The sequence below is a fragment of the Leopardus geoffroyi genome, chromosome A1 (genome assembly GCF_018350155.1).
Source record: "Leopardus geoffroyi isolate Oge1 chromosome A1, O.geoffroyi_Oge1_pat1.0, whole genome shotgun sequence".
NCBI lineage: Eukaryota > Metazoa > Chordata > Mammalia > Carnivora > Felidae > Leopardus > Leopardus geoffroyi.
In genome coordinates this window covers 17,511,447-18,088,162 of record NC_059326.1, presented here as the reverse complement: position 1 = coordinate 18,088,162, position 576,716 = coordinate 17,511,447, and the positions used below count along the sequence as shown (strand labels likewise).

The following is a 576,716-nucleotide window of genomic DNA, read 5'->3' as shown; positions in this document are numbered from 1 at the left end:
CCAAGAACACATGAGGCATTCTAAATGAAAAAGACAAAATGGAGCATCCCACCAAATATCAAGATTGTGAAGTTATAATATTAAAATATTTGTTATTGGTGCAGGAATAAGTAAACCTACGGAAAGAATGCGAGAAAGATCCAGCAGTGTATCCACATACACAAAAATTTGATTCACGACAGAGACGGCAGGAGTCTCACCCACTGTATCACATACAAAGTAGGAGGCAATACTAATTCTGCATCATCTCCTGATACCTGTGGTTACCAAGAGCAACACCATGGCTAACGAGTTACCACTTGCAAGGAGAAATCACAGGTAAGTCACAGGAGTGTATTTGCACATTTGCACGGTTTCTGCAAATTCCGTTAGGATTTATTATCGTATGATTCATTGCATCAACCTGTTAACACTCGGTGGGTGAGTGATTTCTTTGTAGGATTGAGAATGAAGGCAGGGTAACTGGACCTGGTTTTTCACTTTTGTTGTGTTTAATGGCAGCCTTCTGGCTTTTGAATGCTTGCTTGCTTACATCGTTGTTTATGAGAAGGAGCTCTGAAATACAGTTTTGAAGCGACAAAAATTCCTGGTCTTCTATCAAATACAGATTGCGAGTCTGTCAAATACTAACCAAATCTTTGGTTTCCTTTTTTAAGACTTGGCTTCCATTTTTCTACCTCAGTGTATTCCTCATTACCCTTTTATATTCCATCTGAGGCCTGGCTTGCAAATAGAAGCCAGCTCTTGTCTGAATTCCCCAAACTAGGATCATACATATGATATCCCTAGACAGGCTCATGGCATCTCAACACATGAGACCTAACTTTAATGCTGGCTCGCATAAGAAAAATCGCTGTTGCTTCTCATCATTCTGCTCTTAGTAGGCAAAAAACTAATGTTTGCTCCGGTGGAATTTCAGATCTTGACATTGATGGAAATAAAGAGAATATTCAAGTAAATTAATTTCCTGCTGGCAAAGCTATAAACTTTCAAAATCCTGGATTGGCTGGGACTTGAACTGTTTAACACATACTATGAAAAAACACTTTGTCAAAAGATGATATATCCTCTCAAAGCATGCAAATATTTCATATGGATATTTTCAGACCTATCAAAAATTTTCCCAATTCACCTTATCTTCATAAGTTTAGTACCATTTATTTTTACGTACTAAATTATCACTTCTAGGGAGGTTTTTTTTTTTAAGTGCTAGTAAAGTTTTTATTTTTGACATCAATGTTAGTTGAATTTGATAGACTTAAATGATTATTATATTTATGTCTTAGCCAATTTATAGTAACTTCATATGTGGATCTGAAAACACATAATTATATCATCTATCTGCAGAAGCACATTCTAAGGAGAGATAAATCCATATTTTCTTTTTTTTTTTTTTTTTTTTTTTTTAAATTTTTTTTTTTTCAACGTTTATTTATTTTTGGGACAGAGAGAGACAGAGCATGAACGGGGGAGGGGCAGAGAGAGAGGGAGACACAGAATCGGAAACAGGCTCCAGGCTCTGAGCCATCAGCCCAGAGCCTGATGCGGGGCTCGAACTCACGGAGTGCGAGATCGTGACCTGGCTGAGGTCGGACGCTTAACCGACTGCGCCACCCAGGCGCCCCAATATTTTCAAGATAGTTGTGCTGAAATATAATTATAGCCCCAAAGTAACCATACGTAGATCTGTGTATTTATATTATTTAAGCAGTATATTTAACTAAAGAAGAGAAAGAAACTGACCTGCTCCAAGTATTCAACATTATTATGTGACTCTGCATTTTACCATCTATTTTAAAATCTATATTGTACAGGGGCACCTGGGTGGCTCAGTCGGTTAAGCAGCCGACTTCGGCTCAGGTCATGATCTCGCGGTCCGTGAGTTCGAGCCCCGCGTCGGGCTCTGTGCTGACAGCTCAGAGCCTGAAGCCTGTTTCGGATTCTGTGTCTCCCTCTCTCTGACCCTCCCCCATTCATGCTCTGTCTCTCTCTGTCTCAAAAATGAATAAGTGTTAAAAAAAAAAAAACATTTAAAATCTATATTGTACATGAGGTGAAAATTTGTTGCCTATTTAATATAAAGTCACAAAGATTTACACCTATGTTTCCTTTGGAGCGTTTTACTTCTTAACTTTTACATTGAGATCTTTGACCCATTTGAGCTAATTTTTGTATACGGCATGAGATACGGGTCCAATTTCAATTTTTTTTTTTTTTTAAGATTTTAAGTAATCTCTACAAAGTAGGACTCAACCCCACAACCCCGAGATCAAGAGTTGTGTGCCCCACTGACAGAGCCAGCCAGGTGCCCCAGGTTCAATCTTTTTGCATGTGGATTCCCAGCTTTTCTGGTGTCATTTGCTAAAAATAGTATCCTTTCCCCACTGATGGGTTTTGGCAGCCTTGTAAAAAAATCAGTTGACGATGGATGTATGATTTTACTTCTGAACTCCAAATTCTATCCCATTTATGTCTGCCCTTATGTCAATATCACACTGTTTTGATAATTGTGGAATTGTAGTAAGTTTTAAAATTGGGAAGATTCGGGGCGCCTGGGTGGCGCAGTCGGTTAAGCGTCCGACTTCAGCCAGGTCACGATCTCGCGGTCCGTGAGTTCGAGCCCCGCGTCAGGCTCTGGGCTGATGGCTCAGAGCCTGGAGCCTGTTTCCGATTCTGTGTCTCCCTCTCTCTCTGCCCCTCCCCCGTTCATGCTCTGTCTCTCTCTGTCCCAAAAATAAATAAACGTTGAAAAAAAAAATAAAATAAAATTGGGAAGATTCAAGATTGTTTTGGTTATTCATGGTCCCCTGTACGTCCATATATACATTTTGGGATCAGCTTGTCTATTTCTGGACCAAAAAAAAAGGCAAATGACATTTTGATAGGAACTGCATTGAATCTATAGATTCATTTGGGGAAGATTGTCATCTTAATACTGAGTCTTCATCCATGAACATAAAATGCCTTCCCATCTGTTTGGGCCATCTTTAATTTTTTTTCAACAGTGTTGGGTAGCTTGCAGTGGATAAGTAGATCACTTCCTTGGTTAAATCTATTCCTAAGTATTTTACACTTTGTGGTGCTACTGTAAATGGAATTGTTTTCTTACTTTAATTTTCAGATTGTTCATTACTAGTGTATAGCGTCTTTTTCATAAGTGTATTCAAACACATCTCTACATGCCTTACATAATGGCTAGCCCATCCATCCGCTGAAACACTATTTTTCTATTCTATATTTTCTCTATGTCTGTCATAATCTTTATTATTCCCTTCTTGTTTTCAGTGTCGTTTAGTCCTTTTTCTAGTTTTTTTTTTTTTTTTAAGGTGTAAAGTTGGGTTAATTTATTTCTTCTTTAATGTAAGCTATCCATTTTCTTCTGAGCACTGTTTTTGCTACATACCGCAAGTATCGGTATGGGGTTTTATACCAAACTTTCATACATCTCACAGTTTTCTCTAATTACTTTGTTATTTTCTTTCTAACCCACCGGTTATTTAAGAGTATGTTGTTGGGGCGCCTGGGTGGCGCAGTCGGTTAAGCGTCCGACTTCAGCCAGGTCACGATCTCGCGGTCCGTGAGTTCAAGCCCCGCGTCGGGCTCTGGGCTGATGACTCAGAGCCTGGAGCCTGTTTCTGATTCTGTGTCTCCCTCTCTCTCTGCCCCTCCCCCGTTCATGCTCTGTCTCTCTCTGTCCCAAAAATAAATAAACGTTGAAAAAAAAAAAAAAAAAAAAAAAAAAAGAGTATGTTGTTTAGGGGCGCCCGGGTGGCTCAGTCGGTTAAGCGTCCTACTTCATTCAGCTCAGGTCACCATCTCATGGTTCGTGAGTTTAACCCCCCCCCGCGTCGGGCTCTGTGCTGACAGCTCAGAGCCTGGGGCCTGCTTCGGATTGTGTGTGTCCCTCTCTCTCTGCCCCTCCCCTGCTCATGCTCTCTCTCTCTCTCAAAAATAAATAAGAAACATTTAAAAAGATTATGTTGTTTAGTTTCCCTATTTATTTTCCTTTTGTTAATGGTTTCTAATTTCGTGTCATTGTAGTCGGAGAAGATACTTTGTACGATTTCAATCTTTTAAAATTTACTGAGACTTGAGATGGGGCCTAACACACGGTCTGCTTTGGAGAAAGCAGAGAGCATGTGGACTTGAGAGAAATGTGTACTGTGCTGTCAGGTGGGGTGCTCCATTGAGGTCTATTAGGTCTAGCTGGTTTACAAGTGTTGCCCGAGTCTTCTGCTTCCTTGCTATTCTTTCTTTGTTAATTCAAGTGGCTGTCTAGTATCCTTTCATTTCAGCTGCAAGGACTACCTTTAACATTCTTTAGGGCAGGTGTGATAGTTTTTGTTTATCCTGAAATGTCTTAATTTTGCCTGTATTTTCACATGCAGTTTTACTGGCAATAGAAATGCTTTTTGGCCTCTATAGGTTTCTGATGAGAATTGTAATAATTATATATATATATATCCTATCCTATCCATATATATATGTGTGTATATATATATATATGTATATATATATATATGTCCTATATATATATATGTCCTATATATATATATACATATATCCTATATATATACATATATATAGGACAGGCAGAGGAAGAGAGAGAGAGGGAGAGAGAGAGAGAGAGAGAAGAGACCCCAAGCAGGCTCCACACTCAGCACAGAGCCCGACATGGGGCTGGATCCCATGACCCTGGTGGCATCATGACCTGAGCCAAAATCAAGAGTCGGATGGATGCTCAACTGACTGAGCCACCCAGGTGCCTCAAAGCATCGTGATAATCTTATTGTAAATCACATGTATATGATGAGTTATCTTTCTTTTTGCTTTCAAAGTCCCCTCTGAGTTTTTGGCTTTTGATAATTTAATCGTGATGTGTCTCAGTGTGTATCTTTATCCGGGCTTGGTAAACTTCTTAAATATGTGTTAAATTTTCAACAAACTTGTACAGTTTCTGAAAAAAATATTTCTTCAAATATTTTTTTGTCCCCTTTCCCCTTTCTTTTCCTTCCAAGACACCCATTGTGTGAATATTGTTGATAACATCTCACAGGTCTCTGAGGCCCTGTTCACTTTCTTCTTTTTTCTTTCTGTTCCTCAGATTGCATAATCTCTATTGATCTAACTTCAACTTTGCTGATTCTTTTTACTGACTGTTCACAGCTGTCCAACTCCTATAGTGGATTTTTAAATTTCAATTATAATTTTCAACCCCAGACAAGATATTTATACTTTTTATAAAATTATGACTTTAAATTATAATTTTGTTAAGTTTGTAACTTTATGAAAACATCTTTTCCAATTTCTACCTCTTTATTGATATTCTCTGTTTGAGGAGGCATTGTCCTCCTACCTTCCTTCAGTCCCTGAACACATTTAAAATTGCCGATTTAAAGTCTTTGTCTACTAAGTCCAACATCTGGGCTTCTTCAGAGACAGTTTCTACTGAGTGCTCCCCCCCCGCCTCCCATGTTTTGGCTGTCCTTTAGGTATCTTGTAAACAATTTTTCTTGAAAAGTGGGCATTTGGAACATTATAATGCACACATTCTGCTGAAATCAGATTCTCCTACCCTGCACCTCAGAGTTTGCTGTGGTCGGTGCTTTTTGTAGCTGTTGTTGTGTGCGATTTTGCTAAATGAATCCTGTAACATTGACAATTGCTCTGTTGTGTGTGACCACTTAAAGTGGTCCATTAGCTTAGCAGTCTGCTGACAACTGGACAGAGATTTCCTTACGTGTCTGGAACCAAAACAACCTCCCAGTCTTGACTGGGGTGTGCTATGATGAGTGTTGGGGCATGCCTTCAAGATGCAACCAGAGGTGACAGCTTAGGGTCTCTCTGGTCTTTTCTGGGCATGCAGTCCTAAACAGCACATACATAGCTTTCTAGATTTCCAAGGATATGTCTGGGTTTTTCCATGCCTTTACGGAGATCTCACTGCTAACCTTCCTTCCTAAGTTTTTTGCTTAGTCTATTGTTCATCCCTATGCTTATCTATTGCTTCAGGCAGAAGAGAAATGTACGCCCCCTAACTCTCCCCCTATCCTGGGGTGGTGACTTTAGCATTGGAAATGTTCCAAGTTAGATGAGATAAATATAAGCTTTTAGAACAGGAATCTTCTGGGTAGGCATGAGACAGATAAAATAAAAACATTCTTTGCAAAAGGCTACTGCTAAGCTTGGGAACAAGGCACAGGGCTAGCTTAAAATTCCACAAAGCATGCTGTTATCATGACTCAGCTTTTTTTTGTTTTTGTTTTTTAAGTATAACCTGACTTGCTGTGAGCTAGTTTCTAGAGTTCTAAAAAAAGTTGTTTTCGGTGGTTCTTGGGGGCCAGTTTTATTGTTGCTTTTACGGAGAGTCAGAATTTTGGGATTCCTTAATACAGTTTTACATCTTAACTAGCTAATTAATGTAACCAAGTCAGTATGTTCATCTCAGAATGAGAAACGTACAGTTGTGCTTTAAAACCTTCTTTTCTGTGCTATCAGCCTCTTAAATATCAAGTACATACATCTGGCTGTTACAGAGGATGGTGTTAGTTTCATTTTTTGCCTCTCACCTACATTCAAAAACCCTCGATGAAACTGCATTATGTTTACTTAGAATACACGTGACCATTTTTGTGCAAGACAGGGATGCAATGATGGATGCACATTTTAGCAAGCTTTTAAAATCCTGTTTATTACAGAGCCTGGTGTTGGTAGCTACTTAATAAACTTGTTTAATAACAAGAATAAGTAAAAAACAAAACAAAACAAAAAATAGTTAACATATATTGAATTCTAACTTTTATCCCAGATCATGAGCTCAGCAAATTTTTAGAAATATTTTTAAATTGTAAAATATACAGATAAGAGCTCATGTGGGGCACCTGGGTGGCTCAGTTGGTTGAGCGTCTGACTCTTGATTTGGACTCAGGTCATGATCCCAGGGTCATGGGATCGAACCCTGCACCAGGCTCCACACTGAGTATGGAGTCTGGTTAAGAGTCTCTCATTCTCTCCCTCTGCCCCTGCCCCTGCTTGCATGCACTCTTTCTCTTTAAAAAAAAAAAAAAAAAAAAAAAAAAGAAAGAAAAATTAAGGTAACGTATATGTAAATTTTAGAGATTTAAATGAATACTCAGGTACCAACAACCCAGTGTAAGAGAGCATTAATAACTTTGACAGATCTGGTGCCTCCCTCCTCAGAGATCGTCTTGAATTCCATGCTAATCATTTCCTGTATTCTCCTCATAGCTCTATCACATGTGCACCCATGATATACGACTGGTGTACATTAACGTACAATTTTACCTTTTACAAAAAAAATTCTATAAATGGACTCATACTCTTCTATAGTTTTTTCTTAAATATTATTTGAAAATCATTCATTTTTCAATACTGTAGAATACTCCATTATATGGATATATCTAAGGACACCTGAGCTAACAGCAGTCAGGAAAGGCTAGGCTATGCTGAGGTAATAACTCCTAAGGGGAGGAAAAAAGACATTCCAGGATCAAGCCCTAAAGTATGTCAACTTTTAAAAGTTGTATAGAGGCAAAAGAACCAGGGAAGGAAGTCAAAAAAGGGTTTGGCCTGAGAAATAGAAGGAAAACTAGTAGAAAGTGGTACCACAAAAGCCTGGAAAACAACAACAACAACAACAACAACAACAGTATTTCAAATAAGGATAGTGAAGAATCCATTGGATTTGACACTATATAACAGTAGGAGGATCTCATGAGGTTTAGTTGTGCTGTGCGGTGAGAGGCTGAAGCCTCACTGGGATACTTTAAAGACACAATGGCAGGGGAAGTAGAAGACAGCAGGTGTCAACAACCACAAAAAGAAGCTGAGAGATGACGGTGTTGGGATCTGCAAGGTGCAGAGTTGTTTGTTTGCTTTAAAAATATTATCAACACTAGAGCACTGTATGTGCTACTGAGGATAATCCTCGGGACAGGCCACGGAGCTGTGGGAGCAAAATGAAGGGATAACTCAGAGACAAAAGTCTCTGAAAAGGTGAAAAGAAAGAATCCAGAGTGCGAAGGAAGGGAAGAGCCTATGACAGGACGAGGAGCAGTGTCTCCAAGGCAGAAGGAGGAAAGACGGAGAAGGCGAGTGCCAGATTCGAAGGTAGGAAAATAGGGGAGCTTAATCTAACAGCTTCTATTTTCTCTATGAACTACGAAGGTCTTTACCTAAGAGTGGGGTGGAAAGTCATCTTGAAAAGCAGAGAGATGAGTTTAGCCAAGAGATGGGAGGTAGAACTACAAGGCAATACTGAGTGCCATTTGAAGAATGTGAACATGAATTTAAAAAGTCAATCAGTCCATTTATGTGATTTTTCTCAGGTAACGTTCACTTGTTCAAGTTCAGGTGCAGAGAAAGAAACCGAAGAGAAACCTTCAATAAGAGAAGGTTTTTGCCAGGCAAATACTTTTCTCTGAAGAAAAGGCTGACACGTATTGACTAAGGTTATACTTAAGCCACATCAAAACAGTTTAAATTGCAAACTATGAAGTCTATGGCAAACACAAGCGTTATGTTCATGGATTAGCACATACAGTCTTTTGTTTTAACTTTGTGCTCAAGGTTATATTGATAGTACATTCTGCTCACCCATCTTTCACTGCTTATCTCAACTTCGCCCTACCCTGTACCTCCCTTTCTATTTGTACGTTTTCTGGAAACACAATGATGAGATATATAAAAATACTGCAATTATCACTGTTCTAGAAATAGTTTTAATATGTTGAGAAAACCATGTAAAAAGACAAATACACCTTTTTCCCAGAAAACAAAGGAATTCACTGATGGCAAGGGAGCAATCTTTTCTTCACAGTGGAAATAAATTATATGAAATTTAAGCTCTTGATTTATATCATACTTTATTTTTTATCTTTTCTATATCACACATACTCATTGAAGGAAAAAGACTGTGAAAGCTCAGATTCATACCAAAAGAGGTAAGTAACTGCTCTGCCTCCAAAATAATCATATTAATATAAACAATTATAAATTTCAGACAGGTGAACAGGCCACGTTCTATAAATACTAACACATTATACATTGCATATCATATAAACATTAGTTTTATCTTACTACTTTGCAAAATATTTTAACTTTGTCCATTTTTTCCTTATGCCTCAGTTTTCTTGCTTGTAATTTAGGGACTGACCTCTTTTTATAGATTTGCCAGAAATTAAGATATTTTGCTAAGAAGAATTGTCTTTGAAATCTTATCAACAAAGTACTGAGATTTATTTTTTTGAAAAACAAGGTGATTCTGAATCTTACTCATAAGTAAAGTTCTAAATTCAGAGCCCCAATCATTCTCTGTGAGCCGTCACCAGGGGGACAGATACACCGTCAATGAACAATTGCTACTCAGAATTTTCCCGCCTGCGTTAGAGCAGGTCATTATTTTTTTGGTTTGAACAAGAGATAAAATTTGTAGTTGGCTGGGTTTAGAGCTCATATTATGTAAGAAGTATCTATTGTTAAACACTAGACTTACAGGCATATAGGATGCCTATATTCCTAACGTCCTTTCGAAGTGCTGAACTTCACCGTGAGTTCAGTCCAGGGCGCGCACAGAGAGAAATCCACCCTGTTTAAATTACTTCTCTCTCTTTTCCCACTTTTTGCTACGTGTCTGTTTCTGCTCCTCAGTTTAAATATATCCACTCACATTAGTAACTAATAAGAAACCAAATTAATCTTTAGGTAAAGAGACGTTATGTCACATCTTCATGACTAATTCTTCAGTTTCAACAAGTTTCTTATGTATGATTAATTTGGAACTGATGTCGTAAAGAAAACTCCCTCAAACTTCTCATACTTCTTTTTTCCATACATTTATATTCCCGAAAACTGCCGAACCGGGGAGGTGGCTTGCAGAGAACCGAGCATCTCTACGTAAGGGGCAGATACAGAGCAACACAACCCAGGTCAGCATGAAATTACTTCCTGTTATTGTGACCAAAGAAATTATCGAGACCTACAAGGAAATGATACAAAGAGAATCATAACCGTCAAATTTCAGAGCAAAGAGCACCAACTGAAGAACAAGAACACCTTCCGAGTTTTAGGGGAGGCGATATTTCGCTGACACATTCAAATAAGAGGATCAGGAGAGAAGTGTCTGCACTTGCTGTGGCGATCGGTGTAGAATGCTCTCCGGATCTTTGTATTCGTTGACTGGATTCATCACAGCGGCATACACTTCCCCATAGGCTCTGCAGACTAATTCTGTAGATTGTTTTATGATCTGCTCTCTAGTGATAAGCAAACAATATGTGAACACACACCGGAAAGTAAAATACTAAGGATAGTCAGAAGCTTCATATTTGAACCAATGCATTTCACTTTCATAATTATCACATACATACTACAAAGAAATTATTGTACAACCACACAAGTTACTTACTTTGGTTTGGGGATAAAACACACTATTTTATATTCGTTATTTATTCATTGTTGCAGACGGGCAGGGACTATGTTCACAGCTGTATCTTTATGATTACTAAACAAGAAATGGAAACTGTGACCTATCATCAATGTGCTGATTTTGCAAACGTGACTGATAACACATTAACCTTGAAGAAAGAGGCTCATAATTATTCATACTTGCCAATACTTCAAACCTCAGAATAACTTACAATATACTGTCCTTTCACATATATATATATATACGTATATATATATATATACGTATATATATATATATACATATATATATATGCATATATACATATACATATACATATATATACTGTTATATATACTGTTATAAATATATATATTTATATATATACTGTTATATATACTGTTATATATACTGTTATAAATATACTGTTTAGCTCCTACACTAGTAACCACATTTTAGATTTCACTTATATTGCCGCGTAAAATAATGTGACACTTGCCTACAATAGGTAACAGCATTTTCCACAAAGATCATCTCTACATAAGCATATAAAAGAATAAAACCTTTAAAAAAATTTGTTTTAATCCTTATTTGTTTTGAGAGAGAGAGAACAAGAGACAGAGTGCGAGCATGGGAGGAACAGAGAGAGAGGGAGACACAGAATCGGAAGCAGGCTCCAGGCTCTGAGCTGTCAGCCCACGGCCCGACGCAGGGGTCAAACTCACGGACTATGCGATCATGGCCTGAGCCAAAGTCGGATGCTTAACTGACTGAACCACCCAGGCACCCCTTTTATTTACATTTGTTTTAATAAAAATAACGTATAGATCTTTAAATGTCCAAATAAATTTTTAAAAAATCTCTTTCAGTAAATATAGACTAACTCCAAGTGGATTAGAAAGCATTTTTTTTTATTTTTTTAATGTTTACTATTTTTGAGAGAGAGAGAGAGAGAGAGACAGAGTGCAAGCAGGGGAAGGGCAGAGAGAGAAGGAGACACAGAATCTGAAGCAGACTCCAGGCTCCAACCTGTCAGCACAGAGCCCGACACGGGGCTTGAACTCACCAACCGCAAGTCCATGACCTGAGCCGAAGTTAGACACTCAACTCACTGAGCCACCCAGGTGCCTCAAAGAATAAAAGGTTGTAAATGAACTGAAGCAAATTTTTTAAAAATCTGGCCAGAAAAAAACAGCACTGGGTGCATTAAATCTGCATCAGCTCTCTCTACGTTTTCACGACATTTACTTCATACCAGCCTCAGCTACTTCTATTCCTGTATCACTGTATCTAGTGATAAAAACAGGACTTTTTTTCTGATTTTCACAACTCAATTTAAAGATGTCTTTCAAGCTTTACTCCCAAACCTTCTTTTCTAGTTGTTTCTTCTTTCTGTCAGTGGCATGGCCACGTTTCGTTACCTCCATTCAGACCCTAACAAACTCTTGTACGGAGTACAGAAAAAACTCCTATCTGGTCTTCCCCTCTTGAGTCTCTTCCACATTCAATCTACGGTAAGCACTACTGCTAGATTAATCTTTCTCAAGCGTACCTTCTATCCTGTCCCTCCCCCACCCAGGGCCTTCCTTCAAGGAGCGTCAATGGCTTCTTCTGGTGCCAGAGAAGTCAAAATCCCTCATTCTGCCATTTAAAACCCTTTAGAATACCTTCCGTAGCACAACTCTAATCCTGAGGTCTGGATCATCAGCACCCTGTTCCGATGGGGTCTCAGACTCTTGGTGGGGTGAAACAACTTGCCATTTCCCTAAAATTGCTAAAGCTTACATAATAAGAGTGCGTAGAAGAAAGTTGCGCTGAGTAAATTCTCTGAGCAGAGTGGAGTAATGCTTCTGGCTATGCTACCTTTTCATTGGAAGGGAGGATGGTAAAAACTAGTTTGGAAATCTACTTGACCAGATGAGCCTTCCAGATATTTTTGATCTCTTAGTGATCATTCCTATAATTAACTGAACTTAACAACAATTGCATAGATATGATGCAAAACTATTTTCCATACATGAAATAGATTAAAAATAGTATAACCTGGCATTTTATTTTATTTTTTTTTAACATTTATTTATTTTTGAGAGAGAGACACAGAGCACGAGTTGGAAAGGGGCAGAGAGAGAGGGAGACACAGAATCCAAAGCAGGCTCCAGGCTCCAAGCTGTCAGCACAGGGCCTGACGCAAGGCTTGAACTCACTAACTGTGAGATCATGACCTGAGCGAAGTCAGACGCTTAACTGACTGAGCCACCCAGACATACCTATCAACTGGCATTTAAAAAATTTGTTAAATATGATATACATTTGATGCCCATTTTGCAACATGTCAAAAACAGATTTCTGATAGAGTGTTTTTTGTTCTTTACTCAAAGCAGCAAGACAGATTTTTGGGGGGTGTATAAAGCATCCATTACTTACACCTCATATTCTAAAATCTATACTCAGTCCCCATTACTTATACCTCATACTCTAAAATCTATACTCAGTCTGTACATAGTGTGTTATTTGTACCATATAAAGAATACAAAGAAACAAGGCTATTCCCTCTCGTAAGAAATTTAAAATCAGAATACAGCACAATGAATATTAAATATAATTTTTTTTAAATCCAGAGTAACTGGTAAATGTAGAATGAGTTGTTGAAAAATATAAAGTAATAAATTTTAAATTTTAATCTCAAGTCCAAATGATGAAAAAAAATTTAAATTTATTGAAGTTTAGTTGTAACCCAGGGCATGCTTCTATTTATAAGCTAAACTAGCTTACAAATGTCTACAACTCACAATGCAGCAGAAAAATCATTACAAATCTGCAATGGAGAAAACCAGAATAAAGCAATACTGCTAAGACACAAATAAATAAAATCAAGACAATAAGACCAAGTCAGAGTTTATCATTTATTTTCAATGTTGGTGTTTGATAGTATAATACAGTTTCTCATTCTGCTCCTCAGTTTAGGAAGCTACCAAGATAGGGAAGGGATTAAAAAAATGAATACGGCTGTGCTAAACAAGATAAGAGAGAGACACCAAAGCTCATGGAGAAAGGAAATCTTTCATGCAGTGGGGTGAATAAAGGGAAGGCTATTGTTAGCCAATAGGAGAGAAATGCAATGGAAAGAGAGATTCTCCAGAGCGAATCTGAGTCAAATCCAAACTGTAAAGAGCGGGGAACTGTGACTGATAACGACTCCCCATTCCTGGACAAATGTAAGAGTTCACTATCACTACCAAAGCCAGGTATAGAGTCATATACTCTCACACTCAATGCTTTGTTTCCAGTGAATCACACACAGTAGAGAGAAAACAGTACAGGGATGGACATTATTGTCAGAAGACCTTGAATCTAGTCAAAGCTCTGCCACTCATTACTGTTGCTTTGAACAAGAAATTTAGCCTTTCTAGGACTAATTTCACCACTGTCAGGCAAAATATTGAACTTAATACTTACAAGATACTTTCAGTTTTTAAATTATTCCATTGAGGATTAAGAGCATTTTAATGATCTGCTGGTGAAAAAATAAAAACTCGGGTGCCTGGGTGGCTCAGCTGGCTGAGTGTCTGGCTCTTCGTTTTGGCTCAGGTCATGATTTCACGCTTGTGAAATCGAGCCCCGCATCGGGCTCTGCACTGAGTGTGGAGCCTGCTTTGGATTCTCTCCTCTCTCTTTGCCCCTTCCCCATTCGTGTTTGTTCTCTCTCTCTCTCGATAAATATGTATAAAAAAATAACAAAAAATAAAAACTCTATGTGCCTATCTAATTTATACACATACGTACATATGCATACATACATACGTTCCTCCCCCCCCCCCCACGTTATTTTGGGGAATTGGGTTTCTTAAATACTGATGTATAATAAGCATATCAGTTATCTGTACACAAAATGGGAGGTATCTGAGGTGCTAACATGGGTTTACTTTCTTGCCATTTTACTATCCCCTCCTCTTTATTTATAGTGCTAATTACTATGCAATTATTATGTATCTTTTATCTTAAAAAGTATATATGTATATCTGTGTATATATCTATCTGTTTGCCTGCCTGGTGTCTTGGTCCAAATTATTCACTAATATCATTTATAAAATACAGAGTCTCAAATAATGATGAATCATTATAGTGACAAATAATGTTTAAAATGCAAGTTTCAGGTATTCTCTAACTAAATACAAAATCACTGAGAAATCATCTCAGCCATACGCTTCTGAAAACTCGGAACGTGCTCATCTGTTGATCACCTCACGTACAAGAGGGAAGAAAAGCAGTATGTGTTTTCAGTAGTGTATGCTGAGCACTGGCGCGAGCACGGGCATTCACCTCAGATCGCCCGCCACACTGAATTCTGATCAGTCACAGCCAAGACCATAGGTGGTGAATGGAGAGTACCTTTAGAATTATTTCTACAGGTTAAAAATCTGAAGACGAGTCCTGCTTTTCACATAAGCAAAAGGGCCAGTTGAAAGGGAAAAAAGAAATATTTGGATGCAGGCTATGACCATCTATAAAGTTAGACCGCTAACTGCCTTGGTCTCTTTACCACCATGAAAATCTCATAGGTGGTCACTTATCAGGTGGTGCCCTATTGGTCTTTGGACAGTTTAATAATCCTCACAGTGCAATTATAACTTTCAAATAATTAAAAACATGACTCACACAGATAAAAAATGAAAGAATGCCAATGACTTAATAACTCCTTAATGAGGAACTACTAAGATGGTAAAGCTGGTTCACAGAACATTCTGAGGAACTGGTCATTTATAGGCATTTGAAAAGGAAGGTTAGAATAAAACATGGGTTCACGTCTCCCAGAGCAAAAAAATACATAGGACATGAAGTAGCATGGGGCCTTTAATCATCAACAGTAAGCTGAGCATCAAACTATGATACATGCCCCTAAATAATTAAATAATTCTCGAAGGGCCTGGTAACAATGCTTCAGTGTGACCCTGAAAGGACACGTTGCTCTCCCAGACCTGATCTGCCCTATTTCCAAGTTTTGAAAAATCTTTCTTACATTTAGAAAGTAGTTTGCTATACCAGTGTATACATCAAAGATAATAACCATGCAGTTAACTACTGGAAAAAAAAATGGAAGGAGATGAGGATATTATAAAACTGGAGGGAAAAGCAGTATTTTTCTTAGGCATCAGAATACCATGCATTAAGAAATTCAATGTGTCCAGTTATAAATGTTACAATGCCAAAAATTTATTATAAATGTCAGAAGTACTAATAAAGACTAATATATAATTAAATGGAGATGCCACTCATTTTAAAACAGATTCACAAAACATTTAAAATAATTAGTTAAAGCCTTTAGCTGTGATAAGAAATGAACTGCATACTTCCAGAATCAGTAACCTTGTCATTAATCAGTACTTTAGGATTTTTGGTTGCCATAACAACATGACACAACTTTCATCATTACCATAAACCCAGCATTTCTAAAAATAGCTATTTCAACAGTCAGGCTCTGTGATCACTAAAATTGAGCTTTATTACAGAACCACAGTTAAGAGTGCAATCAAATGCATCACAGGAGAGAAGGTATTAACAGCTTAAGTCTTGGAAAACGAAAAAGAAAAGATGATAATGTATTTAGGAATAATAGATGAAAGAATTTTGATTTTTCTTTTATCATAATACCAAAACCAATGATGTCACAATGGATCAAGTTGATTTTTATCCCAGGTCAGCTTTCTGTCACTGACTGTAAAATTAAAGTACATTTTACATAAGACCAAACCCACATATCTCATATAAGTGTTAACCTATCACATATGCAAATATTTTTGAGCTTCCTTTAAAAATAATAGTATAATCTCAGGGCCCCTGTGTGGCTCAGTCGGTTAAGCGTCTGACTTCAGCCCGGGTCACGATCTCACAGTTCGTGGGTTTGAGCCCCACATCGGGCTCTGTGCTGACAGCTTGGAGCCTAGAGCCTGCTTCGGATTCTGTGTCTCCCTCTCTCTCCCTGCCCCTCCCCAGCTCATGCTCACACTCTGTCTCTGTCAAAAATAAATACACTTAAAAAATAATAATATAATCTCAACATAGAAAGGACTAATAAAAATACAGTACAGGCTAGTGTTAAAGAGAATAGACATTGGAATCAGAAATAGTGGATTCAAATCTTGGCTCTGCTTGCTTCTGTTTGCCTTTGGTTCAATTATTTAAACTTTCTAAGCGATGTCTCCACTGGAAAGAGGAAATCCTAATTCATGGGAGGATTAAGTGAAGTTAAAGAATCAATCTGGTTGAGGTGTTCAGATTGATTACACTGTAGGAGTTGGGGTGGGGCAAGGGTGAAAACAGAATAGTTCAGAAGCTAACGTGGTAATACAGGCACAAGTGACACTACCTTGGACCAGAGTGGTGAACTGTGAAGATGTTCAAAAGTAACTAGAGTCTCCTCTCACGTACTTTTTTCTAGATAAACATTTAATAAAGTGGTTCTTTGAGAATTATGACTGAAGTTATACGGAATTTATTAGATTAACTGTATCACATAACCAGTTGGAAAAGAATACCATGTGACTGTTGGAACGCTGAAAATCCACAGCAAAACTCACACTTAATGATGAAACATCCGAAACATTTTCATTAAAATTCAAAGTAAAATATGCACACTCACTATTACATCTACTATTTACCTTGGAGTTCTTAACCGATACAATGATTTTAGTCATAAATATTGAAAAAAAATTAATAAAACTCATTATCCTTAGCTGTCTTCACCAAAAACTAAACAACTGATAAGTTAATAGAACTAAAATAGTTTAGTTACTTGGCCAGATTCAAAATGATCATATGAAATTTAGTACATTTGATATACACCAGCAATATCTAATTAGAACAGGTAACAGAAAATAAAAGATCTTATCATAATAGTCACAGAATTATTTCCTAGGAAGAAACCCGATAATATAGACAGAAGACTATATGAGGAAATTATAAAACTTTATTGAAAATTCTAAAATATCTGAATAAACAGGCATACCATGTTCATAGATAAAAATATTCACTAGTGGATTATACCCATTTCTTTTTTGCTCATTCTTACATTAGCTTGGTGAACGTTTTATAGGCACTTGAAAAGAATGTTACCTTCTATAAATGTGTGTGGTATTCTATGTGTATTAGGTTTGATTGTTGGCATTGTTCAGTTCCTTTACACCATGTCAGATTTTTGGTTACTTTTTCTAACAATTACTGAGAGGGGTGTTGAAATACCTACCTACAATTGTCAGTGTATCTATTCTTCCTCGATTCTATGAACTTATACTGCTTATTTTTTGAAGCTCTGCTATTAGATGCACATATTGACAATTATATCTTCTTCATGAATTGATTCTATTATTATTGTAAAACGTACCTCCTTATCTTTGGTATCTGTCGTGCAGTCTAATTTTTCTGATACTAATACAACTACTTTAGCTTTGTTACGATTTTACTTTTAAACTATCTGTATCCTTACTGTTAAAGTGTATTTCTTATAGACAGCAGACAGTGGGCCATGCTTTTTCATCTAAGAATCGAATCTGCCTTTTAACTGAAGTATACAGTTCTTTTACATTTAATATAATTATTTATAAGGCTGAATTTAAGTCTATCATCCTGCTATTATTTTTTTTTTAGAGTTTCCCCTTCTATTCTTTTCCCTTCTTTTTCTGCCTTGTTTTGATATAATTGCTTTTTTAGCATTCTATTTTATCTTGACTATTGGAATGTTAGATAATTTTGTTCATTTGAGAGCTGGCTGCAAGGTTCACAATCTACCTTCAAAAAATATTATATAATAACCTTGTAACATCATAAATATGTATTTCTACTTCCTTCCCACTCCATCTTTTGTGCATTTCTTATACATTTCATTTCTATGTGTTAAAAATTCCACAATTCACTGTTAGTATTTTTGTTTTAAACGGTCCACTACCTTTTATATTTAGCATTTTCTGTACTCATTATTCCTGTGTTGATCTGAGTTTTCTTCTGGTATTCTTTTCCTTGAGCCTGACAGACTTCCTTTATCATTTCCTACAGTGCAGTATACTAGTAATAAGTCCTCTCTACTTTTGTTTATCCCAAAATGTATTTTTTGTGCATTGAGTTTGAAAGATACATGTGATGAACACACAAAGTAGACATTTAAAGATGATATTCTATTGCCTTCTGGTTTGCACTGTTTCTAACAAGAAGTCAGTAGTATACTTAACCATCGTTCGAAGCCTATACACAATATGCCTTTTTCCCTCTGGCTGCTTTCAAGATTTTTCTCTTTATCCCTGGTTTTCAATGATAAGATGATGGTATACTCTGGTATGGTTTTCTCTGCTGAGTTATTTAGCTTCTTGGGTTGTGGGTTCATGTTTTCCATCACATTTGGAAAAACTTGTTTCATTTCTTCAAATTTTTTCTGACTCATTCTTATTATGACACTCCAGTTATTATACCTACTTTAGTTTGCTTAATATTACGCCACAATTCACTAAGGCTCTCTTCATCTTTTTCTAGCCTTTTAATGTTTTCTATCAGTGCGTCAGTTTGGATGGTTTCTACTGTACTCTTTTCAAGTTGACTGATCTTTCTCCCTGGGGTGTCCAACTGAGAGTTAAACCCATTCAGTCAATTTTTCACTTTAGATGTTACACTTTTCAGGTCTAGAATTCTCAGCTCTAAAATTCCCTATTTCTTCTCTCAGTATAATAATGTTTTCCTTTAAGTCCTTGAACACACTGTAACTAGCTGCTTATCAGGAACTTACCTGCTAGTTTTATAAACTGTCATTTGTCTGTTTCTATTGACAGATTTTTTCCTAGTTTTGGTTCATATTTTCCTACTACTTCTTCTAAGTAATATTGCATTACACACGCTACACGGTTGACTGTCTGTATTTATTGTCATCCTTAGGAGTGCTAAGCTTTGTTCAGGAAGGCAGCTGGTTTAGTTAAAAATCAGCATGATACTTTACACTTTGTTTTTAAGCTTTTTTGGGTATAAGGTAGGCTCTATGTAGGACTAGATTAACCTTTCTTTGAAGGCCTGGGCTTCCTCGAGTCTCTAAAGCATTGTGCAAGCTCCAGTTATTCTTCAGCTTACAGGTTTCCAGTAGCTGTTCTTTTCCTGCTGGAACTATTTTCCCCCAAAACTTACTTCGTTTTTATTGAGAACAGGTATTCCTGATAGTTAATACAGGTGGCTTAAAAGGAGGTAAAGAAGAAAAAAATTATTCTCTATACCTCTTTAAGTAAGGAGGAAATATTTCCTATAAAGGCATTATTTCTTACATTATTACATTATTTTTTTAGTATGTAAAATCAAGGAAGATTCCTGAATAAGAGTTCTCAAATCACATCTGATATAGTAACATTCAGAAATAATTCTGAATCATCAGGAAAAGACACTGAGAATATTTTACATATGTTTATATATATATATATGTACATATATATATATACACACACACACACACACACACATATATATATATATGTTTAACTGTAGCTTCTGTATTCCAATGTCTAATATTTGTATCACTGAAAGGTGAATATTGGAGTTTGACACTGAAAAAAGAACATCTCTAATTCATCCCAAGGAAGAAAAGATGGAAGAATTCCTTAAAATTATTTTCGTTCTCTTTTCTCCACTTTCTATAGAACTTTGTTTCCTGGCTAAATTTATTCGAGAGAGACAGACAGACAGTGAGGGGAGGGGGGGAGGGGCAGAGAGGGAGGGAGACGCGGAATCTGAAGTAGCCTCCAGGCTCTGAGTTGTCAGCACCAAGCCCAACACAGGGCTTGAACTCACGAACAGTGAGATCATGACCTGACCTGAAGCTGGACACTTAACCAACTGAGCCACCCAGACGCCCCTCTGTAACTTTACTTTTAACTCTTATTAAAGCTTAGGAATGGGTGGGGGGGGGGGGGAGTCTGTTAGGAGGTATCCCTGAGTTTAGGGACATAAACTTTTAAAGTTTTGATGGAAGTTGTCAAATTGCCCTCTAAAAAGATTGTACTAATTTATACTCTCGCCAACAGCATATGAAAATACCCATTTTCCCAGACCCTTTCAATTAGCATATAACAAACGCCTTATTGTCAGCAATCTGATGGACAGATATTCTCACTGCTGTTTTAATTTGCATTTTTTGATAATTATTATGTTCTATTTATTTGCCATTTGCATTTCTTCTGTGAACTGTCCAAACACACAGTGCCTATTTTTCTACTGTTTTGTCCTGATTTGTGGTATTTTGTTTGCTATTAAGGATAATATATTAAGGATACTTTGTTACATAAATTGAAAATATTGCTCCACATTACGGTTTTTATTTTAACTTGGTTTATATTGTTGTTTTCTGTAAAAACAAAAACAAGACAAACACTTTAAAGTGTTATGTCACCAAATCTGTTCCAATTTCTCCTTTATGGCATCTGCTCTACCTGCCATCCTTTATAAAACACATTAAAACTTCCCGTCATTCAGCATATTATGAAAAGAATCACGGTATGTTTTATATTTAGTGACGTCCCAAACGGCGCAACATTCAAATACTAAGATTGAAACGTGGTTAAATCTAAAGAACTACAGGTATTCGGTTAAGAAAAATAATTTAAGAAACACACACAAACAATCTGAGACACGGCACAATGGATTTTCTTTTATAATCTCTCAGGTCTTTACAATTCCAGGTAAGTAGACAGTATGAGATCCTTTCGGATGATAAAATATAAAAGTAAAAAAAATAAAATAAAATCATTACACCTAAAATGATCAAATTTCCCAACTTTATGTCTGAGAAACACTGATCCACCCCCTTGCCAGTCAATTCTAGTTGGCCAGTCTAATTCAAATTTTCCTGCGTGTTGACTCAGAAGCCACCTCCTTGCTCTATTCACTGCTGCGCACGTGCCCTCCAGGACAACAGGAAACAAGTGTGCCGCCTCTGTCCCACGGCTCCCCTTCTGGTAGCTGGAGTATTTTCTTCAAGTTCAATAGTTCTTTCCTTACCGCACTTTTTCATATAAGTATTTGTGGGGCACCTGGGTGGCTCAGTCAGTTAAGGGCTGGACCAGCTCAGGTCATGATCTCACAGTTCGTGAGCTCGTGCCCTGCCATCAGGCTCTGTGCTGACAGCCCAGAGCCTGGAGCCTGCTTCGGAGTCTGTGTCCTCTTCTCTCTCTGCCCCTCCCCCGCTCATTCTCTCTCTTCTCTCTCTCTCTCTCTCTCAAAAATAATAAATAAACATTTAAAAAATACTAAAATAAAATAAATATTTGTTCACACATCTAACTGACCCAACAGACTATGATCTCCCTGAAGACAGTGCAAATGTCCTTCAAATCTTAATCCTTAGTGCCTGTTACACAGAAAGCATTTAATACACAGCAGGGCGAATGGAAAGGAAAAAAAGAAAAAAATGTCTAAAATTGTCTAATTTCCTACTTCCATGCAACTTAAATTTGTCAATATTTTCCTTATAATCAGGAAGGTCAGACAATATGATCCCTCTGTTTCTTCTAACCGTAACATTCTGAGATATTACTGTATAGTTCTTTGTCTTGAACACATTCCTGGTAAATAGGTGATACTGAACAATTACAAAATATACCTAACAGATCCAAACAGTCTGTACAGTAGCTCATCTGCACAGCACAATTAATATACTATTGAGCTTCCACGACATTTTCAATGTCATTCTGACATGTTTATTAGTTTGGTATTAAGGCTATATGCTTCCATTATAGTCACATCAATTTTAAGAATCATTCACTAAGTAGAGATTTTGGAGCCGCCTACATGTAAGCAGTAAGTATGAGCAGGGTCGGGTCAGATCTCTTAGGGTGGCCGAGGCGTGAAAAAAGGCTGGTAACCATAAATCTTCAATCTATATTCTTCAATCTAGGAGAACGTCAATCTCCTATTCTTGAAACGAAATTTTTTTCTAAGAAATGTGCTTGCTGTTTTGAAAAATATGTGAATCTTAACGAACTAGTTGAGACAGAAACACACTTACTTCACTGTGGCACTTAGGAGAAAGTTCAGCTGTGGCATCAACAGGCTGTCTGGGGCTGACAGGTAACGATCAAACTGAACCTAAATGAAACAGAGAAAGAGCAAAACATAAAGTGCGTACATCTGCTAACGGACATCTCAAATATAACCAACTCACTTAAGGGTTAAATCTTAGGAAATATACCATAGTACAAATAACGACTTCTTTGTGATCAAATGAGTTATTTCTTCAACATTCTAACTAAAATTCCCTAAAAGTATAAACTTATTTTTGAGACACACAGAGAGAGAGAGAGAGAGAGAGAGAGAGCAAGTGAGCGAGTGGGGAGGTGCAGAGAGAGAGGAGGACAGAGGATATGAAGTTGGCTCCATGCTAATAGCAGTGAGCCCAATGCGGGGCTCAAACTCACAAACCATGAGATCCTGACCTGAGCCAAAGTCAGACGTTCAACTGGCTGAGCCACCCAGGCGCCCCACAAGTGTCGACCTCTTAAAGTAGTTAATACCAGCATAGCTGCTTTGAAAATTCTAAATCCAAGTGGTTCATCTTAATCTCCCTCAACGAACTTTTGAATAAAAAATACTAACAAGAAGTAAAGTGATCAGATTTCAAGTCTACCTTACTTCCTTAAATCCACTGTATGTTAATTATTCATTTACTTATTCCTTCAACTGATATTTATCGAGTACCTACTATTAGGAAGGTAGTATATTAGGTAAAGTATATATAGTGGTGAGCAAAAGAGGACAGTCCCTAGCTTCAGAGAGCTACGGCCTACTGAGAAAGATGGTAAGTAAGTAATAAGGTAAATAAATATATAATTACAAACTGTGTTGGATGCTATGAAGGAAAAAACCAAAGTAGTATAAAAGTGTAAATCAGGAGGATGGACCCAGCTTCTGTGTTTGGCTAAAGAATCTGAGGAAAGGAAATCTGAAGTGAGATCTTAGAGATGAAAAGAGATTAAGTAAGTGTGTGCAGTGAGTGTTCGGGGGTTGCATGGATGGGACAGCACGAAGACTTGAAGTGAGAAAGAGAATGGCAAACAGAAATCAGTTCATATAGGTCTCATATGCTTTCTTACAGGATTTTAATTCTTATTGGAAAGGCATGAGGAAGCCATTGAAGGAGGGGAATAATCTGATTTAAGTTTTAAGAAACTAAGTCTGGCTGCAGCAAGAAGGAAATGGAAGGTAGTTGCAAGGACACTAAATAGGCAGCTACCGCGGCACTTTAGACTACAAGGACGATACCATGGCAGACAGAAGAGGAGATATTTGAGAGAACTGGACAGTAAAATCAGCAGCAGCTGGTTAGTGACAGGACGGAAGGGCATGACTCTCAGATCTGGATCTGTGCCACTTAATTCACAGCATTATTACAATTCATAACTGTATTCTTTTCACACTTATTTAGTTGTGTAACAGCTATACCCCTTACTAGATCATGTCTATTTTCATCCCAATTCTTAGCATAATGCCTAGAAAACAGAGGACAATGTTGAAATAATAATGGACAGAAGCTCTTACTGCTTTCTGAGTTAAGAACACTTGGAGGAGGACCTGGGGTGGGGGGCAGGAAGACATGACAGAGTTCGAGCCTGGGGTATGCCGAACTGAAGTGCCCTGAAGCATTCCAGTGAAGGCAGCAGGCAGTTACCACACACAAAACAAGATTCTGTTTCGTTAGAGAGACATAAAATCTTCAACTCAATTGTTATTCAAGTTTAAGACCACGCACAAAAGAACTTGCAACGGGGTTTAAATGTATTTTGTGGGTTTATATTATGGACTGGATATGTGTCGGTGGGGACAGAAAGACAGGAAGGAAACACATTTAGTGAGTACGAAGATGACTGATCTGTGTGTAGAGTTATGTCCTCATTTTGGGGGGGCAAATACCTTGGAGTGAGACCACTAGGTAGTATGGTGAGTGTATATTTAACTTTGTAAGAAGCTTATCTTTTTTTAAGTTTATTTATTTTGAGAGAGAGAGTGCACACGCGCATGTGTGCAAGTGGAGGAGTAGCAGAGAGGAAGAGAGGGAGAGAGGGAATCCCAAGCAGGGTCCGTGCTGCCAGTGCAGAGCCTGACGCTGGGGCTCAATCCCACAAACCGTGAGACCACGACCTGGGCCGAGATCAAGAGTCAGATGCTTAACCGACTGACCACTGAGGCACCCAGAAACTCACCTTTTTGAAATAATCTAAAATGTATTCATTTCCATTTATCTTTACTTAAACTTTTTAGAATGAAATGTTTTGAAAGTTTTTGCTGTGATGTTTGATGAATAGAAGTTATGACTGTTACTTCTCTTTCTCTAGTCTTTTGTCATGATGTGACGTTTCTTATTTAGTAGTTGAGAGTGTAAGTACTAGGTTGAATGGGGTGTTCGGAGGTTTAGAGTTAATACACGAAAAACACTTGGCACACGCGAAAAATGTTACTGGCTGGTGTTATTCATCACCGTTATTACTACCGCTAGCGTTATTATTATATAGCTTCCAAAGAACATCATCCTACAAGGGCTAAATGAGTGTCACGTGATTGGTGGACATACATACACGCAAAGTCTATACTTAAGACATGGAAACACACTCCGGGAAGCGGCACGCGGGCAGAGAGGGATGTGCAAGGAAGCTCTTCACTTGAAAAGAAGGTAATAAAGTGGAGGTTCGAGGAGTCTCACACTCCAGAGTAATATGTTATTTTAAGACTGGACTCTGATTTCAGTGATCTCAGAGAAAAATCAAGAACTATAAAGACTAATAGCAGGAAGTCTTGAATGATATACAGCCCAACTTCTTCGTGTCTGTCATTCCCGTTTCTCTATGACATCAGGAGTAAAACTCTGAAAATGAAGAAAACCTGAACAGGGATGATGAGGTTATGAGGGTGTAGTGGAATATTAGCACAAATGGATGTCGTGTTTGGACCTTAGTTAAAGGAAACGTATGTGCAATCATTATCCTTAAACCCCCTCTGGATAAAGTATATATCAAGAGACAAAATTACCACCGAGGACAAAACTATCACACAGGAAAAAATTAATAGTGTTCCATACGGAAACCTATGCTGAAATGCTTGATTTTATTCTTATTCACTTACCATTGCAGCCTTCAGTGCCACGGAATCTAGGTTGGGCAAATTAGCTAAAGAGCCCTAGAAAAAAAAAAAAAAAACAAAAACAGCAAAAACAAGATGTAAAAAAGGTGCTACAGTTTCTGTTCACTTATGAAATACAGTCTATTAATAGATTCCCCAAATTTGGAAATTCGGCTCATTTCCAAAGAACTCAAGCGTCATCTCTTCAACCTCAGTGAGAGCAGGGACTATGGCTTGTTCATTTTTGTGTAACTAGCACGAAGGCACGTAATCATATTTGTCGGAGGGAGTGACAAGCAGAAGTTTAACAACAGGAACACCAGGATATTTCAGATTGACTTATAAGCAAGCAAACAGGCGAGGAAGCATTTAGGAAATGGCAGCAAGATATGGAGGCTTGAAGTCTCACCCTGACAATTTGAGATAGTATAAAACGGCAGCAGAATTGATTCTTCTCTGGTAGAAATCTGCTTGCCGCTTTATCAAAATAACAAATTTGGAGCCGGTGATTTTTGAAAGCTTCATTTAAGAGCTCCTGGACTATAAAATATGTTTCATGTTAATGCCACTTAAACGAGTTCTTTGCGGGGTGCGCCTGGCTGGTGCATGTTGGTACAGTGTGTGACTCCTGATCTCAGGGTCATGGGTTTGAGCCCCGTGGTGGGCATGCAGCCTACTTAATAAGATAAAACAAAATCTTTAAAAAAATGAGTTCTTAGCTTTCTAAAGAAAGATGCTTACGTGAATTTCTCAGGTTCCCCCACTCCCTTCTCTATTTCCACTGGAGTTCTATAACTTAACAAGATCTTATGTTGGTCTCAGAAGTATTTACCTTTCCAAAGTAACAGACTAAGACTTGCTAAGTTAAAAAGGGGATGACTGCATTTACACAGCAATCTATGCATTCAATTAACCCATAGTGATACAGGACTCTGAAAAATTTACCAGTATGAATATCCTTTATACAATTTATAATACAGATTTTTGTATATTTTCATTACTTTTAACCAAAATTATCCATAGTAAAAAGTATAGTTAATATTTAGGGGCACTATACTGCAGTCTCAGGTAGTCATCTAAGAACTGTACATATGTTACCTCACTTAATCTTCGGAACAACCTACGATACAGATATTATCATTACCCCAATTCCACAGCTGAGAAAACAGATACAGAGGGATAAGTCACTTTCCCAGTGAGAATAGCTAGTAAGCGGCAGAGCCAAGGTTCAGTTAGAGGCTAGCTCTAGACCCCACACTCTAAATGCGTATTTCCATGTGTTTACCTGCTCAGGTTTATGTTGCTGCACGGTGTTATAGATATAACTCAAGCCCGCTCTAGTTAAAACATAAGAAGCTTGCTCATTGATAAGTGTGTCCAAATGTGCTTCAATCTAAAAGAAAACCCAGCAGAAAGAAAATATTTTAAAAGAGGAATAAGACTGCGGAGAGTACAAGTAGACCACTCTGGAGTCAGCTCTTCATCACGGACTTGCTCCTTGCAGCGGCCATGAGTTCCAGACCATGAGGCACATGGGCCACTTCTGTGACAAAATCTTTTCCTTCCCCCAAAGAGGAAGTCCTCCTACAAAAGGGAGAGAAAGTCTCATTTTAAAAATGAGAACTGAAAGGATTTCAGTACTAGCCACTAGTCAAACAAATTGAGTCTCTTGTTAGCTCTTTTAAAAGATGGCAATAAACAAAACACAAACAAACAGGAAACATTAAAAGATAACAACAATATAAAATACTTAGGAAGACTTCTGGGAAGATGAAGGCCTGATGTTCCTGACCTCCACATACCCCTACCTTCCCAACTTACTGGACTGACTCAACCAATCAAATGTGCCATATGGAGACGCCTGGAGGCAACAGGTTTCTCCCGGCGAGAAAGCAGGTTTCTCCCAGGGGGGAGTTGAGAACCCAGCAGAAGGTTGGCCAAAGATTTCAGGTTTAGGAACTGTCCACGAAGACTTGACTAGCAGATGTGAGTTGTATGTGCTCCCCTGCTTTGTAGTATCCTCAGGGAAGCCATCTAATGCTAATGGGGGCAGAATCCACAGAAGTGGACTACCCTGATGGGCTGAAGTATCCCTTAGTGGGAAGAAGTCTTCTGCCCCCTTACTTTTACCAGCACAGGCCTGAGAGTTTGGAGCTCTTCCTTCTTCTCCTGACCAGCAAGTTCCCTCAGCTTTGCCAGTCTGTTGGCCGGGGCACAGTAACGCTACCCATGGTGCTGTTACCATCTGAATGCTTCTGTTGTCCGAGTAACTCCAGTTTGCTGCTGAGGCCCTCCCCCTAAAAAACTTCCAACTAACTTAAAAAAGGGGAGTATGTTCTAAGAGAAAGCCCATCTGAATGATTAGAAGGAGTAACTTTTCCGGAGGCAACCCTATTAAAAGATGCAGAGTACTTTATTTTTTTCTCTTAAGTAAATGTCCAAGAAAGTACAATTAGAGGCCTTAGACACTAGACTTACTGGAAATAAAAAAAAAAAAAAATGTGCAAATATAAACATTTAATGAAAGAGCTAAGAATCAAATTAGCATCTGAAGAAGAATAGAAGAAAAGTAACATAGTAACATCAAAGAAAGATTAAATAAAGAGATATGAAAAGATATTAAAAGAGAGATTCTGGAGATAAAACCAATAAAGGCAGAAACTTCAGAATATAAAATATAAAATTTTTATAATTATATAATTATTATAAAATATAAAATATAAAAAATTCAGAATATACAAAGAAAAGTGATAATTAATTAGGTAATAGAAAACTATACTGAGCAAAATAAAGGGTTGAATCTTCAGACTGAAATGGCTCTGCAAAATCCAAATGGGGAAAGAGACATACCAAAAAATACCCTGAGGAACTAACTATCTGAACTCAAAGGAAAATCCTTACGAGCTTCCAGATGGACAGAGTAAGTTACCACAAAGAAAAGAGAATCAGACTAGCCTGGACTCCTTACTTGAAACACTGGAAGAAGGTAAGTCAGAGTAGAAGAAAATTAATAGGCCATTGATAGAAAAGGTATGAAAAACCAAAAATTGTTTATGCAACAAGATAAAATTTCTTTGGAGGGCCTAAATAAACCATGCCTTCCAGTACCCACATCATTGTACAATCCTCTCTCAGAGCTCCGGGCTGGCCCATGCAGCTAGCACTGGCCAACAGCCTATAACCAAGCATGAAGTTAAGTGCAGGCTTCATAAGCACTTACACACTGGGGCTTGTCCCCTTGGAAAGCAAAACATGACCAGGGAATATTTAAGGAACACAGGTAACTGGTGATAAAACAGACTGATGAACACCTGATATACCTGAACAGCTTGAGAAAAGATTTAGACAAATGGCAGGGTTTAGGGGTTGAATCAGTGATAAATAACAGTAAAAACCAATGAATTTTTTTAAAAAGAGATTTTTAAAAATTTTTATTTGAGAAAGTGAGAGTGAGAAGGGCAAAGGGAGAGGGAGAGAGAGAGAGATGGGGGGGGGGAGAGAGAGAGAAAGAGAGAGAATCTTAAGCAGGCTCCATGCTCAGCATGGAGCCCGATACGGGGCTCGATCCCATGACCCTGGGATCATGACCTGAGCCAAAATCAAGAGTCAAATGTTCAACTGACTGAGCCACCCAGGTGCTCCTTAAAAAAAGAACTGTATTAATTCCACAAAAAACAGTTATTTAAGAAAGGAAAATTAATCATACCTCATTATATTTCTTTTAAAAGAAGGAATTCGAAATTAGAAAATATCACAAGTTTACATTTATCAAAACTCATGCTTTAGAAAACCCCCAAAGTTCACAAATAAAAATTTTTACTATAGCCACTGCCATATTACTTATATACTTGTAATAACACAGAACAGTCAGCATTTTTTCTTCAAAACATTATATATACCAAAAGTCACTATTTCAAAATCAGAAGCCAAGTATCTGGTAAATTTTATAAACGGCTTAGCCACTTTACAAACTCTTAAATGATACTATTTGGTTTATAGGACTAGAGTCATTGGTATAACAAATTGTAATGTTTTGCCTAACACTGGTTTACACATAGATAAAAATATATCTGTCCTCTGTAACACCTTCTGCACTAGCTAGCAAGCTTGGAAAATATAGCATATTATTCACAGTTCAGCAACTGAAATCTGCATACAGAATTGCTGTTCCAATCAATAAGAAAAGCTTCATTCTATCATCACATACTATGGTTTGAATAAAATATCATACTCATTACATATTCTGGCTTCCCAAAACAAAACTGAAACACCAAGTATGTGTGCACGTTGTGTGAGTGTGTGTGTGTGTGTGTGTGTGTGTGTGTGTTTCCATCAGACTATACCCAAGAATTTATTGAAATTAGGTCACCGAAATTGGACTAAAGCCAGTAACTGAGATCAGATGAAAAAAGGCTCCGTCACAGTGAGCGGGCATCTTATGACAAAGTTTACCTGAAACTGTAGCATTTCTAGTCGTCTGTCAGTGAACTCAAACAGAGCTAGTGTTGTCTTCATCATATAGAGTGAATTGACCATGAAAGTGGCCATGTCAGCTGTGCCTAAATTGCTGGCAGATACGGTACACATCTGGAGGAGAGGATCTAAGACACACGATAAAACCTATAAGTGAAAAATAAAATAAAATCTATTTTTTATTCCCCAATCAGTGATACAGGCCTGGGTTAATAGTACTTCAGAAAGAATGACAAACTAATTGGAAGGGGAGCAACTTATAAGATTAAATGGTATAGTAATCATAATGTTTTTTACAATGGGCATCACTGAATAAAGTACTTTTTAAATTACAGAGAGCTGATCTAATACGTGAAAGAAAAAATCAATGAGAGGGACTGTTACAATGCACGGGTTATAAAATGCCAGAATTTCAACAGAATGTATAACAGAGGAGCAATAAATAATCATTAAAAATGATTTACAACATACTTGCACAAAGTCAGCTTGACGGGCATCTAACGGTACAACTGAAGAATCGTGAGATGCCAAAACTTCACGCAACAATGCGAGTGTCTGATTTAATGCAGAACTTGGTCCAAGATCAGGTGGTGGGAGTTCAACCTAAAATAAAGGGTGGCTTCATCCACTGCTTACGTTTTCCACTAAATTTTAATGTATAAATAAATACAATTCACAGTAAAACAATACATGTAAAAGATGTAAAGATTTGGCGAGCATTACAAAATCTAGAATTGATCCATAGCTGATACTAATAAGCATAAAGTGACACCAAAGGTTTTTGTTGTATTATCACAGAATTAATATATTCTTCTCACAATTAGAAGTAAAGAATTTATACTTCTAAAATTCGAAAGTTATAAGAAAACTCGGTAGTCTTTGATGTAGAATTATATTTTTATGCAGATTTGAAATGGCCTACTGTTTTGGTTTTTTTTTTTTTTTTTTTTTTTTTTTTTTTTTAGCCCAAGTCATTAGAAAAAGGCAATCTAGAAACCAACACTCCCCCAACGATAATACAGTTGAGAATCATCATCCACCCTCAGGCCCAAATCTCAGAAATGTGGCTCACTATGCATAGGTTTGGGGACTAGGAATCCATCTTTCAACAAGCATCACAGGTGATATGCAGATCAGTCTATGGGCTACACACTTCACAGAAACACAGTGCCCACTATTCTACACAGTGTAACACTGCCACTGAAATCTGTAGCACTGAAGTTAAAGATTAGTTTCACACTTTAGATTACCAATCACTAGTTGTGTGGTCCTGGGTAAGTTCTTTAACTTCTCAGAATTTCAGAGGGATTCTTTAAGGGTTAATGGGATTGTTGCATATAAACTATTGGGTACTATAAACTGGAAGGTATGCCAAGTTCATTCTCTCTACTTGCTGGCATCATGATATCCAAGAAGATGTGCTGGTGAATTTTTGTTGAGTACTTATAAGAATATAGTCAGATCTTATCTAAAAAATATGATACTCAGAAATCTATGTAAGAGACTATAGCCTTGTGTCAGACAGAAAAGTGTAAGAATTTTTAAATATCTGGATTTATATGAAGAATGTTTTATATAGAAAAGTTAATACATAAGTGACAGCAGCAGGAATATCAAAGTATGGACCTCTGAAAATCTTCCCTCTTTCATAAAACAACAAAACCAAAAAATTATAAGACATGCAAAGAAACAAAAATATATGGTCCATGCACAGAAAAAATAGTCAACGGGAACTTCCCCTGAGGAAGCCTGGACACCGGAGTTACTACACAAAAAATCTGAATTGACTATTGTATTTTATTTTAAAGTTTATTTATTTATTTTGAGAGAGAGAGAGAGAGAAAGCACAGCAGGTAAGGGGCAGAGAGAAGGAGAGACAGAATCCCAAGCTTGTGGGGCTCAAACCTACAAACCGTGAGATCATGACCCGAGCTGAGATCAAGAGTCAGATGCCCAACCAACTGAGCAACTCAGCACCTCAAAATTGGCTATTTTAAGAACGGGAACCAGGTTAATGAACTAAAGGGAAGTATGAGAACAATGTCTCATCAAATAGAGAATATTTACAAAGAAATAAAAACGATAAAAAGAAATAATTGAATAGAAATTTTGTAGTTGAAAGTAACTAAAATGAAAAATTCACTCTAGGGATTCGATAGCACATCTGAGTAGGCAGAATAAGTAATCAGTGAACTTGAAGATAGGTCAATTAAAATTATCCAGTTTGAGGGACAGAAAGAAAAACAAATGAAAGAAAATTCACAGAGCCTCAGAGACCTATGGAACACCATCAACATTAAGTACAATGTGGTTCTCTTAGAAGGAGAGAGGAGTGCAGAAAAAATATTTGAAGAGTTAATGACAAAGATTTCACAAATGTGATTAAAACAAAACATTAAGCATCTAAGAAGCTCACAAACTCCACAAGGAATAAACTTACACAGTTTCACACTAAGACACATCACACAAACTGTCAAAAGAGAAAGAGAGAATCTGGAAGCAGTAAGGGAAGGAACTGATTATGACAAAGGATTCTCATAAGATTAACAGCTGATTTCTCATCAGAAAACATGGAGGCCGGAAGGCACTGGATGGCATATTCAAGGGCTGCAAGAAAGACCGTCAAGACAGAATTCTGTACTCAGTAAAACTACTCTTCAAGAATGAAGGAAAACAAAGATTCTTCACTAGTAAACCTATTCCACAAGAAATATGGGGAATCCTGGGGTGCCTGTGTGGCTCAGTCGGTCGAGTGTCCGACTTCGGCTCAGGTCATGATCTTGCGGTTTGGGAGTTGAAGCCCCGTGTCGGGGGGGTATAAATAAAGTATAAAAATTCCTTTATTTAGAAATAACATTAGTTAGCCATCATTACCATCAGTTTAACAACATTCTGGATATCTTTTTAAATTGGGTGAATGAATAGAAAATACTTTTATAAAGATGGCTTCATATTCTGGAGTTTTTCTTAATTCAGTTTGAATTTAACAGAAAAAAGGAAGCAAAACTGAAGGAGGTGTGAAACTTGAAATATTTGCCATGAGAGATACTTTAATTTTGTCAATCTTGGTTTCATGTATTTTGGGGTTCTATTGTTAGATGCACACGTTTATAATTGTCAGGTCTTGGGGTGCCTGGGTGGCTCGGTCGGTTGAGCGTCTGACTTCGGCTCAGGTCACGATCTCACGGTCCGTGAGTTCGAGCCCCGCGTCGGGCTCTGGGCTGATGGCTCAGAGCCTGGAGCCTGCTTCTGATTCTGTGCCTCCCTCTCTCTCTGTCCCTCCCCTGTTCATGCTCTGTCTCTCTCTGTCTCAAAAATAAATAAAAACGTTAAAAAAAAAAAAGTAAATAATTGTCAGGTCTTCTTGATAATAAAGATTACAAAATGTGTTTGTTTCTAGTGGTGTTTGTCTTTAAAGTTTATTTTATCTGAAATTAGCATAACTACTCGAGCTCTTGGTTTTTGCTTGCAAAGTCTGTCATTTCCCATCCTTTCACTTTCAACCTCTTTGTGTATTTAAACCTTTCTGTTTTTGTTTTTTTAATGTTTATGCATGTATTCTGAGAGAGAGAGCAAGCACCTGCAGCATGAGTAGAGGAGAGGCAGGGGGGAGGGGCGGGGGAGAGAATCCCAAACAGGTTCCGCACTGTCAGAGCAGAGCCCAGTGTGGGGCTTGAATTCACAGACCATGAGATCATGACCTGAGCTGAAATCAAGAGTCAGATGCTCAACTGACTGAGCCACCCAGGTGCCCCTAAACCTTTTGTTTCTTGAAGATAGCATATGGGTAGTTGGATCTTTTTTTTTTTTTTTTAAAGGTCCATCTGCCAGTCTCTGCTTTTGGACGGCATGTTTAATCCTTTCACATTTAATTGATGATAAAGTAGAATTTGTGTCTGCTGTTTTGTTATTCTTATGTCTTAACTGTTTTTGTTCCTCTGTCCCTCTGTTACTGCCTTCTTTTGTGTTAGTATTTTCCAGTATGCTCCTTTAATTCCCTTACTGTTTATTTACATATATGTGTGTGTGAGTGTGTGTGTGGTGTTTGTTAGTTTCTTAGTGGTGTCCTGGGAATTATAATTAAACATCTTAATTTATAACAGTATACTTCAGGTTAATGCCAACTTACTTTCAATAGCACACAAAAGCTTTACTCTTATGTAGACCAGGTCTCCTCTTCCTTTAGACTACTATTATTACAAATTGTATCTTTCTATGTTGTGGACTCGTTAACACATAATTATAACTATTGCTTCATGCCACTGTCTTTTGAATCAGGGGGAAAAAGGGAATTACAAATGGAAAATACATTAATACTTTCTTTGCCTATATCAGAACCTTTAGTGGTGTTATTTCTTCATGTGAATTCGAGTTACTGTCCAGTGTCTCTGTATTTTAGTCTGAAGGATTCCCCATATTTCTTTCTTTAAAAAAAAATTTTTTTTTAATGTTTATCTTTGAGAGAGATGGGGAGAAAGCACGATCAGGGGAGGGGCAGAGAGAGAGGGAGACACAGAATCCGAAGCAGGCTCCAGGCTCTGAGCTGTCAACAGCACAGAGCCCAACACAGGCCTCGAACTCACGAACCGTGAGATCATGACCTAACCCGAAGTAAGACACTCAACTGACTGAGCCACCCAGGCGCCCCTGTTCTCAGTTTTTAAGAGTCTCTTATGGTTTGGCTCCCTCCCTGTCTAACTTTTTTTTTCCTCCTTCCCCTCCCCCAGGGTCTTCCGTTAAGTTTCTCAGGATCCACATAAGAGTGAAAACATGGTATCTGTCTTTCTCTGTATGGCTTATTTCACTTAGCATCACACTCTCCAGTTCCATCCACGTTGCTACAAAGGGCCATATTTCATTCTTTCTCATTGCCACCTAGTACTCCATTGTGTATATAAACCACAATTTCTTTATCCATTCATCAGTTGATGGACATTTAGGCTCTTTCCACAATTTGGCTATTGTTGAGAGTGCTGCTATAAACATTGGGGTACAAGTGCCCCTATGCATCAGCACTCCTGTATCCCTTGGGTAAATTCCTAGCAGTGCTATTGCTGCATCATAGGGTAGATCTATTTTTAATTTTTGGGGGAACCTCCACACTGTTTTCCAGAGCAGCTGAGCCACTTTGCATTCCCACCAACAGTGCAAGAGGGTTCCTGTTTCTCCGCATCGTCTCCAGCATCTATAGTCTCCTGATTTGTTCATTTTAGCCACTCTGACTAGTGTGAGGTGATATCTCAGTGTGGTTTTGATTTGTACACTAATAATGAAGCAACAGAAAGACAAATAAAGAAACTGATGCCATTCACAATTGCACCAAGAATCATAAAATACCTAGGAATAAACCTAACCAAAGATGCAAAAGATCTATATGCTGAAAACTATAGAAAGCTTATGAAGGAAATTGAAGAAGATATAAAGAAATGGAAAAACATTCCATGCACATGGATTGGAAGAATAAATAGTTAAAATGTCAATACTACCCAAAGCTATCTACACATTCAATGCAATCCCAATCAAAGTTGCACCAGCATTCTTCTCGAAGCTAGAACAAGCAATCTTAAAATTTGTATGGAACCACAAATGACCCCGAATAGCCAAAGTAATTTTGAAGACCAAAGCAGGAGGCTTCACAATCCCAGACTTTAGCCTCTACTACAAAGCTGTAATAATCAAGACAGCATGATATTGGCACAAAAACAGACACTTAGACCAATGGAATAGAGACTCCAGGATTGGACCCACAGAAGTATGGCCAACTAATCTTTGACAAAGCAGGAAAGAATATCCAATGGAAAAAAGACAGTCTCTTTAACAAATGGTGCTGGGAGAACTGGACAGCAACATGCAGAAGTATGAAACTAGACCACTTTCTTACACCATTCACAAAAATAAACTAAAAATGGATGAAGGACCTGAATGTGAGACAGGAAACCATCAAAACCCTAGAGAGGAAAGCAGGGAAAAACCTCTCTGACCTCAGCCGCAGCAATTTCTTACTTGACACATCTCCAAAGGAAAGGGAATTAAAAGCAAAAAAGAACTATTGGGACCTCATGAAGACAAAAAGCTTCTGCACTGCAAAGGAAACAATCAACAAAACTAAAAGGCAACTGACAGAATGGGAAAAGATATTTGCAAACGACATATCGGACAAAGGGCTAGTATCCAAAATCTATAAAGAACTCACCAAGCTCCACACCCGAAAAACAACCCAGTGAAGAAATGGGCAGAAAACATGAATAGACACTTCTCTAAAGAAGACATCCAGATGGCCAACAGGCACATGAAAAGATGCTCAATGTCACTCCTCATCAGGGAAATAAAAATTTCATTTTTCGGGCGCCTGGGTGGCTCAGTCGGTTAAGCGTCCAACTTCAGCTCAGGTCATGATCTCGTGGTCCGTGAGTTCGAGCCCCACATCGGGCTCTGTGCTGACAGCTCAGAGAGTTGGAGCCTGTCTTGGATTCTGTGTCTCCCTGTCTCTCTGACCCTCCCCCGTTCATGCTCTGTCTCTGTCTCAAAAATAAATGTTAAAAAAAAAAATTTAAAAAAATATTTCATTTTTCAATCGCCAAACAGAAGGCCAGTGACAGAAATCTCATGCACCAATAGGAGATAGCTGAAGAGAACCTTTTTTGATCCCCTTGAATTAAGGTCTGTAAAAGCTGCACAAATTCAAATCAAAGTCATACCTTAGTTAGAGCCAATGACAAATGATACAAGTACTACTTGAACTCACTTCATTTAACAAACCGACCTTCTATGAAGTGCTTTTACACATACCAGATTAGCCCTGGGTCAGAATTATGCTTCAAAAGCAAATGAAAACTGTGGCGGTTGTCAGATAAATAAAATCTATAATTTTATAATAATGTAGTAAAAATCATGGAAAGAAACTCTAAAGCAGAAAAGTATCTAATTAACATCCTCCTATCACTTCAACTTAATTTCATCCAAGTGAAATGGATTTCTAATGGTTAAGTGTTATACAGGACAGTGTGGTACTGGTACAAGGACAGACAAATAAACCAATGGGAGGAGAATAAACATTCACAAAACAAATCCACGCATATATGGTCTTGCGATTTCTGACAGTTTCCACTGCAATTCAGTGGGAAAGGATTACCTTTATAAGAAATGGTGCTTGATGTACTAGCTATTCATATGGGAAAAAAATTAACCTTGACCACTACCTCATCGCATAGTTAAAAATTAATCTGAGATGGATCAAAGACCTAAATGTGGAAGCTAAAGAAACCAAGCTTCTCAGAAAAAAACATGTAAGAATAACTTCATAACCTAAGGGCAGGAAGAGATTAGATAAATAAAAGTCAGGATACAGAACAAAATTAAAGTGAAGAAATTCTGTTCATCAAAATACTCCACTAAGAGAGTGAAAAGACACGTTAAATTGGGAGAAAATATTTGTAATGCTTCCTTTTATCCAGAACACATTTAAAAAAAAATCTCACAAATCAGTAAGAAAAATACAGATAACCCAATAGAAAACTGGGTAACAGACTTCAAAAGACACTTCACAGAGAGTATATCCAGCAACCAATAAACATATGAAAAACTGTTCAACATCTTTATAGTCTTCAGGAAAGTGCAAATCACAAATGAAATACCACCACATAATTTCCACAATGGCTGAAACTGAAAAGATCAGCACTATCAAGTACTGGAGAGGATGTGGAACAAACGAAATTCTCACACGTTTCTGGTGGACTAAACTGGTACACACGCTTTAAAAGATGCCTGGTGGTATCTACTAACATCATCAATCCCATCACCCAGACATTCCATTCCTGTGTATACACACGAGAGAAATGAAAACTTACATCCATCAAAAGACATGTACAAGAATAGTCACTGGATCCTTATTTACAATACCTAAGAACTGGAAACAATCCAGTGTCCATCAATACACTGTGGTGTATTTCTACAACTGAATTATTACACAGCAACTGAAAAATAACTACTGCAGACAACATGGGTGAATCTTACAGATATGTTAAATTGAAAGGAGTCAGATCCAAAAAAGTTGGAAAAAGCATGTATCTATTTATGTGAATTTGAATAGCACACAAAAATAGGAAATAAAAGTCAGATAATGGTTTGCCTTGGGGGGACTGAGTAAAGGCATAAAGAAGCCTTCTGAGATGCTGGAAATGTTTGATGCCTTGATCTGGGTGGAGATTAATGAGCATACAGAAATACAAAAATTCAACTAACTATATACTTAAGATTTGTGTACTGTCAGTTACATCGCCACTTAAAAAGAAAGTTCTTTTGATCTTTTTTGTTTATATTTTGTAAGCACCGAGAATCAACAATGGATTATAAAAGTATCCAAAATGCACAAACAACATGGCCATTAATAATTAATGTACAAAAGAGCTTTATGAAAGACACGTAAGTTTTATGTACATTTTCCAATTGATAAAGTTGAACTATAAAAATCTCACATTTAAAAACGTTTAGTCTGGGGCGCCTGGGTGGCGCAGTCGGTTAAGCGTCCGACTTCAGCCAGGTCACGATCTCGCGGTCCCTGAGTTCGAGCCCCGCGTCGGGCTCTGGGCTGATGGCTCAGAGCCTGGAGCCTGTTTCCGATTCTGTGTCTCCCTCTCTCTCTGCCCCTCCCCCGTTCATGCTCTGTCTCTCTCTGTCCCAAAAATAAATAAACGTTCAAAAAAAAATTTAAAAAAAAAAAATAAAAACGTTTAGTCTACTGAAAATTTCATATCCCACATATTAGAACGTCTCTTTTTTTAACTTTTTTTATTGGCTTTTTTTTTTTTAATTTACATCCAAGTTACTCAGCATCTAGTGCAATAATGATTTCAGGAGTAGAATCCAGTGATCCATCCCCTACGTATAACACCCAGTGCTCATCCCAAGTGTCTTCCTTAATGCCCCTTGTCCATTTAGCCATCCCCCCACCCACAACCCCTCCAGCAACCCTCGGTTTGTTCTCTACATTTAAGAGCCTCGTATGGTTTGTCTCCCTCCCTGTTTTTATATTGTTTTTGCTTCCCTTCCCTTATGTAGAACCTCTCTTTTTAAAAAATGTATACCGCTAGAAACTAAACAGAGTTGTACTTCCTGTGACTGTTTATTATGACACTTTTCATCCCTTTTATAGGTAGATGCTCTTTTTTCTTTTTTTTTTTTTTTAAAGTTTATTTATTTGGAGACAGAGCGTGCACAAGCAGGGGAAGGGCAGAGGGAGAGTGAGAGAGAGAATGCCAAGCAGGCCCCATGCTGTCAGGGTGGAGCCCAATGACGCCCGGCTTGATCTCACAAATTGTGAGATCATGGCCTGAGCTGAAAACCAAGAGTCAGACGTTTAACCGACTGAGACACCCAGGCGCCCCTCTGATTTTTTTCAAAGAAAATGAAAAGGCTGCACCATACAAATTACAAAAACTGTTAAGCCTTTATTCCATTGTCAACTTTAGTTTTACTTTTTCAAATATCTTCCATTATTTTTTTTTAATTTTTTTTTTCAACGTTTATTTATTTTTGGGACAGAGAGAGACAGAGCATGAACGGGGGAGGGGCAGAGAGAGAGGGAGACACAGAATCGGAAACAGGCTCCAGGCTCTGAGCCGTCAGCCCAGAGCCCGACGCGGGGCTCGAACTCACGGACCGCGAGATCGTGACCTGGCTGAAGTCGGACGCTTAACCGACTGCGCCACCCAGGCGCCCCATCAAATATCTTCCATTTAAAGTCCTCTAATTTTTTGTTCTGTAGCTTCTTAGAAGGCCACTCACCCATCTACTTTCAAAAATAAAAAAACCATCCAAAAAAAAAAAAAAAACAACCCTCCTATTTTTAAACTGACTTCTTCATTTTATATATAGACTCCTTTTGCTCTATCTGCATGCATATATGTTCTAGCAACTGACAATACATAGAACTAAGGTGTTTTTTTAAAACCACTTTATTGAGAGGTATGATTGACATAACAAACAGGTGTACTTACTTAACGTATATAATTTGGTGAGTTTGGAGATACACATACACCCATGAAACCATCACCAAATTCGATGCCATAAAACATATCCATCACCTCCAAAAATTCCCTCTTGTCCTACATATTTACTTATGGAATTAAAGTTCTTAAGTCGATAAAAATACCCAAGATAAATCTTAAAATGCAAACTAACATTTGTTTGAGATAACTTCAAATAATTCAAAAACTTTTTATTTAACATAATTTTATTTAAAATTTAAAAAGCATTTTATGGCGCGCCTGGGTGGCGCAGTCGGTTAAGCGTCCGACTTCAGCCAGGTCACGATCTCGCGGTCCGTGAGTTCGAGCCCCACGTCGGGCTCTGTGCTGACGGCTCAGAGCCTGGAGCCTGTTTCCGATTCTGTGTCTCCCTCTCTCTCTGCCCCTCCCCCGTTCATGCTCTGTCTCTCTCTGTCCCAAAAATAAAAAAAAAAAAAAAAAAAAAGTTGAAAAAAATAAAATTTAAAAAGCGTTTTAGCTGAGAATACTGTTTCTGTTTTTCCTGGCAGAACAATCTGTAAGGAATAATGTAAAACTCAAACTCTTCATGTAGGACAGCATTTCTCCAACTTTAACATGCGTACAGATGATCAGGGAACCTTCAAATGCATATTCTGATTCAGTAGGTCTAGGCAAGCCTAAGATTTTTGAATGTCTAAGAAGCTCAGAAGTGATGGCTAAGCTTCTGGTCCATTTAGTACATTTCGAACAGTAAAAGAAGATTCCAAACACAAACTAAATACTAGAATTGAAGTCACAATTTATTTAAAGGACCATTTAGTTTAGTTTAGTTTAGTTTAGTTTAGTTTAGTTTAGTTTTGTTTTGTTTTTCCAGAGGCCTGAGTAAATTAACCCTGACTACTATTAATTTTATTTGGGTTTCATTTATGACACATGTTAAATTAGAATTATAACACCACTATAGTGAAAAGAATTTTAGCCAACGCCTGTCTAGCTTAAATTGATATGGCACTGTGTATTTTGCAGCACAGGTACACATAAACGGTTCCTGACTTATGATGGTCCAACTTAGAATTTTTTGACTTTACAACCATGTGAAAGCAATACGCATTCAGTAGAAACTGTATTTCAAATTCTGAATTTTGATTTTTTCCCCGGGCTATCACCAGGCAGTGCACTTCTCTCCTGTGACGCGGGGCAGAAGCAGCAAGCAGCGGCTCCCAGTCAGCCAGGCGGTCACAAGAGTAAACAACTGATGACCACTCTGTGAGCACACAACCAGTTTCTGTCTCACTTTCGGTACGATATTCAAGAGATTACATGACATACTCAATGCTTTAATTATGAAATAGATTTTGTATCAGATGATGCTGCCCAACTGCAGGCTAATGTAAGTGTTCTGAGCACGTTTAAGATGGTTAGGCTAAGCTATGATGTAGGTTAGGTGTATTAAATGCATTCTCAACTTAGGATATTTTTGGGACACAACCCCGTCGTAAGTCGAGGAAGACTGAATTCCCTTTAGACATTGCTGGCTTTGCAGTTATGAACGTTTCAAGAGAGGTGATAAGGAGGGAGCGCACACACTTGGATACTCTCAAGTGCTGCAAACTGCTTTGTTAGGGAAAAGATACAACTGTCAATAAAATGATGTCCTTGAATGTATTTTTTATAGCGAATAAAGAATTAGTTTCCAAATAGGTCTTTTTAAAAGCACAGAAGGAATCATATAAAGAGAGTTCATTTCTGGCAATACCTTTATTTTAAAGGCTACTCTTCCTAATAATTTTACCATATACTTAAAATTTTATTTTATTTATGTATTTATTTATTTTTTTCACTTACTTAAAATTTTATTAACAAAAATTTCCACTTGGGTGCTTTGCTAATGAAGACCATTCTGAGTAAGTGCTGTTTTCCTTATAAGGGTAGAATCTTTGTAAAAGAAGTGAATGATTTACAAGATGCAGAATAAGAAAAAAATATAATTAATATAAAATATGGAACAGTAAAATTTAATGAAAGGAGGATAATTCTTGAAAGAACCTTGACATGGTTGCAGATGTAAGCAACATGCAAGCTATAAACAGCATCATATTCCCATTTTGATTAATGTTAAAATATCTCTAAATATAGCCCAATTCATATCTGAGAAAAACATTTCAGGGCATAATTACTGATAATGATAACAGTAACCAATAATAGTCAAAACCCATCCACTGCTATAAACTCACATAACTTGCACTTAAAATATTCAAATTACAATTAATCCTCCCCCCATTTATACCCTATATTGTTCTAGGTTTTAATTGAAAGATGCCATCCTCTTTATCCATTTTATTTTCTTATTTTCTTGCAACTTCTATTTTAACTTTACTAGAGACATAAAATATATAAGAACCTAGTAGTCTGAGTAAAAATAGAATAAATGGATAACCATTTGGGAAAAATAAGGAAACCCTTCCTTCTCAGCATGGACAAAAATAAACTTCAGGTAGATTAAAAATTGATGTAAAAATGAAACCACAAAAACACCTAAGAACATGCATCTAAATAACTTTATTAAATAATCTAATATTGTCCCACTGACAGATGCTATCATATATTAAATTCTAACTATATTTTCTGGTTGTGGGGAAGTTTTCAAGCATCACATACTCCCAAAGGGAACCCCCACCCCGACCCTGCGAAGAAAAAAACTACCACTACCAACAACAACAAAAACTTCAGATTTTACTATGTAAAAACCAGAAGTAATGTGTCAGAAAATACTATAGGCAAATGTAAAAGGCCAACAATGACCTGGAGAAAATATTTCTAATAAAAGTGACAGTTAATATTCCTAATGTATAAAGAATATCAGAAAATAATAAGACAAAACCCAGTAGGGAAATGGCAAAGGACATGAACAAGAAACTCACAAACAGCCAATAAACATATTTTCAATGTTCATTCTCACTAGAATCATTGAACTCCCCCCCCCCCGCCCCCAAAAAGATGTCACTTTTTGCTCATATAGCGTAAGGGCAAAGGTATTTTACAATGCCTATTATCCAATGTTAGCAAAGGCTGGCAATCTAAGTAGGAGCAAGCATAGATTTGAGAAAATGGGTGACAGGTAAACAGGAATGGCTGCTTAAGCATATGTACGACTGCCATTATGGCGGGCTTCGCTGAGGTTGGAGATGGTGAGTTTTGGTAAATCCAGTCTGCGTGTCTACATGATTTTCTTCAGGAGTGCTCAGCAGTCAGTATACAAAAGAGAAACTGACAAGCTTAATTCAAGGTGTTCTTGCAAAGTAAGCATGGCACAATGAAAAGGGTACAAAAGATAATAAGTTAGCACAAAATGAAGGGAACTAGTTATTCACCGAACTAATAAGTCCCATGAGATCTGGCATATAGGGATATTACTCTTTCCTTTCTTCCTTATTATGTAACCATTTTAACCATTAGTGTATGTGTGTGTGTGGCCAGTACTAAGTGCTCACTACAACTGATATGACAAATATACAAAGGATCACAAGAGGTACTATGTACAACTATATACCAACAAACTGGACAACCTAGAAGGAATGCAACCTGCCAAAACTGAATTAGGGTGAAAGAGAAAATCTGAATAGACCAACTGCTAGTAAGGAGATGAAATCAGTTTAAAAATTTTAAAGAAAGCCCAGGACTAGATGGCTTCACTGTTATATTTCACCAAGCATTTAAAGAATTCACATCAGTCTTTCTCAAACTCTTCCAAAAAATCAGTTGAAATGTCTCCTTTTTTGTTTATAGTTTTGATTTGGGTCTTCTATTTTGCTTGGTGAGTCTAGCTTATAGTTTGTCAATTTTGTTCATCTTTACAAAGAACCAACTCTTAGTTTAGTTAATCCTTTCTATTGTTTTCCTGTTCTGTATTTCATCTACTTCTGCTCTAACCTTTATTATCTCTTTCCTTCTGTTAACTTTGGGCTCAGTTTGTTCTTTCTATCGTTCCCTAAGGTGTACAGGAAGGTTACTTGGGCTTTCGCTTGCTTCTTAACGTAAGTGTTTATTGCTATGAACTTCCCTCTTAGAACTGGTTTTGCTGTATCCCATTACTTCTGGTTTATAGTATTTCCATTTTCATTTGTCTCAAGAAACTTTTTTATTTCCCTTTTAATTTCTTCTTTGATCCCTTGGTTGATCAGGAGTGTGTTGTTCAATTTCCATGTTAAATTTTCCAGTTTTCCTCGTTACTGATTTCAGTTTCATATCATTGTGGTCAGGGAAGATAGCCGATATAGTTTAAGTCTCTGAATTTGCTAAGATTTCTTTTGTAGCCTACCTTATTTCTATCCTAGAAAATGTTCCATGTGTGCTATTTATCTTTTGCCTATTTTTGTGTCAGACTATTTTGTTGTTGTTGAGTTTTGAAAGTCCTCATATATTCTATGTGTTCCAAATAGTGACAATGTTGTGAGGCTTTTGTCCTATTTTAAGAATTTTATAATTCTAGGTCTACCTTTAAGTCTTTGATCTTACTTAATTTTTGTATATGGTGTTAGATAAGGGTCTAACTTCATTTTTTGCATGTGATTATCCAGTTTTCACAACACCATGTTAAAAAAAGACTGTCCTTTCCCCATAGAATGGTCTTGGCATCCTTGTCAAAAATCTTTTGACCATAAAAGCAAGGGTTTATTCCTGGGTTCTCTATTCTATTTCATTGCGCTATGTATCTGCCTTTATGTTAATACTACATTGTTTTCATTACTGTTGCTTTGTATTAAGTTCTGAAATTAGGAAATGTGAATCCTCTAGCTTTCTTCTTTTTCAAGATTGTTTTGGCTATGCAGGATCCTGTGAGATTCCACATGAATTATAGAATGGGTTTTTCTATTTTTTTTTTTTTTTAATTTTTTTTTTTCAACGTTTATTTATTTTTGGGACAGAGAGAGACAGAGCATGAACGGGGGAGGGGCAGAGAGAGAGGGAGACACAGAATCGGAAACAGGCTCCAGGCTCTGAGCCGTCAGCCCAGAGCCCGACGCGGGGCTCAAGGTTTTTCTATTTTTGAAAAAAATGTCCTTGAGATTTTGGTAAGAATTACACTGAATCTATAATTGTTTTGAATTGATATCTTAATAATAGAAAGTCTTCTAATCCATGAACATGGGATGTCTTTCCATTGATTTATGTCCTCTTCAATTTCTTTCAGCAACATTTATAGTTTTCATTGTACAAGTCTATCATCTCCCTGGTTAATTCCTAAGCATTTTATTCTTTTTAATGCTATTATAAATAGAATTTTTTCATAATTTCCTTTCCATTGTTAGTGTATAGAAATGTAACTGATTTTTTGGTATTGATTTTACACCCTGCTACTTTGCTGAAGTCACTCACTAGTTTTTGTTTGTTTGTTCGTTTTTTTGCTAGAATCTTTAGGGTTTTCTACATATAAGATCACATCATCTACAAAGACAATTTTACTTCTGCCTTTCCAATTTGGGTAACTTTTGTTTCTCTTTCTTAACTAACTGCTGTGGCTAGAACTTCCAAGACTATTTTGTTTGTTTGTTTTAATGTTTATTTATTTTTGAGAGAGAGAGACAGGCAGAGCACGAGCAGGGGAGGGGCAGACAGGGAGGGAGACACAGAATCTGAAGTGGGCTCCAAGCTCTGAGTTGTCAACACAGAGCCCGACATGGAGCTCGCAAGCAGTGACATCATGACCTGAGCTGAAGTCAGACACTTAACTGACTGAGCCACCCAGGCGCCCCACTTCAACACTATTTTTAACAGAAGTGGTGAAAGTGGGCATACTTGCCTTGTTCCTGATCTTAAAGGAAAAGCTTTTAGTCTTTTCCTTTAGGAAAAGAGCATGATGTTTGCTGGAGGTTTTGTATTATGTTGAGATAGTTTCCTTCAATTCTTAGTTTGTTGAGTGTTTTTATCATGATAGGGTGCTGAATTTTGTCAAATGCTTTTTCTGCATCAATTGAGATGACCATGTAGTTTTTTTTCCATTTGTTAAATGATAATTATATTGTGTGACTTTGATATGCATTCCAGGAATAAATCCCACTTGATCATGGTGTAAAATCTTTTTAATATGCTTCCTAATTCGGTTCGTTAGTATTATGCTGATGATTTTTGCATAGGTTTCATAAGGGATATTGGTCTCTAGTTCCTTTTTTTTTTTTTTTAATTTTTTTTTTAACGTTTATTTTATTTTTGAGAGAGACAGAGACAGCGAGTGGGTTAGGGGGGGCAGAGAGAGAGGGAGACACAGAATCGGAAGCAGGCTCCAGGCTCTGAGCTATCCGCACAGAGCCCGACGTGGGGCTTGAACTCACAAGCCATGAGATCATGACCTGAGCCAAAGTCGGACACTCAACTGACTGAGCCACCCAGGCGCCCCTCTAGTTCCTTTTCTTGTAGTGTCTTTTTCTGGCTTTGGTTTCAGGGTAAGACTGGCCTCATGAAATGAGTTAAGAAGTGTTCCCTCCTCTTCAATTTTTAAAAAAAGTTTGAGAAGGACTGATACTAGTTCTTTAAATGTTTAGTAGAACTCACCAGTGAAGCCATGAGATCTAGGGCTTTTGTTTGCAGAGTGGGTGTACAATTGATTTTTGATTACTGATTCGATCTATTAGTTATAGGTCTATTCAATCTAATTCTTCATGAGTCCTGGTAGCTTTTGTATTTCTAGGAATTTGTCCATTTTATCTGATTATCCAATTTGTTGGCATACTGTTGTTCATTAATACTCTCTTAAAGTCCTTTTTATTTCCATACAATTGGTAGTAATGTCTCACTTTCATTTCTAATTTTAGTAATATGAATCTTCTCTTTTTTCTTAGTCTAGACTAGGTAACGGTTTGTCAATTTCGTTGACATATTCAAAGAACCATATTTTGGTTTGACTGATTTTCTCTTTGTTTTTCTAATCTCCATTTAGATTAGAATAAAGACTGCTCTAGTCTTTATTATTTCCTTTCTGTTAGATTTGAGTTCAGTGTATTCTTTTCTCATCCCTGAAGCTGTAAAGTTAGTTGATGATTTGACATCTTTCTTATTTTATTTTGTTTTTTTGAGAGAGAGAGAGAGAGAGAGATTGCAAGCAGGGGAGAGGGGTAGAAGGAAAGAGAGAGAATCTTAAGCAGGCTCCACACTCAGCACGGAGCTCCAGAACCCAGGGATCATGACCTGAGCTGAAATCAAAAGTTGGATGCTCAACCCACTGAGCCACCCAGGGGCCTTTCTTGATTTTTAAATGTAAGTATTTATAGCTATAAACTTTCCCCTTGATACCACTTTCACTGCGTCCCGTAAGTTTTGACATGTTGTGTTTTCATTTTCATTTGTCTCTAAGTAGTTTATGATTAAGTTTCTATAGATTTGTGAGTAAATTCAGTTATCTTTTTGTTACTGATTTGTAACTTTATCCTGTTGTGGTCAGAGAGGACAGTTTGTATCATGTCTATCTTTTAAAATATACTAAGATCAATTTGTGGCCTAACATACAACTACCATGGAAAATGAGCAATAGGTACTTCAGAAGAACGTGTACACTGTTGTTTTTGTTGGGTAGAGTGCTCTGTATACGTTCATTAGATCTCATCAGTTGACTGTGTCAACTTCTGTCTGATGATTCTATTAATGCAAATAGGTTACTGAAGTCTCCAACTATAAATACAGATCTATTTCTCCCTTCAATTCTGTTAGTTTTGGCTTCATATATTTTGCTGTTTGTCATCAGTTAAGTAAAGTTTAATAACTGTTTTATGTTCTTGCTGTATTGAACCTTTGATTAATATCCAATTGCCCTTGTTTATCTCCTATAATAATTTTTGACTTAAAGTTTATTTTGTCTTAAACTCAAAATGGATAAAGGACCTGAATGTGAGACAGGAAACCATCAAAACCCTAGAGGAGAAAGCAGGAAAAGACCTCTCTGACCTCAGCCGCAGCAATTTCTTACTTGACACATCCCCAAAGGCAAGGGAATTAAAAGCAAAAATGAACTATTGGGACCTCATGAAGATAAAAAGCTTCTGCACAGCAAAGGAAACAATCAACAAAACTAAAAGGCAACCAATGGAATGGGAAAAGATATTTGCAAATGACATATCGGACAAAGGGCTAGTATCCAAAATCTATAAAGAGCTCACCAAACTCCACACCCAAAAAACAAATAACCCAGTGAAGAAATGGGCAGAAAACATGAAGAGACACTTCTCAAAAGAAGACATCCGGATGGCCAACAGGCACATGAAAAGATGCTCAACGTCACTCCTCATCAGGGAAATACAAATCAAAACCACACTCAGATATCACCTCACACCAGTCAGAGTGGCCAAAACGAACAAATCAGGAGACTATAGATGTTGGAGAGGATGTGGAGAAACGGGAACCCTCTTGCACTGTTGGTGGGAATGCAAATTGGTACAGCCGCTCTGGAAAGCAGTGTGGAGGTTCCTCAGAAAATTAAAAATAGACCTACCCTATGACCCAGCAATAGCACTGCTAGGAATTTACCCAAGGGATACAGGAGTACTGATGCATAGGGGCACTTGTACCCCAGTGTTTATAGCAGCACTCTCAACAATAGCCAAATTGTGGAAAAAGCCTAAATGTCCATTAACTGATGAATGGATAAAGAAATTGTGGTTTATATACACAATGGAGTACTAGGTGGCAATGAGAAAGAATGAGATATGGCCCTTTGTAGCAACATGGATGGAACTGGAGAGTGTGATACTAAGTGAAGTAAGCCATACAGAGAAAGATACCATATGTTTTCACCCTTATGTGGATCCTGAGAAACTTAACAGAAACCTATAGGGGAGGGGAAGGAAAGAAAAAAAAAAAAGGGGGGGGGGTTAGAGTGGGAGAGAACCAAAGCATAAGAGACTCTTAAAAACTGAGAACAAACTGAGGGTTGATGGGGGTGGGAGGGCGGGGAGGGTAGGCGATGGGCATTGAAGAGGGCATCTTTTGGGATGAGCACTGGGTGTTGTATGGAAACCAATTTGACAATAAATTTCATATATTAAAAAAATAATAAAGTTTATTTTGTCTGATGTTATCACCATGTTTGCTCTCTTCTGGTTAGTATTTACATGGATTATCTTCCTCCTCCCTTTCACTTTCATTACGTGTCTTTAGATGTAAAATAAGTCTCCTGTAGACAGCATATAGTTGCATCTTGTAGTTTTATCCATTCTGCCAATCTCTTATCTGTTTATTGGAGAATTTAATCTGTTTATATTCGAGGTAAATACTGGTAAGAAGAAACTTACTTCTACCATTTTGCTATTATTTTCTATATACCTTATAGTCTTTTGTTGTCTCTCATTTCCTGCATTATTGTCTTTTTTTAAGTTGGTTTTTATAGTGAATGCAACATTTCAATTCTCATTTCTTTTTGTGTATATTTAGCTATTTTCTTTGTGTTTCCCATGGGGATTACGTTTAAGGTCTGAAAATTATGTAACACTCTAATTTGACTTTACACCAGCTAACGTCAATAACCTACAAAAAACCTCTGCTCCTTTACAGCTCCACCCCCACCCTGTCAATAGCTGATGTCACGAAATACAAACTAATAATTATTTTAAATGCATTAGCCTCTTAAATGCATCATGTAGACAAAAAATGGAATTACAAACCAAAGTCACAACAATGCTAGCTTTTACAGCAAATATTTTTTTTAGAAGATATTAGGCTCTTAAATCATGTAACAAAAAGTGGAGTTCAAACATTTGTTACAATACTGACTCTTAGTTGTTTGTGTGTTTACCTTTATCGAGATGTTTATTTCTTCATAAAGCTTGGAGTTACTGTCTACTGTCCTTACATCTCACCCTGCAGGGCTCCCTTGAGCATTTCTTACAGGGCAGGGCTAGTAGTAATGAGCTCCCTCAGCTTTATTTTATTTGGGAAGGTCTCATTTTTGTGAAAGAATGCCCTCACTTTTGAAAGACCATCTTGATTTTTTTTTCTTCTTTGAGCACTTTAAGTTTTATTTATTTATTTTGAGGGGGACGGATTCTGTCAGTGCAATTTTTGTCTCAGTGCAGAGACAGATTACAGGTGCCTCCAACTTCACCACCTTCCCTGAAAACTATTTTTGTGTATTGATCTGGTCACCAAATAACTTCCTAAATACATTTACTAGTTCTAAAACTTTTCAATTAATTTTCTTGGGTCTTTGAAGTAGACAATCATAGCATCTAGAAATAATCTAATGTCTCCTCCTTTGAAATAGTTATACCTCTCACTTTTTAATCTGGTCTTTCTATTATTTAAAAATGTTATTGGCAAGCACTCTTGTCTTGTTCTTTCTTGACTTACATAGAGTATATTGGTAGTGCTTCTGTGTTCATCATAATGTGGGCTGTTAGTTTTACTTATCTTTACATGGTTAAAGAAGAATTTTTGCTTTCTTATTTAGTAAGATTTTTCCTCCAACAACCTGATCAACTATCATGATAATATAAAATTTTCTTATTTAACACTGAGATATTTAATGTATTTTCTAACAGTTAAACATTCTTGTATTTCTGCAAATAACCCATACTTATTTTGAACATAATGCTGGATTTGGCTTAATGGTATTTTTAACTTTTTTTTTTTTTTTAAAGTGACTGATTTGTGATTTTCACTTTTGTACTGTCTTCTAAAGGCTTTTATGTCAGTGTTACAACACCTAAATTGAACTGGGAATTCTTCTATATTTTCCTGTGTTCTGGATAATTATCTGTTCATAGGTGTGGATGAAGCTATCTGTATAACCTCAACTAAGCCTAGCAGCATGTTCTCCAATAATTTTTCTTCCCTCGCCAGGTGTATTCAAGTTTTCCACTTCTTTTTTTTACCCTTTTGTCCACTTATATTGTCTTAAAATCACTCTTTTTATTCAGATTTTCAGATTATTTTAGCATAAGTCTGTTACATTTTAATATGGTATTTTCTAATAAATTTTAGTTCGTATCTCTGGTTAATATCTCAAATTTCTGATATTCTAATTTTTAATTCTTTTTTTTTTTTTTTTGATTAAAGAATTGCCAGAAGGTTGTCAATTTTGCTGGATCTTCTCAAAAAATCAATTTTTCCTGTTTCCTAATTTATCACAGAAATTTAATTCCATCTTTCCTTTTGCCATTTTGTTTTGTTGTTCTCTTTCAAATTTCAAAAATATGAATGCCTACTATGTTTTCAGTCTGTAGCCCACATGTTTTCCAACCGGTAAAACTTTGGGTAATAAGCACATCCGTGCGCTTTTCCACATTCCACAGTCTGGCTCCTGTCCTCAGCACACAGCTACAACTGTTCTCAGTAAGTCACGGATCCCTATATGTTGTCCAAGATAACAAATCTACTGTCCTTTTTTACTAGAACTCTTTATACGGTATCTGTCATTAACCATGTCCTTGGTTAATGCTTCTTGAAACTCTATTCTCTTGGCTTTTCTGAGAAAACCCTTTCCTCGCTTTTCTCCTGAGTCTCCCATCATCCTCCCTCAGCATCCCACCACGGTGGGCTTCTTTTCTTCTCTTCAATGTCAGGGTTTCCCAAGACTGTGTGTTTGAGAACTTCGCTCTTATTAAACATGATTCCTAGTGACCTCATCCAAATCCATGGATCCAACTATCTTTTATATGTAAAACTATCTAAACCCATTGTACAGCTCCCAACTAGATAAGACAAAATAGGATATCTCAAGGTAGCCTGCCTAACTAATGTCAGCAATATCATCTTTATCCTGTAAATTTTACCATCTTTCCAGGTTACAGATACTTGTGATTACTATCAATATTCCCAGGTTGGTAACATAGGAATTATTTTAGGTTCCTCGCTCTCATGTACCCATATTCAATCAGTCACCAAATTCTGAAGGTTTACCTTTACCCCTTTAAGAATGTGTTCCTTCATGGCTGTTCCTAGAATCTCTACCTTAGATCATGACTTTCATAAAAAACTACCTTGATACTCCCATAATCTTCCTGTCTGCAACCTGGTCTCTCTCTAATCTACATGCTATACCACTTTCCAAATGATTTTTTTTTTATTTAAATTTATTTATTTTGAGAGAAAGAGAAGCAGCAGGGAAGAGGCAAAGAGAGAGGGGGACAGAGGATCTGAAGCGGGCTCTGTGCTGACAGCAGAAAGCCCAACGCAGGGTTGGAACTCACGGACTATGAGATCATGACCTGAGCTGAAGTTGGACACTTAACCAACTGAACCACGCAGGCGCCCCCAGGTGATTTTTTAATCAATGAAATATTTGTTTACTGGTGACTCACAGCTTGTGCTCTTACACATTCTTTTTATTTCCCCTACTTAGGATAGCCTCTGTCTACCTCCTTATCTACCTATTTAAATTCTACGTCCTTCCAAGTTTAAGCCTTCTATCTCCCTCTCTGGAAAGCTCCTTCTCCTTTTGTGCTAGCATTGCACCTTGGGCGCATGTCTTTCATAAAACATGTGGTTCTATGGCAACCACTGATTAATTTAACTATTTTCCACTAAAGGAGAAGCGACCTGAGGCCAACCAATCTTGTTTGCCACTGTACTCTCATCAGCTAGCAAATGTTTGTTCATGTTCAAAGTACACATGAACTATTTTTAAAATTTTTTGTTTAAGTAAGAACTCATGTAAACATATACATAACCAGAACTGTTAGTCAGAGAAAGGCAGATATCATATGATTTCATTCATATGTTGGAATCTGAGAAACTTAACATATGACCATAGGGGAAGGGAAGGAAAAGTAAGATACAAACAGAGAAGCAAACCATAAGAGTCTCTTAAACAGAGAACAGGGTTGATAGGAGTAGGGAAAATGGGTGATGGGCACTGAGGAGGGCACTTGTTGGGATGAGCACTGGGTGTTGTATGGAAGTGATGAATCACGGGAATCTACTCCTGAAGCCAAGACTACACTGTATGTTAACTGACTCGATGATAAAAAAGTTTAGAAAACGAAATAACTAAATAAATAAAATCTTAAGGAAAAAAAAAAAAAAAGAACAGACTACTAGTAAACTTAGATAAACAAAAATACATACAACAGAAAAAAACACAAGTGGGTCCAGGTCCATAAATTCATGTTGCTTTTCCAAAAGAATTTGAGTCCTACAGGAGGTCAGACTCCTAAGCTTCTCTGAACTTAGGAATGTAAAAATTGACCAGATAACTCAGGATTGGAATGCTACCAACTATTCTATATTACAATTCTGGGTCTAACATAGCCAGACTAATAGAGTGGTATGATTAAAAGAAAAAAAAAAAAAAAAAGCTAGTATGTTGATTGTGATGCATCCTTAAAAGACCTGAGTCCTTAATAATGAAATAAAAATAAAAAAGGGTTTGCTTATTGTGAATCCATTCCTTAAGGTCTTATCACAACACACTGCTCAGTTGAAAATACTAGCTCTTGGGACTCTCAGACTTTTGTTACCAGATTTTTGTTGTGGTGCTTTATTTGTTTCCGGTGGGAGTTTTTATTATCTTGTTTATTTTCATAATTAATTGCAGTATATAACTCAAAGGAGCATAAATTTCTTAAGGACAAAGCTGGACCATCAGAGAGTAAAACTATAAGCAAACTGTTTAGAAAAAAACATTCAGTAAGAGTTTCAGTTTTCCAATCTGTATGTCATCTTAGCCCTGACCTAAATATAGTAAGTTTGCTTTAATTACAACTTTTTGGTTATAGAAAACTGGTAGTGAAACTAAGGCTTGAGATTCTACCTCTAATTATGACTCAATGTTATACTGTTCCAGGAACCCAGCCTATAAGCCCAGATCCAGTAAAGCCATCTCAAAATAAATTTAATTGTTCACAGGAAGAACTCAAAACAACACTGTATGGAATGGGAAAAAATTACCAATGTAAAAACAGTAAAACATTTTTAAATGTGCAAAACTCACACTCACATAGTTTAAGAACTGCATTTTCCAAACATACCTTGTCCATTAATTTACTTGCATGAAGACTCAAGCTATTGAAGAATATTTTTTTGCTTAGCAAATGCATTTCTTCAATGGTAGTCAATAATGTAGTTGCACTATTTCCAACAATGCCACTAAAAGCAAAGAATATTTCAGGTTGCAAAACAAGCCCGACACAATGAGTTCTTTAACTGAATATAATTCGCTTAAAAGATCTAGATTTAAAATAAAAGTCTGTATGGAGAATATAAGCTGTGAATTAAAAACAACTACTTTAGTTTCACATAAAAATGACAGAGATATTTTACTTAAGAGTTAGGTAACAAACAAATGTTTCCAGTGTTTCACAATCTCTTTTAGAAAAACACTTGTAAGATGCAAATCCATCTATTTTTCTCTATTAGGGTAAATGCATGTCTTGATTATCCAAGACCTAATTTTAACTTTAAGGAAGCCATTCCATCAATAATAACTCTATTCATAAAATATTTAAATTTTACTAACACTGATTTATTCTTTCCATTAAAACTCTCACACCAGGGGCGCCTGGGTGGCTTAATCAGTTAAGTGTCTGACTTCAGCTTGGGTCATGATCTTGTGGTTCGTGAGTTGGAGCCCCGCATCGGGCTGTGTGCTGACAATGCAGAGCCTGCTTTGGATCTTCTGTCCTTCTCTCTTTCTGCCCCTCCCCCACTTGTTCTCTCTCTTTCTCTCTCTCTCTCTCTCCCTCTCCCAAAAATAAGTAAACATTAAAAAAAGGCGAGTGAAACAAAACAAAAAACTCTGACATCATATATAAATTATAAAGTTTCTCAATTTTTATACGACTGCCTAAGTAGCAGCAAATTTAGACTGAATATGAAACATCTTGTAATATTTTAAAATATCTAATTATTAGCACACTCTATACTCCTCAATTTGCTATTACAAGGATATTTCTTAGACCTATCTAAGGAATTTTCTCATTTTTGCTAGAATGTAAAACAAGCCTGTATATAAAACAATTCCCAATTTTATTCTAATTCATGTACTGAAAGTCATTTAAAAATTTGATATTAGGAGAAAAGGTTTTTGTTGATGTGAAAATATACCATAATCCAGTAGGAAATCCTAATTTCTAATGGCACAATACCATCTTACTATACCTAAAAGAAATTTAGATTTCTTTTATATGGCATTAGTAAATACCAATAGATAGTAAACAAACAAAAAAAGCCAATTTACAGAAAACTGATATATTGCACATGACATGTTATAAAAGCAAATACTAATGCCATTTACTTCAATACATTCTGAAACTAAAACAAATTGGAATGGATTCTTATATAGTTAATGCAGGCAAACCAAATTAAACATATATATAAAGTAAACAGCAAAATAAAAGCAAATTCCTAAACAGGTAGCCATAATACCTATATTTACAAAAAAGAAAGTATTTCAATTAAAAATAGTATAAGCTAAACACCAAAATAAACTGAAAGAAATTCCCACACATGCCTATACATACAATAAAAATAAGTATGCTTCTGAATAGTAAAATATACCAAGCAACAGGGGAAAAAACTGAATGGATACAAACAGAAACTGATATTTAAAAATTTCTTTAATGTTTACTTATTTTGAGAGACAAAGAGAGTGACTGAGTTGGGGTGGGGCAGAGAGAGAGGGAGAGAGAATCCCAAGCAGGCTCTGTGCTGTCAGCAGAGAGCCCGATGCAGAACTCGAACTCACGAACCATGAGATCAATTATGACCTGAGCTGAAATCAAGAGTTGGACACTTAACTGACTGAGCCGCCCAGGCGCCCAGAAACTGATATTTTAATGAAAACTTTGGAGAGATAACAACATATGTTTACATTCATTTAAAAAAAAAAAATGGAGTTATCAGCCATATTTTGCACTTACTCAGATCTAGAATTTACTAATGGTTGCAAAGTACTCAATAGGTACCAGTAACCGGGCCAAGTACTTACAGATGGTTATTGCATTTCACTCCATATTTATACCCAACATGCTTATCCTGCCATTACTTGATTTTTCCATTTTAGGTATTATTTACAAAAGCCCTGCTATGGGCTCATCCCCCACCACAATATACCCAAACTTCAGCTTTCCCAGGCTCTCTAATACAGTTATATCACAGGGTTCTGGTGAATAAACACTCAATGTTTACAATATTACAGGCATGTAAATACTATTCAGAGCTAACTGAGGCATCAGGGAATTCAACATAAGGGAATGAGCAGGCTGATGAAGACGACAAACCCCAGTGTCACAGCCTTGCAGGAGGCCTAGAAAGCAACCAGTCCAGACTGGAGGAAGAGAATGAGGGTTCCAAGAGGAATGTAGGAAGGGAAGAGGGGAGAGAAGTTGGGAAGAATTGGCAGATGTGCTTGACTACACGGTGAGAAAATGTGGAGTCCACTTAAGGGTTTGGGTCTACAGCAAAAGCACTACCAGGAATTTATCCAAAGGATACAGGACAGGGGCACATGTACCCCAATGTTTATAGCAGCACTTTCAACAATATGGAAAGAGCCAATGCCCATCGACTGATGAATAGATGAAGCTGTGGTATATTTATACAATGGAATACTACTTGGCAATGAAAAAGAATGAAATCTTGCCATTTGCAACGATGTGGATGGAACTAGAGGGTATTATGCTAAGTGAAGTAAGTCCGAGAAAGACAGAAATCTTATGTTTTCACTCATATGTGGAATTTAAGAAACTTAAGACCATGGAGGAAGGGAAGGAAAAAAAAAATAGTTACGGACAGAGAGGAGACAAGCCATAGGAGACTCTTAAATACAGAGAACAAACTGAGGTTTGATGGGGGTGGAGGGGCAGGGGGCTGGAGAAAATAGGTGATGGGCATTGATGAGGGCACCTGCTGGGATAAGCACTGGGTGTTGTATGTAAGTGATGTATCACAGGAATCTGCTCCCAAAGCCAAGAGCACACTGTATACACTACACGCTAACTTGATGATAAATTATATAGTAAAAGAAAAAAAATTGGGGTCTAAAACGGCGATCAGGACATAGGAAAGTAAGCAAATACAAAAACAAAGCAATTACTAAGTACAGAGAGAAAAAGGTTTACAAGTAAGGAAATGTAATCAAAGTATGCTGGATTCCCTGTTTTCATGGATTCTGCATCTTCCTTTGCTTCATTTACTATTGCCTCTTGATGGAATCTATCATCTGGGAGTTTGAATGTATAGGGGGCATTTTTTTTTTTTTTTGATAATTTGCACGTCTCCTATTTTTCCCCAATTTTCTTTGCGGGTTTCTTTTCTTTCTAACCTCTAAATATGAGAGCTCCCCAGGTCTCAGTCTTAGGCCTCTTCTTCATCTGTACTTACTTGCTAAGTGATCTTACCTAGTCCTGTTGCTTCAAATACCATCTATATGCTGCAAACTACCAGATGTATAGGTTCAGCCCTGACTTCTCTGTTGTCTGCTCATTCAACATATCCCACCGCATGTTCACAGGGATGCTGAATCCCACACGGCCAAAACTGAGCTGAACTCTTCAGTACCCACCCACTCCCATAAACCTGTTCCTCTCCAGCATCCTCCCTCTCAGCAAACGACAATACCACCCATCTAACTGTTCAAACCAAAAGCCAAGAATTCGTCCCAGACTCCCCACATTTCACCCTACCTAGTCCATATATATTTCCTATTGTCTCTGGAAACCCTACTTTTCATCACCCCAAGACTATCACTCTGACACATCACCATCTCTGCTCAGAACACAGACTGCTTCCTAAATACCTTGTTCCCCTTTACCCCAGTACACTACATTATCCACAGTGTCCAGAGTCACCTTATATATCATAAATCAGCTCAAGTCACTGAAACATCCCCACCCACCCCCACACACATACATCTTCTCCAACCCTCTCAGTATAAAATCAAAATCTTCACCATAGCCTACAAAGTCCTACATGATCTGGCCTTTGCTTACCTCTCTGATTTCATTCCTCCCTACTCCTTCCATTCACTCTATTCCAACCACTGGCCTTCCTTCTGGTCCTGTAAAATGCAAGCTTTTTCCGGCCTCAGGACCAGAATACCCTGTCTAGGATGCTCTTCAACAAGACCTTTACATGCCCGACTCCTTCACGCTGTGCAGGTCTGTGTTCAAATGTCACCTTCACCAAAAGGCCTTTAAAATAGCCCCATGCACATACACTTGCTCATATGTGGTCACTCCCTATACTTCGTTTCCTTCATCCTGCTTTATTTCTCCTTATTGTCCTTAGCACTATCTAAATTATTATTTTATACTTGTTTGTCTTTCTCCCCATTAGAATGTAAGTTTAAGCGGTTTTGTTCACTGCCATATCTTTAGCATCTAGTAGACTGACGTCTGCAATCAATTTTTTAATTGACTAAATGAGGAAATATGTGAACAAGTAAAAGTAAAAAAAGTACATGGAAAAAAATGATCAAAAGATCCAACTGTCATCCTCAAAGTCATCATCTTCAAAGATAGAAAAATTATAATTCTCAGAGTCTAATAAATATATTACCTTCAGAATCCAAATGATTTTTTCTTAGCATTCTTTGTATTAGAAACTGAGTTATCTTTATCTTCAAATGATAAATTTTGTTCAGTACCATCATGGGTATTACTACATAAATAATTTAAAAATTATTTACCACTACCTTTGCTTAATACGGCATTAGTTATGTGTTAGCTGCTTTCAGCTGCTGCTGTGTTTTCTAAGTACGTATCATTCTCTTATTTTAGGAAGCTTACAACATCACAATTGAAACTAATTTATTGCTTCTGAGTCATGGCAAATGATGGTAATAAATTTATATCTAAAATGTTAGAGGACTAACCCAAATCCTATCACTGATTAGTTATATATAGCCTGTGGCTTGTTGGTTTTGTTTAAAAATTTACCGGGGTGCCTTGGTGGCTCAGTCAGTTAAGCGTCCGACTTTGGCTCAAGTCATGATCTTGTGGTCCGTGAGTGCGAGCCCCACATCAGGCTCTGTGCTGACAACTCAGAGCCTGGAGCCTGCTTCAGATTCTGTGTCTCCCTCTCTCTGCCCCTCCCCCACTTGCGCTCTCTCTCTGTCTCTCAAAAAATGAATAAATGTTAAAAAAATTTTTTTTTTTTAATTTACTAATAGCATGTGAATTTCATCTCTTAAGTGTGAAGTTCTGGGTGGCTAGTCTCAGCTACTAGAAGGTAGGGAACGTCACCACCATAGTCTTTTGGTGCTTCCTTAACTAGAGATCCCTGCACCTCTCCTATTAGTTATAATAACCCCTGGATTTTAACAATTGGACTTCTGTTCCTGATACTAACATACTGGATGAAGAATAATTGTTAAATCATTTTTAATGGACTAATAATGGAAACTATCCAAAATATAGTGTGAAAGGTCATTGTTTTAACACAACTACATGGAACACAAGACACGGAATATGGTCTTACAATGACATTTATAATAAAGCTCAAGTGTATACCATCGCTGCAAAGTGAAGATAAATGAATCTTTTGGAGTCAAAGATCAAATTATAGAGAAAATAAGTGCTTCCTAATCAGATAAAGTAGCTTTTACTGAAAGCAGACAAAGCTATAGTTCTGTTTTATCATTAATAGAAAACTAAATGTTAAAAAAAAAACTTACATTATTTATACCCAGAATAGGACACTTCACTTATTGTGCTCTATTTTGAGTGTAATGTATAATTACTGTAGGTACCATGGACCTCTTTTACTAATGCAGAAGAACTAAAAAAATACTCACACTACAAACTTATACTGCTATACAGGCTGTGTGTGTGTGCGTGCGTACACTTATGTTTGGGGAAGAAAGGGAAAAGAAACGGCGGACCTCAAAATACAGCACAAACAACACACACATAATGATTCATAAGGTGTGGAGGTTCTGCTGGTTTATATTTAGTCAAACAAATGGTGAAAGCAAACAAAACCAAAACCTTATACTGTGTTTCTACCTGAAATAACGTATCACAGAGGGTCTAACAAGCACATTTAACCATTCCACTTACCTGATTGTATGATGGTAAAATTTGAGGAGGTTAGAAATTTTATATAACAAAACTGCCCCAGGTTCAGCAACTATTACTTGTTCAATTCGAACCTGTGAAAACGTGAAAAAAAATTAAACATTTCTTAAAGGTGTAATTTTCATTCTACAATCACATGTGGTTTAACAGCATTTTAAAAAGACAAAATTTAATTCTGTAGAAATCACAAAATTCCTTCTAAGTAATCTCTGAATATTAAATTATAAGGGATAGTAGAATAACAGAAATATTTTAACACAGATATACTCTACCAAAAAAAAAAAAAAAATCCTTTACCTACAGAATTTGGCTTGAAGGCAGTCGCTACCAAAATAACCAATACATGAGGAGGTCATTGTGAGGTTTTTTACCAGTATATAATGGAATTTAGTTCAGCACTATTTGCAAATCAGCTGTTACCTCCCTAAGAGCAGATTATCAGTGCAAATACTGCTCTATCCTCAACTATTCAGAAAAAAAAAAATTAAAGAATTCTTATCTTCAAACTATTATACCGAATTTCCTTTTTTAAATTAGCACCAACATGTATGTCTAATTACGACTACCAGGGCAATACCAGATCTAGTTCAAAGTTAACTCGATCTGTCTTAAGGTTAACTACTAGGGATCTTTAATTAAATTCCATCCCTTACATTCCCTTTATATTCCCTAATTAATGAATGCAAGCTAAATTACACCGGGATGCACTTCCTTACATATTGTATCTGCTCTTAAGCCGCTGCTTACATTGTGTCTTCCTGTTTCCTAACTAGATTCTAAACACAGACCTTGTATTTGTTTTCTGCTGCTTTTACATCTCCACAGCATCTGGGAGAACAGTACATACACAACAGATGCTTAATACATGCTTTTGAAAACTGAAGTTTCTCTGTACTTAGATTCTGGAATATGTCATAATGCCAACATATGTGATTTGCTAAAATAGATTTATAAATGTATGTATGTGAGCATACAAAAACCTCTCAGATTACAGAAATTAAATGACCTTTACATTAATATGTTTATGAAATTTATACATCTTTTGGCATTAGACATTAGTAGATGAGCTAACTAACACAATATTATAAATTGTGAACAGCATGCGAATTTAAAAACCACGATTTACACATTACAATTTCTTTCTAGGTCCAAGGCCTGCCTCAATAGTGATTTAAATGATATATCAATAAGTGATATTTTCTGAATGTTAATGTAATTATCAGGACAAAATATAATAGATGCTAATTGTAGATAGACAGCTCTTCTCTAGTAGATTTGTAACAGCATCTTAGCTATCTGGCAAAGTCTCTCCAAAAATGTTCAGGCATCAAAAAAATACTCTTTACGCCAACTCTGTCAAGCAAGTGAGAAAGGAGGAAGAGGGAGGGGAAAAAGGGAAGGAAAAGAGGGAAGACACAGAGGAAGGAAGAGGAAACAAACCCAGTTCTGCCTCTTTTCACACACAAACAAAGGTTCTGCGGGAAAGTAGCATCCTTTCAGCTACAATGAAAAGAACAGAGAAAGGCTGAAAAATCAGGGGATTTACGTACAATACACGAAGGTTGTTTGCCACACAGTTTTCTGAGGGTGACATAAGAGGACCACCATTTTCAGCAAAGGCCAACAGTCCCAGGAAAAACAACAGGCGATGAGAGAAAAACACAAATGTACAAAGGCTGAAAGAGACTATGGAGGTGGTGGCAGCAGGAACCAACTAGAAAGTAGAAGGCGCTGGAGAAAAACAAGCATTATTAGCAAAGCTGAACAGCAGTGACGGGAAGAATGGCTCAGACATAACATGCTTCCAACTGTCCCTGGCACATAATAAACACTCAAGAAACTGTAACTGTATCGGAAGTGGCAGAGATGATAAAGGCAGAAATTAAAAGTAGCCAAAGGGGCCACAGGCAGTTGGACAACAATCTTGGGAGGAGATAAAAGACCCAATGGCGGCTCTCCATTCCAGTGCCAGAGAGAGAGCTGTAGCGAAGCAAGAGTCAGAAAGCAAGAGAAAGATGGAGAGAATCTGTGTTTATGGGGAGGGGACAAAAGGAGGAGGCAGGACTGAAAGGGATAATAACAAACCTTTGTCTTAACATCATAGATGGCTGCTTGGAGTAGACGTTTGTTCCCCAGTACACATCAGCAATCTGAGGGCACTATTTCTGTACCATGCAACACAGCATTCAGCTCTATTTTCCATGCCATTTATCTTTGTATATGAACTTATTTTCATAGAACCCACCATAATGTATGAAGGTCTGAGCATATCATAAGTTTTTATTAAGAAAGGTAAAATTCAAATGTTAGCTAGTAATCGCTTTGCAACCCAGAACAGTCATATAAAAAGAAGCATCATCTTACCACCTGTAGACTTGGAAAACAAAGATTCAGTACATTAATTCTTTTTTTTTTTTTTTTAATTTTTGTTTATTTTTGAGAGAGACAGAGACAGAGCACAAGCAGGGGAAGTGCGGAGAGAGGCGGAGACACAGAATCCGAAGCAGGCTCCAGGCTCTGAGCTGTCAGCACAGAGCCCGACATGGGGCTTGAACCTGTGAACCATGAGATCATGACCGTGATCACGATCAAGCTGAAGTTGGATGCTTAACCGATTGAGCCACCCAGGTGCCTTGATAATGATTATTTTTAAATGTATTTTACAATCCTACACTAATGTGTTAATTTGAGAAAATTATAGCTTGATTTCCAGCTGTGAAGTTATTTTTAAACTCATAGGAATAAGGCAATAATTTATCCAGATACCATATAACATATATAAAAGCAAAATATTTACCTTCAGAGGCCTGCACACACCCTCAGTAATATGCCCAACAACTTCCTGAATATTTTCTTCAACACCTACAATTAATTATAGCATAACTAAAATGTTTTTTCCATATTACGCATAAGTTCAAAACGCGAACAATAATGTATATGATTAATGACACTAATAACAAACATTTAAAATAACATAACAATATTTTATTAAGTTGAATGTCTTTTAGGACATTATCAATTATGTTAATATTTGGGTCCAGAACCTGGTTAATTTATTTCACTGCTGATTAATAAAATGAACAACTTCTTTGTGAAAAAGAATAAATGTATGAGTCACAGGAAAAAAATGACTGGGAAACATATTAATTGAAGGAAGTGATATAAAGATGTATTAGCGTCTGCTCTACAAACGCCTTATTCTGGGCAGGGGTGCTGAGCACAGAAGCTGAGATGTAAAAATGGAAAGCACACCTTGTAACCTAAGGGGAAAACTGACATTTACTAAATATTGACTATTTGCCAAGCTCCTGGGTACTTGACATTTACTGCTTGTGACTGACTTTTTTTTTCAGATGGAGAAACTGAGGCCTAGAAGAATTAAGTCATTCTCAAAGAATAACCTATTTCATCCAACTCCGATCTATTTTCTTCCAACCTCTTCACATTGCCTCTCAGATACACTTTACCAAAACATCTTTTAAGAAATACATTATTTTAAACTAGGTAATTAGGATAACAGAAACCCACTTTAAAAAGTGCAGACCTTGTGCCAATCCAGCATACCCACTGAGTCTAATTTGAATTTCAAAGAGCGAGAAAAACAAGCCGGTAAGTACCCTCCCCGATTTGCACACTAGCCTCTCCTGCAGATCAGGATCTGAGCCAGAGTGGCTCGGGGCTGACCAGTGCGACAAAGTCACAATAGTCCTCTTCACTTCCTATCAGAAACAGAGTACCTTAATTTTCCATTTATCCCTCAAACTCTAACAACAGGCATCTTAAGGTAATCGCCATTAAGAAGACGTGAAATTCTGTAACAACCACACATCAGCAGTTTCTTCCTTGAAATCAAGACCAAAATTTTAAGTACATAAAGTACTACATGGGTAATTATTCAAAAAACTACAACAGTCACATGAGAATGAATAAAGGGGCTGGGTGGTAGGAAGAAATGAGAGACTTATAACGACCTTAAACCAGACACTTGGTCACACATATAAAAGGAGGATATACCACCTCTCACTTTAAAGTGTGATGTGGACGTCTGAGACCATGTGTGTTACACGCACCAGAAGGGTCTTAAAAGTCAGGCAGAGGAGTCTAGGCCTGATAGGGAAGGTCACAGGGACCAGAGCACAAGTGTGCACAGCTGTGTGACAGGAAGGTGATGGAGGACAGAAGTCTATTAGCAGGAGAGGGGAGAAACCAGAGGAAAACTAATTAGGGCGCTTACTGTGCCACTGAGGGGTGAAGAGCTTATCTTTGTGAAGATGACAGATTTCGAGAAGTCTTGTGTTATTGTCTCTATTTAGATGTCAGCAATTAACAACTGGAGGACCCACCTTGCAGAGTTACATGCTTTAAGAGAGCTTCAAGATGTTCTTTTTCAGAAGCGGTCGCCTGATGGAGCCAAGCCAACATATCTCCCACGTATCTAATGCAGAAACTAAATGTTAGTAAAGATTTCCTTCAGAAAAGCCTCAAAAATCCCAACACTGTCTGATTACGATACCTCAAGGGGTCATGGGAGTGCATTTCAATGGGTCTTGGCGTGCCTCCCGGGCCCCCTCTCGTAAGAGCATCAATAAATCCACGAACAACGGTACTTCTCCTGGCTGTTCCAAATTCATCCAAGGTATACCTGGGAGAAACAAGTTATTGGAGAACCAGAGGTGTTTCTTTCTGATGGTTACATCGAACTATCCATGCAGTTTCTGAGATAAGCAGCTTGTCTCAGCTTCTTTACACAACGCTCTCAAGCAATAAATACTGTTGTGCACAATTACCTTGCGATCACTTTCTATCTTTTTAAAACAAATTAGAATCAAAATGCTTTGATTTTTCTCCCCTCATGCTCTTAGATTATAAATATGTTTAGTGTAAAGAATGCATTCCTTTAAATGATCACGAATTCTATGAAATGACTTCTGATTAAATGACTACTTACAGCACAAAATTCACAAACTTTTAACTTCTCAAATACGTAAAACTAATCCTCATCCTCAGGACCCAATCTGTCCCAATAAACAGAAGCAATGTAACTTCTGTTTCTAGGGCTATTCACTCTGACCACAAGTTATATTAGAAACCAGTGAATTCACTGGCAATTTAAATAGGGGCGAGGGGACTTATCAAGCCTGACAAACACTAGACTCTGATCCGTATAATTATATGAAATATACATACACATTAATATTAATGTTAATCTCCCTTTAATAATAGACATAACTTGAAGCAAAACCAGCATGAGTTACAATGAACCTTCAATGACATCTATATATGTGAAACACCTTTTCCCCGAGAGAGAGGAACATTTCTTTGACTTAAAAGAGATTATTTCCCAACAAAGGTCAAAAATTCAAAATGGAAAAAAAAAGTATTCAAAATGAAACTTTATAAAGGTGAATGTTAGAATTATTTAAATATCCTAAAATGCCTCTGGTTAAAATTAAAAGTTAAAATCCCCATTTTTTTAGCTAGGGCTATAGCAAAAAAAAGAAAAATTCCGGTCAAAAAGTAAATTAAAAGATGAAAGATCCGGGTCAAAAATTAAATTAAAAGATGAAAGATCCGGGTCCAAAACAAATTAAAAGAATAGTGTAAAAGCCTCTAATAAATGGATCAAATACATAAAGAATGACTAAAAGTCAGCAAATTACTACATTCCTTAACACCTTATATTCTGAAGGTTTACCAAAGGAAGGAAGACATCAATTTATTCATTTCTACTTATAGTAAATTTCTTTATGAAAAAATGGCTATACTTGATTTACTAAAAGCTAATAATGCATTAGCATTCCAGTTACAAGCTACCTAATAAAAGCTGGGTATGGCAACGCTTCCCAAGGACTTCAATAATTACCATGGCACATGATACCTACACATTTGAGACACGCTCAAGACACCAAAGCTTTTACTCATTACTTAAAGTACATACGCAGTGCCATCTGGTGGTTAACATGAGACATTGTTAATTTTTTCCTAAATTTAAAGAAACCACCACTTTGAAAATAAATGATAATGAAAAGCCAACTTTCTCTTTCAGCATTCATCTTACAGGAATCAACTGGTCTTTAAAACTTCCTTCCTCCTAAGTTAACTTCCAAATGCCTCTTACCATGTTCCAAACTGCACTATTGCCCCCCTATTCCCTGGCTTGTGCCTCTTCAAGATAAATCGTGTCTATTATAGTTCTGTTCTTTGCCTTTCAAGCTTTTTCCTGGCTGTAACAATGGATTCTAAATATACCCTTCTGTATTTGACAGCTTTCCAGTTTATCTCCTTTCAAAATAAAAATAATAGCTAAAATTCTGTGATGAGCAAAGCATTATTCTAAGCACCTTATGTGAACAATCTAACTTAAATCTTCACAAAAACCCTGTAAGATAGGCACTATTTTTATCTTTATTTAAGGAAATTGAGGTTTATAAAGGTACAGAGGCTTGTCAAAAAATCTAACTCGGAGCTCGCCTTCTAAACTATTATACAATACTGCTCGTTTCCAAGTGTTTATCAAGAATCAAAATTTAGGGACGCCTTGGTGGCTCAGTCGGTTCAATGTCCGACTCTTGATTTCAGCCCAGGTCGTGATCTCATGGTTGGAAGATCAAGCCCCGCATCAGGCTCCACACTGTCAGCATGGAGCCTGCTTAGGATTCTCTCTCCCTCTTTCTCTGCCCCTTCCCTACTCGCTCTCTCTTTCTCTCTCAAAATAAAAATAAACATTGAAACAAAAAAAAAGAATCAAAACTGACTAAATATATATTTACGTGATAGAAGTAAGCTGACCAAAACACACAAAGGAATTTTTTTAAAGAGATTAACCTTGTGAACAAATATGAATCTGTGGACAATGTAACATTTTATTAAAATCAAATACCAAATATTTTCAGTACTAAAAGACTCTCCTAATCAAACACCAATATCTTAAAGTGCCAAGGCTGGGAAAGAAATTTCAAGGTACATCTATAACCTGCTAAGCTGATGATCAGTAGTGAACATTAATTAATCATACGTCCATGCACAACATTCAGGGCTATTACAGTACAGCTCTTGCTACCAACCCAGCAACCGGTGCAAGATTTTGCAATCAATTTCCCAAAAATCCATGTTCTTTCTCAATCTACATCTTCGCATCTGCCGTTCCCTCAACCTAGGATGTTTTCAATTCCCTTTTCTTCCTGGAAAATGCCTATTTAACCTTCAGAACTCACTTTAAACCTAGTTCCCAGAAGAAACTTTCCCTAACGTTCATCCCTTTCCCCTACCACAGAACACAGACACACGAACTCTAAAGTAGCAATTAATCTAGTCATTAAAATGGTGTGTTTATATCTGGTCCCATAAAATAAAGCAATTTGAGGGTAGAGGTTTATTGATGCTGTGTCTCTAGTACTTAGAACTGTGCTTAACATATAGTAAGTACTCAGTAAGTAGTACTGGAATGTTATTTCATGCAGCTGTCCCAGCACTTGTGTTCTGGAAACTTACTATAGGCTAAGCAACGTTCCAATCAGAAAGCACAGTAATGGGGAAATCCTCTAAAACTATTACAAGCCTCTGAAAGGCATGACTCAGAGCAAGAATGAATGCCTCTGTACACATTCCCTGGTTTTGTTTCCTGCATAACTCCCCACTTGGTGTCCCTATTTTCATATTATTGCAGAAATTAAAAATAAAAAAAACACATTTACTTCCATTTTATATGAAAGATAAAAGAGTAAAATTAAAATACAGAGTGATAAAAAATATGTCAATAATTAATAATGCCTAGGGTTCTTACCCAAAGCATCATCATAGATCTCTTAGCTGGCATAACTTACAGAATGAAAGACGTGAATTCTTTCTTTTCTTGAATCCTATTAATGGAATCTTGATTTTAAATGTTCTTTTTTCATTTGGGGGAAGTTATATTTCTGACCTCCTTCTCCCCAGGGCCAGGTTGACAGAGGAGTTTTAGCTTCATACAATTCTAAGGTAGTCAGTGAGATGACAGGATGGGGAAAGCCCTTACCTCTACATACATAAGGGGCAGTCTAGACGTAGGGACACCTTGCTTTTTCCCTCCAAACTGCATTCTATAATACACAATACACAAATGAGCTGATGCCCCAACAACACACATATCAGGTAAAAGCATCACTTTAAATAAATTATTTTATTACTGAAACTAAACTATCGTATATCAATTTGATAATACTGAAAGCTAGCATAAATCATCCAAGAAAAAGTAGATTTATTTTTTTTAATTAAGAAAAAGTCACCAACTTATATAAGACAGGTCTATCCTGCAGGGCTTCCATTGCCTGAGTTAATACTGGAGATATGTCACATGATTCCTGCGTCAATGTTCTGCATTCACCTGGAAAACAGTTACCGTGTGATTACAGCACCTGTTAAATTAAAATTTGGTCTTTATTATATCCATTGTGTACCCACAGTCTAAATTCTGTAGCAGATATTACATTAAAAAAATGCTTGGAGGGGCGCCTGGGTGGCGCAGTCGGTTAAGCGTCCGACTTCAGCCAGGTCACGATCTTGCGGTCCGTGAGTTCGAGCCCTGCGTCGGGCTCTGGGCTGATGGCTCAGAGCCTGGAGCCTGTTTCCGATTCTGTGTCTCCCTCTCTCTCTGCCCCTCCCCCGTTCATGCTCTGTCTCTCTCTGTCCCAAAAATAAATAAACGTTGAAAAAAAAAAAATTAAAAAAAAAAAAAAAAAAAAAAACTCTTAAAAAAAAAAAAAAAATGCTTGGAAAAACTTAGAGAATATGCCAATCAAAAACTATTTTATGATGGGACACCAGAGCAGCTCAGTGGTTACACATCCGACTCTTCGTTTCAGCTCAGGTCATGATCTCATGGTTCGTGAGATCGAGTCCTGCGTCTGGCTCTGCTCTGACAGAGTGGAGCCTGCTTAGGATTCTCTTTCTTCTTCTCCCTCTCTCTGCTCCTCCCTCACTCACTTACGCTCTCTTTTTCTCTCTCAAAATAAATAAACTTTAGAAAAGTAAATAAGTAGGGGCACCTGGGTGGCTCAGTCGGTTAAGCGTCCAACTTTGGCTCAGGTCATGATCCTGCGGTTCGTGAGTTCTGGCCCCACATGGGGCTCTGTGCTGACAGCTCAGAGCCTGGAGCCTGCTTCGGATTGTGTCACTCTCTCTCTCTCTCTGCCCTGCCCCCACTCACATCTGTCTTCCTCTCTCTCAAAAATAAACATTAAAAACATAATAATAAATAAATAAACAAAAAATACTGACAGAGGAAGAGGCCACAAACCAAAGACTGTAGGCAGCCTCTAGAACTGGGAAAAGGCCTCAGTCACAGCCAGCAAGGAAACATACCTCAGTTGGTCCTACAGACTCAAGTTACTAAATTATGCCCACAAACTGAATGAGCACAGACACTGAACCTTCCCAGAGCCTCCAGAAATGACTGCAGCTGTGCTAAGCACTTTTAGTGTGGTGAGAAACATGTCTGATTTCTGACCTGCAGAACTACAGGGTAATAATTTGTGTTGTTTGAAGCCATTAAGTTTCTGATGATTTGTTACAGCAACGATAGAATAGCAATTCACCACGTATAAAACAATTACTTAATGACTTTAGAAGTAATGACCTTTTTTTTTTATTACCATCCTTAATCATACATAGAGCTTGAATGATGGCAAATACTCGTGATACAAACACAAACACAATATGTTCAAAAGTAAAACTCATTTTTCTTTCTCTTTTTTTTAAGTTTCTTTATTTTTGAAAGAGACAGACAGAGAGAAAGAAAGAGAATCCCAAGCAGGCTTTGAGTGCAGCGTGATATAAAGCTCGAACTCTGAACTGTGAGATCATGACCTGAGCTGAAATCAAGAGTCACGACACTTAACCACTGAGCCACACAGGCACCCCCACGTTTTTCTTTTTAAAAATACTTTCTGATTACTAAGACCCAAATATGATCTCAAAGGTCAGATGAAATAACTAAATTGAAAACTAATATTTATAAATCTAGACCACATGAAAGAAATCACTTACTTTGAGCCCATCGATAAAGTCTTTCATAAGCTGTTTCTTGAAGCAAGGCCATCTGTTCCATAATTTCTAAACTAAGAAAATTAAAGATTTATTTTAATTTGAAGTTTTAAACAATAGTTACATCTAAAAACTTAATTATTTTGCTTAAGTACAGCACATTTTGGTTAAAGCATATAACTTTTTATCATTTTATGGAAGGATTTTTTGATAACTTTTTTATAATTAAATAAATGTTGTCAAATTTTAATAGCATCACTTAGGTATCCAAGTACTGTTTTATTCTAAATGTATCAGGGTATAACTCCCTCCTTATCCAAAGATACATAGAAATTAAATTCCTATTTCACAATATGTCATATAATTTCAGAAAGAACCTAGAATGTCTTTAAAATTTGCGAGATGTAAGAGGAAATGCAATTATGAAGCGAAAAGTTCACTCACCCTGCTGTTTGTTGGTTTGTACGTAAGAGAACTTTAACATCATTATGAATCTGTTTTACTCTTCCCAGTGCCTTGAAAAAATCCTTTAAAATTAAAAACGCAACTTTAAAATGTCCAGGTTTTCTGGTGAAATTACATTACTCTAAATTGAAATGTCACTACAAGGGAAAAACAAATTCTTTCACTTACTCTAATGAAGTGCTTCTATACTGACCACAATTTTCTCTAAATTTTTATCGGAAGTGCAACAGATACTTCTTTTAAAACATATGTTAATTCAATGTCGACTACGTGCCAAATAGTATGTTAGTTGCCAGGAACACAAAATTTATAAAGACAACAACTGCTGTCCCTCAAGAAATGCATAGTCTAGTAATAGAGAAGGCACCCCTGAAGATTACTACATAAGGAAAGGAAAACATGCTACATATGACATACCTTATGACTTAATAAGAAAGCATAGCTTTGTTAACACTGAAGATGATGTTTTACATTAGCTTTTATATACCTGTTCTTGCCCCCTAATCCAAGAGTAGAATGTAAAGCTGGATACGTAAAAGCTGCTCACAGATAATAGAGGAGCTGACTGATGCTGAACTCCAAGATTTTTTTGCCTTTTAGAAAGAGGCATTGAAGCCTTCGTTTCCATACAGTCATGGTGTTCCAATCATGAAAATAATGAATGAGTTATTTTTCTTTGATGAATGAAATAAAAAAAAAATCTCCTCCAATACTGTTGACAATTTCTGCTAAGTGGAGAAAAGGTCAGATGCCAAATATTTCATATGTGCAAAGTTCCACAATCTACAAGGGCAATAAACGCCAATAAGGAAAGTACAAACCCATTCTCGACCTACTTAACTCCTTACTCCTAGATGACTGGGTCCACTCTAGCCTGGCAGTAAGAAGCGGTGACATCGCTGGAGAGCAGCCCAGTACGTCACACCCACCCTTTGAGAACTCTTCCTGCCATCAGACCCTAGAGGGATGACAAGTGTCTTAGGTGGATAGCTCCTCCCAGTTAGGAAACTGAAAGATTCCTTTCTGGAGACAGTGAATGTCTTCAGGAAAAAACAAAGAAACAAAAGTCTACCCAGTTAATTGGCACTTTGAGAGGTTTTAGAGTTGTGTGTCAGTTTGGAAAGAAGGGCATCGATTCAGAAGCTAATTTGGTGAAAAGATAAGGAATTTCAAATTCCAGGAAAGACAAAAAGTTATAAAGGAAGAAACGTGTAATCACTTCAATGCTACTGTAATGAAAAGAGAAAATGTCATAAAACTGTACTGTGAGGTAGGAAGGAAAGAGAACCTGTATGTGTGCAGGAGAAGGCAGGGTTAAGAGACTAAAATCTCATATTTCATGACTGGAAACCAACAGAAAATAGGAAACAGATAATCAAACCTTTTTTTTTTTCTTTCTTAAATCTACGGATCCAGGATACAGAATTTAGAAAAGAAGCAATTAATAAGGTTGAAAATGGTTGACAATGGACAATGGTTGACAGGAAGGAGTGAAAAGGTGATGAAGATTTTTTTAAAAAATTGACACTCTTCGATTTCTCAAATAAAAAATTATACATATTGCTTTGAAAAAAATACACACACACACACACACACACAAAACCAAATTAAGGTAATTTAAAACATGTATCTTAGTTTCTAAACTTAAAAAAATATTTTAAATAAAACTTCTGTGATGGGAAAATAAAGCCTTAAAACGAGTGACTTATCTATAAATCATTATCTGCTATGCTTTAAATGATTGTAAGAGAGCAACATACCTCGGTTATAGGTCCTTCTCTGGTACCTCGGAGGAGACCCATCTCATCAGAAGTCAGCTGGAACTTGGATAAGAAGGCATCTGCGACTTGTGCTCGTATTTCTAGTCTTTGACTATAATAGTAATAAAAAACAACCAAGCAATAAAAAAAAAAATCAAGCATGCTATGAATTTGCGTAGCTTTAAAACAAGCTACATCTCTGACATAATAACTTCTTAAAACCCATGTGAAAGAGTCTCAGTATCTTTGAAAGCCTCATTCCTGCCTCAAACATTAGATGCTCGTCCGGCGGGTAGGTGACAAAATTACCTGATATTGTTCTACCTCAGATACCTACACACAGTAAAACGAGTTAACCATCATGCAAAAGAAGAAATGAGTTTACAAATGGTCCCTGCGTAACAAGTTCTCAGCCACTTACATGTACTTGAATTGTTCATCTGGTAGTACCAATGTTGTCTTACAGGAGAGAAATATGGCCGTTTTCAACTAATTTCTTTTCAATCACTAAAAAATCCTAAGCCTCTGAAGTTTTCACATGAAGTGCACAGCAACCAAAAGTCATGTTTCTTATTTTTTAACTTTCGATTAGAAACAGAAGAACTCATTTACCAATTCCTCATAAATCCATAGAGCAATCCACTTTTGTCTTCACACTTTTTCTGCATACTATGGTAATACAAGAGTCTTCAGTTACATTATGTGAATGCAACCTATGTAGACCAGGTTGACAATTAAGGAAAGGCACACTCTTATTTGGAATGTGACCTGAAGGCCCGAGCCGCATCCCCGTCTAAAGGCCAAGTCCTGAGCAGAAATTCACCATTCCTGGCTTTTCCATCTTAGATTTAAAGATATACAAATAAAATTGGGTTTCACCAGCAGTATTCACAAGGCAGTAATATTCCACAACTTAATAATACTCAAATGAGAGTGGACAAAATAAACATCAACATTCTATGTGCAGACAGTACAATGCATCTGCCATATTTGTTTTGTTGGTATGCTTGGGGTTCTAAAGTCAAAGTCAAATGCTCTGAAATAATATAGCAAGTTAGAAAGGAAAAGTCCTCTAGGTGGCAGTAACATTCTGATGATCTCAAATGATAATGTAAATAGTGTAATTAAATCTACACAGATGAATGGCATACGCCCTTAATCATCTTATGGATATCAAAAAGTTACTTTATCGGGTTTTGTTTTATAGTGTTAAAGCTCCAATCGTTACCACACAGGATTTAAAATAATTATAATTCATAAAATTCCTCGAGATTATTTAGATTAATCATTTTTACTGAAACCTTTCCAGAGCTTCTTTCAGATCTATCTCTAGAGTCAATTTACTGGGCACAAAGGAAACAAATTTCTTTAGTTTATAACTTACTTTTGCTTTAACCAAATCTAGTATTACGTATCTTGATCATACTTCTTAATTATTTAATTTCATTCCAGATAGTAGTTTTGACTAGTATGTATGTACACACACACACACACACACACAGACATAAAAGCCATGAAATAAAAAGACTTTAAGCCAGAGGCTCTATCTCTACAAAAGATTTGGTCCAAAAATATGTTTAATGGTCATATTGCTAAAACAAGGGTTTGGTATCTCAAGATGACAACTTTTAAAGTAATGATGAAATACACTGTAATATATTTTTAAAATCATATTACTCTTTGCTTTCACCCTATATATTCTTCCCAGGTAAAACTGCACAACCTTTCTGATAGACAGTTACTCTCATATAGTCCAATCATTTGGTTTGGGAGTATCTGTGCAATGTAAGAACACTAACAGGGACCTACAATATATAAAAGCCCTAAGCCAGGGTCTGGTGTGACAAAAGATACATATCAGACCTTGCCTTCATCTTATATCACAACTGAAATATGGTATGTTCTGGAGAGTTTTTAATATCTAAATAAAATCATATGAAATAAATGTTAATACAAAACATATAAATGGCTATTATAAATTACAGCCTCTTTGGGATGTGTTCATGTAATCACTGTAATCACTTGGAGATGTATTATATGTTATATAATACATAAATAAACACAGCAAATACATACTGTGAAATAATGTGCAGCAGATAAAAAATATGAGATAGATCTGGACCTATTAACACAAAATGATCTATAAAGCATTTCTCAGGTACAAAAAGCAAGCCACAAAAAATATGTTGAGCAACAACATCGAGTTTTTAAAAAATATATATACACACCCATAAATGAATTTTCAGGACATGTATTCACAAATTACTTAAATATTTAAAATAAACAGACTGAAAAAAAAGTTTAGGACTAGTCTGAAGATGGCGGCGTAGGAGGACGCTGGGCTCACCGCGCGTCCTGCTGATCAATTAGATTCCAGCTACACCTGCCTAAATAACCCAGAAAACCGCCAGAGGATTAGCAGAACGGAGTCGCCGGAGCCAAGCGCAGACGAGAGGCCCACGGAAGAGGGTAGGAAGGGCGGCGAGGCGGTGCATGCTCCATGGACTGGCGGGAGGGAGCCAGGGCGGAGGGGCGGCTCCCCGGCCAAGCAGAGCCCCGGAGTCTGGCTTGCAAAAGCGGAGGGGCCTGACGGACTGTGTTCCGACAGCAAGCGCGACTTACCGTCTGGGAGGTCATAAGTTAACAGCTCTGCTCAGAAAGCGGGAAGGCTGGAGGACAAAGGGAGGGAGAGCTGCTGAGCCCCCGGACGACAGAGCTCAGTTTGGTGGGGAACAAAGGCGCTCGCCAGCGCCATCTCCCCCGCCCATCCCCCAGCCAAAATCCCAAAGAGAACCAGTTCCTGCCAGGGAACTTCCTCGCTCCGCACAAACACCCAACTCTGTGCTTCTGCGGAGGAGCCAAACCTCCGGCAGCGGATCTGACTCCCTCCCGCGGCCACAGGGCCCCTCCTGAAGTGGATCACCTAAGGAGAAGCGAGCTAAGCCTGCCCCTCCTGCCCCTGTGCACCTTGCCTACCCACCCCAGCTAATACGCCAGATCCCCAGCATCACAAGCCTGGCAGTGTGCAAGTAGCCCAGATGGGCCACGCCACCCCACAGTGAATCCCGCCCCTAGGAGAGGGGAAGAGAAGGCACACACCAGTCTGACTGTGGCCCCAGTGGTGGGCCGGGGGCAGACATCAGGTCTGACTGCGACTCCGCCCACCAACTCCAGTTATACACCACAGCACAGGGGAAGTGCCCTGCAGGTCCTCACCACTCCAGGGACTATCCAAAATGACCAAGCGGAAGAATTCCCCTCAGAAGAATCTCCAGGAAATAACAACAGCTAATGAGCTGATCAAAAAGGATTTAAATAATATAACAGAAAGTGAATTTAGAATAATAGTCATAAAATTAATCGCCGGGCTTGAAAACAGTATAGAGGACAGCAGAGAATCTCTTGCTACAGAGATCAAGGGACTAAGGAACAGTCACGAGGAGCTGAAAAACGCTTTAAATGAAATGCAAAACAAAATAGAAACCACCACGGCTCGGCTTGAAGAGGCAGAGGAGAGAATAGGTGAACTAGAAGATAAAGTTATGGAAAAAGAGGAAGCTGAGAAAAAAAGAGATAAAAAAATCCAGGAGTATGAGGGGAAAATTAGAGAACTAAGTGATACACTAAAAAGAAATAATATACGCATAATTGGTATCCCAGAGGAGGAAGAGAGAGGGAAAGGTGCTAAAGGGGTACTTGAAGAAATAATAGCTGAGAACTTCCCTGAACTGGGGAAGGAAAAAGGCATTGAAATCCAAGAGGCACAGAGAACTCCCTTCAGGCGTAACTTGAATCGATCTTCTGCACGACATATCATAGTGAAACTGGCAAAATACAAGGATAAAGAGAAAATTCTGAAAGCAGCAAGGGGTAAACGTGCCCTCACATATAAAGGGAGACCTATAAGACTCGTGACTGATCTCTCTTTTGAAACTTGGCAGGCCAGAAAGAATTGGCACGAGATTTTCAGTGTGCTAGACAGAAAAAATATGCAGCCGAGAATCCTTTATCCAGCAAGTCTGTCATTTAGAATAGAAGGAGAGATAAAGGTCTTCCCAAACAAACAAAAACTGAAGGAATTTGTCACCACTAAACCAGCCCTACAAGAAATCCTAAGGGGGACCCTGTAAGACAAAGTACCAGAGACATCACTACAAGCATAAAACATACAGACATCACAATGACTCTAAACCCGCATCTTTCTATAATAACACTGAATGTAAATGGATTAAATGCGCCAACCAAAAGACATAGGGTATCAGAATGGATAAAAAAACAAGACCCATCTATTTGCTGTCTACAAGAGACTCATTTTAGACCTGAGGACACCTTTAGATTGAGAGTGAGGGGATGGAGAACTATTTATCATGCTACTGGAAGCCAAAAGAAAGCTGGAGTAGCCATACCTATATCAGACAAACTAGACTTTAAATTAAAGGCTGTAACAAGAGATGAAGAAGGACATTATATAATAGTTACAGGGTCTATCCATCAGGAAGAGCTAACAATTATAAATGTCTATGCACCGAATACCGGAGCCCCCAAATATATAAAACAACTACTCATAAACATAAGCAACCTTATTGATAAGAATGTGGTAATTGCAGGGGACTTTAACACCCCACTTACAGAAATGGATAGATCATCTAGACACACGATCAATAAAGAAACAAGGGCCCTGAATGAAACATTGGATCAGATGGACTTGACAGATATATTTAGAACTCTGCATCCCAAAGCAACAGAATATACTTTCTTCTCGAGTGCACATGGAACATTCTCCAAGATAGATCATATACTGGGTCACAAAACAGCCCTTCATAAGTTTACCAGAATTGAAATTATACCATGCATACTTTCAGACCACAATGCTATGAAGCTTGAAATCAACCACAGAAAAAAGTCTGGAAAACCTCCAAAAGCACCCACCCTACTAACGAATGAGTGGGTCAACCAGGCAATTAGAGAAGAAATTAAAAAATATATGGAAACAAACGAAAATGAAAATACAACAATCCAAATGCTTTGGGATGCAGCGAAGGCAGTCCTGAGAGGAAAATACATTGCAATCCAGGCCTATCTCAAGAAACAAGAAAAATCCCAAATACAAAATCTAACAGCACACCTAAAGGAAATAGAAGCAGAACAGCAAAGGCAGCCTAAACCCAGCAGAAGAAGAGAAATAATAAAGATCAGAGCAGAAATAAACAATATAGAGTCTAAAAAAACTGTAGAGCAGATCAACGAAACCAAGAGTTGGTTTTTTGAAAAAATAAACAAAATTGACAAACCTCTAGCCAGGCTTCTCAAAAAGAAAAGGGAGATGACCCAAATAGATAAAATCATGAATGAAAATGGAATGATTACAACCAATCCCTCAGAGATACAAACAATTATCAGGGAATACTATGAAAAATTATATGCCAACAAATTGGACAACCTGGAAGAAATGGACAAATTCCTGAACACCCACACTCTTCCAAAACTCAATCAGGAGGAAATAGAAAGCTTGAACAGACCCATAACCAGCGAAGAAATTGAATCGGTTATCAAAAATCTCCCAACAAATAAGAGTCCAGGACCAGATGGCTTCCCAGGGGAGTTCTACCAGACGTTTAAAGCAGAGATAATACCTATCCTTCTCAAGCTATTCCAAGAAATAGAAAGGGAAGGAAAACTTCCAGACTCATTCTATGAAGCCAGTATTACTTTGATTCCTAAACCAGACAGAGACCCAGTAAAAAAAGAGAACTACCGGCCAATATCCCTGATGAATATGGATGCAAAAATTCTCAATAAGATACTAGCAAATCGAATTCAACGGCATATAAAAAGAATTATTCACCATGATCAAGTGGGATTCATTCCTGGGATGCAGGGCTGGTTCAACATTCGCAAATCAATCAACGTGATACATCACATTAACAAAAAAAAAGAGAAGAACCATATGATCCTGTCAATCGATGCAGAAAAGGCCTTTGACAAAATCCAGCACCCTTTCTTAATAAAAGCCCTTGAGAAAGTCGGGATAGAAGGAACATACTTAAAGATCATAAAAGCCATTTATGAAAAGCCCACAGCTAACATCATCCTCAACGGGGAAAAACTGAGAGCTTTTTCCCTGAGATCAGGAACACGACAGGGATGCCCACTCTCACCGCTGTTGTTTAACATACTGCTGGAAGTTCTAGCATCAGCAATCAGACAACAAAAGGAAATCAAAGGCATCAAAATTGGCAAAGATGAAGTCAAGCTTTCGCTTTTTGCAGATGACATGATATTATACATGGAAAATCTGACAGACTCCACCAAAAGTCTGCTAGAATTGATACATGAATTCAGCAAAGTTGCAGGATACAAAATCAATGTACAGAAATCAGTTGCATTCTTATACACTAACAATGAAGCAACAGAAAGACAAATAAAGAAACTGATCCCATTCACAATTGCACCAAGAAGCATAAAATACCTAGGAATAAATCTAACCAAAGATGTAAAGGATCTGTATGCTGAAAACTATAGAAAGCTTATGAAGGAAATTGAAGAAGATTTAAAGAAATGGAAAGACATTCCCTGCTCATGGATTGGAAAAATAAATATTGTCAAAATGTCAATACTACCCAAAGCTATCTACACATTCAATGCAATCCCAATCAAAATTGCACCAGCATTCTTCTCGAAACTAGAACAAGCAATCCTAAAATTCATATGGAACCACAAAAGGCCCCGAATAGCCAAAGGAATTTTGAAGAAGAAGACCAAAGCAGGAGGCATCACAATCCCAGACTTTAGCCTCTACTACAAAGCTGTAATCATCAAGACAGCATGGTATTGGCACAAAAACAGACACATAGACCAATGGAATAGAATAGAAACCCCAGAACTAGACCCACAAACGTATGGCCAACTAATCTTTGACAAAGCAGGAAAGAACATCCAATGGAAAAAAGACAGCCTCTTTAACAAATGGTGCTGGGAGAACTGGACAGCAACATGCAGAAGGTTGAAACTAGACAACTTTCTCACACCATTCACAAAAATAAACTCAAAATGGATAAAGGACCTGAATGTGAGACAGGAAACCATCAAAACCTTAGAGGAGAAAGCAGGAAAAGACCTCTCTGACCTCAGCCGCAGCAATCTCTTACTCGACACATCCCCAAAGGCAAGGGAATTAAAAGCAAAAGTGAATTACTGGGACCTTATGAAGATAAAAAGCTTCTGCACAGCAAAGGAAACAACCAACAAAACTAAAAGGCAACCAACGGAATGGGAAAAGATATTTGCAAATGACATATCGGACAAAGGGCTAGTATCCAAAATCTATAAAGAGCTCACCAAACTCCACACCCGAAAAACAAATAACCCAGTGAAGAAATGGGCAGAAAACATGAATAGACACTTCTCTAAAGAAGACATCCGGATGGCCAACAGGCACTTGAAAAGATGTTCAGCATCGCTCCTTATCAGGGAAATACAAATCAAAACCACACTCAGGTATCACCTCACGCCAGTCAGAGTGGCCAAAATGAACAAATCAGGAGACTCTAGATGCTGGAGAGGATGTGGAGAAACGGGAACCCTCTTGCACTGTTGGTGGGAATGCAAATTGGTGCAGCCGCTCTGGAAAACAGTGTGGAGGTTCCTCAGAAAATTAAAAATAGACCTACCCTATGACCCAGCAATAGCACTGCTAGGAATTTATCCAAGGGATACAGGAGTGCTGATGCATAGGGGCACTTGTACCCCAATGTTCATAGCAGCACTCTCAACAATAGCCAAATTATGGAAAGAGCCTAAATGTCCATCAACTGATGAATGGATAAAGAAATTGTGGTTTATATACACAATGGAATACTACCTGGCAATGAGAAAAAATGAAATATGGCCTTTTGTAGCAACGTGGATGGAACTGGAGAGTGTGATGCTAAGTGAAATAAGCCATACAGAGAAAGACAGATACCACATGGTTTCACTCTTATGTGGATCCTGAGAAACTTGACAGGAACCCATGGTGGAGGGGGAGGAAAAAAGAAAAAAAAAAAAAAAGAGGTTAGAGTGGGAGAGAGCCAAAGCATAAGAGACTGTTAAAAACTGAGAACAAACTGGGGGTTGATGGGGGTGGGAGGGAGGGGAGGGTGGGTGGTGGGTATTGAGGAGGGCACCTTTTGGGATGAGCACTGGGTGTTGTATGGAAACCAATTTGACAATAAATTTCATATATTAAAAAAATAATAATAATAAAATAAAAAATAAAATAAAAATTAAAAAATAAATAAATAAAAAAAGTTTAGAAACTGCAAAAAAAAATAAAATAAAATAAATAAAATAAAATAAAATAAACAGACTAATCCTGATAATGATTCCTTCAAGCATTCTCAGAACATGATTTATGAATCTTATGGTGCCTTCTTTTTCTTTTCCTGAAAATCTGCCTCTGCCATATTTTAACTCTAACTTCTAGATTCACTTTCACCAAATAATTTCAAAATAATAAGAAAAAGATTTTAAAAATGGGCAAAAGATACAAAAGAAAAAAAGGATTAAGAAATAGAAATGGCAAGACAAAATGAAAAAAAAAAAGCTGACTTACCCACCAACAACATTCAATAAAATATAAATTAGGAGTATGATGCTACTGTTCATCTATGAAATTGCCAAAGTTTTCATGACAATACCTACTACTGGCAAAGGTTTAATAAAAGAGACATTCTCATTTATTGCCGACAAATATGTAAATTGGTATAATCCTTTTGGAGAGCAATTTAGGCAATATACATTATTTCCTTAGTACATCCTAAGGAAATAATCTGAACTGCACATAATGATTTAAAAACACACGCCAAACCATTATTTTTAGTATTGGAAACAATACTAATATTCAGTGATATAAGAATGTTTAACATACGTGTTGGTTCATTCACAAGATGAAATATAATTTCACCATTAAAAAGCATGGTTTTTCTAAGTAAAAGACATAGAAAAATGAACATAAATTTGTTTTCAAGTTTATATATTTATTTTTGAGAGAGAGAGGAGAGAGAGAACGCACACACACAAGCAGGGGCAGACCGAGGGGGAGAGAGAGAATCCTAAGCAGGCTCCAAGCTGTCAGTGCAGAGCCCAGGGAGCTTGAACTCACGAACAGTGAGATCATGACCTGAGCTGAAACCAAGAGTTGGACGCTTAACCAACTGAGCCACCCAGGCACCCCAAAAGTGAACATAAAATATAAGTGAACAAAGTAAAACAGAACTATACACGTATGATCACACTGGGAGGAAATATGCCAAAACGTTAACAGTGGTTATGCCTGTGTAGTAAAGTTGTAGCTGATTTTAGTTTTTTTTTTCCTCTGCATTTTATACATACAAATGAGAATAAGAAGAAAAGAGGTCTCTAAGCTTTCCTGCCCGAACAAATATGTTTCTGTAATATATTTTTATATGTATGTTTATGCAAAATAAAGTATTGTGTTTTTGTTACAAACTGCAAAACCTGAATTAAAGTAGTTTATAACAAATAGCACAATTAAAATACAGTTAAAACTATTAAAAGATAAAATAGTAAGAAATAGTAAGGAAGGGTGAGAAAGTAAATAACATAGCTGAGGAAAACTATAACCTAAGCTTCCCAGCCATCAAAGCGAATGTAGACACAAGATGTGCTGATAGCTTTGTCTAATGAAAGCTCTGGAAGAGGAGAGAAGGGTAGTGTCCCTTGACGGATTACCAGGCAATGTGTTCAGCTCCTGTGTAAATCACCTAATCAGCTATTCCCTTTTTTCAGATGTGAAAACTGAGGCTGAAGTTAAGAAGTAACTTGCTCAAAATTAAAAATCTAATGAACTCTTACCCAAAATTTAGATTAGAATTCAGGTTTTTGTCTTCAAAGCCTACATTCTTTCCACTTTAACATACTATACCTCAAAAAGAAACATAAACGTTCACCAGAGATTGTTTCTCTGATTCTAGAAAGAAATTTGGCTGGTGGGCCTTCACAAGAGATAAAAAAATATATGGAGCGCCTGGGTGGCTCAGCTGGTTAAGCATCCAACTTCGGCTCAGGTCATAATCTCAAGGTTCCAGGGTTTGAGCCCTGCATCCCGCTCCACGCTATGCAACACTTGCTTGGGAATCTCTTTCTCCCTCTCTCTACCCCTCCCCCACTTGTGCTCCCTGACCTCTCTCTCAAAATCAATAAATAAACCTAAAAACTTAAAAAATATATATGTATATATATAAAGTAATGACTTCAATAGCATTAAAAAATATGGAAGTAGGGGCACCTGGGTGGCTCAGTCAGTTAAGCATCAGACTCTGGATTTTGGCTCAGATCATCTCACAGTTCATGAGATCAAGCCCTGTGTCAGGCTTCATGCTGACAGTGCAGAACCTGCTTGGGATTCTCTCTCTCTCTCCCTCTCGCTGTCTCTCTCAAAATAAATAAATAAATAAATAAACTTTAAAAAAATATGGAAGTATATTTATGTGGATATCACTTCCTGATTATCAATGAAACCCATCTTCTATCAACTAAATATTACAAAGAAATATTAACCGCAGTTCTGTGAAGACAATTCTACATCAAACTTTACCTATTAGAGCATCAGCTATCACAATGACTGAACTTCTAATGTAGTTGGAAAAATATTCATATCATTTATACATCTGTCTTAATAAGAATGGCATGTTATTCAAATAAGCCCACAGAATTTCTATTTTTAAAGCTAACTGCTTATTTGACAAAGTTTCTTGCTAAAAAGATAAGGTAATACTTAAAAATGGAAAAACAACTCTCGGCCAGCTTCCAGCAATCTGTTATAATTTCTGCTGTGTAACTTTCCTACAATACTTTCCACAAATGTTCACTTGGCACATCATATCCCTAGCTCTTGAGATACTGGAATGTCAGAAATTTTCACTCCCAAAAGCATACCCAGCCAAAACACTTTCATCGGCTTATTAAAATAATAAACATGAACAACGTTGCCTAGTTTTGAGAATATACAGATAGAAACACAATGTTCTAATGTTGCCTCCTATAAACATTAATCAGGGTCCCAAATATGTTACAAGCTCCAATACAATGCTCAGTTTTCAGTTTTTATTTTATGTTCCTTTCTTGGTGTCAGATTAGCTGTATTCCATATTCATTTATTCAGAAATTATTTATTGAATCTACAATGCATTAGGCACTGGAGATACAAAGAGAGTTAGGAAACTGTCAATGTTCTCAAGGAGCTCACAGTTTAGTAAGAAGAGAGACAGTCAAACCAACAACTGATTACAAAAGACTGTAATACACAATACATGAATCCATATTCTACTCACTTTCATTCACCCATTTATTCAGTCAACAAATATTAGCATACCTATTTGTAAACTACCACAAGAAGAACTTATGCAGTTAACTCTTAATTATATTAGAGAGGACAGACCATAGCTAAAAATAAGAGACAATGAATGTGAAAAAATAAAAATAAGACTATCAAAAATCTAAAATCATCTACATTTTAAAAAGCAATCGGGGCGCCTGGGTGGCGCAGTCGGTTAGGCGTCCGACTTCAGCCAGGTCACGATCTCGCGGTCCGTGAGTTCGAGCCCCGCGTCAGGCTCTGGGCTGATGGCTCGGAGCCTGGAGCCTGTTTCCGATTCTGTGTCTCCCTCTCTCTCTGCCCCTCCCCCATTCATGCTCTGTCTCTCTCTGTCCCAAAAATAAATAAACGTTGAAAAAAAAAATTTTTTTTTTAAAAAGCAATCTTTTTTTTAAATCCGTAGCAAACAATAAACAACACATTGTCATCTCCAAAGAGTGAATAATCCTTCAACCCCAATCAAGTTTGATACTCCTAAAATATTGTTTTGTTTATTTTCCTCTTGGATAATAGCTTAGAACCTTACATGCTGTATGAATTTTGAATCATATTTTTTATTATTTTAACTTTGATTTGGAGTTACCTATAATTTTCTTTCCACTTAATCTCCAAATTAATGAAGAAGAAACTGTACAAAGAAAAACTTACCTTTCAGCTTGAAGCTTAGTGGTTTTTACTATCAAATCTTGAGTCTGTTCTTTTGCCGCCTAAAATTATAAACATATCCAACATGAGCACATCTCGACTTTTTTATATTTCAGAAAACTAATAGTACCACTTACTAAAGCTCAAACTTAACAGCATGTGAGATCACACTCCAGAGCTCAAAAGTTTTAAAAAGGCCAAATAACTGAACTAGATGTTACCAGGCTCATATACTACCTTTACTAAGAGAAGCTCAGAGTTCTCAGCAGACACAACGCCAAGGCTTACAAGAAAGAAAATGGTGTGAGGACGCTAAGGCATTTGACAATTCATGATGTTTTTAGTGAAACAGAACTACTGGAAAAGCAAGGTCGGAATAAAAATCATGACTTCCGTTATGAACATGTGACTTGAGATACCATAAGACCTCTAAATAGAGTTGTAAGTTAAGTCACTGAAACGCTGGTGTGGAACTGAACAGAAATGCTCAAGATGGAGATAAACATTTGAGAGGTGGAATACACAAACTACCCCTCATATAGGGTTTTGGGGAAGATCAGAGATAGCCCTATCTGAAGGACACAGGGCTGTTACCGACAAGTTTTGTATTAAGCAATCCTTCCTTCCCCAAGCCAGAGTCGAAAGGATCAGGAATGAAAACTTGATGAAAAGCTATTCTATCCTAAGATTAGGCAATTATTTTACAGTAGACTGAAACAAAAGAAAATGTAGCTAATCAGATTCTCAAAGACCTAAACATAAAGGTGTTTAGCAAAGAGAGGAGAAACAAGTGGGTGTATGCAGCTGGAGACATGGGGTCCATGCCCTTGAGGGACATGGAGTGGGCTAGAATTATGTATAAATAAAGCCACTAGTAAGTGGAAATTACAGTTGACCTTGAACACCGCATGTTTGAACTGTGTGTGTCCACTTACACAAGGAATTTTTAAAAATAATACACTATAGGGGTGCCTGGGTGGCTCAGCCGGTTAAGCGTCCAACTCCGGCTCAGATCATGATCTCAAGGTTCATGGTTCGAGCCCCGTGTCGGGCTCTGTGCTGACAGCTCGGAGCCTGGAGCCTGCTTCTGATTCTGTGTCTCCCTCTCTCTCTCTGCCCCTTCCCTGCTTATGCTGTCTCTCCCTGTCTCTCAAAAATAAGTAAAGGAAAAAAAAAATTTTTTTAAATAATAAAAAATAAATGTAAAAAAATTTTTTTAAATAATACATTACAGTTCTGTAAATCTATTTTCTCTTCCTTATGATTTTATTAATAACATTTTCTTCTCTAGATTACTTTATTGTAAGAATACAGTATATAATATATACATATAACATACAAAATGTGTTTTGACTGTGTATGTTAACAGCTTCTGGTCAACAGTAGGCTATTAATGGTTAAGTTTTGGGGAGTCAAAAATTAGGCATGGATTTCTGTGTGCACGGGGGTCAACTCCCCTAACCTCCTCATTGTTCAAAGGTCAACTGTATAAAGCAGACAAACACATATTATAGAAGGTCAGTCTCTTAAAGATAGGATACCAGAGCAAATATGGGAAGATACGGGGTCATTTCCAGGCTGGAACACGATCATAAAGAGCAAGCTTCTGCTGCTAAGTTTCTAGAGCTGCATTAGATCTACACAGGAAACCCCAGCCCCCTGCAAGTTCTGGGTTCTTAGAGGCCTAAGCCTTCTACAATCTTTCAGACTGTCAGCAACGTTTCTGCCTTACTGCTTCATACAGGTATCCCATCAACAAGAGCCCCAGCCCCACCTCCATCTGAGTCCGTGCTCCTTGCAACCAAATCGCATGCCTAGCAAACAGTAGGTATTTGTTAAGAAAACAGATTTGAACCTAGATAATTCAGCACATCAATAACTTTTGAGGAATGGAGTCGAACACAATGACTTCCATGGTACTATTCTAAAATTATTACTCTTTAAATCTACTAATTTCTTCCAATTCTTCCTCATCTTTCCTAATCCCATTTTACTTTCAGGATCCACTGCCACCTTACTCCTGCTTAGTACAATTTTCAAGAATATTTAAAATACTTTAAAAATTCTAAAATATATTTACATTTTAATATTTGTGAAAAAGGAATGCCACACAAAATCAGTATCAAAAAGTGCTTCCTAGCTTCTTTTTTTAGCTGCAGTCATTATTAAATTGAAGGTATATCTTACAAAAAACACCACCTGTTAATCACTGACGTAAGATACTTGATTACAATGTGATGCAGTAAGAATTATGCATATTTCTTGACTCTTCATTTATAAACTGTGGTAACGATCCGAAACTAATGTTTAATAATACCAGTGAAGATCATTATCGTAAAACAATTTCCAATTTATCTTAAATGTTGAGGATGATTATTTCTCATTAAATAATAAACATATGCCTCTAAATGTAATTTATCCAAGCCAATCCACAAAGGGAAAAGCCACAGCATATAAAAAATCACTGGTTATATTTTTTCAGTATCTTGTAATAATAATTTCTAAAATGTCCCCGATCCAAAATACTTTTTAAAATATGAGCTAATTTAATTAGTCCTGTGTCTAACATCCTAAAATGAAAAAGTAATACTTTCCTCTATGGATAAACTGAAAACCTTATTCTAGAGTTGACAGTCTGAGCGGGTACCATTAAGATTCCAAAAACATATGCAAATAAATCAGTGCCAATGGCTGAAAACTTCCAAAGTCACCGATCTAATCCCTGCTAATACAAGAATCAAAATCGAATGTAAACAACAAGTAGTGCAAAATATTTTTAAACATGAAATTTAAAAAGTGACGAAAATGTTGCATCGTGATTATGGTAGCTGTTTCCTAGGTATATAATTGTCAAACACATCGATTTGTACACATCCGATGAATGCAGTTTATTACTGCACATAAATTCTTCCTCAGTAAAACTGATATAAAAAAGGAAAGAAAGGAAGAAGGGCCCATGCCATTATAGGGGGAAAAAATAGGGTTGGCGGATGTAAAGAAAATATCGAGGACAAAATGAAGAGGATACTCTGTGATTTAAAATACTTCTAATATGTTTTGAAAACAGCACGAAGGATTAAAATACTTTGATCTTTTCCATCTACAAATAGGTATAATAAAAAGAATAAGAATATAATTGAGGGTAAGAATTAGGCAATGAGATACAACCACTAAAAAGAGGAACTTGAGTAATCCTGTATAACACAAAACATAAAATTAGTATTACAAAACAAATTCAAGAGTATAGTATAGAAAATCTTATAGAGTGTAATTTGAGAAAAGGCATTAAATCAAGGAAGCTAGAAGATGAGAAAAGGAAATAAAGAGAAAGTGACAGAAACAGAATCGTCAAACAACAAAAGTAATACTAAGCGACAGAAGTAATACTGCAAAAAATGTGAAATGACAATAATTAGCAAAGATTTTATGACTACTTAAGGGCTATATAATAAAGATCTAAAGATTGAATAGATATGCCAATAATATTTGATGTATTAGTAAGAGTACTGAAATTTAGATAAGGCTAGGAAAGCTAAAATTTTAGAGAAACAGGAAACTGCCTAGTTCTAGAGACAGATCATGTAAGTAGCTTATGATTAATTTGGGGAATATGCATAGATTAATGATTCTTCCTAGAGTCAGTGTCGCTCTCAACAGTTCTAGGAGAATCTTAAAGGTATAAGTTTGAAATATAAATGTGAAGGTGGTAAATACAATCATGACTGACTCTCATGGGGAAACCCTAGTCTATTCAGTATTCCAAAATTACATAAATGAGGGTAATGCAACCAAACTAGACGTTTCAAACTTTTTTTTTTTTTTTTTTTTGAGACAGAGACAGAGCATGAGCAGGGGAGGGGCAGAGAGAGAGGGAGTCACAGAATCCAAAGCAGGCTCCAGGCTCTGAGCTGTCAGCTCAGAGCCCGACGCGGGGCTCAAACTCACGGACTGTGAGATCATGACCTGAGCTGAAGTCAGACGCCCAACCAACTGAGCCACCCAGGCGCCCCTGAAACTGCTTTAATAAACAGACATAGAACCAGAGATATTTTCCTGAGGTTTTGTGTGTGTGTGTGTGTGTGTGTGTGTGTGTGTGTGTGTGTGTGTGTTTGGGGGGGTGGGGGGTGCTGTGTGTGTGTGTGTGTGTTTGGGGGGTGGGGGGTGCTGACATAAATCATAATTAATCTGGGTCTTTGCTGAGCATAGCTTTAGTGTCGACTTACTCCTAAGACTTTCTACCAATGAACTCATTTCTGCTGGACTTACAGGATATTATAGGATTGAAAGGTTCATCGGTTAGCTCTACGCTGGCTAGATCAAAATATAAAGGCTTCAGGAGTTAACTGAACAGTAAACTATCATGCAAAGAAACCCATTTATAGTTAAAAAAATAAGCATAATACTTACACTCAAACTTCCTATTGGGCATGATATATTAGATATCCGTATATTTGACAGACTTAGCTAACGATTTCTGAAAGTTTACTTTGAACCAGGAACTAGGCTAAAATCCAGCCATTATACAGTACCTTCAGACGACTTGTCATGTCTTGACAACAACTGCTCATCGCTTGAACATCTTCATTTATGCTTTCAAGTTCCTGAAAAGAAAAAAAGACAACAGCACTACATATATTATTAAAGAAATTCTCTTAGCCGAATCCTTATTTTCATCTCACGAATTTTTTTTTGGCAAAGCATGACAAAAGATCCCATATTTAAGATTGGAAATAATTAAAATAATAACATCTAATGTTAGAACAGATATAAAGAAATTAGTATAAGCTTTTTAAAAGATGTGACAATAGGAAACAGCAAATAAAATATGACTACCTCATCATTCAGAATTTTAAAATTAAGATTTATCCTAAGGAATGAATCAGGTAAGTGTGCAACAACATATGTAAGATGATCAACAGAATTGCCTAAAACAAATGGAAAATGTGAAACATTTTCAAACACACAATGGAAATCTGCATTTATTAACAATAATTGTGTGTGTGTGTGTGTGTGTGTGTGTGTGTATTTTCGTTGGCATGGAGGGATGTCTATATAAGGTAAAAAAAATAAAAGTACTATGAAACAATGCATATAATATCCCCCATTTTTTAAGAAAAGTACATATATGTGTATAGAAAAACACAGGAAAACCAGGCAGTAAAATAATGACCAAGGTTATTTCTGGGTGATAGGGTCATAAACAATTGTTCTATTTCTGACCTTATCTAGCTTTTCTATAATGGATTGTTTGTAACTTTCAGTTAACAAAAACAAGCAAATATGAAAACCCAATAAACTAAAAATAGTGCCTCCTCTCTCTCGTCATCACATATTGGATCATGCCACAAACCTGGTAATTTTCTCAGTAACATTCTTTCCCTCTGTCCTTCCATCTCTAGCCCCCTCCAGATACATGTGAATTTAACTGGCCACTGAGTCCTGTCATTTATATCCTTAATATATATGTATTCTCTGTTTCTTTTTTACTACTCTAAGAGCTACTACTTTGGTTCAGGTCTATTGGTACCACTTGGGTGAACTGATCATTTTTTTTTCAACAGGTCTCCCAGGCTCTATACTTTTTACCAAACCATTCTCTAGTCTTTATTGAGTCAATGAAAAATATGATTTGAAAAATGGTATCACAAAACCACATTTAGCTTCATACTGCACTCCCATCTTCTTTTTCACAATTGGGTGTCACTTAACAGGAAGATATACAAGGAAGTTTCAGTGGCAGACCACAGACAATCCCTTTCAGCACCATGCCCAGACCTTCAAATAGAAACATGACAGTTCTTATGAAGGGACAGGCCAGTCAGAGGGCAAGTAATAAGAAAGCAGCCAGGTGAGGCTGTAAACAAAGTGTGAGGATGAACCAGTTAGAAAATCACTTATCAGAATATGAGCATAAATCTAAGTTCTAGAAGTAAGATTTTTCTCCCTTCTCTCCAAAAGTGCTTTGAATGAAACAGAACTATCAGAGTACCCAATGTTTTTAAATGTTCCTACATTTCACTATAAATAGGATATAAATCAAATTATTAAATGAAGTCCTAAGCTACTTTGAGGTGAATAAGTAATAAAAAAATCAAATAAAAAACAAAAATTAAATAAAAATTAAAAAATAAAAAAAAGGATGATTTCAAAATATCAATTAATATCAGCAACAGCAGAGACCTAAGTAAACTCATCTCACCATTCCCTTAAATCTCACTGTGTAATCTCAAACGAACAACACTGCCATTACCAGCCAGCTAGGTCAAGAACAACTACGCCTAATATTTACTTTAGCCACCATAATGTACCAAATGGATCTGATTTGTCAAATAATATAAATCACATCTCTGAATATGTGACCTAAATGCAGAGTTTTCATTACTGTAATTCAATGACCTTTACATTACTTATAAAGTATTTGAACTTACAGTCAACTTTTTCTCCCCCAGTTAAATAAAGTTACAGGCTGTGAAATATAATTGGTGTATGATAAGCTTTTAAAAAACTTTTTATTATGGAAAATTTTCAAAAATATCTCAAAGTTGAGATAATATGAATGTCAATGTCATACCACCTACCTTCAACAATTACCAACCCATAACCACTCGTTTCATCTATCTCTCTACACACTTTCTCTTTTTTCCTTTTCTTTTTTTAAGTTTGTTTATTTTGAGAGAGAGAGACACAGAGTGTGTGAGTATGCACAAGAGGGGGAAGGGAGAGAGAGAGGGAGGGAAAGAGAATCCCAAGCAGGCTCCACAGCCTTAGCACGGAGCCTGACACAGAACCCACAGACCGTGAGATCAAGACCTGAGCTGAAATCAACAGTCAGGTGCTTAACCGACTGAGCCACCCAGGCGCCCCCTCTCTACCCACTTTCTATCTTTCTTCCATCCCTTTCTCCCTCCCCGACAAACAGAATTATTTTGAATGCATAATGTCATATCATTTCATTCATAAATATATCAATATCTACTTCCAAGATTTAAAAAAAAATTTTTTAATGTTTATTTATTTTTGAGAGAAGACAGAGACAGAGTGTGAGGCACAGAGGGGCAGAGAGAGAAAGGGAAATAGAGAATCTAAAGCAGGCTCCAGGCTCTGAGCGGTCAGCATAGAGCCTGATGTGGAGGTGAACCCACGAACCCTGAGATCATGACCTGAGCCGCAGTCAGATGCTTAACCAACTGAGCCACCCCAGCGCCCCTCTAAGAAGACTTTTTTAAAAAATGCCATTTTGGGAGGTGTAGGTGGCTTAATCGGATGAACGTCCAGCGCTTGATTTTGGCTCAGGTAATGATCTCATGGTTCATGAGTTTGAACCCTGCATTGGCTCTGTGCTGGCAGGTGCAGAGCCTGCTTGGGATTCTCTCAGTCTTCCTCTCTCTGCCCTTCTCCCACTCACACTCTTTCTGTCAAAATAAATAAACTTTTTAAAACATGCCACTTTCACATCCAAATATTTAACAATAATCTCTTAATATCAAATGTCTTGTCAGCATTCCAGTCTCTTGTCTCAATTTTATTTTATTTTATTTTTTTTAATTTTTTTTTTTCCAACGTTTATTTATTTTTGGGACAGAGAGAGACAGAGCATGAACAGGGGAGGGGCAGAGAGAGAGGGAGACACAGAATCGGAAACAGGCTCCAGGCTCCGAGCCATCAGCCCAGAGCCCGACGCGGGGCTCGAACTCACGGACCGCGAGATCGTGACCTGGCTGAAGTCGGACGCTTAACCGACTGCGCCACCCAGGCGCCCCTCTTGTCTCAATTTTAAATAATTATTTCAAGTCACGAACTAACAAAGACTCACAAATTGCTACTGGTTGCTACTTCTCATTTCTTTTTTTTAATCTACAGAGTCTCACTCCTCCCTATTTCTCTTTGTCTTACAATTTATTTGTTGAAGAAATTCATTTGTATAGTTCCCAACACTCTGCATTTTCTGACTGCATATTTGTGGTGTTAACATGTTCCTCTGATCTCAGTATTTTCTATAAACGGGCAGTTAGGTCTAGAAGCTTGATCGTATTCTGGTTCATTTTTCTGGAAAGAATTTTTCATAGATGGTGTTGTATACTTTTACTAGAAGTGATAGATACGGATGTTTCTCTCTTTGTGAGGTTAGCTGCCAATGATGACCAATGGCTAGATCGGTGGTGCTCAACTGGGGCAACTGGGTCCCCCACCGTGGCACTTGGCAGTGTCTGGAGAAATATTTGGGCGGAACAACTAAGGAAAAAGTGGTACAACTGGCAGTGAGTGGTTACAGCCCAGGGATGCTGTTCAATACCCTAAATAGTGTGAGCCCAACTGTGTGACCCAAAAGGTAAACAGTGCCGAGTTGAGAAACCTTGAACTAGATCCATAAATTCAACAACGGTGGCAAAATATTCTATCAATCCCTCTTCATCTCTTCAACAGAATAGAGTTATAAAGAGCAGCTTCCTCCCAACAATTCTATGTAGTTGGAACAAAAGACAGGATAAATGTTGGACCCTTTCCTTTTATTTACTAGGTTTCAAAATAAGTTGGTTCCCTTATATCCACCAGATATAACCAATGAGGGCTCTTTTTGGGTTTTAGTATCAGTTTGAATCTTTGGGTTTAAACATGCTTGATAGGTTTCAGCCCACTCAGTTATTCTTATTGATGCTCTAACTGTCCTACCTCTGGCCAGTGGAAGCCTCATCAACTTAGCTCCAAAGTTCTTCTGCCGCTTTCCCCATAGTCTTAGCGTCCCTGCTTTCTGATATGTGCAACATTGTCTCTTTCAGTGGGAAATGGTGTTTAGAGAACACAATCTGGATGTGCTCATGAGTACTCTTTCTATTTTTGCTTAATGTTTATTTACTTTGAGAGAGACAACAAGTGAACAGGGGAGGGGCAGAGAAAGAGGGTGAGAGAGAGAATCCCAAGCAGGCTCCACACTGTCAGCATGGAGCCCAATGCGGGGCTCGAACTCACAAACCATGAGATCATGACCTGAGCTGAAATTGAGTGTCAAAAGCCCAACCGACTGAGCCACCCAAGCATCCCTATTCTATTTTTATGAACACTTAACCAAACATTCTTTTCAACCTTCCAGATTTTAGCCTTAGTGAAATCTTTCTGAACTGTTAAATATAATCTGTTTATTAATTAGTCATTAACATTATATATAACACATACACCTCACACAGAATAATTATGTGATACTAACAAAATTAACAAAGTATTGCATAATAAATATAATAACATAATAAGTAAAATCCATTTTTACCCCATGGTGAGTAGACTGCTCACTCAAATACGATAAATTATTTATGCACTGAAGTAACTGATCTGAATTAATCTGAAAATTTCATAATTTATGATGCACTAAAATAACTCACTCCTCATTAATCTCCAATGGAGAAGTGGTTATCCAAGGAGGTTTATTCAGTAAGGAAAAATTTCAGTGGAAAGTCATTTAAAGAAATGTTTCTTCTTGTTGCTAAAAAAGCAAAAATTTCGGGGCACTTGGGTGGCTCAGTCAGTTAAGCATCCGACTTTGGATCAGGTCATGAATTCAGGGATCATGAGTTTGAGCACCGCATCGGGCTCTGTGCTGACAGCTCAGAGCCTGGAGCCTGCTTCGGATCCTGTGTCTCCCTCTCTCTTTGCCCCTCTCCTACTCACATTCATTCTGTCTGTCTGTCTCTCTCTCTCTCTCTCTCTCTCAAAAATAAACATTTAAAAAAATTTTTAAAAATTTCTAAGAGAATATCCTAGAACAAATGTTACAACTTCTTAAGAAGCAGCATTAGTGGAGGTCACAGATTCAGAAATCACACTAAGTGAAGGACCTAGATGCTGCGAGAGTAAGTAGTTAAATCTTCTATTTGAACACGGTACACGAATAGTAAACGTATCAACCCAATTCATAAAAATATTTAGCACAGAGTCAGGCATACAGTTAAGTTCTCAATAAATGTAAAACAAAAAGAATTTACATACTTCCTTCACCTCCTTGAAAATGTTGACAAACTCTTCATTGATGGCTAAACTTCTGCGTTCAATATCTCCACGTAAATTCCTTCGAGTCCGCAAACTGTTTTCAACAAAAAAGGTTGAAAGTGCCTTGAGAGCTTCCAACATCTCCTACACAAGTGATAACAGAAGACAATTACTGGGACTGATTTTCAAATGTTTTCCTAATCTCAAGCCAAATTTTAATGAAATCATTTTCAAATTATGTTTGCATTAAACAATCAAAAAATACTGGATGGCCTTCACAGTACTGAATAGTAAACTTACTTCCAGAACACAGTAAGGATCTACTTACTTGTGTATTGTAGCATATATAAGAGATTATTCACAGCAGGATAGTTTGGAATTGTCAAGACTGGAAATACCCTCAATGCCCATCTAAAGAGGATTGGTTACAGAAATCATGATATATCCATTTTAGGAAAGATGAAAATTCTTTATGTACTTAATATAAACTTCAAGATACGGTAAGTGAAACAACAAGGTATAGAAACAGTTATAATACCAACTGTTACAAAAGAGAAAGGACTATGGTGCATGCATATTTGCCAGTGAATAGATAAACTACCTCTGGAAGGATGTAGTATGTAAGAAGTAAGCACCACCTGTAGCCTCCAGGCAGAGAACTCAGTAACTGGCAGCAGAGAGGAAGGCCTCTTTGAGGTGACTTCGGAACAGAGGCCTGAGTGACAGGAAAGGCATCCATGGGAACCAAGCCAGTCCACTAGAGGTTTTAGGCAAAGGAGTAATATAATGTGCTTTATATGTTCAAAAGTTTATTCCAACTTTGTGAGGAGAGCAGATGGGGGGCGGGGGGGGGGGGGTGGCAAGAAAGGAAGCAGGCAAGAAGAAGAAACTAAAATAATCCCAACAAGATTTGACAGTGACTTAGAACAAGACAGTAGCATTGCAGACGAAGGGGAGATGATCCGAAACAATTTTTTTTTCAAGGCAGCACCTATAGGATTTGTTAATGGACTGAATGCACGATGTGAAAACAATGACAGGAATCAAAACTATTTATACACTTTTTATTTCTGTGGGTACCTGATGTTCCTTACTAACAGTGGAAAGCAGAACCAGTTTGGAGAAAAACTAAGGGTCTGGCTGTGTTAAGTTTTTACGATGTCGATCAGGTATCTAATTGGAGCTGTCATATGAACAACCGACTGTTACAAATCTGGAGTTCAGCAGAGATGTCAAGAACAGGGTTCTAAATTTGAGAATCACCACCCTTTTTGCTATTTAAAACCATGAAAGAAACGGGGCGCCTGGGTGGCGCAGTCGGTTAAGCGTCCGACTTGAGCCAGGTCACGATCTCACGGTCCGTGAGTTCGAGCCCCGCGTGGGGCTCTGGGCTGATGGCTCGGAGCCTGGAGCCTGTTTCCGATTCTGTGTCTCCCTCTCTCACTGCCCCTCCCCCGTTCATGCTCTGTCTCTCTCTGTCCCAAAAATAAATAAACGTTGAAAAAAAAAAAATTAAAAAAATAAAACCATGAAAGAAAGAGACCTCTCTTACAGAGACAGTCTGCATAGAGGACAGAAGGGAGAAAGAAGACCAAGCCCAGGATATCAAATAGTACCCTAACTCCAGATACAAATTCCTACAGCTGAACTAGCATATATCCTAACAGGTTTCTGTGTTTCTGTTAACATGGTATTGTGCGATATTGGCTGGATTGACAAAAACAATAAAGCTATTTAAATTCAGTTCTATATTTAAAAGACCATTACAAAGATTTACTGTACAAAAAAGAAAAAGATGAAGAAAAACCACAGACACTAAGGAGGGCACCTGTTGGGATGAGCACTGGGTGTTGTATGGAAACCAATTTGACAATAAATTTCATATAAAGAGAAAGAAAGAAAGAAAGAAAGAAAGAAAGAAAGAAAGAAAGAAAGAAAGAAAAGGAAAACCATAGAATGAAGCCACTTCTTTTGACTACAACCTTGAAATTTCCTAGGCCTGGCTCAGAAGTGGTTAGTAAATCATGAATGGACAAGACCACACACACAGGTGCAAATTACAGTTTCCTCAGTTATTTGATAATGTGATTTAACCTAGTTACACTTTTTCCATACCTTATTTTTCTCCTGGGTAAAAAGAGAGATAATGTTATCTACATCATAGTAGCTGTATTAAATGAGATCATACATGCCAGTATCAGACACATTAAACACTTAATGAACTGTATGATAACATGAACATTTAATAAGAAACAGTAAGGGCCAGGCACTGTGCTGAGAACTCCAGACAGACTCTCTTGGTGAATCTTCACAACAACCCTGAGAAAGTTACCAGCAGAAGTCCCAATTTAGAAATGATGAGAAACAAGCTTAGAGAAATTAAAGGACTTACTCAAATCATAGTGCTTCGGTTTGATGGCTGTATCCAATAAGCCGTGGCCCCAGAGCCCGTCTTTCTTACTATATTATGTTATTTTTTATGCACATTCTTATTGACGGCTTATTTTCAGTTACCTACAAATTTATCTATAAAGGTCTCTCTCACTGCTACATATACTTTTTCTTTATGTCTACTGGCATGACGAATTTACCTAAAGATTCAAAAATACAGAAGAGATCATCACCTAGGACAGAGGCTGAACGGAGGAGTTTCAGGTGCTACTCGGGAGAGGATGTGGACAGTTTATCTTGCAAAGAAAAACAGCATGAGCCCAGATATCACAGACAGTGCTTAGCTAACAACAAAAACTGATACAAATTATTTCGTTTGAGCTCTGAGCAAGCAGTAGTTCTCTCGCGCTGCAAATCACTCCAGTCGTTCTCACTCGTCAAGTGGAAACGCTCAGTTATGCCTATCCGGGTTCCCCAGTCCCTCCTACCCCCTTTGCGTTGTCTTGTCTTGTAAGTTACTCCGACACCGGCTTCTAAGCCTACCCGGGGCTCTGCTCTCTCCCTGCTCAGACCCCCGAACACCTCCGGGGTACGGAGATTCCACGATTGGCTACCCGGGTCCAAAGTCTTCCAGGACAGGTTTTTCAAATAAGGGGTGACACCCAAGACACCTTTTCGCTTTTCCAGAGGCCCTCGGCCTCCCTCTTCCTACCCGCCCCACGCCGGATCCGGAGGGATGGAGGCACGAGGCAGTGAGTGTCTACAAACGCCTCCCCCGGCCAGGGTCAACTCCGCGGACGACTCTGGACCCCGGGCCCTGACAGCCCCGGTTACCTTGTCGTTGTCCAGCCGCGTCTCCAGGATCTTATGCAGCTTCCGCGACAGCGGGTTGTTGGTCTGCGCCGGGCCCCCGCCTGCCCCATTGCTGAGGCCGTTGGCAGCCGCGGACGCGGGTACTGCTACCACTTCCCCACCGCTCTCGGCCATAGTGTCGCAGAACCCGCCCCCAGCTCCGAGGGGACCCCCTACGCTTTCGGCCGGGACCCGCGCCGGCCGCGCGAGTACTGCGCGTGTGCGTGGACTGCGCGCATGCGCCCCGGGTCCCGGAAGGCTCGGCCAGCCCTGCTCAGCTGAGCCACGCTGCTGGAGAGGCGGGGTTAGAGCGAGGGGTAGGTGGGCAGATCCTTAGGGTCCCCTTAGGTAAGGGGAGACTGAGGGGAGGTTTCGCATAAGGTCTGGAAATCGAATCGTGTTTAAAATTTGGAGATTACGGTTAAAAGGATTTCAGAATCCTGAATCAATGAAAATCTAAGCTAAATTTGAGTAACATACACTTGACACCCGTGCCTGGCGTATAAATTCTACAGTAATTAAATTCATTTTACCTGATTTTTTTTTTTTTTTGGTAAAGTATTTATTAAAGGTGTATTACATGCTAGGTACTCGAGTAGGCATTAGGGGATGTCTGAGACAGAGGAGTTAAATGTTAAGATTGTGATGAGTGCTCTGAAGGTATTGAAGTGCAGAGTTGAAAGAGAATAGTGAAGGGAGGGTCCTACTTCACCCAGGAAGGTCTGGTAAGGAGTTCACATTTAAACTGAGATTTGAAGGAGAGTCTTAAACATGGGGTGAAGTCGTCCCCCCCCCCAGAGTGTATAAATGCAAAGGTCCAAAGACAAGAAGAAACTTGGGGGGTCCATGAATTGACCAAAGCCAGTGCAGCTGCAGAATAACAGATGAGGGAGTAATAAGATGAAAAATAAATTCCCCAGAGGGTCTAGATAACAAATATTGTTGTTTTTTACATTTCTTTTCTCACTTAAAAAAAAAAAAACTGGATCAGAACAAAATCTCTGAACTTCTTGTTTAGTATTTTTCTGAAACACTAACCATTTAGCTTTTGTCCTTAATTTGCGTTGTCCGTGTGTGTATCTATAGACATAGACGTAGACATATATGTATACCTGACCAAGACACTCACCCCAGTTCCGGCAAGTGAAGAAATGGCTCAACTGGCAAAAAGAAACGACTGTAAAGTCCCTAGGACCCCAATAAGAAATACATAGGACTTAGATGAAGAAAACTTGCAAGTGTTATTGAGGGAAAAATAAAGAGGAGGGAGGGAGCAAGAGAAAGAGAAACTAGAAACAACCAAAGTGTCCACTGATAAAGTACTGAACAAATAAATTATGGTTCGTTCACTCAGTACAATACTATGCAATTGGGGTGCCTGGGTGGCTAAGTCAGTTAATCGATTGACTTCTGATTTCACCTAAGGCATGATCTCACAGTTTGTGAGTTCGAGCCCATGACGAGCTCCACACTGACAGTGTGGAGACTGCTTGGGATTCTTTCTCTCTCTGCCCCTGCTCTCTCTCTCTCAAAATAAAGAAACTTAAAACAACAACAACAACAACAACAACAACAACAACAACAAACAATACTATGCAACTGTTATCTACCACAAAGGAAATTTAAATGCTAACGTAGAAAGAATTCCAAAATACAATATATGGAAAAAGCAACATGCATTATAGTGCATATAGCGTGATCCCTTTGTGTAAGAAAGAGACAGATACACTTAAACTTTAGCTTTTTCTTTTTTTACAGGGTGGCTTTCCTGGGGAAGGGAGGCTTTTACTTTTCATTTTGTACGTTTCTGAATGGACTGAAAATTCCTATCTTAACCCATGTGCCACTGAATTATTAACAGAGATTATTAAGGTAGGGTAATTATGGTCTATTTTTCTTTGCTCACTTGTACTTCTCTGAATTCGCAGTTGTAAAAAAAGGAAGCAAAATCATTTGAAAATTAGAATATTATATGGTTGTATAAAAACAAATTATTGCACAATTTAAACATACTTAAAGCCATTTGTATATTTTTTAATTATCATATGTCCTAGAAGGCTAACTATAAATTATAAGTTAAATGCTTAACATCAATATTTTTCAAATGTTAAAATAAATGTTCTGGTGAGCCTTGTCAGACATGTATTTATATATATGTATGTATATAATTGAACATAAAGGTTTTCTTTTCGTGAAAATGTGAAAGGTAATTTTGTATACTGAGCTCTTTAGTATACTAGAGCACTAAAAGGATTAAAACACAGGCTCTGGCTTAAATATTTCAGTTTAATGGGAGAATAAAAACATGCACATAAAAGGGTAAAGCATTCTTGGAGTGCCTGGGTGGCTCAGTCGGTTAAGCGTCAGACTCTTGGTTTTAGCTCACGTCATGATCTCACAGTTGGTGGGTCCAAGCCCCTTGTCCTAGCCCTGCTTGGGATTCTCTGTCTCCCTAGTTCTCTGTCCCTCCCCCGCGGGTGCTCTCTCTCTCTCTCTCTCCCTCCTCCCTCCCTCTCCCTCCTCCCTCTCTCTCTCCCTCTCAAAAATAAATAAATAAACTTAAAACAAAAAAAGTAAAGAATTCTTACATAACTACAGGGGAAATGTGCTGTAGAGTAAAATGTAGAGATTCTTACCTTCCAAGTGATGGTTGAAATCATTTGGCTTCTGAAATAAGTGGGAATCATATTATACTGGCATGGCTTCATTAAAATATGACATGACATGTAGGGGCGCCTGGGTGGCGCAGTCGGTTGAGCGACCGACTTCAGCCAGGTCACCATCTCGCGGTCCGTGAGTTCGAGCCCCGCGTCGGGCTCTGGGCTGATGGCTCAGAGCCTGGAGCCTGTTTCCGATTCTGTGTCTCCCTCTCTCTCTGCCCCTCCCCCATTCATGCTCTGTCTCTCTCTGTCCCAAAAATAAATAAACATTGAAAAAAAAATTAAAAATAAATAAATAAATAAATAATAAAATATGACATGACATGTATTAAAGCCATATCTGGTGAGTCATAGAATTTTCAGCCCTCTGTATTTTTCACTGTATTAATAGCAATAGCTCCTATCGCTTAGCGTTCAAATGTACTGATAATCTGACTCAGTGCTAGATATTTTTAATATACTATCCTTATTGGGGCGCCTGGGTGGCGCAGTTGGTTAAGCGTCCGACTTCAGCCAGGTCGCGATCTCGCAGTCCGTGAGTTTGAGCCCCGCGTCGGCTCTGGGCTGATGGCTCGGAGCCTGGAGCCTGTTTCCGATTCTGTGTCTCCCTCTCTCTCTGCCCCTCTCCCGTTCATGCTCTGTCTCTCTCTGTCCCAAAAATAAATAAACGTTGAAAAAAAAAATTAAAAAAAAAATATATACTATCCTTATCTTGATAACTACCCTGCAGCATAAGGATCATTACCATGTTGGGGCGCCTGGGTGGCGCAGTCGGTTAAGCGTCCGACTTCAGCCAGGTCACGATCTCGCCGTCTGTGAGTTCGAGCCCCGCGTCGGGCTCTGGGCTGATGGCTCGGAGCCTGGAGCCTGTTTCTGATTCTGTGTCTCCCTCTCTCTCTGCCCCTCCCCCGTTCATGCTCTGCTCTCTCCCAAAAATAAATAAACGTTGAAAAAAAAAAATTAAAAAAAAAAAAGGATCATTACCATGTTATCACGTAATTAGTACTCTGATGAGTAATCCAAGACTAACAATCTTTCCAAGGCTATATGGCTAACCTTCGATTGCATAGCTACTTCTAGCTAAGTTGGTAGTTAGTTGCCAAATTCTATTACTGCTTCCTTGTTTTGGTTTTGAGTTGTGTACACTTCTTACTTGGAACGTAGTTAAAATTTTGTAACTAAACGTCCAAATGCATTTTATGCTGGCCTTGACTTGACCCCATTCTTACTGCCTTCATATTGACACCAACATTATTTTTCTTTAAAAAAAAATTGTTTTTAATGTGTCTTTGAGATGGAGAGACAGAGCACAAGCAGGGGAGGGGCAGAGCGAGAGGGAGAGAAAATCCCAAGCAGGCTCCATGCTGCCAACGCAGAGCCCGAGTGGGGCTCCAGCCCACCAACCGTGAGATCATGACCTGAGCCAAAACCAAGAGTCAGGTGCTGAACCAACTGAGCCACCCAGGTGCCCCTAAGTTAGAGTTCTTCATTGCAATTAATAGGAGCTGACTGTGGATGGCTTAAGGAGAAATTTCTTTAACAAGAGGATATTGGGTAAATCTCAGAATCAACAGGAAGGGTGAAGAGCCATGCTCGGAAAAGAGGCAGAAACAAAAGGAGATGGGCCACATGGAACAGTTGCCAAAATCACCCCACACAGCAGCTTGCTGTGGGTCCCAGTGTCATTACTGCCGAAGCTTGGGATCCACAGGTCACTGTAGCCACGTTTCTGACCCCGGACGTAGGATGCCTCCGTGGCACAATTGCCAATGCTCTTTGGAGACTATGTTGCGTAAAATTTTACCATTCCTGAGGAGTTCTCCACCGTCTCTGCTTTTTGTGCCACTTTCTCTTGTTTCAAAGTCTAGGACAAGTGCTTCCCATCGGCAGAGCTCAGGTAACAGATTTGTGCACGTTGTCAGGGAGCTGAGAAAGTGGACAATTGCTCAAAACTAGAAAGAATATTCACATACTATGCAACTCCCCCTCCCACACATGCACGCATGCATACACATACGTATATTGCAAATGTCTACCACAATTTACCCCTTTGAAACAAAATTTTTTTAAACGTTTATTCATTTTTGAGAGAGACAGAGTGCGAGTGGGACAGAGGCAGAAAGAGAGGTAGACACAGAACCCGAAGGAAGCTTCAGGCTCCGAGCTGTCAGCACAGAGCCTGACACGGGGCTTGAACCCACGAATTATGAGATCATGACCTGAGCCAAAGTCAGAGGCTCAACTGACTGAGCCACCCGGGCGCCCCTCACCCGGGTGATATTGCCCCTTTAAGTGGATAATATCAACATGTACTCTTCTTCCCATACTTATCCTTAAAAAATATTTTTGCCTCATTTAATGTAATTTATTTACCACATAACCAAAACCCCACTTACTTTATCCCGTGAGGTAACAAGCCAAAATCGAATCTGTTTTTCTATTCCAAAGTCAAAAGCTCAAAGTCAGAATTCTCTCTAGTTTTGCTCCCCCCCAATATCATGTAATTTATGGATTAAACTGTAAAGTAACCACCGAGCACCAGTTTTTTAAAAAGTGCTATTCGAGAAAGAAAAGTCAGAAAACAGGGGTAATGTCAGAGTTTTTATTTCTACAACTTCACAGAGCTGTTATTGGAACACAGGATTTCTGTTCTTTCCACGACCCCTTTGTCTTCGGCCAACACATCAGTAGACCAAAGTTCTTTATCCACTGAGGTGACCCAAACTGCCATGCCAAAAGCAGCTGGGCCTCTGAGGGGTCTGGCTGTATGAAGTTATTGTGGTTTCCTTTTAATTTGGCCCCTGGACATGGAAGTCCAGGGAATTCTGTACTCAGGGAATTCTGTAGATGGCTGTCCTTACTTCTTTCTGGCCCTACTATATAGCAACACCCAACTTCCCCTTTATGGTCAGGATCCGTCACTCTGCACAACCACATAACTCCCTTTTTCGTCTGTTCACCCACTTCCACTAGGAAGGAGTCTCATCATCTGCTTCAACTCGGACAACTCTTATTACTCCTGGAATATGTTCGTTCTCTTTCCTAGGGCCCTGACACTTTTAATGACAAGATCTAAGCTCTGCAATAGCACACATCTATTCTCATACTTTTAGAAGACAGTAGAAGTGCAACTAACACAGAATTCCAGAGTCAACATCAGCAGCAGTGCCAGACTTTTGGAGACCAAGAGCAAAATGTTTGCAAGTGGGTAATAAATACCATGGAGATGCCATTCCCACCCACGCCCTTTATCTGTAGATCGTATATTCTGGCTGCAGGAGAAACAGGACAAATGCTGATCTCCGGTTTGGAGAATGACATGCATAAAACTTATGAGGTGCTGTCTTCTTGCTGTTTCTCTGTGGAGGTCCTGGTAGCACGTTCTGTCTTTGCTGCATATTTCTCTCAGGGACTTGGAGTAGTGATCCCATGTTTCCTATGCATCTTGAATCACAACTTCCTAGCCCTTTTTTCGCACCTCCTATTTTTTGCCTTTACCACTCACTCCTCAGTTTTTAGGCATTGAAGCTTCTCACGTTGAAGTACATGCTGATTTCTCTGATCTCCCGGTGACTTCATGAATTTTGAAAGTGCCTTCCAGTTTCTCATATTCTTTTTTATTCAGACATTTTCTGCAGTAGTTCTCATCCTTCAGTTTAAATTCTTTGAAACCTTAGCAGTGGTGGATGTAATGGTCTCAAATTTTTTAGCAATAAAATTATTTCCAACCTTCTTCAAATGAAATTTGCAGGACGGGTAACAGTGTGGCTGATCTGACTGAAGCCTCTTGCCCTTTCTCCACTAAGGACGGCCCTTTCTTCATCCGTACAGCCTCCTCTAGCTGCCTGTATCACTTGGAGTTTTGAGGCTGCAAAGTAACTGACAGTGTAATTTATTGGAAGGGTATGAAGGCTCAAAGGGCTGAAGGGAAGACTGAAGGCTCAACTGAACAGACAGCAATGGGAGATCTTAGCGGCTAGAACCACTATTTGGGTTTTAGGGCACTCCTGCTAGGTTTCTTTTTGTTTGTTTTGTTTTGGTTTGGTTTTGGTTTTTGGTTTTTTGCCTTTGTTCAACATTAAAAGTCCTAAAGCAAGTCCACTTTGGCCACATGCCCATCCGTTGGTCAGGACATCATGATTTACAGTCCCAGCCTGATAGCATGCAACACCAGAAAGGTAATCGTAGTCAACTTCATAGCTATAAATTTGTGGTCTGGGAGACAGATAAGGAAGCAATCTATTAAGAAAGGTGCAAAATCAACTAGGTAGGAAAGAGATCAGTTTTAACTCCAGCGCAGGGGAGAGGTGGGAGACTGTCCTGAAGATTCCAATTAACTTTGAGCAGACAGCAGAGGTTAACTGCAGCTAGGTGGGGCAGGAGGTATAATTCGGCAATTATATTTATGAAGGTGGCATGATAAGAGCTGTGTCAGAAGTTATAGTAAAGCTAAAATGGCTCAGGATGAAACTATTTGTGAGAAAATGCAAGGATTTGAAAAGCCTCTTTTCTATATGAAAAGGTTTGGTATTTTTTTAAGTTTTTTTTTTTTTTTTTGAGAGAGAGAGAGAGAGAGAGAGAGAGAGAGAGAGAGAGAGAAACAGAGCACAACTGAAGGAGGTACAGAGACACAGGGAGACACAGAATCCGAAGCAGGCTCCAGGCTCTTTGCTGAGCTGCCAGCACAGAGTCCAACATGGGGCTCAAACTCATGAGCTGTGAGATCATGACCTGGGCGGAGGTTGGATGTTTAACCAACTGAGCCACCCAGGTGCCCCTGAAAAGGTCTGGTATGTTAACAGGCAGCTCAGGTATCGCTACTCTGGAAATTGCCACTAGGTTCCAAGTCCCTGTCCAGAATCTCTGATCATCGCTTGAAATTTTTTGAGTAAAGAGATGGACAAATGACAGCAACTCCAGGAAAATGCAAAGATAACCAGAGGAAAAATAAAATGATAAAATCAAATCCTTGGAATCAATATTTCTATACCAAATTTAGAACATTAAGGGCAAATCTAGGTGACCACAGCTGCAGGAAATAAATAAAAAAGAAAATGGGAAATTTGAACAATATATAACCATCTGAAAAATGTGTGTTGCCTTGTTCTTAAATCTAATATATTAAGGGGTGCCTAGGTGCTCAGTCAGTTAAGCACCCTACTCTTGATTTTGGCTCAGGTCATGATCTCATGGGTGTAAGACTGAGCCCCGCATCTGGTTCTGCACTGAGTGTGGAGCCTGCTTGGGATTCTCTCTCTTCCTCTCTCTCTCTCTGACCCTCCCCCACTTGCACGCGGGCTCTCTCTCTCTCTCTCTCTCTCTCGCTCTATCAAAATAAGTAAACATTAAAAAAATCTTGTATGTTAACTATGACATATTAAATTTATAATTTTCATTTATAGTGTTTTTTGTGATTTTAAACTTAATAGATGCAATCTTATTTGATAAATTTTTAACAGTATTTATAAGTTTAAATAAATCTGAATCATCAAATCTTAATTGTTAGGTTTATAAGTATCATTTAAGTACTAAAGAAAATTTTGTAAGATTTGTGATTCCACTTGCTTATCTGTTTGAAGTACTTCAGAAAACCAGATGTATTAAATATCTATTTTAAGTTAAAAAGTTTCAGATAATCAAAACGATTGCGTTTACAAAGACTTTTAATTATTTAGGAGAACGTACACTTTGCATGACTTTAATGTGAAATGTTTAACATACGAGTTAAATTTAAGAGTTGTATTTAAATGCTTGGGGAAATTTAGTATCTTAACTTCAGAGACTAGCTGAGTATTAATTAACAATCACTAGATTAGTAAGTAGACTTATTTGACATATAGGTTGTATGTACAACTTATATTTAAAATTTTAATATGTTGGGGGCACCTGGGTGGCGCAGTCGGTTAAGCGTCCGACTTCAGCCAGGTCACGATCTCGCGGTCCGTGAGTTCGAGCCCCGCGTCAGGCTCTGGGTTGATGGCTTGGAGCCTGGAGCCTGTTTCCGAGTCTGTGTCTCCCTCTCTCTCTGACCCTCCCCTGTTCATGCTCTGTCTCTCTCTGTCCCAAAAATAAATAAACATTGAAAAAAAAAATTTTAAATTTTAATATGTTGACTATCAGTGAAAATAAATGCAGATGTAAGGATTTCTTTCTGCATACCAAAGCTATCCATATACATTTAAGAAAAAAGCACCTCCATTATCAAAAGATAATTTTCCAGAAGGATTGATGTAGCGTCACCGCGGAAAAGGAGAACGAATTTACAAATGTCCAGCACGCTTGCCCCTGCAAGGTGCTTGGGCCTCTGTGGAGCCCATTTGAAAACCCCTAGTGAAGTGGTCGATGCTCTGGTCCTGTGGTTTGAGTCTCAGCTTTGCCACAGTATGACACTGGGCCATTCACCTTTCGCCTGCCATTCTGAGTCTTATCTGCAAAACATAGTAATGCCACCCAGATTGTTGAATCACGAGGATTTGATGGAATCAAACGTGTGCAACATGTAGCATATAATCCGTAAAGTGACGCGTCGTTGCCACATTCGTCAGAGCTATTGCCCACCACCATCAGTGGAACCAAACGATCATCTTTCATTTTTGCCCATCTCATGCAACAGTTTCTCATTTTCGGGCAGAGCACGTAGAGTTTCTCACATTCCCTACCCTCTTTCAGCTGCAGGCTTCACACACACACACACACACACACACACACACACACACACACTTTCATAGTAAGGTGTAAGCATCCACGTGCTTTCTGGAGCTCTGGTTGTGGCCTCCTTCCTTCTGTGGATGCCTGTATCTGGTTGTGCAAGCTTCTGCTTGTGTTTCTTGTCTATTCTCGTGGTTCTCATCTGCAGGGTTGCCAGCCAGCCTCTGTCATTTAACACTTACCACGTTTAATCACTGGATAGTAATGTCTCCAATTTAAATTGCCGCAGTTAATATTTTCATTGTTCAACTTCTATGATCTAAACCACAAATTTCCCTCTCTTTTTATTTGCCCTCCTCCGGTAGCCATTCTGCACAGACCTGACAGCCCTCCACTTTTAATTGATTGCTACTGATTCTCTTTTCAGAATATATGAGCCCCTGGCCTCTTTGCAGAAGTAAGCAGTCCACCTGTCACAGAGAATCTGATTTCCGTTGAACTCCTTCTGCTTGAGCTTCCCACGAACCTGTGCTGTGCCTTGGCCGTCCCGTACCCTCTGCCTGGAACACATCCCTCTCTTCTCCCCTTGGCTCGCACTTTGTCATTCTTTTACTCTTCTCCAGAGCCTCATCTTCCAAAAATGTTCCCAGCCGGGCCAGGTGTCCCTCCATGTGTTTGCAAATCCCCCTACAGATGGTTCTGTAATTGCACTTCTCACATTATATATCATCATCAACACATTTTTATTATTCCCACTAATCCGTGAGCTCCCTGAGGCTAGACACAAGCTCATTTATCTTTGAATCCTTAGCACTTTACGGGGTTTCTGGAATGTAGTAGGAGTTGATTAAGCATTTGTTGAGTAGATTAAAAATTAATATGAATAAATAGACTGATTTATTTAAATAAACCATGACTCAAATTGTACATCATCTGTTCCATTCTAAACCAAATTGAAGACAGCATTTGTATTTTTATCAATGTCCTTGCCTTTGGTTCAGTTATCCAGGGGAGAAACTCCTCGTTACCTTTGGTTTGCCTCCGTTACTCCCTCCACTTTCTCTAGTAGTGAATCATTTATTGAAATCCTGCAGATCTTACCCCCATGAGATCTACTGCACCTAGCTTTCCCTTCCTGTTTCCACCACTCGCTCCTTTCTTGAAGCCTTGATTTCTGAGTCACCTCTCTTCTTTCTGCCTCACAATTCATCATCGAATAGTTGCTTTTATAGCACACTCGTGCCATTTCTTCCCCTACAGTTCTTGGTATATCTCCACGTATCCCTTCCTGGATCAAAATCTTTAATGAATCCCAATTCAAAAACGTAAAGCAGTAGTTCCTCAAAAATTCAAAACCTATCACCCCTTCTCAGGTAAAACATTTTGAGAATGTACAATGCACAGACACATATTTATAAATGTATACTGAAGTTATGACTGTACTAATACATTAGATATGTTCTTAAGCAGGTATAAAAAGGGGCGCCTGGTTGACTCAGTCGGCTAAGCGTCCGACTTCGGCTCAGGTCATGATCTCATGGTTCGTGGGTTCGAGCCCCGCATCGGGCTCTGTGCTGACAGCCTGGGAGCCTGGAGCCTTGGATTCTGTGTCTCCCTCTGTCTCTGCCCCTCCCCCACTTGCACTCTCTCTCTCTCTCTCTCTCTCTCTCTGTCCCTCAAAAATAAAGATTAAAAAATAAATTTAAGTAGGCATAAAAATCTAAAAAAGTTGAGATAGAAAATACAAGTCTTTGAATGATTTTATTTTTAATGTTTCAAAGAACTTCTTAGCTCTCTAGCTTTTTATCACTAATGTTATATATGTTTATTTCCATAGCATGTAATTTGGTATGAATAGATTTTATGTGTATTTATTCATATTTATGGCATATATGCAGGGGTCATTATGTTTAAAAACGTGGGTTCATACTTTGTGAGGCACTAGCTGAGGGTGCTCTTCCTGTTCCAAGTTCGGTTTATTTCAGTACCTACTCTAAGGGCTATCGTGGCAAAAAGACGTAAAAAGCCCCAAGATTTCACAAGGGCGTGACACATAGCATGCCATTTATGAGAAGGTTCATTGTAAGTAACTTTGGATCTATGTCCGTATTTCAAAGATCATTTTTTAGAACAGTATTTCTTTTCAGGTCTCATCAAATTGCCCCTGTGCTCATTTTGTAATGTGGTCGACAGACACCATGTACCTAGTGTAAAGGGAATGTCAGCTCTGCCATTTTTTATTGACCTGTGACGGCATTATTAGCATCATCTTCATCTGTGAGTTCTCCGAAGAAATCCTGTAAAACTGCTTGCCAGTGCTCGCTTTGGCAGCACACTCACTAAAATTATTTGCCATTTCGTGGGCATGCCTTTAGTTAAAATGAGAGCGGCATAGGCTATACACCCACCTAACCGGGCCCGCAAACCTGCAAACTCACTGAGAGGTAGGGAGCACGTTGCAGTGAGCAGCTCACTGAAAACTAGTAGAGAGTGAGAGGTCCCTCCCAACCTCTCAGCATCCCAGAACACCCACTCTTCCTTTGGGATGCCTCCCACACTGTGCATTAAATAAGACACGTGACCTTGAAACATGGTCAGTGAGGGAACCAGTCAGTAGAGCAAATCTTTAGTAATGCTTCTTTATTTTTTTAGTTTTTAAGATTGAAAATTAAAACAAACTGAAGTTTGGGGTGCCTGGGTGGCTCTGTCGGTTAAGCGTCCCACTCTTGGTTCCAGCTCAGGTCATGATCTCACCATTCGTGGGTTCGAGCCCCACGTCAGGCTCTATGCCGACACCGTGGAGCCTGCTTGGGATTCTCTCTCTCCCTCTTTCTCTGCCCCTCCCCTGCTAGTGCTATCTTTGTCTCTATCAAAATAAATAAACTTAAAATAAAGTAAAATAAAATAAAATAAAATAAAACTGACTGATGTTTTGACATCTCCTCACACCGCAGTGCGTTCTCTTACATACCTCCCAGAGTTTACACCCCACTCTGGGGAATGCTAGTGGAAAGAATCAAATCCAGACTGCTGTCTCTGGCTTCCAGGTACTCTAGGATTCGACCCTAAGCCATCTGAGAAATAAATCCTTCTGTGTCACTCACACTGCTGCCCCAGATTTATTTTATGCTGCACTCCAGGCATTATGCTCCTTGTTTCTCAACATGCCCGGTGTCTTTCTCCCCTCTCGCCACACGGCCTCCCTTCTGCCTTGAATGTTTTCCTCGTTGTTACCTCAGCATGTCTGCCTGTCAGGTTTCTCCTCCATGAAATGTCCATTTGGGCATAATTCCTTTTGATCTCATCTGAGCATAAGTTTATAGAAATGGAAGATTTTCTTCGGCACTGTGAATTAGAAATAGTTACGCACATGTATTATGTTTTCTATCAACAGAGTATAAACACCTTAAGAAAAGGCGCTGGGTGTCACTAATTTTTCAGTTCCTAACAATTATCCTACAAATTTCTCGGCACACAGTAGGCATGTGTTAGCAGGCAGTGTGATACTGTAGAACAGTTTGTGAAGTTGGGAATCACACAGACCTGTCTCAGAAATGAACATTTCTGTGAAGATTTTGGAAAGAAAATTACCTTCTGTCATTTAGAGCTGCCCAATCAGAGAATGGTTATACCTTCATTCTCACTGGAAGTGTTGAAGCAGGAGCCAATTGAAAATCCTCGGAGAGGTGGAGAAGAGACGTCTCCATTGGGTGAAACGTCAAATTGAAGTTCTGACTCTGTGATTTGGAGGAGAAAAAAAAAAATCCCAAACCTGTAAAGGCCATTTCCAAGGCGGATGCTGTTGTATTTTAAAGTCATCTGCCACATCTCAATTATAGCGACCGTTTCCATTCCTATGTATTGACTAACACTTATATAGGATACCGTTTTATTTTTTTTTAATTTTTTTAACATTTATTTATTTTTGAGACAGAGAGAGAGAGAGCATGAACAGGGGAGGGTCAGAGGAAGAGAGAGACATAGAATCTGAAACAGGCTCCAGGCTCTGAGCTGTCAGCACAGAGCCTGACGCGGGGCTTGAACCCACAGACCACGAGATCATGACCTGAGCCGAAGCCGGACGCTTAACTGACTGAGCCACCCAGGCGCCCCTATAGGATACCATTTTAAAAACAAGAAGTGACTTCAAGTTTTAATAGGTTTGGTCGCTAACTCGTTTTACCTATTAACCGCTTCAGTCATTGATTGTAAACAAGCTGATTTTGGAGGACTGGCTGTCCTATTGGTAACAAGAATTATTAAATGTTAGTTCAGTGTGAGCTCGTCCAGCCATGTTCCGTAGGCACAGACAGCGAAGGCAATTTAGGTAATGGAGGTTACATCATATTTTGCAGGGTTAGTTTTATCGTCTTCTACACTCAGTTTTGACTATTTAGCAATCGGAAAAAATACTTGCAAATGTTGTTTGTGACTAGGACTGTTAATAACCTACCAGCACAAAAGGATAAAATACACACACACACACACACACACACACACACACACACACACCTATGGTGCTTGAAACACTGGTCATTAGAGTCTTGTTCTGGGAGATAATGTGGCACTGCACTTATTTTTAACTGAAGGTGGTACTCCCTGAATGTGCCCCATACTTATTTGTGGTGTTCTCATAGTCCCACTTGGGAAACACAAACAGCGGGCTACTGGATTAAGAATGGTAAGAGTGAAAAATGACAGAGGACCTTCAAGTTGCTTAAAAATAGAAAAACACCCATGATGTGGAGGAGGTGGAGAACAGGTCACATTAATTCAGAGTTGTCCATCACGATTACACCTATGCCTGACCACCCTTAGCTCCTAACGAGCCCCAGCCCCAAGAGTGCATGGCCCATTAGCAATTAGAACTGGCCTTTTAGAATGTTCTAAATCCTGCCACCTTTGGACACCAGAAAAGTAACCTATCAGAGAATCAAATTAAAGAATACAAACAATTCTCCACTTCATTTAACCAAACCCTTTTTAAAAAATGTTTGTTCATTTATTTCGGAGAGAGAGAGAGCACACAAGTGGGGCAGGGGCAGCGAGAGAAAGGGAGACACAGAATCTGAAGCAGGCTCCAGGCCCTGAGCTGTCAGCACAGAGCCTGACGTGGGGGCTTGAACCCACGAACCATGAGATCATGACCGGAGCCGAAGTCGGACGCTTAACCAACTGAGCCACCCAGGCGCCCCCCAAGCTCCTCATATTATATTTACCTGCCATGTTCACTCCATCCTCTCCCCCTATTTAATTTACTCAAGTACAGCAGAAAGGAAAATTAGTTAACCCAGGATTCAGCAAATTACACTGTTTCAAATTACTTTTCGAAAGTGTTGAGTTGTGATCTTTGGCACAGACCCACTGCATCTGTTAAGAGTGAGGAGGAGGAATATCCATGTTAAAAGGAAAAAAGAACAGGGAAAGAAGAAAGAAAGGAAAGGAGGAAGGGAGGGAAGAAAGAAAAGAAAAGGTTTTAAAAGGAGGAAGGACAGGAAATACTCCCCATGTAATTTTTACTACTAACCAGTTTTGGGAATCTCTAATCCAGTGGTTTTTCAAAGTGTGATTCCTCTACCAGGAACATAAGCATCATCTGGAAACTTATTAGAAATGTAAATTCTCAGGCCCCACCCTAGACTCACAGTAATGGAAGCTCTGGGGTGGGAGTTCAGCAATTTGTGTTTTAACAAGTTTTCCAAGAGATTCTATGACACACACACTAAAGCATGTGTTCTACTGCTCTGGCCTAAAGCATGTGTATTTTTCAGTGAAGGCATATCTACATATGACAGGCCCCCAAAAGAAACTTCGTCACTGCAATAATTTTGTTCCCCCCCCCCCTTTCTCTCTCTCTCTCTCCCTCTCTCTCTGGTTCTCACAATCTTAGGGAGACTGCAAAAATAATAAATGAACATATAAAAAATAGAATTTATATTATGGTCATTGTATACATGCCTCGTCAATTTTCCTAGTTTATAGTAAGGTACCTTGGGTTAAAGAACATGCACTGCTCACCTATATACCCCACTGAAAGAATTAGTATAATGCCTTACACATTCATAAATATTTGTTAATGAACAAATAACCTATTGTCTTATAAAAAGCAAGTTTTCTGTTTGGAATTTACAAACGCATCCAGTTAAGGTGGCAAATCTTTCATTTCTGTTCTATGCGCACATGCTTATCAAATGTTGCACACATGGCCCTGTGTATTTATAACTTAAACACAATGGAAGTTAATTACCACAATCAAGAAAAACAATTCAAATTAAATTTCCTAGTAATTTGGAATCGATAGCATAATTTTCCCATATGAAGGAAAATCAGATTCCTCGTTCAGATCTAGGTTCTTAAAACATATTCAGTAAATCATGGTTGATAATGATAATAATAATATTGATGTCAGGGTTATCATACCTTTAAGTAAAAATTCATCAGAAAACTTTATATCATTGTTGGCAATCTAAAACAAATTTATGCCGGTCAGAAAATTGGAAAATATTTACTAATAACTAGCCTACTAGAAAAAGTACATTACATGTTATTACTGAAATATGGATTTTGAAAATGTTCAGACCATAAAATCAAACACAGATGGTTAAAAGCAATTTTTTTCACGAACACAGATTTATGGTTCACTTAATCAATATTTGAAATATATGTGTGTAGCTCGGTTGTTAAGCCATTTCCCTACAAACTACAAATTAATATTAATGAGAAATTCAATAGCATTCAGCAGTAGCATTCTGTCACTGCGCTAGAGTAATCATTGATTTTACTTTTAAATACTAACGCAATGCAATTTTTTGCCAGCTTAAAGCAATAACCGCACAGAAACAGCAAGACATAAGTCAGGTGAAATTCTATGGTAGGAGATAGGATAGCAAAGCTGTCAACAGTGACCAGTTAGCAAAATTTGAATTGTGCTCTCCAGCAATCGGCAAATGACTGTGAACGGTTAGGTCCCTCATAATGAACAGCTGACCCCGGGGTTATTTGGTTTGTAGTGTATAACCAGTCTGTTTAAAGAACCGCCTGGTGTCGGAGATGGAGTGGTTCCTTCTAAACGAGAAATGTGGTCATGAGACCAAGGCACAGAGCCACCAAAACAGCTGGCGTTTTGTACTCGGAGAAGAGAGGAGAAAAGATTGAAAAGGTGACAATAGGTGAACGGTGACCTTTGTGAAGTCCCAGCATCTTGGTGTGAGGGGCCTGATAAAGTATGGGCCATGTATTATTGAGCCCAACCTTATGCTCTTTCTGAAACAGCAAAACCAGTGTGCTCTAATAATTGCGGATTAGAGAAAACAGATTTCTCTTTAATCAAGATGAGATGATCCCAAAGCCTAATTAACAAATTATTGAACAAAAAGTGTCCAGATCCTGCAACCCCAGGCAGGGGCCCCAAACCAGACCCATCTCTCTTTGGGCCCTCATAAGTGATTGTATATATACATTATATATGTATAAATGATTATATAAGGGAGAAAAGTACCAGGTTGTTCCAAAAGTGGGAAAGATTGTGTGGGGGGAGGGGGAAATGCATAGAAAATAAAAGGCTTCACTAAAAATAACAGTATGTATTCTTATTTCTATAAAATTATGACTGTGTGGGTAGACAAATTAGAGATAAAAGTTCCAGCTCTAGCTATCAATTTATAGAAAATCCCATGACAAATTACCAAATAAAAATTAGATTTTAAAGTTTATAGAGTGTATCACATAATGGGTAAATGTAAATAACGAAACAAAAAAGAGAAACCAGAGATATTTGTGTATAAATGACCATATTTGCCTGTTTCCCTAGGAGAAGATATAAAAGGGTACCTACTGGTCTATTAAAAACGGATAGGTGCGCCTGGGTGGCTCAGTTGGTTGAGCAACCGACTTTGGCTCAGGTCATGATCTCGCAGTTCGTGGGTTTGAGCCCCACATAGGGCTCTGTGCTGACAGCTCAGAGCCTGGAGCCTGCTTTGGATTCTGTCTCTGTCTCTCTCTCTCTCTCTGCCCCTCCCCTGCTTGCACTTTGTCTCTCTTTCTCTCTCTCTCTTTCAAAGATAAATAAACATTAAAAATTTTTTTAATTAAAAAAAAAAGATTACCCCAGGAGACTAGGAAGATGTGAAAGTTATTCACGTTTCCTGTACACATCTTTGTATTACTTCACTTATACGATATACATACACAACATTTTTTTCACATGTCAATCTTTTGTTAAAGTACAACCCAGAAAACAGCTCATAGCTTGAGTATTCAGCTCAATGGATTATGACGAAGTGAACACAAGCATGTAACTGCCACACGTGAAGGAAAAAAAATGATTGCTATCTCAGAAGCCTTCCCCAAACCTTCCAGTCACAACCTCCAGGACCTCTGTCTCTCTCGATCGCCATCTATCTCTGTAAATTGGTTCTGTCTGCTTTTCAATCTAGTGTAAATGAAACCATACACTATATATTTTCTGTATCTGGATGCGGTCATTTAACCTTATGTTGTGAGATTCATCCACGCTGCTTTACGTAATGGTGGTTTATTCCTTTTCATTCATTCACTTATGTTCTGTGTATAAGAATATATTCTCACCGTAATTCACTTATATTCTCTACTATTGATGGACACTTAAGTTGCTCACAATCTTGAGATAGGGTAATAGGAATACTGCCACAGAAACTCTGGTGCGTTTTGATGGATACACACTCTATCCCTTTGTGTATATCCAGGTTCTGTTGGCAGTGAGCAACCTTGAGGGATGAGGTAATGTTCTGGACAAAGTTCAGTCTTGCTTAATGTTTGCTATATAATAGGTTCCCCAAGTTCAGGGTTTCTCTCTGTATTTCAATCCACTGCACAGGTGCCATCTGGGCCCTCTGTGCTGCCTCCGTGGGGCTTTGGGGGAAAGGGGGGCAGACACAAAGGATGTTCATGCTGCATCCTGTGGCATGAGTAATAAATTACTTTGTCTCTGACCCGGAGGTCTTCTGTCTTCCGTCAGTGTCAGTGAAATATCAACAGGCCAACCCATCACTTGTAATAAAGTAAAATCAAATCCCAACGTGATACCCACCACATCAGATATTCCAGTGTCCATTTCCCACAAGCATAACCACAATAACAACATCAAAATCAGGAAAGTGACGTTAAAATTTTACTGGCCCCGTAAATGTACTGTTTATTCACCATCAACAGCACCGAGTCCCTTGAGGACATCCACCAGTGCAGGGAGTAGGTGAAGTGGGTGAAGACTTTGGAAGACGCCCGTGGTGCTGGTGGGGAACAGGGGTGGCCCGGCCGCCTGCACCCTGGTGCAGCATTCCCTGGGTGGAGACAGAGGCCAAGATGCGCCGGCGCCGCCGCTCAGGCTCTAGCTCCAGCTCCAGCTCCAGGACACTGCGAGCCCCCCGGGACAGCTGTGACGCGCTTCCTCGGGAGCTGGCGTAGAGAACCACACGCCTTCCACTCGCCGAGGTGCGAGATGGGACTGCACAAGTGTGCCAGCTGAGTCCGTCAGGACAGGTGGGCCCCAAGGCATCAGCGGCAGGGCCTGCTCCCCCCCCCCCTTCGCCCCCCCGAGGCCGCTGCGCGCCCTCTGCAGTCCGCTGGACCTTCAAGCCCTGCCCCGCGGCCCAGGAGGCAAGCTGGGGGGTGCCGGGTGCCGGGAGGGGGCGCAGGTGGAGGGCGGAGGACAGAGGAAAGGAAGGGAGTGCCTCTGGAGACCCGGCCAGCCCCGGGGGCTGCGGACCCAGGTGACCACAGAGCCTCCCACTAACGGACGCTCAGCACAGGCTGTTACGAACTGTCTCAGACGCCACCAGCACCCGCCCCCCCCCCCCCCCCCAAGCTGGTTACTCTTCTGTCAGCGCTCTCCTAGCCCTTCAGGCAGTAAATTATTGGATGGTCTTGAAAGAGATCCTCAGATCCCATTCAAGTTTTATTTTAAAGACATGGTTTGGAATCACATCGTGTCTTTATTCCCCCAGTCCCTTTGTTCTCTTCCAGCTTGGGACAGTTTCTCAACCTTTTCTAACTTGTATGACTTTGACACTTGAAAATTATAGGCCAGTTATATTATAGAATGCGTGTCAATTTCACTTTCTGTGTTTCCTCATAATGAGACTCAGTGTGCATTCTTGGTAGGAATATCACTGTCGTTGACCTGTGTTGGAATTGCATCTCATCAGGTGATACAGAATTTTAATTGGTGCACATACTGCCAATGTTCATCTTGATCATTTGATTAAGGTGTTTTCAGCGAGGATTCTTCATGCAATGTTACACTTTCCTCATTTCTATTTAGTAAATGTTTCATTGGGAAGTAATTTGTATATAATTTGACATATAAAAACTATGTATATATATTCCACTTTTCATCAAACTTTAAACTTGTTTGTGTAGGACTTCAGGGTTTTCTATTTATTCAATGAGTCATAATCCATTGCTGTTATTATTTATTTTAATGCTCAAATTTTCTCAGGCTTGCCCAGTGGGAGGCCATCCAAATTGGCTTCTGTTTCTGATACAACTCCGTCAGAGTTTTTGCTTGCTTCCTGTCCTAATAATATAGCCAGGCTTAGCTCATATTTTCCCTGCTTACATAGATATCTACATATCCATTTACATATTTTGAAAACCACGAGTTCACATCGGTCATTGTATTTCCAATCAACACCTCAGGAGTTATTTTAGCTTTCTTCCTTTCTTTGATAGCTCCCTTCTCAAACAGTAAGACACTTGGCATCCTTTTTCCCTAATATATTTACCTATTTGTTCAATCTGTTCCATGTAACCTAGTAGAAACCAGGCAAGGGATTTAGACAGGCAGTTCACAAAAGAGAATATCCAGTTGCCAAGAAGCATCAGAAAAGGCACTCAACATCACCTGTAAACAGCAAAGGCAAATTAAACCCACAATGAAATTTCACTACACACCCAAGTGAGTGAGGATAGAGAGCATAATATAACTTTATGCTAGTCAAGTATTCATTACTACAACCATTTTGGAACAGACTTTGGAATTCATTCCAAAGAGTAATGAGTAGTGGATCTTTGTATTGAATCAGACTGAAAACTACCTGAAAGTCCATCAGCTTCTGAATACATGAATAAATTGTGGTGTATTTATATAAGAAACGTTACCATTACACTGCAATAAAAAGGAACAAACTCCAAGAGATATCCAACAACATAGACGAATTTCACAAACATAGAATTGAGCAAAAAAAGATAGCCTTGGGGCGCCTGGGTGGCTCAGTCAGTTAAGCATCCGACTTCGCTCAGGTCATGATCTCACGGTCCGTGAGTTCGAGCCCCGCGTCGGGCTCTGTGCTGACAGCTCAGAGCCTGGAGCCTGTTTCCGATTCTGTGTCTCCCTCTCTCTGACCCTCTCCCGTTCATGCTCTGTCTCTCTCTGTCTCAAAAATAAATAAACGTTGAAAAAAATTAAAAAAAAAAAAGATAGCCTTAAACGATGGCATCATACAAGGTTTTACAAAAGCTATACAGAACTAGATGCACCTGGGTGGCTCAGTCAGTTAACATCCTGCTCTTGACTTCTGCTCAAGTCATGAAATCGAGCCCTTTGTCCAGCTCTGTGCTGATAGCGTGGAGCCTGCTTCAGATTCTCTTTCTCTCTCTCTCTCTCTCCCTCTCTCCTGCCCCCCCCCCCTCAAAAATAAATAATCAAACTTAAAAAAAAAAGACAGAACTAAATATTGTTGACAGAGGTGGTAAAAGTAAGTTAGAATAACTTGCAGAGATGAAGGAGAGAACTGTATTCAAGGAAGGAAAGGGGGCATTTCCAGAATGCCAAAATGTTCTATTTCTTGCAATCTTCTTTAGACATATTTTGTAATTTAAAAAGGTTCAAAATTGATTGGCCCTTCCTAGATGTAAATGAATGATGTAAGGTCTTATTGTATAGTATATTAGATTTACATTTTCAGTCAGGCTTTTAAGGCCTTTTAAATCAGTCCTAATTTATTTATCCAGTCTCATCCCTTGTTCCCTATGGTATGTATTCTATAAAGAACCAAGTCATTCCCAAAGAAAAATTGAGAAAAGTCAAGAACAAGCAATCCACAAAAGAAGACATACAATAAAAAACACTTTAAAAAATCAATCTCAGTGCAAATTAAGAAATGTAGACATTCAATATATATTCTTTCTTTATCTGATTGGCAAAATAATGATAACATCTGGTATGGTAAAGGTGAGGGGAAATAGGACCTCTCATTAAAATCTAGACAAGAAGAATAATGAAAGGAAAACAGAATACAATTGGGTGATAAAGAAATCAGCTGAAAGCAATGAAGTGATGTTAGTTGAAAAATACACCCTAAGAACCAGAGGGGAGAAATCAAACTCAGTCAGTACTGGAAAAAAAAAAAAAAAAAATCGCTTAAGAGAAATACCCAGATCATGCAATCCAAACAATATATAAACCTACATTTTTTTCCAAAATCATCATTCTTTTCCCAAAATGCTTTGATGATGGTCAGTTCCCTCCTTGTTTGGCTCTAAAAATCTTTGCCAGGGAAGAGTTTCCATAAAAGGAATTCAGAACAGAAAAATATTCTAATGATGAAGTTAATCCTTGAATAACTTGAGATGAGAATTATAGACAACTTTTCTGAAAGACTCAAATACTGCCTAGATTATTTCTTAAATCTACCAAACAGAGGTAATTAGAGAATCATTCAAGCACTTACGATGTGCATCAGAGAAGCAGCTAGGTAAGAGTAGGTGGGAGAACAGAGGAGGATACTTCCAATGAAGGAAATAATAGCATCATATCTACTCACAAAGGTAAATACAGGCAAAGCAATAACAAAAACTAGACTTTCCAGCCTTTCCAATTCTCCAATTCTAGTTTGGAGCTTCCTCCTTTTCCCCCTTTTATAAGTAAGTTAAATGCCCTGAGGTAGGGCTGCTCCCATAGTGCTCGACCCTTCTCAGGGAAATCCAGCCCCTCCCACATCCCATTCTGAGTAGCCATTTCTCATTTTTTCAAGTTCCTTCTGCTGAAATCCTAACGATTGACGTTATCCCTCTCACTGGATGCATCTTAACCAGGACTCTGTGACTAACCAAGGATGAGACGGAATATTGCTCTTTAGCTGTCGGAGAGATACATATGGCGGGACTTTCGTATAAGCGACATCTATGAACTTCACCTACAAGTAATCATCTTCAACATCTTGTCATCTGGAAACCGGAAACTAATCAAGGAAAAAAAAAAACATTCCATCAAAGAGAGACAGTCTCCATCTTTCTGTCTGGGGATTTATGAAAAGAACAATGATTGCTCATTGGAACTATCATTAGAAGTCAAAGTCAAGGACTGCTCAAAATCAAGTCGTGAAGTAGTTTTATTTTTAGAACCTAACACAGCTTTCAGTTCATTCCTTTCCTGGGTGGCTTGTTCCTTTGATCTGATATGCTGTCTTCAGTTTCTTCCTATCCTCACACCTTACCTATCCAGTAGTTTAAAAGGATGCCAATGCTATCATCTATGTTAAGGTTGACATCACTAATAATAATCTAATGTGTCACTTTCTAAGAGATATTTGCATTTTAAATAGAGAGAACACTTTTTTTTTTAATTCAGAAGAAGGATGTTCAGCACTGGAATTGCTGAGATCGGCTCGAGGCTGGAGAACAAAAGTCTCTTCTCAAAAACTCTCAAAGCCTGTTTATTTTGATACTAGTCTTGACACATTATTTAAATCAGAGGCTGCAGATTGGCACACATGGGCCAAATTTGGGCCGTGTACATCTCCCTTAGCCAGCACAGAATTTTAACTAAATCCAAGCCCAAACCTAACATTTTAAAATTTGAATTTCCTTGGGGCACCTGGGTGGCTCAGTCAGTTCAGTGACCGACTTCGGCTCAGGTCAGCCTCATGATTTCAAGGTTCGAGTCAGGCTCTGGGCTCTGTGCTGACAGCTCTGGGGCCTGCTTCGGATTCTGTGTCTCCCTCTTTCTCTGCCCCTCCCCAACTGATGCTCTGTCTCTCTCTCTGAAAAATAAATAAGCATTAAAAAAATTTAAAATTCAAATTCCCAGCTTCTCTTGGAAAAAAAAAAAAGAAGAAGAAAAAGAAAAGAGCGTGTTTATAAAAACTGTCTTTAAATTTCCACAAGGCAACAGTCGTTTGGAACAAAACAGTCCTACCCCTCTAAACAGGCCATGAACTTTCCTGTTTGCCATAATACACGTCACACCCTTGTTCCCATACAAATACTGAGGTCAACTGTCACTTACTATTCATCATCGAGCACCATGTTGCTTACAGTAGAAAAAACATCAGTTTTCGTGGGATTTCCAAAAGTAGAAAAACAAGGGACAGAGAGGGCCACTTGACTTTTCCCATATTCAGGCCTACTTTACCCATTTAGACTCATTTGCAGGTCTCTGCAGACATTTGAGTTTGAGATTTTTAACTTAAGTAATTTAACATGCCTAGCCACATTCGACCAAAAAAAAAAAAAAAAACCGGGGGGCGGGGGTGTTGAGAAATAAACATACTGGATAGAAAAAAGTGTAAGAAAAGAAGAGGTGAGAGAGTCATGTTATATATAGCAAAAATATGAATGTATATTTCTAATATTTATGCTCTCCCCTCCCCCCCCCCCCACTGGAAAAAGAAAAAGAAGCCGTAAAAATGCTACAGAAGTGCAGAGGTGAAGGCAAGTGCTCCCTGTGGGAGGGGAGCCTGGAAGAAGGACTCACAAAGTAATTCTTGAGCCAAGCCTTAAAGGATAAGAGGGATTTTTCTTGGCAGAGAGAGTTTTATTACTTCATGATGAAGCCTGGGAATAAATATTAGAACTTTGACTTATTCTTTCCCATTTCCATTTTTTTTTTTCTTATGGCATTCATTACAATTACAAAAGTCCTCACACAAAAGGGGCAGGATACCATGGACACATTAACACCCAACAACATTGTGTTAATCAGTCACACCCAACAGAATCACTTCAATTAGAATTTCAAGCTAACAAACTTGTAGGGTGTAGAAAGAGTCCCTTGGGTGGGTCCTGGCATTGCTTTCTTTTCCCTCTGTGACTTTACTCAGGATGAAACTTCTCTGAGTCTTGGCTTCCTCGTCTATATGTTGGAGATGGAAAAATTTCATCTTGCCTGTCTTGCAGAGCTGCTGTGGGAGGGTGAAGGAAAGTATATGAGAATCCATTTCCATCTGCGACGTGTTCTTCAAGCACGAGGTGTGATCCTGAAGAGTGTCCAGCATAGAAATGGACGCACAGAAAGTACACGAGATTTTTTTTTTTAAATAAACTTTTTGTTTTGGGATACTTGAAAATTTATAGAAAATTTGCAAAGAGAGTACAGAGTATTCCCATATACCCCTCAACCGGTTTCAGTTTTCCACTAACGTTTTCATCTTACGTTACTGTGGCACATTTGGCAAAAGTAAGAAACCAACATGGGTGCCTTACTACGAGCTAAACCCCAGATTAATTTAGATTTCTGCTGATGCCCCTTTTCTCTTCAGGATCCCTCCCAGGAACCCATACTAACTTAGTCATTGTGTCTCTTTAGTCTCCTCTGGGCTTTGACAGTTACTCAGTCTTCCATTGTTTTTTATAACCTTGACGGTTTTGAGGAGTATGAATTGGGTATTTTGTAGAATTTTCCCCAATCTGGGTTAGTCTGTTGTGATTAGACTGGGATTGTTGATTTTTGGAGACAGCACATAGAGGTGACGCTCCCTTTCCTCACATCATGTCAGGGGTATCTGGTATCCACACATCACTGGTAATGTTCACCTTGGTCACCCAAATACGGTGTTGTCCACCAGCCATCTCCCATTGTAAGTTACCATTTTTCCCTTTCTGTACTCTATCTCTGAGCCACTGAGTCCAGCCCTCCCTCACAAGAGTGGAGGAAGGGAAAAATTCCACTCCTGCATAGGGGTGGGGTGTGTCTATGTATATTCTTTGTAATTCTTAAGGAAACGTACTATTTTTTAAATCATCAAATAACAGAAACAATACTGATTGATGTGAGCTTCATTTTTTATTTCCTGCACACTTAACCTCTGGTAAGAATGCTAAGATTAGACTTTGAAGCCAACTGGCCGATAATGGGTGAGGTCATGAAGAGTTACCAAAGACCTACAAAATCCACAAACTAGAAAATAAGCCATTTTATGCCTGCGAGTTAATTATAATTCTGGCCACGTCAGGGCCAAAGAGCCAGAGCTTTCTCCTGTGGTAACCCATACTCTTGGGTCACCGGTAGATGTCACTATTGAGTAACAGCCATGCAGTTTCCAGCTTACCGGGCTTTTGTCTAAACAGTAAACTGGATGTACACCAAGGAAGCAATGTGCTCTACCCATTATTTTAATTATGCCATAGGAAGATATTTTTAAATTTTAATAATAAAATTTATTTGGTTTCTTAAAACTGGTCAAGATCCAATGGTGTCTGGGTGTTTCTACAAGAATTCTAAAGTCTGAAGTCTGTCTTTGTGGAAACCATCCCTCTCTTTGTTTATACTCAGCTATCCATCTCTATTGTCACAATGGTCAACAATGTAAAGAATGAGCATAGCAGAGATATTTTCGCCAACTAATATGCTTTGTATTTTATCCACAAAGGTCATTACTTGTTGTTAGCTAGAACTGACGTAAATCAGGGAGGGGTATACCACGTATGAGCTGGTGTTGTTTAATAAGGACTTTGGGATTATTAACGTGTCTTCCCTACAGAACCACCCCTACAGTACTTTCATGTATATGTCCCTGCTAAACTGTATTGTCAGGAAAGACTCAGAGATGGGGAGGGGAAAAAGGAAAGGAAGAAGGGGGAGGGCATATGTAGAACCTGATTAGAGGAAAGAGAATAGATGCACAGAAGCTGGCTTTGGGGGGCTTTAGCCTCAAATTTCCTGAGTTCAGGATAAATGTGCAGTTCCACAACATCCCCAGTATTCAGTTTTCATTAATTTAATGTATCAAAGTAGCAAACATTATTGCCATTGGAAAACTGTTTTGGGCTACCATTTTGTGGGTATTTTATATAGCATACTGAATTGAATTTTATATAGCATCAAAGTTGGGGTACCTTCTGATAATTTTACTTATATGGAAAACTTGGTCAGAATCTGTCTTCTCTTTTGAAAGAAATTGTGGAAAACATAACAGATTGCATATTGAATAATCAGTTCTAAAAAAGAAAGCTCACTTTAATTTTTATAGCAATTTATCTTAAAAAGGCAGACCTTTTTTTGTAGGTTTGAATGTGTTGGATTATTTGTTACGAAGTGAATTCTAAGATGGCAGGAAAGAAAGTTCACTAAAAAGTTTCAATCGCTTCTATTTATTGAGCAGTTACTATATACTTGGCGCTGTGGTAAATATTTTATATATATTATCTCATTTAATCTTTAGAATAACACTATGGGAAGATCTTATTATCTCCATATTACAGTTAAACAAATTGAGTGTTAGATAGGCTAAGTAAATTACTCATCCAAGATGAGAAAACCAGTTCAGTGGCGAAGCCCAGAATCTGCCTGCTCTAAACCATAATGGTCCTTCCTCCCTATAGGAGGTATTTCTATGGCTAAATCAAATTCAGATCAATCCTGTCTTGGTGACAGCAAGTCATTATGCTATATCTTATACTTCTCTCTTTTTTTTTTTTATTTTATTTATTTTTATTTTTTTTTTATTTTTTCAACGTTTATTTTTGGGACAGAGAGAGACAGAGCATGAACGGGGGAGGGGCAGAGAGAGAGGGAGACACAGAATCGGAAACAGGCTCCAGGCTCTGAGCCATCAGCCCAGAGCCCGACGCGGGGCTCGAACTCACGGACCGCGAGATGGTGACCTGGCTGAAGTCGGACGCCCAACCGACTGCGCCACCCAGGCGCCCCTCTTATACTTCTCTTTACTTTTATTATACATCAACCTTTAATCCAAATAACTCTGGAGAATATCTAGACCAAAACCAAAACCAAACTAACACCAAAACCAAAAAAAACGAAAAACCTTTTCTCGTTAATGTAAAAAAAAGAAAGGCAATTGGATTTTCAGTACATTATTCTTCATCATGACCCCTAAAAGGGTCTTGATCTTTGCACGGTCCCTGGCAAACTAATCGTGCACTGAAATTCATCTTCAAAGGGTAGGGCAGACTTTTATTGTAGGTTTGAACATGCTGCATTTTTTGTTACTTAATGAATTCTAAGACGGCAGAAGAGAAATTCTACAGAATCTGTCTAGGGAAAAGAAATGGTTCAAAACTGATGGCTTAGATTAATTTATCACATCAGAAAGCTTGACATCAGGTTGCTCTGTCATTATCCAGCACTGGTTAGTGCAACAGAATTGTTTCAAAGGCCTCAGGGTGTAACTTTTTATATAGGAACAGGAAAAAGAAAAGTTAATTCCTGGCAAAATGATGCATCTTTTCACCCGTATACCGGCTGAGGTTTGTTGAATCCTCGACAAGCTTACCTCATATAGTTTCAGCTAACATGTTACAGCAGGGCATTTCCGGATACCGGCCTGATTGGCTACTGGTAATCATGTTCTCAGTTTCGTTACAAAATCGTGCCATTTTGGGGGGGGGGGCAAGAAAACAATAGGATGATCAGATCCCTCATTTTACATTGTTATTTGTCCAAGGTCAAGCACCAATTTAACAGCTAAAGTGAGCCCAGAACTCGGTGTTCCTGATTTCTACCCCCGCGAAGTTTCTGCCTCTCCCTTTTCTGCTTCTTTACAGACAAAAATGAAGGTTAGGAACATCAGTCAAAAACCGGATGTTTATTCTCTGTCTCTTCTGTTGAACTCAAAGGCTCCTGTGAATCAAGGAAGCAGGTCTTTCCTTTCTTCACTACACCATAATTATTTGTTTTCTAAGCAACACTCGGGATCAAATAAGACTTACAACACTTTTGGGTCCAAAGCAGGTGGTAAGTGAAGACTTAAAATTTAACGGTAAGTACATTATATATAATTTCTGATTAGGCATGATGGCAATGAAAGAAACAATAGCCATAAATGTAAAAACAAAAGATGAAGAAAAATAATTAAACTAGCAGGGAGTTCATAGCAAAGATGGACCTCGGGCTTCTTTTGGCCGCATGCCATTTTCAACGCACCTATAACTAAACCAAGTCAGCTCCCATGTCAATGTGTTAGGAGTGGAGACACTGGGATGCTAATCATTTTCTAACAGGAAAGTCAGACAAGGTTGGGCTACAATCTAATTTGCGCATAAATACCTCAGAAGAAAAACGACTGAAGGTCCTGTGTCTGCTTTGCTGTCTCTCCACCACTAGGAGGCCTCTAGGATAAAGAAACAAATCCTTAACATTCGGGAAAATCACATTGTAACACAAGCACTACCATTAATTCAAGATCTACCCCTAACTGGAATAAATAAGTTGATTGACTCATTTCACCTCAGGCAAGTAGTCAGATGACAGAGAATAGCCTTGTTAGGCAAAGCCAAAGCTTTGGTAAGTGGGCTATGAGAGAGAGCTGATATCTGGGTCTTAGTCTTGTCAAGATTCCGACTCTGAATTTGAACCCAGGTCTTTGGCTTCCTAGTTAGTGTTACAGCTGGACACTGTGGGTTTTGATTTTGATAGTGTTAAGCTGGCTCTGATTCCTCTTGAAAAAGATACGTATATTTTTTTAAGGCAGCGGGGTGGTGTACCTTATATATTCTTTCTTAAACCACTAATGTGAGCTTTTTATTTTAATATTTTGGCTCAAAGCATCTCGAAGATGATATGGAGCTCATGCTAAATGGGTAAAAAGTTGTTTTTAAAGAAATGTCCTTTGGAACAGAGTCTATTAATATATTTTAAATAAACTTGTTTTATTTTTTAAAAAGCAGACTGAGGTTTGAGCCAATGACCACCTTGAGGAAAGCAGCACAAATCTAAGTCCCTGAGAAAGAGAAGGTTTTTTTTTTTTTTTTAATCGGATACCAGGGAGGAGGGATTATTACAGCTCCTCTGTAATAACACAGAGGGATTAATACAATGCCATGATCACCCCCAAGAATGAATACCAGTAAGACAACGGATGAAAGTTGAAATGCTCAAGCAATGCAGAGAAGAGACTTAAGTTTCTAAGAACAGCCTGAAGAAAGAGGTGCTGTAGGGTTCAAAAAAAGTTTACGTGGGGAGGAAGGGGCAAAGGAAAGGGAGTCTAGGAAAAGGGACTCAATTGGCAATGACAGATGGCTGTAGTTAGTAAGGAGGTAGCAATGTCCCCAGCAGGGAGTTCTAGAATTAGGAGGCCCAATATTTCTTAGGTGAATTGTTTTGCCTTGCTAAAATGGAACCCTCCTCTCTGGTCCTCCGTGAAGCCCTTCAAAACACTGCCACCTAGAGGAGTTAAAGAAGGGGTTTTGTTTTGTTTTGTTTTGTTTTGTTTTGTTTTGTTTTGTTTTGTTTTGTTTTACCACTTGGGGTTACAGAGAATCCTGGGGAGAGACAGGTGTGAGACCCACAGCTTTAGCAAGAAGAGGCCAGAGTTACCCCAAGCAATTTGCAGAAATGTAGCGGCCTCACTGGATATGACTTTGAGCTATTACAGAAGCGTTCAACAGAAAGTTGACCCCAGAACACTACAAGGGAAGAGAAAAGAATCTAGTAGAACTTCAGACCAGATCTGGATTGCTTTCTACAATGTTCCTGACATGCAGATATGCTCTTTGATGTACACTTATTGTGTTGCAGTTCATGAATTTTTGAAACGCATGTTCCATTCAGGGACAAATCCTATCCTTCCTTACTCTGTTCTGAAATATGTTCTTTTTAAGCAGCTTTATCCAGTGGGTTAGATCTAGTTATTTTGTGTTTCAGAGAACTCGTTCAGTTGATAATTGCCTTATACTTCTATTGAACATTTTAATTATATAATTACTCCAGGTTATTTGAGGTAGATTAGGAAATACAGATAAGCCAAAAAAAAAAAAAAATCTCTCGGTCTTACCACATTTTAATTTTACTAATTTATAAATAACTGCATGTTTAAATTACACAGTAAAAACTTTACCAGCACCAACCAAGGAGTGGGCTGACTTGATTAATATATTTGTAGGTATCTAAGGATTTCACATTCTGGGCTTTTAGCTGTTGTTGAATGGAAATGGATCCGAAGGACATCCTGTAGTTTAGTGCCTTAAAAAAAACAGAGTAATGTAGTCTTTTTTGATGATGTGATGATGTTGTGCCAATTATGATATCAAGTATTTTTTACCAAGTGCTTATTCAGCACTGTTTCTGAGAGAGGGGTCCCCCACCCTAAGTAGCATGAGATGGCTGAAAACATGACACCTGACACTGGACAGATGAGCTGACAGCAGTTTATTGGTCACACATACTCACAGCCTGGGAAGGGTGGGTCCTGTACAGAAGGCAGGGCCACACTTGGGTGGCACTGTGGGAGCAGACTGAACCAGCAGGGGTAGTGGGAGGCAAGGTTTGTAGTAATGAGGGGAGGAAGTGCCCCCTCGGTTCCCACAGTAGGATGGGATTGACTTGTTTGAATAATTGTGTGGGCTGGAAGGGAACAAAACCCATCAGGCTCAGGCCTGGATGAGGTGTAGCTGACGTGGCCAACGGGGAAGCTAGTCAGGTGAGCACATTTCCTTCTGGCGGGGGCGGGGGGGGATCTGTCTGGCAAGAGTACAGGACTCACAGCTAGGCCTTCGGGGCCTTCTGAGGTTCAAAGATGCCAAGGCAGCCCATGAAATTTTAGGTCCGACGAGGGAAGCACCTGCTATGTGCTTAGCAGGATGAGTAAGGCGGCTCTTAAAGAGCTAACAATCAAGTTTGGAATACACATCCACAACCAAATAATTACAATGCATTGTTGTAAGCTCTATGGAAGAGGTATCCATCAATTAGAAGTATAGGGGAAGGACTGGCTAATTGCTTGGGGCACTTGGAAAAGGCATCATATCAAACAGCAGTTTTGTTTGTTTTTTTCTTAAGTTTATTTATTCAGTTTTTTGAGAGAAAGGGAGAGAGAGAGAGAGAGAGCACGCACATACAAGCAGCAGAGGGACACAGAGAAGGAGAGACAGAATCCCAAGCAGGCTCTGCACCATCAGAGCGGAGCCCAAGGCAGGGCTTGAACCCATGAACTGTGAGATCAAGACCTGAGCTGAGATCAAGAGTCGGACACTCAACTGACTGCGCCACCTACGTGCCCCTCAAACATCAGTTATTATACTGGGTTGTTACTATAGAAGCTGACAGAGGGCTGGGAAACAGCTTCTCATTTCCCTGCACATAGTGACTGTCCCTTTGACTGCTAATGTTTCCAAGTGGACATGTCTTTTTCATGGCATACTCCCCATGTAGTAACAATTGAACCACTAGACCCATATTTTCCCATCCCTCACCAGACATGGCAAGTACCCTGTGTCTGTGCTTTCAAGGTAGAAGACACAGATGTGCTATTTATCCCTCTCTCCCTGGAAACAAAGCAAAACAAACAAAAACCAAAACAGAACAGTTGTCTTCTCTCTCTCCGTCTTGGTCTGTCCCTGCCTCTGTTCATCTCCTCCCCCATCCCCGTCTGTTTCACGTCTCCTCCTCTCTTTCCTCCTCCTTCCCTCCCCCAGCTTCTTCCTCTCTCTCTTCCTCCTTGCTCCCTGCTGTTATCACTCCCACCCCCTCTTCTAGTGTCTGTCTGCTGAAATGGTTGATGCTGTATACTGCTATTAATTCTCTTTTTGTTCTTGTATCTTCTGCTTCTTGTCACCTAGCCCATGCTTTTTAGCTTTTAACCCACAAAGACATTGATCTTTGGAAGCCATATATAGCCAAAGAGCATTCTCTTTTCATCCACACATGCTCTCTAGTTGGCAAGTCAACCAAACACAACCTTTGACAGCTCAACTCAATGCTAACTGCTGGAGGTCAGTTCCTGTCTTTTTCTCCCGACCCCGTTAGCACAGGCTTGGTGTTGTGGCCGTATCAGTCACAAAATAGTAATATTTAATTAATATTTCAACCTGTTTCCATCCAGTTTGTTGTAGTGAACTTACTATCTCTGATGGGGGCCAATAAATAGTGTTTCTCTTCCCCAGATGCAATCTGGACAAATTGAGCGGGAAAAATGGCAGACGGAGATCAAAATGTCATGGTTATTACTGACAGAGGCTAAGGTAGGAGATGTAGCTTAGTGAGGGGCAAACGGGTCTGCTAACCGGGCCCCAGGGTTTGGCAGATTTACTGGCTCTCTCAGGCATGGCCTCTGGACAGTCCTGCCCTATAATGGGAGATTCACCCCAAGAGAAGGGCAGTTATCCTAGTGCTTAAGCGGGGTTCCCCCTGGAGCCTCCAATTACCCCAGCTGCTCAGATGTGTGGAGAGAGACCAGGTGCATTTAAGAAAAATTTCTCCTGAGGAAAACCAGAGAATTGGGAAAAAGCATTTCTCCTCTACCATTTCACAATGGCTGTAATATGAAATTATGTACTTCAGAAAAACCAGTGTTTGTTAACCCCTCTTAGTATTATAACACTAAATTAACTGTTTAAGGTTTAGATCATTCTATTAGTATATTCAGTATTTGCAGTGCATCTTAGTTTGGTGAAGGGAGGATTTACAATTTTAAAATACTGTTGAAACACATCTTTGTGAATTGTCTCAGGAGTTATGACTGATTGGTAGCAAATATTATTACAAAAAAATTCTTATCTCTTTTTATAGAACTCATTATACCTATCTTTCTACATAGTCTGGGAAAATTTTTTAAAAAATGTAAAACATAGTCATAACACTGAAAAAGCCTGAGATGATTTTTGACATGAAAAGAAAAAAGAATTTAAAAGTGGCAAAAGCATGACACTGATTCAATATTAAACATAATTATGTACTACTTTAAAATGCTTCCTGGGGCGCCTGGGTGGCGCAGTCGGTTAAGCGTCCGACTTCAGCCAGGTCACGATCTCGCGGTCCGCGAGTTCGAGCCCCGCGTCGGGCTCTGGGCTGATGGCTCAGAGCCTGGAGCCTGTTTCCGATTCTGTGTCTCCCTCTCTCTCTGCCCCTCCCCCGTTCATGCTCTGTCTCTCTCTGTCCCAAAAATAAATAAACGTTTAAAAAAAAAAAAAATTAAAAAAAAAAAAAATAAAAAAATAAAATGCTTCCTGGGTCATTTAGCAAAATATATATATAGTGTATTATGGACATTTTCCATTTTGATGGCCTAATGTGAAATATTTGCTACGTTAAATGCAATTTAACACTTCACGTTTTTTTGCCTCTTATGAATAAGTTATTGATTTAAAATTTGTATGCTGCTTTAATTCATGAAAGAATAATACGGAGAAATGATAGGGCACTTTACATTGCCAAAGTGGTTTGCAAACTTTAAATGAATAATGCAGACAGCACCCCTGGGAACAGGCCATGGGCTCTATGCACCTTATTTCCACGAGAGTTTCTGGGGAATAGAGTCACACAAATCACTGTATTCAGAAATTGTAACATAACTGCGCATACACAGTTTCTACAGGGAGAAGGGGGCCTTGAGTCTATCAAACACATGACAGAAAGCTCATAGAAAATGAAATGGGCACCCGTCCTAGAGTAGGATCTTAGGGCAGCTATGGTAAATGTATGCATAAACATGTTCGCCAGAGAAAGGGCATTCCAAAAGCAACACATGATCTCACTCAGAGACTACTTGAAATGGAGACCAGAAAACCCGAGAGCTCACCGGTCCTGTGAGATTTTTTTCCCTCATTATAAGATGCACACAATGCAGTAAAATACGGAAGCAACACCCATGTAAATTTGTCTTTAGAAGAGATTCCCGAAGGGAAAGGGTAGCTCAGGAATGAACAAAGAAAGGAAATGGCAAAAAGGACGAACTACCACGGTCTCCAATGATCTGTTTTACACCCTGTGTCCTGAGAACTCATGAGTTCTGCATCTCGTAAGGTATTTCACTGAATGTGTGGAGGAGCAAATGATATATTCTGATGGAGAACTGATAAGCTCTAGCCCAGGAGCAGTTAAAAGAAAAGTCCCTCTTCTCCGGGCTCTATTTGGAGCCTCACTTGTATTATTATCCGCTGCTTTTCCTTCACACCTCATACCTTCCTGCATCTCATTCTTGCTGGCCCGTGTTCAGACACGCTTCTTGTGGCAGTCATTTTATAATGCTGAGAATTTGTCTTTTTTAATTCCTCAAAGTTACGACTTTAAGGGGGGGGGGTGGTATTTTGTAAGCTATTTTCACGGCGGTTCCTGTTTCTCCTGCCAGATTTGAAGAAGGGTCCATCCGCCTTCGCCAATGCACGCTATAGACGATGAATGTCCCCGGTAGCCACCCTTTGCTAGAGAAAGAATTCTCCCCTGGTGCTATTCTGTCCTCTCTGCTCTGCTTAGTGCCTCCTCGCTCTGTGTCTAATCCGCTTTCCTGGGGTGCTGGCCCCCGGGGTGCTGCAAGAGAGCAGGTAGTTTCAATAGTCTAGCGGGCATGTAGCCCTTGCCAGGAACAGGGACTTAAACAGCTGGGGCTTATTGGTCTCACCCAGAAGATGTCTGAGGATAACACAGCAGCTTAGTGAAAATACCTCGGATCTAGACTCTTGGCGCCTAAAATATTTTACTCTACTGTTCTTAGTGTGTTGGCTTTTGTCATCATGCACGTCACTTCCTGGCCGAAGAACGGCTTCTGTGATTCCGGTGCCATCCCATAAGTTTTCTAGCCTGGGAGAAACAGCAAGGGGACACGAGGGCGCCTGTACCTCCCCTCTCTCATCTCATTGGCCAGCACTGTCACGTGACCACTCAAGCTTCCAGGTGAGGCCAGGGAATGGAGATTTTAGCTGCTTCTAGTGGAGAGAAAGATATAAAAGAACAGGGGATGGAAATGGACATTGTGTCAGCCACACTGTGGTTTTTATAGCAAACGTGGAAGAAGTCCCTGTCCAACCTCTCCCCAATGGTCAGAAGTGATTGAGCCCATGCTGTTTCCTATGTTCCACGATCATACTCTTCCCCTAATTTTACATAGCACACCCTGTTAGTTTAAAAATCAAAGATGCGGGGGGCGCCTGGGTGGCGCAGTCGGTTAAGCGTCCGACTTCAGCCAGGTCACGATCTCGCGGTCCGTGAGTTCGAGCCCCGCGTCGGGCTCTGGGCTGATGGCTCAGAGCCTGGAGCCTGTTTCCGATTCTGTGTCTCCCTCTCTCCTTGCCCCTCCCCCGTTCATGCTCTGTCTCTCTCTGTCCCAAAAATAAATAAACGTTGAAAAAAAAAAAAAAAAAAAAAAAAGAACCCAAGGAGTGATTTGGAAGATTTTATAGTTTGGGAAGATAATTACACAGTGGGATGAGAAGAGAAATCAGGATACATGGGTTCTAGCCTCAGCTTTTGGTAACACACCGGAAGGATGCTGAGCCTCTGCTTCCTCATCTGTAAAAAGTAGTTGAACAAAATTAGGTGACTCCTAGGATCTTCTCAAATATGTGAATACTTCTATAATCATGATGCTAGAAGTCATGAGTTAGAAGAATGTTAGAAACCATCTATTACAATGTCTTTTTACAAATAAGAGAACTCAGGCTCAGAAAGGTTACCATTTGTCCAGATTCATTCATCTAAGTTAGAACTTTGAGTCCTAGTATATGACATACTATACTTCCACAAATAATTGATATTACATCCTAACAGAGTTTTTAAAGATTCGACCTCTTCCTCTATCTTCTTTTTCCTTTTGGGCAGACTCTTTTCAATAGCACTGTACTCTATTTAATAGAATGCAGATAATGAGATACTTTAAAGCCCACCTTTTCGCTGCAAGGTCTTGGGCAACGTTCTTGACCTCTCTGTAAAATAATAGCTACACCTTCTTCATAGTTTTTTTTTTTTTCTGCTTTTTTTGAGGACTAAAGAAATCTACTAAGAAAAGTTAGTGTCGTGATTGACACAGCAAGAATGTAATCCCAGCCATCCGTCTCAGTGCTTAAAACTCCTCCAGGCTTCAGAAATGTCCTGGACCAATTTCCCCAGTAGGTTGTGTGGAGGGTGAGTCCAAATCTTGTGACTATAATTTGATCTTTATACAGTTCTATCTTTTAGCTTTACATTCTATAGATCTGAAGTCTCTGGGTAATAGCCAAGGGTGTAACTGGAAGCCAAACCCATCATTTGGGCCATCGTGGAGCTCAGTAACCAGTGATTTGTTTGAGACCATTCAAATCACTTGAATCAGGGTTCTGAATCTGGGCTTCATGCATGGACCACAGGGGAACAGGGAATTACCTGACATTTCACTGAAACAGGTTTTTTTTTTTAACCTCAGCACTATTTATTCATGTTTTGGGCCAGGTAATTCTGAAGGGCTGACCTGTGCTTTGTAGGGTTTAGCAGCATCCCTGGCCTCTACCCACTAGATGCCAGTAGCGCCTCTCTCCTCCTGATAATCCAAACATCTCCAGACCTTGCCAAGTGTCCCTGGGGTGTGTGGGGGAGGGGGGGCGGGGGGGGGAGGGGTGGTGGTGGTAATCTCCCTTCTCCCCCTTGAGAACCACTGAGATAAAGTTTAATACGTGTATTTTTTTTTTTCCTGAAAGGCTTATCAGTCTCACCATATTCTGAAAAAGTCCTGTTATGACCTCAAAAAGGTTGGAACCAGTTACCCAAATCCTTTCAATATGATAATGAGAGAGCACATATCTCCAGCTGTAGTTGTGGGGAAAATGTACACCATTATGGCTAACTAAAATGATGCAGTTTGAAAATTTACTATGAAATATTATACATACCTACCCATTTGTAACTTTCAACTACTTTGAAAAAGCACTTCACAGACTGTATCTGGGGAAGAATCTGCTTCCAACACTGCTATTCCCAGATGGCGGGATTCTTAAAATACTGTCTTCCGCAGAGGCTCCCACAGTCCTCTACTGAATGTAGCTCTAAACTTCCAAAGGGGTAAACGCCGATGACAAGCATAACAAGAAATCTGATGGTGGTATTGATCATAAGAATGATTGGATGGAGAGATGGAAGGGAAGGGAAGGGAAGGAGGGGGAGAAGGGAGGGAGAGCGAGCCAGAGAGAATACAATGCCTTGAAGGAGGCTCCCAAAGAACGTTTCTCGGGGAGAGGCTCGCGCTGGAAGTCGCCCCGCCCCGCCGCGCCTTCTCCCTGGCTTGTCTGGAAAGACTTTTTGCCAGGCAGAATCCCCCAGCCTTGTGCTTCCCGCTCTGATGTCTGAGGCTCGCGTCCACACTGGCCTTGTTCACCCTTTCCAAAGTGACCACATCCCAAGAGTCTCCTCAAAGCTCCAAAGGGTCCCTTTACCCAGTTTTAAGGCCCCCCTTCTCCACCTCCGGCAGGAAACGGGAGTTTAAACCTCAATCCCCAAAGGCAACCAGGGAACGTGTCTGGTCTTCCGTGGCGCCTCCGGAGCACCGAGAAAACCAGCAACTTTGTCCCCTACTCCTGGGTCTGTGTGCCTCCACGCCCTCCCCATTTGCAGGAGTCGCCACGAGGGGAGGGCGGGGGGGGAGGTGGGCGCGGGCTGGGGGGAGGCGCGGGAGTGGTCCCCGGGGCAGGCGGGGTCTCGCGAGTTCCCCGCCGGCAGCGCCGCGTCCGCGTTCCGCCGGCCGTGGGTCTCCGGGCGCGAGGGGAGGGGACAGGAGAAAGAGGAGGGCCGGGCCGCCGAGGGGAGGAGGCGGTGCGTGCCTCGCCTGCCAAAGGGAGCCCTGTTCCTCTGCGTGCGAGCACGGGCTCCCCGCGCGTGGCCACCGCGCACCGCCCCAGCCGCCGCCGGAGAGCGCGGGCAGCAGGGGGGGCTCCGCGGCCGGCGGCGCAGCCCTGCCTTCGGGAGACCCTCCGCCTCCGGCCGGACGCCGCTCTCCGCCCCGAGGCGGGCCCGGGGTGGCTGCGGCTGCCGGGGACCGCGGCGGGGAGGGAGGACGCTCTTCTGTGCCGTGGATGTTCCGCCCGCGGAAGACAGCAAGTTGTGCGCGCGCCCCGGCCGCCGCCCGCCCGCCGTGTGAGTAGGGAGCGCCGGCCGCCCGGCGCCGCGGGCTCCGCTCTCTCCCCGCGCCCCCTCGTCCCCGGCCGCCGGAGTCGGGCTGCTCCGGGCGCCGGACTTCCTGAGCCCCGCGGCGCGGTCGGCGGCCGCTGTCGGCGGCCGCCTCCGGGGGGTGCTGCCTGCCCGTGCTTTTCCCCTCCCTTGGCGCGGGCCGGCTGCAAGATGCCCCTCTCCTCCTTCGGGGCTCGGGGGTCATCGGGTGTCGTCCAGGCTGGGGTGGGTGAGGCCACTGCAGGGGGCCGCCTGTGGGCTCGTCTTGTCCTCCCCTCGGGGCGCCTCGCCTCAGCTCCAGAAGAGGGCCCTCCTGCCCCCAGGCAGCCCCCTACACTCGTCGCCCCCAGCCTCAGGGCCCGGGCAGACCAAGTTCAGCCGCTGACGCTGACGCTGACCGCAATTGACAAGATTAACAAAAAAAAAGTAGTTGAAGTTCCCCGGGAGTGACACACGACTGGAAATGGGGTGGCGTGTGGAGAGGAAGCGGTAGGGGTGGGGCCTGGCGGAAGGGGAGAGGTGAGGGAGAGGGGATTTGCTGTGGACCCTGAAGGCTGGAGTTAAGGGTTCTGGGAATGGAACTGTAGGGCGCATGGGCTCTGTGCTTCTGTATTCCCTTCTTTATGGAAAGTGTGGGAAACCGTTCAAGAACTCCTTTTGAAAGGAAGGGAGGGGTGGAAAGTCAATGCTCGTGGAGCTCTTTGAATGGCTGGGGTTCCATGTAGAAGACTGGGAAGTGTGGATTACTTTTCAGATTAGACAGTGACAATCATTCAGTGGGAGAGACGGTCCCAGCCGTTGTGTCGGAACCAGTGAATCAGAAGGAAGTCACACACAGGCTTTCTTTCATTTACACTAGGAGAAAGAAGGTGGTTAAGACCTAAGGATTCACAAATACTACTGACTGGGTACAGGGCGTGCCTAATAGTTGCATCCAGTCAGTGTGCCTAGACAGTCTGCAATATTTGTTGAGTTTATAGTGCTCTGCAATTGTGAAAATTATCCTAATAATTTTGTTCGGGCTCATGCAGAGTTAATGCACCTAAAGGGACACGGAAAAGTTGCTCCAAATTATAGGCATGAACTTGCAAGCCAGATAAACAAACCGTGGTATGGTTCACTTTATTTTAATATTTGGAATTATGTTTACTGCCAGTAAAAATGCTACATTACTTTTACTGCGAGTATGCGAAATGAATTCACTGGCTTGGCAAATAGAAGCCATGGATTTCTTTAAGTAAATAGCTGTCAGAGTTAATTTGGGGGCATTTATAGGAGATAAAGACATGAAAAAGCTTTGAGCTAGTTTGACAAAACTTGAATTTTAGAAGCGTTTATAGAGAGAATCAGTTCTTCCCACTTTTTGCAGTGTTGAGCCAAGTTTGAATGTTTATTAACTAAGGGTTGTAGACCAACTGAGCTGGTGTTATCACTTCCCTGAAAACATTTAACTTTTAATGTTTCTTATTGTTTTGCCAGGGACCATCATCCTTACTACAGAGGATGGGAAGTTGATGGCCAGTAAGACTGAAGATTCACTGTGTTGCTAGACGTGTTACAGAACGTGGATTGCCTGCCATTCCCTGGTGGTCTCACGCCTTCGCTCACTCCTGCAGTCCCAGAGTAGTCACTTTGGGTCCTCGCTGCCCTATCTGTTGAAAAGATGGCATCCAGCCTGACTTGTACTGGGGTGATCTGGGCTTTGCTCTCCTTTCTTTGTGCTGCCACCTCCTGTGTGGGGTTCTTTATGCCTTACTGGCTCTGGGGATCACAGCTGGGCAAGCCTGTGTCCTTCGGTACTTTCCGGAGATGCTCCTACCCTGTGCATGATGAAAGCCGGCAGATGATGGTGATGGTGGAGGAATGTGGGCGCTATGCCTCCTTCCAGGGCATCCCCAGTGCAGAATGGAGGATCTGTACCATCGTGACAGGCCTGGGTTGTGGCCTCCTCCTCTTGGTGGCTCTCACCGCCCTCATGGGTTGCTGTGTGTCAGAGCTCATCTCCAGGACAGTGGGAAGAGTGGCTGGAGGAATTCAGTTTCTGGGAGGTAAGCGACTTGTTAAATTTGACTCATTTCCCGGAATCCCAAAGCAATATTGAAAATCGTGCTGCAGTTGTCTACTGAAGTCCTGATAATTGGCACATGGAATGCTCTGGAGAAATAGGCGTGGGATGGCTTTGGTGATAGACTGCCGAAGTCAAAGATTTTTATTGGAATTGCTTTCCACCTTTGAGAGCTCTGAATTTCTGTACATCCTTAGACATATATACATCATTGGCCCACTAAGTACAACCTATATGAGGCAGTAACATCGGGATTGTTTATAATGTAGTAGGGGAGACCGTTCAGGTTTCATAACTTCCTGCTTTTCTTGTTCAACAGTCAACAATTAGATTCTCTGTGTCTTACTGGCATCTTCAGGTCTTTAGAGATGAAGACTTCATAGAAAAGTAGAAAAGTTTTTGATTCAACATTGTTGTCATGAGCCTTCAATACTCTTTGGTGGGTATAAAACTGACCCTTGCTCAATCTTAAACTGTATTTCTAAATAAATGATTACTGCTATACATGAGAGATCAGTTTAACATGAACAACTCTGGATTCCACTATGCTACAGATACAGCTATAGGCTTAATTATCTCACTAGGATTTAACTTCGTGGGATGCTCTTGCTGTGAAGAAAAAAAAAAAAAAATAGCAAATGCTGTTTGCTTGTCCAAAATGGACTGCATAGTCTCACTAACACCAGAAAAAGGTTTGATTTTTACTTGGGTTTCCTCCAGCAAGTATTACTTCAATATTTCTGGTCATATGGTTTTAATTATACTTTATATATTTTCCACTGTGCTTTTCACCTCCATTCTTCAAACTGACGGGCTGAACTTGTCTGATTTATAGTCTGTCCTGGTAAAATATGACAACCTGTAGATAGTACAGAATGAAGGGAAATAGGAAGCCAGGAAAACGTATAGAAACTATTTGTAACTTCATTACAAAGTAAAAGTCTGTTACTTTCCCATTTGGTGCTTTCTTATAATCTTTTGTGAAGAATCCAGAAGAAGAAGGAAAAAAAATTAAATGGGTAGTTCTGAGATAGAATCTGCATGTTGGAGAAACCCCGACAGATTATATTGCAAGTTGTTTGATATTACACTTTGAAGTCACATTTTGGAAGAGAAAGTTCTCAAGCTAAAAATGCAAGGGGCAAACAAGGTTTGCGTTTTGAAGCAAATGACAAGAGTTGTTTGCAGTTCTTTATTCCCCTACTGGAGGTAACTTTGTTCTCATCTGCCCCGCCCCCCCCCCCCCCCCCCCCCCCCCCCCCCCCGTAGTTCTGCATCTCCTTCTGCCCTGGGAGGCAGTTTGGGAGGCTTAGCTGTTTTTTCCTTTAGTGCTTCAGTTCTCAACATCAAGCGGAAGTCTTACGCGTGATAACATACAGATATTCATATAGTAATACCGTAAAACGATGAGAAAGTTGTTGAAAGTTGAGATAGAAGTCCTGAATTTGAAAACTTTTTGATACTACAGATTGCAAAGATAGAGTTAATGCCAGGAGTATTTAATTTTTTTTTTTTTCTTGAAGAATAAACTTGATTTGCTGTTTGTGTTTCACTTGGCTCAGGAAAAATGCTTTGGCAGCTTCTTTTTCTCCTCTTATATGTCTTACTGGCATCTTCAGGTCTTTAGAGTTGAAGACTTCCCAGAAAAGTAGAGAAGTTTTTGATTCAACATTGTTGTCATGAGCCCTCAATACTCTTCGGTGGGTGTAAAACTGACCCTTGCTCAATCTTAGACTGTATTTCTAAATAAATGATTACTGCTTTACACGAGAGATCAGTATAACATGAACAACTCTGGATTCCACTATGCTACAGATATAGCTATAGGCTTAATTAGTAAATTAGTAAAGTAAATATTACTTTTCAGTTTGCCTTCATTTTAGGGCAGGGACTACAATTATTTCTGGAAGAACAGGAAAATGCTTACAAAGACAGATCAGTTTTTATTGATCAGCTTTAACTGTATAATGAAGGAAGGCAACAGGAAGTGAATCTGAGACACATGATTTATGCTTCCCTCTCTAAGTTCCATATAGATTTTTTGGAATGATATAGAGCTACATGTTCTATTTTACAGAAAACTCCAGGGGAAAGATCATTGGAGAAGTTATGTGTATTTTTAAAAGGAACTTCCCTCTCCCCCCACACTTTGTACATGCTTTTCATGAACTCTGCATGGCAAGAGTTACTGACATTAAGCTAAGGATATAGTTCGCAGTTGGTACTCTCTCGTTTCTGATATATATTTCTCATATCTGGCAAAAAAATAATTATGAATGTAAAACCTAAAAGTTTTTTTTCTGATTCGAACCTCTTGAGGGCACAAGTAAGTAAATACATCCAATTACTCAAGATAACAGTATGTTTAGAATTACAAAACAGCTTGAGGGATGGAAAAGGTTTTGAAAACTGCATGAATCACTATCACTTAATGGTCGGCTAGTTGGGGAAAAAAAAAATCTTCAAAAAGAATTTTTCCTGTTACTCATTCCATCATTGTTTGGGGCTTTATTCATAAAAACCTGAGTGGCAAGTAATTTTATTTTATGAAAGTTTTCACGAAATAGGTTTCATAAAGACTGCCAGACCCCAAGCCAGTGGGCTCTCTCAATTCCATAGATGGCCGCGCTTCAGAAATAGAGTCAGCATCCAGGGTACTCTGCTATAAGGCGGACTCTCTTACTGAAAATGATTCACCCAGAAGGGTTATGTTTAGCTAAAGTTAGGGTTGCTCCAAAAACAACAGGAAGCGGGAGAATGGCAAAGTACAGAGGCGTCCGGCTTCACCCTGCCTGCTGTGTCTGGAGTTTGCACATATGGTGTAACATCAGGCAGTAAAACCCCTGCAGTACTTTGGAACTCGTTAAAGGACAAAGTGTCAACCTTAATTGTGAATTGTCTTGCTACGGTTGGTTAGAGGTTCAAATGTCACCTGTCAGCTGCCAGAGCAACACAAGATCGGACTGTTGCGTACGACGTCTGCTCCCTATAGGAGGAGGACATCAAGGAATCAATGACTTGTGCTTTTCTTGTGGCAACTTGTACATAAACTTGAATCGCCACGTCGTTGTCTTCCATTTTTAAGTCATATTTCTGTCGTAATTTTTAAAGCCTGGTCTCGGTCGAGTTTCGCCCTCACTCGAGCTTTTAAAAGGCATGCAGAGAGCCCTTGAGAAATATAATGTATAATAAAAATGGTCCCACGCATGCAGGATGGTTATGGCGCAATGAGAAAAGAGACGTTTTCATGTTGGGTTTCGTTGTTGAATATAAAATTACGTGCTTTGCTTCTCAATACTGTTGTGGTCATGAAGTACTGCAACCGAACTTTTAAATGTTAGTATCACACTTTTTGATACACGTGTCAGGAAAATACCTTATTGACGCGCTCTGTGAATAGAAGCATGGGGGAACATCGTAAAGACATGTTAGGTGTGCCTGTAAGATTCTTTCACAGGTGATTGTGAATGTCGGGATCTGAGTGTGTTGATTTTGTCTTCGGAAATTGCTGCTGCTGTACCGAAGGGGCGCTGAAGGGAGTCCCAAATTTATATCAGGCCACATTTAGCTTGAATGCACGTCACATATGTGTGTATAGTGGGTATAGAGTGCTCCTCAGTAGCAAGCAGCGACCTTTCCAGTTTGGCAGGTGTTCTTTTCTAAGAAGCCAGGGAGACCATCTTCTCAGCTAATTGATAGTTAAGTGCTGCTGAAGACAGTAATGATGACGAAGTATTTCTTTGAGTGTCCCTTTCTCTGTGTGCGGAAAGCACCATTGCCTTTCCAGAGCCTCTTCACGGCAGGGTTCCACCTGGACCTGTCTGTCACCCTTTAGGATGAGGGCTTGCGACTCTCCTTCCCTTGCTTCACTTTGAACCTGACTTGTCTTACGATATGCCACATCATGCCTTCCTTTCTTTAGGGCTATCTGTCTAGTGACAGCTAAGGAATAAGATAAATGATGAGTGTTGGCATATTAATGGGCATGGTGACTTTTTAGTGACAGTCTTAACTGAAAGAAGCTGCTCTGATTTTAAGAAATCCAGAGACTTGTTAGCCCAGCTCAGGGAGCAGGCAGGACTCTTAGCTGTCCTTTAAGTTACACCTTGTGGATTGCTAACTACTGTACTCCTCCATTCAGCACCGCCAACCAACACTGTAAAGTCCTGGTGAGGTGTCTTGAGTTCTGAGTCTACAGTTCTCAAACTTGGCCATGCATCAGGATCAGCCAGGGCTTTTAAAATACAGAGGCGTCTGGATGGCTCAGTCGGTTAAGCATCCGACTTCAGCTCAGGTCATGATCTCACGGTTCGTGGGTTCGAGCCCCGCGTCGGGCTCTGTGCTGACAGCTCAGAGCCTGGAGCCCATTTCGGATTCTGTGTCTCCCTCACTCTCTGACCCTCCCCCGTTCATGCTCTGTCTCTATCTCAAAAATCAATAAACGTTAAAAAAAAATTTTTTTTAATACATATTGCTGGGGCCCGCCCAAGAGTTCCTGATTTGGGTAGGTTTGGTGGGGAGCCTGATACTTTACATTTCTATCCGGTTTCCAGATGATGCTGGTTCTGAGCCTATATCTTGAGAACCCTGTTCTAAGTTAACCATTTCGTACTTTAGAAAAATGTGAATTCTGGTAGATGCTTGACTCCCAGAACTTAATGTTTAGTTATGTTATAATCTGATATTAACCTCTCTAATTGGGCTATGGAAAGATACTACCTCTGCAGCGTGGTATTGGCTGAGGACATTCTTGTTGTACCTGTCTGTGTTTTTGTCACAGAAAATTGTTTTCCTGAGGTTCTCTCTTGATGCATATACATGTCATAATTACAATATGTCCATTACATAATATGTACATATATTATATATTCATTTATTTACCATTGCCATATGCCAAGATTTTATAGATGGAGAACTCAAAGTGAGAACTCAATACACCCTCTGCGGTAGATTCTCAGTAATGAATTGCTAATTAAAAGACATGAAGGCTTGGGGCGCCTGGGTGGCGCAGTCGGTTAAGTGTCCGACTTCAGCCAGGTCACGATCTCGCGGTCCGTGAGTTCGAGCCCCGCGTCGGGCTCTGGGCTGATGGCTCAGAGCCTGGAGCCTGTTTCCGATTCTGTGTCTCCCTCTCTCTCTGCCCCTCCCCCGTTCATGCTCTGTCTCTCTCTGTCCCAAAAATAAATAAACGTTGAAAAAAAAAAAAAAATTTTAAAAGACGTGAAGGCTCTACTGCAGACTGGAGAGATGCACGAAGACAGCCCTTGGCCAGCTCCATAAAGCTGTGTATTTCTTGCAAAAGCAGAAAGACTAGGCCAGGAGGACATCAGGAACCAGCCAGTAAGAGCTTCTGCCTGTAGGCAAGATGGCGCCCCAATGGGCTGTGAGGAAGGTCAAGTTCTCCTGGTCTTAGGCATCTCTAGGGAAAAAGATGATGCGCTCTTGCTGAAGAGTAGTACTTTCCAGGGTCACAGACCATGTCTCACCTGGCAATCACATGTCCTACATGCATCGCTCTTAAAGACGAACAAGGTCCAGATGGAGGCTAGTCAGTGTGGCGGCATGGGTGGGGCTGTGCCACTGGGAAGGAGCGAGGGGCCAAAACGAATGCCACAGGGGCCATCTACTCTGCACCCTGGATTTGTTGCAGGCAGGGATGTCAGTGAATTAGCTGGTCTTTTATAAAATCTAAAACACCAGATTTTATGTTTGCATTTAATGTTTTAAGATTATATTTTAAAACGGTCATTGCTACCAGTTTTCTTGTTTTACATACTGTCCCCCCACCCCCAGAAGAACACGTCTTTTAAGGCTTAATTTGGGAAGTTTTTCATGGTTTTCAGACCTTCTCGTGAAGCTTACAAGTTTTCCATATCCATAATTGACATCAAAATTCAATACAATATTCTTTTAATCCTCTAGTGGGCCTAAAATTCCCTAAGGACTTTTATTTCTTGTGGAGGGTCCTCCTTTGTCCCAGAGAGTCTGATTTGGTAGGTCTGGGTGGGGTCCAGGTGAAGCACTTTTAACAGACTCCCCAGAGGTTCCAGAACACACATGGTCAGTCCCCAGGCCACATTTTGAGAAACATGAGCTAATTTTATTCACTTCAGACCTCATGTGATACTAGTATTGGGGCATAGACTTATATCCACCATTGAGCTAAGGATGAATGATCAATCTCTTTCTATCCAGAGTTATTTTGGGGACAACATGATACGAGCAGCAAATTATCACCAGTAGTGTAGGAACAGACCAGTTTATAGCTGTGTTCTCCCTGATCTTACAGATTTTGGTGTTCCTGGTGGACAGTCAGCCCCGCGTGTACACTCAGAAAGCAGAAAAACCAAATCTTTCCACGCTTTGTTTAGATGAGGGACTATTTTCATTGGTGACTCCACCTGCAAATTAGGAACCTGCTATCATCTCCTGTGCTGTGTTTGCACCCTTCGGCCTACAAGTGCGTTGTTGCTGGCTTGTGTTCTGCTGGGTGTGCTAAAATCTTTCCTTACTGACAAGTGTGCTCGGTTGTTACCTGTTTTGAATTACAGGTTTTTATCTCCTGAGTTTGTATTTCTGAGGAAAAAAATACTGATGATAACAATTCATTAAAATGACGCAATAAGGAGTTATCCATTGCTCTTGAGTCTATCATGTTAGCAGCTACGCTAGACTTTTTCCCTAGAATTATTTAGATTGGTGTTTTCGACAGGGTCCAAATCTTCATTTACTTTACGCAGAGCAGAGTCTTTCTAAGAGAGTCATTTGATTTTTAACTTCCTTCCCAGCTAACATAGTCATAGCTAGACAACACTGAGGCCAGGGTTAGTATGGGTTAGTTAGCCTCTCTAACGAGGAGATTGCAGATTGGTTAGCTGTCATGTAAAAAGCATGCTGTTATTCACAAAGAAAGCAAGCCGAGGAACAGGATTCAAAACCATTCCTATTAAACACACACACACACACACACACACACACACACACACACACACACTCTGGAGAACTTTCTGTCATCCTACATGTTATCACAAATACATTGCCCGCTGTATGTACAGTTATCATTAGTGCACGGTGAGCACTTGACCTCTCCAGCTACCTCCAGCTTGGCAAGACTGCCTTGTTGTGTGCGGTGGTTGTAGTCAGAAAGAATACCAGCATCAGTTTCAAAATTTATTCGCGGATGTCATTAAAATTCATTTTTCTTTTTTTTTTTTACTTAAGTTGTCGCTCTCCAGTGTGTTCTCAGGGACACCGATTCCTGGGTGTTCCAATAGATGTTAACAGGAAAAAGCAAATAGGAACACGTGGATTTGAGAAACAGTTGGTTATGGAGACTTAATCCATTTCAGTACAGCAGAAATCAAAGGGCATTCAGCGTGTTGTCTATTACCAATCTCCCGAGGGGAAGGCGGAGGGTATAGTATTAAGTGTTTAGCTAACTCACTTGGGCCCAGCACCCTGAAGGGACCACTACTCTGGAACTTACTCAGTTCTCATTTTACCCTGTTGAGGCAGGCAGTTTATTCTTTTTCGCAATTTATTCTTTATTCTTCATTCTTTTGCGAGAAAACTGAATTTTAGAGAGTGACACCCAAAGTTACCCATCAGTTATTGTTTGTGCTGTGAAGGCTGTCGCCATAATAAAGTGTTAATTGAAATTCCACCTTGTATTATATGTAGAATTCAGAATATCTGACCGTTTTGCATAGTGTATCTCTTAACATAGGCGAATATTTTTCTTGTTTCCTTTGTCCTGTTTATGCTTGTAGGACAATAAAACCACCTGTAGATTTGACAGAGCAACTTGTTGCCAATTCTCAAATAACAATTACAGGTTACTGTTAATAATGTAATATGCAGTAGAGAGGCCATTAGGGGAGAGCGCCAAAACATCTGACCGATGTCTTTTAACAATTATTTAACAGAAGAGTGCTACCTTTCATTCTTACATGCTGGCTGAGTTTTCTAGTGTAAGTACCCCATTGTTAGAAGCCTTTGTAATAATCCCTTGTTAAGGCTAAAGATAATGTTATTTCCAGAGCACACACTTCTTAGATAACAAAACCAAAGACCTCGTGTCTTTCTATAGAAATGAAAGATGATGTTAGACATTGTCAATCTTCGTCTTTGAAGTGCTTGTAATGGAAACAAATAGAGTTCTATCTAGATCTCTTGGATGGGCTTTATGGATTTCCCAGAAACTTCTGAATGGTTATTTTTAGACGATCAGGAGGTTAGATTCAACATCGCTCTGGTTCTGGTGCATTGATATTGCTAACTAATTATCGGGGGACCGATAAAAACGGTTCTCCGTTTTTCTTATATGTCTTATGTCGTCAACTGGAACAGGAACTAAGATTTATAATTTTCTTCTAGTCCTACAGTAACTAGAATAGTAAATGACATCTTATACGTTCAATGAACACTTGATGTATTACTTAGTTTCAGTTATTTATTAGCAACATTTTTATCTTTAAGGTCTGACCTTGTTCTTCCCTACTTCACAGAATTATTTCAGAGATGAAATAAAATAATGCCATCAATGTGAAGGCATTTGAAGCAATGTCTCCTTCTGATGAACCTGCATAATGTTAGTCCTTTGAAAAGGAGTGTTCTCTAGTCATCTCTGTTGAAATGATGCTGCAGAATGCAACTCTCTCTGTCTTCAAGCACATTGTAAAAGCTTGGAGCGAGCTTTATTTTCTGCAATGAAGAAACCAGCTGCTATGGGTCTGAAAATTTTGTCCCCCACCAAATTCACCTGTTGAAATCCTAATACCCAAAGTGACGGTGGTAGGAGGTGGGGCCCTTGGGAGGTGACCAGGTCCCGAGGGTGGAGCTGTCCTGAATGAGATTAATGCTGCTATCAAAGAAATCCCGGAGAGCTTCCTTGCTCCTTGCGATTCTGTGAGGATCCAGTGAGAAGAGGGCCCCCACCCAACTGCACTGGCGCTTTAATTTTGGACTACCAGCCTCTGCGACTGTGAGAAATACATTTCTTATATTTATAAGCCATTCAGTCTGTGGTATTGTGTTCTTGAAGCCTCAGTGGACCAAGATACTAGCTTTGCTTCACACTGTGTTCACAAACTTATTTGGGAATGGCAGAGTCCTACTAACCTATAATAGGCAATAAGATCTCTTCGAATTAATGGGCAACAGAGTAAGCTTTGGGAAGTGTTGAGTTAAAATACATTGTAAATCCAGGGGATTAGTGTTTATGGGCATTTAAGAGTACTGAGTGCCTGTTATATGCCAAATAACGTGCTAACTGTTGGAATAGAACTGAGATAAGGTTCCTGCTATTAAGAAGCCTACAGTCTTTTTTTTTTAATCATTTTTGTTTATTGAAGTATAATTAACATACAACGTTCTATTAGCTTCAAGTGTACAACATAGTGATTTGACAATTCTATATATTACACAGTGCTCCCCACGATAAGTGTAGTTATCATCTGTCATCAAACAACGTTATTATAGTATTATTGACTATATTCCCTATGCTGTACTTTTCTTCCCCTTGACTTGTTGATTTTATAACTGGAAATTTGTGTTTCTTAATCTTTGTATCTATTTCACCTGTCCCCACCCATCCACCTCCCCTCTGGCAAAAGGGGAAAGTTTGTTCTTTGTATTTATGAGTCTGTTTTTTTCGTTTGTTTGTTTTGTTTTGGGTTTTTTTTTGCTTGTTTATTTGTGTTTTTATATTCCATATATAAGTGAAATTATATATTCCATATATAAGTGAAATATATAAGTGAAATTGTCTGACTTATTTCACTTAGCATAATGTCCCTTAGGTCTATGCATGTTGTCACAAACGGCAAGATTTCATTCTTTTTTATGACTCGGTAATATTCCATCACATATATTTGCCACATCTTCTTTATCTGTTCATCTATTGATGGACACTTAGGCTGCTTCCACATCTTGGCTGTTATAAATAATGCTTCAGGAAACATAGGGTGCATATATCTCTTTGAATTAGTGATTTTGTTTTCTTTGGGTAAACACCTAGCAGTGGAATTACTGGGTCGTGTGTATTTCTATTTTTAATTTTTTGAGGAACCAAGAAGTTCACAGTCTTATGGAGGAAACCAACATGTAAATTGTAGTTACTATGCAAAGGACTCATGATACCTATATATAATTCTAAGTTTTGTTGAATACAGCTGTTTGCTGGTGAGGCTCACTCAGCAGCCAAGCCAGGTACTTGCCAGCCTCACGACCGTGTGCCAGTTATTCTCCATTGTGCCCTTCTCCCGCTTGGCTATCTGTTATGGGAGTCCACATTTCCTGGCACCTGGGTAGTTTCAGCCAGTGGGAGGAGCTTTTGGGAGACGGGAAGCAGGGAGAAGCCAGGATATTTCTCCCTCTCTGGCTCCTCCTTGGGCAGTGTCTTTGGTAGCAGTTGTCTCTTCTCCTGGAATGCCCTGCCTTTCCTGGCCCCAGCATCTGTTGGGAAGCCACTGCAATAATCCTACCGTAGCCCAGTTCTTCTAGTCGCTGGTAATGCCATCTTCTCCCAGTATCACTCCAATTTAGTGGATAGCAGCAGATTCCTGCTGTTGCCACTTTCCGGGTCACCTCTTTTTCTCCTGTTTGGCTTTTTAGCTCTTCCATCATCTGTGTCACCAGTTTCCTGTGCTATAGTAAATTGTGTGTGTTTGACACACCTCAGGATGGCTTCTGCGTCCTCAGTTGGACCCTCGCTAAAATACAATACATAATTCAAATTCCTGCCTCAGGCAAGTGGAAGATCATGTCCTACTGTGAACTTTTGGGATTTGTGGTGAATAGACAAAAATCACAGATGTTTAATCGAGAAGACTGGCATGCACTGAAGCATGAACAGATGCTGGAGGGGCAGCACAGGGAATGGCCTGACTCGGGGGGGGGGGGGTCCTACAAAGGGCTCATAGCACAGGTTCTCGTTGAGCTGGGTTTGAAGTTACGAGGGGAAAACTTCCTGGGCCCTCAGGCAGGGGGATCATCAAGTTCTCGAAGCCAAGGAGGTGTGAAAAGATCTGATGTGAGTTCAGGGAACGGGAGCAGACTATATGGGGTGGGGCAGGTATGCTGTGACAAAGGACACAAGTGGAGAGGACACATAGAGCCAGGCTGTGCGAGTCCTCGTTTCTGTTCCACGGTACGGATTCCATACTCAACTAAACTCAAGCTTTTGAGTGCTTGCGGGTAGAATTGACTTAGGAGCTATGTAATCTATAATCTAATCGCAACGAGGAGTAAGATTGATTTGGAGAATAACAAACACCAAGGAAAGGCACTGAGAAGCCCATAGTTGCAGTCTTAGCCAGAGGTGCTGAGAGCCTCACTGAAGCTGTGGGAATACAGGGAACAAGAGTTTGAAGACATTTCTTTCTTTCTTTCTTTTTTTTTTTTAATGTTTGTTTATTTTGAGAGAGAGCACGCATGGGGGAGGGGCAAAGAGAGAGGGAGAGAGAGAGAATCCCAAGCAGGCTCCGAGCTGTCGGTGTGGAGCCTGATGTGGGGCTCGAACTCCCAAACCGTGAGATCATGGCCTGAGCTGAAATCAAGAGTCAGACGCTTTAACCAACTGAGCCAGCAGGCGCCCCCGAAGACATTTCTGAGGTAGAGGTCAACAGGTTTTGCCGTCCTTATTTTTAGACGAATAGATGAATGAATGAATGAATGTCTCAGTAATTTTGTATTTCTGTTTATTTAAGAAACCAGGTATTTTCTTTTTTTCCCTAGTCCCTCAGAAAATTAAAAAAAAAAAACAAAAACAAGAAAATGTGACTTAAATTATAGCAGCTCTGTTTTTGCTTACAGAGCAAAACATTTAAAAAAGTAATAAATATTGTTGTTACCACAGTACATAGATATAATTTACTATACAACTTCACAGTGTGGATATTTCTATCTTAGAAAGTTTTGCACATTCGTCTGTGTGTAAATGAGGGTTACTGACTGTGCCCAGCACATTTGGAGGCTTCGAAGAGGAGCATTTAGATGACAGCTAAAGTGACTGTGAACTTCACTGGCTTCTTACAAGCAGACATTTTCCCTTTCTTTTCCAAGATAAGTGTTATTTTTTATTTTTTTATTAACTTTTTTTTTGATGTTTGTTTATTTTTGAGAGACAGAGAGAGACAGAGCATGAATGGGGAAAGGGCAGAGAGAGAGGGAGACACAGAATCAGAAGCAAGCTCCAGGCTCCCAGCTGTCAGCACAGAGCCCGACGCCGGGCTTGAACTCACCAGCTGTGAGATCATGACCTGAGCCGAAGTCGGACACTCAACTGACTGAGCCACCCAGGCGCCCCAAAAGTGCTATTTTTTTTTAAAGTTTATTTATTTTGGGAGAGACAGAGACAGCGCGAGTTGGGGAAGGCAGAGAGAGAGAGAGAGAGAGAGGAACAGAGAGAATCCCAAGCTGGCTCTGAGCTGTCACCATAGAGCCGGATGTGGGGCTCGAACTCACAAACCGTGAGATCATGACCTGAGTTGAAACCAAAAGTTAGACGCTTAACTGACTGAGCCACCCAGCTCTTCCTAAACATGCAGGAAGTAAGTGCATAAACACATAAATAATAAGTAGATGTAAGATTGATTTTATACATCTTATTTTCAGAAAAGTTTTTGACATTTTCAATTATACCTGTATTTCATTTATAAAGAAATAAATGAATGCTATTGTCAGCGTGTTTATAACTGAAAATTGCCATCGGTTACCTGTGGTAAATGAACGTTTCAGCCTGGAGACCTAATAGATTGCTGTCCTCCCTTATGTTAGTCATGTTACATTCGCATATTAAGGCAGAACAAGAAAGGAAACTGTGTATCCCTTGGAATAACCAAGGGATAACCTCTGAGTTAATATTGGCTGTGACTTTTGTCTGTGTTCCCTGAATCAACTGCCCTGAAGTCCATGAAACATGAAATGTAGTTTTGTCATTCCAGTGTAATTTATAATTCTCATATATTTGTCATGTTGAATTTTTGAAAAGAAGAGAATAGCCTTTAAGCTCTAAGATAGTATGATTCTGGGATTAAATCTAATCCTCATCTGTAGAATGCTTGCTGATGAGAGCCACTGCGTGTGATGCAGACCTTTCTTGGTTGTTAACCTTCATCTCTACCTCTCAGTTCCAGAGTTTCACTAAAACACATGCTCCTTATATCATCTTATGATGACATCACTTGATTGTTCTCTCAGCCGTCCACGAATGTGCCTTCCGTATGGGTGGCAGATAGCAGTCGATGATGTTGGATGGGATTGGGCGCACACGGGAAACACCGGATTCCCTACGAGACCTTGGCTTTCCAGCATACGTGTGGCTGGAAAGGGCCAGTGGTACGTGGTCAGACTTGGTATAACTTTTTCTCATGCTTGGCCACAGTTGGCCCACCAGAACAATCCAATTATTTCTCCCGTGTTATCCTCATATTATTTTCCCCACATTATTTCTCCTTCCCTGCTCTGTGTGCACAGTTGTCTTGGATCCGGATATAAGATTTCCCATGTTTTTTTCATGTCTAGTAAAGGAACTACAATGGAGTCATTATTTTCTATGATGTAACGTATGGTAGGATGTCATTTTTGTTGCTGTTTGTGTGTTTTGTTTTATGTTTCCCATTTGCTGTTACATAGCCTAATTTAAATGGAAAATTGTAATCCTTAGGTACAGCCAATTCCTTTATGGTCTCTATAGTCACTTCTAAGTAAGTAAGAATTAATTCTCCTAAAAGTGTTCTGAGGAAGAATACCAATTTTAGCTTTAGAGGGAGTTGCCCTGGTAGTTACAAGGCTTAAAAGTATAGTCACACTGGGTGTGACAGTATGAAGAAGTATTTACTCTATAGTGGTGCTTCTCTCATTCATTTATTCAACCGGTGATTTTTTTTTCAAGTTATTATGATATCTTTATTGATTGGCCAGAAGTCATAGAATGCAACTCAAACAAGTTTAAGGGTCAGAAAAGGAGAGGGGACACAGGTGCATTCTGACACCCGGCTTCAGAAAGAAGTGGGCCCGGTCTGTGGGGCAGCAGTTAGACTCATTCTGTGTTTGTCTTTGCTTATTACCACTTTGACTTCTACTTCAGCCCAGCAAACAGGCTTGTGTTTGTGACTCTGTGTGACGCAAACATGGTGGCCAGTGGCCTCAACACCATGCATCTCTCAGCTTCACTTTGTCTGGACCCAGATTCAGAAATATTAGCGAAGGTCTCTGGTAGGGAGTATCCATCTGCAACAAAAGATTTTGAAGTGCTCACTATGTGTCAGGCTCTGTTCTAGCTGGAGATAGAACGCTGGTATGATAACGTATGACTCTTGTCTACCTAGAATTTTTGTGTGAGAGATGAACGTTAATCAGATGCTTCCCCCAAAATGAACGTAAAGCTACAAGTCTGATAAATGTTAGGAAGAAAGTTTCATCATGGACAGTCGTGATCTCGATGAGGTGCCAAGAAAGACTTTCTGAAGGATGCAGGTTTGAACTAAGACTTGAAGCATCGAGGGGAAGGAGGAGAGGGCATGGCAGCTGGGGAAGCTCAGGGACAGAGCCATCCAGCTGGGTGAGCAGGAGGTCTCTGAGGCGCCCCGGGACGGAAAGCCCGGGGGAGGGTGGGTAGATGAGGACGGAGAGGGAGGGGAGGGCAGGATTCATGCCAAGGATCCGGTACTCACGACACTCACGAGATCAAAAGCCAATGAAGAGGAGACGGTGTTTGTGCAGGGAGAGGTTTGTCCCTGTACCTACTCACACGACGACTTTGTTCAGTTAAGGCAAGTTATCGGAGAGTTAAGTTGAGAGGTAGCTGGCTAGAAAGCTCATGGATTCTTTTCACTTTACCAGTCTTTTTGAGGTTGAGTTAGTCGTTATTTTATTTTGAAAAGAGGAAAAGTCGGGGCACCTGGGTGGCTTAGTCGGTTAAGTGTCGGACTCTTGATTTCAGCTCAGGCCATGATCTCGCGGTTTGTGGGATCAAGCCCTGCATCAGGCTCTATGCTGACAGCACGGAGCCTGCTGGGGATTCTCTCTTTCTCTGCCCTTCCTGCTCGTGCGCATTCTCTGTCAAAAGAAATAAATAAGCATAAAAAAAAAGAGAAAAGTCATTATGAAACTTCTCTGTGTATTGTTTGAATACGTGAGTTAAATAATACCAATGTCTAGATATTTGGTTAGGGGACACAACTGTTAAAATTGGGCACCCTTCAAAGGAATGGAGTGGAATGGCGAATGAGTGGAAAGGGTGCCGATATCCTTTTGTTATTATTTTCCATGTTGCTCTATCTATTACGTCTATACCTTTCCTCAAGGCATTTGGTACACTTGTGATGACTTAATTTTTACAATGATGTGTATAATGTCTTCTCTAATTGGTTGAAATACACCAAGGGCAGGGGCCTTCTCTGTTTTATTTACCATACTATCCCTAGAGCCTAGCAAAGTACCTGAGAGAGAATAGGTAATGAGAATTTTCTGTCTACTTGATACTTGGTATAATCTGTTTGGAAAGCTATTGTATATGTATTTTTAATCCAGTTCCATTTTGCATCTACTCCCCAAGTTCCTACTTTGCAGAATGGGCACAGGTGCTAGGACTTGTGTTGAATACTGACTTAAATATGACAGTGTCTGACTTCAAAAGGCACAAGCTCTAATATGAGGAATTGTACCTATAAATGTGGCACAGGTGCTAAGAGGATTCGGCGAGGTGTTCTTTGGCTGATGTCCTCGAGATCTTGTGAGAGATACATATTGAGTAGGCTGTGGGATAGCTGAGCTTCCGCTAGCCTTACTCACCTTGGTACAAACCCTGAGTCCTTTCTCCTGAATCTTCCTCACTGCCCATCGAAAAAGTCAAAAAGGGCCAAGCCCAGGGTACAGTAGGGGCTCTGAAATGTTTTGCTTCTCATCCAGTTCCTTTGTAAAACGCTTTCCCATTTGTTGGGGGCCAGCCTAGTGGCCACATGATCATTGAATTGTGATCTTCCCCTCCCTTGCTTTACAAGATTGACTCTGCCTTGGTTTCCTTATTTCCCTACCCGTCACCTCCCTCAGTAAAATAAAGTCTTCCTGGACTGCACCTCATTTGGATGGGCCTTAGGGATATCTACAGAGTGGGGCTCTAGACTCCAGGAAATGCAAGATACAACAGAGGGGATGAAAATGTAATCAACGTGATTTGGCCACCGATTGCGTGGGTGAGAATGAACCTCACTGGCGGCCCTCTGTTTTCATGTCTGTGTGTCTCTTGGAAGGAGCTTGACATCGTGAAGAGTGAGCTGTCGGCAGGTGGCGAGGGGGTGAGATTAGTTCTGGACAGTCTGTGGTTCAGGTTCTGGTGGGACTTCAAGGCCGAAGGGCAAGTGGACAGCTGGAAAGATCAGGGTTAGATATGTAGATTCGTGAAAATATGTCTTTGAAAACCTTCATGTGAGAGAGTAGTACTTCATTTACTTTCAACATTTCCTTTTACCGGACACTTTAAATCCGGACACTTCCTTTTACCATTTGGCTATCCTGGTTGACAGGCAGGCTCCTAGCTCTGTCTACCCGAATCATCATGTCTAAGCTGCCCCTTGGACAGTGCCAGCTGCTAAGCACCCACCACGCTGGTGAGATTACAGAGAAGTTTACACTTTGTAGGACTAGACTTTATTCTTCTGGAAAAAAATCACAAGAAAAGCCAAGGTAGGAGAAAAAAAAATATTCTGCATAACGTTCACTCACTAACACAAAAATGCCCTAGGGAAGGAAGGAGTCTAGAAATGACCATGTAGTTAAAAACAAAAACAAAAACAAAACAAAAAAAAAAACAGGGGCGCCTGGGTGGCTCAGTCGGTTGGGCGGCCGACTTCGGCTCAGGTCACGATCTCACGGTCCGTGAGTTCGAGCCCCGCGTCGGGCTCTGTGCTGACAGCTCAGAGCCTGGAGCCTGTTTCAGATTCTGTGTCTCCCTCTCTCTGACCCTCCCCTGTTCATGCTCTGTCTCTCCCTGTCTCAAAAATAAATAAAAACGTTAAAAAAAAAATTAAAAAAAAAAAACAGAAACAAAAAAACAAAGCAGCAAAGGGTGAATAGTTTAACTTTTTTTTTTTTTTTTTTTTTTTGGTGTTATGCATAAAGATGGCTTTCTATTTTGATTGCCTGGTGGAAGAAAGTCCGTTCATTTATCTCATCCACCCACTGGTGGCTATCCTGATTATAGCCTCCTCGTAGACACCATTTAAAATTCAATTTGGCTGCCTGTGCCCTTGGTGCTCAGTAGGTTTCATTAAATTACATGGCATAGAGCTCTTCTCCTTCCCTGTGTGGCACCATTTTATGTACATTTGACTTCAGTGTAATTTCAGACAATTATGCTTTGTGCAGAGTGGTTTTACCACAATAATCTTACCGTCCACTTAGGGCTGATCTGGGACTCTGACTCTGATGAGTTTTTAAGATGGTGGAAAATATTGGATGAGGGAAATGTTTTTATTTCTCTATACTCGCTCTATTTAGCTTGTTAGGCTTGTAAATTGTGGCAGATTGTTTGTGTAGCATTACTTACAGCATAAGATTAGAATAACAACAGCTCTTCCCACATGGGATGCTTCAGAATTTTACATGCAATCAGATCCTGGAAAAAACTGTGTCTGTAAGACTGTAAGTAAAATGAAATGCTGGTACTTTTTTCTTGTATTAGCAAATCTTCAAGTGCTGCCTTCTGTTCATGTGTTCGCATTATTCTGTGGCCATGTGTTGCTGTGTGAACGAGTGAACACAGGATCTGGACAGGGTTGAATTCTGCCACTCATCAGCCTCTCAGCCCCGGTTCCTTCAACTAAGACTAATAGTAACCCTGACTCATTGGGGTTTTGTGGAGCTTAAATATGTGTAAGTTGGGGCACCTGGGTGGCTCAGGGGGTTAAATGCCTGACTCCTGATTTCAGCTCAGGTTGTGATCTCAGGGTTCTTGAGATTGAGCCCTGCGTGGGGCTCTGCCCTGATAGGGTGGAGCCTGCTTGGGATTCTCTCTCTCTCTCTCTCTCTCTCTCTCTCTGTCCATTCCCTGCTCATGCATGCTCTCTCTCTCCCTCCCAAAATAAATATATAAACATAACAAAGTAAATAAATATGTGTAAGTCATATTAATGTGATATAGTAGATGTTGAGTGAATGATGGCTCTTATGATAGCTCATCTGACTTAAAATTTCGAACTTAACTATAACTTAAAAAGCTAATATGCTTCATTCATTACACACATTTATTGAATCCTGCTCTAGCTATCAGGGATAAAGTAATGAGTAGAAGCAGACTAAGAAAGAAATAAAAATTATATATATACACACACACACACACACACACACACACACACACTATGTATACTATTGTACCCTACTGCATTTCTCCAGTTAAGTTTTGAACTAATAATGCAGGTGACTTATTATTCAGGACCTCATAACAGAATTTGTAACTGGTCATATTTGACCTCCACAGATTATTATTTGAAGTGAAACCTAGATATCTGTATAGGTATTCTCAACAACTGGACAAGTGAGCCCTTCCTTCATTATTTCCTTTCCTTCCCTTCCCTCCTCCTTCCTTCCTTTCTTTCTTTCTTTCTTTCTTTCTTTCTTTCTTTCTTTCTTTCTTTCTTTTTCTTTCCTTTCTTCCTTCTAAAGCATCTGCCTGCATATTGTGGGTTTTCTCCATCATGGTGATATTTTTTATATCATCTGTGGGTTCTGCAATGTTTTTTCCTTTAACCCTCCGTTTCTTCTCTGATACACCCTCATGTATTTGTAGCCTGATTACTACTATCTATATTTTTGTCTCTTTTGAATGACCCCAGAGACCAACTGAAAGAAAAATTAGTTCTTTGGAGTTCCAAGTCAACTAATGTCAGCTACTTTTACTATGGCATTTTGTAATACACAAACACTTTTGTACACATTTTCTCATTTAATCTTAAAATCCTGCTGCAGCTTTGTGCTTGAAAGTGTGATCGGTACTATGGGAAACAAAGAAGTAAATATAATACAGGCCTGTGACCTCAAGGAGTTTATAAATCATGGCTTTGGTCACCAGACTCACTCTTCCTCAGAAAGATGTCATTGTTATTCTATCAGCAGCAAGCTTCAGTGCTGGTTATATAGCTAGATAGTTATTTTATCTTCATAAGATGAACCTTGCTAGTGTTATTTGCAGGTGTGTGTTGAAGTGATGTTCTCTAAGATTAGAGCTCAATACAGGGGTATTTGAGTTTTCACTTCTGATCCATAGGGGAATTGAACTGAGCAAAATAAAAAGAAAATATCTTTGATGGTCGTATGTAATTCTTTAAAAACCAAGTATATCGTAAGAGGAAGATGAAATGTGTTTTGAAATTGAAGATAGAGATGGGGCAGAAGAATGTGCTGTAACACAGTGAATTATTTTGACATCAGAGGCTGAATCCTGTAGAATGGCGAGACATTTTACTGTCTTTAATATATTATGAGAAAGTTCATGTCATGCGTAACTATGTATAATTGAAACGTGCTACTATGACAGTCATGATATCTGAGCGATCATGTAAAAAATCATCTGGCATTAAATATTGTTCTCATTCAGCATCATGGTGCACTATCACATGATTTCAAAGGACTCAGAAGGCCTGTGCCAGAGGTGAATGTCTGTCATGTCTTGGCTGCCTTCCTGCACACCCGCCTTCCTCTCATCCATCTTCGCGTGGCCTCCAGAACAATCCTCTTGGTTGTGATCATGGACCTTCATGCCCCAAATACCTGGGTTGCTCCCTGGATGTTAAGGACCTTCTACAACGTGCTCCCAAGCTCCATGTGTCACATTACCACTCACTCGGCCCCTTTCTGTGCACCCCACTTTGGCCAAAGTGAATTTTATAGTGTTTCCTGCGCACTCTCTACCTAATCCCACTATTGTGCCTTTGCCGACACTGTTTCCTTCACCCTCTCTATCCCCTTTTCCCACACCCAGAATCTGTGTCTTTCAAGGCCTGACTGGAATGTTGACTTCTTCATAAAGTCTTCTCTGATTTCATAACTTGAAGGAATCCTGCCTTTTGTCAACTTCCTTGGAACTTATCTTTTTTCCCCCCGCTGGCAGGAAGTCTGGGGGGGAGCACTCTTGACCATATATGACTGACAGCCTCCCCAGACACAGTCTCTCAGCACACCCTGTACCTATCGCTATTTTTACGTTCATTTGGCTGATTTGCTAAAACTACTCTGGGAAATTTTAAATCCAGGTACCCAGTTTGGAGTCTAGGACATGTTTGGCCTGTCTCCCCTATCTTCCACTATGATTAATCCCCTCCCTTCTTTTGGCTAGGTCCCTTCTTATGTCCAGCACCCTCGTACCTCATAGCAAAAGAGATTCTGTGGAATGTTCTGTTTTGGATGCCGATAGCCCTATGCTGAAAATAAAGACGTGTTTAAATGTAAACATTCCTGATCAAGTTAATTTCCAAAGATGATCCTGTTTGACCTGTTCCTGTTTTAGTTACACTCAAAGCAGCATACAACACTAAAATAGCCAGCAATAGGAAATGTCACTGTGAGATAGTCCACAGCCATTACTCCGTGTTGATTTAGCCATTTTTGTCAGGGGTCTGTCTAGGGTGCTTTTTCCTATCACTCCATGATGATTGATTCAGCCATTTACTTTCGATAAAAACGAACTCGTTTGCTCCTCTCCCGAAAAGGAAAGAGAGAAATTGTCAGTGATATGGGTTGACACAGGCTGCCAGTGTGTATTTTAAAGGTGGTGAGTGTGGCATTAAGAAACCTTCCCTCTCGTTCAGCCTTTGTTGATGGAGAGCATGTCGTATCTGGCCAGCTACCAGGACATTCTTGCTTCTGTGTTACTAAACATTTCTATTTCAAATATTAGCAAACGCAGCCGTCAATATCGGGGTTGTTAGAAGGACACCCATAAGCCCTCAATCAATATGGATAATGTGATCATCATTAGGGCCACCATGCCAGACCGTCTGGTAGATGATCACAATATACCTAGTGGGACAACAGCTCTTTGGGGTAGGTGGGACTTGGCTGTTTTGAGACAAGTAGAACACCTGAGTGTGTGCCCACCGAGATTCTCTCCTTTCACTTTTATTTGGAAGGACTCGGGCCTTTTTCCGAAATGCTAGCTTTTCGAATGTGTAAAAAGATTTCCCCAGACTGTGAGCTACCATTGGCCACCGAGTGTTACCGCGTTGTGCTTGGAGGAGCCGTGCTTTGCTTTGTCTCTCAGTGTGTCGCATGGAGGAGGGAAGGAAAAGGCCAAGAGGAGCAGCAGAGTCGGGGGTGTTTGTTCACTTTAGGACTAGATCCTTTTCAGCTGCCACGTGGGATATTTGCTCAAGTTTTAAATGTCGGTTTAGCACTTAGATATTTTTTTCTTATTTAAATGTTATTAGTTTTCCACGATTCCGAGTGTCTCTTTATCCTGTTGATTCCACAAGGATAATGCATAGATCTGTCTCATTAGAGTTCCTCACATATTTAGCACACCGTATGTCTCAACAAATAGCCGCCGCAAGGATGAATCCTGTTAGTAAGGAGGGAAGGATGACAGATTAATAATGTCCACACCTCTCGTGTAGGACTGGTGACATAATCTGCGGGGTCCGGTGCAAAAGGAGAATGGGGGGCCCCTTCAAAAGGGATTAGGAGTTTCAAGATGGCGACACCAGAGCATTAAACCGAGGTGTGGCCACGCGTCATTGCACCAGGAAGCTGTCCTGCTCTAACGCAGAAAGGAGCCAGACGTGTGAATTCCCATCTTTCTTGTTTTTGCCTGGGAATTAAACATATTTTATTCTCTCACTTCTAGTTGATAGTATGGAAGCTTTGCTTCTTTGATTCCCAATGAAACAGGAAGAACAAGTACTTAATAGTAGTACCTGTCATACCACAGATTTGAACTAATGCTCAATTTACCATCTTTGAAGTCAGCCCGTGCCAGTTTTCTTAACATGAAATTTAAAGCAGCAAACTCCACCAACCTGAGCAGTCCATTCTCATCCACGGCGCTAGTGTTTTACTGACTTTAACTGCGTTGCCCTGGTAAATCACTCTGACCCAAATCTAGTCTGTATGAACTCTGGTAAAATGATCAGAAATTAGAGCAGTGAAAAATGAGCTTCTTTCCTCTGCAGCTTTGGAGACATAGAGACAAGTTCAAAATGGGATTGCCAAACAGTTACTCGTCCCAGGAAGACGTAAGATAAACCATTATATTAAAAAAAAAAAAAAAAAAAAAAAAGCCCCTGGGGTAGGTTTGGTTTACAAGCGAAATTGAATTGTAATAAAGCAGAAGGAAGAGGGCTCTCCTCCAGGGCTCCGTGCACAGTGCATAAATCTGAATGGAAAGTAAATGCTGGCCCCTCTGCGGTCTGCACAGATTTACAAGTAAATTGGTGATTTCGAATCAGACTTGTCAGCACAGATTATCCTGCAGCTGCTGAAAGTAAATCCGAAGATCAGAAGCTGCCCACAGTCTGCGCTAGGCTGCCCCATGGCTAGAAATGAGCCACAAGGAGAAACTGCAGCCCCGCAGGAGGAACCGACCAGCGGAGGAAGGCGCCTGCTTCCCAGGACCTGCCCCTCATGTCCTCCTCACCTCCAAACTTGAACTTCCGAAATGCCACATTGCTACCAGCGCCCTTTGCTGCTTCTCATCCTTCAGTTGACTACTTTTGTGGCATATCACGGGGTATTTTGGAATTAAAGTGAGGCTCAAAATAAATCCGGCCACCTCATGCTTCTGGATCCCTGGGCATAAAGAATTAGTAGTGAAGGACAAAGATAAGACCTCAGTGGTATGTTATGACTCTCTGTGGAGTTTCATTGTACTAGTTTTTAATTTATGTAGGTAATGATGTGCTGGGGGACTGGGAAAAATACATTGAAAAAATCATCACTTCCCTATGCTGAAGTATGAAATGCAAGTAAATATACTAGCAGCTTCTGAAACGATCGCTCTGTGATCACAGTCTGGGGTTTGTGAACATGTTACCTTTCTGCCTTCACATCTATGCTCTGGACTCTGCTACTTCCAGAAAAGGTAATATAGCTCTGGTCACCCACATTTGTGGTCATGATTGGGTTTTCATTTGATGAAGCAGAGCAGGGAGGAGGGAGTAGAAGTAAAACCTGTGGGACCCACCTCCTCGCCTGATAAAGGGAGGCACCACATCCCACGTCCTGCTTGCACCTTTCTCCCACCGCTTATGAAGCGGTCTCTGTTCCCAGGGACTTTGGCTTGTCATCCTCCAACTAAATACGGCTGCTAGACCTCGTGCTGCAGTGGAGCTGGGAGGACAAGGTGTAAACACACAAAAATAGATATCTATTATATACTCACTATAGGCTGGACGTTCTTATGTGCAATCTCTACCACATTTCTGTAAGGGAGGACTGGCCCTGTTTCACAGATGGGAAAGCGGAGGTTTAGAGAGGTCAAGAGCATGGAGCAAATTAGTGGCCATGCTGCAATTCAAATATGAATCAGGTGAGCCCCAAACTGTTCTTCCCACCCCTCACCCCCATGTGCTATGTTGCCTCCCTCTCTGTGACACAGAAGAGTTCTGGTAAAGCTGTTCCTGTTCTGTCCAGAGACATCTCTGTTTCCCCAGGGATGATCAGAGAAGGTGCCATGGATCCCATGTAGGTTTTTAACATCTGTGACTTGAATAATTAGGAAATTGAGGAAAACTATTCCAAGCTTCCCTTTTTACATTTTATATGTATTTCCTATAAAGTTTCAAAACAGATGAACTGTTAGCCAACTCATAAATACTAGTATTAGAAAGGATTAACTAGATTTAAAATTATTTCCAATACTTTCTTGTGGGGCAAAGTAGAATAAAGAAACACTGTCTTTTAAAAACTTATAAATTAAGGGGCGCCTGGGTGGCTCATTCGGTTGAGTGTCTGACTTTGGCTCAGGTCATGATCTCACAGTTTGTGGTTCGAGCCCCGTGTCGGGTTCTGTGCTAACAGCTCAGAGCCTGGAGCCTGCTTCAGATTCTGTGTCTCCCTCTCTCTTTGCAACCCGCCCCCCCCCCCCCCAACTCTGTCTCTCTCTCTCCTTCAAAAATAAATAAACATTAACAAAAATTTTTAAAAACTTACAAATTAAAAAAAAAAAAAGCACAGGGTGGGGTGCCTGGGTGGCTCAGTTGGTTGAGCTTCCTTCTGACTTCGGCTCAGGTCATGATCTGTGTGGGGCTCTGTTCTGACAGCTCAGAGCCTGGAGCCTGCTTCAGATTCTATGTTTCCCTCTCTCTCTCTGTCCCTTCCCTACTTATGCTCTGTCTCTCTCTCTCAAAAATAAATATAAAAAACGTTTAAAAAATAAAAACATAAAACCTTGTAAATTTAAAAGTATTTTGAAACAGGTTATGTAAAACAAAGGCTTATAAATTTCTGACCTTGAAGCCTGGAATTTTTCTACTTTTGTGATTGTGGTTGCTTTTCCTTAGATGCAATACTCATTCTCAAATTTAAACTGTTTTAATAATCATTGGTCTCTTAAAACACCTTTTAAATTTTTATTAAGTATTTCTTAATCTTAGAACAAACTGTGTGAGCAGGTTTTTGTTTTTGTTTTTGTTTTAAACACATTAAGGGGCACCTGGGTGGCTCAGTCGGTTGAGCCTCTGACTTCAGGTCAGGTCATGGTCTCATGGCTCATGGGTTCAAGCCCCGAATCAGGCTCTGTACTGACAGCTCAGAGTCTGGAGCCTGCTTTGGATTCTGTGTCTCCCCCTTTCTCTCTGCCCCTCCCCTGTTCGCACTCTTGTCTCTGTCTCTCTCTCTCAAAAATAAATAAACGTTAAAAAAATTTTTTTTAAAAATAAAAAACACATTGAGAAAGATACCTATCTTAAAGGCTAAGATCTATGATATGAACTCATATTTAAATTGTAAAATAATCTACTTCAGGAATTAACTTGTTTCACCTACTTGGTTTTGTACCCTTAATAGATACAGGAGTAATAAGAAGAAATAAAGGATCTTTATTGTTCATTTTCTCCTATTTTAATAAGACAAAATCTATCAAAAATCTATCTACCCCAAATATTATTGTATTTAGAATTGTATACCACTCATTTTTACAAATCTCCAAAAGCAGTAGACATGGCTTTGGTTAGATAAAAGCAATCTGCATACAGTATACTTAGTTTCAACCCTGGTTGGTTTTTCTTTTATGAGAGTGTAAGCTAGGACATTTGCTATCACCAGCCATTAGAGTGTGTCCCTTACCTTTAATCTCAGAAACAGTCCTTACTTTCCCGAGGATGCTGATCCTCTTGCCCTACCTTTATGACCCGATGGCTCAAAGATCACGTGACTTGGAGGAGTAGACACTACTGGTCACTGACTGACGGCTTCCACTAATCCTGTGATTTAGGACAAAGACAGCTTTTTCCACCAGTGTTTGATGGCTCAGACACGAAAGCTCACAAGGTTAACGTTTGGCGATCTGTACAGTAGCTGAGGCTTAAAGCGGAAGGTGACGATCACAGCCCAGGGAGTAGATGGGACAGGAAGACAGAAAGGTGGAGGCGACACAGGACAGCCAAAATACTATAGACGTGAACAGAAGGAGGGCGAGCGGCCAAGGCTACCCTCCGTAGAAAATCGGACTGTAGTGTGGTTTGCCTTTTCCAAAGTCACAAAAACCGGGTATAAAGCTTTTACTTCTTAGAGAGAAGCGTTTGAACGGAAGGGATGCACGTTACTGTATGATATTGTTTACGAAGCACAGGTCTTACACCTCAAAATTAAGGCTTCTTATTTCACACATTTATAGATTTATGTCTGGGCTTTATATATGTGCATGTGCACATATTGCTGGAAAGAGGTCTCAGATTTTCATCTGATTCCCAATGGGGACTGGGACGTACACACAAAGTTAAAAAAAAAAAATTCTGAGGACCATGGCTCCGAGCCTTAGGTGAGGAACTCTTTAGATTGCTCTGTTTCTTCAATGTTTTATTTTATATTCAATTGTGTACAACTTTAGGTGACTTTCAAGGTATTTCTGTGAAAGCTTACTATTTTGCTGTCTGATTATGTAGGATACAAATACTACCCTGCTTAGGAATTCCTTGTTCTGTGGTATAATATCTTTGTCCAGTTCATTTTCCCCCCAATATATTTTTTGATTTAATACTATATTTTATTTAATTGATATATGCAAAATATTATCATTCTACCATGTGATAAATATAAAAATTATTGAGGATGTGTTTACATTCTTCATTTCATACTTAGCCTACGCAATTCAATGGTCGTGTAAATTGCAAAATAACCCGTAGTAATGTGGGAAATAGAAAAAAGCCAGACACAGATGTGAATGTGGACTATGAACATAACTTGGCATTCCTATTCTTTATTTATAGGGTCAAAGAATAGATTGGCAAATGGAAAAAGAAAGCAGTGATTTGTTAGGGTGCTAGAATTATGAGGAATTGCCACTTCCCATTTCTCTAATGTGCTAAAAAACATAGAATGTAAAATTTACCATCTTAACAGGTCAGTTGTTTTGACTGTATGCACCTTGTTTGGTAACTGATCTTCAGAACTTTTCTCCTCTCGCAAAACCAGGACGCTATCCACATGGAACAATGTCCTTTTCCCCTCTCTCCAGGCTCTGGTGACTACCATTCTATTTTCTGTCTCTATGATTTTAACTATTCTAGGTATCTCATGTAAGTAGAATCATGAAGTATTTGGCTTTTGATTTCACTTAGCATGATGTCCTCAAGGTTCTTTCATGTTGTAGCATATGGCAGGATTTCCTTCATTTTTAAGAATGGATATTATTCCTTTGTGTGTATATACTGAGATTTCTTTACCTATTCAACTGTTGATGGGTATTTTGATTGGTTCCTCTTCTTGACTATTGTGAATATAATAAACATGGGAGTACAAACATGCCTTTGAGGTTCTGTTTTCAATCCCTTTGGAGATGTACTTAGAAATGGGACTCCTGGATCATATGGTAATTCTGTTTGTAATATTTTAAGAAACCTCCATACTACTTTGCATAGCAGCAGCACTATGTTTCATGACTACCAGTACTGTACAAAGATTCCCATTTATCCACATCCTTGGTAACATTTGTTCTTTTGTGGTTTGTGTTTAGCTGTGTTTATTCTTAATCTTTTATATATACACTCGGAAACATTGATTCTTCAACCTTATTTGCAATAGAAGGCATCTCTTGAGAGTTCCTAAAAAGAATAAGCTTGGCTAAAATCTGGACTATCCAAAACAGTTTTTTGTTATTTACGTTTTCAATCGAATGGTTAAATGGTTGTCCAATGGGAATTGAGGCTTCTTGTTTACTGAATCCGATTGGATGAGAAGATAAAGAATGTAAACCGCGAGTAAAAGAAATGATAGGGTCTTCCATCTTTGAACATTTCCCTTCAAGAGACAGCCTTATTTATTTTAGTCTATGGCCTGAAACACGTAAAAGGAAAATCCCACCACACCACCACCATCACACACACAAACACACAGACACACACACGCACGCATGCACGCACACTGTTGTTACCAGACTGACAGTTGCTGTTACTTCAGATGAAACCATCTTATATCTGCCATAGCTTCCATCTGGTTAAACTGTGGCTGCCACGAACAAACTGTGAGGTTATTTTCCTGCTCAGCTTTTGATTATCATTCTGCCCTCTAACGGGCCACCTCTACCTCTTCTTTCCTTGACATAGTTTTTTATGAATCCTGCTGGATATTTGGAAATTATACACATCTTCTCAGGGACGAAGTAAGATTTCAGTTCTCTAGAGTTTGTGGTTCGGGAGGTAAAAGAAATCATTGCGGGAAGTATGAGTTTCCCTCGCTTCAAGTCCCCAAAGCCTTCCAAGAACATGACAGGGAATGGGAGATGAAAAATGAAGAAAGATTTGCCTGTGTTTATTGCCGATAGATTCTGAGGCAACTTTGGCTCCCTGTGTTCTGTTCCTGAAGAAGGGCTGGCCAACATGGTATGGCGACATGGAATTTGGGTGGAAGAGGGCTTTGGGGTCAGAGTGCCTTCAGGTTGTAACGCTCACTCTCTGCTGTTTCACCTTCTAAGCACAGCCCAGCAGACCAGGTCCTGCTTCAGGCTCTTTCGGGGAACTTGGACTTTAATTTGATGTGATGTGGAGACGTTGGCTGGTTTAAGCAGTGCGAAGTTATTGTTATGTGTGTGTTTTAGGTAGACCACTTTCTGTAGAGTAGATTTAGAGAGTTATGATTCAGGACAGAGGATCACTAGGGGACTAATGTCCCGTCTGGGTGAGAAAAGATGAGGGTCTAAATCAGGGCCTATATTGGGAACAAGTCTGTGGTTGTGTCACCGACTAAAATAAAGGGTTCAGGGGAGAAAGGGTGTGCTGAGGGATAGTAGTGATTCCGGGTTTGAACACTATTGAGTTTGCAGTGAGGCTGTCTCACAGGCAGTTGGGCGTGTGAAGGTCACGCTTGAAGGAGACATCATGGCAAGAGTTGTCAGTATCTGGTGATGGTAAAGCTGTGAGAATGAATGAGATCGTTAAGAAAGCAGACAGAAGCCCCTAGACCACTAAGCATAATAGATGCCAAATAAGATGCTTTGTGAGACTTACAAACACGACGTTACGAGATTCTAGGAAAGGTCAAGGTAAAAAATATTTTTGGGGGTGGACGGGATGAAGAAAGTTTAAAGGTAGCACGTGCGATGGGCCTTTGAGGATGAGGTGAATTTTAATAATGGGATAAAGTTAAAATATTAATATAATTAATATGAAATATTAAAGATATCTTCCAGAAAAAGAGAGAAGAATCTGCCAAGACAGGAAATCGTAGGATGTGTTTGGGAAACTATCCACAGTTTAATTTTGCTGGAGTGATAAATACAAAAGAAGTAAAGAAAGATTAAGCTTGAAAAGCTACATTGGTGGGGCACCTGGGTGGCTCAGTCAGGTAAGCATCCAACCTCGGCTCAGGTCATGATCTCATGGTTCCTGAGTTCTAGCCCCACGTGGGGCTCTGTGCTGACAGCTCAGAGCCTGGAGCCTACTTGGGATTCTGTGTCTCCCTCTCTCTCTGTCCCTCCCCCACTCATGCTCTGTCTCTCTCTCTCTCTCTCTCTCTCTCTCAAAAATAAACATTAAAAAAAAAGCTACATTGGAGACATGACCTGCACCTATGGTTTTCCATTATGCCCTCCTTCCCCTTCTATCTGCTATTTCATTGACTTACAGAATTTTAAAGGGAAAGGCACCCAAGAGCGGATTTATCTCTGGCCATTCTGGGTCACCAGTTCTGGACAATCAGAGCCACCGTGCACTTGAACAAGTGTGAAGACTGTCTGCAAGTCGTTTCACCCATTTTGCAACTTTTCTGATTGCCAGCATTTTTATTATTTCATTATTGGAGCTTGTGCTTTCCTCTCACTGTTGTTTCCAGTTGCACCCCTGCACATACAAAAAGATTAAGAAATTAATTAATAGCACTCTTTAATGATCGTTTTTCACTGTGAATCTACTTTATTGTCCTGACCTCCACTCTAGACTTTTCCATATTGACCATTAAGAATATTAAGTTGTCAAATACCTTGCAAAAATGGAGACACATTATGTCTGTAGCATTTTTTTAACTCATCAAAACTAAAATTGAGCTGAATTTAGTACAGTTTATTCTCAGTGACATAGTGCTGTTTTCCAGTAATCTTCTTTCTCTTGAGTAAACCTTTTAGACCATTTAGTTAGTAGTTAAATCTGCAAATTTTTTTTAGGGTTTTCAATAAAAAAATTATTGATCAGTGTTTCCAAAAACTGAAGTTTTTCCCTTTTGGAAATGAGAACAGTCATTTGAAGGGTTCCAAGACTTAGCCATCTAGACTCTGCTTGTTGACATCAGTTCACTGGTAGTAGATTCCCTATAATTATAAACTCCTAAATCACCACGTTTGACAGTTATTCAACACTGCCTAGCTTAAGAAAACCAGCAGCATTCTGATGTTTATAGTTTTCATCCACCCATCTATTCATCCATCCATCTGTCCTCCAGCAATATTTACTTTATTTATATTTGCTGTGTGCCCGGCACTGAGCTAGAGGCTAGAAATACTGGTGAGCAGGACAGACATGATCTCTACTCTCATGGATTTTACTTTGCTGAGGTTTTCAGTTTTTAAGCGGTAATAAAAACCAGCATAGAAAATGGTTTTGAGCACCAATGAAAATCGTTAACTGTTCAGATTGAAGAGAATGGGTAGGGGCTCAACAGAGAACCCTCTCTGTTTGGTGAACTCTCTATCATTCCGTGTAAAGTCTCCTCAGATTCTGGCCTGCCATTGGGCAGCAAAACAGGAGCCCTTCCCTGGAGGTTGTGGTAGCCGCCACCTGATCTGGACAGAGGAGGGAGTGGTGGGAGGGGAGGAGGAAGAGCCTCAGCTTGGAGTTTCTGAGCTGGGCCTCGAGGTGTTTTGACTTTACGGCATCATACAGGGAGAAAGTGAAATGCAAGATAGGAAAGTGATTTCACAGTGCTTTCCAAATTTAATTTCTAGGCTAAAATATTCTGTTTACAGAATTAAGAGAAAACTGGCTAGTTGGTAAATGTAGCTTTTGGAAATGATTGCATTTGGATTAGATTTTTGTAGTCTTATGGGCCATATGTATGTCTGGTGCTTTGCTCTATTGGCATAGGTTTATACTTTGTTCTAGTATTTTCCAAATTGAAAATGAAGCAGCATTTTCAGAACTGACCAGGTCATTGCCCTGAGTAAACTGGGCAACTGCATTCTAAACACCATGCAATCTTACCCAACACTCATATACCGCAAGAGGGTGTTTTTCTTGCCTAAGTTTATGTTGTGTATCCTATTCTGGGCCTTTGGACAGGCTATTTCAGCTTTGTATTGCTTTTTCTCAACGTTCCGTAAGAGGCAATATTTCCTATTCTCTGTTGTTACAAAAGCTATGAAAATATATGCCACCCATTTAAAGAAACAAATGGGTATCTGGAAGTTTTCTCTACCCAACACTAGTTTCATGTATAAAATTTAGTATGTTTTGGCTTTTATGGTGTTTACCAATGGGGAAAAAAAAGCCTCAACGAAGTAACTAAGGGCATTTGTTCCAGTTCTTCCTATACTGGAAAGTAACCGTGAAAAGTTATATTAATGAAACATTCTTATTACTCCAGGACAGAGATTGGCAAATATTTTTCTGTAAAGGGTCAGATAGTAAATATATTTGGCTTGTGGGCCCCCAGGGTCTCTCTCTGTTAAAAGTATTCAAGTCTGGGGCACCTGGGTGGCTCAGTCGGTTAAGCGTCCAACTTCGGCTCAGGTCATGATCTCACGGTTCGTGAATTTGAGCCCTACGTCTTCCTCGGGCTCTGTCTGTGCTGACAGCTCAGAGCCTGGAGCCTGCTTTGGATTCTGTGTCTCCCTCTTTCTGCCCCTCCTTGCTTGGGCTCTGTCTCTCTTTCTCAAAAATAAATAAACATTAAAACTTTTTTTAAAAAAATACTCCAGGGGCGCCTGGGTGGCGCAGTCGGTTAAGCGTCCGACTTCAGCCAGGTCACCATCTCGCGGTCCGTGAGTTCGAGCCCCGCGTCAGGCTCTGGGCTGATGGCCCAGAGCCTGGAGCCTGTTTCCGATTCTGTGTCTCCCTCTCTCTCTGCCCCTCCCCCGTTCATGCTCTGTCTCTCTCTGTCCCAAAAATAAATAAACGTTGAAAAAAAAAATTTAAAAAAAAAATACTCCAGAGTATTTAAAAAAAAACACTCCATATTTTTTGGGCTCAGAAAATAGCCAGTAAGCAATTTGTAAATGAATGGCAGTAATAGTGTCCCAATAAAACTTTATTTACAAAAGCAGGCTGCCTGCAGGATTTGGTCTCTCCTCTTGTCCCTCGCTCCCTCCGTGCTCCAGAACTCCAGAACAGAAATGTGGCCCGAGGCCTGTTTTTTTATATAATAGCCTTTGAGCAGAGAATGGTTTTTACATTTTTAAAGAGTTAACTGAAAGAGGAAGAGAGGGGGAGGAGGGAGGAGGGAGAGAGACCTTACAAAGCTTAAAATATTTACTGTTTGGAGATTTATGGAAAACACCTACCGATCCTTACTCTAAAAGATTGCTTATCTTTTCCTTGATAATTCAAGTTATGGATTGGATTTTGTGCTCATTTTCTATTTCCCTGTGGCTAAAGTCTTAGAAATATGGAGCATGAAAGTTTGTTAGATACAATGCAGAACTTAAAATTCGGATAATACATTGGGTGTCATAGAAAATAACACCGATAATTTCCTATGGTCGCTTTATTCTTTTAAAATTTGAGATTTTTACAGGGAATTTTTTTAATGTAAATTATTCTTTTATCCTAAAAATGTTTTTTTTTTATGTGGGAATCTAGAACACCAGTACTTATTCCTCTTCAATTCTGTGCCTGAAATTTGGAGTTTTCTAACCTTTATTTGGGACCAAGCATGTGCTGTCCATGCCCAGACCTTTTCGATAATCGAAATGTTCTTTGATATTAGCCAAAAAAATAATACTACTTAACATTTATTCAGTGCTTATTATGTGAAAGGCACCTTGTAAAATGCCTAGCATACATTTTCTCACAAGGATTCTGGGAGATGAGTGTGATTCTAAACCCCAGTTTTGAGGCTAAAGAGATCAAGACCCAGGGAAGTTACGTACCTTGTCCAAGATAACACAGCCAGCTAAAGGTAGAAGTTGGACTTGAACCCAGGTTTGAGACAAGTTCCCCAAGGAGAGGTCGCTTGCAATTTTGCTTCAGTGCCCTTCAGAGTGAACCCTTATCCTTTATTACTTTGTGAATCTCAGATAGCTTTTACGAGTGATGCCACAATAGATAAAATATATTGGAAATTATCGCGATACTGTTTCTGCTTTCTAAGGATTTATTATTTCAAAATGATGCTTGAGGGATAGGAAGAAGACAAGTTGGTTGCCTTAATAGAATATAAGGAAAAGGAGGAGCTAGACAATTAGTAGTCAGATGTTCCTTTGTTCCTCTCTCCAGCTAAATATAATTTCCTTCCTCTTAAAGAGATGGTGAACACTTCCATCTGAAGGCTTCGACCTCTTCTTTTTACTCTTTCCAACAAGATAACATCATGCGTTGACACTTTGAACCTGAGGCATAAAGTTGCTGTAAAAATTATTCAGTTGATCTCAAGTTCCCAGAAGCTCTTCCTGTGTTTAAGTTTGTGTTTCAGATAGATTTTTGGGTGGAATTGCTTAAAAATTGAGTTAAAATATAAACAAAATGCCCTTTTGGCTTTTTTTTTTTTTTTTTTTTTTTTTTTTTTTTTTTTTACTTGGCAACAGGCTTTCTCATTGTGTTCCTGTGTTATGCCCCACATGACTCCTCTGAGCAGATCTGATCCTGGAATCCCCCACACTGTGGGCTGGAACTCACTGGCCAGGGAGCCCCAATGTAGGTGGTGAAGGCAGTGAGTCAACACGACTGGAATTTGCTCACTTCAGAGAGATAATTCTCATGCAAATAGTTCTCAGATTTTCAAAAGAAGGCCTTGTCAGCCTTATACTTTCAAATTGACTCTGCCAGGAATTTACAGAGTTTTACTAGATTATACAGACTGTTCTTTTATAATAGTCACATGTTCATTCAGAAATAAGCCAATTAATGCAGACTGAGAAAACCCCACTGTTCCCACCCAAATCCCTTTCAGACTACTCTTCACTTCCCTCCTCTTTCCTCAGACATTTCCTCCTCATTCAGTAGCTTGTCCTCTGCTCTCTGTGATAGCTGTGCCAGCATTTCATCTTCTTTTAACAACTACACAAGTATAAAAACCACGACACCACAATTACAGTTGGGGCTTCAGTTTGCACTTTTTAAGAACTGTATTGTCGTAACTAATTTGCAGTAAACTTAAACTCAAAACAAACAAGACCCAAAAAATCTCCCAAAACAAATAGGAACTCTTTATTTTTGACCGGAGTAGTTAGAAATGATACTCTTTTTGACATAAACTGGAGTACTTTCTCAAAAGAACACTTTATTACTCTACGATGGGCTATATTATAGTCTAGTTTAATGGCTTCTCCCCTATGTTTTCTTTCTTGGTTTATCTTCTTGGACATGGGACGAGCTGAATGGCATACTTGTTTCTGGATAGGTTTTTTTTTTTTTTTTTTTTTTTAATTTCCCCTAAGTGAATGGTATCTTTTAAAGGGCATTGGTCATTTTGATCTTTGGAGTATTTTTAGAACATTGGAATGTGAAAGAAATGTTGATGCCTTGGGATTGCCAGTTATCCAGAGAATACAATCTTTAATTCATTGCCCTTTATTTGTATTTTTTAAGTTTATTTATTTATTTGGGAGGGAGGGGTAGAGAGAGAAGGAGAGAGAGGATCCAAAGCAGGTTCCGTGCTGTCAGCACAGAGCCTGCCACGGGACTTGATCTCAGGAACCATGAGATCAGGACCTGAGCTGAGATCAAGAGTCAAATGCTTAACCAATGAGCCACCCAGGTGCCCCTGCCCTTTATTTTTATTTTACTTATTATTGAGGAATGCTAGCTATGAAAATAATTAAGTATATAGACAGATTTTCCAGAACCTTGCCCCATCAGTATTTTTTCATTTTGTTACATTAGAGTTGGTATATTGCACCAGTTTCCAGATGAGAATTGCTCCCTGGCAGAATATGGAAGTGTGAAAATGGTATTCTTTTTTCTTTTCTTTTCTTTCTTTTTTTTTTTTTTTTTTTTTAAAGTAGGCTTCACACCCAGCACAGCAGAGCCCAACTTGGGACTCGAACTCACGACCCTGAGATCAAAACCTGAGCTGAGATCAAGGGTTGGGCACTTAACTGACTGAGCCACTCAGGCATCCCTGGAAGTGGTATTTATAACCCATAATACACAAAGGCTTTATGTTAAATAAGCAAACTTAATATTTATCAGAGCTTCTCTTTCCTGAGATCCCAATTCAAATCACTTGCCTGTGGTTAGATGCTTTCAACTTGTGTATTTCCCAAAGGCAACCAGAATAGTGTAATATACCAGTGCAGTTTTATGGGAGTCTCATTTGGTGCCACAGCAATTTGTTTTGATATGCAGTTCACCTCTAGGTGGGGCGGTTACAGGTGACATATTACAAGCAGAATCAGGGACTATTTGGGGCTCTTGAGTTTTTACTGCATTGGCCACTGACCACAGTATAGAAATTTGAAGATGCACAGATACTTGTTGCTGTGGCCCAATCTGGATGACACAGTCCAGATAGATAGATAGATAGATAGATAGATAGATAGATATGTAATATTTTTTTTCCTTTTACTGCTTCCGTTTGGCAGGAGTCTGAAGAGGTCACCTCATTTAACCCTGGCACTAGACTTTACCATTTTTATCAAATACTCCTCATTCAGCACTCTCTATTTATGATGTCGTGTTAGGTGCTATATTCAGAGTGTGCCAAAGAGAGTTTATCCCTGAACTTGGCAATTTATCTACTGATTTGGCTAAACCTGTACTGGATTTCTTTAAAAAAAAAAAAAAAAAAACTCTCCAGAGGAAAACAGCTCAGAATTTCCTGTATTTACTGACTCTCGATTGCAGGAAGCTTTCCAATGCAAGAATAGCAGCCCGTGTTTACTGAGTGCTCACCATGGGCCTGGCCTGGTTCTAGGAGATTCACACCTATATTCCACAGTTTCGGTTGCCTGTGGGGAATATTCAAGTGTGTTTTCTCTTACTGGACAGCCCTAGGGGACCCTGTCTATTAACCTCGTTTTACAGGGGAGGACGCAGAGGCTCTGGGAAGTAAAGGAACGTGCCATTCTTCATTCCAAATTTTGTTTCCAATCCCCTGAGTTAGCTGTTACGCTTTATGACCTGAGATCATGGCTATAATCTGTTACCCTGGTAGGAATAATAAAATATGGAGACATGACAATGGACTAATAAGGATCTGATGAGGAACAAAAACCTCCCAATCACCTTAAGAGATGCTGCTCCCAGGAAAGTATAAATGATGTTCCAAGTCCCATACCTCTACTTTGCCTGTTGTTTTATTCTTATGAGCCAAGAAGACATTAAAATATGCAACAGTGCTGCTCTTGAGAATGCTTCTATGCTGCTGACTTGTAAGCTTTTACCCTCCAAGAACATTTTTGGTCCCTTATCTAATTATCTAACACCTATATTGAACTGTATAAGTCACTTAACAACTACCTGCCTCATTTATTCTAGTCACTTAGGAATGTGTTTGCTCTTTCTTCTGCACAAAGATATGTTTCTGTATTTTGTTTCTGTCATCAATAGATACAGCGACTTTGGGAGACTGGACTGTCATAGAAGAGGTTTTCTTACCTGACCCATACTTGTACTTCTCTGTTTTTTTTTTTAAAATATGATCTTTATAATTAAAGTTATTGGAATTTCATCTTCCTTTTATTTTCACTTCATCCTGATTTTTATTTTTAATTTGTTTAGCCCTGAACTTAAGCAAGAGCAGGAGAAGGGTAGAAAGAGAGGGAGACACAGAATTTGAGGCAGACTTCAAGCCCTGAGTGGTCAGCATAGAGCCTGACGCAGGGCTCGAACCCACAAACCACGGGATCATGACTTGAGCTGAAGTTGGACACTTAACCGACTGAGCCACCCCATAAAGCCATTTTTTTGTCACTGTTGCTTTGCTGGATCATTTAGAGATGCCGTGTGTGTGTGTGTGTGTGTGTGTGTGTGTCTAGGTGTGTGTGTTGGGGTGTGTGTGTGTTTCTAGTATTGCCCTGTGACCTTTATGACTCATTTAATGAGGAATTTAAAAAATTATTATTACTCGTACTGCATTCATTATCAGCTAGCAGTCATCAGCCTTCTGCATAAAATTTTTTTTTCTTTGAATACCCTCTATTTCCCCTCTGTGAGAAATTTATTCTCCCCTTGGTGCGTGGGGACAAATTACGTTCATAACAGCCATTAATGATAATGGGATGAGTGTGTAAATCTTTGATGCATTGAAAACCGAATGGCGCCCTGGTGGGTCTTTTTCTCTATCCTACCTTACCAGATTTTGTTTGGCAGTGTGGGCTGTAGGCTGTTTAAAATGCCTCTCCTCATTTTTCCTCTTTACTGTATGCACATGTTGTACACACACATGCACATGCATGCACACACACACACACACACACACACACACACACATGCACCCACAAATGTGGTCTTAGAAAATTAAGGGATAAATGAAATAAATGAAGTTTTAACACATGTTTTGTTTTTTTTTTCCATAGACAGCCTGGCCCTACGTCTGAGTTCTGGGTCTTTCCTCCCTGTTTCTGCTGTACCACATGGCACTTCTCACACTGGATGAGGAGTGCTTTTTACTTGTTGGTATCTCCATGAGGGTACAGTCTGATTTGGCTAGTCCTCTTCTACATCTTTTTTTTTACATAATTTTTTTTAAATGTTTAAACATTTTTTATTTATTTTGAGAGACAGAGCAGGAATGGGAGGAGGAACAGGGAGAGAGGAAGACACAGAATCCGAAGCAGGCTCCAGGCTCTGAGCTGTCAGCACAGAGTCTGATGCAGGGCTCGAACCCACGAATCGTGATATCATGACCTGAGCTGAAGTCAGACGCTTAACCGACTGAGCCACCCATGAGCTCCTCTACGTCTTAAATCTGAGTACAATGTACCGGCCATGGTGGATGCTCAGTAAGGTTTTACCACATAAAGGAACGAATGGGTGCTTAAACGTGGAAGCAAAGTGTCTGCTAATCTCACCTGGGCGATATCCTAAGACTGAAATAAACGTCATGTGAGTTCTAGGAAATTTTCTTAAAGACTCTGGCCTCGGTTTTCTCATCTGTAACATAGAGATAGTGGTTCCTGTCTCCGAAGGTTGTTGTGAGAATCAAATGAGATCACATATTCACTATGATTCAACAAACAGAGTATGCGCTCAGTGATGGGTTCTGTGCTGAGTTCTGAGGATCCACCGTCTTACCCTGAAATCCACAGCCTGTGAGAGAAGCTCTTCTCCAAGTCTGATGTGCACCAGAGTCAAGGAGACCTTGTTAGTAATGTCGACTCTGATGCTGGGGGTTTGCGCAGCACCTGAGATCCCTGGGAGATGTCCATGATGCAGGGGCACGGGCCACACCTTGATTAGTAAGGCTTTAGGAAGAGGGTGGCAGACAAGTTATTAATGCAAGGAGGTTAAGTGCTGCTATGCTGGCATTCTAAAAGTATGATGGAGGGAGCCATCAGCTAGTGCCAGGGAGTGGGGAGGAGGCGGGTAGAGCTTTCTAGACGGGGATCCTCTGGGGCCTGAATAGCTGAAGCCGACGGTCAGGCAGAAAAGTGGGAAAGGCCTTTGGTCAGAGCAAGCCACATGGATCTGGACAAGAGCTGTCTCCAGCACAGAAAGCTAAGAAAGCAGGGGAAGGGGAAGGACAGCAAGGGAGGAGACTAGCATGTCACCTGGGGCCAGCTGGTCAAGTGTTGGTCCTGTTTGTCACGCTAAAACCTCAGATTCGATGCCGGAGCCAACATGGAGTCACGAGGTTTGGCGTAGCCATTGCATGACACACGTAAAACTATTTTGAAAACAGCCGAATGCTGTACCGTGTTAGGTAGTTTCCATAGCTTAGATTGTGCTGGAGTATTACCAGGTAGTAATTGAAAAGAGCGAGTCTGTAGATGAGAAGCAGGCTTGTAGACTTCCCCAGACTTTGGAGACAAGCCGCAGGAATTAAATCCCGGCTCCACCGGAAGGATTTTTACTTCCTAGTTACATAACCTTGAGAAAATCTATTTACTTTCTGTATCTTGGTTTTCTCATCTATGGAGTGGAGGTTACTATACTATCTCGTAGATCAGTTGTGAAGACGAATCATTTATTCATCGAAACATTATTTATTTAAGCAAAGCATGTGGCTCAGTGCTAACAGGAGGTGTGTGCTGCCTGATCATTATTAATAATGTTGATTTGGAGCTCAGGAAATAACTCTTGCTTAGGAAATAACCTAGCGGATTTGGACAGCAGCCATGTTGATAATTTTTGAGTGCCTGCTCTCCCGTGTGGCCTTCTGATGCCTGTGTAGACCAAAAACTCAGTTGGTCTTGTGGCAGAGATCACCATTTGTCCGATAACAATGCCGTCAGAGAATTTAGAGGGTGTTTGGTCAAGGGAAGGGATTTCTTACATGCTGAAGATGAGACAGTCAAAGAAATGTCTCCCCTCTAGGGAAGAGAGGATAGAGGACTGCCATAGTAACTGTCCGAGGATTTAGTTCAACAAAGCACACTGAATAAATGTATCTGAGGAGGTTTTCCTCACCTAACCAGATCTAGGTTGGATGTCTTTGTGTTCTGCGGCATGCAGTAACTATCTACAACACAGTACTTGTCACATTTGCCCCCCCCCTTTTTTTAAATGTTTATTTGGTTTTGAGAGAACGCAAGCCGCCGGGGAGGGGCACAACAGGAGGGGGACAGAGGATCCGAAGTGGGCTGGCTGTGCGCTGACAGCACTGAGCCCCACGTGGGACTGGAACTCACAAACCGGAAGATCATAACCTGAGCCAAAGTCAGACGCTCAACCCACTGAGCCACCCAGGCGGCCCACAATTTTGCCTCTTCTACTGGACTTCGAGCTTTTTAAGGCAGAGACAGTTGTCCTCCGTGTTTTTGCTTTCCCGCTGCCTGGAGCAGGGACACGAGGTTGGCTTTCAATAAATGGCTTTTATCTTCACGATTATTCTGTGATGCGTATTGTGCTTGCTAGCAAGGAATGACACTGGAGGAGGAGGAGGTGGGCTTTCAGAGTTCCGTCCCATTGGCTTTGGGGGTGTGCAGTGTCCTCTTCCGTTACTCCACTTCTGACTCCGTTCCCTATTTGCGAGATCCAAGTGCCTGTGTTGAACCCTGTCGGCATTCGTATCCTGTTTCCGGTTCATTAGGCCAATCACATTAGAAAAAGACCTTGTCTCCTCCTCGTCTTCCCAGAAACCAGAGACTGTCTTTGAATCCCAGTCGAGGGAACGAACGGAGTCAGCGGGCCTCTGCTGTGTGTAGCTTGCCTGGGACGGCATCTCTCCCTGCCCCTAGAGGAGAGGCACTGGGTGCTCCCTTAGCCTTGAAGCTGATATCACCCTGGCCGCTAACCATCACTGAGACTTCTAGTACCTGCCTGTTATCGTTTCCTCAGATGCTGTGTTTGGTCGGATGGATGGGCCTCATCTCAGCACCCAGAGTGATACCCCTCCAGCGGGAGCTCTGGTCCCAGGCTCTGCCCCTCCTAGTCTGTTTTGTCCAATTAAACTTAGTGGACCAAGACCAAAAGCATGAGTACATTAAACTAACAGGGATTTCATTGAATGGAATGCTTTCCGATAAGGATCTTTAAAAGCTCATTTTGCTTAAATATATGCTAAGAGAGTGGCATTTAGATTTTAGAAAACGTCGTTAAGAAAATGATAGTCTTGGGGCGCCTGGGTGGCGCAGTCGGTTGGGCGTCCGACTTCAGCCAGGTCACGATCTCGCGGTCCGTGATTTCGAGCCCCGCGTCAGGCTCTGGGCAGATGGCTGAGAGCCTGGAGCCTGTTTCCGATTCTGTGTCTCCCTCTCTCTCTGCCCCTCCCCCATTCATGCTCTGTCTCTCTCTGTCCCCAAAATAAATAAACGTTGATAAAAAAAATTAAAAAAAAAAAAAAAAAGAAAGAAAATGATAGTCTTCCCTTCCAAAAAGAGGGTATCCTGCCTAGTACTGGGGAGAGTTAGGAAGTTCAAGGGTTTCTACTCTCTATGGCATTTCTACCAACCAAAGTTACTGTCAGATATTTTCTGACTTTATTTCATAGACCGGCATATAACTGAAGCCCAAACTTGTGTCAGACTGTTTATGAGTAAATCTACTGTGGCTCTTTTTTATGGCATCATCAGCCTGCCACCTAGTAAACAGGGGAGATAAGTGACTTTGAAGCAAGTGCTATCTGGGAAAATAAAATATTTTAGCATTATGAGAGAATGTTGAGTAATGAAAAATGATAAGAGCATTATTCAGCTGAGAGGTAATTTCTAATCATGCGTTGTTGAAGTACTCTTGAGTTTTCTTGGGGATGATGGAGAAAGGGAAATTAACATTTATTTGCTATCTGCTATATTCTAGTCACTTCATGGACATGATCTCGTTCAGTCTTTACAACCCCCAGCGAGGCAGGAATTATTCTATTTTTCAGACAATGGAATGAAGATTAGATAACTTGTCTAAGGTCCCACAGCTCCTCTATAAAGTTGTGGTTGTTCCATTGTCCGTAAGACCAGTATTTTAATATTTACAATGGTACTTTGATTAACTTGACTGTGTGGTGGAAATGCGATTGTTCTTATTAATTGAAATTTCTAATTGAAGGCCATGGAATACTCTATTCTTCACCTTTAAAAAAAACTTTCAAAATTATATTGTTGTCTTCCAAAATTATATCATGCATAATTTAATACTTAAAATTTTTGTTATTGAAAATCTTTCATTGCCTTATATTCATTATTATGAACATTAGTTTCAATAAAATTGTGTTTAAAAAGCTTGCCAAGGGCACCTGGGTGGCTCAGTGGGTTAAGCGTCTAACTTCAGCTCAGGTCATGATCTCATGGTTCATGAGTTCGAGCCCCACATTGGGCTCTGCGCTGACAGTATGGAGCCTGCGTGGGATTCTCTGTCTCCCTCTCCGTCTGCCCCTCCCCTGTGTGTGTTCACTCTCTCTCTCTCTTTCTCAAAATAAATAATAAACTGAAAAAATTCTTTAAAAATCTCACTGAAATTTAGTGATAAGTATTAGCCACTCATTTAACGGATAAGTAAGTAGGGACGTGGAGGAGTTAAGAGACTTTGCTCAGGGTCACTGTGTTTCTTTTTAGACGGGAAATTTGCATGCAATTATAGGACTCTCTTCCCAAGATAATATACGCCTGACAGTAGCTCTTGCATGAATCTTGGTATCAACTTATTTTCCTTCTTCTTCTCTTTACAGCAACATCTAAAAATAAACAGGTTGCTTAACAGAGAGCTCTGGTTTTCAAGGTTTGACTGTATTCAGAAATTACCCTTTACTTATCTGATTCTGCCAAATATGCCAGACAAGGGTGAGAACAGAAAGAAATTATAACACTTATGGGTCCTGATTCTAAATGAATTATTTTTTATTTTTATTTTTTTTAATATGTGAAATTTATTGTCAAATTGGTTTCCATACAACACCCGGTGCTCATCCCACAAGATGCCCTCTTCAATGCCCATCACCTCCCCTCCCGTCCCTCCTACCCCCCATCAACCCTCAGTTTGTTCTCAGTTTTTATGAGTCTCTTATGCTTTGGCTCTCTCCCACTCTAACCTCTTTTTTTTCCCCTTCCCCTCCCCCATGGGTTTCTGTTGAGTTTCTCAGGATCCACATAAGAGTGAAAACATATGGTATCTGTCTTTCTCTGTATGGCTTATTTCACTTAGCATCACACTCTCCAGTTCCATCCATGTTGCTACAAAGGGCCATATCTCATTCTTTCTCATTGCCACCTAGTACTCCATTGTGTATATAAACCACAATTTCTTTATCCATTCATCAGTTGATAGACATTTAGGCTCTTTCCACAATTTGGCTATTGTTGAGAGTGCTGCTATAAACATTGGGGTACAAGTGCCCCTATGCATCAGCACTCCTGTATCCCTTGGGTAGATTCCTAGGAGTGCTACTGCTGGGTCATAGGGTAGGTCTATTTTTAATTTTTGAAGAACCTCCACAGTGTTTTCCAGAGTGGCTGTACCAGTTTGCACTCCCACCAACAGTGCAAGAGGGTTCCCGTTTCTCCACATCCTCTCCAGCATCTATAGTCTCCTGATTTGTTCATTTTGGCCACTCTGACTGGCATGAGGTGATATCTGAGTGTGGTTTTGATTTGTATTTCCCTAATGAGGAGCGATGTTGAGCATCTTTTCATGTGCCTGTTGGCCATCCGGATGTCTTCTTTAGAGAAGTGTCTATTCATGTTTTCTGCCCATTTCTTCACTGGATTATTTGTTCTAAATGAGTTTAATGTAGTCTGTAGTTGTCGGTTTCTCGAATAGGAGTGAAGTAGCTGATGGTGTATTGTGATATTTAAGTTTAGAATTTCAAAGCAGTCAAAAACTAACTTTCTGTGCATAACTTTCCATTTCTGATCATGGAGCAAAGGGATTTATTTGCCCCACATCTGGATTTGTCTGTTGGCCAGAAAACTAAATTTGCTCTGAACAGTTCCTCTCCTCCTGGTACCCCAGGATTCCAAGGATATTACTTTTGGCATATTAAGCATTGTGCTCAGCATATGAGGGGTACGAAGACTCATGTGCTGTGCTGTCAAACAATTTATAACCTTCCAGCATTCAACTAAGCATAGATTAAACTTTAATGAAAAAATTACCGTAATAGAGGCATATGCGAGGTGTTTTCGAGAAAGGACAAATTCACCCAAGGCACTGGGAGGGAGGTGTGAGTGGAGGGGACTGCAGAAGAGGGTCAGAGAGCTGTCAGTAGTTGAATTGGCTGGGTGTTTGATAAGGAAGAGAGGATGAAAATAACATCTCAGAGGCACAGAAATGTGAAGGAGTCTTTTTGGGTAATAATTCCAGCTTGATGTTACTGAAGAAGTGTGGAAAGATGCGGTGGGAAGTGACTAAAAGGGAAGATGGGATCAGTTGATGGAGCATCTTGAATCCAATGCTAAGCTTTCAGAACATTCTAAAGACAACTGGCAGCTGTTGAAGTATCTTAGATGGGATATATGTCCCGACATGCATCTTACTTTTATTAAGATAATTTCTTACTTAGAAAGTAATGATTTCTACTTAGTAAGAAAATTACTGTGCTTTAGTAATGTATTAAAGAAACAAAAGAATGAGGGAAGGAAAAATTTGAGAAGACAAATGAAGAACCTTTACCAGTGGAAGGCAGAAAGAATGTAGAAAAGCAGATATGAGACCCGCTTCTGTACATAAGCTATAAAACTAAGTGACTGATTATGGGAAATATGAGAGGGGCCAAGGTCAAAGTAGGTTGAATAATCAGGAGTCATAGGACTACTGATGGTGATAGTGGTAACTGAGAAAACACAAGGTCAGGAAAAGAGAGAAATACAGAATGAAATCTAAGTTTCTTACTAAACTTGGAAAGGTAGATGATTGTATCAGCGAGCTTGTACTGTGTAACAAACAACTCTCAAGTTTCATGACAATGCAATAACCATATATTCATTATGCTCATGAGCTTATGTGTTGACAGGGTAGTTCATCAGGTCTCACCTGTTCTCACACACGTGTCTGATGTCTACAGACAAGTTGGCTAGTGGCAGGTTGGTTTGGGTGGTCTCAGCTGAGATGGCTTTCCTTTATCTGTTTCTCATCATCAGGCTTATTTTCATGAGAGCAAGGCAGAATTCCCAGGCATGCAAGGCCTTTTGAGATCTAGTCTCATTACTTACATAATTTTAGTTCCACTGCATTCTTTGGCGAAAGCAAGTCACAAGCCCGGTCCAACTTCAAGAGATCAGCTGCAAATTTCCATTTCAAGAAAGATAGGTATAGGGAGGGGCAAGTGAAGAAGGAGGCTATTATTTTAATCAGTTTACCACAGTGAGTATTACCATCATGATTATTAAGTGGTTATCAAAATAATTTAAAATTATATTCCATTAACTGTATTGAGCTGTTTCCCAATGAAGATTGAAATGAATAATTTTGTAATGGGAGCCTAAAAATATTGGCATTTATTTAAATTTATCATTTTTTTTTTGGAGTTCTAGGAATATTGTTCTGGCTTCCCTTTGCTTGTTTCATGCTGCTTTCTATGTCTGCATTTAACTCCATTCAAAAGCATTAATAGAGTTTCCCTCTTTTATTTAAAATTACCCACAGAAAAATATTAGTTAAGTATACAACCAAGCCTTGTACGTGTCAACCACACTCTTGGTCACCACCTCCAAAAAAGCACCCATTAAATAAAAAAGATGCATTTAAAGGAGTGACTGTGCTCTCACTGTCTCTAGGAGCCCTGCATTTCATTTGCTTCCCAAACTGCATGGGCTGCTTTATAAGATGTCACCTTTGGCAAAGGTATGCTTTGTCTCCGTTATTCTTCTGTATCATTCTTATTAATGATGTTTTGCTAGCCCCATGCAGAGCCTTTGAATAACTTTCCCAGAAAGGACCACCCACAGGGAAAATATTAAGTCTATCCAGTGGACTTGAATGTGTTCCTTATAAAGTGGAATCTTTATGTAAAATAGACGCTTGGGAAGCAATTATTATTAATTATAGGCCCTTTCATCACAGCTTTTGATCTTTTGCATGCACCAATACTCACTACTGCTGTTCCTGTTGGTGACAGTGGTAGAGCCTAACAATGGTTTCAATGCCATTAAGAACAAAGGGACTTTTTGAAAAATATTCAGTTTACCAATTACTGTCACACACATAGTCTTTGAATGTGATCCTGTGTGTTCCTCTCGGTTAATGGATTCTTCTTATGTTAATGCTGGCCCCTGGATCTGACAGCTTCAAGGGTGCATGTTTAAGCTGGCTTGTTGACATTGGGGTTAAGTTACCCATGTGTATAATTTATTTTGATCAGAAAACTTTGTGAGTGAGATAATTGCATGCTGTTTCTGATCCATGAAGGCAATGGTCCCTGGCACGGAGTGTATGGATTTTTACAAGTTTATCTTCTCATGATTTTTTTCCCTGATGTTTGAATAATTGCCCTGTCCAACAAAAAGCCCAGGCCAACTATATTTAGCTAATTCACAGATATTAAGGGAGTTAGCCAAGATGTTCTGAGTCATTATTAAGTGGAAACTTTTCAGTAAAGAGGGCTCTCATTACGTTGGTAGCTGAAAATGTAAAAATATAAAAATATTACTTTTTATTCACGTCTTAAGCACATTTTTTAATGTGTCAAACTTGACTTTGGGGAATGGCATGAGGGATAGGCAGCGATGAAAAAGAAGATGCCAGAAATAAAAACGAAATTTCCCCCTAGGGAAAAAAACAAAAACAAAAACAAAGAAGACCTACATAAAGGGAGAGACAAAATATGTGCTTGGGTTGAAAGAGTTAATATTGGTAAGGTGTCAGTTCCCCGTCCCCCAACTGATCCCCCAACTGATCTGCAGATTCAGTGTATTCCCAATCAAAATCCCAGTTGGACTTCTTGTAGATTGACAAGCTGATTCAAACATTTAAATGGGAAGGTAATGGAACTGCAGTGGCCAAAACAGTTTTGAAAAGAAAGAACAAAGTTGGATGACGCACTATTTGTTTCAAGCTTTACTAGAAAGCTGCATTAATCAGGTCAGTGTGGTATTGGTAAGAGGATAGCCACGTAGATGAATGGAACAGTCCAGACAACAAATAGGGTAAAAGGTCACCATGAGGTAAATCTGGGTAAGTGGTATGTAGATGTCCTATGTACTGTTCTTTTTCTTGCCGATTTTCTGTGTGTTTGACATTTTTTAAGCTTAAAAGAGATTCTGCTTTGCTATTAGAAAAATCTAACATGCTTTAAGAAAGTTTACAAGGATGAAATCATTTGATTTTAGAACATTTCTCTTAAGGAGGCAATTCAATTTTCCTCTGCCTATGCTTTTTAAGAATATAAAGCCCATTGTTAACATAATAAGCACACGTAAACTACATTTATCTTATTCATGAGACCATAATAAATCGACTCAGAGGTAGTTAATAGCTTTATAACTGTGACTGGAAATGCATAGTGCTGCATTACCTCTTACATTTATTCAAAAATGTTTCAAAAGTAGAATAACACCACTTCAGTTCTAAAGAATGTAATGACAAACCATGTATATTCATAGGTGTTATGTTTGTGAGAGACCACTGATAATACACTATCTGGGGGCAGATGAACAGTACTATGACTCCAACATACAAATTCAAGCCCATAAAAGTAATGACTATTTTTCTGGTAGGAAATACAGTTGCATTTTCTTTTGAACATCAGGTCTACCGAGGTATTATTTACTTGCAGTAAAATTCATCTCACTCAGTTAACTGTTGCCTGAGTTTTGACAAACGCATACAGCTGTGTACCTTGGACCGCAGTCAAGATACACAATGGTTCCACCACCCCTCGAAAGTTCCTTCAAGTCCCTTGTAGCCAATTCCTCCACATAGTGTCGCCTCGACAGCCAGTGTTCTGTGCCTACAGGGTTGCCTTTTGCAGAATGTCGTGTAAGTGAAATTAGACGGTATATGACCTTCTTTAAAAATAACAGCTTCTTTGAGACACAGTTCACACGCCATGCAATGTACTCATTTAAAGTGTACCATTCAATGGTTTTTAGTACATTTGCAGAGTTGCGCAGTCACCATCACGACCAATTTTAGAACATTTTCCCTCTTCCCAAATTCCAACACCTGCTAGTGGTCCCTTCCTATCTCCTTCCAACCTTCCCAACCCTGGGGAACCACTAATGTACTTCTGGTGTCTAATGTAGCCTTCTGAATCTGGCTTCTTTCACTTGACATAATGCGTCTGAGAACCATCCATGTTGTTGTGTGTGTTGTTGTTTCCTTTCATTGCTGAGTAGTATCTTCTTATGGAGGTATCACACTTTGGTATTATATGTGCCAGTTGAAAGGCATTTGTTTTATTGTCTCTTCAGTTTTTAGTGATTATGAATAATAGTGCTATAAACATTTGCTTAAAAGTTTTGTATGAACATGCATGTTTATTTCTCTTGGGTAAATGACTAGGAATGATTGCTGCGTTGTATATATATGTGTGCTGAATTTCGTGAGCCAGACTGTTTTCCCAAGTGACAGAACCATTTTGCGTCTCATCCGCGGTATATGAGAAATTCCAAGTGCACTGCTTCCTTGCCAACATTCCGTATGATCTGTCTTTCTAATTATAGCTATTCTTATGTGGGTGTAGTGGTATCTCATTATGGTTTTTGTATTGTATCGAAGAAATCTTTGCTTGACCTAAGGTCACAAAGATCTTTTCCCTGTTTTCGTCTAGAAGTTTAACTTTTTAGATTTGACACTTAGGTCTATGGTCGAAGTCAAAGGGTTTCTTGTTGTTTTCATATTGACACACAATTATTTCAATATCATGTATTGTGAAGATTCGTCCCCTCTCCTTTGAATTGGCTTTGCACTTTGGTTGAAAAATCAATTGACCATGTATGCAATTTCAATTTGCATTTTCCTAATGATCAGTTTGCATTATTTTGCCTATTTGCCATCTATGTGTCTTCTTTGATGATGCATCTCCTGAAAATCTTTGTTACTTTTGTAATAGGATCATTTTAGTAGGACTAAGTTTTGAGAGTTTCTTATATACCCTGCATAGAAGTCCTTTATCAGATCCATATTTTGCAAATATTTTCTCAGTCTGTGACCTGTCTTTTCATTTTCTTCTGAACGGTGTTTTACAAAGAGTATAAGTGTTTGTTTTTTGAGTATTAGTTCTGTTTGTCTAATTTATTGATTTCTATTTCTAATTTTTATGGACGGTGCTTTTGATTCTGGCAAGCCAACTCCTGCACCCTTGTGACACACATTCATCTTTTTTTCAATTATTTTCTCATTTTCTAATAAAATAAGACGTCCCTGCCCACCCTGGAAGCAGCCATTACTCCAGACAATCCCCAGTTTCTTTTACTGAGGCGTGGCATTAAGAAGGCAGAATTCTGGTGATTTTTAGAAATCTCTTTCCTTCCCAAACACGTACTGTAGATATGAGTAATTTGGCATAATAATTTTGGGCATGAATTTTATTCTGAAGTTAGGGATCATGACTTCCAGCCAAGAAATAATAAGGAAAAAAGTTTGTCCGTGACTATGAGTTGTCTTAAGACAGATCCCAATATGTCCCATAGCTAATCTACCTCAGTTACCAAGTATGTGGACACGTGCTGGTATCCAAATAGTAGGAATACGATAGAAAAGATCACTGGTCCTTTCTTTATCTAAAAAACATTCAGGGGGTGCCTGGGTGGCTCAGTCGGTTAAGTGTCTGACTCTTGATTGCAGCTGAGGTCAAGATCTCATAGTCCTGAGTTCGAGCCCCGCATCAGGCTCTGTGCTGAGTGTGGAGCCTGCTTGTGATTCTCTCTCTCCCTCTCTGCCCCTTCCCTCTCACTTGTGCACTGCCTCCCTCCCTCCCTCCCTCTCTCTCTCTCTCTCTCAAAATAAAAAAATAAGCATTAAAAAAAACCATTCAGATGATTCTTCAATTTGAGATTCCGGAACTACTTGTGGAACCTGTTGTTTCCAAAGTTTTCTTTGTCACGTTGTCAGAATAACAACAATCAAACCATGTAGGGACACAGTCTCTGATTCCTAAATTTGCCCATTGGTTTGTCATTGGGAAACAATGGCTGCTTCATATTCCCAGAGTATATTCTATTGTTAAATATTTAGAAGTGGGTATTTTCCTAGGTAATGTTTGCATAATATTTTGTTTAATTGAATTGAATTGGGTTACCTAAGTGTACTGTCTGGAAGACACAATCTTTCATAATACTTTGTGAACATCTCCTTGCCCTTCTTGTTTTGCCTTGAAATTGTTTTGTCTGCCAGCTAAAGTTTTGTTAATTTTCTGGGAAGTGGGGTGGAGAGGGGTGAGCATGGGTATTTGTAGATCTGTTTTCTCCCAAGAGGAAAATGCTTTAAATGTACACTAAGGTATAGGATTTCACAGCATTTCCCACTTTGGGGGCATTTTGGCTTCACTTAACCTATCAATTCTGATAATTGAAATAAGTGATTTCCATCAGAATGACACTTCATTCTTAATAATAGTAGAAAACAAAGGAAGGAACAGATTGAAAAAAGAGCTTGGAAACATTAGGGATGTTCTTTGATTAGTAAAAAGGATTGTGATTGCAAAATTGGCTGAGCTTTTTTGTCTGTGAAGTTGTTTCAGGTTCACCCACACCCAACCGAGAGAAGCTTCTTTTCTTAGTAGCTGGTTCTGCTCAGGCTTGCGGCAGTATCTCACTGTCTTGCAGAACGTTCAGGAAATATCTCTGTTCACTGTTTCACTAATTTAGCTAATTTGAACATAGTGGAAATGAATTCAAGACCAGTTCCTTGGACAGACTCTCCAGATAGAGAAGTCTCCTGGTCACAGACCACACCACCCACCTTAGCCACCAACCATAGTAAGCGCTTGTTATTGGCGGAATAAATGGTTCAACAAGTATATTTTGAGATCTTTTTGTGCCAAGGCACTGTGCTAGGTATTGGGGACAAAATGATGAATGGAGCAGTGAGGGGGTAAAACAGACACAAGGAAATAGGCACACAAAGACTCAGAGGCAATGTGTTGGATGCCATGCAATGAAATGTAACCCAACCTTGGGAGAAGAGTAAAAAGGGCTTGGAAATGTTTTTCTAGAAAACAAGGACATTTAAGATGAACTAGTCAGTTAGCTAGGGCAGTGGAGTGGGGAGTACAGGATGTGGGGAGACACCAGCAGGTGCTGAAGTTTAGAGGGGGAAAATAAACTTTGTGGAGAAGCTTCTAAGTGGTTTTGTGCTGGTCGGGTGGAAAATTGGAGGCAGGGGACAGGATTGTATAAAGCTGGAATAGTAGACAAGAAGAGTACAAAAGGATTCATAAGCTATGCTCGTGATGTTTAACACTAAAACCCATAGGAAGCCACTGAAGGGTGCCAGCAGGGAAGTGACATTGTTGGTTTTGCAATTTAGGTAGAGCTCTGGATTGGAAAGTAACAAGATTGGCAGGCTCTAGGCTCTGAGCTGTCAGCACAGATCCTGACGAGGGGCTCGAACTCATGACCTGAGCTAAAGTCGGATGCTTAACCGACTGAGCCACCCAGGTGCCCTGGCTTCTGTTTTCTTACCTGTGATCTCATCATAAGATTTCACAGTCTAATAGCTAATATTTATTCTGGGCTTACTATGGGCTAGGCTCTCTATTATCACTTTACAATATGTTATTTTATTACAGGTTTTCTAAACGTTATAAAGGAGGTACTATTATTCCTACCATTGAGGTGATGGGACTGAGAAACGGTAGTAACTTGCCCAAGATCCCAAAGAAAATAAATAGATTCATGCCTATCTGTAATCACACAACTTAAGAGTCACTGAGTGTCTGTGTGGTGACAGTTCTCGAGGGTGTGAGGTCTGGCATCCTGACACTAGAATGGTTGTTATATAGTCAGTAGTGGAGCATTTTTGGAAGTCCAGGCTGGTGGCACGTGTTGAGGAAGTACTATGAAGTGACAATCTGAGCAGAAATGGCATTCTACTATGTGTGTGTGTGTGTGTGTGTGTGTGTGTGTGTGTGTGTGTGTCTGTGTGTGTGTGTCCATTGTAGCCATGTTTTCAGAGGAAAGCAGCCTTGTATATTTTCTGCTGCTTGTTCATTCATTCATTTTATCCAACTATATATGTGTGTGTATATATATATATATATATATATGATATATACATATGTATAAGATATATATATGTATAAGATATATATATCTTATTGAGATATGAATACACACACACACACACATTCAAAGCTCAGTAAGTTTTTTTCATGTAACTACCACATACCATACCATCCCGGTAAATATAAAGAGTATTCCCAGCACCCCAGGAGGCTCCCCAATCTCTCTTTCAACTCCCCCCACCCACACACTACCTGCCCATGATAACCTGTTGTATGCATTTTAAATGGGCATCTACTATGTGTCAGGCATCTACTATTCTAGGCACTGGAGCAGGTCCACAGATGAATAAGGTGATCCCTGCTCTCCAGCAGATCAGATGGAAATAAACACATAAATAATGGGATGTCTACTCCCATAGATATATGTAGAAGGGGCAGTGAGAGAGAAGGAAGATGACTCAGATAACCCACGTGAGCCAGAGTAGTTAGAAAGGGCTCTGCATCAGAGGTGAGAATTTAGTTGGACTCTGAAAAATAAGAGATAGGATTTGGACAGTCAGTGAGATGATGAGGCCTCCAGGTAAGGGGAACACCAGGAGTTAAGGCTCAGAGGCAGGAGTAATTGTGGCAGTGGGTTACAGAAGGTATCAAATCCTCATGACTGCATAATTGATGACATAAATATCACACAGGTGGGGGACAGTGTGTGGAGAGCCTTGAACACCAGAATGATGAAACACACCTGCAGAATTTAATTTGTAAATTTTTTTTCTGTCTGAAATTTTTCATAAAGAGCAAACGTAGAAGGATGGCAGGATTTGATTTGTGTCAAGCTGTGTGTTTGCAGTCACCAAAACCAAAGTCCCTCAGTGTGGTTGTCCCTGAGATCCTTCTCAGCTGTGGCCCAGCTGGAGAGGAGAGATGGAAGGCGCTCTCGCTCTCGGGAGAGATGTGGGGTTACCCAGAGGCTGCTTAGATCCCCACGCTGTGAACCTCGACGGTCATCCTTAACAGTCATCCTTAATGTAACCTGCCAAATTACAGCAGGAATAAACCTTTACTAATCTTGTCGGATTTACTTATCTTGTAGAGAAAAGTACGCATCCGATGTAACTGTTACTGAGTGGCAATACTTGCTAAGTGAATCCTAAGCATTCTTACTTCATTTTAAACTTTTATTCAGGACTGAAGTGTGTTTTTTAGCGTCTCTCCCTGTTCATTTGTGTTCTAATGTTCTGTGGGAAAAAAAAATTGTAACTGCATTTGTTTACTTTCTGGTAAACTGTCCTTTATCTGAGTTGATAATGAAAGAGGTAATCCCAAATTAGCTAAACAGAGATTGAGCAATTTAAAATACTTTGAAAGGAGTGTAACTTTATTACTTCTCCACTAAAAAAAAATTTTTTTGCAACTTCTAGGTAAATACTGACCAATGGAAGCCTATTTTACAGAGGATGCAACTGCTTTACAATTATAATATTAATTGCTAACCCCAAAAAACTCCCATATGGGTGAAAACTTACTGTATTAAGTAGATTACATATATTCCCCGATGATTTTATTTCTCATCAAAATCTCCTTTCTGCTGGGTCAGAGCAGAGATAAATTTCCCTTCTGCTCTACAAATTTACATAAATTTCAGCACACAAATTATTGTGGAAATAGGATAGTTTTTCTAATAATGTATGTATTATGTTCTGGGTGAATACCATACTTAGAAGCAGATATTTTAAAGCCAAATAACATGTTTCTATAAACAACTTTCTTATAAGAATTAACAGTAGTCATTTCATTCTTATATCTTTCCTTGTACCCATCAATTTAGATTAAGAATCCCTAAATAATCCATAGAATTAATTAGAAGACTCTAATGTATTTTTTCACGAGTCTCCTATTTAACTGCCCAGTTAGAACCATAAAATATATTACCATGAAAAATGTGGTCCTATATATAGCTTTGTATTTTATTTCAACTACTTTTATGACCTTGAAACTTGGCAGGGATTCGACTCCTCCACCTCTGCCCGCCCCCCATTTCCAGAGAATTTATAGGCTATCTTAACTCTGTGGGTTTTTTTCCCTAAACATTTGAACCATGATTTAGGTTTCTTTTTATTAGTAGAGAATCTGTATAACATGAATTTTCTCTCAGTTTTTATTCATCATCCCTACAAAACTCTTTTATGAACTAAATCTATTCAAACTTCATGACATGCCATATTCTAGAAAAGTTTATTACACATGGTTTTAATGGCAGAGCACAAAGGTGGATAGACTAAAGCTTTCCATTATAGGTAAACTTTTAATAGGCATTCTGAACCAATGGTCCAAATTAATTAATTCTCTAAATATTTTATCCTGGCTTCTATATTTCTAATGTCATCTCAAGAAGATATCTGAGGGGCGCCTGGGTGGCACAGTTGGTTAAGCGTCCAACTTCAGCCAGGTCACGATCTCGCGGTCCGTGAGTTCGAGCCCCGCGTCAGGCTCTGGGCTGATGGCTCGGAGCCTGGAGCCTGTTTCCGATTCTGTGTCTCCCTCTCTCTCTGACCCTCCCCCGTTCATGCTCTGTCTCTCTCTGTCCCCAAAATAAATAAACGTTGAAAAAAAAAAAAGATATCTGAGTTTGTAGAGATCATTCTTGAAGGATTACTTATTTATGAGCACCCTGACAGACACATCTATTGTAATTGGACTGGTACCTACTTGGTAAGAGATACTGATCTCACCTCTGCTGTGTGCAAGTTGAGTCCAATTTTCTCAGTGGCTTATCCATGGATGGTGGCTTACCGTGATGCATTGGGAAACCGTGTTTATTCTCCTACATCACTGGGCACATGTAGTATACTGTGCAGGATAATTCTGATTTACTGCATAGCCAATGTCCAAAGGACCCAAAAGAGCGTATTTGCTTTCAGTGGTGTAATGAGGTGAAGGGTCCAATGACTATTCCACTCATCTTCAAAAGCTGTAAAAGCTGCTAATCAGTTCTAGAGCCAGAGATGCCTGGTGAATATGGCCCATGGGTTAGACGAGCCTTCTCAGAGTTGAATTTTCTTCTGACATGGTTATTTTACTTCATAGACATATTGATTTTTAAAAAATTTTTGTTTAATGTTTATTTATTTGAGAGAAAGAGTGAGAGAGAGAGCACAAGCAAGCAGGGGAGGGGCAGGGAGAGACTGAGACACAGAATCCTAAGCAGGCTCTAGGCTCTGAGCTGTCAGCACAGAGCCCGAGGCGGGGCTTGAACTCATGAACTGTGAGATCATGACTTGAGCGCAGTTGGCCGCTTAACCAACTGAGCCACCTGGATGCCCCAGCATATTGATTTTTTTAATGAAATCTCTGAGTTACATGATGAAGAAAACACTAGCTGTGTAGGAAAACACTTGCCAGATATAATGGATCTCAGAGTAGAACTATATGCTGCTGCTGTTCCAAATGCAAAGGGAAAAAGAACTAAAAGGCTAAGGTAATGCCATGTTGTATATTTTGGCCAAGGATTATGTTGCATATGAGCCCAGCATCTATTTTTAAATGAAGGGGATAGATCAGGGGTCAGGAAACTATGCCCTGTATGCTCTTGTAGATAAAGTTTTGTTGAAACACACCACACACACTTATTTATGTATTGTTTATATTTGCCTTTGTGCTACAGCAGTAAAGTTGAGTGAGAGCAACAGTGTCTGTTTGGTCCACGAAGCCTAAAACATTTACTCTTTTGCCCTTTACAGAAGACGTTTGCTAATCTTTGGGGCAGATGAATAGCCGTGTGGCAGATGAATAGATCACATTTAATGCCCAGATATTTTAAAGTCAATTACAGATATCTTCGCATTCTTCCTCTCATTTCTTCAGTGGATATCTCAAAAAAAAAAAAAAAACCCATTTTCTGTATAGTCAAATTAAAATTCTTATGCCTAACAAAGTTAATAATAATTCCTTTATGTGATTTGATACCAGTTCATATAAACATTTCTGAAGTATTTCTAAAACACTATTTATGACTTTTTTTCCCCAGCCAGGAGCCAATTGGAACTATACCTGGCATCTAATATTTGTGTTTCCTCAGCCCCCTTCACTCATGATATGTCCCTTCATGACACTGACTTTCTGAAAAGGCCATGTTATTTGTCCACTAGGATGTCTAATCTTCTGCAAAATATCTGATTCCTTTGGAGGGCTGTCAACCAGTGTGCTCCTGCCCTAGATTTCCTGTCAGCTGAAAGTTAGACCTTGACTAAATTCAGCCTAAACGTGGTTGTCCAGAAATCATAAGAAGTGATCCTCAAATCTACATCACATCTGAAGACTCGTGTCACCACTGGTCATGCAGAGATTGACCATCAGCTTAGTCAACAAGTTATTTTAAAAATAAGAAAAATGGTGTCTAAGAAGTCAAAAACATAGCGTAAGAGGTAGAAAGTTAGAAATGGAACTTGCAACCTGGCATTGATTTCCTGCTCTCTGTAGTATTCCGGGCTGACCTTGGTATGGTAACCTTACCTTGACTCTCCATTGCCTTCTTTTAATTCATTTTTTTTAGTCTAATTCCAGTATAGCTAACCTATCCACTGCCTTTCAAAGTGGTTTTGTCCCGGGATCACATGCTGAATCAACAAAGGTCTGTGGTAATGGTTTAGTAGAGTGGGCTTGGGCACATCTTCCTGGTAGTTATGTCTTGTTTGCGCTCTGAGTTTTTGAGGGTTTTGCTTTTGTTGCATTTCTCTCTTTGTTTCTAAGTGAAGCGATGTGAGAGAAAACCCACAAAATGGATAAAAAAGATTGTAAAGGCTGGTAATGAGACACAAAGGAAATTGAAAGGAGTTGTGATTGAGATTCAAACAAATAAATGGGGAAACCCAAGCTCTAAGTTAATAATTGGTGTTAAGTAATTACAACTTGTAAAACATTGCAATGCAGTTTTAAGGCATTGAAATTTCTTAACGTGGAAGGTGGTAGAGGCTCCTTCTCTGGTCCGAAAGGAACTGGACACGTGAGGATAAATCTGCCTGAGGCCGACACACGCTGTAATCCGTGACCTTTGACGCTGGGCTCTCACTGTGTTTGTCTGAGTTTTCTATTTTGCCTCATAACTATAATTTCTTTGGTTCATGAACTGGTGTTTTATAGCCCACGTCTAGCATTTTATACATCTTAGCTAAAATTGTATAATATTGTTCGATGTGTCTGTTTATAAACTTGGAGCTCCAGTGACCTAAACCGTCCCATTATTTTCAGGCAAAAATGCATTTATGGGTCTTGCAGGAGGAGGGATGGAGTGAGAGGTGGAAAGACACCGCAGAGAACAGTGAATGAACTTTAAAAATTCCCCAGGGGCTGCCATCAGTAGGAAGAGAGTTAATCAAAATGACAGATGCAGAGGTATAAGCCTGTCAGAGGGAACATGCTGATCAGCCTTGTAATGACCTCGGGGAAGTGTCTGAGCTGCTCTTGGATAGTGGATGTGTTCGAATAGGTGTAGAGAGGAGGTAACTAAGAATAAGGATTTGAAAAACAATCATGCTTCGTTGTTTTTGCACAATTGGCTGCCTAAAAAGAAGTTGGCTATCATCTATCTGCCCATGAAGTCTTCAGTAGACAAAAGGTATATCGGAACTGGATTCATTACTGACTGATTCTCTACGTCACTACTATACTAGTTTAAGTAGAATGTGAATTGCACTCTGCTGGTCGAGCATGCAAGAGAGCTGTGTTGGAGGGGGAAATGCTGGGGAAGGTTAAAAAGGGAGAGATCAGGTGGCAGTGGAGACAACTCCTGGACTTGGTGTAGGTCTGATGCCGGTGAAAGGGAGAAGGAAGGAAGAAAGGTTGGATGGGGAGAACTTCAGACTTCAGTGTAGTTCTCAGAAGACCTCAGCCAGGCCAGTGGGAAGTCCCTGAGCCTGAATTGTCCATTAGAAGAGTACTGAATTGGGCAAAAATGGGTAGACTTAGCATTATCCCCACAGTGCCACAGTGCTCAATCATTGGCTGGGAGAACGTTGGGGAGGCATGGCTCTGGTATTAGGGCAGAGGGACTGAGGACACCAGCTGGCATCCATTGTTGACCTTGCTCCCACATGAGTGTTACAACTCCACGTTTGCCAATGACAAGACTGGCAATGAAAGCAACCTCTGTCACTCCTTCCTCCATTCATGTTTTCCATGCCCTTGTGAGCATCGCTTGCTTGTGTAATTTAACAAAGAGAATGACACTGTGCAATGTATATTTCTTTAACATTTTAGAGATTGTTCCCATGTTTTGATAATGCAAGTTTACCGCTTTCTGCTTGTGAACTTAGGGCTGTGACCTAACAAACAGGTAGATCTTTTGCTAACGAGGTAATAAAAAGGACACTTAATCTATAAAGAGAGTGGTGAGATTATTGTGTCTGGTTTTTCCTTTTCTACATAGTGCCAAGTAGAGGGCTGATGTAGGTAATCACTTAATGCTTTGTGAATGGTTGAGTAAATTTATTCGCATCTCCACTTAACTTGAGTTATTTATTGAGAATGCTGATGGTCTCTGTCTCACCCTGTGCCCCTTCTTTCTTGTGTTCTGAGCTTAACTGTTTGTTCACTGTAGTAACTAAGAACAGGTAATTATGATTCTCAAAGGGAGAGAAAAAAATCACAGCAGAAGAAAAGTATTTTTGTCTCTAACAAAACTTCAACTTAATTCTTTATTTGCTTCAATTTACTATAAAATATAACAGCATATGTATCCATGTAGGTCAACATTAGGCGGTAAAAATTGGCAGCCAGTAAAGCAGAGTGTGTGTTATCCCTGAATTCATATAACAACCCGATTGAGTGCCTGATGTTCCCATTTAGTGATATACAATGACCTTCCTTTCCTATTAATACAGCTGAAACGTATCTACCCTTCTGTTCTTTGAAATTTTTACTTAAATTTCTTCCACCAAGAGATGCATTCTCACTTTTATGGCACCGGCCGGATGTTTAAGGGAAGACAAGTGGTCACTGGAGTCACCCAGCCACTCCTCTGTTTTAAGCTCTCCCCAAAAAGAAAGGACAGAGAAACAAGGTCTGTAGAACATAGTGGGTGATGATGTGGATTACAGTAGTGTTATGAGTTGATTGTGTCCCTCAAAAAGATATGTTGAGGTCAACTCCAGTACCTGTGACTGTGACCTTGTTTGGAAACAGGATCATTACAGACGTAATCATACACCTGTAAAGTTAAGATGAAGTCACAGTGGACTAAGGTGGGCCCTAATCCAGTATGGCTGATGTCCTTATAAACAGAGGGAAATTTGTGGAGAGCACAGCCTAAGGTACAGACTTGTCAAGTGACTGTTGTATAACTTGAAGCTAATGTAACATGTGTCACCTGTACCCAAATACAAAAATTTTTTAAAAGGAAGCAATCAGAAAGGAAGATAAAGTGAATCTGTCTTCAAATGACATTTTAAGAAAGCTTTAAAAAAAAGTATAAAAGCATCTCTTGCTATATTTTCCCCCACCTACCCAGGTCTCCTCCAAAGGACATCCCTTGTTACCACTTTCTTGGGCGTCATTCAGAAAGTATGTAATGCCTTTATGCCCATGTAAGCATATCTGTTTCCTTTCCCATCTTCTTTCAACCAATGACAACATGCTATTTACACATTCTGAACCCTGTTTTTCATCTGTAATGTATCTTTGAGTTCTTTGCATATGGACACTTGTAGAGCTACTTTGTTACAGGGAATCTTTAAATTTGATTTATATAGAATTCTTTACTTACGAGACCCAAGAGTTGTTTCTATTACCATTACTTGTTAGCGTAGGACACAATCATATTTGAAATGCTTAATACTACTCTGTGTTGAGAATTACCATGTGCTAAGCACTGCACAAAGTGATTTACATATTTTATTTAACTTGTTCTTGGTTGGGGGTAGGAGGGTTAGCAAGAAAGCTTCTATTTCCTTGCCCCAAAAACATAAAATAAATGTTTACTATCAGAACAGGATCAAGTTCCATTTGAACTGTAGGCTCCTGAGAAGAATAAAAATGGGAATTTTTATAGGTAGTCCTGATTACTGCCACACTGCCTTAAGGTTAGTTTTATGTTAAAATCCTTATCTCTTGTCTTTTACTTGTCATTGCTGAAAAAAACATTCTTTCGTGCCATAAATCTAATTTTTCTTTGTACAGAATTTATGCTCAGCAAAGCAGAGCCTGGTTTTGATTTTTCTGAAAGTTCTGAACTAGGATCAAAGCAAGGGTACATACGTATTTTATACTGAGATTGTGAGCCAGTTATATATACAACCCAATATGCCACCATAAGATTACTCTGATGATCGCTACTATCCTGAGTTCAAATGTGGATTCTTCACTGGAAACTTGAGATCAGTTGGAAGGCTGTGGAATGTTGTCTGTGGCCACAAAGAGTGGGGAAGTATCTGTGGCATTATTGTCCTGTTTCAGACATGAAAATGTGGAAGGCCGTATGTCTTCTAATCTGCTGTAGAAATAGGGTAAAACCAGTACTTCTGAAAGCACACCCAAAGATCTCCATTCTTGACACGATCTCCGATAACTGAGAAGAGTCCCTTCTCTCTTAATTGGTCATGTCTTTGCTAGAGCTATGTGGTGGCAGAGACTGATAGTTTTCCATCAGCATCGTACCTAGGGACTTTATACCAGCTTCCTTTGTGGCTAAGTGTGATAGATAACCAAGTTCTGGCCAGTGAATATAGATAGAAGTGATGTGGGGTACTTCCAGTATCGTGAAAGGAATGGGTGTATATTCCTTTCCTATTTCATTTACCGCTGCTCAGGTACACATGTGATGGTGGAATCTGGAGCTGCCACCTTGGGCTCTAGAGGGAAGCCACATGTTGAATATGGCAGAACTACCCTACCACCGTCGAATGTTCCTCAAGGGAGAAGTAAGCCACTGTCTTGTTTAAGCTCTTGTATTTTGGAGGCGCTCATTGTTTCAGCATCTTAGATTGTTCCCTAAAGTAATACACCCATATTCCCAGATATTGGTAAAAAACAAACAAACAAACAAAAACTAGACCACTCACATCTTTGACTGTCTGTTGTTTAATAAATATACAAATTACTAGGGTCAGAGCAACCTAGATTCCAAGATAATAATTGTCATTTCCTTTTAATTTTGTGTTTTAGAAATGTCGGTGGCATGAAATGAGACTAGTTAGTATTCAGTTGGTTACAGTAATATTTTCCAAGCTGCTTTTCTAGAAACCTGTATGAATGGGTTATGATTCAGTACCAAATTCCAATGTGAGGGATGGATTCTCCCATACCAACAAGCAATTCTCCAACACCAGCTGAGAGTCCTACAATTCAATTCAGTGGGACACTATTTACGCAGAGATAGCACCAGTGTCCATAGGCGAAAGGCTCAGTCCTGCAAGCCTGCCCTCCACTTCAGATGCCAATCACAAGCTTAAGTTTTTACCTGTGCTTCTGATGGACTGGCTATACATCACAGGTTCCCATGGCCCCCTCCTTGGGTTTGATTAATTTGCTAGAGCAGCTCACAAAACTCAGGAAACCCGTTTACTTACTAGCTTACAAGTTTATTACATAGGATATTAAACGATAGGAGTCAACAGCCCAATGAAGAGATACATAAGGGGAGATCTTGAACAAGGGGTTTCTACCTTCCTGGGGTTTGGGGCCTGGCACCATAGCATATGGAAGCTTTCCCATATGCTCCTTCCCCAACTTGGAGGCTCTCAGAAACCCCTCCTTTTGGGTTTTCATGGAGGCTTCATTACACAGGCATGATTGATTATATCACAGACCACTGGTGATTGATTCAACCTCTAGTCGCTCTCCCCTCCCTGGAAATCAGGAGGCGGAACTGAAATTTCCACCGGGCTATTCATGGTTGGGTCCCCTGGCAACCAACCCGCATTCTTAGGTGCTTTCTGAGTGCCACTCATTAACATAAACCCAGTTGTGGTTCAAAGGGTCTTGTTGGGAATAATAAGATACCCACTTCGCCTTCATGGCTCTGACACAATTTCAAAACTGAAGACAAGAGACCAAATCTTGTAACCAAAGATGCTCCCACTGCTCTTATAGCCCCGGAAATTTCAAGGATTTGGGGAGCTTGAGAGCCAGGAGCCTTGAATGAAAACCAAGATTTATATTTATTATAAACCACAGTATCACAGAAGTGTTCTTCTGAAAAAGTAGGGGAGGATTTGAAGACAGTAAGTGTGAAAAGGAGTGGGTCAAATAACTTTAGCCAGTTTCTTCAGAGCTTGTAATGAGAAACAAATACTATTGATCTGCCAGCAGGATAATATAGTATGCAATGTTTTCCAATATTGTTTGAGTGTGGATCTCTTTCTGTGGAACACATTAATATTTGCTAGAGCCAATGTTCTTCTGACACATAGCTTGGAGTTCAAGTGTTACGTGGTTTCCAACTGTCTTGTGTTTTATTGGTCAATAAACTATCTCTTTTATTTTATTTTTTTAAATTTTCTAATGTTTATTTTTATTTTTGAGAGAGAGAGAGAGAGAGAGAGAGATAGAGAGAGAGAGAGAGAGAGAGAGACAGCATGAGCAGGGGAGGGGCAGAGAGAGGAAGACACAGAATCTGAAGCAGTTTCCAGGCTCCAGCTATCAGCGCAGAGCCCGATGCAGGGCTCGACCTCACAAACCGTGAGATCATCAACTGAGCCAAAGTTGGACGCTTAACCAACTGAGCCACCCAGGCACCCATAAGCCATCTTTCTTTTTTAAAGATGACTATGTTCCTCATCCATTTTGGGTTGATTGAAACTTTAACTCATGGATGGTAGCCATATTTACCTTATTTTCAAAGTCTGGAGGAGTTCTTCACATTCGGTCCCATGGCTATATACACAGTACAAGTAAAAAGTATTAATATTTATCTTTATAAGAAGAAAATGATCTAAATTTGAATATGTAAAATAAGTATATTCTAGTAATAAACCATTTTATTCCCTTTATGTTTTTTGGATTATGTGTAAAATTTTATTGACAAAAATGGCTATGCTGTAATGAAGATTAGTTAAAAAGCCATTGTTGGTGTTAGTAGAGCTGTGGTGTTGGTTAGGTTGGAAAACGTCAGTTGGAGTTTACGGAGGAGGGGTGAATTTACACTTAATTTGGCGGGCATTTGGGAGCCACTGAAGATTTCTGACCTGGGCAGGAGTCTGTTTAGTGTTGTTCTTTAAGAATAGCAATCTGACATCGGAGCAAAAATGATTTAGGGTTGTGCAAATACTAGAGGGAGGCCAGACAATCAGGCAGGAAGCCACCGCAACCATCCAGGGGAGAGGGGTAGAAGGGAATTTCCAGAATTTCTGTGTTCCACAGTCTTTCTGTTGGCATTATATTTAATGTAGAACTGACATGTAGGCGTTTAGAAACATCAGTCAATTGGGGCACCTGGGTGGGTCAGTGGGTTAAGCTTCTGACTTTAGCTCAAGCTCAGGTCATGGTCTCACAGTCTGTGAGTTCGAGCCCCACATCAGGTTTGGTGCTCTTAGGGCTTAGCCCTAGCTTGGAGTCTTCTGTCCCCCTCTCTCTGTCCCTCCCTCACTCATGCTCTCTCAAAAATAAATAAAACATTAAAAAAATAAACATCAACCAATAATAAAAGATCAAAAAGTAGAAGCACACGACTACACCTGAGACTATAAAAGCCATATCTATTTTAATGGTTGCCTTTTGATGGCTACTGGCAAAGGGCATCAGATGGTTCTTCACAGTCTTAGTTTATGTCTTAGGACCTTTTGTCCCTAACTTTCCTTTCTCGAGCACACTTGCAGCAGTAGGGTTGAATTATGAAATTATGTTCGGTAAAGTGTTATTTGTTTAGCATAAGTTATTTACTCTTGAGTTGAATTTCTCATGCTCTTAATGTGATGACTGAACTTCTGTTAGGAGATTTGCAAAGCCTCCAGGCGACACACAGCCATTGTGTGGCAGTTGATGGAGAGTGTGGTGCTTGCAAGGAATCCACAAGAAGCCCAACTAGCGTCTCTGCCTAAAGCTCAGGGTTTTTAAATTTCTACTTTAAATGTGGCACTTCTGCGTGGTACACTTTTATTTCTCAAGGTGTGTGCTTGCTTTCGCCCCATGGAATGTTTCGATTTGAGTTGTCTGGAATATTACCAGAGCTTCAAAGTACGTTTTGCTAATTTAAAATTACCTTTTCCATTGTCTTTGGGTGTACTCTTATTTTTTCTCTGTTTTTAAAAGGTTGTGTCCAAAGGGAAACAAGATATAAGGACAGCTATCTACCCAGAGACGATGAGATTCATTAATTCTCATCTGCATAAAAAACATTCCTACCAGTACAGCCTCTCATTTCTATTACAAGCTAGATGCAATTTATCCAGAAAGAAAAGGATGTTTCCTAATAGTATGTCACTGGACTATGGTCCGTATCTAGATTGTTTTCAATACTTGCTCTTAAGTTATGCCAATAAACTTTCCTCACAGAGATCATTGGAGAAAGCTGTAGTTTGTTCATTAGCTGTAATACAGGATGCTGGCATGAGTTAACTTGCAAATAATTTGTGCAAAGCTGAGGCAGTTAAGTGTAGTTTGCTTGTAAAACTCTAGATGTCTCATGAATGCCACCCTTATTACAACTTTTTAATTAACTGAATGTCTTCCTATCTATAGCAAACAGGAGAAAGTGTTTTCAGGTGGAGTTTCTCCTTGATTCTATTACCAGCACTATAGTTTTGACAGTGAATGTCTTTTGATGAACCTTCTTTCTCTCTGATGTGATGGTAGTTGGAAGTTTGGACTCTCACTGTGACTTTTAGGCTCTTTTCCATATGCTGCTTCCCTAGATGCAGTTGGAAGTGTGTTGTATCATTCATTCATCTACCTTGTCACATTTGCCCAATGCCTTATTCATATAAATATGAAGAGGATTGTGTCCTTTGGATTTGTGGGATATGATGACACTGATCTTGATTGCCCCCACTGTAAACTTTCCAGTGATGGAATGCATCTCATCTTCAGTGGGATTAAGTTCAAATTCTTTAATGTTTATTTATGTTCGAGAGAGACAGACACAGAACGCAAGTGGGTTGGGGGCAGAGAGAGAGGGAGACACAGAATCCAAAGCGGGCTCCAGGCTTCGAGCTGTCAGCCCAGAGCCTGACGCCGGGCTCGAGCTCACGAGCTGTGAGATCATGACCTGAGCCGAAGTTGGACACTCATGAGCCACCCAGTCACCCCAAGTTCAAATTCTTGACCACGGGAAAGTACAACGTTCCACAGTCTGCCCTTGCCCATCCCTCTAGGCCCTCTCTTCCCACTGCCCCCTTACCTTCTTCCAGTTCTCCAAAGGAAGCTGGGCTTTTCTGAGATCTCCGTATCTATACATAAGCTGCTCTCTGCTTTAGTAATGCTTTCCCCACTTTGTGTTCACCTAAAGAAATCCTACCTATTCATCCAATAATTCAACATTATTTACTGACGACCTGCCATGCACCATGCATTATGTTAAGCATGTACATAGTACTCGATTATAGTCTTGAAATGTGTAAGTTAATTCTTGGAGAAACCTCAGCATTAAATTACCTCTTCTTCTTGGCACTTTGTACAAAACTTCCTTTAAATTATCACTTCATTTTCATTTACACTGTGTTGCGGTCTCTCAGTTTATCTGTGTATTTTTTTTCTCTCTAGACCATAAGTACTCTGAGTACAAGATATTATTTTTTATTTATTTCCCAACAAATAGCTCAGTGAATTGGAAAAAATAAAAATTAGAGTCGAATAGACCATTTGAATTCCAACTTTACCTCTTACTAGCTGGGCAAGTTAATTAGCTTCTCTAAATCCTGGATTCCCCATTTGTATATTGGAGATAAGAACATCAAATTAAATCAATTCAACAAGGTATATTTGTTATTACTGTGTCTCTAGACTTGAAACGAGAACATGTTTGTACATGCCTGGTTCAGCACCTTACCCACTGAGGATGAAAATACTGGGTGTCCCCCATTGATAATGCTTTTCTTCTCCTTTGCCTGGACTTTGAACATAGTAGGAACTCATGAATATTTACTGAATAAATGGACAAGGTCCACAAGGTATCTATCACTAAATATGTTTATATGGAAATGAGGGAACTGGCATGAATTTTATCTATTATTTCTTAGCAGTGGCTCATTGTACAGGCAAGTAGTGACCTTGCTCTCCAGCTCCTGTCCTAAGCAAAAACTAACTGGTGCTGTCTTGAGCCATCTTTCTCTCTTTTGCTAAAAAAGAGTAATTATTTCAATGTCTAGTCATCTGCAGTCTTTTTTTCCTTCTATAGGGTGTAAGCAACACAATAAGTACATTTATTATTCATTCCATGTTAACTCTTTTTGCCAAAGGAGAAAAATGAATTTAAAGGGAATTCCTGGAAGAATATCTGGGACCTAAAAATAAAAATCATGGTTTTATTTCAAGCTTGTCAACAGAGGTGACAAGTGCAAGAATTGTAGCTCAGATGTCCGGGAAGCAGCTCATAAATTCCATTTCTCACTATGTTTTATCTTGTCTGCCACGTTCCCTAAAATGGAACTAATTTTTAATATCATAGAGAGAGATGGGAAAATTCCACTTTTATTTGTAAAGGGGACACTATGGTGAATGAACATTTACAGGGACACTTGTCCAATTTGGTGTCTGGCTTCTGGGACAGAGGGATGCCCTACAGCCTGGTACTCAGACCCTTCAGGACGCTACTGAGCCTGTCATCACTGTTACTCTTTAGGGTCTCCAAGCTGCTGTTGAGGGCATTAGGAGGTGATGTGGGACCCGATCAGAAGTCCTTTAATTTCCCTTGCTAGGTCAGCTTGTACAAAATTCAAAAGCCTCATTCTTTTCAACCAGAGGAGAGAGGAAGGATTTGGAGGTTGAGGAGTGGCAGTGAGGTGTCCTCACCGAGAAGCAGATTCAGCCTGTTTTGAGGGACAGGACAGGACAGGACTAGAGTATATCAGTGAATAAAGAGCTGGTTTGGACTCTGAGGCATAGAATGGAGAATGTGCCAAATAGAGCTTCTGTTTGAGTTCTGGCTTGAGTCATTGTGTGGGCCCCTAGATCCTTCTTACCCTCGACAAAAGTTCAAATGATGACTGCTCTTTTTGTAGGTTCATCTCAAGTGGAAGGAGATGAGATTCTGTATTATTTAGAAGCAGAACACGAGCTACTGATTCTGTACAGAATAGAAGACGGGTCAGATACACAACTTACATTTTCTAGCTTAAATTTTTATGACTGCAATTTCTTATTTCTAATAGAAGTAATTGGAAGTTCTTAAGCCTGGAATTCTGACAAGGTGGTCAAACCCCTGGCATGTGCAGTAAAGTTTCTGAGATGTAAATAAAGACATCTATGAGAGTATGTCCCTGCCCTACTGATTTTATAATCAGTTCGGGAAAGTTCAAAGCAACTGTTAAAGCTAAGAATCAAGGACACAGGCAAATAACAACTCTAAAACTAGAAGCATACCTCAGTTTGATAGCAACATGAAGAAGCTCTTGGGTTTAGTGCAAAACTTGAAACCTGACATAATTTGTTCTGGTCATAGAACATTAAATGGTTTCTGGTCCTAGAAGCATGTGTTGCCCATGGAACTGACCTCAACCAGGTAGGTCTAAATCTTCCAGCACAAAGAACAAACAATCCCAGACATGTTGTCAGCTGCTCAAGAATACAGAATTTAGATTTCACTGGATTATACACTTTATTGATACCAGATGGGGCCATGTTGTCTATAGCTTGAAAGTGGACAGGAGAAATCCCTTATTAATATGACGTTAACCGTAACTGAGACTGTTTATAGTCTCTTCCCGAAGTACCATCCTTGTGTCCCATGAAGCTCCCCTTGCTTATTACGTGATAGTATATGTGGCTTTGGTTGAAAGTAGACCACTTTGGGCGATAGCATGAAGGTCAAAATCCTCTTTGGCAAGGATGGACATGAAAGTATGGTAGGTTAGGGATCCGTCGAGAGAAGGAAGACACTGGGGAGAATGCATAAAGCCAGCGTTTGGTAAGAAATGATTGGACAAAGGAAAATACAAAAGCTTCGAACCCAGAATGCTAATTTCTAGATATTTATACTTTTTAGTATACCAAAAGTCACTGAGCCATATGAGTACTAGCCCTTACTAGAATTTATTATATATTAGTCCCTGTACTACAAACTTGGGATACAATTGGAGCTAAGTTCCTGGGGCTTTCATCCGTCAATGTAAGTGTGGCGTCTACTGAATGGGAGTATGGTTAGATTTCTGTACGTTTGACGACATGATAGTGCATGTATTTATTCGCACCCAATACAAAAATAATATTATGGAGCAATGTTAGTAGAGGAAGGTGAGAATCTTCGTTTTAACCGGAAGGACTCGGTTCTATCCAGGATGTGCATTTGTTAAGGGTTGGCACCTCTTAGATAACATTCTCGCTCTGTGTGACTGGTCAGAAGCGTTTCCTTTAGTGCCCAGTGTATCATATACCGAGTTTTAAACAAAATGAGAAAAAATTGTTATTACAAATTAGAAACCTTGAGACTTTTTATGAGGACCGCGTTTGTGTTGTGTTGGCGGTAACAAAGTCCTTTGCCTGAACGGTGCACTTGTTTCTGTCATACAGTTATGAGGCCTCCTAATGGATCAGCTTCAAAAGTGATCAAGCTTCTTGAATACGTAATATGACTTTGGGGTACTTGTCTTTAGCCTGGCCATCCTTATTTTATATCGTCATTGTTCTTCAGTGTCGAAGTGTACAAAGAAGAAGATGCAAGGTGATGTAGGCACTTAAGCCACATTTACCGGTCACCCTCTCTTTCCAGCGACTCGATGCATTTTAAATTACCCTGTGAGTGGCTCATCTGGAATTAGTGAATAACACTAATGTTGTTACTATGGCTGACGTGAAGGCTTAAGATAATATTAAATGCAAAAGGAAATTCATTACCGAATTAGATAATATCCTTCCAGAAATACAATACTATGACAAAAGATGTTCTTATGGAAATGAGTTATTTTATTATCTCCTTTAATATAAAAATTAAATCAGAAGAACTGTGTCCCAATGCTTTTCATTTTTGAAATCCAAATTTAAAAAGACAATATCCTTTCTTAGGCAATGATCCCAGAAATAAACTCATGTAATGACAATGACTTTTTTTTTTTTTAATTTTTTTTTTCAACGTTTATTTATTTTTGGGACAGAGAGAGACAGAGCATGAACGGGGGAGGGGCAGAGAGAGAGGGAGACACAGAATTGGAAACAGGCTCCAGGCTCTGAGCCATCAGCCCAGAGCCCACGCGGGGCTCAAACTCACGGACCGCGAGATCGCGACCTGGCTGAAGTCGGACACTTAACCGACTGCGCCACCCAGGCGCCCCAATGACAATGACTTTTAAAAGGATCTGAGAGGGGGGCCTGGGTGGCTCAGTCAGTGAAGCATCTGACTTCGGCTTAGGTCATGATCTCATGGTTCATGGGTTCCAGGCCCTCATCAGGCTCTGTGCTGACAGCTTAGAGGCTAGAGCCTGCTTCAGATTCTGTGTGTCCCTCTTTCTCTACCCCTTCCCCACTCTCTCTCTCTCTCTCTCTCTCTCTCTTTTTATCCCCCAAATTATAAAATAAGCATTTAAAAAATGAAGGAAAAAAGGATCTGAGAAGCAGAACTATGATTCACATCTGAAAACAAATAAATAAAAAGTGGGGAAAAAAGGAAACAGGTCACTCATGGGGTTACATCAAGACTGGAAATAGTCTTGAAACAGTTCACAGCTCCTTTGGCCACCTTCTGCCCATGGACTGTGGCTCTTCTCCAGCTCCCATACAGAACTCAAATGCCCTGAGCATTTACCAGAGGTGGTCCACAAATGGATTTTTCTTTTTCCGCCAGTCATGTTCTCTTGCATTTCTGTCAGCTGGGCTTATTTTCTAGCCATAATTTCATCAACCTTGTAGCAAAGTTGCCACACGTGGTAAATAATAGAACAATTCAGGAAGTGTTCTTTCCTTTGCTGATTGTCTCATCACTCCGTATATTGCAGACATAGACAGAAATTGTACTCTATCTTAGTGCCCCTTTCTATTTACTTGTAACATTTTCCACAGAAGTAGTTCATTATGTCTGTGCCTAGCTGCGTTAAGGTCCACCTCTCCTGATGGTCATGAGAGTAGGGGACCCACAGTCTCACTTCCCACTGAACCCACTGTTGCATAATAGGTGTGGAGAAAGGCAATCCAGATGGCTGATGTTCATGCCATTCCTTCAAAGTGCTCTTAGTTCAAAGAAGACAGAGATTTTTCTAAAAGTCAAGGTACCTTTCTCCCGTCATCCAAGGTACTGTCTATAGATAGAAACAGTAGTTGCAGAATGTTCCAGAGGGTTGAATCAAGGTCTCATTCTCTTCCCTCGCAGTGAATCTTTGAGTCAGGCAATGATACCATCTCCAAATATGCTCAAGTCCTGCAAATTACATGGCACAAAATTGTAATGAATTTTGAAAGGTGTACTAATAAATGAGGTTCTTATGGAGCCATTTAGAATCCCCCAACCCCAGCCCAACCCACTTTTCCAGCCCCTGCTAGTGAATTGCATCATTCCTAAAAAACTACTGATGAAACTATACTTATTAGGAGGAAACTCCAGTCTATACTAAATATTCAACAAAGATCTCTTTGGTACCTATATTGAAGAAAATCCTGTCAGTATTTTCTTCAATATAGGTACCAAAGAGATCTTTGCTGGAAATGTAATTCTCAAGGATGAAACAGCATTCCTTAGGCATGGTCCCTTAGCTTCTTTCTTGTCTAATCTAAACTTGGGTTTCATGTTTCATCCCATCCGTACATTCTTTACATCTTTAAAGTATGACCTGTTTGTATTTCAACCATCCCATCATTGGCCCTTGATTTTTATTATTTTTTATTTAGACATGTGCTGTCTTCACCTGTCATTCCCTAATATGACTCTTCAAGCATCTTTCCCTTTCAGTGTTACCATAATGTTAACTCTCCTTTGAAGTTCACCCAGTGCATTTATGGAGTTTCTTTTTACTCTCAAGACTCAGCTCCATGAAGCTCTGTTCTATTCTTCTCTCATTTATTCTTTTTTAATTTTATTATTATATTTTTAATGTTTATTTATTTTTGAAGGAGAGAGAGACAGAGTGTTAGCAGGCGAGGGGTAGAGAGAGAGAGACAGACAGACAGAATCTCAAGCAGGCTCCAGGCTCCGAGCTGTCAGCACAGAGCCCAATGCAGGGCTCAACTCACGAATTGCAACATCATGACCTGAGCCAAAGTCGGATGCTTAACCAACTGAGCTGCCCAGGTGCCCCCTCTCATTTATTCTAATACCTGCCTGAATTCTAGAATTTATACTTGATTTTTTATCTCTTATGAAATAAATGGGCCTTCTGTTGCTCTACCTACTTGAGAGCAGAGCTGCTATGGTAGCGAATGATGAAAAAGTAAATTCTACACTTAGAATTCCTCTCTCAGGCCTTTTATGTTTTCTTTTTGATGCAAAATGTTCTCCAGAATCCAGTCCCATAGCGAAATCAGTCCCGAAGCTTTCATTTGGGAAGCATGGGGTGCGTAGTGGAGGGGGAGAGTGTAGTGTATGATGTGTATAATGTTGGTGAGGTCTGGTCATGTACTGTTGGGGAGCAGAAAATTTCCTCTATCTTTCAAGATTCTTCTGGCAGATCTAAGAATTAAATTGACATGAAGACAAATAGGAGAAAATCTAACTTAATTGCATATAAATGAGGGATCCATAAGAATATGAGTCCCATAGGCAGTCAGGCAGTTGAGGCTTATATGCCATCCAGAGCTAAGGAGATGGGGGTAGGAATCTGGGACGTGAAAGGGAAGAAAGACAACTCACAGGAAGATGGAAAAGAGTAAATATTTGGTAAACAAATGTTTGCTGAGCCATCCCGAAACAATGGGACACAGAGAGAACTCTAACAGACTTTGTTATATTCCTCCCTGTCTACCACGCCTAATTCATGTTACACTATAGTCACCCATGGTGATAACTCTCTTTCTGGAGCAGGTCCTCTATCTAAATTCTTTTAGGCAATTAGGGACAAGGTCAAAGTTGTTCCTGGAGCTTTCTGTTTCTTAAAAATAATCAGCCTAAAATAAACTACATTCCAAAGAGACATAGTTTGGTGTGGCAAATTTTGCTCCCCTACAACTGACATGGGGGACTTTTGTCATGCTAAGTAGCTTGCACTTGGCCATGCTAACAGCAGTGTACTGGTCAGGAGCAGACTCTGGAGCCAGACTGCCTGGGCTTGAATCCTAGCCATGCAACCTTAGGTGACTTATTAACACCTGCTGTGCCTCGGTTTGCTTATCTGCAAAATGAAGTTCAAATGTCAAGTACCTCTTAAAGATTTTGTAGGATTTTGTAGGATTAATATTTGTTAAGCGCTTACACAATGCCTACGAAATGCCTATGGAATCTCTCTTGTTAAAGAGAAGAGAGATTTTTGTCTTTGGAGGAGGAAAGTGATGCGACAAAAGTTGGATGGCAAAATGCTCACTCTGGGGGCAGCAAGAGTGATGGGTTAGTGAGAAGCTGTGTGTGTGTGCAGGTTGGGGTAAGGGAGAGGTTACAGGGAAAATAATTAGAAAACAGGTGGAATGGGCAAGATATAATGAGCGGAGGTCTAAAAGAGAATAGTGAGCGGGCCACTTCATTCAGTATTCCATTCATCGCCCTTCACTAATTGGCCTGTCCTTGTTGGTCGGTCAGAATTAAGTCTCAGTGAACAAGCCCTCTCTCCTCCACCTTCTGAGAAAAGAAGTTATCAGCAAAATCAGTCAACAGTCAAGAATTGTTCAACTGCTCCAGTGGCAGCACAGCAGGCCACCCTGTCGATACCAGGGAGATGACGACGCTTTATCATGACTGCATTTTATTTCTGTAATTTGAGGAAAGCGTCCAGTTCATTGCTGTCTGTGTAGACATGATTCATAAGCAACAACACACACACACACAAACTCCAACACGCAACGTATCTTATCAGCAGTCCCATTACTATGTAAAAATCCTGTGGCTGCAACTGACCAAATGATACGAGCCTGCTAACCGAGCCAGAAGTTCTTAATATATAGTAGAGATATTTGTGATTCTCGTTGTTTAGCTTCTAAATGCGTTTTCGTCACAGGAGTTGTCCATGAAACACACAGTCCAGCAAATGATAGGTTAACAGTAGAACCTGGCTCAACCTAACGTTGGTATTTCAGGACACTCTGAAGTTCTGCTTTCTAAGATTCAATTCAAGTTAAAAGGATCACATAAGTATTGTAACATGCAGCCCTGGATAGCGAGGTAGTTTAAAAAGAGGGAGTCTTCAAACTTGGAGGAAGTATTGATTGAAGCTCTGAGCGAGGGCCTTTGTTTCTGTGTCTGATTTGTCCAATGCTGTCTCTAAAAGGCTGCAGGTACCTTATGCTGCCTCAGACCTTTGAAGGTAAGACAGCTGTTAAAAGAAAGCAGCAGAAATGCTGTCTGTGTAGACCCAGTTTTAGGATTATGTAGAATTTGAATACGGGCCTCTGTTTTCAGATCCTGCCTGGGTCCCAGCGTGCTTTTGATTTGGGGTTCAGTTGCCTTTTTTCTATAGCTGACACTGCACGTGCCCCACCAGTGATCCTTTCCAAGACCTGCAGTCATTCTCAACCCTGGCTGCACCACGAAATCACCTTGAATGCCAAAAAATAACATTGCTCATGCTCTATACCCAGAGTTTGGTGTGATTAGATTGGTAGGGGGTCCAGACATTAGTGATTCTAATGGGCAGTCAGGGTTGAGAATCTCTGCGCGAGAGACCATCTACACCTCAGACAAGAGAGATCTAAGGAGATTGAAGTGAATACTCTTTGGCTCAGCATTGCCATGATTTTCTGTTGTTTGGCCTTGAAGTGGCTACATTTTCAAAGCTGGTTTCTCTACCAGCATCAAAGGCCAAAGTCCCCTTTGACTCTACTTTTCATAACGAGTTCTGCTTTCTTTCCCTGTAGTTGAGTTCACAAACTGCCCAGTTTATCACAGTTTCTTAAAGACCTAAGCTTTTTTATTTTTTAATTGTATTTTTTGCCCTGGAGGAATTGGAGCCTTGCTTGGTGAATTGCCACTAGAATTCCTTGGTGCTAACTACATGTTCTACAAGGTCTTATAACTGAATGCCCCCCTTTCAGTATTCTTTTCCTGAGACACACTCTTGCTCCGATTGGGTGTCCCTGATATGATGGTTGGTCAGAACAACCACTGGGTGCCATGTTCCCAGATAGCTTTGTATTGGTTGATTTGACGTGATGCACTTGAGGCTGGGTCTTGTCATGTTTTTCCAGTGTTTGTTCCAGTTGAGGAGCTGGGTTTAATTCTTCATTTGGCCCCTTCAAATCTACGTCCCTGTGTCTTAACAAAGGACAAAGTCATTGGTCATTGAATCTTACATAGCCCTTTACATGATGAAAGGTGTGAAATCAAATAAACCCATTTCAAAGACCAGGCTCTGGGTGTTACACTCCTGCACAGAGAAGGCACCTTTGGGGGATTCTGATACATCCTGCTTTCCGCCAAGATCACCGATTTACAAGGTTAGGAATTCTTTCTAGCGTGGACCATTCCTATGAATCTCTCCGTCTGGTGAGTGCAGAGGTTGTTGAAAGAGCTAGGGGCACCATAGGTCTGTAGGCAGTGGTTTCAACGTTAGTGACTTGCTTTGAGTAGATTTAACATCATTTCAGTTGTTTTCTTCTGGTAATAATCCCTCCCCCACAAAATAATAATACGCAGAGTGCTTCATATATTACGTTATCTATCCCCCAGAAAACTATTAGGATTTGTAGATGCTCACTCTTTTATTGACATAGAAGAGGTAGGAATGAAGAAGGAGAAGAGTAGGAATGGACTAAAGCTGCCATTTTCAGCCCTGATAACTTATTTTTCACACATCATGCTTAGCTTCACAATTTTAGCTGGTGTAAATGCTTAGAATAAAAAAATTAGTGACTCTTTAGAAGTGAATTTATTGTAGAATTTCTATCATTAGCAGACTCCTCAAACATAACTATTTTTCAATTGGGCTTGCAAAATTTTTAATTTTATGTATGTCACTTTTCCATGGACATGTTTGTAATCTGTGGTTATGAGGTAACATAGTAGAAACATTTAACGACAATATTTTCATTTTGATGGAATATTGCTGGTCATCAAGATTTGACCCTTCTAAATAGGTTGCTTTTTGTTATTGTGGTTGGTTTGAAGGGAATTAGAACCTGGTTGTGTTATAGTATTCGAAAAGGCCACTAAATAGTTTTGAGTACCCTTTCTGAGTGAAAGCCTCATTTTATAGTGATGTGCATTGATGTGACAAATCTTTTGACAGGCAGGTTGAACTGTGACCCTGGGGAGAGAAACCTAGTTGAATCAGCTTGTGAAGGTCATGAGTCGGGAAGACCTGAGAGTTGACACAAGGGAGGCTCTCTGACTTCTTTTGCTTTGTTTTTTTAAAAAATCAAATAGCTTTCAGTTGTGTTTTGTTTTACGATAGCTCCTTTTATTTTTTTTCACAGTAATTTTTAACCCTAAAGAAAATGGAAATGTTGGTAGGACTTTGGCCCTTTCCTCTAGCTTTCTCACTTACATGTGTTAGCTCACAAGTTAGCATTTGCTGGTATGGATGAATGTGTCCTTCAAATGTACCATGGACCAACTATATCATAACCAATAAAATAAACTCTGTGCATCATGTGAAACTTACATGATCAAGACAGAAGTCCAGTTTGAATTATGCATCCAGCTTTCTCTTAACAGCTCTTTATGTACACAAATTGGTAATCTACTTACCTCCACTGTGCTCTTAGTGTGTATAGACATAGTTTTAGGATTGTGTAATATTTGACTAGTTTGGATAGTATGAAGCAAGATTATTAGCAATAAACCCCAGTTGTAAAATATTTACATCTTTTAGTGTCTTACATACTTGGGTTTTGACTTTCCAAGCAGCTACTTTGCTTAGCACCTGATTTATTAATCCATTTTCACGTTGAAACCAAATAAGCTTTGGTTCTGCTGGTTTATTTTAGTTCTCTGGGCGTTCTGTCATGGACTGGCTGTTACTCAACATTGTCCCACCTCAGGGAGTATCAGCAAACACACGTGTTTGGGCCTCATTCCTGGAGATTCTGATTCATTAAATCACAGGTGGGGTGCCTAAGCATCTGTATTTTTGAGAAACTCTCCAGGTAATTCCAATGTATACCAAAGCTGAGACACCATTATGCAAGAAAATACCAAACAGGTGCGGCCTTTAGAGACATTTTGCATCCTGAGATGCCTTATAGGTTGGTCCAATGTGAGGTGTCAGAAAGTTTTAGAGAGATTTGGAGAACTTGGGGAAGATGAGAAGTTAACAAACAGAAAAATATACATTATAAGAGAATCTTTACCCTGCATAAGGATTTTCTACAGAGCTATTTCAAATAGGAATCTTCTCTGGTACATTCAAAGTATAAGTTGTTTTTTAAAAAAAAATTAAGTTGTTAAATATGAGAAGGCTGGCATACAGTTTTATGAAAACACAGCTACTGGGGACAGTAGCCAGATTGGCCCAGATCTCTTGTCTTTTATTTACCAAAACATTGTCTGGGACCTGAAATGTTGGCTCATCAACACTTCAGGATTTGAGAAAACTGACTCTAGGAAGTGCATTGTCATTATCACTGGGGTGGTTCTCATACAGTTAAATTCAACAAATATGTAATACATTTTTCAACAAAAATGTTAACAAACATGCAAAAAAAAATTGTTACTGTGCTCTCCTCTCAGTTACTAATATTTTTTTGTTTAAGCAATTTTTTCAATTTGCATCTCTCCCTGCCTTCCCTCTTCAGCACCCATGTGTTGGTGAGGCTGGAAAGACCATGTTGATGTTACTGAATGAAGTCGCTTCACAGAGGACTTTGAATGTTAGTACTCTAAAGCATTTGAACTTTGTTCTGAAAATAGGCAAGGCCATTGAAGCAGGGAGGTGACCTGATTAGATTTTCACTTAAAAGACCCACCTATGAATGCAAACTGGCACAGCCACTCTGGAAAACAGTGTGGAGGTTCCTCAAAAAAATAAAAATAGACCTACCCTATGACCCAGCAGTAGCACTCCTAGGAATCTACCCAAGGGATACAGGAGTGCTGATGCATAGGGGCACTTGTACCCCAATGTTTATAGCAGCACTCCCAACAATAGCCAAATTATGGAAAGAGCCTAAATGTCCATCAACTGATGAATGGATAAAGAAATTGTGGTTTATACACACAATGGAGTACTACGTGGCAATGAGAAAGAAGGAAATATGGCCCTTTGTAGCAACGTGGATGGGACTGGAGAGTGTGATGCTAAGTGAAATAAGCCATACAGAGAAAGACAGATACCATATGTTTGTACTCTTATGTGGGTCCTGAGAAACTTAACAGAAACCCATGGGGGAGGGGAAGCAAAAAAAAAAAAAAAAAAAAAAAAAGAGGATAGAGAAGGAGAGCCAAAGCATAAGAGACTCTTAAAAACTGAGAACAAACTGAGGGTTGATGGGGGGTGGGAGGGAGGGGAGAGTGGGTGCTGGGTATGGAGGAGGGCACCTTTTGGGATGAGCACTGGGTGTTGTATGGAAACCAATTTGACAATAGATTTCATATATTAAAAAAAAATAATGAAGACCAAAAAAAAAAAAAAAGACCCACCTAAGCTGGCTGAATCGGAGGAAGGGAAGAGAGACTGGAAGCCCAGTGAGTAGATTATCTCAGAAATCTGAGCCAGAGCCGAGGATGCAGGCCTGCCTCGAGCTGGGGTGGGTGCTGTGAGGGGTGGAGAATGTGGATAGATGCCTCCAGGATAATTTATCCCACCAGTCTGGGCCATTCTGAGAGTGAAAGGAAGCACTATTAATAATTACCCCGGGACAGCAGGAACTGACTGGAACTGTCCCAGACAGACAGTGGTACTGAGTGTGGGGAGAATAGAGACAACTTCTAGGGATTTTCCAGAAGTTAAGGAAAGTTGGACGGAAATTTGGATCTTGAAAATATCTGAGCTGGAGACCTGTATTTGAGATCTTCAGTACAGATAGTAGTGATGAAGGTTAATGCCTGGGTTACTTGAGGTTATTTCAGATTTTGAGTAAAGAAAAGGCAGCCAAAGACCCTGTGTCTATTTGTGAAATGGGCTCCAAAGAACATTTTTTAATCTGATCCTCTTGAAAGTCTTGAATGCTTAGAGTGTGAGCAGATAAGATCCTTATTTTTTTCTCCCCTTCCCATACCATGCACGATCACCAGCTTAACAAGCACTGTCTCCATCTATTCTCTTTGTACTTCGTTTTTTTTTTTTTTTTTTTTTTTTTTTCCTTTCCAATCAGCGAATTGCATTTTAAATAGTTCTGGGTACTCAGGAACTAATTATATAATGTAGAAGTGTGAACATTCTCATTACCCCCTACAGTCTGCAGTGTTTTTCTTTGGAACCCTTGGAACACTTGGCAGGCCTTTCCTTTAACACCATGGTAGGGTTTCTTTAAAGCAATTTCTAGGAAAAGGTATTATTTTTGGATCACGTAGGGAGATCAGGATGGTTCTTTTTTTTTTTTTTTTTTTTAACCTCCTTTCCTCCTTAAAATTACATAGCACACTATATTTCCAATAGGGAAGATTTCAGTTGCAGCCATGTAATACGCTGTACGTTAATAGCATGCTACGCAGGCCGATTTCAGAGACTTCTTGTACCATGCAGGACAGTTGAAGTCCTAGAACTCCCTCCTGTGCTGGCACTTTTCCTTTTTTTTTTTCTTTCTTGATGTTGTTTTGTTTTGGTTTGTTGTTTGAGAGAGGAAGAGGGAAAGAGAATGAGAATCCCAAGCAGGCTCCACGGTCAGTGGAGCTGCCTAGGGGCTCGATCTCACGACCCTGGGATCACAACCCGAGACGAAATCAAGAGTCAGACTCTCAATCTACTGAGCCACCGTGCTGGCACTTTTGATGTTTGCTCTGTGTCTTGACTATTGTCTTTGGGACTGTAAATTACTCTAGCAAGCTCATCGGGGGAAATTAAAGTCAGCATCTGATTTTCATGAAGGTTTTTGTTTTATTCAGTTTTACTGTTCAGCTAAATGAGGTTTACGGAGGTCAAGCGTCTTGGCCAACGTTGTCTAGCATGTCAGCATCTTAGCTCCAGATGAGTTTTCTTTTAGTCCCCGTTGATTCCTGCATTATACATTCATCAGCCTGTTAAGTCACATCAAAGTCATCCTTTTGCTGTCCTTATGAACTGGCTGTGTGTAAAGGCCCTCGACACCAGTGGGACTTTCTGGGAAGTCTCCATGCTCCTGCGTTATCTTTTCTCTGCAAATGAGAGACATATAGAGATCAATGCTGATCATCTCCTGCATAGCAGATGCAGCTCTCTAGGGATTTGTTACCCCATGCCAGCAAAGTCAAGCTGTGGGCCGCCTGGGTTCAGCACTAGGACGCCTGTGTGGGGTGGGCTGATAAGTCATGTGCTGTCTGGTATTTGAAGTTGGCATGGCAGAAGGCAGAATGGCTTGCAAATAAATTTCTTCATTCCAGGGGCACGAAGCCTTCGCCAGGAGAGAAATGTTTTGCATTCATTTCCTAGAGGCGGCTGGAAGCGTGGCATAGCTGTAAGACTTTCGCGGCTGCTGCTGTGAAAGACTTTGTCTGCCCAGACACCAAATGTGAAGCTCGCAGGAATCCAGCTAGGAGACTATTCCAGAAGGATTAGACAATGGGAGCCCGTAATTAGCCTCCACGGTCTTGAGTCTTCTAGGATATGCTAGAATGCAAAACCGCTTTGAAAAATTTCTCGGTTGAAATTCAATGTAAACATATTAAGTGAGCAGCATGAATAAAGAGAGTGGCATGCTGGGATTATGTATTGGTTTTGAGGTATGAATTCATCTGAAACTACACACTAGCTACAGTTCTCTCCTGTGAAACTGTATTCCCATAGTAATTTATTATTTTTTATGAAAGCAAATGTTTTCTATTACTGGTCTCCCTTCTCAATTAATAACGCTTTTTGTTTAAGCACTTCCTTCACTCTGTGTCTCTGCTGGCCTTCCCTCATCACCTCTCACGTGTCTGTGGCTAAGAAGACAAGGTTGATGCTAATATGGGGGTGACCAGTGAGCCAGCTAATCACCTACCTCAGCACAGATCACTAGGGAGCTGCTTTGCTGCCGGGCAGAGATAAATGAGACAGGGAGACAAGTGATTTAAAGCAATACCGTCAAATGATTATCAAACAAAGGCAAGCATTTAGGAGGCTGTTAAGCCAGAGAGAAATTCCCGGGAAGGAAAAGGTGACAGCCTTTATCTTGCCATAAGGGCAAATGGTAAAAATAAAGTGTCAGCCAGGGCACATTTTATGCCCATTCAAGTGACTAAAGGCCAGTTTGGCACGGCATTGTGTTTGGATCATAGGCTGTAAAATGCATGACCTTGTTTCCTGATGCTGACTTATGGCTTTGTATGTCTCAAGCTTTATTTTGCTTTCTGGAAAAAGCCCGGACTCTTAAGGAAAAGTGAGCAAAACCTGAAGTCACTCTAGAAGTCTTAGGGCACGTCACTTCTTTTTTTTTTTTTTTTAATATGAAATTTATTGTCAAATTGGTTTCCATACAACACCCAGTGTTCATCCCAACCGGTGCCCTCTTCAATGCCCATCACCCACTTTCCCCTGCCTCCCACCTGCCATCAACTCTCAGTTTATTCTCAGTCTTTAAAAGTCTCTTATGGTTTGCCTCCCTCCCCTCTTTTAACCCCCTTCCGCTCCCCCATGGTCTTCTGTTAAGTTTCTCAGGATCCACATAAGTGTGAAAACATATGGTATCTGTCTTTCTCTGTATGACTTACTTCACTTAGCCTCACACTCTCCAGTTCCATTCACGTTGCTACAAAAGGCCATATTTCATTCTTTCTCATTGCCAAGTTGTATTCCATTGTATATATAAACCACAACTTCTTGATCCATTCATCAGTTGATGGACATTTAGGCTCTTTCCATAATGTGGCTATTGTCGAGAGTGCTGCTTTAAACATTGGGGTACAAGTGCCCCTATGCATCAGCCCTCCTGTATCCCTTGGGTAAATTCCTAGCAGTGCTACTGCTGGGTCATAGGGTAGGTCTATTTTTAATTTTTTTGAGGAACCTCCACGCTGTTTTCCAGAATGGCGGTGCCAGTTTGCATTCCCACCAACAGTGCAACAGGGTTCCTGTTTCTCCACATCCTCTCCAGCACCTATAGTCTCCTGATTTGTTCATTTTAGCCACTCTGACTGGCGTGAAGTGATATCTGAGTGTGGTTTTGATTTGTATTTCCCTGATGAGGAGTGACATTGAGCCTCTTTTCATTTGTCTGTTAGCCATCTGGACGTCTTCTTTAGAGAAGTGTCCATTCATGTCTTCTGCCCATTTCTTCACTGGATTATTTGTTTTTCGGGTGTAGAGTTTGGTGAGCTCTTTATAGATTTTGGATACTAGCCCTTTGTCCGATATGTCATTTGCAAATATCTTTTCCCATTCCGTTGGTTGCCTTTTAGTTTTGTTGATCATTTCCTTTGCAGTGCAGAAGCTTTTTATCTTCATGAGGTCCCAGTAGTTCATTTTTGCTTTTAATTCCCTTGCCTTTGGAGATGTGTCAAGTAAGAAATTGCTGTGGCTGAGGTCAGAGAGGTCTTTTCCTGCTTTCTCCTCTAGGGTTTTGATGGTTTTCCTGTCTCACATTCAGGTCCTTCATCCATTTTGAGTTTATTTTTGTGAATGGTGTGAGAAAGTGGTCTAGTTTCATTCTTCTTCCTGTTGCTGTCCAGTTCTCCCAGCACCATTTGTTAAAGAGACTGTCTTTTTTCCAATGGATATTCTTTCCTGCTTTGTCAAAGATTAGTTGGCTGTACTTTTGTGGGTCCAATTCTAGAGTCTCTAGTCCATTCCATTGGTCTATGTGTCTGTTTTTGTGCCCATACCATGCTGTCTTGATGATGACAGCTTTGTAGTAGAGGCGAAAGTCTGGGATTGTGATGCCTCCCACTTTGGTCTTCTTCTTCAATATTACTTTGGCTATTAGGGCACGTCACTTCTTTTTTTTTTTTTTTAATTTTTTTTTAATGTTTATTTATTTTTGAGACAGAGAGAGACAGAGCATGAACGGGGGAGGGTCAGAGAGAGAGGGAGACACAGAATCCGAAGCAGGCTCCAGGCTCTGAGCTGTCAGCACAGAGCCTGACGCGGGGCTCGAACTCACGGACCGTGAGATCATACCTGAGCCGAAGTCGGATGCTTAACCGACTAAGCCACCCAGGCGCCCCAGGGCACGTCACTTCTTGACCGCAGTAGGGCTCCTCCTGGGTTTGGATTGCTTTGTAAGTGGAGCTAACAGACAGGGACAGCATTTTGTCAGAAAAACCGTCAAGTGTAAAACAGAATAAGCTTCTTTATAGGTGAAGTGGACAGAGCTGTTAGAGGTGCAGCCACTCCATTGAAAGGGGTTTCGAGTCCCATCAGGATCAAATGAATGAAGTTCAACAGCAGTGGCTCAGACAGCCCTAAAAAGAATGTGTAGGACAGCTTTGGTAGTTATGTATTGATTTTTCTATTCCTACAAATGCCTAGAAAACTCACATGTTCGTTTTACACGTTCTCTGAGCTTGTTTCTAATTCGTGGCATGACATGGGAGCTAAGAGTCCTTTTATTTTAGCACTTCACTATTTTTTCTTTTGTCTTTTGGCTGGCTGGAATTAAAATTTTCACCTCCACTAGTTGTGTCCTTGGTTGGTTTCTTCAGCTTTGGGAATATTAAATTCTTTCCTTTCTGTGCCAGGGCAGAAATTCATTTGCATTTCTGTTGGTGCTCTGCTGCTCCTTCCCTGTCCCTGGTTTTGGAGCTATGCTGAGTTGACAAAGGGGTATGCCTTTCCCTCCTCCCATCCCTTGGCACTCAGGTAACTTCGCTGAATAATAATGAGCTACTCAGGCAGGTTTCGCGGCTCACGTTTCTTTGGTAAATTTTGTTTTCCCATTTAGCGCTGTGCTCCTGCTTAGATTATTGTGGAACCCATTTGTGACAGGTGCAAACGGGGGTGCCAGGGCGACAGCGTCGACGCCAGACCACCTTTCCTTTGTCAGTGTAAACAGGGAGTAGACTGAACGGACTTGAAGACGGCAGACTACCAGTCTGCCGGTCCGCAGGTGCAGGGAGAAGATGACGTTCTCCTCCTGTGTCTGCAGAAGACACCGTTGCACTTTGAACTTTGTCATTTGTGGCTCCACCCCTTCTTCTACTCCAGTTTTTAGTCCCTTCACAGTCCATTGACGGGACTTGAGAAGTCATCTTGCCAATCATTCAGTTCACAGGTGAAGGAAATGATCCTGCTTACTTTAATTCAACCAGTTTAAATACTTAGTGTCTAAGTCTGAACCAGAACGTGGGTCCCCTAACTCTCAGTCTAAAAGATCCTTCATGAATCACCCAGTTTCTCGTGGAGAAGTAGGACAGCCAAGAGTAGGGATTATGAAGATTAATTGTCAGACTTCAAGAATCAGGTTGGAGAGTGGACTCAGGACAGACCCATTAGTTTTTTTTGACTGGTTCTCAAGAGTTGGAAAGAGGGGACCATTCCTTGGATGTTGCGTAAAGCTCTAAGTATTAGTCTCTGTAACACCTTTTCAATTTTGCCTGGAGAAATCTGACTGGTTGCAGTCATTATTAGTCAAGAGACACATTCTGGGACAAGCCCTTGCTATTTTCACTTGCCTCAGCTTCCTCATGTGTGAAATCAGAATAATAGTACTCATTACTACAGGTAAGAGATGATATGAGCCATCCACTCTGTCCTAAGTTTCTTGTGTGGGAGGCTCTTCATTCTGGGGTGGATCTAAGTCAGTGGTTCTCAAGGTGTGGTGCCCACAGCAGCATCAGTGTCACTCTTTAGAAATGTAAATCCTTGGTCCTATCCCTTATGTCCTATATCACAAACTCCGGGGTAGAGTCTAGCAATCTGTGTTTTAATTAATCTTCCGAGTGATTTTCATGCACACTCAAGTTTGAGAACCACTGATCTAAACAATTCTTTCTTGCCTTCCTGCAGCAGAGATGGTAGTCATGGAACTGAGAAAGTTAAAAGGAAACATTTGTATGAAAATAGACTAATATTCACAGATAGTTAATCATCATTTAGACGTAAGGAAGGAGAAACAAATGTTCTGTAGCTCTATTCTATGACTTTATTATTAGCTATATGGGGGTGGCGAGAATCTGTATCCATCTATAAGCTCTGCGAGGCAGGGACCACACTTGGCAAGTTCCCTCTTATTTCTCCAGCATCTATCACTGTATCTGGAACACACTTGGGACTTAATATTTTTTTGAAGAATGAATGAATGAATGAATGAATGAATGAACGAATGTTAAGAATACTTTGCACTAAAGCATGTGGAAGAGGCATAAAATTGGACAACAGAGAAGTTCAAAGTCCAAGTTTGATCCTTTTTAGCTGGGCAGATTTTATTGAGTTGCTTCCTCTTGACTTGAGGGTCTTCATCTGTGCAATGGTAAGATTGAGCTACAGTTACTGTTGGGAGACCCCCTGCCTCTAACACCGAATCATCTGTTAAAGAAGGTGCAAGGGGAGGGTGAGCGTAGATAAAATCTTAAGCTCCATTAAGGCTTACTTTAATTAGCCCTTTTTTGTGGGGTTTCCCATGTCTCCGTCAATCCATCAAGACTTTCCTTTTCTAACATATTGATTATATTTCACTCTCTGCTGCCCTCCTGCCCTCCCCCCAACTTTTTATGATTACATGGCTCTTAATTGAAAGTAATGGAATATATTCACACTAAAACTGTTGAGGGCAGGACTAAACTGTATATATTATTTATCCCACAATATACCAGTTTGGTAGGAATCATAAAACACATAATAAATACTTTCTGAGTGCAGTTGGAGAAAGGCATCCAAGGTAATGGGGGTCACATTACATGTTGTGATCACAAGGACCAGGATCCTAGGCTCTGGATTTAGATCTTGACTAAGAAGATTTATTACCTTGGGCAATGAAATTGAGTCTCTCTAGAAGTTAAGTTTCCCACCTGTAGCATGGAAATAATACTTCATAGCGTTATTGTGAAGGATAAATATGGTAACATGAAAGCTTCTACAGTGCCTGGCACATAGTAGGCACTCAATAAAGTACAGTTTATCTTCCTCATTTTCACATTTCCCCATGAACCAGCTTTCTAAGCATCCAAGAGAACATGAGAACATGTATACTTATTTCTTTGCTCTCAGAATTGTCTATCTTTATTTTTTAAGTTTATTTATTTATTTCTAGAGAGAGAAGCAGGAAGAAGGGGCAGAGAGGGAAGGAGAGAGAATCCCAAGCAGATTCTGTGCTGTTAGCACGGAGCCCGACTCGGGGTTCGAACTCACGAACTGTGAGATCATGCCCTGAGCCGAAATCAAGCCGAAATCAAGAATTGGATGCTTACCTAACTGAGCCCCCCAGGTGCCCCTCTGTCTTTAGGTACTTCTGGCCCTTAAGCCTTCCAAAGATGATTTTGAGAGATTCAAATAAAGAAGGCCACTGGAAGATGTAGAATAGAAATACAACTGAGAAGCAGGACTGTGTGTAGAAGGTGATACCAATTTGGGAGCAAGAGCGATGGGGGCTGAGAAAATTACCTTGCTGATTAGAAGAAAAGAGTTACGGGGCGCCTGGGTGGCGCAGTCGGTTAAGCGTCCGACTTCAGCCAGGTCACGATCTCGCGGTCCGTGAGTTCGAGCCCCGCGTCAGGCTCTGGGCTGATGGCTCAGAGCCTGGAGCCTGTTTCCGATTCTGTGTCTCCCTCTCTCTCTGCCCCTCCCCCGTTCATGCTCTGTCTCTCTCTGTCCCAAAAATAAATAAATGTTGAAAAAAAAAAAAAAAAAAAAAAAAAGAAGAAGAAAAGAGTTACCAAATGTCTTATTTCCTTCTACTTCCAACTGGAAGAAACCTAATCTAGGACAAACACTCTCCCAACCGCTATTTCCAGTTAGTAAAACTTTAAGCTTATTTACTATTATTCAAAAAAATGATCTTTGAGCTTCCAAAGGAAGGAAATGGGAACCAGGGGGGCAAGGTCAGTAACCAATGAGGATATTTTTCTCTAATAGTACCCAGCACATTTGGGCCACAGGCTTTCTTTTTTCCCTTAATGTTTGTTTGTTTGTTTGTTTGTTTGTTTGTTTTTAAGAGAGAGTAAGAGTGAGAGCAGGGGAAGAGGCAGAGAGAGAGAGAGAGAGAGAGAGAGAGAGAGAGAAAACCCCAAGCAGGCTCCAAGCTATCAGCAAAGGCCTGATGCGGGGCTAGATCTCATGAACTGATCATGACCTGAGCTGAAATCAAGAGTTGGGCACTTAGCCAAATGAGCCACGCAAGCGCCCCTGGCCGCAAGTCCTGATGAATGTGGTTTGTCTAGTGGCCAACAGCAGAGAAATGAAAGGCAGAACAATGTAGCACACGACTGGGTGGGCCTCTCCAACTCCTGCCTGACATCCAAACCCTGTCAAGGCAAGAGATAGTTCCCAGAACAAAACTGTCAGGAAGAGAGCCTGCATTCTTATTTCTTCCAGATTATCGTCTTCCAGATTCCAGACGTCCCAGCCCAGTCAAGCCACTCTACCTGTTTTTAGAATAGAAGAGCAGTCAGAAGATATGAATATTTTCCAAAAACAACTTCACAGAGTAAAATAGAGGAGGATACGATTGGCTTAATCATTTTGTAACTGATGACAGAGAGAAATTTCCTCTCTTTCATATTTTACATACCATGACAGGGACAGCTTGGTGTTCAGGCAGGGAAGCAGAGGTCACAGGGATGGAGGTGTTAGGGTGAGATGAGAGGTTACATGAAGCCAGGGCATTGAGCATGAAGGAGAAAGTAAGAATCGGGGAGTTGTTGGAGTCAGAGATAAACATTTAAAGATTGACTCTTAGGATTTCTTATGTCTTCCAATAAAAAGCATCTTAACTACTCATCCCACTTCTGAACCGGAAAACGAGAGGTATGAGTATATGGTCTCAGGGAGAGTCCTGTGAACCCCTTGTCTGGAGAAGGAAACTGTCAGAGAACCCGCAGGCATTGGTTGGGTTGGGTGAGAAATTTAGCAGGCACGTGCTCCAGAAAGTGCTGGAAAATAGTGAGGGAACGATAGGAAGTTACAAAGGACGATGCAGGAAGGGACCCTAAGTCATTGGTATTATCGAGAAGCATTTCTCAGGACGGCTCTGCACCTTTTTTTGTTCCATGAGGCAGATACCCAACGGTAGGTGAAATCTTACTGTGGAGCACAGAAAAATAGATAGCAAATACCTTTTCCACATAACCATCGATCCAGAGAAAACTAGACTTTAAATTAGTGATTGATTCTTAAACATTACTAAAATTCAGACACAAGAATAGTTTTCATTACTTTCTTAACCTTTGTCTTTTCATTAAATACTTTGCATTTTTCACAGAAAGAAAATAGCGTGGCTTGAGGTTCTTCATTTTTCATAAAGCAAAATTTCTGTAATTATTCATAAAGTCAAGCTAATTGGTCTAGAAAGTTCAATTTTTCCCTGTCTTTAGGTTGAACCCTTTGTTCATGCCTCTTATTCATGTGTCAGGAATAGGGATTACATTTTCTTTCTTTCCTTTTTTTTTATTGGAACCAATTTTAATCAATTGATAGCAGTTAGAAACAAAGAGTGCCATGATTGATTACCAATGCGTGTAGAAAATGGGAGGAAGTATATTTTTCCTGCCTTGCAGTTTATTCTTATTTGTAAATTTTCAATCAAGAATGATTATTATAGTATTATATTATATTAAGAAATAAACAAATTTAGTAAAATGTTAAGATGAATAAATTGGTAAGTGGTTAGAGAAATGCTCATTATATTAAGTCATTGTCCATGACTTAAAATACCCATGATTTTTTGTATATTTGTAATACTTTATGAGAAAATATTTTAAAAATAATAATCAAGGATACCAGTTCCAGTAATTTAATTTCAGATTTAAATTGAATATTTTATTCTTATTTTGAAAATGTTAATTTATTTACTTTGAGAGAGAGAGCGTGAGCAGGGAAGGGGCAGAGAGAGGGAGAAAGGGAGAATCCCAGGCAGGCTCCATGCTGCCCGCTCAAAGCCCATTGTGGGGCTCAAAGCCACGAACCATATCATGACCTGAGCCTAAACCAAGAGCTTAACTGACTAAGCTACCCAGGTGCTCCTTAAATTCAGTATTTTAAATTGCTGTTTTTCTCTTTGACTATTTTTTTTGTTTTGTTTTGTTTTACTTAAAATTTTCCGCCCAGGAAGAAAAGTTACCACTGTCTGTAAAGAATACTTACTTTCAACTAAATTATCTGACCCCTAACTTGTTACCTTCTCCCCCATTCAGTCTTTTTTTTTTTTTTTCCTTTTTTTTCTTTACTTTTTTCTGGAAAGATACATGCTGATATCTTGATTAACATAGGGTTTGGTGAAGAATTTAAGGTACAGATCCATTGATTTCAGGCCCTGTAAAAAATAGTTTCCCAGGTGCCCACCATGGCCACCTCGCAGTGCTAAAAATAGAATCCTGGAGGAGCAGAAAAAATAGTTTCTTCTAGATTTTGAGTCTTTAGTGACCTACCCCTGGGAAGAGACAAAGCAGTGCTCTTGGCAGTTACTGTAGACATTTCCAGTTCAGGTTGCCCCAGGCAAAAGTAGCATTTCTGAGGGTGGGGGGGGGGGGGGGAAGTGTCCTGTAAAAAGGGGTCTTAAAATTGGAGGGAAAAATAAAACAAAGATAAAAGAAACTGGAGAAATGTTACTTGTAAACCAGCACTGCTCAGAATGAATCATTAGATAGATTGAACTCTGCCTTTAACGGATATTACCTTTAGTTTTTCAGCCTCCGGTGAGACGCTTTGATTGCAAAGATCCTGTAAATGTGCAGGACCGTGCACATTTACTGGATCCCCAGCAGATGGGCAATCGAGTGGGCTCAGCCTTCTCTCAGGATGCTCTGTGCGGGAGTGGGTTCCTCTCACGGAGCCTGTTCGATGTCTGAGAATTCGTCAGTTGTTACTTTAATATTGTCTGGTTGATGCTGTCTTTATTTTAAAATCTCTTCTTTATTGATCACCTTGGCATTCCTGAAGAAAAAGAATTGATAATAGAATTGGAAGAGAAAGATACTTTTAAACAGTCAAAAAGAAAACATTTTAAATAGTCAAATACAGAATAGTGAAATAAAATAATCAAATAAAAAATACATATGCAATCAAGAACTTCAGCCCACACCTCAAACCATGTTCAGAATTAACCCCAGACATACTATATTCCTAAATGTAAAACCCCAAACTATAAAGCCTCTAGGAGAAAACACAGGAAGAAATACTTGTGACCTTGTCTTAGGCTAAGATTTCTTGGCTACAACATCAAAAGCATGATCCGTAAACACAAAAAATGACTAAATCTGACTTTGTCAAAATTAAGAACATCTCTTCTTTGAAATACACTGGGAGAAAATATTTGCAAATTGAGTATCCAATAAAGGACTTGTATCCAAAATGTTTAAAAACACTCAAAACTCAAGGATAAGAAAAAAACGATGCAATTAAAAATGGGCAAAATGTTTCAACAAAGAAGATACATAAGTAGCAAATAGCCACATGAAAAGATGTTCAACATCATTTGTCATTAGAGCAGTGTAAATTAAAACCACAATGATATATCGTTGGGCACCCATCAGAATGAATAAAGTTAAGAAGCCTCCCATACCTAGTGTTAGTGAGAATGTGGTTGAACCAAAGCTCTCACGCTCTGCTGCTGGCAATGCAAAATGGTACAGCCACTTGGGAAAACAACTTGGCGGCTTCTCAAAAAGTTAAGCATACATGGGGAGCCTGGGTGGCTCAGTCGGTTAAGCATCCAACTTCGGCTCGGGTCATGATCTCATGGCCTGTGAGTTTGAGCCCCACGTTGGGCTCTGCTCTGACAGCTCAGACCCTGGAGCCTGCTTCGGATTCTGTGCCTCCTCTCTCTCTGTGCCACCCCTGCTCACACTCTGTCTCTCTCTTGTCTCAAAAATAAATACACATTAAAAAAAGTTTTTTAAAAACGTTCAACATACAGATACTGTATTCCGCAGCCATGCCACTCCTAGGTATTTACCAAAGAGAAATGAATGCATATACTCATACAGTGACTCGTATGTGAGTGCTTGTCCTAACCCTGAAGTGGAAACAGTCCAGAGGTTCATCAACAGGTGAATGGATGAACAAATTGTGGTATATGCATATACTGGAATAGTAGCAATAAAAAAGAAGGGATTGATGATACATGTGACAGCATGGACAGATCTCAAAAATAATTATGCTAACTGAAAGAAGCTAGAGAAAAAAAGGGTGTATACTGTATGATTCCATTTATATCAAATTAAAAGTCACACTACTCTGGAGTGAACAAAAACAGAATTAGTGGTTGCCTGGGACAGGAGATTGTGGAATGGGAGCAGGGAGGAGTTCTAAACGATCAGGAGGAAGCTTGATGGGCTGCTGGATATATTTATTATCTTCATGATGGTGATGTTGTTACTGTTGTATATGCATCAAAATTGATGAAGCTGTACACGTTAAGTAAGTTCGGGTTATTCTCTGTCAATTATACCTGAGTAAAGATGTTAAAAAGAAAGAAAGGGAAAGGAAGGAAAGCGGAGGGATAAGAAGGACAAAGGAAAATTAAGGACAAGAGGAAGGAGGGTGGAATTCAGGAAAGACCTGGACTGAAAGCCGGAGGCCTGGGCTGAGATCTTGGATCTCTCACTCACTTGCTACGTACCTGTGAGTAAATTGCATTCATCGAGCCTCACTTTCCTCTTCTATAAAATGAGGTCAACAGTATCCATGTCATGTGTAGATGATGTATATAAAATATTTGGCAATATGCAAGGTGTTCAATAAATATCATGCATTATTATGAATCTTATTGATGATATTTATCAAGCAGATGCAGCAATTTGGGGCATTTCATATCCACCCTGGGAGGAAATGTCCCTTGGGATGGGAGGGCGGTTAAGGTGGGTGTGGGGAGGAGAGAAGAGGCGTCCATCCTTGGAGAAGTCCATCGTTGGCTGTGGGGCAGAAAGTAAACCCTGAAACTTGTCAGACCACTCACCACGTGGGAAATGCACAGCAGCTGCCCTCCCGTTTGGGGGCTACAGGTCCCAGCATGCAATGCTCCAATTTCATGGGGGCCACAGAGCGCTGCTTGTAGAGACTTGCAGTTTCCGTGGGCTACCCCCCAGTAGAGGAACTGCAGCAGGAACGGGCAATAAATTCTTAATGCATTGCACACATTATGCATCATGTCATTTTTCAACGAAAGGCATACTGTGTGTTTTCCCTGGAAGCTAAGATACATCTACACTGACCAAAAGGTGACCACCTATCGCTTGGCTAATCTAAAAAGCTCTTAACTAGCATAAAAATGTTGATAAGGAAAGCGTTTGTTTAGAAACATGCCGACTGTTCCGTAAAAATTGTAGTTTCTCTTTCTACTAAGCACCTACTCCGTGGATAGCCCAGAGTGTGGAAGTAAATGCAAAGCACTAAGCCATTTAAAATCTAAATCAGACTTTAATAAGGGAATGTCATGTTTCATTTAAGAGCCTCTCTTCACCTCCTTTTCTTGTGCTGTCAAGTGAAAGAAAAGCTAGCTTTATAATTACATGGCTGCCTCAGCTTCAGATTACATGTGAGGTCTCACGTTCTTTTTCCACACCTTTCTCAATCCCTATCCGACCTCCTCCCTTCTCTCCCACCCGCCCCTCTCCCAGCCAGGCTTTCTTCTGCACACTTCCTTCCCTCCTAAGGGGCCGACAGAATGATGGAGCTCTGTTGACTAAGCTGCTGAACGGTGGTGGCCCTTATTAGTTTAGGGGTGACGAGCAAAAAAATAGAATAGAATACAAATACAAATTAAAATAAAATAAAGTAAAATAAAATAAAAAAGATTGTGAAACGTGTCTCACAGTGGACCATCATACTAGCCTCGCTGGGTAGAAAATTAGGTGATTCGTGTTTCCACTGCTCATCGGAGCGTGAAATCAGATGGAACTTAACTTTGACAGATGTTTACCCCTTTCCATTTGGAGCTCCAACCCCTGAGGTCAGTTCTCAAGGTTGGGCTTTGGGTTCAGCACTGTATATTAGGATCCTCAACCCTCGTTAATACTTGGCAAAGGTATTAGCAGCTGTAACAACGGGCCCCCATCCAAATATATTTTACGGTTGCCTCTTATCCCCCCCCCTAATCACAAGTAACTGCCTCGTTGGTCACAGAATAGGAATATTAAGCCCATGAAGCCAGTGCTGAATATTGGAAACCATCACGCTGTTCCCAAGCAAGTGGTCTTGTAATGAAGGTACCGTGTAAGATTACAGTGTAAAATGAAGCTATGTTATCTTAATTCTATTTCTTGCAGTGATATACTTGGGGTTATTTTGTCTGGGTCACCTTCATGACAAAACGGTCAGACTTGATTATAGGCTTGATCGAAATTTAGTGGCAGGCCATAGCGGGAGAGATGCGTCACAGATCCTTTACAGTGACTGGTAAGGACTGAAGAAGTTATGGATAATTCCTTTGTGACAGTAGGTCATGCATCATTGAATAGATGATAATATTTTTACTTATACTGCAGGCAAAATATTATTTAGACAATGTATAAAAGTAGCTATTGTTGTTGACTCCATCACTAGAAGCCTGTGGAGAGAATGAACCTAATGGGACAGTCTCAGATTTGGAAGGCATCAGGGAGTTGTGTATTCTCTCCCTGACACCTGAATCCTTCCACGGAGCCCCAAGCTTTCATTTGAACATATTCAGTGAGAGGGAACTCACTACCTCAGTGTCACTGGATAGTTCTGGAAGACAGTTTGTCTTTCTTTTAGCCAAAAGTAGGCTAAGCAGGGTTTGAACCACTTGATTAAACTCTGCATTCAGGAGGCTCTGAGAATAAATTGAATCCTTCTGCCTGAGAGCCCTCAAGTTTTTTGGACAGCTCTCGTATCTCCACTAAATCTTTAATTCCTCCAGGGAACGTTCCTCACTTCCTTCAGTAGTGTCTTACTAAATTTCCCTTAGGGTCTTGCACAACTCCTTGCACATAGTAGGCCCTCAGGGAATGTCTGACTTGACAAAATTCTCACACTGCTTTGTCCTGAATCCCACTGAGACGTGCCTGATGGCTGTATTCCATTCAGATTCTACCATATGTAACTTGGAGACAGCAGTGATTCCTGGGATGTTTTGGCATCAAAACATCTATATATGGTTGATTTTAAGCCTCCCTTTTCCTCCTGGATCCTCCCTCAGGTGGATGTTCTTCTCTCTTTTCAATTCTCACCAAATGCCCAGAGAAGACTGTTCAGGAGAAAAAAGGTGTCTGTGTGAACCAATCTGAAATGAAATGTCTAGGAAGAAAGCTCGAGTTTTAAGGAAAATAGAAGTTCTTCTATTCTCCCTAGTTGATGAGAAAATCTAAAAATCTTAGTTGTAGTAAAATTCATTTTAATTAAGTAATTTGTATCATTAGACAGTTCATTTCTGTTTCTTTGAGGAGATGTCACATATATTGAATGTGAAGTTTTGTATTTTTAGCTTTTGGTTGCATATATGACAGCAGATAAAGATGTAAAATAATATGCTTATGCCTGAGCATGTTGTAAGCATTAGAATTAGTAGGTGGGCTAAACTGTGTCCCCCCCAAATTCGTATGTTGAAGCCCTAAGCTCTAGTATCTCAGAACGTGACTACTGTTTTTGGAGACGGGGTCTTCAAAGAACTAATGAAGTTAAAATGAGGACATCAGGGTAGTTTCTAATCCAGTATGACTGGTGTCCTTATAGGCAGAGGAATTAGGACACAGCCACAGGTAGGGAAGACCCACCCTATGAGGACATGGGGAGAAGAGGGCCATGTATGAGTCAAGGGGAGGACCCTCAGAAGAAACCCAACCTGCCAGTGCCTTGATCTTGGATTTTCAGCCTCCAGAGCTGTGAGAGAATGTGTTTCCCTTGTTTACCTACCCAGTCTGTGGTATTTTGTCAAAGCAGCCTGAGCAAATACTGTGACGAAATGCTTACAGTGTAAATTCTGAAACACGAAGTCAAACTAAAAGATAGAATACTTAAGACCTTGTAGGATACAGCTAAAGATAATAATGGGTGATAATATTGGGTCTATTAATCTTGTTCATCAGAATTTGTTCACCTAAATTTATTTTTCTGAAATAAAACCAATCTTGTCCTTGAACAGTTTTGAAAGGAAAATTTACAAAATGTGGTGATTTTTTGTTTTTGTTTTTTTTTTTTGTTTGTTTTGTTTTGGTTTTTGAGAGACAGAGAGAGCATAAACAGCGGAGGGGCAAAGGGTGAGGGAGAGAGAGAATTTAAGCAGGCTGAACACCCAGTGCAGAGCCCAACATGGGACCTGATCTCAAAAACAGTGAGATCATGACCTGAGCTGAAGTCAAGAGGTAGATGCCTAACCGACTGAGCCACCCAGGCACCCCTAAACTACAGGTTTTAAAGCATTATTCTTTGCTGTAACTAAATTAATAGAATTTGAAACATGTTGTTGTTGTTCTTGCTGACTGAAGGATGCATTGCCTACTATAGCTGTGTATTTCTCACAGCTTAGCCATGTATCTTCAAAGCTAAGTTAGCATTTTGTCAAAGGACTCATATGCCAAAGCTTCTGATTTCATCATCCTAACATCTTTCTTATTGGCACATGGGCTGCCATCATGTCTGGTTTTTAGCCATCATAATGGTCTTAACCTTTGGACGAAACTTTTCGTATTTGTCTAGTCAAATGGTACACTGTGAGAATTGGGGTCCTGACTTAGATAGGTACCCAGCAAGTTATTGGCAAACAAGAAACAGAATTTTGATTTTGTCTGTGATTTTTACCGATCAAATCATGAGTTGTAGCCAACACTTTAATAAAATAAATTAGAATAGAATTGGATTGACTGGATCAGAGTGCATTAACATAGTAAGGTTAGTGTTGTGTGAAGTTTTGTTTCCATTATATTCATTAATTCGACGTGTATTTATTGAGCACCTACTACATACCAGGCACTGTTTTAGGTGCTTGGGATATATCAGTAGACAAAGATCCCCTCATGGTGTTTACCCTGTAGGAGGGGAAGATGGTGAGTAACTAATGAACATAATAAGTAAGTTATGTGGCATGGTATAAGGTGAAAGTGTACAACAAAAAGTAAGCATGGCAGAAAGTACAGGGTATTAGAAGTTAACCGGAGTGGGGCACAGTTGTAGTGTTAAGTCAGGGCAGTCCTTACTGAGCCACAGTGAAGCAGAGGCTTACAACAGATGAGGAAGCTGGCCCTGTGCGTTTCTGCAGGAAGAGTGTTCCAGGCAGTGGGAATAGTAAATGCAAAGGTGCAAAGACAGGAGTTCCTAGAGTGTTTGTGGAATGGCAAGGGGCCATGTGTCTAGAGAAGAATGAGTGGAGAAGTGATCATGTCCAAGAAGTAAGTGTGGACCAGATCATGTGGCACTTGTAGGCCATTGTAAGCATTCTGGCCATCATGCTGAGTGAAATTGAGAACCACTCAGGATTCTGGGCAGAGGACTGCCATGTGTATGGACTATGACAGAAGTAAGTCTGGGTCTTTGAAGAAAAGCCTAGAAGAGACTGATAGGTCATGAAAGTGTAAAACTCCCATGAGATGGACTTTCTGTTTTCGGTGTGTTGGAATGAAGTAAAAAGTTCCGTAAATGGTCTCTTGAATTTCACAATTGATTTACCCAACCTCAGTGAAAATAAGAATCGCTTGGAGCTTTTTAAAGATCGTGTTTCCCAGCCTCATTTCAGACCCACTAGAGTAATACGTATATTTCTTTCTTTCGTTCTTTCTTTTTTTAATATTTATTTATTTATTTTGAGAGAGAGAGAGAGAGCATGAACAGGGAAGGGGCAGAGAGAAAAGGAGCCAGAGAATCCCAAGCAGACTCCACACTGTCAGCACGGAGCCTGGTGTTGGGCTTGAACTCACAAACTGTGAGATCATGACCTGAACCAAAATCAAGAGTCTGACGCTCAACCAACTGAACCATCCAGGCGCCCTGAGAGTAACATGTGGATTTTTAACAAGCAGCTCAGGAGATTTTTTTTAAGGATCAACAATGTTTGCAAATCACTGACTTTTTGGAAGATCTGAGTTCAAGTCCTGATACTTAAATGAGGCTTGGTCCAGTCATGTGACTTGGAGGCACAAAGCCCACCTGGCAGGGTTGCTTTGGGGTGTTCATGAGCAATCTGCAAGACATAGTAAACACTCAGGAAAATGTTCAGGAAAGGGTAACTGTGTGAGTCCTGAACATCTGCTGAAGTGCGACCTTCAGACTGGGAATAACTGGTAAAGGATTCGCAAGGGAGTGATTTGTAAGAAAATGAGTTCTGCTTGTGAATGGTTAGTCGCACCGAACGTCTGCAGTGCTTTGCTAACTGTTCTCAGAGAGTCCTGCCGGCCTGCTGAAATCCGTAGGCCCAGGTCCCCTTTGATCTGGCTAATTATAGTGAAGCATGAAAAAAATGTTAATTGCTTGACTCTTGGCTCCCATTTTCCTGAGCATCATGCTTCTGTGCCCTGGCTCACCCTGGGCCAGCCTCTTGTCGAGCTTCCGAACACATAGTTGATGCCTCTTCAGAAACTCCATGACCACACGAAGAGCACGTTTCCAGCCTGTACTCCATGGAGTGAATGAAAGACAGCAGGAGACAATGAATCTGGTTTTCCTCTTGTTTTTGTGTTTTTGTGAAATTGCCACAAATAGCATTTGTGGTACTGTGGGAGAGAATTCCATAGACAGAGTCTCTGGGAAGCCAAAATGTATTTTGTAGGAAAACCATTAATAATTTGTCACTGGGTAAGAAAATGGGGCTATTTTGGGCCCAGAATCTAATTTACTTTAATGCACAGACTTTCTAAAAATTGAATTTTAATTGAACTAAGTTGAAGGAAAATGTACATTCTGTGATGGACGGGAAAAGTTCTGGGCTGTTCAAAGGAAGACAATTTCAAATATTGTAATCGAACAGAGTAATAGCGTGAGATAGGAGAAAGGCTAATATTAGAGGCTGTGCTGTAGTGAAAGGTATATTCACCTAAAAGATATTGAAAGTTAAAAATTTTCTGAAAGTGATATTGCTGAGTGAAAAGAATCTTGGGCTGGGAACCAGAAGACCATCAACCTACTGTCAACAGCATTGATAACACCCCCGGTAGTAACAGTCAGCATTTACCTTGCCCTTACTATGTGCTGAGCCTCGTGAGAAGCACTTTACCTTTAGCTCTTGTCTGTGAGGTAAGAACACAAGTTCTATAACTGTCTCATTATACACATTAGGGATGGATGCTTAGAGAGAGTAAGGAGTTTAACCATAATCAGTGTTATCCAACGTGTTATCCAACAACATGGCAGATCTGGATGCTCATCCATTCTGTGTGAGTAACAGTTTATACTCAGAGCTTTGCACTCTATTGCCACAGATCATAACTTTGCATGGTCATAGCGGGGAAGAGATGGAGTTCTGGATCCAGACCTCAAAGACCCGTCTGTGCTTCCTCCTCCTCCTCCTCCTCCTCCTCCTCCTCCTCCCCCTCCTCCTCCCCCTTCTCTTCTTCTTTTTCCTCTTCTTCTTCTTCTTCTTCAAGTTCATTTATTTATTTTGAGAGAGCGGGAGAGAGAGCGTGCATGTGCTCACGAGTGGGGGAAGGGCAGAGAGAGATGGAAAGAGAGAGAATCCCAAGCAGGGGCTCAAACTCACAAACCATGAGATCATGACCTGAGCTGAAATCGGACGCTTAACTGATTGAGTCACCCAGGTACCCCGACCATGCTGTTTTCAAGTACAAGATGGTGGAGGAAGGAACATGCTTCTAGCTCAGTAGTTCTCAAAGTGGGTCCTCAAACCAGAGTCTCGGTGCCATGGGAATGCATTAGAAGTGTACATTCTCATGCCCTAGCCCCGACCTACTGAAAAACCAACTCTAGGGGTAGGGCCAACCAATCTGTGTTTTCCCAGGCTCTGCAGGTGGTTCTGATGCTCCCTGAAGTTTGAGCACCACTGGTCTTGGGGATACAATCCAGTCTTCTTGTCCAAGTTGAGTTTAAAAATGCATATTTAATGTTATACCAGATATGAAGCTTGGTTTTGGTCACCATATTTAATTCAATTTGAAATTCCAGATAATATTAAGAGATCTGTGGAATTTTTAGTTATCAAAAAGAGTAAGAGTAAATTTCAAAAGGTTTGAGGACACCCCTTGTACAATTTATGGTCCTTATTAAGGGATTTGTAATTTGATTGAGGAATCAGTATCTCCATTAATCCGTCATTGGGTGCCTGATGAGTGCATACAGGGAACGAATGTATTAATGGGCAGTGGTAGGAAGAAATCAGTTGAGTTCTGAAAACAGCCCTGAAAAATATAAAGGACTTTTATTTAGGAAGGAAGATAGTAGCGAAGTTGAGGAAATCACTGAACCAGGTCCTGAAGGGTCAAGGCAGACAGAAACTGGCCTCTCTAAAGGGAGCCATTTGTAAAGAGAGAGAGTTTGGAAAGGAAGAGTGGACCAGTTTGTACTTTGCAAGCAAGTCTGTTAGAATCTTGAACAAGCAGCACATTAGAAGGGTTCTCAAGTAAGAATGCCTTGTCAGACCTGTGGCGGGGGGGGGGGGGGGGGGGGGGGCGGTGCATCAGTCAGGCTCTTTTTAGCTGCAAGTGACAGAAACCCAATTCAAACTGGCCAGATCAAAAAAGGAGGATTTATTGGCTCATGTCACTGATGTTCAAGGATAACCCAAAGACAGCAAGGTCATTACTTATGGGTCCCCTCCTTGCCATTCTCCATGTCAGCTCCTTTCTCAGGGACGGGGCCTTCTTGGGAATAAGCTGGTAGCCAGAAGCTTCGGGCCTACACCGAATCCCTAGAAACCCAGGAAATGTCCTAGAATTGAGCTTTGGGTTCAGATAAGCTAGACCAGGTCCATGGCCCTTCTGGAAGGACGGAAGATAAAGCCACAGACTGCTGTATCTCATGGACGGTACACAGCAGGGCAGGTATTGGAAAGGGGAGGGGGGTGCCTGCGTCCTGGGCAGCAGGTCTATCCTCTGCAGGGATACTGAAGGAAGGTTCGAGGAAGGAAGGTCAGCCAGGGGGCTGCTGCCATGATTCAGGGACAGACTGATGAACGCTGGGCTTGGAATGGTTTCTTCAAAAACCTCTTGAAGAGGACAAACTTTGACCATCACTGGAAAGAAACAGTTACCATGACTTTAACAGTGCAATAAAAGAAAAACACCTCGTTGCCATGCCTGGAGTATAGGAGAGAGTAGTGGCCGGTGCTGTTCTGAGCCGTAATGGAGTTAAGCAGTTTGGAGAAATGGCAAAGCCTCACGATCTCACACCGGGAGGTTTGTGCTGCTGTCGCTGGGAAATTCAAGAGGCACCGCCTGTGCCTGGCCGGAGATGTAAACTGCGGACTATATCCTTCATCCTTGAATTCTTAGCCCAGAGCACTGGCAGTGTTTACGTGCCCTTTTGTTTCCTTCGTTAAACTAGGTATTTGGGGGCTTGTTTATCCCTTTGTCATGCAGCCCTAAGCTTTGAGAGCTGGGCTATGTTTTGCATTTCCTAACCACACTCCAGTTACTCAGACTTTGAGTCTTTGCCGATTTTCTCTCCTTAAACTTTTGAAATAAATAATTTCAGGAGCAGAAGTGGCTAATATGACTCTCTAGAATTGCAAAGTACCCTGATAGTCCCTGTTCTGTAGGTGGATGTAAAATGTGCAAAATGTTGGAAGCACTTGAACAAATGGGACGTGAGTAACTCTCGTTAGCCAGGTTCAGCTCAGCCCTTCACCGTAGGTGCTTGTAAATGCTCTTTATCTTAATGGAGCTGTGGACCAGGAGACAAAGTTTTCAGTTGGTTCTTCAGAGGGCATTGGATAATTCTGCCCTGGGGACAGTCACTGAACCTTTGTAGGTCTTACTTAGGACCCAGACCACTTACTTGCCTTTAGTGAGGTTGTTGGGAAGAATTACCAAAATACAGAATAGAACACTGGAAAAGGAAGTGGTACTATAATGTTAAATATACCATAGGGAACCAAAATTTAGAGCGAATGTTCAGTGTTTTTTTTAGTCTCCTAACTGAGAGGCACTCTAGCTGGGGTTGATTTATCATGGTTCACTGCAGAAGCTCCAATTGTAAGCTCAGAAGAGCGAAGCTTTGCAAGTATGCACTGGCACTAAAAGCAGACAGTGTCTTCATTAGAGTATTCATCGCAGTAGAAGTGGGAATTAAACTTGGCAACATGACAGAGAAGCTGACATCAGTTATTAAATTGAAAAGATTGCCACTCAAATCAAATCAGATAATGCTATTACCGTCATCTCCGGCACTCTTAATGCTGTAAAGAGAGTGGAGAAAATAAACCCTAAGTTAAACAGCTGTGTGCTCCTTCCCCGGTCTTTGGGATTACTGTCAAAATACCAGAAGATTAAATACGAAATCAAAGCAGGAAGGCTTATGAGTGATTGACTCCTATACAAATATTAAAAATTCATTAGTCACGAGCTAATTTTCCCCATGGCTGTAAACAGTAAAAGAAGAAGGAGAAGAAGGAGAAGAAGGAGAAGAAGGAGAAGGAGGAGAGGGAGAAGGAGAAGGAGAGGAAGAGGAAGAGGAAGAGGAAGAGGAAGAAGAAGAAGAAGAAGAAGAAGAAGAAGATCCTATTGAGTGAGAGAATTCATTTCTCTCCCTCAATCAGAGTGAAGTCCGTAATAGTACAGCCCACGTATCGAGGGTAAAATCAGCTCTTTCAGACCTCTCTCACCTTGACCTTTCCCCTCTGTAGTGTTTGCAAACTGAAGCCTTCGTGGTTTAGCGATCACCAGATTTCCTACCTCACTTTTGCTTGGCATCACCATAAAACCTGACATAGTGCCCTGGTCTGCCTCTTGCAGACGGCAGTAAGTGGGGGTCTGGCTTAGAGCCCACTAGTAGATTTAGAAAGTAGTTTACTTGCTCAAGATCATGAGCTGAATGATCTATCACTAAATCCATACTTCTTCCCTCCTGAAGTTTTAATTGTTCAGTCTTATTTTTATGGCTCCACGATTTCCAGCCAGATGTTGGATTTGGGATAAGCGTCTGCATTTTGGGTTGGAAAGTGTTGGGATTCCAGTTAGTACGTAGGTTTCACGGGGCCACCTGCAGCCTGCATGGCAGAGATGCTCCCAGTGCTGGGCCTTCTGCTTCTGGGGATTGCACTAAACCCAGGGCTCCTGGAAGGTAACGGCTGCACTTGATGCCCATTGGTCATTGAAGATGCCTGTGGCACGAGGGACCCCTGGACCTCTGTAGTGGTCAGCAGGGCAACTGTTTTCAAAAATGGGGTGTCACTGTTATTTTCACTAACAGCAGATTGCCTGCCTTCCTGTGGTGACTGTGTTAGGTCCGGCTGTTCACAAAGCTGCGCACTCTTTTCTAGAGCTCTCTGCTGGGGACTTCACCAGCCTGCCATGTGCTGGTGGGATGTCTTTCTTCAGCACTCAGACACTTGGTCCTTCTCTGCATTTGGGAGGTATAAATGACATGCGTGCATGCATTTTTGAGGTGCTGAGGTGGAAAGAGCCTTCTCTGGGGTCTGTTATGTCACGTTTCATAACACTGGTCTCATCGAGTATCAAGGGATTGAGTTGGTTGAGCTCTCCATCATTTTTTTCTTCCCCCCAATCTCTCCTTTCCATAGAGCTTCTATTAGTTGAATGATGTGCGAGGCACTTTATATCCATTACCTATCTTACCTATACATTGGTCCTGAGAGATTGTTTCCGTTGGCTGTAGATAAAGAAAATGAAACTCAGGAAAGTAAAATGACTCTCAAGGTCACCTGGTTGGTAAGCAATTGAGACAGGATTTTAATTCCAGGTCACCTGGTTTCTTGAAGCCTAGCCTCTTTCCACGGCACTGATGGTCCCAACCTTGGACGTACAGCAGCATAAGCTGGCAAGTTACGAAAAACATCCTTGAGTTACATCGCAGGCTTCTCCTGTCCCCAGCCCAGGCTTGAGACCTAGCACTTTGGAGGCCTGTTACAAATATTAATTTGACACCCAGCAATTCTTGGCAAGTAGTAAGCCGTCTATGATGCTTGAGTCATAGGATGACCATGTACTTACCAGCAAATCCCAATCTGACTGTTGAAAGGAGTTAAGTCCTGCTCCTTGTGAGAACACCACTCTTTGGTCTTTGTAAGACCAGAACCCTTCGAATTATTATTCACTTTGATGTTATGTCACACCCAGCCTCTAAAAAGGACATTGTTTCTTTTTTTATGCCCATAACTGAAATGTTATGATCACTCAACAAATGCTTTCAAGACTATAAAGTACAACGCAAATGAAATATATTATTATTATAAACCATGATTCACTAGATGCAGAGAATCCTGTTAAACGAAACCACAGGGGTGCCTATTGGTTAAGCGTATGACTCATTATCTCACGGTTTGTGGGTTCCAGCCCCATGTCAGGCTCTGAGCTGAAGGCTTAGAGCCTACTTGGGATTCTCTCCCTCCCGCTTTCTCCACCCCTCCCTGGCTCTCTGTCTCTCTCTCTCTCTCTTTCTGCCAAAATAAATAAACATTAAAAAAAAGAAAAAAAGAAAGAAAGAAAGAAAGAAAGAAAGAAAGAAAGAAAGAAAGAAACAAACCACAAGTCAGAGTGCCAGAGGTTGTAAACTAGGAATATAACTTAGTAAAGAGGTTCTGGGAGACCCACACCCTGAAATCTGAAAAGATCCATTGACTTGAGACACATTTTCATGTTAATAAACTGTGTTACAAGGTCCCAAGGCAATACAGTGAATGTATTTGGAAAATAGACTTCCTGTTTGAGTCACAATGTCTGTTTCTGAAAACCTCTTTTTCTTTTATGTTTCAACATTGACTTGGTTCAACTTTTTTTTTTAAATGTTTATTTCTGAAAGAGAGAGAGAGAGTCTAAGCAGGGGGGACCAAGAGAGAGGGAGACACAGAATCCAAAGCAGGCTCCAGGCTCCGAGCTGTCAGCACAGATCCCAATGCAGGACTCTAACCCATGAATCATGCAATCGTGACCTGAGCCGCAGTCGGACATTTAACCAGCTGAGCCACCCAGGCGCCCCTTGTGTGAGTGTTTTCAATCACTCCCTTCTACCAACAGTTAAGAATGTGGAGGACAAAGAGAATTTGGGATGGGAGCATGGGGTGTGCTCATTTCTTGTTCTAACTAAATGTGTAAGGATGACGAATGGAATGCAGTGCCATGAAGGTACGGACAATTCACAGTCACATAGCTAAGTGACTTTCTTGCTTCCAGCTCATGTGATCAGTGGTACAGTGTCCTAATAAAAATAGAAAATTCTGTACTAAGTAATGGGAAAGGAATGCCCATAATCTCAGTCAGAGAAACATTTATTTTGGCCCCAGGCAATCCTATTTGTCTGTGGGTACTACAATACAGTAAGTTTGCTAAATTTTATTCAAATTAAATCTTAAATGTTTATTAACTTATTTTAAGAGAGAGAGTGTGAGCACATGAGCAGGGGAGGGCAGAGAGAGAGAGAGAGAGAGAGAGAGAGAGAGAGAATCCTAAGCACGCTCTGTCAGTGCAGAGCCCAATGTGGGGCTCGATCCCATGAACCTGAGATCATGACCTGAGCGGAAATCAAGAGTAGGATGCCTAACTGACTGAGCCATCCAGGCTCCCTTATTCAAATTAAGTCTTAAATGACTGTGGAATGTAATTCAAACGATGTGTTCCGGTGAATCTGTGGTTTTGTGATCTGTATCTATTAAAGGGGGGTTCTTTGAATTACTGTTCACTTTGATGTTATTGGGATAATTGTTCACATTGGCTACAAATGGCTGACATATAGATAAGTACGTGAACTTCATTTTGATTGTGTAAACAGTGTTCGGAGCAGAGGTTAAGAGCATGGCAAAGCTGGACGGGGGTGAGAGAGCAAAGGCAGACTCTGGAGACAGGCTCTGGAGGCAGACTGCCTGGGTTGAAACCCCACCTCTGACACTTCATTCATAAGGGACCTCGGCCAACCCACTTACCCTTTCCATCCTTCAGTTTTCCCATATGTAAAACAGGGATATTAATAAGCTCTTAATTAATATTTCTTCATCTGCAAAACGGTGAAAGCTTAGCACAGTGCCTTCCTTAGGTGCAGCGCTCAAAGACAGCACTAATAATAGTCCTGCAAATGGTAACAGTAGCACCTGAGGCCATTGTGCTTTAGCCATACTTACTGCCTTTCCTCATGGGAAGTTGGTCCAGCACTGTGGTCATGACTATAAACCAATACCACCTGCCCAGTGTATTTGCACTGTATTATGGATGACCCTTGAAAGAATCTCCTGCATGGGGTGTGAGGCTCTTTGACATGGTAACATAATGGATTTTCTTTCGCTTTTTAAATTTTTTAAAGTTTATTTATTTATTTTGAGAGAGAGAGAGAGAGAGAGAGAGAGAGAGAGAGTGTGTGTGTGTGTGTGTGTGTGTGTGCGTGCGAGTGCACATGGAGGGGAGGGGCAGAGAGAGAGGGAGGAAGAGAATCCCAAGCAGGCTCCTTGCTGTCAGCACGGAGCCTGATGTGGGGCTCGATCTCACAAACCATGAGATCATGACCCGAGCCAAAACCCAGAGTCAGATGCTTAACTGACTGAGACACCCAGGCACCCCAATGATTTTTCTTTCCAATGGGAAGCAGATGAAGTTAACACTCGATGATTGTCGTCTAAGGTTTTAAGCACAGTCACCAAGTCCTTGTGCCTGTCTCAGAAGAGAGATAAGAACGTGCACTATGTTTAAAGTCCCCAAGGCTCTGCTTAGCACTCGTGCTCACTTGCTTCCCTTTTTAGGGATAGGAGGACCTGTGTTACAGTGTTCTAAACACCTTAAGTGAGTTGTTCTTGGATGTCACTGTGATGTCTTCCTTGAGGTCATTGTGACAGCATCAGAGTACTCTGAGGTCTTAACCAGGACACTCAGTGAATTCCTTAAGAGATAATTGTGTCTGTTACAGAGATTTTGATATATGGAAATGTTGGGGATGGAAGCAAATGTAATTGCTGTCTAGCCTCTCAACCAAGGATAACCATTGCTAATATTTCTATGTTGTACACCTGAAACTAATATAACACTGCATGTTAACTCTACTGAAATTTAAAAACAAACAAACAAACAAACAAACAAACAAACAAAAACAAACCAGAAACAAAACACTGCTGATATTTTTGCTGTGTGCTTCCCAGGCTTTTTTAATATATATATTTTTTTAACGTTTATTTATTTTTGAGACAGGGAGAGACAGCATGAATGGGGGAGGGTCACAGAGAGAGGGAGACACAGAATCTGAAACAGGCTCCAGGCTCTGAGCTGTCAGCACAGAGCCTGACGCGGGGCTCGAACTCACAGACCGCGAGATCATGACCTGAGCCAAAGCCGGATGCTTAACTGACTGAGCCACCCAGGCGCCCCATCCCAGGCTTTTATTTTTACTCTCAATGGCTAGGTTTTTCTTTTGGTTTAAAAACTGGTGACTATACTACCTGTGTAATTTGATATCTTGTTTTTCACTTACTCTCATATTTTCTATCTTATTTCAAATTTTTCAACAACTTTAACAAGTTTTAATGTTCATGTAACATAGTTTACTAGTATTCTTTTATTATTTGATGTTAAATTCTTTTGAGAACCTTATACTATTTATTATAAATAATTCTCTGATGCCCACTAAGGATGATTTCCTTAAGATATTTCCCTGACGTAGTTACTAGCTATTTTAAGTGTCTCGATATAGATTGCCAAATGGCATCCTAGAATATTGGAAACAATGTAGATTACCAATAGTAGGGGTATAGTTGTATAAATTATGGCATTTTCACGTGTCAGAATATTATGCAGCTATTAAGACTGTTACAAGAATGTGGACATTGCTTATGCTATGAAGATTTGCCTTATTTGGAAAGAAGAAGAATGGGTAGTGAAAAAAGACAAAGGAAATATATAATATCTCAACAGGTAATGTTTTTGGCTAGACTTGTGGATAACTTTTGGGGTGTCTGGGTGGCTCAGTCGATTAAGCATCTGACTTGAGCTCAGGTCATGTTCTCACGGTTCATGAGTTCGAGCCCCACTTTGGGCTCTGTGCTGACAGCTCGGAGCCTGAGCCTGCTTCGGATTCTGTGTCCCCCCTCTCTCTCCATCTCACCCCTGCTTGTGCTCTCTGTCTCTGTCTTTCAAAAATGAATCAACATCAAAAAAAATTTTTTTAAAGAATTGTGGATAACTTTGATTTTTTCCTTTTATTATTTTGATACATTCCAAAGTTTCTATAAAAAGTATGTGTTTCTTTTATAATCAGGACATTGCTTTGTCAAAGCATTAAACCATGATGGTGTTAAGATTCTACCATTCATATGAATCCTTTGGTTTTTTTTAAAGCTCTTGAGCAAAAATAAAGTTCCCAATTTCACTAAGAAAATGAAACTTCAGTTATTCCAGCTGCCCACTTCATATGCTCTGGTATTTTGATTTTTGGAGCAACCAGGGAATGAAGCTATAGAGGTAGCCCACAGTTGCCAGGTTCACCCATTCAGACGTTTTCCTAAATTCGGTTCTTTATTTATTTTTTATTTTTTTAATTTTTTCTTAAGTTTATTTATTTTTGAGACAGAGAGAGACAGAACATGAACGGGGGAGGGTCAGAGAGAGAGGGAGACACAGAATCGGAAGCAGGCTCCAGGCTCTGAGCCATCAGCCCAGAGCCCGACGTGGGGCTCGAACTCACGGACTGCGAGATCGTGACCTGTACTGAAGTCGGACGCTTAACCGACTGAGCCACCCAGGCGCCCCTAAATTCGGTTCTTTAAATGACGACCTTTTAAGCTACATATACATACTGTGTTCATTCATGGATTCATTCCGAATTGTTTATGGAGGGCTTGCAGCGCTTGAGACTGTACTAGGGACCAAAAGAGGAAAAGATGAACGAGACTATTCCTGCCCTCTAGAAGGTCACTGCTTAATGTACTTCAATAGATGTCGGACTCCTGTCAGAATTTTTGGAAAGTTACCAAAACTAATGTGAATTTCTGCCTTCTGTTACTTAAACACCTTTAGTTTCTTTCTTTCGGTTTCTTTGACATCTTCTCTGTGCAGTATTTGTTACTTGACAACTGTGCTAACAGAATAGTCACTAGATACATGTGCTCCTTTCAACTTAACTGCAATTAAGCACAATTTTAAATTCAATTTTTTCGTCCCACGGGCCACATTTCAAGTGCTTATTGGGCACGTGTGGCTGGTGGCTGCCACGTCAGATGGTGCGGATGTAGAGTGTTTCCGTTACGGCAGAAAGTTGTTTTGCACAGCCCTGCCCTCGGAGGAAGCAGGTCACTGTCCTTTCCTATCACCCCTACTCCATGTCTCCACTAAGTCCTTCTTACACTTGGATTGTAGCCCCCCATGAGGACTCCAGGGATTTTCCTCACAAGCAATCTTGCTCATCCTTATGAGACAGATAATCCTTAAAGGGCCGTGATGAACTGTGGCTCCCCGATTACCAAAAAAAAAAAAAAAAAAGTTAGTTGACTTATCTCTTGATTTCCAAATAAATTCCAGACTCTTTAAGTAAGTCCTCTACAACCCATCCTCCATATTCCTCCAAGGCCATATCCACGACTTCGGCTAGTGGCGCCCATTCCCCATCTCCCAAGCTCCCTCTGTTCTCACTTGCTTCTGAGTGACCCTTCATGCTAACCCAGCTGTCAGAAATGTCATTTTCCCTCTTTGCCCAGACTAGGAATCACTTCACATGCCCGCCTCTGCCATGAGTCTTTCTTTAATTCCCATTCAGAAGTCACCCCTTCCCCCTTCTTGCTTATTTATGGCTCAAAATCTGTAATACCTGCATGACATTATTGCATAACAGAGTGTATTGTTTTTCTCGCTCACCCCCTTTTCCCTCTTCTAGACTGTAAAGTCTTAGAGTAGTTTAAGTGTGCCACAGGATATGACTTACAAATTTTTGTTGACTAAATTTAGAGGCACACAGCAGTCACTATATTTTAATTGTAAAATTCAAGTGTCTTAAATACCAGTATGGCCCTTATTCTAGTGAAGTTTGGGTTGTTTTAGAGAGCTGGTATTTTGCTCACAATGCCTGATGTAATGGGAAGTACTGGGATTTAACATGGATCTTTTTGTAGGACTTGCAGGAAAATCAGGGTTTATTAAACAGGGAGGAGAGTCACATTACCAACAGAAAAAGTTCTAAAACCAAATAAGTAAGAATGAGTAAGGAAGAGCCTTATCTTGAGCAGCTGTCTTCTTTAGCCTTACTTTCCAAATAAATGAATAATTAAAGATTTCTCGAGGCTTTGCAGTGTTATTGTTTTAATTGTTGGTGTTAGTGGTTCACACATCATAGTTGCAATTTTGTGGCAGATGCTTGGCTTTACAGCTAATGACATGACCACAGATGTGGCTGTAAGTCCAGCATTAGTGACTACTTCCCTGACCTCCCCAGAAGAGCTGCATTCATTGCACCGGCATCATTTTTTTCCAGAGTGGAGACGGAGCAAAGACAGAGATAGACACACCTGAGAAACCCTCCCACTGGCCAAGCTAGGACTGTCTCTCCTTTGGGCATCTTATAAGGCTGATCCATTCATGCACCCATTTAGGAATTCGGATTTTGTCCACCCTGCTTTGTTTCCCTACCTGGCTTTTTATGAACAGATTCCCCTCCTGGTTTGTACTTCTATTATGACTCCGTTCTCTCTATTCAGTGCATAGGAAAACACCCAAACAATTCCTGCATTTTGGGGGACTGGTGAATAGGAAGGAGAGATGTAGAGAGGGGGCCACGACCCCCATAGAATCCTCTTTATTCCATTATTTCATGGTTTGTTGTTGTTGTTGTTGTTGTTGTTGTTGTTAGCTATTGCTCTTTTATTTGTTGTCTGCAGCTTTCTCATTTCTGGTATTGAAATGGCAGTTTTGATTTTATACTTAAGTTGGTGCTTGCTTTTAATTTCATGTCTGTTACCTTTTCTTATTTATGTGGATTGGTTTTTTGTTTGTTTGTTTGTTTTGTGGATCTCTAAATAGAAGTTTATGCTTTGCTCCAGCTCTCCAAAGGTTGCACAGAAAATCATAATCATTCATTCAAAAAAGCACAGCTTATTTCTCCATTCCTTTAATATATCTTTTAAGTACACATAGTATGAAACGTCATGGGATCATATTATTACATATCTCTTCTAAGAGTCATGGGGAGCTAAGAGATCATTAAGTTCAACCCTTTAGAAGAAACATTGGCTTAGGGAACTGAAGTACCTTGTCTAGTGCCCACGCCTGCTCAGGGGTAGCACTGGGACTAGAATGTTGGTCTCCTGACTTCCAGGTTAGCGCTCCATCAAAGAGATTCTTTGGCTCTAGAAATAGAAGAAAGTGTCAGCTTTGCAAACTAATTCTTCACGGTTGTACCGTAGTATCCTAGACCTCCCAATGGTTAGCGTCCAGGTCCTATTGTCATTGTTCAATGACTTCTGCACACCAGTTACAATGTGGGCGTCAACCACAACCACTTGACGAGATGCCACAAGACCTTCCACAGCAAGGAACTGATCAGGATTCAGCAAACGTGCTGGCGGATCTGTTTGTGTAAGAAAAAACAGATGGGAGTCTTTAAGTGATGCTGTGCGGATCACGCATGAGAGACGGAGCAAAAGGAAAGTAAGCCCAACAGACAAAGGAAGGTATAGGAGCCACATAACCTGAACAGGTTTCCATTAGGGAGGTTTTTTGCCCACAACTTCCACGTTCCTGATGAAGGATATAGAATCTGAAGTGATTTACAGAGTCACATGTGTTGAGTCTAAGTAGTATGTATTGGTGACAACGTACTTTTGAAACCTTGCCCCATGATGAATTTCTAGACTGCTTCAAAACTAATTAGCACCATTCCTTGTATGGTCCCAGAACTGAGGGTGCTGTTCTTGGCTCACATTAACTTCTCAGGAAGTGGGGGCTCTGGGCTTGGCACCTAGGCTGGCAGTCTAACAGGGACATGTGCTGGCATAAAGTTCGTTACAGGTAGGAATGCATTCCATGATCTAACAAGACATAATTAGGGCTGCGTTTAGCAGTTAAGATTTTCTCCGTGTGCTAGAGTGATAGAAGCAGGATATAACCTGAAAAGTCCCTCTTAGAAGTTGCATCTTTGGGGCACCTGGGTGGCTCAGTCGGTTAAGCATCCGACTTTGGCTCAAGTCATGATCTTGCGGTTCCTGGGTTTGAGCCCCGCATAGGGCTCTGCACTGACGGTGTGATGCCTACTTGGGATTCTCTCTCTCTCTCCCTCTTTCTCTGTCCCTGTCTCTCTCTCTCTCTCTCTCTCTCTCTCTCTCTCTCGAAATAAATAAACCTAAAAAAAAAAAAAAAGAAGTTGCATCTTTGCTGGGAGGGAAGGATGTTAAATGTTGGAGAGTGAGAGAAGGGGGGCATGGTGATAGTGTTAAGGGCGGGATTGGGACAAAGAACAAACTTCTGCGATAATAGGAAGAATTACCTACCTCACTGATGATCCATTACCTAGTCTCATAGCCCCCACTGAAACCGTCAGAGGCTTATCTGGCACTTGGATCTTTTTATAATTCTTGCCAAACTGGACACAATGTTTTAAAATTGCCTCCCCTCCCCACCTCCCTCCCCGGGGGTTAATAGCAAGAGCAATTGTATTTCTTTTAGTGTTACTTGCCCACAGAGTAACCTGCGCCCACTTACTGGGCAAAACCTCTCAGGTAATTCTTTGGACCATATATGTTACATTAATGTGGAAATTTGCTGACTATTGTCAAATGCTTTTAAAGCATAAACGCCCCTTCCAAGCCCAATATGATGAATTCATAAAACACTTCAGTGAGGTATGGAGGTGCTAAGCCTTATTATTGTTGTTGTCATTATCTTTCTTATTTCACAGTTGGACACGCTAAAATGCAAGAAGGTTAAGTGCTTTACCCAAGGTCACTGAGGAAACCAGCGGTGCAGCTAGAGCAGGACAGGAGGACTCCAGGCTGAAGCACGATCCTTTGTCTACTAAAAAATGTAGAGAATGCTCTTTTTTTCTACTAAAAATCAAACCCAAAAGGCACTAGAAGGCTTGGGAGTTGAAGAATCTCTATTCCGTCTCCATCTGTTTCTTGCATAATGTTGGAGGGGAGTATTGCCCAAACTGACGGATGGCCCATTTATCATTTTTAATACTTGTTGGAAGAAAGCTTTCCAACGTGGCCCTTTCTGTCCATGTGATCGTTTCCAAAAGCTTCCAAGATTATACGCTTCATTTCTGAGAAACAGCTCTCATTTCATTGATCAGCGAGTTAAGGTAAATACACATTCACTGAGTTGGGCGTTGACCCTCATGTAAGCCGCTGCTGCCTCCAAAGTAGCCTTTGTACTAGAGTGTCTGTTGTGTGCTGATTAAGTGTCATTGAATAAATTAACAAGACTATTCAGACAACTTTTACCATTTTTTTTTTTAATAAGCAAAGACACAATTTCATTTTTTTCTTTGGGTCTACCCACTTGTTCTAAATTATTGAGGCAGAGTAATCCAGCAAGGAGCTACATTGTTTTCTCTTTTGAAATCTGACACCCTGGCATGTTAGCATTTGCTTTCTATTCTGTACAAGGGGCCCAGAGTGACCCCTGCAATTCAAGCTGGCAAGATGGCACTTACACTTGCAGTGACAGATAGTGATGCCTGTCGTCCTGACAAATCCGTCTTTAGAGTAGAGCAAGACACTCTGACCACAGTCACCACGTTGGCATCAATACTCAGGGATCGCTTAGGATAATGCTGCTTACACCCCTCTGTCTCCTTCCAAGGTACCCCTAGGATGGATCTGTATATATATATACTTCCCACTTATAAATGATAGCACAAAGTTGAGATACACTTAAAGAAATAATCTGTACCCACTGCACAGCTGCAGCTGGCCTTTTTGTACAAACAAAAATGATGCTAAAACAAACAGAAATCCCCAACCAAAATGGAGACACAATCAATACCACTTATGGAGCAGTGCACAGGAAACAATGAAAGACGCAAAACTATGGGACTTCTAGGTCCTTGCACCCCTAGGAATTCCCCTTCCAGCATCCATTGGATGCTTATAGTCTCATTAGGAAAGAGCGTGAGGCATGTAAACAGTTACACCTGACATGGAGAAAGTTGTGTGGAGAGACTTAAAAAAAAATTTTTTTTTTAGTGTTTATTTATTTTCGAGAGAGAGGACGGAGTGCAAGCAGGGGAGGGGCAGAGAGAGAAGGAGACAAAGAATCCAAAGCAGGTTCCAGGTTCTGAGCTCTCAGCACCCAGCCCGACGTGGGGCTCAAACTCCTGAACTTCGAGATCATGACCTGAGCAGAAGTCAGACACTTAACTGACTGAGCCGACCAGGTGCCCTGTGTGGAGAGACTATGAGGGTCAGCCAGTCTTAGTCCAAACCTTATGCTACCGCTGACCCAGGAGACTTTGTGGCCTCCAGCATATTACTTACCCTGGGCCTTTGTTTTCTTGTCAGTAAAGTGGGAATGATAACACTGGAAGGGTTGCTATAAGGCTTAGAAACATCATAAGGCTTAGAAACATCATAGCCCAGAACTCAGTAAAAGGGCAATAAATGCCAACTGTTATTATTACTAACAATACTAATGGCACAAACCAGTGCATGCTAAGTGCCAACTTGGTGATACAAATGTAAGTGCTATCAGAGGTCAAAACAAATTGAATTTCTCTCCCTACAAGGTATAATTGTTAAAATTGAGCTTATTAGCCATTTCCTTTAGTTCCATCCTGATTTCTTGTCCCCTGAAAATGTATCGATTTTCATAACTGCCTTCACACTGTTCGCAGTGGTGGTAACGAAGGAACACGCGAATAAATGAAGTTCCAAAGTGGAAATCTTATTTTCATCTATTTTCTAGTTCAGTCTTGCATTTACCAGAATTCTGTCAAAAACCTAGTAAGCAACAAAATGAACTGTTTTCATCTTCCTTTCCCTATTTCTTTTCTTATTGTCCATGGTGCGGCTAATGTCTACTGAAACAAACAAGGACTACTGGGCGGCGGGGAAGAACAGATTTCCCTTGAGTCATTTATAAATTAGATAATTAATTGTAGAATACCTGAAATGGCTGAACCCATTTCTCTGAATTAGGTGTACACGTAACATTTTTAGAGAGTATTAAAATTCCTTTACGACATTGCTCAGTTACAAAACAGTGGTGCTGATAACGCAAACAATGAGATACACCAAAAATATTCCTTTTTGTCTTTTGTATGCAACATGATTTTTCCTACTGATTCATCTTCCTGTGTGTTTTTGCTTAATCTGATATTACACGTAGTTGGTATTCCCTGAGCAGTAACTGACTAATGAGGGGAAAGTGACCCTGAAGGATAGGAGGTATCACTAGAAACCTTTTTGGAATTGAAAATTGTCCCTGGAAAATCCACAGGCTTCATAGTGGATAATTGTGAGTCGACTGTAGATGAAAACTGCTGTGTTTGGTCATTTGTTTTCATCACTGTAAATATCAGTAAGTTGTCCCTTGCTATGCAAGGAAGGGGGTGGGGGCAAAGCCCATCCGTCATTCTGAAGGTTAGGGCAATGGTAGGCAGTCACAGATACAAACCTCAAGGGAACTCGCCACACACACACACACACACACACACACACACACACACACACACAGACCTGCATGCCCAGCAAAGTGAGAACTTCTGCATATAATAAAAGAATCCTGAGAGTAGTCTATTGCAAATTGGATGAGGCAAAGGCGGATATTTAGAACCCTCATAATTGACTACAGCTTTCTCTTATGATGCTTTTTTTTTTAAAGGAAATGCACATTAATGGGGGGAAAAAAGGAAAATAAATCATCTTAGTACCTGAAAGGAGGGTGGGAAAGAATATAAGGAAAGAGAGAAGGAAGGAAAGGGGCTGTTGATTTTCTGTCAGTCTCCGCCTTCCCCCAGAAGATCCGCCCTGCTTATAATTCAGTATCGTGTGTGCACTGAAGAAATGACTTCTTCGACCAACCAGGATTTCCTCTCATTAAAATCTCTAACAACTGCAGCAAACTAAAGTGAAATTTAGAAAACTGTTCGTGGAAAATAGAAGTGAAAAGTACCTGTGTAACTGTGCTCCTCCAAGTGAATCTTTTTAAACAGAGAAAAATAATTTATTATCCAACCGAGAAGATAACTAATAATTCTTGTGGCTGCAGTCAGTAATAGCCTCTTCCTTATGGTGTACCAGATTTTAAACTGCCTTAAACATCTAAAGTCTCTTATAAATGTAAAAAGGCAAATTTCAGGAGGTGTCAAGCCACTTGTTTTCCATGGCAGGAATAGGGTGACAGATAGTCACAAGCAAGTAATGGCTGAATCTCTCAGCCACTCTCTGCTAATCAGTCAATAAGCTATATACATTGGCAGCTCCATTTTCTTCCTCTCTGCATTGATTTTTTGGTGCTTTTGTAAAATCCCAAATTGGGTCTACTTGGATTCTGAAGCCAGTGAAGAAAACTACATCAGTATTTCATCTAAAAAAAAAAAAAAAATTAAAAGGAAATAGAGTCTATACCAATAAACTCTGTGTTTCATGACATCATAAAATGCCTTTGCCTGAGGCAGAATTGGATGAAAAGCAACAAGATGTGGTTTTGTTAAAAAATTGTGACCAGGCGGACAAGGGTTCGGGATAATGTAGACCTATTTTTTTTGTATATGTGACATTTTTGTGTTCGACTTGAGTTAGCGACAAAGAAAAGTTCCGTTTTCTGGTTGAGTTCCAGAATCACAATACTGGTGCATTTTCTCGAGCCCTTGCCCCAGACACAACCCATAGAAAGAAATAGATAAGGAAGGAAGTATGTTTGACAGCTGGAGAGCTGGAACAGTGCAGAGATTATGCCACAAAAATGTTTCCTCTTTTTAATGTGTGTTCAAATAAACTTCTTAGGTTAACATTACAACTTTTAAAGTCTTCAGATGTTTTCAGTGTACTTTTAAGCTATATTCGATATTTGGTTTACAAATTATGTTTGTTTTTATTCTGAATGTAATGTATGTCCATTATAGAAACTTTGGAAAATAGAAAAAGGTGTGTTATAATGCTGAAATAAAATTCACCAGTAAGCCAGCCCATCAGAGATAATGACAGCTGAGATGGGAAGCATAAAAGATGGACGCTCCCCCCACTCATCCTCTACAGTGTTGACCAGATGCCCTGCACTTGTCCCACTATGCTGACTTCCCTTTGTTACAATGGATGAAGGGCAATCCAGTCATTTGACTAGCCCTGTGTCTAATCCCTTCCCCTTCAGTCAGCTGTCATGGCTCCCTCCTTTAATGAGTCTCTACATTCCCTTCCAACTACTACTGCTTTGCTAACTTTCATACAATTGGATTTTCTCTATTTGCCCTTCTTGCTGCCTTCTCTCCCATTCTTTCCTCATCCTACTACTCCAAATGGATCTTACTTCTTCATCACCGTATTAACACTGCCCTTGTCCAGGTCACCCATGACTTCAATGTCGCAAATCCAGTGGTTAATTCTGTGTCCTTTTTATGGAACTTCTGTGCAGCATTTGACACATTGATTCTTTCTCCTTCTTGAAATGGTCTTTCGGGTCATCTTGCAAGATATCATTTCCCCCTAGCCATCTTGATAATTCACCAGCTATTCTGTGTTCTCTGCTCTACCTGTCAATTTGGACAGCATCTTCTCAAATATTCTCTATTTTCACTTACTTTTTTATGTGATTGCATCCAGAACTATGCTTTCAGCATCATCCACATACCAATAATTGCTGTTTTTCACCAGTCTCATCCTCTTCATTGAGTTTCAGATAGCCAGCTCTCCCCCCTAGGCACGTCATATGGTATGTTCAATAAAACGTGGCCAGGGGGCGCCTGGGTGGCGCAGTCGGTTAAGCGTCCGACTTCGGCCAGGTCTCGATCTCGCGGTCCGTGAGTTCGAGCCCCGCGTCAGGCTCTGGGCTGATGGCTCGGAGCCTGGAGCCTGTTTCCGATTCTGTGTCTCCCTCTCTCTCTGCCCCTCCCCCGTTCATGCTCTGTCTCTCTCTGTCCCCAAAATAAATAAACTTTGAAAAAAAATTAAAAAAAAAAAAAAAAAAAAAAAAAACGTGGCCAGAATGAATAGCTAATTCTTTAGATCCACATTCCACCACCCTGAAATGTGTCTCACTCTTAGTGATCATCATACTATGGCACCACCGTCTGGCCATCGCACCACATGCTTGATGTCTCTTCTTCCCCCCAACTTTGCCTCTACTCCATCAACAAGTACTCAGATGATGTCATAACCTCGCTTAAAGCTTTACAATGAATTCTCACTAATTAAAATAAAATGCAGGGGGCGGGGTGCCTGGGTGGCTCACTCGGTTAAACATCCAACTCTTGGTTTCAGCTCAGGTCATGATCTCACGGTTCGTGGGTTCGAGCCCTGTATGGGCTCTCTACTGGCAGCATGGAGCCTGCTTGGGATCCTCTCACCCCCTCTCTCTGCCCCTCCACTTCTCTCTCTCTCTCTCAATAAATGAATAAACTTTAGGGGCAAAATTTTTAAAGAAATGCAAGGGTGTCTGGGTGGCTCTGTCAGTTAAGCTTCTGACTGTTGATTTCAGCTCAGGTCATGATCTCACAGTTTGTGGGATCCAGCCTTGTGTCAGAATTCTCTCCCTCCCTCTCTGCCCCTCCCCTGCTTCTGTACATGCTCTCCCTCAACATAAGTAAATAAACATCAAAAAATAAAATAAAATAAAATAAAATAAAATAAAATAAAATGCAGACTCATCACCCTGGCCTTGCACGATCTGACCCTTGCCTGTTCCTCTGAATGTGTCCCGTACAAGTCTCCCACCTTCTTGCTCCCTGTGTCCCAGCTCTAAACAGGCTCATTAGTGCAAGGTTCTTTGCCCTCACTATTCTTACTTCTCTGTGTCCTTACACCTTCACATTCGGCTTCTCTTACTATTTAGGTTCCATCCCAGGTGCCTTTCCTCAAAGCAGAGACCCTAACTGCACAGTCTAAAGTAGCCTCATCCCTCCCACTTACCTTCCATCACATATGCCTGTTACATTTTCTTCATAGCATCTGAAAGTACCTGGCTAGACCACTCTGTGCTCAGAGAATAGAATAGTGTTTGGTATGAAATAGGTACTTAATAAATATGGGTTGAATGATTATTGAACAAATATTTGAAGTATTTTTCTCTAGTCCATTTTTACTATGAACGGAAATACTATTTGTAACCATATTTTAGAAAGCTCTCCATTGCCTGATTTTTCCAACTGCCAACATAAAATCATCATTTTCCTGTGTAATTAGGCATTTTTGTAAGTATTTTTTATTATAAAACTAATACAAGTTAGTTGGGCAAACTTAAAAATATAGGTAAAGTTAAATAAGAGTGAAAACTGACCCATACACTCATTAATTATTTGCCGCATCTGCTCACCTGGAACGATCACTAAGACCACATTCTGACATAAACATAATGCAATATACTTGCTAGAACAGAAGTCATACAGAGTGTGTTCTCAGACCACAGTGCAACTAAACTAGAATGCTCTTTTGACTAAGCCAGCCAGGCACCCTAAAATGTGTACCCCTTTTTTAACCTTTCAAAATAATTTTAAAGGTGTGTAATTTTAGATGTGTTCTTTCAATAATATTGGTGAGAAGTAAGCTTGTAGTCTGGTTGAGCGTACTCCTTGCTAATAATCATAATATAATGATACCACGGTTGCCTGATTCTGCTTTGACTTTCCGTGTCCGAGTCTATGTTTCTACTGGGATTTTTTTTTTTTTCAACGTTTATTTATTTTTGGGACAGAGAGAGACAGAGCATGAACGGGGGAGGGGCAGAGAGAGAGGGAGACACAGAATCGGAAACAGGCTCCAGGCTCTGAGCCATCAGCCCAGAGCCTGACGCGGGGCTCGAACTCACGGACCGCGAGATCGTGACCTGGCTGAAGTCGGACGCTTAACCGACTGCGCCACCCAGGCGCCCCTCTACTGGGATTTTTCTTGAGTGAAGAAGGGTGGCCTTTTAAACCAAGAGGGCCCTGTAAGCAGGAAGGACTTGAGTAGCCCACACAAAGGTATTCCTGTTGTGGCATTTTCTCTAAGTTAATCTATTCACAAGCTACCAATTAAGATATTCTTTTGGGGGTAAAAGTAAATGCCCTTCACCTAAAGAGGTTTGGCATGGCATCCCTCCTTCATAACAATACCAGAAAGGAGCCTTTCTCTTGGGACAACAGTGGACAAAATGACAAGGCCAATTGACAAGAAATATAGCAAATAAGTACTCTGCATCAACGGTATATGCAGATATTAGTATACTGGTATAAGATGTTGGGGCTCCTGGGTGGCTCAGTCAGTTAAGTGTCTGACTTCAGCTCAGGTCACGATCTCATGGTTCGTGGTTCGAGCCCCGTGTCACACGCTGTGCTGACAGCTTGGAGCCTGGAGCCTGCTTCAGAATCTGTGTCTCCCTCTCTCTCTGCCCCTTCCCGGCTTGTGCTCTGTCTCTCTGCCTCTAAAATAAATAAACATTAAAAAAATTTTTTTAAAAAGGTGTTAGTATAGAATTCAGATGTAACTATCATGTGTTTTGGGGAGTAAGTATTTTCACTTAAATGTACATAAAAACCTCTATCCAAAAGGTTAACATGACCTATCTCATAGTCTAGGTCTAATTTCAGATTCTTTTCTTCTTATATTTTCCTAATACTCTTTTCTTTCTCAAGACAAGACCTTCTTTAAATTGGAAGAATCTGTGCCAAAATGTTAATGAGGGTTTTCTATGCTTCCCCTTATTTTTATTTGTCTGTATTTTCTAGTTTGTCAAGTTAACTTGTTTGCCGAGTTTCCCATAATATGAGAAAATGCTAATTTTATACCGTAAGTTAAAAAAAGGTGGCTATTGTATGAAATGGGACATAAATATGCTGGGATCCATGTTAATGGGGTTTTGGCTCTTCAGTAGCCTGCCTTGTCCTGGCACTTGTGTATCGAAGTGAGGTCATGCCAGTGACAAGAGATTGTCAATGTCAGTCTGCCCTTGAAATATGTTTCCTGACCCCCTACACACAGTGCTGATTACTGCTGATGGCACTTCTGTTACATATCCCTATTCTATCCTTTCATTTTATTTGTCTCTGTTTTTCTATTCCAAATTGTTATCACACAGTAGTTTTGCAGTGACCCCAACACAACTCTGGAAAGTTCCACAGTCCCTGCCTTACATCATGACCGACTGAACTCCTCTGGGGAAGGGATCAGAGACCTCTTGTATGAATTTAGATAAAGTACTTCCGGGTCTGCTTCTGCTTAGTTTCCCCATTACTCAAAAGATGTTTTCAGAATTATTTCCTCTCTCTCACTCCAAAACGACATTTGTGTTGATTTGCTGTTCTCTGTTCATGATCACTATAGGTAGGTTTTAACCAGGTAATTGAGCTAGATTTTTTAAAAGACCAAATACTCACACAAAGTACATTTAATGTGCTATTAGTATGCAAGTTATGTAGTAATGCTTGTGCATTCAAAGGTCCGGTCTGTGCATTCTTTCAAGTGTTGTTTTATTAATTACTGTATTTCCAGCTTTTAGCACAGTGCCTGGAACCCCACAGAGGCTCAAAAAAAAACAAAAAACAAAAAACCAATGTTTATAGTTTAGTTCTGGTTACCTAAAGGAAAATCCAATAAATATCCAGTTGACTCCACAAAGCCTTCTGTGGATATTCTAAATTCCATTTAGGTACCACTTCTCATAACTTCCATTAATTGTGGAGTTGAGCATGCCCACTCCTTGAGCGGGGGATATTCTCTTCTTAGAAACCCCTTAGAAAACCTCCCCTTCCTCCTTAGAATGGTGCTGCATATATAGTAAGTGCTCAGTAAACACTAATCAGTCTTTAGTTTGATTTTGAAAATGGGAGGACTGTCCTCATTTTGGAATATTTTTTTAGTTTACTTTCTCTCAAAACTGGAGATTGGTTTCCAGGTTGATGCTGTTAAACTGACATTGATTGGATTGTATCTTCATATTTTATCAATTTTTTGTTAAGTTTATCCACAGCTGACTTTTAGGGAAATTGATATATAGATGATTCATGCTCAGTAAGGCCATCTTTATTAGCTACCTTTTGACTCCATGATACCCTACTAAGTGCTTCTCATAAACCACGAGACATGCTAGAACTAGAACCATTGATCTTTTTTTTTTCTTTCAAAAGTCACACTTTCTTTCCATTTAACCAAGCAAGTAGAACATCAGCAAGCAAAAGACAACATGACTCATCTAGGGATGAACTCTTATGTGCTATGAAAGGGCTCTTTGGACAACATACAGAATGTTCTTCCCTTCTGGACAGTATCCTGAGGCTGGGGAGTTCGGTAACAGGGTCATGTTCCTTGTGGCAAATCCTCCTTGGGACAAAGAGTTTGTAGATCAAGTTCTATTGCTAAACGTATTTTTCCATAGTTCCCATGGTAGATTTCAAATAGAAATCTAAAAACACTTGCGACGCAAAGTCCCTTCCTATGAAACCTACACAGAGAGTCAGAACTACATGAAGTAGTAACATAAATAAATGATGTCGTGCTGATTGTATAGACAGTCATGATTTAGGGAAAGGGGAGAACCCACCCAAGATGAAATAGCTGGAAAAGACTTTGGAGTTACAGGGGATAGCGGTGTGGGGGGAAGGGGAGTCTGGTCATGAGGTGCATCATTGGCTCAGAAGCAGAGGCTGGGTAGGGGCAGCAGTGGGGGGTGAGGTCAGGGGAAAGTGGCGGGTGGTTAGACTGGCCAGACAGTGAGAAGGCCAGGTTCTGAAAGCATGGTATGCATGCTGGGGAGCAAAGGGAAATGAGATAGAGTTTTTCAACTGCTGAACACCTCTCTTTACCCACATTTGATCCGTTTGAGTTTTACAAATATTGTCAACAGCTAATCAAACATTCCGTTTAGGTAACTGCAAAGACAAAACAGAGGATTCACTTTTGCATTCAATGAGACTTGAGGACCGTGGATTTCATTAAACTAAGACAGTACCTTTAAGCTCGGGAGTCTGTTTACCATCATCGTGGAGGGAAGAGGCTTCGCTCAGGTTCAGGAATATTGAGCACATGTATTATTGAATATTATTACTGATGTCGCTTTGCAAATATTGTTTGCAAATTCTTCAGACCTGCAATTTTTTTTTTTTTTTTACCAGACTTCTGTTCCTGGTGATACCACAGTTGATGTAAATTGTATGGGAGGCTTGAGGAAATGCATTAAAAATGCACTACGCTCTAAATTTGATTTTTATTAACATTTTTACTTACTCTCATCGGAATGTCCTTAGGCTCAGCTACTTTGCCAAATTTCTTACTCAATCTTTAGTAAGAATTTAGAAGTTACGCCAAGAACCAAACAACTCTTTGGCACATGGTATCTTATTTTAGTTGCAAGCCTTTATTCAAATAGTAACTATGTAAGTGAATTTAAAAGAGAGTTTATTTTTTATTTTGTAATTCAAATTTTGATTTCTAATTGAATGAATGCATGTTTAAATGAAAGTAGATGTTCTCATACAGACTGAAAAAAAAAAAGGGTGAATGCTCCATTAGGTTAAATACAACATTGATCATATGTTTTTGCCATCATTCATTGATAGGAACGGTAAATAATCAGTTTATGGAAAAAGGCAATTCATTTTTTTCGCTTGCGTGAAGTGTTAAAAGTTAGTCTGTTGCTGCTGCTTCGTGCGGGGGGCCTCCCTGTGATGCTGACTGACACCTCCAGCTGTGGTCTCACTTGGAAGATACGGAGACACATCATGGTACCATCGAGAAGATGGGTGCTGTTCTTATGTGTGGCTGTAGATGGTGTCTGTGGTATTCAGGGGCCACCTGGCATCATCCGTCAGGAGATGGGCTGCCACGGCGGTGCTCCCACGATTTCGGTGGGCATTTTAAACCATTGCCTTCTGAGATCAGCGACAGCATTAAAAACAACAACCGAGAAGGGATTCCTCATTTCTTCATGGTTTGGTTAACAAGTGGATCAACTAATCAGATTGAAAGCACTGACCCTTAACATTGTTACTATCATGAAAGCTACTGAGTACCTCTGATCTTATTTTTCATTTTTTTAAACACTGAGATTGATTCTCCATCAAGTTCAGGATCAAGCTCATGCTCTTACACATGGCAAGCAAGGCTTTCATGATCAGGCACCTACCTCAGTTTCCACTTTCCCCTTCTTATTTCCCAGTCACTCCATGCTCGTGCACGCTGCCCTACTTGAATCTCACAGATGGTTCCTCCCACTTGGTCTGCTCCCCTCACACACATACACTACCTCTCCCCATCTGTCTGCTTTATGATTCTCCAAGGGTGGTCCTGGGACCACTTGAATCAAGATCAGATGGGAGGCTTATTAAAAACACAGATTTCTGGGGCACAACTGAGATATATTGCAGAGGGGTCTCTGGCAGAGCAGAGCGGGACTCTATTTTTAACTGGTTCAATGTCAAATGTAAGAACCACCAATCTGCAAAACAGATTCTTTCTTTGAAGAATCAGTTCCACTATTGTCCATCCTTGTCCATCCTTCCTTGATCCTCAGGGTCTCTCCTCCCTGTGCTCATGCAGAGAAGGTCTCTCCTCTCCACCCGCTCCTGTAGCATCATGTTGTGTGAGATACTTCACTGACTGTGGCACCTGTCTGTCCTGCCACTGGTCTGTGAGCTCCTCGTGTGCTGGGTCATCATCTGACGGCTGCCTTTGTCCCATACTTAGCACAAGTACTTGCCATACTTGTGGCAAGCCGGGTTTACTAAGTGCTTATTTATTTGTTCATTGCCAACTCAGGATTAGTGCACCGTGACATTATATTCACCTAATGTATCCTTCAAATTAAAGTCACACCCAACTCTTAATTTGACTCTAGAAGGGTAGGAAAGAGAGTACAGAAATATTATTTTCTCCTTTTTTAGAAAGGAAATTAAACATTAAACAAGCGAGGGAAAGATAATATTACATTTTAAGTTATGAGCTAAAAATCAAGTACAGATGAAAATAAAAGTTGTCACCCACTTGTCTAAGTTTCTTCTTAGGTGCAAGTTGGCCCATGAGCCCAGATCAGGGAAAACGGAAAAATAAGGACAAGTGAAATTGTCTTCATGAACAATAATTTGCGTTATTATTTTAAACAATCGCCTAAAATAGAAAAGCTGTATTACTCAACGAGTAGACAGTTTGTTCCTTTCCTTTCTAAAGTGATATTGCTAAACCTTTTTTGTTGTTGTTATATTTTCACAGATCACAGATACAGAATGTTTCATGCAGGGTGGTAAAAAGGCACACTCATAAAATATCTGTAAGCAGAGACTTTGTGGCAGAACTCTTCTCGTGTTACAATTACAGTTTTATTCAGGAAGATAACCTATCCAGCATTGCCCTCCAATCCACGACTTGTGTTGCGTAGTTATCCTTTCTTCAAACTCTGTCCCAACATACCGAGGACATTTGGTGTAACTGGAAATTTTGTGTAATATGGTCATAAGTTTGGGGAAGTTCTTTTATTTCCTCCCCGTTTCTGTTTCTTTAGAGAAGCAGAGAAAGAAATGAATTGGACTCAGCATGCTCCTTAGTCACATGAAAAGAATCCAAAGGAAATTCTGAAGGGGCATTGAAGCTTTTAGTCAACTTTCAAGCTGCTCTTTGCCCTGGCTCTAAGTTACGCATCTAATTACAGACTTGTCTCTGAGAATTTGTATCGCTAAAGCAAATGGGCTAAGAGTATCTTGTTGATGTTTATTTTACATCCTCATGTAAATACAGTTCCCATGTAGAGCTGTTTTCTTGAGTCAGGTAAATGCCTGAACTTGGATACGTTCAACCATTCTAAGCATTCTTTTTGCAGACCACTAGCACTTGTGAATGATTTCGAGTTCTGATATAATATCTGTGGCATTTACTGTGTAACTGGACATAGTATCTGACTCTCCTAAATTCTAAATAATACAGTTCTGTTCTGTGTTTAACTCTCCTTTGAAAGGTTATTTCATACTGAATACCAGTATGTGACAGGTTCACATCAATGACTCAAGAAGAACTTATATCAATGAAATGAGAGGGACTGTGGTCAAGGTGCCTGAAAAAGGACTTCAAGAAGCTCCACTATATCAAATCTTGTAGATTAACCTAATTTTTTTAAAAAAGTGAGATTGGACACATTTATATTGGAAGAAATTAAATTAGGCATGAATAGCATTGTGGGGAACAGAAGCATCACATCCTTCACCTGAACTGTCATTGGCTTTCTTTCCTTCACTCTAGAATTTCTAAGTAACTCAGCGATTGCCTACAAGTTTTATATAATATATGTCTCATCATGGCATGTTGGATGGGTAAACACAAACTGTATTTGTGTTTAATGTGTGTGCGTGTGTGTGTGTGTGTGTGTGTGTGTGAGAGAGAGAGAGAGAGAGAGAGAGAGAGAGAAGGTGGGGGGGGGGGCGTGGATCTTGTATATTCCTATCCTTATTCTGGAAGTGTTGCACATTTCCCTGAAGAGCTTTGGTTCTTAAGGCACACCTGTTTGAAGGGGGCAGGCGAAGTGGCCTCAAGTCCTGGCTGCTGTGGATACGGAGGGGACCCCGGGCATCTTTAGAACTCTTGTTTGAGAGAAGAGTTAAATAAAACCCTCCATTTCGCACGGCACACCCCCAAGCTCTGCCCCCAGCCCACACATCTGTGTAGCGGACAGTGTAAGGGTCCCACAGCACTCTGTTACATGGGAGATACACATCCTGGCTTTGCTTCAGCCGCCCCTTTCACTCTGTAATCACTACTCCCATAATGCAGAGTTATCACTAGAGAGCTAATACTTTCCAGGGATTTTAGCTGCAGTTTCAGAAAGAGCTGTACCCATGCACAGACTACTGTTAATAAAGAAGGGGAGAAATCTTTAAGGTTCATTAAGAGAAAACGAAATGTTCCCGCTCTCGCTGATGAGACTTGGCATATTCCCCAGGAAATAAAACAAACGGAAGTGTGCGTTGCCGATCAGACTTTAAAGTGCCAGTCTTGTACCAGTGAAGATACCAGGGGAATGACAGGCTGCGGGCAGCCGTCTCTCTTACCCACATCTTGGGGGAAGGACCTTTTGGAAGGTGAGTGGAAGAGAAAGTGGTGAGGGTGCTAGTAACTAGCATTTTAAATTTGATTAAACTCATCAACGATTTTAGTTACTCTCTGATTCTTTTCTCCTGGGTAAATGACTGAATAGTACATATTTGGGAAAGTTTACACGGAACTGCAGGGAGCAGATGTGTTTATAAACTACTAAAAGTCTAGGGCTAGTAAGATGAAGTGGAAGAAAAATGCATTGAGAGCCAAAAGTCCCAGGCTCAGTCTCCAAGTTGTTCTGTGGTTTTGGGAATACCACCTCACCTGTCAGGAGTATTTATTCCTTTCCGGTGACACCAGGTCAAAGAGAATAAATGCATCCTGTGTCTCCTGTTCACACCATTTTCTGGAAAGGATAGAATCATTTGGGGGGTGAGTTGCTCAAATTTTAGAATAAGTCCCTTTTTCATTGAAAATGACTTTTGATTTTGCTAGGGTGCCAACAGAAGAGAATTGTAATCATGTTTGCATTAGTTTAAAGCTTGATGCTACGAGAATAACGTCTGATGCCTAAAAAGTGAATTATAGTCGGTTGGTTAATTTCTCGACAAGGTTGGCCATGTGGCCCCCAGGAATATGCACAACACATAGAGTGCCGTATCTGCATAAGTAACAATACATAACATAAAGTGAGCCAAAATCCAACTTGGTAGCAGATCAATATGTGCTCTTGATAAATGTACATATGGGGGTTCAGAGCTGAGGCCGGGAGGCAAGGAGGTGTGCAAGAGTCTTGGAGGCACTGGGACCCCTATAGCCATCATTTTTACAGGACTTCCTGGATGGGCTGTGTGTGGATAAAGGGCCATTAAGACATCATTGCTGTCTCCTATAGTACAGTGACCTCTCTTTTCTCTCTTTTCTCCCTTCACTGTGTCTCAACTTATCACAGTACCTAAAGCCCTTTAGGGAATTCATTTATTAACGTCTTCCAGGAGAAAATGTTGAGGGGGTGAAATAATGCAATGACAGGGAGGATGGAGAAAACGCCTTTCAGTGTTTGCATGGTAGAAAGTGGGAGTGATAGAAATTCTTGCTTCCTTTGCCCAAGATAGCCTTCTCTCCTCCTCCTGGCCAATATTTCCTCGTTCTTCAATCTTTCAAAATTTAGCACAGGCATCATTTCCTCCAGCAAACTTTCTCCCTCACTGTGATTGGATCCTCCCCTGGCATCCAGCTTCCACTTTTACCAGACCTGCACTGTGGTTGTTGATTTCCTTGGTGGCCCTCTGGCTTGCCTCCAAGTCCTTTCAGGAGAAGGATCCTCATATTTACGTTATAGCCCACGTGTCAAGAACAGAGCCTTACTAATTGTGGTTGCACAATATTTGCTGAGCAAATGTCTGAAGGCCTGAATCAGAGAGGGATGTTCAGATTTCTGTTTTGGATCACTCATTGAAATTTCACTATTTTACTGTTGTTACTCTTTTATGTAATTATTGGTGAATTTTACTATTATTATGTAATAACATTTTACAAATGGAAAGGCATTATCTAAAACCTGAGGAATTATTAAACTTATTTTGAAATCAGTATTTTTTTCACCCAGATTCTTTTCTAAACGAATGTTTAAGTTTAGAAGGTTGTTGAGCTAATAATCAGGCTTTTGTGCATGGTGTGAGATATCTGTCTAATTACTATTTATTATAAGTTCTTTTATCCATATGTCATGGAATACAAATTTATCGAAGTGTCCATTCCTCTGCTTCGTAAATCAGAAACGTGTGTGTTGCTGAAATTCAATTCATTAAATCCCCAAAGAAATTTTCATTTTGATTTATTGAGACTTTTTAAAGCCTGCATTTGTTACTAAAAGAAATTTCCTTTTCAATTTAGTTCTTGCCACACAGTGTTTAATTTTCTACAGAAAAACTGACCAAAAAATGGCGATTAAAAAGTTGACAGGGTGAAAAGAAATAGAATATAAACTGAGGGTAAACTGCTAAATATTTTTTTTTTTAATTTTTTTTTTTCCAACGTTTATTTATTTTTGGGACAGAGAGAGACAGAGCATGAACGGGGGAGGGGCAGAGAGAGAGGGAGACACAGAATCGGAAACAGGCTCCAGGCTCTGAGCCATCAGCCCAGAGCCTGACGCGGGGCTCGAACTCACGGACCGCGAGATCGTGACCTGGCTGAAGTCGGACGCCTAACCGACTGCGCCACCCAGGCGCCCCTAAACTGCTAAATATTAAAATACAGTTGAAGCTCCCCATTCTCTAAATTCGATAGCAACTTTCTTAACAAATTAAACATTCGAGATGATTTTCCTTTGTACTTCTTTGAACATATCCAGCACAAAATATTCTACTTGAAATGGGAGATATTGAAGAGGGGTTCATCTTGCCCACTTGATTTAGCAAAACCGTACCACAGGAATTTTCCATTTTGGCTCGCCTGTTATGACTTTGATTGTATATATTTTAAAAGTGAGCAGAGAGATGATGTGGTTACCTTGATTATTTAACCCCAAATGCCATCTTGAGGTTCTGGAGATAGTTCTTCCCTCTTACAGGAGTTCCCAAGATTTCTCTGACCCCTTCCCAAGGCATAATTGGTTGCTGGTGATCTGTGCTCTCACAGCACTGTCATCATGATGCCCTCCTGTTGTGACTGTGAATGTTTGTGACTGCGACCACCCCTGGTTGTAAGAGCCTCCTAGAAAGGGACAATTTGTAGCACTGTCGTCTTTGGTTTCCCTAAAGCCTACCACACGGCAGATATTTAGCAAATACTTTGTGGAAATATTCCTTGATTCTGCTTTCCTTTGGTGAAGGGATAGATTAGCTCACGTGGTCAATCAAAAACCACACATGTCTACTGCAAGTTCACCGCAGCGGCCTATTTGGATTTCCGAAGACAGACCTTATTATCATGTATTTTTCTGATGACTGTCTCCTGATTTATTTTCCATCCGGAGCACTTACCCATTTTGCTTTCTCTCCAGGCTAGCAAGGAAGCCTGGCCATTGTTGGGGGGATTGGGGGATCATTCCCAGACGGAGACAAACATCCTGGGAACTTGACATGCCCCACATTTTATATGAGGCAAATGCAGTGAAGAAAGGCATTAGACGCCTTGGAGGAGGAAAGAGCCAGGGGACCGGGAACAGTGTTGCTGTGAAAGAGGGAGAGAAGGTGGTGGCTGATGGTTTGCATCTGATGAAGCAGGCCCGGACAGAGTTCTGAACTGAATGACCACGAGAATGCGAATCTCAGGACTATTTTCAATACGAAATGACTTCTTGGCTGCCGGTAATGTAAAGGTGTGTGTTGTAGGGTGGAGGGTGTGAGAAAAAGGGAAAGAAGCCATTGGGGAGGTCAGGAAATAAAGGGCAGAGTCTGACTTGAAGGGCTTTGAAGACAGCTTGTCCCAGCAAGAGAGTTAACAAATGTCATGCTCCGACGACTGATACCTTCCAGTTGAAAGCTTTATGAATATGATTTGACTCCTGGGATAGTTTGTGCCCTTCTAGGCTCTACGCAATTCTGCCAGCTTGAGACATACAAACTCAGTTACAACATTTCCAGGGTAGCAAACCGTGCTGAGGTGTTTACTTGAAGAGAATGGTGAATTCTGAACCTGTTATAGGTTCAAAATGCTTGTATTCTTACGTTTTGGCATTTCCAGCTGTACGAATGGTGAAACGAGGAGGCTAGTCCTAACATTAATTCCCTGATGAAATCAAGATTAAGTTTTGATAAGAAGACAAATCATCTAAGGCTGGGCTCTCTCTGAGAATTTTTATCATGTGTAGGGAAGCCCTAAGTAGTTATAAAAGGATAGTGTTGGATATTTTCAATCCAGAAGCTGTATTCAAATAATTTCCTGGGGACTCTGAATAATCCTCATGAACTTCAGAGAGCAAATCATGACATGATATTTAGGACATGGTCAAGGATGAAGAGATGCATCATGGAGGCATTATGCTGGTGACAGAAATGTCAGGATAGTCCGTGAATCTCGGCTCAGTCTGAGAAATCAGCCCGAATTTTTTTTTTTTTCCAGGAACCACTCAATACTAGATGATCTGTCAGGTGACTGGAGCACAGGAGCTAAGCCCCAGTCTCTGCTGTGGTCCCCAGCTCACTGTTTGGAGCAAAATGATTAAGGCCGTGCAGAAGTGCATGATTACTTTACAACAGCTATAAAGGGATCTGTTCATTGTCTATTATGAGAAAATGAAAGGGGGATAAGAGTAATGAATTAAAGAATAAAGTACTTTCAGAGAGGCAGTAGGAAAAAGGCAATAAGGGTATATCAGAAACAGAGGCTTGCACAGATCTGCTAATACTAATCAAGAAGTTTGCACTGTGGGGGATAACTAGGAAGGTTTGGGCTTACGTAGACTGGTGGAAAGACATCAGTAGGGTGCCATTTCAAGAATTTCAAGGATGGCGGTGCTTGTGAAGCTTTAATGGCATGGAATGTAAAGAATATGGGACTGGGAGGAATGAGCGCTGCATGAACATGACAGACAAGAAGAGTCCTTCACCCTGTGGGCATGAAGACACCCTTCAAAAATTATGAGAGATGAATGTTGAAAATAATTGGGAGGAGATTCGTTAACTCACCCATTCAACACACATGTATGCTTTCCATATGTCAAGCGTTGCACTAAACTTTAGGAATAAAAACACAAATAAGACATGATACTCAAACTCAGGAAACTTGGAATGTAGAAGAATCTAGAAGAGAGATAGGAATCCTAAGTGAATAAAGGCAGTGATGGGAACAGGTCCCATGCAGTGGGGATACCAAGGAGATGGTTAAGAGTAAACCCAGCCTCCCTCTGTAAATAAGGATCATAACTGCTCTAGCCCTTTGCCTAATTTTATCAGAACTCACCTTTCTTTTTCTTTTAGCATGGTAGACCTATAAGTTGTCTTCATCATTCTGTCCTTAAGTAACCAGGCCAGTTTATGAAAAAAATAGCATAGGACTAGGGTGCTTGGGTGGTTCAGTCGGTTAAGTGTCCAACTTCGGCTCAGGCCATGATCTTATGGTTCGTGGGTTCAAGCCCCATGTCGGGCTCGGTGCTGACAGCCCAGAGCCTGGAGCCTGCTTTGGATTTTGTGTCTCCCTCTCTCTCTGCCCGTCCCCCGTTTGTGCTCTGTTTGTGTGTGTGTGTGTGTGTGTGTGTGTGTGTGTGTGTGTCTTTCTCTGTCTCTCAAAAATAAATAAAACATTTTTAAAAATTTAAAAAAATGTAGGACTTAAAGAATAAAGCCAATAGGTGAATTAATATAGTGCAAAATTTCTATGTTTAGCCCTCATATATTTAATATATGGTTACAGAAAAGCCAGAAAGACCTATATAAGAACAACAAAAGTAATTTATTCTGCAATGTCACCATGTGATAGATGTTTGAGAGATTTGGTCAGAAAAAGTGTTTGCTGATGAACCATGGAATCTTCTATAACCTTCTTATTTATTTTTACAGAGAGGTGAATGACGAGCGAAGGCTTTCGTTACTTTTATAAATGCTACAAAATGAAGAGATATTCTGAATGACCTAGGGTCACATTATTTGTCATAGACTGAGTCTTATTTCAGCTCAGGCCAACTGATTCTGAAGCCTGGGCTCCAAACTACTAATTAAATCCTTCCCGGGGTGCTTGGTGGCTCAGTTGGTTAAGTGTCTGACTCTTGATTTTGGGTCAGCTTGTGAGATTAAGCCCCACTGTGGGCTCCACACTGTGCATGGAGCCTGCTTAAGGTTCAAGGTTCTCTCTCTCCCTCTCCCTCTCTGCCTCTCCCTCTGCCCCTCCCTCCCTGCACATGCTCTCTCTGTTTCAAAATAAAAGAAAATAAATAAAATTAAATACAATTAAAATTAAACTAAGTAAGTAAAATAAAATAAATCTTCCCTAAAAAGCACCACACAAGGAAGAGTACTCTAAGTATTTTTTTATTTCTCTTATTACTCTGTGAACTTTGTGAAGTCAGGCACTATGTATCAATCATACTTATTGGTGCTTCAAATCGTCTGCGCAAGATGATGAGGTATAAATACAGAGAAATGTTCATCCCTGCTTTTCTCCTGTGCTAAGTGTATAATTAATATTTGCTGGTTTGCATTTGTGCTGATATCCAAGTAGAGGTGAATCTGAATTGGGATATCACCCTCTTCTCTCCTCTACCTCAGTCTTCGTGACTGAGTGTTCCATTTTTCTCCATCTGGGAGTGTCTAGAATTATGTGGCGATATTGACGGAAACAGGAAAATCAATCAACCGTCAGTCAAACTCACAAATGTTTTAGCTGAACATTTCAAGACTTTCTAAAAATGTTTTCAAATCTCTCCTCCTAGTGAAAGAACAGATCTGAAGAATGGAAAGGTGGTCTTTCTCCATAAAAGAGAGCCCACTCAGATCAAAAGGCGGGCATTCAAAAGGAAAATACTCTTTCAAAGAGTATAGAAGGCAGTGCTCCAGGGAAGGACTTAAACGTTCTACCCAGCAGTACCACACTTAGGATCACAGCCACAGACTTTAGAGGAAGCCACCATTGAGCTTCTCCAGCCTCGTCTTGGAGCAATGAGAAGAAATTTTCCAAACATTAGTATTTCATTAATGGCCACTGCCACACCATTTTTCAGTGAAAGGAATGCTTTCTCCATGCAGGTGACTCCTTTCTCCTTCATGTTGGTTCAAACTAGCGTCCTTATAATGGAATGTCTCTGTTCTCTGAGGCCACTCTGAAATTCTGTCCCTTGAAACCATGTAAAGAATAGCTTTGATCTTTTTTTTTTCCTACAGATAAACATTTCAAATATCTTCAGACTAGGATTATGAAGTAATTTCTCAGTTTCTCTTTTCTGGAGGAGCATCCCTAGTACCATGGTGTGCTTGGCTCCTGAACATTCCTTCTGGAATGCGTTGGTTGCCGGGATGGAGGGCAACAATATGGAAGATATGATTTCAGGACAGTGGGACTCTCATTTTCTTTAACCTAAAATTGCATTAATTGGGTAGGAAAGAACCATTTGAAACTGTTGAATATGTTGGGTAGTTTCTAAATTAGGGGAATGAGTTCTTTAGCAGCCACAGGGATAGGAGGACCCTAGAATTTTTGAGCTGTCACTGATGTGCTATCCAGGAATCTCCTCACTGAATGTCCTCTTAATGATAGATTAGGATGCCCCTTGCTATCACAGGTCACCCTAAAAATTAGTAGCGGTAAAGCCATTTAAACTCTCCAGAATAGAAGTGATTGCAAAGTATTATTATTTTATAGTTACAGTCAGTAACCTGGTGGGCGGTTTCTCTTTGTGGTTCTGATTTCTGTGAAATCCCAGGAGAATAAGGAATCATTCAGGTGATCAAATCTTCAACCCTTCCTTTACTGCCATAGCAACCACATCTGTCTTCACTACTCAAATTAGTTAATCAATGATGGTCTCTGATTTATGTTGTTTGACAGCAGCCGTCCCTGAAGATTATTGCCTTTTTGTTCTTCTTTAGCTAATAAGCGCCCCTTTTAGAAGACAGTATTCCCTGATATAATAGGTAATGAATTATCTGAAGGACTCCTTCAACACGTGAATCGGAGATCTCATTCTGGCATAATTAGCTTGAATAACAGTTAAAACCATGTTTCCTCCCCTCCCCTCCCCTCCCCTTGTATGTTACTGATTAAGGAGAGAAACAAGTTCACAATTTCCCAGTCTCTGGAAATAGGTGATATACTTTATTTCTGTAGTGGGCAAATATTCAAAACTCAAATCAAGAAATTAAGTCTAACAAAAGACTGTTTTTTCCCCTAATATTTGAATTTATTTACACTGAGACTTTCAAATGTTACAGAAATAAAATAATACTTAGTTACACCTTTAATTAATAGACTAGTGAATAGAATAAAAGAACTGCAGATTGGTTTTCCATACGTTTTTTGGAGCATTTTGGTTTAAAACTTTTTTTTTACATCCATTCTTTCACATGGAGTCAATTACTACAGTTCCTCCAAAATTCAGTAATGTCTTTCTCTTTAAAGATGTAAAACATTTCCATCCACTTTTTTTTTAAATGTAACTCCAATATAGTTAACATACAGTGCCATGTTAGTTTCCGACATACAATATAGTGATTCAACACTTCTGTACATTACTCAGTGCTCACCTCCCATCTTGATAAGCGTACTCTTCAGTCCCCATCACCTATATCACCCTTCCCCACCACCTCCCTCCCCTCTGGTAACTATCGGTTTGTTCTCTATAGTTAAGAGTCTGTTTTTTGTTTGTCTCTTTTTTCTTTGTTCGTTTGTTTTGTTTCTTAAATTCCATATGTGAATGAAATCATACATGGAATCTTGCAAATGGCAACATTTTATTCTTTTTTATGGGTGAGTAATAGTGCATTATATATATATAGTGCATTATATCATATATATATATATATATATATATATATATATATATATATATATCTCACCTCTTTTTTATCCAACCATCTCTTGATGTTGATGACTGCTTGGGTTGGCTCTCTCACAAGCCTGCTGATTTTTAAAATTCTAGGTTTGAAGCCCCACTAGTTGTAAGAATTTGCAAAATTCAACCCCTTTGATTTTCAAAGCCAAATTTTAGGAGGATTCATCTTCCCCATATGGGCTTCCTGGTGGAAGGTCTGCCCCTCTCCCCTTGCCACACCTACAGAGTCCTTCCCTCCTTTGCACAGTCCGGCAGATCTGTGTAGCTCCCGACAGTGTCTCCACCCTTTCTAACCTCTTCAGTGTGGCCTCTTCTCTCCCTTTAGCTGTGGAAAGTCTGTTCTGCCAGTCTTCGAGTCCCTTTCTGGGTTATTTACACTGATGTGGGTGTTATCAAGTTGTATCCATGGGACGAGGTGAGCTTAGGGTCCTCTTACTCTGACATCTTCTGTGGAAGTCCCAATATTAATGGTGTTTGGGGTTATGCGTTTACCCTTGGTTTCATCTGACTTACATCTCTGTTTACTTAGTTATTTTTACTTTGTTGGTGTGGGTGAAATGTGAAGTGATTATCTTTTGCTCTTTTATATAGGGTGTGTTTGCTAGCATCAGTCTCTTAATTCACTGATTTGCATAAAAATTACCACTGGAAAGATTTAATTGGCCCCAAAATACCACTTGTAGTTTGATATACCCCACTTATTCTCACTGATGTCTCTATGCTGAACTAGAGATTTTTTTTTTAATGCGTCACTCCTTTGAGTTCTAATTCATGAACTACTTCATCGCTGAGCTTATAAGAAAGAAATGTAAATCACTGACCTACTTGAAAACTCACTTTTTCTGAACAGCTCCTTAGTTCATAATTCCCTTTGTGCCTGGCATATTTTACTTGTGTAGAGCTTGTGAACATTTGGATTATGACTCCAAAGCCTTGCCGACAAGAACACGTGAAGGCTACGTTGTCACAGTGAGGGCTTTGTGTCCAATTAGCATCAACATATGAGGGTTGCTCGATTTGTGCATCTAGAAAGCCTACAGCCAGATGGGTGGGAATCCCAGGCCAAGCGTGCAGTGTGTGCTTACATCAAGATCGGTTCATTTGTTCACGGCCAATCATTGTGTGGATGGGTTACAACAGAGTCCCTCAGGAAACCAGTGATTTCACAGGAATTCCTCACAACTAAGATTAAGAGCTAGGATGTTCCACACCCTCCTGCCCTCTTCTCCTAACTTGCCGGATTGAAAGTCTCTGGCTGAAATCTTTAGACCTTTTTCATTTAACAGTAGAGCCTCCATACCTCATGATGACTCATGGACTGTCACTAGCCCCCACCGAGATACTAAGGTACTGTGACCTTTGGCCCTACCCAAATTAATATTTGTATGCAAGGTATGTGTTAATAGGAAGTTTTGGATAGATTAGATCATTTTATATTGGATACTATTATGTTACATTACACAGTTTTATAATCAATGTAAGTACCCAGACAAGGTGGCCTCTAATCAGGTTGTACCAACTATATCAATATCAGTGGAGTAAATACAGTAGGATCCACAGTAGATCTTAGGTCTATTGTCTCAGTTTTGAAAATGTGTCAGTTCCCGATGAACAGAATCATTTTACGGTTGGGGAGAAGCTGTAGGGATGATAGTAAGAGAAACTAAAGTCTTATGAGGTTGAAATTACTTGGCCAGACTCTTAATAGCCGCACAAATGAAGGGAGGGCAGTTAGCCTTTCATAATTGATTCTGTACTCTTGTCATGACCCAGAATCTTTTCAACCCATCACTCTTGATAGCATCTCTTAATCTGCGTTGACAGTTGTGATGGAGACCCATTTCCTGTTGCAGCCTTAGATGGCTTTGGGGGGGAGGTACAGTATACCTGTGCAGGATATAAAGTTCCCCTGGAAGCTGCTCCCCCTTCCTAAACATGCTCATGAGACCCTTCTTGCAGAACCAGAGGGCATTAGCCAATCAGAGCTTATATTATCGCAGCTTCGTTTGGTTTAGCTTTTGCCTTAAGGATGACCACGATAAGACTCCCAGCCCTAACCCGAAGAATGATCCCAAGCCTATCAGGAGTGACTCTCGCCTTGACCTCACAAAACTTCAACTCCCAAGATTTCTGAGAGTCAGAATGAGCAGAGGAAAGGATACTGCTGGAACTTGGAATCACACGGACTTGGGTTTGATCCTTGCTTCTGCCATGTGCCACTTGTGAGACTTACCTGAATTCGCTTCCTTATCTATGCAATAGTGACGGTAATATCCACTGCCCACTTCATAGCGTGAGACAGGAACGGAAAGTACACAGTCTAATCTGTGACGCTTACTTGTTGCTTCATACGGGTTTGTTCCCTTTCTCTAAAACTCCTTGAATGACAGACAACATTTTAGAGATAGGATAGTAGAATTGGGGAATATTTGTAGAGAGAGATCATTTTAAACATCCTGACAATTATGCAAGTGAAAGCAAAGGCCAGATATCGTCAACTCACTAAACTTTCCCAGAGACATGGTGCATGAGATCTAGTAGGATACATGTTAGGGGGAAACAAGAAAAGGCAGTAAAAGCAAAGGAATTTTAGCTGTTGTCCAAAAGAAGCTGTCTCCAAGGAACACTGTTTCATAGTGACATTTGGAAAAATAAATCCTTGGGAGAGTGTTTCTGAGGGTTGAGCGTTCCCTTCTCCTTACTCTGAGGGAGTGTCAGCACACTGTCATCTCCAGGCTTTCTGAAAAGGGAGATAATGAGGGCCAAGTGTCTGCTCCACCCATTAGGAGTTATAGGATGCAGGTTAGTTCAGTGAGAGAAGGTTGGCCTCCTGGCAGAAGGTCAAGTTCCCTGAGCCTCTGAGGCAGGAAACTCTCTGAGGCAGCCCTACCTCTGCTAAGCACTGACCTGAGATGAAGACTGACTTTGCGATAATCCCCAGATGACGGACCCAGCCGTGGGGCTTTTTTTCTACAAATCCTAGTCTGCTCTTTTGTTGTGAGAGTTCTCTAACTCTTTTTTTTTTTTTTTTCAGGGATTGAAAATATAGTAATGGTTGATAACCTGACAAATGTCTACGCTAAGTTCATATTAAGGGAGGAAGAAATTCCAACTGGATGTGCCATTGTCTGCTGCTTTGAGACTTTTTAAATACATACCCATCAGCAGCAGGTTTTCAGGTGGATTTTTTTAAGTCTTTTAAAAAAGTGAACTCATGAACCACAAGATCATGATCTGAGCCTAAATCAAGAGTCAGATACTTAACCGACTGAGCCCCTCAGGCCCCCCCCTCCCCCCAGGTGGATTTTTATGCTGGTTTTTGCCATCATCCGTCCATCCCAACCTCCTTGGTCCCTTCTCCTGGTGTAATTATTGTAAGGGTCTTTTGTTGTTGTTGTTGTTATTGTTTGCCTTCTGGGTGTAGATTAGCCTAAGCATCTCTGAATACAAACCTCAGCTATAAGGAAAAACTTGCCCAGGGGACAGTGACTTGTGGATGTTCAGGTTCTCCAGATGGGCCGTTGACTGTGGAGTTATGCTCCCCCCAACTTGCCCTTGCACGTGTAGCTGTGAACACACACAGATGAGGGGACATTTGGTTTTACAGCACTGGCAGGACCACAGTCTTTTCTCCCCATTAATGTTTCCAAAGAGCAAACTAAGTATCTACACCAAGGGTACTAACTCCTACGTAGAGCATCTGTTAAGAGTTTAAATCACTTAGGAGCATGACTCCCAAAATAACCAACACTGTTTCCATTTGTTTTGCCATCAAATATGGTGTATTAAATGCCCACAAATGTTGTCCTGGGTTTTGTACCAAGTAACTGAAAAGAGCCAGCAACGGCTCTTTGAGAAATCATGATTTAGAATTGCTGGAAGATGCTATGAATCTTGAGCTGGCTGCTTGTTTGTTGTGTTGCTTTCTCTCTTCCCATTTTAATACCTGCGTGCATGTTGTCTTGCAAGCCTGCGCCTTTAATATTTTCCCTGTGGTTCTTGTTGAATTGTCTCCTTTTGAGCAATCATTGGAAAGCACTAGGGAAACCTAGAGAGGGAGAAACTCCGAGACAAGCAGGGATGTCATTTTTGTCCCAAAGGAAAGGATTGGAGTCTCTTATCTGTGTAATCAGAAGGCTTTTCGTAATCTTATTTTAAGATAATCCACCATGGGATCCTTGAGCCTTGGCTTGTATCAAGAGACATGTAAGCTTTACTCCTTCTTCAGCCTGCCGTGGCTCAAGGGTTGTATCAGGTAGACTACCGAGCATCTTGTGTGAAGCTTTGGTTGAGATGCCTGCCAGTTTACAGAGATCAATTAGTCATAGCGTGGGAAGAGAATTTCCAGTAGGCGCTCCAGGGGTTTATTGAATGGCACAAAGTAGGTTAAGAAGAGAAGGGAATGAGATATACAAAGGTATATTATCTTTTTAAAAAAAGATCCTTATATCACATTCTTTCTGATAATTGTGGGAATCCAAGGTATGTTGAAAGCTTCGTTGATATGCCAATGACAGCGTATTTTCAAACCTACTTTAAGTGATTTCTTACACAGCCAATTCTTTACTAAAAGGAGGCACATTTTCTTTTCTGAAAGTATTTGTTTTATGTTGTTGGAGACTTAGTTGTTGCCACAAATGATTATCTTGAAATTCACAGGGTTGTGTTTGTAGCCTCAACTCTGCAGGACCCTCAGGCTGTCTGGTCGGGCTGAGCTTTAGAGTTCCAAACCGAATTGTAAAGACGTGACGTTCAGGAAATGGGGAGATAAATAAGAATGTGTAACTAGAAAATTGCTGTATCCAGAAAGGCTTAAATCCCCACAGTTAAATAAAGTCTTGCTTTTATACTTAAAAGGATTAATACTGAAGGATGGAACGGTACTAACTGCTTCTCCTAAATGTCAAAACACTGAAAATTACTGAGAAATTAGCTGTCGCCAAGTGAGTTCCAAATCCTGAGTGGAACTGAACGCCTTGTGGTTTTGTGTCTCCAGGAGTGTTGGCACGGTGCTCAGTAGGGTGTATGCTGGGTATTCGGAAGGAGATAACAAGAGAAGGGAAGGAGAGAGGGCGAAAAGAAGAAGCCCGAGGGACAGAAGGAACAAAGGAAGCAGTAAGGGAGAAAGAAAGTGTAAAATAAATAGACTGCAAGAGAGTTTGTTTTGTTAAAACACGCGAGCGTGTGCACACACAGACACACACATCCACACAACACACAGAGAAGTTGAGGGACTTGTCTAACTCACACAGTTGCTCACAGACCTGGAACCAGAATATGGGTATATATATCCTGATACTATATCTCCTTCTTGTCTCTCAGCTTCACAGGGGAAATTATTCCACAAGCATTTTGAATTCTTTGAAAAGAATTATAAGAAAATAATGCGTAGATTGAAATGTCCTTGGAAGAGAATCCATGATTTAAGGGAGCCAACTAAGATTTTGAAAGGCCCCAGAAAGGTTATATTTCATAGAAGGGAAGAAAATATGTTGAGGACATCTGGAAAGAAATTCAAGTTATTTCTCTGGTATTTCCTTAAAATATTTTTAATTTTGCGGCAAAATACACTGGCAGGCTCACATCTTACATTCTCATCCAAATTTGGACTTCTCATCCCTCCTTAGCTTCATTTTTTCCCCCTTTTTTCTTTCTTTTTGAAGTTCCCACATCCTTCTTTTCTCTCCTTACTTGCTCTGCTTGGTTTCCAACTCTGCTTGCTTTCACAACTGCCTTCAAATTCGTTCTCACATCTGTTATTTTCCTTGTGCTTTTCCTTTGCTATCTATCCTGCAGCTCTTCCTCGGCTTTCCCCTAACCTCCTTTCCCCTGGTACTTTTCTACTGGTTTATTCGTCAGTTTCCTGTCTCTGGTTGGCATTGATCCCCGCCTTCCCCATCCCCCCCCCCCAGCCCCGCTCCCACTTTTTACTCTCCCTTCTCCAAGGTTTGCTAAGGGCAGACTGTCACTGTCTGAGATAGGACTGAGCTCTTTCCCATTATGTAATTCAGCATACCCGGAAACAGCTGTTAGGACTGTTTTGTTTCCCCCTGAGGCTCACTTTTCCAGAAAACAAAATGCTACTGGATGCTTCCATGGCGTTGGAAGGTAGTTTGCTTGGATTGGACTTGACATTTTAGGATCTGGATTTCTGATCACTTTCTTCTCAAAATCTCAACCTCGGTATGTTATTGCAGGGTAGTTTTCCTTGGGACTGTGTCGTTTTCTTTACCAAGAGACAGCAGATCAAGAGAAATATTTATACAGTTTTAATTTTATTTATTAAGGTATTTCCTGCAGTAAAAGTGACCCATTTTAAAGGTATGACTTGAGGAATTTGTGTAACATGTACAGTTCCTTAACTACCACCCACTATCAAGAGGCAGAAGGATCCCCTCGTCCTAAGAAGTTTCCTTGTGCCATTTTGTAACTCCTCTTCCTTCACTCTCCATCACAGATCTGCTTTTTGTCACTGTGGTGTTGTGGTTGAACAGATTTAAGCTGTCGTTTCTTTTGGATAAATTTCTAGGAATGGAACTGCTGAGTTGTATGATAAATATATCTTTAATTTTGTAAGATGTCGTGATAGTGTCTTCCAAAGTTATCCTTACCATTTCTCATTCTCGACAGCAGTGTATGGGAGCTCCATTTACTCCGCATCCTCTCCGGCACTTGTTACTGTCAGTCTTTTTAACTGTAGCCAATCTAATTAGTGTGGAGTCATAACTCATTGTGGTTTTTTTTTTTTTATTTCTTTTTAACATTTATTTATTTTTGAGACAGAGAGAGACAGAGCATGAACAGGGGAGGGTCAGAGAAAGAGGGAGACACAGAATCTGAAACAGGCTCCAGGCTCTGAGCTGTCAGCACAGAGCCCGACGCGGGGCTCGAACCCACGGACCGTGAGATCATGACCTGAGCCGAAGTCGGACGCTTAACCGACTGAGCCACCCAGGCGTCCCACTCATTGTGGTTTTAATTTATATTTCCCTAATGACTAGTGATACTGAACACATTTTAACGTATCTATTGCCCATTTGTATACCTTCTTTTGTGAACTGTTTGTTCAAATATTTGCTTATTTTTAATTGGCTTGTCTGCCTTCTTGAATTGTTAGAGTTCTTTTTTTTAATGCTCATTTATTTTGAGAGTGCAAGAGCACAAGCGGGGGAGAGGCAGAGAGAGCGAGGGAGAGAGAGAATCCTAAGCGGTTCCTTGCTGTCAGTGTGGAGCCCAAAGCAGTGCTCGATCTCACAAACTGTGAGATCATAACCTGAACAGAAATCAAGACTCATACACTTAACCAACTGAGCCATCCAGGTGTCCCAAGAGTTCTTTATCTATTTTAGATACAAGCTATTTGTTGGATATGTATTTTGCAAATATTTTCTCTCAGTCTATTGCTTGTATTTTTTTTTCTTAACTGTATCTTTTGGATAAAGTTTTTAGCCTTGATGAAGTCCTCTTTAGCAATTTCTTTTAACTTGTATAGTGCTTAAGAAATCATTGTTTAAGAAATCTTTACCTAACCCAATGTCACAAATATTTTCTACTATGTTTTTTCTAAAATTTGTAGCTCCTATATTTAGCCTCATAAACCATACAGACTTAATTTTTGAATGTTTTATAAGGTTGAGACTCAAAGGTTTTTTTGTTTTTGTTTTTGTTTTTTTCATACAGATATCCAGTTGATTTAGCATCATTTGTTGAAAAGTCTCTTTTCCCCCATGGAATTACCTTAGTGAATTCCATTTATTGACTTAAATTTCTGGGTCATGATGGTGCCATCACTTGCTCATGATATATTGTACTAATTATATATTCTTCATTCAATTTGGTAATAGTTTGTTAAGAATTTTTTTTTTTTTTTTTTTTTTTGGATCTGCTGGTCTTTAGTGCTCTTTTCTTGTGATGTCTTTGGTTGACCAGGCATCAGGGTATTATTAGTCTTATAAAATGAGTTGGGATGTGTTCCATCTTCCTCTGTTTCTGAAAGAGTTGGTTAGGACTGACATTGTTTCTATATTTGTTTTCAAAATGTAAAGATAAATGCAAAGAGAATGATATACTGAGTGTAGATATCCACATACCTCCCTCAACCCTTTTCATCTTTGGACTTGTTCTAGACTCTTAGGTCAAAGCAGTCATGTAGGGGAAATACATTGATCTGGGATTTTCCCAATTTGGGAAAATTTCCCAATTTCCCCAAATTTCCCAATTTGTTCCCATTGATTTGTTGATTTTTCCCAATTTCCCAGAGTAAAAATTTGTAGTTTTGTTATCTAAGATCACTTTTTTGTTTTGCAGATTTGGGAATCAAGTCAAATTCTTGACTCATGGTCATTTTCTAAACAGTCCTCTGAAATTTGGAAGAATAAGTATATCTCCGAAACGGTTCAGTTTTCTGCCAATCACGAGTTATCCCCAGGAAGATGTGGTTGGTTACTAAACACATTTAAGAAACTGACACTTGTCTGGATGTGAGTCCACACGTGTTAGAAATGGCTTTTACTCTCAAGAACTTGTGCTCTCCTCTTGCTCATTAGTAGATTGTTCTTATTTCCTTTTTTACCATCCTGACTCATCATTACAGCTTTTACCACATGCAGCCTCTGGCAGTCAAAACTCTTAAGAAGCAACAGTCTCCTTGAATGTATCTGTGTCCTTTGTAGAGTGCGTAGGGCATGATGGTTTTTGCCCTACTGTGGTGGATTTCAGAGGCATGCACATGTACACACACAGTGTGGCTCATTGTAAATTTAATCACATTTCTGTGATTATGTTATTTTTCAAATGTGTTTTGTTTATTTCAACAGCGGCACTGGTAGTGTGGGTTTAATGTGGTTAGAAAAAGCAGCTTCTTTTTCTCTACTCTCTCACATGCTAATCTTATTTGCCATTGGTGAGGGGAGCATATGAAGTCAACGCTTCATGACATTTGATAAATACATTACCGTACCCTGTGAGAAGCAACAAGAGACTCGAAAGCCTTGCTCCCTAGTGAAATAAAATCAGATTATTGTCCTCATAAACCATTTCTCTTCCTTAGGCTTCTGGAGTCATTGCTGCCATGTTGAGCATGGCTACTCTCTCTGGAACTAATGAAACTCTTGGCCACTATTTTTAATAAAATGGAAAATAGAGTTTATTATCCAAATAATTTAATTAGTTTTACGTTGAAAATATCAATGGTATGTGACAACAAAGGCACACCTTTACTTCTTTGGTGAGAGCAGATATATCTTTATATCCAGTTATTTCAGAGGTGCTGTGGAAACTGTAACTTCTCTCCCTTCTGTATTCTTCGGTGCTGAACCCAGGTTGGGTTCGGGGCTGCTGTTTCTCACCAGGCTGTGGCAGCTACAGGGAGAGAGTTCTGTGTACTCTGGCTGCTCAGTGAATTTTATTGATTTATTAAAAAAATTTTTTAATGTTAATTTATTTTTGAGAGAGAGAGACAGAGCACAAGTGGGGGAGAGACCGAGAGAGAGGGAGACACAGAATCCGAAGCAGGCTCCAGGCTCTGAGCTGTCAGCACAGAGCCCGACACGGGGCTCGAACTCACGAACCATGAGATCATGACTTGAGCGGGAGTCAGATGCTTAACCGACTGAGCCACCCAAGGCGCCCCTCAGTGAATTTTATTTAATGATCTAGTCATCAAAAAACTGAAAACCACTTGATGTTTACTAACAGAATCTCTGAAGCTACAATAAGGAGAAGAAAAAAAGTGAAGGGCATTCTATAATAATATAGTGGTAACATTTAGTTTTCCAAATGAGTTAAAACGCCAGCAGTGGTAACGTTGTGACCTTTTGGATGAAAATATTGTCATCTTCATTCTCTACACAGTATCACTAGGAAGCCAAAAGTGATGAATATGTAAAATAATAAGTTCATTCTATTTACTTAAAGCAGCTCTTTCAAGTATTATTATTAGGGGCACCTGGGTGACTCAGTCGGTTAAGTGTCCTACTCTTGATCTCAGCTCAGGTCATGATCTCATAGTTCGTGAGATCAAGCCCCGTGCCAGGCTCTGTGCTGACAGTGGGGAGTCTGCTTGGAATTCTAAACAAACACACAAGTAATAAATAAACTGAAAAAAAAAAATCATTTAAAGTAGTAATGTTAAACGGAATTAAAGAAAGAAGAAATTCAGTCATATCCTTAAAGTGAACCCAACTCTTCGCCAGACATACCTTGATTGCAACTCTTAAGTATACATGATAGAGAGAGGAAATAAGTGTCGCCAACCCAGAAGAGTAAATGATGTTGGGTTATGTTTTAAAGCTTAACTATAAGTTTTGATAATCTTGGTTACGTTATTCTGGGCTCTTAACCTGTCCTACAGAGGTATAATATTTTACAACGGAGAAAGAGTAGAAGGTTATACTGGTATTTTGAGGTCTAGTATTCCTTGAATTCTTAATTTTACATCAGTTCCCGATTATCCACAGGGATGGAAGCTGGGCTGGATTTTTCTAAGCAGTTGATAATTCCAAAATCAATTGCATTTGCCTGGGGGATGAGGTAAAAGAGGTCAGCCGAAATATATAGCCAAGCATGCACATGAGGACACCAAAAACCTCTGGCCCTGACCTTGACTTTGGCCTTTTCTCAGTTCTCTCGGGTGCTGATGGTTAAGTGTTATTGAAAAGAAGGTTAGATTCTTCTTCTCTTCAAAGATAACCACACACATGACTCACATGTTGAGTTCTCTCTCCAGTCACGGTGAAGGCTTTACAGTGGTGCCTCTATATCATCCAGCCCATAGCCCTGGAATTGAATTTGAGAATGGGAGAGCGCATGGCCACCTCAGGGACGCTGGTGACCAGGCAGAAGTAGAGACAGTCTGTTTCCAATTGTGCAGGTTGCTTTTTATTTAGGTCCTTTGTACATCAGTTTGTACTCTTTAACAGGGATCATCATACTTGCCTTGCCAATGCCGCATGCTAATGAAAGTTACATTATTAACCTAAGATTTTCTTTTTTTAATTCCGCACTATAAAAAAAAACATGCTGCATAAAAGTTTTCATTTGCTTTTCAAGATAATAGGTTCTGTATTTTTAGAGGAAAGGCACTGCGTGAATTTAAATGCACATCATGATATACTTCAAGGCTTATAATAAAAATCCTATATATGTAGCTTAATTAATCTACCCTAATTAGCCTGATGCTGCCTTTTTACTGCACCCTTGTACATTCAATATGTTACTTATTTTATTTGAATAAGACTGACCTGAAGGCATAACTACAATGCTGTCACTTAAATGCAGTTCTTCAAGTAGAGGTCCTCAGTGAGAATTGTATTCTCTTAGGTAGAAGAATGACCCAACTCCCAGGGTAAAGCCAAAAAAAGAATGGCCTCGTGCGTTGCTCTGCACAGTGTATGTAGGTGAACGAAATCAGCAGGCTTCCCTTTATCCTACGTGTCCATAAAAAGCTTTTGAAAGGTCAGGATTCTAGGGAGACTTCTTTGTTGCCGGCATCTCAGTTTTCCCCAGGCTGTCCTTGGCGGATGTATTTATTGCCTTTCCGCCGGGTAGCAATAAGGTCACACTCTCTGGGGGGTGCGCAGGAAACTGGGACAGATGGACAGAGCCAGACGATGGATCAGAACATTAGAGAATAGGGCCAGGTAAACAAGGAGCGGGCGTTACAGAGAGAAAAGGACCAGCATGTCTTGTATTATAATTGAACTGCCTTTCCAAATCAATGGGTGGCTCTGTTTAACGTCTCCCACATTTATACACTGGCCTCCATTCCTACTGCTCTTCCTTTAGCTTTAATTACAGACTTCAACGTGTTAACTCTAAAGAGGAGACTTCAGGAGGCAGGAAGAAATGTGTGAGACGCCTGGCGTCTGGGGATCATAATGGGCCACATCAAAGCCCTGTAAAAGTCCCTCTATCACCCCATTGTCACAGCACTGGTGTTTGTGAAGAAACAGAGGAGGGTCTCCCTCACTGCTCAACCTTAGGTTTCAAAACATCCTTGTAATATTGGCAACTGTGTTTTTACTTTCGCAGTAACTGAAATGCAGGTCGGTCGCCTCTTCCTCTGTTCTAAATTGAAGGTGGTATTTCTGAGTTCAGCAATTTGTATCAAAACCCAGGCTGACTGGCTTATGGAAGAGCTTCTCTTGAAGGGCAAACATTGAACATTATTATTAAAATGTTAATTTCTATTAGGACTCCATAATCTAGGCTGGCTGATTTTTTTTTTTTTTTTTTTTTTTTTTTTTTTTTTTTTTTTTTTTTTTTTTTTTAAGCACAATTCACTGTATGGATTTTCTTTTTTGGTGAAGCTTTGTCTGGATTAAATCTCAGGTATCCTGTGGATTGCCTCACTTCCCTCTGCAGCCTGGTAGGGAGTGGGACCAGCTGGTGTAATTCAATTGACCTCTTTTACACTGTTTTATACTCCTTTTTTTTTTTTTTTTTAACATGAACTAGCTGTACATAACAAATTTTCTATGGAAAAGCTTTTGTTCCTTTAACATGCAGGAGTCTGCCTGGGGCTCCATGAGGTCAATGTTCATTCGGTTCATGGCCCTGATCCAAAAATATTTTTTAAGCCCATCTATTCTTAAAAGAGAAAAATACATACCACATACACACACACACACACACACACACACACACACACACACCCTATAGTTTCATGCTTCTGCTTTCTGTAGTTCTATTACTATTCTTAGATAGGATTTCTTCTCCAAAATTTAACAGGAATGTTTGAATATACTCAGATCTTAAGAATATGAGTGAAGGGTATAATTTGATAAGGCTGAAAACAAACAAACAAGAAAATAAAACCTTTTGGTTTTATTCTTTGTTTTGTTTTGTTTTGCTTAATTATTAATTTTATTTTGAGAGACAGAGCTTGCACAAGCAGGTTAGGGGCAGAAAAAGGGGCGAGAGATTATCCTAAAAAGGCTCCGTGTGGTCAGCACAGAGCCAGACACGGGGCTTGATCCCATGAACCATGAAGTCACAACCTGAGCCGATGAGCGTCAAGAATTGGACACTCAACCAATTGAGCCACCCAGATGGCCCCCTATTTTGTTTAATTCTAGAAGACGTGTTGGAAGGAGAACATTAGCAGTAAGGACACATGCTAATAGAACCTGTTAAAAATTAAACTGCCATTACAATAACATGCTTGGTTATAAACCGCTTTATGTACTTTCAAATGTACTCCTTTAATCTTCTGAATACCATATACGTCAGTACAAAACAAGCTTGTTTCATAGCCTACAAATAGTATAAGCATTTGGTATAGTGAAATCTTACAAACACTTCTCTCTTTGGCTAAGTTATGTAACAGATTGAATGCAGGTCAGTTATTTAGCAGAATAGATGATCAGTTATTATAAATCTTGATCTTTTTTAAAACAAAAAGCATACACCAAGCTGAGAAAGAAATTTACTTACAGTAAAATAATAATGGCATTTGATTTTTTCTTCCATTGCCAATTACCCAATATCTTTGTTGCTGCAGAATAAACCAAAGGTATTTTCTTTTACCAGATAACTTAATAATTTCTTCCATTGGCTCTGCAAACTATTTATAACTACCCTACCCTCATGCTAAACAAACAAACAAACAAACAAACAAACAACAGAATGGAACTCATGAGTGGAAGAAAAACCTGACACTTCCAGTTCAGCTTTGGTGGAAACTTCCTGAGATCCTAAAGCCGACAACCAGCCATCTTCTGGGTAATAGGAATCAAATACTATCTAAGTTCTAGGTGAGTGAAAATTAAACTCTTCATGCTGAAATTTGTGCTGATTGGGTATCCGAATATATGACCTTTCAAATATCAACTTTGTTTTCATCACCATGGTTTCCATTGGAATATCGATGATACTTCTCATTCCAGGGTCACCACTATCCAGTTACTTTATACTTACAATCTCATCTGTTTATATAACTGGCCTAAGTAGAATAGAATATAGAGAAGGTAACAGGTCACAAAATGGTCCATAATGCTTTGAAATGTATCCTGTTAGCTATAGCATTATGAACTTGCTATTTGACTGCTTTTGACCTATAGAAGTGGCATTCTCCTAGATCACACCCCGCTATTTAATGGTTCAAGTTAAGAAACTACCCACTGAGTGCTAACAGGACAGAGATTAGTGTTGTGATAAGAGCATGAACTGTGGAGTAAGTCAGTCCTATGTTTTCCTCCAGATTCTGGTCCTATGACTCTAAACTTAGGCCAAGTTATCCACCTTTCCTGAGACCAGATTTTCATTGAGAAAACAGAGATAACACGACCTACCTTTCTCTGCTATTTAGAGAATGAGAAATAATACATGAAAGGAAACTACCATAGTATGTAGGACTTTATATATAACTAATAAAGAAGATTTGTTTTCTTCTTATTTTTATTTATGTATTCCAAACACTGCTAAATATAAGAGGTAGGTAACGAATTGAAAACTGAATTCATGAAAATCAGTTTGAATTTTTAAGAATGTAAGCATCTCTCTCAATAGATAGGTAGAGAGATAGGGAGATGTACCTACGCATCTGTCCACACTTGCACACATACGCACATACGTGCAGATACTGTTTTAAGCCTTTTAAGTGGATGCTTTCCTAAAATGACTTAGCACGTTCATGACTTGTTAAATGGACGAACCAAACAAAATATGAACTTTCTCGAATGAATGAGACATCGGAACAACTATCCATTCTGCCTTGTATGGAGTACTGTGATGCCCGCAGGACCTACTGGGCTGTGGTAGATCTTGCTCAACTTCCAGAATATTGTGCTTTTTATTGGCCAGTTTTAGTATATTTTCTATTTTCTCTACTGTCGTGGCCATTATTTCTCTCTGTTCTCATTGCAAGTCCTAACCCCCACTTACTTATGGCTTCTAATATTCTTTGGATTTAGAAAATAGGTCACTAGGCCTGTCATAATTTTAGGTAAAGTATAAAAGCAAATAATCTTTGAAGTTGTTGGTACAAGAAGCTCTCCTCCAAAGCACAGCGGAGCGTTCTGGTGCTTCTATCTTGTGATTTAACTCACCGGTTCTGTTATGTTTCAAATAGGTGACATTGCCAGATAGGTATTTGTGGATAAGTGAGATTCCAGAGTAAGGAACCAGGGATGGTAAATCTGATGCAGAGCTAGTAGAAATTACCAAACTATTCCATTTTAATTTGGAATTCTTTCTTATTTATTTTTTCCCTTCGCAATCATTGAATCCTTCACTATTAGCCTTGGGTGGATTTAGCAGTTGAATCACTGATAGAGTTATATTACCTCTAGGTTGGCAGAGTCTCCCTCACTTTTCAGTGCAGCTTCTGATAGTGCCTATAGGGATGAAAAGCTTAGCTACTTGAATATTTGGCTCGTTATCTATATATCCCTCTTACATTTTGTCCCTAAAAATAAGCTCCACCATATAAATTCAAGGTAGAGCAGTGTGTAACATAAATTGAGGCTCATTTTTCATTCTAAACCTTGAAGTGAGTGTTAAATATTTCATAGTCATGATATTTTTAATTAAAAAAAATTTTTTAACGTTTATTGTCAAGAGACAGACAGAGCACAATGGGGGAGGGGCAGAGAAAGAGGGAGACCCAGAATCAGAAGCAGGCTCCAGGCTCCACACTGTCAGCACAGAGCCCCATGCGGGACTCGAACCCATGAACTGCAAGATCATGACCTGAGCCGGTCAGTGCTTAACCAACCCAGTCACCCAGGCGCCCCATAGTCATGATATTTCTTTTTTTTTTTTTTTTTAATTTTTTTTTCAACGTTTATTTATTTTTGGGACAGAGAGAGACAGAGCGTGAACGGGGGAGGGGCAGAGAGAGAGGGAGACACAGAATCGGAAACAGGCTCCAGGCTCTGAGCCATCAGCCCAGAGCCCGACGCGGGGCTCGAACTCACGGACCGTGAGATCGTGACCTGGCTGAAGTCGGACGCTTAACCAACTGCGCCACCCAGGCGCCCCTCATGATATTTCTTAAATGGCAAAATTGGACATCAACTTTTGTAAATAATATTGTAGAAAAATTATAGTCCTTGTAGCCCTTTATAAAAGTAAAAATTTCTTTATTAGCTTAGCTGATTTAGAATTAGGTGTTAATTTCTTGGGTTTGACATTAAAGTACATTTCAAACATCTATGTGCTTAGTGCATATTTATTTATTTATTTTTAATTTTTTAAATGTTTATTTTTGAGAGATGGGGGGGAGTGGGGGAGGGGCAGAGAGAGAGGGAGACACAGAAGGTGAAGCAGGCTCCAGGCTCCTAGCTGTCAGCCCAGATCCTGATGCAGGGCTTGAACCCCTGAACTGTGAGATCACGAACTGAGCCAAAGTTAGAGGCTCAACCGACGGAGCCACCCAGGCACCCCGCTTAGTGCATATTTAAGTGCAACTGTCATGAGATACAGTAAGGAATATCACTGCTCATCAGCTCAATTTCTAGTTGACTTGGACTTGTGTTTCAGTGAGCAGTAGATGTGTCAGATGCCTTTGAAAAGCTGCTCCCTCTAACCGTGAGCTAAGTAGCACCTTCTTTGGCTCTACTGAAACTGCAAACCAGAAATAAGGTTCCATTTTTTGCACCCACATGGTTGAAGCAGTTTTAGGAGGTATGACTGTGTTGGCATCAGGGTCTCTCAGGTCAGATGACTCCTGATGCACCTGCTCACATGGTTTTGCGGCTCCAACTGGCCAACTTCCCCTCAGGCTCTTCTCATTGCAAATCCAATCCTATTAGTTGTTTTCCCTTTAAAAAACAAAGCATTACTCTTCCTTTTTGTCCTGAAATAAACTCATTAAGGAATTTATGATAGCCTTCCAGTAAATGATTTCTGTTACAGGCAGTTTAAGTATTTCCAACGGATCTTGTCAGATTAGCATAAGTAAATCAGAATTCATCATCTTTCTGGATTTAGAGTTCCTCTCATGAATGATGGTTTAAACAGCCCCAAATTCCATTAAAAAGAATTATAGCCATGTGATTTCTATTAATAAGGCTTTCCCATGTCTAAACATAGAGTAACCATCAGACATTATGATAGCAATTTTTTGCATAAAGTTGTACATTGTTTACAGAAAATGAAAGTTGAGATATTGGAGGAAATGATGAATTTCTAGAGCATGTAACGCCTGGTCTTACTTTTTATCATTACAGAAACTATTCAATGTACCAGATTCTTTAGCTAACATTGTTCCTGCCTCTTCCAAGTGCATTCTCAATTTCACACTCTTCCTCATTTTTCTACTTGATGAATAAATGTGCACAATGTATTACAGGCAAGGCTCCCCCGCAGAAACACTGGAACTCAGAATGTTACGTTATGCTGTTTAAGATCTAAATCCAGGGGCGCCTGGGCGGCTCAGTCGGTTGAGCGTCCAACTTCGGCTCAGGTCATGATCTCACGGTCTGTGAGTTTGAGCCCCGTGTCAGGGTCTGTGCTGACAGCTCAGAGCCTGGAGCCTGCTTCAGATTCTGTGTCTCCCTCTCTCTCTCTGCCCTTCCCCTGTTCATGCTGTGTCTCTCTCTCTGTCTCAAAAATAAATAAAAACATTAATAAGAAAATTTAAAAAAAAAGATCTAAATCCAGCACACAAAAGCCTATTTAAATCAGAATGCACTCCGGAATAACCATTCTATCAAACTTAGTCACCTTGGAGAACATTATTTCTATGAAAAGATAGACTTCTAAATTAAATGCAACCGACAAATCTGGTCTTGGCTGAAACTCTGTGGCTTTGAGATCTGTGCCTTGAGGAGATGCCCACAGATCTGGATGTGTGATTGCCATGGCCCTGGGCTTGCTACTGTGGAGGAGATGAGGCATTTGGTAAGAGCGTAATGCCAGGAATTACAATGAAGATAGAAAGGAAATAGAAAGATAGAAAGGAAAGATAGAAAGATAGAAAGGATTTGAACTGAGGGAGGAAGAATGGAAAAACAACCCCAAAGGAGTTCCCTTCCCTTCCTGTCTGCCTTCCTGCCCTTTAGCCTTTCTGTTTCTCACTTTCTAGCTCTTTCAAAATTATGGGGAGTTTATGGAGAGTGGAGAAGAGCAATGGCCCACACACTGTACCCGCTGGAGGATGCCACGCCCTCTAGTGGCTTCCTTCTCTTTTCCTCCTCTGCCCTTCAAGACCTCACCCCTGAAGTGACTGGTTCAGATGAGAAGTGGGTGGCGAGGACTGAGCGTGTGTGGAGAACCTGCTCAGTGTGCTGTTGAAGAGGCCCAAAGCCCAGGAGCAACAGGTTTGGGAAGGGGAGTCCTTTGTCGGGCTTTCTGGGCTTACAGATCTCGGCAGTTCTGGGTAGGGTGCTGTTGCTTGCCATTTTGGACACAAAATGAACGGATACTCTCCAACTCAAGAATTTGAGGTCTGATTTTGCCTTTGAGGTGGGATTTAATGAATCTAATGAAAAATTGGCACTTTGACTACAGTTCTTTTAAAGACCCTGATTCCTAGGCTAGATATAACATCTTCAATGGAAAGAAAGAAAGAAAGAAAGAAAGAAAGAAAGAAAGAAAGAAAAGTAGCAAAGCATAGGCATTATTACTTCAAGTGGATGTCCAGATAAGACTACGATTTTCGCTTATAGTTTGGGGACACTCAGAGGGCCTGCCTTGTGACAAATGGGACCACACTCAAAACATTGCAGGTTAACTCTGTGCTCCTAGAAAGGGTCAGCTTAGATTTGTGGTTTGAAAGGATTTGAATCTCAATTTGTTCATTTAATAGTCTGTGGCTAATTAAGTGACTTGGTTAGAAATCAGCCCTCAAGAGCTTAAGGTCAAGGGTTTAATTTCCCTGTGGACCAGTTTATCTTCTCTTGTTTCATGGCCATCGATTACACTCCTGATCCCTACGCAGGTGACTTACAAAGTTATGTTATTGATTATGGAGAATTGGGTATAAATGAATCAAAGCAAAGCCATTACTGGAGCCAAATGATTGTATGTAGTTGGCAGGTCAAAGTGCCACGGGAGTCACGATCGGAAGTTTGCTTTTGGGCAGAGCCTACATCAAAACCATTCTTTGTCACTTTATGAGAATGTTTGGGAGAGATGTTTCACTCCTCTGAGTCTTAGTTTCTCCATCTGCAAACTAAGGATGAAATCAGCCTCACAGGGAAGTCAGGAAGCTTATCAAGATGTCAACTGTAATACACAGGGTGGAATACAGTCCTTGTTTTCCCTGGCCTGGCTTCCTTGGGGTATGTTTTCTCCCATGCACGATGCCCCAGGACCTCTTCCCTTGTACTCACTGCTGCAAAGGGCTCCACTGCTCAAGCCCTGTGCCCTGCCCTGGTTCGGGCACCTGCTGTCTCAAGCCATTGACCAGGAGAACTTGCCTGTGAGGGCAATTTGTTTGATGATTTAATTTATCTAATAGCACTTTTAAACTGAATGGTTCTGCGTGGTGGGAGTTATATAGCACAAAGAGAGGACGGAAGTCTCACAGAAATGTACATAAGAGATAAAAAGGCCTATTCTATTGGAGGGAATTACATCGCTGGGCTCAAAGCTGCATCCGAATCTCCTCATTTCTTCTACATTATCAGGGCTTTCCGGTTAGTTCTAGTCCTAAAGTCGTTTTCAAGTTTGTGCTCCTGAGGACACATTTCCTCATTTGTAAATTTGCTCATCTTCTAGGTAGCGGGGTTGCAAGTAAGAGGGACCATAAAAAAGACTCGGCATGCAAATTATAAATAAGATCAATAAAATATGATGGAATGATGCTTTTTAATTCTCCTTCTAAGATTATTAGCTCTTTTTTTGGTGGAGGGAAAAATGCAAATGTGATGCTAATTATGAACATCCATCTGTTATACTTAAAGTACCATAGAAAAAAAGCCTGAATTTAAAGCTGTCCCGCTGTACCTTGCCATCTTTGAAGACCCATTTTGGAGAAGCTGTTTGTCTTTCAAACAGACTCTGCTGTCCTCTAAGGTAGCACGTTCTCTTGAAGGACGCTGAACTGCCATTTGAAGAGGCCAGGTTCTTCTGACTGTACATTTTTTATTCATTTTATTCTGCAGCAAACATGCGGGCTGTACCAAATATGTGCTTACTAGGTGATTGAATAACTCTTTGGAAAGCCCTATCACGTAAATTATAGAAAACAAGTACTATGTAATCACCAACCCCTGAGTACTTACTCAGATGATTTGTCTCTTTTAATATTCCAGCTGGCAGGGATTCCAAAGAATGCTTTAACAAAAGTTTATTTACATCTTCTCTGCCCTGGGCCTGGGCACTGTCCTGTTAATTTTGGTAAGGTCCAACTTAGTAGCTGGGTGGGTGAATAATCTGACCTCTCTCATCTTATTTAAAAAAAAAAAAAAAAATTTTTTTAACATTTATTTGTTTATTTATTGAGAGACGGAGAGAGGCAGAGTGTGAGCGAGGGAGAGGCAGAAACAGAGGGAGACACAGAATCTGAAGCAGGCACCAGGCTCTGAGTTGTCAGCACAGAGCCTGACACGGGGCTCGAACCTATGAGCCACGAGAACGTGACCTGAGTCAAAGTCCGACGCTCAACCGACTGAGCCACCCAGGCGCCCCTCATCTTATGGTTTTATTTTTTAAAAAATTTTTTTTTTCAACGTTTATTTATTTTTTGGGACAGAGAGAGACAGAGCATGAACGGGGGAGGGGCAGAGAGAGAGGGAGACACAGAACCGGAAACAGGCTCCAGGCTCTGAGCCATCAGCCCAGAGCCTGACGCGGGGCTCGAACTCACGGACCGCGAGATCGTGACCTGGCTGAAGTCGGACGTTTAACCGACTGCGCCACCCAGGCGCCCCTCATCTTATGGTTTTAATTGGCAAAACAGGAAAAGTTATTTTCAGCAGGTCTTTACAAAGCCCTGTGTCAAAGAACATCTCCAATTACTGTTAAATCCCTGAGTCTGTCCCCTAACCCATTTTCGATACGTGATGTGACATCATTAGGCCTAGAGATAGAGATTTGGAAGTTACTGATGTAGAGGTACTGATAAAAGACACAAGAAATGGTCTGCTTTTTGAAACAGGAGACAGAGAGAGAGTGGCCGTTTAGGAACAGAGCCATGAGGGCCAGCCATGATTGAGGACAGGAGTCTGTGGGATGAGACCCCGAGCTGCCCTCACAATAAAAGCCAGGGAAGGAGTTTTCAGAAGGAGAGTGTTGCCAATAGTACTAATAATGCAGAGAAGTCCCGGACGGTGACACAGCAAAAACTCTCAGTGCAAGAAAAGAAATTGGAAATGGAATCCCAGAACTCAAAGACACCTCTGAGGTCTTTAATTCCAGCCCTTGCAGTGTTACGCACATACCGAAAAACTGAGGGCACTTGGGCAAAGCCACAAACAACTGATCAACCCCACATCTCACATCGGTTCTGTCTCTGGATTCCCAGCCGAGGGCTTCTGTGGTTTAACTGCGTTCCTTGCCTTTGTGGCCGCTTGGTGCCCATTCCAACCCTTAGCATTTCCAAAATTTGGGTTACGATGATATTTTAACGGGACCACAGATCTTCGCAGAAGATTTCTCTCCATGTGGAAGCATTGGTGTTTTTGTTGTTGTTGTTAAAATTTGTCTAAGAGCTTCTTACATTGTAGAATGTACTCAGAATTTCTTAATGCTTAGAGATGTGTTTCCAAATAGGAAATAAGAATTTGGTGGGGGGGGGGGGAGTTTTAAACAGTTTAGCAGTATGCTTATTGAAATTTTCAAGCCTTTCAATGTTTCTTCAATGACTCAGTTCTCTTCCTCAACCATGGAAGACTATTTGATACTTACTCCGTCCCCCCCCCCCCCGCCAAGAAACCTAAATTTGATAAACGAGAATATTTAAGCAAGGTATTAGGAAGGGGATAGGTTTTTCCTCCCATATCAAAAGTTTCAACTGGGGAAAAAAGGCATAAAATGAACTACCCTAGACCTACCAAATTTCTATTTCAGTCATATTTTAAGCTTCTGTGGCATGATGGGCTCAGATCCTTTTTTCAGCCTTTTTAAACTTCTGATTAAATGATAGCCTAATAACCAGTGTGTTTAATCAAGCAGCTATCAAGCACCACAAAGGGATGTAACTGGAGAGTGTAAATAAAATTAAAGAAAGGGTTCAGGTATCCGCCCTTTATTTTTGAAACAAGAGTACGTAGTGTCCCCCCTCCCCAAAGCTCTGATTTCAGTAAACCCGAGAGAAACTGCGGAGTTGACAAAATCTGTCCTCAAGCCTGTCCTCCTCCTCCACCCCTTATGGTCACCTCTCCTTCGTAAGGTGTGCCACATCACCGTACTGTCTCTCCAGGTTGTTTTCTCTAAAATATCTCATGCCAGTTAGCCTGTGGCTTACGTGGTCTCTGTCCCTTCTCTTTGAAGCCATGATGAGACTTCGCCCCTTCAATCTCTGTGTATGTTAACTGACTAATGTGAAACGAGTTATTTAATGAGGTTGGACTGGAAGAGAAGTTAACCACAGTTACCCACTGTAATGACGTCTAAGGAAATCAGGACTAAATGGGGAGTTAACACCTAGAATTACACCAATGACAAGAATACTAGTAGCAGAAACACAGGGGCTAGCAATTTATATTGTAATAGCTCTGTGAAGCTATTCACTTTTTGGATGAGGAAACTGAAGTGTAGAGAGGTTAGAAAACATATGTAGGGATTTGAAACTGTGGATTTTACCCCAGTCCTGTTGGGCTCCAGGGGCCTAACCATTGGGCCATCGTGTGGCTAAGTGGGCCCAACGTGTAAGTCGTTCTGCTTGCCCCCTTTACCATTGTTTGGGCTGTAGCTATATTTTACAGCTATTTTTAAGTGTGCAGTGGAATGCTGAAATTCAGACTGGCTCAAGAAATTATATGATCGACATAATTTGGGGTTTTTTTAAGGTTTTATTTAAATTCCAGTTAGTTAACCTACAGTGTAATATGAGTTTCAGGTGTACAATTTAGTGATTCATCACTTCCATACAACACCCAGTGCTCATCACAACAAGTGCCCCCCTCAAGTCCCCATCACCTATGTAACCCATCCCCCACCCCCTCCCCTCTGGTAACCATCACTCTGTTCTCCATAGTTAACAGTCTGTTTCTTGGTTTGCCTCTCTCTCTTTTTTCCCCTATGATTGTTTATTTTGTTTCTTAAATTCCACATTTGAGTGAAATCATATGGTATTTGGCTTTCTCTGACTGACTTCTTTCATTCAGCATAATGCTCTCTAGCTCCGTCTACATTGCTGCAAATGGCAAGATTTCGTTCTTTTTTATGGCTGAGTAATATTCCATTATTCCATGTTTTACACACACACACACACACACACACACACACACACACATCACATCTTTATCTGTTCATCAGTCTGTGAACATTTGGGCTCTTTCCAGAATTTGGCTAGTGTGGATAATGCCGCTATAAACATTGGGGTGCATATATCCCTTCAAATTCGCATTTCTGTATTCTTTGGGTAAATACCTAGCAGTGCAATTGCTGGATTGTAAGTTCGTTGTATTTTTAACATTTTGAGGAAATGCCATGCTGTTTTCTAGAGTGACTGCACCAGTTTGCATTCCCACCAACAGCGTAAGAGGGTTCCCTTTCTCCACATCCTCACATGGTCAGCATAATTTGATATGTAACCTGCAGCACGTACGATTGCAGAAAGCATAATGTCACTGGGCGTTATAAGAAATAAACGGAGAAGACAGTGGCACCTGGGTAGCCCAGTTGGTTGAGCGTCCAACTCTTTGATTTCGGCTCAGGTCACGATCTCACAGTTGGTGGGAATGATCCCCGCCTCAGGATCTGTGCTGACTGCACAGAGCCTGCTTGAGATTCTCTCTCCCCCTTTCTCTCTCTGCCCCTCTCCCATCCCTGCGTGCATATACACGCGCTCTCTTTCTCAAAATACATAAATAAACTTTAAAAATTTATTTCCGAAAAGGATACAGTGACTTCAGTATTTGTTGGTAATCTTCAGGTGAGAGGAAAGGTAGCTTTATAAGATAAAATATCGGTGGGGCCGCAGGAGTTAGGAATCCTCAACCAGCAACCAGAGGGCAGGGGCTATGGAGAAGAAATGTAGCATATGAGGAGTTGATGGTTAGAAAGAAAGGAGACGATTGAATAAAAATGAAGAGGGACCATGAGGAAAGAAAAGTCTCCTTCCTAACTAAAGCTATTATGGATGACTCAGCTACTCATTTATTTAGTTATTCATTTGTTAACAGTTTGTTAGCTTTTTGTATAAGCAACCTGTACTCATTTTCTAAAAATTTTAACAGAACATTCAAAACAAAAAGACATTAAAATTCCAATCTTACAATTTACAGCTACTATTGACATTGAAGTGCATCTCCCTTCAGTCATTTTTTTTTTCAACGTTTATTTATTTTTGGGACAGAGAGAGACAGAGCATGAACGGGGGAGGGGCAGAGAGAGAGGGAGACACAGAATCGGAAACAGGCTCCAGGCTCTGAGCCATCAGCCCAGAGCCTGACGCGGGGCTCGAACTCACGGACCGCGAGATCGTGACCTGGCTGAAGTCGGACGCTTAACCGACTGCGCCACCCAGGCGCCCCCCTTCAGTCATTTTTTTGATGCGTGTTGTATTTTATTTGGGGATCTTTCTGGACATAATCTTCTGCAATATTCAGTGGCTACATAAAATTCTCTTACGTCACTGGCTTTCAAATGATTTGGTGTTAGGATCCCTTTATATTCTTCAAATTATTGAAGACTTCTACTTATCCTGGTTTCAGTTATAGCTGGTGATATTTACCTTAGTAGAAATTGAAACTGAGAAAGGTTTAAAATAGCTATTTATCATCTACCTATTTACTTAACTGTTTATTTATTAATTTACTTAAAATAATATTAAACCCAGTACATGCTAATATAAATACATTTTCCTGGAAACAAACAAACAAACAAACAAACAGAAAGTAATGATTGGCATTGTTTCACAGCTTTGTAAATTTCTTTAATATTTGCTTTAAGACAGATAAATTCTCACGTTTGTGCCCGTAGTCTGTTGCAATATATTGTTTTGATTGAATATACGAAGAAAATCCCTGCTCGTATAGATATGTAGCTGTAAAAGAGAACAGTATTTAATACCATTGTCAGATAATTATGGATATTGTCCTTTGAAGCTACGTCAAAACTTGGCAAGAGGTGATTTCTTGAAAGTTGGTTGAAATGTGGAATTCATGAACTCTTCATATGATTACATTAAAATTCATCCTCTCATGAGGATGTTTTGAATTTTGAATGAAGCCTTTACCCATGCGTAATTTTGTAACATTATATCTTATTCATTTGGGAAATTGATTTACTGAGTTATGTAGATCTTCCAGATATTGATACATTTTAATTTATGATATATAAACAGTTGTATTTATTTATATCACTAGTAGCTTCATAAGAAAGGTCTTTCAGTATTGAGATGTCAGGCATACTATGACAAAAACAAATTTCCCAAAACTCTTATTTGTACTTGAAATCTCAAATTTTATCATTGGCAAAAGACACTGTCAGCACTGAGTTCACTTTCCTTATTGTAGAGAAAACATGTGCCAGGGGCGCCTGTGTGGCTCAGTCAGTTAAGCATCTGACTCTTGATTTCAGCTCAGGTCATGATCTCAGGGTTGGTGAGTTCAAGGCCCTCCATTGGGCTCTTCCTAACAGTGTGGAGCCTGCTTGGGATTCTGTCTCTGCCTCTCTCTCTCAAAGTAAATAAATAAACTTGAAGGAAGGAAGGAAGGAAGGAAGGAAGGAAGGAAGGAAGGAAGGAAGGAAGGAAGGAAGGAAGAAAGGAAGGAAGAAAACATCTGCCAAATATCAAGTCAAAACAATACTTTGTCTTTTGTTTTTTCAATTAAAAATGAAGTTTCATGAAAAATGAAGCTAGTTCAACTTGAATCTCAAGATAATCAAATTCACAAGTGTTTTACCTCAAGACAACCATCATACTTGTGTGCACCCTCCCATTTTGTCACACAGAATGTTAAAAAGACAAGTACGCGGGGCGCCTGGGTGGCGCAGTCGGTTAAGCGTCCGACTTCAGCCAGGTCACGATCTCGAGGTCCGTGAGTTCGAGCCCCGCGTCAGGCTCTGGGCTGATGGCTCAGAGCCTGGAGCCTGTTTCCGATTCTGTGTCTCCCTCTCTCTCTGCCCCTCCCCCGTTCATGCTCTGTCTCTCTCTGTCCTAAAAAGAAATAAACGTTGAAAAAAAAAGAAAAAAAAATTAAAAAAAAAAAAAAAAGACAAGTACGCAAGGATTGATAATGTAATAAAATCAATAAACTTTAATTCTTCATCAAAGATAATTCTTTTTTTAATGTTTAATTCATTTTTGAGAGAGAGAGAGAGAGAGAGAGAGATGGAGGACGGGTTGGGGGAGGGACAGAGAGAGAAGGAGGCACAGACTCAGAAGCAGGCTCCAGGCTCTGAGCTGTCAAGCACAGAGCCCGACACGGGGCTCGAACTCACGAACCTTGAGATCATGACCTGAGACGAAGTAGGATGCTTAACCGACTGAGCCACCCAAGCACCCCTTCATCAAAGATCTTTTGAAGTGACACTGGCATTTTTCATTGTAGGTGCGTAGGGACAAAGACTACTTGTGCACCCGCAATATAATATATGTTGGTGCGGCTACCGTACATTCTGGTGCAGCTACCTTGACTTGGGCTAAGAGGCCTGAAATTTTAGCCACAGATGTTTTCGCACCGTCAGTGCAAATGTCAGCACACGGTGAAAAGGGCTCATAACCCTTTAGTGTTACTATGAAAGGTCTGACCTCATGAATCCCTGTCAGTGGTCCACAGACCACACTCTGAAAACCATGGTAATACGCTGAAATTTCAAAATTAATTCCATCAATCTCCTGCTTTGGGGGCATGCCAGTTATTTCTAAAACTGCAGAGAAGATTTTCTTGGGATGTGTTTCTAGAAGTGGAATTGCTGCGCTGAAACAAATCAATACTTTTCAGGACTTTTGAGCCACGTTACCAAATTGCCCTTTAGAAATTTACATAATGCATCAGTAACATAATTGTGTACTTTATTTTTATAGGGCCGTTCTATAATGGTATACTGTTTCCATGCTTAGAAAAAAATGTAACTTGGCACCAAAATGATTGAAATATTTGCATCAAATAATATGCAAAGGGGAAATAGGACACTGGACTCACTCATGCTATAAATGCTTTGTAGAGAAACCGTGTGTCAGAGCAGAAAACATGGTGCCTTCCTCGTATGTTTATTAGCTCTGTGGCTTGTAACTGCTCAGATCTTTTGTCTCTAAAATGTCAATAATAATGAATTTTCTCACAAAGATACTGAGAGGTCTCTTCACTGGGCCCATAGCTGACTCTCAGTGCAAATCAGCGAATCCATTGGTAGGAGTGGTGGCAGACGGTAGGATAAGCCATGGGAATCAAAGAGCCCGGTATGAGAGCTGATAAGAGTCACCAGAACCAAAAGACGGTAGGAAATAGGACCAGAGAAGCAGGGACACAGGGGGCAGAAATCAGTGTGTTGGAAGCAGTAGAAGGAACAAGGTTTAGACATAAGGAGGCCCATGGTGGCTGCTGGATTATGTGAAGTTTCTGTGGCTGTGGGAGCTGGATTATAGGGCCAGAGTGAGACAGACAGGAATTCCTACACTTTCGGGCTGAATGAGAATGTTCTTGCCAACGTGACAGCTTTTAGCAGCAATCAAGGGCTTCAAATTTTCATAAAATCCGAGGTCACTCAGTTTGCACTTAACTTGCCAGTTTTGTTATGATCTCCGGTGTCATATTGGATTTTTGGTAATAATCGTTTATCACTGAATATCAGATTGACACTAATTCTTTCTCTAGGGTCTTCCATACAGACCACTGACTTTTGAACAGATGTGCATGGCCAGATGTCTGTAACCTTGTCAGGAGTCTCCACTGGCCTAATTGCTGCTTTTGGATATTTATTAAGCACTCTTCAACAAGATGGATCATTAAAGGTCTATGGAAATTATACACTCTTAACTCTATATAAAGTACATTAAGGAGAGAATTGTGTATGCACGTGTATTATATAAAGTTATAAAATGCTTAACTACAAGAAATTCCAGTTACTTCCCGTGCTTAGTTTTGTTAGGGTTTCTTTTGTTTTATTTTTCAGTGTATTGTCAATCTTGTCAGCTAGAGTTCAATGTACTTCATAGTGAAAGTTAGTTGCCATTTGGAGGGAAAAAGACTACTCACCAAATTAGTTGTTTCTGATACATAATTACTATAACATTATACTAATTTCAAAGCAAGAGAGCTTAGATGGCCAATTGCTTAATGCTACAGATGAGAAAAACTCCAATCAGTGGAAAAACAACAGTGTAAGCGTTACAAACTAGAAATCATATCTGCTTATCTTACCATCAGAAGGCAAGCTCTTACTCACTAGATAGCTTGAATGGATTTTTGCAAGTGTGTTCCTTTGCCTCATGGGAGGATAAATGGAAAGAGTTTACTTTCTTTTGGGTACATATCGGTTTATTAACGGGATATGTGTTCTACATTTCTACATTTCAGCCATGGATATTAGGGTAAAACAAAAACATATTCAGTCAATATCACTTGATTGGTGGATTGACTGATTAATTGCTTGATTTAGCAACCTTATCATTCACTGCCTGTCATGTGCCAGGCTATAATGAAGACCTTGCAAAAATATTAAGTAAAACTCATAAAAATCCCTGAAATCATGGGGTTTAAATTCCAGGAATGGGGTGTGAAAGAGGGGAAAAATAATAAAACCAGAAAAGGAAACAGAAAGTACCAGGGGTGGAGCTGGATCGCCATGCTAATGGAGAGTTGAATTTTGGGAAGACTTGATGTGGGCAAGAGAGTAAACCCTGGAGATATCTGGGAGGAGAACATTTTAGGCAAAGGAACTAGCCAGTGTGAAGGTCCTAAGGAGAAACAGCAAAAGGAACAGCAAGTGTAGGATGTGAGGTTGGAAGTATGGGGTGGAGTGGGAGGGGATAGATGAAGGGTAAAGTCATTAGAAAGTTTGAGTGAAGAGTAAAGTGATACGTCTTATGTTTTAATAGAATTACTTTTGCTTCCAGGTTAAAATTAGACCTTAGAATACAAGGACACACACAAGGAGACAAGTTAGGAGGCATTGCATTTAATTTAAGTGAGAGATAATAGTGGCTTGAGCCATAGTGATAGCTTGGAAAGAGTGAGAAATGGTTAAAGATTTTGAAAATAGAGCCAACAGGTTTGCTGACAAATTCTGTGTGATAGTATGAAAAATAAATAAATAAATAAACACCAAAATATCCTTTAGGGTCTTTGGCTTACGTAGTAAGTGACTGGGAGGTTGGAGTTACCATCGACTTAGATGGGGAAGACTATGTGTGGGATAGTTTTGGACTTGAATGAAGAAAGTGGTTTAGACCAATTATTTAGTTTTAGATATTAAGTTTGAGATTTCCATTAAACACCAAAGTGATAAGAAAAACTGCAAAGTTGAGAACAAAGATGGCTACTTCACTCGTGGGTTCAGATGAAAGATACATGCTGGAAACATAAGTTTGTAGGTGTCAGCATTTGGATGATGTCGCCGGTCAACTTTCCCAGGAAGCAGACACTGAGAAGAAGATTTGAACCAGAAGTTTATTGACTGGTCCTGAGATCAGTAACCGTGAGAAGCAAAGGAAGCCTGATTGTGCAGGGGGAACAGTTAGGTGGTGATAGGATCACAAATCTTAAGGAAATAATAATAAGATCACTGGTTTTAGGGAAAGCTCTAGACTTGGAATGGCCCTGAAGAGTTGCCATAATTCATATCCCCTACGTAAACCAGCCATTAGATGCCCTGAGTGAGTCAGCTCTCTTGGATAAGGACAATCCCTTGGTAGATATGGGGAATAAGCTTTGAGATATCCACCATCATTACTCCCAGCAACAGGGGAGAGGAGTGCTGCAGTCTTAAAGAGAGGGGAACTGTGAGGTACACCCAGTGCCCACTGCAGATAGTATTTAGCTTGATGGGAAGGATGAGATCACTAAAGAAATGAATGCAGGGGCACCTGGGTGGCTCAGTCGGTTAAGCGTCCGGCTTCGGGTCAGGTCATGATCTCACGGTCCATGAGTTCGAGCCCCGCGTTGGGCTCTGTGCTGACAGCTCAGAGCCTGGAGCCTGTTTCAGATTCTGTGTCTCCCTCTCTCTCTGACCCTCCGCCGTTCATACTCTGTCTCTCTCTGTCTCAAAAATAAATAAACATTAAAAAAAAAAAAAAAAAAAAAAAGAAATGAGTGCAGCTGAAGAAGACATCCAAGAACTGAACCCTGGATATTCACATAAAGAAACATACTTCAAGGAGACAGTGATGTCAAATGTTACAGAGAGATCAAGTATAATGAGGACAGAGAACTGACCCTCGGGTTTAGCAAGACAGAGGAAGATGTTAACCTTGACAAAGAGTTGTTTCAGTGGTGTGGTAGGAATGAGAGCCAGACTGAAGAGAGTTCAAACGAGAATGGAAGAAGAGCATTTGGAGACAGCAACTCTATACTATTCTTTTAAGGAGTTTTCTCTTAAATGGCAAGAGAAAAATCAACATCAGTAATCATGTTGAGTATAAGTAGTTTAAACACTCTAAATGCAAGGCAAAGGTTGCCAGATTGGATCAAAATAAGACCCAGGTATATGGTGCCTACAAGAAATGTACTTTAAATATAAAGACACAAGTAGGTTAAAAACACGTGCCATCTTAACACTAATCAAAAAAGCTGGAGTGGCTATATTAGTATATAAGTTGATTTCAGAGCAAAAAATGTTATTAGGGAACAAGAAGATCATTTTCTAATGATAGAGGGGGCTGTTCAGGATGACCTAACAACAGTCCGGAATATTTATGCACCTAATAATAGAACTTCAAATACATGAGGCAAAAAATGATAGAACTGCAAGGAGAAATAGCTAAGTTCACAATTACAGGTGAGAGATTTCAATACCTTCTTCTTCATAATTGATAGAACAATTAGAAAGAAAACTATTAAGAATTGGGAAGAGGGGCGCCTGGGTGGCACAGTCGGTTAAGCGTCCGACTTCAGCCAGGTCACGATCTCGCGGTCCGTGAGTTCGAGCCCTGCGTCAGGCTCTGGGCTGTTGGCTCAGAGCCTGGAGCCTGTTTCCGATTCTGTGTCTCCCTCTCTCTCTGCCCCTCCCCCGTTCATGCTCTGTCTCTCTCTGTCCCAAAAATAAATAAACGTTGAAAAAAAAATTAAAAAAAAAAAAAAAGAATTGGGAAGACTTGAACAACATTGTCAATCAATTTGCCCTAACTGACATTTTTAGAATAATCTACCCGGCTACTACACAAAGAATACATTTTTTTTTTCAATGCAAAAGGAACATTTACCAAGATACACCATATTCCAGACTGTAAAACAAGTTTTGATAAGTTAAAACAGATTTATGTTTTATAATATATGTTTTTTAAACACAATGGAATTAACTTAGAAATAAATAATAAAGACGTCTGAAAACTAACGGTTATTTGGAATACAAAAAGACATTTCTTAGTAACCCACCCGTTAAGAAATAAAAAGGTAAACTGGAAGGTATTTTGAACTGAATGAAAATAAGAACAAATACATCAAAATTTGTAGTATGCTGTTAGTGCAACGTTTAGAGGGACATTTACCCTAATAGTGTATTACTCTATTAGAATAGAAATGCTTCAAACCAGTGACTTCCATTTTCACTTCAAAAACCATAAAAAGAGAGTAAATGAAATCCAAAGTGAAGAATGAGAGTAATAAATACCAGAGTGGAAATCAATGAAATACAAAACAGACAAAACAATAGAGAAAATTGCTGAAACCAAAAGCTTGTCCTTTAAGAATGTAGATAAAATTAATAAAACTCTAGCCCAACTGATCAAGGAAAAAAGGAGAGAAGACACTAATTACAAATATCAGGAATGAGAGAGGTGATATCACTAAAGATTTTATAGGTATTAAGAGAATAAAGAGGGAATGTTATGAACTACTACATGCCAATAAATTTGACAACTTTGATGAAATGGAAAATTCCTTGAAAAATACAAACAACCAAAGGAGAAATAGAACATATGAATATTCCTGTATCTATTTTTTAAATGAACTTATAGTTAAATATATTCCCTGTAAGACAACTCTAGGCCCAGTTGATATCACTGATGAATTCTACCAAACATTTAGGAAAAAATAATGTTCATTTTATAAATATCTTTCAGACAATTGAATAGGATACAATACTTCTCAACTCATCCTATAAGACCAGCATTGTCTGTAAGTCCTAACGAAGATATTACAGGAAAAGAATAGAGTTCACTATCACTCATGAACATAAGTGTCAAAGGTCTTTAAAAATTTCAGCAAACTCTACCCAACAATATGTAAAAAGTATAGTATATCAGGACCACGTGGAATTTGTCCTAGCAAGGCAGGGCTGGTTAACACTCAAAAACCAACCAGTGTAAATTTCTATATTTTTAAAACTTAAAAAAATTAAAGCATATGATCATTTCAATAGAAGCAGTAAAAGCATGTGACAAATCCCATATCCATACCTGGTAAACACTCTCAGTAGACTAGAAATAGAATGGAACTTCCATAGCCGAATAAAGGTCATCTACAGGAAACCTATAGTTAACATCATTCTTAATAGTGAAAGACTGAATGCCTTCCCTGAATGTCAAAAACAAGGCACGGATGTTTTCTTCCTCTTTTATTCAACGTTGAACTGGAGGTTCTAGCCACTGCAATCAAGTAAGAAAAAGAAATACGAATCATCCAGATTAGAAAGGAAGGAAGAAAATAGTTTGATTCTCAGGTATCATAGACGTCCATGTCGAATATCTGAAGGAATTCCCCACAAAACTTCTGGAACTAAAAACATTAATTTAGAAAAGTTGTCGGATGTAAGAGCATTGGTACAAAACATAATTGTATTTATATGTATTAGCAATAAACACATACACGGACAACTGATTTTTGACAAAGCTGCAAAAGCATTCAGTGGAGAATATAGTTTTTTCAATAAACTGGGCTGGAACAATTGGATATTCATACACAATGATATTCATATGCTCTGCACTGACAGTGTGGAGCCTGCTTGGGATTCCCTGTCACTCTCTTTCTCTCTCTCTCAAAAGAAATAAATAAATTTAAAAAAAAGTAATAGAATAGAGGGAAGCATCTTAGCATTTTTTTTTTTACTACTAAAGTTTTATTTTGTACCCTTTCATTGTTTCAGATAGGTTTACCAGGCACAAGTGACCTACAATAAACTGCACAGATTTAACTTGTACCATCTAATAAACTTAGGCATGTACATACCCATGAAGCCATGGCCACAGTCAAGATATACGAACATATCTATCACTCCTCCCAAGTTTTCCTGTGCACTTCCCCTCCCATAGGTGACCCCTGATTGGCTTTCTGTCACTACAGGTTATTTTGTGTTCTCTAGAGTTTTATATAAATGGAGTCATAGAGAATGCACTGTTTGCCTGGCTTCTTTCACTCAGTGTAGTCATTTTGAGATTCATCCATGTTTTAGCCTATGTCAGCAATTCATTCCTTCTTATTGTAGAGTAATAGTCCATTGTATGAATATATCACAATTTGCTTACCCATTCACCCGTTGACAACATTTGTGTTGCTTCCATTTTTTTTTATTATTACAAAAAAAAAGCTGCTATAGACATTTGCATACAAGTCTGAGTATGGACATATATTTACTTTGCTTTGGGGAAAATACCTCTAAGAGTAGAATGGCCAGATCATATGATAGGCATCTGTCTAACTTTTTAACTACCAAACTTTTTCCAGAGGGGCTTTACTGTTTACTTTTCCAGTAGCAGTGTGTGAGAGTTTCAGTGCCCCTCCATCCACACCCGTACCTTTTAGGGTCTGTCTTTTTAATTTTAGCCATTCTAGTAGCTGTGTGGTGGCATCTCACTGTGGTTTTGACTTGCATTCCTCTAAGGCCCAGTGATGTGAAACATCTTATCGTCTGCTTATTTTCTGCCCGTCGATTGTGTCTGGTGAAGTGCCTGTTCAAATCTTCCCTCCAGTTTTGCTAATGGATTGTTTATTTATCTATGTTTTGGTTTTCTTATTATTGAGTTTTGAGAGTTCTTTATAGATCTGGACACAAGTCCTTTATCAGTATATGATATGCAAATATTTTCTCCCTGTTTATGGTTTATCTTTTTATTCTCTTAATGGTCTTTCTTTTTTTATTTTTACTATGGTAAAATATATGTATATATAACATAAAATTAGCTACTTTTTAATGTTTATTTTATTTTTGACAGAGAGAGCACAAGCAGGGGAGAGACAGAGAGAGGGAGACAGAGGATGTGAAGCGGGCTCTGTGCTGACAGCAAAGAGCCTGATGAGGGGCTGGAACTCATGAACCATGAGATCATGACCTGAGCTGAAATCAAGAGTCAGGCACTCAACCGACTGAGCCACCCAGGCGTCCCTCCTCCCCACCCCCCATTACTTTTAAGAGTTCTGGGAAATATTTTAGGAATGTATGGTGCCCTTTCTTCAAGTTTCGTATTAATTTATGACAGCTAAAAATGAGATATGATAGCCACATGGATTCCAAATCTCTGAAATTATACCAGGACACTGTCATCATTTTGAAAAGTTGTGATAGCATTTTTTAACTTAGTAAAAACCCCCATAACTTTTATCTAACTGCTCATTTATGGGAATGTAAAGTGGCATATGAACAAGTGATACATTTTTCTGTAGTCCCACTTTGCTATTTCCTTTACTCACATGCCCTTGTAGTTTACATGCGCACGATATTAATGTTTCCCTCACGGCCACATTATTATCATCGGCGTGACGAGGTTGAACCCATGGTGCGAATGTTGACAGCTTCATTTGGCAGCCTGTTCGTAACTACTTGGTGTTTCCCACATTCACAACCTTCGCTTACTGAAAATTTCTGAAAACTTTCTTACCCTAAATTGTAGGATTGAGACTCTAAGGTGAAAATCTGTTTTTTTTTTTTCTCTCTAGGTTTCGTTGAATTTTCAAATCGAAGATCAAACTATCTTTTTAAATCTTTTCATTTTATTCTCAAATGTCACATAATTCTGTTTATATTTTCATTTTGATACATGAGCCACTTGAGGGAAAAGCCATGATCTCATGTAACTGTTTCGTTTGGAGCTCTTAAAAAAAAGAAAAAGGACAAGGGTTTACAGAAACTCTATGCAAAGGAGACGTCACTTCCTTTCTACTGCTTTTGCTGTAGGTCGTACCACTCTCACCGCTGGATTACTCTTAATAATCCCCAACTAGCTTTATTAGGTTTCGTTTCTACTCCTAATCTAATTTTAGCCAGGGTGAGCGCTCTGCAGCGCGATCCTGTCGCACTACTGCCGGGAGCCCTACAACTCCCACTGCTTTGGAAAAAGAATGCAGACCGCTCACTGCGACTCACACAAGGTCCTGTGTGCCCTGCTGGCACTGTTGTGTCTCATCTCTCTCTATTCCTTGTCTCGCACTTGACTCATCTCTGTTGAAATTCCTTCAGGTCTTTTTCACAGATACTCTTCCCCGGGCCTGGGATCCCTCTTGCCCACCTCTGATTCTTGCTTATCTCTCACGTCTCTGCTCATAAATGACTTTTCCCCAGAAGCCCTCATTTTCCCAAGCTGAATTTGTACCTCTTGAAACACTCTGCATTCTTCCTATCGGAAGAAGTCTTTATGAGAGTGCTTGAATTCTCTGTTAGCTGTTTCTCCCCTACAGCATGAACTGGGTGAAGTTCGGGGCTCTGTCTGTGTTGGTCACCATTTTATCCTCTGGGCCTGCCTAGCATTCCATCTGGAGTGTAATAGGGGCCAACTGACAGATGGATTGTCTTGAAAGGAAAAGGCACACGTAATAAACTAAATGGATTTGTGATCATCTTGGAGCGAAAAGTTCGATCTTCCGTTTTCTATTCAGAATTAAAGATACTCAAGCCAACAGAAAGGAAGGCTACACATAAATAAAAGCCAGCTCGATCAGCTTGATGTGTTTGTTTCTCGAGATAAGTAGTCATCATGCTACTTGTGCTTTTTAAAATTAATTTCGCTGTATTCACTGATTTCCCTTATATGAGCCCCTAGAATAGTCAAATTCGGAGATAGGAGAATAATGGTTACTAGGGGCTGGGAGGAGGAGGGCTGAAGAGTTACTGGTTAATGGGGACAGACTCAGTGTGAGAGGATGACAGAGTTCTGGAGATGATGGTGGTCGTGGGTGCACAACAATAAAAATGTGCTTGCTGTCACTGGACTGTAACTTGCTGGTATACTCTTCTGTCGTATATTAGAGTTGGTTCATTTCGAAGTTCGAGAGAGGAGGCAAGAAGGAAAATGAAAGACACAGAGGGCAGCCAGCGAGAAATGGGAGGCGAAAAAGTTCCGAGGGAAAGAGCTCAGGCCCCTTAGTCTCTTTAGACAAATGTATATCCTGCAGCTTCTGTGTTCAGAGAGTTGGAGCATGTCAACCAATTTGTCTTAAATTGCTGTTTGGCTCTCAAATTTTAACGTGCTCTTAATACCTAAAGAGTTCACCCCTGTTAGTTAGGAAAATGCATGTCTTACCACAGCAATGATGGACAAGGAAGTAGAGGACAAGGAGAGGACAGAATTTGGGCCCTGAGGCTCCGGTGATGAATTAGACGCTAAGAGTTTCCATCTTGTCCATGAAACTACAGCTGATTCTGTGGTTACCACCAGAACATGGGATAAATTAAAGGGAATAAGAGAAGAGAAATGAAGGTTCTTTGCTGATATAAATCTCAGAAATTGGCATTTGTGAAATCCCACGTAGGCTGAACGTTGTGACCTCCGGCCATATAACTTTGAAGATTTCATTGCATTGTGTTTTTGAAAAGTACGTGCTTCAAATGTTTCTGAAATAAGGCATAACTAAAGTCATTTGGCATATTGAAGTGTTGTTGATATTCCAATCTAGTAAATTTGTGTATAATATTTGATACAATCTAAGTACTGCAAGAGACCTGTTGAGGATTACACACAATGGAGCATCCTTTCGTTGATTCTTAGATCCAATAAAAGACAACACAAATGAAGCTAGTGGCCCAAAATAAGTTGCTGAAGAAAAGGAGCTGAAATGAAAGCTTCCAAAATAAAAGAGTATATTTTTATAAGCAACTTGTGGCCGTCACACACTATATTTTCTTCTTGAACTGAAATACACAAGCATTTTTTTTTTTGGAATTAATACCTAACATTTAAACACACCAAGTTGTCTGCTGCCATTTATATGAAAAATAATGATAGCAACAACATAACTTATTTCATAACTTGCCGTTTCTTGGTACTTGCTCCCAGATTATTGACCATGATTATCTCTGAAAAAATCTGCAAAAGGGACATAAGACAAGGTCATCTCCTGCAGATTCATAAGGAAGAAAGAAACAGACAAACCCAAACCAATTTTTAGGTTTACTCCATCCATTATATTGCTATACTAGACAAGTGTTAAGATGACCAATCTACTTGATTGTTCTCTATGAGAAGCCAGATTCCTCAGGTTGGCTTTGGATGTGTGTATTTCACCAGGTATGAGAACAGAACTCAAATATGTGATCTAAAAGGTTTTGTTCATATAGCCAGCCTTCAAATTACAGCATTCTGAAACCACTTTTCAACCTTCCTCCCTCCTCCCTCTAAGGTCCTTTTATTGGACTGCTTTGGTAAGTAGAAACAGATGACAGCTGTGAGTTTCCAAAATGGCCCCATTAATTTCTCTATTGTTTACCAGCGGGAACGAAGTTGGGACCTTGAATTTGTCAGTCCATTAGTATGGGATCTTGCCAAGTGAATGTTCATTTGGAAATGATAATAGTATTGATATGAAACATCTGATTTCATACCTTGTGAAACCAAAGAGTGGAACAGTGGGCTATCATTCACCCAATGAAACCATCTAAATGACATTAAGAATGGGTTTTAAATTCTTTCAATATGTAGGATCAGTCATAAAGCTGGAATCTATTTCATCACAGTATATGAGTGATTGGTGTGTTATGAACCAAAAGCTTAAATGTTTGTGAATTTCAACATTTAGTAACATTTGTAAGAAGAATTTCAAATTATTAATTATATCTGGCAAAATATTTTTTAAAACAAACATTTTTTATAATTAACAATTTTAAACCAATAAGCAAATATGAAGCATATGCATCACTTTTTGAAGTGTCTTTTGAAGTTTTACTTTAAACCTTTTGGCTTTTCTCCATGATTGACAGCCTGTCAGGGATGTAATAGAAAAGTAAATGGGCCCCTATCGTTGTGATATTGTTTTTGTGTGTGATCTGATAGGGATGTTAGGTATTGCTACCACAGGGAATAAGAATGCCCTCCTGGCAGAACAAAAATGATAAAACACAACTCCTTTTCAATTCTGTCACCAAACTGTTTCCTGGTTTTGAGAAAAGAATAACCCAGACTTGGAATTTAAAGACGAGATACCAGTGTGCATAAGAACTGTACTGTAGGAAGGAAGGAGGAGAATTCTTTCCAGGACAAATAACTTCAAGACTACTGGTACAATTGAGAAAGTGCTGGGCAAATACAGGGTGTACCATCATAACAGTTTTTATCTTGCTTCCAGTTGTTTGCAGCAATATACCGGGAAGGTTCTCTTTCCCCGCCTCTCGCCATGTTCTTCTCCCTCAAGTATCTCTTACAATGAAAGTGAAAATACAGTTCTTTCAAGGCTTTCAAACAGCCTTTTGAAAGTTTTCTAACTTTTGACAAAGTCTACCTTCCTTCTGCCAGAAGTCTGAGGGTGTTCTCTCCCCCACCCCAATGTCACAGAGCTCACCCCCCTTGACATTCACAAGCCAATTCTTGGTGGGCATTTTGGATTATACTACGCATAAAAGAAATCCTGTAATTTTGATGTGTTAAGAAAACTGGTGTGGTGGGGTCCCAGCTTCTGGCTGCGAGCTCTCTCCTCTTTTCTTCCTTTAGAACAGCTCTTTTAAATAGCATGGTTTTATTTTCCCCCCGTCATGCTGGGAGCATTAATTGCTACTTACAGAAAGGAGACACAGAGGGTGAATCTACCTAAAGAGGTTCAAGTTGAGGTATAGATTACACTTTGAAAGGCAAAGGCATGCGCTGTATGTTGAGAATTGCATAATAACCCAGACCATAATCTTCAGACACTCCAAAGCCTTTGGGAAATAAGACTTATTTCTGAGGGTGTGGTCCACATCAATTAGGAGGAGAGCTGTGAGACAACAGTGGGTATAGACTTCGGAGAGCCTAATTCGAAGAAGGCTTACCTGTTAATATAAAGGCCAGGGGCAGCTGAACAGGTGCACACACAGTTAGTGACCCAGACCTTCTAGGAACACACAGGCTATTGAGCTGTGTATTTTCCATAAAATCTCTTTGTGCCTTTGGTCCTTTTATTGAAAATCATCACTCCTTTATTTTCACTTCTATAAAAGAAATACAATATCTTATTAATGATTATAAAAAGTACTTGGATTTTTTTAAACATCGCTAGAAAAGGTTTGAGCCAATTCTAACCTATATTGGTAAGGGTCAGCTTGGGAAAATGCCCTCAAGAAAAAAAAGAAAAATAGTTTCTGAATTTTTCACGGGCAGGGGAATATGCATGATGTTATTTTAAAGTTGAGACTGGTATGCGCAAAACTCATAGTGATTAAAAATTTCAATAAAAATGAGGATTTAGAGGAATTATGAACCAAACCACTTTGCCCAATTAGGACTGTAACAGCTTTGGTAGAAGTTAAAACATTTTAATTAATTTCAGAAGACTAACTCAACTCTTACTTTACACACAGTGAATGAGGAATTTATTAGTTGTAAAGCTTACAGATGGAATAAAATAATATCTATTTTTTTAATTATTGTAAACTGATTCTTATTTTAATTCTTTAAGTAAGAATTACAATACTCCATCTCACGTTTTCTTTCCAGAGGAGAGGATGGGAATACCAAGTATGTTTTGAATCCATTTCTCCAAAGCAGCCTGAAAGTGTTTCTCTCTTTCTTTGTTCACTGATATAAAAGACTTTGACCTTAGACCACTGCAGTCCCACCAATGACATCAGTCTAAATTCACTGCTGAGAGGATATGGGCTTGTACTTGTACTTCACAAGAAGCAAGAAGTCCCAGCATAGAGAAACAAACCGTTATTATATATCATGTATTTCACATTGAGGAGTGTGCATTCCCTTTTGCAAGCAAGATTGAGGTCAATCCAAACGGAGTACAGAGTGTCCTTGATGTGTGAGACTGTCCTCTTAATGCGTTAACATTGAAAATGTAGATTGATGGGTGCCTGGGCGGCTCAGTCACTTAAGCGTCTGACTTGGCCTCAGGTCATGATCTCACAGTTCATGGGTTCAAGCTCCATGTTGGGCTCTGTGCTGACAGCTCAGAGCCTGGAGCCTGCTTCGGATTCTGTGTCTCCCTCTCCCTCCGCCCCTCCCCTGCTCACGCTCTGTCTCTGTCTCTCTCAAAAATAAACATTAAAAAAATAAAATGTAGATTGATTCACTGTTGACAAATTGAAGAGTTTAATTCACCCCCTATTTCTTTAAAAAAAAAAGTGGTGGAGTGTGTAATATTGTTGAAGCATTTCAGAAAAAAGTGAATCTGTTGAATCTTTGCTCTGGTCGTTGGCCAGCACCTTATGTGTCCCTAAATGTGGAATCCATTTTCCACCTTTACTCTCCACGCAGCTCAGAATGAAGGGGCCTTTTTATATGCTCTAAAGGCCTCGGGGCTGGTTTGTCACAGTGGATATTTTTATGTTAATGCCAGTGATTACAAGAGCATAAAATAGGAAAGGCAGAGCTATTTTAATTTCCTAGAGATAAGGTAATATTGTGAGATTTCTGTGAACAAACCAAATATTTTATTTGGACAACTGAAGAAGATGCATAGAGCTGCTATTTGGAGCTTTAAGGAATCCTGCTCTAATGATGAGGGTCACATAGACGTCTGTCATTTAAAGTGTGTGATAATCATCAGAGGCTGTACCCGTTCAAACTAATATTAGCTTCTATAATTTTTAATATGCGGCCACATGCGTTATAAGGAGATCCCTGGATAACATGTGCTGTGTACATCAATGTATTAAAAACAAGGGAGTAATACAAAACTAAGACATAGCCAGTTCTGTTTACATCGGGATTGGTTCTCTTGAATCCTAAATAAACAAACGCTTTACTCTTTTCTTTAAAATTTTATTTTAGGAATCGGGGTATATTTCTAGCTGATCAATTATTTAGTTTTGAATCGATTATACTCCATGTGGATAAATGAGAACACCTAAATTAATTTGTTCTTTAAGTTCACTGAATATTTATATGTCCTTGCAGCATTTTCCCCCAAATCTCATAAAAAAGAATCAGCAGTTAATTCAGACTTTGCCCCTCCATTATTCATAAGGAAAAAGAAATAACTATAGACAAGACCAGCCATAGTCAAAAATGGCTTGTTTATTTCACTCACTTATTCATTTGTTCCTTGGTTCATTCATTCATCTGCTTATCTTACCATGACAGGCTAGGAGCAGGAGGTGGGGGTGGGAAGAGTAGTTGGGGGGTTGGTTTTGTTTTGCTTTAATTTGAGCTCATTTGAGAAGATGTTGTGTAATGCCATTGGCCAGATCTGCCCATGGATTGGGGGTTGGAGCACAAGAATAAACCCTCTTTCTCTGTTTTCATAATGCTCTAAATCTTCCAACAATACTGACTCAATGACTCCAAATCCCATGTCTTTTTCTTCCTTTCTTTCGCTTTCTAAACATGTTTGTGTTATGAATCATACTCAGACACAGGGCCCATTTGAGGGCTGGGCTGGGTTTCCTTGTCACCACCTCACTGAATTGGAATGCGGCCCACAGAGTGGCCCCTGGCCCGAGCTCCTCTGGGGCTGGGCGAGAGTTCATTGATGTGCTGAATATCACAAAGACTTAATTCTGCACTGAAAGGTTAAAAAGAAAGGAGGAGGGAGGGGGAAGGAGAGAGGAATAAAGATGAGCTCTAGGGAGAATGGTGCATTCAGCTAATGAACTTTTGCAGCATGGCTAACAGGGAAATTTTTTGCTGAAGGAAACTTCGTCATTGATGTGACTCCTACCCTTTTCTCTGTCCTTTTGATGGGGGAGGGAAGTTAGAGGTGCTGCAGGCTGAAAGATAAGGAGGAGCAAAAAGGTCTCTTTTTTTTAAAAAAAAGCAAAATAAAATTCTCACTTGGGCTTCCCATACGTGCTTTAGGAATGTAGGCCTCTGGCGGATTTGCTCCCACAGCCCTTAGTCTCATGCAGCTGCTGTGACCCAATTTAGCCTTGTTAAGTCCATGGCACCCAAGTCAGAGGATTCCGGGGCTTCCCACAGATGCTTCTGCCCATGTCTGCCAATAGCGCCTTTGGGAGAAAGGCTGGGTAGTTAGTCTTTATGGTAAAATCCAGTCTCCTTCTCTCTCAAGACAGGTATGAATCAGCCAGGGTGAGTTCAAGGCAGAGACAAGACACTGATAAGAAGTGTAGTAAAAGCAACTCCGCCCATTCCCCCTGTGTTTCTTTCCGGCGTTAAGAGGAGTCTCCACTCATATTTGGACTCTTAAATTTTGTAATAACCTGAATGTCTAGGCAGGACAGAAGAGATCTGCAAATGACATTTTGAAACAAAAATGTATTCACGTTTACAAAAACAGCCATACGCGATTGTACAAAATGTATTCATCCTTTAAATGCCTGTGACAAATGTTTATATGTCGACGGTAGGCGAGAAGATTTAAAATAGTTCTGCTGGGACCAGCAGAACTGAGGTTTTAACAACTTGAGGAGGAAAATTTGATTTGCATGCCATTTACAAATAATTTCTACCACCTCCAACACCAGAGTTATAAACGTTTAAAAAACTGCACGACTTCCCGACTTGCCTATATTCAATTTATGGTCACACAAACTATAAAAGAGAGAGAGCTGGCAGATTCTCCTTTCTTGCAGCTAAATAATGCATCACACATTAAGTAGATGAATCCCATTCTACTGTTCTCCGGCTTCAAACTTTGCACCTTAGTGCCCAAGTGTTACAAGGTTATAATGGAAAAGGAGCGGGAGAAGAGAGAAAGTATAATTGTGTAGCACCACACTCAGCATTGTTATCTTCTGCTTTCAACTGAGAAAATGAGAGTAAATGAACTGGCCAACTAATGCACCCAATATAATAGTGTTTAATACCCCCTCTTTTTTTTTTTAATTTTAACACTTTAAGGTTTACTCATTCACCCAACAAATAAGTGCTGAGCATCTATAATGTGCCAGCCATTGTTCTAGACCCTCGGGAAACATTAATGAACAAACCAGATAAAGATACCAACCCTCTTCAGGTTTATATTCCAGGACAGAATCTCCATCTTATGACCTGATTCGAATGGTTCAGATGTTTCCCCCTAAACCTTGTAAATATTCTTTTATGTATTTATATATATTTTTAATGTTTTTATTTGTTTTTGAGTGAGAGAGAGAGAGACAGAGCACGAGCAGGCAAGGGACAGAAAGGGAGGGAGACACAGAATCCGAAGCAGGCTCCAGGCTCCAAGCTGTCAGCACAGAGCCCAACATGGAGCTCGAACCCACAAACCACAAAATCATGACCCCAGCCAAAGTCGGAAGCTTAACTGACTGAGCCACCCAGGCGCCACAATATTCTTTTTTTTTTTTTTTAAGTTTATTTATTTTTGAGAGAGAGGGAGACAGAGTGTGAGTGGAGGAGGGACAGAGAGAGGGAGACACAGAATCTGAAGCAGGCTCCAGGCTCTGAGCTGTCAGCACAGAGCCCTATGCAAGGCTTGAACTCACGAACCGTGAGATCATGACCTGAGCCAAAGTCAGACACTTAACTGACTGAACCACCCAGGCACCCCTGAATATTCTCCACCCTACCAAACCCTTCAGTTTATATGAGTTTTAGTTATCATTCCCATTGCCATGGATATTTGCTCAGTGCTCTGCTCTCAGATGGCATGCAGGGAATCTGCATAATCTCATCTTCTGCACATGTCTTCAACCTATATCCATCCTGTTTCTCATTCAACACCTTCCATGGCCAGAAAAATAGTGGGGATCTCTAAAGGGTCTTTCTAGTCCATATTCTGTAGATACCTAAGTATCAAATATCCTCACAAGTGAAGTAAGTATTGTTTTCTTTTCTGCCCTCATTTCTTAATGTATTTAGTAAAAGTCAAGGAGATAACTTGACTGCCGTTTAGAAAGGCTTGAGAAGAGTCAAACTCAGCATCTAGGCTACGAAGTTTGGCTGTTGGTGATGTTTGTTCTCTCACTCAGTTATTCGCTCCTTTATTCTTCACCCAGTAGGCTTTTGGTTATTGTGAGCCACTAACGAGAGCAAGGATAAACCAGACAGTCGTTGCCCTCTGGAACTCAGTCTGGTCGGGGACCAAGACGTTTCTCTGCAAACTCAATTCCTGACTTCAAGTCCTGAATGACTTAAGTGCTTCTTCAGCTGGCCTTTGTATTTTTTTTGATATCTTTGTGGCAAGTTGTCTTTGCCATAAGAAGAATATACCATGAACATATTGATTACTGATTTGAGTTGTTTGACGTGTGTGTGTGCACATGCGCACACACACACACACACACACACACACACACACACAGAGATTTATTTCTCCTCGGTTTTGCTGAACTCTTTCTTCAGCTCTCTGGCCTGGCAATACAGTGATATGCAAGCCCTTCAGAAATCCACCGGGATTCATGCCCAGCTGAATTATTTCATTCTGCGCTCTGTGTCAGTTCCTGGAAATTAACAATAGACTACCTCACTTTGGTCTTTGATCCCACCAGCTCAGTCAGGGTATTTTTCCAGATGTTTCCGTCTTGGGTTGCTATTACAAAAAAACACAACACAAGTTAATCCAGGCCAAATTGGCCTGTCCTTGGGGCTGAGGAATGTGCTCTTCCCCAAATAACCTGGTCGTGAGCTACATAAGGCTTAGAAAGGGGGAGAAACCCAAACTTTAAAATCGGAGCACTCCCTTGAATTATAAGTGTTTTTAAGAAAAATACCATGCCCAATGTCTTCACAAAGACATTGATTCGGCCTGGTTTTAGTAAATTATTTATGTTTTCAAATAAGTTAATGTGCTGGGTTGTTTTTTCTTTTCAGTCTGATTTACCCCAACTTGACACTCTCAAGAGTCTAAATGCCAACAGACATAGACAAAATGCGTAACTGCCAAGGAATTGCGCCATTTAGGTGTTTGGGCAGAGATAAAACAAATAACTAGCATTATTATGCCTTCTATCCAAGTTTCATAAGTAAAAATTTCACAGCATGTTTTAACACAAATGGCCAAAAAAAAAAAAAAAATGAGCCCACGGCAATAGGAACTGGAAGCCTTACATGTGAAATTAACTTGACTGTGCTGGAAAAGAGAAAAACAAAGCAAACAAATTGCCCCCAGAGTCCCCAGAGCAGGGCTCCTTTTTCTACCTGTGCTCCAGCCAAAATGGCCCCTGAGAATGTTTTCAGATGTTCTAAAGCACATGCCCTAAAGCTCAGTGTGAGATCTTAAAAGTAAGGTCTTGGAAAATGGCAACAAATGCCAGTCCCGTTGATGGGCTACTCTTGAACTGTCGCTAAAATCAGCCTCTGGAAAGAGTTAGGTGTGAGTGGTGACACTTCTTACAAGCGATGCTTGTTTTATTAATGCTTTCTGATTTGATGTGTACTATTACTAACACATAATGTTATTTCCTGGGCTTGATTTCCAGGTAGGAAATGCCTTTTGGAATGCCCATACACTCTGCTCTGGCAATTCCAGTCCTGAGTATATTCAAAACAGCAATATATAGGTATGTGAATGAAAAGGCATATGTGAGAGTGTTCACGGAAGCATTTTCTTGTAGCAGACAAACACTGGAAACCATTGAAGGCCTCTCAACAGCAGAGCCGATAATGTGGTATATTCACCCGGCCCAATGGTATGCAGCACTAGCATAATGGTAATGAACCAACCATGACACTCAGCAGCCTGGATGACATCAGCATTTCACAAACATAAAGTCGAGTGAAAGAGATTGTAACGGAAGAGTACATAATTTGTGATTCCATTTACAGAAGTACGAAGACCGGCAACACCAATCTGGTCTGTTAGAAGTTAGGATAACGGTTGCATGTGGGGTAGATCCTGATACAAAAGGCACAGAAGGAAGGTTCATGGGGTGCCAGTCGCGTTGTTGTTTTGATCCGAGTAAAGGTTACTGGTGTATGCAGCTTGTGGAAATTCTTTGAGCTGTGTACTTATTATGTGCACCTTCCGATATGCATGTTGGATTTCAATACACTTGTGCAAACGCGAACATGCATTGAACTGTTAAGTAGAGTCGCACGGTAGAAAAATTCATTTCAGATATACTTACTTCTTTAAAAAGTAGCTCAGGGGTTGCAGGTTAAATGGAAACATATTTGGGGAATATTTAAATCTTATTCTCTGACTTTAAGTGGCAGAATAGTTTTCTGAGTACAGGTCAGTATGGCTACATCGTGTAGTTATTACTTGACTGGGAACTCTTTGAAGAGGTGGAAGAAAATAGTGTTCAATAAAAGTATGTTGACTGAATTAAAACAAATAAAAAATGCTTTTTGCCTTTATGAAATACTCTGCCTTTCTTTGATAAGACATTATCTCTCCCTTCTTTGAAGCGCCACAATATTTTATATTCTCCTTGGGGATATGTATACTACTTTGTATTATACTTAATTTTATAAACTCCTTGGGGCAGGGTCAAGGGCTCTCATTCACCCTGGAATCTTCTCTGATGATCTGGAGATGAGCAATGTAGTGGTGAAGTTAAGAGCTTGTATAGGGCCGCCTGGGTGGCTCAGTCGGTTGAGTGTCAGACTTCGGCTGAGGTCACGATCTCACGGTTTGTGAGTTGGAGCCTGACATCAGGCTCACTGATGTCAGTGCAGAGCCCACTTCGGATCTTCTGCCTCCTCCTTTCTGTGCCCCTTCCCGCTTGTGCTCTTGGTCTCAAAAATAAAGAAATCTTTAAAAGAAAGAAAAAAAGCCTGTCTACTGATGCTAGAGTGCACAGGTTCAAGTCCCAACTCTGCCCCTTATAAACTACATAACTTTGGGTTATATAGCCTGTCTGTACTTTAGTTTCCTTCTTTATAAAATAGGGACAATCATGGCACCTGTCTCTTAGAGCTGTCATGAAGATTAAATGAACAAGAGGAACCTGGGTGGCTCAGTCAATTAAATGTCTGCTTCTTGATTTCAGCTCAGGCCCCGATCTCACAGTTGGTGAGACAGAGTCGCAAGTCAGGGGATTCTGTGCTGAGAGGGTGGAACCTGCTTGGGATTCTCCCTTTCTCTGTACCTCCCCCACTTGCACTATCTCTCTCTCTCTCTCTGCCTCTCTCTCTCAAAATAAATAAACTTTTAAAAAAGAGATTAAACAGGGGGCCCTGGGTGGCTAGGTTGGTGGATCATCGAACTCTTGATTTTGGCTCAGGTCATAGTCTCACGATTCATTGGATCGAGCTTCCCATTGGACTCTGTGTTGACAACTTGGAGCCTGCTTGGAGTTCTCTCTCTTTCCCCGTCTCTCTGCTCCTTCGCTGCTTGTGCTCTCTCTCCCCAAATAAATAAATCAACTTTTTAAAAAAGTACAAAAAAAAGATTAAATGAATTAGATGCATAAAGTTCTGAGAGTAGCTCCAGACATACAGTAAATGCTCATTAATTGTTAGTTTCTGGGTTTGGTCATTGTCATATCATTACGATTCTTATTACGGCTCCTGAATGACAAAAAGAAAAGAAAAACATTGAAAAGACCTAGCGGTGTTTGTCAGTCAAGTCATATATAAAATGTAGAATTGTTTGGTAAAGCTTGCGTCTGCTAATTCTCAGCTACAACCTTTTTCTCAGCCTTTTTCACATACGGTGTGTTGATCTCCTGTAGCTGAATGTAGTCAAACCATTCTCAATCAGTCCGGTCATACGCACTTATTAGGTTCTTTTTGGTGAGTATTGGTGGTCTCCTGATTCATTTAGAAAGACGAGGGGCGCCTGGGTGGCGCAGTCGGTTAAGCGTCCGACTTCAGCCAGGTCACGATCTCACGGTCCGTGAGTTCGAGCCCCGCGTCAGGCTCTGGGCTGATGGCTCAGAGCCTGGAGCCTGTTTCCGATTCTGTGTCTCCCTCTCTCTGACCCTTCCCTGTTCATGCTCTGTCTCTCTCTGTCCCAAAAATAAAATAAACGTTGAAAAAAAAAAATTAAAAAAAAAAAAAAAAGACAGACGAGACTATGGTAATAAATAGACCCCGGAATGAATAACTGTTGAAAGGCAATAAAAGTTCATTTGTAGGTCCCAGCGCAGTCCAAGTAAATATTACTGTCCAGCTTACACATGATGATTCAAGGACCCAGGCTCCTTCGCCACAGGTACCGTTCCCCGAGGCTCATCTTTGCCCATAGCCAGCTGACAGAAGAGAGAGGTTCTACATCTGCTCCTTCAAGCCATGAAACAAAATGGCACGCATCGTTTACTCTCGCATTCCTTTGGCTAGACTTCAGCTGCAATTGAAGACGTCTCATGCAATTGAGGAGAGGCCGGTAAATACGGTTTAAGTGTGTGCCCCAGAAGAAGGAAGTGAATTTGGGGAAGAGTTAGCAGTGTTTGCCAGTATTTAGAGGTAAGTGAAGGTTACAGCTTTCCTCTCTGATAACCCCAGTACAAACACAGGAGCATTCTCAGACCAGTTTTTTTGCCACGCAATGAGAGGAAAATCCCAGTTCCCTACCCTTTTAGGTGTTTCAACCACAGCTGGCCTGAAAGAGTCCCTTTGAGATAAACACAACACTGTTCTGGGAGCAGGACTTCGATTAACCTGGGGGATGGAATCTGGTAGCCAAGGTCCAGACCTGTGCCTGGACCCAGTACCATTCTGGAATCAAGTCTCACAAGCTATTTCAGAGAGTATATACGGCTCACTAGACTCTTCTAGTTTGAGCACGTCAGAATAATGAATGTCTCTGTGTCCCACCCCATCCACATATCTCAAGCGCCAGTCACTTCATTAACCCCAACGCTCTCCTCTTAACGCCCATTTTGCCAATTATAAAACCTGCTAAGGTTGGTGTGGTGAGAAACGTGACTAAAGCAGCCACCCTGAGATGTGGCCTTTTGATGCAACACTAGCTAACTACAGCTGAAGTGCACACTCCTAGTTACAGCAGCTAATCACCTGGAGGTTAGAGAGTCAACAGATAACTCACGGTTACCTGCTGCCCGTGCAGAAATACATTAATGAGAGTCAACATACCATTATGAAAAGTAAATTTAGCCTTTTATTCAAGAGATGCCTGCCTGGGAAGGCTTCCCTATAATAAGCCACTTACTTATAATTTCTATGGTTTAACATGTAATAGTTATTTGAAATATGGAATGTTGATTGGAAGCCAAGCAGCTGTGCTATGCTATGTGGAATTTGTAGATTCCTGCCATTATGTTTTCTCTCTTCAAAGATTAATAGGGGACAATGACTTCCTGATTCAATAATCCTCAGAAAAGGAGGAAGTAATGAAATGTTAACATTCTTCAGCGACTTTGCTTTTGGAAACCATCCCAAAGCCACTGGGTGCTGATTGATCATCTCGGCGGGGGTGTCTTCTGGGTGGTTTTGTACCAAATACTTGTGTTTATGGGCCTTGCGACAAGGCGCTGCACGTCCCTGGGATGCGGGAAGTATCTGTTGTGAATGTTATTCATACATTTTTTTTCAAATACGGGAAGGATTCCTATCTTTTCCTGATGGCCTTTTGTTAGTTTTCTAGCACCGTTGCTGCTAGGGAAAAGAGGATCTGTTTCCCCAAAATGACATTTGAAGTGACGTTTTCTAGATTCTAGACCGAGGCTTTGTTTCTAAATTGGAGTATTTGTTTTTAAGTTCAGTGGTGGTATCCCAAAGGGATGTCAGGGACCACCCCACTGGTGCTGGGGGCCGCTATCTTCATAGGCTGTGGTTTTCACCATGGCAATGGGAATAGAATTTTCAGCTCTCTGAGCTCTTCTGCATTCTTAAGTAAGCTTGCATAATGCTGCTGGGGACAAAGCAGTTGCCTGCTGAAAGCCAAATGGATGAATAAATTTGGCCTCAGGATTTTTGAACTGTCGTGAAAGACTTTTTTGTTTCTTGGCTTTTTTTTTTTTTAAATCACAGAAAAATTTTTCTTCGGATGATATCCTTGTTATCCACGATGTGATGTATCACTCAGATAGGTACACATTATTAGCACATAAAAGTTATAGATAAAGTATTTGGGTATCTGAACAATGATTTCCAGTCTATATAGCCTTTTAAGGAATTTTGTCTTACATAAAAACTCCCCTTTTAAACATTTGTCTGCATTTGGTGCTGACCGTTCTCCAGCACAGGATTGTTGTGTCTGAAACAAAAATAATAAACCCCCCAGAACCTGGTTTAGAGATCTTGCCATGCTATTGGATAGCATTGAACAATATTGAGTTATTCTTGTTCTAGAAGATGGCTGAGACCCAAAGGAACCTATTGTTATAGAGCTAATTATTTCACATTGATTTTGTTTTCTTTTGTTTTTATCACATTATCTCTTTCCTAACCAAATACCAGTTTTAAATACCATTACCTGAAGTCCGTTCTAAGTTTTATCCAAATAGTTTAATGGTTACTTTAGGAAATGTAAAGAGTTATTGTGTATGTTGAAACGTCGCGTCAGATTGCGTGAGGCAGAAGGCAGGCGTTTAACTCAGCAAAGACTCCTTGGCCCAGAGACATCTATGGGTCTCTAAAGTCCATCAGGGTTTCGAACACTATGATGACCTCAGATGCTTATCATTGCTGGTCATGCACAGTTAACTCAGTTCATCTCAATTTGAACTGTAAAGTATTTAGATGAGCCAAGGAGTTAGGTCCTGGAGAGAAAACCCACTTAGAATTATTAATCAAAAGCATTTTGGCCTGTAGATCTAGGTGAAGTTGTCAAGGTCAACTCCTTAAGACCACGGATTCCTTGTATTTTACAACACACTAAGCCACTTTCCCACAATGGCGCGTGAATGCACGACCACTTTCATTGTTGTGATGGCTCTTTAGAAAACATTCAGGATTACTTTGCGTGGAACAAACCAATGAGAAGGCCTTATTTTCTTAAAGACAACCAATGTATCCAAATTGAAAAATAGTAACACAGACTTCTCATCCCTTCCGTTACTGTTAGAAATATTTCCTTGAATTTTATTTCTGGTCATGCTGCTGGAAGCTCCAAACTGGACCTGCTTCCTTTTGTTTTGAAGTTGTCAGGCAGAATGGCATTTGATGGCATCAGTTGGTTGTCTTTTGTGGTCTGCTTCTATTTGAATTTGGTTTTTATTTTGCAGTAGCTCAAGCCACAGCAATTCAATCTGGCCATAGGGTTAAAGGTAAGGAATAGCGTTTACTGTGTATTTGGTGCAGAACATAGGAAAGCACCCTAACAAAAATAGAATGGGCTCAGATTGTGGGAGGATGCATTATTTATGAAAGCATTTTATTTGCCTGTAATGAGAACTACAAAGTCTCTGGGTATTTATAATTGGTTCTACGTAAGCAGTAATACTGGAGGGTCCGTATAAGGATCAAATAAATTACACTTAATTAAAGTGATTATGTTAGGAACTTTGTAACATTGTTTTTAATTTGAGGATGAAACGTTACCTTCATTGCTATGAATAATTTCTTAGCCTTCTGGTCTGCTAGTCTGTGGTAAGGTCTCTGTCCACATCAGGGCAGTTTAGCTTAGTCTATAGGTTAGACCACCAACAATTTGTCGTAAATAAAATAGCAACGTCAATTTATGTAACTGACTTATTAATAAGCTTACCAAAAACTCAGCTATTTCTCAACATAATTGAATAGCTTATTCAATACTTTCTGGCATTTCTAGGATTGCGTATGTATTGTTTTTGTATTACTTAATTAATTTTTATTTATTTATTTTTATTTGAGTAAAGTGGACACACAATGCTATGTTAGTTTCAGGTGCACAGCATGGTGATTCAAGAACCCTGTAGGTTATGCTGTCCTCACGTGTAGCTGCCATCTGTCACCACACAACACTATTACAGTACTATCAACTGTATTCCTTGTGCTGGATCTTTTATCCTTGTGACTTGGTTATTCCATAATCAAAGCCTGTATCTGCCACTCCCCTTCCCCTGTTTTGCCCATCCCCCTACCTCACTCCTCTCTGGCAACCATCAGTTTGTTCTTTGTATTTATGGGTCTGGTTTGCTTTTTGTTTGCTTGTTCATTTGCTTTCTTTTCTTAGATTCCTCATATAAGTGAAATCTTGCAATATTTGTCCTTCTTTGTCTGACTTATTTCATTTTGCATAATACTTTCTAGGTCCATCCATGTTGTTGAGAATGGCAAGATATCATTCTTTTTTATTACTGGATAATATTTACACACACACACGCACACACACATCTCAAATTTTCTTTATCCATTTGTCTATTGATGGATACTTGGGTTGCTTCATACCTGGGCTTTTGTAAATAATGCTGCAATAAACATAAGGGCACATATGCCTCTTCGAATTAGTTTTTTTCATTTTCTTTGGTAAATACCCAGCAGTGGAATTACTGGGTCGTACGGTATTTCTATTTTTATTGCTTTTTTTTACAGTTTATCTATTTATTCTGTGTAAGAGAGAGAGTGCAAGTGGAGGAGAGGGAGAGAGAGAGGAAGAGAGAGAATCCCAAGCAGGTTCTACGCTGTCAGCTCAGGGCCCGATGCCGGGCTCGATCTCGCAAACTGTGAGATCGTGACCTGAGCCAAAATCAAGAGTTGATTGCTTAACTGACTGACCCACCCAGGCACCCCTGGTATTTCTATTTTTTAACTTGGAAGAAACTCCACACTGTTTTTCACAGCGGCTGCACCAATTGACCTTCGCACTGACAGTGCCCAAAGGTTCCTTCTTCTCCACATCCTTGCCAACACTTGTATGTTTCTTGTCTTTTTGCTAGTAGCCATTCTGACAGGTGTGAAATGGTGTCTCATTGTGGCTTCGATTTACATTTCCCTGCTGATGAGTGATGCTGAGCATCTTTTCATGGGTTTGCTCATGTGCAGATATTGTAAATATATGTTGTTTTTACTTAATTTCCACTGTATTTTGAAAAGCACTTGTGATAGCTGCCTATAAACATCCTGCTTCATACCATGGCAGGTACAAAGATAAGTAGTCTTTGGCACCCATTTTCACCCCTTGGTTATTTTGCAGAAGGAAAGCTGGACATTTTGTTCCAGACAGGGCTTCTGGCACCTTTCATTTCATCGCAGAAGGGAAATGCCCATTTCCTTCCAAGAAACTCCAGTACTGTTTCTCTGTCTCTAATCATTGGTTTGATGGCTACTGAAATAAGCCAACTTTTGAAAAGTGGTTCTTGAAGAAAAAAAATTGATACGTCATAAATCAGTTTAATCATCGTGTGCAAGTTATACGTTCTGTGTATTTATGCATATGGATGAATCAGTGAATATTGAGGTAAAACACCCTTTTACACAAATATTTATTACGTAGAAAAGAGTCACTTTTCAGAGCTCATGACGTTTATTTCCTATTTGTAGTGCAGATCTTTTTTTCAGTTGCAAGCAGCTTTTTCCTAAAGCTTTTTGGAGTCATTTTCCTCGGTGAAGTTTTGACAACATGACCCAATTCTTCCAGTTTTCTATTTCTGTCTGGCCCATGTTCCATTTGGCATTTACCTGGGAGGATCAGGAAAAGTTAGTGAAGGTGCTTGTAGCTAAAGGTCTGGAAAATGGAAAATTTGCATGCTGGAGACTAATGCCTTAGCCTGCCCCAAGGTTCATGCTGATCTCCGTCTAGATTATGGGGCACTCAGGAGGTTGGTCCGGAAGAACCAGATTCTACCCTAGAAATTCTCAGGCAGAAGATCTGTTACAGTAGTGGAGAAAATGGGAAAATCATTAACTACTTGGTCAGCACAGACTTTTTTTTTTTTTTAAGGGAAGGGATTCATAGAGTCCAATGAAGAAATTAAATATCTATGAAACACAAATACTATGGTAACAGTGAAGAATATTAGCTTTAAGCCTAATGTGCATTGCAAAATTCTGTTAGTAAAGGCAGATTAAATAAATATATGACTTTACTCTGGAGATCTGGGCTACAAGACCACCCTGTTTGGAGGGCTGGTCTTGAGATCCATGTTGGCCTGGTGAAGGTCAAAACAGAACTTCCTTGGCATGTTGATGATGGTAGTGAGAAAAATTACCCAGGATCTCTTATAGCCTGAATTTACCTCTAGGTTAAAACCTACAGTTGTTTTCATTAGTAGACTTAAATTTTCTAAAAAATTAAATGTACAGTGTTGAAAAGAATCACCCCACCTTATTAAATGTTTTTGTATAAAGAAATCTGAATGCATTCGGCATCTTAAGTGTTCAGGTATCTTCAGTGATCCCCATGATTAAATTAAAAATGCGTGATTGATTAGGGTGCCTGGGTGGTTCAGTCAGTTAAGCATCTAATTTAGGCTCAGGTCATGATCTCATGGTTCATGAGATCAGGCTCCACATCAGGCTCACTGCTGACAGCTCAGAGCCTGCTTGGAATTCTCTGTCTCCCTCTCTCCCTGCCCTTCACCTCACTCATGTGCTCTCTCTCTAAAAAATAAATAAACACTTTAAAAGAAATAGATAATTGACTATTTTATTCAGACTTGTGCTTTTCAGTTGAAATATTAATAAGTTTATAAGCAATCATTTGATATATTCACTATGTTTAAGGTTTAATTTGTTACATTTATAATAACCAGCTATGTATGTGGTAGAGTTTGTCCTCAAACAATTCAAGGAATGAAGGAAGTTAAACATCTGTAAATGTAGTTTAAAACATTTGCATTTGGGGGCACCTGGGCGGCTCAGTCGGTTAAGCGTCCGATTTCGGCTCAGGTCATGATCTTGTGGTCCGTGAGTTCAAGCCCCGCGTCGGGCTCTGTGCTGACAGCTCGGAGCCTGGAGCCTATTTCAGATTCTGTGTCTCCCTCTCTCTCTGACCCTCCCCCATTCATGCTCTGCCTCTCTCTGTCTCAAAAATAAATAAACATTAAAAAAATTTTTTAAATGTTTGCATTTGGTTGAATCAGAAAACGAGAGTAGTCGTTGATCACAGATCCCTTGAGAGAAATTGTTCAGAGTTGATAAATTTCTCAAAAGACTAAAAAGATTTTATGAACTGGATTTAGGCACTTCAAGGAATATTTATTTTTTTTAGAATAACTTCTAGGTAATCTTAACTGTGCCCACAAACCACTCCGGGGCAGACCAACAGTCACCCACTCCTACTGACCTGCCGGTGCTCTTCCTCAGACGGCGTATTGTTTACTGGAAGGAAATGCACTCAACGGGACAACACCTTAGCTAACAATCTCAAGCCTTCGCTGGTAAAGAGTCACCTGCTGCCTTCTAAGACGGGCCTGAGCCGGACCCGAGTAAAGCTGTGTGGAACGCCTTCTTGTCATTTCCCATTCATCCTGAACCCTGGGGAGCTCGGTGACAATGCAGGAAAAATAAATTAATGTCAGTCACACACACAAGACCTCTTTAATGGTACCCATTGTAAAAATAGTTTGGACAAATTCTGTCCATTGCTTTAATAGGATGAGTCCCACCATTACCTCAGATTTAGCTTGGAGAAAGGGCTGTTGCTGCCTCCAAGCAGCTCGGACTAATCTTCATGTCCTTCCTTAGTACTTTAACACATGCCTTCTTTTATTCCAGAGCTCCCTAGGATTTATTCATCCTCTCTCTCTTGTGTGGCCGGAGAATGGTACCTTATGGGTAGCACCTGCCTACATCACGAGGCAAAAGGGTCTGAGAACTTCTTTTGGTCTGTTTGTTTATATGTTGGCTTGTTGAAATTAGCAAGAACATTTATTGCCCCCTGTCTCCAATTTGGGTTCTGAAATTATCTATTCATGCCAGATGCGGGAATTGTGGTTTGTAGAGACGGCTCCCAAAATGTTTACATCGTCAGGGATTTGGGTGGAAGATAAGGATAAGAATGTGAGGAGAATAAATATTTGAAGGCACCCAAACAAATCTGCTTCTTCTAACACAGCTCTATGATTCATCAGGCTAATCATTTCAAAGTCATCCCAAAGGCTTGATCAAAATTAAATAAAGATGGCAATCAGTTTTCAAGATGGAGATATTTCTTTCACATTTTATGAGTGAATCTAGTTTTCTGATTCGCATAAACAAAGGGCTGCTGATTTAGGCAAATGCTGCATAACGTTCAGGAATACTTGCTGGGTAGCAGAATTCAAGCATCTGAGCAAAAGAAGGCAAAGTTGAGATGGATGGTGGCAGCCTGTGTTTTATGACATAACATTTGACGGTCTGTGCCCAAGTTCACTCACAGAGAGCAAATGTCCATGCATATGTGTTACTCATCACCTTGCACTTACTGTCACTTAGTGTAAGCCCTTGTTTTTTATGAATCTGCATTATTCAATTCTCTTATGGTTCCATATGCATTAATTCTGCTTCCAAATAGACTATAATTCCCTCCTATTGTTCCAAAGTACTTGTTAGAAAACGGATAATGTTTATCACTCAAATGTTTGGTTACTTGGCTCATTTTGAATTGGGGGAGAAAGTTTCAGTAAAGTGGCACATATTGAATTCATTGATTTATTCAATATTGACAAACATATATTGAGCACCTGCTATATACCAGGGGGTCCTAGCTGCTCCAGATGCTGAGATTAGAAAAACAGTCAAGGCGTTGGCCCTAATAGGGCATCCAGTCAAGGAGGCAGATAGCACCAAAACAAACAAACAAAAAAAATGGCACAACTAATTATAAAATAAGAAAATGTCGAGAAGCCTCCAAAACACAGGAAACTATATGATAGAGGAAACTAAATTTAGGTGGAATGATTAGTAAAGTCTGTACTAAGAAAAATAACATTGTGGGGTGCCTGGGTGGCTCAGTCAGTTAAGCGTTCAACTCTTGATTTCAGCTCAGGTCATGATCTCACGGTTTGTGGGAGCCCTGCATTGAGCCCTGAGCCTGCTTGGATTCTCTCTCTCCCTTTCTCTCTGCCACTCCCCTGCTCGTTCTCTCTCTTTCTTTCCCAAAATAAATAAACCTAAAAAGAAAACAGAAATGACATCAAAGCCAGTGGTTCCCAAATGACTGCTCAATGGAATCACAGGGAATCTTTGAAAAATGCTGATGCCTGGCTCCCACCTCCAGCCGTTCTGATTTAATTTGTATGGGGTGTAAGCCAGAATGTGCAGTTGTTAGAAGCTGTGTGTGTGTGATTCTAATGCACGGCAAAGTTTGTGAACCAGTGATCTAAGCTGAGACCTACAAGGCGTGTCAGAGTTGGCCAGGTGGAAGAATGGAGAGGGGACTTCATAGCCCCTTGAAGCAGGAAGGATTGTACTTCAGGACTGAAGGAAAGCTCTTTGTTGGATTAGGGTGAAAAAAAGAGAGCAGTTGCCACCTGACCTAAGCCAGTCTGGCCACGCAGGACCCTGAGGTTGATTTTGTTAGATCATAGTAGTAACGAAGAAGTTCTATTCAGGTGGGAGAAAGCCACTGCCTTATCACCTGACTACTAGGCTATGAAACATGTGGATTTCAAACAAAATTTTATCATGTGTTTGTTTAATAAACAGCCGTTAGTAAAGCAGGCACAAAACAGTTCATGTACTTTGTTCCTTAAGCTCTATAGAGTCTCAGCTCCCCACATTTCTAGACGTGCTGACCTTACCTGGTAGGAAAGGGATGCTTGTGACAAACAACAGCATTTACAAAGCAGGACTCCGAGCTTTCTACTTGGCATCAGAAATCAGAAATCCTTCTAAACCAGTGGCTGGACACAGATCCAACTAGGGATCAAGCCACAGACACCGTTCCTCCAAGAGGTGCAGGAGTCAGGTCTAAGGAATGCAGGATCCAGACCCAGCTGGTTTCTTGTACCTTCATGCAACAGTGGGAGTATGGCTCCCTTATTTTTTCTCATGTACCTATTTTGAATATCTGAAATGCCATCTGAAATAACATGGAGTTCATGTTATTACCTCCATCAGGCTAATTAATAAAACGTTGCTTTCACCAATAAAAACACATTGTTGATATTTATTTGGTATTGGCAAAGTTTCTGCTCTTGATCGATACACAGGTAACGGAAGGGCTTATAGTAACTGCCTCTGGACTGTGGCTCTTTGTGATCACATGTTACCTTTCACTCTGCCCTGGGCACTCTGGGCACTCTTCTTAGCATGGGCATGAAAGTTTAAACCGATTAGTATATGCACAATATCACACTGATTGTAATGAAGTAACTTACAGGCTTTGTAACAAGGGAGTAATGGTCATCTCTAAGCCTGGGAAGATTGGAAAAGAGGTAGGGATAAAAGTTTTCTTGGATGAGAAGACTGACACGGATTAACTTCTCTTCCTGCCTATTTCTTGAACACAAGAGCTTATCGAGTTCAAGGACAGAAACTTGAAAATAAAGGAAGAAACTGAGAGCTGGTTCCCTTTTCTAACCTGGCAAATGCCTTCATTGCCTGGCTCTCTCTGCGAATGGCTTGAATTGCCACTTGAGAAAAGCATTGCTTCTCCTAGGTCCTACAGTGTATTGATCCTTATTTTTCCTTATTTCTCAATATCCAGGGATTTACATATTATTCAGAAAACTCTTGAATGTAATTATCAAATTACCTTGCCATCTCCCTGGGTCATTGTAGGCCCCGCTGGGGGAATTTCTTCCAGGCGCCTTTGGCTCTTTTTCAGTAATGAGGTGCCATCGTTGATCAAGAAGAATCAAAGTGAGGATTTGAGCACCTCGGGACTCACAGCCCCAACGTCTAGCATGCTGTGAGAGCCGCTTTCCCACAGTGGGTTCAAAAGACAAGGCAGGGATTTTGAAATCTGTGTTTGATTTCTTTTTAATACGGCTAGATTATGTAGCTTCAGCTGCTGGCTAGGCCTTTGTGTTGCTCTCCGTAGTGAAGATATTTATGATGCCTTCTCCAATTCCAGCCATTCTGCTGCTTTTGTGGCCAGAGGCTTCTTTGGCTTTTTCAGAGCAGATAATTTTTTAGAGTCGCTTTTCATGAGTCAGCATCTTCTAAGCCCTTTTGTATTACAGAGCCTGTGACGGTGGCCTGTGTTGTCAATAGAAATATAATGTGGGCCACATATGTCATTGAAAATTTTCTGGGAACTATATTTTAAAAAACAAAAAGAAGCCTGTAATTAACTTTGATTTTTTTTTTGTAATCTAATATATCTAGATATTGTCATTTCAACATGTAATTGATATAAAAATTATTAATTTTTTTCCATATTAAGCCTTGGTGATGCATGTGTAGTTTACACAGTTAGCGTATCTCAGTTTGGACTAAGCATATTTCAAGTCCTCCATAGCCACATGTAGCTAGTGCCTACGGTCTCGGACAGCGGAAGTTTATGTGTTATCCACCGAGAAATCTGTTCTCTGAATACTCCAGTTCCCATTCAGCTTATCATTTGGATTGATTTTTTTTTTTTTTAAGCAGAGGCTCAGATCTTTTCCTGTTTCCCCAGTGGTTCTGTGACCAGTGGCTCCTGTTTTGGGGGCAACAGGGTGAAGGGGATTGCTGGGGCTGAGCTAACTGGCCCTATGGAGTTCACATATGTTAACCAGAAGCCTTTCGGCCCACACCCTAACCATTCTGGCGCACTGTTCACAGCAAGATAAAAGTGATGGAAATCAGACGGTTGGATCGTGGTGGTAGAGTATTGGCAAATCAGGAAGACTATGAGAATGATTTGGCAGTAGAGTTCATGATACTACTGAGAAATCTGAATTAAAAAAAAAAACTCAGAAGGAGAAGGCTGTGCATGTGTATCTCCAAAAAGCTGAGATTCTCATGCTGCTAACCCCTGTGCTTCAGCACCCGTCTAGTAATAACGACTGGAAAGAACAGGCACAAATGGAGAACGCCCCCGACTGCACACCGTGCTGCAGTTGATGGCATGAGCTGGTGAGGTCGTGTTCCCCTGTTGCCTCCAGTCTCCTCCGTGTGATGGCGACACTGATGAAGTTCCCCTCTGCAGTCAAGACAGCGAGGTCCTCAGTGTTATGGGACAGAAGTAGAGACAGAGGAGCACAGGGTCCTTGTTTTTTCCTTGCTGGTGTAAGAGGGTTCACGCAGATGACTTCGGCACTTGTGTGCACTTTTCTATTTTTTTTTTTTAATTTTTTTTTCAACGTTTATTTATTTTTGGGACAGAGAGAGACAGAGCATGAACAGGGGAGGGTCAGAGAGAGGGAGACACAGAATCTGAAACAGGCTCCAGGCTCTGAGCCATCAGCCCAGTGCCCGACGCGGGGCTCAAACTCACGGACCGCGAGATCGTGACCTGGCTGAAGTCGGACGCTGAACCGACTGCGCCACCCAGGCGCCCCTGTGTGCACTTTTCTAAAAGTCTGAATAAATGTTGTAGAATCTCCCGTATTTGAGAGGACTTTGGGGGCTCTGTAATTGTTGGACTTCAAATGCCCAGTGTGTCTGCTCTGATATTTGCAGTTTCACCCCGCGGAGTGGGGAGGCCAGAACCTAACGTCCCATAGGCTCTATAGAGGAATCATCCAACTTAGCTTTCTATGCATGAATTAATTACAGGATAGTGTGCTATGTGTTTAAGTTACCTTTGTCTATAATATTTCTTCCTTGTTTATATCACTGGTGGTTAAGCTTGAGGTAGGTGAATCTGGACACATAATATTGGAAAGGAATGAAAGAAATTTAGGATGAACACAACAGTTGAAACCAACAGACTTTTTGGTGCGAGGAACGTACACAAGGGTCTTACTAATGCCAGCCGTCCTTACAATAGTCCTTCTAAAACAACGCTGTCCAGGGGCACCTGGGTGGCTCAGTCGGTTAAGTATCTGACTCTTAGTTTCAGCTTAGGTCATGATCTCACGGTTCATGGGTTCGAGCCCAACATCGGGCTCTATGCTGACAGTGTGGAGCCTGCTTGAGATTCTCTTTCGCCCTCTCTGTCTGCCCCTCCCCCACTTGCTCTCTCTCTTGCTCTCTCTCTGTCTCCCTCAAAATAAATAAACATTAAAAACAATAAAACAATGCCGTACAATAGAACTGTCTGCCCATAATGAAAATATCTTGTATCTGTGCTGTCCAATACCGTTGCCACCAGCCATGTGTGACAACTGAAGATGTGAAATGTGGCTGGCATGGCTGAAAAGCTGAATAGCCGAATTTCAGTTTACATTTGATTGAACTCAGGCCAATCTTTTTTTTTTTTTTTAACAAGTTAACATTCACAGAAAATACCGATTGAAGCAAAAGGTATCTTGCTGAGGTGCACAATATTGCCATTCTATTTTTTAAATTTGGCTGTCATTAATTCCCCTTCCCCTTGGCTTTGCTTTCCAGGATCAGGTTTTGTTTTATGTATTTCTTTATTTTAACCCTGGAAATCAACATCCTCTGATCACGAGAGCCTCTCCAACCCCTTGCCGGTGCTGGCAATGATGTAATTTACCTTGTTCAGGATGCAAGAGACAGGCAACATTAGGCAATATTAGACATAACATCTTGACTGTATGAATTTCTTTCTTTTCCACAGCTTGATCTTTATAAAATTCAGTCCGTTTAAGACCCCGTGCCTCTCCCCCTTCCACAAACAAGAGTTAATAATTCCTGCCTTGTCTTCTCAATTCTGCTATCCTTGGCTGCTACTAATCAAGATATATCTACATAAATGTGGTTGATATGAGTTTAGAACGAACTTGTGTACCTCCCTTCTAATTGTGGCTCCTTCTTAGTGATCCCTTTTTTCCTTCTGATGCTAATTATCGTATCTTTCTTGCTCATTTAGAACCTTCTGTTTTAACAGCCTTCTCCCCAAAGAGGCTAACCTCAGTTTTTCCTCCGAATCTTTCAGACCATTTTGAGCAGAAATGAATGTATCAGTACCAGCTTAGACTGTGATCTCTATACCTCTCAACGAGATGACTGTGAGTAGTATGGAAATGTGGTTAGTTGCCGATTTTAATACAAGCAGCAGAATAAACCAGATTGACTGTTAAGCCGTTTTGGCTTGCAAACACTTGTGTTGAAACTTCGAAAGCCTTCGGTTGGAATTTTTATAGCATCTGGGAAACGATAGGGTTTTTAAAAACCTGAGGTCTTGCCCTAATTATCGGCCCGATGAGAGGCTTTCAGCTGTAGGGTGGGTTGGCAGAATGCATGTCAAATGACTGCGGGAGGTGCTCCGCTAGATCCTAGCCTGGTGGCTCTTGGCTAAACGCCATCAGTCCACAGCACTCGAGAAGGCAAATGCGTATCAACAAAGCTTCCAGGTTGGTAGAATGTAGCCCTTTCCTCAATTGCCCCAAATACGGGCTGGTAAATATTGAAATGTCTTACTCCACCCTGTACAGAAAAGCTTTAGCCCCTTAGCAAACTGAGAAATATAGATATTAACGTTTCTCATTGTGGGGAATTAAAGGTACAGCCTCCAGGTCAAGCCCAGAGAACCCAATGTTACATGGCACTGTAATTTTTCCTTTTTTTTTAAAACAAATTTTTTTAACGTTTATTTATTTTTGAGACAGAGACAGAGCATGAACAGGGGAGGGTCAGAGAGAGAGGGAGACACAGAATCCGAAACAGGCTCCGGGCTCTGAGCTGTCAGCACAGAGCCCAACGCGGGGCTCAAACTCACGGACCGCGAGATCGTGACCTGAGCCGAAGTCGGCCGCTTAACCGACTGAGCCACCCAGGCGCCCCTAATTTTTCCTTTTTCATAACTTCTTTCTCCAGAGAGCTCAAAGAAATCCGCTGCTCTTTCCTGAATCTTTGCCTGAGATCCATGAAGGTGCTCAGGAGACAGAATTGCTTACTCAAGAAACTCAGTAAGAAAACGGGCAAAGGAGAAACAGCCCTGTTTAAAGTAGGGGTTGGGGCTAAAGTGCTTTTGTCTTCAGTTTCCTTGAGTGTGTCTCCGCCATGTTTCTTAGCCATGGCTATTCTGGGAGGAGGATCACGATCTGAAAACTGACCAAGAGAGTTGCCAAAGATACGTGTAGTGATGAGGTGTCTGCTGAGATGCTGAGATCCCGCCTCCACCCCTGAAACACCTTTGACGGCATTCTAATGCCACTTGGCAAGGTTATTGCTACTCTCTTTTTCTCTCTCTCTCTCTCTCTCTCTCTCTCTCTCTCCCTCTCTCTCTCTCTCTCCACACGCACACACACACACACACACACACACACACACACACTCTCACTCATGCACACTGAGTCTCCTAAACCTCAAGATAATTCAGGAGCACAAACTTTAAATAAATGGTAGTTTCAGAATAGATTGGGTCCTTCTGAGAAGCCTTCCTCTGCCCAAAAAAAAAGAGGTGGGGGTGGGGGAACGGGGATAATTTTCTTCTACTAACCAGGAGCTGCCAGAAATAGGTTCTAGGGAAACATGAACACAGCTTCAAAATAAAAGTCTGTATAGCGGAAGGAGAGAAATTCCACCATGCTGCTGAGCACAAGAATAAAGAGGAAAACAAGCGGCCAACCTTGAGATGAACCAGAGAGAAGGGGGAGGAGGTACGACCTTACTTTACCTTCTTCATGGGTGGCTTGCAAGGATTAATGAAGTAAAAGTCTGCTGTACCTTTCTTTAAGCCCTTCAGAGAAAGAAGCTATTTGCATATGAATTATCACCAAACCACTAGTGTCTCACGCGCCAAGCATGCATGGGTAACTGAGTCTGATGTGTCAGTGTGCTTTCTCCAAGTTCTGAACATGAACATCCCTGACTGGCCTTAGTGCCTAGACCCAGCGGTAAGGCAGGGATTTACGGCGCCTGCATGTGGTATCTGAGTGCGGTCTCCTCCTCGAACCTCAGCGTCGTGCTTGGAGAAACTGGGGCCCCCGTGTCTGTCTGTGTGGGGAGGCATTTCCTTAAGAGATGTATGCTCCGGAGGTGAGGATTAAGGGCCGGAATCCGTGAGTCAGCTGAGAAACTGAGAAAAGCGCTTTCTGCGTGTTTTAAAAATGTCCTTTCCTTTATCAACATATTGCTTAAGAGGGTAAAACAATTAAACAGAGAAGAAAATCATTTTGACTGGGTACGTTAGTTTCCTAGGGCTGCTGTAAGAAAGGGTCACATACTGGATGGTTTGAAATGGCAGAGAGTAATTCTCTTTCAGTTCTGGAAGTCTGAAATCAAGGTATGGGCTGGGCTCCACCTCTTCTGAAGGTTCTAGGGAACCTTCTTGCCTCCTCGTAGCTTCCAGTGGCCCCGCGTGTTCCTGGCTTGTGGCAGCCTGACATCCCATGTCATGTTCACATGGCTGTCTTCCCTCTGTGACCAGGCGTCTTCTTCGAAGGATACCAGTAATGTCGGAGGTAGGGGCCTGCTTTACTCCACAGTGATCTCGTCGTAACTCATTACATCTACAGCAACCCCATTTCCAAATAAGATCCCATTCTGAGGGACTGGGAATTAGGACATATGTCAGTGGGGGAGAGGGGACACGACTCAGCCCACAAGACCAAGTTAGGTAGTTTCCAAAAATATTTGGGAGCTGAACCTTTCCCTCGTATAAAAGATCATATGGAAACCCAGTATGAGAGCAGGAAAAACAGTGCCGCCCCATGGAAGGAACAGTGGAGCCCAGGGCCTTTATCTCTCCACCCCTCCAGATCTCCTGGCCCCTTTCCCCGCCCCTGGGCATGCTGTTTTGACACCATGGAGATCCCCCTAGGGCTTTGAGGGGCACACACAGCATGGAAAGCTATGGGACTACATGTTCCATTGGGTTCCCTTCTTAAGTAAAATCCAATTCCTGTAAAGCAGGCAAATTTCCAGAGAATGCATTCTAAAAATAGTCTCTTTGCAAAGCTTGTTTTGTTTGAAAGCAGTTGCATTTCCTTTGTTTATTGATTTTAATGTAAAGGAAATAGAATCTACTCGGAAAGCAAACCTCCCCCAGGTCCCCTTAGTGTCATCACCAGCAGCCATTTGAACAGAATTGGGTGAAAACCTTAATACAGTTGTAGGGGTGATTTTCTTTTCCCCTCACGTTGAACATCTACATAAAATCGTGGTGTGCAGTTCACCCTGCGGAATCTAACCCTCGCCTTTCCTGAAGACTGGGAAACTAGAAACTTATCCTGGGAAGGGTTGAAACAGACCGCTTCACAGCTAGTCCCACCTCCGGGGGGGCACCAGGTCTACCCATAGGACTAATTACTCCCCAGCAGAAACTCCGACGGAGTCTCGCCCAGCATCCCACCCCACCGATGGAGCCCCTTGGGAATGGTTGCCCAGGACCCTGGGAAGGATGCAGACCCACTCATCAGTCGTTGGGAGGCTTTGGATCCCCTGGCAAGGAGAAAGACTGTGTTTTTCAGGCTAGATGCCGCTGGAAGGGCAGGCTCCGGAGAGAATACACAAAATAGCCCAAGGGGAAAGTCCTAACGTTAACTCCATAAAAGGTGGCTTTAAATGGTCTCAGCTGATCCATATTTTTAGCAAACTGTTTTGACTCAGCCTGCCTGACTACAATACTGTTGCCAGAACCGGCAATGAAAGGGAGATAAACACGGCGTTGTGATTTTTCTTTTTCTGCCTCCCTGGAATCCCTTGGTGGTACAAATCATGCTTGACGGACTTTGATTAGCACCTGCTCAGTTCCGCTAGGGAAAGGGGGCATTTGTCTGAGGCTCTATTCTACCTTCATGACCGAGCTAGAAATTGTGATGTGGGGGGACAGTGCTCCCCGGGGGAAGCCTGGTCTAAGCCATCTCTCTCCCACCACCGGAGACTGCCCTAATGTGGGGGGACAGTTCCCCCCCGGGGGAAGCCTGGCCTAAGCCATCTCTCTCCCACCACCGGAGGCAGTGGCTGGAATGGCGGGACAAGGTGGCATGTTTGGGGCCAGCTGGTGGAGTCTGCGTCTCACTCACAGGTGCATGCTGGGTGGTGACTTCTGGACACGTTTGGATGTGATGTGCCCCTGTGCCGGTCCCATCAGGTACTTTCTTTTCTGGGCAGTAGTGTGGTATTGCCACAAAGAGTTTTGGACACAGGGATAAGGAATATCATTGCATTTTTCATTCCTTTACTAATTGTGACTGTGGGCATGTCCCTTCATCGTCTTTTTTGAGGGGCAGCCTAGATTCATTCTTCTAGCTGAGCTCCACATACACTGAAAGGGGAAAGGGTGGGGTGCTGTGTGCATGTGTGAAGGCACAGGGTGAACACCAAGTATCTTTTGGACCACAGATACCTTATTGGGAGAAAGCATTTTTTATACAACTGATAAGGTTATCTGTGGAGTAGACTGGAACATCCCTTGATAATTTATCAAGTGGAAGAAGACCTATTTCAGAGGAGGACCAATGTAAGGCAGGACCCCCGACTCCATCAGGTATGAAGTTCTGTCCTCTGCGTTAGGAATATTTTGATGGAAAAGTTTGAGAAGCGCTAGCTTAGATCATCTTGATGGTCCTTTTCATCTCTTACGTTTGAGAGCTTAATTCACAACCTTCAGGTCCCTTCGCCCACTAAGCGAAGGCCAGCTTCCTTGGCACAGAATTAACGACCTCCTGCAGGAGTCACTGACCCCTGCCCAACTGCTTGGCCGCCGCTCTCCTCTTCTCTGTGATTCTCACCTCAGTCCACGTTTATCTTCCTCAGACTTGCTCCCACCCATCTCCATTCTCCGTCCCCTTTCTGTCACCTGGGACGAACGACCACATCTGCTTATTAACACCCCACTCATCCTGCAAGGGCCGCCTTCCCTTATTTCCAGCCAAAACGTAACTGATTTCAATGGCAGTTATTGGTTTTGATGCTAACATGGAACAAGTACAAGCTTGAAATGTTGTTTCTGTGTTACTTTTCTTCCTCTCGGACACTAGAGTGAATGGATCTTCTTCAGTGTTGTAATTCCGCCATAGCAAAGAATACTACGCTTTGCACAGACCCAACAGCCTGCCAGCTGTACATACACATAGTATGTACATAATAATATATTATAAAAAATAATAATATATTATAAAAAATAATAATATATTACATATATGTATGTATGTATATGGTATCTCTCTACCATATTATTTATTATTATATCTCATGCTTCGATCCCTGGGTATATGTATACCTGATGTTCCGTGCTAAGTTCTTTATGTAGAATTCCTATCCAGGTAACTAGACCATCAGGCTAAGAATGGCAATTCCTGATTCTGTCTTCTGCAAATTCTACTCTGAAAGATGCCACATTTACCCATTTGGGGGGTTGTTTCTACATTCATTTTATTAAGCCTCTTTGGATAATCTCTTTGAAAAAGATACAAATGATTTCATTGTGACTGCTTACAATAGTATTTTAAGTACTCAGTGTTTTTTCCATGGCAAATAGGTTGTAATCATGTTTCAATTTGTGTTTTTAAATATTTTATATTTTCTAAATATCAAAAAGACACTTAAGACAGGATGTGATACTTTAAAAATAGAATTAAGTAAAAAAAAAAAAAAAACAGTATTGAATTGACTGGAAACAAATGTTCAAGTACTTTCCAAACTTGTTTGGAACTGATCAGTAAATCACAGATGGAAAAGTAAAAAGTTTCAGTTATCCTTGACATTTCAGGAGGGAAAGAAAACAGAAAAGGAAAATCATTATAGCTGTCTCCAAAGAAATTGCTTCCAAATTGTTGTCTGTCAGCTATTCCAGATGGCTTTACTGTTTGTCGGTGGAACTGGGGGTATTCTAGAAAGACCTCAGGAAAATAAATGAGGTTTTTCTTTCCTGATATCCCAGAAGGTGGAAGAAGGAAAAAATCTCTTTAAAGAAATGTCTGTTTTAAGTCTGTTGGCCACCTGTACCTCCTCCCTGGCACCCATCACAGATTTTATGGTATATTCATATGGTCCAATTGTTTTAGTGGTGAGAAGGTACTTTAATGAGTATATAGGTAGTGAAAATAACGTATATCCTAAGCAGGAAAGTTAGTAGAAACCTGTTATAAATGTCTTATAGTCTAGTAAAAAAATATGTGCGTATATAATCTGTATATATTATACTCAAATAATAACATGGGCTACATGTGTAATTATATATGGCCGTGTATATGTGTACATGTGCTTATATATGTTTGCATTTATATATATGCATATGTACATATACAGATACAATGATCCTACAGCAGCTTTATGTATGGATTTTATTCCTAGTTTGCTGTTGAGGAAACATGTCCAAGAGAAGAGCAAGAGAGTTATCCAGGACCCCAAAGCCAGAGGGGCGTGTGGTCATATGCCAAGGCTGTGCTCTGAATTACCCTACAACCCCATGGTGGTGTTTGTGGAATGTGTGTGGCATATGGGTCTCCCTGTGGCATCAAAACCAGTTGTAAAGACATAGGTTCAAGTCTCGCCTCGGCTCCGGTAGCTTGCCAAGACAAAAAATCCGGCCAACTTCAGGCTTTCATTTTTTTGCTAGGGAGCAGAAGTTATAGCCTCCACCAGAGTGTCTAGAACTTACAGAGAAAGCGCCGTCTCATGGTATGAAGCCTTGTTTTTATTTCTACAGATTTCCACTCTGTGTTCCCTCCATCGCGTTTTCTAAATATCCTTTGAATTTGCTTGAGCTTTGAACCTTCAAGCGGCTCAACTATGGCAGGTTGTAAACTGCACCGAAGGCTCGTCCCTCTCAGTTTGTAGAAAGTCTTTCACTAACTACTCATTTCATCTTGGTAGATTTTACCACTTCTTAAAAATATACCTGGCATCCAACTTTAAGGTTGTCGTGGGGCCTCTGATTGAAGTACTTTAAGGACCTTAAAAATAAATACGAAGATAAACCCTTCTTATCCTGGCACTTTTTTTTTTTTAAGCATGTAGAAAGAAATGAACAGGGATTGGAGGCATGGGATCAGTCTGTTTGTGGGCACTTGATGTCCTGGTTATGGGCACTAGTAAGGAGAGAGGTTTTACTCTGCCTTCTCAGTACTGTTGTGTCAGAACTAAAGCAGGATCCTCTACTACCCTTAGCAGGTGGCCAAGGTAACCCCCCAGGGAGCTCAGCACTCCTTCAGGAGGTTTCTCTACCTGAGTTCTCCACTGACTTGGGTAATTTTATGATGTCAGAATGTCAGAATTCGAGAGGGTGAGATTTTCCTCCAAATACACGGTCCTCTCTCTGTGGGCTTATTCTGAGTGACCTGTCACATGCGAAACTGTCCAACCATGGTCTACTGGAACTTTCCAACCACGGTCTACTGAGACTGTCCAACCACGGTCTACTGGACCTGTCCAACCACAGTCTACTGAGACTGTCCAACCACGGTCTACTGGACCTGTCCAACCACGGTCTACTGAGACTGTCCAACCACGGTCTATTGGACCTGTCCAATCACGGTCTACTGAGACTGTCCAACCACGGTCTACTGAGACTGTCCAACCACGGTCTACTGGACCTGTCCAACCACGGTCTACTGAGACTGTCCAACCACAGTCTACTGGACCTATCCAACCATGGTCTACTGAGACTGTCCAACCACGGTCTACTGAGACTGTCCAACCACGGTCTACTGGACTTGTCCAACCACGGTCTACTGAGACTGTCCAACCACGGTCTACTGGACCTGTCCAACCATGGTCTACTGAGACTGTCCACCCATGGTCTCCTGGACCTGTCCAACCACGGTCTACTGGACCTGTCCAACCATGGTCTCCTGGACCTGTCCAACCACGGTCCACTGAGACTGTCCAACCACAGTCTACTGAGACTGTCCAACCACGTCTACTGAGACTGTCCAACCACGGTCTACTGAGACTGCCCAACCGTGGTCTCCTGGACCTGTCCAACCACGGTCTACTGAGACTGTCCAACCACAGTCTACTGAGACTGTCCAACCACAGTCTACTGGACCTGTCCAACCACGGTCTACTGAAACTGTCCAACCACAGTCTACTGGACCTGTCCAACCACGGTCTACTGAGACTGTCCAACCACGGTCTACTGAGACTGTCCAACCACGGTCTATTGGACCTGTCCAATCACGGTCTACTGGACCTGTCCAACCACAGTCTACTGAAACTGTCCAACCACAGTCTACTGGACCTGTCCAACCACGGTCTACTGAGACTGTCCAACCACGGTCTACTGAAACTGTCCAACCACAGTCTACTAGAGCAGCTGCTGTGCCCTGGGCAGTTGGCGTGCACTACTTAGGTCATTGTGCCATCCCTGAGAGGTGCAAGGGGCTTTATCCGTGCCAGCCAGGAGGAGACCCTAAGGCCCAAAGTCACTGACCTGCCCGAAGTCACCACCAACCAGGGCAGAGTCGGGCTCCACACCAGAGGGCATCTGGCTCCCTAGCCTCCTGCCATTCCTCTACAGTAGGCTTCCAAGTCAGGACCCCATTTGAGTTAAACTCTATCCATGTCCCTTCTTCAGACTCTGGCTTTTCATAATAATTTAAAATATGTTAATATTGGGTTGTCTGGCTGGCTCAGTTGGTTAGGAGTCCTACTCTTGGTTTGGGCTCAGGTCATGATCTCACGGTTCGTGGGTTCAAGCCTGGCATCCGGCTCTGTGCTGACAGTGTGGAGCCTGCTTGGGATTCTTTCTCTCTCCCTCTTTCTCTGCCCCTCCCCTGCTCGTGCTCTCTCTCTCTCAAAATAATAAACTTTAAAAAAACCTTAATATATTAATATTTTTTGCAGCCATATGAGAAGACTCATTCTCTACTCCCCTTCTCCTGCCTCCCCTCCTTTCAAGGGAACATGGTTACATCCCACTAGCTCCTCAGACACGTAGCCTTGTCCCCAAGCCCCAGACCCAGAGGTGAGCTGCAATGCCTCACGTGATTTCCATGGAAATAGGCCAGCTTGATCCCACTGTTGTCTCCATTCAAATAGGACACGACCCCCAGATCCAGTCCACTTCTTGCAGGAGACAGTGTGCCGTGGGGGCCTCTTTTCCAACCGATTCTGCACTGCTGGGCCCTCAATCCCATCACTAGTGAGCCTACTGTTAGCTCACCAGGGCCCCTGGGAGGATCACACCGCGAGCACATGGGGGCATCCGTATTATTCCTCACACGCAGAGCACATCACTTAGAGGCCTGGGGGAAAGGGAACAAGGAGTTAGTGTATTAGCAGGAATCAAAGCAAAGACCTGTAGGTATGTCAGGGGAAGGGTCGGAGGTAGACAGGGATGGCGTTCTAGTTTATGATGCGAAGTTAGGATGTGTTACCTGGGAGACTTGGGCCACATGCACCATCGGCCCCACAATCCCAGAAGTTCTGCAAACCTGTCCCACAAAGCAATGCGTCCTGGTGGTGGTGCACTTTGTTTCCATTAGAGCCACTGTTCTGGAAATAGATACAAATGTTCAAGAGTATTGCCTTCCCCCTCTCTTTCTGCCTTATTTCATAAGAGGGAATCTACTTTCATATACCCTGCACCATGCTGGGACATTTTATCTCGTCCTCCTGACAACTCTTATAAAGAGGTACCATCTTATCGATGAAACTCTCGGGGTTCAAGTTTAAGAGACTTGCTCAGCCAGTAACTAGTAAGTAGCAGACACAGTATTCGAATACAGGTCTGACTCCAAAGCTCTTGTCCCTAACAGTTTACCACTTGAATATTTATCTGACTGCGGTAACCATAGTTTGCCAACATGAAACTGACCAGAGTCTGGTTTGGAATTAACATCACGTTTTCAGAGTGGGGACAGGATCGGTTACGTTTGCAGTGTAAATTTACTTACAGCTAGGTTTTTTGCTTGTTTGTTGACAGAATATTGTTGAAGCCTAGTTCATTGCTCTCAGGACACTCTCATGTTGAAATATGATGATTATGTTCTTTCTTTTTTTCTTCTGTAGAGGGAATCAGGGGTGATTCAGTTTGTACAAAACAGCAGTGATCCTTCAGAGAAAATGTGTCTGCTGAAAACTCTGAGCTGAGTGGCTGGCTGGAATGTGCTGGACCCCTTATGTTGTTGTCACTCTGGGCTTTGCGAAATGTCTTGTGAAGTTCTGATAGGTAATTCTGGGTCAAACAGGTGAAGCAAGCCAGTCCTGTTTTAGGTTTAGAGTGGTTGTTTGAGAATGTGAAAAGCTTGGAGGTATTCATTGCTCTAGATTTGTATATAAATCACTTCCAGGTTGATGGTCCTAATTTAGTAGCATCGGGCCATAAGGAGGTAGTGTTGTGTCCCTATTACTTTTGAGTCAAACTTTTGTGTTTGCCTGCTAGTTTGTGCAGACTGTGGGCCAAGGGAAGAAAATGGTGAAAGTATGAATCATGAAAGAGATGTCATATGTACGAGTTCTTGAAAGCTATGGTGGCAAGCGTCTCCTCCCTACCCCACCCCCCAAAAAAGATGGATTGATGGATCAAAGGAAGAATGGAAAAATGGGTAGATAGGTAATAGAACAACCTTTAAAACCTATTAATCCTAGAATCTGGATCATTGGTGTATGAGTATTCACTGAACAATTTTTCCAACCTCTCTGTAAGTCTGACCATTTTCATAATCTAGTGTTGGAGGAGGAAAAAGAATAGAATTATGCTTAGTTACAGAGATGCAGTTCGTTTCAGAAAATATATTTGCTATAACAGCATGAGCGAGCAGTAAGGCAGAGCCCTCTGCTTTTGATTAAGTATTTAGTATTACTATATTATAGTAGTATTGATTAGTATTGTAATACTAGTACTATTGTAATATAGTAGTATTGATTAGTATTATCTGTTTGGTGAACACCTGTACCTGCCAATGAAGCATCTGAAACTGGAAGCTATGATAGAATGAAATGTTTGCAGGTGCAGTGGTACAATATCATTACTAATATTGATACATAACTACCATTTCCTGAGCCCTTATCTTATGCCAGGCACTGAAGTAGGCACTTTTATTAAGCCATTTATTTCTTAAGTAATCTCTACACGCAATGTGGAGCTCGAATTTACAACCCTGAGATCAAGAGTCACATGTTCTACTGACTGAGCCAGCCCCATGCCCCTTAAGCCATTTATTTCTAATAAATATGCTACAGATATGGGTACCGTTAGGTCTGTTACGCAGATGAAAATCTGAGCTCAGAGAATTCAAAAGCTTACTGCTCAAGGTCACACATCACGGCAGGTGGTGTCAGGATTTGCACCTGATATGATTGACATCAAAGCCTGCGCTATTCCCACTTGACCCTCAATGTCCACAGCGCAGTCCCGTGTAGTCATGTCTGTCTCACCAGGAGCTGCTTGGAGTCACAGGAGATCTGGCCTCACCCCAGAACTACAGAACCAGAATCTACAGGTTTAACAAGGCCCCGGCTCTTTCAGCTGCGATTGAGTCTGAGAAGCCCTGTACTGAGCCACGCTACCCTGGAAATGGCGGGACTGTGTCTTTATTCCTCTCCCAAGCTGTTAACAGCGCGAAACACCTTAGCGGCAGTGAAAATTAGCATTTTGTTTGTTTCTGAGGTGTAGCTGCAGCTCGGAGCGTTATTAGCCCCTTTCCTAGCAGCGTCGGAGTGAAGACTGCGGACCAAAGCACAGACGTAGGAGTCACGTACCCTGAGTTTGCAGCTCAGCTCTGCCTGCGGTTATCTACTTGATGAAACTCAGATCTCCCCGTTGTCTGTGACTCCGTGCCTTCATCTACCAAGTGGGGACACCAGTTCTGGCTCTACCCACCTCACAGAAAGGCCAAAGGCGCCTTTAAAAGTAAAATGCAGCAAAAACCAAAACAAAATGGAACAGACAAGAATATTAATTGGCCTTGTAGTCGTGTATGGATTCTTTACCCACACGTGAGGGTCATCAGGCCGCGGCTGTTTTATTTGTTCCTACTGAGGGTTACGTGGATGCCAGGACTTTTGGGGCAAGTGACCATTCCTCACCGTGCCAGGAATGTCCTTGCTGGAACCCTCCCTGCATTCCGTCTAAGAAGAGGACCTTCTCTGAGAGCAGGGGACTGGATTGCCAGCGATTGTGTATAACCACACATTGGCTCGAACCAAATCATCCGGCCTCCTCCACGTGCCACAACAAAGACAAACCCTAACAATAGAGAGCATTCGTTGGACTCTTCCTGTGAGGTACTGTGCCCACCTCTTTGTACCACTCTCTCATTTAATCTTTGCAACAACTCCAAAAGATGGATATCTTCCCCATTTTACAGAGGAGGACAACTGAGACCTGAAGACATGAAATAGTGGAACGGGAGTTTCTTAACTACTAAGGTTAGAAAGATGTTGCTTCCAGTCTGGCGTCATTGACCAGAAAAGTGTCATGTAGACATGGCAAAATTTCCAAAGTTTCATTGTTTGAAACAAATTTTTCTTCCCCCAGTGATCGCCCGGAACTCTAGGAAGAGCAGGGATGACAAGTCACTCGTGGCTGAAATTAGCTTGTGAAGTTTTTGCTCTGAGTGAAAAAGCAGGTATTCTCATGTGTGTCTTTTGTGTCTTCTGACCCATGAACTGGAAGAGAAGAAATAATAATCAAGGAGCCATTTGGGAAAGCATCTTAAGAAAACCTAAAATATGTTCTCTTCTGAAGGATGCTTTCAGCAAAGAAATAGCCTTATTGTCATTTGTGAAAATAGCTTGGATAGTTCAGAAATGATCACATTTCTATTTTGTATTTTAGCTTTAAGATGGGATATGCTTTTCCTTGGCTAAACTTCCGATGGCAGAGTCCATTTTTTTCATCTTTATGCCTCACGGGCTCTTTGTGGACAGAGCTCTTTGTGTGCTAGAGCTCACAGCCGGGTTCTCCCTCCCTGGCGCCCAGGGAAGGAAGAATCTGTAGGAATCTCAACAGCCCTTGCCTTCGGTTGCAGGCGGTGGGAGAGTCAATCCTGGAGAAACAATGACTTCTAATCCATCTTGATCTTCTGCCCCACTCTTCCTTTTCCACTTATATGCAGGGTTTTCCCACATGCATGGACGTGGGAGGTGAGCCCCGAGCTGGGACCGTGAGCACTTGGGGATTTGGGACGCATTAGAAGGTAGAGTTTAGCCATATTGGCTTAGAGTTCAGACGGACCTGGATGCACGTCCGTGCCTGCATCTACCACTTAGTAGTTTCACGAGCAGGAGTCTGCTTCTCTAAGCCTCAGCTTCCTCCTTTGCTAAATGAAGGCAATGATATATTTTATATTATCTATTCTAGAAGTATTATATACTTATGCTGTGGCTTTTATAAATTCTAAATAAATAAATCACTGCTATTTAATATTTAACAAATACCATGAACCAGTGAGTCGGATGCAAGTAAACACCCGGTAGTTCCTGGCTCTCCAGGAGATGTCCTACCTACACGTCCAGGAGACGTGTGTGACCTTGGAGTGGCCTTATGTCCAAGCATTGAGATCATGGTGGAAAAGAGCCCTGGACTGGGATCCAGGAGCCCCGGGATTGCCCTGGACAAGCCTCTTCCATCCTCTATACCTGTTTCCAGAAAGCACTTTGAAAGGGGGTGTGGTTTATAAACCTGCCCAAGCCTCCTTCTTCTAGAATATTTAAGTGCAGTTGACCCTTGAATAACACAGGTTTGAACTGACTGGGTTCATTTATACATGGACTTTTTTCAATAAATATAGTACAGTAAGTACTGTAAATGTATTTTCTCTTCCTGATGATTTTCTTAATAATACTTTTTCTCTAGCTTAGACTGTAAGAATACAGTCTGTATGTAACACATATGACACGTAAGATTCGTGTTATCGACTTAATGTTATCGGTAAGGCTTCTGGCCAACAGTAGGCTGTTAGTAGTTAAGTTTTGGGGAAGTCAAATGTCCAACACAGATCTTTGACTGCACAGGGGGTCAGTGCCCCTAACCCCTGCATTGTTCCACAGTCACCTGTGCTTCCTCCTTACGGTGCTTTCAAGGTCGGAAGAGTTAGAATACTGGCTTGCTCTTATTTCCTCCCCAGCCGTGGATTTATTCTGTTGTTCACATTTTGTAAAGGGACAGTTATCTAGGGGTGAGAATGGAGGAGCATGGTGTACATAAATTAGCATACGGGGACTTGGAAATGTGCCAACGTCATCCAAAGAGAAGTCCCGATAACAGGCTACCAGGCCGAGCAGCTTGCCTGAGAAGAGTAAAGAAAACAATTTCCCTCTGTGCTTGCCACAGAAAGGAGGATAAAGGGACTGGAGGATGGATAAAAGTGTCCAAAAAAACATAAAAGATGAGATGATGGGAAACGTTGGCGAGACCACGGAAGGGGCATAAGTGGAAAAAGTCACGGTATAAAAAAAAAATAATAAACTGTGGAAAGAGAATAGAGCGATAGTCATGGAGAAAAGTGAGATCACATAAAACTTTCAGGAGCGCCTGGAAAAAATAAGGCTTTATGAGTCGAACATGAGGAGTCTTTTCTCACCACCTGTGGAGAGTAATTGGCATGGGCTGACTAGAGGTTTGTTTTGCCTTTTTGGCAGGAGCCGAATTGTTATGTTAATATTCCCCTGGCTACGTGTTAAGTACTGACTTTGAATAGAAAGAGTTTTGCAGAAGGGGAAAATTCCCAGCATCTGGTTCTTACTTACTCTGACCACTGAGCTCTTTACAGACTTCAGACTTCACACTTGAATTCTGAGAAATAATTAGTATCATGGCAGATATTTCCAGCAATGCGTGCAAACGAACAGACTTTCCACCAGGGACTCTCCCAAAGGTGTTTTACGGGCAGGCAGAGTGTATCCAGGCTAAGACTTAGGTACAAGGGTCCGTTGGGGGGTAAAGGCAGATCTCTTATAGAACACAGCACCGCTGCCCAGCTCCTGAGCCCTTGCATCTTTGCATTTATCTGTACTGTCCCTTCTCCAGGAACAGTGTCTTCTTCTTAGAGGTCATTCCACCAACCTGGCTCTTTTACTATTTTAATTGTCTGGAACAGGGTGAGGCAAAAACCCTAGGGAATTCAGGTTGGCATGGCCGAATTAATAGTCAATGCGTTCTTCAAGTGGCATCTTTTTTTCCATTTTAAGAATTATTGAGCCATGTCTTGGATTATCATCTTCATTCTTCTTAGGAAGCAACATCTCTCTAAATTTCCAAGACCTCCTACAAACTGACCTTCTTCATGGTCTGCTCTCCCCTGATCGCTGATTTCAGCAAGGTGCCAGGTGCAGACTAAAGACTGAGCTAATTTGCACGAATTTGTGATTTACTCATGACCCCTTAAAAGTTGTGAAGCCTTTGGGATTGCAAAAATAGATTGCTTCTTAATTGCAAATGAGCCTGTAGCTGCAAATGATCTCAGACCTCCTCTGAGCACCCCAACCTCTGTTACCACTTTCCTCAGATTGTTGCCTTGCTTCCTAGTGTCTTTCCTCACTTCCGCTCCTACAAACGCGTATTTCGAAAAAATGTGATCATGTGACTATTTTTTCATGATTTCCTTTATGGCAGTGACAAAGGAATTTGGTTAAAATACCATATAATTAAGCCCTTGAAGTTTATAAACCACCAGATTTATCAATCCAATAAAGAAAACCCATGTAAAGGGTATAAAAGTTTGTGAGCCAGAGATTCTAACTGAACCATTGGCTCCCCAGGAGTAAATTAGGCAACCAGAGCTTTTAAAACCTATTAGGTCACTAAAATATCATTTGGGCAACCACCTCAAGTTCCAGAGTGTTCTCTGAGCCCCATTTCAGAAGACAGTATAACAGCTAAGAGGTTTGTCATTTCGGGAATTTGGAACTACACTTCCGTGGAACATTGATTGCTACAACACGGTCTGAGGTTTAACCCAGCTGAAACTGAAAAGTGGCAGATTTCTTCCATGAAAAAGATGTTCTCAGGGGCAGGTCCGAGATGGCAGCATAGGAGGACCCTGGACTCCCTTCCTCCCACAGATACACAGAATCCACACCTACATCTGGAGCGATTCCTCCTCAAGAAAAACTGGACGCCGATTGAACAGCCTCTGCACAACGAATGACAGGCCACGTCTAGAAGAGGAGGAGAGACAGAGGCACTGCAAGGACAGAAACCCTACCCCTGATTCGGTGACCTACGGTAAGGAGGGCTGTCACTGAGGGGCCCACTCTCCAGCTAGAGGCGCAGCAAAAAATAGTGCTTTAAAGGGCAACCAGACGATAAGGGAAGGACATCCATTTACTAGCCTTATAGCTCCCACCAAACAGGTGAGGGACTGCTAGAACCCTCTCTGGGGTTGGAGGACCAGCGAGCATCATCTTGTGTATCCCCTCCTTCACCTGATAGTGTGAGCAGAAGCAGGGTCCATACTCCAGCTGGCCTGCTAGTCTCTAATGCAATGGGCCCCTGGCTCACATAAGCTCCAGCCATTCCCCCAACGAGGCACGGGTGTGGCATACCACAGGAATGTGCCCATTCCCACCCCAGCCTCAGCCATCCAATCAAGGTGGTCCCGGTGCTCTCTCCAGCCCCAGCCCTCCTGTCCAGGGGACCCCACGGTCTCACCCAGGGACCCCTCCCCCACCTGCCTTGGCCTGCTGCATCTGCAGCCAGCTTGCCAAAGCCACCAGGCACCTGCAGTCTACACAGGGGATGCTCCTACACAAGCCCACTCCTTCAAGACCGGGAGAGGTAGCTGTTCTGCCTAATTCATAGAAACAAATACAATACAGAAAGTCAAACAAAATGAGACAAAGGAGCATGTGCCAAACGAAAGAACAAGATAAAACCCTAGAATCAAACCTTCATGAAAAAACATCCTTGAAGAAATAATGGTTAAGAATTCCCTTAACCTGGGGAAGGAAATAGACATGCAGGTCCAGGAGACACAGAGAGTCCAAAATCAGATGAATCCAGAGAGATCCACACGAAGGCACTCAGAATTAAAGGCAAGACAGTTTCCTAGACAAGCAAACACTAAAGAAGTTACCGCCATTAAAGCAGCCATGGATAAATTCCTAGAAACACACAACTTTCCAAAATTATGAAGAAATAGAAAATCTTAATAGACCTGGTACAAGTAATAAACTTGAATTAATAACCTAAGAATCCTACAAAAAACAAAAGTTCAGGATCAGATACCTTCACGGGTCAATCTCCCAAACATTTGAAGAACAGTACCCATCCTTCTCCATTATTCCACAAAAATTTAAGAGGAAGGAATGCTTCCAAATTCATTTTATGAGACCAGCATTACCCTGGTATTAAAACCAAACACTGACACCACAAAAAAAAAGAAAGAAAGAAAATTATAAGCCAATATTCCCAATGAACATAGATGCAGAAAGCTTCAGCAAATTATTAGCCAACTGTATTCAACGATACATTAAAAGGATTCTATACCACAGTCAAGTGGGATTTATTCTAGGAATGCACCGCAGGTTTACATCTGCAAATCAATCGATGTTGTATATAGCACATTAATGTGATACATCACAATAACAAAACCAAGGATAAAAATCATATGATCATCTCAATAGGTGCAGAAAAAGTATTTGACAAGATTAGACTTTAATTTTCGATTCAAAAAAAAACCTCTCAACAAAATGGGTATAGAAGGAACATACCTCAACATGACAAAGGTCATATATGATAAACCCACAGCTAACATTGTACTACTCAGTGATGAAAGGCTGGAAGTTTTCCTCTAACATCCGGAACAAGACACGGACGCCCACTCTCCTCACTTTTATTCAACATAGTATTGGAAATAAGTCCATGCATATATGGTCAATTAATCTATGACAAAGGTGGTAAGAACATACAATGGGGAAAGGATAGTCTCTTCAATAAATGGCGCTGGGAAAACTGAACAGCTACATGTAAGAGAATGAATTTGATCACTCTCTTACACCTTACATAAACATAAACTCAAAATGGACTGAAGGCTTGAATGTAAGACCTGAAACCACAAAATTTGCAGAAGAAAGCATTGATGCTTTTTGACATTGGTCTCAGCAATATTTTTTTGGACGGGTCTCCTCAGGCAAAGGCAACAAAAACTAAAATAAGCAAATGAGATTTTATCAAACTAAAAAGCTTCCGCACAGCAAAGGAAACCATCAACAAAATGAACAGGCAACCGGTGGCATTGGAGAAGATATTTGCAAATGGTATATCCAATAAGGGGTTAATATCCAAAATTATATAAAGAACTTACACAACTTAATATTAAAAAAACAAAACAGGGGCGCCTGGGTGGCGCAGTCGGTTAAGCGTCCGACTTCGGCCAGGTCACGATCTCGCGGTCCGGGAGTTCGAGCCCCGCGTCAGGCTCTGGGCTGATGGCTCAGAGCCTGGAGCCTGTTTCCGATTCTGTGTCTCCCTCTCTCTCTGCCCCTCCCCCGTTCATGCTCTGTCTCTCTCTGTCCCAAAAATAAATAAACGTTGAAAAAAAAAATTTTTAAAAACAAAACAAAAGACCGGGGCGCCTGACTGGCTCAGTCTGTAGAGCATGCAGTTCTAGATCTCAGGGTCATGAGTTCAAGCCCCATGTTGGGCATGGAGTCTACTTAAAACAAAAACAAAAACAAACAACCCAATTGAAAAATGAGCAGAGGACTTTGAATAGACATTTTCCCAAAGAACATATATAGATGGCCAACAGGCACATGAAAAGATGTCAAGCTCACTAATCATCAGGGAAATGCAAACCAAAACCACATGAGATATCACCTCACACCAGTGAGATTGGCTATTATCAAAAGAACAAAAAAAATAACCAGTGTTGGCAAGGATGTGGAGCAAATCGAGCCCTTTTGCACTGTTGGTAAGAACAAAATATTAGTGCAGCCATAATGGAAAACAGTATGGAAGTTCTCAAAAAATTAAAAATAGAACTAACATACAATCTAGCAGCTTTCCGTTTCTGGGTATTTATCTGAAGAAAATGAAAATACTAATTCAAAAAGATATATGTACCCCTATGTTCACTGCAGCATTATGTATAGTAGCCAAGATACAGAAACAACCTAAGTGTCCATTAATACATAAATAGATAAGGAAGATGTGAGATATATATCATGGAATATTACTCAGCCATGAAAAAGAATGAACTCTTGCCATTTGCAACAATATGGATGGACCTAAATGTTATTATGCTAAGTGAAGTAAATCAGAGAAAGACAAATACCGTATGATTCTACTTATATGTGGAATCTAACAAAACAAAACAAATAAACCAGCAAAACAAAACAGAAACAGATTCACAGATCTAGGAAACAGATTGTTGATTACCAGAGAGGGAGGGGAAGGAGTTGGGCAAAACAGGTAGAGGGGATTAAGAGGTACGACCTTTCAGTTATAAAATAAGTAAGTCATGATGATGTAATGTACAGCATAGGGAATATAGTCAATAATATTGTAATAACCATATGGTTACAGATGGTAACTAGACTTATCAGGAAGATCATTTCGTAATGTATAAAACTATCAGATTGCTGTGATGTACACCTGAAACTAGTAAGATGTTGTATGTGGGTAATACTTCAATGATAATAAAAAAAGATGCTCTCACTTGTATGTTAAATTGTCTCTAACTTTATGTCACAATATAGTAACTTCAGTATGGACAATAAAATGCTAGTTGGCTCCAATCGACACACTAAGGGCAGTTGGTTAACATTTGGAGTATTCACTTCAGAAATTCACACTCCAGGAAAGATTGATTAGCATAAATTCCCTAACCAGAGACCACACCACAGAGGATTAACACAAAACCTTCTAATATCAATCAATACTTACTGAGCCTTATTAATCAGTGTAAGTTGTACTAGAGAGAAATTTTAACTGAGAAAATGAATAACGTGCAAGTAATAGGGTAGGATAGAAAGACCTGTATCAGCACGAGTTGGGCATGTACTGGCCAGAGTCTGAGCAGTGAAAGAAACCACTGTAGCTGTTTCAAGTAGAAAGGGATGTAGTCCAGGGATTTAAAGTTTCACAGACCTCTTAGGTTTGGGGAAGTGAAGGACAGAGAGGAATTCAGGAAATCAGGAAGTGCAAGGGTAGAAAGAAACTACAGCTGATGATCTGCCCTTAGTGGGTGATGTTGAGGAGGCTGCCTCCTCACTTTTGGGGGAAGTCACTCCCCAAATCTTATGTCTACGGTCTACAGAAAAGCATGTCCCTAGTTGCAGCTGCCAGTGGGGAATTGGTTAGTTTTCTCTTTTACCTTCTGAATCCCACGCGAGGGCTTCTCATTGAGAGAACATGAGCCAGAATTTCTGCCAGCGGAAGAGTTTTGAAAGGTAGTTTCTTGATCTCTAGCCCCACCTAGAAAGGGAGAATCTAAAAGAGCCGGGGTGATTTTCATGAATAAGTAGTATTAAGCTTCGGGTGTAGGATCTTTCCAGCCCAGCATCCTTTTGAGATGGTCTCTTAGGTCTAGAAGAGCCTTCTTCAGTAGCACTTAGTGTAATTGTGAAAATAGTCCAGTGTGGTAGCCAACAGTTCCCTGTGGCTATCAGGCACTTGACATGTGGCCAGTGCAATTGAAGGAATGAGTTTTTAGTTTAATTTAATAAACTTAAATTTAAACTCACGACATGTGGTTCATGGCTACTGCATTGGGCAGTCCAGGTCTAAACTCTCTTTGGACCCTGTCCCCCATTCCTTTAAATGGAAGATACTGCCTGATTTGACCTAAAGTGTCCTAAACCTGCCGGTTGAAGATTTGTTGTATTTACAGTGTGTTGAATGTCCTTGTTCGAGTGACTGTGTGATGGATTTGGGGAAGAGGGTTTCACTGAGCTTGCAGAATTGGTCATCTGACTGTTTTTTGTGCCAGCCGACTAAGAAACATCATTAGATATTTGGCTGGATTTAATCTAAGACTTGCTGTCTCCATGACATAAAACAAGCAGAAAGGTAGCTGGAGGCCACCGATGTTTACCTACGGAACCTAAAACTGCAAGAACCAATTAGACTGATTGGTTTGCAACATATATTTTTCTCTCAGAAATGTTTCTCAGACCTTTATAATCTGCAGTATTTTTGCTGTTAGCAAACCTTAGCAGATGACAAAACATACAAACACTACATAAATATTAATACAAAAACCCAGATAAGCTAGTTGCTGTCCCCTGAATACTCTTTTTTTTAAATGTTGATTTATTTATTGTGAGAGAGAGAGAGTGAGTGAGTGGGTGGGTGAGTGCAAGCAGGGGAGGGGCAGAGAGAGAGAGAGAACCCTAAGCATAGGGACAGAGCCCAATGTGGGACTTGATCTCACAAACTGCGAGATCATGACCTGAGCTGAAATCAAGACTCAGACGCCTCACCCACTGAGCCACCCACGTGCTCCGAACACTTCTGTTTTTAATGTCAGCTATGCCCGTGGTATTTTTTACAATCATGCACATTACATAAATTTCTATGTATGAAATTGTTCTTCATTTATATGGTTGGATCTGCATTTCATAGTGTCATAAAGACAGCTCAATATTCCACAAAAGAACCCTGACTGCCAAGCGTTCCGCCGCTTGGAAAACCACATGCCAATTTGCTCCATATGTAAAATTCTCTCTATTTAGTTTCCCAAAGTGCCTGGCATCACACGAATCAAAACAGGCACTTTCGTGGATCCGTGACACATTTTCCTGCCATCTGAAAAGGACATTAGCAAATGAGGCTATTTATCATTTCTTTCCCTATCAGAAGAAGAGAAAACTGATGATTTCGATGTCACGATTTTTCTTTTTTTTTTTTACATTTGAAAATTTTCTCTTTCTGCGTTTGTTATCCTTCAAAAAATCGCTCACAAGTTCTCAAAAAAATAGTGTCCTTTATTAATTTAAGAACTGGGTATCATGGAAATGGTACCACATTATGTTTTGAACACTCATGGAACTCAACTCACACAAACTTTGGCCTCCTCACTAATTATCTCTTTACCTGGTGATGGATAACTTGTTAGAGTTGTCTTCAGAGAGCTACAAATACTGTCCTGAGGAAACCAGTCCCTGGGGCATTCGCTTAGTCGGCAAAACCTCATACCGTCGCTGAGTTATTTTTCAGCCTCGACACAATTCAGATCGATCCAACTGCATCGAAGCCATCCTGGAATTAGTGATTTGCAGTTTGTGTGATTCTTTGTAGGCCTTCCCTCGGATCACAGGCCCTCAGCATTAAACGGTTGTTTTACCGTTGACCAAGGGACAGATTGTGGGGAGGGGGAGATTTGTGTCGGTTCATAGGGGGTGTCTGTCCACACAGCTCAGCGTAGAGGTTGGGAAGGGTTTGGGAAGCCGCTCCTCCTTAGATAACTGTAAACAGACCGTGTGTATGGGTTAGAACCACTCGGGTCATCTACCAGGAGCCCAAGAAGCAAGAGGGGGACAGAAAGGGACTCAAATACAGAAATTCTGCAAGTCTCTTCCAGCGGCGTTTGGGGCCCTGTCATTCCGCCTCTGTGTTACGACGTGAGTGGATTTTCTCATTGAAGGGGCTCCCTCGTCTAGCGCCTTATACCCCACATTCTCTCAGGCAGTGCTGGTGTTCTCACCAATCAGACTATGTATGTGGTGGTCCTACAGGCCCAGCACACTTGTGGGACTTACGGACGATGACAGTACCCGCGGACTGATGCGACAGGATGGGTGCTTTCCGATTAGCCCTCGGATTCCGGTGGTGAGGGCCTAAGTCTCATTCAGCTTCTCGTCAAACCATGTTAGACTTCGATACAGAACTGCAGACGTGCCGGATCAAAAGCTGTCAGCTCAGAGCGTGCTGCCACGATAACTTCATTTACATCGAAATAAAACCACCGCCTTCTTCAGTTCAATCATCAATACTTTTGGTCTTAGCTGCAAGGAGGACTTAGATTATTGTGGAAGTATCTGTCTCCTAGGTTATTTCTGTGATGGATGAACGCTCCCCGATTCGCAACTTTTCACCAGAGTTCTAACGGCTGGGAGCACAGCTAACAGGTCCTATCCATGTGCCAAAGGCAAGGCTTTTGATGCTTTAAAAGGCAAAGTCGAACCAAACTGAGCTATCAGGGGGTTTGTTTTTGTTTCTGTTTTTGTTTTCCTTTTCAGCAGACCCGCAGTTGTTCATGGAATCAAACTGGCCTTAGATTGCTTTAAGGAGCAGTGGCTGGTGCTTTCCAAAACACGGACACCGTGCCCTTTTGTTGTATCGCTAATATCGACTCCCCCTCCATGCGGCTGCCTTTACCTGGAGATACAGAGGAGTACCAGTAAAGCCCTCTTGGCTTATCTCTTTGCAGGCTTGTTGATCGGTGCTGGCTGTGCCCTCTACCCCTTGGGCTGGGACAGTGAGGAAGTCCGTCAGACTTGTGGCTATGTCTCTGGCCAGTTTGACCTGGGTAAGTTTCCTTCGTCAATGACACTCCTTTTAGAAAAGAACCGTGTGTGACTTTTCCTAGAAGCAGAGAGTGGAAGAGAGAGAAGGGAGAAAAACACACCCTGTGGTGCAGCTAGCAGTCATGTGTAACAATACGCACACATTCGCTTATCCATTTGTTGAGTGAAATTATGCCAATCTACCGTTTGCCTGAACTGTGGGAAGTATTGTGGATACAAAGCTTAGATAGAGCCCCTGCTCTGAAGAGTTTATATGCATTGATCAATTCATTCAAAAATCATGTGTTCATTACTTATTGCGGGTGCTGAAAAGAACTCTGTGGAATTTATAGTCTGCCTGAGATTTCTCAAGGGCTAAGAAATCCAAAGCGATCTCACTCCAGAGTAATAGACAGCTTTGTGGGAGTGCTGGGTCTTGAACACAGTGATGCACGAGGGTCGTCTGGCAGTAGACAGAAGCATCTTGCAAGCCAGGAACACAGCAGAGCGAGAGCACCAGGGAGGCATGAGAACAGTCCATCAGGAGGCCACAGGGGTAGGAGAAGCAGGGAGAGATGTGATTGAATAGTTAGAAGTTCACACACTGCTGAAGGACACCTCATGACTTTTTCTGGAAATTTCAGACATTTTCACTTGTAGCTCTAGTGTGTTCTACCTAGCAGTCCATTAAAAAGGTAGCATAGGACAATATGGCTTGCATCATGATAACTTGTACTAATTGGATTACATTTCCCTCGGTTGATAAACCTAACTTTTACGCCAACACTTCCTTATTTCTTTCTAGTTAAGTATCCTGTCTATTCCAGCTTCTGTTATTTTAAGGCATATCATAATGAAAAACTTAACGAAAGTAAGCCTTCTCTTTATTGAATTATTTTCTGAGGATGTTTTTCTGGAATCGGTGTTCCCACATCGAGGATTACTGCCAAATAACAGCAAATATACTTTTCCCTAATATAAGGATAGATTGAGTTTTTGATGATTGGTTCATAGTCAGGTACTAACTTAAACATTCGCTTTTCACATTAAACACTTCACTCTAAGAAGAAATATTTGAGGGAGGTGGTCTAATGTCAGTATTACTGTTATATCCCAAATCATCATTAAAAAATTGTGTGGTAGAACTTCTGTGAGAAAAATTTCTGTCCGATACTGAGGAAAATGGACCGATGTGATACCATATCAAAGTTCTGTGGATTTGAAAGTAAAGCATGATTTGTTTGACTCATTGGATGACAAACACCCTGCTTCCCTCAAAATAATACTAGCTCTTTTGGAGGAGAAGTTGGTACGTTAAATACTACGAATTTACATGGATAAAAAAATATAAGAGATTTCGGACCGCTCTTTCTTTCCTTCTCCATAAGGCTTTCCTAAGTCTGGATCAGTTTGTGATTGCCATAAATGCAGAGGAAAATGCTGGCACAAAGTTGAGTGTCAGCCTGGTTTTTGTTTGTTTTTCAGTTTTTTACCTTTTTTTGTTTGTTTGTTGGCTGGTTGGTTGGTTGGTTTTTTTTGGAAAGCAAAGTGTGTCCAGGGGAGATATTTTAATATAGCATTTGGCATTTTTCTTTCTCTGGCGTTTGAGGCATTCTTGGCCGTTTCACACATGCCTCAACTTGATTAGAATACTGTTCTTGCTGATCTCTTGCTATTGCGTGTTGCTATATTAATTAGCAGGTTGTAATGAAACCCATATCCTGTTTTTTGCAATTTTCATTACTGCATCTCAGTAGTTCATATCTTCCCAGCATTGTGGATTAAACACTTGAATGTCAAACTTAAAAAAAAAAAAAAGACTTGCCTCTTTACTACTGGTAATAATTTCTTATGTTACTAAACTCACCGAAGCCATTTTAACAATTTAAAAACTCTGGTGGTTTTAATTTTTGCCACACCAAGATTTTTTTTTTTTAATGTCTCTTAGCGGGATGGTGAGGAAAAAATGGAAACTGTCATCATTTACAGATAAAACGAGTCCTCGGTCCTGCAAAACTGCCTCTGTGTTCTATCTTTAAAAAATGGCTACTGTTTCCTTGCACACTGATGGAGACTGAACTTCAGCGGAGCGAAGGCACAGATTCTGGTGCTCACTTGGGAGAACCCAGGACCGCAGTTGGGAGCCACAGCACGTGTGCGAGGGGGAGCATTCTCACTAAGGCTGGCCCTGGGCCCATGTTTTTAATGGTGTGCATGCCAGTTGCCAGAGCCACACTGCCTCTACTGCTTCTGAGAAGCCAATCTCATTGCTGCTGCCTCTCCCAGGAGACTGTGTGGGCACATCTTCCCCCTGAGGCCTGGGAAACGTTAATGTTGTTAAGGTTCATGCGGTCCTTATTGTGGGATGTGGGTCACTCGAGAAACCATCCGCTTTGTTTTTATATGGGATATTACTTAAGGAGTGTGTTCATTCAATTACCCAGCCGACAAATATTTCCGAAGCGCTTTACTGCCTGCCAGGCCCTGTGCTAGGTGTTGAGGACATGGCATCACCAAGGCACTTTGAAAGACCCCATGCATTGCTGTCAGGGAACCAGAACCTACCAGAAGAGCCAGATGTTCAAGAAGATAATGTACACCGTCAGTGTGTCGGAAAGGAAGAGTGTCGGAAAGGAAGGCACTGCAGCGGACCTTGTGGTTGCCTTGCCAGCATCGTTCCATTCTGGTCGGTGACTCTAAGCCAGAGGCAGGGAAACGGCTCTGTGAAGAGCCGGCTAGTGACTGTTTGCAGCTTTCGGAGCCATATGGTCTGTGTTGCAACTATTCAGCTCTGCGTTTGTAGCATGAGAGACACTCCATGCGCGAGTGGGTGTGGCCGTGTTCCCGTAAATTTGTTTTTCCAAAAACAGGTGGTGGGGCCACAGTCTGAGGACCCCTGATCTCCACCAAAGCATGCCCCCGCCACTCCAGAAATAGGTTCATTTCAGATAGACTCATTTATTGATCCCTTCAGCCTCCCAGACAGCTGGTCGGGACGCAGGGCACTGATCGCGCTGAGCAGCCCGGTCCACTTGACCTAGTCTGCTCTATACTTACTACCCTCTTCATGTTGTGCGCGTTGCGAATTAGGTGGCCAACTCTCTAACTTCATCTTGGTCATCTTACCTCTTAATACTAGCTTGGGATGGGGCGGCGTAAGCCCATTTAGACCAGTGATATTGCAGGAGATGCAATATCCAGAGGCTTTGGGAGAAGAAGGGATCATATGCCTAAGGGAAAGGCACCAGAAGCCATGCTCCCCCCTCCCTCCAGCAGCCGCCTCTGACTAGGTAGAATGGCAGGTGGGGACAGCCTCCAGGGGGAAGGGGTGGGCAGAGAAACCAGCCGGGGTTCAGCCACCCCTGAAGCATGACTTCCCTAGGAGCTTTCAACCTTGCCGATACATAGTACATAATACATGGTGATTCATTTCCTTACTGGGTAATTTTAAAGGCATCCTTTCTCTCTCTTTTAAAAATGTTAACTTATTTTGAGAGAGAGAGAGAGAGAGAGAGAGAGAGAGAGAGAACAAGCAGGGAAGGGGCAGAGAGGGGGAAGATAAAGAATCTTAAGTAGACTCTGAGGTGTCAGTGCAGAGCCCAACACTGGGCTCGATCTCACGAACCTTGAGATCATGACCTGAGCCGAAATCAAGAGTCTGGCGCTTAACCAGCTGAGCCACCCAGGCGCCCCAAGGCAGCCTTTCTCGTACTGGCAGCTGAACACAGCCTAACTGGTATTTTAGTTAGTTGCTATGTCACAATTCAAGGGGACTTGACCTCTCCTGGAGGCTTCCTAAGGAAGGAGTATTTTTAGCTGAGCCTTCAAGGCTGTGAAGTGTTTAGGTAGATAAAGAGTGAGTGTGGGTGTGTTTTAGGCTATAGGGAGGCCAAGGAGAAGAGGGAAAGAGCCCAAGCAGGCACAGTGGAGGAAGGAGGAATGCTGGTGGGGTGAAGGTAGGAAGGGCTTCCCAGGGGTTTAAACTGAGTCCAAACATATAAGACGTAGTTAAGCAAGGAACAGATTTCATAAAAACTCACATTTGTGGTTTTAAGGTAATGTGGTAGGAGTCTAATAGAATCTACTTTTTAAAATGCCTTTTTCCCGGGTGCCTGGTGGCTTAATTGGTTAAGTGTCCAACTGTTGATTTCGGCTCAGATCATGATCCCATGGTTCGTGGCCCCGAGTCAATCAGCACAGAGACTGCTTGGGATTTTCTCTCTCCCTCTCTCTCTCTGTCGCTCTCTGTCTCTGTCTATCTCTCTCTCAAAAATAAATAAATAAAAATTAAAGAAAATAAAGTGTCTTTTTTCCTTGGCAAGGAGACTTGGGGAGGATTTTTTGTGTGCCTTGAAAACAACTTTATAAGGCTATTGATTCTTTCTCAAGAATTAAGTGCAAAGCTTTGGAGCAATTTCACAAAAATACCCACTTTTGCAAATCAAAGATTGTTACTGTTTACCTTTGGATCATTCTTCTTTATGGAGAAGCAAGGAGCATGTTTGAATACACGTATTTTTGAAACAAGGAAACCAGAGCACGAGCAGGCTGCATAATGAATTTCTAAATTATGCAGCTAAAATTATACAGCTTGCCTTGACAGTAGCTTTCACCCTTTAGAAGCATTAGAATCAGAGGCCGACTAGTTTCTCTCATTTGTTTTATTTATTTTTTATTAAAAATTTTTTTTAAAGTGTTTATTTTTGAGAGAAAGAGAGAGAGACAGAGCGTAACCGGGGGAGGGGCAGAGAGGCAGGGAGACAAAGAATCTGAAGCAGGCTCCAAGCTGTCAGCACAGAGCCTGACGCAGGACTCGAACTCACAACCCATGAGATCACGACCTGAGCTGAAGTCGGACGCTCAACCGACAGAGCCACCCAGGTTACCCTCTCATTTGTGTTTTAAACAAGTATCTCGGGTGATTCAGGTGTAAGGGGTCAGCAGCCATACTTTGAAACAAAATCACCCGATTTATAAAGAAAATTATATTTTTTAAAATTTTTTATTTGAGTATAGCTGACACACAATGTTACATTCGTTTCGCATGTACAGCACCATGATCCAACATCTCTGTTCGTCACGCTATGCTCACCACAAGTGCAGACATCATCTGCCACTACACAATACTGTTAGTCCTTGACTATATTCCCTGCGCTGTGCCTTTAATTCCCGTGTCTTGTTCATTCCACCACTGGAAGCCTGTATCTCCCCCTCCCCTTTACTTGTTTTGCCCATCTCCCTACCCCGTTTCCCTCTGGGACAACCTTCAGTTTGTCCTCTGTAGAGAGAGAAAATTAGTTTTTTGTACTTTGCTAGAATTCAGTTTAATATCCACTTTGTTTTATATACATTAGGGGGCTTTAGCTTTAGGTTACAAAGAGCTGATTCCAGCTGGCTTACACAAAGAAAATATTTACCATCTCTTATTACAGCAAGGCCAGAGCTAGGGTGAGCTGCAGACTTGACTGATCCAGAGGCTCAAAGATGTTGTCCAGGGCCCAAGATGTTGTCCAGGGCCCAGGTTTTTCCCAAACCGGAGACCTGCCGTGTGGGGGTTCTTCTCCTCCATCTTGAGGCTGGCTCTCTTCTTCTCATCGACGATTACATTTGGCACTTGTAGCTTGTTCGTGTCATAGAAGAGAGGGGGAGTCTCTCCCCAGTCCCAGCAATGGAATAAAAGTCCCTCTTCTCAGTCTGATTGGGCCAACTTGAAAGAATAAGAGCTGTCAGGGGTTACCGTGTACCAAATGGCTTCTTGTGGCCGAGCACGGATGTGTCCAGAGCTTTACAGAACCAGATTTTACTGAGAAGTAGTGGCATCTGTAAGCGGAAGATGAGGCTACGAACGGAAAAGGCATCTCGGTCTGTCTTTTTGTTGTGGTTGGACTTGGTGCCCTGCTCTCCTTCCATCACGAAGTCCATGGAAGTCCATGGATTAAGTCCATGTCCTTAATCTTAAGGGTCAGTAGCGGCTCATGCTGTGTAAGTGTCAACAATGGTGAATTTATGTGTTACTTTTTAAGAGAAGAAAACAGTATAAGTGATAAGAATAATATGTAAGGTAACACAGTATCTTCACATAATAAAAATACAGTAGACGTTTGCTGTTATTATTCATGTTATTTGCACAGGACCATTTTTAATGAATATTGGTTGATTAATCTTTTTTTCTTTCTTTTACATTTTATAACAGGTAAGTTGGGATTTACACATTAAGCATAAGGTCTCTCTAATCAGGTTGTCCAATTGATTTAATTCATGCCTTGGAGATATTTTCATCCACCAGACTTTTCTAATTATATCCTTATGATCAAAAGTAGTGTTTCAATTAATTTGTCTTGCTAATTTGCCAAGTAAATTTGAGTAATCATTGCTTTCATTTTGCTATTTAATTTCATTAAGAAGCCATCATGTTTCCTGTTCTTGAAATTATGCTCTTGGATTCTCAAGAACTACTGAGAACTCAGAGCCTGTCAGTGTGAAAAAGATGAGAGCCTGTTTCTTCCAAATTTTCAGACCAGGGAAGAAATCTCTTCTCATCGAATCTGAACAATAACCACGTCACATCTCTTTGGGCACATCTCTTTCACTCCTGACTTCTGTTTTTCTCCCTTCAAACCTAATCACACTTGAGAAAAAATAATTTGCAAGTTATAGTCAGTGGGACAAAATGAGAACACAAAGAGAAAATTTGTCCAAGTTGCTAGAAGTCATTTAGAAGCTCCAGGAGGAGCCTGTATTCCCTCAAATAGCATGCTAGCACAGGACGATGGCGGAAGACCAAGCAGCCACTGGGAGCTAAACCAAGACCCAAACTGGGTAGGCCCAGGGTTGCTCACAGGAACCCTCTAGAATGTGACTCTAGATGATGCTGGTCAAGTGCCACGGGCAGAGGAAGGTCTGTGTAGCCAGTGATGAAGTGATGGGGCAGCGCCCAGGCAACTCTGAAGGAAATGCAGCCAAGTTGGCCGGTCACTCAGCCTTCTTATGGTTCTCTTTTCATGACAAGAAGGGTTTTCTGCATTCATTCTAGAATGAGAGGAGAAGAACCAATTCACTTCAGGGCCATGAATCCCAATGGGACCATGACAGTAATGGCGGCCCATGCACATACCCGTTTTAAGTTATCGCTTAGTAAATGCCTCTAGTACTGCTTTAGCAAAAAGTACCCCATTCTCTATAATCATGGGTCCAATTCTGTCTGCTCCCCTAAGTGCATCTTTGTAGGTTCCAGATGAACCTACGGGACAGGAATTTTTCAACTTCGGCGTCTAGTTCAGGGTTTGGCCCAGGGCGGTATTCTGCAGATTTATTTATTCAACAAATATTTATTAAGCACGTTCTTGGCATCAAAAAATTGTGCCACAGACTTAGGATGAAATTATGAATTAAGATAAACATGATCCTTATGCATGACACATATCTGCCACCTACAAAATGGTTAAACAAAGGGAGGGAAAGAGGGAAGAATGATGGAGGGGAAGAGAGAATAAAGAGACAGGAAGGGAAAGAAAAGAGGATGAGAGGGAAGGAAGGAACCCTACTGCTAATTTTTGACCTCTAAAAAGGAAGTTGCCATCATGTGTCTGTATATACTTGGCCATTGATAACCCGGGGAGAATTATGGCATTACTCTCTAAAGGAATATGGCTGAACCATCTCCCAGAAAAAAATCAAGTTAAGGGTCATTGTTTAAAGAATGAAATGCCCCAATAGGTGAAAAAGAAAGAGCTCTAAATTCTTTCCTTCCTAGAGTCCTTTTTGGTTTGGTTATTTCGGAGAAGGATTATTCCCAATCTTGTATTAAGCCTTTTTAAAACTTAATTCAGTGACTTACAGTCACTGCACCAGTGAAATTCAGTGATTGTAGAAAAAGGTACAGATTTGCACCAGTGGAATTCAGTGATTGTAGAAAAAGGTAATTCTCTTTAAAAACCTGTGAGACACAATATTTCATAAGATATGGCCACCACACTATTGAGAAGAATAGGCTAATCTCTCTTTTAAAGATTTTTCTTAAGTTTTTTTCAGTGTTATCCCCATTATAAAAACAAAAAATATGGGGTGTCTATGTGGCTCAGTTGGTTAAATGTCCAACTATTGATTTCAGCTCAGATCATGATCTCACCATTCCTGTGATCGAGCCCTGCATCAGGCTCTGTGGTGACAATGCAGAGTCTGCTTGGGATTCTCACTCTCCCTCTCTCTCTGCACCTCCCCTGCTTGTGTGTGTGCGTGCTCCCTCTCTCTCTCTCTCTCTCTCAAAATAAATAAATAAACATAAAAAAATAGATACACCTCAGTTCCCTGCCATTTTAGATATAGTATACTTAAGGAACTTCAGGAAATTCAACTGGCTTTTCTAATTATTCTTTTGTGTGAGGGGCTCTTAACTATTTTCTTAGTATGTTCCACTAGAATATTAATCTAGGGGTAGAAAAGCACTGATTTTAAATTTAACTGTTTCTGATGTTTTAGGTCCTCTCTCAGGAATGAACGTTGTTCAACTGATTCTATCACTGATGTCCTTAAGAAAGAAAGGGCAACTAAGATACATTGGCTATGTGAACATCATCTTAAATAAATCTGTAGATTTTATTGAAATTTCCTGGTAGTTAAGGATTTGGGAAATAATCTGCTAATTAGGGAGACGAATCTATCCCCTCCTACCATCCCAAGCTACCCCTTTGGATGATGTAATTCGTGCAGCCCCCTTGAGAAGTCCTGTACTTGTTCCCTGCCCTCAAGGAGATTATAGTTGAGAGATTTATCACAGATTTATCTTAGGACACTCTCTTATTAAATAGTAACACTGAGGAAAGACCTGCCAGCGAACCTTCCAGTTGCTGGGAGATGTGTCTACACAAACATTAGAGAAGAGTTCTTTCAGATCTTGATAGTAAGATTCTTAATCTCAGGAGAAATATTTCTGCCCCAGAGTTGAGAACTCAGATGTTTTGTGACCTTACTGTGTATTTTTGCCTTTGTTTCCTAATAGAAGAGAGAAAGTAGCCACTTTTCCCCCTTAGCAAGCAGGTCTTCCTTTCAGAAAGGGCCGTTTGTAAACATTATTGATTAATAACATAGCAAATGTGTTTTAGAATAAAACCAAAAATATAAGAAAATAATCAGGAGGCTGATATGACTTTTTTTTTTTTTTTTTTTTGGTTTATTGATTTTGAGAGGGAGAGAGAGAGAGCACAAGCAGGGGAGGAGCAGAGAGAGAATTCCAAGCAGGCCCCATACTGTCAGCACAGAGCCCACCATGGGGCTCTATCTCACCAACTGTGAGATCATGACCCGAGCCACAATCAAGCTATGGACACTCGACTGAGCCACCCAGGTGCCCCAAGGCTGATCTGATTTTTAACCTGGTAGAATGTTGACAAAACTAATTAATAGAGAAGATTTGTAGAGAAAAAATTCATTTATGAGATCTTTTCAGAAAATTTCATATGCATGGATTTTTCCAGATAAATGAATTTTCCGTTTAAAGGAATAGTTAATGGAAAAAAAGCGAGGACTGGCTTCCATCCCAGCTTCACTTCCTTAGAGCTGTTTGATTCTGGGCAAGTTGTTTGGCCTCTCAGAATTTCAGTTCTTTGGTCTCTCAAACTGAATGACAACCCCCACTTCAGAGGCCTGTGAAAAGGATTAAATGTGGCGAAAGTGGAAGGTGCTTTGAACGTGGAAAACCTACGGTAAATGTTAGTCCCGCCTTTCTGCCTTAAAGGCCAACACATTTCCTACTTTAATCATGTTGAAATGGTTTGAGGATGTAGATGTATTGTAGCCAGAATCCATCCTTTTAGCCAGAATATATGAAACATATAAAAAACATAAGCAAGCCTGTAAAAAATAACCTCATTCGCAGTTATGTTTTCATATGACTCATAAGGAAAGGTTCGTAGGAGTCATGGACATTTGTTGAAGAGTGATCTGCCTTTTCTCTAAATAGCCAAGACTGAAAAATTTTTTGAGTTCTTTCGGGGGTTTTGTTGTTGCTTTGCAACAGTTTTATGTCACACTGTTGGCAGTTATTCATTGCAGTTATTACTTAACGCCTTTCTGTCCTTATTCCCTCACTTCTAATTTGTGTCCTTTCTCATCTAATCGTCATGCATCCTCTTAAAATCATGGTTTAAAGGAACACAGTTCAGCTCTGTTTCCGTGCACTATGTGTCTTTGAAATACTGATTTTTGTATGCTCTGGACAGTGTTTTCTAGGTTTTTTTTCTTGCCTCCCGATTTGGGGTCATATTTTGGGTAGCTGAGAACGTCAGCTATGTGATGTCTGGATTGTAAGCTACTTTGGCTTGGCAACTGGCTGTTTTGATGACAATGGCAAATGAGTTCAGTGTTACAGGAGCCCTAGTTCTAAGGAGTGATGTCTCCAGATAATTCAGGGGTCCAAAGTCCATGAATAAGCTTCAGAGATTTGTGACCCCCCTGAAATTTTGTGTAAATTTCATATGCCTGTGTGTACATGCTGTTTTCTGGAGAGTTTATTCTAACTTGTATATAGTATTCAAATGGGTTCCTGACATCTGGAGACTTAGAACCTTTGGTCAACCACATTTGGAAGTCTGATATTAGGAAGCGGAGAAACTTGACCTCTAGACTTTATCTGCCAACGATTCTCAAAAGCCCTCCCCCGGCCCCTGCCCAGGAGCTTGGAGAGCTACTAAACCCTTTTGACTTGATTTCATTATCTATGAGTGTTTGTCACGGGGATGTTGTAGGGGAAAACATCATACTTACGCTAAGCATTACTGCAAATAGATATTCCCATATACCAATACTACTTTGGGTTTTTTTGTTCGGTTGGGTTTTTTTTTGTTTGTTTTTTGTATTTTGTTTGTGTTTGCTTTTTTAAAAAGTCAGCTTTATTGGGATATAATTTCCATACGGCAAAATTTACCAATGTTAAGAGTACAATTCAAAGGATTTTGACAAGTTTGTAAAATCACGTAACCACCACCAAAATAAAAATATCGAACATTTCCACTACCCCCAAAGGATTCCCTCATACTCCTGCTAATTCTACTTTGAAATCGTATCTGTGAAAATGAGTGCTCAGCCATCCTGGTGAATTGAGTATGTTTCCACTCAAACTTCTGGCCAGTTCCTTTCATGCTGCTATCAGAAGGCAATTATTTAGCATGTCTCCAGAGCTCTTGGTTCTGAACTGTCTTGTCAAAGATGTTTGTATAACGAACAGACAGATCTTGAATCCTGCTGGAGCAGACGGCAGGTTTGTTTATTGTTTAGTATAATAAAGATAATGTCTCCCTCTGGTGTGAAGTTTGGGCGGATTTGTTTACAGCCTATTATAAAAAGTTGGGGTTCTCTAAACATGGGATTCCTCAACCGTGACCCAAACTCACTGACTTTGCCGCATCAGCCCCTGTGAGACGTGGGAGGCAAGGGGTGGATGCAAATGTGAAGCTCATGCTGCTTGCTGTCTGTGAATAATACATCTCCACATCTCTGATGTGGGAGTCTCTTGTCTCCCCCAGCTTCTGTGAAATGGTGGCAGTTTAACGTGTCAGCTCGCAAGCACAGTGAAATCTCAGATTCCTCACCTTCTTGACACCACTGTTATAATGCCTGTAATTCATATGAAAATACTTCAGGATAAGGAGAGATGTGTCTGTCAGTTAGGGACAGTCACAACCCAGGTGCATCTTCCAGAACAGATACTCAAGGCCGCTGGTACGAGGGTTCTGTTATCTGTATCCCAACCGACACCGGCAGCTTTACTATTCGCACAGCCCTGTCAGAAGTGGATTTTTATTGGTGGAATTAATATCTTATTAATTAGCATGATGAATGTTAAACATGGATTCTTCTCAGTGGGACTGTGGATTAGCTCCTAGAGTTAAAGGCACTCCTTATCCTTGCTTGAAGGGATGGAAACATCCACCCTGCCTTTAGCCATTATTCTAAGTCCCTGTGATACTCAAACTCTCAGACAACCGATTTTCCATGGGCCCTGACCAGTCCACACTAAAATCTTGGCCACAGCACTGGAGCAGGCTCCCCAGGGGTCCTCCTGTGCCAGGCACTAGCTCTTTGGTTTCTGGGACATGAGGCTGGGATTCTCTAGGGTTCCCAGACAGGGAAGGGACAATGGGACACTTGGGGAACTTGGAGAAGTGGCTGTTCACCCACCAGTACAGAGAGGTACATATTTTAGTATTTCTGACAACTGGTACAGGTTCACTGAAGCATGCCCGCTATGCATATAATGCCCTCAGGAATGGCAGCCAAGGCTGGATCATCCCTAAAAAGCTCAATTTCCAGTCTTTGTTCGGAGAACTTTTGGTTGTTTGTGGCCAAAGGGACCAGAGTCCTGCCCTGGAACGTTGCTCCAGTGGCTCCTTCATGCCAAGTGGTGTTTGCAAACACTTAAAGGATAGAGAGCTAAGATTTAACTAGCTCCCAGGACAGGTCGATGACCTGGTTTGTGCCTTGATTGCTGTTTGTTTAATAAGCGTCTGTCTGTGTAGCAGGATTTGGTCTGAGGCTTGCTTTCATCATAACTCGGAAATGAGGTTGTAGGAGAGTGGCTCCCCGATACCGTCCCTCACACTTTTGCAGCAGTGACTGTAATTTACCGGAGGGTCTCAAGGTTGTGCTTGACCAAAGTGGATTAGGCTCGTCCCCAGCAGCCACCTTACGCACAAGGAGGGATCGTCCAGGAAAACCTCTTAAACGGAGGACCGGACACCGAGAATATATTCAGAGGCTGCTTGGTGGCTGATGGAAGCATGACAGACAAAGGGAAGAGGGCTGATAAGATGCCATCAGGACGGAGTGCAGTACGTCTTCACGTAGGTTTCCTGGAAAATTGGCTGCAGCCGCGGGCTACACAGAGGACAGGCAATTAGAGACAGCCTAGGTACCTTCACACTCTCTTTTGGGGCCATTTATGAGTCAGAGGAGCAGAATCTGAGGTCGTTCCAGCCTTTATAAACAGCAATGACAGATAGCTAGAGGATAATCTGTCACCATACGCTGAAGAAAGCCCCGCTGGTCGTCTCAGCCTTCCCCACTCGGAGATCGGATTCTGGGTCGGTTCACAGCGTGAACACAAAGACCACCAGCATACGTTGTGTATATAGAGCCAATGTGTGTGCCTTATCACCTTCCCAGTGGCGTTATCTCTAGTGAAACTTTCAGGATGAATTCGGTGCTAAGGGGCAAGGATTCATAACAACAAGCTGGCCAGACAGGACAAAGGGAAAACCATCTTTTCCGTGTAAATGGCGCAAATGTGTACATTAGTGAAATGATTCCCTGGGCCACAGAACAGAGGCCCACTGGATTGGTGTGATCCTAAGAATTCAGATGCACTCACCCTACTTTTCTGACACTTGAACTGGGATTTGATTATGCTTCTGGAAGCACCAGGGTAGTTTTATTTTGCCATTGCTTTGTGTCGTGGGAATGCTGTGTAGGCAAAACAGCTTAGCCACCTGTTCCATGGTTATGTGGCTCTTAACTGGAATTCAGGATGGGATGGTGCAGGACCTTGAGTCAGCACAGACTTTAAGAGAAAGGCCCCTGCGTGGATCTGATTGGAAGGACGAGCAATGAGCAGGTTTGGTGTGGCAGGGTCAGGAACACCACTGAGAGAGGAAGGGAAGTGTGAGAGGAAGTGAAGCATGGCACCTGGGCGGCCACGCCCACCAAAATACTGGAACGTGTGTTTCTTAGCTCTTTCAGGATCAGTTTCTCTGATTGAACCATCTCTACCTGCTTCTCTACCCCCACATAACACTGCTCTTGTTTTGTTATATTGTGACAAAATGTATGTAACATAAAAATGTATCATTTTAACCATTTCTAAGTGTGCAATTCAACGGCATTAAGTAAATTCACCGTGTGGTGCAACCATCATCACTAACCATTTTCTAACGTTTTCATCATCCTAAACGGCATCTGTGCCCAGTAAACAATAACTCTCCATCATCCTCTTCTGCCAGACCCTAGTCACCACTATTGTACTTCCTGTCTCTAGGAATTTCCCTATTCAAAGCACCTCATACACGTGGACTCCTCCAAAATTTGTTTGTCCTTTTGTGTCTGGCCTTTTTAAACGTGTTTTTAATGTTTATGTATTTGTCTTGAGAAAGAGAGAGAGCACAAGCAGGGGAGGGGCAGAGAGAGGGAAAGAGTGAGAATCCCAAGCAGATTCCGTGCTGTCGGTGCACAGACCGACATGGGGCACAAACCCACAAACCGTGAGACCTGAGCTGAGCTGAGATCAAGAGTTGCGTGCTTAACCAACTGAGCCACCCAGATGCCCCAGGGTCTGGCTTTTTTCACTTAGCATAATGTCTTTAAAGTTCATCCATGTTGTCTAACATGTGCCAGAAGTTCATTCCTTCTTACAGCTGAATAATATTCCATTAATCGGACCCACCGCATTTTGTCTCTTCATCTAAGCCTGCTCATTTTTTACCTAGTTGTTTTCATGCTGGTGACTTATTTATATTGATATGAAATACACCTGTTTCACTGGTTTGTTGGTAAAAGAGGTTGTTGGTTTATCCCCCCCTGCCCCCCGACCACACACAATTTTATAATTATTTCCTTTGGCGTTGGGAAGTTAACTTTAAAAGGACAGGAAGGTAGGGGCGCCTGGGTGGCGCAGTCGGTTAAGCGTCCGAGTTCAGCCAGGTCACGATCTCGCGGTCCGTGAGTTCGAGCCCCGCGTCGGGCTCTGGGCTGATGGCTCAGAGCCTGGAGCCTGTTTCCGACATGCTCTGTCTCTTTCTGTCCCAAAAATAAATAAAATAAACGTTGAAAAAAAAAATTAAAAAAAAAAAAAAAAAAAGCACAGGAAGGTAATGATGTGGTGTACATCCTCGTTGCCCAAATAGGTTTTTGGTTAAGAATAACCCAGCATCAGCACCCTGCTTTAGATTACAACCAGGAAATTCAAAGTGATAAACAAAAAGAAAGAATCTCCCTACTGAAGAAAACACATTCAAGAGACCTGGGAAGGTGACTTTGGTCATTGGTGAAATACAGGAGATGACCTATATCAAGGGTGAGCATGTCATGTGACAAGTATGTCCTGTTTGTTTTTTCAGTAAGTTTTATTGAAACACAGCCATGCTCATGTGTTTACGTAGTGTCTACAGCTGTTTTTTTTTATATTAAGTTTATTTACTTTGAGAGAGAGAGAGAAAGAGAGAGCAGGGGAGGGGAAGACAGAGAGAATCCCAAGCAGGCTCCCAAGCTGTCAGTGCAGAGCCCAATGTGGGGCTCGAACTCACAAACGGTGAGATCATGACCTGAGCCAAAATCAAGAGTCAGACCCTTAACCGACTGAGCCCCCCGGCGCCCCCCCTATGGCTGCTTTTGACCTAAAGTATTTACTCTCTGGCTCTTTTCAGAAAAAGGTTGCCAAGCCTTGCTGTAGATGATCCTTCTCCAGTGTCCCTTGTCTCTCAAATCTGTGATGCTGTGATGTGCTAGGTAGAAGGAGGAGAAGTGAAGGAAGGATAAAGTCATAAGGACACAGAAATCGTCCTTGACAAGGCTCGAAGTGTGGAAAAGCCTTTGTCCTGTTCAGGCTGAATTCCTTACCGTAGTCCTGACCCTGCACCCTCCTGCCCTGCTGGAGTTGCCAGAGACGGCTTAGGTGGCACGGAAAACTCCGGAAAACTCCTGGAGGTTTCTCTTAGCGAGCATATGCTTTGCTTGTGTGAAATCTATATATCAGCCGGAAAAGCCCCTTTCCTTCCGTGGGAAGCGTTGTTTCCCACGTGGACTATACATAACCAGTAGCCTGGAGGCGCTTTGTGGAGGAAGGGGGACCTGTGTCCCTCTGCTGCCTGTGCCCCTCCTGGAGCAGGTGGCGCCAGCGCCCCTGTCCTTCCTCACCGGGACACCTGCGTCCGCACACATACACCGCTCACTTACCGCTTGGCGCTGCTTTATGACGAATGCCAGGATGTCCTCTTTATTTCGGCGGGTTTAGTAGGCTGTTTGCTTCGTTGGCTGTGGTCCGCTCTGGTCCGCTGTGGTCGGCAGGAACGGGAGGGGGCTTTGCGCGACAGAGGATGCAACTTGAGGGCAGGGACTCCCCAGATACCCCACTGAGTGCTGTGCTCCGCAGAGCAAGGAGTGCGAATGCAGGGGAAGAGGGTGAATGCATGTTTTCGTGGGGCAAATCGCACAATAAAAATTGCCATCGGTTCTCATTTTGCATGCCGTAGGACCCACGTATTTATTGGGTTCTTGCTCTTTGTATTTACAAGCATGAAAGTCTCCCAGGCATTTTACATATGTATGTGTGTGTATAATTTATATTTATATATATACGCGGGTATAGGTATACATTCATGTATATAGACACAGTTAAATTTTTATATTTGTTTAATTTTGATTTTGAAACGAGCTCAGATTGATAGAAAAGTCACAAGGGGCGCCTGGGTGGCTCAGTCGGTTGAGGTCATGATCTCACGGTTCGTGAGTTGAAGCACCGCATAGGGCTCTGTGCTGACAGCTCAGAGCCGGGAGCCTGCTTCTGATTCTGTGTCTCCCTCTCTCCTCTGCCCTTCCCCTGCTCTTTCTCTCTCTGTGTCAAAAATAAATAAGGCAAAGGGCAGAGAGAGAGGGAGACACAGAATCTGAAGCAGGCTCCGGGCTCTGAGCTGTCAGCACAGAGCCCGACGCGGGGCTCGAACTCACAGACTGTGAGATCATGACCTAAGCTGAAGTCGAACACTTGACCGACTGAGCCATGCAGGCGTGCCCTTATCTCTACATTTTTACCCAGTGACAAGTTTGGGCATTCTCTTCTCTTTCCAGACACAGGAGGACAGGAGGTATCATTTTAACCACTTGTTCCATTAAACGTTTGAATTAAAGCTTTTGTACGTTTTTAGGCCAAAGGCTTAAAACTTGTTTCTTTTTTTACTAGTGACACCTTTGTTCAGTAACTTCACAAAAGAACAAATAGATTCCTTTTGTTCTTGTTTTTTCTAAATGCATATGCAGACAAGGTGGTGTGAATATGAAGACATATGAAGGAGTTTATTCAAGAAGATAAGGCCTATCAAACTTGCGTGCGTGATATTTAAGAGGACAAAAGCTTTTGTCTCTCCACTGATCCTTCCACCTTCCAGCCCTCATTATTTATAAAGCAAAAAAGATGAAGTCAAAAATATCTACTTCTTTGCTACGAAAGCTTTTCATTTGTATCTTAACATGGTGAAAAGTTTTTAAAAATTTTTTTTATGTTTATTCAGTTTTTGAGAGGCAGAAGCAGGCTCCCTGTGTCAGCGCAGAGCCTGATACAGGGCTCGAACTTGAACCGTGAGATCATGAGTTGAGCCGAAGTCTGCCGCTTAGCCAGCTGAGCCACCCAGGTGCCCCAACATGGTGAAAATGTTAAAATATCACAGAGGAAAGATAATCCACCTTGATAAATGAAGTCAGTCGTCTCATTACATCTGGACCCAGGCACTCACGGCCACAAGGCTGGGAGCTTAGCAGCGACCTAGTGAAGAAAGAAATATGCTAGGGACCAGTGGGGCTCAGGTTCAAACACAGAGCACAGGAAGGCCAAGGACCCGTGGAGTTTTGTGCCAGATGGCGTCGGCGAGAGGGCAGGACTGCCTGAGCCACTGCGCTTTGTGTTGTGCTTGAACAACACTGTACAGTGGGGGGGACTGTGGCCAAATCTCTGGGTGGGTCTGAGGAAGCATGATGGCTCCCGACCAACCGCTGAGCGTTTACAAGCAGACAGTAGCCTGAGAAGGATCTGGAGTGTGCCCAGGGCTTGGACAGAGTCAGGGGAGGGTCAAAACACCTGGCCTGGGGGCATGTTCATGGTCAGGTTCACACCGAGGAAGAATCAGTTGTCTGAATTCATCAAGCAAGCTTCCTGGACCCCAGCTCCCCACATTCTCTAGAAGGGATGGTGTTGCCACGAGAGTGCTGGTTTAGTTCCATCGCCTCAGGAGTTGGATGCCAATTCAGCCAGCGGCAGGCCTTTAATAACTAGAACCGCCATGCAAGGTGGACACAGAGACATGGAGTCTTCTAAGAAGACCCATAAATTCAAAGGAGGAAAATATGTTTCACCTCTCCTTGGCATGGAAGTTCTAGCAAAGACAAGTGCTGTCTAACAAATGCGAGAAGTAACTGGACTAGCTCATTCTCTGAGCACTGGAGAAATTTCTAGAATCAGTTTGGCCCAAGTCCACGTTGAAGTTTTATCATTTATTTGAGATACTAGGCAAGCTACTTACCTTGCATGTAAGTCAATTTTTTCATCTTCACAAAGGGAATCACGTGGGGAAAATATAAACAGATTTGCTTCTCTCCTTTCCGGGAAACGGTGGAGGCAAAAATGATTAAGTGAGTTGCCACTTGTCAACTGTTCAGTGCACGCCTCACAGTCTATATACATAAACAGCTGTTAATATAATGAGTAATTTCATGTTTCTGTTCTCAACACAGATACAGCGTCTGATACTCATTCATGCCACGAACATAGATCAGTCGTCTGCTGTGGTCCAGGCGTTGTACTGGGCACCAAGATACCAAAGTAGAGCAGACGGACACAGTGGTGCAGAGTAGGCTCTGAAATGTTGATGGGCCTGATTATGAGAAAAGCAGAGGTTAAACTACAATTTCCTCAAAAGGCGAAAAGATGTGTGGAATTCCATGGTTACTCGTAGTAAGGCTGGATTCGTCGTACTTTTCTTCTGTCTCTATTACTAACAAGAGCTGCACCACGAACTGACTTGAGCCTCCCCCCAAAACTCGGCCACTCCTCTCCTACCCCGTCTCCTCTTCCAGGCCGCCCTGGAGTGCCGCCACAGCATCTTTTTCCATTGACTTGGCAGGTGGCTGTGGTTTGCTGCTTTCTGTCCCATTAACCTCTATTTTATCTGTCAAGAAGAGTATTCCCCATTGTTGAAAGCAGCAATTTGCCAACCAAGCAAGCTTACAGTCCCGTTTGATGGAGCATCACAGAGAGCAGAAGGGAAAGTTTAAACAGATTTGCTTCTCTAATTTCCTGAAAGGATCACAGACAAAACTTGCCCTCTAGGAAAACGCTTTTTGTGTGCATTATAATAACAAGCCTTTATTGGCATGACAGGGGAAGAGAGAGGCCATGGAAGAATGGTCCCGAATTTCCTGGTTTCATTTAGTCCTGTTACTACTCATGGACTACCATATTGTCTAAAACATATAAACTTTCCTGATAGCCTAATGTACTCAAAAAGACTTTTCCCTCTTACTATTGTAAAACATGGTGCTAATTTGTTATTATGGAGCATGTGGGTTTAAACAATGGAATCAGGCTCACAGAGGAAAAAAATCTACTGTTTCTTTTCCTTTGGAGAAGTTCAAGGTACAGTGTGTCTACTGTGCTGTTGGAAAATCACAGAACTCTCCCGAACTCTGGATGTTTTGTATTTATATTTATGTTCCACGAAAAAATTCCCTCTTCTATCTGGTTGATTTCATCCAACTGAACTTCTAAGAAACATACGTGTAATATATACGAGGGATGGCTTCAAAATAATGCAAGTGATGTGAGTGATCCCTGAGAATTGGTCTTATCTAGAACATAAACCTCCTTAGACCAAAGACCCTTTCTATCTTGTTCGCTGCTGGGTCTTCAGCTTGTATAATGTTGCACATATGATAGGTTATGTTTTTATATTTACTGGTTAATGTTGAACACCATACGGTTCCATCTACTGGTACAGATGAAATTTCTGGAGAAGTTTTTAGGCTTCAAGCTCTCAAACTCTGGAAGTAGTTACCCCCATCCCCATCTCTTGCTTACACCCAAGATGGCACTCATTTCGTTCTTGAACTATCCTTTAACAAGACCTCAGTCTGCCTACATTTCTCCATTTCCCATCCCCCTAGTGCGAGTACACTCTTGCCTGGCCTCCCGCATTTCCACCTGGCTTGCTCCCGCTCTTCCTCTTCCAGGTCGCAGCATAAATTTCATTTCTGACTTAAGGTTCTCCTACACTGACCACACTCTATTGAGCTCCCTTGTGATTTGCTCTCTTAGCATCCTGAACTTCTTTTCATCAAAGCACGTATCACAATTATCATTACATAATTATCCCCGTAATTATTGTTTAGTACTTCCTTGACTAGACAATAGCTCCTTGATAGCAGGGACTGTAGCCACCTTGTTTCCAACAAGATCTCCAGCACCCAGTGACCCTCAGTCAGAGTAGGAGACTATTATTATAATAGTCCTGTACTATTATTAATAAGTATTTGTTGAATTGATGATGGAATTGAGGGAGACAGGGAAAGAGGAAGAATGGGAAGAAAGGAATCAAGGAGTAAGGAATCAGGGATTCGATGGCTTAGTGTTTCTTTAGATTTGCTTAAATCCTATTGACACATCTTGATTTTACCAGATTGATTCCCACCATTTCCTGCTTCTCAAAAGATGTGTGTGTGTGTGTGTGTGTGTGTGTATGCTTTTGTATATTCTTTTGAGGGTAGTTTGATGGGCTGGCTGTATTTCTGAATAATCCAAACTATCAGAATAAATCCATATTGATTTAATGGTTCTGTATTTTATGAATTACTTGGTAATTGAAAATTACTTGGTAAATGAAAGTCTTCATATCTGAAATAGAAGAATATTTTCTTTCAAATCACACTGAACATTAGTTGCTTATTTTGGATCTGAGCCAGTTGCTGAATTTAAATCACAAAATATATAGATTACACACATATATCTATATATATGAGTAATTAGTGGCGATATCTGATGACATTCTCAAACATTTTTTTCCTATGGTACACTTTTTAAATAACTTTATTTAGTTTCCTTCCTATTTTCTTTTTTTTTTAATGTTTACTTATTTATTTTGAGAGAGAGAGAGAGTTGGGGAGAGACAGAGAGAGAGAGAGAGAGAGAGAGAGAGATTCCCAAGTAGGCTCCAAGCTGCCAGCACAGAGCTCTACACAGGGCTCAATCCCACAAACTGTGAGATCATGACCTGAGCTGAAATCAAAAGTCAGACGCTCAAATGACTGAGCCACCCAGGTGGCCCTTTTTGTATTTTCATCTGTTAGCTGGTTTGATGAGCTGACTGCATGTTTTATGACACAAACAAGAAGAGATCCAGAACCATAACAATTACTGGAAATGATACATATGCACGTGCAAAACATGGAGTTGGTTTTGCCCCCGGAAGACAGTAGTGTGGGGAGATGGGTGATGCCAAAGACTTTATCCTGGCTGTGGGTCTTTCAGGTGATGGCAAGGCTCCGGTGTGTTGTTAGGTGGGTAGGGTGGTTAAGCCTCTGACAGTGGAAACCTCACAGACCTTTACCATGAAACCAAAAAAGCAAGAAAGATTTTGTTCACTTGCTCTTGTCTCAAATCAGGTTTCCCAGAGCAGATGCTGAGATGAGGATTCTTATTCGAAGAAACCAGTAAGAGAATGGGAAGTAACAGAGCGAAGGGGTAAACACCAGACAAGAGTGCGATTTCAGGTGAGGTCCCAGCCTCAGCCTCAACTCACTGGGACTCTAGAACATTCGTTCCACTGTAGAATTTGTCCCACCTGGAGGCAAGAAAACTGGCTTCCATACTCCTGCACCAGTCAGACATTGGCCACTTGCCACACCAGGGGGCACTTAAGCTCTCTGAGAGTTGGGGCGCTGTGGCATCAGGCTCATGGGTCCTCTGAAGAGGGTCGAAGGGTAAACTGTTAGGGGTAGTGCACAATCAGAAGCTAAGGATGAGACCCCAGGACCAGCAAAGGGGTATAAAGGCATTGGGCGGAATATCTACACCATCTGCTACCAGCCTTGCCAGTGAAGAGCCCCTAAAGTTCAAACCCCTGCTATTCTATTAACTTCCCTGGAGAAAAAAAAAAATATACTCTCTCTCTCCTGGATCCTCAGTAGTCAATCCTTTAGGCTTCTTTTTCATCTTTATTTAATACACATGACTACTGTCACATGGACTATTTTCAAAGAATTGCCCTCACCGGTTACTTTCTCTTGAATGAGTGTCCAATAATTAATAAAGAATCATGTACTCTGCTCTTCATGTTAGGTCATGGAACCGTGTGTAGGTCAATACCTATTTATTAATGAACAATGGATTATGTTCCATGTTATGAGCCCGAGACTGAATGGATTGCCCACAAATTTTGCTGACTTCTTGAAAGGTTCTAAAGCACTTGCCATCTCTTAGCTACCTATTAATTCTCCCTCCTAGATTTATTTAATCCAGGTGAAGAATAATTCAAAATGAAGATTATTCCCAAGATTTACAAATGGAGATTATTCCCCAGCCACATTCATGGATGGTTATCAGAAAATTTGGCCCATGAAGGGGACTCTGCTACCCTTGAAAAATACTTATCCTACATATCATTATTAACGGAGCTCATTGTGCCAGTGAGACCTACCCCGAGGTAGAGATGTGATGTTTCAGGATCTATTATCCTGTTAAGTTTAACACACTCTGTATGAGGCTATAAACGCTATAAAGTTGGTTTGGGAACGTCTCTCCAAAAGTTCCGTGCCAAAGCAGGACTAGAGTTATTCTTGTAATAAAATCCCAGATTTACTCTGTTTTTCGGGGACTAAGCTGTTTGCCTACTTTGCTTCCTTTCTTTGTTTTTCTTTTACCTTGCCTTTCATTCAACATTTACTTAGCGAGTGACTATTACGAGCCAGGCACTGTTTTGGGGGTAGAGTAGAGAAGAAAATATACAGAAGTCTCCCATAACTGAAACTCTTATTCTAGTGGAAGAGACTGAAGTTAAACTCTCTCTGTCTCTCTCTCTCTCTCTCTCTCTCTCTCTCTCTCTCACACACACACGCATACACATGCACATGCACACACACGCATGGTATTTACAAACCATAGTAAGTGCTACAGAGGAAATAAAGTGAGGTAAAGGAACAGAGACTTTGATGAAGCAGGTGGGGGGTGGGACATATCTTTACAGAGATGCCATTTCAGAAGGAGCCAGCTCTCTAATCATCTGAAGTAGAACTTTCTGGGTAGAAGGAATAATGAACGTGAAGCACCAAGCCAGCAACAAGCCTGATGAGGTCCAGAGAAGGCAGCCAGTGTGTCCAGAAGGAAGACAGAGGGAAGTTGGTCATGAGTTTTGAGAAGTAGGCAGATACCAGCTCATGCAAGGTCTCACGGGCCATTGGAAGGAGACTAGATGCTTGACAATCCTTTAGAAAATTTCAAGTAAGTCAGTGTCTTAACACGATTCATTTTTAAAAAGATAGTTGCCTGCTTTGCTGTTGGTGATACTGTAAGCAGAAGCAGGGAGACAGGAAAGCAATGATGGCAGGTAGGACGGTGTGGGGATGCTGCAGGCATTTGAGTGGTAATACAGAGGATAAATTTTGGAGAGAGGCAAAGGACTTGCCTCATTAACGGCGAGTCTTCGGGCAGGTTAGTGCATTTTTCTTGACTTTACTTTTCCCATCTGAATGTACCTATCACATCATGTTCTTATGAGGATTAAATGCATTAATATGTACTCCACGTAAAGCTCTTCTAATAATTTGGAGCAAGTAGTAATCATGCATGTAATACATGTTCACTATTTTTAACTTGTTACTTTTATTAGATATATAAAAAGGGAGAGAAATCAAGGATGACACATAGATTGAAGACTGAACATAGCCTATCGTCTGTGTACGTAGGTGGTATATGCTTGAGATGTGGAGGCCCTCAATTTAATCTTGCTACTATTGCCTTGTGGTGACCACAAGCCAATGACTCACTTAGCTTTGATTGACCTCAGCGTCTTATTTTTTAAATTTTTTTCTTAATGTTTATTTATTTTTGAGAGAGTGAGACAGAGTGTGAGCATTGGAGGGGCAGAGACAGAGGGAGACACAGAATCCTAAGCAAGCTCCAGACTCTGAACTGTCAGCATGGAGCCTGACGCAGGGCTCGAACTCACGAACCGTGAGATCATGACTTGAGTTGAAGCCATACGCTTAACCCACTGAGGTACTCAGGCGCCCCACCTGACCTCAGCTTCTTATCCATAAATGGGGTACATGCTAACTATCCCTCTAGTAAACTTCAATGACGATATGAAGTCAGATTGCATGCTACACTTAACAGTCTTTGAATTTTTCAATAGAAAAGTTATTAATGAACAAGATAAAAATGACTCACTTGTAAAAAAAGGATATGATTTTCAATCTATGGTTTATGTGTTCAATGACTGAAATTTAAGTATCTCAGTGTATGTGTTTGTATCTAATGTAATATTCAAATGATAACAAAAGAAAAGGGAGAAGATAAGATCATAAAACTGGCTAAAAGAAAGATTAAAAGTAGAGCAGAAAAAGACAATTGTTCAATGAAAGATACAGAAGCCTTCCATACTGTCCAGACAAAAGGAATAACTTGAATGCTGTAAAACAAAATATGGGGGAAGAGAGGATTAATGAATACAGAAACCTGTTTTATTAATTCAAATAGGATATTTTGGGTGAATGGCTTCTTATTCTTAGAACATGAAAGCCAAGTTTGAGTCCTGGTTCTGAAGGGCATATTGGTTGCTTTAAAGTTTTGGCATGTATGGATAAAGGTGCTAAAAACATCCATGTGCAGATTTTTGAGTGGACATAAATTTTTGGTTCCTTTGGGTAAATAGTAAGTAGTGTGATTGCTGAATTGTACGGTGAGAGTATGTTTAGTTTTATCGTTTAATAAGAAGTCACCGAACTGTCTTCTTAAGTGTTCTAAAGTGGCTGTACCATTTTGTGTTCCCACACCAATGTGTGAGAGTTCTTGTTCCACATCCTCACTAGCCTTTGGTGGTGTCAGTGTTCCAGATTTTGGCTAGTCTTGTAAGTATGAGGTGATATCTTGCTGCTTGATGCTTTTTAAAGTTTATTTACTTATTTGAGGGGGAGAGAGGGGCAGAGGGAGAGAGGGAGAGAGTCCCAAGCAGGCTCTGTGATGTCAGCGCAGAGCCCGATGAAGGGCTTGGTCTCAGGAACGGTGAGATCGTGACCTGAGAGCCAAAATCAAGAGTCGGGTGCTTATTAACCAACTGAGCCACCCAGGTGCTCCAGGAGTTTTGTAGTTCTGTGTGTTACATTTAGGTCTGTTATCTAGTTTTAGTTAATTTTTGTGAAGGCTGTAGGGTCCATGTCTTTTTTTTTTTTTTTTTTTTTTTTTTTACGTGAATGTCCAGATATTCCAGCACCATTTATCGAAAAGACGCTCTTTGCTTCATTTTATTGCCTCTGCTTCTTTGTTAAATGTCAGTTAATTATATCTATGTGAGTCTATTTCTGACCTGTCTACTCTGTTCCATTGCTCTATTTGTCTGTTCTTTCACCAATACCACACTGTTTTGATTACTGGAGATTTATGGTAAGTCTTAAAGTTGAGTAGCGCCAGTCCTCTAACTGTGTCGAACGTGTTTGAAATTTGTTCAATATTATGTTGGCTATTCTGAGTCTTTTGCCTTTCCATATAAACTTTAGAATACGTTTGTCAATATCCCCAAAATAACTTTCTGAGATTTTTTAATAGGGTTGCATTGAATCTGCAGACCAAATTGGCAGGACTGACATCTTGTTACTGTCAAGTCTTCCTGTTCATGGACATGGAACGTTTCTCCATTTACTTAGTTCTTTGGTTTTGTTCATCAAATCAATTTTGTAGATTTCCTCATATAGATTGTGTACATACTTTATTAGATTTATACCTAATTATTTTACTTTGGGCGTGCTAATGTAAATGGTGTTATCTTTTAAATTCCAAATTTTACTTATTCATTGCTGGTGTATGGGAAGTGATTGACTTTTACATATAACCCTTGTATCCTGCAACGTTGATATAATCCGTTATTAGTTCCAGGAGTGGTTTTTTGTTTGTTTGTTTGGTTGGTTGGTTGGTTGGTTGATTTTTTGTGGATTCTTTCACATTTGCTATAGAGACAATCGTGCCGTCTACAAAGACAGTTTTTTGTTTCTTCCTTCCCAATCTGTATACCGTTTATTTCCTTTTCCTGCCTTATTGCATTAGCTAGATCCTTTAGTGAAATGTTGAAAAGGAGTGGTGAGAAGGGACATCCTTGCCTTGTGGGAAAGGCACAAAACAGTACGTTGGAGCAGCCTTCCTCTGACATCTCTTTTACCCTGAAGGTATTCATAAATTATTGGACTTTGTTACTGAAGTTTAACGATAATCATATCTAAGCAGTTTCATCAAGATCACTGAAATGGCAATCACTTGAAATTCTGAATTTCTTACAAGCCTAATGAAAATTAATCTAAAAATAGAAAGCTATATGTTTCTCACCATTAAGTATGATATTAGCAATAAATGTTTTAGATGTTCTTTGACAAGTTGAGAAAGTTTCCCTGTATTCCTAGTATATTGAGAATTTTTTTTTTAATCATGACTGGATGTTGTATTTTTGTTAAATTTTTTTTTTTGCACCTACTGATATGTTCATGTGATTTTTTCTTTTAGTTTTTTGATGTGATACATGATATTAATTGACTTTTGAATGCTGAACCAGCCTTTTATATTTGGGATAAATCACACTTGGTTGTTGTATGATTCTTTTCATACATTGCTGAACTAGATTTGCTAATATTTTGTTGAGAAATTTTGTATCTCTGTCCGTGCGAAATAATGATTTGTAGTTTCTTGTAATTTTTGCACAATTTTGGTGTTAGGGCAATAATGGTCTCATAGAATGTTAATGAATTCTGCTCTAACTTTTATTTATTTTCTTCTGCTTACTTTGAGTTTAATTTGCTCTTCTTTTTCTAGTTTCCTAAGGCAGAAACTTTTATTATTGATTTTAGATCATTCTTCTTCTCTAATATATGCTTTTGATACTCTACATTTCCCTCTAAGCACTGTTTTCATTGCATTCTATAAATTTTCATAAGTTGTGTTTTCATTTTCATTTATCTCAAACTATTTTTAAATTTCTTTTGAGATTTTTTTCTCTGGCCCTGTGTTATTTGGAAGTGTGATGTTTAATCTCCACAGTGATCTGTCATTGATTTCTAGTTTAATTCCATTGTGGTCTAAGAGTAGACAATGTATGTGTATCTTTTCTTTTTTTTTTCAGTTTATTTATTTTGAGAGAGAGAGAGAGAGAGAGAGAGAGAGAGAAAGCACAAGTGGGGGAGGAGCAGAGAGAGGAGAGTGAGAATCCCAAGCAGGCTCCACACCAGCAATGCAGAGCCCAGTGCAAGGCTTGAACTCACAAACTGTGAGATCATGACTAGAGCCAAAGTCAGACACTTAACCAACTAAGCTACCCAGGTGCTCCAATTTCTATTCTTTTAAATGTTTAAAGGTAATATAGTATGGCACAGAGTCTTAGTGAATTTTCCATAGGACCTTGATAAGAATGCGCATTCGGGGCACCTGGGTGTCTCAGTCGGTTGAGCGTCCGACTTCGGCTCAGGTCGTGATCTCAAGGCTCGTGAGTTCGAGCCCCGTGTCGGGCTCTGGGCTGACGGCTCAGATCCTGGAGCCTGCTTCAGATTCTGGGTCTCTCTCCCTGTCTGCCCCTCTCCCACTCATGCTGTCTCTCTCTTGTCTCTCAAAAATAAAAAGAAACATTAAAAAATTTTTTAAAAAAAGGAATGTGTATTCTGCTGTTGTTGGTTAGAGTGGTCTGTAGATGTCAGTTACATTCAGTTGATTGATATCAACTATGTCCTTTCAGATTCTTTCTGCCTGCTGGATCTGTCACTTTCCAATACAGGGGTGTTGAAGTCTCCAACTACGATAATGGGCTTACCTATTTCTCCTTGAAACCTGTCCGTTTTTGTGTCATGTAATTTGACGCTCTGTTGCTAGGCACACGCGCATTACAGATTATTATGTCTTCTTGGAAAATTCGCTCCTTTATCATTATGTAATGCCTTCTCTCTACGTGATAACTTTTCTTGCTTTGAAGGCTGCTCTCTGAAATGCAGACAGCCACTCCCGCTTTCTTTTCCTGATTCTGCTTTTAGTATTGTGAGTGTGCTGTTAGTACTGTTAGTACCAATCCAACGCTGAGAGATCAGGGCCCATTTGAAGTCTTTCCGTCGTGTTCTCATTTATATGGCATCTTGATTTCAAAATGAGTATCGACCCCAGAAGAATCCGGGAGTTTTTGTTCTTCAATTCAAAAGGCAGAGTGCAAGTCTGTCCTATATAAAGAGCAGTATTCACTTCAGCATCACCCACCCTTCAAATGGATCCCTTCCTCAGAGCGGCCTCTCTGCAGACGGACTGTATTCACATTTTGACTTTTCTCATTGTACGTATGGGTTTGGATGATTTCAGTTAGAACTGATACTTTCTCCCATCCCGATTGCTGTCATTCTTCCTTTCCTTCAGCCAGAAGTGTGGGTATTATTGGCAGAAGAGAACAGGCTTCTGGCTTCTTTGCTAGCAGGAGGCACGAGCCTGAGGCCTTTCTGAAACGCGCACAACCGTTCTGGCTTTCTTGAGTCTTGAGAGACCTTTCAGCCCTTGTTATTCCATTTGAGCGAGCGTACCACGTTTCTAATGGGTGTTTCCGTTTTACTTCAGTGCACCAGGGACCAAGGGGCTGGGGGAAATAACACAGCCTCCTGTAAAACCGTCCTGATCTGTGCCTGCTTTCTGTCCCCCTCCTGTGTCCCTAGGTAAGTGTGAGATCGGCTGGGCGTACTATTGCACGGGAGCGGGTGCTGCTTCTGCCATGCTGCTGTGCACATGGCTGGCCTGCTTCTCGGGCAAGAAACAGAAGCAGTACCCCTACTGAGACGGAGCCACCAAGCGCAAAGAGAGGAGAAGACAGGCCGAAGGGGCCCGGAGAGACTGAAATGTCCAGCTACCTTCGAAAGGTGGAATAGTGGTTCTCATCCGTACAGTGCTTATGAAATGAAACCCAGTGGAATGATAAACATTATGTGACGTCAAAGGGTGGTGCAAGATTTGCAAAAGAAACGGAGAACCTGGAATCACACAGAAAAATGGACCAAAGGCTAAAAATATTGCAGGGTGTTGAGTGTTTCTATTCCACAGAGTATCATTAATGTAGATCACATACACACACAGAACAAACCTATATATGCAAACAAGAGTTTGGGTGGGTTTTTTTTTTTGTTTTGGGTTTTTTTTTTTTTTTTTTTTTTGGTAAGATGAGGACTCAGAGAATCAAAAGGGCTAGTAGAAACAGTATTATGTTGGGAAGCAGGGTAACCCACAGACGTTCCCTGTAGGTCATGGCGCTTCTGAAAGCACACACAGACATACACATCCACACACACACCCACGCCCAAACCTACACATTGTTGCACAGACTGTATGGGAGGTTGAGTCGTGCATTACTCCTCTGTTTTCTTTTTAATACACCCTTAAAATGCAGTATTATCACTTTATAAAGCATACATGAAACCTAATAAATGGACCAATAAGCCACTCTATCAGTATTTTATATATCCTGCATAACCTCTTTGTGCCCTCAACCTGTTTTCAGTGTTTATACAGACCTTTAGAGTTAAGCCTTTGTATTTCAATATTATTCAAAAATATGCAAGATTTCTTTGTCTGAGTAGCTTCTGCGATGATATTCTTATGAAGTAAAGGGGCAACTTCCTATCCACTGTAGGAGAGAATTCAGTTGAAGGTATGAGCATAATGAGAGACATTTTCCAGTCATTAGATCTTGTTTTCCTTTGTCCATTATTGTACTGTGCTGTACCACGTTTATTTCAATATTCATTTTGTATAAAAAAATTTTTAAGTGCTATTTTGTTGGTATTTGAAAAACTCTGTGAATAAATTCTCTTTGATCAATAGTTAAATGAGTCATGGAGTGTTCATGCAGTTACTGAGTTTGCTTCTGTAATTTTCTAAATATAGCCTTTCAACTCCAACAGTCCCATAAATTTTCCTTTTCCTTCTAAGGCCTCCCGTTCGTTCTCTCACTAATCACCCAACCGGGCATTGTTCTAGGCACACAGCATATTAAAGGTGACTAAGGGTTCCTGCTTTCCACTTAAATTTTTGCAGCTAGAATCCTAACTACACTTTAAATCACGACCAAATTCTCACGAGAGAAGACTTTCAAGTCGTTTTTGGATTGACTTTGAGAACATGGACAGTATTTGGCCATGGTTTAGAGCAACGAGAGCCAAGCCGTGGTTGGGGGGTCTGGGCCACCAGGCTCCAGGATGACGTCAGAGTCATGACAAGCAGCCTGTGACTTGCTGCTACTCCACATTCAACACGGTGCTGTTTCTTTGGTACCTCTGTGCCGGAGACAATTTTACACCACTCCCTTTTGGCGTTCTTGGCCATTTGAGACGATTAGGTCACGTGTCTGCTCTCAGCATAAAGCCTTGACTAAAGAGAAGGATATGGACCTTTTCGTCACCCCACAACAGAACCAACACTTTCAGGAGTAAAGATTGCATCCTAGATCATGGATATATTATTTTCTTAGGCAACACCGAATTATTGCCTCAAACCCTTAAAACTTCAGTTTCAATTAGTGTCTCAACTGTATATTTTTTGAATTGGGGAACTGAGCATTCCCGTTGTCTATAACTATATTTTCTGTTCTTTCTATACATATTTGTCAATTTCACTTGAATGTCTGAATGTCTCACTTGCTTCTGGTTACTTTTAATCATCCAGCAGATTCCGGCTGCCTTGGAAGGACAATGCAAGAATCAGGCCAATACAATTCTGGACTTTCTGAGGCTTTGTTGCTATGGAAAAACTCATTCTGCTCTCAAATGCTTAATTCATAATGGGCTGAATATCCTCTGATTGTGTCTCATTGTCCACTGAGCGGGGGCTTTTCCACTTTGCGGTTTCCTGAGGAGAGGAGATTGCACTTTGCTTCCTCAATGAGCCCATCATTTCCATTATTGCTGGTGTTTTTCAAATGTTCTTAACCACACCTTCCTGTCAGAATAGAATTATGACCTCTTAGCTCCCATTGTCAAGTGGGAGTTCTCTATGGAATTCATTAAGGTTATTTCGTGGACAGATTTAATGATGACATTGTCATTTTTACGTGATCCGTATGATTTCAGACATCAGTGGACCTCGCTAGAGTCAAAAGCTGACACTCCAACAGGATGAAGTCAAAAGGCAAACCCTTACATCTCAAGTTCTAACTAGTCATATGTGTTTCTGGTTCAAGATGTCCCAGCGTTTCATGAGGAGCATCAAATTTATTAAGAATTACCAAAAGATCACATATACTTCTTTTCAAAAACAATCAGGATTCATGAAATAATCATAACAGCAACAATAATAAAACCTGCAACAGGTGTATATTCACAGGCTGCTCACTGATGTACACTTAAGGGGCAAAACCCTCCATTTTCACAACCTCATGAAGCTTCCCTTGCTTGTACAGGCTTGTGAGGTAAGTGGGGAGTTTCCCTTATTTTCAGAAAATGACATGCAAAAAAAGTTACTGGATGGAATTGAACCAACTCTTCCAATTTTCAACACATTCACTTGTGCATTTGAGGTAATAAATAGTTTCTGCGCACCTGCTACTTGCTAGGTTTCCTGCTGGATGTAAAGCACTCCATGCAACGTGTCTCCCACTCTTGAGTTGGCCCCAAGCTTGTGGGGGAAAAGGAAGAGGAAAATCAGTGATTATCATATCCTGTGATGTCAAATGATGCTCACGACAAGGAGGAAGTTCCTCCCAGGCAAAGAATCCTGCACAGACAAATTAAAAAGGCATAGGAAAAGAAAGGTGACAAATTATAGTTGTCTGCTCATCAAAAGACATCATTAAGAAAATGAAAGGGAGACTGGAAGTTGTGTGTCTGGAAAATGAATAATAAAAAAAAATGAACCACGCATATTTTTAAGCAGGTCAAAAATTGAGCGGGATATATCACAAAAGAGGATATATAAATGCCAATAGTCGTTTGAAAAGGTGCTCAACATCATTAGTGAAGAAGAAAATGCAACTTAGAGCCACCGTGAAACACCACTTAACATACACTAGAATGACCAAAATGTTAACGACACCCAACATTACAAAGCACAGAGATGTATGGTTGGAAGGCCATTAGGCAGTTACTTATTAAGCTAACCAAACTCATTCCGCTCTATGTATTTATGCCCCCCCAAAAAATCTGTGTCCCCAAAAAGATTGTAAAAAAATGTTTGGTATGTAATAATCCCGAACTGGGAACAGCTCAGATGTCTGCCAATCCATAAAGAAAACGTGGTATATTTAAATAGTGGAATACTACTCCACAATTTTAAAAAAAAGGAATTTCTGGTATACATAATGATGCAGAAGAATCTCAGATGCGATGTTGAACAAAAGAAGCCCGACACACAGGCAACGCTAATATATGGTGATAGAAATCAGAGCAGTGATTAACCTGAAGGCATTAACTACTGATGACACAGGGGACTTCCTGGGGTGATGGAAATGCCCTATGTGTTGATTAGGGTGGTGGTTACACAGATGTATACATTTTCCAAACTCCATCCATATGTGCTGTTAAAGTGTGTACTTTATCATATGCTAATCATACCTTGATAAAAAAAAAAAAAAGGTGGGGGGAGTCCTTGGAGAGCCCTGCCTCACGGGGCTGCAGGGAGGGTGCGTTGGGGCACAGTGAGAGAAGAGGGTAGACATGAGGTGGAAAGGGCAAGAAGGGCTTTGTGAGCCACGCTGAGGAGATTATAACTGATCCTGGAGGCAGGAGAAGCATTTGACATGGTAGATGTGGGATGTGGCATGATTACCTGCATGTTTTAGAACGATCCCTAGACCCACTATGGAGATGAGTTAGCAGGCGGCACAGGTGGCCAGGGGAATCGTACAACGTGTTCCTCTTACCCACAAAGAGTTTTGAGCCCCTCCTATGGTCTAAGTGCTTAGGAAAAGGAGGTGAACAAAGAGGCTGATGCCATCAGGTGAAAACCGAGCTGGGCAAAGCGGGTGGAGGTGGGGCGGACGGGACAGACCAGAGAGAACAGGAGGAGAGAATCAAGAGATCCTGGGAAGTAGGAAGTGGCACGGATGAGAGCAGAGCCGGTCCTGGTCTCGCACACAGACACGATATGAAACAAGAGCATCACAGTAATGAAGGACATCCCATGGGGTGTCCCGTTGGAGATGCCTCGTGGGTAGTTCAAAATTAAGGCCTTGGGCTCAGGAGAAATTTGGGCTCTGGAAATAGCAGATACGGGTAATACCAGTGACTCTGCAGGCATTAATAAGAAGTGGATGCAGGAATGTTTTCACGATATTTAAAGCAGAAGCACGTCAGTTGGGATTTCCTTCTGCATGAGGTTCTTTTGTAGTGTATTGTCTTAACCATAGTGTACCGTGAAATATTTTCGGAGTATCTTTCACGTTTAAACACATTTAGCAGCATGCGATAGTTACATCATCAGTTTTGCTACAGAGACAGTCTGTAGCAAGGACCTTCTTTGCTGCCAGTTATCATAGGCTGTTTGAAGTTAGAAAACTGAATAGCGACACCGAATACTGTGGAGATGCACTTTGCTCAGTAACACTTGCGTTGTTGCAATATTTGATTATCCATTTGGTTGTTACCGAAACTTTCTTAACTATAATGGGTTATTGTTGCTACGATAGTATATTGCCTGTATTTCTACCTATAGTAATGGGCTTTACGTGCTGGATTTTAATATCCTTGAGCCTGGGCAAGGGCACAAGTCTTTTTAAAAGAAACATGGTTTATTTGCACAAAATTGATCAGTTTTGAGGATCGTTAAGGCCCTTGAAGTGGTTTTGTGGGTGTGAAACACCTGGTGAGAATTTGAATTGGTGCCTTTTATCATAGTATTGAAATTAAGTCTACTTAATTTATCAAGTCATGTTCATGCCCCGATTTTGTATACTTGTTATCTATCAATAAACATTGTGATACTTGAAAAAAAAAATGAATGCAAGAGAAACTTTAGGGAACATATCATTTAAAAGATAAGATCCCTGTCCAAGGAGTAATCAGAGACACAGAAAGAAATTTAAAAATAAAACAAACAAACAAACAAAAAACATTGTCATCGACACCAATGAAGACAAGAGAATTTCAAGAAAGAGTTCTCAAGAGTGTTTACGGTAAATGTCTTGCAAGAGACAAGTTAGATTTATTTGATTGGGTAACTAGAAGGTTAACAATAAAGCCATCAGAAAAGAGCAATTTTAGTGGAGGAGTGGGGTGGAGCTGAAATTGTTAGGGGTAGGAGAGTGAATTAGAGATGAAGAGAAGGGACACCTGGATGGCTCAGTCGGTTGAGCATCCAGCTCTTGATTTCGGCTCAGGTCATGATCTCAGGGTTGTGGGACTGAGCCTCACGTGGGGCTCCACCTTGAGCGGAGAGCCTGCTTCAGATCGTAGCTCTCCCTCTGCCCCTCTCCCCCAATTGCCTTCTCTCTCTGTCTCTAAAATTAAAAAAAAAAAAAAAAACCTTAAAAATTAAATCAAAAAAAAGAGATGAAGAAGAAGAGACAGCTATAGAGCGGGCCTTTCAAAAACCAACTGTCAAGGGGAGGAGAAAATGGGGAGTTGCTGTTCATTGGGCATAAAATTAGAGCTCCGCTTGATAAATGAGCTCTGGAGATCTGCTATACAACATAGTGCCTATAGGTGACCATACTTGAAAATTTGTTAAAACGGTAGATCTGGTGTTCAGTGTTCTAAGCGCGCGCGAACACACACACACACACACACACACGCACACGCACACACACACAAGGAATACAAGGAAACTTTGGGAGGTTATGCATATGCCTTTTGCCTTCGTGGTGGTGATGATACTCTAAGTGTCTGCATATGTCCAAACTCATCAAATTGTATACATTAAATATGTGCAGTTTTATGTATCAATTATACCTCCTTAAGTGGTACAAAGAAAAAGAGACTTAGCTGTGAAGGGAAGATGAAAAATAGAATTGATTCAGCATGTTTGCCACTAGCAAAATCGTCTTTGCGAAAAAAATTTTTTTTTTTTTGCAATCCTTGGTGACTGGAGTGAATTTGTCAGAACATCAAATGTCCGTCATGCCCCCTTCTCTGATTCAGGCTTTCTCTCAAAATGGAGGGGGTATCTCCAGAGAGCCTTAATGGAAATAAGACCATTAGGTGCCAGCAAGCTCATAGGACCTAGAAGAAATTGCCTGTCACCTCAAGAGGGAACAGGATTGCACTAACTCTCCAGAACAAGGCAAAATGATTCCACGAACTGGGTCACTGCACTAACACGTAGCAGCGGGGGTCAATGAGAAAATAAGTGATTTTTCCCTGCAGGAAAAATCTCTTTCTATTGTAGAAAGAGAGCACATGCTTGGAGTCTGGGTCTCCTTTAGCTCTGTGTTCTAAGTTTTATATACTTCAGTGGTGGTTAAAGTAAGTATTCACATCTGAACGTAAATTTTAGGCAGTAACGAAAAATGAGAATTTCTTACTACGAACAAGAACAAGCAGAAACGCCATGCTATGAGGCCATCTGTGGCCACACTGACCTTCAATTACTTCCATCAGCAATTGGATCTGGAGACGCCTCCTACTCTATTTTTTCCCTTAGCCACTTCCATAATTGCCGTTTCCCTGGGATATGGGAAAGAACTTGCTTGCCCTATTTTGGAGATTATGCTGTGCCTTCCATGTGTGACTGCCTGAGATACTGTTTGGCTCACCCAGGATGCTTTTTTTTTTTTTTTTTTTTTATGATTTCTGATATCCTGGTCTTTTTCTTTTCATTCTTTCTTTACTTGAAACCGTTTACTGATCACATACTACACATCATACACCGTGGCCCATCTACCACTGACCCATTTTATCTTTTCCTATGGGCCTTAAGTTTTTCTATTCCTTTAAGTTCTTAAAACAAACACTCTATGTTAGAATCTTATAAGCATATATTAGAGTATAACGCTACTACTAATATATTTTTTTTCATTAATGTTTAACCTGTAGTACACAAAGAAACAAGGTTTGGGAAACTTGGGTGGTTCAGTCGGTTGAGCTTCCGACTTCGGATCAGATCATGATCTCACGGTTCCTGGGTTTGAGCCCCACAGTCAGGCTCTGTGCTGACGGCTCAGAGCCTGGAGCCTGCTTCGGATTCGGTGCCTCCCTCTTTCTCTGCCCCTTCCCTGCTTGCTCTCTCTCTCTCTCCTTCTCAAAAATAAATAAACATTAAAAAAAATTAAAGGGCTCCTGGGTGGCTCAGTAGGTTAAGCGTGCAACTTCAACTCAGGTCATGATCTTGAGGTTCATGAGTTTGAGCCCCACGTCTGGCCCTGTGCTGACGGCTCAGAGCCTGGAGCCTGCTTCGGATTCTGTGTCTCCCTCTCTCTCTGCCCCTCTCCTCCTTATGCTCTGTTTCTCTCTCTGTCAAAAATAACTAAACATAAAAAAATGTTGTAAAGAAACAAGCTTCATGAGGAGACACTGCTTGTAACGGCCAGTTTTCTGTACTTACCGCGAATGAATTATTATTTCCTCAAGGCAAATTATTAAGTGGTTAGTTTCCAAGCCACTTTACCGACAAACCCAGGTCTCTAAGGCAGCCTTGGGGATAAGGATAGAGCTAACATAAAGAGATAGACAGGTTAGGGCTAGTTATCAGCAATGGACTTAGATGTTCTCGTTTGACTAAAACGTCATTCGTACATCAGTGTTTAAGAGATCCCTACCCAGAGTGCCCGAGTTTGGATCTCGATTCCATCATGTGTTAGTTCATGTAAACTTGGGCAAGTTTCTTACCCTCAGTTGCCTCATTTGTAGAAATCTGAACAGCAACCTTATCTTCATAGAGTTTGATGAAGATAACACTAGGTAATCAATGGGGAGCTCTTTGTAGGGCTCAGGCCAGGACAAGCTGTCAATACATATTCATTTTTGTTATCATCGTTAGCTTTTGCTTTGTTTCAGTCGGGGGCCCTGGAGTTTTGGTTAATAGTAAGGGAGAGCCCAGGCATTCCAAGTGTATGTCTGTAACAGTTTCAAGAGAAGTGAAAGAACTCCAGATTTTATAAAGCACCTGACAAGATTTGGCACCAACGCTATATCAATACATGACTGTAAGAGCTAGACGTGAGTGCTTCTTATCCTTAATCTTCTGTTTCTCCTGAAGAACCGTGGATCACCTTTTTCTAGGGAAGCTAAGGGGATGGTTCTCGCTAATTTAGCTCGTCTTCTATGTGACCCATATTGCTTTGTCCTGTGAGGTCTTATATACGCTAGAATGTCTCCTTCCAAAACACAAATCTCTCCTCATAAGTCTATATCACTTTAATTCTCTACAATGCTCTGCCTTCCTCCAACTGCCCTGAAACATGCTGGCTGTGATTTTGGCCTTGCAGCTGTCTGAGATTCTAAGCTGAGCCTTCCGAACCTCCATCTGCCTCCTCTGTGTCTGCCCTTTGTCATGATAATGGGGATTTACATTCCGCTGGCTGGAAGAATCGGTTCAGCTTGCACATGTGCAAAATGATGTGTGGACAAGGTTTTCACGGAGGCATTTTCAATAATAGCAGAAGTCTGGAAGCAAATGATGACCAGTGGGGAACTCCTTACATAAATTACGGTACATACGAATGTAGGAAACTAGACAACCATTTGAAAGGCAGCATTTCTGTACTGATACAGAAAGATAGTCAGGGTCTAATAAGAAAGAAGAGTGAGACACACAGGACTTGAACTTAACTGTGGGCTAGACTTTCTAAGAGCATTTTGAAAGAATAGCCCTGTGTTTTCTTTATGCAAAAAGAATATCTCTAGGAAGATACAGAAATAAGAAACAGATGAGAAGGGCTGCTTCTGGATGAGAGACAAAGGTGGGGGGGGGGACTTACTTCATGTGACTTTTGTATGGTCTAACTTACGACCATTACCTATTCAAAAATACTTTTTTTTTTTAATTTTTTTTTAACGTTTATTTATTTTTTGGGACAGAGAGAGACAGAGCATGAACGGGGGAGGGGCAGAGAGAGAGGGAGACACAGAATCGGAAACAGGCCCCAGGCTCTGAGCCATCAGCCCAGAGCCTGACGCGGGGCTCGAAATCACAGACCGCGAGATCATGACCTGGCAGAAGTCGGACGCTTAACCGACTGCGCCACGCAGGCGCCCCCAAAAATACTTTTAAAAGAATATAGAGATCATTGAAAAAGGTATAATCCAGGGGCCCCTGGGTGGTTTAGTTGGTTAAACATCTGACTCTTGGTTTCGGTTCAGGTCATGATCTCACAGTTTATGAGTTCAAGCCCCACATCAGGTTCCGCGTTGACAGCTCAGAGGCTCCTTGGGATTCTTTCTCTCCCTCTCTCTCCGCCCCTCCCCTGCTTTCTCTCTCTCTCTCTCTCTCTCTCTCTCTCTCTCTCTCCTCTCTCAAAATAAATAGATAAATAAAAATGTATAATCCAGAGATGAGATGACAGATATGCATATTCCTTAAAATCGACGGGAAACAAACCCTTCAATTGCACAGCCTATTACCATTCAAAGCCAGCCCCCACATTTATGCACATTTCTGGGGGGATGTTTTCAGAGGCTACGCCTTAAGGACACCACAGGCTGCCTTTGTCCCTTATTTCTTCGCCCCGACCTGAAATTCAGCTCCTTTTGTGGTTTCTAAGAAAGAGTCCTAGAAGAAGAGTCCAGGAAGAATTTGAGATTTTTAGGTTTTTCTGAAGCTTTGTCAGGTGAAGAGGAAGGAAGGGTTTACAATGCAGCATCGCAATCAACTTTAATGGAAACCTGAGACTACCTTCCTCTGATCGCCCTTCCAATGGTGAAGTTCCAATAACCTTGCCAGCCCGCTCCCTGCACGGGGCTCTCTGCTCGTCCTCTTCTATTCTCTACAAAGCAACATAAATTCTTTTTCTCTCCTGCATTGTGGTTCTGCGTTCCAATTTTGTTGCTTAATTGTGCCATTGACACACATACTCCAGTGCAAGTGTTTTTTCCAGATAAAGCCAATTCTTAGCTGAGAAGAAAATTTGCTCTCGGCTCTAACATTATATAAAATGCCACATATTTGCCAGGGTGATAACACCAAAATCATTATTGATTTACGTGCTCCAGTACTCAGTCTTTAAATGCTGGAGCTCTTCAGGGACTGCTGCCTTTCCCTGGGCGATCTCATATTCTCCTGTGGCTTTAATCACATCTATTGTCAAAGGCTCCCACAGGTACGTCTTCAGCCCCAGACCTCATGCCCAAAGGCATATGCAATATCGCCATTTAGCAAACCCACGGGCCCAAACAGAATTTATAATCTTCCTCCTAAACCAGCCATCACTGGTGTTCCTACTCTCTGTGTATCATACCTCTACGAACCAAGCTGTTCAATTCAGAAACCTCCCTCCGCCACATCAGATCTACCCCTGAGGAAGTCCCGCCTTTCTCCACCTCCGTAGATACTATATTAGTCTAGTTAATGTCATCTGACTTGAACCAAGTTTTCCAAATCTGTGTTCAGGTTCTCTTTGCAAGTTGTTGCTAGTTCAGGATGTCTGGAGATTTGTGAGAGCCATAAATATCTTCCTCCACCAGTTTGCCACCAGATGGGATGTTATAACGAAAGCAAGTCTCCCACCAGATTCTGCCACATATTGTAAGCATTTGTTTGCAAGGAAGCACAAAAATTGTCACACAATCTGTCCCACTTATTGGTACTTTTGGCACTTTGAAAACTACCCGGCCTGGAAGGTCCCCTAGAGTAGATGTGACAGTACCCCAACAGCGGGAGTCAGCTCACCTTCTTTTGAATTCAGAATCCTCTGTTAAGAAATGCAGCAACCCAGAACCAAATGTCTGGTTAGTAAGGTCTAGGATCCTATTTAGAAAGTTGAGAGATGTCTGCAGGGTTTGCGAGATTCTGAGGAGGTAGTATGATAGGAAAAGATAGGATTCAGTAGGCAGAGAGGGAAAGATTAGGAGCTGAGGTCCATGGCTGGGGAAAAACACATATTTTGGAACAATGCTGGGGGCGGCTGACCACAGCAAACCCCCTGAGACGTAAGGTGCCTCTTAAGAATGTCACAGACACCACCTACTCCCCCTCAGCTTCCCCTCAGGAATTTGACAGCAAAAAAAACCTGGCTAAAAATAGGTAAACCATAAAACCTATGACCCACAAGGAATGGTATGGCCGTAAACCACCCGTCATACAATGGAAGCGAGCCAATCAGGAATGGATATCCCAGCACCTAGAGTTGTCCGGCCAATAAATGTAGAACCTGAGAAGGAACAAGGGGGAAGGAAAGGGGAAGGGCTGACCAGAACCTTATAAAACAAGGACCCTTGCCTATAGTCAAGGGCATGCACTTTCAAGTGTCCCCTCTCTGTAAAGAGAGCTTTCCTACTCTTCTTTCTTTCGGATCTTATACTCTAATAAGCTTTTGCCTGCTGCTCATTTTGTGTCCACGTCTTCATTCTTCAAAGAGACGAGGCAACGAATCCTGGGTATTGAGGTAAAAAAAAAAAAAACCTGCAGCAGTAGGAGTGATTCAGAAGGTAGAAGTTGTATATTTGCCCAGAGTCAGTTCATAAATTCCGAATGCCACTCCTTTCACCAATGCAATATTCCTTCTAGCAATCTTATGCCAATGAACAGACGCTGTGGGGAAGCTTTGATGGTAATATCTGAAGACATTTGTTGTAGCTGCCTCTGGGGAATGGATGTCTGATGAGGGTGATTGCTAGGGTGGAGATTAAAAAGAATTTATACATATCTGCATGTAGTTACACATAACATATTATATATATTACATAATATCATGCACAATATAAATGCGTATTTATATATGGCATTTTTAAAAAAGCAGGTTGCAAACAGTGCATCCCTTCTATCTGCATACTTCTAACTCATCTCCCCATGCCCTCACCTGCTCTCCTGTAAATCCATTTTCCACACTGGTGAAGTAATCAGAGTCACAGACCTAATCATTTCCCTGTTTCAGTGGCTTCGTATTCCTCTTGTTTTATCCTATCTGTAGGTACCTTGTCATTTTGGCCACTCTTCCGATCCACTGTGCTGGGCTACATTGTCCTCCTTTTTGGGAACACTTCAACTGGCCAAGATAGCACCTGTCCTGTAGCATTTGTAGTTTCCTCCTCACCATCTAGAACAGCATTCTCTACCTCTCTCGGCCTAGCTAAACCCCATGCGCGATGGAAGCCGCAACTTAAAGGAAACCAGTGCCGACTCCCCGGATGAAGTGAGCCTCCTGGGAGACCCTCCTATGACTAACGTTGTAATAAATTAATTGTCTGATGTTCGTCACTGGACTGTTGTCGTTATAGGGACAAGGTTCATGTCTTTCGTAATCACTTAGCTCTGCCTTTGTCTCATTGTTAGTGTTCAGTAAATATTTGTTGCACAACTGAATGAATTCAACAATGTTGTGTTATATCTGAGAAAGTTCAGGCTTCCATTGTGCTTCCTGTTAGAACGTGGGTTTGTAGTTAAGTCTGGGAATATCAATTGGTGTAGAATTTTCAGTGAGATTCTTTGGGAAATGATATGACACATTAATGACTCAAACTATATATAGAAAGAAAGTGTAAATATGATGTCCTTTGAAATCTAAATCCTAAATCCTCCTTGTCTGATGGCTTCTCGTGATCTTTGAAAAGGGAAACATTTAGAACAAGAAGCCACACAAATAATTGCATACTACATCTGGAAAGGGAGGGATTTCTCGATCAGTTTTCCTCTGGGTCTTCTGCAGAAAGCGTAGCAAGGTCAAAGGTGAGGCGCAGGAAGGCCTTCTGACGGCAGTCAAAGGAAGTTTCCAGGAAACCAGTTTGGAAATTGTGCTGTGAGTTCACGCCACATGGGTAAATCCTCCAAAGTGCAAAATCCGTTTAACTGCTCTGTTCAAGTAAACACAGAGTAGAAATCTATTTGTTTGTATTGCAAGGATTGGGTTTCTTTGATGGCATCCTACGATGTCTTAGAGGCAATGCGAGAGATAATTTATACATTCAAAGATTGCCAACAACCTCTCAGGCATTAAACCCATCATACAATTTTCCCCCTATTGTGTTGCTTATTGAAAACACAGATGCGGGGCGCCTGGGTGGCTCAGTCGGTTAAGCGTCCGACTTCGGCTCAGGTCACGATCTCGCGGTCCGTGGGTTCAAGCCCCGCGTCAGGCTCTGTGCTGACAGCTCAGAGCCTGGAGCCTGTTTCAGATTCTGTGTCTCCCTCTTTCTCTGACCCTCCCCTGTTCATGATCTCTCTCTCTCTCTGTCTCAAAAATAAATAAATAAATGTTAAAAAAAAAAAAAAATTAAAAAAAAAAAAGAAAACACAGATGCTTGGGCCTAAGTCTCAAAGATTATTATTCGGGAGGTCTGTCCCAGGGGCCCTTAATTGGCACTTCAAAAGATAAGTTAAGACATTAAAAACTAGAGACAGCCACAATGAAGGGTGTGGCAGACATCCGTATTAACCTTAGTCACACACATAGATCTAGTTCACTGCTTTCATCTGTTGTAGAGAGTCCCATCCTGTCAGTGTTCACCACCAGAGTGATGAGTGACTCCAGCAGCTATCAGGGATATCCTATTGAGAAAATGGGGTGTCCTGAGTTTGAAATGGAAGTGAATGTTGTTACAAATGAGGGAATGGAAAGGGGGATTTTCTTTTTCTTCAGGCAGAGGCCTACATTATCTTTTTAGGTTATTAATAATAATGTGACTAGACACTCATAATAGACTAAATATTAGTAATATTTACTAATACAAGGGTAGCTTCCTCATGTCTCTTTATTAGAAAAATCTAAACTTCCACAAGAGATAAATGATGGACGATAACATAAATAGCATGCTCCTCTACTGCATGTAACGTATGCATGTACCTGCAATATTCTGGCTTAAAATAGGAGCACACTTCCTTTCCAAAGAAAGATATACTTGCAAATCCATTTTCAAATGAAAAGAACAAAATGTCACTCAGTTGATGATCTTTAAAAGAGCTCCTATTTTAAAAGTATGACCCATACATTTTGATAGAGGATCATGAATTAGCAATGCAAGGGGTTTGTTCACTTCTTGGTGGAAATGCAGGCTGAGGAGAGAATACAGATTAGAAGGAGAAATTAACAGTATTGAAGTACCAGATAAATAAGTGACCAATGCGGTGTTCCCATTACATATTGAAAACCTTCGGTCCCTCCATAATTGCTTTTCTAAAGGTAAGAGTTAAGCAGACGGATTTGAATCTGATTTTATTAAGATGGTTTTAGTAACAAGATAAAAATGATGGTATAGAATTTTGAGGGTCTGACACAGGGCATTTGATCTTTCTTCCTGACCATATGCCGGGTGTTGCCAATGTGTTTTTTCTTCTGTGGGTCTGGCTGGATACCAGCCTGGGGCAGGCTAAGTAGGTTTCTCCAGACAATTCTTTTCATGTTCTCCTTGCTCCCTCTCAGGGTCCTAGACAAGGTTGCTCTGACCTTTCCTGTTCTATGGTTTTGCATCTTGGGAGTTTTGGGGGGGAGAGGAGGGAATTAAATCATTCTGTTTGTTGTTTTAAATTCTGGCTACGCTTGGAGTTTAAAACCATGGACTACTAACAGCATATGTCACTGTAAAACAGGCCTACATTAGAGACCTATTTTTGCCACTTACTAGCTGGACAAATGTCCTCATCTCTAAACCTCCCTCAATTGTTAACCAGAGGTGATGATAGTTCTTACCTAATGGAAACTCACCATAGAGTGCCTGGCGAATAATGAGTGCACAATAAATTTTACCATGATTTTCACTCTTAATATTTTCACATTTTGAAATCCGGTTCTGGATGGAGCTGGATGGCTCAGTTCGTTAAGCCTCTGACTCTTGATTTCGGCTCAGGTCACCATCTCACAGTTCGTGGGTTCGAGCCCTGCATCGGGCTCTGCACTGGGTCAGCATGAAACCTTCACGGAGTTCTCGTTTCCTCTCTCTCTCTGCCCCTCACCCCCACCCCCAAATAAATAAACTTAAAACAATTTTTTTTTTTTAAATTACATGTCCCAAAAGAAGACGCGATAGTTCAGACCTACGTGTGTCCAATCAGGTGCTGGAGGAGGAGACACCCCAATGTGAGGAAGGGCATGATGTGAATACAGCACACTGGGGAACAGGGAGAGAAACCTGGGTGTTCCATCACCTGAAATGTTCACAAAAGTGAGTAAGAAATATTCAGCACAACCAAGAGGACCCCAAAACCGGTGGCCGGGATGAGCACTTCATTGTTTCCTGAGTTCAGAACCTTTGGGATTTCTCCAGGCCCATCCGGCCTCCCCTGTCTTGGGGCTGTCAGCAGGCTTTCCCGGGATCTGGGGCTGCTCCTGGCCACAAGGAGCAATTCCCATGAGCTTTCGCTGAGAGTGTCAGGTTGCTGATGCAGACATTTTCAGTCATAGATTTTTTTTTCTGCCACAGGCAAGTGGTTTTAAGCTATTCCGTTAGTAAAGAAAGGGGAGGGGTGCTTTGGGAAGAAACAAGACAGAAAGAGAACGTGTTTTGACCTAGTTAAGCAACTGAATAGACTTGCGTTTTAACGATTTCTGGTTATACCATATTAGCTGCATGCATATATTTTAAAAAATTGGGGCTGTCAATTTTTCTAGGAAAATAGAATTGTAAATTATAAATGCCTATTAAATAAAGTATTAGGAGCAGCATTGTTCTTGAAACATGCCTCATAAAATTTCCTCCCTCCTTTCCTCCCTTTGTCCCTTCCCTCCTTCCTCTCCTCCATTTTTAAGGGCAAGAACCACGTTTCTAGGAGAGGATGTGCTACAAACAAAAGGTCCTACCCTCAAGAAGCAGTCTAATGGGGAGGCAGACGTGTTAATACACGGAGCTACAATTACACAAAGTCGTACAAGATCCAGTTAGGAATACAACGGGAAGTGCTTACTCTATCTTACTTTTGAGGGAAAGCTAGATAGAGGAATTGTCACCTGAGTTTTGTTCTTATTAAAGAAAACCCAGCAACTGCATCGAGCACTCTTTCAGGCTTTATTATACTCATGTGTACACACAAATCCACACGGATGGGAGTCAGAAAAGACTCTCCTCAAGAATCTTTAGAATTCTGGGGTGCCTGGGTGGCGCAGTCGGTTAAGCGTCCGACTTCAGCCATGTCACGATCTCGCGGTCCGTGAGTTCGAGCCCCGCGTCAGGCTCTGGGCTGATGGCTCAGAGCCTGGAGCCTGTTTCCGATTCTGTGTCTCCCTCTCTCTCTGCCCCTCCCCCCTCATGCTCTGTCTCTCTCTGTCCCAAAAATAAATAAACGTTGAAAAAAAAAAAAAAAAAGAATCTTTAGAATTTTTAGGCAGAAGAAATTGCTTACCAAAACCTAGGACTGAATGCGTAACAAGAACGCTTAGCAGATTGGCCTCTGTCTTTATGTCCAGATCTTTAGGACCCAGCTTTGGTTCAGTTTGGCACATATATGTTCAGTTTCTGTGAGTTCTGCTGTTGTTGCTTTGTGTTGTTTTTTGAGAGTTTTTAGGTAAGCAAATTTAGGTTCGGATTAGAATGGTAGCTTGCAAAATTGTTAGCAACATATATAGTGGATGTTACTTGCAAATTCTTTCTCAGTACCAGGAAATGGCTAGATATCTTCAGGGTAGCTGTGGTGAGAGAGAGCTTCCAGGAAGCAAGAGCAGCAGGGGCAAAGACTTGGAGGCCAAGGATAATGGGGTACCATGGGGAGATGGAAGCGGTTCACTGCGGCAGGGAGGTAGGGTCAGAGGGAACGGGGCTAGTGAGTGGGACAAGGATCTCATGTGCCACTGAATTGCTGATGGCAGCCATGTTTGCATGTCCAGTCTTGACTGCTCCCTCTCACTGAACAAGCACCACAGTGCAACATCTGACAGCCACCATGTTGCTTCCACATCAATACCTACCAACCCTTAAGCTAAGTATATCCAAAACAGAACCTTTCATTTCCTCCGTGGTACGTATTTTTGCCTCCAGTTCTACTCATCTCTGTCAGGGGTAACTGGCACCCACCGTTAATGAAGCTGAAAATAAAAAAGGCATCTTCATTCTTCATTTTTTTTTAGGTTTATCTATTTATTTATTTTGAGAGAGAGAGAGAGAGAGAGAGAGAATCTCAAGCAGGATCCACTCTGTCAGTGCACAGCCTGATGTGGGGCTCAATCCGCCAAAGCCTGATATCATGACCTGAGCTGAAATCCAGAGTTGGACGTTTAACCAACTGAGCCACCCAGGTGCCCCTCATTCTTCATCTTTAAACCTAGCCCAAATACAAAACAAATCCCAAATGTGCCCTTTCGTTCCCACTGCCACCATGGCTATTACTCTAAATAGCCTCTAAAATGTAGAGGCTAAGCCTCTAAAATCTTGTGTGTTTCTGTAATAATTATCGTTTTTACAAAAATATGTCTTATCATGCCACTTCCCTACCTTGGACCCTTGGTTCTCCTTACTTTCTTTTTTTTTTTTTTTAAGCATTTTTAATTTTTATTTATTTATTTATTTGTTTATTTATTTATTTATTTATTTATTTATTTATTCTAAAAGTAAGCTCTATGTCCCACATGGGGCCTGAACTCACAACCCTGAGATGAGGATCAAGAGTTGCCTGCTTTACTGACTGAACCAGTCAGGCACCCTATTCTCCTTCCTTTCTAAATAACGTTTTAAAAACTTCTTATACCTACATTAAGGTCCACTCTTTGTGCTATAAAGTTCTACGGGTACAAGCAGATGCTCCGTTCCAAAGCCATTCCCGTCAGGTAGAGCTGTGCAGTTCTCCCTCCTTCCAGCCTGCCCTTCCCCAGAGAAGAACCTCAGAGCCCCTGCACCAGAGCTGGCGATGGGGAAAGCAGCACTCTTCTCCCAGAGCGACCCCCCGCTCTGTAAGTGGTGCCGAGGGATGGTGGTCTTTTGGTTTCTCGGCTTGCGGGGCTGGTGTGGAGCCTCCTGCCTGGGATGAGCAAGCTGTTAAGAGGGACAGACTGCAGTTTTCCCAGCTTGCGGTACCTGCAGAAGAGCCTCTGCTCTTTGAATGAGCAGGGTGGGGGAAGGGAGCCCCATTGCTCTGCCTGCCTGCTCTGAACATGAGACTGTGGAGGATGGGAGAGCCTAGTGGCTTATTACCGAATCACGGCTGCAGGTTAGAAGCTAAGGAGAGCAGGAGACCCTGTCTTTCTGCCTGCACCCCAAAGCAATAGTCCTTCCATCACGCAGAATGTGCACAGGTGATGGTGTGATGGGAGCTGGTCCCGAACTCAAATGCTGAGAACCGTTTCTGTCTTTTATCAGGATTTGGCATCATTTGAGTAAATGCCACGCTATTTGCTGTACATCATTAGAGAGATTTCCAGAGATTGTAAAGAGTTGTTTCTATTTCTATAATTCTCACCAGTTAAATGGATGTTCTGCTGGGGAAACCATTCACCCAGACCCTCATCTCATGGTTCCAGGAGTCCTGACCCCTACCTGGCAGTTTGCAACTTTGAGCCTCAGTTAATAGGCATCGAGGAATCAGACTGTCAATCTTACATAAATGTAAAACAAATGTCATTGCTATTGTTAATGAGAATAATTTAACTGTGATAAATCCACAGTAGTTAAATGGATAAGATTTCCTATGTCACTGTATCCGGGTTGGCCGCAAGAGGTTTAACACTCAGTATGGTGTGGTTTGTTTTCTTTGTTTTGTTTTGTTTTTGGTTTTTTGCTGTTGTTGTTGTTGTTGTTTTTGTTTTTGTTTTGGTATTCTTTATGTTTTACAAAAGAAAGAGCAGCTAACTCAAAAAGAAAGCAAGTGACTTGTGACTTTGTTAACTGTTTTTCAGGATAAGGCAAGGACTCAAAATTCCTGGAGAGATCTCTCACTGAAGACAACTTCTGGCACACTGTCAGGCATAAAGTCCACGGGCTTATGAGTATTCCAGCTTGGGATAAAGCAGCTTACTTTTTCCTAATCTGCACTTTGATGCATTCGACTCTGGAGAGTGATTTTTTTTTTTTCCATTCTTATTGCATCAGGTGGAGGTGGCTCAATTGGTTACGTGTCTGATTTTTTTTTTTTTAAGTTTATTTATTTTGAGACAGAGAGCATGAAAGTGGAATAGGGGCAGAGAGAGGGGAGAGAGAGAATCCCAAGCAGGCTCCGCACTGCCAACACAGAGCCCGATGTGGGGCTCAAACTCATGAACCGTGAGATCATGACCTGAGCCGAAATCAAGAGTTGGACGCTTAACCACCTGAGCCACCCAGGTGCCCCACATGTCTGATTCTTGATCTCAACTCAGGTCTTGATCTCAAGGTCATGGGTTCAAGCTGCATTGAGTTCCATGCTGGGCATGAAGCCTACTTTAACAACAACAACAATAACAACTATCAACTATATATATATATATATATATATATATATATATATATATATATGTGTGTGTGTGTGTGTATATATATATATATATATGTATAGTCTATCATATATTGGATTTCTTATAAAATCCTAATATCATATCCTCAGAAGTAACATCTTGAAATTTCACCTCTGAAGTGACAGGTTTGGGCTCTTCAGAGTTCTTGATATATTATTGAGCTATGACATTTGCATGAAACCATATAAATATTTTTTGCTGGCCTTGTAAGTGTCATTATGAGCTGGTTTTATCATTACTTTAATTTCAGAGGCTGATGTGAAGCAACTTCTCCTTTGACAGTCAGGGAATTTCAGAATGAGAAGTAGGCTTGCAATCTATTTGCACAACAGACTGAAAGTACCTTTCTTCTGTGGGTTTGATTTGATTGCCTTACAATTGTCCCTGTCATCATCACCATGGAATGAAGGTGAGGAGTCATTTGTTGACTGACAACTGAGCAAGTGTTCAGTGGATGGTGACAGAGCCCCTTCCTCGCTGAGCCCTTAGCTCACCCTTTGACATTATTGATGTTAACACATTTCCTCCAGTCTATCCTGTAAAAGAATCATACTCATAAAAGAATCCTTAACTAAAAAAAACTTTCCTTTTCTAAATCATCACTTCAGTGTCGAAAAGGTCAAAAAATCCTCAAGCCCCTCTACTCAGTACACATAGCGTGCATGTGCCAAGATCTGTTTCTACGGTACAATATGGCAACTCATTTCTGATACTGACTACCCAGAGTTAATGCACACTCCACGGGTTGAGCTCAGAGTCCCCAACAAGACTGCCCCATTTCACATGCTAGCTGCAAGTTTCAGAGTCCTCAGGCCACCTAGACTTTTGACCAACTGCCTACAAATTCAGGAGTTCCCATGACTCCGTAGTTTTGACAATTTGCCAGAACAATTCATAGAGTTCAGAAAAGCTCTATATTTATGGTCAAAGTTTTTTTTATAAAGGACACAAATCAGGGCCAGCCAAAGGAAGGAGCACATAGGGCAAGATCTGGGACAATCCTGAATGCAGGGTTTCCATGTCCTTTTCCTGTGAAATCAGAATATCACTGTCCTGGCATGTAAAAGCGCCCATCAACCGAAAATCCCAAACAAGCTTCGATGGTTAAAGTTTTTTGTTGGGATTCCGTCATATAGGCACGACTGATTGAACCACTGGCACATGACTGAACTCGATCTCCAGCCCTCCCTCTCTTCCTAGGAGGTGCTTCTAATATCACATGGCTCAAAGCCCCAACATTTGATTATGTGGTAGGTCTTTCTGGCAGGGCCAGCACCCATCCCTGAACTATGTAGGGACCCAATGGGCCCACCATGAATAAGACAAATATTCCTATCACTCAGGACATTTCAAAAGGTTAGAAACTCCATCTCAGGAACCTGGGACACAGACCAGATAATCCCTTATCATATGACATACACCTTCATCCATTTGTAAAGTTTATGCCAGCAGCACGTGTAGTAGTCATTGTCCTCCTCCTCGTGTGCAGTATCCATGGCTCCATTTGATAAAGGCTTTGGCCAACCTGTTAAATAACAGGTTAATTTCTCTGAGTTCAAAATTATTATCATTTGTACCTGTGTATTCACGAAGAGTGTGGTGCTGAGAACCCTTTATGGATTTGGACTTTCTTTGTCTTTGATGATTGCTAGTGCTCATTGAGTCTTTGCTATGTCCCAGGCATGATGCTTAGCTCTGTACATGCATTTCATCATCATAACAAATCTATAATATTAGATAACTATTATCTCCACATTACACGTAAGGGAAGGGGAGTAAAGAGACGTTGTGTCCAAAGTAATATGCCCCCACGGCACAAGGGTGGCTCGGTCAGTTAAGCATCCGACTTCAGCTCAGGTCGTGATCTCACAGCTCATGAGTTCAAGCCTCGCGTGGGGCTCTGTGCTGACAGCTCAGAGCCTGGAGCCTGCTTCGGATTCTGTGTCTCCCTCTCTCTCTGCCCCTCCCCCGCTTGCACTCTGTCTCTCAAAAATCAATAAACATTAAAAAAATTAAAAAGTAAAAAACGAAGTAATGTGCCCAAAGTCACAAAAGTAGTAAGTGGCAGAGCTGGGATTTACAAAAGGTCATCTACTCTCAAAGCCCGTGCGCCATTAGACTGTGCTACGTATAGCAACAAGAGCACTAGCTTTGCGCTGGAAAGTTCTGGAGCAACTCATTTGGCTTATCATAAAAGCAATTTTTCTTTATTCGAAAAGTGATGGAAAAGCATCAGTGGCTAACGTCATAACATAACAAGGTTTCTTAAAAGAAAACGTGCTAAGGACTCCTGTTAAACAAAAAGAGAATCCAATAAAATTCAACGTTCAGATATTTGTCATTCCTTGGATGCTTGTGAAAAATCTTCATTTACAGATTCACTGTCCCAACACAGGCAGAGTCAAATTCTGTATTTACACTGAGGATGTCCCCACTATTCTTTATCGTGAAGTTACTCTGAGTTGGAGTATTAATGTTTCTGTTTTCATCCCTACTTTTGCACCTTAACAAGCCGCTTTTGAGGCCTTGGTATGTTTGAAAAATTAATGTTAAAATAAAATGCAAGTTTAAGAAGATTAAAGTTATCATGAAATAAAAATATATTAACCAATGAGTCTTCATTTTCTTAACTGTACAACAGGGGTAGGAATCCAGGTAGAGTGTTGTGGGGCTTACAAAATACTAACATATATAAAGTGCCTCTGGTGAGGAACAGTGCTCCAAAAGACAGATCTAGAATCTTCTGTCAGTGGTCAGGTGCCAGCAGGCCCACTGAAATGCTCAATGAGTGCCCCTTCTTTCCTGCTGTATTCATTTCTTATTCGGAAAACAACTTATTTTTCTCCTCTGGATATGTTACTTTTGCTTTTAGCAACTATCGAGAGAGGTAGGGTCAGACGAGTGACTCAGAGAAGGAAGAAAGAGTGTTTGATAGTGATCTCATTAATGGAGAACAAACAGGGACAAGATAACATCAAGAGCAAAACTGCAAAGTAAGGAGAGAGTATGATGCACTTTGTGCTTCATTTTTGTTACATGCAGCACCCATGTTACCTACCTTCCCTCTGCTCATTCATTGTCCTGAAACTTACGTATTTGGAAAATGATGGCGTCTTCATTCATTTACACACAGATGCTTTAAAAGCCTTCTCCACAATTAAGAAGTAGAAGATATATTTAAACCAATGTGGTCATTTTTCATTACTTTTCATTTCTCCTAAAAGTTGACAAGCTGACTTTAAATGGACCTTAATAAAAAACGTAGTTCTTTATTAAATAGTTTACATCCAAGACGTTTATCCCTAAGTGCCTCGATCTGGTGGCTGTAAGTTCTCTTGCGGAAATTCAGCCCTACACATCCTTCAGGGCTTCTACACACTAGACAACAGGCAAAAACAAACGTCAGCTGTTGGACTGTGTGAAAGTGCCCACGACGAGGGCCTTTCCTAGATTTTCCAGTTATATTTTAGTTTAAAAAAAGGCGGGGGGGGGGGCAGTTCTACCTTTGAACTACAAACATTTAGGGCCAACTATTTACTTATATCTAAAATGTGAATCTTTCTTCCCTTTTTTGTTTTTGTTTTTGTTTTGGTTTTGGTCTGGCAGGTCGTGAGGTGTGCTGTGCAATGAGCTGGAGAATTTGCTTTCGGATCATCGGTGGGTGGAATGGGCTCTGCTCAGAGGAGAAGCTGGTATTTTTATCCAGCCTCCACAAAGCCCCCAGCTCTTGGCAGCAATGTGTCCTGGGCCTCTGACTCGCTTCTCCCCCTTCCAAGCCGGCTCATTTTCTATGAGTGTTTCTTCTTCTTCCCTGACTCCTTCCAAGGTGTTTACAGATGACCCCCATCTCAGGAACCAAACCCTTGCCTTCGTCTGTTCAGCCTTCTCTGCTTCTCGTCACTCACCCAGGATAGAGATCTCATTCTGGAGTTTGAACCTCGGCCCCCCATTTATGACCTGTGTTAACTTGGGAAAATTACTTCACCTCTATTGGCCTCGATTTCTTCGTCTGTAAAATGGGACCGATATTAGTCCTTCTACATCTGAGTTCATTCAAGGAGGTAATGCACGTAAACTTCCTCGCACAGAGTCTAGTACACGTTACAGGCTGGTGGCTTTTATACTAATAATTATTTACTGTATCCAGCAAAGCAAAGAGGCCTTTTTTTAGTGTATGGAGATGTCCCCTGGCCAGTGTCATATGATGCCTAATAGGATGGATGCAGCGGGTCCACCTCCATCATTTGCAGGGCTTGGGGGCAAGAGGACACATGTATACCTGCTCCCACTTTCCTCTCGCTTTCAGCTCTGTCCCTGGCTGCAAGTTACCTCACCCATAAGTGTGTGTCCTACTCCTACTGGCCTGTCTAAGCTCTGTCCAAACCCAGCTTCTTCCTGTCCTGAAAGCAGCCGCTCCTTGGCCACCTCTCAGGTCTACAAATGGGTCCTCCAGAGACTATCTCCACGGAAGAGCTCCTTGCAGGCTGGCAGTGACTTGAGCCCCTGGATGGGGAACCCCATGATCCTGGTACACGGAGTGGGGTGGGGAAGCAGGGGATGGCACAGGCGAGGTGCTCAGAATTGTCCCCCATAGAGAAGCCTGGCTGAAAGATGGCCGGAACAGGGCCCTCCAGGAGGTGGGACTCGGGGTAGGAGTCCTGGCTGTCTGGAAGGAACCATGTTGCAGGAAATGAACCATGCGTTCGGGAGGGTAGTTTCTCCACAGGCTAGCTTGAAGCCCTGGTGTCCATCACAGTTATGGAGATGGCATGTCTATAGTGCAGGAAAGAGCTTACTCCTCTCGCTAAGGCCCTGACAACCCTTTGGAGCAGCCCCAACAGATGCCAGTTTCTTTGAGGGATCAGTTCTTGGTGTTGCGATGTCTATGCTCCCCTTTCACAGACCTGCTTCCCGTGCTGCAGCACAGACCTCTCTACTCCTCCCTTTTGCTAATGTTTCTTTGGCTTGGCAATTGCAGAGTGGACAGTGAAGAAACCCTAGGAGAAGCTCACCTGAAATACCAGGAAACTTGGAACCAGGGAGAATTTCAGGACACAAAGGGAACGAAAGAGATCTGTTTGGTGGTAAGTAACATTTGACTCTAGAAAGTCCAGTGAGTAAACCATGAAGGTCAGCACACCCCACTTCCTGCAGAACTGGGGTTACGATCCATCAGCTGCTTTAAAATATATGATTATGTCCTACGTTAGCAGCTTTCCTTTTATTACTGAGAGTCTCGGCACCCACGTGTTCTGCAGATTGCTGCGAAGGACTTGGGGTGAAGTGTTAACGTACTGAGAATTTATGTCTAGGAGTCATTTGGCAAGAAAAAGTTATGAAATATAATTCAATAGCAAATGGGCAATAAAGATAGAGCACCTGTGCTAGATAATAAACCCCCCAGAAAAGGAAACCGATGCCTTCAGTTATAAATTGTCAAGGAGTCACATTTGGAATTGGAGTAGAAGTGCCACCCTTGCAGGGAAAACCATTCGGTTCCAGCAACGGGAGCTGGGCTTGCCTCCCTTCTGAACAAGAGTGCTTTGCTCTGGTGATCTCACATGTCCAGTTCCATTCTGGTGGCCTGGCTCTCGCCCAGGACCCGATTACTTCAGAAGTGAGCTTATCTGGTAAAGCATCCTTGTATAGAAAGCTGTATATGGAGAAGGAGGTTGTTTGTTTTTCTAAAGAAAAAAAAAAGTGATATCTGACTGACATTCTAACTAGGGGGCTGGAGAACATGAGTTTCTTGTGTGTTAATAGAGGCTCAATATCAACAGGGTCCTGTTTTATTTAAATGTAAACTGAAGGGTTCTGCAGCGAACAATTGGGAAATGATGAATTAAAACCAAGTCTATCCATTTCTGGGTATACACCCAAAAGAATTTATAAGCCAGGTGTCAAAAAGATATTTGCACACCCATGTTCACAGGAGCTAAAACATGTGTCCATCAACTGATGACCGCTAAGCAAAATGGGGTCTATACACACAGTGGAATATTAGTCAGCAATAAAAGGGGGGGGGAAGTTCTCATACAGGTGACAACATGGAAGCACTTTGAGGTCATCGTGCTAAAAGAAATAATCCAGTCACCAAAGGACGAGCGCTGTATGATTTCACTTACATGAGGTACTTACAATAGTCAAATCACAGAGACAGAAGATAAAACGTTGGTTGCCAGGGAGAAGGGAGAATGTGGAGTTAGTATTCAATGGGTACCGAGTTTCAGTTTTACAAGATGGAAAGAGTTTTGGGGACAGAGGTGGTGACAGCTACATAACAATGTGAATGTATTTAATACCCCTGAGCCACACGCTTCAAAATGGTTAGATGGTAAATTTTACATTAAGTGTATGTTAACACAAGAAACATTTTTTTTTTTATTTCTGAGGATGATCATTTTAACTGTAGGATATCTCAGAGCGTCTCTTATGCTCACATGCAATATTATTTGAAATAAGAGGGTGTAAAATACATTTTCCCAAAATAGAATATACTTGAGAAACTACTAATATAGGTTGCTTTTCATTCCTTGATTTTTTTCCTATCCCCTTTCCAGATAAAATCTTTTAAATATCTAAGTGAAAAATGCTATTTCTTTTAAAACATGGTAATTCAAGGTGTCCCACGGGGGTGGGCATGGTGGATTCATGAGTATCAGGCCCTACTATCGCCACACATTGTCCATCTTAGGAGGAAAACTGGAAAACGTTATGGAAAATTTCTCACGGAAAATAAGATGTGGGGAAGCCATTTCTGCCTGGGCTATTCCTTGGCATCGGTTCCATTTAAGCGCCACAGGGCTGCACGGGGTTCGGGCGAGGACCACCCAGAGTTCGATCTCCATGCCTTGTAATAAGTTTGTCCCCATGTGTTCTTCCTAAGTTCTCAGACCTCCTCCCCTAAGAGACCCACTCCTACATGTAATGACTCTTATTAAGGAGGGACCAGAATTGGGGGGGAGGGGGGGCAAGCAAAACTGGGGACACACTCTAGTTCTCCCACACGCTTTTATTATACATCTCTTACTTTCTTTGCTTAGTTCCATAGGTTAACCTGTAGCCCCACAAGCATCGATTAACCTTTCTTGTGACATTTGAGGCTGCTCACCTCTGCCTAATTCAATAGATGTTCAGCTTTAGAGAGGTAGAGGGTGTGATTCAGAGGAAGGCAGGGGCCGAGAAATAAGTCTTGCACTAAGACACTGGGGGTGTTCGTGTGCAAGTTCTCACTTTTAAAAGAAAAAGTCTACTTTGGAACATATACCTAACTGTAAGGCATCTATCGTGAATTCTATAAACACGGTGATCATATTCTCCAAATCTCAAATTAGGGCACACCAACTGGGAAAGGTTGTGTGTGTGTGTGTCTGTGTGTGTGTGTGTGAAGTTACTTAATTTTTGTAAAATATGCCTTAATCCCATTTAGTCAGTCAGTAATAGGAATCTTTTATTAGAGAAAATAGAATTTTATAAAATCATAACTGTACCAGCAAAGCTGGCATAGATGATCAACGTATGTGATCCCACACAGTGTTTAGATTACATACTACCCTTAAGAATATTTTTTGTGTATTTATTACTCTTTTGAAGGACTGGTCCTTTGTAATTCCTTGTAAATCAAGACCTAGTCCACTCTGCCATTTTTCTTTTTTCTTTTTTGTTAAATAAGCTCCACGCCCGGAACAGAGCTCAATGTAGGGTTTGAACTCACAACCCTGAGATTAAGACCTGAGCTGAGATCAAGAGTTGGATGCTTAACCAACTGAGCCACCCAGATGCCCCTGCCACAGTCTTTTTTTTTTACTTTTATTTTTTATTTTTTAAAATCTACATCCAAATTAGTTAGCATATAGTGCAACAATGATTTCAGGAGTAGATTCCTTAGTGCCCTTACCCATTTAGCCCATTCCCCCTCCCACAACCCCTCCAGTAATCCTCAGTTTGTTCTCCATATTTATGAGTCTCTTCTGTTTTGCCCCCCTCCATGTTTTTATATTATTTTTGTTTCCCTTCCCTTATGTTCATCTGTTTTGTCTCTTAAAGTCCTCATATGAATGAAGTCATATGATTTTTGTCTTTCTCTGACTGACTAATTTCGCTTAGCATAATACCCTCCAGTTCCATCCACATAGTTGCAAATGGCAAGATTTCATTCTTTCTGATTGCCGAGTAATACTCCATTGTATATATACCACATCTTCTTTATCCATTCATCAGTTGATGGACGTTTGGGCTCTTTCCATACTTTGGATATTGTTGATAGTGCTGCTACAAACATGGGGGTGCATGTGTCCCTTCGAAACAGCACACCTGTATCCCATGGATAAATACCTAGTAGTGCAATTGCTGGGTCATAGGGTAGTTCTATTTTTAGTGTTTTGAGGAACCTCTCCATATTGTTTTCCAGAGTGGCTGCTGCAGCTTACATTCCCACCAACAATGCAAAAGAGATCCTCTTTCTCCGCATCCTCGCCAACATCTGTTGTTGCCTGAGTTGTTAATGTTAGCCATTCTGACAGGTGTAAGGTGGTATCCCATTGTGGTTTTGATTTGTATTTCCCTGCTGATGAGTGATGTTGAGCATTTTTTCATGTGTTGGTTGGCCATCTGGATGTCTTCTTTGGAGAAGTGTCTATTCATGTCTTTTGCCCATTTCTTCAGTGGATTATTTGTTTTTTGGGTGTTGAGTTTGAGAAGTTCTTCATAGATTTTGGATCCTAACCCTTTATCTGATATGTGATTTGCAAATATCTTCTCCCATTCTGTCGGTTGTCTTTTAGTTTTGCTGATTGTTTCCTTCGCTGTGCAGAAGCTTTTTATTTTGATGAGGTCCCAGTAGTTCATTTTTGCTTTTCTTTCCCTTGCCTCCAGAGACGTGTTGAGTAAGAAGTTGCTGCGGCCAAGATCGAAGAGGTTTTTGCCTGCCTGCTTTCTCCTCAAGGATTTTGATGGCTTCCTGTCTTATGTTTAGGTCTTTCATCCATTTGAGCTTATTTTTGTGTACGGTGTAAGAAAGTGGTCCAGGTTCATTCTTCTGCATGTCACTGTCCAGTTTTCCCAGCACCACTTGCTGAAGAGACTGTCTTTATTCCATTGGATATTCTTTCCTGCTTTGTCAAAGATTAGTTGGTCATACGTTTGTGGGTCCATTTCCGGGTTCTCTATTCTGTTCCATTGATCTGAGTGTCTGTTTTTGTGCCAGTCTCGCACCTTCTTGATGCTTAAAACTTGGTAATACAGCTTGAAATCTGGAATTGTGATGCCTCCAGCTTTGGTTTTCTTTTTCAAGATTGCTTTGGCTTTTGAGGGGTCTTTTCCGGTTCCATACAAATTTTAGGATTGTTTGTTCTAGCTCTGTGAAGAATGCTGGTGTTACTTTGGTAGGGATTGCATTGGATATGTAGATTGCTTTGGTAGTATCAACATTTTAACAATATTTGTTCTTCCTATCCAGGAGCATGGAATCTTTTTCCATTTTTTTGTGTCTTCTTCAATTTCTTTCATAAGCTTTCTATACTTTTCAGTGTATAGATTTTTCACCTCCTTGGTTAGATTTATTCCTAGGTATTTTATGGGTATTTGTGCAACTGTAAATGGTATTGATTCCTTGATTTCTCTTTCTTTCGTTTCATTGTTCGTGTATAGGAATGCAACCGATTTCTGTGCGTTGATTTTATATCCTGCAACTTTGCTGAATTCATGAATCAATTCTAGCAGTTTTTTGGTGGAATCTTTTGGGTTTTCCATATAGACTATCATGCCATCTTCAAAGAGTGAAAGTTTGACCTCCTCCTGGCCGATTTGGATGCCTTTTATTTCTTTGTGTTGTCTCATTGCAGAGGCTAAGACTTCCAATACTATGTTGAATAACAGTGGTGAGAGTGAACATCCCTGTCTTGATCCTGACCTTAGGGGCAAAGTTCTCAGTTTTTCCCCATTGATGATGATATTAGCATTGGGTCGTTCATATATGGCTTTTATGATCTCGAGGTATGATCCTTTTATCCCTACTTTCTTCAGGGTTTTTATCAAGAAAGGATGCTGTATTTGGTCAAATGCTTTCTCTGCATCTATTGAGAGGATCATATGGTTCTTGTCCTTTCTTTTATTGATGTGATGAATCACGTTAATTGTTTTGTGGATATTGAACCAACCCTGCATCCCAGGTATAAAGCCCGCTTGGTCATGGTGAATAATTTTTTTAATGTATTGTTGGATCTGGTTGGCTAATACCTTGTTGAGGATTTTTGCATCCAAGATCATCAGGGAAATTGGTCTATTGTTCTTCTTTTTAGTGAGGTTTCTGTCTGGTTTTGGAATCAAGGTCATGCTGGTTTCATAGAAAGAGTTTGGAAGTTTTCCTTCCATTTCTATTTTTTGGAACAGCTTCAAGAGAAGATGTTAACTCTTCCTTAATGTTTGGTAGAATTCCCCTGGAAAGCCATCTGGCCCTGGACTCTTGTTTTTTGGCAGATTTTTGATTGCTAATTTGATTTCCTTACTGTTTATGGGTCTGTTCAAATTTTCTATTTCTTCCTGTTTCAGTTTTGGCAGTGTATATGTTTCTAGGAATTTGTCCATTTCTTCCAGATTACCCATTTTATTGGCATATAATTGTTCATAATATTCTCTTATTATTTTTTTTATTTCTGCTGTGTTGGTTGTGATCTCTCCTCTTTAATTCATGATTTTATTTATTTGGGTCCTTTCCTTTTTCTTTTTGATCAAACTGGCTAGTGGTTTATCAATTTTGTTAATTCTTTCAAAGAACCAGCTTCTGGTTTCATTGATCTGTTCTACTGTTTTTTTTTTGGTTTTAATAGCATTAACTTCTGCTCTAATCCTTATTATTTCCTGTCTTCTGCTGGTTTGGGGTTTTATTTGCTGTTCTTTTTCCAGCCCCTTAAGGCGTAAGTTTAGGTTGTATATCTGAGATCTTTCTTCCTTCTTTAGGAAGGCCTGGATTGCTATATACTTTCCTCTTATGACCACCTTTGCTGCATCCTAGAGGTTTTGGGTTGTGGTATTATCATTTTCATTGACTTCCATATACTTTTTAATTTCCTCTTCAACTGCTTGGTTAGCCCATTCATTCTTTAGTAGGATGTTCTTCAGTCTCCAAGTATTTGTTACCTTTCCAAATTTTTTATTGTGGTTGATTTCGAGTTTCATAGCGTTGTGGTCTGAAAATATGCACGGTATGATCTTGATCTTTTTGTACTTACTTAGGGCTGGTTCGTATCCCAGTATATGGTCTATTCTGGAGAATGTTCCACGTACACTGGAGAAGAATGTATATTCTGCTGCTTTAGGATGAAATGTTCTGAATATATCTGTTAAGTCCATCTGGTCCGGTGTGTTATTCAAAGCCATTGTTTCCTTGTTGATTTTTTTGATTAGATGATCTGTCCATTGCTGTGAGTGGGCTGTTGAAGTATCCTACCATTATGGTATTACTATTGATGAGTTTCTTTATGTATGTGATTAATGGATGTATATATTTGGGTGCCTCCACATTTGGCACATAAATGTTTACAATTGTTAGGTCTTCTTGGTGGATAGACCCCTTGATTATGATATAATGCCCTTCTGCATCTCTTGATACAGTCTTTATTTTAGAGTCTAGATTGTCTGATATAAGTATGGCTACTCTGGATTTCTTTTGTTGACCATTAGCATGATAGATAGTTCTCTATCCCCTCATTTTCAATCTGAAGGTGTCTTTAGGTCTAAAGTGGGTCTCTTGTAAACAGCATGTAGATGGATCTTGTTTTTCTTATCCATTCTGTTACCCTATGTCTTTTGACTGGAGAATTGAGTCCATTGATGTTTGAGTGAGTACTGAAAGATATGAATTTATTGCCATTATGATGCTTGAAGAGTTGGAGTTTCTGGTGGTGTTCTCTGGTCCTTTCTAATCTTTTGTTGCTTTTGCTATTAATTTTTGTATATATATTTTCATTTTTTCTCCTCTCAGAGAGTCCCCCTTAAAATTTCTTGCAGGGCCGGTTTAGAGGTCACAAACTCCTTTAATTTTTGTTTGTCTGGGAAACTGTTTATCTCTCCCTCCATTTTGAATGACAGCCTTGCTGGATAAAGAATTCTTGGTTGCATATTTTTCTGATTCAGCACACTGAATATATCCTGCCACTCCTTTCTGGCCTGCCAAGTTTCTGTGGATAGGTCTGCTGTGAACCTGATCTGTCTTCCCTTGTAGGTTAGGGACTTTTTTTCCCTTGCTGCTTTCATGATTCTCTCCTTGCCTGAGTATTTTGTGAATTTGACTATGAATCTAACGGGGGTCCTCTGTGTTTCATGGATTTTGATGTCTGTGTCTTTCCCCAGGTTAGGAAAATTTTCCGCTATGATTTGCTCACATAACCCTTCTACCCCTCTTTCTCTCTCTTCCTCCTCTGGGACCCCTATGATTCTGATGTTGTTTCTTTTTCATGAGTCACCGATTTCTCTAATTCTTAAATCGAGCTCTTTTGCCTTCATCTCCCTCTTTTTTTCTGCTTCATTATTCTCGATAAGTTTGTCCTCTGTATCACTGATTCTCTGTTCTGCCTCATCCATCCTTGCCACCGCAGCATCCATCCATGATTGCAGCTGAGTTAGAGCATTTTTTATTTCATCCTGACTAGTTTTTACTTCTTTTTATCTCCGCAGAAAGGGATTCTAATCTGTTTTCGACTCCAGCTAGTATGCTTATTATCGTGATTCTAAATTCTGGTTCAGACATCTTGCTTGTATCTGTGTTGGTTAAATCCCTGGCTATCGTTTCTTTGTGATCTTTCTTTTGGATTGAATTCCTTCGTTTTGTCATTTTGAAGGGAGAAAAGGAATTAATGAGGTAGAAAAATTGAAATTAAAAAAATTAAAATTTAAAAAATATTAAAATTAAAAACTAAACACACACACACACACACACACAAATCGAATAAATGATGCTAGATCCTTGGTGTGTTTTGGTCTGGGTGTCGAAAGTGGTTTGACAGATTAGAGAAAAAAAGGGGGAGGAGGAAATCATTTGAGAATTTGAAAAAATGAATACACTGAAGTAGACTAAAATGAGATGATGGGGGTAAAATAGAATTTGAAAAAATAAACACAAAAATAAAGAATATAGTAGAAAAAATAAAAATATTTTTAATAAAAATTAAAAATAAATATGAATTTTTTTCTTTTTCTGTATTTAAGAAAAAAAGAAAAAAGAGAAAAAAGATTTTAAAAAAGAGAAAAAAATAAATCATTTGAAAATTTGAAAAAGTGAATACACTGTAGCAGACTAACATAAAATGATGGAAGTAAAATAGAATTTGAAAAAATTTACACAAAAGCAAAAAATATAGTAAAAAAATTAAATAAAAATATTTTTAATAGATATTGAAAGTAAAATGAAGTTTTTCTGTTTCTGCATTCAAGAAAATGAAAAACGAAAAAGAAAAAAGAAAACAAAGAAAAAAATTAAATTGTATGAAAATTTGAAAAGGTGAATAAACTGTAATAGACTAAAATAAAACGATGGAAGTAAAATAGAATTTGAAAAAATGTACACAAAAGTAAAAAATATAGTAATAAAAATTAAAGAAAAATGTTTTTAATAAAAATTTAAAACAAAGATGAATTTTTTTCTCTTTCTGTATTCAAGAAAAAGAAAATAAGTGAAAAAGAAAAAAAAAAGAAAATTGAATAGATGGACCTGCTAACAGATTGAAATAGGACTGAAGTTACTTCGTTTTCCCCTAGAAGTCAGACCATGAAGCGCTTTATAGTCCATAAAGTAAACAGGCGGTGAGACTTACGTTCTTGAAGAGCGAGGTTGGCCCAGTTGGGCGGGGCTCAGTGTAAGGGCTCCGTTCTCCACTAGATGGTGCTGCTAGCCTCCTGAGGTGGAGTGTCGCGGTGCTGGTAGGTGCATATGCGCATGCGTGAGGGAGGCGAAAATGGCACCATCCAGCTACCCCGTCTGTTCTCCCGGATCAGCAATCGCACACCCATCCTCTGTCTTCAGCTCTCGTCCACTCCCCGCATCTTCACTGTCCATTACCAAGCTCTAGGCAGCAACTCTGTCCCGAGTTTTGTCTCAGGTGCGGCTGTTTTCCCGGGCCCCTTACTTCCGAAGGACTGCGGCTTTGACCCCTTCCGCCCTTCTGTGGGCGGGTCTCACCCAGCAATGGCTGAATGAGCAATGGCCAAAGGTTGGCTGCACCCAGGAAGGCCCCCTGGACCCTGCTGCTGCCGGAGTCCGGAGACTGCGGCCAGGTGCCAGCCCGCCCCAGAAAAGTTCGCGAGACAGTGTAGCAGCAGCGTTTCAGGGATTATGGGCACCAGACTTCACCCTCAACGACCTTGTTCCAGCACCAGCGAATGTGGCCGCCTTCTGGGGTCTGCTGCGACCAGGTGGCTTCGACAGTCTCTACCAAATGTCCTTCCGGCAGTGGAACCGCTTTTCCCCGTGTGGCCCGAGAACCTCCCGGACCCCACTCTGTTCCTGAGGATTCGCCCTTCCCGCCAGAGCACCACCAGGTACCGAGCTGCAGACTCTGCGCTCCCCTTGTTTACAGTCTTAATGGAATTTAAACCCTCTCCTTTCTCCTTTCTCCCTTTTTAGTTTAGTCCCTGCGGCTGTTTCCAATTTTCCACTTTCTCTCCAGCTGCTTTTGGGGAAGCGTGCTTTTCCTGAATTCTGCCCCCCTCCCCAGTCTCTGTCCTCTCTTCACCCACAAAAGCGGTTTCCACCTTTCATGGCTTCTCGCTCCCCAAATTCACTTCTCTGTCCCGCGTACCTGCTGAATTCTGTGGTTCAGGTGGTGCAGATTGTTGTGTTAATCCTCCGATCAGTTTTCTAGGTGTGTAGGATGGTTTAGTGTTGGTCTGGCTGTATTTCATGGACGCGAGACGCACAAAAAACTACCCATGCTGTTCTGCCATCTTGGCTCCTCCCAGTTATATTTAAGGAAGGCTTTTATCACTCTGTTTCCATCAGTGATTGAAACTGCAAGATAGTTTCTCTTTCAAAACTGTAGTTTTCCCACCCTGAGACACTGCACACAGGCCTTCAGAGCATAAATATGTCTCAGGGTCATTGCTGTGACTTGTTGCTGACCCAGTCATTCCAAAATTCACATGTAATGCTGGAGAGCAGAAAGAATCCAAATCTAACAGCTTAATCTCTGTGTTTCCTGCGGTACTTAATAAAGTATTAAGTGAGCGTCGTCCCTGTCTAGTTCTGGTTTGTTTTTAGGTGAGCATGAATGCCTAAACCTGTCCAGGATGGAGGGCAGAGTCTGTCTCCTATCAGGTCCCCATATTTGAGTTAACGTTGGCTTGCAGTTGGAAGGTACAGGACACTTGGACTTGACTAGATATGAGAAAGTTGGCAAAGCGGATCTATAGGTAACCCCTCCTGCATCTTTCCCTGGATCACCTTATCTGGGGTAGAACCTTGGCCATAAATCCTTTAAAATTTCATCAACACAAGAAATTTTAGTTTTCCTTGCTTTATAAATGACTGTTAACTCACTTGCTTGAGTCTTGTTATTTTCACTTCTTTAAGGGAAAGTACTAAATTTGACAACTTGGGAACTTTGAGTTCCTTACTATACCTATAACAACGTTTATCAGAGAATTTCAGCAGGATCGAGGTTTGTCCAAAAAATTCTCTTACGGAGAGAGACCAAGGCTCTGATCTCTTATCTGGTGGAGTGTTGGTAAATGTTTAGCAACATAGTAGTTGCCACTTTCCATGGTATAAATACTGCCACCATGGCTGACTTAGTTAGGGACGGGTCATGACTGAACGCAGGGCTGGGAAGAGGAATGGGTGGGATCAGCTCTTGCAAGCCTGTAGGACCACTTGAGTTTATGCCCCTAGTCCATCGGCTCCCAAATTTTGGTGTGAATCATTATTGCTATTATTAAAATTACAGAGGTTGATTCAGATCTCTGCAACTGAGGCCAGACTACCTGTATATTTAACAAGTTTCCCAGGTGATCCTTATTCTATAGCATGAGCTCTGACTCCCATATTCATTTCAATGTAAAGGCTGCTTTTGTGTATGTATGCTGCCATTCGAGATCAAGAAGTCTAAGTACATTTTCATACCACAAAATTTACTAAGATATTATTATGTATCATTATATGTGGGCTAAATTCACTAAGATGTAATGAAAATAGCTTCTGCTATTTGGAATGAATAATGACCATCCTTTTCACTTTGATATAATAGTCTATATTCAGCTCATTACTTTTCATTATCCTTGAATGTAAAATATGCCATGGAAATCCAAAATCCATATATTCTAGAAATTAGGTGATATCTTTATGGAGCTCATAAATAGGCCCATCCTAGAGTTATGAGAAATATTTGCATCGGACATTTTCATTGTAAAGAAAATGATTCACATGACAGTTATCTTTGCTCACCATCAATATTCTTCCAATAGGATTGTGCCAAGTGTGTCATGAATGTAATGATTGGTTTATGACAAAAAAACTTTGGATAAACATACCAACTTCCTCTGAAAGATTCTTGAGCGATTTTCAAAAAGGCTTCGTGGAGTTAGTTTATTATTCGTCTTCGGGAATGAATGCTTTTCATCGGAGATAATTTCAACGCTTTAGTGCTGATCTCTTTCCAAAGACTGCATTCACCCTGTGAATATCTCTGAAGACATATTCTCTACTCTAAAGGAATTTACAATCTACTGGGGTTAAGAATTCCTTGTATTAACAATTAAGGGAAAATATGGGAGGTATTCAAAGCCGTGGTGGGTATGTTCCTGGCAGTTTGGTGGGAGAGACAGATATGTAAATACCAAATGACAAATGCTGGGAGATGGTGACTAAAGTCTCCCTGATGGTTCAGTACAACTTCACAAAGGAGATGACATGAGCTGGGTCTTCAGGATTGTTGGAAAGGTGGAAGCTTAGAGGGCATTTGAGGCAGAGGAAAGAAACCGGGGCACCCAGCTGAACAACAGAGATTTCCAGATTGTTCATTTGAGTCATAAGTACTCTTCTACTCTGTACACAGAATTATGCTCAGCACTCAGGGGACGGAGAGTGAATGAAGGGCACAGCCCCTGCATGCAAGGTATTGATATGCCATTTGGATGCCTAAGATGTGCAAATGTTAGAGAAGAAACAGGGAAATCACACAAATGCCATGGTGCATTACAGGTAGGTGTTGTGCAGGGTGTTGTTAAAAGGGGAGAGAGATGTGAGCTGTCGTGTTTAGGGATGACTTTCAGGGTTAAACATTTTTGGACAAGCAAAGCATTTAAACAAACAACCCAAACCCACCAAGCATATATAGGTGAGAGAGAACATGCTGTGTGGGAGGCAGGAAGCAAATCAGTGTGCCCAGAGTAGATAATGCTGGTGAGCAGTGTGAAGGAGGGGAGAGGATCGGGACTGGTCAGGGATTGGGAGAAAAGGGAAAAAACCTTCTATCATTTCAGGTCCTCAGTTTCTTTAACTATAGAGTGGGCTGAGAAAAATTAACTCATAGCCTTGTGAGGAACCAATGAGGCAATTTTTGCAAAAGCATTTTGTAAGCTGCTATATACTATAAATATGGGTTGTTGTCAGTGGAGGGGATTCCCCAACAATGATTCCTTTCTAAGTTTATTTATTTTTGAGAGAAGGAGAGCACGAGTGGGGGAGGGGCAGAGAAAGAGGGAGAGAGAGAGGATCCCAAGCAGGCTCTGCACTGTCAAACAGAGCCCGATGCGGGGCTGGAACCCATGAACTGTGAGATCGCTACCTGAGAGGAAATCAAAGTTGCACGCTTAACCGACTGAGCCACCCAGGGGCCCCGTGATGGCCCCATGCCTGGATACTTAGGTTTTCAGGAATGGCATTCTTCAGTGTGAGGATATAGGTTATGTGCCAAATTGAGATCTTCCCACTGAGAACCAACATCAGAACCAAAACATTTTAAATGAAAGAGTCTATGTTTAAAAAAAAAATTGCAAATTCTGAAAAGCAAACTTTGGTTTCCAGTTGCTTTTATTATATCTTAACTGATAAACTCAACCATTTTTACAGTTTAAATTTTAAAATAACAATATTAAATAATTAACTGTTAACATTTTAGTGATATTAGTGTGCTTGAGTTTTCTTAAGTAGGTCACATTCCTACAGGAAAAAAAAAGGAAGAACTTGCTTTATTTAAACTAAAAAAGTATTACTTGCTGATTAATGGCTCTTCTTTTAGAAAGTATTGTTGTGAAATGAAAACAATGCTGCTAATCTTAAAGTATCCATTGATGACCTGATTTTCTCATCAAATGAAACCTTGTGGTTAAAAAAAACTGAGTGTTTCTTGGCCTAGTTGACTACAAGGATTCTAACTGGCCATCTTCCCATCCAGCCACCCAGCTATGCCCATTAGAATAACACAGACACATTAAACACTATCAAAAAAACTATTTATTTTATATATCAGAGAGTGATATTTAAAAAGAAAAATAGGGGCGCCTGGGTGGCGCAGTCGGTTAAGCGTCCGACTTCAGCCAGGTCACGATCTCGCGGTCCGGGAGTTCGAGCCCCGCGTCAGGCTCTGGGCTGATGGCTCGGAGCCTGGAGCCTGTTTCCGATTCTGTGTCTCCCTCTCTCTCTGCCCCTCCCCCGTTCATGCTCTGTCTCTCTCTGTCCCAAAAATAAATAAACGTTAAAAAAAAAAATTTAAAAAGAAAAATAAATCTTACAAAGACAATTTCCTATGAATTTGCACAGAAGAGAGTTTCCAAAAGAAGTTTTGATTATGTTTCTCATTTGGAGAATAATATTCTTTCTCAGGCATAAAACTTCAGATCTTCCCCCCAATGCAGTTCTGAAGTTTTTACTGTTTGCGAGAAGACACAGAAAGTGACACCATTAGCTTGTTGCACAGAATTTCAGCCTCCGCTAAGCTCTGGGACCCTTGTGTCTATTTCAGATCTTACATCTGTTCAGTCCATGAGGACCGATCGTGCTCCACTTTTCCCAATTTAGTTTTACTGCATTTCTTGGTAGAACCACCCACTTGGATCTGCTCAATGACATATGGCTGGATTCCTCGTCATCACGGGTTTTTTTCTTGCCCAACACATCTGGAATAAAATGGATTTGAAAAATTACGTTTCCACATTGAGGAAAGGAAAAAGATGGTAGGTGGTTACCGCTTCCATCAAAATACTTTTCAAATATGGCTAGCATCCTTTATAATTTCAGGTACACTGCACTTATTTTGCCTTGGAAAAGGAAAATGCCTTTCGTTCATTCATTTTATACGTGTGAGAAGAATGATGATTCAACTAATCTGGTCAATTCCAGAAAATGAATGTGGGGGTACTGAGAATTCCAGCCCCTTTGTTTGTTAGAAGAGACAAGTTGTGTTTACCTGCTACCAAAACAATTTGAAGACAAGTTGGAAATTAATGTAAACCAGCATCATGCAATCCTAAATCCTCCAGTTCTTTGGCTGAATCCAATTCTTGTTGCTTTGGTGGTTGCTTTTAGTGAAACTGTTTTATGCAGATAAAGTAAGTCTCGGTAGATTAATGATGGCCACAAATTCTCTGTGACTTTTCCCACTGAGGGGGGGAGTCTGGCCTCAGAGGCTTGCTTGAGTGTGGCTGAAGTGTCACTGTGTGACTCCTAGGCTAGGTCATAAGAAGTCTTTGTCTCTGGAATACTTTCTGGAGTCCTGAGCTGTCCTCTGGTCGGTCACTTACCCTTCACATGGGAGTGATGTTATCTGAAGCCTACAGACCAGTCCATCTAGTCAACACCGTAAGGGACAATGGAATCACTCAGCTGAGCCCTGCCTGAATCCCTTAACCACAAAATTTTGAGGTAATACAATCATTGTTGATTTAAGCCCAATAAATAACCTAACACACAAAAAGGTATGTTCTTTGAGATAGTAATTGGATTCTTCCCCATTGGCCTCTTTGCCTTACCTTGTGACTATGATAAATGGCATCTTTTAAAAATTCTCACAATAATCTTGCACTATGTATGCGATTATCCCTGTATTATGGATGAGAAAATAGGCACCAAGAGAATAAGTAACTTGATTAAAATATGCAAGAGCACCATAGGTAGGACTGAAACCCAAGCCTGTCCAGTTTCAAATCCTTAGCTATCATCAAAGTGAGAATCTTAATTGTTGCTGATGTGATCACATCATTAAGAATAAAGTTTTCTTGGATGGTTCAGGCTCTAACTGCATGAATCTCAATCAGGGGTCAGCAAACTTTGTTTTTAAAGGACCAGACAGTAAATATTTTAGGCTGTGGGTCCTATAGTCTCCATGGTTATATTGGCTTTTACACTGTGAAAACCACCAGAGACAATACGTAAACAAAAGGTATGGCTATGCTTCAAAAATTTTATTTACAAAATCAGCCAGTGGACTGGATTTGGTTCACAGGCCATAGGTTGCTGACCCCTGATCTACACATCTGAGGTGATTATATTTGAATCTTTTCAAATCTTTGGAAAAGAACCTCAAATTCTAAATGAACTGTTGATGGCACTTCCTTACAAGCCAAATTTTAAACCAAAGTCCAAGGTTTTAATAACTGTCAGGTCTAAACAGAATATGTGCAAGTCAGTGGAATGTGTAAATCAACGTAGGGGGTGGCCAAAGACTTTTGGAAATAGTATTTTAGAGATTCTTTTTGCTCTACTAAGTTACAAATCCCCCCGAAAAGGATGGATTATACGTAAAGATAAGCTCTAATGGTCTGGAACTTTCTCCACATTTACTTTACCGATCAGAATATCTTTAGTCAATTGTTATTCTAAGCCTTTGGAGTCCCAAAGAGATGTTCTTGGTAACGATTACAAAGTGTTTCATGAAGCATTTAGGCGCTATTTATGGAACTCATTCTCCCTCCTACAGACTGGCCTCTGTGGCTGAGCTGCTGGCTGTTTGACAGCTGCACATGCATGTTATGTGCAAGGTCAGAACAGAATATTCCCAGCTTACTGAAACTATGTGGGCACTTGGGGGTCACAGGAACTTTTGGTAGTTGCTGAGAACTGCTTCTTGGAGCTGGAAGAGTTTGTTCTTTATAAGGGAGTTAGTGAGGTCTTGAAAACCAAGGTCAAGATTTTAACTTCTGTGAAACTTCTCTTATTCTTTAATCTTTTGGTGTTGGTTGAGCCACTACAAATTATTGTAATCTGTGCTACTATTAATTTTTTTGTCTTTCTTGTTGTATTGGACTTATTAGTCCAGTAAGTTTTAAGTGACTCGCGTGCAAGAAATAAGGGTTTTCCTTTCTCCTTTATATTGTCATTTCCGCTGCTTGACATATAATTTTGTTCTATTCATTTTTGAATAAACAAATCATAAATCATTCCCACACTTCTTAGTCCAAAAGTTTCTATGTCTTGCTTGACCCCTTTCCCTCAAGTTTTCTTATATCAAATATACATACACATATAGACATATGAAGACTTTATATCCAGGATTTAGCTCTCCAAAGATGCTATGAACAGAATATGTAATATTACAGTCAGTAGGTCCTATTGCCATAATAGCATTTATTTTAGTTTGAGTTTGTGAATTAGCCATCCATAAAATTTCCAATAACTTTGAATTGATTTATTCATTAGAAGAAGTAATGTATACACATGGAGCATAACTTTAAAAGGTACAAAATAATATACTGTAGTAAAAAGTCACTTCCTCCCATCTTATTCCACAGTCCTTGGTTTCTCATTGCTACACCCAGTTTTTTGAGCATCGTCCTTTCCAGGATGCGCTCTCTATATATACACTGCACCTGTACCAGACAATCACACAGACTTTTGTTTACATGCACATGCTTATTGTACATACGTTTCCAAGTCTTGGTTTTTGCACTTATTATATTTTAGAAATGATCCCGTGTTAGGACATATAGAAATGACTTTAAAAAATATCTACTAGTGGGACGCTTGGGTGGCTCAGTCAGTTAAATATCTGACTCTAGATTTCAGCTCAGGTCATGACCTCGCAGTTCGTGAGTTCGAGCCCCACATCGGGCTCCATGCTGGAGTGTGGAGCCTGCCTGGGATTCTCCCTCTCTCTCTCTCTCTCTGTCCTGCCTCAGCACTCTCTCTCTCTCTCTCTCTCTCTCTCTCTCTCTCTCTCTCTGTAAGTAAATAAATAAACTATATATCTGCTAGTATTTTATTGTGTGGGTGGACTGTAGTTGACTTACAGATATTTATTGATGTACATTTATATTGTTTTTAAACAAATTACTCTTGCAGGCAGTGCTGTAATAAATATCCTTTGACAATGTCTTTGTGCACATGTGAGAGACGATGTGTAGGATAACTTCCGAGAAACGAAACTGCTGAGTCAAAGAAATATGCGTTTTGCATTCAAATGACCTCCACAGCAACAACACACACTTAGAGCAGAGACGTGCTCCTTCCAGTTTTCATTCCCTCCACACTCTGCGTCTCATCAAACTTTGACTTTTGTTAATTTGAGAAGTGAAAAATGTTCTTTCCTTAGAGTTTTGAATTGTAGTTTTGTTAGTTTGCTGAGGACTGCTCAATATTTTCACACAAGTTTCTATGTAATTATTGACTTTTTCCTTCTTGATTTATAGCTCTTTGGATATTAAGGAAATGAGCACTTTGTTAGGCATACCTATTAAAAGGTGATTTTTTTTTTCAATCTTTGTCTTTTCTTTTTCTTTTTTTTTTTTAATTTTTTTTAACGTTTTATTCATTTTTGAGACAGAGAGAGACAGAGCATGAACGGGGGAGGGGCAGAGAGAGAGGGAGACACAGAATCGGAAACAGGCTCCAGGCTCTGAGCCATCAGCCCAGAGCCCGACGCGGGGCTCGAACTCACGGACCGCGAGATCGTGACCTGAGCCGAAGTCGGCCGCCCAACCAACTGAGCCACCCAGGCGCCCCTGTCTTTTCTTTCTCAATATAGTCAATGTTGTCAATCTTTTTGGGCTTAGGAGATATTACATAATATTGTTAAGGTTGTATAAAAAAAGTTCACCCATGTTTTCTTCTAGTATTTTTATAATGTATTTGTTTTTCCATTTACTGTTAGATTTTCCTGGAAATTTTGTAGTAAAAAATTGACTTCTTTTTTCACAGAATGCTATCAAGTCATCAAAACTCCATTTATTGAAGAATTCATCTTTTTCTCACCTCCGTGCAATGTCTTCTTACTTATGTTATAAATTTACGTACGTGTTCTTTGTATTCTCTGTGTCTGCATTTTATTTTTCCTCAAAACAGTCTTTTGTATGTACCACATTCTTTATTTTTTCTTTAAAATTCTTTAACATCTAGTTTCCTTATTTTTTCTTTTCTAGAATTGTTCTAGATATGCTTAGGTGTTTACTTTTTCACATTAACTTTAGAATTAGTTAAGTTTAAAATTTTTCTATTTGTATTTTATAGTGGGATGAAATATCTTATAGATTAAGTTAGAAAGAACTGATATTTTTATGTCTTCTTATCTAAGAACAGAGCATAACTTACCTTATATTCAAGTCTTCTTTGAACTATTAAAATATTTTTCTCGTGGATCTAACTCATCACTTGTTAGGTTTATTCCTAGGGGTTTGTTTGTGTGTCTGTGGTTGCTCTTGCAAATAGGCTCTTTTCTTCCATTTTAGTTTTTCTAGTTGCTATTTGCTTATATATAATAAGGCTATCAATTTTTATACACTCATACTGAACCAGCCACTTTACAGAAATCTCTCATTGTATATGAATTATTTTTTAGTTGATTTGTTTGAGTTCTTTCCAGACATACAATCATATCATCTAAAAGATAATTTGTACTCACTTATTAAAATATTTTATCTCTTAGTTTTTTCTCTTGACTTGTCTGTTACTCCTACTATAAAAAAAAAGTTATATAATGGTGTCAATGGAGAGTAGACATCCTTATCTTGCATCTGACCTCAATGAGAATGCTTTTAGCATTTTTAGCATTAAGTAGGAGGTTGGTTTTACTTGGAATATGTGATGAGAAGATATTTCAATGTATAGATTTAATATATATTCATTTAAATATAGAAATGTTTCTGGGTAAGATGTATATGTGTATATATACATATATGTATACACATAAATAAATATGTATATTTATCTAAGGAAATACTTGAAACTTTTCAGGTGATTTTGTGTGTGTGCTCAAGAAATGTGTATAGGAAAATGTCTAAATGTGTTCAGGTGATTTAATATTTTTTTCCTCTATATTCCTCTCTGGCCTCAGAAAACATATGAGTTTCCTCTACTCTTTGCCTCATATAGCTCATCCCCTATTCTCTGGAGCAAGTTTATTGGCTATAGCTAAATAAATATTGAATCATACAGGCTCTAGAGCTTTTCCTAATTGTACCCCAGGGTTATAGAATTCTCTGACATATTGACACTCTCTGACATATTGAATCATTCCAATTGGAAGGAGGCCACAATATTTCTCCTCTAGAAGGCATTTCAAGACATTTAGTTGGATATTGTGAGCTCCACCCACTTCACCAAACGTCCATCAAAAAAATAAAAAAAAATAGGGGTGCCTGGGTGTCTCAGTCGGTTAAGCTTCTGACTTCGGCTCCGGTCATGATCCCACAGCTTGTGGGTTTGAGCCCCACATGGGGCTCTGTGCTGACAGCTCAGATCCTGGAGCTTGCTTCAGATTCAGTGTCTCCCTCTCTCTACCCCTCCCTGCTCGCACTCTGTCTCTCTCTCTCAAGAATAAATAAAAACATTAAAAAAAAAATTTCAAAACACAAATATGGTGGGGCCCTTGAAGTTGATGGAACATGAATGGGTACTAACTTGCCTATGATGGTGAATTTTATGTGTAAGTTGACTGGGCCATGGTGCCCAGATATTTGGTCAAATGGTACTCTGTATGTTTCTGTGAGAGTATTTTTGGATGAGATTTACATTTAAATTGGTAGACCTGAGTAAAATAGATTGCCCTCCATAATGTGGATGAGCTTTACCAATCAGCTTGCATGGCCTGAATACAACAAAGACTAATTTTCACTCTTTTCTCCCATTCCTACCCTGAGCAAGAGTTCAGACTTTAACCACAACATTTATTCTTCCCTGGGTCTCTAGCCTGTTGGCCCACTGTGCAGATTTTAAATTTGCTGGCCTCCACAATCATGTGAGCCCATTCTCTAAATCTCTTTCTCTCTTCTTTTTTTCTGGAGAATCCTAACTAATATATTGCTTTTTTGCCAAATTGTGGCAGGGAACAGGAAGGATTCTCTTCTTTATTTTACTACTTTTGGAACAAATTCTGAGATGTTAGATTTACTTTTGTTGGCTAGAGGGAGACGGGGACAATAGGAGCATGAGATCCCCTCCCAAACTCCAGACATTCCAGATTGTGCTGGAGAATGAAAGTAGAAATACCAGAGAAAAGCATGCAGTGATCTGGGCCTTTGGAATTTCTGCTCTGGCTGCTGTTCTGGGAGCTTTACAAGTTCTGCAAGAAATCTTACCTTGGATTTTCTGAGTCCTGTATTTATTTAAAATTCTTAGACACGCACTAAATTCTGTTCCTGAAATCATTATTACACTGTATGTTGACTAACTTGGATATAAATTAATAATAATTATAATGATGATAATAATAATAATAATAATAATAATAATAAAATTCTTAGACACATACACGCAGTGCACCTAGACTTAGAACTACTGCCAGTTTTCCTATTACCATTTCTTGGGTGGTGGTCAAGCCCCAGCTCTCTGGGGTCCATTGTTTCTGGTTCCTTCCTCAGCTAAAAGTGAAACACACCTGATCAATTACATGCTTTTGTACGAAACTGTGCTATCTTCCTGGAATAATTATTTCTCCTCCTTCCCCCATCCTCCTCCAACTTGAAACGGGCAGAGCACTGGCTTTCGAGTCAAATTTTGTGTCTTGGTGCCACCACTTATTACTCATCACATGATCTCTCTCGGTCTCATTTCTCTCACTTGTAAAATGGACACACAGTAGTTGTTGTGAGGACTAAATGGGGTCACTCATGTGAAGCAACCAGCACGGTTTCGAACCTATAAAGGGCCTCGATAATGTTATTTTCTCCCAACACTTCCTAATTTTCTTTTTAAGACCCAGCTCAAATGTGACCTTCTACATTATATCAGTGAATCCACTGGGCCTACTAGAAATAGACATAGGCCTGGGATTATCGAAGATTTTTTGCACACATTTACAAGAATGTAAATAGAAGGCAAGCATCCAGGGTGGTCTTCCCCAACCAGAACAAACAAAGGGAGCTTCACAGTGAACTGGAGACATAGCTCTGTATTTAAAAAAAAAAAAAAAAAATTTAATGTTTATTTATTTTTTTCAACGTTTATTTATTTTTGGGACAGAGAGAGACAGAGCATGAACGGGGGAGGGGCAGAGAGAGAGGGAGACACAGAATCGGAAACAGGCTCCAGGCTCCGAGCCATCAGCCCAGAGCCCGACGCGGGGCTCGAACTCACGGACCGCGAGATCGTGACCTGGCTGAAGTCGGACGCTTAACCGACTGCGCCACCCAGGCGCCCCTGTTTATTTATTTTTGAGAGAGACAGAGATAGAATGCGAGTGGGTTAGGGGCAGAGAGAGAGGGAGACACAGAATCCGAAGCAGGCTCAGGGCTCTGAGCTGTCAGCACAGAGCGCGACGTGGGGCTGGAACTCATGAGCTGTGAGATCATGATCTGATAGTTCTGTCTTTTTAGGGACAATAATCAGATCTCCAAGAACGTGTTTTATCTTGGTTCATCGAAAAGAAAGATTTCAGTGGCAAGGGTGTGTTGCCACTCAATATAGGTACAGAATACCTATGTTTGGTGGTTTCAAGGAAAGCCTGTGGTAGGCAGAATAATGGCCCTCCAAAGATGTGCATGCCCTAATTGCTGGAACCTGCAGATACACTACCCTACATGGCAAAAGGGACTTTGCAGATGAGATGAAGATTATAGCCCTTAAAATAGATTATCTTAGGTTATCAGGGGATCCCAGTGTTATCACATGGGCCATTAAAAGTGGAAGGAGGGACAGAAATGGCAGTCAGAGATGCACTGGAGGAAGAGAAAAGCAGAAAAGATACGGAAGCAGGGAGATTTGACCTGTGTTTTCTGGCTTTCACAATGGAGGAAGGGGACTGTGAACCTTAGAATTCAGGAAGCCCTACGTGCTGGGAACACTCAGGTCCACAGCCATTAAGGAAACAGGGACCTGAGATGATGCTCTGCAGACACCTTAATTTCAACACCCTGAGACTATGCAGAAAGCCAGCTAAACCCCAGTGTTCTGGGACTTCTGCAGAAACTGCGAGATAATAAGTGGGTGTTGCCTAAAGCTGTGGTGATTTATGACGGCAGCAGTAGCAGATGAATCCAGAGGAGTTCTCAGGGATGCTTCATTTGCTTGGTACCCAACCCGCATACAGGTGCTTCAGCTCCAACACAGGTACCTGGTGCCATGAGCTGTAATCAGGGTTAATTTCACCTACAGAGTAGGGATCAGAAATCAAAGCAGCATATGCCCGCCCCTGCAAAATAATGGGTTGGGCCCACTTTGATTAAAAGGTAGCCGTATAAATGTAGGCTGGTGGTACTTCTCTGACAATGACTCCTTGACCCAGTGCGGTTGGGAAAGTCTCCTCTCATCCTTTTAGGCATGACTTAATTGCATAGTCATTCAGTCATTTAGCAAATATATACTAAGAACTGACATGCAATAATTAATTTCAACAATTCATTCATCCTAATTGATAACTGGGAGTGAATATGATCATTTCGACCCAAAGTGAAATACTCTCATGTTTTCTTCCCTGAGATTTTGTGCAACAATAGCCTTTAGCCTTTCTACCTTTTTCTGGTTGCATTGCGACCTCTGCTCCTAAAATACAACAGCTAATAACAGGCTTCTTGGTGAGAGAAATAGATTCATATTACTAGACCACTATAGTCATTATTTTAAACACCATTTGGTTTTTATTTATCTCATCTTTTTATTATTATAACTTCAGCCCTTTCATCCTTGCTTGAGTGGTTCAATATAAAATTACAGAGAAGTACTATAGACAAGGCTGCCTTGTTCCTGATTTAGTGACATTATAGGCCCAAGTGCGAAACTTAAACCTCTTTTGTTCATATTCCAGCTGTTCTGTTTTGGCAACAGATTTTTTTGTTTTAATTGTGCATTCCTAGAGGAAACAGGAAGCCACAGCTGCCAGTCTGTCATGGTATGTCTTTCTGTTTCAAACTCTAGCAACTTGGTCTCTTCTGGACAATGCGTGATATCCTGACCCCATTCAGTCAAGCGTATTCGGGAAGAGCAAATCATTTGAAAAGACAGTGCCAGTTCTTTCGTTGTTAGTGTTATTTCTGCAATATCAGCTCGAAATCTTTGATAATTTTCATAATAGAACACTTCAATATGGCCTTCACTTTCTCATTCTCACCACATTCATTAGCCCCAGAGAAGCTCGAACAAGTCGTCATATGTCATACTTCTCTTAGAAGTTAAACATGCGCAAGTAAACAAAGGCCAATTAAAGGAGAAAAGCGAAGGCTGTTTATTCAGAGCTTGCTACAGCAAAGGAGTCAGCCTCCATAACTTGCATTCGGCAGACACCTGAAGGCAGATGGAAAAAGGGAAGGCTCAGGTGAGCCCTGATGGGAGGCTGTTGGCAAAGGGATGCTGGAGGTGGGCAAACTGGAAGCGAAGCATCCTGCGTGATTGCTTAGGTTGCATACTTGGCTTTCTCTGGTTGGTCCTAAGCTGGAAGTGGGGACAAAAATGAGGAAATGATCAATTATTAATTAGATCTTGGTCATTTGGGGTAGAATATTACAGAAGTTGTTCAACTTCCTGGATTGTCACTGGAGGTGGCAATCTGGCTTCCTGTAAGTCTTATTTGTGACAGGGTGGCCCCCTAGGCTATTTATTGTAGATAAAGGGGTTGGTTTCCTAGGCGGGTAGCTGCAGGTTGTGGGTCAGAGTTCTATTTTTACATATGGACCAACCATTGTCCATTTGCATATTATTTCTCGAATGTATCTCTGGGCTTTTGAGAATATGCCCCTGGTTCTGCACTCTGTAGTAAGCACAAGTCCAAAGCATACTTCCAAAGAATGTTCCTTTGTTAAAGTTTTGGACACGGGTCTAAGAAAAGATGTGAAGCTTGAGAAATTAAAAACAAGTTATACGTAAGACTAAATTCTGATGGGAAATCACCTCTGGTTCAGAGTTCCTTTATAAGAGAGATATTTGAAAGTTTGCAATTTTCATGTAATTTTCTTTGAGACATTTAGACGGGCACTTAAAGAAGCACATAATCATTTCTCTTAAAGACCTTAAACATAAATGGGCATTGAGAGTCCTCTGAGATGGATGCTGATCATGTGTACCTGCAATTTTTAGCCCTTACAAAAATTTCACTTTCATGAAAATAGAGAGAGACCAAGTATTGCAATGGAAACAGGTTTATCATGAAACAAAGGCCACTTCTACTCTTACATATGACATTATAATTCTTCATTTGTTCCACTGAATGTTAACTATTTCCTAGTCATCAGATCTTGGGGTCAAGCAGGTCAATAGACCTGGGGTCAATAGACCACTAGTTCTATAACTATTAAGTATCTATTATCTTAACTCAGGCAGGAACTTGGGAAAAGATGAAAAAAGATCATGTACAAAAAGCCATTGAGGTCCTCGGATGAAAGCTAAGCTACAAACAATTATTTCCTACCTAGTCCTTCCAGCCCCTTTGCTTTGATGAAAACCTAGAATATTTTCTCCATTTAATGAAAGGTGCTATGAAGGATAAGCCAGGCAGCCGATGACAGGAAGGTAGAGCTTCCAAATGGGCACCAAGGAATATTCTAATGAATTCAATTGGCTATACCTTTAAAGCTTTGAAAATTGGTCCATCCCTTCCTGATTTAACAGTGAAACATCTATTTTAGAATATCAGATAGCTTGCTCTGAAAAATACCTTCCTGTGTTCTTAAAGTCTGTGAAGTCTTCCTCATTTATTCTTTTTTGGAAAGCCAGTTCTCTCACCTATTAATTTAGGGGATCACTTTGCATCATTTTCTTCCATCACAGAAGAACTTCCAGAGGCAATCCATGGGAGAACAGATTCCCTTGGTAAAGGATCCTTTGGATATTTTTATTTCACTGCGAAATTTTTCCTATTAGGTGATAAAGAGCACTTCAAAATTCTTTCATAAAGGCAACCCCTATTCACATTTTTTTCTATTTCAAATAATTTAAGGTGGAAGGACCTATTGTGCACATTACAAACAAACATGTGATTTAGCACTAGTGTTGAGCTTTGGGGTGGCATGCCTCCCAGATTTTCTGTGGAGTTCAGCCAGAATAATTATGCCACAACAAAGGAGTTTTTAAATAAACATTTATTGTCTCTTTGACTATCCTTCCCCTCCCCTGCCCCACCCAAGGAAACCTTAACTCAAAATAAGTTAAAAAAAAATACCTACTAGTACTAATAATTTACTATTAATGTGATTTCTTCCAGAGAACCCCAAAAGATCATGTACAGTAAATGACTATATGGGGCATCTAGATGAACATGGGGTTAGTCAGTCAGCTTCCTGCAAGCCATGGAGAGCAATGGCTCTCATTCTGTCTGGAAGAAATCACAACTGAAGGTTCTCAGCCAGATGCACTGTGCTGGTGATAATTCACAAAGTGCAGATGTTTCCCACAACACAATTTCTCACCATTTGGCCATCATCTAGAACTTGGGCATTGGAAAGATTTCTGGAATAATTAAAGGCACATTTCTCAACAACGCAATTGATAATTATTCAGAGTCGAACATCTGATAAAAAGAATTGATAATTCTGTAAAGGCAATTCCAATTACATTATGTGGCCCAGCGATTTGTTTCCAGACTGATATTTTGATGACTTTTTTATTTGTTTTTCTCTTTGTTCTAGTTCTTATTTCATTCTGACTTGTATTTCATTTCATTACTTACATAATTATCTTTCTCATTCATTTTTTTTTACTGAGGTAAAAGCACTTTTTAGGTGATATGTTATGGGATGTATCTTTATATTTGGAGTTCATAATGAATTTTTCCAAAGCTATCTCTCAATAGAGGAAATTTATTATTTACAACTATCCAATAAGATGAAACAAAACTAGCAAAAGTATTTCACAACATGGCTCAAAATGTAAGAAAAAACTTCCAAACGTCCATAGCATATAGCTGAGAACATGTGCCAACAGTGTACCATGGGAACACAGGGAATTCCTGTCTCCCGGGACTTTCTGATCATGTAGGGAACTCTGTGCGTGCAGACTCAAGCTTAAAATATGTTTGGCAAGAAGAACAATGCAGACGTTTCTTGGGAAGAGATCGTGTTAAAGAGCATTCACACCATTAAAATGGTGTAATTACTATGATTCATCAACAGGTTACCCAAAAATTTCTTCAAGACATCAGAAGCTTAAAATGAGAGACCCAACCTGAATGCAACTGAACTGAGACATTACACCACTTCACTTAAAGTCTTTTATTCAGTCACTCATTCATTCATACATTCGTTTATTCAGTAAATATTTATCAATGCCATACTATAACATACTAGACACTTTACACATACCATATCTAATCCTCTCATCAAAGCTGAAGAGTTTGTGTTATTACATCCTTCAAATGAGGAAAGCACCTCAGAGAGATTAACTTTCCCAAAGCCATATGATTAAGCAAATGATAGAACTATTATTTAAAATGAAGCTTGGGGGGCGCCTGGGTGGCGCAGTCGGTTAGGCGTCCGACTTCAGCCAGGTCACGATCTCGCGGTCCGTGAGTTCGAGCCCCGCATCAGGCTCTGGGCTGATGGCTCAGAGCCTGGAGCCTGTTTCCGATTCTGTGTCTCCCTCTCTCTCTGCCCCTCCCCCGTTCATGCTCTGTCTCTCTCTGTCCCAAAAATGAATAAACGTTGAAAAAAAAATTTTTTTTAAATAAATAAATAAATAAATAAATAAAATGAAGCTTGGCTGTCAAACTCTGAAGTGTCTCCCTTGACATCACTCTATTTGCTTATCAATAATACTTCATTCTCATAGAAAACATTTTCCCAAATCATGTTCCCTGAAATATCAATCCTATGAAATGTTAGCAACTGACGTAACAAAAAAGGGGGGCGGATTCCACGGCCAAACAAGTTTGTGATACGTTGGTAGATACTCTTACTCTCAATTTTCAATGGCATTCTTTTCTCAATTACCTACTCTCCTCTTCCTTACAAGGGAATCATACACCCTGCCAATCACTGTGTGATGCAGTGTTTTCTGTGAGAGAGACAGACATCCCATGCCCCATAGCCTTTGGGCTTGGCATGTGACATTCTCCAGCCAATGGAATGTGAGCGTTCCAGCAGAAGCTCCAAGATGACTTGGAAGTTTCTGCTAGCTTTCCTGCTCTCATATCTGTGATAAGAATAGCACGTTCTAGGCCATGTCTGTTCTTTCAGCCAAGTCCTGGAATGAGTGGGCAGGTGGATCAGAGCCGTGATGACATAAGCCTCTAGTGCCATGTATGTATTGAACGGATTTTTGCTGTGTTGTAGGCTGCTGAATTTGGGGGGCTATTTGTTACTGTAACAAAGCTAACGAATATAAAAATATGACAAAGTAAATCCCCTTCTCAGATATTCACAAAGCATTTGCTTTTTTTTTTTTTTTTAGGTTCAGAGAGTTCCTATGGTGAAGAAAGTGTTTAGAAAACCCAGTAGATCAAACACACATACACTTATACCAGCTCCCTCATTAACTGCTGTTAAAATGTCAGTTAAAAGGATTTTTAAAGAAAGAAACCAAAAGAACAAAGGAAACAGGAAGTAGAAAAGGAGTAAAGAGCAGACAAGTGATGACATCAAAATTTTGAAAGTTGTAAAGCAGAATGTGTATTACTTGGGGGGAAAAATGCACTATATCAGAAAAAAAAAGAGCTCCCTAAAAGCTTCCAGAGAGGTTTAAAAATAATAAAAGTTGGGTCTCATATCAAGAGGAGAAGAATGGAGCGAGGTACCACTATTGTTATTTAAGTTGGTGGGAGCATCTGATTTTTAAACATTGTGTTCTTAAGGCACCTGGGTGGCTCAGTCAGTTAAGCGTCTGACTTCTGCTCAGGTCATGATTTCGTGGTTTGCGTGTTCAAGACCTGCATCAGGCTCTGTGTCTCCCTCTCTCTCTGCCCCTCCCTCACTCATGCTCTGTCTGTCTTGCTCACTCTCAAAAATAAGTAAACGTTAAAAAACCTTTAAAAATTGTGTTCTTTTGTTACTTGATAACAAATAAAACTTCGGTTTAAAAAAAACTAAAAAATATATTGTTAAGTAAGTGTTCCCACTTATTTGACCACAATCACTACTGTCATCGTTCTTGAGGAACAATGGTCTGTGGGTCTTCTTTTGACGAAAACTTCTCTGAGAGGGGAAAACAACAAAGGAAAACTTTGTAAAGGATTAAACATATAATGTGCTCTTGAGCTTTTTGTATATGTGCCGATAGCGGTAATGGAAAAGGAAGTCATACAGAGTTCAAGTGCAGTGTCCGTGAAGCACTTACATAATACCTACCCTTTCCCTTGCTTGCAGTTGGGTCAGCAACTTCCTACGGATCTTCACCTGGGGGAGTGGGGAGGCCTTCGTAAAATTTGATCTTGCCTTTGCACACCAAAAACTGGTCTTTGATGATAGTATTCCAGAGACCTAAACCATCATCACTCACCAAGGAAATTGCCGAGTTACATTCCTTCACTTTGGAATTTCTGTCGCCTTTGGAGCTTTCCATTGCTTTGTGAAGAATCTGGTTTCTAGAATTTCTGACAAGATACCACATTTCAGTGGGTGTGATGAAATTACTGGGGTGGAAGAGAGAAGTTTGATATTCCAAGTATATCTGACCAGCGCCATTCTCACTTTGATATATAATACTTTCATGGTAGTCGTCAAATAGATTTTCTGGAGGCTCCATTGCTCTGCTGCCTGATAATGAACTTACTCTCAACTTTGATCTAAAGGATTTTAAGCTCTTTTGACACACGCCACTGTTAAGCCTGGTCTCAACAGTTTCATGTTTGGATTAAAGTTCCTGACCTTATATTTGTCCCCCCTACATATGGAAGGGTAGCTTAAAGGATCCTTCTGAACTATATTCTGTCATTCAATGCATATTTTGCCTCTCACAGTTTGTCACACACCAATTTTATAAGCATCCCATTTCTTAAGATTGTGAACCAGATGGGGCCAAGAAAATCGATCAGTACTTTTAGCAACCATTGATTCATCAGTTTTGAAGGCACTCAGTTGTAATCTTATCCAACCCAAATTTCCCTAGCAAGTCCACTGTATATTATGTCAAATGGCTTGTTGAGTCCCAGAATCATTATATCTATCACTTTCTGTTCTGATGGTCTAGTAATCCTTTCAGAAAAAGAAAATGTAGACAATAGTAGATGAATTTTAAATTAACACACTGCGGTTTGGCAGTCGCCATTCCTTCTTCTAAAGATTGCCTCACAAACCATTCTTTCTGAGACATTAATTTTAGAATTTTCCTTAAGATTGCTGACAAGAGCAAAATAATCTACTCTTTTCTTTGGAAGAATCAAAACCATATGCGTTCGTGTACTTTTAGCACTTCTTCTTTTCTTAGTAGGTTTTCAAAAGGGGGCGCCTGGGTGGCGCAGTCGGTTAAGCATCCGACTTCAGCCAGGTCACGATCTCGCAGTCCGTGAGTTCGAGCCCCGCGTCGGGCTCTGGGCTGATGGCTCAGAGCCTGGAGCCTGTTTCCGATTCTGTGTCTCCCTCTCTCTCTCTGCCCCTCCCCCGTTCATGCTTTGTCTCTCTCTGTCCCAAAAATAAATAAACGTTGAAAAAAAAATTAAAAAAAAAAAAAAAAAAAAACATCGACAATGGTTCATGTATCTTTTTAAAAGTAATTTCAGTACTCTGAAACATAATTTGCCCAGACCATACTATTATTTTGCTCATCTGAGGCTTCAATTTCTACTCTTTATTTCTTTCTAATGATTACTGTCCTACAGCCCACAGATCAAAGCAAAATAAGCTTTGAAGGGCATTATCAACTGCGAATGTAGAGAGGATAGTCGGGCTAGTAAACTCAGTGATTGTAAGGAACTATCTTTAAACCTCCCAAGTATCAGCAGTCACTTTAAAGTTAAATTGATAAAGGCAAAGTTTGTGCTGTGGATTAAAGAACAAAATCCAATTACTTCCGGCTCATGATTTGACATTTAAAATATAAGGACAGAGAAAGTTTGATGGTAAAAGTATGAAAAAAAGATATCCCATGTAAACAGTAACTGAAGAAAAGCATGTGTATTAATGTTGAGGTAGACTTTATGGGGAAATCGTTCCTGTTTAAAAAGAAAGATAGTTTATGATGATCAATTCACCAGGAAAATGTAACAATTCTAATTAACACCAAAAAAAAAAGGCATAAAAAACTAATATCAGGAATACAAAAAGTATCTTTTAAGACTTTTCAAACAGGGGCGCCTGGGTGGCGCAGTCGGTTAAGCGTCCGACTTCAGCCAGGTCACGATCTTGCGGTCCGTGAGTTCGAGCCCCGCGTCAGGCTCTGGGCTGATGGCTCAGAGCCTGGAGCCTGTTTCCGATTCTGTGTCTCCCTCTCTCTCTGCCCCTCCCCCGTTCATGCTCTGTCTCTCTCTGTCCCAAAAATAAATAAACGTTGAAAAAAAAAAAAATTAAAAAAAAAAAAAAAAGACTTTTCAAACATCAAAAATTTTAAACAACTTATTATAAATAAACATCTCTGAAAAGTTTGAAATTTAGATAAAATTGGAAGTTCCTATTAAATACAGCTTATTAAAGCAAACATAAGAATTAATAGAAAATCTGTATTGCCCTGCACCTGTTAAAGAAGTTGAATCCAGGAGTGCCTGGGTGGCTCAGTTGGTTGAGCATCCCATTCTTGATTTCTGTTCAGGTCATGACCCCAGGGTTGTGGGATTGAGTCCCACCTTGGGCTCTGCACTGAGTGTAGAGCCTACCTGAGATTCTCTCTCTCCTTCTGCCCCTCTACCCCCTCACACACTCTTTCTCTCTAAAATAAAACAAAAAATACAAATAAAAATAAAGAAGTTGAATCCAAAATTTACAACTTCCTACAAAAAAGCCACTGTAGACACATTTGTCTTCATGTGTGAATCTTTCAAACATGTAAAGAAGAATTATCACCAATTTCATACAAAGTTTTCCAGAGAGAAGAAAAAAGAAGAAACATACCCCAGCTTATTTTATGACACCAGCATAATTTTGATACTAAAACTTGGAAAGAACTATAAAAGAAAGAAAAATTATAGGCAAGCTTTATTAACATAAATGACACAATCCTAAATAAAATATTAGCAAAATGAAGTTAGCCACAGATAAAAGAGGATCGTATTCTGACTACATAAAAACTTCTGAAGATCTGTGAGAGACAGACAACCCAATAGAAAAATGGGCAGGAAAATTGAACAGACCTTTTACAAAAGAAAGATTTGAATGGCTAATAAATGTATGAAAAGATATAAAACCGAGGTAGTAATCAGGGAAATGAAAATTAAAGGCATTGTGTCTATCAGACTTTTTGTAATTAAAAAACTGACTATAAGACATGAACTGTTGAACAACAGGAACCCAACACTCTGCTGATAAAAATGAAATTTGGTATAACTACTCTGAAACTCTCTATGAAGTTAACCATTGAGATTAATTATATGTATATCCTATTGCCCAGAATTTCTGCTCCCAGTGTCAATATGCCCAAAAGAAACAGATGCAAATGTGTACCCAAAGATGTGTACATAAATGTTTGTAGCAACCTGTTGTGTAATAGACAATGGTGAGAATAATCCAAATATTTAGCAGAAGAGATTGGATGCCACATATGAGTACAATCATATGGTGTTTGTCCTTTTCAGTCTGATTTATTTCTCTTAGCATAATACCTTCTACGTCCATTCATGTTGTTGCAAATGGCACAATCTCATCCTTTTCTATGGCTATGCAATATTCTGTAATATTCCACCATTTGATATTCCACATCTTCCTTATCCATTAGCATAGCATATAGAGAATTTGAATCGCTATGTTGTACACCTGAAACTAATATAACATTGCGTGTCAACTACACTCAAAAATTTTTTTCAATAAAATGAAAAGTAAAAAAGGAAGTAAAGCAAAAAATAAAGAAGCAGATCGGAAAAATAAATTGTGATTTATTCAAATAATAGAATACTATAGAGTGAAATAGACCAAATGGATGTTACATACAGCAACATGGAAGAATCTCAGATAATAATACAGGACTCCACTTATATGAAGGTCAAAATCAGGCAAATCTGTAGTGTCTGAAGTTCAGATAATTGCCATTAGGAAGGCAGTATTTGGGAATATTTGGGAAGGGGAACAGGGAGGAGGTTTCTGGGGTGCTGGTGATGTCCTATTTCTCGACATGTGTGCTAGTTACCTATTTGTGTTTACTTTTGATCATACATAAGCTATATACTTATGATGTGTACATTGTGTATATATATGCTTTTTTAAATTAAATAGCTTAAAAAGATTGACATAACTCAGCATTGGTGAGGATGGAGAACAGCAACAATTCTCCTTCGGTGCTGGTGGGAATGGCAGTTGGTGCAACTATGTTGGAAAACAGATTGGCATTAACCAACATACTAGACGAATCATGTTGTGATCTACATTCATTCTAAGGTGTATACCTAAAGAATGTCATGCAAATATGTGCTAGAACCCTGCGGCATTGTTACCAGACTGAAAACCACCCACATGTCCATGCACATATGCATATATAAATCATGGTGCAGCCGTAAAATCATGGCAACAAGGGGCGCCTGGGTGGCGCAGTCGGTTAAGCGTCCGACTTCAGCCAGGTCACGATCTCGCGGTCCGTGAGTTCGAGCCCCGCGTCGGGCTCTGGGCTGATGGCTCAGAGCCTGGAGCCTGTTTCCGATTCTGTGTCTCCCTCTCTCTCTGCCCCTCCCCCGTTCATGCTCTGTCTCTCTCTGTCCCAAAAAAAATAAATAAATGTTGAAAAAAAAAATTAAAAAAAAAAATCATGGCAACAATATAGTGCGTGAACTACCCTACAAACATAGGATGAATTCTGCAAACATGACTCTAAGCTAAGGAAACGAGACAGAGAAGCATGTATTCAGAAGGGTTTTGCAAAACTGTTGTTTTGTGAATGCCATAATTAGACATTAAAGAAAGGTAAGGACATTACTGTCACAAACTTCAGGAGGGTGATTACACATGGGGATGGGGCCAGTTGTGACTGACTGGAAGGAGTGAAGAGACTTGGTTTCTCAGGGTACTACCAACCTTCTCTCTCGTGACCTCAGTGGGTTTTCATGAATTTTGAACTCATGCCTATTTGTAAAACTAAAAATAAATGTACTTTTCCATCTTTATGTAATATTTTGAAGCAAATAAATGACAAAATACTTACTGAAGAATTTATATATTATTACATGACTTGTTTTCTATAATTATTTGTCTTGCAAAATCATGTTTCTATTCCTGAGGTCAATTGTCATACTATCTTGGTCACAGAGTATTCAGCATGTCTGGACCTTACTCAGATGAAATTACTGATTAGGATCTATCTGTTTATCTGATTTCTGATATTGAGAAAAACTGAAGAACAAGGGTTGCAAACCCTGATCACTCTCAGAGCCTAAGAAATAACAGAAATGCGTAAAGAGGTCCAATGGTAATATATCACGAGCGAGCTCTTATGGCAAACATCTTTAATAATTGCTTAAAACACTGTAGAGCCAACAAAACACCCAAATAAAACATATCCAAATAGAGCAGACACATATTTTTGATCCATTCAAATAACATGGCACCTGCCAGGCTATTTTATCTCCAATTCTGGGTAACACACTCATCATCACCACATACTAGCCCTAACTATACATTTCATATTTCTGAAAATGTACCTTCCTTCACTCAAGCTATTACCATCTTTCCTCGTTTCTCCCAAGAAATGATGAAGGAAGAAGAATAGTGCAGACTAATAAAAAATGCCCAAGCAGACTTTGCAAAGGAGGTAAATCAATAAACAAGACCATAGGCTTTGTCATTGCTGAGAATGTCCCTGACTGTTCTGCAACTCAGGCTGTTCTTCTTAAGTGTGAACAATTCACTGAGGATGTATCTCTGGACTTTCCCTCAATTATGCCCATCCAATCTGATTGACGATTGACAAGGCAAAGGGCGAGTTTCCTGGATGTTGCTCTCACTGCCCACGCCATTTTTCATCTCAACCACAGTAACTAGTCTTTTCTAGATTGTGTTTTGCTCGACCAATATGGCCAAAGATTATAAAGTTTCATCAAAACAGATCCAAAAGTACAGACTGGTTCTCAGCATTATTGAGCTGTTCAACTGTGAAGGCACCGGCAGGAGAGCCGTTTGCAATGGATATTTTCCTTTTTCTCTCATGGAATTGCTGAAGATTAATTACGAGGTACCAGCGTGATCTAAGAGCAGCCTCCTGCTCGACCAAAGTTATTTGGACAAAGCTATATAGTACTGGGTGTGTGTGGCTGCTGTAATCCAGTGATGCTATTTTTATATTAGGGGATGACTTATTAATTTCGGGGAGTGGTAGCCCAGAATAGCTCTGAAGCCAGAAAAATAAAGACCCTGTTTCTCTGAGTGTCTATTTGTTCCTTTCTTTTATTTTATGTGTTTCTTTTTTTTTTCTTTCGAAACTTCTATCTAGCATAACAAAACAGCACTGCAGAAGTGATACTCCAGTTCACCCCAACAATTTATTAGTATTTGATGTAGTTAAAATTTTTTTTGGTTGGGAGTATCTGGTGGCTCAGTTGGTGACTCCTGATTTTGGCTCAGGTCATGATCTTGTGGTTTGTGAAATCAAGCCCCACTTTAGGCTCCACGCTGACAGCACAGAGCCTGCTTGGGACTCTCTCTCTCTCTCTCTCTCTCCCCCTCCCTCTCTCCTTCTCTCTCTCTCTCTGTCTCCTCCTGCTCCCTCCCCCTTGCTGCACTCTCTCTCTCTCTCTCTCAAAATGAATAAATACAAATTTTTTTTTTTTAATTTAAATTTATTTCTTGGCCTTTTCCCAAATGTCTAGAAAGGTGACATTTTCCCCTTGGTGGTTTGCAAGGACTATGTTCTAAAGAGTGAAAAAAGGAAGATAACGAAGTACAGGCCAGGAAACAAATCTTCAAATTTGTCTAGTTTTCCCCTTTTGCCAACACGACTGTCTTTGTGGAAGCTGCTGGCCAGCTTCTGGAGCCAGCAACTGCTTCTCCCTTGCCTTGGTCTTGTCTCAGGCCATCATACTAATCCAAAATTGCTTTCTCCCATGGCACAGCTTTGGTTTGACCTACAGCCTCCAGAGGACAGTCCTATCCATACTGGAAGCATTTGACGGACGTGGGTACAGCACATGCAGCGGGTGTGGCTGCTAATCCAGACTTCAGTCATTTTTGGAGGATGGTTCTTTTGTGTTCAGAGCTTCCTTGTTAGGAGATGTCTGGGTGAGATGCCCCAAGGTGCCCCAGAGCCAATGATAGACTCGGGTTGGAGGGATACAAACACCCTCTCTCATCTCTAGTGGGATAGGCTTGGGGTTTAACTTAAACTTCAGTGTTGCCCCATTAGATGCAGGTAGGCACTGACTTCATTTGAAGCCAATGCACCGCTTAGCTAGTCCCTCTTCCCCCCGGGCTGCCCTCCCTGGCAGGCTGCTCCAGAGAGCACTGTAAGAACAGCGGTGGAGGGCTGGAGATGTGCCAGAGTTAACAAGGTAGCTTGCCACAGTTTCATGGATCCTGGAGGAAGAAAGCGTGCCAATGTCAGAGACAAGGGGCAGTTTCTCACATGTAGCAAGGTAGCAGCCAGAGTCATCTCTGTGGCACTGGTTCCCCAGTCCCTGTTCTCAGAGGACCAGATGACGACTTGACATGGAGTCTCATCACAGGAGAAACTCCCGGAGTTTAGGGATCTTGAACCTTTTAGAGCAGGAAGTGAGCAAACCTGCCCTTTGTGTGCAGGCTTTATTATCTCTATCTAAGCTGATCACCTCACAAACACCCTAGAAAAGGTAGTCCAGAACACAAGAGGCCAATTCCTCTGATCCCAGTGAAAGGGCGGGCCTACGCCGGCCGGCTCCATCTTGTTCTGTGTCCTTCACCTAGACCACGCCTCCTCCCTTTGAGTGACCTCCCGCTCACCCATTCAAGCTTCCTGATCAAAACACGCCCAGCGACCTGCGTGGCCGGACTCTGACCCTTCCCCAGCCAATCGGCTGCCCCTAGACCCCTATAAAACCTTTGACCCTTCCCCAGCCAATCGGCTGAGGCCACGCCCCTTCCCCAGCCAATCGGCTGCCCCTAGACCCCTATAAAACCTTTGTGCTTTTGAAACTTGCTCTCTCTCCCTGGTATCTCACCGCTGCGTCGGTGCAGGTAGGGGACTGAGCTCGAGCTAGCTCGAATAAAAGGCTCTTTTGCTTTTGCATCGGACTCGGCTCCCTGGTGGTCTTTGGGGATCACGAATTCTGGGCATAACACCAGAAGGTACGGAAACCCGAGAGACCCGAGGACATCATCACTCAGCAACATCTACTCTCATTTCTATATCTTCTTGGTGTCTGAAAACAATTACCTAAGATTATGCCACTCTGTCAATGACTTTGATTAGCCTGACTTACAGAGGTGGCAACCAGGCTGTTCAACTGGCTTCATATGGGACAAGGCTAATACTACTCCAGGATAAGGCACCTGCAGTATTGATGTCAACTGCACCCCGAGTTTAAGACTCAATCAGCTGAATACATCTCATGAACTATGGGCATCTCCCTTGGAAATTCAGGAGCTGGCTCCTTCATTTCCACAGTGACCCCTCTACTTGGCCTGAGGCATTAATTCAGATACACAGCATATATTAGCAGTTGCATAGACGCTGCCTTGGCCTACAGGAGGAAGTCTAGGACAATTCTATTACCTCTTTTTTTTTTTTTTTTTAGTTTATTTATTTCATTTTGAGAGAGAAAGAACGCACACAAGAGCAAGACCAGGGGAGGGGCACAGAGAGAGGGAGAGAGAGAGTCCCAAGCAGGCTCCGGGCTGTCAGCGCAGAACCCGATGCAGGGCTCGATCTCACGGTTCATGAGATCATGCATGACCTGAGCCGAAATCAAGACCCGGATGCTTAACCAACCAGCAGCCACAGCCATCCAGGGGCCCCTCTTCTGCTTTTTCTAAGAGAAGGGCTCTGATTGCAGAGATAACTCCCTCAACGTACACATAAATAATGACTCAGTCTTCCCTCTGAAAAGCCCTCTCCCCCCAGTAACAAAGGGTAGTCTCATTTTAGAAAGATCTCTTTAGTTTTCTGAGGGCTGTATGTAAATTTGTGACATTTCCTTCAACACTTAAGAGCTCTTAAATACCATGTTTTTTGGGAGGGAGGGAAGTTCATGTTTGTCTTCCGTGTAAGTATGGTCCTGCAGGCACAGATAGCACCCCTGGAAAAAAAAGCGTTGTTTAGATTGCTGTTGACAGTGTCTCCAAGGTGGCTGCCTGGCAGACTGGTAGCCCTTAGGGTTCCTAGTTCAGTTAGAATAATTGAGCCAACTCCTTACTTTGAGGGACTGCCTGGCTCAAGCTGGCTTCATTCTTCATTTTCATTTGAAAGTAAGACAGGTTGAACCCTTCCCACCTGGCCAGTCATCGAGCTCCAAAATAAGAACATCAGGCTGAGAATCACAAGACTTCCAGGGGTTAGGCATGCAGTTTTGACGAGATCCCAATGGCAAGCTGATAGCTATTCACAAGGGGTGCCCCTAGCAGTTATATCAGAGAGGTACCAAGTCCAAAACCCTACCGGGCATCTCCAAGTGGAGACTACCTTCCTTTGCCAGAGACTCAGATCATCAAAAAACCACTCGTTGCAAAGATTTGTAGCTCAAAGGAGTCACTAAAGCTGTGAAATCCCAAAGGCACTAGAACATCTCTGTATGCAACTCCTCAATCAAGAGAATCCACACTGGTACTTGTGAGCATTCACAGGACAAGCATGACAGTCACCAGTGACAACTAGACATTCAGCCATAATGACAGTGCAGCAAATCAGCCCAAAGGACTCTTCCTGCAAGGCTCCCCATTGTGAACTCTGCCCAAACCCCATTCATTAGCTGAATCCAGGTGTCCCCCCTCATCAAGAGATTGAGTAGGATGGTGACAAGTGCTTGCATCCTCTAGAGCCATAAAACTTCCAAACCTCCTCCTCCCTGACATTCCTTATGTAGTCACACATGTGCATATGGCCTTTGGTCACCTTAAGACATCCTTAGAGCAGCTGAGGTTGGGATACAGGGATGGATGGGCTCCAGGCGTGACAGGAGTGAGCCGCTGTGTGCCAGGAAGCAAGGTGGGTTCACTTTTGGTTTCAGCCAGCACAGGGGATAAACAAGTCTCAACCAGATGTGTCCCCAATGTGTTTCATCCACCACAAAGCCTTATATCAGTCAGCCAGTTCATCACTATCGATGCCATCTATTTTGGCTATGAGGGCCCCTGGGTTTAGCAGCTGCAGCCATGTTTTATTCCCAGTTGAGGCTGCAGAATTCACATCCTGTTTGCTGATTTGGGCTTGACTCATGCAGTGGCAACTTTTTAAAGGACTTGGCCTTAATCCAAGGCATTTACTGCGTGTGCTCCTGTAACATCTCTTACTTTTTCACTTGCTTTTAACATAAGGCTAAGGCAGTTTCCTGGAATGGGGGCTGATAGCAAAATGTATCCAGAATTCTTTATGTCAGTTTCTCCTACTCTAGAGAGTTACCTGCATCAACAGCCTAGGAGCTCCATTACTAATGGATGCAGGTCTACAGTTTTCTGTGAGAGTTGTTTTTTTTTTTTTTTTTTTTAATCAGAGAAATCTTCCCAAGAGGGTCAGTGTCCCCTTATCAGAGCCAAGACCCACTGCAAAAGGCTCTATGACTTCTTACCTCTCATCTCTGAAGAGCTCTAATGTTGGCACCAACAGCAGGAAGGGCTGAGCCACAAGATGGCCCAGCTGGTCCCATTCTCATATTGCAAGTTTAGCGGCCCAGGTTGTAACAACTCACTTGGTTTCTGCTTTTAGTGGTTGTAAATTGTTCTCCTTTCACACTCAGCGTGTGCATCTTTGTAACTGTTGTCCGCAGAGGGTAGAAACTTCTGGCGCTCACCATTATACTGGTTGTTACCGTGCTCCTCCACCGCCTCCACCGGGAGACTTTGCAACAATCTGACAGCTGTGTTGGAACTACTTCCCAATGGTTGACCTGCAACCACCTTCCCAATTCATGCTCATTGACAGGCAATAAAGCTGGAGACCACTTACTGCCTGGTTGAGTAAACAATTGAGCTAAAATATTCGCTCCAGGTTCCCATGGACTTCTTGCAAATTTTGTTAACTGATTCAAGAAATTCTTGTTCTACCTTTTTCAGAAATCGTGTCCCTAACAGCACCCCATCCTTATTGCTAAAACTATCAAGAATTGTGAAGGTCTGAGATTTTACCCTCCTTGCAAGCTACATAGGCCACCTGCTACAGTTCACGGACGCTGGACGATAGGAGACTGTTGAGTCAGAGACAAAGGGACAGCTTGTGACACATAGCAATGGCAGTAGCCAGAGTATCTCCATGTTGACATTGGGTCCCTACACCCTAATTCCCACAGGGTGATGCTTAGAAAGCCGGTGACACTTGCTCACACAGTAGGGTGCATTACAGGAGAGAAATCTTGAGCTTAAGGAACTTCAATCTTTTATGCTGCCAAACAAGTAAAGGTTATCTGACCTTTGTCCTGGGAGCAAATGTTACCTTTATTCTGATATACAATAAACAAACTGATCTTTTGTTGTGGAAGGAGGCATTATCTCTAGTTTCTAAGGCTCTTTCTTACATAAATAACCTTGAAAAAATAGTTCACAACAAAGCCAAACAGTGCCTGTGCTGATAAAACAAACAAATATGAGAGAACCAAGAAGTCCCTCCCAATACACATTCTCTCAGTAAATCAATTTTATATGAATCTTTGTCTCCAGTTCTGCTACTTTGGAACTCAAGGCAGTGGGGAAAAAAAAGGAGAAGACGAGCTGGAGGTCAAGTTTGAAAAGCACAATAATAATGATGATGACTATTATGTCTCAGTCTGTTTGGGTTGCTATGACAGAATACTACAGACCAGGCAGCTTCTAAATAACAGAAATTTATTGCTCGCAATTCTGGAGGCGGGAAGTCTGAAGCTAGTGTGCCTGCATGGTCTGGTGTATGTCTGGTGAGGGCCTGCTTCCCGGTTCATAAATAAATGGCCGTCTTCTTGCTGTGTCTTCACATGGTAGAAAGAGTGTCAGAGCTCCGTGGAGTCTCTTTTATAAGGGCACTAATCCTATTCACAAGGGCTCCACCTTTATGACCTAACACCTCCCAATACCATCATAGTGTGCATTAGGATTGCAACATAGGAATTTTGGGAAGACACAAACATTCAGACCCTAGCAATTACTGGATGGTATCATATAATTTTGTAGATTACATAAAGATGAGTAACAGTGAGAAGGCACTTTTGATGGCCACATGTGTTTGGCTCTCTTTCCTGGTGCTGTAGTTGATAAACTGTAACTATTGAGAGAAAATGGGTATTTACCAAGGGAGCAATGTCAATAGAAACATTTCCAAATGAGAACATGCAGATTAAATGTTGAATTCAGCTAGCTTTGCGGGCTACGGAGCTACACCGTTAGCACAAATTATCTTAAAGTTCTCTCTAGATTTTTGTGGCTGGCTCAGTTCATTGGGTGTTTTATTATTAATACTATTATTACTAAGACTCAGATTCCATTTCTGGGTTCAGACATTATTTTTCTCTCAAAGAGTCTGCATAACTTGGAAGATGAAAGATTTTGAGTTCCATGATGTAGAAAAGGAAATGAATATTTGTTAAGGACACCAAGGACACATGAGTCTTCATAGATACAGATGAAGACCACAGAGATATGTATGTGCTGCATGTTTAACACAAGTTTGTATTATACACGCACATTTAAAAAATAAGTTCTATGGTCCATCTGGATTTGTATGCATGGTCATAAAACATTTTGCACTGTTTTGCGCAAGCAATTACTTGTACATCATCTTAGAAAGTTAAATGTATACCATCTATCACAAGGCTCTATTGATCAGCAGTGCCTGTTACTGCCCCTTCAGCACCCGCTAGAGAGAATATGCAACTTGATCAGCAAAGAACATACATACCTAGTCAGTAACTGTTTTTAAAGCAAAGTCCATGGTACAAATCAGCAACTATACAAATGGCTTTAAAAATATCATTTTCAGTAAGGTTGTGTACCTTGCTGAAGGTTCCAACACCCGGGAATTAGCACAGCGGGAGATGTAAACCCAGGTCTGAGTCTGTCATTGTTCTTTTCAATCAACCACAGTGCCTCAAGCTAGGAAAGAATATTCCACCTAAATAGCCTGAAAATGACCTCTGTTTCCATCCAGGAAATTTGCAACTTTAAACTGGGCCCCTTAAAAGAATGCCCTGGCCTCTCCTTAGACCAACTGAATCAGAATTTTTCTTTTCTTTTCTTTTCTTTTCTTTTCTTTTCTTTTCTTTTCTTTTCTTTTCTTTTCTTTTCAATTTCTGAGAAGAAGAATAGAGCCCTAGCACTAGAAGTTCTGCAGGTGATTCTAATTTGCACTCATGACTGAGAACCTCAGGTTTAGCTCAACTCACTTCTTTCTTGGGACCTCTTAGATGTTGTGCTGTGACTTCCAACTCAAAAAATATAAACCAGATCTCACACACCCCACCTCCCGAACCTTTCTCTTTTCCTCAGTTTCCTCAATGGCACCTCATTCTTTCAGGCTTCACTAAGTCTCAAAATTCTGGTTTCTTATTTTTCCTTCTAAGGCCTTTCAGGACGAAGCCTTTCATCACTTGCAGAGTTGTTAGTGAAGGGAAGTTAATTCTCTTCTTTTCTTTTGACGTTTATTTATTTATTTTGAGAGAGAGAGGGAGAAAGAGAGAATCCCAAGCAGGTTCCTCGCTGTAAGTGCAGAGCCTGACTTGGGGCTTGAACTCAGAAACCGTGAGATCATGACCTGAGCTGAAACCAAGGGTCCAATCAATTCTTAACCGACTGAGCCACCCGGGAGCCCAGAGCTAATTCCCTTCTTAGCAGCTTCTGTTCATTCCTCTAGTGAGGTATGCTTCTGCCGCCTTCCACTGTGTCTTCCTTGCGTAAAGGGAACTGATCTTTTCCTTGTCTGGGTGATAACGGAAAAGGAGATACGGCTTGGTTAGATATGTATTGTGTTTACATGGCTGACATTCATTTACTCTGGAAAGTATTTCTTCTCTTCTTAGCTTTTTAATGTCTGTCTAGCAAATATTTTTTTTCAAAATAATGCCTTGACATGAACAGAATCCTGAATTAAGTAGACTCAAAGAGTACTTTATATGTCTGAATATAAAGCAATCTCTGATGTAAGGTAATTCTCCCAAAGATAATTTTGACCAACTTCAATATATACATTTTTAGGGATGTAGATGAAGTTGTTAAATTTCAACTTGCAAATTTTAATGTGTTAATTTAGTTACACGCATATCAATTACACATTTAATAATGCTTAATTAATAGGTATTATAAACACAAGCAATTGTATAATATATATCATAATTTTGTTTAATTTAGAAATACTACTTTTCCATTCTCATATTTCCTGAAAAAATTTATTTTCATGGTTTAAGTATACTTTTTTACATATGCTGTCATTATTTGAGCCATTTTACAATCATCAAACACATTTTCTTTATGTCCATGTAACTATTGGTGATGCAAAATCCACACATGAAGCTGTCACTGAAAATTCCATCCCCAACTAGCCACACGTATCCATTTGTATAATATTCACGCACTTATTCAAAAAGTATTTGTTGAGCATGTACTGTGGGTACAGAACGGATCTCAGCACCTTTCATGTACTGGAAATATGACAGTATCCTTATGACATATAAGTTCTGATGGAGTTTGTATTCTAGCACGGGGAAGAGGGACAACTATCTCTCGGGTACATCCTATGAAGTGCCGTGAAGACAGAGGAGAAGAGAACAGAGACAGACAGTAGGCAGCAAGGTGCTTTCTTGGGATGGCAGAGAAGGCCTCTCTGAGGATTATATCAACCATTTCTTTTATTTTCTGTATCTTTGACATCTGGGGTCTTCCTGACCCTGTAGTGGCCGCCCCTCCCAGGGTCAGCCAATTCTTATGGATAGTAAACAGCTCTCCAGTGAACACGTTTTCCAAATTTAAACCAACTAATCAGAGCCCACACCTCAGCCACTTCCTGTGTTGGCTCTCACACTCTGGGCCACTCACCACCTGCTCTAACCACCCCAGGGACAGATATCAGATGACCAGGGACAGACCCTTGGCTGCACAGTCCCCTGAAATCATTCAAACTAGCCAATCCTCTGGCTGCTACAGGCTCTTGCCTGCTGTGCGCCCCACCTCCCCACCCTGGGGACCCCCACACCAGGACCGAGTCTGGTGTGGCCCTTGTGGCCCCACGTGATTTGGCACCCTGCCTCCTCTTGGAGACTGTGAGCAGCAAACTGTGGTTCGTTCTTTCTTTCTTTCTTTCTTTCTTTCTTTCTTTCTTTCTTTCTTTTTTTTTAAATTTATTTTTCATGTTTATTTATTTTTGAGACAGAGAGAGACAGAGCATGAGTGGGGGAGGGTCAGAGACACAGAATCTGCACAGGCTCCAGGCTCTGAGCTGTCAGCCCAGAGCCAGACGCGGGGCTCGAACTCACAGACCGCGAGATCCTGACCCCAGCCGAAGTCGGAAGCTCAACCGACTGAGCCACCCAGGTGCCCCTCTTTCTTTCTTTTTTAAAATTTATCTACTATTGAGAGACAGAGACAGAGCATGAGTGGGGGAGGGGCAAAGAGAGGGGGAGACCCAGAATCCGAAGCAGGCTCCAGGCTCTGAGCTGTCAGCACAGATCCCAACATGGGGCTCGAACCCACGGACTGTGAGATCCTGACCTGAGCAAAAGTAAAACGTCTAACCAACTGATGCACCCAGGCGTCCTGCAAACTGTCCTTTCAGTGGCAGTTGTCTCTTGGTCTGTTGGCTTCACTCTACCTCAGACCTTCTACTAATATACTATATTTTAAACGGAGGGAGTGACATCTGAGGGGAGACCTGCTGGGTGAAGTAAGGAAACGTTGAGGATATCTGGAGAGAGAACATCCCATACACAGAGAACTGCATGTATTCCTGGGCTTGTCTGAGGAACAGCAAGCTGGCCATACGGCCAAAGCAGTGTGAACAAAGGGGAAAATACGAGGAGATAAATTGGAAGGAAGGTGGTGGAGGCATATGCAGTTGACGTAAATGAGAGCGGTGCTATGGACTGAATGTGTGTGTTCCCCTCTCCCTCCAAATTCATGCAGTGAAACCCTAATCCCAATGGGATGGTTTTCGGAGGTGGGGCCTCCAGGAGGTAATTACATCATAGGAGTGGAGCCCTCACGAAGGCACTGATGCCCTTAAAAAAGGAGACATGAGAAAGGATGCTCTCTCTCTTTCTCTCTCTCTCTCTATTACGTGCAGATACAGGGAGAAGGGCTCCGTCTGTAAACTAGAGACAGGGCCCTCACCAAGAATCGAAGCTGCCAGGACCTTGATCTTGCACTTCCCAGCCTCTAGAACCGTGGGAAATTAATTTCTGTTGTTTAAGCCACTCAGTCTGTGGGTTTCTGTTATAGCAACCAGAACAGACTAAGATAGGCAGGCAGTTGGGGGTCACTTGAGGCTGCCGGTAACTGGACTGTCAATGGGAGAGGCAAAGGGAAAGTCTAGACGCTGAGCACTCTTCTAGATAATGAGTGACTATTGTCAAAGACAGAGACTGGGGCAGGCAGATAGTTCAAATCTCCCATGAGGAGGCTCTCAGGACAAAAGTGACCAATAAATGACTCCTGTGGATGACAGAAGAGAAATTCTGTTTCCTTATCATGCTCTCTCACTATAATGGATTATTGTGTTGAAATAAAAAAAAAAAAAAAGCTCTATGGCTCAACCAGAGCACTTGCAAAATGACCTGTTGGATCATCCTCATGCCCTAGATCCTATTTTGCATCTTGAATAAATGAAGCTTCTTTGCTTCTTAGTCTCCTGAAAGTGGGAAAAACTTTAGGTCAGAAGTACGATTAATGGAGTAGGTCAGAACAGTATGATTTTTGGCCAGAATTTATGTATGTATGTTTAAATGCAGGGTTTATTTTGCATGCAGTGGGCACAATTAGTATGCATGTAGTGGGTGCAAATTAATTAGAAAGTCTTTCTTGCATATCTTATCGCTGCTCTGGGCCTAAGGGAGTTTCAGAAGTATGAAATGGTGTTTCCCTCAAAGAGTAGTCATCATGATAAGCACAGATAAAGCAATTGATATGTAGAAAGGAGCAAAATCTTGTGATACGGGCTCCAACTTTTCTATAAACTCAGAGTAGAGGGAGATAAGAAGTGTTGGCGTAAAGAATGAAAAGCTTGATGTGCATTTTGATTTTGACCTTAAAGAATGTGTGAGATTTACACCAAAGGATGGTAGAGACTCATGAAGGGAACAAACCCTGAAAGCAGGAGTGCATGTGGAGTGTTTCTGGACAATAGAGAGTTCCACTGGATGAGAAAGAGAAAAAGATGAACAATGTATGTAATTGTTTTGGAACCTGAAAATAAGATAAACAGCGTTTAGTGATAACTGGAGGAAATAGTCTACCACTGATCAGTTTTTTGAATAAAGAAGTGACCTAATGTGAGCGATATTTAAGGAGGTTTTTCTGTCAGAATTAAGCTGAATGTTTCAAGGATGAAACAGCCAGGATCAAAGACAACAGACGTGAGGCGTATTACTTTCCCAAGGCTGCCATAACAAAGTACCAACAACCATGTGGTTTACAAGAATACAAATTTATTGTCTCACAGTTCTTGAGGCTCCAAGTCCAAAATCAAGGTGCTGGCAGAGTTGTTTCCTCATGGATAACCTGAAGGAGCATCTCTTACAGGCCTCTCTCCCACCCTGGCAGTTACTGGCAATCCTTGGCATTCCTTGGCTTGCAAATGCATCACTCCAGTCTCTAACATCTGTGATCATATGGTGTTTTCTGTGTCTGTACCCAAATTTCCATTTCTTATAAAGTCACCAGGCATTGGGTTGGAGACCGCTCTGATTTCCTATGACCTCATTTACCTTAATTATATCGGCAAAGATCCTATTTCCAAATAAAGTCACATTCACAAGTATCAGGGGTTAGGACTTGAACACGTCTATTTGGGGGACACAGTTAAACACACAACGTGGGTATGGTATTACTGTAGCAGGCTTGATGGATTGAAATGTGTCCCCCTCAAATTCATTACCCCAATGTAATGGTATTGGAGATGGGGTCTTTGGGCAGAAATTAGGTTCAGATGAGGTCATAAGGGTATTGAGACTTCATAATAGGAGTAATGCTCTTATAAAAAGAGTGATCAGAGAGCTTGCCCTCTCTGCCGTGTGAGGACACAGCAAGAAGATGGCCATCTGTAAGGCAGGAAGAAAGCTCTCACCAGGTAACTGAATTAGCTGACACTTTGATCTTGGCCGTCCCAGCCTCCAGAACTGTGAGAAATGAACTCCTACTGTTCAAGCCACCCAATCTACTGTATTTCATCATGGCAGCCTGACTGGCTAGTGCAGTAGGCGTGAGGTGATTCATTCATTTAATAATTGCTGGTGCCCCCAGTGCCACGGACCAGGGTGTTACAGCTGATTCATGAACGCATGTAGGCACCTATGCACGTGCATATATGTTTTCCATTACTTCATTCCCCAAATGACTCAGGCTAGATGCCTGCCTAATATGGTTGTATTAGAAGAAATGGAAAAACAAATAGGAATATGATAATTTGGAGGGATAGGGATTAGAAAACAATCCTGCAACTCCAAGGCAACACATTTTAAAAATGTCAAAAAAATAGGAGATTTCGTGACAAAATATAAATACCCAAATTAAATTAAGACATTAAAAAAGTGATTAAACCAAGTACTGTAAAAGAGATTGAAAAGGTGAGCAAAAAACTTCCATTAAAAGGGCGCTGGCACCAGATGGGCTCACCACTGAATTTTATCTAACCATTAAAAAAACAGATGATTCCATTATTTCTTAGAGTATTTTTGACCCCAGAAAAATATGGAAAACTCAGTAGTTTCTTTCATAAATCCAGCCCTGGTTTAATACCATAATTCTATAATGATAGTACATAAAAGAAAGCTGTAAACAATCATCTGTACTAAATATAGGTGAAAAAATGTAAATAAAATATTGGCAAATAAAATGCAACAGTGTATCAAAACACTAAGACATTCTGACCCAGGAGAGTATATTTTTATTGCCAAAAAATCTGTCAACCTAATTCAATTAATTAAAATGAAAGAAGGTTTGGGGTGCCTGGGTGGCTCAGTCGGCTGAGTGTTGGATTCTTGGTTTCAGCTCAGGTCATAATCCCAAGGTCCTGGAATCAAACCCCATTGGGTTCCACACTAAGCTTGGAGCCCACTTGAGATTCTCTCTCTCACTCTGCCTCTCTCCCCTTCTCACACTCTCTCTCTACAAAAAAAGGAAAAAAAAAGCTTCATAATTAGATGAGTAGATGTGGAAAATGTGATGAAACAAAGTAGGTAGGTATTCTCGATTTTCTCTAAGTTATATGGGACTAGATAAACCCTATTTATGAAATACAACAAATACTTTTCTGAATGGCCAAGCCTTAAAGGCAAGAGGCAGTCAAAGTTGTCTGGTATTATTACCACTGTACAGCATAGACAGATTACTGAGATGGCCTCCAATGATTCCTGCTTCTGGAATTTATGCCTCACGCAATCTTCTCATCAGTATAGGCTGGCCCTACAGACTTGCTCTGAATGAAAAGAATGTGGTAGACATATTGGGCTGTCACTGACAAGATTATGTTGCAAAGATGGGGATTTCTGTCTTGCTAGCACTCTCTTCCTCTTTCTGGTTCTTCTTGCTGGCCTCCTCTGATGAAGCTAGCTGCCATAGGAGGGAAGCCACCCTGTGGAGAGGCCCATATAGCAAGGAGCAGAGGGAGGCCTCGAGCCAACAACCAGGGAAGAGCCTGCAAAGATCTGATTCTTACTAGTAACTACTTGAGTGAGCTTGCAAGTGGATCCTTCCCCACTTGGGCCCTGAGATGGCAGCAGTCAAGGCCAACACCTTGATTGCAGCTTGTGAGAATTCCTGACGCTGGGGACCCAGTTAAACTGCCTGGATTCCTGATCTACAGAGACTGAGATAGTAATTGTTGTTCCTTGCAAGAAAATCAAGGAGGGGCGCCTGGGTGGCGCAGTCGGTTAAGCGTCCGACTTCAGCCAGGTCACGATCTCGCGGTCCGTGAGTTCGAGCCCCGCGTCAGGCTCTGGGCTGATGGCTCAGAGCCTGGAGCCTGTTTCCGATTCTGTGTCTCCCTCTCTCTCTGCCCCTCCCCCGTTCATGCTCTGTCTCTCTCTGTCCCAAAAATAAATAAACGTTGAAAAAAAAAAAAAATTAAAAAAAAAAAAAAAAAAAAAAAAGAAAATCAAGGAGCCTACATTTGCTGCCTAGGGATGGAAGAAGCACTAGTCACAAAATAAAGAAAATATTTTTTTAAGAAAATATTTTTTTTTAAAAGAAAATTAGAATGATTAAAGCGATATGTATATTGGGAGGTTGCAAAGAGAAGGCTGTAATACGTAAGGAGGTGGCAATGATTATTTTTGTTTTGTATAAAATATTGTATTATATTGTTTCACTTATTGTAAATAGCATAGATTCCCATTGTAATTTGAAAAAAAAAAATCAAATACATAAAATTCCAAAATAAATACAACATTAAAATGTTGAAGGAGGGGACACTTTTTTTTCCTAGTGTTTGATGTTTCCTTTCTGTGAAGGATGTCCATATAATCTCCAGTTTCCCTCTGCCCCTTTGCTCACCCCAACATTTTTTAAATGTTTATTTATTTTTGAGAGAGAGAGCACGAGTGGGGGAGGGGCAGAGAGAGAGGGAGACAAAGAATCACAAGCAGGCTCCAGGCTCTGAGTTATCAGCACAGAGCCCAATGCGGGGCTTGAACCCACAAACCATGAGACCATAACATGAACTGAAGTCTGGCGTTTGAGCCACCCAGGCGCCCCTTGCCCACCCCAACTTAAGATGGAGGGTGGAGCCGCGGGATATACCCATTGGTAGAATTGGGGAGACTAAATGGTAGAACCGGGGAACATTGGTAGCCTTCCTTTGGGGATAAAATGACATTGGACCGTAGGCATTCTTCTCTGCTCCTCCCGGAACAGGTTCTCTCCTTTAAGGTTGCAGAAGACGTTGTGGAAGAGACATCAAGACTGCCCCAGCAGGGCGCTGGTTGGGTGAGGAGATGTGCGGACTTCTGGGGTCCGTTAGGCAAGCCCATTTGACTCGGTCACTAAACTACTTTCTCATTTTGATCTTCTGTCTGGCTTACTCTTTGTTTCCCAGTTTAATCAGAATTGGGGCAGAAAGGAGATATATCATTAATTGGTACCCTTTAAAAAAAAACAACAGTTTTAATTTGGGTAGGAAAATACAGAATATAAAAACAAAATACTGATTTGTGTATTTTATCTAAAAACACTGTAAACACATATAACCTCTACTTAGTAGTTTTGCTTATCCTAGTCTTTGTAATTCTGAAACTGCCTTGTAGGTATTCTGGGTTTAAGTCAATGAATAAATATCTCGAGGATAATGGAAGCCAGATTTCTCACTCTGGACACATATAAATATGGAAGCATCCTGTGTTGTTGGATTGGAATTAGAGAGATCAGTATGAACTAATGATTTTAAGATTTTAAGATATGATAGATGATAGATAGATGGATAGATAGATATATGTGATCATATATAAAAATAAAACATGTTTCATATAACATATATTACTCAGGTCTATCAGATTAGAGTGCTAGAGGCAATGAAATATCAATAGGAATGAGCATATCTAGTGCCCATGTATTGGTTTTTATATACCATTTCCCATTAAAAGGGACCTGATCATGGAGAAATGGCCAATTCCAGAGCATAGTCAGTATAAAATAAATTTGTAACGTCTTATTGCACAAAAAGTAAGGGAATTTTCAGACTTATATCAAAAGGACATAGAAGCCAGTTTGAAGAGGTTTACACTGGGTCAATTTGATCATCAATATAAATAATTATAGGAATGAATTATAATCCAATGAATAAAACAGATGTTCATGAATTCATACAGATGTCAATATATAAATTCAGAGAAGGCAAAAACTCTACCTGGCAATTAAATGCCAACTAATGAAAATAGAAAGAAAAATGGAAAGTAAAATAGAAAATCTTCAATAGATACCAAAACTAGTGAGTGAAAGTTCCACAATTAACTTGATACATGCATAGTCACAAAGTATCTCATAACTTACTTACTGATTACAAAGGGGAAAATAGTAATTCTACAAGATAAACCTTCTGATTACTATCTTAAGCAAGTTATTAAACTTAATATCACTAATACTAAGAGGAATTAACTTCCAATATCGTGATCATGTGCTTTCTAATAAAATACCCTGACAAGCACACAGCATCATTTTAGGGGTGTTCCTGCTAAAAATCTGGATCTAATCATAAGGAAACATCAGATAAATCCCAAATGAGAGACATTCTGCAAAATAACTGGTTGGGACTCTTCAAAAATATTAAAGGAGGGGCGCCTGGGTGGCTCAGTTGGTTGAGCGTCCGGCTTCGGCTCAGGTTATGATCTCACAGTCTGTGAGTTCGAGCCCCGTGTCGGGCTCTGTGCTGACAGCTCAGAGCCTGGAGCCTGCTTCCAATTCTGTGTCTCCCCCCCTCACCCCCCCGACTCATGCTCTGTCTCTCTCTGTCTCAGAAATAAATAAACATTAAAATTTTTTTAAAAAAATATTAAAGGCAAAAAGACAATAAAAAACCAAGGAAGGCTTTCAGATTGAGAGATGTTAAGGAGACATTTATGGCCTGAAATTTAATTCTGAGCCAGGGGAATAAAACCTATAAAGGGGAAATTGATAAAAGTTGAATATAGACTTAAACTAGATAATATAATTTTATCAATGTTAGATTTCTTGACTTAACGACTATTTTTATGGGTAAAAGGATGTGACGTTTCCACTTATTCTAAATTGGTTCAGATAAAAATAAATGTATACACCCACAGACACATACACAGAATTATGGAATAAATGTGGCAAAATAAATACACTGGCAAATCTGACATATATGTGTGTGTGTGCATGATATAGTTACATAGATATCAATTATATATATATATATATACACACACACATATATATGTATATATTTACCAACATTATGTATCTCATATTTAATAGACACAAATACTCAATGAGAGTTTTTTTGTATTATTCTTGTAACCTTTCTGTAAGTTTTGAATAAAAAGTTGCCAAACTATTGGGCAATAATATGGATAGATAAATGTTGAGTTAGTTTACTTTTTAAGGGAATTTGTGGGGAAAAGTATGTACCTGGTGAGGCTTGGGTAGTACCACAATAGGTCGATTTGGGCTTCTGGACTATGGTGTGTGGGCAGGAAGTTCAGAAACTGCTGGCATGTCATGGTTTATATTGGGCTGGCATTTAACTTCTTGAGTTTAGGCATCACAGTTTTTTGCCATTTGACCGTTAACTGCAGTTTGTGGCGACTTTGTGGGCAAGTAGAAGTTTTTATTGAGGTACGCACTGGGTCTTAAATAAAGGGTCTGAGCCTCAGCAAAGGCACGTATATATGAGCCTGCAGGTGGACTGAGCTATAGACATTGTGGAGGCTGTATTCATGATGCCAAGTTCAGCCTCTTGCTTGGAGATTTCCCCCAATTTATTTGTCTTGCAGATTGTGGATTACACAAAACTGGCATTGCCTGGCATCCCAACAAAGCTGAAACCAAGGATGCATTTCGTTTTTGTTGTTGTTGTTGTTGTTTGTTTGTTTGTTTTTATGTTTTTTTCCCCTACCTCTCAGGTACTGTTGAGTGTCTGCTATGGCCTTAGCCCACATCGGGTTCTGTGCTGACAGCTCCAATCCTGGAGTCTGCTTTGGATTCTGTGTCTCCCTCTCTCTCTGCCCCTTCCCTGCTCATGCTCTGTCTCTCTTTGTCTCAAAAATAAATTAACATTGAAAAAAAATTTTTTTAATTTGGTAGGTGTAAGACCTGATAAACTCACACATCCTATTAACTTTTAGACTCTATTTAGAAGAAGAAGAAAAAGAAGAAGAAGAAGAAGAAGAAGAAGAAGAAGAAGAAGGGGAAGAAGAGGAAGAAGGAGGAGGAGGAGGAGGAGGAGGAGGAGGAGGAGGAGATGAGAATCTTGATGTTATAATTTCCAAGGCCCTAAAGAAACAGACCACATACCATTTGGAGAAAGCCCAAGCTGCAGCTGCTGCATAAGCCCCAATACTCCTGGGGCACCCAGAATTCCAAGTCCTGTGACTAAGCAGAATAAAGCATGAAAGAGGACAGTCCTTGGTTTTAATTTACCAAGAACTCTGGACTTTAAATTTGTAAGTCCACAGGGTAAGATAATTTAATTTTGGACTGTAACCTGCAGTGGGATTTAGCATTTAATTCTCCTCAGAAATTTGAAATTAAAAGAAGGGTTATGTTAAAATCCAGAGTATCTTAGTTGTTGTGGGTTGAATTGTGTCCCTCCCCAAATTCACATGATGCAGCCCTAACTCTCAGGTACCTCAGAATGTGACTATATTTAGATATAGAGCCTTTAAGAAGATTGTTACTTTGACGAGGCCCCAGCGCAATCAGACTGATGTTCTTCTAAAAAGAGGATATAAGAACACAGAGAGGTACACAAGGAAAGCATGTGGAGATGGAGAAGACCATCTGCAAGTCAGAGAGAGACCTTAGAGAAACCAACCCTGCTAATACTTGATCTCATACTTCCAGCCTCCACGATTGTGAGAAAACAAATTTCTGTTCAAGGTCTGTGGTACTTTGTTACGGCAAGGCTAGCCAACCAGTACACCAGTGTTGTTGCATTTGTTGCTGAAGTAGGCCTATAAATTTTATTATTGGAGGAGCAGTGGTTGCTATTGGGAAAGTGAACTAAAGATGAGAACTGAAATGTCCTGAAAGATTGCTGGGCCCCTCCCCATGGGAGATTGAGAGTTAAGCTCAAAGAGTTAAGAGATCAAAATGAGAAATGTGATGAGGAATCTTTTTTCACTACTCTTGATGTTTCCTTTCTGTGAAGGGAACACAATTAAGTGTAACTCCTAGCCTCTCTGCCTTTTACTAATTTCACCCCAAGGTGGCAGTGGTGTAGTGATTTGTTCTATTGGTAAAATTTGAATTCAGTTGGTCATATGTAAGAGGGCTACCCCACTGAAATACTCTTTTGACTGGGTGGGTAAGTGTTTCTAATTCTGGATTCAGCTAGCAGACTTATCAGGCTCTCCAACTAGACTGTGTTCTCCCAGCTTCATCTCAGTTTTAAAGGTGATGTTTCCCATATGCCTTACCTTTTTACCTCAATTTCTTCAGAGTAAGGTGTGGAGGAAAAATACCCCCTCAAAAACACCAACAAAATGATTCTGTGTGTTGTAATTTTCCATTGTAAAGAGTTGGTTTTTTGAAAGTGGGGATTGCTATTATTCTTGGACAACTGGCTTGGATTAGCAATGGTCCCGATGTTGTCCCACACTCAAGAAAGGAGTGTAGATTAAGGATAGAATCAGTGACTGCCTTCCCTTTTCCTGTTGGAAGCTACATGGTAATTAGGGAGAACCCAACTTTTGTAATATGTATTTAATTTATTAAATGTTCAGCTCAATACCAGGTCCAATTTAATGCTATTTTTTTAAAAAACACCTTTGATATTGATAAAAAATTATTTAGCCCTTTATAGTCTATGAAATGCTTTCATATATATTGTCTGATTTCCTCCATATTGTGGGTGACTCAGTTTATATGAAATATGAAAAGTTACAAAGCTAATAAGTGAAAATCATCCAAGCCTAGCTCTTGTGGTTCCAAGTTCAGAGATTTTTTTTTTTTTTTTGCTATATAATGCAATTGCTTTGCAAAAATTCATTAACTCTGCTGTTTTATGGGGAGTCAGAAAAATAGAGAGCTCTAAATGGTCAACAATATGTTCAGTTGCATTTGTGCTTAAACTGTGTGAAATAAAATTAAAAAGAATGTAGGAACTGTAATATATACCTAACACAGTGTGGGAACTTAGTGTCGGAATTTTCAACCTTGCTTTGCTGATTCTAAGGCAAATGAGCATCATTTTTTTCTCAGAAATATCTTAGAGTTGGCAACTGCTACATCATTCTTATAGGAGAAAATACTGTGATCCCTTGTAAACTGTTCTCTTCTTCCTTTCCAAAATCAGAGAGAAAATGGCAGCTTCCAGAAGATTCTCACCCAATTGCTGGTTTGCAGCATCTTGAAGTTTCAAAATTCATGCTTTGCCTTTGCTTCTTCCCACTTCCTTTATTTCCTTCTTTTTCCCACCTTTATCTTTTGTCTGGGGCAGCTGAAGATTGATTTGGATCACAAGAGAAACTTTCAAAACCCAGGTTTTTTGTTTTTTTTTTTTTTTTTTTTTCTGTAGGCTGGATTCTAGCAAATATTAATGGAGATCTGGCTTGCCTCCGTGGTTTTTCTCCTTTGGGTGCAGTGGGGGTTTGCCTGCTAGAGTTTCCATCTTCCTGTTCCCAGCCCACAATGAGACACCATTATCTTAACTCAAAAAAAAAAAAAAAAAAAAAAGAAAGAAAGAAAGAAAGAAAGAAAGAAAGAAAAGAAAAGAAAAGAAAAGAAAAGAAAAGAAAAGAAAAGAAAAGAAAAAAGAATTTCTCCCAAGATGCTAGAGAGAGAAGTCCATTGTTAGAGACAAAGTCTTTTGTCAGATGATATCTACGCTTTTAAAGTGGAATTTTCTTGTTTCGTCTGTACAATGGTACAGATGTCTGCCACATAAACTTGGTGGTTAGGATCCCTTGTCCCAGGCAAGGCTGTTCATAGTTTTCATATCATAGTATGGATGCACATTTTCCCCTGTAGGACTGAGCCTACTCCCAGGAAATAGATCAAATCAAACAGAATAACAATGAAACACACTATCTCAGAGACCTCAAATAAAAAGCGATTTAACTTTAGCACTTTGTGAGGTGAAGTTGCATTGTGTTGTGACACATAGAGCCCTTATCATCCAAAGCCTTAAATTTAGAGGGTGATAAAAGTCTTCGTTTCTCTTTGTTTCTTTAGCCTTCTGTTTTTAAACCTTGAATCCCAAAGGTGAATAATGAGACCCCTGTGTCTGCAACTGACACATCTTTATTTGAGATGACATATTCATCCATTTTCATAAGTTATTAATAAAAAACTATATAGCAACAATATATTATTATTTCCTTAGAATCACATTTCTCAGCTACTTTATGAATACATAGATTTTAAATCGATTTTCAACATAAAATTTTACTAAATGTCATTAACTGTGGTAATCATCTTTCATTAATAGAGGAGGCCAGACATGTGGGGGGGGGGCGCTCCAGATCCTTTATTTATTTATTTATTTATTTATTTATTTATTTATTTATTTGAGAGAGAGAGAGAGCATGAGCAGGGGAGAGGGGCAGAAGGAGAGAAAGAGTGAATCCAAAGCAGGATCCCTGTTCAGTGCAGAGCCTGATATGGGACTCTATCACACGACCCTGGGATCATAACCTGAGCCGAAACCAAGAGTCAGATGCTCAATGGACTGAGCCACCCAGGCACCTCCCAAATCCATTTTTTATATCACTTTCTTGTCATTGTCAAGAAACTTCTTTTGAACCCCTCCCACTGGCCCTGCCTCCCTGTCCCCCAGTGCCTGACACTGAGCTTGTGCAGACCTAGACCATTCCCTTAAGATCAGGAGCTCCTACCAAAGCATAGAAAGTAAGTCACACATTCTAGAGCACAATATGTTTCAGACTGTCAGAGTCATTGAAACAATGTCCTTGTGCTCGCTTCGGCAGCACATATACTGAAACAATGTCCTTAAAAGAGCAAATGTGGACTATTTTGCATATATACATTTAGTATTTTGCATATATACATTTTGCATGTATACATTTTGCATATATACCAGTTAGCTGAAATTTAAGTCTCTTGAAGAAGAGAGAAGTATCAACCAATTTTATGAATTCAGTATATGCTGTGTAGAACCAGCCCCAAAATACTCTATTTTATTAAACATTCACTTCAGGAAATAAATGAAAAAGTGCATTTTCGACAGGGTTCAGTTGACATAACTGTACAGTATTTATACTTGTCTTATTGAATGAATAGAAATTCCACACGGGAAAAGCAAAGAACAAATCCTGGATGCTCGTTCTCAGAGTTCTCATTAAAGAAAAATTCTCTCCAACGCATATCTGTCTGGCAGAAAAAATTAACTTGGGAATATGCAGGAAAAGATGATGCCTTTTGGTAAGACCTTGACCCAATCATGTAAAGTAGGATTCATCAGGCCTCTTTCCCCAGAAAGCTATCTGGAATCCTCCGATGAAAATAGAGGTACAAAGTGTACTTATAAATAAGTAAGAGTTTTTACTGCTAAGATCAGCAAAGGCACGTTGAGGTTTTTGTGTCTCAGAACTGCCGACTTGGCAGACTGGGGTGATGTGTGAAGTGTGGGAGCCACAAGAACCACATTGGATGTGCCTCCCAAGCCTTTAGGGTGTGGGCTCAGCTCCGTGCCCTGGCCCTATTAATGCCACCAGCTACATTTTAATTACTGTCTACACAAAAATGGACTTCCTTTGCATTTTTATGCTCGTCTGTAGCCATTCATACGAGATTGACCCCTGGTTTCGTACTACAACTAATCTTGGTTCAACAGCCTTCTACCTAATTCCTTTAACTTTTTTAAAAAAGGGAGATGTAGTTAAAATGGAAACAGGCCACAAAGGCTTTACAGTTTGGCAATAATGGTATACAAAACGGGAAGCTATGTCATGAAAGGATTTCCTCAGAGACACTATTAACCAAAAATTGCTTCCTTTATTCCTCTGCCTCATTTCATTTTCACCTACGTGTTCTGAGGAGAGACTGCCATCCCTAATAAATCTGCTGAGGTTAAAAATCTATCTTTCCAAGACTTTGAAAAAATTTTTACTCCCATATCCAACAAGAACAAAAATAGACTTAGTGAGACATCACTGCCTCTGGAAAATATCACATTTTCACAGTTTATTTATAAAGTGTTATTTACACGTGTCCCCTCACACATGATCATGACTGACACCTTACTGAACTGAGTTTAAATTAATATTAACAACACCAAGGGAAACAGAAGACTTTATTTAAAAAATCCTTCCAAGATGCCTTAATAATAATGGCATTTGGTAGATATCTGGTGATATGTTTTTTTCCAAAAAGTTCAAAATGTATCTTAAATAGAAAATATTTTCACAATCTCAGGTAACCACATCTATCCACATCTATACTAGTACTTAAAAATATATATATTATAGAGTTTTCTCTGATGCTGGCTGGAATATGGCACTCAGCTGAGATGATTTTAAGTCCTGGAATGAAGGTGAATTTCAATTGGAAATTAAAGACACATAGAAAGGATTTCTAAGTTGATGCTAAAAGTTATCAAAATTGCTAAGTAAGAGATAATTGATTAGCCTTCATTTGGAGCCCTGTCTTTGAAATTTCCAAGAGGTAACCTTTGTTTGCATGTACATTTTTTTTTTTTTTTTTTTGCAAAGTGATCAATGTTCAAAACTGATTCCTTGCTAACATTTACCTAGCTCTTTTTATTTGCAAAGGGGAAGGTACATAGTGGTCTGTAAATTCAGCATCCTGCTGTAGATATTTCCAAAGGTCGAAAGGAATCAGGAATTTTTCTAGCTGATATATACCCTGTTAGGATCTAAGAAAAAAATTATCAAAAGATGCTTGCATTTTATTTATTTTTTTAAATTTTTTTTAACATTTATTTATTTTAGAGACATGGAGAGACAGAGCATGAACGGGGGAGGGTCAGAGAGAGAGGGAGACACAGAATCTGAAACACGCTCCAGGCTCTGAGCTGTCAGCACAGAGCCCGACGCGGGGTTCAAACTCACCGAGTGTGAGATCATGACCTGAGCCGAAGTCGGACGCTTAACCAACTGAGCCACCCAGGCACCCCCTAAAAGATGCTTGCATTTTAATTTAAAGGTAAATCTCAATAGCTGTAAATCATCCTGTAAAGATTATAATTCTTCCATGTAACTCACGTATAAAAAGCCAATTGACACATACCGCAGTTAAGATTACACCTGCCACTCTTCATGAACAGTGAGTCCTGAGTTTCAGAGGCCTTACCCAATAAAGAGTCCATTGTAAAATGCATTCCTGGTCATCCCAGCGAGCTGACCCTGGATTAGTAAGGAATCCAGGCTCTTACACTAGATTCAAACAAGAACTTTCTGGTGGCGATGCATTTTGTTAGCACATTTAGGACTCTCATCTTCACTGGAAAACAAATTCCATGAGGGGCAAGGATTGGGTTATTAGCTATTACAGCACAAGCATTAATACCTGGCAAAAAAGAGACAACAAATAATATGGTTTAATAAACAAACGATTACGTGAAATCTCTTGGGAAACCCGTCTCCTCATTTATAAAATAAAGATGAGTAATTGGATGGTCTATAAACTCGCTTTGAGCTGTACAAATCTTCTACAAAATAGTAATTCTACATTAAAAAAAAAAAGCATTGAGTTTCTCTGAGAATTTATGATAAATTGGTTGGGTTATTCCCCCACAGGACATTTAGCTTACATGGAAGCCATGATCTATACACTCAGAAAGGAGACTATAGAGGAAGAACTCTGTGTGGCTGGATCCAGCCACAGGCTCTCAGCCCATCCAGCAGCCCGTCCCTGACCACCAGGCTTTGTTGGCAGCTTGGCCCACTATGGTGTAGAAAAGGATATTACCAGGGGCTCTGGCTACTTCAGGGGACACTGAGGCATTGCTGCGTAGATATCAGATTACCAAAGTCACCATAAATTGGGCCTCCGCCATATGTAGATACCCAAAGGAAATAGTTTCAAGAACCCTTCCCACAACACTTAACTCTCCCAGCTAGACCAGAGAGGCGACAAGGGTCTGTGAGAGGATGTTGTGAGGAGACTGGTGACTGGTAAGAGAATTCTTTTTTTTTTTTTAATATGAAATTTATTGTCAAATTGGTTTCCATACAACACCCAGTGCTCATCCCAACAGGTGCCCTCCTCAATACCTATCACCCACCCTCCCCTCCCTCCCACCCCCCATCAACCCTCAGTTGATTCTCAGTTTTTAAGATTCTCTTATGGTTTGGCTCCCTCCCTCTCTAACTTTTTTTTTCCCTTCCCCTCCCCCATGGTCTTCTGTTAAGTTTCTCAGGATCCACATAAGAGTGAAAACATATGGTATCTGTCTTTCTCTGTATGACTTATTTCACTTAGCATAACACTCTCCAGTTCCACCTACGTTGCAACAAAAGGCCATATTTCATTCTTTCTCATTGCCAAGTACTATTCCATTGTGTATATAAACCACAATTTCTGTATTCATTAATCAGTTGATGGACATTTAGGCTTTTTCCACAATTCGGCTATTGTTGAAAGTGCTGCTATAAATATTGGGGTACAAGTGCCCCTATGCATCAGCACTCCTGTATCCCTTGGGTAAATTCCTAGCAGTGCTACTGCTGGGTCATAGGGTAGGTAGGTCTATTTTTAATTTTTTGAGGAACCTCCACACCGTTTTCCAGAGTGACTGCACCAGTTTGCATTCCCACCAACAGTGCAAGAGGGCTCCTGTTTCTCCCCATCCTCTCCAGCATCTATAGTCTCCTGATTTGTTCATTTTAGCCTCTCTGGCGTGAGGTGATATCTGAGTGGTTTTGATTTGTATCTCCCTGATGAGCGACGTTGAGACTCTTTTCATGTGCCTGTTGGCCATGTGGATGTCTTCTTTAAAGAAGTGTCTATTCATGTTTTCTGCCCATTTCTTCACTGGATTATTTGTTTTTCGGGTGTGGAGTTTGGTGAGTTCTTTATAGATTTTGGATACTAGCCCTTTGTCCGATATGTCATTTGCAAATATCTTTTCCCATTCCGTTGGTTGCCTTTTAGTTTTGCTGATTGTTTCCTTGCTGGGAGAACTGGACAGCAACATGCAGAAGAATGAAACTAGACCACTTTCTTACACCATACACAAAAACAAACTCAAAATGGATGAAGGACCTGAATGTGAGACAGGAAACCATCAAAACCCTAGAGGAGAAAGCAGGAAAAAAACCTCTCTGACCTCAGCCGCAGCAATTTCTTACTTGACACATCTCCAAAGGCAAGGGAATTAAAAGCAAAAATGAACTATTGGGACCTCATGAAGATAAAGAGAATTCTTTAGAGAAAATAGAGGCATTGTCATGCCCTGCGGGCCACCAGGCACTGCAGCCAGCCCCAAGTTTAACAGGAAAGCTTTGGAAAAACCCCTTGGAAACCTTTGAAATGTATTCTCCTTGGTAGTGACTTCAGAGGCCCGAGCCCTGATTCTTGCATGAGAAAACAAAAGCTGACTATAGACCAAGGTTCAGTCTCTGTCACCTGGGCCCCTTGAGGGTGAAAGAGTACTGGCTGCTTTGGTGGTAGACCTGGAAAGGGGGTGGGGAGGGGTTTACTCCCTTGGGACCAGACTGCCATCCCAGTTTGTGAGCCATGCAGGGAAGAGACAATGTGGAGTGGATTTAGACCTTGTTCCTGGATCTACGAGGAGACCTCAGCAAAACAAACACAGCCCCAAACTGGCAGATCAAGAAAACTTCCTGTGAGAAGAACCTGCCAGGGAGCATGAGAAGCCTTTGAAAGATCCCCGGAAGATGAGGGATGATCTTTAATCATCTGGCACGGCCAGGAAGCATAGAGCCAGCATATGACTCTGCCTGCCAGTCAGGCTTCTGAAATGAAGCAGGGAGAGGACTTCAGGCTAAGGCAATCTTGGACGGGGTATTTCAATTACTATTGTGAAGTGATGCTTGCGACAGAAAATGCCTCGGTTTTATTTGAGACGGAGGAAGAGTGATAAGCCTGCCAACATTTTCAGGTTGGAGCACGGGAAGATTATTTAATAGCATTTAAGGAGTTGGGGGGAGACAAAAATAAATTTCTGTTTTGCTGTGATGTATAAGTCATCGCTTATACAACACAGTGGTTACACCATATCTGTCTCAGATTTGCCAGTTACGTGGCACTCCACTGAATTGGGTTTGTTGCACATGTTTGAAGTTTCATGAAGTTGCATTTTGTTCCTCAAGAGAAGAGGTGAAAGGCCTTGAATGTGAGACCCTATTTCTGGAGTTTGCATTACCAGCTGGAAGTGCAGGGATCCAGCCTGCTAAGTCTGTGAGCCAGTTCTCATGGGGTTACTTGCTCTGTAGGAGTATCTGTCTCAGGTCACTGGTGGGACAGATACCTTGATCAGGAAGGACCTGATTCCTCCCCCATTGGCCATGTTGCCAGCTGACAGCCTTCCCCTGCAGACTCTTTAGGGTTTAGGGATTGCTGTAGCTGGCCACAGACAGACCCTCACACGTGTCACCAACATGACCCCCCACCCCACCCGACCTCAGGAAATTTCTAGCCAAAGCTTCTGCCTGACTGTCAGTCTTACATTTTAGAAGCATACTAACAAAGTGCTAAGACAGAAATAGAAACATTTGAGGAAGAGGCCTGCACAGATGAATCAGAAAGTGCCAGAAGTGACCAGCAGTTACCTAGGCCTCATGATAATGTTAAAATCCTCTTCTGAGTATTCATCCCAAGCACTAATAAGAGGAACTTGCCTTCCTTCTTTATGGGAGACATAGCTTTAAATTATCACTCCCCATGATCTCCTTGTTAGAAAAAATGTAGTTGACTTCGTGAGGCAATTCTACCTGGTGCCATCTTGGTCTATAACTCACCGAGGAGTGGGCCCACTTTGGTTGGGTAACACAGGTCCAACCTTTTTTCCAGGTGCTCCATACCCAATGACTAATCAAGAAGGGCATAGAAAGGCTTGGCCGTTTCAGCCTAAGTCAAGATAACTCTGAGGGATGGTTGTACTGGCAGAGCTCCCCATGGGGTTGTCTGAGGTCATTTGGACTGTACTATAGCTTGCTACCTCCCTCTGCCCAACCTGTTCCCTTCCCCTACCTTCTGCAGGTGTCAATACCAAGGTACTTCGTAACAATTCTGCTCGCCTAACTCTCTGCTCCCCGGAGAGCCCACCCTGCCTGAGTGGCCCTCTGCATTAGTCTCTACCCCTGTTACTCTCCCTCATTTCAGATTTGCAAGGATACACACGCACAGTGCTGTGCCCATAAAGTTGTGGTCTTGGAACAACTAAATCAGTATGTATGTGTTTGGATAAAAATGTATACAACTTAATTTTCTAATTAAAATCTGTAAAATATGTACTGTGTGAAATTTCATTCATAAGTTACACAGTCCCTTCAAAGCGTCTATGACCTGAGCATGAACACCATGGTGACAATCCCAGTTGACCTGCCGTCGAGACAGCCACACAGGCTCACGTATAAACTAGTCTCTGGAACATTGCTAGGTATCACTCAGTCCTAAATCCAAGTTTCTGTTTGATGAAAAATATATTAAAAATGAATAATTTCATCACTCTCCAAAGAGTAAAGCAATCAAGTGACGCGAGTATTACAAATTCGATGTGCCTTTCCCAGGAAGAGTAGATCAATGAAATCATAGGTTTTCATCTCTTTTTCATTTAAAAACACTATGTGCACGTTCTGAATTCAAAGACACAGTCAAATACTCCATTTAATGAGTCTTAAAAGCTAACTGGGCTTTTGCTTCACCCGTACACATTTATTATTAACTCATTGTGAAATTGTATTTTCCATTATGTCACAAGGCTACAGGAGGCAATCCCTTTCCATCTGGCCCCATTAAAAATTTGATAAACACATTTATTAAGACAAATTGGCAGAGGTGAATTGTTCTTTACAGTAATTTGCTCTGGTGCCAGTACTGTTTTAAATCATTGCTCCTTGAGGACAGAGAGTGTTATAAAACTTCGCACCTACTCATAGTGTTTAGAATAGGGTCTTGCATGCAGATCATGACTTGGTACAACTTACTGAATTCAGTGGCAAAACTTTTGGCAAACGTACCTTTTGTTTTGTTTTGTCTTTTTTTAAATTTAGGTATAATTGACCTATAAGATTATACTAGTTTCACCTGTACAGCATAATGATTTGATATTTATATACACTATGAAATGATCTGCACAATAAGTCTAGTTAACATCTGCCACTATGCATATTTACAAAGAAATGTTTTTTTCTGGTGACGAGAATGCTTAAGACCTCTCAGCACCTTTCAAATATGCAGCAGGGTATTATTTATTTTTAATTTTTTTTAAATGTTATTTGCTTTTGAGAGAGAAAGAGAGAGACAGAGTGCAAGCAGGGGAGGGGCAGAGAGAGAGAGAGAGGGAGACACAGAGTCTGAAGCAGGCTCCAGGCTCTGAGCTGTCAGCACGGAGCTCCATGTGGGGCTCGAACCCATGAACCATGAGATCACAACCTGAGCCAAAGTCAGATGCCTCACCGACTGAGCCACACAGGTGCCCTGCAGCAGGGTATTATTAACAATAGATACCATGCTGTACATTATATCCCCATGACTTGTAAATGTACTTGTCTTGAGAAGTAATTTTATTATGAACCTTCTTCACAATGACTTTATGATTGCCTATGTACTGGGAAGTCTATGTTGATGGAGGACAAAAATATTTGTACATCTTCTAAGCCTAAATTCACTATTATTCCAAGCCAGTGCCAGGCCCATCCCAAACAAAAACAAACAAAAACAAAAATCCACCATTTCTATTCACACTGCTAAGAAGCAACCAAAGAAATAACAAAGGGAACAACCAGACCCCAGGCCCTCTTTGCAAATCCTTGGGTTACTTGTGTCTCTCTCACTCTTGGCCCCAACACTACTTTAATGGACTTGCGTGTTCACACACACCTATGCAAACATGCATACATCATTTCTATGTGTTTTGAGAAACTGTAGTAACATTCAGAGTTCTGTATTCCAAAGAAAGCCCTTTGTCTTTGTGCCATTTATAGGTATTTGACTTTCCATGTCTACATGCAAGATTTTTTCTTTATTAGCTACCTTCCCCTACTAGATGTTAGTTTCCTTGAGGGAAGACATCCTGTCTGTTTTACACACTGTTTTCCCCTTGCATATAGCACAATGCCCAGTGCATAGCGGATGTTTAGGAAATATTGTGATCCAGCCCTGGACTTTAGAGTATTCTATGTGGGCATAGTTCTGCTAAGTGTTTTCCATTTCTCTTTTCCTTTTGAAAAATGTTTGGACTCCTTACAGCCTTTGCAAATTGTTCACCATTCAAGAACGGAACCACCAGAAGTCATTCAGGGATAGGGAATGAAACTTGTTGGTGGCATTGCCTTAGTGCTAAAATATTAAGAGTGGGGCGCCTGGGTGGCCAGTCAGTTAAGCGTCCGACTTCAGCCAGGTCACGATCTCGCAGTCCGGGAGTTCGAGCCCCGCGTCAGGCTCTGGGCTGATGGCTCAGAGCCTGGAGCCTGTTTCCGATTCTGTGTCTCCCTCTCTCTCTGCCCCTCCCCCGTTCATGCTCTGTCTCTCTCTGTCCCAAAAATAAATAAACGTTGAAAAAAAAATTAAAATATTAAGAGTGACTCATAAGAAGTACTGAACACATGAACTGCACGCATGGTATCTGTGAAAAGCAGAAGTCACCTTATAGTCATGCTTTTATACTTGTGCCAAGTATATGTTTATACTTGTGTGCACACACACACACACACACACACACACACTCTGCATATTTATGGAAGCCTTTGTGTAATCATGTAATCTCCTGTCGCACGTAAGCAGGACTTAGTCACATGCTTCAAAAATAGAAGAAAGCAGTGGTGATGGAATCTCACTCTGAGACGAAATCATAAAAGGCAGTGTAGCCTCTCTCTTTCTTTCTCATCACTTTTTCTTGGAAAAGCCAGTTGCCATGTCATCAATATCAATATAGAGAGAGGCCAACATGGCAAGAAATGGAAGCGTTTGGTCAACGGCCACACAAGGGAATCTGGAAACAGATCCTCCAGCCCAGTCAGCCCTCAAATTGCAGCCTGAGCAGACATAAAGGCTTCATGAGAGAATCTGAGGCTGGGCCATCTAGCTAAGCTGCCCCTGGATTCCTGACCCACAGACACAATGAGATAAGATGTGTTTGTTGTAATATCCTGAATTTGGGGTACTTTGTTCAGCACTAGATAACTGATACATCACACGACCAACATTTATTGAGTTTCTACTACGTGCTAAGGACAGTTCTAGATGCCAGGGACTATAGCATGGCAACCAAACCCAGAGACTTTGTTCTTATGAGAAAAGAAATTATTATTACATTTTTGATATTCATATTTATTAATGTCATCCTGAATGCATAAACAAGGCTTTGTGGAACAGAGCAGATTATTATTTACTTACAGCAAATAACCACAGGTTCGCCTGTGCCTCCCTTCTTACCTGTGGAGTGACGGGATGAGAGCCAGAAGCAACCTGCACCTGAGGGGGTTGTAGGTGAGGAAGCTGGAAAAAAATAATCTCACTCTTAATTAGGAGAGAGACAGCTGTTCCTCTTTCCCATCTGAGAGAATCTCCATGGACCCACAATGAGAAGGACTCTGGGTTCTTATCCAGATTTTGTGGAGTGAAATAAATTTCTCCAGGAGAAGATAAGCCAGTATCCAGGAATGTTTCCACAGTCCCAGGTCTCAGCCTCCACTGAAATGCAGAGACATACCTTAGGAAGGAAAATATCTCTAGAATTCTCCCACTATTCAATCATTCAGAAATTCCTCCAAGGCTTGCTTTTAGCTGAAGTCTCAAGTTTTAATAAAATTTGTACAGAAAACTCCAACTGTGCAGAAACATAAAAATGTTTTCTCTACAACCCCACAGCTCTAAAATGTTCACCATTGCATTAGTCACAAAATGAAAATTTTGGTATAGGCTAAATGCTTTAAAATAATGGGAATGGTCAAATAAATTATGGAAGAGCAATTAAAAATCTACGCATCCAGGGGCGCCTGGGTGGCTCAGTCGGCTAAGCGTCCGACTTCAGCTCAGGTCACGATCTCGCAGTTCGTGGGTTCGAGCCCCGCGTCCAGCTCTGTGCTGACAGCTCAGAGCCTGAAACCTGCTTCGGATTTTGTGTCTCCCTCTCTCTCTGCCCCTCCCCCACTCATGCTCTGTCTCTGTCTCTCTCAAAAATAAATAAACATTAAAAAAAAGAATTACTGGGGCGCCTGGGTGGCGCAGTCGGTTAAGCGTCCGACTTCAGCCAGGTCACGATCTCGCGGTCCGTGAGTTCGAGCCCCGCGTCGGGCTCTGGGCTGATGGCTCAGAGCCTGGAGCCTGTTTCCGATTCTGTGTCTCCCTCTCTCTCTGCCCCTCCCCCGTTCATGCTCTGTCTCTCTCTGTCCCAAAAATAAATAAATGTTAACAAAAAGAATTACTATAAATTATATACTATATTATCTACCATAAAACCTGTGGGGTTGGCATAAGGTTAGATAAATAGAACAGAAGGAAGAGTCCTTACATATATACAGTCACCTGATTACTACTAAGCTTCACTGAAATTTAATGGGGAAAGATAATATCTTCAGTAAAAAAGAAATGAATATTGCCACGAATCTCACACCATACACAAAACTTCAACATGGGTTGGAGACATCAATGTAAAAGGTAGAACAGTCAAGCTTCTAGAAGGTGAATCTAGAAACAGAATAGTCTTACAAATTTTACACAAAGGTTTCTTTTTTTTTTTTTAATTTTTTTTCAACGTTTATTTATTTTTGGGACAGAGAGAGACAGAGCATGAACAGGGGAGGGGCAGAGAGAGAGGGAGACACAGAATCGGAAACAGGCTCCAGGCTCTGAGCCATCAGCCCAGAGCCCGACGCAGGGCTCGAACTCACGGACCGCGAGATCGTGACCTGGCTGAAGTCGGACGCTTAACCGACTGCGCCACCCAGGCGCCCCCAAAGGTTTCTTTAAAAGAACAGGAAAAGCCAGTAATCCTGAAAGAAAGACCAAGGCAGTTAAACTATATTAACATTAAAACTTGTTTTTATGAAAAGAGCATTAAGAGAATGGACCCAGTAAGACAAAGGATATAGGTAGGTGAACTATAGGTAAACTATAAACTGGGGAAGCATGCTTGCAATACATATATCCCTCAAAGGACTCTTGTCCCAAATACATCAAGACCTTCTGCAAATCAACAAGAAAAAGAAAGGCAACTCAACCTATGTTACGATTTGTGACTGTAGTGAGGTTTACAGGAGATAAAACTGCTAAGCAAATTGAAATCTTTTACAAATACTAAAATTACTATCCCTCAAAGGACCAACGGATGTCTGTGCAACAGTCTAGTCTCTGCATGGGAAGCCCCCTCACAACTTCTCAACGCTTCTTTATTGACACCCTTTTACTATTATCTAAATTGGAATAAGAAGTTGTGACGTCTTAATATTGTGTCTAAATAAGACGGTATGGGATATTTTAACCGAATAAATTGGGCTTTTTAAGCTTCCCGGCCCTTCAACGACCGTTAAATATTCAAACTTGTACCTGATTCAAACAAATTGGTCAACTCCATCTAAACCATCAAACTGGCAGTAATGTTTCTGGCCACAGGCTGATCAAAAGTTCCATTGGTTTGCATTCAAAGCTGGGGCAGGGCTTAGAGGCCATGAAGCTCAGATCAAACACTTCCTCTGATGGTGGAGCGTGACACATCGTCTGTCTTCTGGTACCGTGTGATTTGCAAGTCTGACTCCGCTGTGGTTTCAGAATGTAAAAAAGCTTAGAAACTTCTTATAGAGGCAGGGAATTATGAAGCAGAGGAGACCGTGGCCCTGCTAGTTCATAAACTGGAGCAGGAATACCATGAGAGTCTGAGGAGCCACAGCACATAGATGGCATGGATTCTCCATGAGCATGAATTGTATTCTGTCTGGCGGAAGGAAAACAGCAAATAACAACGACAGTAATTTAATAGTAACCAATTGAAAACATTCTTATGATACAAGTGTGAATACACATACTATGGAGAGGACACATGGTACATGAAATTTTTAGATAAAACCCAAGAATTCAAAGACTTCATCCACTTTCTGAAGGGTCTCTTTGACAACAGATTCTAGAACCCTGGGGACAAATGTTCAAGCTCCTTTTAGGTAGTGAAATTTATCAAGCACAGATTGCTCCTCTAGACCAACCCCCTTCTTATCTATGTGAAGATTCTGAGGTCCAAATTGGCTGAGTTAGTGGCAGATCCAGGGCCAGATCCCAGGATTCCTGCTACCCCACCTGCAGAACTGTCTTTCCAGCACGTGACTGATGATGTCACACACGGTATTGCCAATAGAGATTGATTGGGTCGAAGCAGTGTTCAGCGGCTTACCAAGATACGTCAGCAAATACCTTGAAGGCTTCTGTTTGCCGACCTGAATTCAATTCAAGAACGGATTAGTCCTCCTTGTTGCATATTTATTAATGAGCTTGTGGAGTTAAAGAGTGTTCTCCCAAACTCACCTCAATTTGGCAGAGGTGCTCTGATTGGGATTCCGGTTTCAGAAGCAGGGTGCCTGAGGGTGGCCTCGGGGAGCAGGACCATATGATGATGTGATCTGCAGTGATAACCCATGGCCGCTGTGGCCTGCATCTAGCGCTGACAAGGGGTGGGCATTAATAATACAGCATAATCCACCCGGTAACACGAAGCTCTGCTCTAACTAGGGTTGTAATTTCTACAGCAATCTCAGGCACTCTTGTTTTTTCTGCCTTTTTTTTTTTCACTTGAAGTTGCAGAAATGGGGGAAAGAGATTTTATCAAATCTCTGCCAATCTGAATTGGATAGTCTAATTTTTGAGAGGATTAATGTTATCCAAGTTTCTCTCTGAGATTAATGACAAGAATTTGAGCGCGTAAACTTAACTAAAAAAAAAAAAAAAAGTGCTAATCGGGGCACTTTGGAATTTGCCAAAATGCTCCATGGTAATTGAGATGATCTGTCATTTGCTACACTGGCGAGGCTGGTGAGTTCTTGGAGCCCGGGAGCGGGTGTAGACATGGGTCTGCTTCACTTTGCTCTGCTATGTTGCTTCATTTCGTACAATGTCTGACTTTGCTGCATGTGTGCGTGTTTCACTCAGTGTATATCATTCCTCCTGCCGGCCATGAGAATATTTCCATAATTTCTACTCACGTTCATTTTGAAAGGAACGCCCCCTTTTCAATTTCCTACTTAAAGAAAATCCAAGGACCCAGTGATTTTTTTTTTTTTTCTGAACTGCCTACAGCACCAGGACATATCTGTATGTATTTTAAATATAAGCTTTTTATTTTATAACAGTTTTAGATTTGTGGAAAAATTATAAAAATAGTACAGAGAGTTCCCATATATCCCACACCCAGTTTCCCCTCTACCTTACCTTACCACAGTATCTTTGCCACAGTGAGCTTATATTGACATATTATTATTAACTGAAGTCCATATTTTATTCAGATTTTTTTTTTTTAGTTTTATACAATTTCTTTTTCTTTTCTAAGATCCCATCTTGGATGCCACATTCCATTAGTCGTCATATCTCCTTAGGCTCCTCTTGGCCGTGACGGTTTGTCACACTCTCCTTGTTTTTGATGACAGTTTTCAGGAGTACGGGTAAGGTATTTTGCAGAATGCCTCTCAAATGGGATTTTTCTGGTGCTTTCCTCATGGTTAGACTGGGGCTCTGGGTTTTGAAGAGGAAGGCCATTCACATTACATCACATCAAGGGTGCATAGGATCAACATGATTTACCACTGTTGATGTTGACCTTAATGACCAGGCTGAGGTGGTGTTCTTCAGGTCACTGAAATGTAAAGTTGACTGTTTTATTCTCCTTTTTATACTGTACTCTTTGGAAGAAAGCCACTTACTTTAGCAGTGGGGAGTTATGCTCCCCCTCCTTGTAGCAGAATACCTACCTAAATTATTCGAAATTATTCTGCCTGGGAGATGTGTCTCTTCTTTTATTCATTTATTATTCTTTTCAGTCATTTATTTATTCAATCGTTTATTTATAGCAATGTGGACTCACAGATATTCATTTCAATCCAATGCTATTTTATTTATTTTGTTACTTAAATTGTTCCAGGTTTGCTCTTTGGGATCTCTTTCTTTTTTTTTTTTTTTTTTTTTTTTTTTTCAACGTTTATTTATTTTTTGGGGGACAGAGAGAGACAGAGCATGAACGGGGGAGGGGCAGAGAGAGAGGGAGACACAGAATCGGAAACAGGCTCCAGGCTCTGAGCCATCAGCCCAGAGCCTGACGCGGGGCTCGAACTCACGGAGTGCGAGATCGTGACCTGGCTGAAGTCGGACGCTTAACCGACTGCGCCACCCAGGCGCCCCTCTTTGGGATCTCTTTCAATTGGCTGCATCCCTTTGACATATTCCCGTTGTTGTTGTTGTTGTTGTTTTAATCTGTTCTGTCATTATTAAAATACTCCAGGCTCATCTTATATATTTCCTTCCAAGTCCTGGAATCAGTCATTTCTCCAAAGAGTCCTGTTTTCTTTTATTGGAGAATGGGGTTAGAAACCAAGCCCTCTGTGCTTGGTGTGCTCATCGCTACTGGAGTGTCATTGCTTCTGGGCCCTGTGGATGCTAACCTGTGTGTATGCGCACATATCCGTGAGCATTCTACATGGAACAACCTGTATCTGTATTAAGCTACACACAAGTTCGTGCTAATATCTCCACCTCTAATCCACTACTATACAAAACATTCTAGGCCTTTCCCCTTGCATAGCTCTACCCTCCTACATCAACAGTTAGAAAATCAACTCCCACCATCTGCCATCCATTTACCTAGCTGTTTATTTCATGTATAGTATATTGCAATTGTTAAACCATAACCCTGTGAGTAACAGCCATACCAACTAGAGAGCAGTGCTTGCGTATAATTCTTTTTCCTTTATTCTTAGAGATTCCACTCCTTTTCTTTTTTTTTTTTAATTTTTTTTTTTTTTAGTGTTTATTTATTTTTGAGGGACAGGAGAGACAGCATGAGCGGGAGAGGGTAGAGAGAGAGAGAGAGAGGGAGACCCAGAATATGAAGCAGGCTCCAGGCTCTGAGCTGTCAGCACAGAGCCTGACGCGGGGCTCGAACTCACAGACCGCGAGATCATGACCTGAGCTGAAGTCGAACACTCAACCGACTGAGCCACCCAGGCGCCCCGAAATTCCACTCCTTTTCAAAGTTACTTAGGTCAGAGCCTTTTAGCCCACCTCCTTAAGTGAAGTTGCTTCAAACATTTGCAACGTAGTTCGATAATTTTGGCCCTTTCTGTATTTCATCCTGGGATCCCTGCCCTCCTAAATGATTTTTTTAAAAAGTTTTATACGTTAATTCATTTGTTCTTTTGCTGTGAAGTTCTGTAGGTTTTGGCAAATGCATAATGTCATATATCCATCACTACAGCATCGTACAGTATCATTCTGCCACTCCAAAAATCTTCTATACTTCACCCATTCAATTCCATTTCCCTCTTTCTGTATCCCTGACACTCACTGATTTTTATACACTCTCTAATTTTGCCTTTACCACAATGTCATATCTTTGGGATCACATAGTAAGTGGCCTTTTCAGATGGGCTCCTTTCACTTGGCAATATGCATTTAAGATTCATCCATATGCTTTTTGGTTTGATTTTGTATAAATGTATATGTTAGAGAGAGAGAGAAAGAGAGAGAAAGCATGAGTGGGGAAGAGGAGCAGAGGGAGGGAGAGAGAGAATCTTAAGCAGCCTCCGTGCTCAGCACATGACCCTGGGATGATAACCTGAGCCAAAATCAAGAGTCAGGAGCTCAACCAATCCAGGCGCCCCGACAGCTTATATTTTTATCACCAAATACTATCACGTGATTTGAATGTACCACAATATATTTATCCATTTACCCGTTCAAAGACTTTCTTGTTGCTTCCAGCTTTTGGCAATTATAAATGGAGCTGCTGTAAACATTTGAATGGGGATTTCTGTGTGGACATAAGTCAGTTGGATAAATACCTAGGAACACGATTGCTGGATTATATGGTACGACTTTATAATAAATTCCCACACAGCCTTCCAAAGCGGCTATACTATTCCATTCCACCAACAGTGAATGCAAGTCCCCACTGCTCCACAATCTTGCTAGCAATTGGTGTTGTCAAGCTACCTCTGAGGTGTTTTGTTGTTTTTTTTTTTTTTTTTTACCAAATGACTGTTTTATTCATCACCTACTATACCTGGGCCTTACTGACTCGTCTGTCAAATGAGTTGCAATATCCCATCCTTCATAACTTTGCAGAACATGACTAAAGAGTAAATGTGTGTAGAGTGTATGCAATGTAACAAAAAAAGTTCCAACAAATTTTACTTTGGATACAAAAAGTCAACAGCAACCCTTCTCCCCCAGGGGAAGAATATCAGAAATGTACATTTCCACTTTATAAAATACCTCTCTTGCAATTACAGTAATTGGATAGGTTGAGAACAGCATACTTAGTCGTTAGAAGTGGCCGAAAGGTTCCGAAACTCTTTCCAATCAACCAATGCACTTTATTTAAGAAAAAAAAAAAAGCTGCATAGGTAGGATCTGTGTTTTCTTTTCTGTGTATGCTCACTGCCATCTATCAGGGAATAGGTTCTCGGTAATCGTGACTAACCAGAAATGTAAGAAAAGTTGGGCTTTCTGATTTCCTGATCAGTGCCCTGTGCGTGATATCTGGCTGCTGATTCTGGTTACCTTTCCGAATTATGCCTGAACTCTTAGCAAGTTTACAGAGCCAATCACACTTTGATCATTGACCGCAAGTGGCTGATCAGCCCTAGTAGCTGACACAAATGGGAGTGCTTGCTACTGGTGAAGGGGATACTCAAGAAGGTCTGCTCCATTTCAAAATGAAAATGGGAAATGGAGAGGCTGGCTTGGTATGGGGCCGACCCGGAGGCTCATTTCAGCACTCTGCTGCCCTGTTCTTCGCTACTCAAAACATAGACACCTGCAAGGGATGCCCAATATGTTTTCTGGAAAAGTAGGAATAGCAATGTTTAGCTTTCACCCATAGATCCACATGTGTGAGTTCCCAATTTTCACTGAGGGACTTGCCCCTCTATCTTCGTGTGTTGTATTTGCATGCGTTTGGTAATGTGTTGCATTAGAAAATATCCTTACACTTGCTTTTTTACTATCACACAGCCAGTCACACAGTTATGTCAGGAACTTCTCTGGAAACACATAATTTCCAATTCAAAATGCACAGAGTGGAAGGAAGCGAAGAATAAGAAGATGAAAAGACTCAGAAGATGAAAGCCATTAGCGAAGACAGGTATAAGTGGCTTAATTCATCTTTTATCCTGCAGCACACTACATGAACACAAAACCTAGTTTCAAAGCTATGTCGCACATGCTATTATGCATGTATATAGAAAGTTGACAATCACCCATTTGAATATCTGTACAATTAACTGCGGCTGGGGAAGAAACAGCATATCATAGCTACTGTCCTGGAGCCTCCAGGTGCTTTTCCAGATTTTACCAGTGCCACAATTAATGGTCATAACTAGCTGAGTATTCAAGGATCTAAGTCTCTGTAATATCTTATGCAGGGTCCTTGTGTGAGAACCTAAGCTGCCTTTGTGCTGTGAAATCAGACATGGGTAGCTGGGTCTTTGTCCACAAGTCAGAAGGTTGAGAGGTGTTCTATTTACGTGGGAACAGATGAGTCTCGTGGGAGAGGCAGTGATTGGATCCATTGATGGGTTGTCCACGTGGCTAAGATTCCCAAGTAAGGACTGCACAGGGGCGACCCCAGAACTTCTCAGGCATCAAACGTTTACGGAAAAGAGGTTCACTCTCTGGGAAGCCAGACGCAGTTGCCTGCACTAAAGTCCGGGGAGCCAGAATGTGAGTGGGCACGGGGATTTTAATGAACTACTGCACCCATTATGAATAAATACATTTATATTTACATTTATGACTCTAAGGCTTATGTATTTGGATCAGCCCCCTTAGAATTGACTTACACCTAGAGAAATGCAGGAAGTTAAGTTTTCGAACATGGAAAGGTGAGGATCTGACTGACCAAAGTCCACCTTAACCCCATCTGCTTGGCTAGCCCAAACCCCTCAGAGTTCCAGCCTCTTAAATCATAAATCTGTGTAGTGGGTTTATCATTTTTAACCTCAGATTTATTCCATGCTTACCAGTTGCATAGTAACGAATTATGCTATCCATTCTGTTTTCATATTTTATTAAAGTACTTAATTGTGCACCCACAGTTTGGTTTCCTTTCCAATAGGTCTCAGACTACACAGACTCCAGGATAATTTGCACGGGCTTCAAACTTAACAGGCAATCACGTAAACCACTCAGGAGCTGAATTTACTGATCATATATGCCTTCCAAGAACACTAAAACAGATCACCTCTGCATGGTGCCTGCAAACGCAGATGTTCTTAAAGGAATATCTGAGATGAATAGGAATAGAATTATATTTAACAGAGCAGCACTTTCTATGGGTGTTTCTTACTAGTGCCATGATTATTAATAATTGTCAATGGCCAAAAGGTGCCATGGTCAAATAAGTTTGAGTTATGCTGAGTCAAAGTTAAACCAATGTCTTTACCGTAGGACACATCAGTCTTTAATATGCTAATGAGTCCTGAATCTCTAAGAAGGAGCCACGGTGTACAGCATTTCCCAGCCCCACCTGACCTTGAAAGTGGGTACATTGTGCAAGTGCTCTCTTGAATACATTTGGAATACTGCCATTCAGAGAGCAACAGAAATCTGGCTGAAATCCTGGTAGGCATCTGGGTATGGGATAGCACCTTGACACTGACTATATAACTACACAAGGTGTTGAAGAAATCTAGCACCAAAGACAGAAGCAGTAAATGATTAAGCAACACGACCCCTGAACTGATGTCACAGGAACATATTTACTGTGTTATTAGGAAGTGTCGACGAGCTGTGTAAGAGACTCACTCTCAGCTGTTGCTCTAAGCTTAAAATCTCTTAACCTCCAAAATCGGCTTGACGATTGTGCATTTCCATCTTGTGTTACATTCTGATCTCAGCAGAGAGAATGGCTGTGTCCATCTACAGGTGGCAAGGGAAGCCAGCATCCCACAGAGCGTACAGGAGTGGGGGGATGTCCTCCCAAGATGGCGGCTCATGAAGACTCAGTGAATAGTGTCTACTTGTAGCATCTGCAATACAAAGAACAGGCACTTTCTGAAATGGGTGATAAGGCCTCTGGAACAAGCAGCAGGTGTCCCAAAACAGACAGCGCAGGGGACAAGGAAATTAGGGCACCAGGGACCATACTAGAAATTGTCTCCTGGTCACTTTATTTGAAGGTTATCACCAGTTTCTTAATAATGAGGAACTGGACTTAGATTCCGTAATCCGTTAAATATCCTTTTTACTTTACCACATATGGTAACCTTTGCTGAGTGTTTACTATGCAACAGGTATCATTTCATCAGATTCTCACAAGTCTATGCAATGCTAAAGAGGAAACTGAGGCACAGGATGGTAATTCCACATGTCCCCAGTGCTCAGTGAGACGCGAACACAGGTTTATCGGACACAAAAGCCTGTACTGTTCTCTGCACACCCCATTCTCCACAGAAGACACACTTTATTCTTCCAGTCCTTAGCAACCAATCGCTTGTCAGCTTTTGTAATCCCCACGTTCAAAAACACCTCCAGGTATCATGCACAAGATCCTGTCCAGGTAATCATCTCCCTGACCATACAGGGAAGAAGGATCACATTTTATCTTAACAGGCTCAATTCTGTCTGGGTAAACTTACGGTGAGCAGATGTCCAGTTTGCCCAGGACAGTCTTGGTTGAGACATTATGCTAAATGGGGCTTGATTTCACTCTCAAAATGATCCTGGATTGGATTACAAACTATATGATCGCACTGGATCTAGATATATTTCACACTATGAGAACACTCTTTGCCAAGAAATGTTAAAAATATACCTTCGAGTGGAAATTAGAATATTCCCTGAGGAGAAAATGAAGAAGAAGGAGGCTTATTATGCCAGGCCTCTGGCTTCAGTCCACTTGGCAAATATGGGTAGCTGACAAATGGCCAAGGCAAAAGAACAGTATCCATATTTACTAGGTATGCTCTCATGTAAAACCTTTATTTGTTGAGCAAAATACACAAATATTCCATATTCATATAAAATACAATGCAATTTTAGATGCACTTACCAGACCATTTTATTTTATTTTTTTGCCAGACCATTTATTTACTTATTTTTTTAATGTTTATTTATTCTTGAGACAGAGACAGAGCATGAACAGGGGAGGGGCAGAGAGAGAGGGAGACACAGAATCCGAAACAGGCTCCAGGCTCTGAGCTGTCAGCACAGAGCCCGACGCGGGGCTTGAACCCACGAACTGTGAGATCATGACCTGAGCTGAAGTCGGATGCCCAACCGACTGAGCCACCCAGGTGCCCCTTTGCCAGATCATTTAAAAAAATTTTTTTAATGTTTATTCATTTTTGAGAGACAGAGAGACAGAGCATGAGCAGGGGAGGGGCAGAGAGAGAGGGAGACACAGAATCCACAGCAGGCTCCAGGCTCTGAGCTGTCAGCACAGAGCCCAAAGCAGGGCTCAAACTCATGAGCTATGAGATCATGACCTGAGCTGAAGTTGGACGCTTAACCGACTGAGCTACCCAGGTGTCCCTTTGCCAGACCATTTAAAAAGAATCATTTTTGTAACATCAATTTTTGGTTTAAATAAAATCATGTGTATGATTTTAAGTTTATGAAGGAACATAAAATAGAACAAACCATCCAAAATGGAAAACAAAAACAAAAACAAAAACTAAAGGAATCCCTGACTTGCTGTTACTTTTGAAGAGTATCTATTGAAAACCATATCCATATGATGTAGGTTTGCATTTTTATTTAATAATTCTATGCCTTCGGGGATTGGTTTCGGCTCAGGTCATGATCTCACTATTCGTGATTTTGAGCCCCACATCGGGCTGCACGCTGACAGTGCGGAGCCTGCTTGGGATTCTCTTTCCCCCACTCCCTATGTGCCCCCCCCCCTCCACTCACACTCTCTCTCTCTCTCTCAGGGAAAAAAAATTATATGCTTTTGTTTTTGTTCCAAATTCATAAAGAAGGAAAGGAAGGAGGGAAAGAGAATAGCATGATGTATGAATACCTTTGCAAGACTGACTATTGAATCTTAAAGATTCAACGTGCTTACCATAGCCTGCTCGTCACGTTGTGGTCTGGCCCCTCTTTATTTTTCTGGATGCAGTTTGCTCCTTGTTGATGGTCATCCACTGGGCTCCGACCTCACTGACCTTTCAGTGGCTCAAATCTACTTTGATCCTTCTCACACAGAACATCCAATCAAATTGTTCCTCGTCTGCCTCACTTAGTTCATTCCTACTCGCAGCATCCACAAGTGCTCTCTCTCCATGAACCAGCACGGTAAGGTGGATTATCATTCAGAAGTAGACCCCTCGCCGTTGCTAAGAGAGGAATATTGCTTCTCATCCATTGATGTTGGGCTTCGTATTGGTCTCCTCTGGCTAATGGCATGAAAATAGGTAACAGGGAAGCATCGTTTTTTTTTTTTGTTTTTTGTTTTTAAGTAGGCTCCACACCCAACGTGGGGCTTGAACTCCTGACCCTGGAATCAAGAGACAGATGCTCTACCAACTGAACCAGCCAGGTGTCCCAGATAACAGGAAGGAATTTTGAGAAGCTCACACACGCAGTTTTGCCTTCTCATGCCTCTGCCCTTGCCATGAGAAGAACCCTCCCAAGCTGGCTGCTGGGTCCAAGAGGAAGGATGAAAAGCATGTGAATGGAGCCACCCCCGTGATGCCCACCTTAGATCCTCTGATCCTCGCTGAGCTATGGGACTAAAGAAATTGTTATTGTTCATGGATGCTCAGGTATCCTTGGGTACTCGCTATCAGAAATTGCTAGCTGATAGGGCTGTGTATTTCTCTTCTGCAGCATTGATGACGGCTGTCATTTTACATTTATTTGGGTGCTGATGTGATTAACATATCTTTGCAGCACTACAGCGTGCGCGTGGTAACCAAGAAGTCGCCGCACTGGCACCCAGCAGAGGCTGACACGTAGCAGGTACTCAATAAATACTCTGTTTTAAAACATAAAGGTAATGCAGACCCCTCCGTGAGCAGGTACGTGAATAATGACGGATTAAAACGGGAAGATGACATTTCCTCCCTAAAAATGGTCGAATGGCAACCAACCAGGCTTCTGTAATCTTCTTCAAGGAGCCAGTTCCCTGGCTGGCACTGCTGTTTGGACCCTCCTGTCACCTGCATGCCAAAGTCAAGAACAAAAGCTGTAAACCATTGCATGTGTTTACAACAGCAATCAGCGCTACTGATGAAAAAGTCAACTGTCAAATTAGGCGAGGGCGAGATTGATTTTTTTTCCCCACATTAATCACTAAAACAAATCTATTTCCTCCTCCTACGTTTCCCTCTCTGCTACCCCACGAGGGAAGAATGAAAAGAAAGGGAAGGAAGCATGACTTTCCCAGGAGTCTCACTAGACACACTGCCAGGCAGGCTGAGCATGATTGATGAGGAAAACTACCAAGGACCGGCGATGTTTCTGAAGAGAATAAAAAGACTACTTTCAAGGCAATGCTACTCCGCGCTGCAATTCTATGCCAAATAATGGCAATTCTTGCCAGAAACTTGATTAAAAGAAGATATATCTAAGATGCTATAGAATGTTTCTTCAACTAAAGACCCAAATTCTGATTTTGTCCTCTCTCAATATAAGCTTATTAAAAACATTATGTAAATAGAGTTCTCACAGGACTACAGATGGTGACAGATACACGTCGTGCCCTACCTGCTGCCCAGACTTCGATCGGCTTCCACGTGTTGTGGTGCCTAAGTCTTCATGTCGTGTGCTCAGCATCTCTTATAAGTCACAGTTAATATCAAAAGGTCCAAGGCAAGGTCACCTGCACATAAAATCAAGGCCTTCAGAAGCACTGCCCTTAGATACTGAGCCTCTGCAATGACCACAGGATACCCACACGTTCCCCAGAGGGAGAAGAGAGGTGGGGAGGAGTGAGACAAATTAGTGGACATGTGCCCAGACTTGGGTGATTGGCCAGGCCCGGGTGGATGAGAGGCCACATGGTTCTTTCTTTCAGGTCCTCACTCACTCGTTTATTCCCCGGTATGTATTCAGAGCCTTCATTGTGCTGGGCATTGAGGATAGAAAGATAGACCGTCAGGGCGCCTGGGTGGCTCAGTCAGTTAAGCGTCTGACTTCAGCTCAGGTCATGATCTTGCGGTTTGTGAGTTTGAGCCTCACATTGGGCTCTGTGCTGTCGGTGCAGAGCCTGCTTCGGATCCTGTCTCCCTCGCTCTCTGCCCCTCCCCGACTCGTGCTCTCTCTCTCTCTTAAAAATAAATAAAGATAAAAGAAAGAGAGAGAGAGACAAAGAAAGGAAGGAGAAAGAAAAGAAAAGAAAAGAAAAGAAAAGAAAAGAAAAGAAAAGAAAAGAAAAGAAAAGAAAAGAAAGACGGTCTTTCTGGAGAAGGCAGAGAAATAAACAAGAAAGCGCCATACACTGTGCTAAGGGCAGGATAAAGGGTGAGTGCAGTGCAGCAGTATCACTTTGGAGGTGTAGCTGGCCCACTTTGAGAGTGATCAGGGAAGGCTTCCTGAATGAGGAGCCATTTAAGCTGGCATTTGAAAGACAAGTGGCAATTATTCAAAGTGACCACGAATAGGCACCGAGGTCTGATGTGCCAAGAACGAGAAGCGGGACAGAGAGGCTTGGCTGTGGGACCGTGGGGCTGTAGCACAAGGCGGCGCTGAGGCGAGGAACAGACATAAAAGAAGACAGTGGAGTGGACGGCAGAGGCCAGACTATGGGAGTCTCCGCGGTGCTGTCTAAGGGGTTTGCGATTTAATTCACGGGAAATGGGAGTCACAGAGGGTTTTTAATAGGGAATGGCATGACCAAGTAAGACAAGTTAAGAGAAAGCAGGGTGCTGGTTTTCCTGATTTGTCTTACATGTGTTACAGTTCGGGACACACGAGGTTAGTTAAATAAACGAGGGAGAAGCAGCTTACTCCCTTGAAAAGGGTGCCCTTGCTCATGAAGGGGACAGGCGTGACTCTAGATTGTTCAGCAAAAGTGTATAAGGCCATCCGAAGGCCACTTCCAAACACAACTCAGTGTTGAAGGGCCAGAAAAATAATAGAAGCCACGATAAATACCTTGCAAAACATGACGGCATAAAGGAGAAAGTTATGAAATGGGATTTAGAGAAGCCACATTTAAGTGGCTAAAGATAGCCAATTCTGTCCTAAACCGAAAGATAAGAGATACAACTTTGCAGGAACATTAAAGGGCAGGACGTTTAAAATATGTGCAATGCTTACTTTGTTTTACTATTTGGAAATCAAAAGTCATTTGCATGAGTTTAGAAATGTGAAGATGAGTTATATATAAGCTGTTCCGCCCTTAAAGTGAGGTTGATATCTCGAGATACGAAGCATGAGAGGAAGTCCAAACCTCTGGAGAAAACTTTCCTCTGAACTTTCAGAATATGCATCAAAAAAAGTGTTGAAGAGAAAAATCAAGTCCATCGTGTCTTTAATGAAATTAGGTGATCACTAGTTGTTTTGAAGCTTTAGAATTCTACTCTTTCTTTTATGGCGTAATGATGGTATTTTCACCTTTTAACAGCGTTTTTATGCATGTTATATAATTTCATCTTTAATCATTATCTTTGGCAAATTATTATTTTGAGGCTTGAGTGGAAAGGTACAACCCATACGGTCCAAATAAACATCTTCCCACCCAAACGTAGATTCCTCCAGATTGTGACAACATCCAGTTCATTTTTGTTAAATGTTGTCTTCTTCCAAAATTGAATGACAATTTAAAATACTTCCTTGGGGAACTGGAAGCAATAACTTGTACGTGGTAAGTACGGGTGGAGAAAATTCTCACAGATTCTTTCATACCCAAGTGCCATCAGCCAAGGAAAGTAGTGAGCTGTCTGTGATACTCACAGTAGGGACCTTAAAAAGACAACAAATTCAGATACCTTTTAGGGGATGATTTGATAAATAAATGGTGTTAGGGCAGAAAGTAGTATTTCCTGACCCGTGTGGGGAGGTTCTGTCTCTTTCTCTTTCTCTCTCTCTCTGTCTACAACAATAACAACAACAAATTACTAAAGAGACGTGTGGGCAGAAAAATAATCCCAAAGATGTGCACGGGTTTTCAATATGTTATGCTATTTAGTAAGGGAGGATTAAGGTTGCTAATCAGGCGACCTTAAAATAAGGGAGGTTATTCTGGATAATCTGGGTGGGCCTGGTTCAATCAGTTGAAAGGATTTAGGAGCAAAGTTGAAGCTTTCCCAGAAGAAGGAATTCTGCCTGTGGATAGCAGATTTAATTGTGTCCGTGTGGATGAGATCTCCAGCCCGCCCTTGCGGACAGCCTCCCTCAGATTTCAGACTTGCCTCCTCCCACCCGCTGACAAACGCAGAAGCCAGTTCCTTGCAATGAATCGCTGAATATACGTCACCTAATGGCTCTGCTTCTTTAGTTGAACCCTGACTGGTACCAGAGGTTAGGCAGTTATTTGGTGACAGCCCATCCACCATTTTTCAGGACGAGTAACCCCGTTTTATGAACCAGAATAATAAAACTCAATTTTCAGCCCTGTGTAACAAATGACCCTAATATTGTTTGAGTGTCTATAAAAACATAAGCTGTCTGGCTTCTCCGCAGCATAAGCAGTAAGACCTCTCGTCTATTATATTTCTCCTGCTGATAAGCACACACCACACACCTAATAGACAATTATAAATAAATACTGGTTTGTTTCAGAAGACAGTTCAGGCAGATTTATTTCAAATCAATTGCAAAAAAAAAAAAAAAAGAAGCAAAGTAATTTTTTTTTTAATGTTTACTTATTTTTGAGAGAGAGAGAGTGTCAGAGCATGAGCAGGAGAAGGGCAGAGAAAGAGGGAGACACAGAATCGGAAGCAGTTTTCAGGCGAAGAGAGCATAGAGCGTCGCCGAAGTTTGATCAAGGGGAAAGATTGCTCTCTGGAGGTAAAGCCTGTAATCCAAGCTTCATGCTTTGAGATAAATTAACCTGCTGATCAGGATTTAGCAGCTATCAGTCACTGTGACATCCTTGGAGTCGTGAGGAGAGAAAGCTGCCTCTCTTGGGGAAATCATTTTTGTACCGTTTTCCTCTTTGAGACCTAGCTCAAGCTTGCCTCGTTAAGAGGACGCTTTCAGAGACGGTGTCCTGGGAGAGGAATGTGGTGACAGGCCATGGCATGGAGAATACAAAAGAGTTCCTTCAGGAATTTACAACAGATAGTCTTTGATATGAGTAACGGTCTGTAAGTCTGAGGTTTGGGGAAAGTTAGTTTTGCTAAGGGGTTGATAGAACTCAGAGTTCGAACCAAACAACCAAATCGAATAGGGAAAAATCTTAGTTTATAAACCAGCCAATGGGTTGGTTTCTCCTTGAGTTGAGATGCTGCTATATTATAATAATGAGGAATTGGAGGGGACCCCTCACTCTTCAGAGGGCCTTCTTTTACACTGCTTGCATTATATCATTCTACCCCAACTTTAGAATGCTGTGAAAATGTAGTTCACATATCTAGATTCTTGCTTGTGAAAATCTTTACTTAGGAATTTACGTGTATTAATCAAACCGGATATGTATAGCTTAAATTTTCCCCGCATTAACTACCTAAGAAAATGATAAGGAAAGATTTTAGTGAGAATGTTTAGGTGTAACTTCAAGCTGAGATGATTCCCAGAGAAAATTATAGAAGATTTGCTATCAGGACAGAGAGAGCCCAGAGTCCCAAGAAAATGTGTAAGGAAAGTCTATTGAGAGATGAGAATGGGACTGAGAGCCGGGGCTTCCTATCCAGGCAGCTGGATGGATTATTTCATTCTTCTGAACCATGCCTAATGGAGTGTACAAAATTTCACATTAATCTACCCCAAGATGAGGCAACCTCGTGGTTCCTTTCCACCTCGGAACTCTTTTTTTTTTTTTTTTTTTTAAATGCTTTTCATTTATTTTGAGAGAAAGCACACATGCCCATACGTGAGAGTGGGAGAGAGACAGAGGGAGGGAGAGAATCCCAAGCAGGCTCTGCACTGGCAGCACAGAGCCCAGCACGGGGCTCGATCTCACAAACCAGAGATCATGACTGAACCGGAATCAAGAGTCAGAAGCTTTAGGACTGAGCCACCCGGGTGCCCCCACCTCAGAAGTCTTTAAGATGACCCCTCCAGTCCCCAGAGCCCAGAACATTGCTTGACCTGTCAGACAACACACGTCTTTTTTAATTCTATTCATCTGTTAATTTTATTGGGGACCATATTAGAGTTCTCCAGAGAAATAGAGCCCATTAGAGAGAAAGAGAGATACAAATAGGTAGATCTTTTAAGGAATTGACTCACTTATTGGGTCACTCAATAAGTTGACCCAATTGACTCAGTCTCCCTCCCACTTACTCTTAAGGAATTGGTTCATACAATTGTGGGGGCTGACAAGTCCAAATTTGCAGTGCGGGCTGGCAGGCGAGAAATTTGCCCCCAGCTTTATTGAGATATAATTGACACATTACGTTGTATAAATTGAAGGCGTACAGCGTGTTAATTTGATACGTGTATATATTGCAAAATGATTATCGCCACAGCGTTAGCTTAACACATCTATCACATCACAGGTCACATGGGTACCGTTTCTTTTGTGTGGTGAGAACATTTAAAACGTCTTCTTAGTAGGGGCGCCTGGGTGGCGCAGTCAGTTAAGCGTCCGACTTCAGCCAGGTCACGATCTCGCGGTCTGTGAGTTCGAGCCCCGCGTCAGGCTCTGGGCTGATGGCTCAGAGCCTGGAGCCTGTTTCCGATTCTGTGTCTCCCTCTCTCTCTGCCCCTCCCCTGTTCATGCTCTGTCTCTCTCTGTCCCAAAAATAAATAAACGTTGAAAAAAAAAAATTAAAAAAAAAAAATAAATAAATAAAATGTCTTCTTAGTGTTATTCAAGTATATGAAACAGTATTACTAATTATAATCACCATGCTGTAAATTAGATCCCCAAACTTGTTAATCGTGTAATTAGAAGTTGTACCCTTTGACCAATATTATCTCCCCGTTTCCTGGTAACCACCACTCTTCTCCCTGTTTTTCCGAGTTTGGCTTTTTTAGGTCCCACATATGAGTGATATCAGACAGGATTTGTCTTTGTCTGGTTTATTTCACGTTTGATGCTGCACTCTTGAGTCCGAAGGCAGTCTGGAGGGAGAGTCTTCCTCCTGGAGAGGGAGTCTCTTCCTTCTGGAGAGCCATTAAGAGTTTTCTCTTAAAACTTTCAGCTGATTGCATGACCCCCATTCACATTATGGAGAGAAATCTTCTTTTCTCATGCTCAACTGATTTAAATTTTGATCACATCTAAAAGATACCTTCATAGCAACATCTAGACTGTTGTTTGACCAAACAACTAGGTACCTCAGCCTAGCCAATTTGACACATAAAATCAACCACCCCAGGGGCAAAATGTCTCTAGGGGAAAACAATAACAGTGTTAAAACTGAACTGGGGTTTTGAAAATCCAAGACCAACGTGTTTGTGGACTGGTGGAAAAAATTTGGTTTGATAACCAGATGATACGTGTTCTGGTGCCGTTTTAGTTACTCTCTGGCTATGTGACTTTGGGCAGGCACTTGACATCTCTGAACCTTGTGTCTGTGATACATAAAATCAATAGGCTGGACTATATGCATTAGTTAATTCATTTTTTTTTAATGGATTCAACAAAAACTTAATGAGTTTCTAAGATAGGCCCACCTGGGTCTATGCTAGTATTAAAAGTTTTCTAGAGGTTTGCATTATAGAGACAGCTTAGTGAATTATTACCAAGTTCGATTTTAAGAAGTAGAACAACAGTTTTCTAGCTGATCTGTTTTTGCTTTGCTTTTTTTTTTTTGTTTTAATTTTTCTTCCAGTATGAGGAGCTTCTATTCCAAGACCTTTCTGCATAAAAAGCTGGAGGCTAGGATTTAAAATATTGATTTTTGCTGAGTATAGCTCTTGCTTGAATGTGATGGGTTCTTTGGTTAATGTCTAATTAATGACAAGGCAGAGCTATATGGTTTAACGAAAAATATCATTTAAATAATAAAAACATACGTGGCTTCCTGGCCTTTAATCATCACTCTCAGAAAAGAAACATATTTTATAGCTATTTAAAACCACAAAAAGGCTAATCAGACCTTTTAAAATATAGTGCATTCAACAATGTATTATATGTATTATATTTAAACATATTGAATAAAATAAGGACTAAGCCTCTGAAATAAAACCACGTTTCGTTGACATGAGTCTGCTCTCCTCTTCCACCCAGCTCTCCTGTGAGAGGACCAGAGAGGACTCGAGGGGCAGGGAGACTGAAAGGTGGGAAGAAGAAATGGCAGCCACCCCATCTCCGGAAGTAGGGAGAGAAGGATGCGTCCCTGTGTCCCCAGTACTCTCCATGTCCAATATCCTCAGATACGGCCTATGAAATGGATGCCAACTAACAAAAACTTCTTGGAATCAGGGCTTGCTGTCCTGGGATTCTCAGACATTTCAGAACCTAGAAAATTTTCATCTATATTGAAAACTACCACCTGGAGTGCCAAGCTGCAGCCAGTGGCTTCAAATCTCCATCTGGACCCCTGGGGCTTTGGGGTAGTCATTTTGATAAATTCTTAAAGTGATGTCTGTGTGTTTTACATGACTGAACTTCCAGACTCCACGTATGGAGTCATGGTGGAAGGGTTACAATGGCACACAGCAAGAACCCATTAAATAGTATATTATATTTAAAGCTTGAACTGATTCTAGAAGTCACATCCATTCTCCCATGTTAATCCTTAAATTTGTCTTAACATTCCTTTCCATCCAGGGCAAGATCTCACTTGACATAAATCTCTTAGATCTGGAAGGAGAGGTAAGGAAGGAGTGTTTTTAAATTCCTTAAGTGTCAAGCTTTGCTGTTCAGAAGTGAAATCAGGATTTGAATTCCTATTTTTCAAGACATTCGGTGATTTAATTATATACAATATGCAGCCTTTGGGATAAGCAAATACTCCAGGCCTCAGCACTGAGAAGACATTGCAAGGTCGTAGTTCTTTTCAATGCCCAAGTTATCACAGCCAGAAATTATGTCCCTTCAAAATTTCCCCTCAGCATTTCTGAGTGTTCCCAGGCAGCCGTTGTGGGGTGATCAGGATTGGGCCCCGCACCCTGTTCTTCTCTGTCCTCTTGGTCAAGCCCCTCACTTTTGCTTTCATGGCCACGACACTCAAGATGCATGCTGCTTCTCACACTGTTGTCACCAGCCAGCAAGAATACTGTTAGACCCTGGCCTTCAGAGGAAGGGGACCTCTCTTTTGCCTAGTGTCCAAAACATGAGGCAAATAAGTTCCTAATTTCCCATAGCCTAGCTGAAGCACAAGTTAGATTTTACTTGGTAGGTGCTCAAGTAAAGGAAGAAATGCTCGAGGATGAAAAACTATCAAAAAACAAAACAAAACAAAACAAAAAACATAGGCAATTTTCAATTGTACTAAAAGTGTCTCCTTTTAGATCCCACAGGCCCAAACAAACTTCAGGGTCTCCATCGGCCTGTCTTCAATACGCAGGGCTCTGTTCCCACCTGCTCCCCACTTTCTGCCCAGCCCATCTCATCACTGGCTGAAGTGCCCCTATGTTTCAGAATCTATAGCAACCCCACCCCCACCCCCGCCATCTTGGCTGTGGAGAGAAGAGGCCATGATTTTCCTCACCTTCATGGAAAGCCTGCTCCTCACGATTGCCCTCTTGTAATGGAGGCAGTAGGAATATCTTATTTTTGTTTGTTTTTTAAGTGTATTTACTTGTAGATATACTTCCATTTTTTAAATTATTATTGCAGAATAAACCCCACCCAGGTTTACTTCTGTGAACGTCATATAGGTCCCACCTATGTACTTTTCCAGAGCCTCTGTTAATCTTAAACAAACAAACAAACAAACAAACCAGTCAATAGTCCACTTGGGATGACTTCGTTCTTTTTCTCTACCAGGACATTAAAAAAAAAAAATCTCTGCATGTCTTTTTCTCTCCCTCTATTGTGTCTTCATATTCTTGCAAACAAATGGTCATTGGAGAATACATAGAACTCTAAATAATCTAAGGAATTTTAATCCCCCACTTAAGGAAATTATTTCGTTCTGTTAAAACATGTGTCTTGATTAGATCATTAAAAATAGCTCCTAACTTCTTAACTTGGAGGTTCACCATTGTTCACCTTCTTGCATTTAGGTCTTTCTCTAGAATGATAAGTAGGCACTTAAGTTTCCTTTTCTCCATCTCAGAACAAATGGAGAGTTTTTCTTAAAGGTAAATTCACCACTTAAGAAATACAAGCAGCTCAAAACTTTGAACTTAAAAATTTTCCAGATTAAAAAAAAAAAGTATTTACATCCTAACAATGCCCTTTCTAAGCATTTATCCGAGAGAAGTGAAAACAGATGTCCACACAAAGACTTATACAAGCAGGTTCATAGAAGTTTTTTGGTAATAATTCGTAACTAGAAACAACCAATCAGATGGTTGATAGATAAACAAATTACAATTAATACAACTGAACACTTCTCAGCAATGAAAAAGAACAAACTACTATTTTTACCCAGCAGTATGGATGAATCTTAAAAGCATCATGTTTAGAAAAAGAGGCCAGACTCTTTCAAAAGGCTACACCCGGAATTTATGTGACATTTTGAAAATTAGGAACAGAACATTAATCAGTGGTTGCCAGGGCTGGGTATCAGGAGAGACGATCAGCTGTTAAGGGCATTAAAGAACTTTTAGCAGTGATGAAAATATTCTGTATCTTGACAGTGGTGATGGCTAAACTCATTGAACTTAAAAAGTTCACTTAAAAAGTGAATTTTCCTGAGGGTAAATAGCTCATTAAACCTGACTTTAAAAAACTACTTAGTGGGGCACCTGGGTGGCTCAGTCAGTTAGGCGTCTGACTTTGGCTCGGGTCATGATCTCCGGGTTCGTGGGTTTGAGCCCCATGTTGGGCTCTGTGCTGACATCTCGGAGCCTGCAGCCTGCTTCAGATTCTGTTATTCCCTCTCTCTCATCCCCTCCCCTGCTCATGCTCTGTCTCTTTCTCTCAAAATAAATAGGCATTTAAAAAATTTTTCAAATGAAGAAATGGCTTGAAGAAGTCAAGCAACTTACTCAAGTTAAGTGGCCAGCTGGGAAGTGAACCCACATTTGCTGAGTTTCTGCCCAGCATTCTCCCACACTGCACATATCAGTAGAGATAATTTTTTTTATTTAATGATTTTTTTTTGCATGCGAAAATAATCATCTTTTATAAGGATTTAAACAAAGAGAAGTTAAAAATTAAAAAAAGAAAAAACTCCAAATGTTCCTGTTCCACAATAATCGTTAACATTAGATGAACACTATTCTGGACATTTCTCTATGTATATATTCAGAGAGAAGTATAGATGTACCAATTCTTCCTATTGAGCAGTGTTGTACCAGGAAACATTCTAGGCCCTGAGGATATAGAGCTCAAGACAAAATCTTTCCTTTTGTGGAGCTTGTTCCAAAAAGGGAGAAAAAAAAGTACTAGTTCAAAAAAAAGTGTAGAATAGGGACACCTGGGTGCCTCGGTCAGTTAAGTGTCTGACTCTTGACTTTGGATTAGGTTATGATCTCACAGTTCATGAGATTGAGCCCCCATTGGGCTCTGTACTGACAGTGCGGAGCCTGCTTGGGATACTCTCTCTCACTCACTCTGCCCCTCCCCTGCTCACACATGCCCCCCCCTCAAAATAAGTAAATAAACTTTAAAACAAGACTACAGAATAGAATTTCAGTTAGGAAAATATCTATGAAGAAAAATGAAAATTGCTAAGAGAACAGAGAGCGACGGTGAGAGAAATTTTAGATTTATTGATCAGTAAAAGTTTCTCTGTGGAAGTTTTTTCTTTTGAGCAGAAGCCTGAGTGAATTGGCCTGCTAAGTTCCTGTGGATGGGTCTGCTGCAAATCTGATCTGTCTTCCCTTGTAGGTAAGGGACTTTTTTTCCCTTGCTGCTTTCATGATTCTCTCCTTGCCTGAGTATTTTGTGAATTTGACTATTGCTATGCCTTGTTGATGGTCGTTTTTTGTTGAATCTAATGGGGGTCCTCTGTGCTTCCTGGATTTTGATGTCTGTGTCTTTCCCCAGGTTAGGAAAGTTTTCTGCTATGATTTGTTCACATAACCCTTCTACCCCTCTTTCTCTCTCTTCCTCCTCTGGGACCCCTATGATTCTGATGTTGTTCCTTTTTCATGAGTCACTGATTTCTCTAATTCTTTTAAAAAAATTTTTTTTAAACGTTTATTTATTTTTGAGACAGAGAGAGAGAGAGAAAGAGAGCGTGAATGGGGGAGGAGCAGAGCGAGAGGGAGACACAGAATCCAAAGCAGGGTCCAGGCTCTGAGCTGTCAGCACAGAGCCCGACGCAGAGCTCAAACCCACAAACTGTGAGATTGTGACCTGAGCCGAAGTCGGAGGCTTAGCTGACCGAGCCACCCAAGCACCCCTGATTTCTCTAATTCTTAAATCGAGCTCTTTTCCCTTCATCTCCCTCTTTTTTTCTGCTTCGTTATTCTCTATAAGTTTGTCCTCTCTATATATATCGCTGATTCTCGGTTCTGCCTCGTCCATCCTTGTCACCGCTGCCTCCATCTGTGATTGCGGCTCAGTTATAGCATTTTTCATTTCATTCTGGCTATTTTTTACTTCTTTTATCTCTGCAGAAAAGGATTCTAATCTATTTTCGACTCCAGCTAGTATTCTTATTATCGTGATCCTAAATTCTGGTTCAGACATCTTGCTGGTGTCTGTGTGGGTGAAATCCCTGACTGTCGTTTCTTTGTGCTCTTTCTGTTGGGGTGAATTTCTTCGTTTTGTCATTTTGAAGGGAGAAAAGGAATTAATGAGGTAGAAAAATTGAAATTAAAAAAAAATTAAAATTAAACACACACGCACACAAATCGAATAAATGATGCTAGATCCTAGGTGTGTTTTGGTCTGGGTGTTGAAAGTGGTTTGACAGATTAGAGAAAAAAATGGGTGGGGAGGAAATCATTTGAGAATTTGAAAAAAATGAATACACTGAAGTAGACTAAAATGAGATGATGGGAGTAAAATAGCATTTGAAAAAATTTACACAAAAGTAAAGAATATAGTAGAAAAAATTAAAGAAAAATATTTTTAATAAAAATTAAAAATAAAAATGAATTTTTTCTCTTTCTGTATTCAAGAAAAAGAAAAGAAACAAAAAAAGAGAAAAAAGAAAAAAAAGGAAATCATTTGAAAATTTGAAAAAGCGAATACACTGTAGTAGACTCAAATAAAATGATGGAAGTAAAATAGAATTTGAAAAAAATTATACAAAAACAAAAAAATTAGTAAAAAAATTAAAGAAATATTTCTAATAAAAATTGAAAATAAAAATGAATTTTTTCTCTTTCTGTATTCAAGAAAAAGAAAAGAAGTGAAAAAGAAAATTGAATAGATGGACCTAACAGGTTGAGATAGGACTGAAGTTACTTCGTTTTCCCCCAGAAGTCAGACTATGAAGCGCTTTATAGTCCATAAACTAAGCAGGCGGAGAGACTTGTGTTCCTGACGAGCGAAGGCCCAGTTGGGCGGGGCTCAGTGTAATGGCTCCTTTCTCCACCAGATGACGCTGCTCAGCTTACTGGGGTGGAGTGTCACAGCGCTCTTAGGTACTTTTGCGCATGCGCGGGAGCGGTCAACGTGGAGTCACCCAGCCATTCAATCTCTAGTATGGGAACTCTGTTCTCTCCGATCAGCAATCGCGCACCTGTCCTCTGTCTGCAGCTTTCGTCCACTCCCCGCGTCTTCACTGTCCATTACCAAGCCCTAGGCAGTAACTCTCTCCCGAGTTTTGTCTCAGATGCGGCTGTTTCCCCTGACCCCTCACTTCCGAAGGACTGCGGCTTTGACCCCTTCCGCCCCTCTGTGGGCGGTCTCACCGAGCAATGGCCAAATGAGCAATGGCCTAATGTTGGCTGCACCCAGGAAGGCCCACTGGACCCTGCTGCTGCCGGAGCCCCGAGACTACGGCCAGGTGCCAGCCCGCCCCAGAAAAGTTCGCGAGACAGTGTAGCAACAGCGTTTCAGGGATTATGGGCACCAGGCTTCACCCTCAACGACCTTGTTCCAGCACCAGCGAACGTGGCCGTTTTCTGGGGTCTGCTGGGACCAGGTGGTTTCAACAGTCTCTACCAAAATGTCCTTCCAGCAATGGAACCGCTTTTCCCCGTGTGGCCCAAGACCCTCCCAGACCCCATTCTGCTCCTGGAGATTCGCCCTTCTCCCCCAGAGCACCGCCAGGTATCGGCTGCAGAGTTGCAGCCTTTGTGCTCCCCTGAGAAGCCTGAGTGAATTGATGGAAGGATCCGTGAAAACACCTGGGGGAAGAGCCTTCCAGGAGGAGAAGGTAAGTGCGAAGGCTCTGAGGTGGGAATGGACCTGGAAGGTGTGAGGTGTGGCAAACTGCCCCCTCTTCCTGTAAGGTACTTCCTTCACCTGGCCCGGGGAGGTCCTACCCTTTTCTTTAGCTGCGGATCGGACGGGGTGTTGCAGTGTCACTAGTTCACTTTAAAATGCTTCTGTTTATTAATGTGATATTATGTATGCGCCAGTCAGTTTATGCTTTAACCAGGCAGTGATGCACTGACGGACCATCAAGAGCACCCCGTCTAGGGGCGGGTGGTCCTCAGCCCTGTCTCCTGGGGAAGCCCCTACATGCCCTCTGGTAACTGCGTCTCCATCACACTATGTGTCAGGAAAAACCAGTGACTTACTTCCATGATGACTAATAGAGCTCTTATTGATGAAATTCAAGGTTTTGAGGGTAAGTGGATTCACTACTAGAGTTTAGGGCCACTCTCTACTCTAGCCTGAAGCGCCTAGAAGCACGCAGCTAAGTTTCTAACCTACACTCAAGCGTGGTGCCCTAACCTCCCGTTTAGTGGTCCTCTGCTTGGCCATTGATTCAGGATGGGTTTTGACCGCACAGTGTAGACAAAAAGGCAGAGAATCCTGCCTCCGATGGTTGTCCTCTCTTCCCGAAATGAAACTTTAGAATTGCCTGCTCCTACAAAACATTTGTATGAATGTTGTGTGTCTGCTTTGCTAAGAAGGGCTTTGTCTAATTAAGGTGGTTGTATCCTTGGCACAGGGGACTCTAAGTATTCTTAAAAGTGATCGTATGTATTGGCTTCATACTATGTGCCACGTACCACAGCGTGCTCTGAAAGTAACAAAATGAAAAGACAGACGTGGTTACCATTCTTCTGGAGGCACCAGTGGGTGACAAGAGCAAAATTCAAAATGGTACATGCGAAATTATCTAAACTAATGAAGTGTTAAGAAGCAGATACTCCGGTGCCCAAGAGGGTGTGTAACAGGAGGATAATTGAATAAAGGAATGAAAAGGAAATTTTTCTTACAGAACATTAAGGTATAGTTATTTATTATTATGTTTAATAGCTAAGAGTCACAGTCCCTGGAAAAATAAGCCAAAGCACTAACTATCTTGTTGAAAATATGAGAGAGAGGTCTAAAGAGCCTTGTATTTTTAGACATTAAGATATATCTCTTTATAATGCCTCCACAAAAGGTTTACAGAGTGCCTCGTCTAGGCAGTGCATACATGAAGCCAAAGCAAATAAACATAAAATGCTCGTAGCCAGGTGCGTGGTATCATGCAGAGAGATTCCATCATCAAGTGCATGTTTAGTCTGCAGATGCCAGGGAACCAATGTGACAGAACATAAGGTGATGTTTTTACTGCAAAGTTATTGATGGATGAGGAGACAGAATAATAGAATGTCAGAACTGGATGGGGTTCCAGGAATATGAATGACTTGGCCAACTTGAAACCTGTTCTTAGCTGAGGTTCACTGGGCTTCCTGACCAGGCCTTTCCAGCCTGCAGTTGCCTCTCAACAGCACACTGGAGGCCACAGCCATGAGCTGGAGGAGAAGCAATGTAACCTGGAGTGCACAGGAGAGCAATACACACGGATGGGTCTTGAGAAGGGTCACTGCCATCTTGGACAAAGGATCACAAGGCTGTATCTGCACTGATCTGTGGTTGTGGGACTATAAGTGAATTTTTTCTTTGTTTTCTCCATCTTCCAAGTTCTCTATAATAAGAATATCATCATCATAATAACTAAATTTATTAAGATTCCACAGTGGGCCAATATTATACTTTTCATTTAATTTTCAAAACAGCCATATAAAATAAAAGGATGCTATTATCCTAATTTAATATATGAGTCTTGCTGAGAGTGAAAAAGACAAAAGGGGCGCCTGGGTGGCTCAGTTGGTTAAGCATCCGACTTCAGCTCAGGTCACGATCTCGCGGTCCGTGAGTTCGAGCCCTGCATCGGGCTCTGGGCTGATGGCTCAGAGCCTGGAGCCTGCTTCCGATTCTGTGTCTCCTTCTCTCTCTGCCTCTCCCCCGTTTATGCTCTGTCTCTCTCTGTCTCAAAAATAATTTTAAAAAAAGTTAAAAAAAAAAAAAAAAGAAAAAGACAAAAGCCCCAAGCTCTGTAACTCTTGAAAAATACAACTTGGATTGAATCTATGTCTGTATTTAAGCTTAAGTCACAGCTACCATGTATTTTTCTAAAAAATAAAAATATAATTTAATTTGTCAATATTTTGCATTACAAGTTTTTTGGCTAAAAAGCTTCCTTTAAGCAAAATTATGTATGACAGGTTTGGGCTTCTTCAGTAGAACGATGTCATATGTTGTTACCACAGTTAGGCAAAACGTTAGAGCTATCCAAACTCAGTTGTTTAATCTTTTAAAGATGAAAGAGATATATGGCCCTAAAAATGAAGGGGAAAATGTAAAATTTCATCATGTTCAAAATTATCAACATATAGAAGCCATATTCACGTCTTAGGATCCTATTGAATTCAAAGGGCTTTCGATGCAGACAGAACATATCTGCACGTATCTTAAGAAACAAAGAAAGGTAATGTGGAATCAAGTGATGGATCTCAGTGAGAGTTAAAGACCAAGCTGACTGAGAACAGCTAACGTGAGCCACAAGACTAATCCTCTTCCAGGTTCGAAGCCGTGATGTAATAACAAGAAATCTCAGCTCATGCAGACAGTGTTAGCAGCAGAAATCGCCCATGGTTCTTTCCAGTCACTACCCCACCATAGATTAGTTGTGCCTGTTTTTGTCCCTATGTAAATAGAATCATGCAATATGTACTATTTTGAGACTGGCTTCTTTCAATCAACATTATGTTTGTGAAATTCCTCCGTGTTGTGGGTGTTTTTTTATCCTCCTTGCCTGAATTCCGCTGTGTTAATATTCTGCAATTTATGTTTCTCCTCTACTGTCGATGGGCATTGAGGCAGTACTGACACGAACATTCCAATACTTGCCTTTCAGCGAACATGCGTATGCATTTCTGTCGACGAGGCATCAGATAGTGGACTTGCCAAGTCATAGATGTGTATACAGTTACCTTTAATGGACACTGACAAACACCTTTGCGAAGTCACTGTACCAATGTGCCATCCCACCAGCAGTGTGTGAGGTTTCCTAGTACTCCACATACGTTTTTGTAGTTTTTTATCTTTTTTATTTTAACTGTGTTGGTGAGTATATTGTGGCACCCCAGTCTGTTTATTTATGTTTCTGGAGCCTAAGATTGTGAGCATCTTTGAATATCTTTATTGATTATTTGGATATCCTCTTGTGTGAGGTGCCTGTTCAAGTCTTTTGTTTGCTTGAAGATTTTATTCTTTGACTTTTTTGTACTGTTTTCTATAAATTTCTCTAAATAGATAGATAGATCTCTATTTATATGATCTATCTATCATCTATCTATCTGTCTATCTATCTAGGGAAAGAATATATGCCAGATTAATGTAGGACAAATAAGTATTTCTATTTGGATATATATGTATATATATATATATATATATTACAGTATATTTTCCTACTCGGTGGATTCCATTCTCTCTTCATTATTACATTTTTATAAACACAAATTCTTACCTTAGTGTTAAGGTTTTCCATTGCATCAATATTTTTTATGTTATATTTAGGATGTTTTGTACCTTATTTAAGAAATCTTTGTTTATTCCAAACATGGCAAGATCTCTTAACTAGTTTTATAAATATTTTGTATTATGGGGGGTGCCTGGGTGCCTCAGTTGGTTAAGCATCTGACTTTGGCTCAGATCATGATCTTGTGCTCCATGAATCTGAGCCCCGTGTCAGACTCTGCTGATAGCTCAGAGCCTGGAACCTGCTTCAGATTCTGTGTCTCCCTCTCTCTGTGCCCCTCCCCCACTCACATTCTGTCTCTCTCTCAGAAATAAATAAACATTAAAAAAATTAAAAATAATACATATTTTGTATCATAAAAGTAAAAACCATTCACTGTAGAAAATGTACAAAATTTAGAAAGGTACAAAGAAGAACATAAAAATCAACAGCAATCTCACTTTGAGGAAGATAATTGCTGTTATCGTTTTCTATTATTTTAGTTTTAGTTGCGTGTGTGTTTGTGTTTTACATAATGAGTATCGCTGTATATACACTTTTATCATGCACTTTCTCTTTTTTACCCATTTACTCATAGTACTTAAAATTATTCAAAAATTTCTCTTTGTAATGATTGTATGTCCTATAAAAATCACATAGCTTCTCAAAGGAGTCCATTACAAATACTATATATATGACGTATAATTCTTTATTATAAATAATGAGGTGAACATTCATGCAAATATTTTTAAATTACATCTAGTAAGTATTTATGATAAAATTACTAAGGTCGGAGGTCTAAATATTTGTTTAGTTCCTTGATGACGATCGTAGAATGCCTTTCAGAAAAGCTATAGCAGTTGGTTATTTCATCAGTGTTGCGAGAGGACCCGCCTCACTATATCCTTGCCAATATTGGTAAAACAGACCTGTGACAATGTAATACCAAGAACAATAACTTATTTTAATTTACATTTCTTTGATCTTAAAACGCTGGATATTTTTTCAAACATTTACTAGCCATTTGTACATCTTATTTTGTGACATATTTATATGCTTCTTTCATTAACTTTTCAGAGTTCCAACTTGGTTTATAGGACTCCAGCTAATGTTTAACAATAATGTGCATTTCTTTGTGTGTAAGTGTATGTGTTTAAATCCATAGGAAAAGATCTGGAAAATAAGCTACTGAGATTACACAGGTGGCAAAAGAGATTTCGAACCTTGTATGAAATATTTTTTTTTCTTTTTTTTTTTTTTAATTTTTTTTTCAACGTTTATTCATTTTTGGGACAGAGAGAGACAGAGCATGAACGGGGGAGGGGCAGAGAGAGAGGGAGACACAGAATCGGAAACAGGCTCCAGGCTCCGAGCCATCAGCCCAGAGCCTGACGCGGGGCTCGAACTCACGGACCGCGAGATCGTGACCTGGCTGAAGTCGGACGCTTAACCGACTGCGCCACCCAGGCGCCCCTGAAATATTTGAATGAGCTACGTATGTAACTAACGAAAACTTGATTTTTAAAAAGCATATCCTAGTTTACTGTATGACCTCGGCTGCTGGTTTTGCTTCCATAAGATGTGAGCAACTCTTTGTTCTTTGATGTTAATAGCTGCAGGATTCAGCAACTTTTCACCCATATAACTGAAGTGCTGTAGCTCAGGGAGGTCTGTTCGCTTTTACCTCGCGGGCCACCCCACAAGATTTGTAGTGCCTGCCTGGAGAGCAGAATTGACCGAGATTCTGCAGCTTATTGATGAGTTATACTTGTCCTGAGATTGAGGAGCGCGAGGAGCGGACGGACAGCAGGAGCCCCAACCAGCGACCATCTCTACTCTAGATACTTTGACTTTATTTTTTTTTTTTTAATTTTTTTTTTCAACGTTTATTTATTTTTGGGACAGAGAGAGACAGAGCATGAACGGGGGAGGGGCAGAGAGAGAGGGAGACACAGAATCGGAAACAGGCTCCAGGCTCTGAGCCATCAGCCCAGAGCCTGACGCGGGGCTCGAACTCACGGACCGCGAGATCGTGACCTGGCTGAAGTCGGACGCTTAACCGACTGCGCCACCCAGGCGCCCCTACTTTGACTTCATAATTGTGCTATATTTTAAATGAGTCGGGAGGCAGGGATAGTGCGGAGGAACACAACAAATAATTTAGCACACAGGGCAAATTTTAAAATCAAAAGCCCCTTTAATGTTACCAGAAACAAAGTAGGAGACGTGTGCAAGTGCTCTTAGCTGTTTAATGATATTCACATTTAGTTGTCACTTGATTTAAGTATAGAGTTGCTACTTTGTCTAAGTAGTTTTGGGATATTCTCTTCTAGTAAGGCAGTCTCTCCCTGAAACTCAAGATGTCATTATTTTGTTATATGATGACAGTTGCTAAATCATTTCTGTCCGTTAATATGCCATTAGCTGCACTATTTCACAGAGTGTTCTTTCTGAGATGAAGAGGGCGTGTTTTACGTGGGGATATTCTTTTTAATCACTTCAAGGCTACCACCTATACTCAACCATGTAGGTGACAAAGAGACGGCTGGAGACACAGGTCCTAAGCCCTGATCATTTGGATGTGCTTTTGAACTTCTTTATGCATCGAGAGATGCTTCTAGAGACAATAAACTTGAAGAGTCAGGTAAAATGCTAGCAATGGTCTTTGAAGCCCTAAGGGGCAGTGAAAGTAGAGTGAGACACAATAGATAATTTAACAGAGAGAACAAATATTTCTGGGCTTTAACTGGAGCAAATGCCCTCAGGCCGGTTTAGTATGATTATTGCTGAGACCACCCCAGGCTCCAGAGCTTGGCTATATTAATCCTTTGATTTCAGTCCCTGTTGTCGGATTGTTGACTCACAAGACTGCAACTCGGGCTCTCAGCAGCCATCACATCATCATCATCATCAGAACAATAGCTACAATTTTATCGAGAACTTAGGAAGAGTTCAAAAATAGTAGGTGCTGTAATTGTTATTCTTCTGTTCAGGCTCTGTGCTAAGGTACTTTTATTAAGGCACACTAATTCACCCTTCACAGATGACGGAATTGAGCTCATGGATGTGAAGCGACCTGCTGAGTGTCACGGGGCTGCAGGTGGTGAGGCTGAGATCCGAACCCAGTTCTGTGAAGTGTAGAGGCCACGAGCTCAGGTGAGGTGCTCCACTCTATCTTTGCCCTGCTACCCGTTCTTCACAACTCTGCCATCTATAAGCCTCTGTTCACACCCTGCTATGGTAGGCAGAATGACGGAGCCCCAAAGATGTCCACATCCAAATCTGCAGAATCTGTGAATATACTACTTTATATTGCAAAAGGGGATCAAAATTACAGATGGAAATAAGGTTGCTATCAACTGACCTTGAGTTTAAGAGATTATCCTGGATTATCAAGGTGGGTCTACTGTAGTCACAAAGAGTCAGAGTCAGAAAAGGAGATGTGAGGGGGAAGCACTCAGGGCGATTCCGTCGGGAAGGACTCAACTGGCCATGGCTCACTTTGAAGAAGGAGGGAGAAGCCATAAATCAAGGAAGGCAAGAGGCCTCTAGAAACTGGAAAAAGCAAAGATACGGATTCTCTCTGCAATGATTAATGTTATATACCAATATGACTGAGCCACAGGGTGCCCAGATTAAGTATTATTTCTGGGTGTTTCTAAGGTGTGTCCAGATGAGATTAACAACATGGCTGGTGGCCCTGTGATAGAAATGTGCTCGGACAGTGGCCTGGGTGTGGGTTGGGCTGAAGCAGCAGAGGTAGGGTTGATCGCGACCAAGTCTGTGTCGTAGGAAGTAGCACAAGCAGTGATCACATGACACATGCATCCAATGTAATACCCGTGGACTCTGAAAACCAAGAGGACAAAAGGGCTTCTTAAGCTTACAAAATCTGGGTGTACATTTTTGATGCAACTTCAGTGGCTCAATCGACTGCTGTGGTTGCAGGAAGATGATATGTTTTTGTAAGAAAGGGAGTGACACGCTCATAGTTGCGTTTTAGAAGTGGCTCTACAGAAGGTGGAGTAAAAGATGCTTTAGAGAGGGGAGACATAGCACAAAGTCACTTAGAAGACTGATGCAAAAGTCCGTGGGAAAGATAATAAGGGATTTACTGGAGGCAGCAACAGCTGACAAGGAAAGAGAATGGATTTGGGGAGATCTTTGAGACAGGATTAATAGGAATTGGTGACAGAATGAAGAGAGGCCAAGAAACCCCTGGTGGGACTGGAGATACCATTATCTGTCGATGGGGAGTACGGGAGAGACAGCAGGTTCCCGGTGAGGTCTTGTCTTCGCAGAGATGGTGAGCAGTGAGCAGGCAGAGACAGGCCAGCGGCAGGCCACATCTGAGGGGACAGTACCTGGCACTACAGACTTGGGCACTGAGCCCCTTCTCCCCTTGGCCTGAAAGGCTTAAGGATGCAGAGCAACCTTAAGGATTTTGCGTACTTTTCACCATGGGACCTTGAGACACTCTTAACAGGTTTGTGTCTTAGTTTTTCCATCTTGGATACCATACTAAAGTTCTTGGGTAAAGATTTACGAGCTGATGCTTGCAAAGTCCTTTGAGAACCTCCGCTGAGGCTCAGTACAAATTACTTTATTACGGATTGATGAATGCTTGCAGTTGGCAGGTTAGCCTGAAGAGGGAGAAAGAAGGGAAAAAAAGTTCTTTGAAAAGAGAGCTTCCTATGATTGTTTTGACTGGTGGGTAGAGATGGAGAGAAGGGAGAAAGGGCGCGGGAGGGAACGAATTACCCCAGCGGTGCTACCAGGATGCTGTTTCTTCAGGCTGGGCTGCAGGTGGGCTGCAGACAGCGGGCGATCAGTATAATGCAGAGGCGTCACGTGGGCTTGTTCTGGGGAAGCAGGGTTCGATTCTTCTCTCTCGGAATCATTTATGGTTTTTGTAAGTGCTTGCCTATGGACTTCAAAGGGTTAAAGCAGGACCTTAAGATAATCAGGCCCAGGCTATCAGCACATCGAAGGGGCTTGCTCCGCTCTGACAAGGACGGAGTGCGGAGCGGTCATCAGGAGCCCACCGCTAACTGTTTCAGCAGACAGAAATAGGCTTCCTCAGGCTGCAGAAAGTGGCAGGTAATGAGGGCTCCTTTTTGCTGAGCACTTTTCAAAATGAAGTTAGAAGCAGATCGATGAATCGTTAGCAAAAGGTACACACGGTGATGAAATGGGGGAGGGGCATAAGCCAAGGACTGGACCATTTATACCTCAAATTGTCTGAACCTGCGTGTCGTTTGGGTTTCATTTGTCTCTTATTAACTTTAATGGCTGCTGGGACTAAGGAGCGGCACCTCAGGTTTGTCATTCTCTTTGATACGCTTTTTCATATGCTTGTGCGGTTATTTTTAGTCTACGTCTCACATTCTGACCTCTCGGATTCTGTTCAAAAGCAGACTTCTGTCATAGGATGTTAGCATTAAAGAGCCTCCTAAAAGATCCTCCTTTTCATTTTATACAGAAGGAGATTGAGGCTTGGAGAGATTCTTGGATTCTGAATTGCCCAGCTAATTAGTGGCAGAGGCAAACTCTTAGCAGCCTCTCGTCTCAAAACAGTATCCATCTCTCACTTCCGTACAGCACTTCCCGACCTGCTGTACCATCGCCTGACACCTGGTGACCTACGTTCTCATCCCAAGTGGGTCACCGTCAGTAGGGGACTAACAACTACAAGCCCAAAGTAAACGTCTGAGAAGACGTCTTGGATGTTCAAAGGAAATGCGGAGAAGACATAAAGAATGGGCAGTGGGAGAGCCAGAAGGACTCAGGGAGCCACAAGTTGTCTTTGGTGTGTTAGTCAAGCCCATGGGAAAGAGTCATGCCAGCCCCACTCCGTTCATCCCAGAACGACTCCAGGGAGAGCAGCAGTGGTGCCCAACCACGTAGGTGGCCTCCTGTTGTCCTTCCTAGGAGGCTTCATGTTTCACCCTGGTTCTGTTTACACTCCCTTTTCATTTGTGGGCTTTTCTAGGGCAGCTGGGTCTGTTTTCTTTAGAAAGTAGGGTGCAATTAGGTGGATGCATTTGCGATAATAAAGTTCTATAATAATCACAGAGACTGTGACACCAAATACCTAACAAATACCTAATTCCCTGTGCTTCTGTAAATCTTGTTGCTTGTGAGACTGGATTTGAACTTTTTTTTTTTTTTTTTTTTTAAGTGACAAAAATGTTGTCTATAAGACTTGTTTCTTTTCTGGTTCATTTCCACTGCTTGCCAAGATTGCAGGAACTGGTTGGCCTCTTTTATTATCTTAAATTCATTGTTTTATTTATGTATTTATTGCTATTACCTATCCAGAGTGGAGCCATCCAGCAACAAAATACAACCCATAAATTTCATTCTGACTTCTGCCTCTGGATTGCCATTTGAGCAGCTAGAATTTTGGGGGTGGAATACAATAGCTTGAGAGGAAAAGTAAGCAGGTGAGCAATCGTGTTTCTTGGTCCTACACCTGGACTAATTAAGCCTCCAAAAGTTTGGGAGTGGGTCAGTCAGGAGAGTGAGAGATGAACTTCTGAGATGTTCTTATCAGGTTAAATTGGTGTCACTGGACAGTCCTGGACTTTGAGGGTGTGATAGAATAAAACAGCAGCATTCACCCGTTTCTTCCTGTTGCAGCAGATAGCTAGAGGACCAGAGGTCCAGTGTTAGGTAAATCCATCCAGGTTTCTGGATCCCTGTGGTGATGCTAACCTACTCCTGACATTCTTGATGGATGGTGGCCCCAGTGCTCCCAGTGGATCGGGGGCATTGCTGTTACTGCCAATGGGCACCAACATTGATGCTGTCAAAATTTACCCTTTTCTAGTAGCTTCTGCCCATTCCAACAATTTCCAAAGTAACAGCTAAGATGAAAAATCCCAGAACTAATTTCTGGACCAAGTCATTCAATGTCCTAGAAAAACTGTAGTGGGCAATAGAGCTTTTATTTAGTTACTTTCAATAATTTCTCCCTCTCACTTAGGTCATTTGCACCGATGAAACAGGCTGTTGCTCTATCTGAATCTAGTCTCCAGGTGATGCTTCTAGCAGATTCCCTCCTAGAACCATACATTTTCACCCTGATCAATCTCACATACCCTGAGTCCTTATCCCACTTCTCTCCCATCTTGGTAAGCTCCTTCCCCATCCGGTAGAGTCAGAACAGGACCAAAAGGGCATAGAAAAATGGGTAAGAGGATGGTTCTTATTTTTGTAAACAGCTGTGCTCTCTTACTCTGAAGCTGGCAATCGAACCTGTTGGTGTTCAGTCACATTTCTTTCCCCCCAAACCCTCAGTTTCTCATGGAAACATACCTTGGCAAGGCAACACTGCCAGCCGGTCAGTTGTAATCAGACATTCTCAACTGGATAAAACACACTCCTCACAACCGTGTGCCGAGATTCCTGTTGTGTCTTACTCGTGTCTTTAGTGGTATTCTCAGGGAAACTGAGTCAAAGATTTGGCATGCTAGTATTGTTGGGGACAGCTCTGGATAATACTTGTAAGGAAGTGAGGAAGCAAAACTGAGAGAAGCAAGGAGAAAAGTAGGGTTGCAGTAGGGTTGCCACAGAAACTAACACCCATCCCGAGCGGAGCTTGGGACTAGGAGGGCCTTTTAGACGGTCCGGAATTGAGGTAAGGAGGCTGATTATATGAGTAAGCTGCCAATCATTCTCCCCCCTCCCGTTCCTGGATAACCTTGGGCAAGGCTCCTGCCTTCACCGGAGGACAATTCCCAAAGAGGGAGTGAGTAGTTAATACTCATGGTCGCTGGCGGAATGAGGGCTTTGACCCAGAGGAGGGGATTCAAGTGACGGACCCTAGCATACGCCACACGTGGCAAGAGTTCTTTGTTGAGTTTGTTTCATTCCCACTGTGAGCATACCCCAAACTCTTATACTGTCTCAGGCTTCAAACTCAGGGAAAGATAGATAATACCAGTAGGGCAAGTTTTTGCCTCTTTCCATTCCATGGTCCCTTCGGCTTGCAGTCTGATGAGTGAAACAAGCGAGGTGATACAAATGTGTGGCCATGTGATCTATATTGCCAGTTGCCAACAGCGCCTCACCCTGAGTCAGTGGGAGAGGAAACGAAGCAGTGTTCAGATACCGCCCCCCTCCACCACCGCAATGCAGATCTTACGGATACTGTTTCTTTTACATTTTCTCACTTAAATTCTTTTCTTATTCTACTGGTTAAACTTTTTCTCCTATGAAATAAATCGTCCCCTATTTGATACTTCTCACTCAGCATTCCTCCACATTTTGCTTATATCTCTTCATCGTAACACTACTAGAAGAATAATGAGACTGCTATTTATAACTTTTTCCTACTAACACAGGCAAAATATTAAACATTCCAGTTCATTCCCCCCCCCGCCCCCCAAGATTTGGGCAGGTATAGTAGATTGGCTGAGTCACCAACGATTTCCACCTCTTTCTACCGTGCCTCCCTTCCTTCTCTGCAGGGGCGACAACACCCAGGTTGCCAGAATGATTTAACTTTTCCCGTTCAGGTGGCTCTGGTGGTAGTTCCCTGATCCCCAAACCGTGGCTAAGAGAGCATGGCCCTGTGGTCATCAACTGTTCTTGCACATTCCTTATCCCCTCTCTTCCTGATGCTGCTGGAGGTAGCAGTTATGCTGGTGGGCTGGTTCCGGGGTAGTATTCTTGCGGTGAATCCTTCGGACTCAGCTTCTCGAAGCTTTTAAAGCACCTAATTCTTTCCATTAAATCCCTTCTTGTTTGTTAACAGAGACATAAACCCTGGTTTATAAAACCTAATGATTTTTTTTAAATGCACATCTACTTCATTTAGCCGTGTTTAGAAGCTATTTTTTGACTGCTAGTTTTGTTCGATATGTGTTGTTTAATTGTCTTAAATGGCATGATCTGCCTGTTGGATGGTCCCTGCATTTCTGTCTACTCAGAGAAATTTTTTCACTTCCCATTGAGGGAAGAATCCTCCGTGATGTGCCCGGTCATTTCCCAATAAGTCCTTTTATCCTCCTTTATCTTCTTTCTCTTTGGCCCTTGAAATCAAGGAAAAGTGCCCAGAAGTAGATGAAATGGAACCCAGGTCATTTCCCAATAATCCTCGTTTTAGACATGTAAATTATTTTTCTAGCAGAGATGACCCTGGCCTTTTCCTGCCAAACTGAATTTTTCACTCAGAGCCCGACTCTGAGGCCAGTTGCACATGGAAGTGACAGTGACCCTCAGATGAGAGAGAGGTATCTCTCAGCCTCCCCTCACCAATTATCACGATTGCCACAAGACTAGCGTCCCCATCCCCATTCTGAGAACACTTCATTCTGATGAGAATACCTTTCTGCCTCCTGTCCTCCCAAGCTTCTTTGCAAGCCAGGCACGGCTCCCACCGCAGCATGGCTGGCCGCTGCATTTTCCTCACTCAGAAGAGGCTGGATAGGGATCTCACTTGTGTGTCCCTTCTCATTAGTCCACTCTTTTGACCTTATAACGGGAAAACAGAAGAACCCTCTAAATCTGACTCTTATCCTAAGACTTTCTCCCCATCCGGCCCACCATCCGGGGGCAGACTCTTCAGAAGACTTCCCTTATCCTGGTGATCCAACTCAAAACTTTCAGCTTCCTGGCTGACTCTGGCTAAATGCTGCAGCAGGGTCCCCTTGTCCTGGTCCTCTTGCCTTTCAGCCTTTTCCCCATCAAGTGATAACTCCTCATATTCTACAAACAGGAACATCTCCCCTCCACCTTGCGACCAAGTGTTTTGAGGGATGTGAAATAGCTCCCCTACTTCCAAACTTGGAAAGATATAAATCAAATGCACACTGACCCGGATTTATCATCTTTGTCGGAAATTTCATTCTCTGAGATCATGCGAGGCATCAGTGTGTCCCCATAGAGACCAGTTCAAATACCCTGTTCACTCTGCTGTGCTGATAACAGGCCCAGCCCTCAGGGTTATGATCAAGTGGACAGCAACCAAAGGACACAGCAGGCTGTCAAGATTGTTCCCAATGCAGATCAGTTCATATGGGGCACCAGGACAGTGAGTTTTTCCTTTTCCAGCATATAATTCTTTCCAAACAGCAGTGCTGATGTGGAAAACAGGTGAGACAATGTGGATGTGTGCCTTTGTGATTTATTACTATGCTAATGGCCAGAGTCAGTAGAAAATTTAATAAGTCAGCAGTGCCCAGATACCCTCTCCACAAGGTCTAACTGACCTGTACAGTTTCTCCCAGAATATACTAACTTCATTCCTCCTATTTCTATAGGCAACCCCTAATATCTTTCTCTCTTTCTGTCCAATGATCTTCGAAAATGGAGCTATCAGCTTTCAGGAGTGCTGGAAGAAAATTTTAACACTTATATTTATTTTTTAGATGATTATTTAAAATTTTCTTTTATACACTTTTATACAGCACAGAAATATATTAGCATAGCTGTATATGCATATCGATTATAAATAAAGATACATTAATTGGCATGTGTGAGCTCGATTTTTTAAACTGATAGTAATGTATGATTAAGAGCTGAAAACCACTGCTTTAATCAATCAACTCAATGTGTAATAGTAGTTTCTAAATTTTTGGAGCCACATAATTTATTTTTTAATTTTATAAATGATATTTTGATCATTTTTCTTCTACCTATTGATTAAAAAAAGTATAATGAACAAAAAAGCTATTATGAGCTCAATAGTGCTTTAAAATTGCAATGTATTTTATCACAGTAGCCTACGCACACTTGAAAAATAATAGTACATATCTGTGTGTGAAGTATATACTTTGTACGTATTATATTTGTAGATTTTTTGCAATTACCCTATGAACTCCCAGGGGTTGTGTAGCAATGGTTAAGAAGTACTAACCCATTGGGTTTTTGTGTGCCTGATTAGCTCGTAGGTTCCCAGCCTTAAACACGCCTGACAACGTATTTGTCTAAAAAGAAGTAAAGTCACTGTCTCTAAGGAAGTGGTGAGAACCAAGAAGTCTGAATCCCATTAGAGAACAATTATACCTTTTAGAAAGCTCTCTTTAGGCAAACCATTCACTAACTGGGGATATCTCTGTGGCTTATAAGAATTGCTCCAGCTTTAGAAGATGAACTGTGCACTCTGACTGGCTCAAGTATAGGGCAATAAGGATTTCTAGGGAGAGAGGTCTTTTAAATACCACACGCTGAAAATATTACACGCATCAACTTTGTGCTGCTTTTCTTTTACAAATAATAGCACTGTTCCTTATAAATTAACCTGTAAGTTGAAGACCTGACATTCATATTTAGGGTCATGTCCCTCCTCTTTATTAAATGATGCTAAGGAAACTATGTCATTACCAGAGTTCCCCTGGGTAACAACTAAATAGAATGAAATTGACAACCGAAGGCTGTCATCTCCTTTCCTTATTCCAGGCGAGGAATGGGAATGAATGCTCAAAGGAATCATTAGTTCTTTCTGGTTGTGCAGATTTGAAAGTGATCAGCTGCATGGCTTACCAGTAATATACAAGGGACAGAAATATTTATATTTTAGTTCTCTTGTCATCTCAACTTTTCTTGAAGCTAATGGATTACATTTTTGTAACATGGCACACACTAAAGCTTTGAAGCATTCTTTGCGGCCAAAGAAAGTCACTTAGATTTCTTCGCCACTTTCTTCTTCAGAATTTAATTTAAGGTACTGTCAAAAGGAAACTGTTTACTGTAAATGAGTCACCCTTTGCTGAAATCGTTTTGGCAAATGTACTTACAGTCCCGAAATACAACCACAACAGGAACATATTCACTGTAATTGTTTCATATGCCCTGAGATCCCATAAATGCCCATCTGGCTCTCGTGCCCTAGGTGAGGGCACTGAGGGATACGTAGCTCATTTCCACCATACGGTATTCAAAGGTTCTTTTTCTTCTGCCTGGAAGCCCCTCCCACCCCTGTCTATCTCCAACTAAAACCAACTGACACTAAAATTTCTGCTTAAATGGCACTTCTATGGAGAAGCCTTCCAATCTCTCATTTAAATTAGGCTCTCTTGTTATAATTCCTCATTGCACACCATATTTTCCCTCAGTGGTTCAAGTTGTTATAATTTCTTACATATTACAGCAATTTATAATACCTTGGCTATTTGTATTATTATTTGTTTCATGTAACATATCCAAAGACAAGGTTTGTGTCTGTTATATCCACATTTGTATCCCAGAACGTTACGTGGCTCATAAGGAATTCAAGAAACATTCATTGAATGATAGTTTTTTTTCTACATAATCCAACTAATGTGTATCAGAATTGAAATAGATAAAATCATCCTTTGTAGTTTTATTAAAAAGTTATCATTCATTATTATTCTCGAAGAGAACTAAAAACCTCAATTACGTCAAGGTATTAGGGTTGTTGAAATATCTCTTTCAAGAACAAAGTAATTTAGTAAATGATGGTCTGGTTTTCTAAAGAGGCTAAATCAACCATTTGCTTTCAGGGTTGCTGCTTCTTAAAATTCTCACTAAAATGTGAATATGTATGAAGGGCAATTGGACTATACATCCTTGGTTTGGGAAAGAAAACACTTTAATATTGGACATCTTGGGGTTAGAACTTAAACCACAGTGAATATCAAGGTTTAGGCGGTCACAGGATACCAGTAGTCTTTCCACCAATCATATTAAGAAATAAGGGGAGTCCAAAAGTTGCTCCTAATATGTACAAAAAAACAAACAAACAAACAAACAAAAAAACCCAAGAAGCATCATAGATTCATCTTCAGTAAGATTTCACAGGATAACTAAAATGTCGTATTCCTTTGATTTTGATTTCAATTAGATTAATCAAACATGATTACTCATGCTGATCAGTTACTTTTTTTGGCTATGAGCAAATGTTACATCAAATTAATCAAAAATAGAAATCTACATTTATAAATGTAGTTTGTTTGCTAGACAGTATCTTCCAAACACATAAGGGGTGATGGGAAAATATTATAAAAGGAATCCCTGATGGTAAAGAATCTAAGAACCTCATAATCAATGTCGTGAGGAGAGGGACTGATATTTAGCTTTGCCAAATAACATGACAATTTTCTTACTGAAAGAAGCATAAATTAGAAAATAAATTATGAAAATCAGCACTTCCAGTTGGCCTATTAAAAAGCCTTAATTACTAACAGTTCCTGGGGAGGTCCTAAGGGTATGACATATGTTCCATAGAAATATAAATTAAGAACTTCCAGGCAGCCTAGGAAATTAATTATTTTCCCTAATTCCCAGCAAATGCTCTTGCTCTCTGCTTTACAGAAAAACGAAGTATCATCAAACAGGAACTTCCTTAGCTTCCCTGCACCGTATCTCAAGCTGGTTTGCGTCGACCTTGAGGGGATGAGATAGCCCTCCATTGTCTAAGGCTGATCTTCTGTCTGTGCCCTGGACTCCTTCCCCAACCATCTGAGGGCCACTCTGTTGAAGCACTACCCTTCCCATTTCTGGACCTTTAATCTCCATTGTCTAGCTCTCTGGCATTCTGGCTTTCTTCTGTCAGCTCTTAAACATAGCCAAGGGTCTCAATTCTTAAAAAAATAAACACAAAAGTCTAGGACCACACAATATCTTCCAGGTACTGCTCTCTTTTCTCCTACTGAAAGAGTTCTCTACACTTTCCATCTTCACTACTGTGCTGTTCACTACACCTGCAGTGTGGATTCAACACCCACTCTTGCACAGGAACAAATCTTGCCAAAGTCACCAGCAGTGTTTTTGGTAGAGAATCCTCAGTCCTTATATTCCTTGGATTCTAGGAAGCCTTTGATAATATGAATGAGTCCTTCCTTCGTTCAGTCATTCAACAATCATTGATCATCACCTACCAAGTGGCAAGCCCTGTTTTATGTGGTAGGATTACAGTATTGGAGAAAACAAAGCCTTCCCTCCCCCCACCCAGTTTTTTGGGGATACAATTGACATATAAAATTGTGTAAGCTTAAAGTATACAATGTGATGATTTGATACAATATGTTTCGCTGAAAGATCACCATAATAAGATTAGCGAACACCTCTGTCACCTCAGGTAACAACATTTTGTGTTTGTGCGTGTGTGGTGAGAACACTTAAGATTTACTCCCTTAGCAACTTAGCAACTGTATATGCTGCAGTATTGTTAACTATCATCACCATGCTGAACCCTAGATCCCCAGAACTTGAAATGGAAGCTTGTGCCCTTTGCCTAACATCTCCCCTTTTCTCCCACCCCTCCATGGCCTCTGACAACCACCATTCTACTGTCTGTCTCTTAGAGTTCAGCTTTTTTGTATACAAGGAATATTGTTGTTGTTGTTGTTTTCTTTTGCTGCTTTTAAAATTGTCTTTTCGTCTCTGATGTTTTAAATTACAATGTCTTGGAGAAGATCTTTTTCAGTTAAAATTTTGAAGACTTTGAGCTTCATGAACTTTCATGCCCAAATCTCTCCCCAGATCTGGGAAGTTCTCAGCCATTATTTCTTTAAATAGGCTTCCTGCCCCTTTCTCCCTGTCTTCTCCTGGGACTGCAACCACGCAGATTGTTTCTGTATCACAGTTCCCACAGGCTGTCTTCACTCTTCCTTTACTTCTTGCTTTGTTCTCCTCTGATTGAATAGTTTTAAGTGATCTTTCTTCCACTTTAAAATCTTTCTTCTGCTTGATCAAGTCTGCCGTTGGTACTTTCTACTGCATTTTCATCTCATGCATTGTATTCTTCAGCTCCAGAATTTCTCTTTGGTTCCTTTTGATGATTTCTCTTTATTAAACTTCTCATTTTGTTGGTGTATTATTTTCCTGATATTGTTGAATTGTCTTTCTATGTTTTCTTATTGCTCACTGAACTCCCTTCAAACGACTGCTTTGAATTACTTATTGGGCAACTGTAGACCTCCACTCCTTTGGGGTCAGTTACCGAAAAATTACTGTATTCCTTTGGTGGTGTCATGTTACCTTGCTTTTCGTGCCCCTTGAAGCCTTTCAAGAGAAGTACCTTCTGTCAGCTCTGTTAGACATTCTGAGGCTTTCTCAGACCCTGCCTATGGATACTCCTGCCCTATACTTCTTGTTCCCTCTTGGGGAAGAATTCTGAAGATTTCATGCCTTCTTTGGATCCTGCAAAGCCATGCTGGGTGCTGACAGCCTCCTGTTTGTTTGTTTTCCTTAGAGATACACTGAATACTCAGATGTGTGTGCTTCCTCCCAATCCTGTAGAGTTGGGCTAGCTTTCTGAACATGCTTGCTAGTCATCTGCAAAGGCTTGCTGTCACTGCCCTTGGGAGTATGCACCAGGAGCCAACCACAGGGTGGTAGCATATGTGAGTCAGGCACGCAGAGTGCCGGGGTGTCCGTGGGTCAATTGAGCAGATCCGTACGTGACACGTCACCAAGAGCTAGCAAGCAGGCTTCCTCACGGAGTCTGCAAAGCAGTTAGTAGGAACTGCGACACTGTGACACCCTCCAACAGCCCTAGATGCTGTTCTCCCGGCCATTCCCCTCCCTCAATTATGTAGCACACCTTGTTAGTCTGGGTAGGGTGAGAAAGGAGTGCGTTTCTTGGGCAGCATCCCACACAGCTAGAGACGCTGGGTGTCTACTCACACCCTCTCACTTTCCCGCGTGGAAGAAATCATGGTCTCTCTTGGCACTGAGCTGTGCTGCCTTAGACGAAGGGTAAAGTAAAACTGTTCGACTTCCCCTCTTACGTGCCTCCAATCTTGGATATGTATATCCAGCTCTAGCAGTATGCTGGAACCTCTCCACTGGACTCTCCAAATTCCACAAACCAACTCTGGTCCATGGATTGTTGTTGAAATTGGTGTTCTCTTGTAAGGGGGTGGGGACAGTAGAAACGCCTCTATTTTGCCGTTGTGATGACATCACCTCTATTGAAAACAAAGTCTTGGCCCATTCCATTCTGTTGGTTTCAATTATGTGAACTTTCTTGGTTTGCTCTATCCTTCTGACTTCACATTTATATATATAATTTATATGTTTGTAATTCATGTACTTATTACATATATACTATATATTATTTATACTATATATATATACACACTATATATATATATTTTTATACATATACATACATATAAAATTTATTTACTGGCAACTCTTTCAATGCCCATCTTACAAATGTCCCTTTCTTGAAACTATATCTTGGTCTGTCCTAGGCCCTTTCCTACCCACTGTGATCTCATTCACTTCCATGACTTCAATTACCATCTGTAAAGAGATGGGGACTCACATCTCTCTTCTGAGCTTCTGATCCATATACCAAGCTTTTCTCTAACACATCCTCTTAGAAGTCCTGTAAAATGCTCTAATTCAGTGTATGCCAAACTGGATTCTGATCTTTCTCACCACCACTTGCTCCATTCCCTGTGCCCAAACTTGGTCATGGCTGTGATTCCTCCCTCACCTCATTCTGTATCCAATCAGTTCTTCCTCCTATACAACTTATCAATGTGCCCCTCCTCATTTGCCTCACCCCACAATCTATCATGTCTCACCTCCCCTTTTGTAACTGTCCATATCTTTAATCTTACCCCCCTCTAATCCCTGTCTTATGACTTAGCCTAGTGGATTTTTCTAAAATGATAAATATTATTCTTTGCTTCCTCCATACCCTTCAATGGATTTGGTTATTTTCAGTACTACACTTGCACTCCTTGGTATGACTTAGATGGTTCTTTTATAATCTGGCGCCCCTCATTTTCTCCAGCCCAATCAATTACCCCTTTCTACTCTATTCCGTGTACTTCAACCATGACAAATTTTACTTTCTCTTGGTTTTGTTCCTTCATACATGCTGTTCTCTATGTATATAAATACTACTTATTTTCACAATCTACTAACCTTAATGAACATTCCCAAATATTAATTCAAATAGTAATGCTATAGATTCTATTGACTTTACTACTGGGTAATTGTATCATTCTTAAGTTTTCTTATTTTCTAATCATTCTACCTTTTATTTCCTGAAGATGGTTACCAATAAAGAATGAGAATTCAGCTGACAGAAATCTTATCAACAATAACAGATATTCCAAAAGATGAAGTAATACTTTAATAGTCTTGAAAGAAAATAATTGTCAACCTAGAGTTATGTAACCAATATTAATATCATTCAAGAATGAGAGTAAAATAAAGACATATGTACACAAACCTATACCCACGGAAATTACTATTCACAGTCTTTCACCAATATATCTGCTAAAGTATGTGGTTCAAGAAGAAAGCAATTCAGACTAGAATTAGTGGAATGCAGTAGACAATAACAAGCTAAGAACATTGTAAATACATTGGGCAATATAAAGCATTGACTATAAACTTATGACAATAAAAATTAGAATATTTGATGGATTTTAAAAAGTGAAATTAAAACAATAAGCAAAAATAGCATGGAAGATGGAAACATAAGATCACAATTAAAAAGTTCCAACAGGGGCGCCTGGGTGGTGCAGTCGGTTAAGCGTCCGACTTCAGCCAGGTCACGATCTCGCGGTCCGTGAGTTCGAGCCCCGCGTCGGGCTCTGGGCTGATGGCTCAGAGCCTGGAGCCTGTTTCCGATTCTGTGTCTCCCTCTCTCTCTGCCCCTCTCCCGTTCATGCTCTGTCTCTCTCTGTCCCAAAAATAAATAAACGTTGAAAAAAAAAATTAAAAAAAAAAAAAAAAAAAAAGTTCCAACATCCTGATGTTATTGGTAAGAATGATGTAAATAATTAAGGACTTTATACTTTATCAAATTGTATATTTTTGTTAAAGTACTAAATCTAAGCATAAGTGAGTAGAAAAAAAAAGAATAATCAATGAATCTAATAAATAAGAAGAAGAATGGGGGAGAGCAAAGAAAAACATGACAAAACAGAAAAACATGAAGTAATGTGGCAGAAGTATGTCAGAAATATAAGAAACCATAAAATTTTAAATAAAGGTCATCAGTTTATAAGAGATTATCATATCAAATATATAATATTCATGAGATCATAATGCTGAAAAAAAGAAACCTCGCTGACCTCTCCTGGAGGATTGTAGGAAACAAAATCATTATTCTGAAAATTGGTAAGTGAAGAGGAAGAATAGAGCTTTTATCCTAGAACAAACTGGATTTCTAGAATCTAATCTAATCTTTCTCTAAATCTAATTATTATAGTAATCATGAGATTAGAAAAATAAGTTAAAAGCCACCTTGAAGAAGCATACTACCAGATTCAGAATGTAGGATATTCTACAGGAAAAATAATTTGTTTTTTCCAACAAAATGTGATGTAGAATAAAAAGAGAAGAACAGAGGAAATAGTCATTAAACAAAAAGGCAACAACAAAATGCAACAAATGAACCTTCTTTCTGGAAATTTTAATGTAGACTGGGTTATTAAATATTGTGAAGAAAGTATTGGGTTTTTTTTTTTCCAGATTTTATGATGGTTATGTTTGAGAAAAAATCCTCATTGGTTAGCTGAGGGATTGACTTTAAAACAATTATACATAAGGAGGAGGAGCAAGAGGAAAAACGGCCAAGAAGGCCAAGAAAGAAAATAGCATGTGGAATGGATAGGTGATACAACATAGCACATCTATTAAGTGTTGAATCCGAATCTGAGTTACAGGATTTATTATACACTGGTCCCCCTTTATCCATGGTTTGGCTTTGCTTTCTGTCATTTCAGGCACCTGCAGTCAACCTTGGTCCAGAAGCCCATGATCCTCTTTCTGATGTATCCTCAGAAGGTCATTAGTAGCCTAATGCTACGTCACAATGCATACGTCATCTACCACACTTCATCTTATCATGTAGGCGTTTGATAGTCTCACATCATGGCAGGAAGGGTGAGTGCAGTACAATAGAATATTGCATTCATGTAACTTGTATTACACCTTGTTATTTTGCCCTATTTTATCATTACCTCTTGTTATTCTCTTGGTGTGCCTAATTTCAAAATAAAACGTTATCATAAGTATGTACGTAAAGGAAAAAACAGTACATATAGGGTCCAGCAGTATCTGTGGGGGGCTTGGAATGTATCCCCTGTGGATAAGGGGTGACTTTTGTTTCATCATATCAATCCAGTTGGAAAGGGAGTATTCTTATCAGATGATGTTTTTAATATCCAGCCCTGTTCTTCATTGTAAGAATCAAACTTAAGGGGGCACCTGGACGGCTTAGTCAGTTGAGCATCCACCTTTGGCTCAGGTCATGATCTCATGGTTTGTGAGGTCGAGCCCCACATCAGGCTTTATACTGACAGTGCAGAGCCTGTTTTGGAATCTCTGTCTCCCTCTCTCTGCCACTCCCCTGCTTGCATGGTCTCTCTCTCTCTCTCTCTCTCTCTCTCTCTCTCTGTCTTCCTCCTGTCTCTCTCTCTCAAAAATAAATAAACATTTTTTTAATAAAAAAAAAAGGAATCAAACTTATGGAAAAATAAGACATAACAGTAGATAATAAAGCTATGTGAAAAGATAGATCAGGAAAATAGCCAAAAGAAGCTATAAATGCTAGTATTAGAAAAAGATGCATTAAAGGAAAAATTATTTATAGAGTTAAAAACACTACCAATAATTAAAGCAACAGTTCACCAAAATATATGATTATCATGAATGTGGATGCATAAAGCAGAGTCAAACATGGAAAACTGATAAATCTATAGTTATATGGGGAGACTTAAACATGTATCTCTTAGAAAACGTGATCAAGAAGAGAAATTTTGTAAAAACACAGGAGATATGAACAATATGAGTCCCAAACTTTACCTAATAACTGCCTGTAAGATTCTGAACTAGTATGCAGAGAACGAATATCCTTGTGAGCCATCCATGGAACAGTCAAGAAACCTGACCACTTTTTAGGCCACAAAGATCCAAAGAGGTGATAGCCTATAACCTGTGTCCTTGACTGCAATGCAAATAGATTCAATATCAGCAATAAAAGATGATAATGAGTCAGAGTGGAAATTATGAATTTCTTAAAAATAATTTTTTCTAATTTTTAAATTCTTATTTGTTTTTGAGAGACAAAGAGAGAAAGGGAGAGAGCCAGCAGGGAAAGGGCAGAGAGAGAAGGAGACACAGAATCCGAAGCAGGCTCCAGGCTCTGAGCTGTCAGCACAGGGCCCGATGAAGTACTCAAATCCACGAACCGTGAGATCATGACCTGAGCTGAAGTCAGTCACTCAATCGACTGAGACATGCAGGTGCTCCATCTTAAAAATAATTTCTAAAGAAAGTTTTTAAAACTGGTAGGATATAACGAAACAGTGCTTAGAGAAAATTTATAACTTTAAAGACATGTATTAAAAAACAAGGCAGATTAAATGTAAACAAGCTAAATATTCAACTCTAGAAGCTAGAGCAGACAACAGAGTAAATACAAAGGAGAAGAAAAGAATAAATAGAAAGGGTATTTAGGCATAACCAACCATATAAAAGCTGATTCTTTGAAAAGACTAATGAAAATGTTAATAAATCTGTAACAACATGTCAAAAAAAGAAGAAAGCACTATTATAAATACAAATACATACAATATAAAAATATGCAATATTTTATTAGGCCAGACTAGTTTGTATTACAGTAAAAATCAATACAAAGATTTCAATGGCTTAACAAAATAGAAGCTGATTTATGCTCACAAAAGGCCCTTAGTTTATCCAGGTGATTCTCCAAGATCTTTCTGCAGGTAGCTGAGCCTTCTAGGGTGCTCTGATCTCCTACTATTTGCTTTCATGATCACCCCACACTGGCTATTAGCTATACCCTGGTACCTAGAGGTGATACCCATCACTTTCTGTCATATTGCACTGGACAGACCAAGTCATATGGGCAGGCCTGACAGCCAGGGAGTGGTCTTCCCTTGAGGGTTTCCTGAGAAGAAGAAAAGAAGAAATATAGACCAGCATTCATAATATTTACCCATATAAGGAATAACCTTGTCACAATAAATTTAAACATTTACATGAAATTGAAAATTTTCAAGAAAAACAGAAATTACCAAAACTGACCCAAGAAGAAATAAAAGACCCAAACTTAACCAAAGCTGTTAGAAACACTGAATCAGTCAAGAAACCTTTCCTCTCAACAAAGGCCAACAAAGGTTTGGTTGACAAAGGTTATACTGACAAATGGTAATAAATCCTCAAAAACCAAAAGATGCCTCACTTCTGTAATTAAGAATATTTTTTAAAAAGGTGGGGCACCTGGTGCCTCAGTCGGTTAAGCAACTGACTCTTGATTTCAGCTCAGGTCATGATCTCACGGTGTGTGAGTTCAAACCCTGCGTCAGGCTCTGCACCCAACTCCTCTTTTGAGGTTATTATAATTTTGATGAGAAACTGGATAAAGATAGTATCAGAAAGGAAAAGTGAAGATCATTATCATCAATCAACAAAAACACAACAGTCCTAAATATAGTACTTGTGTGACTAGCGCGGCGAACAAGCAAGAATCATAGGACGTACTCATAAAACATCTTCATTTTGTTTCCCACTCTGCCTTTAAAATGTGTGTGAAGAAGTGGACTGCTTCCCCCCTCCCGGATGAAAACTCAGGCATACTCAGGATTTTTCTGATTATTCCTAGGCAATTAAAAAATCCCAAGTCAAACACAGTCTCAATTCAAAAATTCAAATGGTAAGTCTCATATCAAAACTTAAAACTTGATTGAAGGATAGATCTTTCTTCCCGAGCTGTAGCTGGGTTTTGTGAAAACCCAGTGGCCACCGAAGGAGGGCTGAGTTGACTGCTTTTTCTTGCTAAATTCCACCACACTTAAATGCTGCTAACAGCCCCTCTGAGGCTGAGAATGAGAAGAAAGTACACAGAAAAGGAGAGGTAAAAAGAGCTAAAAAGTTCTTTCCATGTGTATCACCGTTTAACCTGTTCTTGTGCTCTCTGGGCCTAAGGCATGTTTAAAACTAATGCCTTGTTTTGTGAGTTTTTTCATGTGGTTTCCCCTCCCCCACCCAGAGCATCTTGCTCTGACAAACACAAGGAGGGAGATGATCCCACGTGCCTCAGCTGTCCGCAGCAAGCCAGCCCATCTTCAGCCCCTTAGAACTTTAGCTGGGAATCAGTCTACTGCAGTCTAGCTTTGGATGACACAGAGAAGGCTCTCAGAGTAATCCTGTTGAATCCCCTTCCACTGGGTTTAAGGAGGGGAGCAGACTTGCCCCAAACAGTTCCTTGGTTTGAATTAGAAAAAGGTGATCCTTTCTCCAACTGACCTTGGTGAGTAGCACACAAGGGATTTCAGGCCTTATATGTTCCCCCTTCCTTGTGTTCTTGAGCATTAAACAGCATGCACAGATTTGTGCAGAAATCCTGACCCAGCACCTATCCTTGGGGTTACAGTGGTGGGGAGTGGGGATGGATAGTTCATACCATAATTCCTTACAAAAACAAAACAAAACAAAACAAAACCAAAACAAAACAAAACCCTCTTCCTAAATCCCCCTTTGAAACTCTGGCTCCAGAATCTTTTATACCTTTGATATAGATAAAAGGCTTACCAATGATCTAAGAAGCGTTGGTCCCCTCTTATCCAAATTCTACTGGGTAGTCTATTTCAAGTTGACTATTGTGTGTGATAGCTGTCATTCTAGAGTCTTGGCCAGAACTTCCAGTGTAACAGCCTATTCAGCCAGCAAAGCAATTCCTGGTGTCTACTAATCAAGCCAACCAGACAACTAAGAGGACCACGTAGGACTTATCCCAGGATACGGGGGTTATTAAATCAGAACACTTGCTATTTCAACTCACTATAATAACAAATTAGCAGAGGGGGGAAATGTAGTCATTTTATTAGATGCAGAAAAACTCCTTCGAGTATATATATTCAAAATTCTTTTAGTCTTTTAATTCTTTTATGATTTAAAACTTACAGCCACCTAGAGCTGAAGGAAATTTCATTTGCTTGATAGAATGAATTTCCCCAAAGAATACAATAAACATAATTCTTAGTGATGAAACAAGAGGATTCCCACTGAAATGAGGAATGGAATGAGGATGTGATCCTTGCCATTCAGTGTCATGTGGGAGGATGTTATCTACATGTCAATTAATCAATCAATATTTTAAAAAATAAAATATAAAAAGTAAGAATGAAAAAAAATCATGATATACGAGAGTCTAGCCAGTAAATTAATACCAGGAAAATGCCTGAAAAAATACAGAAACTGTGTAATGTTTGAAAGGGGAAAAGAAAATTGACATTTTTTTCTGACAATATGATTGTGGACATGGAAAACTCAAGGGAATTTACAAGCTATTAAAACTAATGAAAGATTTCATTAAAGTCAGTTGATAGATGGACAACATGAAATTTAACAGCTAACAATGAACAAGAAAATGTAATAAGGAATAGTTACAAAACATATCTAAGAATAAATCTAACGGTAGATGTGCAAACTATTTATGGAGAAAATTAAGGATATTACTGAAAGACACAAAAGCAGGGCTAAGGAGGGGCACCTGGCTGGTTCAGCTGGTGGAGCATGTGACTCTTGATCTTGGGGTCATGTGTTCAAGCTCCAGGTCAGGTGTGGAGATTACTTAAAAATAAACTCTAGGGGCACCTGGGTGGCTCAGTCGGTTGAGCGTCCGACTTCGGCTCAGGTCATGATCTCACAGTCTGTGGGTTCGAGCCCCGCGTCAGGCTCTGTTATGACAGCTCAGAGCCTGGAGCCTGTTTCCAATCCTGTGTCTCCCTCTCTCTCTGCCCCTCCCCCAGTCTCACTTTGTCTCACTCTGTCTCTCAAAAATAAATAAATGTTTAAAAAAAATAAAATAAAATAAACTCTAAAAGAAAAAAAGAAAAAAAGTAGGCCTAAGCAAGGAGAAAAATTCACTGATTTCATGAGAAAGATTAAATATATACAGATAATGCAACTTTTTCAGCAAAATAAATGTCATTCCAGTAAAATCTCCAAATAGGTTTTCCATGGACTTGAACAAATATTCTAAGAGTCATATAGAATAAAAGTCCAGTGATAGCCAAGACAGTTCTTTAAAAGGAAACTGAGACTCCTCTTACCAGATATCAAAGATTTATTAACATCTATAGTTCTACATTATATGATATATATTAATCTATATAAACATATGTGTGTAATAATTAAGCCGATGTATCATTATAGAGTAATAGATAAACAAATTATTAGAACAGAATAGTGAGCCCAGAAACAGACCCAAGTTTATCTAGGGCCTTGGTATCTAAGAGAGGAGGTAATGCACATAAAAGGGGAAATAATGGCCTGTCCAGTAAATAGTACTGATATGATTCTATTTCTGTGTGGGGAAATAAAATACAATTAAGACCTACCTTATATTCCACCGAAAAATAAGTTTTAGACGTATTGAAGATTAAAATCTCACATAAATCAGATTAGAACCTGTCCTTGGAGAATAAGCTCCTGGGGTCGGGAAGGATTCCTTAAACAAGTCAGACTACAAAACAAAACAAAATAATAAAAAAAGGAAAATATAATAAAGAATTTAATAATAATTCATAAGAGAAATAAGTGAAAAATTTGTCTAAACCAAAAATTTTAAAGTTTCTAAATGACAAGAGGCACAATGAGCAAAATGAAGACAAGCAGAGTACTGAAATGAACACATTTGCCAGATATACAAGGATAAGTATGGAGGGTATATAAAGAACACCCACAACTTCATAAGAAAAATAGGCAAACATTATTAACTGACAATTTTCAGAAAAGGAAAGCTTCTAACCACCAAAGATATGAAAATGCTCACTTTTATTAGCTATTAGCAAAATAAAGCGGCAATGACAATTTTTAAAATCTAATGATTCCAAGTGTAGGTGAGAATGTAGAAAAAGGGTCATTACAACTGCTTTGAGAATTAAGTTGGCATTCTCTAGAAAATTTGAAAGTATGTAGACCTCTGTTTTAGCAATTTTCATTTCTGAGTATAGCCAAAGGAAAATTCTTACCCTCAAGGAGATAGACAAGGATACTCACTATGATATCACTTGCAATAATAAAGAATTGAAATCAACTAGATATTCATCAATATGGAAATGAATAATAAATTGTGATGCATGCATATAGTAGACATAATATGACTTTTGATATAGACATGTTATAAATATGTTTATATTAGAATTATGATATATCTGTATGGCACTTCAAATAAATAAACTGATTTGTCTCAAAACAATGAGATCTTGAGAGGAACAAAACAAGTTTTAGAGTTATGAACTGTATTTTTTACCAGATGTTAAATTAAAAGCTAGAAATGATACTATAGGGTTTTTTTGATGTATAAATGTGCATCAGAGGGGTGCCTGGGTGGCGCAGTCGGTTAAGCGTCCGACTTCAGCCAGGTCACGATCTCGCGGTCCGTGAGTTTGACCCCGCGTCAGGCTTTGGGCTGATGGCTCAGAGCCTGGAGCCTGTTTCCGATTCTGTGTCTCCCTCTCTCTCTCTGCCCCTCCCCCGTTCATGCTCTGTCTCTCTGTCCCAAAAATAAATAAACGTTGAAAAAAAAAATTAAAAAAAAAAATGTGCATCAGAGATTTAAATGCATGGACCAGGAAAACATTTACCAAATTTGTGATCTGGCTTCTGGAGGGGCAGAGCTGGGTAAGAGAACAAACTTTAACCCTATCGTAATGTTTCAATCCTTTTCACTTAAAATTTGAATTAAAAATGAAAACAAATAAGTAGGTTAATTCTCAGTGGTGGGTACTTGGAATTGTTCTCCTTAACTGAGTATTTTCCTGTAGTTTTAAAACTCCTCAAAAAAAATTAATTACATTCAAGTGACATTCTGTTGAGATTATAGAAGGCTTTATGATTGGTGGCTATGGTCCTTCTCAATAGAACCATCAACCAAATGCTTAAGAGATGCTAAGCTAGAAGACATTGGATGTACTCGAGGAACAATAGTTGGACAGACCAAATTGTTTAGAAGATAAAGTGCATGCAAAGTTAGAGAAAACTATTTGTGATTAGATGGAAGTCCTTAAGTACTAACCATCTGGGGTTGGGCTAAATTCAATAGTCAGTAGAGACTCCTTCAAAATGTTTAGTTTATTTTTTTTAAGTTTATTTATTTTGAAAGAGAGAAAGTGTGTGTGTGAGAGAGAGCAGGTAAAGGGCAGAGAGAGAGGAAGAGAGAATCTCAAGCAGGCTCTGTGCTGTCAACCCAGAGCCCAACTCAGGGGTTGATTTCAGGAACATAGAGCTCATGATCTGGGCCTAAAGCAAAAGTCCTGATGCTTAACCTACTGAGCCGCCCAGGCGCTCCCAAACATTTTGTTTAAAATAGATTTTAGGGACACCTGGCTGGCTCAGTCGGTTAAACGTCTGACTCTTGGTTTTGGCTCAGGTCATGATCTCATGGTTCTTGAGTGGTTCTTGAGACCGAGCTCTGCATTGGGCCCTGTACTGTCAGTGCGGAGCCTGCTTGGGACTCTCTCTCTCTCCCTCTCTCTCTCTGTCCCTCTCCTGTTCTCACTCTCTCTCTCTCTCTCTCAAAATAAATAAATAAACATTAAAAAGTTTTAAATAGATTTTAGGAAGATGTCTTTAGTTTGCAGAAATTGAAAAGTAAGTATGAGTATGTGTGTCAGGGGTGGGGGGAAGCCACTGGAATTTTTAAGTTGGTAAATTACATGTGGTCTTTAAGAGAGTAGTTTCATCAGGATAGGAAGATGATAAATTTCAAGGAGTGAGTGGATAATGAGGAAGCGGAGGGAGTGAGAACTGCTTGCTTGGTTTAAAATAGAAGTTTGGTAGTAAAAAGAAGGCAAGGAAGTCTGGTGGCTTGAGGCAGCATTTGGACTGGAAGAGTTATTATTTTTAATGATGGGAGACAGATGTGTTTACTTTTTTTAACATTTACTTGTTTTATTTTTGAGAGAGAGAGAGCACACAAACAGAGGAGGGGCCTACACTCTCAGCAGGTTCCACACTCTCAGCAGGGAGCTTGGTGCCAGGCTTGATCCCACGAACCGTGAGATCATGACCTGAGCCATAATTAAGAGTCACAAGCTTAACTGACTGAGCGACCCAGGGGCCCCGACATAGACTTAAGGCCAAGGAGGAGTGGTGGGAAGGAAGAAAAGGAAAATGCAGCAAGTAGATCAGGAACAGCATGATATTGTGAAGTGAGGGGCAGTGTAGGATAGCAAAGAGCAGCTGAGAAGGTAGGTGTGTAAAGGAAAAGAACACGTTTTCTTCCAAAGGAAGGACAAAGCAAGAAAAGACAAGTGAAGGTGCCAATACGTGTTGAGTTGGCGATGTGGCAATGCTCAGCGGATGCTGTTTGTTCTCAATTCTTCAGGATGAGGGGAGGTCACCTACTGAGCATGAGGAATGGGAGCTGAGGCCACACATTCAAAGGATGGAAACAATATGACATATCTGTCGGAGCACGTCCTATCCCTACCTAGACTTCTGCAGGCTATTGCCATTTCTGCTGGAGCTGAGATCCAGATGTGGAAAAAGAGTGGACATGGAATTATCTCGAGTGAAATCTCGCTCACTTTAAATACTGGGGGACAAAAGGTCTATGGTGCCTTGTGAAAGTTTATCTCCCCAGAAAAGTTTGGCATTTCTCAAAGGAAGTATTTGCTCCCATAAAAATACTGTTAAGAGAATTCTAATCATCTCGGCCAGCATCCACCAATAGTGATGGCAAACAAGCCATGCTGATTTCTGACGGCTTGCAAAGCCATTAATTAGTCCAACAGAGTTCTTTTTAAGATCCAAAGCATGCCAGTATGGAAAAGACTAAAAGCACTGATGAAAATGTGTTTTCTGTTAAATAGGTTATGGAAGAAGCCCAAAAATATTGAAGTAGTAAACATTTCAAAGAGAAACGGTGGAGGGAGTCCAAATTCCCAGTAATCCCACTGGAATAAGTTCAGTGAGATCTGTGTGAGGCATAACCCCTTCATGTCCTAAAATAATTTACCAGAATATAACAAAGGTCATCATGTTCTAATTAATTTGGAAAAAGCTCTGAAGTTGGATTCCATGAGTGTTAAATTACTGAAGCTAAATCACATGCAACTAAAACAGAAATTGGCCAGCTATTGCTCCTGGGTCAATTTCAGCCCACTGCCTATCCTTTCTTCCTGTTTTCCTTCTTTCTTGTTTTCTCTTTCTTTATCCCTCCATCCCACTCTTTCTTTCTTACTTTTTTTAAGTTTATTTTTGTTTTGAGAGGGAGAGAGCTAGCAGGGAATGGGCAGAGACACAGAGAGAGAGAGAATCCCAAGCAGGCTATGTGCTGTCAGAGTAGAGCCTGATGTAGGGCTCGAACCCATGAACCATAAGATCATGACCTGAGCCAAAATCAAGAGTAAAATGCTTAACTGACTGAGCCACCCAGGCACCCTTCCTTCCTTGCTTCTTTTCTTTTTTCTTTCTTTCTTTCTTTCTTTCTTTCTTTCTTTCTTTCTTTCTTTCTTTCTCTTTCTTTCCCACAGTCTAAAAATGGCTTTTACATTTTTAAATGGTTTTATTTAAAAAGGTTACATAAGTATCTTTACAATGTCTTTCATTTTGTCTCTTGGCTGGCAAAGCTAAAAATTTACTACTTGGCCCTTTGCCATAAAAGTTTGCCAACCCCTGTACTAAATGATCCGAAATTGGGAAAATAAGAAAAGGAGGCAAGCCTCAAGAGGAGAGTATATATTCCTGGATATAATTGAAATACGATTATGATGCTGTTTATCCACTACTATTAGCCCATTGACACTAGTTTTCCTTTATTACTGAGAGGTTTGCCTCATATTTTATCATTTATCTCCACAGTAGCTTTAAAGATAAACCAGTCTTATGTGTTGCAGTGGTTGTCAGGTGGAAACTTGTGTTTGTGAATGACTGTGAATTACTGAGATGGTAGGTTCTGGAGCCAAATTACCCATCTGTTGGAGGGACTAAAAGCGAGTATGACAAATAACCCAAGTGGAGAGAAAAGATGGTGGATCCTCCTTGAGATCACAAAGCCTTTTTGTACAGCTGTCCAAAGACAGGTGGTAGGCCAGTCCAAAGTCTGAAAGCTGAGATGCATGGTACCATCTTGAAAGAAGCCCAGAAGTTCAAAAAAGGGGAGTGGGCAGGGAACAGAACTTAACATCAAGGAAGACTTCGTGAACAAATGGAATGTGAAGATGCTAGGATCTCTCTCATGTCTTCAGAGGGGACTGGTCACATGTGCATTTCTGGAAGCAGTGGTTGCTGCTGAACAAATGAATCAGCATCGGAGTGAGTGGGTGTGGATGGTTAATTTGACCAGGAGAGTTGTGGTTCCTCTTGACTACCCTTGGGGTGATTCACTTCTGTGTAACAACAGAATTCCGACAGCAAAAGCCTTTTTGTTGTCAGGTGATTTTTCTCTCACTTTCTCTCAGTTATTCTCTTAATAATCTCACGAGTTATTATTTTTTTCCATGACAGATAGGCAAGCTGACACTCAGAGCAGTTGAGCAACTTGACCAAGGCCATCCACTTTGTAAATGAAAGTCATGATTTACTTACTCTCAGACCTTCTTTCCTCCAGCCCCAGAGCACTTTACCATTAACCTTTTATCAAAGCTTACCCTCTTTTACAGTGAGCTGTTGAGAACTAGGCTTAACCAATGGGTTACGCAGTTAATACATAATTTGAAATGTCCAGAGGCCTTCTTTTTTTTGAAGTTTATTTATTTATTTTGAGAGAGGCAGAGAGCAAGCAGGAGAGGGGCAGAAAGAGAGGGGGACAGACCCCAAAGTGGGCTCTGTGATGACAGCTGAGAACCTGATGTAGGGCCCAAACACACAAACTGTGAGATCATGACCTGAGCCAAAGTCAGATGCTTAACCGACTGAGCCACCCAGATGCCCCAGTGAAATGCCTGGAGGCCTTCCCCATGGACCTCATACAAACTAAATAAATTTAAGCATTTTAAAAATCCTTATTGACTCCAAATTTTGAACGGTGGAATTTCTTGTTAGTTTGTTCAGGAATTTTTAAAATTTTATTTTATTTTTAATAGCTTTATTGCAGTACTATTGATATAAAATAAACTGAATATATTATAGTATAAAATCTGATGAATTTTGACATGTGTATACCCCTGTGAAATCACCCCCAAAGTAATGAACACACCATACCCATCAACCCCCAACGTTTCCTCATGCCCTTTGTGATCTTTTCCTCATGCCCCTCCTCCCATCCCCAACCCTTCCAGCCCTTACCCTATCTCCAAACCTGTGTTCTGTTGCAACAGATTAGTTTTCATTTACTAGAATGTTAAATAAATAGGATCATACTATATGTATTCTTTTTGTCTGGCTTCTTCCACTAAGCATGATGATTTTGAGGTCCATCCCTGTTCTAACATGTATGAATAGTTTATTCCTCTTTGTTGCTAATAGTCCATTGTACGGAGATGCCATAGGTTTTTTCATTTATTCACCTATTGATTGATACACATTTGAGTTGGGTTTTGTTCTCTTGGGTAAATACCTAAATATGGAAAGGCTGGATCATATGATCAGAATGTGTTTAGCCTTTTATGAAACTGTCAAACACTTTTTAAAAGTGGTTGCAGCATTTTGCACTCTTGCCAACCGAGTATGAGAATTCCAGTTCCTTCGCAGTCTTGTCCACACTTGACATGGTTAGCCGTTCCAATTTTAGCCGTTCTAATCTGTTTGTAGTGGTATTTCATTGTGGCTTTGATTTGCATTCCCCTATTGACTAACAGCAGTGAGTTTTTCTACCTGTGCTTATCTGCCATCAGTATACTTTCTTGGTGAAGTATTTGTTCAAATCTTTGGCTCATTTTTTTACTGGGTTGTTTGTTTTCTCGTTACTGAGTTTTGAGGTTCCTTAATGTATTGTGGATTAAGTCCTTTATCAGATGTATGACGTGGAAAGAGTGTCTCCCAGCCTGTGGCTTGTCTTTTCATTCTCTTAATGGAGCCTTAGAAGAGCAGCTTTTACTTTTGATGACATCCAATTTATAATTTGTTCTTCTTGGATCATGTGTTTGTGTATGGTCCAATTGTCAAGCTTACAGAGAACACCACACAGAATATTTATGGTTCATAGAGGATTTTCTGCTTTGCTTACTTACTTTAGACTGGAGTCACTTTCAATGCCTTAGAGATGATGAGAAGTTCTCTGAAAGTTCTTTCAATTGTGTATTCCATTCCCAGATAATGTCCCTCATATTCAGAGATGAATGGGTTCCCAGGGTTTTATTCATTTTAGAGAAGAGATGGGACTGAGTTACGACCATAATTGAAAGATTGCACAGTTTACTGAATGTTGGTATTGCTGAGAAGTAGATCATGTTGTCATGGTTTTATAAGGCCCTGTATCCTAAGGAGCTCACATAATTTAGTATCAAAAGGGAAGTTAGTAATCATCTTGCCCACTTGCCTATGTAGCCCAGGCTTCCTTCCCATTGAATCTTCCCTCTTTCAATCAGATTTTTGCTTAAAAGTCACCTTTTCAAAGAGGCCTTCATCTTACCTAAAATAACAAAACCCTCCTGGCCCCGTTACCTTCAATTTCCCTCCTCAGCTTTGCTTTCCTCTATAACACCACTACCTGAAATTTTATTGTGTATTTAAATTTTATGTACGTCTTTATTTTTTTTCTCTGCCCCTCCTACATGGGTAGACTTCTCTGTTCATTACCGTATCCAAGCACCCCCCCCCCCATGTAACCATTCAAAAAATATTTATTGACTGAATGAATTTCTTCTCAGCCTGAGTGTCAGCTCTGACAAATAACACATTGTACTGGAAAGAGAGCCACGTGTCCTGCATTCTCGGCCTTTCTCTGCCACCAGCTGGAATTTTGTTAAACGACTGGGTTGACTTTGTGCTATTTAAGGACTGACCGGTCCAGCTCCATCACACCGCGATCATAGGAAATTCATACCATGAGGCAGCCCCTGCCGGTGTGGGGCTCTGAAGATATTAGATTTTTTTCTTCTAGGGAAACAAATTTAGCTTTTCTAAAAAAGAAAAATTGGAACCAAAAGTTGAGACCAGACAGTTTCTATTCTTTCTACTGGTTTGAAGATCTGCTTCCTTTGGAAACTTACTCTGAAGAGTGCCAGGCGTGGTCTGAGTACTTTGATCCTCCAGTGGGCAGGTATCATTATTGTCTTCACCCTGCAGAGAAGAAAACAGGCGTTGGGAGTTCCACAATTTGCCTAAAGCAATGGTAAGCTGGGAAGTCATAGAACAGGATTGGCTCCAAGAAGTCTGACTCAGGAGCCCATGACATTTCTTCTATGTTCTGTTGCATTTTATTTAATGCTGTGTTTTAAAATAGATATTATATTTACATGAAGAAGCAAAACAATATAAAAACTTATACACTGAGAATCTTGTTTCCACCTTCTTCTCTCCTTCCTATTGAAAACACTTTATTAGATTTTAAAATTTATCTTTTTAAGGTTTGCTTATACAAATGAGTATTTTTGTTTCTCTTCATTTTTGCAACAAAGGTAACATTTCAGATCCACTGTTCTATTTACTTTGAAAAAAAGTCATGGTTTGGGGCACCTGCGTGGCTCAGTCGGTTGAGCGCCCAGCTTTGGCTCAGGTCATGATCCTATGGTTCGTGGGTTCGAGCCCCACGTCGGGCTTTGTGCTGATAGTGCAGAGCTTGCTTGGGACTCTCTCTCACTCCCTCTTTCTCTGCCCCTCCCCTGCGCATGCTCTCTCTCTCTTCCTCAAAATAAATAAATAAACTTTAAAACAAGTTGTGATTTTATTTTTTTTTTTAATTTTTTTTTCAATGTTTATTTATTTTTGGGACAGAGAGAGACAGAGCATGAACGGGGTAGGGGCAGAGAGAGAGGGAGACACAGAATCGGAAACAGGCTCCAGGCTCTGAGCCATCAGCCCAGAGCCTGACGTGGGGCTCGAACTCCCGGACCGCGAGATCGTGACCTGGCTGAAGTCGGACGCTTAACCGACTGCGCCACCCAGGCGCCCCAAAACAAGTTCTGATTTTAAATATACATTGTTCAGCTGTTATTTTGCAGAATTTCAAAACAATGGAGAAAATCAAAAGGAATGTCACAATGAACACTAATATATGCTTCACCTAGATTTTCCAATTTTTAACATTTGCCACTTTATGTTTTCTTCTCTATTCACCTATTTGCTGTTGTTTTGCTGAACCATTTGAAAGTAAGTGGATCTATCATGACACATCGTCCCTATATACTTCAGTGTGTAACTTCTAAGTAACCAAAATACCATCTTTACAAAAGTAAATATTGCAAAAGTAATATTGAGTCAATAACATCTAATATACAATCCATACTCAGGCTTCCCTCGTTGTGCCAATCGTGTCAACTGTTTACTTTTGCAACTGTTTACTTTTTTCTGGTTTGGGAAATTAAAAATTGCATTTAATTTTCATGCCTCTTTAATGTCCCTTTATCTGGAAAAATTTCTCGTGACTTTTTTTTTTTTAATCTTTCGTGATATTAACATTTTTGAAGACACGCCATTTCTTTTATAGACCATCTCACACTATGGATTTTTCTGCATGTGTTCTTGTATATTTGGACAAACTCTCCTCGTACGACCACCACATAGGTGATATTATGTTCCTGCCACTGCATTGCACCAGGAGGCACTGAATTTCAGCATGTTCCTTTATTGACAATATTCCCTTTTATTACTTTGTTGAGATTTGTTCACCAAAGGTCTCCATTATGAAAAAAACTTTTCTCTCCAGGCTGTGCGAATACCCTATTTCCCACAACCTTTTACCCAATACTTCTTACTATCCATTGATAATCCTTGTCTGAATCAATTGTTGCATTGGGATTGCAAAATGGTAGAGTTCTAATTCTATCATTCCTTCTACATTTATTAACTGAACTTCTTAGTAAGGGCTTCTTCCGCTTATATACATACTTGTTAATTTAGTATCATTTTAATCTTAATGGTCTTTTTTATCCTCACCATTACTATCGTTATCCTTTTTGATGCTCAAAACTCTGATGTTTTACTGTTGGCCTGATCCTATATTCATTTCACCTGTTTCCGTTAGTCTTTGGGTACTGTCTTGCTTTCAGGCACAACTAAATACACACATCTTGTACTTTGCTTAAATGCCATACTTTTTTTTTCTTTTAAAACATATCCTGGAGATTTCCAAAATCACTGTGTTGAGAATGCTCTCATTTTTTTTTTTTTTAAAAACTGGTGCACTGTCTTATTCTGTGGATTGTTTACTAAACCAGTCCTCTTGCTGGAGATGCAGTTATTTTCAGATAATGCCATGGTGCAAAACCTGGTGTATACATATTTTCATTCCTGTGCATTTGTAGAATAAATTCTTGGAAGCAGAATTGCTGAGCAGATGAAATGCATACTTAGTTATTGTTAAATATGCCAGATTCCCCTATGTGGATTATACCATGATGCACTTCTACTGACAGAGACCCCTGGATTGCTGCTAGGAAGGTCTGTTTCTGAGGTTCTAGTGGTACCTTCCAAATTTCCCATCTTCTTGACTGGGGTAGAAGTCGCAGCTCCACCTGTGGACTAGTTCAGTGATGATTTTCTGAGAATTGTTCCTGGAGGCCCAGCCCAGAGCTTACTCTTTGTATGCTTCCAATAATTTGTAAACACCCATTTTCCACGTTTAAATCTCTTTCTGTACAAAATGCCTAGAAAGGTTTCAGCTTGATTAGCACACTCATTTTTTTTTTTTTTTTTTGCTTGCCATGATTTTTTTTTTAATATAATTTATTGTCAAGTTGGCTAACAGTGTATATAGTGTGTTCTTGGTTTTGGAGGTAGATTCCCATGATTCATCGCTGACATACAACACCCAGTGCTCATCCCAACACGAGCCCTCCTCAATGCCCATCACCCATTTCCCCTCATTCCTGCCCCCCAACCCTCAGTTTGTTCTCTGTATTTAAGAATTTCTTATAGTTTGCCTTCCTCTCTGTTTGAAACTATTTTTCCCCTTCCCTTCCCCCACAGTCTTAAGTTTCTCAAGTTCCACATATCAGTGGAAACATATGATATCTGTCTTTCTCTGACTGACTTACTTCACTTAGTGTAATACCCTCCAGTTTTATCCACATTGTTGCAAATGGCAGGATTTCATTTTTTCTCATTGCCAAGTAGTATTCCATTGTATATATAAACATCTTCTTTTTTTTTTTTTTTTTCAACGTTTATTCATTTTTGGGACAGAGAGAGACAGAGCATGAACGGGGGAGGGGCAGCGAGAGAGGGAGACACAGAATCGGAAACAGGCTCCAGGCTCTGAGCCATCAGCCCAGAGCCCGACGCGGGGCTCGAACTCACGGACCGCGAGATCGTGACCTGGCTGAAGTCGGACGCTTAACCGACTGCGCCACCCAGGCGCCCCAACATCTTCTTTATCCATTCATCAGTTGATGGACTTTTGGGCTCTTTCCATAATTTGGCTATTGTTGAAAGTGTTGCTATAAACATTGGGATACGTGTTCCCCTATGTATCAGCACTCCTGTATCTCTTGGGTAAATTCCTAGTAGTGTTATTGCTGGCTCATAAGGTAGTTCTATTTTTAGTTCTTTGAGGAACCTCCACACTGTTTTCCAGAGTGGCTGCATCAGTTCATATTCACACCAACATGACAAGAGGGTCCCCGTTTCTCCACATCCTCGCCAGCATCTGTTGTTTCCTGAGTTAATTTTAGCCGCTTTGACTGACGTGAGGTGGTATCTCAATGTGGTTTTGATTTGTATTTCCCTGATGATGAGTGGTGTTAGACATCTTTTCAAGTGTCTGTTAGCCAACTGGATGTCTTCTTTGGAGAAGTGTCTATTCAGGTCTTCTGCCCATTTCTTCACTGGATTATTTATTTTTTGGGTTTGAGTCTGGTAAGTTCTTTACTGATTTTGGATACTAACCCTTTATCTGATATGTCATTTGCAAATATCTTTTCCCATTCCATCGGTTGCCTTTTAGTTTTGTTGGTTGTTTCCTTTGCAGTGCAGAAGCTTTTTATCTTGATGAGATCCCAATAGTTAATTTTTGCTTTTATTTCCCTTCCCTTCAGAGATGTGTCAAGCAAGAAATTTCTGCTGCTGAGGTCAAAGAGGTTGTTGCCTGTTTTTCCCTGAAAGGTTTTGATGGTTTCCTGTCTCACATTTAGGTCTTTCATACATTTTGAGTTTATTTTTGAGTATGGTGTAAGAAAGCGGTCTAGTTTCATTCTTCTGCGTGTTGCTGTCCTGTTCTCCCAGCACCATTTGCTAAAGAGACTGTCTTATTTCATTGGATGCTCTTTCCTGCTTTGTCAAATATTAGTTGGCCATACACTTGTGGGTTCAATTCTGGGTTTTCTATTCTATTCCATTGATCTATGTAGCACACTCATTTTTGGTTTCCCTCCCTTCCTTGGCTTACTTCCCCTACTCCCACAGGATCATTTCCACTTCCCATATTAATAACTGCATCCCAATTTGCATCAAGGCCAGCTTTTGGAGGTATTCAAACTGAGAAAACAACGGACATATATTACTCTCATGATTAGGGTGAAAAGTTCTTTTAAAATCCTATTATAAGGAGTTATTAATTTTTGAAATACCAAATATCTGCTAAAGAAGATGATGCTATTTGTTTTGTGACTTGAATTGAAGGTATACATCTTTATCCCCTTGTAAAGTGGGATCATATTTGAAGTATTAATACAAATATGATTTCCACATCTCTGAGACCACTAAAAATTTTCCATTCCTCCTAATCTGTTCAAGTCAGTAGAAGAGAACTAAAAACATAAGGTACAAACAGAAGAAAAAATAGGGGAAAAATCAAGCAAATAAGTGAACAACTTTGTGACCTAAAGGAAAGAAGTATAATGTTGTTTACTTGAATAGTGATCTTTTCTCATACCAAGAAGCTAAATGACTTCCACAGTGGCTTGAAGAAAGAAGTGTAAAGGAAAGAGATGCCATGTATTCAGGAGGGCAAGCTGGGACTGGAAGGCCCCTCACCAGCAACATTACAGGAGCAGGTGCAAGCTGGGGCAATATGGTGGTCTTGTTGCCCACTTAAGACCGCCAAGCTCCAAGGATTAGCATGCTGATTCTCCATCGCCTTTTTTGGAACTATCCTTAACTGAGGCCGGAAAACTTGCCCAGTAGCCCATGTGATCCATCTCATGTGGACAATCCATGACAGATGTGCCAGATGCTTATAAACTCCATCTTCTCAGATGAGGCTAGGAGAACAGGACACCTCATTGGATTATGTCGGTGTGAAGGGTAAACCTGGCCTTTGAGTGAGGTGGAACTATACAAAACTATCTAGAAATCGCCTGCGGAGCAGGGCAGGTGGTAAAAACATCTCTCATATCACACTGTGACTGCTATTACTGATGGTAACCGCTGATTTTTTCAGTGCTATGTTTCATGCTCTATATTTAATCTCACAGCCACCCTTTGACATAGGTATGTTCTTTCTCTGGTTTTACATATCAGGAAACTGAAATGCAGAAAAGATAAGGAATACAAAGCTTTCACCACTAATGAATGCAGAATTGGTCTTGTGACTTGACAGCTAACATATAAACATCATAGTTCTTACTACTGGTGGTCATGAAGACAAGCACTGGAAGAGGCATATTTAAAACTGAGCAAAACCAGGTAGGTATGGTTACCATGTTGTAGGGTTGGGAATGATTAATCACCCCCTCCCCCAAGGTGTCCACTATAATATGACATTGTTACTCCTCCAGATGTTACTTTTACTCATTTTGTTATATAGCTTACGTCTTGGGTTTCAGAGCAGAGGCACCAGATTCTCATTTTAATGTTATAATAGGAATGGGCTTTGTTTGTGCCTTTTTCTTGCTCGTGTTATCACCAGTGCCATTAGAACAGATTCATGTGGTGTCGTTCCTCGTTCCCATTACAACCTTTATCACAATAATATGGTGCAGTATTGGAATTTTAATGGTTCATATATTCTGTGAAACATGATGGTAATAAACTGTAATGCTTTGACCTCAGCTTTTTAATATTTGATGCATCGCCCCTTCCCTACCCACCTAGCCCCCTCCTTTCCTCATGCTATTTGAATGAGGATGAGGTAGAATGGGCAGTCACTCAAAGAAGGAAACATTTACCAAGTGGAATACACCTGTTTATAAGCCTATTAAAAGTGGATAGACATTCATGTTCTATTTTGAAAAGAACAAATCACCCTTTCTCCTCATGGCAGACAACACAAGGAGAATGTAAACTAGAAAACATGAATCAGCTCTTATTACGGGAATCACAACAGGAACAGAGAATGGCACATTGATCATCTATTCTTGAGACAATGGCTAAACTGAGAGCCGAAGCACCACAAAAGCAACTTCCTTCTTCCTGCAGTTGGCTGCATGTATCTATGAACAAAGTGAAGAATATGAGAAGGCAACTCAGAAATGAATTCAACATCAAAGACTAGCCTCGCTGTTTATTTAGAACCCACGTCATGCATGACTCAGGTAAGACCCAGCAATAAGAACCTTCATGGAGCCAGCCAAGAAATACCATGACTGAAATGAATTGTTGACTCCTATATCTCATCATTTGATTTCTCTATCACTGGGCCCTTTGTCACGTGTTTTGAAAAGCAAAACTGTAACTATTCTTGTTATGACTTTCCATGAAAAATGAAGTGCTGTGTTCTTCTGGCACCAGTTATGTGTCTGTCCCTTTTCTTTTTTTTTTTTTTTTTTTAATTTTTTTTTTCAACATTTATTTTTTTGGGGGGACAGAGAGAGACAGAGCATGAACGGGGGAGGGGCAGAGAGAGAGGGAGACACAGAATCGGAAACAGGCTCCAGGCTCTGAGCCATCAGCCCAGAGCCTGACGCGGGGCTCGAACTCACAGACCGCGAGATCGTGACCTGGCTGAAGTCGGACGCTTAACCGACTGCGCCACCCAGGCACCCCAAGTGTCTGTCCCTTTTCTATAAAGTGGTGGCATCAAAGTGAAAAAGCCCAACCCCAAAAAGTGTTGAAGTTTAAAGAAAGTCTGTGGGGAACTAGAGGCTGCTGGCATGGGAAAATGACCTGAACTCCCATGGAGTATTGACCATGCTTCCTGGTTTGACCCTCAGTTTCGTAAATCCAGAAACTCAATTTGTGATCCCCCAGAGTTCATCAGGCTCATATTGACTTAACCATGTAGGCTACTTCATGCTGCAATATAAGCAGAATGCTAGTTTATTAACTTATAAAGAGAAATACTGCTAGAGGCTGATTCCAGAGTCTAATTAATGGGATAGCTTAGTGATGTATCCCCTCCCACAACAGGGAAATTTCCTTCTAGAGATAGGATAGGGCAAGTCCATGGAGGAGAGCACTCTGTTCTTTTTTCCTAGTAGAATTATTAATCACTCTTCTTTCATCCAAGTTTGAATGCCTTATTGCTGGTCACTTTGCTTTTCTTGAAACCATGATGCTATTCCATAATGAGAACATTTTTTTAAAGAGGTAGAAAAACCAAAAACTCCCCTCCCCCTAAAATGGACAACATGTCCCTATGGGTTAGAAGCTCTAAAAGAATTCACTGGAGGTAAGATTAAAAGAAGGAAAGACGGCCTGAGTGATCCCACCAAGTTTCTTTCTTATCCTCTTAAATAATCACATGTAGCCTTTCAAGAAAGCAGTTTGCTATTAACATCAAAGGAAATTTCTCCTTGAAGCAAGATGAGATGAGTCAAGCAAGATTGGAAACTGGTCCAAGATAAATATTTTAAGGCAATATGAAAATATTTGGGACATTGTGGTAGGATAAAAGGGAATTAATGGACTGTTGCTGAACTAAAGGAAAATCAGTAATGGTATTAAAGGAAATATCCGCATGGAGTTGATTCTAACGGTGGTGTGGTAGACGACCGAGCATGCTCAGAGAGCAACTGTGTGTTACCAGGCTATGAGACTGAATAATTTAAAGCAATGATCCCACCTAGGTGTGTGTGAGCGTTCACTGGCTGGCAGAAAATAGAGCGCATTTGTCTGATCTCTGTTTGACTTACTCCATGAGTTTCCACTCTGCGATGACCTGATCATAGAAAGAATGCAAGACCTCACTGCCTCCAATCACCCCATCCTGAAAATTCCCTAGCTTCCCATTGTCATGATGTCAGCCCCCATTATCTTCTTCAGCACAGAGCGATCCAGACTTTGTTATAGAAATTGTAGTGCATCACCCAGATTCTCCCTGTTCCTATAGGAGTATAGTCATTCTGGGATTCGTTCCCCCCAGCTTGCAAGAGTGTTGACCTCTGAGTTCCTCTCTGGGGATTTCTCCCTGGGAGATGTTTCACCCTAAGTTATGCCCTCTGCTTGTGTTGATGCAGGAGTCAAAGGCCTACCTCCCCACCCTGAATTCAGGACAGTTAAACATCTCAGCTGCAGAGCGCCCCACGTTCATTGCCCAGGTCTAATTTGACTCTGTATTACAATTCAGCTGTGATTCCACCAGACTGTGATTCCATCATTTTTTAAAAGTTATTTGTTTATTCTGAGAGACAGAGAGAGTGTGTGCATGCAAGCAGAGGAGGGACAGAGAGAGAGAGAACGAGGGAGAGAGAGAGAGAGAGACAGAGAATCCCAAGCAGGCTCCATGCTGTCAGCACAGAGCCCGACGTGGGACTCAATCTCACAAATCGTGAGATCATGACACGAGCTGAAATCAAGAGTCAGACGCTTAACTGACCGAGCCACCCAGGCATCCCAATTCCATCAATTTCTATATGTGTTATTTCTGACTGCAATCCCCAATGAGCTTCCTGTACACAAATTTTCTTCTCAGAACTCACTCCCAGGAACTTATGACAAAAGGTGGTGAAGTGGAAGAGGCAGAATTTAAAGTGAGGTTTTAGAGCTGCCTCACCCCCTGGCCAGATGACAGTAAGGACCCCTCAGCAAGTGACATGTTATAGCTGTGCAACTTGTTAAGGCTTTTACCAATGGAGAAGTCAAAAGAAATACCAGCAGAAGAGAATATGCCAGCTGGTATAATATCTCAAGTGTTGGAAAGATACAAGGGAAGAAGTAATCAAAAAGACGATGACACTGGATCGAGTTACTGAGTGCTACTCATATACTGCAGGAAGATAATGGAAGGTCGAGAGTGATTATAATAGTGATTATCTATTGCTCTGTAACAAACCACTCTCAAACTTGGTGGCAGCAATGCAAGTATGTATTTAATTCACAAATCTGTAATTGGGCAGATTACAGAGGGCCCAACGAAGACCTCTCCTCTCTCCTCCCCTCAGCATTAGAAAGAGTGGCCAGAAGGCTAGAGGCTGGAGTCATCCAGTGGCTTATTTAATCATTTATCTGATGGTTGATAACTCCTTGCCAGCTGGAAAATTTACAGGTGACCCTCCCATGCAGCTGCTTGTCTTTTTCACAGCGTGGTAGCTGGTTCCCGGGGCAAAAGTGCCAAGAGGGGGAAGAGAGTCAGGTGGAAGCTAGATTGCTTCTGTATGGCTTTTATATATGGCTTGGCCACAGAGGTCATGTGGCGTCAATTCGACTGTAGTCTGTTTGTTAGATGTGAGTCACAAAGGGTGTCTCGTAGGTATGTCAAAATTTGCTGATATGTTTAAAACCACCAGAGTGATTAGTCACTAATACAAAGCGAATTGTAGAAGTCAGAAGGCCTCATTAATTGCATATCAAAAGACATCTCCTCTATAGCTTAGAGTACAGAAAAAACTGAGAATCAGTTTCAGGACTCCAGAGATTATGAAATCCTCAGCCTCAGCAAGCTTGATGGACCAAGGCCAGGGCCTTGATTAGTAAGGAAAAAGAAGCTGAGCTTTGGAATGGGGACATCTGGGTCAATGCACTCAAGAACCTTGAAACCCTGGGTCATTCTGAACCCTCTGGGCCTGGAGAGGTAGCTCGCTCCCTTCTTGGAAAGGACAGCACTCTTTCTCCACACTTAGAAGACAAGGGAGAAGCATCTGTCTTGCAGCACTGACCCAGCTAGGTAAGTGATGACTCTTATAAGAGAGGAAGTAGATTATACCCCGAAGAAGCTCTAAAACCGAGGAAATACCGACTGCGGGAGGTAAAAGAGTATTGCGGTGTTGAATCCAGACGGCGCAGAATCAAGGAAGGCTGAATAACAAGGCAGACAAGACAGAGTTTATCGATGTAAAAGGACTCTCCTGAGACACAGAATGTAACACCCTGGCAAAGACCTCATGAGACAACGTGACTATGCTAGAAGTATGGCTCTTGAAAGCCTAAGAAACACGACGGCCTACACTAAATGAAGTAGAAATGCCAGGATGGTTTTGGCAGCCAATGGTAAGCTCATAAGGCTCAGAGAAGCGAGCATGCTAGAGATAATGTACCACGTGAAAGCAAAACCTACAAACTACGTGCAATGGGAAGGCTTGGAGGAAACGGGCCTCACTGAGAAGCTCAGTGGCGTCTGTCTTCCATAGGACAGGCTAACGGAAGGGGATGTTGTTATAGAACTGTGTCTCTGATAGTAATGAGAATAAGATATTGAAATAACGGAGGCCAAGGCCGCCTGATAGCTCAGTCAGCTCAGCATCCGACTTCGGCTCAAGGCATGATCTTGCGGTTCGTGAGTTCAAGCCCCACGTCGGGCTCTGTGCTGCCAGCTCAGAGCCTGGACCTGCTTCAGATTCTGTGCCTCCCTCTCTCTCTGCCCCTCCCCCACTCACGCTGTCTCTCTCTCTCTCTCTCTCTCTCTCTCTCTCTCTGAGACAAAGAAGCATTAAAAAAAAGAAAGAAAGAAAAGAAAGAATGGAGGCCAGTTGGTAGTGCTTAACAACGAAAAGCGAGTGTATGCAATTGAGTGTCAGGTCAAGTAGTAACTGGGTGAGGATTGGCTCATGGAGAGCTATGGAGATGGTTAATAGAATTATGGAATCCCTAAGGACAAAAGAGACGGACAAAAAACGGCTGTACTGCTCAAGCTATAAAACAAAAAGAAATCAAGGAGAAAGGTCAGGAGGCTGAGGCAGCTGCTTCAATAAAATGTTATGATCCCTTACCCAGCTTCTGGACTTGCGCCACAGCCAGAGAGTATAAGTAAGGTGGCCCTGACCCCTGCGTCATTGACTACTATTATATCACTGCCTCTCTTTCCACTCGCATCTGTTGCTGCATATGTGGGTCCCCAGCTGACAGAGAAGGAAAAGGCCAAGGTTGGCTTAAGAATAAGTTGTCTTGGCATGTAAGTACAAGCCAAAAATAAATTTTGTTCTCATATAACTCCACTCTCGGGTGGTGTTGAAAGACACAGGTGAAGGAAAATCCTTGCAATTACCAGAGACATGGGAAGTATCCCTGATCGCTTACTTTATGAAGAAAGAGAAGTGGTCAGCTGTAAATCTAAACCGAAAACTATGCACAATAGTGAATGGTTTGGCTGTTGGGCAGGAGTTTGGAAAAAAACCAGACAGGTGGAAAGAAGTCTGGGAAGAAGCATGTGGATGCACCTATGGAAGCGGGCACAAAGTGTGAAGTCCTGTGTACTGGGGAAGGTCATCAAAAAGACGTGACTGCCAGTTGACTTGTAAGCTGGATCCAGCCACTCGGAGGCTCCTCATCCCCTCCCCCAGTTTTGGAGTGTGCGTTTCACCTGACTTTCCCACCCCCAGAGGCTGCTCCAAAAACATAGCCTTGAGATGATGATGTGATGTTGAGAACACCTACATGGTATATGTGGCTTGGCCCAGTTAGGGCTTCTTTATAAACATTTAAGATTTGGAGGGTGGGTGTAGGGATCCATCTGTCTTTCTGCCCAAGACAGCTTCATATGTAAGTTCCCTTTGCTTATTAAAACTGCCACCTACCAGCCAGGAATGGTCTGCTTCTTTCTTCGGTCTCTCTCTACCCTCCACATGTGGGGGTCAGCTTCACATTACACCTGGGAGTTCCTGAGAAGGTTGTGAACCAACACTGTGCATCACAAGTTAACAGCCAAATGAGAGAATCTGCCACAGAAGAGGCACCAGACAATCAAGAGGCTCAGATGGTTGTTGTCAGCCAGTCTCCGTCATCAGCCTTCCCAGTTCTGGCCCACTGTAGCCATGATGTCAGAGGGAAGGCTGTATATGGTTCCAGTGGTATGAGCTCTCACGTAAAGTTGATCTGTTTCTGTAACTCTGAATAAACAGTCTACCAGCAACGTAGGTCAACACTGAGCCCCTGATATATTCTATTCCTAGAAGGAACTATCCTTAGAAGGAACAACAAATTAGTCATTTTACAAATTGTCTACACTGGACCTCTTTCATCCTAGAAGGGGCAATGGTTCATTCTGCCTGGAATAGTAACATACTCAAAATATGAGGTTACCTTTCTTGATCCCAGGGCTCCAGTCACCACGAAAATTGACAATGTTTGATGTGCTTACACAGGTTAACGCAGAGCATCATTTCAGACCAAGAGACCTACCTTCCACCAAAAGAGGTGCAGCTGTGGGCACATGGGACCCACTGATCCTATCATGTACACACCACCCACAATCTGCCAAGCAGATAAGAATGATGGACTGCCCTTTTAAAGCTAAAGCTAAAGCACCAATTTGAAGATGAAACTCTGTGAGAATAGGGTGTTCGCCTTCAGGAAGATGATTATACACAATGTTGAAAGACCATTACATGGTGCTGTGTCTTCAGTAGGTATAACATATAGGTCCAAGATCCATAGGGATCGAAGTAGGAGTGGCCAGGCTTACCAACATGGCTACTTTGTACTTCCAATGTTCCACACAGTCAGGGAAGGATAGCTTTGCTCTCAGGGACATGTCTTGAAACACTCCTCCCAATTTTAACAGTAAATGGACAAGTTCAGCCGTCACAGCGTGAGAAAGGCCCGGTGGCCGGGACTCCAACCTCCTCAGGGATGAGGGTAAGTCTCACACCGTAAGAAAAGCCACCCAGACCAACAGAGCTGCTAGCCAAGGGTGAAAAGAATATAGAATGGGTCGTGGAAGAAGAGAGGATGAGAATCAGTTGTGACCTCAAAGCCAGTTAGAGTGGTGTGGTCTGTGGCTGATCCCACTAACCTTCCTCTCGTGGGTTTACCGAGATGAGACCAAGCAGAATCCTAGAGAAGCTGGTCCCAGGTGGAAGTAAACTTACTATGAGAAGCAAACATCACGAAGGGTGGATATGTTGACACATTGTCCAGACTGTACCCTACAGACCAACACGATAGTTCTTCCAACTGCCCGGGATGTTAACCATTAACGCTTCCTAGTTGGATCCTTCTCTGGGGATTGTTATCCGCCAAAGGCAGCACCCCACCCAAGTTTATGCACCCTCCTCAGGGCAGCCACACTGATCAGTGATTGCCGCAGGGTGCAAAGTCTTGGCCTCTCTGTCACAATTTGTAACCACTTTGAAGGACCATCTGAGTGCCAGAGCTCCGGGTAGGACTGGCCGAGTTTGGTAAAATAGCATCCCTTTCATCTTCTCTCTCTGCCCAGTCCTGCTTCCCTCACTTTCTTACTGGTGATGTTCCTATAAGCATACTCCCTAACAAAACTCCTGCACATAAATTTCTAGCTCAGAGCCTGTCTCCCAGGGAACTTGCCTTAACACAACTCTAAACTTCCTCCCTCAATCACAAAGAAATGCCAGAGAGAAATAAACGAGTTCGCTGCGTTTGCAGATTCTAACGGGTTTTGGTTTAGTTCAATGTAATATTTCTGGCCCCCCGTTGCTTGTGTGTTCTAGATCCAAGGCATACAGCCCTCCCTGTCTTCACTTCCATATCCAACCTGATTTTCCCATTTCACATCTTTTTGGTTTGTTTCACTCACATTTATTTATTTTTTATTGAGGGATAAACACAGTGCATACAGTGAACTAATACTAGGTATACAATTTGATGATTTTTTGCATATGCACATATTCCTGTAATCACCATGCAGATCAAGATATAGATCATTTCTGGCGCATTTCTGAAACCGTAAGTTTCTCACATGCCCCTTCCCACTCTGTATCAATCATCCACCTCCCCAGAAAACCGCTATTCTGAATTTTACCATCATTGGTTAGTTTCAACACTTCCTGAACATCAGATGGATTTGGAATCACAGAAGGTGTGGTTTTTTCATGCCTGGCTTTTTTCCCCGAATGTAATTTCTGGGAGATGCATTCATGCTGTTGTGTATTTCAGTGGTTTGTTCTTTTTATCTTTGTAAAGTTTTCCACTGTATAACATGCTGCTAATTTTTCAGTTGGTGGCTGTTTTTAGTTGGAGGCTAATATGTATAAAACTGCTCTGAGTATTCTCACACTTGTGTTTTTGTGGACGTACATGTCCCTTTCTCTTGGTGTGAATTGCCGGACCCTAAGATAGACCTTGGCAGCTTGGGCAGAAGTTGTCAGTTTTCCAGCGTGCCTGTGCTTTTGACATTCTAGCTGCCGATATATGAGAGTTCCTGTTGCTTCACACCCCTGCTCACACCTGGAATTGTTGGGCTTTTCAATTTTTGCCTCTCTGATGTTCATGCAGAGATCATTTATTCTGGTTTCAGTCGTGCATTCCCCTGATGATTGAAGGAAGTGTGCATCTTTTCCTATCCTTGATGGCATTTGGATATTCTCTTTGGGGAGCTGTGTTCGCCCCTGTTTGTCATGCACGATTGTTCCCTGCTTATTCCACATTCTGCTTGGAAGAGAATAGATTTAAATAATAATGAAAAGAATCAAGAATAGGCAGACTTTATTTCAATTAAAGAAAGGATTTTAGGGGTGCCTGGGCGGCTCAGTCGGTTAAGCATCCAACTCTTGATTTTGGCTCAGGTCATGATCTCATGGTCATGAGATTAAGCCCCACGTCAGGCTCTGTGCTGGGTATACAGCCTGCTTAGGATTCTCTCTCCCACACCCTCTTTGCCCCTCCCCAGAATTCTCTCTCTCTTTTCTCTCTCTCTAAAAATAATAAAATAGGGGCTCCTGGGTGGCTTAATCAGTTGAGTATCTGACTTCAGCTCAGGTCATGACCTCACAGTTGGTGAGCTCGAGCCCCTCAATGGGCTCTGTGCTGACAGCTCAGAGCCTGGCACCTGCTTCAGATTCTGTGTCTCCCTCTCTCTCTGCCCCTTCCCCACTCACGCTCTGTGTCTCTCGGTCTCTCAAAAATGAATAAACATTAAAAAAATTAAAAATAATAAAATAAAGTAAAATATAATATAATATAATATAATATAATATAATATAATATAATATAACAATTACAGCCACCAGCAATAGATGGGCCACCTTAGGAATCAGTGGAGGCAGATGAAGTATTAGACTAATAGAAGGAGGAATATGGTCATTTCAGTATCATGATCCTGTGACTGGAAAAGATTCAACAAATAGCAGAACACCCAATTTTTATAACTTGACTTAAAGTTGCTATATGGGTCTTTATGTGTAGGTTTCCCAAGATTAGTCTCTATCTCCATATTCTCTATTGCTTAGGAACTCCTTAAATGCTTACCCATTCACTAATGTCTCACTCTACTCCCTTTATCTACAGCCTCCTGGGAGAAAACACTTCCTATGTTTAGATACTTCAGCCTCATTCATCCTACTATGAGGAAACTGAGTCACACACAGATTAAGTCTTCTCACTTCTTGGTAAGGGAGCCACATTCTCGTGTGTCGGATGCTCAACCGACTGAGCCACCCAGGCGCCCCTGTTTCTTTCTTTCATCTGGATGCCTTTTACAGTTTATGCCAAAGGCTTTCGTGCAGATGCAGTTCTAGAACAGTTTCACTATCACCTTAGACTGCCATACACTGTTGTTTGAGAATTGTTTTCCAAACAACATATTAAAATAACTTTTTAAGATCTGAAGTTCTAGAAGAAGCCGGGAGGTCCAGCCTGCTTATTCTAAGATGGAGTGTTGTATTCCGCTGCTCCCCCGTTAGACACACAGGTTTTGTCTTCCTACAGCTTCCTGTCAGCCTCTAGAGTTTATTTCTGCTTGAGAAAGCGGCCAACTCCTTTTCCCCAAATGTTGGCCGGCCAGAGGAAAAGCAAATCTGCAGCCGCCAGTCGGCCTGGCTAGCACTGGCATGCCCCCTAATCTAACTTGCATCTGCCTGCCAGTGTTCTCTCCAACTTTTGAGAGTTGACAGAACCCAAGGTACATTTCTTCCAAAATCTGTGTTCCAAATCCAATTTGAAATTTAACACGTGTCAGCCTTGTCATCTGACAGGGAGAAAAAAAAAAAAAAAGAATAAGAATAAGAAACTTTTAACTATTTATATTCATTTGCCATGTTTCTCCTCCTCAGAGGAAAATTTAAAATGAAGACAGATTTATATGCCTGTTCCTAAAAGCAGACATGTTCAGATGGCTTTCTGTCATAAATTTTTAAAAAGCAAGTAAAAGGTTTGATTGTTGTTAAAAAGTGATCCGTTTAGGTCCAAGAAACGCTCTTACTTTTATACTTGTCATCATCTGTTTCTACATTCACCAAGCTGTCTCACCAGAGAAATGAATGCTGTTTCTAAAGTACCTGCCACTTGGGATAAAAACACCCAGTGTTAATGCAAGGCCTTTTCTCTCCCTTGCCTGGCTGTGCCCCACCCCCACCCACCCAACTCATCACTCACAAGGGAAAACCCTATAATTAGACAGATGTGCTTTGTGCACGACATAATAATAATGAACACTGAACCTTGGCTGTGTGCCAGGTACTTTACATAGACTATTTTATTTAACCGATGGGGGTAGAACTGCTGTGATTTCCATATGATTGAGAAGGTTGGTCCAGGGTGGTTCGGCCACTTGTCCAAGTTTAGCCAGCTGGGAGGGAATGAAGTTGGCATTCAAACCCAGACCACCTTTTTTTTTTTTTTTTTTTTGAGAGAGAGAGGTTGAGAATCTCAAGCAGGCTGCATGCTCAGCACAGAGCCTAGTGTGGGGCTCGATCTCACAATCCTGAGATCATGACCTGAGCTGAAATCAAGAGTGACACACTTAACAGACACCCCCCCCACCCCAGACAACATAATTCTTAAAGGACAGTCACCCCTTAGCTATCCTGCTTCTTATCATTCTGTGTCAGTTAACAGAGAGTGTTTTGTAATGAGACTCATTGCATAAACAGGGTAGACATCTCTTAGTGTATGAAGTCCTAAGTATACAGTATTGGTTAAGAAAAAAAAAAAAAGGACGAGTGCTCAAAGTTATGTTACAGGGAAAATATTCCTTTTTGCTGCGCACTAGCTGAAGTTTTTAGAAGGAAATCAATCTGCATTAGTGGAAATAGTAGGAACAGCCGCAGCCTGAGGGGAAGCCTTCTGTTACAGTTCATAGCCCTCGCACCCTCCAGAAGACTAAAACTCATTTTATTATTTTTCCCAGGGGCAAGAAGGCACATCCAGCCAGAAACTACGCACACCTCTTCATGGAGAAGCACTAACTGGATAGAGCAAACACATAACTGTCGTCCAACACGGTAGGTGGCAAATTGTGTTAAGTACAGAAGACACAGTTGAATCAAGAGGTCCTGGCTATAGGGGACGGGGACGCAGAGATGGGACACAGTATGGAGAAAAAGTTAAAGGGAGAGTGCTTTACAAGATGAAAGAGAAAGGCCTGAGAGGTAAAGAATCAGAGAGTGAGGAACCGAGAGTAGGAAATGAGAGAAGTCCATTGGGGGAGGGCAGACAAGAGATCTGGGAGCATCCAGAGGGACTCTTGGCAAAAAGCCTAGACGGTCAACACAGCCTAACTGTGCAGCAAGATAACTGGTAACTAGACCCAAGAGCATATTCTCTCTGCATGGACTTACCACTCATTTACCCCTCCCCCAACCCTTTCAATAAAGAGCTGCTGAACCCTCATGAAGGTCACCGGTATTCTCCCAGGGAACAGCGTGTGACAAGCTGTTCCCAACACAACAGCTCAGGAGGGCATCTACAAATAGGGACCAGAAAAGGGGAGGGGGGGTACCACCCAGCTCAAGAATACAGCCATTCTTCCCGATACCATCACCACCACTCCCATTGTCTAAGTAAGACTTAGTTGTTTTTTAATTGTGAAATTGAGAATAGATTCCATTGTGAATAATGTACATCTTAAAGAGCAACGGTAAAATGAATATCCACGTAATCTTTAGCCAACTTAAAAGACAAAACATAACCAGGACTTTGTTTTGTTTTGTTTTTAAGTTTATTTATTTTTGAGAGAGAGAGAGAGCAGGAACAGGGGAAGGGCAGAGAGAAAGAGAGAGGGAAAGAATCCCAAGCAGGCTCCACGCTGTCAGCACAGAGCCTGATGTGGGGCTTGATCCCACGAACTGTGAGATCATGACCTGAGCGGAAAGCAAGAGTCAGATGATTAACTGACTGAGCCACCCAGGTGCCTCTAGATAAGCAGAACTTTGGATGCCACTGCTGTGGCCTGCAGAAGTTCTTCCCATGCCCCCCTTCAATCACTGTTGTGATGTTTAGTTAACCACAGTGCTGGTGTTCTTTGTAGTTTCATCGTTCTCATTGTCCTTTCACAATATATTGCTGAGTTTTTAAACTTTACATAAATGAAGTATGTTGTAGATTTTCTTTTGGAATTACTCCTTTCATTCAGTGTCGTGCTTTGGAGGGTCACGAATGATGATATGAGTGACTGTCGTTCATTGATTTTTTTCCACTAATGTAGAGTATGCCAATAAATAAATGTAAACAAGAAGTATTTCTTTTTTTTTTTAATTTTTTAAATGTTTATTCATTATTTTTGAGAGAGAGAGAGAGACAGAGTGCGAGCAGGGGAGGGGTAGAGGGAGAGGAAGACGCAGAATGTAGAGCAGGCTCCAGGCTCTGAGCTGTCAACACAGAATCCGACGCGGGGCTTGAACTCACGGACTGTGAGATCATGACCTGAGCCGAAGTCAGATGCTTAACCGACTGAGCCACCCAGGCGCCCCAACAAAAACTATTTCTTTCTCCCACTATTAATAAACATTTGGATATTTCAAATTTATATCACAATGTCACTATGTCCTTACTAGGTTTTGTCCCCATAAACAAGAGTTTCTTTGTGTTATAGTCCAAGGAATAAAATGTCTAGCTCAGAACATACATATTTGTTGAATTTTACTAGCCAAGGCCAAACTGGTTTCCAAAAGATTTATTTTCACTGAGACTAACTCCAACATGTTAAGAAATCTTTGTTTTTAGATTCTTACAGACACTTGCTCTTGTCAGACTTGAATTTTCGCTAATTTGGTGAATACCAAATTGTGTCTAATTTTTAAAAATTTCCATTTTACTGATTATATATAACATTAAAAGACATTGTCATATTATATGCTTTTTTTGATTCTATGAAATTCTTGCTCATATGTTTGCTCATTTCTCTATTTTTTTCTTACTGATTCATAGGAATTCATTATGTATTCCAAATAATAACCCTCTGTTGAATATACATGAAGTAAATATCTTCTTTTAGTTTATGACTTGTTTTGAAATCTCTTGATGATGTCTTTTGATGAACAGAAACCTTAATTTTAATGTAGTTCAATTTATCTAATATATGCTACCAATTCTTATGTTTGGTTTTGGCAGTTATTTGTTATCATTTTTGGCTGTACAGCACCTAATAAGCCTGCCCTTGACTTTAACTTGGGAACTAGAGATTCAGAGAGGCAAAGAGTTCTCTCTCACGCAGTGGTAACAATTAGTATAAATGAAGTTTTCAAGGTAGCAGTGAGTACTCATAATGGTGTCCTTTGGCCACCAGTGTGGCCAATGTTCGGGGCTAACAACATTAGGAGTGCAAGCTGTATACGTTCACAACTAGCTTAGATGTGTCCTTTGGGGAGTGTGTGGGTGTGGCTGAGTAACCCCCAAGCCACATTCTCTAATCTTGTTGCTATTCTGTGAACTCTTCAGTGTCTTTTTAATAAATTTCATTTGCGAATCAATAATTATGCGAATAATAATTTTCATGCGCGAATCAATCAGAGTAGATATCATTTGCTTATAACGAAGAACTCTAGCCAACATGGTCAATAGAAGACTGTTTTGCATTATAAGCCATTTTGCTGCTTGGTATTCCCTTGCCCTATTCTCTGCAAAAGTGCAAGTATAACACGCTCAGTGTGAGAGAGAAAATAACTAGAAAAGTGCCCAGTAAAAATTTCCTTTCTCATTCTGGCTATCTACCCATTTTGTGCAGAAATTTGGTTTTCTTCTTTATTTCTCAATGTTTTCCCTACCCCATCCCCTTGCAATCTCCGTATTCTGTCACATCCCTGCCTGTAAGGTCCCAATTTGGAAGCCTTAATGAGACCCACTCATCTACACGGCGATGTCTTCAGTGTTCCCGTCTCCCCAGTGGATCTTCAGGTTTCTGATAAACATAGTCATATGCTTATCAACATTCATTCGTTCAACAAAATCGCTGTGTGAGTTTTATGGCAATAACATTGGTAAATGTGAGAACAGCTAGTGAAAATATTTTAAGGTGACAGATTGATGGCAGCTTTGCAAACAGATTCAGAAATTCTCTCTCAGACATGTTATTCATAAAATGATATTTTTAAAGCACTTCAGTACAACTTTATTTCAGTCCCAGCCTTATAATGAACAGGCATACAGAATATAGCAGGGAAAGAAAGGATTTTCACAGAAAGCCTTTTATGATCAATTTAATGGATACAACAAATACACTCAAAAATGAGGTGGTTCTGAGATAAATCGAATCACTTTAGCTCATGATTTAAAGCGACTGTCAGCAAAGCTTGAGTTAATCAATTTTACTAATCAGAATGTTGCTTAATACAATCAACTACCCATTGAACAAACGCTGAGTGGGAAATACTAAAAGAGGCCAGGTATAGGGTGCAAGACAGCCCGTGAAATAGCATTAAGTCTTTCCAGAAGTGAAAAAAAGTTGGAGGTGGGGATGGAGATCTGTCTCATGTGGAGGGAAAAGCACTGGAAGACAGAGAGATGATGTCTGGGTAGTTCAGTACAGCTGGAGAGTACAGTAGCTGCAAGGGAAAGGGATATAGGTGACAAGGTACTTATTGGAAAGAAAAGGAGGAGGGGCGCATGGGTGGCTCAGTCGGTTAAGCATCTGCCTGGCTCAGGTCATGATCTCACGGTTCATGAGTTTGAGCCCTGCGTAGAGCTCTGTGCTGACTGCTCGGAGCCTGCTTCGGATTCTGTGTCTCCCTCTCCCTCTGCCCGTCCCCCACTCATGCTCTCTCTGTCTCTCTCTCTCTCAAAAATAAATGAACATTAAAAAAAATTTTTTTTAAGGAGGAAAGGAACTTAAAGGGCACTGTGTGATTCGTATCATATAGCTCATGGGTCAGGGTGAGGTTTGGATATTGTTAGAGTTGAAGGCAAGGGGGACTTTGGGAGACTCGAAGCATGGAGTGAATGGCTAGATCTCTGCTAAAGGGAAATTACTCTGGCTTCAGTGTGAATAAACCAGGGATCAGGAATGGAGTTGGCAATGGAAGAGGGTATTTAAGAGACTGTTGCAGTAGGGGCGCCTGGGTGGCTCAGTGGGTTTAGCATCCGACTCTTGGTTTCAGCTCCCATCATGACCGGACGGTTTGTGGGTTCGAGCCCCACGTCAGGCTCCATGGTGGCAGTACAGAGCCTGCTTGGGATTCTCTCTCTCCCTCTCTCTCTCTCTGCCCCTCCCTTGCTCGAGCTCTCTCTCTCTCTTTCATGCACAAAATAAATAAATAAACATTTTAAAAAAGAAGCTGTTGCAGTAATCTGAGGGAAAGGTGCCAGTGGCTTGAACTAAGGAATGACCTGTGTTTGGAAATAAGGCTGTATATTTGAAAGATGTTACAGAAGTAGAATAAATAGGACCTGTTGGCTGATTGGACATAGTGGTGGAGGAAGACAGAAAAGGACGCTAGGGTTTCTAACTTGACATCTGAGTGGATGCCACCATGATGTCCACGGAGAGAGGGCACACAGAAAGAAGAGGAATGGAGATAAGGTTGAGTTGGAGGTCACTATATCCATCTTTTCTAATGGAATAGAAGGTCCACAGGACAGGACCGTGTTCCTTTTGTTTATGGATATATCCTAAGTGGTATACACAAATTCATGCTCAATAAATACTTATGGGAAGAATAAGAAGTTCTGTGTGTAGATCTCGAGCTTAGGAGAATGTCTTACGTTTCCACTGCTGAGTAGTAGTTTTCTACTACTTAGTTTTCTATGGCCCTTCTAAGTTTATGGTAGAAACTTCTCCTAAACAGCACCCAAGTGCACTCTCACTCACAGTCCTGTAGGTGGGAAAGTCAGGTGGGCTCTCCAGGGTTCTCGGGGTGGGGCCTCACAAAGCTGGAATCGGGTTTTTGGCCAGGCTGTGTTCTAATTTAGGTGCTCTGGGGAAGAATTTGTTTCCAAGCCCATTTAGGCTGCTAGTGGAATCTAGTTCCTTGTGGTTGAGGGTCTGAGGTCGCCATTTCCTAGCTGGCTGGCAGCTTAACTGGGGTCACTCTCTCCTCCTAGAGGCTGCCTGCATTCCTTCAAACCAGCAAGAGCAAGTGGAGGGTTTCTTATGCTTTGGATCTCTGGGAATTCCTCTCTCACTGGCCAAAGGAAACTCTAGGCACTTTAAGGGCTCACTTGATTGAGTCAAGGCCACTGGATAATCATCATATCTTAAGGTCAACTGACCTGACATCTTGATGACATATGCAAAATCCCTTCACAGAAGTACTACCTTAGTGTTTGATTAAATACCCAGGAGGCAGAGATCCTGGAAACCACCTTTGTAATTCTGTCTACCACTGAGAAGAATCTGGGATAGAGGTATAATTTAGGAATTTTATGCTTATGTACATTTGAAGGTTATTTTTGCCAAGTATGTTAGAACGAATAGGGCAATTGTTATTTAAATTACTGTATTAAACTATAGATATTTTCTGGATATTCTTACTTACTAATTGATATTTTCTTTTAACAAAGAAAGTATGCCTTAATTTTTAAAAATTTTTTTAATGTTTATTTGTTTTTGAGAGAGAGACAGAGTGTGAGTGGGGCAGGGGCAGAGAGAGAGGGAGACACAGAATCTGAAGCAGGCTCCAGGCTCTGGGCCGTCAGCACAGAGCCCGATACAGGGCTCGAACCCACGAACTGTGAGATCATGACCTGAGCCGAAGTCAGACACTTAACAGACTGAGCCACCCGGGTGCCCCAAGTATGTCTTAATTTTTAAACTATTTATAGATGTGGATGTTATTTTGTAAAAATAAAGAGACCTTTGTGGTCATATTTTTAAAAACGTAAAAAATCTTTATCCTAAGGTTCTTTCTAGATTAGAAACTGTGTGAGGTTACCTGAGTCCCATCACATCCCTTAGTCACAAGGCAGCAGGTAAACTTGGCAGAAAGTGGAGAATGTGGGTTTGGAGAAGGGCAGGCCTGGGTGGAGCCCACCTTTTTCCCTGTGACCGCCAGGAAGGTGCTTGTCCACCCAGAAGTGAGGTTTTCTCATCTTCAGAATATTAATGAGAGTATCTTCATCACTAGGCTATGTAAAGAATTAACCTGAGTGGTAAATGAAGAGTCTGGCCTATGGCAAACTTTGAGTACAGATGAGTTCTCTTTCCTTAGATTCTGTGTTGTGACCTCTCCTGTCCTGTGATTTCACTGTGCTATGTCCCTGAGAAGGTATCAGCCAAGGGAAAGCCACAGGACAAATAGGGACTCAGGTTGTCCATTTTACATTCAAGATAGACGCATCCTCGACAGCTTCTCCTGAGACTGGGGCTCAGCTTTTACACAGCGCTCTCTCCTTCCCTGGGCCTGGCCGTCAGGGCAGGACCAGCCCACCCCCTGGCACACCCGAGCCCCAAGGCTGGCTGTTACACTCGACACATCTTCCTCATAGGCTGTATCCTCCTGGGGCTCACCTCCTTCTGAGAAGCAATGGCTGTGCTTTGGGTTCAAATCTTCCATGTTTGATAAACATCAAAGAAATCTTATAACCAGTTTCTTTGCAGGGCCCCAAATGCACCGTCTATGCATTTACTCACCAAAAAAACCACACTTGGCATGTCTTTCACATCTCTTCAAAGGGGAGAAAATTAAATGTATATGTATAGCTCTATCTATGCCAATATCTCTGTACTGATCCTTTTACCAAGGGAGAAAGAAAGAGAAAGTTTTGGGAAATTACCCACACAAATGGCGAAGCCATGTATTGGTCAGGCTTTTAGTTTGTGGGGACCAACGCAACTCAGTATAAACAAAAGAACGTCAACAGCCTACAGAGTTACTGGACAGTCAGGTGCACCAGGCTGGATGGAGGCCTTGCAGCCAGAAGTCGTGCCAAGATCTCCCCGCTGAACTGGCCCGGCATTCCCACTCCAGAAAATTCACCTTCCTGTAACTCACATTGCTGCCAGAGAGAATTTTCTACCGTCCCAGAATTTTGTACCAGAAACTCCTGACTCAAGTTCCAGGATGCATCTCCCAGTACATGCCCGTGCCCTCCCTCCAAGGAAGATCAGGAAAGTGAGCGACTGGTATCTGCTCTTTCCAGTTACTAATAGAAAAATCCGTGTTCGTTTTCTGTGGTTGTTGTTAGTAACCACAAACTTAAGACAAGAGTTTTATTCTCTCACAGTGCTGGAGGCCAAAGTCCAAAATCAAGGTGTCAGCAGAGCCCCGTTCTCTCCTCTCTTGGGGGTGGGTCCCATCTTTGCCCTCCCTAGTGCCTGGGGGCTGCTGGCATTCTTGGCCTTGCGGACGCTACTCCAGCCTCTGCCTCTGACCTCAACTGCCTTCTGGGTGTGTGTTGCCAAATCCCCCTCTCCCTTCTTCCGATAACTTGCAATGACAGATAAGGCCCACCTAGACGGTTCAGGATAATCGCTTTACCTTGAAATCCTTAATCGCATTACTTCTGCAAAAACATGACCCTGTAAGGTAACATTTGCAGATTCCAGGTATTAGGGCCTGATATCTTTAAGAGCCAGAGGCAAGGAATTATCCTTTACCTTAGAAGGGATATCTGGACCTGCTGTACATCACTGGGTCCCTAGAAATTTCATGGGGGTGAGTGGGTTAGGCCCCTGAATTCTTCCCAGATTTATCTCCCACTCTTTGACATGCAAATGTATTAACAGCATGTCTAGAAGAAATTGCTGCTTCTTGCTCACTTAGATCCAATCAGAAAAGAGATAAGGGATTGCTAAAATATCATGAGGTTCAGATGATGGTCATCAAAATGATCAGTGTCTAGTATAATTAATACACAAGATTTATAACATAAGAACCTATAGACTTTCGTTAGAAGCATCCCATAAATTTTGTTGAACTAAATTGGTTTTAGAAAACAAGACTTAAGCCCAGATTGCTTATGAATTTGGGAATTTTCTTTTTTAATAAATAGCACAATAGAACAAAGATATATATATGTGTATGTTATATTATATATATATAACATACACATACATATATATTATATATATAACATACACATACATATATGTCACCAACAGAGGGATAGGTGCCCAGCTAAGCCTATAACTTGCAGATCCCTTCACAGCGAGGTGTGCTTATGATCTGGTCAGTGAGATGTGCTTAGAAGTGATACGCGGAGTTTCCAGTTTGTGCATGAACAGGCGTACCCCTCGCTTCCCTTTTTTTCATCTTCCGCTCATTGGATGTATTTTGCTGACGCGGACAACTGCACCAGGGTGGATACACGAGGTACCATACGCTTAGTGTTCTTCTCTATTGTCAGGGCCTCCCTTCCCTGGGCAGCTGTGGACACTAACACTGAACATGTACAGACTCCACCTTGCATAGCCCCTCAGCCAGTTCTGACCAAGGTGGTCCATATATCAGCAGGCACCATACCACTGGGGTTGGTGTGGACTGAGCCCAATATATGAGGCCTTTTTGCTCTTGAAATCTCTAGTGCCTAGCAGAGGGCCGGAAGCCGTTGTTGGTCTTTGATTGGCAGGGCCTAGATGACAACCTGTAGCCCAGCTTCTATGTGTCCTCAGAGTCATAAGTTAGGGGATTTTTTAAATACGGGAAAGGTGTTCTCTTCTGCTGGATGGCCAAGAAATAGTGAATAATCCGCACTACAGTGATAGAATACGCAAGGCACCTACTCTGTCTAGTGCCTGGTCTAAGAGGTGATCGATGCTTAAGTGAAGAAATGGTTGTTTACATGAAGAAATAAACAATGAGTGTCTGGTTCAGCTCCTTCCCGTACTAGAAACTCTGTGGGGCTGAGCATCTTCCCCAGAGCCTAAGTTATGTGACTGAAGCCTTGCCAACTCTCCTCTACCTTATCAGCCCCGCTTTCCCAGAGTGTAGACTCTTCCTTTGATCACTGTTCTGGTTAAGGGTCTGTTCTAACTCAGATTATGCAGAACGACAATGTTACCTCTGGCCTGACTTCGAACACCTTCACTGGGTAAAGACCTCTGACTACTGAAAGACGCTGAAGACCACCTCCTTGGTTTACTGTGCCCAGTAAACTTCTGGTCACTTCTTTCAAGGGCCAGGTCTACAGCTGAGTCTATTGCTGAGTCAGAACCCATAGTCCTTTTTTTAATTAATTTTTTTTTTTGAGAGAAAATAAATAAGAGAGAGAGAGAGGCAGAGAGAGAGAGAGAGACAGAGAATCCCAAGCAGGCTCCACACCATCAGCACAGAGCCTGACACGGGGCTTGAACCCATGAACTGTGAGATCATGACCTGAGCCAAAATCAAGAGTTGGAGGCTTAACTGACTGAGCCGCCCAGGTGCCCCAGAACCCATAGTCTTTGATCCTGGCTCTCTACTTGCCTATTCTACTGAAGTCCTGTTATGTCTTGAAGTCTAGTCCATTGTAATCCTGACAGTAATAAGGTGACTCAAAGTTCAGTTTCTAGGAGTGTAGAGTAAATAATTATATTAATAGTGCGTGAAGTAACACTGGATAACACATTTTCTGACTAGATAACCTGGATTCACTAGGTCTATGATGGTGCAGGGCAATCTGTAGTTTTAAAAACACCACAGGTGAGCTCTCTGATGCATAGCCTGACTTAAGAATCATTGTGTTAGAATTGTGTGAGTCCTAACCACAGAGGCAAATATGATTTAGGTTAAGAAGGCAGATACTGGGGGGGCGCCTGGGTGGCGCAGTCGGTTAAGCGTCCGACTTCAGCCAGGTCACGATCTCGCGGTCCGTGAGTTCGAGCCCCGCATCAGGCTCTGGGCTGATGGCTCAGAGCCTGGAGCCTGTTTCCGATTCTGTGTCTCCCTCTCTCTCTGCTCACGCTCTGTCTCTCTCTCAAAAATAAATAAATGTTAAAAAAAAAAAAAAAAAAAAAGACTGCACTGTGACTGGCGCATATTAAATGCCCGCAATGTTCATTCCTTTCTCTCTGCCAATTCTCTGTCTATTTAATCCACTAAAGGGCTTTAGGCAGAAAGGTCCTAAATTCTATGAACGTGTTAAATTGGTTTTAACTGGCTGAGTGACTTGGAAGTCTTCTTTTCTCTTTTCTAGTTTATTTCAATGACTTATTTCTTCTCCCTGTCGCAAGTCCGCTTGACTGTGATAGGGAGTGCAATGAACCTCACGCCCCATTTAGTACAGAAAGCTCATCACTGGGTATTGTTCATCTGGTATCTTACAAGCTAGGTGCTCTCTGCTGTTTCTGTGGGTAGGAGAATCAGGTTGCCCATGGGAAATGGCAGTCGTGAAAAGCCAAAGAGTGTAATGTGTGGTCTGAATTAATATCAGCTGCTGCCAGGTTAAGAATGAAAGCACAAAAACATTTCTCGAAGCACAAACAAAACAGGTTACACTCTTAACAATGGTGTTGGTAATTAATCTGCGGAGAGTTACAGATGGTTAATGACTCGTTGATTTGAGCAGACTCAATTACGTCCAGGAATGTGCTCCGCTGGACGTTAGAGGATATGAATGAATCTTTTCCTGGAAGGCTGATTACATGCTAACTTCAGCAGAAACGAGACTGAACCTGGATGCAAGCGACAAATGTAAAATATAACGTCTTGACAGTGGGAGGTCCTCTGACCCAACACTCTCAATTTATTGTTTTTTTTTTTAATTTTTTTTTTCAACGTTTATTTATTTTTGGGACAGAGAGAGACAGAGCATGAACGGGGGAGGGGCAGAGAGAGAGGGAGACACAGAATCGGAAACAGGCTCCAGGCTCTGAGCCATCAGCCCAGAGCCTGACGCGGGGCTCGAACTCCCGGACCGCGAGATCGTGACCTGGCTGAAGTCGGATGCTTAACCGACTGCGCCACCCAGGTGCCCCCCAACACTCTCAATTTAAACATGAGGAGATTTTGTTTTGAGTGGTCCACGGAGGTTGAGTGTTTGCACGCCAATGAGTTATGAGTATAAATATTTTATCTGTGTCAAGGTAGATAATCTAAACTACAGAATAGCTTTTACCTGTACTTTAAATTTTTTTTTTCAACGTTTATTTATTTTTTTGGGACAGAGAGAGACAGAGCATGAACGGGGGAGGGGCAGAGAGAGAGGGAGACACAGAATCGGAAACAGGCTCCAGGCTCTGAGCCATCAGCCCAGAGCCCAACGCGGGGCTCGAACTCACGGACCGCGAGATCGTGACCTGGCTGAAGCTGGACGCTTAACCGACTGCGCCACCCAGGTGCCCCTTTTACCTGTACTTTAAAGTTGAAACATTTGGTGATTGGAACTTCCACATTCACATACAAACATCTACAGACATTTATTGTATGTGACAGAAAATGTCTGGAATACTGGGATTTCTGTGGGTACAGTGAGCAGAATGCTCGAAAACAGGATGGCCCAGAAATTCGAGGGGGTACCATCATGATCGCCAAAGGCCACACATGTCTTACACCTACTGAGAGGTGAGATAGCTAAGTGGTTAAGTGACTGGACTCTGAATTCAGACTGCTTGGGTCTGATTACAAGTTCTGTTTCTTACTGGCCATGTGCCTTTGAGGATATTACTTTTGTTCTTTGTACCTCAGTGTCCACATTTGTATAACAGGATGATACAAGTTGGTATCTACCTCATATGGGTACCATTACGTGAATTAATATAATGTATATGGAAGGGTGCCTATACATAAGAAACACTGCAAAATATTAGCATTCTTTGTGTTTCTGACCCTCACAGTGATATGAACTGAGGGACTCTAGTTTTCAGTTTTATTTTATTAAAATTTTTTTTTCATTTTATTTGTTCTAATTTTACTTTTAATGTTTATTAATTTTTGAGGAAGAGAGCAAGTGGGGGACAGGCAGAGAGAGAGAGGGGACAGCAGATCTGAGGCAGGCTCTGTGCTGACAGCACAGAGCCCTACACGGGGCTCGAACTCACAGACGGTGAGATCGTGACCTGAGCCAAAGTAGGATGTTTACCCAACTAAGCCGCCCAAACGCCCCCCATTTTATTTACTTTAGAGAGACAGCATGAAAGGGGAAGAGGGGCAGGGGGGGAGAGAGAGGGAGAAAATCTTATGCAGGCTCCACAATCAGCGTGGGGCTCGATCCCACGACCCTGGGATCATGACCTAAGCCAAAATTAGAAGTCGGAAGCTTAACTGACTGAGCCACCAATGCACCCCTCCAGTTTGCAATTTTAAAGCAGTCAACAGCTGTGTGCTGCTGAAAGAAATTTCAGGGCAAGGGGCTACAGAAGCGGAGTCCAGTGGGAGGGCTTTCTGTGGATGGTGTCTCTTTTGGAAGTGGCGGTGCTCTCTATTGGTCTTTTACTTTCATGATTTTATCCTTTTCTTTGAAAAGCTCATTTCTGACTCAATTCTACTCTGCTCTTAACAGTAAGCAAAATTATTAATTTTGGGGGGTTTTTTGCTAGGGTCCTGGGGCAGTTTTCCACTATACCGCACATACAGTCAGGCCTCTCATCACTTGCTCTGCAGTGTCTGTTCTAGTATGCCCTCTGATTTGTGTCTGTTTTTCTGTCTCACACCCAGCTTCTGCCCCCGGATAGCCAGTCTGAATGTGCCACTGTGCACTTCCCATATTCCCTGTGTATTTCCAGTATATCTTTATCTTCCGTAAGCAAAACTAGTGTTTTAAGTAGCTTTGGGGTTACCTATTTGATAATGACTCAAGTCATGGTCAGGTTAAGTCCTTTACCAATCTCTGGTAAGACTGTGGGAGCCCCACCCTGCAACCCATATCACTCACCCAAAATGTATAATTCAAAAGGAAAAGAGTATCACAATATAAAACTCGCATAACAAAGTCCAACAGAATTTGAATTTTTTCTCCATGATGGCATTTTCAAGTATCATGTAGCAAGTTTTTCGCTAAACTGTCTCATTTTTGATACTCATGTCTTCTGGAAAATCCTTAACCAAATTTCCCGTTACAGACCTAAAACCCTTTAACATTTACCAGACTGGCAATAAATTTTCTCTTCTTCAGAGAAATAAGAGAAATTAGCAAATGGAAACCAGTGCTTACTGTTCTGAAATACATCACACAATAAATTTCTATGAAAGATAAAGTTCTTATTACTGCAACAAATAGACTAGACCACGGTTGCAAAGTTCCTGTGAGAAATCGCTGCACGACATCAGGCTGGCTTGCTGTTTAATAATGCTTAAAAAAAAAAAAAAAAAAAATCCAGAGAGGGATCTGTGGGCTTTTCTGTCCTCAAAGGAGGTAATGAAGTGTTCAATCATTTGTACTACAAGGGAAGTTATAGAATGGGTCCAAATATCTCCTCCGTCTGGAAACAAATGTTTTGTTAGAAGTCAGATCATTTGTATATGCACCCTAAACATTTGGAGGTACATTCCTCCTTGGACATTTGAAACAAGAGGGGAAATCCCACCAGTTAAGGGCTGACACCAGCGTGGTAACATGTACACACTGGGCATAAGATAGTGTAACAGTGTTGGGAGTGAAAGCTAAGTGGATGGAAACAATAGCCTTCTGACTGGCGGCTGGGTCTCGGTGTTCAGAATCTCCCGCTTCACTTACTTTTTAAATTTTTTTTATTTTTTAGATAGGTACCATTAAGTCAATTTAGATGGTCAACAGAAAGCATGATTCTAGTTTTGGCAAGTACCTAAATGTCGCTGATTCACCCATGCGTTGGCAGGCACTTAGGCTGCTTTTTTGCTGGAAGGATGTGTGATACATGATTCACCAGGAGGAAGACCATAAGATCAGGCAAAGAAGAAGGAGGGGGAAGGGGGTTGGGGAAGGAAGACATAGAAGAGAAGCAAACTACAGAGAAGGAAGAAAATCTACTGAGTGTAAATTATGTGCTAGGTAGTCTTACTCTACAACGCGTCCTAAAGTCTTGACACAGAATGCATTTTTATCCCCCAACTTTACAGGAAGGGCACTGGAAGCCCCAAATTTAGTAATTCTCTGGATCACAGAGATTCACTGGATCACACAGTGTTCTTTCCCCAGTGATATTTTTTTTCATTTCTGTTTTCAGTGACGTATTCCCTGACACTTTCAGGTGCATTTCTTGATCTCTCCTTTCTCTATGTCCCCAAATACTTTGTACAGTGATCCCACTACTGTATTAATGGTGGTGGATGCCCTCCTTCCCACTAGGGTTGTGAGCTCTCAGAGGGCAGGAAGCATCTCATTCATTCTCGGTGCTCAGAGCTCAGCACTCAGCAAAGAGTAAACAAACATGACTATCTAGGTAGACAATGCTACCATAACTCACTCTTTATTTCAAAAGTCCTGCCAATACTATTCCAAAGAAATAGTTTTGACCATTTTAATTAAAAAAAAAAAAAAAAAAAAAAAAAAAAAAAAAACCTGTTAGAAAGCACTTTTTCCTAAATTCTTAAAATGGTATTTTTCTCTCTTTTTTGAAGTTATTTTTACTACTTTATGTGAGCTTAAGTAAATCTACTCATCTTTTGCACTAAACCATTGCTAATGGGTGCAGCCAATTCAGTTAAAATTGCTGAACTTTGTGTGTGGCCTGAAACACTGTTCTTGTCTCTTTCAAATCCTCTAGCAAAATATGCTGATCATCACGTGGTCACAATCTGTTTGCATAACATATTTTTAAAAGAGATTTTAGAAAATGCTTGTATTGGGGCGCCTGGGTGGCTCAGTCAGTTAGGCGTCCGACTTTGGCTCAGGTCATGATCTCACGGTCTGTGGGTTCGAGCCCCGCATCGGGCTCTGTGCTGATGGCTCAGAGCCTGGAGCCTGTTCCGGATTCTGTGTCTCCCTCTTTCTCTGACCCTCCCCTGTTCATGCTCTCTCTCTGTCTCAAAAATAAATAAGTGTTAAAAAGAAAGAAAGAAAGAAAGAAAATGCTTGTATTAATTTGCCAGGGCCACCAGAACAAAGAACCACAGACTGGTGCCTGAAACAAGGGAAACTTAACTTTCTCACACTTCTGCAGGCTGGAGTCCAAGATCAGGGTGCTGGCAAGGTTTGGTTTCTCCTGAGGCCTCTCTCCTTGGCTTGGAGCTGGTGGTCATCTACCTGTGTCTTCATATGCTTTTCCCTCTGTATCTTAACTGGGTCCATGTCCTAATTTCTTCTTCATATAAGGACGCCAATCACTTTGGATTAGGGACCATCCTAATGACCTCATTTTGATGTAATCACTTCCTTAACGACCCTGTCTCCAAACACAAAGTTGCATTCTGAGATATGGGGACTTAAGACTTCAGCATATGAATTCTTCAAGGGACACAATTCAGCCCCCAGCAGTGCTTTACATCATGTCCCCTGCTGTCATTCCTTCTGGAGGATCCGGCTTAAAAAGAGGAAGCTGTTAAGAGGGCTGAATGCCTCCACCCAGCAGGGCCCCTGGGCACCGAGTGCTGGGTTGTCCGGCTGGCTGAGGCCTGCTGAGTGAGGTGGAATTTAGCTGAAACTTCCAGATCTAACTCTGTCCTTCTCAGAAGGAATTCAAGAATTCGGTACAGTGAAAGATCATGCTCTTCTGTGAGCTGTTCTCCAAACTTCTCTCAGAGCCAGGAGCACCACGTGCCTATGAATGTATAAGTACCTAATAAGCCACTTTATCATCTCGGAGCTATGAGAAAAGTATCAAGTTATCTGCTGAGCAATGAGCCATGTCCGGGAACTCTTGGGCCGCTGTAATGGCCTTGGGGTTTGGCCTCGGTGCTAACGGATGCAGAGCCTCCTTGCACACAGAGGAGGACGGTTCTCTGATGACAACTGATTTATGGTGTCCGTGGTGGGGCTTCTCTAATTAGGGACCGGAGCCAGCCTGCCCTGTTCCAGACGCCCTGGGAGAGGCCTGCTTTGTAATACTGTGCCCTGAAATGATGGCATCGTCCTCTATTTGCGGTGTCATTAACAAGTCGAAATAAAACTCTTTTGACGGGTGTTTTTCCTTCATGACTAAGAGTCGATAGCTTTGCGAATTGCAGGGTGTTTTTACGAGCACACATAACTCACTGGGGCACGCATCGCAGTGCTACTTCTCTAGTGAGGCACCGAGCGACGGGGTCAGACCGAGACTTACTTAGACATACACACCCCGTTTGCCTAAAACTGACGTGCACTCGAAATGCTCGAAGCCAAGAGGGGGAAGACACCCTTGCTCCGTCCTGGCTGCCATCTGCTTGTCTGCAGCTCGGATGGGATGAGGTGAGAGGAGGCACACGTTGAAAGCAACACGATCTAGCATAACCTGCAGTCCCCGCTTTTGAAAGAGTGAAACAGCTAATCAAATGATCAAAGGTGCTTTGATATATCTCATTCTGGCTTCACGGCTGACTTCTTGTACAGTTGTCGAGATGATTAGAAGCCCGGTCTCTTTTAGAGCTGCTCTGGAGAGAGGTTCTCCAAAGAGAAATAGAACCTGAAAACTTTCTAGAATGTATTCCGAGTTTTAAAAAATAAACAAGGTTTGGGGCGCCTGGGTGGCTCAGTCGGTTGAGCGTCTGACTTGTGGCTTCGGCTCAGGTCATGATCTCATGGTTCATGGGTTTGCGCCCTGCATCGGGCTCTTGATGACTTAGAGCCTGCCTGGGATTCTCTGTCTCCTTCTCTCTCTCTCTGCCCCTTCCCTGCTCATGCTGTCTCTCTCAAAAATAAATAAATAGACATTAAAAAAAATAATAATAAAAAATAGGGGCGCCTGGGTGGCTCAGTCGGTTAAGCGTCTGACTTCAGTTCAGGCCATGATCTCACAGTTCGTGCGTTCGAGCCCCGCGTTGGGCTCTGTGCTGTCAGCTCAGAGCCTGGAGCCTGTTTCGGATTCTTTGTCTCCCTCTCTCTCTGCCTTTCCCACTTTCGCTCTGTCTCTCAAAAATAAATAAAAACTTCAAAAAAAAAAAAAAGATTTAAAAAAAATAAAAAATAAGTTTTGAAAAACAATATGTATTGACCGGAAAACAAAGAATTGCCTTGAAAATCAATTTTCTCCCCAAACTGGTTTATACATTACTCAAATTACATGAAATTTCAAAAATGCCCAGTCTTTTCTTCCACTTACACTTAGGCTGATTGAAGAAGGTGTCACTTATACACAAACTAACTTTAATCACTTCTGGGAAATAGTTTTATTTTTTATGTTCTTAGAAAAGAAATGACATTTTAATTTTAGATTCATAGTAAATAACCCAAGATGCACTTTAGAATCCCTCTGATTGACTAATCAACCGCAATTCTAAGCGGTGCTTTAGAGTTCTAAATTAAGTTGAACTGAGCCTCAGTACATTAGACACAACAGTTGAACATTGTAAAATTCTCTGAACCACTGTGGGAGTGGCCAATGCTTCCCCCACAGTAGTTCATGAATGATGGCCTAGAGTTGGCCAGAATACTTGGTGTGAGTGACACCCAGGAAATGATGGGCAGTAAACTACGGCAGCTTCTTCTCTGCCCTTTGTGAACTTAGGAAGAGTGACAACTATTGTCTCTTCCTACTTGGCAATATTTTTCCCCATTTTTTTTTTTTAATTTTTTTTTTCAACGTTTATTTATTTTTGGGACAGAGAGAGACAGAGCATGAACGGGGGAGGGGCAGAGAGAGAGGGAGACACAGAATCGGAAACAGGCTCCAGGCTCTGAGCCATCCGCCCAGAGCCCGACGCGGGGCTCGAACTCACGGACCGCGAGATCGTGACCTGGCTGAAGTCGGACGCTTAACCGACTGCGCCACCCAGGCGCCCCTATTTTTCCCCATTTTTTATGATTCCTATATAGAGAACAATGACGTAATTCACGGTACAGATAACATCTCTCACATCTATCTCTGGTGTGACTTCTCCTGACTTTCAGAACTTTTTTCCTAAGTCTTATGAGGCCAGTCTGTAGAGAACCACAGGCATCCTAAAACCCGCATCTTCAGAATTAAATTCATTCTCCTCTCTCTCCGCTAGTTCAGTCTTTTCACCCGACAGCTAAATTAGACACTCCAAGGCATCCTGATTCTTTCTCCTCTCTTTCCTATACTTGTCACTGCATCTTTCTCAAACCCTTTCCCCCTCTCTCACCTACTGCCAATGACTTGGTTATAGTCCTCAGCGATTTACTTTGTTTGCTTTTCTGATGAGCTTTTTGTGGCGGTCAGGCATTAATATTAATGAATTCACACCATCATTTTACAAACCGACACAAATATGACGGGACCTGTGCTGAGCAATGAAGACGCAGAGATAAAAGATACTAGCCTGAACGTATAGATCTGGAGAGGTAGTTAAACCAGGGTGGGGGGGGGCGGGGTGCAAATAGTGCACTGTATTAAGTCCACCTGGTGTCAGGCGAGTGGTATGGGCTGCGAAGCAGGAGGCAGACTTAGATAATGTTGGGGTCTGATGAGGATTTTGAAGGATAAGTAGATAGTAGAGAGGTAACGAAGTAGGATGGGTATTACAGGCAAAAGGGAGGATGTGCAAAAGCAGGAGCATAGAAAAATCACAATGAGTTCATACGGCTGTGACTAACTTAGCACATCTGAAGGAGCAGAAGAGGAAGAAAGTGTTAGGAATATTGTAAAAGGCATGGTAAGATTTTTCAGAAGGTGTGATGGTCTTAAAATACATCTATGATTTGTTCACAGTCACCCTCCACACCCCAAATATGGAGGCTAATTCTCTTCCTGTTCTACTAATGACTAGAATGTGGCACAAAATGATGCCTGTGACTTCTGAGGATAGGTCATTCTGCACGAATCTTTCTCCTCTGGATCTCTGCGCTGCGGGAAAGCCAGTAGCCTTATTGTGAGGATACAGCCTGGGGAGAGGTCGTGTGGGGAGGAGCGGGGGCCTCCAGCCGACAGCCAGCATCTCCTTGCCAGCCACGAGCTGAGCCATCTTGGAGATGACTCTTCCAGCCCCAGTCAAGCCTTTAGATGACTGCAGGACCAGCCAACATCTTGACTGCAGTGTCTTGAAAGACCTGGAAACAAAAGCAGTTGGCTAAGCTATGCCTGAATTCCTGACAGAAATGATGAGATTAATAAATGTTTATTATGTTTCAAGCCATCATATCTTAGGATAGTTTGTTATGCAGAGAGAGATAACTAAGACAAAAGAGGAATGAGGCGAGCAGACTTATATTTTATAATAAAAAAATGTAATTGTATTCTGAACTATAGAGAATTTATGGGACAGGAAATAGAACAGAAATAGTTAAATAACGTAGGTGGCTGTCAGAGTAATTAAATAAGGATCTGGTAAGACCTGTATTAAGGCCTCAACCTTCCAGTGTAAGAGGAGGAAAACAGTTCGAGAGGTTTAGGCAGGAAAAAGCAACAAAGGTGTGACTGGTTAGTCATGGGGCATTAAGAAAGGAGATCATCAAAGATGTGATTGCAGCCCCTTGCTTAGCAGACCAAGGAGTGGTGGCATCATTTATGAAAATGGGGAGTAAAGAAAGAAAATAGGGTCGCCAAGGGAAAGGAGTTTTTAGTTTTGAATGTACGGAGTGTAAATTGTCTGTGGAATATCAAAATGGAGATGTCTTATTAGTTATATAGACACAAGAACCTTGACCTCAGGAAAGGGAAATAGACTAAAATTACATTTGAAGCAAAGAACAGTGAAGGGTGTAATACAAGTTATCCAATGATAGAACAGAACATTGGATCACGTTAACATTGATGATAGACAGAAAAGGAGACAGGGCAGGGTTGTGAGAGATCAAATAACAACAACCATAAAAAAAAAAACAAAAAAAAAAAAAAAAAAAAAACCCAAAGAGAAAGCATAGAGACCAAAAGAGCAGAGAATTTAAAGCAAAGGTTGCAGTGAATGAATTAAGATAAAGGCTAATGGGTATCTACTAGAGTTAGCAACCAGAAAGTTACTAGAAAACTTGGCAAAGGGAGATTCACCTGGAGTGACAGTGACAGAAGCCAGGCTGAAGTGGATTAAAGGATGACCAGGAGGAGAGGCGCCTGGGTGGCCCAGTCAGTTGAGCAGCCAACTCTTGATTTGGGCTCAGGTCATGATCTCACGGGTTTGTCAGTTCGAGCCCCTAGTGGGGCTTGGGACTACATGGAGCCTGTGTGGGATTCTCTCTCTCTCCTTCTCTCTCTCTCTGCCCCTCCCTTGCTCTTGCTCTCTCTCTCTCTCTCTCTCTCAATAAATAAACATGTTAAAAATGACCATGAGGAAAAAAAACAGAGGCAGTAAATGCAGGCTGTGCTTTCTAGAAGCTCACTGTAAGACAAGGGACCTCCTCCCAGCTGCTCCTCATGCCTTAGCCCTGCCTTCTCGATGTCCACTTCCCACTGCTATGGGTGCTATCTTGTCAACATGCAACTTGGCATGGACTCCTGATCCAACATGGTAGACCAGCCTCAGAGACCTCAGTGGGTGAGGAACAACACATTTGGGGAAGAAGGAAGGCAAAGGAGGAGAGGCAAAACTTAGAGAGAGGAAAGCTCAAGCACCTGTAGAGAGCTGGAAGGGTCGGTCTGATTTACCCTCATAAGACCTCTGGGACTCAGAACAAATGCACAGACATGCTGTGAGACAGGACAGGCAGCGAAGTGCGTGGCTGAAGAATCCAGAATTGATTAAGGGCTGCTTCTTCACTGGCTGGGCTTCTGTGTGTGTTGAAATTCACTTTTTCGGATAAACAGTTGGGCGACATTCCAAAAGATGATGATTTCAATACCACAGGCTTAAGAAAGGCTTTTGAGAGAACTGGCAAGGCCCGCAGAAAGTTCTGAAAGCTGACCATCAAATGGTTGAGACGAGAAGGTCAAACATGAAGCGAAAGGTAATGTGGAGGGTCATCATATAATTCGAAGGAGAATTTTCATACCACTCACAGAACAAACCTTTGTTTCAGCTCGGCTGGTTGTGTAACTTAGTGTGTAGAAGCGATTTTTACTGAATTTTTGTTAATTATAAGAAATACTTTTTTCATTTTTTATTGTTGTGGATAAAGTCCTAACCCAATCTTTGATCCACTACTTACCCTGAAATGGTAGGTACCTTTTAAGTTCTTTTCGGGTGACGTTTTCCTGATGTCAACAATTACGGGTACAAATGACCTCCCAGCTGTCCATCGCCCTAAATCTCCTCACAGTACAGTTATTTCCATACATGCTCATGGTTTTGACAGAAGCGTCCTTTTAACTATGAAAGAATTATGTCTTTCTCAGTCTTGAATTTCTAGAATACTGCACAGTGCTTGGCACTTTAAATGCTTAGAGAAATAGAGAG

The 576,716-nt window shown here is 40.8% G+C and overlaps 2 protein-coding genes and 4 long non-coding RNA genes across 11 annotated transcripts; 5 read left to right on the top strand and 1 right to left on the bottom strand.

The window, feature by feature from the left end:
• Positions 1-8,868: 8,868 nt before the first annotated feature.
• COG6 (component of oligomeric golgi complex 6) lies at positions 8,869-97,765 on the bottom strand. Of its 4 annotated transcripts, none has more exons than XM_045474920.1 (19): positions 97,482-97,765; positions 94,257-94,400; positions 88,808-88,879; positions 84,282-84,340; positions 72,257-72,368; positions 70,476-70,558; positions 70,035-70,105; positions 68,280-68,373; positions 64,525-64,653; positions 64,355-64,446; positions 62,809-62,873; positions 59,994-60,085; positions 53,964-54,081; positions 30,497-30,628; positions 30,005-30,172; positions 26,838-26,945; positions 25,556-25,609; positions 22,449-22,528; positions 8,869-10,274 (listed from the first exon to the last, which is right to left on the bottom strand). In XM_045474920.1, exons 1-19 carry the CDS (start codon positions 97,632-97,634, stop codon positions 10,127-10,129), a joined length of 1,974 nt encoding a protein of 657 aa, XP_045330876.1. In that variant the 5' UTR covers positions 97,635-97,765; the 3' UTR covers positions 8,869-10,126. The 4 variants fall into 4 exon arrangements, with proteins under 4 accessions (XP_045330876.1, XP_045330874.1, XP_045330881.1 ...); XM_045474925.1 differs by lacking the exon at positions 8,869-10,274 and adding an exon at positions 22,114-22,357 and having other exon boundaries at positions 97,482-97,739; XM_045474922.1 differs by lacking the exon at positions 8,869-10,274 and adding an exon at positions 22,114-22,352 and having other exon boundaries at positions 97,482-97,739.
• A 37,738-nt stretch (positions 97,766-135,503) lies between these two features.
• On the top strand, positions 135,504-386,762 carry LHFPL6 (LHFPL tetraspan subfamily member 6). Of its 3 annotated transcripts, none has more exons than XM_045474907.1 (4): positions 135,504-135,830; positions 137,343-137,911; positions 356,849-356,947; positions 385,605-386,762. In XM_045474907.1, the coding sequence occupies exons 2-4, from the start codon at positions 137,527-137,529 to the stop codon at positions 385,721-385,723; spliced, it is 603 nt and encodes a 200-aa protein (XP_045330863.1). In that variant the 5' UTR covers positions 135,504-135,830; positions 137,343-137,526; the 3' UTR covers positions 385,724-386,762. The 3 variants fall into 3 exon arrangements, with proteins under 3 accessions (XP_045330863.1, XP_045330869.1, XP_045330868.1); XM_045474913.1 differs by lacking the exon at positions 385,605-386,762 and adding an exon at positions 358,873-358,898 and having other exon boundaries at positions 135,526-135,830; XM_045474912.1 differs by lacking the exon at positions 356,849-356,947 and having other exon boundaries at positions 135,533-135,830.
• Positions 150,376-170,714, top strand: LOC123596346. The gene is made up of 3 exons (XR_006711666.1): positions 150,376-151,876; positions 152,783-152,787; positions 170,703-170,714. It is a non-coding gene; the product is annotated as an uncharacterized LOC123596346 (long non-coding RNA).
• Positions 271,400-281,340, top strand: LOC123596339. Its single transcript, XR_006711665.1, has 2 exons — positions 271,400-277,609; positions 279,734-281,340. It is a non-coding gene; the product is annotated as an uncharacterized LOC123596339 (long non-coding RNA).
• An 18,691-nt stretch (positions 386,763-405,453) lies between the features above and the next one.
• On the top strand, positions 405,454-410,308 carry LOC123596314. Its single transcript, XR_006711660.1, has 3 exons — positions 405,454-405,776; positions 408,974-409,428; positions 409,674-410,308. It is a non-coding gene; the product is annotated as an uncharacterized LOC123596314 (long non-coding RNA).
• A 127,774-nt stretch (positions 410,309-538,082) lies between these two features.
• Positions 538,083-544,751, top strand: LOC123602169. The gene is made up of 3 exons (XR_006714481.1): positions 538,083-538,261; positions 543,547-543,711; positions 544,289-544,751. It is a non-coding gene; the product is annotated as an uncharacterized LOC123602169 (long non-coding RNA).
• Positions 544,752-576,716: the final 31,965 nt, after the last annotated feature.

Excerpts from the sequence above, each read along its gene's own strand:
- COG6 (XM_045474918.1), bottom strand. The coding sequence starts at position 97,634 with ATGGCCGAGAGCGGTGGGGAAGTGGTAGCAGTACCCGCGTCCGCGGCT. Across the intron at positions 62,874-64,354 it reads AAAGCATGTAACTCTGCAAG|GTGTTGAAGAAAATATTCAG; the intron begins GTGGGTCCTCCA and ends AATTAATTGTAG. Across the intron at positions 10,275-25,555 it reads TGGCACTGAAGGCTGCAATG|AGAGCAGATCATAAAACAAT; the intron begins GTAAGTGAATAA and ends GCTTATCACTAG.
- LHFPL6 (XM_045474907.1), top strand. The coding sequence starts at position 137,527 with ATGGCATCCAGCCTGACTTGTACTGGGGTGATCTGGGCTTTGCTCTCC. Across the intron at positions 137,912-356,848 it reads AGGAATTCAGTTTCTGGGAG|GCTTGTTGATCGGTGCTGGC; the intron begins GTAAGCGACTTG and ends ATCTCTTTGCAG. Across the intron at positions 356,948-385,604 it reads CTCTGGCCAGTTTGACCTGG|GTAAGTGTGAGATCGGCTGG; the intron begins GTAAGTTTCCTT and ends CTGTGTCCCTAG.